Source organism: Mauremys mutica, chromosome 2, assembly GCF_020497125.1.
Source record: "Mauremys mutica isolate MM-2020 ecotype Southern chromosome 2, ASM2049712v1, whole genome shotgun sequence".
Classification (NCBI taxonomy): domain Eukaryota; kingdom Metazoa; phylum Chordata; order Testudines; family Geoemydidae; genus Mauremys; species Mauremys mutica.
Window position 1 is genome coordinate 265,741,399 of NC_059073.1, and position 539,612 is coordinate 266,281,010.

General features: G+C 43.9%; 1 protein-coding gene and 4 long non-coding RNA genes across 8 annotated transcripts; 3 read left to right on the forward strand and 2 right to left on the reverse strand.

Annotated features, from left to right (window-relative positions):
• Positions 1-28,535: 28,535 nt before the first annotated feature.
• Positions 28,536-30,563, reverse strand: LOC123362773. Of its 2 annotated transcripts, none has more exons than XR_006576559.1 (3): positions 30,426-30,563; positions 29,696-29,833; positions 28,536-29,071 (listed from the first exon to the last, which is right to left on the reverse strand). It is a non-coding gene; the product is annotated as an uncharacterized LOC123362773 (long non-coding RNA). The 2 variants fall into 2 exon arrangements; XR_006576558.1 differs by having other exon boundaries at positions 28,536-29,102.
• Positions 30,564-44,666: 14,103 nt separating this feature from the next.
• Positions 44,667-55,880, forward strand: LOC123365211. The gene is made up of 3 exons (XR_006577479.1): positions 44,667-44,873; positions 45,069-45,127; positions 55,407-55,880. It is a non-coding gene; the product is annotated as an uncharacterized LOC123365211 (long non-coding RNA).
• A 51,636-nt stretch (positions 55,881-107,516) lies between these two features.
• Positions 107,517-147,914, forward strand: LOC123363007. Its single transcript, XR_006576675.1, has 3 exons — positions 107,517-107,637; positions 132,818-132,948; positions 147,723-147,914. It is a non-coding gene; the product is annotated as an uncharacterized LOC123363007 (long non-coding RNA).
• LOC123363006 lies at positions 121,161-175,535 on the reverse strand. 2 transcript variants are annotated; one of them, XR_006576674.1, is made up of 4 exons: positions 175,348-175,411; positions 173,903-173,985; positions 124,888-124,937; positions 121,161-121,462 (listed from the first exon to the last, which is right to left on the reverse strand). It is a non-coding gene; the product is annotated as an uncharacterized LOC123363006 (long non-coding RNA). The 2 variants fall into 2 exon arrangements; XR_006576673.1 differs by lacking the exon at positions 173,903-173,985 and having other exon boundaries at positions 175,348-175,535.
• Positions 175,536-175,544: 9 nt separating this feature from the next.
• On the forward strand, positions 175,545-403,805 carry ZEB1 (zinc finger E-box binding homeobox 1). Of its 2 annotated transcripts, none has more exons than XM_045003641.1 (9): positions 175,545-175,626; positions 336,127-336,327; positions 347,598-347,660; positions 349,318-349,479; positions 362,323-362,525; positions 391,438-391,543; positions 393,246-395,056; positions 396,653-396,833; positions 401,191-403,805. In XM_045003641.1, the coding sequence occupies exons 1-9, from the start codon at positions 175,569-175,571 to the stop codon at positions 401,721-401,723; spliced, it is 3,318 nt and encodes a 1,105-aa protein (XP_044859576.1). In that variant the 5' UTR covers positions 175,545-175,568; the 3' UTR covers positions 401,724-403,805. The 2 variants fall into 2 exon arrangements, with proteins under 2 accessions (XP_044859576.1, XP_044859577.1); XM_045003642.1 differs by lacking the exon at positions 175,545-175,626 and adding an exon at positions 316,028-316,101.
• Positions 403,806-539,612: the final 135,807 nt, after the last annotated feature.

A 539,612-nucleotide genomic window follows, 5' to 3' on the forward strand; every position in this document is an offset into this window, starting at 1 on the left:
CAAAGGGATGCTCTGATGTGTTGGGGAGTACCTTAGAAAAGACATTCTGGAGAAAGTAACTTGGAGAGGTATATGAGCCAGTAGTCAGTAGACTCCCTAAATACTAATCCTGACACTGATTTCTGAGTGGATTCTACTCTGATTACAGTGGAGACAAATACATACCTGTCCTCCGACATGTCTGCCCCCACCCCACATGTAGTGCTCCTTCCCCACTAAAGGGCCTCCAGTAGGTACTTTGCAGAGGATGTGGCCAACCGGTTTTAGAAACCCAGAGAATAAGGGGAATTTAAAAAAAACAGAACAAGCCAGGTGGTTTTATTTTGATAATCAGTTCTTGGAACTGGGCATATAAGGGGAAATGTGCTCAGGCAGCTCTCCACCTGCATACTATATGTGCTCCTATCTGTGCCAACCCGACCTCATTTTCAATAGCCTGTTCTGTTCCTAATTCTCCCCTTGCTTGCCCTATCCAGATCCTAACAAATCTTAGAACATTAATTCACTCTGTCTATCCTGCTCACTCATAATTTGGGGTGGGTGGGTGTAAATTGTGTTCAGAGAGTGCACATGTTGCAGGGCACCAAAAAGGGGTTGCTTGACCACCTTAACCTGCATATCCTGGCTTAGTTGTAGAGTAGACAACCAAGTCTGGAGCACCATAAATGCTTTTGAAAGTACTCATTGAGCCCTTGCCACTAAAACCATCTCCTTGGAGCCCAGAATGATTAGGGAACTTGGGCAAAATCAAACACCAGCTTTGAAAAGCCCCAGGGGTTCCCAACTTCTCCTCGATTGGCCTAAGTTGCCACTTGTACATGTGAAAGATTTAAGAAAATTATATTTGGATCTCTTTACCTGACTTTATCTTTAAAATAGGGATACTAATTCTTACCTACATATTATGAAGATACATTTTCAATTTATTAATCTAATGACTGCTAAGAATTATTAAATGTTGAAACAGTGGGTCAGGAAAAGGGAGATGCCAACCAAAACAATAAGGATGGGGAGGTCCAGATAGAAGAGAATGAGTGTAGAGAATCAAAGAACAGGATAGATGGAAAGAAACAGAGCTAAAAAGAGAGACACAAATGCTGCCAATAAATTTCAAAGTTAAACTTTAAAAACATCTAATTTGTACCCCAATTTCAATATCACCCAGCACTTTCATGCATAGTTCTCAAAGCACTTTACAAAGGATAAGTATCCTTATTCCCAGTTTACAACTTAAGAGATCTTACTCCTCAGCATCCCAAAATGAAACTGCATACTCATCACCAGATTCATACCCAAGAAAAAGATAATTGGGGAGCTGTTAAAGATAATCTTTGTACCTTTGAAACAGTAATATAGCTCATACTGATGGCAAGGTTAATGGTGATAAGAGAGGAACTGCAAACATTTTAAATATGAATTTTACTATCATGGATTTGGAATTAGATTTTTCTCAACCACCGGTGACTTCTATTATAAAAAGTAATAATACTCCTTGGGCTTTTGCAGTTTATAAGTCTACATTTAGATGTAGGTACATAAAGTTAATGAATTCCTTGTCAAATACAATGTTAGTAAGAAAGTGGTATTAGTTACATTAGAAACTTTCAAATGTCTGCAGTCTAAAAATCCTGAGGCATATTTTTGCTCTTTCCATTTTGTGCTGTAAGTTTACATATCTGAAACCTATCTGAATTATTCTTGTTCTAATTTAGATATCACATCTGGTAAGTCCATTTCAGTTTATTCATACTAGTTTAAATAGAACATCTATTACATGGAAATTTGTCTGGTCTTAATTTTGCTCTAGTTATTGAATTAAAAAAAAATCAAAGTGACAAAAATATTCTTGTAATGCTATAGACAAAATTTATGTTGTGGGAGCCTGGCTTATTGATATTCAAAAATAACTTCACAAGAATGTTGTAGTTATCAAATTAGCAAGCCTTAGAAAACAAGGGAACTCAGAGTTAAGATTGCATTTAAAAGAAACCCAATTTTTTTCTAAAGTTTAGAAATTCATAGTTAAGATACAAGTAACTGTATCCTTTCCCTCTGTTCCTATCTTCATCCCCTACAATCTCTAATTTCCCTTATTCATTCCTTAGAGTCTAGCCACTCTTCTTTCACCCAAGGTTCTCTTAGTCCAAATCCTTTACTAGTTCCTGGAGGACTCCTAGAATCCTTCAAGATCATTCAAAATAGTAACAAACAGATATGACGCTTCCCAGGAGAGTGAAATTGGCTTGTCTAACTTGATCCTTTTCTATTTTCTCAGATGCTAGTCCATAGGATTACAATTCTTGTTAGGTCTTCCCTGGACAACGCCCCATGATTTAGAACTGTCCCTTTCCAAATTATAATTATAAAAAAATATATACTAGCTCAGAGAGCGGCATCTGTGTGTGAAGTCGAAATTCTGAAAACCTACCACTAACACCAAGAACATGGGGGCTAAAATGGGACAACAGGACTAAAATTAACAGGCAATTTTTGATTAAGCTATCTATAATTGGAAACTGATGCAGAATGCAGCATCCTAGTTGATAAGTTAACTATCACGCCTACAGGATCTGCATTGGCTACTTGTTTGTCTCCAAAGACAGTTTAGGGCACTGGTTGAGTCCTATAAAGAGAGGCTGGTTCAGCCACTACCCTCTGGCAGATACAGAGGAACTGGTTAGAAGGGATGATTCATAGATTCAGCGGTCAGAATGGATAATTTTTATCATCTAGCCTAAACTCCTGTTTAACAAAGGCCATAAAACTTCCCCAAAATAATTTCTCTGGCACGTTTTAGGAAAACATCCAATCTTGATTAAAAAATTGTCAGTGATGGAGAATCCACCACAACCCTCGGTAAATTGTTCAAATAATTATTTACTCTCACCATTATTTCCAGTCTGAATTTGTCTAGCTTCAACTTCCAGCCCTTGGATTGTGTTATAGCTGTGTCTGATAGACTGAAGAGCCCATTATGAAATATTTGTTCCCCATGTAGATACATAGAGACTGTAATCAAACCTTCTCTTTGTTAAGTTAAATAGATTGAGTTCTTTGAGTCTATCACTATAAGGCATGTTTTCTAATCCTTTAATCATTCTTGTGACTCTTTGCTGAACCTCTCCAATTTATAAGCATCCCTCTTCAATTGTGGGCAGTAGAGCTGCATACAGTATTCCAGAAGCAGTTGTAATGACAAATACAGAGGTAAAATAACCTCTCCGCACCTACTCAAGATTCCCCTGTTTATGCATCCCAGGATCACATTAGCTCTTTTGGCTACAGCATCACACTGTTCAGATGATTATCCACCATGACCCCCAAATCTTTTTTATTGTTACTGCTTCTAAAAAAGTGACGTGGCATAATACCTTTTATCTGTTGAACATGCCCCCCTTCATTGCCAACTACTGCTCCAAAAGTTTTTGTAGCTGCATAGCCAGGAACATGGATATCATGATGGCCAAAAGTGTAACTGATTAAAAAAAGAATAGCTAAGTTCATGGAGGATTGGTCTGTTAATGGCTATTAGCCAAGTTGGTCAGGTATGCAAACCTATACTCTGGGTATCCCTAAATCTCTGACGGCTAGAAGCTAGGACTGGATGACACAGGGATGGATCACTCAATCAATTGCCCTGTTCTGTTCACTCCCTCTGAAGCATCCAGCACTGGCCACTCTCGGAAGACAGGATACTGGGCTAGACGGATCATTGGTCCAACCCAATATGGCCATTCTTATGGACTCCTATGGTATGTCTCTTTGTAGGCAACATCATAAATGAAAACTAATGTGATATTAATGTTGTGAGATTCATCGCTGCAAGGAAATTCTAAAAGTTAAAGTTGCTTTAGCAGTATTACCAGCTACATTCAACATGTATATATTATATACATAAAACTTAGTTAAATATTGTTTAGTTTGTAAAGTTAAGCACTTGGAAATTAGGAAATGCCAACTTTATGGTTGCTTGTGCAATTTTAATTTTGCCCCCTTGTTTTTCCATATGTACACTAAATGAGACAGGATTCCTGGGGGGAAAAAAGTGTGATCATGTAATTAAAGACTGTTTCATAATGCATACACACAAGGAGGCTGACTTAAGGTTGCACAGGCCAAAGAATTTTTAAATCTACCTTTAGAAACTTTAAAAAGGGGGTTGGACTACTAAGTAATGAAGAGCTTGTAAAAATTGCTGTTGCTAAAACACAGGTAAGAAAAAATTTGGAAAATGTGAAGCATTACAAGTCAGCCAGTCCAGCTGCTATACATTGTAGGGCATACAGGGAATTTGTTAAACTTCCTGTAATGCTGACAATCTTAGAGAATAGTGGGGAGAACTACCAGAGGGCAGGAAAATGCAAAAGTGGAACCAGTTTCCAAAGGAAAAAAATCCCTTGCAATTACAGTCCAATAGATATTTTGGGGGGCATTAAATACCTTAATCAAAAAAGTGTTGGATATCAAATATGAACATAGATAACACTATTTCAGACATCCCTTATAAAGGTGAAGATTTTTACTTTAAACATTTGAATAATTTCATCCAAGCAGTCAAGTCTACAGTTAAATAATACTTTATAAAAACAAGCTACAACTAATGAAGACAAAATAAAGAGGCACTGAGCCAAGTGTTGTGTTCACAGCATACAAACAGAAGTTAGATAAAAAGCAAATTACTCTTTCAGTATGCAACACATTACTTTATTGCTTAAAATCCAGAACCTTAACACAGAAGAACTAAAAAACAGGGAGAAAATAGGCTGCTCCCTAAGGCACAATTCAACTTGCTGTAGCCTGGCTCTTAGCAAATGATTGATCACACTCTTCCTTACAGAGGCCTCTAGCCTGCAAGCAGGACCAGGAAAGCCCTTACAAATTAAAGTGACAGCCTGCAGTATACCACACCAAGTGCTGGTGAAGGCAACTTATACTGTATTTATAGGCTTCTCCTTCTAGTGTGTGAAGGTCCTGGGAAAAGATGATCATTGATCCCAGTACCAGCTCCTCTACTTTAAAAGTGATACAAATAATGGGATATATATATATTCACTACAAAGTTAGTAACTAAAATAAGTTGAATGTAATTGGTTAGGTCTGATTGTGTCATACATTTGTGCTGTGATACTTAAGCAAGTCTCTCTACTGCTTTAGTATAACAAGAGGTTTAAGACCTGATACTTTGCTGCTGTAACTTCAGCTGGGGGACTGGTCCAGAACACAGCTAGCATAGAATCAGGGGGAGTACAAAGGTGCCTTAAAGCCTAGTCTCAGGGATGAGACTGAGGCTTCAATCCTGCAATGTGAGTTATAGGGGCAGACCCCTGCAATTGTGTAGAGCCTCAGTGAAGTCAATGGAGCGCCATTTGGTCACAAGGAGCCGCCTACGTGTATCACATTGCAAGATTGGGGCCTAATAGCAGAACATGTCTCTAAGCACCTCATTAGCATGGGAATCATGCTTAAGACCATGTCTCTTCACACTCACCCATAATTTGCCTGCACCCTCTCTTTTTTACCTTGCCTACTTGTAAGGAAATAGGTATAGTAGAGGTTTGAGTCTTGCCACCAGAGCACAGATTTCTAGAGCTACCATAGCACTGCATAGCATTTCCTGTACCCTCATGTAGCCACTGCTTGCACTTCTTGCAGAGTGCAACCACTCCGTTGTACTCCACACAAAGATTAGCAGGATCATGGCCTTAATATTACCAGTTTCTTGGATTATTTTAAATTTGTCAAAATCCATGAATAAACTTAGTGATCATGAAACTGAAGGACTGAAAGAACACTGGGACTGAACAAGCATAGTGCCATCTGGTTCCATGCAAGTTTCCTTACAGAGTTCTCATAGGACGAAATGGTGACAATTTTTAAAGAGCTGTATAATATAACGCTAATAGTATCAGAGGGGTAGCCGTGTTAGTCTGGATCTGTAAAAGCAGCAAAGAGTCCTAACAGACGTATTGGAGCATGAGCTTTCGTGGGTGAATACCCACTACGTCGGATGCATGACATCAGAAAGCTCATGCTCCAATACATCTGTTAGTCTATAAGGTGCCACAGGACTCTTTGCTGCTAATATAACACTAATAGCATAGTGTTTGTAGCAATACAAGTCAAGATAACGATGGGGGTAATGCAATCATGTCCTCCAGGTCATATTCGGTGAGTTTAAAAAGGTATTATTTCCACCTATATACAGAACTGCACAGTTACCAGGTTCTAGTATTTAGGACAGGGGCATTGTCTTTAAAAATCACTACTGCAGGCAGGATTCAAACTATTGGTCTATTTTGTTTTTCCATAGTAAATTCTTTGTTTCGCCTCATCTTGACTTGCAAAACCCAATGGGCTGCTGACCCATGTATGAGGTGCCTATTTTAAACTACAATAAGAAATTTTAAAATATTAATTCCTGGTTATTTTTTCCTTTCTTTCAAACTAAATTTTAATCATTTATTTTTATGGTACCAAGTGATCATGAAAGCCACGTTCTCCAACTCTTAACTGGAGAAGAAGCTAGGAAGTCTTGGAGATAAGAGTTGTTGCAGGGATTCTCAACCAGGAGGGTCACAACCACTCTGCCTTGCCCAGATTGCTAAACAGGAAGAAGGACTCTAATTAGATCCTGTAGATAGGAGGGGCATCCTGGTATGGAAAAAGGTTGAGAATCACTGAGCTACTGGTAACCCTTTTTGGAAAGTACTTTGGTTTATCTTCAGCATATATGTAAACTGTGTTTGTTGGTTTTGTTTGCCATTACTGGTAATTTCTACTTCCCCGGATTTCACTGCATGAGAGCACTATAAATAAATCTAAATGTCTTCAGTTACCTTCACTGTTTAGACAGTTCCCACTGAAGTTAGGTCACTGAACTAGAGAACAGACTTCCCAACTGGCTCTCAAACCCACATTGCAGCAGTAGTGCCACATGGTCATTCTGGGCCACATGAGATATTACCTCTCGTCCCACAGCGGTCAGGCATATTACCAAAAGGTTCATCTCAAAGTCACTAACTCCCCATTTAATTAGTGATATTTTATCACATCAGTGTCAAGCATGGTAGTTTCCTATTTCATACCCATGAGTTCATGTATGGTTTGGAGATAGAAACATGAAATCAAAGCTCCTCTTAAGTGTTTTCATGTCGGGGGGCGGGGGGAGGAAATCACATGAAATAGAATGTTTAAGTTTTATGTTTCTGTTCCCAGACTGGATATAAAAAATTATAGGAACAAACTCTGGTCACAGTGAAGTATCATATGCTGAAACCTCATCACATTGCCACATCACCAACTAAATTGAGTAAAGATCTGGGTGCAGTAAAATGACAGACCCTTTGGCAAAAATCAGTCTTCAGATTTCATAGGGAAGTATATTTGTTAACCGATTCAAGACAAGGGTCTGCAGAGTTGAGCCTTGCAAGCGCTACAGCTAAAACCATGGAAATCCAATTTAAATTTGAATAGTAAGTATCTTTGTTGCAAATGGGTACATACGTAAGAGTCCTTGATACACATCTCCTGCTAATTTACCCTTAATCTGGAGCGTGGAGGGGGGGAAATCCATACAGCAGATTTCAGATAAAATATGCAGTCTCTTTTTCCTCAGACATTGTTAACAAGGGGAAGTTAAACAGAACTTTAACCTTAATCTTTCTTATGAATATGTTCTGAGGGCCTGATTCTTATTGATACTTTTTCAGTATGAAGGACCTTAAAATGGGTGTCAATTACAATTAGAATCAGGCCCTGCATCTCTTACACTTTTATGATAGGTAAGGTTTCTCAGTCTGATGTCCATAAATACAGCTCCAGGGAACAGAGAGCACCTGTTACTGGCCCAAAAAACACCTTTAAGCAAGAGTATGTCTTCAGAAATCAGAATGTTTTAAAAAATTCAGAATTCTCTCTTATTAGTAATGTGCATAAAATCATTTTCATAATAATTTTAAAACAATGAAACAGGAAAAGAAATTTCATAGTTAAATTATTTTATTTAACCTAAGTTATATTATACTATTTATTCATATGCACATTGAACAAACAATAGAGTACTTGGTCCATGCAAGGAAAATAATCTGAAGTTGTATTTTAAATATGTGGGGCTAGCTATGCCAATTTACACAATTTCCTCATTGGTGAAATGAGGATTGTGCTTACCTCAGAGGGTTGTTGTGAAGCTGATGGATTGTTAGTACAGTACATAGTTATCCTCAGATGGAAGTTGCTCTATAAATACAAAGTATTATTTTACCTTTCTAATCACAACCAACATTCTGTCCTTGACAAAAAAGAATAGGAGGAAAAAGAGGAGCCCAAGGTAGGTCACCAACCCAGTTATTAGATATGAGTTGTTGAGTGCTGAAAGGAAGGAAGAGACTAGCAATCTTGATTGGTGACTAGTGAACTTTGGCCAAGACATCTGTGTACTGAATAAAAAGAAACAAAATAGTTTTGCTATAGGTTAAAGTATATCACAAAAAGGATGCTGGATAGCCTAAAGAATTCCTACCATTTACAGTCCATATGGTAAAAGTACAAAAAATAAAGGAAGACTTAATATGTTCATTGATCACTTAATGGACATGGGATGAAAAGAAGACAGGGGTGCCCTAGATAATATCTGTGGTTCTTCTGTACTAACTACAAGCTAAGGAAGAAGATTGATACAGGACACCAACTGATGAGGCAGCAGTGGTGAAGAGAAAAGGGATTTGAATTGATAAATACTGGCATAGCTTTATTGGTGACAGTCAGTTGGGATTTGACATCCTCCACTTAACCTGAAGGAGTACCAACATCCTATAATCAAAAGCAATAGGGTCTGTTAGACAGAATTTAACTAAAGGTAGGAAAGGAATAGAAGAGATGCTTTTGCTTACCTCAGATAATCTAGCCAGTATTTACAACACACAAAATAAAGCAGGAGATGGAGTTCTCCTGAAACAAATGGTGAATAAAACAAAAAGTCAAATATTAGCTCTAGTAAAATGTCTGTACCAGAAATGCAAGGAATATAGCAAGCAGGCAAGAATGAAATACTGTACATAACTGAAACCTGGTGTGATGATTCTCATAAATAGAATGAGAGTTTTAGTTTGGTACAATATAAATAGGAGACATAAAAAGGAAAGAAGTGGTAGCATTACATGTCAAAATATTTACCATACCAGCAACCTCCATTTCAACAATGAAACATATTATAGGTGACATCCTTTCAGTTAGAATAGAAAGAATGATGCATACAGGAGAAACAACAGTGAACATTATAATGACTGCATAAAGCCTATTAGAGACTTATCCGTATCTGCATATTTGTCCAATGGCATGAAATAGACTTGGTTCAGATGACTCAATGCATCTGATACAGAGGTGGGCAAACTACAGCCCACGGGCCACATCCAGCCCACAGGACCCTCCTGCCCGGCCCCTGAGCTCCTGGCCTGGGAGGCTAGCCTCCCTCCCCCACAGCCTCAGCTCACTATGCCACCAGCGCAATGCTCTGTGCGGTGAGCTCCTGGGGCCTGACCTGGTGCTCTGTGCTGTGCGGTGGCTTGGCTGACTCCAGCTGGGCAGCGTGGCTGCCTGTTCTGGTGATCTGAGCAGCGTGGCTGTAGCACTGCCAGCCACCGGTGCACCAGGCAGCGTGGTAAGGGAGTAGGGAGGGTTGGATAGAGGGCAGGGGAGTTCGGGGTGGGGGTGTGGATAGAGGTCGGGGCGGTCAGAGGGCAGGGAACAGGGGGGTTGAATGGCAGGGTTGGGGGGCAGTCAGGAAGGAGAGGTGGGTTGGATGGGGTGGCAGGAGGTAATCAGGGGGAGGGGCGGTCAGGGGACAGGGAGAAGGTGGTTGGATTGGCAGGGGTCCGGGGGGGGGGCAGTCAGGAAGTAGGGAGGTGGATGGGGCAGCAGGGGATCCGGGGGCTATCAGGGAATGGGTGTGTGTGTGTGGATGGGGCAAGAGTCCCGGAGGGCCATCGGGGGGCAAGAAGCAGGAGGGATCAGATAGGGGGCAGGGCCAAGCCACACCTCGCTGTCTGGGGAGGCACAGCCTCCCCTTACCAGCCCTCCATACAATTTTGGAAACTGGATGCAGCCCTCAGGCCAAAAAGTTTGCCTGCCTCTGATCTGATCGGTTGATTAGACATTGTAGAAGTGCATGGCCATTCCTCCCTATCTATCTCCAAGGGAGGCCATACCGCCTCACCATCATGCACTTAGAATGATAACCTGTAAAAGGAGAGAAATTAGCTGTCTCTAAAGCCAAGGCTCTCTGGGCTGGGCCAAGCATTAGTCTGTCATCAGAGCTCAAGCTCTCAAGTAGGGAGATGCATCCAAACAACATAAGGGACTCTGGCCCTCAGGTAGAACAGAGTAGTAGACAGTCCCAGAGCCCAAGCAGGGCACTAAACAGTCTAAGGCTCTAGCCCTCAGGCAGAGCAGTAAAGGGTCGAGCATCCTAGCTCTGGCAGATGATAGAGTAATAGAATCATAGAATCTCAGGGTTGGAAGGGACCTCAGGAGGTCATCTAGTCCAACCCCCTGCTCAAAGCAGGACCAAACCCAACTAAATCATCCCAGCCAGGGCTTTGTCAAGCCTGACCTTAAAAAACTCTAAGGAAGGAGATTCCACCACCTCCCTAGGTAACCCATTCCAGTGCTTCACCACCCTACTAGTGAAAAAGTTTTTCCTAATGTCCAACCTAAACCTCCCCCTCTGCAACTTGAGACCATTACTCCTTGTTCTGTCATCTTCTACCACTGAGAACAGTCTAGATCCATCCTCTTTGGAACCCCCTTTCAGGTAGTTGAAAGCAGCTATCAAATCCCCCCTCATTCTTCTCTTCTGCAGGCTAAACAATCTCAGTTCCCTCAGGCCTGGTCTACACTAGGACTTTAAATCGAATTTAGCAGCGTTAATTCGAACTAACCGCTCAACCGTCCACACCAGGAAGCCATTTAATTCGAACTAGAGGGCTCTTTAGTTCGAATTCAGTACTCCACCCCGACAGGTGGAGTAACGCTAAATTCGACATGGCTAGCTCGAATTAGGCTAGGTGTGGATGCAAATCGAACTTAGTAGCTCCGGGAGCTATCCCACAGTGCACCACTCTGTTGACGCTCTGGACAGCAGTCCGAGCTTGGATTCTCTGACCAGCCACACAGGAAATGACCCGGGAAAATTTGAATTCCTTTTCCTGTCTGGGCACTTTGAATCTGACGTCCTGGCTGGACATCGGGGCGAGCTCCGCAGCACCTGCAACGATGCAGAGCTCTCCAGCAGAGGAGTCCGGCCAATCCAAGAATAGAAAGAGGTCCCCAGCATGGACAGACCGGGAAGTCCTGGATCTGATCGGTGTGTGGGGCGAGGAGTCTGTGCTGTCGGAGCTGCGCTCCAACAAGCGGAATGCAAAGACCTTCGAGAAGGTCTCCAAAGCAATGATAGAGAAAGGATACAGCCGGGATGCAATGCAGTGCCGCGTGAAAATCAAGGACCTGAGACAAGGCTACCAAAAAGTCGGAGCGGCAAATGGACGCTCCGGAGCCCAGCCCCAGACATGCCGCTTCTACGAGGCACTGCATGCCATTCTAGGTGGGTCTGCCACCACTGCCCCACCAGTGACCGTGGACTCAGTGGATGGCATAGTGAACCTGGACAGTTCCTCCTCGATGTTCGCCGATGGGGAAGATGAGGAAGGGTCTGTGGAGGACGGCGCAGGCGACAGCGAACACAATACCGCTTTCCCTGACAGCCAGGATCTCTTCATCACCCTCACAGAGATCCCCTACCAACCGTCCCCGCCCGTTAACCCGGACTCAGAATCAGGGGAAGGATCAGGCGGTAAGTGCTATAAACATGGAAACATTTATTTTTTATAAAACAGGTATAAAAAAATAGAAATACTATATATAAAATTTTCAATGAAAAACTATATGAAAAGTAGGTCCACACATATAGGGATTGAACAATAATCCTCCAGGGACAATTCAACAAAGGTCTCATAGAGGTCCTCGAAAAGCCTCCGCAGGAGGTTCCTGGGGAGAGGTGCCTTGTTGGGTGCTCCGTGGAAGCACACTCTTCCGCGCCAGGACATCCTTATGTACATGGGAATCATCGCCTCCACAAGCATGGCCGCATATGGTCCTGGTCTCTGCAGGGCTTCCCTTAGCATCCGCTCTTTGTGACTCCGAGGGACCCGCCTCAGGGTGATCTCGTTCATGAAATGCTGCATCTAATTAGGGCAATTAGTGTATTGTTACTGTTGTGAATGGTTGACTTTTACTTTGCATAACAATGACCCTCGCTTAACAGCCACGTGTTGTAGGCCACATAGGAAAAGCATACATTGATTTTTCCCGTGCACTGGCGGGAGTGGCTGGAAAAGGGTCAGAGTATATGATTTCCAGATTGCCTTTAGCGGGAGGGCACAGCTATCCATTAACTGATAAGCAGAATGTACTGTAAGGCTTACCAGGACTGTCTGCTAGACGGATTCAGCTGTCTCTCCCCACTTGTCCGCTCTCCTGTGCAATGCCGCAGCCAATGAGAGCGTATTCTGAAATCTCGAACTTGTCCTGAGATCTCGTGAGACTTGTTGCCCTGTATGGTCTTGTTCAGAGAAACTGACTAGACTGTGTTCACTGTTCGCAAACATGTATCTGTTCAAGGAAATCACTTACTTTTCCCATCACACAGCTTCGGCTCTTTCCCGGACTGCCCCGGCATCCCTCTCGCAGAGGCTGGCGCAGATTAGGCGGCGAAAGAAAAAGACTAGGGACGAGATGTTCGCGGAACTGATGGCCTGCTCCAGAGCCGAGGCGGCAGAGCAGAGACAGTGGAGGGAGACCCTATGTCAACAGCATCGCACACACATCGAACGGGAGGATAGGTGGCGGCAGGAAGACCAGCAGGCGACTCAAATGCTGCTTGGGCTAATGAGGGAGCAAACGGACACGCTCCGGCGCCTTGTTGATGTTCTGCAGGACCGCAGGCAGGAGGACAGAGCCCCCCTGCAGTGTATCTGCAACCGCCCTCCCCCGCCAAGAAGTCCTGCCCCCCCCTCACCCAAAAGTACAAGACGGAGGGGGGTAGGGGCCGTGAGAACTGTCACTGCACCACTGCATAGCGCTAATGTACCACACACCTCTCACACTATAAATTTGTAGAAGTGCTTCCCTTACAGGCTCACCCAGTCCCAAATCCAAGTTTCATCCCCCCACTGTGTATTAGATTATTAAAAGCTGTTTGCTGTTATTCACTGTTTCGGTCACGTCTTTCGTGTCAGAGGATTTTTTTGTGTATGGGGGGGGGGAGGGGATTTATAATTGCACGGTATAGCCTACATTACCAGGGTACAGACTTGGGGGCATGATCAACTGCAGGGCACACACACACTGCAGTCAGTAGGCACCAGGGTCACTCTGTGTGGTGTATGCTGCCCCGGGTCATTCTGTGATGTGTATGCTTGTCCAGGGTCCTAGCGCCTGCCACCCCCTTAATGTTAAGGCACGCTGCCCTTACCATGCACTTCCACCGAAGCAACGAGCCTCTCCGCTGCCCTGAGCCCCAACAAGAGCCCTCATCCACGGACAGATACTCACCCTTCCCCCACACCCCTCACCCCTTCCTACGCCCAAACCCGCAGCCCACTGCCGTCATCCAAACCCCTATCCAAAGAAGGCACCACTCGCCCCTTCCTGCAAACCCACCCCTTCCTGCAAACCCTCCCGTTCATGCACAACCACTTGCAACCGTCCCCCACCCCAGAGACCTATGTAGGAGCAGGAGGATGTCATTCCTCTATGGAACAAGCCGTCTGTACATCAGTGCACACCGTGCCCAGCACAGTATGCGTCCATGTTTCAACACCTGAACAGAAATGCAAAGTAAAACAAAGATTTATTAATAATGAGTGTTACAATTAATTTGCTTTAAAATGTGCTTTGGAAGTGGGGGAAACTTGGAGAACGGGGTATGTAACTGCAGATCGAAATCGACACATACAGACACAGGCCCAGGGTCAGTTTCTCTTGAAAGCAAGTGGAGAGTCATAGGTTACCCTGCTCTCCGAGGAAACTTGCTTTCAAAGCCTCCCGGATACACAGCTGGGATATTCTCTCGGCACGGGTGTCTGGCTGAGCGTAAACTGCAGCCAGGCGATTTGCCTCAACCTCCCATCCGGACAAAAAGGTCTCGCCCTTGCTCTCACAGAGATTGTGTAGCACACAGCAAGCAGCAATAACTACGGGGATATTCTTTTCGCTGATGTCCGAGCGAGTCAGTAAGCTCCGCCATCTCCCCTTGAGACGTCCGAAAGCACACTCCACCACCATTCTGCACTTGCTCAGCCGGTAGTTGAAGAGTTCCTTCTCTCTGTCCAAGGCGCCTGTATAAGGCTTCATGAGCCAGGGCATTAGCGGGTAGGCTGGGTCCCCGAGGATCACTGTAGGCATCTGCACATCCCCAACTGTTATTTTGTGGTCCGGGAAGAAAGTACCTGCCTGGAGGCGTTTAAACAGACCAGAGTTCCTGAACACACGCGCGTCATGAACCTTGCCCGCCCACCCAACGAAGATGTTGGTAAAACGTCCCCTATGGTCTACCAGTGCTTGCAGCACCATTGAAAAGTAGCCCTTTCGGTTAATGTACTCGCTGGCCTGGTGGGCTGGTGCCAGGATAGGGATGTGAGTCCCATCTATAGCCCCACTGCAGTTTGGGAATCCCATCGCGGTGAAGCCATCTATGATGTCCTGGACGTTTCCGAGAGTCACTACCTTTGAGAGAAGTTGTTCAACGATTGCGTGGGCTACTTGAATCACAGCAACCCCCACGGTAGATTTGCCCACGCCAAAGTGGTTCGCTACTGACCGGTAGCTGTCTGGCGTTGCAAGTTTCCAGAGGGCTATGGCCACTCGCTTCTGCACACTCAGGGCTGCTCGCATCCGGGTGTCCTGGCGCTTCAGGGCAGGGGACAGCAAGTCACAGAGTTCAAGGAAAGTGCCCTTACGCATCCTGAAATTTCGCAGCCACTGTGATTCATCCCAGACCTGCAGCACTATGCGGTCCCACCAGTCCGTGCTTGTTTCCCGGGCCCAGAATCGCCGTTCCACACCATGAACTTGACCCATTGCCACCATGATCTCCACGGCGCGGCGTATCCTGCTTTGTGAGAGGTCTGCGCCACTCTGTGAATTCCTGTCCTCACCGCGCTGCCGGAGCCTCCTCGCCCGATTTCTCAGCAGCTGACTGTGGAAGAGGTGGACGATAAGGTGCGAGGAGTTGACAACGGCCATAAGTGCAGCGATGATCGCAGCGGGCTCCATGCTCGCAGTGCTGTGGCGTACGCGCTGTAACTGACAAGAGAAGGGCGCGAACAGATTTCCCGCCGGAGCTTTCAGGGAGGGAGGGCGTGATTGACGGTTCAATGACAACAGTTACCCAAAAGCACCCTCGACACATTTTTCCCCCAGGAGGCATTGGGAGCTCTACCCAGCATTCCAATGGGCAGCGGGGACTGCGGGAACTGTGGGATAGCTTCCCACAGTGCACCGCTTCCAAAGTCGACGCCAGCCCCGTTACTGTGGACTCAGAAATTCGAATTAGTGTATTTACTGTGGATACACAAATTCGACTTCATAAGGTCGAATCCACAAATTCGACTTAAGTAGATTCGAAATAGTCTTGTAGTGTAGACAAGGCCTCAGCCTCTCCTCGTAAGTCATGTGCTCCAGCCCTCCTGGTCTAATACAGGCCTCCTGGTCTAAGGTGGAAAGGCTGCCACCCCAGGGGTCAGGTGGATCTAGGCCCATCCTACTCCACCAGGTCCCAGCCAGGGCCCTAACATTGTCAGAGTGTTCTACCACAGGGTCAGCAAGGAATCCAGCCACAACACACTGACCTGGATTCAGGCACCAAAGCAATCAGCCTAGAGTCAGTTGTCCCTGGGCTACTTCATACCCTCCCCTCAGCATACACCTGGGTCCAGAGATCATCCTCCATCTCCCTAGGATACATTGCCAGTGGCAATCCCAGGAACTCCTCAAGCACATCTGACAACTCTGGTGAGTCCTCAGAACAGCAGATATCTTCTGCAGGTTCCTGCACCAGCCATGAGTTAGAACAGGGATCGGCAACCTATGGCACACATGCCAAAGACAGCATGTGAGCCGATTTTTAATGGCACGCTGCTGCCTGCTGGAGTCCCAGCGTGCCATTAAAAATCCTGCCCAGCCCGGCCCGGCCCACTCTTCTCCACCCTCCACCTCCCCACCCCCTCCCGCGGGGGTAGGGGGCAGGGGGAAGAAGCTTGGTCCTGCCGGCTCCCCTGCCTCTTCCCGCAGTGTGCTGGGTTCCTGCCCCTCCTCCTCCTCTCCGTCCCTCCCTCCCTGCCGGCTGATCATCTGATGGCCTTGCGAGGGAGGAGTGGAGTCAGCGTGCTTGCTGCTCCCAGCAGAGGCAGAAAAGAAGCAGGGGCAGGGTCTTTCTTGGGGCAGAGGGTTGTGGAATCAGGGCATATCTCCTCCAGCCCCCTGCTGTGAGCACCCCATGACCCCAGCCCTCTGCCCTGACCCTCCCACACACACACACACAGCCCTCTGCCCTGAGCCCTGCACAACCCCCAGGCCCTTGCCCTGAGCCCGGAACCCCACCCTCACACACACCCAGCCCTCTGCTTGATTCCTTCATCCCACCCCCACGACCCCAGCCCTAACTCTGGCACCCCCACACATACCCAGGCCCCCCAGGCCCTGACACCTGCACCCCCCTCACATGCCCCCAGCCCTCTGCCCTGACTCTTGCACCCCCCAACATACCCAGCCCCCCACACTCCATGCACCCCCCACATCCTGACTCTTGCACCCCCCACCCCCCCACCCCCACCCAGAGCACCAAACAGGAGCTCCTGCACCACCACCACCACATTCCCACCTGCACCCCTAGCACCAAATGGGAGCTGCCCAGGTAAGCGCTCCACACCCAAACCTCCTACCCCAACCCCCCCCTTCTAGCTCCTGGCCAGCCCTGTGCTCAGTGCACTCCCACCCTCAGCTCGGTGCAAAGAGAGAGGAAGAGAATGGGCGAGAACCAGGTACCAGAAGGTAGGTACCCACTGTATGTGGGCAGGGCCAGGACCCCACACTGGCAGCGGGCTGAGCGGGTCCAGCAGCCAGGATCCCGGCTGGCAGGAGCCGGTGGATGGAACCACGGACAGGCAGCAGGCTGAGCCACATAGCCCACTGCCAGTTTGGGGTCCTGGCCGCCAGCTCCACACAGCCCGCTGCCAGTCTGGGGTTCTGGCTGCCGGCCCCTTACCAGTCAGGGTCCCAACCGCAGGCCCCGCTCAGCCCGCTGCCGACCTAGGTGAACAGAACCCCAGACCAGCAGTGGGCCGAGCGGGCCGGCGGCCTAATATCAACATTTTAATTTAATTTTGAATGACGCTTCTTAAACATTTTGAAAATCTTGTTTATTTTACAATACAACACTAGTTTAGTTATATAATATATAGACTTATAGAGAGAGACCTTCTAAAAAACATTAAAATGTATTACAGGCACACAAAACCTTAAATTAAAGTGAATAAATGAAGACTTGGCACACCACTTCTGAAAGGTTGGCAACCCCTGAGTTAGAAGCGTCTGCCTTCCTCAGTAGCCCCACTGAACTGCAGGGCCCACCTTTTGTACTTCGTTTTCCTATCCCACCCCTCTGTGTCTGGCAGGGTGGGTGTGGACTTCCTGGTTCCACCCACCAGGGTGTGTGGGGCTTTCTCTCCCTGTCAATCTCAGAGGGAAGCTATGCCCCCTAACTACAATGTATTTCAGCTACTTTTGGATTATAGGTATTTGAATTGTTGATGTTTAAGGTGATGTGTGTTTGAAATAAGAGTCAATATATTATTCAGTAAAGCACTGCTGTAATGATTGCAACTTATGCCCTTTTACATATAGCATTGTGTTTGCTGCTTTTCTTGTTACACCCCTCTCTTCTAAATCTTCAGCATGTAAATTACATTAACTTGAACTCCATTAGACTAAGGGCTTGTCTACATATACAGCATTGCAGCGCATCTGGTGAAGATGCTCTGTGCTGATGAGATACTTATTCAAACCCCTGAGCGAGATAAGTTATGCCAACATAAGCTGTAGTGTAGACATAGCCTAAGACTTAAAGAGCCTGTGACCCTATAAGGGATACCATTCCTCTGGGGTCAGAGGCCTGCAGTTAGCTGATTAGCACCACCCCCCCCCTCCTGCTCCCACTGCACCTGGGAAAACAGCTGGAACTTAATTAGCCAATCCTCAAAAAAGGCAGCAGGAAACAGAGGAGGGAAGATAGTAATATCCTCCAGAAAGCTGAGGGGCTAGTAGCTTTGTGTCCTAGGGACTGCTGCTGGAGCAACTGCAGAGAGGAATGGCTCCAGAAACCAAATGGACAAAATGTGGAGTTCTTTTATTACTGAGGCTCTGAAGTAAGAGCCAGGAAATTTTGGGTTGCTGAACTTACTGGTATGAGGGACAGATTTGGGGAAGCAGCTACTCAGGCTGCACAGACTTTGGGAAAAGAGTCTGTGAGGTCTTGTTTTGTTAAGATGGCTTAAAATAAAACCTAACCTTGCTGAAAACTGCTTTTCTGGATTCTGTGAGAGCACTTCAGTGTTACCCCAGGGTGTGAGAAACTGGCTCAGCAAAAACAAAGGCTACTCTGGTAGGAGGAGGGTTCTATAAGATAGGCCCCAATCCTTTACATGTAGCACCTGAGCAGAGACCCTGACCTGAACATCTTCATCAAGAAGAGCCACAGAGGAGATACTTTGACTAATGGTGAATGAAAAACTGTCAGAGAACAATAAACTGCCAATTTCAGCAGGCACTCCTGGCCACCCAGCAGCTCCTGCAGGAAGTCCAGCTGGCCGCATCTGAGGGGAATAGACAGTTCCAAGTACAAATGGCCTGCTTTCTCTCTCAGTGGTTGCCAAGAGATGGGAACAGCCACGGAGGCCAGGCCTGCCCCAGAGCTTCACCCAGTCTCACTTTTTCCAAGATGGGCAGCAGTGATAACCCAGAGGCCTACCTGACCACTTTTGAGTACATCACCACCACAGCAGGCTGGAGGAGGAGTTCCTGGGTGGTGCAACTGGCCCAAGCAGCTTATCAGGGCCTGAGGGGGATGAGGCACAATCCTATACAATGCTAAAGGCAGCCATCATGGACCATCTTAGTCTTTCTACAGAGGCTTATCATAAGAAATTTCACTTGGAGCCATTCCGTAATGGAGCACACCCCCAGGCAGTAGCTCAAAATCTCTGGGACTTGGCTACCTGATGGTTAAACTCAGAGGCCAAGACAGTGGTAGAGCTCATGGACAATACTGTCCTAGGAAAATACCCGCACGTTCTCCCCAGGTTTGCAGTGCCATAGGTTTGACAGTGTTGCCCCGCATTCACTGCAGTGGCAGTCAAGAAAACTGGAGGCTGAATTATCTAAGAGTAGGAAGGCCAGTCTCCTAGTGGGCCGGCCACACTTAGAGTGGCAGCAAGAGACAATAACCTACCAACCCAGCAATGGTTGCAGTATGGGTCTGCCTTGAGCAACTGAAACTTTACCTCCATCACAGGCCCCCACACCAGGAACTGGGGCCCCAAAATCCACTGGTCTGTGCTTCAGCAGAGAGGTAAGCTAAAGTGCAGGAAAATGGGAAGTGTGAGAGCAGTCAGTTAGCCTCAGAGAGAGCACCAGACACTTTCTTCTAGAAAACAAACATTTAATACATAAACATTTGAAAACAGTATTTGGAATGCTTTTGACTGTTTGGCACTAGATCTACTGGTGTTCCTTATACAGCAAGTGTACATAACTACACAAGGACGGCAGTGCAGAATCTGACCAAAGATCTTGTCATGCCCCCTTCCCTAACACACAGTGTAAGTAAATGAAAAAGAAAGTGCTTGGGGAGCTCTGAACGGAAAGAGCTATAGAAGAGCTACATATCAATTATGTAATCAGAAAAATGAACAGCAGTCTGATAGTTGGTAGAAAATCATATGCATCGACAGGAAATTGATGTCAACACTCAGAGATCTAACTGATAAACTTATTAAAAAGTTACTTTTGTGGTTTGTCCCTTTTAAAAATGGTTGTGGTGTGTGGTAAATAGTACAGTTGTTGCTGTTATGTCATTCTGTGTTTGTCAGTGGTAAGAAAAGAAAATCCCACATCCCCCAAGTTAGTACTGACTCACAAGCAAGGAAACTTATGCAAGGATTTTTTTTTTAAGTAACGTTTCCCTGCTTTGTTCTTTTGAACTGAAATATTTTTCCTTCTCTTGTGCTCCTCCTCTTTTGGAATAGCCCCCTGGTAGCCTCAGTGGAGAACGGGCAGGTGTGCTTACAGCAAAAAACCTGTCGTTAAAAGGAACACTGTTGCTGTTCACTGAAAGTTGATGAGCCTGATTCTGATCACCCTTAAACCAGTTTTACACGAGTGTAACGCCATATTGTGAAGTCTTGGTCCTATTGAAGCCACTAACAAAACTGATTAACTCAGTAGCCACCAGGGTTTCTCTCATTGATTTCAAAGGAGTTACCACTGTACACAGACCACTTTGACCACCCAAGAGCTCACTTGTCGAGAAGGCAGCCATTGTGGGCCCACTTAGCCCTACCCCAGATTTCTCTGTGACATCAATGTTGTGTGAAGAATAGACTTCAGCTGATGTCAGAAATAGAGTGACCAGAAGGCCCGATTTTATAGGGACAGTCCCAATATTTGGAGCTTTGTCTTATATAGGTACCTATTACCCCCCCCATCCTGATTTTTCACCCTTGCTATCTGGTCACCCTAGTCAGAAACAAGTCTCTTACAACTGACACTACATGCATGTACCCAGCTTTGATTTGCCACACCATTCATATGCCCTTTTGAACCAGTTCTGGACAGGTCAGGGTCAATGTGCAGCCAGCCTTCATAGGTTGGGACAACAAAAGGATCCGATATACAGTTGTGGACAAAGACAGAAAGTCACATCACTGTGCTGGCTTCCCTCTGACCAAATTTGATGGTGGTCTGAGGGCTCTGCACTTTGCTGATGAGGCTGCTGCAAATTGGCTTGGCAAGCTCCACATCCATTAAGAAGACTCCTGATTTACACTGATGTAACTGAGATCAGAATGTGGACCAATGTCTCTCTTAAAGCAGAAAATTAGAAACTGAAGATTCTTATTTACAGCTGAGTAAGGATGTGGGGAGAAAGAATAGATCTATAGTGGCCAATGGGAGGCTCTCAGCTATTCTGCCTGTGCAGGATCTGGAGCAGTCTTTCTTGCTGCTACTTTAGAATTGACCACATGTTTACCCTGTGCCTACTTGCAGAAGTCATGCTAGGAAGGGGAAGGAATGTGGCACTGACTGGCTCTCCACTAACCGAGATGCCATGCCCACCTGGAATGCCACCAGGCATGCTAGCTGCCCCACCCTGGGTCTTGAAATGCTAGCAGCAGCAGTTTGCTTGGGGCCTGCATGCGTATGCAAAAGGGATGAAGAAAAGTTCCTTTTACCCTCTTTTCCCCAGCACCCTTACAAGCCATAACAAATGTTAGATGCCAGATAATTATCATTCCGATGACCATGCCCAAACGCATCACAGCATATGTACTCTGAACAAATACAGTGCTTTGATTTCACCATTAATATAGAAAATGCTTCCATAATAACCACTGCTGGTTTTACCTGATTACCCTTGAATTTTTTTTACCTTAGATAACACTAATGAATATTCCCAATGTAGTACTTCCTTATACTGAGTATAGCTAGAGAAAACTTTATCTAGTTATCTAAGGCAAGTCTTGAAAATTTTCACGTCTGACCACAGTATATAGCTGTAATTGCAAGAGTCACCTAAGAAAGTGCCAGATCCTTTAATCCTAAATTTAGCAACAGGAGTCTTCAAGTGCTAATCCCACATCCCTCCTTCCATGCGTTTCCTGCTGTTCTCATTCTTCTTTCTGACTACTTCCAAGGCTTGTCTGCAGGGTAAGTTAGTGTGCAGCAATCTAGGATGTAACTTTATGGCACACTAGCTACTCCACAGTAACTCCCCATGTGGAAATTTACTGCACACTAAATGCCTCATATTTAATAGAACCCAAAAAGCAACATGGCAATTAAATCTGCTTTAGGCAATTTTAATGCGCAGTAAGCATGTCTACATGGGGAGTTAGTGTGGAGTTGCTAGTACTGTATACTATAATCACAGTACACCCTAGATTTCTATGTACTAACTTCCTATGTAGACAAGCCCTTAGTTAAAAAAAAAAAGTGATGGCTAACCTAGCATTTTCCTCATCAAGCTGTTTACCTACTTTCGGAGTGGCTCTTGTAGTAACTGTGTTTCACCACATTGTATGTCTCTGAGGAAAAAGGTTTTTTTTATAATTAAACTATAATAATTGACTTGTACAGAACCAGAATGTCACAACATCTACAACTTTGACTTTCATAAGTTCCAAGACACATATGCCCTCGTCACATAGGAAGAAATATTATATTTGGTTATATGATGCAGTTGAGCAGGACAATCCACCTAAATTAATGTTCCCATTCCAGTGACAGTTTTTTCTTGTGCAGCTTTGTTTGGCTCTGTGAACCATATGCACAGAAGCACAAGACTTATAATCATCAATTACAGTTACTAAACTTCAGTGTTTGGATCCTGTTAGGAAGCCAAAGCTAGTTTTAAAGTACTTTAAGTTCAGTACAATCATGCAGACATTTCCAAGTGTAAAACATAACATTGTTCATAAAATCATTACTGTCATCTCCATGCTTCAGAAACATTAGTGAATTCTCAAAGCCTCATATTTCATAGGGCCCGAAAAGCAACATGCAATTAAATCTGTGCCACTTTCCCCTATATTGGAAGATGCTACAGCACGTTTATTGAAAAAGATGCCTCAATGTGCTGAATTTTTTTTATTGGTCCCTTCATAAAAATAATCTTATTTACCAAATTAACACAGTATAACGCAATAAACATATGCCAGTTTCATTTCCAGTTAAAGACCTGAAATCCATGCAAAGTGTATCGATAACAAGTAATAGTGATATTTTACGTATCTCTTGTGTGACATTCAGAACCAAACTCAGAGAGGATGTTAAGCTAGTGTCTTCTGGCCCCCTCAGTGTGTAAATTAGACTCCAATTCCCTTACACTCAGACCTTCTTTTCAACACATACCTGCAGGCAGTGATGAGCTGCCAAAATCTTAACAACGGGTTCCCTATAAAAAGTTCTGATTTAACAACGGGTTCCCTATAAAAAGTTCTGATTTAAGGGATGTGCGACAGCATGTATTTTTTGTACCAATAGGGTTACCATACGTCCATATTTTCCCAGGAGGTGATTAAGAACCGAAAAGCCTGACATGTCCAGGAAAATACAGATGTATTTTAACCCTACCTAAAGTTCTTTTTTAAAAAGATGGGGCTGAACTAGAAATGAGCTCCGTTTCACATGTGTGGGTGGTGATCAGGGACAGTCTCAATTTTTGGGTCTTTTTCTTATATAGGCTCCTATTACCCCTCACCCCCGTCCCGATTTTTCACACTTGCTGTCTGGTCACTCTAGGGTGTGCACATGTGTGGGTCCCAGCTGCTCCCTGCCCCCCCCTCATTAAAGCAGGTGTGCAGGGTTACTGCCCTGGGAACTGCAGGGCACCAGTGGATGTGGGGCTGGCTGCAGATAGGGGCGTGGGGCAGGGCTAGCTGGAAGCAGGGAGTGACACGGGCTGGCTGTGGGCAGGTGATGCAGACGGGCGGGCTGCGGGTGGCTGTGGGCAGGGGATGGCTGCGGGCGGCTGTGGGCAGGGGATGGCTGCAGGCAGGGGGTGGCTGTGGCAGGGGCTGCAGGCAGAGGGTGGCTGTGGCAAGGGCTGGCTGCGGGCAGAGGGCGGCTGTGGGCAGGGGCTGGCTGCGGGTGGCTGTGGGCAGGGGATGGCTGCGGGCGGCTGTGGGCAGGGGATGGCTGCAGGCAGGGGGTGGCTGTGGCAGGGGCTGGCTGCGGGTGGCACGGCGCAGGGGGTGGGGCAGAGGGGCGCTGTGGGCAGGGGCTGGCTGGGGGCAGGGGGCGGCTGTGGGCAGGGGCTGGATGAAGGCAGAGGGCTGGCTGGGGGCAGGGGGCGGCTGGGGGCAGGGGGCGGCTGTGGGTGGCTGGGGGCAGGGGGTGGGGCAGGGGGTGGCTGGGGGCAGGGGCTGGCTGCGGGCGGCTGTGGGCAGGGGCTGGCTGGGGCTGGCTGGGGGCAGGGGGTGGCGGGGGAGGGGCGCAAATACTCACACGGGGGAGCGGCTGGGAGCAGCAGGACGCAGTCGGGGACTCACCAGGGCCAGAGGTCCGAGGAGCAGGAGCAGCAACAGGGCCAGGAGGCAGCTCACATGGCTCTCGCAGCACAGCGCAGCGCCCCCCGGCCGCCGGGAGGAGGAATTACAGGCTTCCCAGGCAGAGCCCATCAAAGCTTCCCTCGCAGGGAAGCTAGTTAACAAGCGGTTCTAAAACCGCTTCTAAATTTAACAACGGGTTCGCGCGAACCGGTGCGAACCGGCTCCAGCTCACCCCTGCCTGCAGGGCTGCTGGAACAATTTGTACATTGGGGGTGCTGAGAGCCATTGAACCAAACTGTAAATCCTATATATGATGGAAACCATTTCAAGTCAGAGGGAGCAGTAGCACCCTTAGTTCCCACACCTATGTATACCTGTGAATTTGGCCTGGGAAAGGATTGGCGCCTATCTTATAGCACCCATTTGAGCCCTTCATGGTTTGGAGTCACCATAGTGCTGCATGGTTAGTGACCTAGACAAAGGGTGTATCAAACAGGTAGTAGGTCAGTGCCTTTGTGGCCTAGTGTATGGCCATGCATTCCTTCATGAGGACAGAGTATCAGGTTTCCCAGTCTAGGAATTTTCTACCTATATAGAAGATAGGGAGCTCTTGTCCATGACGGTTTGGGATAGCATCGCAGCACGGTGCAAGGCATCTGTAGAATGACTTCTTGAGAGATCTCAGGACTGTGCAGTAATGGCTTATTGCATATAATCTGTTTAATTTTCTGAAATCCTTGATCACACTTGGGTGGTGGGAGTGTGAAGGATGACCCTGTGACTTGTTAAGAGGTTGATTTTTTTTTAAACAATGTCAGTAAAAAATGTAGCCAGTCAGGCAAAATTGGGCACAAATCTTCTATAGTACCCTGCTAAGCACAGGAAGGCATGGACCTGCTTTTTAGGTTTTGGTATGATTTTTTTTTGCTAGGACCTCAACTTTGTCCGCTAGGGGTTGTACCTTACCATTCCCTAATAAATACCCCAAATATTTTATTTCCTGTTTTCCCACCTTGTACTTCTTTGGTTTTGCTGTTAAATGAGCCTTTTGTAGGGCTTGAAGGATGGCTGCTAGGTTCTGAAGGTTTGGGCCAGTCCCCACTGTAGACTACGACATCATCTAGATAGGCTGTGGCATAGCGATGGGGGCGCCATAACACCTGGTCCATCAGCCTTTGAAAGGTGGCTAGGGTCTCATGCAATCCAAAAAGCATGGTAACAATTGAAATAGGCTCACTGGAGTAGAAAAGATGTGGGGGTGGGGGGATGGAGGGTTCCCATCAGGCATAAGGGGGAATTTTTCAATAGCCTTTAGTTAGATCTAATGTTGTAATAAAGCAGACTTGACAGAAGCAATCCAGAAGATTATTGACTTAGGGCATCAGATTCAGAAATGGCAATTATCTGATAGAAATCTACACAAAATCAGACAGTCCCATCTGGCTTTCATACCAAAACCAATGGAATACATCGGGGCTACTGAACTCCTAGATTACTCCCAATCTTAACATTTCCTGTACTTCCTGAACTAACAGGGATTTTGATATCACTTCTGGGTGGGCTTGGCCCCTGGCCCTGTGAGGATGTGGTGATTCACCAAGGAGGTTTGTCCTGGTAGTGGGGAGAACACTCCTTGTAAATTCTCAGCAGTTGTTTATTTGACTTCTCTGCCTATTAGACTGCCCCTCCCCAGGTGGCATCTTTTCTATTCCAACTTTGGCCAGCTGAGGCCCCAGATCCTCTTTTCTCTCCTCTGGGTAGATGAAGAGGCTTTTCTGTACCTTCCAGGGTTTTAAGCAGATTTACATGATAAATCTGCTTTTATTTTCACTGATCCAGGCACTGAATTTCCTAATCTACTGGCCCCCTTGATGGAGCACTTCATATGGGCCCTGCCATTTGGCCAGTCGCTTGCTCTCCGAGCTGGGAAGGAGTAGGAGCACTTGATCTGCCAGTTGCACCTTTATTATATTATTGCCTGGGGGGTCTGTTGGTCCGGAGAGAGTTTTTTTCAGGCAAAGTGGCCCAAGTGTTCTAACATTTCCCTCATTTGAATGACATATTGAAAGACATTGGTAGAGCGGATGAGGTGAGCTTCCCACAATTCCCTAACTAAATATAACATGCCTAGAGGCCATCTCCCATGAAGAAGTTTGAAAGGGGATAAGTCCACAGAGGCCTGAAGGACATCCTGCACTACAAACAAAGATATGGGAGCAGCTGGTCCCAGTCTTTGGCCTCTGTTCCCATAAACTTTTTAAACATACTCTTGAGGGTCTTATTGAACTGCTCTACCAAACCATCCATCTGAGGATGGTAGACTGAGGTCTGGAGTGGTTGTACGTTCAGCAGTGCCTACACTTGTTGGAGCATCCGGGACATGAAATATGTGATGACTGTTTATGGAAGGCCAACCCCATAAAACACTTGGAGTAGGTCTCACACTAGGGTGGAGGCAAAGGTCTTTTGTAAGGAAATTGCCTCTGGCTATTGGGTGGCATAGTTAACAAGTACCAAAATAAACTTGTGACTTCAGGTGCTCTTCTCCAGAAGGCCAATATATCAATCCCTACCTGCTCAAAGGAAAACTGGTGAGATGCGTGTTCAGAGATGACTACCACATTGAAAGGGGCAAGTTAGTTGAAAGGATGCCTACCACATAAGGCCCCATTCAAAAATCTGGCCAGAGAAGGAAGTGCTAGTGGTGCCCACGTTATAAATTTCAGCAGTGGTAGGAGATATCTGTTCAAATCCTTTCTCCCCCTCTTGTGGGAAAGGGGATTGAACCTGGGTCTCCACATCCCAGGTGAGTGCCCTAACAACTGGGCTAAAAGTTACAAGGTGGGCACCCCCCCTGTTTATTTGCAGCTGAGGTAGGCACCTCACTCCTCCTTACAAGAAACAACTTAGATGCCTAAGCCGCCTGACTCCGGGAGAGTGGTTCCTGATTATGGACAACAAGCAGAGATAGGCACCTGCCTGGACTTAGTCACCTATCTCAATGAGAAGGGCAGGGCTCAGGACACACCCCTCTTATTAGTATCTCCCATTGGTTAGCGTAGGCTGCTCTTTGCCTAGCATGCTGGCTTTTGTGGATTGCATACTTAGGTGCCTCTCTCCCCCTCTGCATTGTACAGGGAGCCTAGTGCCTAACTCAGGTTTTATGCATCGTAGTGTTGTTCCTGTAATTTTCTAGGCACCTAAAAGTGAGGTGCTGCAACACTGAGCATTGTAATGCTGAGTCCCTTTGTGGATCCAGGCCTCAGTCCTCATAGTTTGACCTTAAAAATTTACATGAGTGCCACCTGCATTCTCCAGAGCCTGAAGAGAATGGCAGTCTCTTAATTCCCTTCCAAACCCTTCATATTCTCCTCAGGAAAGATACAGTCCAAAGATCCTTATAACCAGCAGCAAATTCTAGTCCCTCAGCTAACAGCTGATTGTCTCCTTGGTTTTAGCAAGATTCAATACAGGCATCAGATTCCCAAAGTGTTTCAGATATTGGGATGCAGCCTTTACAGCAGTCGCATCTCTTGGTCCTGCATCAACCAACCACTGAGCCCATAGGGAGGCCTCCTGTTATATCCTTGGGGCAGCCGGTGTAGGAAGCAATCACTTGAGGCCAGAGAGCAGACAGCTTACCAAAACCTCCATTTTATTTACAGACACAGAGAGCTCACCCAGCTGGTTGAAACCGGCTGAGCTATCCCTTAATAGTCTAACTCAGTTGCCATAGTAACAAAACCCATGACAACCAAATACAAACATGGGAGTGGGAGGTGTTGTGTAACTTTTCCCTCCGGCTCTCCAGTTGGCACAGGTCTCAGATAGTGAATGTGAGGACTGATTCCCCTTAGTAGAAACTTTCTGTACATCTCCAGGAACAGCTACTGAGCACATCTCATCTACCACCCCCCTCACGTAGATGTGTCTAGGCCAGTGGTAGGCAACCCACAGCGCACATGTGGCCCAGCAGGGTAATCTGATTGCAAGCAGGGAGACATTTTGCTGATGTTGACCATCTGCAGGCATAGCCCCCCACAGCTCCCCGTGGCCTCCACAGGCTGCCCACCACTACTCTAGGCCCTTCCAACTAAGCTGCCCTGCTTTCCACCCAGCTGCATAGGCAGAGGATTCAGCTAAAGTTCATGTCTCCTCCCGTTTCTCTTTTTGGGCTTACATAAATAAAGAACACACTGCATCTTAAGTATGTGGATTACAAGATCACTATATATATATTTTTACAGTATAGTGGTTTATCCCTTCAAAATCTAACTGTGGCACCTATTTATTCAGTAATCCCATATGCATGCATACAATACAGTCAGCTTCTAATAAGAGAATTTATCTCATCCAGCCATGTTAAACAGCACCATGTTAAGCAGCTCTGCAGCACGGCAAGGAGTGTAGTTGTTCTAATATGGCTTTTCTGTTTGAAATATGTCCTCGATATAGATTATAAATATTTCCCTAACTTGATTCTATAGCTGTGTTGTCCCATCCATGCTAGTAACAAAAACAGTGTTCCAATACAGAGACCTATAATTAAACCAGACACCCATGCAGTGATATAGTTAGAGCTGTAGTGTGGCCAGCCTTAAAAGTGGCCTCTTTGGGGACTGAATGTGCTCCAGCATCTGATCTTCTTTCATGCACCTTGTGCATGTGCTCAGGTCCTCCTCAACATTTGATCTCTGGGAAACAGACATTAGCAAACGTTCTTATCTGGTATGAGACAAGATAAAGTCACATTATTCATCTGCTACATTTTGGGTTTTAACTACAAAACCATCTTCCTTGTCCCACCTACATGGAATCTAAAATATTTCCAGCAGAAATATATAAAATATGTATTTAAATCATTAAAAACCCAGCCTCTTTAGAGAAGCAGAGCTCTAACAGCAATGCAAATCCTCCCCACACCCCTGCCACCAGGCTCTGTTAGAGGTGCTACTATAGCAAAACAATCCATTAGACCCAGGACCCACAGAATCATTTTCTACCACCATTTTTCTTCCTTGTTCTCAGTAGCAGAAACCATTACAAAGCAATATTACAATGATCCAAATCTGCCTACATCATCCAATATCTACAGCAACCAACTGTTCCTTATTTTCCGATTAGTGGCCTAATTAGTTCCAAATGTTCCTTATTTTCTCCCTTATAGTCCTTACTCTGAAACCTGATGCTGGCCATGGACGCTGTCCTCTTGTGACCTTTTCTCTTCCTGTCTCTGCTGCTGACTAACTGTGAAAACTCAAAAGCTTGTCTCTCTCACCAACAGAAGTTGGTCCAATAAAAGATATTACCTCACCTACCTTGTCTCTCTAACTTTAAATTGTGAGAGATTGTAAATGGTGACAGTTGCACACTTTATTATTCTCCTCACACACCTAGAGCTCTGTTTGCCACATTGCTGAAGGCTGAGCCAGGCAGAAATCTGCTCTCTTGTCTTCCTAAATCACAAGATAGTGGAGAGGTATTACAGAACAGATTTCTCACTGCTTGATATAGCAGTGTTGCCACCCTGTTGGGTAACTAGCAATAGAGACTATCATATCACAAAAACCAAATAACTCCAATTTCTAAAAAGTGGCCAAAAGTTGTTTTGGGTGCTTTATGTTTGAGGGCCTGCCTTGAAAAAAAAATCAGACCCATAATATCAATGGAATAGCTTCAGCAAATCTTGTGGATGTCCATTAGACCTGGAAAGGAATCAGAAATTTAGGTACAGTAGAAAAAAACATGAGAAATGTTATATTAAAATGGACTTTAAAAAAATGAAGAACCAGCACCTCATGACATAAATCAGTATAAATTCACTGAAGTTAACAGAGCAAGGCTGATTTACACCTGCTGAGAATCGGTCCTGAAAACTTGAACTTGTTACAAAGGCCTGGGCTAAAAGAAATAATTATGGGTATTTAGATTGATGGACCCATTCACCAGTCTAGGACAAACAAACAGCCACACTAAGTTCAGTTTGTAGCCTTTTCCTGGGGGCTCTGGTTATTCATTGCCACAAAAAAGGGAAACTAGAATAATAACCAAAAAAGCAGCAGTTCTGTTGTCAACTGAGATTGTGGGGTCCTCTAGCCTCCCATAGCAAAATGGACAGGATCTTCACCAGCTTGTCTTCCCTCTTACAGCTACTGCTGCAGCCAGGAGGGTACACTCCCAGTCCTCTCTTGGCTCTAACTAGCTGAATGCTCTTGGGGGCCTCATTTATATCCCCAACCTGGAACTCATCTGTCCCAGTCACTAAATGCTGCCCAGCTAGGTCAGATGATTCCCAGCACCTGCCTTCTGGGCTCCTCTCCAAAACAGGAACAGCTGCTCCACTGCTCCCCTGGCCTTTAAAGGGGCAGGCCATCCTGTTATAGGGCTCAACACTCCTCTCACAGCAGTAAATCATGAGTAACCTGATACAGTTACTAGAGCTACACTGATGTAGAACAGGTATGAGAGAAGAATCAAGTCATATGTCAATACAAATTTAATATTTGATTCAAAACAGACATGTTAAGTTTTTTTAATCAAATAACTTGACTGAGATGGTTATGGGCCATTTTCAGTACCGACACCTTCATACTATGAAAAAGACAGCATCAGTGTCTTGAGCAATATTTGCATGAGCCTATAAGTAACAAGTAATCTTATAGTGTAGATAGTAATAAAGAATCAACATGTAACATTACTATGTATATTTTATCCTAATACAGACAAAATCCAATCTGTTCTCTCTCTTAAATATAATTATGTATCATGTAAATGTGCTACTAGCATTTCTAAGTATCAGAGGACTAAAAAACTGTGGAAAAAATAAAGGTTTTTACCATGCATGGTTTATGTGATGTCCCCATCTAACAAGAATACATGCAGAATATAAACAGTTAATGGAATGAATGCCTTTTTTTGATCACTTCTTAATTGTTAGAATTAAGCTGACACATCACCGTGACATGTTTAGAGCTAATCAAACTGTACTGTCAAGACTACACTTGTACAAAGTGAATAAGAACCCTATTCTGCCCTCAGATAAGCTCTCATCTGAGGTTTTCATGGTTAAATTTGCTCTCTTGTGTAAATAATCAAGGGCACATGAACTCTGCCACCACGAAAAACTAAACACAAGTCAAAATCTGCAGACATGGACTACCGGGGGGGGGGGAGGATTACAAGAAAGAGGAACTGGGCCCAGTAATCAGGTTCTTCCAATTCTCCTCTTCTACCTTGCAATTTACTGTAGTAAAAATTTCAAGGATGCGTTAAATTTACTATTGCTTTAATTTACATTCAAGCCATGTGCTCCTATGTCTTTCTTTCCACTAATCATTCCTCTCTTCTGCATACAGTACCTTAAAGGACCACCCAAACCGCCTTAAAAAAGTTAGATGTCATCTACATGAATCTACTTTCTCCTTTTAATCAGCAATATTTTTTTAAAGTACCAGTGAAATATTCTCTCTCTGGGATACGTATCCTGCACTTGCAAAGGGATAGACTCAGTGATCTAGTAGGTCTTTTCCATCTACTGTAGTTAAGGCTGTATTACTTTCAGACTCGCATGGATTTCACTGAATATGTGAAATTGACTCTTTGCTATGAAAGCTGTAAAATCACGGTAGAAAATATGAAATTCAAACTTTCTGCCTAACTTTGCTTACTGCACATATGTAAGGAAAAGCTATTAATGTGATTTTGCAGAGATTAGGAAGAAAATGTAGGCGGCAGGTGGGGTTAGGGCTGGGTCTTTGGCTGCAGCCAGATAGCCTGCTCTTGGCCTCCCAGGCTGAGGCTGTAGACCAGATTACTGAGAGCAGCTGGCAGAGAAGGGAAAACAAAGTGAAGGACCCCAGAAGAAGGAAAAAGGGATCCAGTTCTCCCAAAGAAAACAATGCTATTTTTCTAAGCTGAAGTCGCCTCGTCTGAAGGACAAGGCTCCTTGTTTCAGGAGCCCAAGTAGGACTAAAACATTCAGAAGGGGAGGAAAAATACCTCAAGAACATAAGAGAAAAAGGATCCTCCTTCCACAGATCAAGTATCACAAGCTACAATGATGGTGGAAATTCTGATTCTTCCTTCAGGTATGTGCTGACATTTCTAGGGCTTTGGTTGATACAGGCCATTACAAAATGCGTGCTTGTGTAATTTAAATATTCACTCATGAAAACTAGTATATTTTCCCATGAAAACTACAGAGGTCCCTGCTGCTGTTGTGCCTCCTCATCCTGCCCACACCCATGCACATTTGGCCAGCAGGTCTGCATGGTCTTGGATCCATTCGTCCACTCCCAAGACCCTTTCAGCTCAGGGGCACAGAGAACCCCAAGGGTCTGTACTCCATGGCAGGCAGGAAACATGAACCTACTGTACAGTATCCTGCCCTCGCTTCCTTTCCCTATTCCAATTTCATGAGGCCTATGTTTCCACCAAAAAGAGGTCCTGTTCAAGATTCATAGCTTCTTTTGCATGAGGGTTGAAGCTGCACCTGGGTATTATCCCCTAAACAATATGAAATGAGTAAAGTATCGAGGAAAGTGCTGTCAGTGTTCACTGACTACACTGGACTGACTAGACAAATTTTTGGAGATCTAGATGCTCTCCTTAAGTAAGCACATTTAGGCCCCAACTTCAAGATAGGATTGCCAACTGTCTAATCGCACAAACCCAAACACTCTTGCCTCACCTCATGCCATGATGCTTCCCTGAGGCCATTCCCTGCCCCTTCTCTGAGGCCCCTCCCCTGCTCACTCCATCCCCCCTCCCTCCATCGCTCGGTCTCCCCCACCTTCACTTACTTTCACTGAGCTGGGGCAAGGGGTTGTGGTGCAGGAGGGGGTGTGGGCTCTAGGAGGGAGTTTGTGTGCTGGAGAGAGGGTCTCAGTGCTGGGGCATAGGGCCAAGGGGTTCAGAGTGTGGGAGGAGGCTCCAGGCTGACCCTGGGGCAGGGGGTTGGGGTGCAGGAGGGGACTCAGGCCTGAGGCAGGGGTGCTCGAGGGAGTGAGGGGTGTGGACTCTGGCTCGGCGCTGATTACCTCGGGCAGCTCCTGGAAGCGACCAGCATGTCCAGCTCCTAGGCTCAGGGGCAGCCAGGTGGCTCTGCATGCTGTCTCTGCCTGCAGCCACCACCCCTGCAGCTCCTATTGGCCATGGTTCCTGGCCAATGGGAGCTGTGGAGTTGGTGGTTGGGGTGGAGGCAGCATGCAGAGATCCCTAAGCTGCCCCTGCACCTAGGAGCCAGTCATTCTGGTCATTTCTGGGAGCCACACAAAGCCTGGGCAGGTAGGGAGCCTGCCTTAGCCCTGCTGTGCTGCTGACTGGACTTTTAGCAGCCTATTGAAGTCTCCTGGATTGCTTTCAGTAGCCACTGGGAGATTGAGGCCGATTCCGGAAGATTTCTGGCCAATCTGGGAGGGTTGGCAACCCTACTTCAAGAAAGCACTTTAATATGGGCTTAAGTCCCATTGAAGTTCGTGGGAATCTGGGCATTAATCAGTACAGTCTGCAGAATGTGGATGAAAAAACACATCCAAAAAACCCACAGAAATCTGCAAGTAAAGGGAACTTACATTTGCTTAAAAACAGGGGTGGCTCCAGGCCCCAGCACGCCAAGCGCGTGCTTGGGGCAGCATGCCGCGAGGGCGGCAAGCAGCTTTGGTGGACCTCCCGCAGGCGTCCCTGCGGAGGGTCGGCTGTTCCCGTGGCTCCAGTGGAGCATCCGCAGGCACACCTGCGGGAGGTCCACCGGAGCCGCGGGACCGGCGACCGGCAGAGCGCCCCCCGCGGCGTGCCGCCGTGCTTGGGGCGGCAAAATGGCTAGAGCCACCCCTGCTTAAGAACTCCAAAGGGCAGAATGAGCACTGAGGGCTTAGCTTACATAACTGCACTGGAATATGATTATGAACATGCCATTCTTTATAAAGAGCAAAATGAGCAAACCAATACTTGTTCCATTTGGGAATTTATTGTGCAGGTACAAAAACCTCCCGTTCCCCTGCAAGTTCTCCCATTTTGTTCAACAGTAACATTATATTTATTCCAGCAGAAAAATCCCCATTCCGCTTTTCTCTGAATGTTCAACCTTAATGTTAATTTAATGATTCAAGTTACAATCTTGTCCTTACGAATATTACATGCTGGGGCTGGGAAAGAACTACTTGCCCACGAGAATCATTATTACCCGAAAAAAAATGATAATGTTTACTGGGCATGCAGTGCTAATGAATGACAATGATGAGACCGAGGCACAGCTCAGTGCTAACGGGAATCCTGCAGAGACTCTCCTATTTTCTGAACCACTGCAAAAATCTGAGGAAATTTGACATTTAATATTGTAAGCAATGTAGACATTTTAAACTCTATTCTATAAAATGTCACACAGGAGTATTCAATCAATATGCTGCTTTGTTTTGTTTCCTCTCCCCACCCAGCACTTTATCCAGGTCAAGCTTCAAATATGAAGAATGGGAATGTAAAATTAAAACTTACATTAACTTATACCTGAGCTGAGAAGAAAGGTGTGTGTGGAAGAGAGTACGAGAGAGTCCCCCTTCTCTCCACCAACCATTCTAATTACATTGTCCTAACTTAGTGACATGCAAAAACTAAAAGAGTACAAATGTTGAAAAGTAAAATAGACTTAACATCCTGGCAATTTTAAAATGTAATGCATTATTAGCAATACCACAGGTTGACATTTGTTATATATATATAAATAATGTGTTATCCTAATAGTGTCTTTTTCCTACTTGGAGAACAGCAAGATATGAAGTGAGTTTAATGGATAATTACTAATCACTTCCCCTAACAGCCATTCTGTTTCATCAATAAATCCTATTTCTCCCCTCTCTTTTTCTCCTTCCATTCCTGTCTTTGCGCTGCCATTGGTGTTCTCTCCATACCTGAACCTCCTTCTTTAATCTAGTGCACTACAGCACTAGACCCCTCATCCTCTCTTTAAAATCTATCATCAAGATCCAACTGTTCTGCAAAGCTCAGAAGCCTCTAATCTTCCAAATGATGACATTAAGGAAGCAATGGGAAGGGTGGGAAATCTGTGATTGAATCTTCCTCTGAATACCCTGTGCCTTTTACACTGTTTGTCCATTTTGAATGTCGTCTTCTGTTTGGTGCAGCACTGAGCAGATTGATGCCTACCGAATAATAATAAAGCAATAGGTAATGTATATGTACCAAAACTTGGTGTTGGGTAAAATCTTATCCCCAGTAAGTCCAGTTCCATGGCATGGGGCTCCTGGTTCCTGGAGAGTTGCCAGTCCATCACAGACCTGTTCAAATGCTAGTGTGGTTTGAGTCCAATACCTCATGGTGCAGAGTATGAGCTCTATAGCATTAGTAACTTGAGCCAACTAGAGAATCAAACTTTATCCCCTTTTGCCATGAACTTGGATGGGAAACATCACAGGATCCCCTCTTTTCCATCCACTGTTCTCAAAATTATAGATTGTCCTAACTGATACTAGCTGGCTATGGGTACTGAGGGGCCAGTATGGCAGCCAGAGTGCAACACTCTTTTTTCCTCTCAGCCACACCCACACATCACCTACGGCAGAGCAAGGGAGAAGGGAGGCATAGGAGCTACCTATGCAGGCTGTACACAATTGGGAATCCCCAGGTAGCAGGTTAAACCACTTTTCAGCTGCTTTGTGCTGCCAGAGCAGTGCAGATCACCAAGCGCAGGGGCCAAGGACGTTGCCAAATGAATGGTTCACTGGCATAAGAGGGTTAAAAGCAAAATTTCATTAAGAACAAGATTAGACTCAAGAAAGAGAACACAAGGTAAAAATGTGCATGCTTCTTCCTCTCTTCTTCTTCCAAATGAATTTGGAATGGCGGCAAATCAGAAAACGCCAATTAATAGACAAACCAGTATTTGCAGCTTCCCCCCAGCTCAACAAACACATAGGGCCAGATTTTTATCTGTTGTAAACTGGCATAGCTTCATCAAAGTCAATAGAGTTATAGTGATTTACACCAGCTTAGAACTAGTCCATAACGTTATAAAATGTGATTTTTAATTACAATGAAACATTGTAGTTAGATTCGGCTGACAACATTTTTCATTTACACTCTAACGGCCAAGTTCAGAGGCACTGTATAAGGGTGTGCATGTTACCCCTCAGTAAATAGATGTAAACGAAATCCAACTACTTTGATTTTCTGCTTCTTGCAATATGTTCAGTCATTTACACCTGCGCAAAGTAGGTGTAGGATGCAGCCATATCAGTGGTAACATTTTATACTCGCTTTGTGAGGGTTTAATTGAGTACACAAGGTGCAAGTCAATGGAGAATTAGGCCCAATATACCAAATTCTACTCTGATGTACACTGGATAAAATGACACCAGAGTAACTACATGGAAATCAGTTATTCCAGATAGATGTGCATTGGTGTAACAAAGAAGAATTTGCAGTATTGCCAACTAAATGTTCAAAAATAATGAGTCAGACCTCAAATCATGAAATCTGGTTAAAAATAATCATTTTTTAAAATATAATTTTGGTTTCTTTTAATTTGTGTTCTGGTTTTTGGATTCACATTTTCAAACTTCTCTGCAACTGCAAAGGCTGGAAACTTAGGGCAAAATCCTGGCCCCTTTGAAGTGAATAGGAGTTTGGATTTCACCCTTACTTCTTTCCCCCTCCACCCCCGTTTTCAGTGAAAGATGAGTCAAAAAATCACATCACTCTTGGAGTTGGAGCTGTAAAAAAAAACCCACCATCAAATATTAAGACACTCATGATAAAAATCATGAGAGTAGGCAACATTCAATTTGACAATAGAATCTATATTGGTGTAACCAATTGTAGGAGCTGGAAGGTTTTATGTTACACCAGTTTCAACACCTTGACTTTGGTCAAAAGGGCCCGATCCTGTTCCCAATGAACTTAATGGTAAAATTCCTATTGTCTTCAATGGGAGCAAGATTGGTTCCTAGCATTTTGTTCTTTCAGAATTACAGCAATTTTTAATATATGGTGGCATTAATTTAAAAAGCTTTGGTGGTATTAGGATATTTTCATAATTTTAGTAATTATCTAGAGCCTTTGGACATTTAATTTTAGAAGGATTATCGAATTGCCTTCATCCAGCAGTAAATGCCTGATCCCCTAGTCCTTACCAAAACACCCATTGACTTGGGGTGTTATGTGGTCCAGGATTGGGCTGTACCTGATTTGCTGGGCTGATTAAGATCTCCCACATTTGCAGTTTTGTTCATGAAACATGCTCCCAAACATGCTTAGATAAGACCACCAGATCTATTGTTGACATCTACAATGTTTTAATTTTCCTTAAAGTTATTCAAAGAGTTTGTGTGATAACATTTCACAGCTGGTAAAGGGTACAACTCATGGGTGAAAAACAATAAGCAACATGTCGTAGTTCACCAGATGTATGTTATTACTTTATTCTCATTTCACAGGAAATGAACAATCATTTAGTACTGACAGGTACATACTGAAACTTACTAGCTTTCTATTAAACCTTAAAAATAATGTCCTACAGAAGTTTAGCATTAACCTTAAAGGAGACTGGATATTTTTTTGCCAGAATTACAGAGATATCTTGTGAAAGGTTTTTTTGTTTGTTTGTTTTTTTGGTGGGGGGGCACAAGGGGAGAGGGAAGGGGGAAATGAGAAATTGCTGCCAGCAAAGCTGAAAATCTGGGGGTGGAGGGAGGGAGAATTCAAAGCACTTTCTGCTCACAGAGATACCTAACCTTCTCCAGTTCACAGGGACCTTTAAGTTAGGAATATCTGACAATAACTGGAGTATAATATAAATGATTTTCTTAATGGACTGGTGGACTTAAACACAAAAGTGGTGGTGCGGGCAGCCAATACCTGACTGAATCGGAGCTCTAAAGTTTTTAAGCTCCCTGAAATAGAGGGTTACAAATATATAAGGGAGTGATTTGCTGATTTAGAACAAAGTGAAAATGTTTTGCAACTCTTTACTGAAAGATATCTCCCCTCTAAAGAACTGTGAAATCTACTGTAGAAAAGCTAAGTAGTAGTATTGTTATTATTGGTGTGGTTCTCTGCTGACTAATTTTGGTCTCTGAACAGGTACAGAATAGGTACAAGTTGAAGAAGGAAAAATCCTGGACAACATTTTTTCAGAAGTCACTAGTGATTTTGGGTATCTTCCTTGAGACACCTTAAAGGGGCCTGACTTTCAGATGGGGGGTGGGTATTCAGCACTCTCATTTCCACCAAATTCAGTATTTCCAAACAAGATGACTCACATTGGCAATAATTTTAATGGCATCTAAAACCCAACATGTAGCTACTCAGAGTATTATCTGAGCACTACCATCCTATCCCCTCTGTGAGCAAGCAACAGGAGAATAGGTTCAGAAATTTTGGTTCCCCCAGCTACTGAAATGCTGAATCAGAGTGATTAACAGCACATAACTAGTTATTGTTACTTATTGCTCTGTCTCAGAGCTCCTGGGGTGGCCTAGCTTATTCTGCCCCTCTTTCAGCACTAACACCACTCAGTCAATCTACAAAGCAGTGTTTTATCAGCTCACAATCCCAGCCTAACAGTGACACAGCTACTTTCCACCTGTAGTCTGGCAAGAAAGATCAGGGCTGACCTAATACATACATAAATAAAACAGCTTTTCCCCCCAACAGTACTATTGCTCTGATGCTTTCTCACTCTTGAGGCAGGCCCAATAGATATTGTCCCCAAACTTTCTTAGGGCTTTCCCATCAGGCTTCAGAAACTCTCTCTTAGGGAGTCATCCATAAGCACGGCCTTGACTCCAAGCTAACCCCTCTGTGTAAGTCTATGTTGGAATAAAAGCCCCATGGCATGGCCACAGCTGACCCTGGTCAGTTGGCTCAGGCTGCAGGGCTAAAAATTGCTGTGTAGATGTTTGGGCTTAGGTTGAAGCCCAGCCTCCAGGACCCTCACAGACTCCCAGAGCTCAGGCTGTAGCCCAAGCCTAAACATCTACACAGCAATTTTACAGCCCTGAAGCCTGAGCCTACCACAAGTGTTTAGTTGCTGTGTAGACCTACCATCTGTGATAGACAGGAGTAGGACCCCACCCTCTTTTGCAGAAAAAGCCTCTTGGAGACCTTCTTTTAGCCAAACACCACATGGTTCATTTCAATGTACTCTCCCTGCCACCTAGACAGACTCTCACAGCTCTGTATTTACAATATCATGTAATTCTTAGCTCTCTTAGCCAAAGAGTGAAGAAGGCCTGGTCTACACTAGGACTTTAAGTCGAATTTAGCAGCGTTAATTCGAACTAACCGCTCAACCGTCCACACCAGGAAGCCATTTAATTCGAACTAGAGGGCTCTTTAGTTCGAATTTGGTACTCCACCCCGACAGGTGGAGTAGCGCTAAATTCGACATGGCTAGCTCGAATTAGGCTAGGTGTGGATGCTAATCGAACTTAGTAGCTCCAGGAGCTATCCCACACTGCACCACTCTGTTGACGCTCTGGACAGCAGTCCGAGCTTGGATGCTTTGACCAGCCACACAGGAAACAACCCGGGAAAATTTGAATTCCTTTTCCTGTCTGGGCACTTTGAATCTGACGTCCTGGCTGGACATCGGGGCGAGCTCCGCAGCACCTGCAACGATGCAGAGCTCTCCAGCAGAGGAGTCCGGGCAATCCAAGAATAGAAAGAGGTCCCCAGCATGGACTGACCGGGAAGTCATGGATCTGATCGCTGTGTGGGGCGAGGAGTCTGTGCTCTCGGAGCTGCGCTCCAACAAGCGGAATGCAAAGACCTTCGAGAAGGTCTCCAAAGCCATGATAGACAAAGGATACAGCTGGGATGCGATGCAGTGCCGCGTGAAAGTCAAGGACCTGAGACAAGGTTACCAAAAAGTCAGAGCGGCAAACGGACGCTCCGGAGCACAGCCCCAGACATGCCGCTTCTACGAGGCACTGCATGCCATTCTCGGTGGGTCTGCCACCACTGCCCCACCAGTGACCGTGGACTCTGAGGATGGCATAGTGTACCTGGACAGTTCCTCGGCAATGTTCGCCGATGGGGAAGATGAGGAAGGGTTTGTGGAGGACGGCGCAGGCAACAGCGAACACAATACCGCTTGCCCTGACAGCCAGGATCTCTTCATCACCCTCACAGAGATCCCCTACCAACCGTCCCCGCCCGTTAACCCGGACTCAGAATCAGGGGAAGGATCAGGCGGTAAGTGCTATAAACATGGAAACATTTATTTTTTAAAAAACAGGTATAGAAAAAATAGAAATACTATATAAAAAATTTTAAATGTCAAACTATATAAATAGTAGGTCCACACATATAGGGATTGAACAATAATCCTCTTGGGACAGTTCAACAAAGCTCTCAGAGAGCTGCTCGAAAAGCCTCCGCAGGAGGTTCCTGGGGAGAGGTGCCTTATTGGGTGCTCCGTGGAAGCACACTCTTCCGCGCCAGGACATCCTAATGTAGAGAGGAATCATCGCCTCCACCAGCATTGCTGCATATGGTCCTGGTCTGTGCAGGGCTTCCCTTAGCATCCGCTCTCTCTGACTCCGAGTGACCCGCCTCAGGGTGATGTCATTCTGGACAGGCTGCATCTAAGTAGGGCAATTAGTGTATTGTTACTATTGTTAATGGTTTAAAATTAGGTTGCATAACAACGACCCTCGCTTAACAGCCACGTGCTGGAGGCCACAGAGAACAAGCATACATTGATCTTTCCCGTGCACTGGCGGGAGGGGCTGGAAAAGGCTCAGCCTTTCTGCTTTCCAGATTGCCTTTAGCAGGAGAGCACAGCTATCCACTAACTGATAAGCATTATTTACTTTAAGGCTTACCAGGACTGTCTGCAAGACGGATTCAGCTGTCTCTCCCCGCTTGTCCGCTCTCCTGTGCAATGGCGCCGCCAATGAGAGCGTATTCCGAAATCTCGAACTTGTCCTGAGATCTCGTGGAACTTGGTGCCCTGTATGGTCTTGTTCAGAGAAACTGACTAGACTGTGTTCACTGTTCGCAAACATGTATCTGTTCAAGGAAATCACTTACTGTTTCCCATCACACAGCTTCTGCTCTTTCCCGGACTGCCCCGGCATCCCCCTTGCAGAGGCTGGCTCAGATTAGGCGGCGAAAGAAAAAGACTCGGGACGAGATGTTCGCGGAACTGATGGCCTGCTCCAGAGCCGAGGCGGCCCAGCAGAGCCAGTGGAGGGAGACCCTCTCTCAGCAGCAGCGCTCACACAGCGAACGGGAGGACAGGTGGCGGCAGGAAGACCAGCAGGCGACTCAAACGCTGCTTGGGCTAATGAGGGAGCAAACGGACATGCTCCGGCACCTTGTTGATGTTCTGCAGGACCGCAGGCAGGAGGAGAGAGCCCCCCTGCACTGTATCTGCAACCACCCTCCAACGCCAAGAAGTCCTGTCCCCCCCTCACCGAAAATTACAAGACGGAGGGGCGGTAGGGGCCGTGAGAACTGTCACTGCACCACAGCTGAGCGCTAATGTACCACACACCTCTGACGCTATAACTGTGTAGAAGCGCTTCCCTTACAGGATCACCCAGTCCCAAATCCAAGTTTCATCACCCCACTATGTAGTAGATTAATAAAAGCTGTTTGCTGTTGTTCACTCTTTCCGTCACGTCTTTCGTGTCAGAAGACTGTGTATGTGGGGGGGGGGCAGGGGATTTATAATTGCACGGGATAGCCTACATTAGCAGGGTACAGACTATCGGGGGCAGGATCAACTGCAGGGCACACACAGACTGCATTCAGTAGTCACCAGGGTCACTCTGTGTGGTGTATGCTGCCCCGGGTCATTCTGTGATGTGTACGCTTGTCCACGGTCCTAGCACCTGCCACCCCCTAATGTTAAGGCATGCTGCCCTTACCATGCACTTCCACCGTAGGCGCGATCCTCTCCGCTGCCCTGAGCCCCAACAAGAGCCCTCATCCACGGACAGATACTCACCCTTCCCCCACACCCCTCACCCCTTCCTACGCCCAAACCCACAGCCCAGAGCCTGCATCCAAATCCCTATCCAAAGACGGCACCACTCGCCCCTTCCTGCAAACCCACCCCTACATGCACAACCACTTGAAACCGTCCCCCACCCCAGAGACCTATGTAGGAGCAGGAGGCTGTCCGTCCTGTATTGTACAAGCGGTCTGTACATCAGTGCACACCGTACCCAGCACAGTATGCGTCCATGTTTCAAACCCTGAACAGAAATGCAAAGTAAAAGAAAGATTTATTAACAATAACTGTTCCGTTTAATTTGTTTTAAAACGTGTTTTGGAAGTGGGGGAAACTTGGAGAACGGGGTATGTAACCGCAGATCTCACTCAACACATAGAGACACAGGCCCAGGATCAGCTTCTCTTAAAATCAAGTGGAGAGTCATAGGTTACCCTGCTCTCCGAGGAAACTTGCTTTCAAAGCCTCCCGGATACACAGCGCTTCCCGCTGGGATATTCTTTCGGCACGGGTGTCTGGCTGAGCGTAAACAGCAGCCAGGCGATTTGCCTCAACCTCCCATCCGGCCAAAAAGGTCTCGCCCTTGCTCTCACAGACATTGTGGAGCACACAGCAAGCAGCAATAACTACGGGGATATTCTTTTCGCTGATGTCCGAGCGAGTCAGTAAGCTCCGCCATCTCCCCTTGAGACGTCCGAAAGCACACTCCACCACCATTCTGCACTTGCTCAACCGGTAGTTGAAGAGTTCCTTCTCACTGTCCAAGGCGCCTGTATAGGGCTTCATGAGCCAGGGCATTAGCGGGTAGGCTGGGTCCCCGAGGATCACTGTAGGCATCTGCACATCCCCAACCGTTATTTTGTGGTCCGGGAAGAAAGTTCCTGCCTGGAGGCGTCTAAACAGACCAGAGTTCCTGAACACACACGCGTCATGAACCTTGCCCGCCCACCCGACGAAGATGTTGGTAAAACGTCCCCTATGGTCCACCAGTGCTTGCAGCACCATTGAAAAGTAGCCCTTTCGGTTAATATACTGGCTGGCCTGGTGGGCTGGTGCCAGGATAGGGATGTGAGTCCCATCTATAGCCCCACCGCAGTTTGGGAATCCCATCGCGGCGAAGCCATCTATGACGACCTGGATGTTTCCCAGAGTCACTACCTTTGAGAGCAGTTGCTCAACGATTGCGTGGGCTACTTGAATCACAGCAACCCCCACGGTAGATTTGCCCACGCCAAAGTGGTTCGCTACTGACCGGTAGCTGTCTGGCGTTGCAAGTTTCCAGAGGGCTATGGCCACTCGCTTCTGCACACTCAGGGCTGCTCGCATCCGTGTGTCCTGGTGCTTCAGGGCAGGGGCCAGCAAGTCACAGAGTTCAAGGAAAGTGCCCTTACGCATCCTGAAGTTTCGCAGCCACTGTGATTCATCCCAGACCTGCAGCACTATGCGGTCCCACCAGTCCGTGCTTGTTTCCCGGGCCCAGAATCGCCGTTCCACACCATGAACTTGACCCATTGCCACCATGATCTCCACTGCGCGGCGTACCCTGCTTTCTGAGAGGTCTGCGCCACTCTCCTCACCGCGCTGCCGGAGCCTCCTCGCCCGATTTCTCAGTAGCTGACTGTGGAAGAGGTGGACGATAAGGTGCGAGGAGTTGACAACGGCCATAAGTGCAGCAATGATCGCAGCGGGCTCCATGCTCGCAGTGCTGTGGCGTCCGCGCTGTAACCGACCAGAAAAGTGTGCGAACAGATTTCCCGCCGGTGCTTTCATGGAGGGAGGGCGTGATTGACGGTTCGATGACGACAGTTACCCAAAACCACCCTCGACACATTTTTTCCCCCAGCAGGCATTGGGAGCTCTACCCAGCATTCCAATGGGCAGCGGGGACTGCGGGAACTGTGGGATAGCTTCCCACAGTGCACCGCTTCGAAAGTCGATGCCGGCCCTGTTAATGTGGATTCGGAAATTCAAATTAGTGTATTTACTGTGAATACACAAATTCGACTTCATAAGGTCCAATCCACAAATTCGACTTAAGTAGATTCGAAATAGTCTTGTAGTGTAGACAAGGCCGAAGACATCTTCCTAGTGAAAGCACTTTCCTGACACTGGAAAAAGCTTGCTAATCTACCTCTTTCTGACCCTGAGCACTTCCTTCCTGTGCCTTTTCTACCTCTTTAGTAATGGACTAATTAGCCTTTGGGGCTCTCTTCAGCCCATCCCATTTCACCAATTAGGCACAGCTCTTTCTAATCAGGGCTACTTCCTTATCAGAGCAACTACTTGTTTCAGAGAGCAGAGCACTGCATCAGTAGTTATTTTAGTGCTCTGACACATTCTCTGTGAAGATAGATACTGGATGTATACAATCCCCTAACCAAATAGTGTAGCAATTAGTTAAATGTATTTTTTGTTGTTTGGACTAGTCTCTCTTTTATGCTCTTTGAAGGACAAGAGATGAAGCCACACACACAACTCCTTGAATGCATTCTAGGAAGATCCAAACTTGAAAGATATAGGTAAGAAAATCAGTTTTGCCTTTCACCCTCTATCTTTATATGTGTCCCCTGTCTGTTCTTAAAATTATTTCACTAGACTCTATAAAACCTACTCCCCTGTCCCTACTCCCGCACACACTTTTTTTAAATTTTGTGCTAGGAGGGATATAAGTTGGCAAGTACCCTAAACCGTGCATGCTCTCACTTTCTTTTCAGGGGGAATTTAGTAGCTATTCAAAGGAGTCCTTGATTTTGACCAAACTGAAGTCTTGCAGGTAACTGTAAGACTGAACTACCTGCAGGGGATTTTTAGTGCCCTTAGGGGAAAACAGTTAATGTCAACTCATCTCTAGTCTGAATTGGTACTTTTTGAAGTAGGTCTCCTTATAGTGAATAGGAATATTACACACTTATTATTATAGTTGGCATCCTTTAATGCATTAGCATTTATATTTTCCCAGTAGAAATCCCCAAATTGGAAATATAGAGGTGTCAGCTAGTACCACTTTAGTTAAGGTTGTGTCAACATTTCCTATATATATGTTTTTTCTAGGGTTTATAACTAGACTGTAAAAATGTGCTCAGAAGTGTAACTTGGCACAGAAGAGCTCAGCCTGGGAGTGAATTTTTCACAATTAAAAATAAAAAGTCAGTTCAGCTGTTTCCAACCAGTATCTAGATAATAAAATGGAAATAAGTTAATTTGAAGATGCATTTTCCTTTAGCATAATTCAAAGCAAGCTTTTATTTAAATTATTCAAGGAATTATTCTACTAACATGATCTAATTGCACTTGGTAATTGTCAAAGTGAAAATGACTGAGCTACTTCATGTTGGTAAATGGTAACTACATCTACAAATCCTAGTTTACATTAATCTTTTTGCTATGCATAGGAAAATTAATTGTAGATAGGACTGGTAGTCCTATTTAATATTAAAGGTTGCCTAACACTTCCTATTACAAGACTCTTTCAGTTGCTTATAACATTGTCAAAATTTAACTATCCAGGCTGAAATTTTAAATGCCAGGTGTCTGCCTTAGGCTGCAGTTTTTTGGACAATTTCAGCCAAAATGGTTCAGTGGTTTCCAAAAACAAGGTTAGGAAAAAATGTTGCTTTGCCCATGCTAAAATTCTGGTAACCTTTAGTAGCAAAGGTCTAACCCTCACCCCTGCCCCTCTATGCTTTTGAGCACGGCCCTGAAATTTGGCAGAGGTGTGGCCTTTGTGTCAGATGTGCCTTTTGCCATCCTAATGAAAATCTGGCCAAGTTATAAACCTTTGAAAAATTTTAATTCACACATGCTTTGATTTTTGCTTCTGTCCTTCCTCACCTCTTGCTGTGCAGAGCAGACTATGCATGTGCTATCCCCACAGAATGGCTGAGTATGCGCCTTCCTATTACAGCACCTATTACAGCACCTATGTGTGATAGAATGGGACTGTGCATGCACCATTCCCCACAAAGCAAATGAGAATGCTATAGCCCAGTGATGCAGCATTGAAGCCAGACGTTTCCTTGAATGGCTGCTCTCAGTTGTTCTGGGCCAGGCATGCTCAGGACACTAGAACTGAAAGCAGGGAGTCTGTCTCTCCCATGCTCTCAATGAGCCTCTGCTGGCACCCAGGCAGTGTGGAGGAGGAAGCTGTCTGATTCAAATGCAGAGGGGATAAAAGTCTAATCACGGGGAGACTGAGACTGGATGAAAAGCCTGGGAAGGGAGACTAGGAGAAGGAACTGGAAGGGGGGAAATGGGGACTAGCTAGGGAAAGAGACTGGGGTGAAAAGCCTGAGAAATGGAGCCTAGGACTAGGTGAACAAGGAGAATGGTCCTGAGACATGTAACCAGCGACAGGACAGAATGGGGTCATGCTTGGGGGAAATAGGCAGAAGAATTTGTACCCACTAGAGCACATTCCTCTCCAGAGTCTGGAATGGAATCCAAGATTCTGAGTCTCAACATTCCCTCTCTCTGAAATGCATCTCAATTCTCTGTAGTGCTGGTCCACACAGAGGGTGAAAACCTACTACTGAAATTTGTTACTCCATTAGCTCAAGCGGCAGAGGGCTGGGTGGTAGATCTAAAGGCTCCATGTATGCTGATAAGCCATGTATGCTACATGATAGCATTTCTACTTTTTCAGTCTGGTTTTTTAAAACCTACAATCTCTCTTACACACCCTGCCTCCATATCACTATGTTAAAAGAACATAAAGGTTGCAAAACCAAGTGCTCAGAAGCTAAGGAATGCCAAAATTAGGGTTGTATGTGGATCCTTAATTTGGCCTCCTTGTGCATATGCATTTTGATAGTCTAATTTTAGGAACACATACTATTGTTTTCATAGCCTCAGCTCCTTGCCCCCAGTCTCTTTGCCCAGGCAGGCCCAGTTCTCCCTCCTTGCAACCCTTCATTTCCTTCTCTGATCTCAGTGTTACTCCCTCCATCAACTGGCTCCCAGCCCCTATTTCCTTCACTGGCTTCTAGTCCCAGTCTCCCTGACCATCCCATCCCATTCCACAAGACATTGTCCCAATCTACTCTTTTTCCCCTGGTCTGGCTTTTAATAATCCTTCGTTAAGGCTAAAAAGGGACCACTGAGATAATCTAAACTGCCCTCCTGCATAACATAAGCTATAGGACTTTCATATATATATATTTTTTCTCCTCAGCATTCGAGTCAGATGGCTTCATCCTCCATGCTTCTTGGGCACCAGCAGAGGTGTCACTGGGAACACACGAGAGACAGGCTCCCTGTCCCCACTTTGGTCCAGAGCAAGCTTTACAGGGGAAGTCCAGCTTCACCCCATAGCTGTGGGTGGGGCAAGCTCAGTTGCTCGGCTCAGCACTAGTAGTGGTGAGAGGCTCGACTGAACAACCTTACTAGTATTCTTTTAATGTAGTTTTTGTGTATGTAAAGTGTATATCATGCTCACCTGTTTCACACAAATAGTCTCACTGAAATCAGTATGAATGCTCCATGCGCAATCGGTGGCTGTTTGTTTAACTTTCCAGAAGTGCGCGCCTATCCTTCCATGTGCATGTACATTATGAGCATTAGGAAGTATTCCAGACAACGAATTATTCCAGTAACAAATCACGAACTCTCCTCACTCACTGAAGTGGAATGAACAAATATCTCACACATACCTTCCCTAGCCCATCCCTTTTCTCAAAAGCATGAGATCATAGGCCTTGCAGGGTGACAAGCAAGTCAAAAGACTTGGCCCGTTAGTCGATGAAGCAAGTTTCCGGTCCAAGGGCCCTTTGCCAACCCCCCCCCCCCAACACTCTACCAGCAGCCCTCCAGATGAAACCTGGAGCACCATCCACTCAAATGTCTCAGTTACTGAGATTCACAAATGCTCTATCATGTCCATCTATCAACTTCTCCAGGGAATTTTTCTTTCTAAAAACAGAAAGGAAGCCTGACTCAGTGGCCTCATCATCATGCATTTTACTGCCATGTGAGGAGCTGAGCCTGGGTTCATTCCTGAAATGCTGACTCCTCACACCAGTGCTTAATTTGGAGCATCATGGAGATAGTGCTTTAGTCACTGAGCTCCAGCTAATCTGGGTAGAGAGTCGAGTTCCAAAATGGACTTGGTTCAAAGAAGGAAGACAGAAAATTATGAAATAGGATAAATCACAGCATGCATTATTAAATATTCTAATATAGCTTGTAGCCTTGAGAAGTGGCTCTCCAAAGCTGCAATAAGGTTGGGAGCTCCCTGTTTTTGATATTTTCACTTTCTTGTTTGACTTCTCCCCATGGTACTTATGGATCACAAGGGATCCCTCAGCAGCCAGGGCAGTATGTGCAAAAGCTATTTCCTCTGCATTGCCCCTGAGGCCAAGAGCCTAGCTCCCATGGGCTTTCCTATAGAGCTCTTCCTACCTCCTGGAGGTCCTCCTTAGAGTTGGCTGGGGGATTTTCTATCAATGTCTTTTTCTGACAAAAATACACTTTTCCTCCCCCAAAATTGAAACTTTCCAAGAGAGAGGGTTTTTTTGCAAAAACAAAGAACACTTGGTTTTCCATTGGATTAGTCATTTAGATTCCCCCCTCCTCCCACTGTCAGCCATCCTGGACAGCTCTCGTCAATTTCACTTTCTGCATGCAGAAGATAATGCAGTTAAGACTGAACTTCCATTATTCCTAAATAATACAGTGAACTGAGAAGTTTTCTGTGTATGGTATCAGGTTGGTAAGATATCTTGGTCCAGTGTGGTAGCTTAAGGCTAGTGTGACAGCCTCAACTTTGAGTTTCCTTGCTGTAGACCCCCTGGCTCAGAATAGCCCTCTGAACTTTGGAGAAGTTCAAAGCTGGATGGAAACGTTGAGGCATGATCCTGTATCTAGAGCAAGCAGGCTAAACCCAAGATCCAAATTCCTCTAAACTTGGGAGACGTTAAGTTATGAATGTCATGCATCTCTCCACTCCTTATATAGTTCAGCAGTTCCAAAACTCGTTAGCAGTCCACAGATGGCTAGTTGGTCACATGATGTAGGGACTCCAACTCCTATCCAGTTACATTACATTGAGTACTTCCCTAATGTCACTTTTCCATGTAAGCAACTGCTGTAGTTGATATAGGGGTATTATTCAATCACCGACAAGTGCAAGTGGAGGTGGTCCATTCAGCCATGATGGGAGGGGAGATGATCACTGCAATTGCAATATTTTCCTATTAAGATTGTGATTCCCCACTAGGAAAAAGTTTAAGGGACCCTAGTTCAGTTGTTCAGAGTTCACAATATCATTTTATGAGAGGATATCAGAACAACCAGGGGGGAAAGACTGGAGAAAAATCCTGTACAGTGTTCATCTGTCATTTGGAAATACTCTGTCCCAATTCAACATTGCCCAGCTATTTAAGTTATTTTAATAATCTACCAATATATAAAAGCAACACCTGATGGTGCTGCTTTGATCAAGAGTCTGTCAACATTTCCACTATGAACTTTGTTTATTAGAGGTTTAGAAGTTGGCTGCAAGAAGTTCCCTATGTCTTGAAACTTCAGAGCAAAGACTGTGCCAGCCACCAATTAAAAGATCCAGGCGAGTAAAAGCACACATTGGTTTTCAAAAAAAGCTGCCAGCTTTTAAGCAAAAAGTGTATTTACACCCAGTAAATTCAAAGTTCTACACTTGAACATAGATCAAGCCTTTCCTGCATTTTGAAGGGGGGGGGGGGAAATCAAACATCTGAGTTTAAGACAGGTGCTTGAAATGGCTGAAAAACTTTCCATGTTCTTTATCTGTTTGTTGTATGGCTTTTGAGGTTGCAAAACTCTGTTTTCTGCAAAAGGTTAAGGGAGCCAAAATGCTCACAGGTTAGTTTGTGATTTCTACTTCCAGCTTGACATGTCAACGTTTTTGCAATGTCATGCAATTTGGAATTTCACCTGGAAATATCATAGGAGCAACCTTTGGTTGGTTTGGCTTGGAGAGTTGGAATGGCAGGATAAATCAACACACAGTAACAATAGATACACAAACCAGGCAGGTGGCAATGGAAGTAGACAGGGACACGTGCCTGCTGGTTCCATCTCCAAAATATAGTATGGATAGCTGTGGCACATCACTTACCCCAAGGTCCAACCAGGGTGGCAGTGCAAAGTGTCTGCAGCCATGAAGCAGGGGGCGGGGGAGATAGCTACCAGATTTATGCTGAATAGGAGCAAGGCATGAGTGCTCAGATAAAAACAGCTTTGCATTACTCTGGGGTGGTTTATCTTGGCATGGCTGGGTGCCAGAAAGCTAGGAACATTGGCTCCCCTATGGGAGATGCAAGCCCATCTTGCTTTTGCTCAGCCAGAAGCAGATGTCCTGCAGTGGGCAATGCAGATGACTGAAGTACTAGGCGAGGAGCCAGTTAAATCAGTTCTGTCCTGTGTTTCATCAACAGTCATGGACTTGTCCTCTTGCCCTAATAGTTCTGCCATTGCAAGCTCCTTTTCTCCTGCAGTCTATGGCTATGCAGCAGGCTCCCAAGGAGGACACTATCAGCTCAGTATCCTAGTTACATACCCTCAGACAGACTCCTGGGGACAAACTTTTCTATGGTTCAAAGGCTATGGCAGCCCATGGGTCAAAAGTTTCATTTAGCTCTCTGTCATGGTGCACTCTACTCACTGCTGGGTGGTGCCAGCAATTCTCTGAAGATTAGCTCTGTCTGATTCAGCACCCCCTTTCTTCTTTCTCTGCATTGCAGCGCCTCCTGCATACAGCGCAAATCTTCCCCATTGGCTGAGTGGGCCCTTCTGATCTAATTCCACTCTTTCAGAGCCAGTCTGGGGAGTACACCCCCATCACACACTCATCACCTTACCCTCTAGTCCACAGCAGGATGATTGTCTCTTTGTACAAAGGTGACCTGCTCACAGTAAGAGGCAGCACAGTTTCAAATAAACGCCCATGCATGTTTTTAAGCAATACTGGGCTCCAGCCATTCCTGGGGGTTCCACCAGCAGAGATGCTGATGCAGAGTCCCCAGCAGTGGAAAGTCCAGCTGTAGGGTGGTCACAGTGGTGCAAGATGCCTACAACACCTACTCTGCCCGAGAGTTCAGAACTAGCTAGTGCAGCTCAAAGTGGGCAGAGCTGGCCAGGGAAGAGATGTGGCCAAAGCCCCTAGCATATTTGCTGATTTGGTGCATCCTGTGAACAACCTCTGCAAGGGGACCACTGATGGGAATCAAAGCTACCTTCTCTTGGGGGAACTGTAGCTGGTAGCAGTGGGAAAGCCACTAACCCTCCCCTGGGTGTAAATGCCATTGCTTGTGCGGCTACCCCTGCTTTCACCCTAGAACCATTAGGAAGGAGTCAAGCTCTCTTTAAGTATCTTTTCCCTTACCAGACTGTCTTTGTGATTCTCAAGCAATATGTTTGAGACAAGCCTTAGTCAGCAGAATTGGATGGACGCTCCCAGTTGAGTCCTCTACACTCACAATACAGAGTAATGATTTGTGATGGGCTGGATAAACCTCACACTAGGGAGACAGGTACAAGAATGGCTCTGGTGCCAGGAAGCTCTACACCTGCAGGCCTGTTGGGCATGCTCCAGTTGGAGGAGGGACTTAAAAGGAGGCATTGCAGCACTTCCAGGTGTCTAGCAATGGACTTGTGCTCACTGCTACAAAAGGACTAACCCAGGAAGATGCATCACCAGGAAGGGGACTGTAGCATGAAACAAGGACTCCCTCACTTCCAGAGGCCCCTGGGCTGGGCTGAAAAGGATGCCTAGAAGTTTCAGGACTTTGGGGAGAGTGTTAGCCAGATTTCAGGTGTCGAATGCCATCCTTATGGTACTCAAGAGGGCCCCTAAACAGAACCTGCTGGAGTGCAGAGGCCCAGATTCCTCTACTCTTCCCTATTTCTATCACCACAGGCTCTAACCACTAGCGAGGGCTGCTGCCATCAGCTAACTGCTAGGAAGGAGATCCACCCATTGACATATATGGAGAATATGGGCATAATGGCCCAGCCCTGCTGAAGGACACACACAGGAGGCTCAGAGGAGTGGAGAAAAGAAAAAACAAAAGCAAAACAAGGCAGGTAGTCTATTCCCGCTCAGTCTCTTCTGTTGGACCTACTCCATTTTGTACAAGTAGTTAAATATTCAGTGGACCAGAGACAGATTACCTTTACAACATTGTGGTTAGAGAACTCAGCTAGGATGGTGGAGAGTTAGGTTCAAGTCCCTGCTCCAGTTCAGGCAAACTGAGGATTTGAACCCTGGTCTCTTGAATTCTAGATGAGTGCCTTGTAGGAACTTTACACTTCTTAAGCACTAAGGGGGTCGGAAGACCACCCCCGCATTTAGAGCGGCTGAAGTGGTTCCCACCCCCCCACACTTCTGGTCAGGAGACACACTGATTAAGCGCCGACCAGGTGCATACCACTGGAGTACGGAGTGCATAAAGCACCAATCAGGAGAGGGGGCGAGGAGCTGGCTTGTGTTAGTACATGCGCATAATAGGATGATTTATGTAACCATTATAATAAAAGGACGTGGAAAACCCCCGCTTGGGGCGCTCCACGGGAACAGACTGACGGACTTGGCTTTATTCATTGCAACAGTGCCTGAACCACTGGGCTATTGGCTATAATGGAGAAGACCTGTGCTTTTTCCACAGAAAAGGGCATGGGCTACCTACACACATCAGCTAGACCAGACACTTAACTTCAGGCGAAGGTTAATGGCTGAGAATCCTGAGCAGGAGACGTCTATCTGACCTTTCAGTCAGGCACCTAATTCCCATGAGTCAGGGCCTAAAGCACCAAAGTATTTTTGAGGATCTGGGTCCTGAGTCTCATTCCAGCCCATTCCTCTCCATTTAACTCCAGGGTAGCTTAGGTGGCTCCTCACTCAGCTTGCTGACTTTGAGGATCCCTTTCTTAGGCAACTTTTCTTCCCAAGCATGAATGAAGAGCCTAACTTGCAGCTGAGAATTACTGAGTGGGGATGCCTAGGAATTAGGCATTGCAATGTTCAGCATAGAAACAGTGTGGTCCTTCTGTAGATCTAGAGCCCAATGCCTAAAACTCAATTATCTCTTTATGCATACCTTATGTAAGCAGAGTCAGGATGAGCTCTACCCTGACATCTGGTGATGAATTGTGGCGAGTTGTGGAAAAGATCTTCAAGGGCTGATCTTGTTTGCATAGGCACACCCACCCTGCCTAGCATGAGCCCAAATGGTCACTTTGGCAGCTGTGGGATCCCCGGTTTCTCTGTTATTGGGGCAGGAAGAATAAAGTGTTGTTACCCTGATTATGTGAATCAAGGACAATGAAACTGTTTTATGACAGAGGGACTCGCCTTCAACTAAATAGCATTAGCTAGACAAGGGATATGGGTTCCAAAACCCAGTGAATTGAGAGTGAATGTATGCCTGGGGACAGGTATTTGTACCTAATGGTATGGGCCCCTTTTGAGGGCCTGAAATACCAATTGGTAAAGGTAATAATTGGAGATATACCAATCTCCTAGAACTGGAAGGGACCTCAAAAGGTCATTGAGTCCAGCCCCCTGCCTTCACTAGCAGGACCAATTTTTGCCCCAGATCCCTAAGTGGCCTCCTCAAGGATTGAACTCACAACCCTGGGTTTAGCAGGCCAATGCTCAAACCACTGAGCTATCCTTCCCCCCACTTCCTCCTCTCTCTACTGTGGAATATCAGAGCTAATTTTAATTTTAATCCCATTAGGAGTCTAGTTACAGGCTGCTGAGCTGAATTCACTTTGGGCCACTGGTGCACCAGCCCTGAGGCTCCCCTACTACAATCTGAAATCACTAAAGAGCTAAAATTACTGAGAGCTGAAATCACTGAGTGCTGGGTGAGGCTGAAGATATGTTGCTGAGCAGCTGGCAGAGCAGTTTGTGGGATGACTGGAGCAGCTCGTGGGACAACTGGTGGAGCGGAGCGGAACAGTTCACGGAACGGCTGGAGCAGCTCACAGGATGGCTGGTGGAGCAGAACGGCTGGTGGAGTGGCTCACTGTGAAGGCTGCAGCAGAACCCTATGGAGAGGTGGGGCAATCGGCCTTGGACCACTTAAGGTGCCCCTTAACACTGCTGCACCCCGCCCCCCCCAGGCTGGGAGGTAAAACTCTGCAGATAAACTTTTGAACTTGGGGGCTGCACTGACCAGGGACAGAGACTTTGGGGTTGTTGGACTTTTGGGTGATTTTTGGGTTGTTGGACTTAAGACCCTGAAGGGAAAAGGATACTGCCAAACTTACTTGGGGAGTGGTGGGGGGTGTCTTTTGCTGATGGTTTGTGTTATGAATCCTGTTTGTGGTGTTTCCCCAGCATAATAGCCACATTGTTTCCCTCCTTTATTAAAAGGATTTTGCTACACTCAGACTCTGTGCTTGCAAGAGGGGAAGTTTCTCTCTTAGAGGCACCCAGGGGGTGGTATGTAATTGTCTCAGGTCACTGGGTGGGGGCTAGAGCCGGTTTTGCATTCTGTTATTGAAACGGAACCCTAGATACTGAACCCGGCCCTTGTTGCTGCCAACTCAGACGGGCAGAAGGGTTACACTTACTTCAGCCAGACTAGTCAGATTTTTGTACATTGTACTTTTGATTCTTTCTTGTTTTGTAATACAGTACACAATTTCTAAAACACTCAAAATAGTTCAGAGGACTAGGTTACAGACAAAGGGTGAAATCCTAGACCCCTTGAAATCAGTGGGAGTTTTGACATTGAAGTCACAGCCTTTCACTTTTAGGTCACCAGTTCCTATTTGGCCAGGGATAACAGCAATCAGAAAACATCTGCTTGTTGTTTGGTAATCCATACAAAATGAGTTTGTACCACAATATGATTCCCGGTGGATGTGTTTCTATATCTCACAATACTGCACTTGGCATCCTCCTTAGCAGTCTCAGAAGAGGCCAGAGACTGAGCCCTGAGTCAGCAAGATATTTTAGCATATGCCTCACTTTAAGCATGTTAGTGCTCCCATTGACTTCAATGGGACTGCTTGCACATGCTACAATACCTTGCTGAATCAGGGCCTGACTCATTCCTTCATTTCAGGCTTGAAGCACAGTGTGGGACAGTTTATGCTGCCAGTCCCTGTGCTGCATCTGTTCTTTGGAAAAACTAGAAGACTTCAATCAGTTTGACACTTTCCACCACCACGAGCCTAATCAGAGGATTCTTATTACTGTGTCTACATTGCTTTTCCTATAAAGTTTAAAAAAAAAACAACCAGAAAATTGGCAAACTATATTCTAATAAATGAGTTATGTTTTTATATACCTGTAAATAGTCTTAAGCATGTGCATAGACTACAGATGAGCACCCAGGTGATCTTTGTTACTGTTCTTATCCCAAACTCCCTTATTAAATGGTACTCACTGCCATCACCTCTATAATTAGACTGTAAGATGCTTGGGGTATAGACCTTGGCCCTGATTCAGAAAAGCACTTGAACATGTCCTTTACTTTAAGCATGTCTGTAATCACATTCCTATTCAGTAAAATGCTTGCCTTCAATGGGACTTGTGCACGTACTTAAGTGCATGCTGAATAAGGGCTGACGTCATGGTTCTTTATTGGCTCTAACATGCTGAGCACATTATTATTATAACTCTGTTAAAGTTAAATCTGTTACTTCAGTGTCTGAGTAGCTTTAAAATTTGTTTTAACTCAGTCTAGTTGCTGTGTACAAATTAAAGTTATCTAGGATAATTCAAAAACTGCAATAAGCAGACAGTCCATTAATTTTTATTCTATAGCTAGAAGTAGACCAGGTGTCACAACAGCCAAACATATCAAGAATTGAATAAGCTGGAGGCCCAGCTGCTTTGCTTCATGTGAGGATTTCAGCAATCTGAATCCCATCCTGCCCTAGCTGTTCATTGCTCGGACCTGCAGGAGCTAAAAGTATCACAGAAGCAGCACTGTCGACCTCAGGCAAGTGAGATTCTTTTATTGCTTTTGTAGTAACCTTTTCTGGCTCGCTTTAAAGAAGTGCATTCCAGTGGAAGCTGTTCCTTTTTTTCTGTGTGAGAAAGGGTCCGACTCTATTACCTCTTTGTCTACCTCCTATGTCAGAACACAGTTTATAGAGATTAACTCCCCAGGCCTTCTCCTCCCATCCACTGTTAAGTGTTCAGTGCCTTCCCCCAGGGATGTGATGCTCCCACTCCCAAAATGTGAGACTCTAAAAGCACCATCATGTACTTTTTACCCCTCCTCTGCCAATTTAGAATTTTAATAGGCGAAAACTGCCTAGGCTTTCTAGTGAAATGAGACCCTGTGTTCTAAATGAAGGTGACCAGATGTCTCAGTTTAGTTACAGTCTGGTGTTTTGAGGGGAATCAAGACACTGAACTACCCCAGACTGCCAATCTCATCTGTACAGATGGCCGACTTTGAAATCCTTCCCCACCTCCATTGCATGTGAGATGCAGATCAGCAAAATGTGCTGCAATCAGCAAGAGACAAAACTCTTCCAAGTCATACTCCTAACCAAAAAAAAAAGTCCCTCAGAGGGCCCCTCTGATAACAATGGGAATTCTTTAGGGAGCCAATGATGAAACTCCTTTCAAAGGGATACACTGCTCTCTCACTCCTGCTGCTGTTTCAGTAGCAAAACAAGGGGAGGGCAAATTTGGTTACTTTCATCTAAATCCTCTTAGTGTGAATGCAAAGGGTGAGCATTCACTCTTGCTTCACACTCCCTTACTTCTCAATCAATGCATTTAGTCTTGGGAGTTGGGAGGTAACACATACTATTGGTGACGATTTATTCTTGATTTATTTGACCATTTCATGTAACAGCCTTATAGAAACAAGATACTCTTTCGATAAAATGTGGTGAGAATGTAACAAGTGAAACAAACACAGCAGCATAGCAAGTTATGTCTTGGAAAAAAATCTTCCTGCCTTTTTTGTGGTGATTCCCTGGAAGACACTGACTGTTTCATATTCTAAAAAGCCAGATGAGCAGCATGAAGTCATTAGTCACCCAGGTATTTACAGTGTTTTTCCTATTTCCTTTCTCCCATGGCCTCTGCGGTCAGCAGTATAAAATTCCTGGGAACTCCCACCTAAACACAAGTTTCCTGTTTATGCTCCCAATGGCTTTTATGTTTAGCTGTTAAAAGCCATTGACTAAAGTACCATAAAAAGAATATGAACAGAGACTGCAGGTGAGCAGAAAAAAACATGACAGAGTTACATCTGTATTCATTTTTATTTGGGAACAGGGACAAAAGTGTACAAAGGAACAAAGATACCAGTTAATGAATGCATTATTGCCTCAGATGAACCAGGCTACAGAGACAGTATTCAAGTATCAGAGGGGTAGCCGTGTTAGTCTGGTTCTGTAGAAGCAGCAAAGAATCCTGTGGCACCTTATAGACTAACAGACGTTTTGCAGCATGAGCTTTCGTGGGTGAATACCCACTTCTTCGGATGCAAGAGACAGTATTGTCTTTCTGCTATAGTACGTCAACCAAAATTTGCTGTTTTTCTTGATCTCAAATAAACAAAAAATTAATGGTAGCTTAGGTACAAGTGATCATGACTTGATCACATTTATAATGTGTAAGCAGAATAAAGTCCAGACCAGTTTTATATAAAAACTGGTCTGGACTTTATTCTGCTTACACATTATAAATGTGATATCTCACACACACACACACACACACCTTTAATAGGGCCAATTTCACAAAGCTGAAAACAATTGAGCTGAAGCAGCTGGGAGAAAGAATTTAAGCAGAAAAATGTGAATGATTTAAGGACACCTTACTAGATGCCCCAAAATTCAGAATCCCACAATTGAGGAAGAAGGCTGTGCTGGTTTAAAAAAAAAACCTGATTTAGCAGGGAAGAAAAGGAAGCTAGTTTAAAAAAAAAACCTGAAGAAAGGGGAAGCTGATAGTAATGAATAAATATTAGACATTGGAACTGCAGAAAATTGATAAGGGGAGCAAGGGGACACAAGGAGCAATCTCTGGCCAGCAGAGTTAAGGACAATAAGAAGGAGTTTTTAAAAATACATTAGGAATGAAAAGATTCCTGACAATGGTATTGGTCCACTACTAGATGGAAATGGTAGAATTGTCAATATCAGTGCAGAAAAGACAGAAGTGTTAAACAAATATTTGTTTTATTTGGGGAAAAATGAGATGATATAGTCTCAGCATATGGTAATACTCTTTCCATTCCACTAGTATCTCTGGAGGATGTTAAAACAGAAGTTACCAACGTTAGACATTTTTAATTCAGTAGGTCCAGGTAACTTGCATCCAAGAGTTTTAAAAGAGTTGGATGAGGTGCTCACTGGACTGTCTGTCACTTTTCAATAAGTCTTGGAGCACTGGGGAAGCTCCAGAAGACTGGAAGAAAGCCAACATTGTGCCAATTAAAAAAAAAAGAGTAAACTAGATGATCCAGGTAATTATAGGCCTCTAAGCCTGACATGAGTCCTGAGCGAGATAATTGAGCAGCTGATATGGCATTTGAATTTTGATTAATAAAGAATTAGAGGAGAAGGATGTAACTAATGGAAATCAACATGTTTATGGAAAATAGGTCTTGTCAAGATACCTTGATATTTTTTTAATAAGATTAAAAGTTTGGCTGATAGAGATAATAGCATTGACATAATATCCTTATACTTCTGTAAGGTATTTGACTTGGTATCACATGATATTTTGATTATAAAACTAGAATGATATAAAATAAGGCATACATTAAATGGATTAAAAACTGGCTAATTGATATGTCTCAAAATATAATTTTAACCAGGAAATAATCACCAAAAGATACGTTTTCAGTGGGGTCCCTCAGGATCCATTCTTGGCCCTATACTATTTATTTTCTTCCAGATTATTGATACAATTATTAAAGTCCTAACTGAAAGTTTGCAGCTCACACAGGTTGGGGGACTGGTAAATTATGAAGATGATAGGTCACTGCTTCAGAGCAATTTCAATTGCTTGCTAAACTAGGTACAAGCAAACAATATGTGTTCTAAGATGTCTAAATGTATACATCTTGGAACAAAGAATGTAGGCCATATTTTCAGAATGGGGGACTCTATCCTGGGAAGCAGCGACTCTGAAAAAGATTTGGGGGTCAGGGTGGCTAATCAGCTGAACATGAGCTCCCAATGTGATGGTGGCCCAAAGAGCTAATTCAGTCCTGAGAGATATAAACAGGAGAATCTTGTGTAGGAGTTGAGGTTATTTTACCTCTCTACTTGGCACTGATGCAACTGCTGCTGGAATGCTGTTCTGGTGTCCATAATTAAAGAAGTATGATGATAAACTGGAGAGGAGTCAGAAGAGTCACAAGTGTATTTAAAGAATTAGAAAGCATACCTTATAGTGATACGCTAAATAGACTGACCTCCTTTAGTCTAACAAAGAGAAGGTTAAGGGGTGACTGAAAATAAATATCTATACGAGGAACAAATGTTTAATAATGGGCTCTTCAGTTTAGCAGAGAAAGGTTAACGTAATCCAATGGCTGGAAGTTGAAGCTAGATAAATTCAGACTGGAAATAAGGCAGACATTTGACAGTCAGGGTAATTGTTCCAATGGATTCATCTACCAAAGGTTGTGGTGGATTCTCCATCACTGACTATTTTTAAATCCAGATTAGATGTTTTTTCTAACAGGCTTAGAAATTAGTTTGGGGAAGTTCTCTCTCCTGTTATAGAGGAGGTCAGACTTAATGATCACAGTGGTCCCTTCTGGCCTTGGAATCAATCAGTATATGAAATGCAAAGTGTCTGATATTAAAAATTATCAATGGGCTGGTAAAAGCCGAGTAATTTTTGTGGCATGCTATAATAAAGAATAATAGTTACTATTTTTGCAGCACTTATTATAGCATCTCTCAAGTGCCACAATTCAGACTGCCAGCATTTGTTATAAACTTCTCTTTTAAGGTCACAATTTGCCTCGTGCTGAAATTTAGCATAAAAGGTGTCAGCAGAAAAACAATGTTTAACTTCCGTGGGTCTATTAGAGATTGGAAAGCTCTAGTTGATACTCTAATCTATTCCTGGGGCCAGTTTAGAATCTTCTTCTGTGGTATATAGTCTAGTACTCTATCCAATCACTTGGATATTTTTAAGCCATGCTGGAATCTACAAAATTAGATTTCATACTTCATCATATTTATCATTCCAAAAATCACTCCTGTTAAAATAGTAAAACTTTGCTAATTATGGAGTGATCATATGGATTTGGAAGGCACATTCCTGGATTCTTGAGTAACTGGTATTTGTATCAAAGTATATATGTAGCCAGATAACATTGCACACATTAACACTAGTTAATTGTGTTTTTAAAGAAAAATATACTAAGTAGATACTTGCACGTTTCCATTCTTTTTTAGGACTAAAAAAACCTAAACATTAAAGTCCTAAATAATCTTAGACCAGCACATTAATAATTAAAACTAGTATGATATCCGTAAAATGCCTTTTATTCCCCACAGTGTGACTTAAGGGTGGAATGTCATTACCTTTGAATTTCCTGGCTTCATTTGAGCCAGACACTTAATGTTATTCAAACATAGTTTTGTGTATTTAATTATATCATGAATGATGTCATTTTCACCCAGACACCCTGGACACTAATTTATTTCAGAAGGTAATTAGTACAGAATAATTAAGCTTTCAGTGCTGTTATTACCTGCCATGACCTTTGTATCCTGTAGGATACACCCACCCATTTTATAGCACAAAAACTAATATTAAAAGTATCAAGATTTACTCACTCAGAATATACACTGAAACTGCACTATCAAAATGGTTCTATACAAGGAAAGGACTATGATCAAAACACTTTAAGACAGATTTCTAAAAAAGTCTATATTCCCATACTTGTCTGAATTAAGACTAAGTAGAGAATGAACCCAGCATATTGGAATTCATAATCTAATCTTTCAGAAGGAACACATACAAAATAACTTGCTTGACCATCCTATGCATTAGAGGAGATTACAGGTACCATAAATCTTGTAGAAGGGGCTAATTCAGTTTACAATGTAGCATCTCCTAGAATGCTCACCTTTTTGTCATGGTGACTGTTGCTGTCACTACAAATGTCACTACCTACTTTAACAAATGATCTTAACTGTAGATGTTCTTCTGTCCAAGTATTATTATTTCTATATTTTATACAATGGAGCATGCTGAAGTTTGCTTCTTATTACAGACCCAATTTTCAGCTTCCTCATAAAAAATATATTCCCTGAATTACATAGATACGTAGGGGGTGAAGGGACTAGGAGAGCCCTAGTCTAGCCCCCTGCACTAAAGTAGGATCAAGTATACCTAGACCATCCCAACAAGTGTTTGTCTACCCTGTTCTTTAAAAAGCCTCCAGGGATGAGGATTCTACAACCTCCTTTGGAAGCCTATTTCAGTGCTCCATATAGTTAGATTTTCCTACATTTCATCCCAGGTTAGAAATGTTTAGGAAGCTCAGAGGGGAAGGGGAAATCACAAAAGGCACTTTAAAAGTTATGGGCCCTAATTTATAAAGGCATGTTATTCAGCAAATCACTTCAGGACATGCTTACCTTTAAACACATGCTTAAGTACTTTTGAAGCCAATAGGACTTAATCAGGAGCTTAACTTTAAGCAGGTTAAGTACTTTCTTTACTCAAGGACATAGTGTTAAAACATTTCCCTTTCATGTGCTTTTTGAAAGTTTTCCTGGCCTTTCTTAAGGCTCATAATATAGCTTGGTCTGCAAACTCTACATTTTTCTTTGTTGTCTATGCTAAATAATGCATTTGAATGTTTTATTTTCTTGTAGTAATGAGGGGTGCTAATTGGGGAACAGTAAAGACATAATATAAAGAATTTGGGGTCTAGATAATATTCATGCTAAGTTAGACAGGGAGGGGGGGGTCCCATGGAGCAGGGATATAAAGACGAGGCAGTCAAAAATTGAGGGATAGGAATTCCTGAGAGGAAGAGACAAGAAGGTCTTTCTCAGCTTAGCATAGGTAACAAAGATCACAAACTTTTTGATAGGCAAGGTGCTCAAGGACCAAGCCAGCTCTGAATAGTTTCAGGCTAACAGTCTGGTTGTAATAAGCAGCATATAGATGCTCTCAGAATGGTTTATTCTGCCTACAAGAAAGGAAAGGGGCTGCCTCTCCACAAGGATTTAAGAAAAAAGAATTGAAGGTCACAGGTTAATTCTGCACCTAATTAAATTAGAACCATGACAATGCAGCACCACGTTCTATCGATTCTGATTTTTTTTGTTGTTCTGATAGTTTATAAAGCAAAAGCAAACTGGGATTTCTAAAGCAGAGTACCTTGATTCCTGCTACAAATTAAAGGGTTGCTGTCATGTAGAACCTGTAAGCTCGTGTAGTGATTGTCTTCCCCAGTTACCAATGCTGATATACAATAAATTTTTAAATCTAAGTTTTCAACCTTTTAAAGATGAGGCATTTCTCTCTCATGTGACATAGCTTCTAGTATTAATGAAAATATTAAGAGAGATCTGTCACTTTATTAGGTTACTAAGCAAGCACTTTACTCACTTAAGGGTAATATTCACCTACAGCAGGGCTGTGTGGAAAGAGCAGGTGGTGTACCACCCACAAAGGGGCTGTGTGAAGGAGCACAAACTGTCTTAATGTTGGCCCTGTAGGGATCAGGAGAGGGCCCTGAGAGCTGCAATTACGTGGATCCTAATTCCCCACACAAGTGGTACTACATGTGACTGCTACGCTATTCCACAAGCTAAAGCATGGCTGTGTCACTTACACATGGGACAAAAGTCTTCCCACCCCCAGTAAGCACCTGAATAAAGGATGTTCATCCATGTCCCCTCTGGCCTACAGCATATTCCACCCAACTCAGGCGATTTCCTCTCACTAAAAAGTAGCTCTCTGTAGCATCACAGCTGGAACTAAGAGTGGAATTGAAAGCTATGTTTTTATTTCACTTATGTTTTAAAATAGAATAATCAGACTTGGAGGCTCAGGCTTATCTCTGGATATGCATCTAAACTTTTCTAAAGTTCAGAGGTATCTGGATTGGGCCTATTTTAAAAATACATAAAATAACTAAAGCTGTTTTCCACATTAGGTGCATACAGTAGTCTTTTTTTCAGATTTCACGCATTTCTTATTCATAAAAGAATGTATAGAATTTCTGTTTGTTATAACTATGACTATTATCCTCCCTTTTGGACTGAATTATAATTCTGGGTGGTCCAGCCTCCCCAGGGAACTTTAATTGTTATACCCCTGAACTACAGCTGGGTGAAACTTTTATAATGAAACATGAAGCCAGGTGAATACAGACTTGAAACTCAGGCCAAGTTTGACTAGTTTGCAGAGGCTCAGAAACCTTTCAGTGAACCTGGTTCAACTTCTTTTGAAGCTCTGGTTTTGCATGTTTTTTCTTATTAACCCAAAACAAGATATAATTCAGCAGTTTGAACTGAGTTTGGCTGTGCATTATAAACTTAATGGGGAACAAACCTATGCAAACCAAAACTCTGCAAAAAATTGCGAAGATTAATTTGCTGTCCTAGGGCTTGTCTATGCTTAAAATTTGCCAGGAGAGACACAGCCTTTCAACAAAAGGCAACTTTCATCAACAAAACAGTGGAGGTGTACACACTGCAATGCTACTTTTTGTAATAAAACTCCTCCGTTTCATTAATAAAATAAAACCACCTCAACAATCCACTCCCCTAAGCAACATAGTTATACTGACATTAATTGGTAGTGTAGACCATGCCCCAGATTACTTCCTGAATAAAAGTACGTAATGCTTTCTATGGGTCTGCTCCTGCTCCCATTGTAGTCAATGGGAATTTTGCCACTGACTTCATTGTTTGCATTACTTTAGTGCAGGGGTGGCCAACCTGAGTCTGAGAAGGAGCCAGAATTTACCAATGTACATTGCCAAAGAGCTACAGTAATATGTCAGCAGCCCCCCATCAGCTCCGCCCCCTGCTTCCAGCACCTCCTGCCCACCAGCAGCTCCACCAGTCAGTGCCTCCCTCTCCTTCCCCGCACCTCCCGATCAGCTGTTTTGTGGGGGTGGGAAGGGGTGGAGTGGGGGCAGGGCCTGTGGCAGAGCCAGGGGTTGAGCAGTGAGCATTCCCCGGCACATTGGAAAGTTGGCACCTGTAGCTCCAGCCCCAGAGTCGGTGCCTGTACAAGGAGCCCCATATTCACTTCTGAAGAGCCGCATGTGGCTCCGGACCCACAGGTTGGCCACCCCTGCTTTAGTGCTTAGGAATCCAGCTCACAGACCAGGGCTCCATTATGCAAGGGTCTGTACAAACAGAACAAAAAGACAGCTGGAGCAGGTTTGGGACAAACTTCCAAATTCCTATGTAAAATCCTAGAAGGATTCTTTGTGGAGGTGGTCACATTTCTAGCTCTTCCAAAATCCCAGTCAGAAATCTGGAGAATTTTTTCACAAGGCATTGATGTTCAGACTGCACAGCTTTGAAGTAGATTGAAACTGACCTCATCTCTAACTCGGAAAGCCTGGAATAAAGAGCAGTTGAAGGTAGACTAGAGCTTCCCCCTATCCATTAAGCCAGTAACCCTGTCAAAGAAAGAAATTAGGTTGGCTTGGCATAATATGTTCTTGACAAATCCATGTTAGCTATTCTTTATATCCCTATTATCCTCTAGATGCTTACAAACCAGTTGTTTAATAATTTGTTTCAGTATCTTCCCAGTTATCAAAATTGGGCTGACTGGTCTATAATTCACCAGGATCCTCTTTGTTTCCGTTCCCTTTTTTAAAGATAGGAAGTATGTTTGCCCTTCTCCAGTCCTCTTACTCATCTTCCATGAGTTCTCCAAGATAATTGCTAACAGTTCCAAAATTGCTTCAGCTAGTTTCTTAAGTATCTTAGCATGAATTTCATCAGGCCCTGCTGACTTGAATATATTGTGGCAGAGCTCCGACCTTGTCCCCATGGGTCCCACACTTCCAGGCGGTTTATACTAGCCTCAGAGGCTCACTGTGACCCTCCATGTAGCCCTTCTCTCTCTAGGGCCAGGGTTACAGTCTTCTGAGCCCTTTTCATCATAAACCAGCAAGGAGGTTGGTGAGAGAACTCCCACAGTCTGTTGTCCCTAGGGCTTATTCCAGAACAGTTTAGCCTCCTATCCTGACAGAGGCCTGTCTTCCCCTCCCAGGAGGTGTTTCTGTAGTGGTGGGTTGGGGGAACCCAGGCCTGCCCTCTACTCTAGGTTCCAGCCCAGGGACCCTAATGGCAGTAGCTGTTGGCAGCTGACCTTTCACCGCAAGAGCTGCTACAGTTCCCTGGGCCACTTCCCCACAGCTCTCCCGCTTGTCTCTCTCCCGCCTCCCCTGCCCTGACTGGCCCTTTGCTCTGTACGCCCACCCCCCTCCCATGCGCTTGTGCCCCTCCTCTGTTTCAGTTTGAGCCCCTGTCTCATTGCACTTCCCCCAATGCTATTATAACCCCCCCACCAGTGCAGCCAAGATAGAGCAACGGACCCGCGCTCCACCGGCTGGTCTGAAGCGCGGGTGGGAGGGAGCTCGCCTGCCACCCATCCCCGACCACCAGGCCAGAGCTCTTGACCCAGTTGACCTGGGAGGAGGAGGCCGCCGAGTAGACGGCCGGGCAAGCCTCCACCTGCAACAAGTCACCCTGGTCCTGGGTAATAAACACTGGATACATGCAGTGCTAATCAGCAAACAAGAAAGGAGGAGAACCAAATGGCAACAAATATATAAAAGTAAGATTTTTTTTGCCAGTTCAGCCAGTTTATGGTTCCTAATGCAATCAGGGACCAAAATAACTAAACTCAGTGAACACGGACTTCTTCTCTTTCCAGCGTGGAGTCACTTCCAGTGAGCTTGCATAGAAAAGCTGTAGTAATAAGGCCTTCCAGCAATCCAATCCTATTGTTACTGACTGTCACGAACTCCACAGCCCCCAACAAAAACCGGTACAATGTTTTCCCTACCCGTGGATCACCTTTATGTACATATTTATATACAGCTTCTGCATCAACACTAGCCAGCTCTCAAACTGGACTTTCTAACCTCACTCTCAGAATTTCCTGGGTGAGAAGCCATCTTTTTGTTTCCACTAGGCTATTTTACTAAATAAAGAGAAGCTTTAAATTGTTCACAGTTGAATTCCGTGGGGAAACATACTGGATCTGTGTATTGTGTGTGATGCTGCTTCTACAGCCTGATACAGCAGAATGTTTCTGAGGTCGTCTGACCCAGGCAAGTTCCAGAAGGCTGCAGATGCTGGCTCCATCACATACCAAACTATTCAGTAGAAATGTTAGCCTGCTGCAGAAACTTCAAAACCAAAACCTGTCCTTTGGTACTGACTTACTGATCTCCTGGGAAAGAGGAAGAGAAGTCAAACAAAGCAGCTCCTTGCTTCCTGCACTCCACAACTCAGAAACCTTGGGGCTATTCCCCTGTGACTATACAACCTGTAAAGGTGAGGCTGTAGCTGAGCAGGTGGGAAGAAAGACTAATCCAGATCTGCCCTAGGGGCCAGAATATTTAAAATTTATGGGTAAGCTAAACAGGCTGGGTTTCCTCTACCTTGGTTGCTGCAGGCTTGCAAGGGCCTTCCTGTCAAGTGCTGCACAGTTAATCCAGTATCAGGGGAAATCTGGAAAAATTGGATAAGAGATTTTGAAAATACTTACAAAAGGCCAGATCATGCCCATAAGCAAAAAAATGCCCATCAAAGGGCCAGGAAACTCCATGGGCTCCTGAACAACTCTAGCTGCAGACTCTGGGACCCACAGGAGGGCTCTCTGCAGGGGACAGTAGTGCAAAGAGATCAGGCCCCTCCATCCCGTCTATGTGGAGGAGAGAACAACGCATAGAGGGTCCTCTCCTGTCTGGATCCTCAGGACAGGATCTAGCCCAAAGTTTCCCCAAATCATAGTGGTAAAGGGGCATCCTACAGCTTCCAATCTGGGCTGGTGAACCAGAAGTGAGAAAAAGAGGGGTATAAATACTTTCTAATTTCATGTAGTTTGAGGAACTCAAATGCTGATGGACTTTCTGCTAAGAATCTTCTTTCTAATCACTCCAAGCTAAACACTTTATTAAGGGTGAACAGACAAAGAAAAATCCCTGCTCTCTCCATCCATCACGTCTCCTCTTAATAAGTAGCCCTCAAAGCCTCAAGAGCAAGAGGTTACACCAAGTCACAATCAGTTGGAAAAGGGAATTGTTTCAAAGTGTGTGTGGGAGCAGAGTAAAAGGAGCTTGAGACAGATGTCACTAGGGACTTGGCATGGCTTATATCAAAGAAAATTTCAGTCATCAGCAGCTCGATCCAAGCACACTGCTTTTCACATGGGACTTACAAGCTCAAGATTATACAACAGATGTCGTCACAAATTGTCTCCAGATGTATCCGAGAGATGCTTCCCAGGCTGCTCCTTTCTACAAGCTTTATGGAAATGCCCCATAATCCAAAATTTGGCTAAAGTGTGTAAATGTTTGTACTAAATGCTTGATTTGGGCCTGGCTCCCCATACTGTCTTATTTCTGCTTGGCTTTGTTGAGATACAAAACTTCAGAGTGAGGATATGTCATATATTTTGTTTCTGCTGACTTTGGCATGTGACATTTCCTGCTTGTATGGATGACAAACTTGGCCCCTGCTGTGGCCAGCTAGAAGAATTTCATACGGGACTACCTCCCGTTGGAGTAAATGGTTTTCTTTCTCAAGCAGAGCCAGGAGACATTTACAATAAGTAGTCCAAGACATTGGCATTCCTGAAATCTAAAAGAAAACAGACTTGTTAGGGCACTACTTGTTGGATTTAGGGAATGATGACCTACTGCAACTGTGGAGCTTTATGAACGACTCACAAAGCAGTAGTATTAGAATATTGTTGAGGAAATTAGGTTTGCACTTAGTGTGGGGAATAAATTCATCCATATAAATTTGATACAACCCACAAAGTAAAACACAACAACCAACCTGCTATGCTATTCCAGTAGGGCTGTGTGGCAGGGCTCACTCACCCTCGGAGCATCCCCTTGCATCGGTGCGGGATTTGCCACTATCTTTGGCTCCAGCACCTGTCTCTGGCCCTAGGTCTTCTGTGGCTCAGCCCTACAGCCAAGTCACCTAAGGTCAGGCTCCTTTCAAGGTATCATAAACTAGTTCCAACAAAAGTCCAAATGAAACTGAATAGTTCTTCTATACTCCTGGGCTACCAAAGTCTTTTCCTCTCTGCTTACAAACTGTATCTCAGGGCCTTCCTTGCAGGAGCCTATGCTATCCCTGTAGCATGCTGCCCCCATTGCCTCTGTCTGTGTACCCTAACCCTGGGCATCCCTCAGCCATAGAGACCTGTCTCTTGTACTGTCTCTTCCCCCAGTTTTGCTCCTTCAGCCAACTTCTTATGGCTTACCTGTGTCCCTCTGGCCAGGAGCCAATTAGCTACTCACTTCCCCAGGTGCAAAGCATGACTAATTGGGTGCCTTCACAGGCTGCCATGCAAAACTGGCTCCACACAGACTGCTCTCAGAACGAGTAACACCATGAGGGTCAAAAGGATTCCATCCCCCCAGGAATATTAAGTGATAAACATCCCCAACGCAATCCTGCACAAATAGACACTCCCAACAAAACGGAGACAAACAATGGCTTTATTATTTATTCATGTTGTTTTTTAAAATTTGAGTTCTTTCTTAACAAAACACTAATTAACAAAAGTAATCAAGCTATATAACCCTCATTCTATAAGTTATTGCTTGTCCTCGGAGCAATCCACACATTAGTAAAAGCAAATAATGAAGAAAAAAAAAACAACCTAGTAGATCTATTATCAAAGATTTAAAAGAGAATAATAGGATAGACACAAAATGCAAATAGCAGCAAAAGTGATAGCCCAATGGGATGGTGGCAGCACAAGACCAGAGGCAGGTGACCCAAGCGTGGCCCATTACTCTAATGCTAGTACTCAAACAGAGGAATTAAATAATGTGCTGAATGAGAGCAAAGAAGCCAGTATAAAATTTTACTTACCAATGTAGCTGAATAAATATTTGTACTGCAATTCCATCTGAAATTTTTTGGTAACTTCCTCGGTGTCTATTCCTTGAAGTTCCCCGTGTGCATCAAAGAATTTAGCATCAACCTTTTAATAGACATCAGGGGCATCCCTGTAACCAGGGATGGGACATGCAAATTTGGGACCCCCTGTGTAGGCACTCTACTAAGTTCCTCGGTTGCGATAGGAACAGTGCCTGGAAAAGGAGGGGATAACCTGTACTGTACCCCATTTAGGCTGATGGTAAATTATGAAAAAGTGACTCATCTCCACAGAGTTCAAATGAAACACAAAGCAGCCTGTACGCTGCACCATGTGGTAATGGAACCTGAGCACACTGGCATTTGAATATGTCCCTGAAGGGCTGCAACTCTAGGTGTGGCAGCATTTGTGACCGAACAGACCCCTATATTCACACCCTACATGTTACTGTAATAATCTTTGTGCAAAATATGGCATAAAAACTAATCACACACTGATCAATAGTCTTGTGTAATGTATGTACAAAATGCATATTATGAGTTATGAACAAAAGTTGAAATGATGACTAAAATGTTTACCAGACAAGTCTGTGTTTACCAGACAAGTCTGGGGAGGAGAGTAAACTGGTTTGTCAAAGATAAAAGAGAAGCTGACACCTCAGCCAGGGTATCATCAAAGTGGATTAGCTATCACCTGTCAAGTGGCCATTCTTTGGGAATGACAGGGAGTAGGAACAGATGGATCTGCATTTTAGCAAACAACAACATGGAGCCTCTTTCACCAGGAGATTCCATGTCTCCATCCTCACAGCTGGAATTAACTTTATCTAGGGGTGGCCCTCAGGGAAATACATTTCAAAGGCTGATAGGACTATAAAAGTGAGGGGCAAAAACACCACAAGCTACCTCTCACTCTCTTTCATCTAAGAAGACAAAGGAACTAGCCCTTTGACTTTGGGGGGAGATCCTGACCTGAGAATTTGGTCAGCCCTGTTATTGGGAACATGGGGTAAGGACATTTCCTTGAACCAAATCTAGCTTGTTAAGTTTTAGCTACTGAAAGTGTTTTATCTGCATTTCTCTTGTAACCATTTCTGACTTTAATGCCTTATACTTGTGCTCACTTGAAACATATTTCTTAGTTAAATAAACTTGTTTTATTTTTAATCTAAACTAAGCCAGTGTTGTGTTTAAATGGAACTGTTTGGTAACTCCAGTTAAAGTAGCAAATTGTTGAATGTTGACACTTTACAGAAGCAACGTACCATTAACATCTGAGCTGGACAGTTCAGAACACACATTTTGGGGAAATTCTGGCCTGGAAGTGTGTTGAGGTCACTCTGCAAGTAGTAACCAAGGCTGACGAAAGCCAGTGTGTGACAAAAGTGTTGCTGACAGGCTTCTGGGATCAGAGTTGCTGGACCAAGGCTGCAGCTATACACAGACACTCAGAGTGTGACCTTCATGCTGTTGGCAAATGACCCTGGTTGGAAGCTACAAGAGCAAAGCATTGTAAGGCACCCACGGTTGTGGGGCAAGCAGTGACAACTCCTCACTGGTCTCGACTGCACCAAAGAACTTCACAGCATTATCGGAATCAGCCCAACTTGGAAGTCTCTTTTGTCCTGGACGGTTTCTACTGTAGCTTTTCATTATCTTAAGTACTAAGGATTTGTTATGGTTGTAGTAGGAAGAAGAGCACAGAACTTGTAACATTCAGGCAATGCCTTTTGTAGGTCACTTTACTTCAGAAAATGCAGTCACTTGAAACCTTTTGATACGATGAGCTGGTTCTCCTCTCACACTGGTTTTGCACCATTATACACTTCATGGAGTTAGTCTTGATTTATAATACTGTGAGAGGAGAATCAGGCTCAACATTTTCTTTTGACTACACAGACTTAATTTCACAGGTAAATAAAATCAAAATGTCTGCTTATAGTGGGACCAATAGGCCCCACACTGGTAGAACAGGGTTAATGAGGCAGACAGGCTCCACGCTGGTGACAAGAACTTATGGACCCTGTTGACCTGATCTCTGGCCAATGTCAGGTGTGGAGCGGGCAGATAAAAGAGACAGTCTAGCCCCGTTCATGGCTGCCCAGGAAGGAGGACAGAGCTCTGCTTTTCTTGGTGGGAGAGAAGTCTGGGCAGGGAATTGGCACAGACTGTTTGGGAGACACGCCCTGAATAGAAGTGTGGAGTTGCACTGAATGTTTGTGGGAAGGCCCTGTTTTTGAGTTGTATTTGTTTTGGTTCCTGGTTACCTTTAATCCTAAACACCCTGAAAGGGGTAGAACTGAAGGGTCTTTTGGCTAGAGGGCCAAAGCACCACTACACTGGACTTCATAGGGACAAATAAATACTAGCAGATACCTGCAGCTGTGTGAGTTGTGCCCAGAAGGGCCACAAGAAGGTGCCACACCAACACACTGTTACCTTGCCACCGTTACTTTTCATGTGTAGGAATTTACAGCTCGGATACCCTTACATTCTCTAGAGCCTGAAATTGCAGAAGAAGTTGCTGCAGAATATTGTGTGGCATCTTACAAATCAACCTTGGCATCCCCAATATCCCTTAGTCTTAAATGTTTTCACATTGGCTATGATGTCTGCTCTGCTGAAATCCGAACTCCTTTTCAAAATCCACATAACATTTGTTTTGGGAGAAAATTACACAAAATTTTGAAGACTAGAAAAGAGGAAGCAGGAGCACAATTTTCCATGACCATTTGCAGAATAAGATATTACTTAATGTAAGAGTGGCAGAACTGGACCTAGATTTTTTGTTTGTTTGTTTCTGGCATGCTACCTCTTCCATTCAGACATATTACAATGTACAGTATGTGCATACATGGAATTAGCCCCATGATGTTCTGCTTCATACTCCTACTCCTTTCCACATTTTTAGCTCCTATAATGGAGGAAATAAGCCTGAGGTAGCTGGGTCCTGAAAAGCCAAGTATGTCTGCAAAACAGACTTTCTTACCTGGCACTCATATAAACTCCCTGTCTGTTTTCTAGCCCCACTGTGAATACACACATATGTTTTCAAAGAGACACAATTTTGGCTTGTTGATAGCAATGTAATTAGAAAGCTATTTGGCACATACAGGCAGCTTCAGTAGTAATTTGGCACTGCCCCATCCTTCTACTAGCAGCTCTGATTTTGCTCCCCTTTGGCTGTTTTCCTAGATGTCTTACAGCTTGTGGACACATCATCCATGTCTACTCAGGCAATAACTCTGGCAGAATTCTAATACCAAGTACAGTATCTCTGGCAGCAGTGTTGCTATATTAGAGCATGATGTTGGCTTGTTAATAGACACCACTACTGTGTCTTCTGATGTAGTACAATATTATAGACAGGTGCATGGTTAGCTTTGTGAAAGTCTGTATGCCATTTCCTGTTGACTCAGCTTCAATCACAGGATTTCATCCACATCATGTTTCAAAACGAGATCTAATTTCAATTCCTCATTGGATTCAGGCTGAGGAGCTTCTGAGAGAAAGTGAGCCTTTCCCCAAATCCTGATTGATTTCATGTTATACATGTTTTGGATTTCAAAGGTTGCATATGTCCTTGTTCATGATGAAGATAACGGTAGAGGCATGGGTCCATCTAGTACAGTACTGGGCCTGCAGCAGTGTTCTATACTTAATATTTTTGCTGGTGGTGAAAATGACTCATTCTCAATTCCTGCAAGGCAATTAGTTCATCGCCCTGGAGCAGGAGCATCGATAGCTCTTTGTAGTGGTGATCCACTTCTTATGTTTCACCGCACACAACAGAGAAGTTAGATAAAAACATAAAATACTCTCACTGGAAGGCTGCAGTGTAACACTGTTTCTCAGAATTCAAAACAACAACACACAATAACCTAAAAACAGAGAGACAAAGCAGGCTGTTCTCTACTCCAAAGAGGCACAACTCACCTAACATTACTCTGGCTCTCTGCAAACTGACTGCTGCTAGGCCCAGATTGCATGCTTCTCTACAGAGCCCTCTTAGCCTGTAACCAGGATCAGGAAAACCCCTGGAATTTAAAGTGACAGCTTACAATTTTAACATATTTTTCCATACACCACATTTCCTCTTGTGGTGTCACAGATCTAGTTGAATTCCTGCTCCTGGGTGATCACCAGACTGCTGGGAGAAGAGCCAAAGGATGAATCCCCATTTGTTTTAAGCCTCTGGAGTCTGAACAGAGTCCAGGCATTGCCCCAGATTGGGATCTCTAGGCATACACTCAGGATGCATATCCTTTGTCTAGCCCCCCCACCGAAATGAGACCTCACAATTCAACTGCTTAGCCCCTGGAACCAGTAGTTTATGCACAGCCCTTCCCAGAACTCCCACTCTAATTGGGTTCCCACGTTAACTCTTCAAGGGTATGTGATAAATGTAGCACATAACACACAGATGCAGAAATGCACAAGATTCTAAAACACCATTGCTCTTTATGTAAGAGATAAAGCTCAGGAGAGTACAGGTCATTTAGAAAACAACAAACACCTTGAACACAAGGCTTTTCATGGTAGCTCACCCTTCCCTTAGGAGTCCTTGGGGGACCATCTGTGTTCAGGTAGGCGGGGTTTCCCCTGCCTCATCAGGCTCCTGAAGCAGCTTCCCTCAGCTTGAGCTGTTGAAAATGGCCAATGACCCCAAGGAGAGCAACTCCTGCCCTTTATAACCCTCTTGTCTCTCAGTCAGGTGATCAATAGTCCTGGCTGTGAGCCAGCTTATTTTCTAGGATGCTTGTATTTGGAACATTCAGATTTACCGACCCGTTATTGTCACCCCATATCACCATCCTTTGGAACTTCAGTCCAACACAGAGGTAAAAGGACAACAAAAAAGGCAACCAGCTCCCACATTCAAAAGGGAATTTGCAGTCTGATAAAGATACATATTGTGACAAAGTTCCTCCTCTACCTTGGTGGGTCCTGCGCTTATTGGTGGATTTGGTCGCCTCACAGATTCATCCTGTGGGTCGGGAAACAGCCCAGAGACCTTCCCCTCTGGTAGAAGCCACAGTCCAGGTCAATTCCTCCTGTGTTTGATCAGGAGTTGGGAGGTTTGGGGGGAACCCGGGCCCGCCCTCTACTCCAGGTTCCAGCACAGGGCCCTGTGGATTGCAGCTGTCTAGAGTGCCTCCTGGTATAGTTGCACGACAGCTACAATTCCCCGGGCTACTTCCCCATGGCCTCCTCCCAACACCTTCTTTGTCCTCACCACCGGACCTTCCTCCTGGTGTCTGATAACGCTTGTACTTCTCAGTCCTCCAGCACTATGCCTACTCACTCTCAGCTCCTTGCACCTCTTGCTCCCAGTTCCTCACACACACTTCTTCTCCTCAGGCTCCCTTTGGCCTGACTTGAGTGACTCCTTTTATAGCATCAGAGGGGCCTTAATTAGAGTCAGGTGCTTAATAGCCTTACCTGACTCTTAGCAGGTTAATTGGAGTCAGGTGTTCTCATTAGCCTGGAGCAGCCCCTGCTCTGGTCACTCAGGGAACAGAAAACTGCTTATCCAGGGGCCAGTATATCTCCCTTCTACTACTCTGCTGTTCCCAACTGGCCTGGGTTTATCACAATATAGAGAGTTCATGATCTCACACAGAGATAATAAATTGTACCAACAGATTCCCCAATTGCCCCAAGTGGTAATATGGTCACTGCCTCCATTTACCTCTTCCTGATTGGGTAGTTTAGCCCTCTGGCTAAACTAAACTAAAAAGAAGTGGTTATTTACTGTGACTGATTATTTAAGATGTGATGCAGTTGTGTTTTCCAGGAAGTGGGTCTTGGAAACAACCTAAATAAGAATCGTAGGACCACCTTTCCAAAGTTTGCATCTGCTCTGGAAGATGCAGTAATGGCATAACATATGTATGTATGACCACATGGCAGTTTTGCAAAAATCCAATATGAAAATGTCACTGAGGAACACTATTGTCATTTTTCAGAGTATCAGCCATGTTAGTCTGTATCCGCAAAAAGAACAGGAGTACTTGTGGCACCTTAGAGACTAACAAATTTATTTTAGCATGAGTTTCGTAAGCTACGCCTCACTTCTTCTTCTTGACATTGCTTGCACTCTTGTTGAATGAGCTCATGTCCACTGAGGAGGCATAGCCAAAGTTATTTCATAGGCAATCTTGATACATGATGTTATCCATCTAGAGATGGTCTGTGAAAAGACCACTTGACTCTTCATGAGGTCTGCATATGACATGAACAGGCAAGGCGAAGCACAAAACAGTTCAGTCCTATCCAGCTAGAAAAGATAGATATCACCTGATATCCAAGATATGTAGATGCTGCTCCTCCAGGGATGAATGCAGCTTAGGAAAAAACACAGGTAAATACACCATCTGGTTCAAATCAAACTGAGAGATCATTTTAGACAAAAATGTTGTGTGTGATCATAAAGTTACCTTGTCTTTGAAGAATTGTGTATAAGAAGGCCTTGCCATCAGAGTCTGCCACTCACACAACCTCCCTGAGGATGTAATCACTACCAGGAATGCGATTTTCTGACATAAAGGGGCAGTGGACAAAACGATAGGGGCTTGCATGGAGGACCCATTACAGCATCCAGAACCATGATTAAATCCCACAAGGGGACCAGCTGTTTTACTGGAAGATGTAGACAGAGAAGCCTTTTAGGAATCTCATCACCACGGCATTGGAGAAGACTGATTTTCTCTGAACAGATGGATGAAATGCTGATACTGCTGCCAGATGCACTCTCAATGAACTAATTGCAAGCCCTGACTTCTGAAGGTATGGCAGGTACTTCAAGATGTCCTGGATAGGTGTCTGCATCAGTTGGACCCCACGGCCCAAGGACCACACTGAAAACCTCTCCCACTTCTCTACATAAGCCATCCTGGTAGAGGACATCCTACTATTGAGTAGGACTTGTTGGACAGCTACCGAGGACTGCTCTTCCTCTTCATTCAACCATGCAGCAGCCACACTGTGAAATGCAGGGAGCAGAACATGGGATGCAAGATGTGGCCATGATTCTGAGTGAGCAGGTTGGGATGGAGAGAAGGCATTATGGGAGGCTGAACTGACAACATGACAATATTGGAGAATGAGCACTGTCTCAATCACACTGCAGCAATAAGAACGAGCCTGGGCTGATCTGCCTTGATCTTGAGAATGAGGAATTATCAGGATAGGGGAAAGATGTATAAGAGAGTCAAATGCCAACTGCAGCGGACGGCATCAGAGAGGGAGCCTGGACTGAGGCTCTCCTGAGAGCAGAAGAGGTGACATTTCCTGTTCTCCTTTGTAGCAAACGGGTCAATTGTGAGAACTCTCTACACTGCAAAGATGACCTGGAGGACACATCTTGGGACTCAGGGAAAAATAACTGCTGAGACGGTCCTCAAGATGATTCTGTACCACGGGCAAGTGGACAGTTATCAGAGTAATATTCCTCTTGATGCAAAACTACCACAGACCACTTAATTGATCACCTCTAGGCAGAGCATCTTGGAGTGTGTTCCCCTTATTTGTTCACATATTGCTTTGCAGTGGTATTGTCAATAAGTACGTGAATCACTGAGTGTTTGATATGGTCCCAGAAGACATGACATGGACATGTCTACCACTCTCTACCACTGCAAAGTAGACTTATCTACTCTGGGGGGAGGGATAGCTCAGGGGTTTGCGCATTGGCCTGCTAAAACTAGGGTTGTGAGTTCAATCCTTGAGGGGGCTACTTAGGAATCTGGGGCAAAAATTGGTCCTGCTAGTGAAGGCAGGGGGCTGGACTTGATGACCTTTCAAGGTCCCTTCCAGTTCTAGGAGATTGGTATACCTCCAATTATTACCTATTAGTACCAATGGAGGGAGATGAACCAATCTGTCCAAAGAATGAAGGGTAGACCATCCTGAGCCACATCTGAAATGGGCAAAGGAATAGCCTTGCAAACTGAACCGCATGCGTGCAAGCAGACGTGGCCTAACAGTCTCAGATGCATTTGAACTGCTGTGGAAGGCTGACATTGCAGACTGAGCCAAAGACATTGTATAGTCTGAAAATGTTTGGTGGCAGGAATACTCTTGATGTCATGGAATCTAACAGCCCCAGTGAACTTGATTTCTGGGAGGGAGCCAAGATTGACTTTCCGGTGCTTAGAATGAGACACACATGGTTGAGCAAGCACAATGTGGTGCTGACATGAGTGAGAACTTGTTCTTTGGATCTGCCCATCAGTAACCAGTCACCAAGATAAGGGAAGATGTGGATTCCCTTCTTTCTGAGACATGCCATAACTATGACCATGCATTTGGTTAAAACTCCAGGACTGGAAGAGAGGCCGAATGGGAGGACCATGTATTGAAAGTGGCATTCTTCCACAATGAAGCAAAGGAATTTTCTGTGGCTCAGTAAAATCACCACATGAAAGCAGGCATCCTGAAGGTCCAGAACAACAAACCAGTCCTTCTGAGACAACATGGGGAGTGCCCATGCAGAACTTCATATACCTGATCAATTGTTGAGGCCGTGAAGGTCGAGGATGGCTCTAACCCAGTGGTGGGCTACCTGCTTGCCACATGCGGCCTATCAGGTTAATCTGATTGTGGGCTGCAAGACATTTTGCTGACATTCACCATCCACAGGCACGGCCCCCGCAGCTCCCAGTGGCCACGGTTCGCCATTCCCGGCCAATGGGAGCTGCGGGAAGCAAGATGACAAGCAAGCTGCAGTGACAAGGAGGTTCCTGGTACCAAGGACCCCTATACTGATCCTGGTACTGGCTCTACCCGAGCTAATAAAAGGGGAGTGTTGGGCTGAGGTGCTAACAGACACAAAGGTTCAGTGCTCACTCAATAGGAGGGGCTAAAGATGGTCCAGTCCTAGGAAAATCCTGAACCAATAGTGAGGTCAGGACTGAAAGGCAGAGAAGATCTGCGCCAGCCTGGTATGTTGACGATGTGGATACAGTCAGTACCGGCATCTACCTCATTGGTACCAGACTCAATGAATGCCCGGAGACCAGAACCGAAGTCAATGGTAGAGGGTTTCTAACCTCCCTACTCCATATACTGGAAGGGTCAGAAGTACCTGTGCCAGCCCACATGCCGCATCGGCTCCATGTCGGTCCGCACTTTTCCTGAGGGAGGCGGAAGAGTCACCTCGAGACTTGGAGTGGTCTCAATTCATCTTATGAGACCTTTTCCTCTGCACAGTCAATGGGGGATGGCTCCTCTGTTTCTTCCAAGAGATGCCTGCTCTAGAACATGAAGCAGCAGCGCTCTCAGAGTCTGAGGGTGATCTTCGACCTGATGAGTGCTTTGGTACCCCCCAGATCACATAGCCAGTTCAAACAGATGCAGCTAGAGGCGAAGATCCCAAGCCACCTGAGTTCTTTTCTTGAACAATCTACAGCTCGTGCAATGCTCCTTGAGATGGGCCTGGCCAAGACAGAGCAAGCACCGTGTGTGGGGATCACTGTTGGAGATCGCGCCTCCACATGAAGGACAATGTTTAAACCCCAGTGAGGGCATCACTGGGAAAACAGGCTACTAAGTAACACTAACTACCAACTACTGACTAACACTAATTACTTAGTATATACAATAAGAAACTAGACTCGGACTATTTGCGAGATTGTGAGGCTACAACCACACAGAGCTCCAACTCCAGCCATGGGCGGTAAGAAGGAACTGAGGGGAGTTGGGGCAGTACTGCCTCATATAGCCAGGGGAGGGGCCAGAGCCACGAGGCACAAGCACCACCCCTCTACGGGTACTTCTAGGCAAAATCTCCGGCTCCAGCATACTGGGTGCACACACAACTAAGTGAAATACACATCTAGATCTACTCAAAGAAGAACTCCACCACTCTCAGTTAAACAAAGTGTAAACAAAAGAAGTCCAGCTGAAAGTCCAAAACCCTTCATCCAGTCTCTCTCCCTTGGTTCAAGCCCTTCCTCGAGGGTCTGTCAGTCTTCCCCCCTCTCCATGTAGCAGTGATGCCTCCTACTGGTCCCTTAGTGTCTGAGGGTAGTTTGCACCCTCTGCCTTCATAAGTTCCAGCCTTCAGGCCCTCAACTATGAAGCAGACATTACGTCTGACCACCAGCTCTCCCTGCTTCACCTACCCCAAAGCTATTTCCTTGGCTCTGCCAAAGTCCCTTAATTCCCCCTGCGGAAGTTTGCTTGCTTTCTTTGGCTCGTTAACCAAAGCAGCACCCCCTTCTGGTTGTTCTTACCCAGCTGTCTGGCTTTCTCTTTAGGCCTCTTCCTGGGCCCTTTCCCTAGCATCTTCAAAAGCCCCTCTGCAGGTTTTCCCAGACCCTTGGAATGGGGAGACCCAGAGCTACTGCCCTTTCCTAGTCTCTTCTCTATCTCACTGTAGAGATGCTAAGCAAGACCTGCTGTTGTTCTTCTGTCTCTCCCTCTTCCGAGGGAAGGGTGGTTTATACCCCCTCACATTCCTTGCTGTTCCCATCAGCCCTGGGAAATTGAGAGTTAGAAATTACATTTTTTTTAATGAAAGCTCAGATTCTCCCATAATCACAACTTCAGGACCTTTAAGAAAAACATCAAATATTGTTAGACTTACGATAAAGCCATAAGAGTCAGCAACACTGTTCGCCCTTCAGAGCAACCCTAAAACACGAAATAGGGACCACTTTGGGTCTGTGCTGCTAGAAAGGGACAAAGTGCCCTGTTTCACTCTTGTAACATTTTAACATCCAGTAGCTAGAATAACTGCAAATATTATTCATATAAATGTCAGATCTTTTTTAATCTTGCAAACCTCTTTTCCCCAGTAATAGCTTTCAACAGTGAATTCCGCAAGTTTATTATATATTGCATAAAAATATTTCCCTTTATCTGCTTTTAATGTATTGCCTTTAAAATCTAAGCATCCTCTTTTTCTTGTATATTGGGACAGGTTGAACAGCAGTGTCTGATTGGCAAGGACACTGATCCTCTGTGCTCATGAAAATGTGGAAAGAATCATAGAATTAGGTCCTTTGTGCAGATTTGACTGTATTCTCTGTTACCTAATCTTTCATTTAAAAAGCAAATGAAGTGTCTAGCCCTTCTGGTTGCAAAGATAACCTCCACAAAATGCAAACTGAGGCATGGTTGTCTTTTTGAGTCTGAAGCCAGTAAAACAAACAAAAGCAGTGAGCATTATGAACTTCCCCTATTCATTTTAATGGAGAGTTAACCTTGAGGCCTAATTATCAAGGATGTTGATGCACCACAGACATAGAAACACGTGGAATCCTATTGGCCAAACTGAACCTGAATTAGATGTTGGCTAAACTTGAATGTGGAATTCCTGTCTGTTATTGCTCTGGTTCTGACACCTGACTGCACTCCCTTCTGCATCTTTGGACCCAGTTTCATCCCTGCGCCTCCCTACAGCCACTTTCGGCAGGTTTCACAGGAGTCTTGAAAGAAACTGTTCCACCTCCCAGAGCTGCATCCTGTGCAGTTTATAAACCTAAATAATAAATAAACTGCACGGACAGGCCAGGGAGGAGGACCACGTAAGTCACCATGTTGTTGGGAGGAAGATGATTCTGGAGAAAATCTTGCTTGAATGATCCAACCAATTCCAAGAGGAAGTGGCTGGGGCTCAACACTGATGATGGTTCTGAGTCCTCATTACCCCCTGCATCAGAGCCTTCTAGACATGCTGATTCCTCATGCTTTGGCCAGAAAGATTTGATGCAAATGCCCAATCTGGCCACTGTGGGTCCATTTATTCTGTTTGGAGAGGAGAATTTATCATTTCCTCTCCTAATCTTCCCCTTTCCAACAGAAATTATTTAAATCTCTCTTCATGTCTGCTCCTTTAACCATTTTTGTAGCCCTTCTCTGAGACTTTTCTATTTTGGACATCGATTGCTGAAAATGAGGCATCTAAAAACATGCAGTATTCAAGGTAAAGATGCACCATTGGGAGTGGGTGTCACACACACGTACACACAGAGACTCATACATTCTTATTCTTTTACTAATACATCAACATCCCCACAGCCCATGCGCATTTTTGACAACTGCTGCTCAGATACCTTCATTGAGCTGTTCACAATGATGCTTAGGTCTTTCCCAAGAGATTATAGTATAATTTAGTGTATCTGAATAGTTGAAATTATTTCTTTCAGTGTTCACTATCTTTCATCTATGTTAAAGCTCATCTGCCATCATGTTTGGACACTCACCTGTTTTTATCGCAGTCTTTTGATGTTCCACACAACCCTTCACAGTTTTTACCAACCTGACCAATCTTTTGTCATCAACATATTTTGACATTTGCTATCTTCCTACTGTATTAATAAGGACTGTACATTGAACTAAGCCACTGAATCCATAAACAGTCTCAAGACCATAATAGCATATGAAATAATTGTAGAAAGCTCAGTATAAAGCAGTGCTTAAGTTCCTGATCTGTAAATCCACACTTGTCTCCTTTCTCTTTTATACAGACCTTTTTAGGTAGGAATTCCACATCCACTAAAGAAAATCATTAGAGAGAGAGAACAAGGGCACTTCACAATTAATTTTTTTCAACATTCAGTTTCAGCCATTTAGTCCCACTCTCAGCTTTTTGTCTCTCAACCAGTTTTTAGTTCCATAGCAGGACTTTACCTCACCGCATGGTTACCAGCTTTCTCTTATAGCCTCATGGGAAGAACTTTATCAAAAGCATTTTGAAAGTCTAAATAAATTATATCCATCATTTCGCCTTACTGCACTATTTTGTTAATTCTCTCAAAGAGTTCAAGGAGGTTGGAGAAGCACAATTCACCATGCTGATTTGTCTCTATCAAATTCTTGTGATTTACTACTCTAATGATTTTCTCAGTTCATTTTCCTAGTACTGGGATAAAATTCAGCAATCTGTGATTCTCAGAATTATCCTTAGCTCTCCTTTTAAAGATGGGCATCACACAGAGCACCCTCTTGTACTTTTATTAGTAGCTCAGCTTCTAGTCTGTGCTTGAGAAAATCCTTTTACTCGGTGACTTAATTATACACTGGCTTCACATATCACAATTATCTGGTCAAATCTTTAAATTCACTCTAATAAACCAACATTTTGTAGAAATAAGTTGTTTCCAGCAAATAAAATTGTCACTTACAGATGATCATTTTACTACAGATATTGTTCACTGTCTTAATAAATCTTATAATAATACACTGAACACTATGCACAAGTTACTTTAGCACTGGCATTTCAATAAACTGTTATATCACATACATTATGGTGAACTGGGATAAACAAAAGCTCTGTGTGAACTTAGCTCTACCAACTAGAGTGTACAGTACTTAGCTATGAGTACTATTATTAACCCAGTTATAGAAACAGTTACTTAAATAATAAATGAACTGTTACTGCTTGCTGTAGACAAGATTTAAAAGAGAAAAGCAAGACTCCATATAGCTAAGGAAAAGAATCAAAGAACTTCAGTGGGGGGAAAAGCAGATATTTTCTTCTATCAAATGCTTAATTTCATTTCAGAATTAGTTTAGGAAATCAGATTGTATGTACATGTTTAAGGGCTGAGGATAACAATACTGACCTCTGTAAAGCATTTGGAGAGCTACTGAGGAAAAGCACTATGTCAGAGCTAGGTATTATTATTAATTTATTACTATTAATTATAGTATGGTCTTTAAGCTGTACCATGCATATGGGGCAAAATAGGAAGTGCAGATGGGTCATACAGCAGCAGAAGCCCAGAGGCTTTGCGGCAGACGCAAATAGAATTCTATCAGAGGACCTTGGCAAATGGGTATGTTGGACCCGTCCTGCATTGGGTCAGCTATTGCTGCCTTTGTGGGGGGGGTGCCCACAGGGACGCACCTTGCCTTATCCGTTGTGCGGAGTCAACAGCATTACTAGACCCCATCACCAAATGTTAGAGTCATGCAGCCTTTGCTTTGCTTTTAGGGAGCACAAGGACAATGATTGGACTAGCTCCTGAGCAGAGGGCCAGGAAAGGGAGATTTCTTTTGCCCTCTCCCTCCCTTTGCACATTCACACAAAGCCAGCCACATTCAGGCCTTCAGGCTAGAGGCTGTGTGATATGGTTGCTCTTTGGATTTTGTAAATACCTGGATTTCTAAACTTAGAGAATGTAATGACTAAGGGAATGTCAGTACCAAGGAGGAACAATCCTGAGAGGCGCTGAGTATCTGCAACTTCTCCTGACTTAGGAACACAGGCAGCATTGCCACATTGCTCAGACCTAGTCTAGCATCGTGTTTCTGACAATGGCCAGCACCAGATGCTTCTGAGGAACCTGCAAGAAACCCTGCTATGAAGAATTATGGAATAACCTACCCACTAGTTGGGGTTGGACTGTTCCTTGACACATGAGGGTTTATATCCCTTCCACTATTTTTTATCCATTAAAATATAACTGTTGGATGTACTCACTCGCTATAGACACTCTTAGCCACATGGAAATATCATGGGAATGAGTTATACAGTTAGTTATGTGTTGTGTAAAAAGTATTTCTTTGTATCAGTTTTAGATTTGCTGTCTTAAATTTCCTAGGATGTCCCCTGGGTTCTTCATTATAAGGGTAAAAAGAAGAACCTGATTCACCCAACTCTCTTTAATAACCCAGCCTTCCTCATTTTTGTTGTCTGTCTCTGAATCCCCATACTTTCTTCTACATGTTTTTTGGACATAGGGAAACAGAACTGAACATGGTATCCTAGGTGCAGGCATACCAGTGATTCACACAGCAGCACTGCAATCTTTCCAGTATCATTTTCCATCACACCCCACTGGGGGCTGGGGGGAGGGGGCCCCAGAATAGCTAGGGATGGCCCTGCATGCAGTGTGACTGGGAGCAAGGAGTCAACTCCCCAGTGTGGAAATGTCTCCATCCCAAAATGGCATCTGTATCCTGTACTTGCACTCCTTTTTTCAAAATCCCACAAATCAGCATGGCCCTCCACGCTGTCCATCTTCTCTGACGGAAGCATGGAGCCTGCATAACTCTGCAGCATTGTCATGAATATTGCAAGCCCAGGGCGCACAATCCTGCAGCATTTGCAGAGCCACGAGAAGAATCAAATCAGTGGGGAACATGACTGTTGACCAGTTCTTTCCCGCTACCCAGCATGCATAGGTTCACAGATAGACTCTTGAGCTGAAGAAGTATGTTGTTTATGTGCTGCTTCATTGAGTGGACAGTCCACTGAAACAGGGCACAACATAGGGTTAAATGCAAGTACACGCCCACATTCAGGTGCTCGCTGTAAATACACTGTTACAAAGTTATTCATTATATATTGTATAAACACTTTTTCTGCCTCGCACTAAGATTAGTTTGCTAAATCAGTTGTTTACTTGATTGGATTGCTAGCTCAGATTTTTACCTGATCAGATTGCTGGCTCAGCTTTTTACCTGGCAGTTCTCTTTCCTTGTCAGAGAAGCAGGCATCTTTTCACATGTCCCAACACCTAAAATATATATTCTGCATATTACATCTTACAGTGATGCTTTCTTGGAGTACAGATTGCTGTGGGACATAGCGAGAACCTGTTCAAGGTTGTTGTTGGTATTCACGGTGTAGTGCTACTTCTGGGCCTGAGAAACAAACACTGACTGGTGGGATCGCATCGTAATGCAGGCTTGAAATGACAGGCAGTGACTGCAGAACTTTTGGATGCACAAGACCACACTCCTGGATCTTTGCACTGAGCTCACCCCAGCCCTGCAGTGCAGGGACACCGAAATGAGAGCTGCATTGACAGTGGAGAAGCGGGAGGTGATCATACTGTGGAAACTTGCAATGCCAGATTGCTACTGCTGAGTCAGATATCAATTTGGGTCTGGAAAATCTCCTGTGGAGGCAGTTGTCGAGTGTGAAGAGCCATTAAGTGCCTCCTGTTACACAGCATTGACTCTCGGCAATATGCAGGACATAGTGGATAGATTTGCAGCACCGGGGTTCTCAAACTGCACTGGAGTGCTAGACAGCACACACATCCCTATTTTGGCACTAGACCACCTTGCCACAGCCTACTACATCAACAGAAAAGGCTACTTTTCTATTGTTACACAAGCATTGGTGGATTACCAAAGAGACTTCACAGACATCACTGTGGGCTGGTCAGGGAAGATGCATGATGCTTGTATCTTTAAGAACACAGGATTTTTCAGAAAGCTACAGCAGGGACTTTCTTTCCCAACTGGCAGACTATCATTAGAAATGTTGAAATGCCAGTAGCGAGCCTGGCGGACCCAGCCTGCTCTTTGCTTCCCTGGCTCACAAAACCATACGCTGGCCACCTCAACGGCACCCAGGAGAGATTCAGCTACCAGCTCAATGGGGGCAGATAGACAGTTGAATGTGCTTTTGGTAGACTGAAGGGATACTGGTGGTTTTTTACTCACAGGATTGGACCTCAATGTGAAAGATATCCCAATGGTTACAGCTGTCTGCTGTGTCCTGCATAATATCTGTGGAGCAAAGGGAGGAAAGTTTCCTCTGGGGTGGAGGTGAAGCTTCTGTCCGCTGAGTTTGCACAAACAGACACAAGGGCTATTAGAAAAGTTCAATGCAGAGCTATATGGATCAGGAGGGTTTGACAGAGCACTTTAACAGTGAGCCACAGTAATACATTCTGTTGTACTGAGCTACCTGGCCCTGCTGTTTTGGGGCCTGATAGGAATTGGGTGGTGCTTGGAGCACATGTATGAATATAATACGGTCAATGCAACTATTAATTTTGTTTGTGAATGACCCTATGACGCACTGTGAAGTAACATGTAATCCATTGCTTTCAGAATTGCTAAGCACTCGGCAGCATATGTTGTGAACTAATAAACATGTTATGTTTTAAATAATAGAATTTACTTTGTAATAAAATTCAGCCCCTGATGCCATGTGGAATGTTGAGGGGCAGGGTTTAAGAAGGCCCCGATATGGAGTTCTCAATGGCCTGTAGAGGTAGGCAAGCCTCGGATTGTTGCATCTGTAGGTCCACAAGAGTTGGGAGCATCTGTGTTTGCTGCTGGAGAAGCCCTGCTGACGTATCTCCCTCTCCTTTTCCTGCTGGGACTTTCTCCTCTCTGCCCTTTCCTTCTCCAGGCTGTCTGCAATATTCATCCTCTAGAGCCTGGGCTCACAGTCAGATGCAGCACTGGTTTGCAGGATCTCTTTAAACATGTCATCTCGAGTCCTGTTATTTCTCTTCCTTGAGTGGCTCAGGCATTCCACAGTTGTGGAGGGGGAAGCCCCTCAAGGCCACAATGGCAGCAGCTGCAGATAAAGCACACAGAGGTAACAGTGTCAGTACAGTGACAATGGAAAACAAAACTTAAGCTGCAGAAATCCTGTCCCTTGTTCCCCTAAAGTTTTAAGCACTACATGTACATTGACACTTCTGCTTGGGAGTGCTTGAGCACGGCACCAGTCACAGCACCAACCATGGTGAGTATGGCCTGCCCGGGGTGAGGGAAATGAGGAGGAAATTGCTTAGTTGCATGAAATTATGGCACCATTTTCCACAGGCGGTGGTGATTTTAATTGATATTTCATGCCTGGGGGTAACAAAGGCAGAGAGAACACAGCTGCTGTTGGCATCGCGAAGCCATCCAGGCCTATATGTTGCTAGCCTGTGTACTGTAATGGTGCCCGCTGAAGTTACCATTGACTGGCATGGAGGGAGAAAAAAGGCTGCCATCCCTAGAAACCTTGCTCTCGTTACTCTCTGTTTTTCCAGTAGATCCACTGATTCTCTCACAGGCTGCCTAATGCCAATGTACTGAAATAATTTTTTGTTACATGTTTTTACACCTGTAGCTATTCACTCTTCAGATTTCTTCTAAGCCCTTCTAATTTGTCTACACTTACTGAGGAATTGATGAGCGGCAATTGGTGCATCAGCAGTCGATTTAGTGGGTCTAGTGAAGACCCACTAAATCAACCGCAGATCACTCTTCTGTCGACTCCTGTAATCCACCAGATCAAGAAGAGTAGGGCGAGTCGATGGGAGAGCACCTCCCTTAGACTTCGCATAGTGTGGACCCTGCAGTAAGTAGATCTAAGCTATGTCGATTTGAGTTACGCTATTCACATAACTCAAATTGCGTAGCTTAGATTGAATTTCCCCTGTAGTGTACACAAGGCCTTCTATTGTACCTACCGTAGTTGATGTTCCTTTTCATTGACTTTACTAAGATTGGATTTCCATTTTCTAAAGGAAACCTATTTGGCTCAAATAGCCTCTTGAGCCTTGCCATTTGATCATGCTTCAGTGGGAGTTGCAGGTGCTCATGACCGAGCTATGTATGTTTACACTTAAGTGACTTTAACACTGTGCGTGGTTTATGCACAATAGGAACTACATGGCCACATCTGAGGTCCAAATTCAGTTCCACATTTAAATCCTTATAACTAATTCATGTTATGGGACCGATAAACATCTGCTAAACAAGACATATTAGAGGGTGAGTTTAGGATCAGATATATTTTGGAAAGAAAGAGAACTGCATTGAATGTGATTGGTAAGACCTCATTACTTTGAAACTTCTGGCTTTTTATGCATGTTTTTATTGGCTTTTCTTTGCCAATTTTCTTTCTCCAAACTTGAATCATCATTCCTCTGAGAAAAGAAGCCAGAATGTATACAGTGACACAAAAGTCATTTCAAGTAAGACTAGATTATTTCTTATATTATAGTCATTCCAAGATATGGCACAGCTAATATTATGCCTGAGGGTAAAACATATTTGGACCTCTTTCATATTTTAATGAAAAGTATATTCCACTGAGTATTAACACTAAACAACATTACCTAGAGATATGTTAATAATAGTTTTGTATCTTACAGAAAGATTAAGATTTGACAATTCCCACAGAAGCAAAGCATTTTATGCAAATTCCTCTTAAACCTTAACAACAATACTACAGAACCGCTAAATTTATTTATTTAAAAATGTCAGTGGAGTATGACCCTTGAGATGAAACATCTCATTTTCAAGAACATCTTCAGATACAATGGCAAATTACAGGCACTCACAATCATGTACTTCACATTAAAGAATACAGTATTTTATCAGCTATGACAAGTGCAGAATTATTTTTAAAAAACAGAACAATAAATTTTCTTAAAAGGTGGATAAATTGAGATAGACTCCCCAAGTAAGATGATACAGTTAGATGGTTCAGTGTAACTAAAGAACACTTTTCTCTTTTTACTTTAGAGAATTTAAACTCTGTCATCTCCATAGCCCTCAGTCTGTATTAGCTATAATGCAGGACCAAATATTGCAGCAGACAAAGGAATAATAACCTAATAAAGAGCAATACAGTTTTATGCAATCAGACTTTTGTTCACTCTCACTTCCCAGTGAAAATGCTCAGGAAATTCTTGCTTCCATTTTATGTAAGGTATTCTTGCTGGTTTTTATGATTTCTTTCTTATATCTAGTTAGTTGATTATAATTTTAGCATGCACTTTTCTCCTTTTTTTTTCCAAAAAAAAATTCTCAGACCTTCCATTGTGTCACAAAGATGATCTCATGATCAAAAACATGCCAAGAACATAACTGAGCTTTCATTTTGCTGAAACCAAGACATGAACACTTTAATAAAAACATTCCACTTTCCATCAGAGGATATCTCAACAGTAATCCAGGTATTAACCTATCAGTAAATATGCATCCAAAGATCATAGAATGTATGGAAACATTTTAAGGGCTTAGTGTAAGATTTTCTTATTAAGAATGGAATGTGATACCTTTTTTACTCCTTAAAATACAGTTTTTGAAGGAAAATGCCTTTTACAAATAACTGGATGCAGAGAATAGAGTACACACTGATGCTTGGTTCTCAAAAATAGAGTCGATCAAATGATTCATAGGCCTTCAGGGCCAGACCCTCAGACAGTGTAGATCAGTGTAGCTCCATTGATATAAATACCAATTTACATTAGTTTGTAATCTGGCCCTTTGTGCTTTAACTATTCCCTACTAAGTACTGTACCATGAGTTACATCTTATAATTCTTCTTAGTTTTACTAAATACATTAAAGGTGCCAGAGTGGCAGTCCTTGAAACTCAAGTGCTCTATCTACAGAATAAATACTTTCTCCACATCATCCCACCACAATCCTGTTCTGCAGAGACCATCTCAAGGTCTTTCAGGGTAGGTTAGTATTTTATTCTTAAAATCTATGGTACTAAGAGTATCTATGTCCCATTCAATCTCTGAGGCCTGATTCTTCACTGCCTTTCTCCCTGTGTAATCATTTGCTCCTGTGTACAATACGTAGCAATGATGTCATCCTGCACTGGTAGTGTTTTACACCCATGTTGCTCAGGTGCAATTGATTGCACAAGGAGGGATTCAAATGGGGTTAATGATAGAAACTGTGCAACAACCTTAGCTCTGGGATTGCTACTGCAACTCAGTAATGACAGTGAAATCTAATGAAAGTACGTATTTATGTTGAGTGACACAACTGAAGAACCTACAAAAGCTCCTGAGTGGTTTCAATGTTTGCTCTTTAACTAGAAACTACTTTTCTTTTTTAAACTGCCACTTTTTCTATTGAGAACAATGACAGTTGTTTAATGCAGAATATCTAAGCACATGGAAATACTGCTGGTTCTTAGAACCTTTGTATCACAAAGGCTGGAGATCATCCAGGCTGTCTTCTAACCATTCGTACTATTATATTCATTTATTTAGACTTACCATAAACTCTGAGTGCTAATAAACCTACACTAAACATACACAATCAATCAAAAATACAATAATTAGCCCAGCTTTCAATCATAATATAAAAAACATACTCCTCCTCCTGATTTCCCTGTTCACTTAATACCCTTTGAAAGGTTGTACATGCCCCACACCTTGCCAGATGAGGAAACTGAGCATCCCTCAAGCGGAGACCCCAAAGGGAATGTAACAGCTGTCACAGGGTGACTGGCCCCTTTACAAGGGAGAGGGGGTCCAGTGCACCTGTGATTGATTACCTCCTGTCCAGCTCAGGGGTGGTGAGATATATGGGCCTGTGGTGCCCGTGCTCCAGGAATATTCAGAGCCCGGGGGCCTGGCTCCACCAATGTTTGGGGCCGGGTCTCTCCCACAGCCCCACCTGCCGCCCCCGCGTACCTTCCCCAGAGCATCTCCAGGCCCTGCCTGCTGCCCCTCGAGCAATTTAAAAAGGCCCAGGGGGCTCCAGCCGCCCCCACCACCACTGGCAGTGCAGCGGGGCTAAGGCGGCTTCCTGCCCGGCCTCGCTCTGCGCCACTCCCGGAAGCAGCTGGAAGGGCCCTACATTTCCGGGGGTGGAGAGTCTTCATGCACCGCCCCCACCCTGAGTGCCAATTCCGCAGCTCCCATTGGCTAGGAACTGCAGCCAATGGGAGCTGCAGGGGCGGTGTCTTTGAGATAGTTTGGGCTCCTCAACAGGCAACCACACCAAGAGTGACCTATTTCTGTCTCCCTGTCTCCAAATCTCGCAAACTATCTCTCTTTGGAGTCTCCTCCCCTACTGTTGGGTTGGCCTAAAGATGGTTCTCTGCCTCTCTGTTTTGTGGTGATCTCAGTAATTCTGCAGGTGCTCTCTGAATGCTGTCACTTGCCCCTCTTGTGTAGTCACTTCTTATAACTTGGGTGCCACAGCATCCCTCACTAGTCCTTTAGTCCATTTCTTCTGGTGTCTCTCTAGTGGCTGGATCCTCACAGGAGTGCCAGTCTTCAAGGCTGGTAGGTCCATGATTGAAATGTCATACTCTAGTGCCTTCTTTCTGTGATTGTTTGCCATCTACTGTTGGCAGTATCTTCATCCTTCTGGCTGCAACTGGTCTCTCCTCACTGGCAGTAGGGTTTTGGTTTTTCATCCCATCAGTGACTGCACTGAACTGTTTTGAAACCTTCTGATGGGATATTTCTATGTCCCAAAAATGCTAACAAGAGGTTTCACCCAGAAGAAACAGTCTTATGTAACAGTCTCTTAGCAGTTTTCACAACTGATTCCATACTCTGTGGCTGTGGGTATGTTGGGATTTGTGTGCAAATTCCTTGAATTCTTCTGAGGCAAACTGGGGTCTGTTGTCGGCAAATATAGTGTCTGGAATGCTGTATCTTGCAAAATGGGCCTTCCGTTTGCCAAGCACTGGCTTGCTTCTAGTTTCAGGCAGGGCATTGACCTCCCAAAAATTTGAATAGTAATCCAATATTGCTTTTCCTTGAGGGAAAGTAAGTCTGCGCCCACCTTTCCCCATGGTCAGGTGGGCAGCTCATATGGTATCAGAGTGTCTTTCTGCTGGCACTTATCATAAGACCTGCAGGTTTCACACCCATCTATCAAGGAACAGAGTTGTGTTTTCATTCCCAGCCAGTAAGTACACACTTGTTCTTGCTAAAACAAGTGTCATTGCTCAGGTGTGAGGCATATATTTTTGCATATATCCTTATGTAATGAGGTGGTATCAACAGCTTTCTGTCCTCAAAATATGATTCCATTCTGTACACTCAGCTCATTTTTAAATTGAAAATATGGTTCTGCTCCTCCCAGTACTTGGCCTTTGTCTTCTGGGAACCCTGCTAGTACTACTTTCTTGACTGCCTGTAGTTGGATGGCCTTTTACATAGCCTCTTTGATTTCCATCAGCTTTGCTGTTGAAACTGGGAGATAGTGCAGCATGTTAATGGATTCAATGTCCTGATCTCCTTCCCCCAATTCACTGATGCTGCACATTCTTCTTCAGGTCTGCTAAAGGTACTTCAAGTGTCATAGCTAAATGACCTGCTCATGGTGTCAGCTATCATCAGTAATCATCCTGGACAATATCTGATCTCACAGGACCAAATCCTCCCTGTCACTGGACTGCTTTGTGCTGCCATTATAAGGCAAACCAGCTCTAAAGCTGTCTTTAGTCTCTTGAGGATTCCCCTCTGAATGGGATCATTTGATAGTGAAGAGCTGCTCCTTTGCCACCTTTCGTCCAAGCCCCAGCACAGGGGACATGACCAGGGAGAAAGGGGATATGGTGAGGACATCCCTAGACCCCTGCTGCCCCAACAGCCCCTTAGGGACATGCACAGCTGGAGTAAAGAGAAAAGTTCTGGGGTTGCTCTAATTTGCACCAAGGACTAGCCCTGTGGCTGGATGGTCCCTGAATAAGTGGGCCACAGTTAGCATATTTATGACTCTCCTCCCCATCATTAGCTGTGCTGAGCACATCATGGCCACAAATAAGTTCTAGATCATAGTATTTAGTCTACTTTGGAATAATGTGACTGCTGCTGTACTATCCTCACCAAGTGTGCTAGGAAACAGCTGAGCCTTGCAGGTGCCATACAGGTTAGCAAATTCAGTCTATTTCAGACCTAGCAGGGTGGTGAGTGAGAAAATGCTCTATCACCATTTCCTTTCATTTCAAAGAAAAGGCCTGACAGCTAGAGTGCCTACACTGATGACAAATGTGGCAGAATCACAGAGGGATAGAGGCGGTTTCTCAAACAGGCAGATCTCAAAATATTTAGGGCTTTATATAGTTCAAAATCAACACCTAAATCCCCTGAGGATCTAATAGACAGCCAGTGAAGATCATGGAGCACGGGTGTCATGCTCATTGGATGAAATACTACCAAATTCTACACTAGCTTAAGTTTCCAAACGTTCTTCAGGTATAAAGCACAAAGATCCGCATCCAGAAGAAATGGCCATGTGCTTCAGTCAAGAGCAGACAGGAAAAAGTGCTCTTGGTCACAGCTGCTACCTAATCATCCAAATCCAGTGCAGGACACAAGTCCCACAAACCGCTAACCTGTTTAAGAAATATATATGTAGTTTTTCAGTAACCAGAGCTGATACAATCTCCACCATCTCTTGCTTCCTGCATCTTCCCACTGTCTTATCTGGATGGACCTCAACCAGCTAGTCCTCATACAAGCCCAGTGTCGACCATGTTGTGAATCAGGAGTTCAGCCACACCAGCCACGTCAGACGAAATGGTATGGTCTCATGTGGCAGACTGTCACAGAAGCCCATGCCTCCTCCAAAGCCCATCTTGTTACTTCATATGCACATTGCATAGGAGGGGCAAAAAAAAATGGAACCTGTGGTATTCTGCACAAAAGAACCCTGGGGGCAAATGAGCAATCAGTCAGCACTGCTCTCTGGGATCTCTCAACTAAAATGGAGTGAAACTAACCTCAGCCAATCCATCAATCCCTTGTAAAGATCACACCCCTGTCACCAAAAAAACCTTATCATCAATAGCTTCAAAGGCACCTGAAAGATCTTTTAAGAATCAATATTGACTTCTGATCTCCCTCCACTGTAGAAGGACTATTGGCTATCAGCCAACACAGCTACATGCACCACATGTAGATCTGAAATCAGATAGATGGGATTTAAAAAAACCCTGAGGACTCCAGATATTGTAAGAGTTGTCTTGCCACAACCTTCTCAACAGTCTTACCCCAGAAAAAATGGTTTAGAACAGTTCAGTAGCTGAGCAGATGGTCAACCTCAAAGGATAGTTTCTGGAGCAGAGCTCTCCCAAATACTTAATGAAGAATAGGTAGCGCACTGCACTCCCTAAAGAAAGCATTAGTAATCTTTACCAGCAATGGACTTACTACTTCCCTGTTGGCCTTCACCAGCCAGGAAGGGCAGGGTCAAAATCACTATTTGTGGAGCAAAGTTTCCCCAGCTACTGCAGAACCTCAATGAGAAGTACTAGCCAAAACTCAAGTAGATAGTGACTCTGCATTTGTCTTGAGATACTGCTCTACTACCAGAGGCAAACAGTTGAGTCTAAATCTAAGTGAATTTAAAAGCAAAAAACCAGACATTTCTCAAAGCTGGAAATACTGAGCAGATACTGAGTGAAGGCACCACCTAGAACTGATGCACTGTTTGGGCCTTTGCTATGGTGGAAGTGAAATAAACTCATCTCCTAAACAGCCATCACATAATATTATGAATAATCTTTACTCTTTACAGAACATTTTAATAGGTAAATCTGATTCTACAACCAGTGGCTAAAGATGTCTGAAGGATATCAAGTTCCAGCAAATCGTGCAGATCACCACTTCTGTACATGAATACGCTATTAAGGATTTTGTTAAAGAACGAATAAAATATATTAAAAAAACCCACCAAAAATCTTTAATGTCAGAAAAATAAATAGAGGATATTTTTCTGCTTTGAAGGAAAGGTCATCATCACTCTATCCAATTTCTGCGTTTTAGGATTTCACAATTACAGACACATATGATTTTTGTAGTCATTACAGCAGAAACACCACTAGCTGTCTGTGGAAATTGAACAGGAAGACTTTGTTTGAAGGACAGATTCTGATGACATGCTATCTGCAAGGGGATTGATAAAACACCCCGAATGCATTTACAATAAACTGAATTGAAATCATGATTTAAATTTATTGTTCAGTTACAGCTTCAGGCTCTTCAAAGTTGCTGTTACCAAGAAATATATACAACATTGAATTATGGAATACTTTGTTACGTATTTTAATTCATTTGAGTACATATAACATTTTAGTTAAGCATATTATTCAGAGAACAAAATACATTGCTCTTTCCTAATTAAGGCCTTGAATCATCAAAAGCAACAACAACAAAAGCTTACTTCCATGCTGGAGGAGCTTCCATTAAATGATGGAAAGTATCTTAGGCAGTCTGCTATAATCTTGGCCAGGTCTGGGCTGAGTGAAAACCGAATGTATTTTTGCTGAGTTGGACAATAAATGGCCCATCCACTTATGACACAGGATTTGATTTTACTTTTAATTTTATTTGACAAGCGACTAATAGATATTGGAGACTTCTGTTAAAATTTCAGAACACACTAATCACAGAGGATCAGTAAGCCAGAGGAAGAATATATTAATATAGAGTTCTGACCTGTCTGGAGATAGGGGAAGTATCATTTTGACCGGTGACATTTACAAAAGTATTTCTCCATTCCACACATCTGCCAATGCTTTTAATCCTGCTTTTGTTGAAGTAAATGGCAAAACTCCCATTGATTTCTGAGGTTCAGAATCAGGCTCAACATGAGCAATTTCACAAGCTGCGTCTCTTGATTTGGGCTGGTCTGCCTGAAGGAAACCCCTGGAATTCAGGTTTTCTTGAAGACTTACACTCAGTAATTTGGGAATCAAATCCTCCACAAAAGACATTAAACCCTTATTATTTAGATTAACCATGATTCCCAACACTGTTCACATTCCTGCCCCAGTCTGTTTTTTGAGAAATTCAGTCCTTCATTCAGATTCTAGGTTCCCTTTGGCCAGTGCTTAAAAATGTTTATGTGGTGTCTCAGCATTAGATTTCATGGTGGCATTTCTAGCCTCAGCACTCTCCACCCATCATTTTTCAGTACTATTCTATTCTATTCACTGACAAAAATCTTCATTAACACAGAGTTAAAGTTGATAAATGATATCTGGTAGCCTTCCAGAATGTCAGGTTCAGTAAAACTCAAACTTTGGGACGACAGAGGGGAGGCATATGCCTACACAGCCTTAACTCTGACTCCTGGAGCTAGCAGTAGCTTCTGAGAATTATCTACATGCATGGTGTAAGGTGCAGCTGGATTGAATTGCAGAGGGATCAGTCAGAGTAGTTTGGCAGACCTTTTATTGTAATATGAGGTTAGCTGGAGGGACCCTGGCCCTTTGAGGGTATGTGAGCCCCTCTCCCTGACAAATGTGTGTGATCATAGGAAAGAGGTCATAGAATCATAGAATCATAGAATCTCAGGGTTGGAAGGGACCTCAGGAGGTCATCTAGTCCAACCCCCTGCTCAAAGCAGGACCAAACCCAACTAAATCATCCCAGCCAGGGCTTTGTCAAGCCTGACCTTAAAAACCTCTAAGGAAGGAGATTCCACTACCTCCCTAGGTAACCCATTCCAGTTCTTCACCACCCTACTAGTGAAAAAGTTTTTCCTAATGTCCAACCTAAACCTTCCCCTCTGCAACTTGAGACCATTACTCCTTGTTCTGTCATCTTCTACCACTGAGAACAGTCTAGATCCATCCTCTTTGGAACCCCCTTTCAGGTAGTTCAAAGCAGCTATCAAATCCCCCCTCATTCTTCTCTTCTGCAGACTAAACAAGCCCAGTTCCCTCAGCCTCTCCTCATAAGTCATGTGCTCCAGCCCCCTAATCATTTTTGTTGCCCTCCGCTGGACTCTTTTCAATTTTTCCACATCCTTCTTGTAGTGTGGGGCCCAAAACTGGACACAGTACTCCAGATGAGGCCTCACCAATGTCGAATAGAGGGGAACGATCACATCCCTCGATCTGCTGTCAATGCCCCTACTTATACAACCCAAAATGCCATTAGCCTTCTTGGCAACAAGGGCACACGGTTGACTCATATTCAGCTTTTCGTCCACCGTAACCCCTAGGTCCTTTTCTGCAGAACTGCTGCCCAGCCATTCGGTCCCTAGTCTGTAGCAGTGCATGGGATTCCTCCGTCCTAAGTGCAGGACTCTGCACTTGTCCTTGTTGAACCTCATCATATTTCTTTTGGCCCAATCCTCTAATTTGTCTAGGTCCCTCTGTAACCTAGCCCAACCCTCCAGCGTATCAACCACTCCTCCCAGTTTAGTGTCATCTGCAAACTTGCTAAGGGTGCAGTCCACACCATCCTCCAGATCGTTAATGAAGATATTGAATAAAACCGGCCCCAGCACCGACCCTTGGGGCACTCCACTTGATACCGGCTGCCAACTAGACATGGAACCATTGATCACTACCCGTTAAGCCCGACCATCTAGCCAGTTTTCTATCCACCTTACCGTCCATTCATCCAGCCCACACTTCTTTAATTTGCTGGCAAGAATACTGTGGGAGACTGTATCAAAAGCTTTGCTAAAGTCCAGAAATAGTACATCCACTGCTTTCCCCTCATCCACAGAGCCGGTTATCTCGTCATAGAAGGCAATTAGGTTAGTCAGGCATGACTTGCCCTTGGTGAATCCATGCTGACTGTTCCTGATCACTTTCCCCTCCTTTAAGTGGTTCAGGATTGATTCCTTGAGGACCTGTTCCATGATTTTTCCAGGGACTGAGGTGAGACTGACTGGCCTGTAGTTCCCTGGATCTTCCTTCTTCCCTTTTTTAAAGATGGGCACTAAATTAGCTTTTTTCCAGTCATCTGGGACCTCCCCCGATCGCCATGATTTTTCAAAGATAATAGCCAATGGCTCTGCAATCTCATCGGCCAACTCCTTTAGCACCCTCGGATGCAGCGCATCCAGCCCCATGGACTTGTGCTCGTCCAGCTTTCCTAAATAGCCCCGAACTACTTCTTTCTCCACAGAGAGCTGGTCACCTCCTCCCCATACCGTGCTGCAGAGTGCAGCTGTCTGGGAGCTGACCTTGTCTGTGAAGACAGAGGCAAAAAAAGCATTGAGTACACTAGCTTTCTCCACATCCTCTCTCACTAGGTTCCCTCCCTCATTCAGCAAGGGGCCCACACTTTCCTTGACTTTCTTCCTGTTGCTAACATACCTAAAGAAACCCTTCTTGTTACTCCTAACATCTCCGGCTAGCTGCAACTCCAAGTGTGATTTGGCCTTCCTGATTTCACACCTGCATGCCTGAACAATACTTTTATACTCCTCCCTGGTTATTTGTCCAATCTTCCACTTCTTGTAAGCTGTTCTTTTGTGTTTAAGACGAGCAAGGATTTCACTGTTAAGCCAAGCTGGTCGCCTGCCATATTTACTTTTCTTCCTACACATCGGGATGGTTTGTTCCTGCAACCTCAATAAGGTTTCTTTGAAATACAGCCTTCCTCGACTCCTTTCCCCGTCATGTTATTCTCCCAGGGGACCTTGCCCATCAGTTCCCTGAGGGAGTCGAAGTCTGCTTTTCTGAAGTCCAGGGTCTCTGTTCTACTGCTTTCCTTTTTTCCTTGTGTCAGGATCCTGAACTCGACCATCTCATGGTCACTGCCTCCCAGGTTCCCATCCACTATTGCTTCCTCTACTATTTCTTCCCTGTTTGTGAGCAGCAGGTCAAGAAGAGCTTTTCTCCTAGTTGGTTCCTCCAGCACTTGCACCAGGAAATTGTCCCCTGTATAGGTGATCCTTGAAAGATCCATTTCAGTGCTGCGTTGTGTAGGCTGTGTCACTAGAGGGGCATAGGAGCCTTCCTTCCATAGGGACTGTCAGGGTTCCTTCCCCACTTTGAACTCTGGGGTACAGGTGTGGGGACCCATATGAAAGACCCCCTAAGCTTATTTTTACCAGCTTAGGTTAAAAACTTTCCCAAGGCACAAATTCCACCTTGCCTTGAACAGTATGCCGCCACCACCAAGTGATCTAGATAAAGAATCAGGGAAAGGACCACTTGGAGTCCTATTCCCCCATAATATCCCCCCAAGCCCTGCACCCCCCTTTCCTGGGGAAGGCTTGAGAATAATATCCTCACAAATTGATACAGGTGAACACAGACCCAAACCCTTGGATCTTAAGAACAATGAAAAAATCAATTGGGTTCTTAAAAGAAGAATTTTAATTAAAGAAAAGGTAAAAGAATCACCTCTGTAAAATCAGGATGGTAAGTACTTTACAGAATAACAAAAGACTCAAAAACACAGAGGATTTCCCCTCTAGGCAAAACTTTAAAGTTACAAAAACAGGGATAAACCTCCCTCTTAGCACAGGGAAAATTTACAAGCTACAACAAAAGGTAATCTAATGGATTTCTTTGCTATTACTTACTATTTCTGCAAGTCTAGATGCTTAGTTCAGATATGGCTTAGGGAGATGTATTTTCCCTGCCCTGTTTCCTTGTTGACTCTGGGAGACACAGACAAAAAACCTTCCCCCACAGATCTGAAAGTATCTTCTCCCCTTATTGGTCCTTTTGGTCAGGTGCCACCCAGGTTATCTGAGCTTCTTAACCCTTTACAGGTAAAAGAGGATTTAACCCTTTACAGGGTAAAGAGGGATTTTATGCTACCCTTAGCTGTATGTTTATGACAGTAGCTAGTAAGAGATGAGTGTAGTCTGTGGGTTTAATGAAGGAAAAGTGGAAATACAGTCAGGGCCGCCTAGAGCGGGTTTGGACCCCGGTGAAAAAAATGTTTTGGGTCCCCCAGCAAGGGCGGACCAGCTAAACAGGGCTGACGAAGACAGGGAAGCCGAGCCCTGGGCCCCCTTCCAGACCTCCAAGCCCCGGTAATTTGTACCGGCTTCCCCACCCCCTCGTCGGCCCTGAATACAGTACTGTAAATGGCACTGTGTGCATAAGGATGAAGGGGTTGTAAAATTTAGCAGATATGGTATTCTTTCTATGGAATAGTCTAAATATTGGAGTGTAGGACAGGTTAGGAAGTTTCTGTTCAGTACAGTGGAAAGGCGGAGTGAGATTATGGGTGCATGTCATGGAGCAGACCAGCTAGGAACAGCTGCTGGCCTGCTCCCCAACTAACTGCTCCACTGAGCCCAGCTGCGCTGCCTTAGAACTCTCAGAGTGGCCACAGCCCTTGATTGGCTGCTGATTTATCAGTCCTGCTTATAAGCCTGGCCCTCAAAGCAGCTCAGCAGTTGCTCAATGTGCACCATGCCTGCAGCTGTGCTTGCCCTTTTTCCAGCCCTTGCTCGTTCCAGTCCTTGCTTCAGCCTGTTGCAGTCCCTGCTCCTGCTCATTCCTACCCTTGTTCCAATCCTGCTCTGCTCCACCCTCTGTTCCCTTCAGACTTCTGGCTTTCACCCCTGGCTTGAGCTTACAACTCTGGTTGACTCTCCAGTTCTTGCATTCAGGTTCTGTCTCTCTAGCACTGACCCCTGGCTTATGACTCTAGTTTCCTCCACCACTACCACCCAGCTCTGGTACTTGGCTTCTGCCTCTCTGCTACTGACCCTTGGCTTGTTTCCTGGAATTCCTGCCAACCTGGACCAGGCTCTAATCAGTTTGAGCAGCCCAAGTACAAAGGCTGGGGTCCCACCTTGCCAGCATGAGCCCCACTCAGGCCACACTTCCCTGGCAGAGTTGGTGGGGACCATGCAGAGCTTTCAGTTCCAGGTCTCCACCCTGAAGGTGCAGAATGTGGGCCTACAAGCCCAGGCAATGTTGCTGGCAACCCTGGTTTTGCCCCCTGGCAGCCTCACTCCCAGACAAGTTTAATGGCAATTGTGGCTGGTTCTGAGGTTTCCTAAACCAATGCCAACTCCTTTTCTTGCTTTGCCTCCAAATCGTTCTCCACAGACCAGGCCTGTTTAGGGGTTGTCATTAGTCTGCTCACTGTGGAGGCCTTGGCCTGGACCTCCACACTCTTGGTACAATCCAGCCCTCTCCTAGGCCTGTTGGAGCAGTTCATTCAGGCCACGTCAGTTATCTTTAGTGACCTTCACTGCACCTGAACTGCTGAAGCTGGGCTGCAAATGCTACAGGGCATCAATCAGCTGCCCAATACATAGCCGCATTCTGTCACCTCTCCACAGACACTGAGTGGAATGAGGCCGTGCAGTGTCATCAGTTTTGGATTGGGCTGAGCAATGATATAAAGGATGAATTGGGGCAGGTCGAGCCACCATCCCGTCTTGACAACCTGATGGACCTATGTATCAGAATTGATGACTGCTTTGCTGAGCGTTGCCATGAATGTGGCAGCCCCTTAAGCCCTGACAATGCCCTAGAACCCATTGCAGCTCCAATTCCCAATCAACCCAGCAGTTCACCTGGAGGCTCTGGTCCACTTGGGGGCCTCAGCTAATTTTATGGACCAAGATGTGGCTAAGGCCCACAGAACTGCTGCCATGTATAAGAATTGCCTGGATCTGATGAAACCAGACCGGCTCCTGGCCTTGGGCCCAGTCACCACCAGACCACTCCCTTAGGGGTCGCTACCCTCCAGAGGCACTAGGAGACTCTTCAGTTCAGGCTGATTCAGACCCCCAAGTCTGCAGTCATCCTGGGAATGCCCTGGCTGCCCCCCCTGACCGCTGTATACATTGGTGAAAAGGGACAGCACGCTTTTTCTCCCCTACCGCCAACAATTCTGCCTTCCCAAGGCCAAAGAGAGAACCAGTATCCTCTTCAGCACATGCCCTCATGGGGGGAATCCCTGCTGCGAGGGAATGGGCCAATGGGAGTTGGGTGCACCAGCAACCATCCTGCCTGCTGCCATTGAAATACCTGGCAAAATACCTCTCAAATACCCTGACCTTGCAGATGTATATGACAAGGGAAATGCAGACACGCTGCCCCCAAATATAATTGTCCAATTGACCTTCAGTCAGGCACTAAAATTTCCTTTGGCTATATATACACCCTTTCTGAATTAGAGCTCCAGACCCTTCATGTTTAACTGCAGGAGAATCTGCAGAAAGGGTTTACTGGCCATCCACCTCTCCAGTGGGGGCTCTGATCTTCTTTGTTGAAAAGAAGAATGGTTCCCTGAGGCCCTGCCAAGGCGATGGTTTGAAACAATTACCCATTTCTCTGGGTTCAGAAACTCTTAGACCGATTACATACTGCCTGTATTTTTACAAAGTTAGACCTCAGTGGGGCCTATAATCTGGTGTGGGTGTGAGAAGGAGATGAATCGAAAACCACCTTCTGCAGCTGGTATGGACATGTTGAATACCTGGTCATGCTGTTCAGTCTATGTAATGATTCCATGACATTCCAGCACTTTATCAATGACATTTCCTGAGACATGAAGGATCAGTTTGTTATTATTTATCTCAATGACATCCTTATTTTTTACCACAACCAAGCAAAGCGTGACTAGCCCATACGGAAGGTATTAGGCTTCACCAACGCCACCTTTTATGCCAAACCAGAGAAGTGCCAGTTTGTCCAGCAGAGTTTCTCAGTTACATTATCTCCCCTGAAGAGCTGGTAATGGATCCACACAGAGCGCTAGCCATTGTTGGCTAGTCAGAACCAAGGGTCCTCAGAGGGTCCTACGCTTTTGAGATTTTCCAGTTTCTATAGATGGTTTATCAAGGGTTTCTCGGGATGGTTGCCCCACTCACAGTGCTACTGCAGAAGGGAGGTCATTTTTCTTGGTCCTCCAAAGTACAAGTGGTTTTTGAGTGCCTCCAGCAGAAAGTCATCACAGCCTCCATTTTGGTTCACCCTGATCCCAGCCAGCCATTTATGGTAGAAGCAAATACCTCGAGCTTCATGGTGGGAGCAGTCCTCTCCCAAACAACTGCCCCCAATGGTCAGCTGCACCCTAGTACTTTTTAGTCACGCAAGCTCACGCCAGTGTAGCAAAACTATGACATCCTCAATAAAGAGCTACTGGCCATCAAAGCAGTCTTCAAGGAATGGTGGCATCTTCTGGAAGACACTAGATTCCCAATCCAAGTTCTCACTGAGCACAGAAACCTGGAATTCCTGATGATGGCTTGGCACCTAAATCAGCAACAGGCCCACTGCTCCCACTTCTTCACACACTTCTTCCTGGTGACCTATTGCCCTGGGCCCAAGAATGGGAAGGCAGATGTGTTATCCTGAAAGGGGGACTATTGCAAACCTAACCAAGAGACACCATCACAGACCATCTTATTTTATCTTGGCTCCACTGTCCATGACCTGCTACTCTCCATACATGCTCAGCTGCCCAAAGATCCCTTCCTAAGTGCAAGACAATGCCAATGCCCAGACTGCCTTGACCTTCATGAAGGAATTCTGTATCAGCAGGGCGCATCTACGTATCCCATGGTTGACCCATGCTGCAAGTCTTACGACTCTGCCAAGATGCTCCTCTGGCAGATCACTTTGGTCAATTCAAGACCCCTGCTTTGGTGTCAAGGGGTTCCTAGTGGCTGGCTTTCCGTGCTTTGGTAGCAACCTACATCCAGTTCTGTGACCTCTGAGCTCGGACCAAAATCTCCCATGTGAGACATCAAGACCTCTCAGATCCTATAAGAAGAGGCAGGGAGGCTCAGACACTGCTAGAGACTACCCCTTCCACTGACCTAAGTCCTCCAACTGCTCTTCCTCACCACCACCCATCCCCATTTAACCCCTGTCCATAATGCCCCATCCCCTCACTACACCCCCAAACTCCTCTCCCACTAATCCTCCACTCCTTAATTCTCATTCTCCTCCCAGGAAACATTTGCATGTGTATTATTTTTCTGTTTAAAGATAGTTTCAGACCCTTCTGAATTTTCTGCTCTTCTCAGATTACATTTCCCCAAAAAACAACCAGAACTCCTACAAGAACCAACCATCTATGGCAGAGGCAGATGGTAGCAAAATGCCCATCTTATTTTATTTCAAGTTTTTGCCCTGGGATGGATTTGAACTCTCAGTGCTGCTCAGATTTGAGAGCTGTAACAGTCTTGCAGAGCTACACAGCTCCCCTGCAACCTAGCTATCTTTCAGCACTCTTGGGCTGTGTTTCTGCACATGCTTAGTGTAATCCATGTGGCTCCTGAGCATTAGACTAGATAAGGCATTCAGCTTTTTTAAATTTTGTTCTCAATTTTGTTTCTCCAAAGGGGAAGTGGGTTCCATACGTTTGCTGAGGTAAATACCTGGCAATTGAGACTATTTTGGCCAGGTCAGAGCTATGGTTTGATCCCTAGTTCGCCTCACAAAAAATTGCCAAATTATCCAGCCTTAAGAAAAGCAGGGTTTTTTCCAGAGTGGCTGTATCTCAGGAACTTCATGGTTAAATGACTCCAAATTTGGATTACTAACCCAACCTTGTGTATCCATGAGGCACAGAAAATTTCAAGGCCATCTGTGTAACCATGTGGATTTTGCAGCATTTACAGTAGATGTTTAAATAGAAAGCTGGTCTTAACCTTAACTATAGCAGAGCTGACACTCTGCTATAATTCAGGTTCTTAGTAGACTGCTATCATCATCACCTGAGCACCTTCCAGAAGTGCATTAAGAAATATGACTAACATTTGGCATATGTGATTGGGTGAGATAGTTCCAAGGATAGTGAGTTTTGCAAAAATATCTTCGCTTTTCCCATCTAGCATTGTCAGAGTTATCTGTAGACCATTTCTTCTGTTAGTGGTCCAATATCTCATCAATAATAGGTGTAATAGGCAAGGACAAAGAGGACTGAACATTGGGCCTAATGCCATCAAACAACACCTGAGGGTATGTACTCGGCACATGCCTCGGCTGACATTACCAGTGCTACCACAGCTACACTATTTATACTCATGCTAGATTGATGAGTTAGTGTATGTGTGCATGAGCAGGGAAATCACACCCCTAGCTTGTAGCGTAGCCATAGCCAAAAGTTGCTAGTAAGGTATGGTAGGAGTGCATTCTTTATAGATTTGAAAAGGACAGTTCCCTCAGAAACATGATAGTTACTTCAAGAAAACACCTTTGAAGGGAGACAGGATATCCTACTATATGAACATTTTTCATCATGACCCTGCAGTAGGATAGCACATTACAAACTAGTGTAAGTTCTCATTGTTCTAAAATGTAAATGCGGGAAATATATGCTCAGAAAACTAGCAGATTTGTCCAAAAGCCAATCCTTAAATTACTTTCTTAATAAGTTTCTCGGAAGACTAATACCGGTATTTTTCCAGTAAGTTAGAATATTATACTGAACGGGGCTGTTTTTCCTTTCCTTTGTCCACAAAAGCCTGAGTGAAAGAGATCTCATGTAGGGTTCAATCCTGCACCTTTGAATTCATTGGGAATTTTGTATCAGAGGGGTAGCCGTGTTAGTCTGGATCTGTAAAAGCAGCAAAGAGTCTTGTGGCACCTTATAGACTAACAGACATTTGGGAGCATGAGCTTTCATGGGTGAATGCATCCAACGAAGTGGGTATTCACCCACGAAAGCTCATGCTCCCAAACGTCTGTTAGTCTATAAGGTGCCACAAGACTCTTTGCTGCTTTTATTGGGAATTTTGCCATTGAACTGAATGGGAGCAGGACCAGACCCTTGTACAGCTGCCTAAAACGGACTATTATTCACAACATTCTTGGGTTACAATGTCACATATTTCATTGGAAGAGAGTTGTAAATCTTGATGACTACAATATTCTTTTCTCTGCCTTGGCACATGCAATCTTGCCCCACTCATATCCATTCAGAATGCTGCTGCAAAGATCATTTTCCTAGCTCATCACTTTGACCATGTTACCCTCTTTTCAGCCATCCACTGGCTTCCCCTTCTCTATCTCATCAAGTGTAACCCACTTGTCTTCACCTTCATGGCCCTCTACAGCCTATCGCCACTCTGCCTATTGTCTCTCATTCACTGTCAGCTCCCACCTCTGATCGGCCCATGATGCCACCCTCCATTGCCTACTTGTTGCCTTTTAAAACTTTTGTGCTTTCTCCCATGCTGCCTCTCATGCTTGGGAGAAAATCCCCTTAAACATCTGTAAAACTACCTCATTATCTGCCCTAAAAAATCTCTCCTTGAACCTCTGTTTTTCCATGATGCCTACAAAAAACTTGACAATGGGGAGGTCACTGGTGTGATGGGGTCATCGGTACTATTGTAATACGAGTAATAATAGTAATAATTAATTAACGTTATCAGTAGGGAAATTGCTCTCCTGTCATACACTCACATGCCCATTCAGTGAATGGCAGGAAAATGGTAGGATACTGGTTACGAGTCTAGGAATTGTCTAGAACTATAGAAAATGTTGGACCTGGAAAATAAAGTACTGTCTGGAAATGTTTTATTATGATTTGTTGAGCACCAACAGTATGCTTAGTGCTGTATGGAAGAAAGACAGACATAGACCTTGCCTCAAGGGCCTTGCAATCTAATTAGCAGAAACATTATACATCACTTTTATGAATCCTACTAAATAACAGTTGTGCTAGAAATAGAACTGGGTTCCTGATGCACTCTGGTCTGTAGTGGCCGCTATTTGCATATCCGTGCTCTCCATAATGCACATAACAGATGCATTAATCAGTTGGTCATTTATGCACTATATTTTATTACCTTCATAAGCTTACTCTATACATATGAGCTGTCATCTCTTGGCTAATCAAGATGGTCACCTTAAATATTCATATCTGGAAGTTTTTTTATTATAAAATAACATATTTTGTTTTAAACCTCAGACCTAATCCTGCACCTATTGAAATCAATGGCAAAATTCCCATTGACTTTAATGGATGCAGGCTCAGGAATAGTATGTGCAAAAAACACTTTAGGTGAAAATAAATTGCCTCATCTGTATAACAGATATGGCCATGATTACTAATGACTGGATGGACAATGATTTCTTTGCATTAGAATTATTAATAGTAGCAGTAATTACTACTTATAGGGCCATATTTACAGGCAGGGCAACCCAGGCGACTGCCTGGAGTGACGGGCTTTGGGTCAGGGCCGTTCTTACCCATATGCAAAGTACGCAGCAGCGTAGGTCACCAGGAAATTTGGGGCACCACATTTCCTGGTGCCTTGCGCAGCTGCGTGCTGCTCCAGCCCCTGCTCCATCTCTTCCTCATGGCCCCGCGCCTGCTCTGCCCCAGCCCCGCCTCTTCCTGCCCCTGCTCCGCCCCAGCCCTGCCCCCACTTCAGACCTTCCCCAAAGCTCCCGCCCTGCTCAGCCCCCACCCCTGCTCTGCCCCAGTCCCACCTCCACTCCACCCCTTCCCCAAAGTCCCCGTCCTGCTTCGCCTCAGTCCCACCCCCACTCCACCCCTTCCCCAAAGTCCCCGCCCTGCTTCACCTCAGTCCCACCCCCACTCCACCCCTTTCCCAAAATCCCCACCCTGCTCTGCCCCACCCCGCCTCTTCCTGCCCCTGTGGACTGCAGCAGGGCCAGGCCTGCACTCACCGGTGGTGGGAAGTGCAGCGACCTGGCCCCAGCCGCACCGCTGGTAAGTGCTCGGGGGCGGTTTCCCCCTGCCTCCCAAGCCAGCCCTGCCCTCCCCACAGAGGCCTGGGGCCCCACACCGCTCCCTGAGGGGGGGCTGCGTAGGGCCCCAGAATAGCTAGGGACGGCCCTGTTTGGGGGCACTGGGTTCAGGGTGCTGTTTTTGTTGTTAGTGACAAAAGGGAAAATAGAATGTTTGAAGTAAAATGTTTCAGGTATTCCATATGTGGATTCATTTTTCACTAACCTCCTAGAATGTTCAGGACCTTTGTAGAGTCTCATGGAACCTTCCAGACTTTTGAGAACTACATTTTCCTTGAACCGCCTAGAATGTTGTCAGCCATGTCCTCACGGATATATAAGGGGCAGGACATCACCTTTCAGTCAGTGAGATATAAGAATGAACTGAAGGTAAGTGAGAGCCCAGCTGCGATATTGTGAACCTTGTTTTACTATGTAATTGTGAAAATGTACTTGTGTTTTCAGACATTTCCGTTATTCTTAAAATTAAAAAGTTTCTATAAGCTTAGAGGAAACGATTTTATTTGCTTATGTACGGCATGAATAAATAGAGATTTACAGATCCTAGCGTGCAAATTTATTGTCTTATTTGACAGGGATAAATCATGCATGCAAATTGTACAGCAAAGTCATGAAATGGGCAAAAAATGCAATAAAAAATAAGGTATTTAAAAATTTAACAAATGGAATGGGGAGGCACCAAAGACGCTCCTTGCCTAGGGTGCCATTTGGGCTAGGGCCAGGCCTGACTAGTTACCATATTTAACTCTTTATATTCTAGGACTGTAATAGGCTACTTTTTCCACTGACTTTATTCAGATGCCAGATGTTGGAAAGGTAAATGTTTCCTGTGAAAAAGGAACTATTAAAGAGAAGTAACTGTGCTATTTTGGTAATTGAAGTCCTGAAACCTTTTAAAGATGTATCTTTAAAGGCATGCAGGCAGGTAGTAAGTCCAAGACATTTTCAAGTTTTTGTAGTATATCTTAAAAACATCCAGCCTCATGGAGGATAGGTCCATCAATGACTATTAGCCAAGATAGGCAGGGATGGTGTCCCTAGCCTCTGTTTGCCAGAGGCTGGGAGTGGGCGGCAGGGGATGGATCACTTGGTGATTTTCTGTTCTATTCATTCCCTCTAGGGCATCTGGCATTGGCTGCTGTCATAAGACAGGATACTGGGCTAGATGGACCTTTGGTCTGACCCTGTATGCTGTTCTTATGTTCTCTAGATCAGCCCTATATATGCCTCACCTCAGGCTTTTGGACTGAGTAGTAGGCTTCTTGGAGACTCCTCAAAACTACACCTAAATTGTCAGGTAATGAAGAGTGTAGTCTGGGACCACTATTGTATTCACCACAAAACTTAACAAATGATCACATCAGTATAGGAACTTTGATGCCAGTTATGTAAACAGGCTCAAGCCTGAATTGGATGCACATGAAACACTGATTGGCTGGATACAAATTAGTCTCTCCTCACAGAGCTGTTGGTCTTAGTCAGACCTTACAGAAGTTTAGTTTGCCAGTAGCTTACTTCTCTTCTGAATTCCTAAGAAATATTGAGGAATGTACAGATTTAGCTCTCTATATAAGACAGAGTCCTCTTTCCCCAGATTTATTGGAAGACTCTGTTACTGTGCAGAAAAACCTATTTCTGATGTCAATAATTTTTATTCACAGACTTTATTAACTGTACAAACTAAAGATAAATCCACTTAATTCACAAACTGGACTTTGCAAAGTCCCTTTATGCTACTCTTTCGTTGCTTCAGAAAAAATAACTTTACTAACTGACTCAAGACAATTAAAATTGTTCTCTGACTCAGGAACAGCTGCTAAAAGCGTCTACCTCCCACTTCCAACCCACGCTGGCTCACTTCCGAAGTTGCATTCAAAAGTCAAGAGGAATCCACCAGAACAAGAAGTGCCTTGGTGCTCTCTGGTTACAAGGCAGGTGGAAGATGGAGTTGCTTTGAATGGAAGCAGAATGCTGATAATTTTCCAGAGATCAGGGATGGCTCACATCCTTCTTTCATGGAAGTGAAAGAATTTTTTTCAGAATTTCCCTGTAAAAGGGTGGAGTTTTTTTGTTTTTGTTTTGTTTTTGGTGGAGGGAAAAAATAGGCTCTGCCAGTACCTTTTTCTTTGTTCAGAAATCTGTTACTCTTTCCTGCCCTGACTGAACCTTTTTGCAACAATGTTGCCATTCCTCAGAGTAGAAGGAAGCTACGGTATAGAAAATGGCCTGTCTTTAAACATGGATTTTTCATTTACAATGAATTTGTTTGCAAAATAAAGGTCTGTTTCCCAAGAAGCACTGCATAATTGGATGAACATTACTCTGGTTTAGCAGTAGAAAGGCAAACTTCTCTGCTATCACATTAAAAGTATGTCTCGGACAAGTTAGGAAAAGCTGCATTCTAATTAGCATTTTCATTGGAAATGTAAACCAGATTTTACAATAAGATGCACTAAAAGAGATTTAAAGGGAAACTTTCAGGTTCAAAATCATATTCTTTAGAAAACAGTCTCTCTCTTGGTTACTAATAATACCTATGGGCAAGATTATGGCTGTAAGCCACTGACCATATTAGAGAGAGATGTGTGAGGAGGGCTGCATACAGGTTGGCTACTTCAGGAAGCACTGGGTTAAATTCAGATTTGATGTATAAAATGGTGGTGTTCACATCCATTTTACAGTAACTTATACTCCCTTAAATCTACTTACACATGCTCTACCGACAAAAAAATATAATGTATTAAATTGGTGTGATTTACAGGCTGAGGAGCAGATGTGAACCTCCATTCTGTTTTGGCTTGCACCTTTTTCTGGCTCCCTGGCATGTAATGTATATTGATTTAAGTTCCCGTACATAACAGTAGAGTAGATGAAAGTCAGTCTAAGTACAAGTTAGACCCTCTTGCACCTGAGTACAAGAGGGTCTAACTTATACCACTTTGCATGAACATCATTTCTAAATCTGGCCCTTTGGGCCTGAGCTGATGCCATTGGCAGTGTGTGCACCTGGGGAAAGAGATCTATTGACCTTTCTTACTGAATTCAGTATGCTTGCCCACCTGCATGATCCTTCCCTATTCTCTCTGGTGACTCCAGCGTGGCTACCAGTGTTAGACTTCCGTAGACTTTGCTCACTGGAGACCAGGTTTGTTTTTATCCCTGCACAGGGGTAGGAAGGAAGGAGGAAGGCTTGCATACTGCTACATAACCAAGCACAGTCTAGTATTTTGATTATTAAAAGTCAAAGAAGTTTTGAAAATTGAACTTACTTTTTACTGTTTCTGATGTTTGTAGACTCTTCACGTCTGTGAACCTGGACAGTGAAAGACACTACTTAGTTTCCACTTTTTTTCTAATAATTTTCACTCTCATATTCTCATGCAATAGCATAATGTTGCAATGTATGACTGCTAAATATTGTAGACAAATATCTTTTTTTTCAAACAGCTGGTACCATTTAAAAGACAACTTGCATGGAAACATTTCTGGTGAACTTAGGGTTTTTGTTTTGGTTTAAGTATTTTTATAAAACATAAATTCTGTCCCAAATTTGATCTGAAAATCTCCTTTAATATTAATCAAGCTTTGAAAAATCCATTTGCCTTAGAATTTGTTCTGAAAACTACACATTCGATCAACGTTTCTCAAATGCGGCCACCCTGGCCGCATGCGGCCACCAGGGGCTTTTTCATGCGGCCACAACAGCCTCAGTGATTGGGGTGGCCATGCAACAGTGGGGCTCATCGCCCCAGGCCCCCGCTGCCTCCCCGGCCCCACATCCATCCCACCATCGCCTCTGCCCCCTGCTGCCTCCCCATCCAGGGCTTAATGGGTCCTGGGGCTTGCTGAGAAAAGTGATATTAACAAACATGCAAATACCATTTTTCACAGCAGACTTACTAGCTATCTGTGAAAAGTGATACTGTATGTTTGTTAATATCACTTATCATAGCCTCCCAGGTAGCTACTAAGTGTGCTGTGATATTAACAAATATCACTTTTCACAGCAAGCCCCAGGATCCACTAAGCCCTGGATGGAGCTAAAGGGGGAGGCAGCATTATTTGTGTTATTGAGTCTGCCAAAAAACCCTACCAATATACATTACAATCATTTGGATGTGTATCTGCGCATATTTAATTGTTTTTCCTAAAGTTAATTAAGTATTTTAGGAAAAAAAGTGTCAATGTGGCCACCAGTGGGAGTTGGGGGCCACACTCTCAGGCTATCAAAAATTTTGTTGCGAGAACCCCTGGCCTAGAGCCCTTCCTTCAGCCACACATTTCCCTGAGCATTCATTGCAATATATTTCACTGCGCTTCTCACAGCTCTGATACCAGCATGATGGACTCAGTATAAAAACTCAGTATAAAAACCTGAAGAGGAAATTCAGCTAAATTAGTAATATATGCTAACCCTGCACATTTTAGCTTAGCAAAAAATCTACCAATATAGTCAGTTTGAGAGTTTCAAAGGCTCATAACTTTGTAAATCAAAAGCAAGAATTTAGTCATTAAGATTTTTAATAAGGTTTTATTACTATAGAATAATATTATGCAGTGTTCATTACTGTATTTTCTGGTTTCCTGCCAGGCAACTTGATTTCTATCCATGTTCTAGTGCTTAAGGATGTGTTCAGGTGTGCTGTGGACTGGATTTATCAAAGAAAGACTGAGCTATCCTTAACTATTGAGACATTGCTAAGAAGCCTCAAGTAATATGAACTTTTGGGACTTCGTGAAAGGAAGTTAGTCATTTATCGGTGTCTATTTCAGTTAAAGGTCATGCATGCTAATGTATAAGTATCCAAAAAGGGTAGTTCTGCAAAACATCCTTTCTGCAATGAACTCTAGCTACAGCTATTTTTCTTTTATTATTAACTTTCAAGCTAAATAAGAATTCTTAAGGTCTGAATCAAGATAAAGTCTGATGTTATGCACCCAATGAAATAAAATAATAACTAATTCTAAGGGCCAAATCTTGATCCCTGTGTAAAGCCAGAGTTCTGTACAAGTACTTTGATCAAGGGTCTTCATGTAGGCTGTAACCCACCCCCTCACTCAACACCTGCAGATTCACTCCACAGCTGCTACTGCAGCCTCAATACCTGCAGCAGTATATGTAGCCCCTATACTCCCCTTTTACTCTGAAGTTATGGCCAGTGGAACTGTGTAGTTACAGATCCACTGGCTGCACCCTTTGAGATCTCCCACAGACATACCCGCACACCATGACACAGAAAGAGCTACCGCAACTTTCAGGTGAAACAGAAAGTCCTTGCTCAGCCTGTCCACAGCTGGGGCTCCCAGCTCAATAGGAATGTCCAGCTCCACTGCCTTTGATATCTTCTGCAGTCTTTGTGCACTGAAACCACTGAAACATTTTGGCCCTTACTAAGATGAAGTTCCCAGAATAGAATCTTCCCTGCTACTTGAGGGTATTTAGCTGAATTTGGATAAGGGTAACTTCTATGGACTAGTGTACTAAAATATCTATGAATTCTGAAAATGCCTTAAAGTAACTGCAGTTTTACTTCCCCATTAGTGACTGCTATTTTTGCTTCAACAGTTTGTTACATGAGCCCTCAGGAAATGCACAAGGTCAGAATTATGGAATCTGGATTACAAAATCTGAGAGAAAGCAAACATCAAAATAACTGTAGTTCCTGGGCCAAAATGCTTACTCGACAGGTTCCTGAGCTAGTGTGCAGAGTATGCTGCATTTAAATGGCTGCTTCAGTTCCCCGTGCAAGCAGTCAGCGTGGGAGGTAAAAGAGTGACAGTAACAAGCACCCACCTCTTGCAGTGCTAGGTGAAGTGGTCAGCCATTAGGCTAGGAAAGTGTGAAAACTAAAAAGGAAAGCTCAGAACAATGAGTAATTCTGAAAATCTCTCTGAAACTGGGTACAACTCTCGATATATTGGTCCCCTAGGCACATAAAAATAGTTCATACTTTCACTATCCAGCTTAGAAAAGCCTGCGCTCTCAGCTTGCAACCTGGAGTGCAGTGAGGAGAAGAGTGCCAGCCAAACAGCCAGAGCCAATGCTCCATGTTTCCCTCTACAGAGTGCAAGCTACCCCATTATACAGCCATGAAAAATCCCTAATACTGCTCCCAAAGGTGCCAGCTTCCAGCTTTCCCTGGGGGTGCTCCACCTCTGCTCAGCCCCAAGGCCCCACCTCCACTCTGCCCTTTCCTCCAAGGTCACACCCTTGTTCTGCCTCTTCCCACCCTGCTCCTCCCCCTCCCCCCAGTGCTTCCTGCCTGCTGCCGAACAGCTGATTGACAGTGGGCAGGAGGGGGCACAGGAGGAGCTGATCAGCAGGGCCCACTGAACAGCTGGTTGGCGGGTGGCTGGTGAGTGCTCCAGCCCCAAAGCACCCACAGCAGCACTTTGGCTACTCCATTAAATGTAATGCCCTTTGCTGCTGCGTATATCTAAATCATAGAATATCAGGGTTGGAAGGGACCTCAGGAAGTTATCTAGTCCAACCTGCTGCTCAAAGCAGGACCAATCCCCAGACAGATTTTTGCCCCAGATCCCTAAATGGCCCCCTCAAGGATTGAATTTATAACCGTAGGTTTAGCAGGCCAATGCTCAAACCACTGAGCTATCCCTCCTCCAGGAGCTGTGAAAAATGTGTAGAGTACATAAGCTCTGCAGTCAAACCAGCCTGTGCTGTGAGCCTGTCACCTATCAAAAGCTAAAAAGAACTGGGTCAGGTGAGGACTTAGATGGGAAATCTCCTAGGAACTAAGAATACTGCAGGAAGGGATACTAGCGATTCAGTAGGCAGCACTCGTCCCTCTGAGTCAGTCAGCACTGGACTAGCTCTCTCTCTGTTAGGGAGCACTGTACTGCTGGAGGTGCCATATTTTAAATGAGATGTAACACTGAGATCCTGACCATGTCTTGTCATTGAAGGTTAATAGCATATATTATAATAGTCAGGGGTATATTAACATATAGGCCAAGGCCCAGTACAGCAGTAAAATTGGGACAATATCCAGAGCTCAAGAGAGAGAAAAGGGATACGCAGATGATTTCTTTTACATTTTTTCCAATTATCTTTTGATTTCACTCAGCTGTGTATGTCAGTGTTGCCCACTGGCTGATCTTTGATGGTTCTTACAGTGTGTCCAATACATTCTTCTTTATACTTGAAGTTCTATCTGGTTGCTGAGCAGCAGTAACAAGCTCCATCAGCAAGAGTAAGCATTTTTAAGCTCAGCAATCATTTTTATGGCAAAATGAAGGATTAGTCAGTCACTGGATGTCTTGACTAGATTCCAACATGGCTAATCTGTCAACATAAAATTGCACCTGTAGTTTCAATTGATAGTTTACTTACTGTCCTAAGCTACTGTGCAGTATTGCTGTGCTCTGTTAAACAGTTGTTAACTTTCACCCCAGATGCTTCATTGTAGTGGTGAATGAAGCAATTCCTGTATATATTTGCCACCTCAGTTTGTCAAGCACTTAAGTGCTTCTTTCCATCTTGAAATAGCCTAAATAATAGTATGTTTATATAGCTGAAGATCCCCTAATGAATGTGGTTCTTCATAAACACTAAGGCCCAGATTTAAAAGATGTTTAGGTGTTGCTGTGCTTACCATCGCAATGCCCAAATGGTCTAGGAGCCTAAATCTCATTTTCAAAAGGGATTTAGGCACTTGCCTGAATCAATTAGGTGTTGTGATGCTGAATGCAGCAATACCTAAATACATTTAGACATCTGGGCCTAAATAATTAAGCCTCACAACAGTTCAGAGAGTTAGAAATCATCCTCAGTTTTTACAGATGAGTAAACTGAGGCAGCCTACAGTCAGATAGCAAGTCAGCTGCAAAGAGTTCTGAAGTTCCCACTCTCAGTCTCAGACCATAGCGACTTGACAACATTGTCTCTCAAAGAGAAGATGACTGAAAACTATGCTTCCTGCCCTCTACAACAGTCTGCAAGCTCCCTTATGAACTAAACTTCTGTAAGATCTGAATAAGCTCTGTGAGGAGACTCTGGTTTGTATTCAGCCAATCGGTTTTTCATGTGCATCCACTCCAGGCTTGATCCAGTTTGCGTAATTGTCATCAAAGTTCCAACACTGATGTGATAATTTGTTATGTTTGGTGTTGAATATAATACTGGTCCCCAGAATACATTCTTCACTGAGCTGCTCCTCAACATCTTTATTGAGTAGCTCCTCAACAGGATGTGACAGCAGAAAAGGTGGCCAGTATCACACTCAAATATCTGCAGGTCTATAGTTGTTTCTGGCATGGACATCTTTCTCTGGCTTCTTTTTCCTCAGCCTTGCCATGACAAGTCACTGACAGCTCTGTTGTCATGTCTGCTATGGGAATTTCCTCTTTCTGTGATTCATTCTCAGCAGTCACAATCAGGGCCAGGCAGTCCGGTGACCATCTTTACTGACATCTTTCACCCAGGGAAAGGATCTCCTTTTTTGATTTTTTTCTTAGTATTTTCTATTTACTTCTTCTCTCCCAAAGTCTTTATGAAAACTGTATTTTCCTGGGTCAAGGATTCTGCCATTACTTGGGTGCACGCAATTGTAATTTTACTCTCCTGGCTTCTTATATAATTTCCATATACTGTGCTACCTTTGATCCATTATCTTCCTCTCCCTCTTGGATTTTCCAGGTTTTGTTTTGTTCGGGGTGGGGGTTGTTTATTTTTTTGTTTGGTTGGGTTTTTTTGTTTTTTCCCCCCTATTTTCCAGGGGTAGCTCAGGTTTCCAGTGAAATATGCCGCAAATGTTTTCTTTCCTGTTTCATACTTGTTTTGATTCAGAGTGAGGCCTGCCATCATCAGAATATTGCCTGCCTTGTCTCCCACAATGAGTATGAGGAAATTAAATCAGTATTCCTCGCTCTTCTTTAAAAGTCCAGATGCCACAGAAAGCTGCTCAGAATGCCACATACATTTTGGTCATGCTGATTTAACAGTAAAGTTACAGTACTTGGGAGGCACTATGGAAACCATTAGCTCTATTGTCCTTGTTAATTTCCAGAGTCTTTATTATTTATTTATTTCTGCAGCTCTGGTCCCTTTAAGGCGGTATGATCTCACTCTCTGTGCTCTTGCAGATATGGCCACTCCCTTTCTATTTCAAGGGCTCCTTGCTGCAGCTTTTAATTGAGCATATTCTTTTGTGCTCTTTCCTGCTTTTTCTTTGTCTCCTCATGTCTAGGCTGAAGCTTTTCCCTTCTCTCTCTCTCTGTTCAGCCCCAGCCTCCTCTGGGCGTGTCCAGTGTATCGAGGTGAGGAACTCAAACTCCCTCCTCTCACACAGAAGAGTTTCACTGACTCTTTTCTTCCTTCTGGAGATGGGGTCTGTCTTACCCCACATAGTGTGAGCAGAGAGAAACCAGGCCCCAAGGGTGAAATTCTTGCCCCACTGAAGTCAATGGGAATTTTGCTATTGATGTCAGTGGGGCCAGGATTTCACCTCGTGTGCTTAAGCAGAGGTCTGCAGAGTGACATCCTACACAAAGTCCCTCAATTTATTAGGTGACAAGTCCCTCTTACAACCTTATCCTAGTTCATATTGGTACTCTACAAGTTCAACTCAACCTCCTGTAGCGAGTCGGTGTGGCTCCCCTCCTGCCCAGCAGAGGGAGCTCCCTCCCAGACGCCCAAGTGGGCTGAGTCACCACTTCCTGTCCCCGCCCCCCGGAAGTCAAGGGGCGGGACAGGAAGTAGAAAAGGAGAACGCCAAAGCTCAGTCAGGAGCCAGCCAGCGCCGCGAGCAGACGTGCCGGCGGGGGCTCCAGACTGGGAACCCTCTAGGACCCGAGGCGGCGATCAGGACTGGCCCCCATTGCCCCACGCCCGGTACGACGAGGAACCCGTGGAACTTCCCCGGGATCGGAACCCGGAGCAGCCACTAGGACTTCCTTGCGCCCGGTACGAGGAGGAGCCGCCGCCGCTTCCGCCCTGCTGTTATCCGGAGGAACCACCGGAGCCAGCCTGGCCGGACTGCCAGCAGGAGTTGCCTGACTTGCCCCCAAGCCCTGGTCCTGCAGACCCCATGCCGGTGGACTGGCCCGAACCCATGGCGACCGAGGAGCAGGTACCCATAGAGGGGGATATGGAATGTAGCCTGGGGATAGCCGACCCCTGTCAGGCTATAGGCACCGAGGTGCCCATGTCAGTGTGTTTCGGTCAGGACCCCACTGACCAGTGGCAGTGCTAGCCGCTAATAGGGCCCCGGGCTGGGACACAGTGGAGTGGGTGGGCCTGTGTCCCCCCTGCCACCCCACTCACGGGTGGCAGTCTCCCCCTCACCCCAGCGCAGACCGAGACGCCTGCACTCATCTGAGCTCCTGACACCAGGACCTGAGCCCTGGGGACTATGGTGGTTGTCCCGCCCTGACCAAAGGGTTTGGGCTTACTGACTTTGTAGTTGCTCAACTCCTGAGGCAAGGATCTGAGCCTTATATTGAACTGCTGGTGCCCAGTCCCCTGCTCCAGAGGACCTGGGCTTATATTGAACTGCTGGTGCCCAGTCCCCTGCTCCAGAGGACCTGGGCTTATATTGAACTGCTGGTGCCCAGTCCCCTGCTCCAGAGGACCTGGGCTTATATTGAACTGCTGGTGCCCAGCCCCCTGCTCCAGAGGACCTGGGCTTATATTGAACTGCTGGTGCCCAGCCCCCTGCTCCAGAGGACCTGGGCTTATATTGAACTGCTGGTGCCCAGCCCCCTGCTCCAGAGGACCTGGGCTTATATTGAACTGCTGGTGCCCCGCCCTGATTGAGGGCCTGGGCTTACACTGATTGACTGTGTGCCTTGTGTTCAGCCCCTGCCCGAGGGCCTGAACCTGTGAACCTTCTTGAGACTGATTGCTGTTCAGCCCCCCTGACCCAGAGGTCCTGACACATGAGATGGTGCTGACCCTGACTTCTTGCCGCCCACCAGTTAGAGGGGACAAGGAGCGAGTCGGTGTGGCTCCCCTCCCGCCAGCCGGAGGGTTGAGCCCCGACCAACCGTTTACACTCCCAAAAACTAACTAAAGGGTACGTATTTGACTAACAGTCTATGAAACAAGAGGCAGACAGATTTTGAATTTCTTACGCACAGGCGTTTCCTAGAGACAGACAGTCTAGTCCTGTGGGCACTGAAGAAAGAGCCAGGAATTCCTGGTTTCTAATCTCAGCTCTAACTCATTCTGTGGCCTTGAGCAAGTAACTGAATCTCCCGCTCTGTAAAATAAGGATAACAACACTTATATATGTTTTGGGGGTGTCAGGGTTGCCAACTGTCTCAATTTCTTCATGTGTCACGTGAGTTTGTCTGGGGCTTGAGCCAGTGGCCATTATGCAGAAAGCTCCAGCCCCCTGTGAATTTCAGCTCTCTTGGGAAAAACCCCTCCGATTAGTTGCCTCCCTCAACTTGCCATACTGAAGAGGACCAGAGAGGGCTGCTGCAGGAAGCAGGGAGAGCTCTCTCCCCCTTGCCTCAGAAGTGGGTGCCTCACAGGAGGGGAGGAGGGAGCAGAAAGAGCCCGAGAGCTCAAGGAGGCCCTGCTCCCCGCCTACACTCCCCTTCTATGAGCAGGAGGATAGCTCCTCTGCCCCGCCCCCCCTGCAACACCCAGGGCACTTCTATACTACAGCAGCATGGCTGTGGCGATGCAGCTGTGCCATTGTAGCGCTGTGGCATAGATCCTTCCTACATCAATGGAAGGGGTGGTAGCTAGGTTGATGGATGAATTCTTCCATTGACCCAGCCATGTTTACATCAGGGATTAGGTTGGCCTAACTATGTCACACAGGGTGCAAATTTTTTCACAGCCCTGAGCAATTTAGCTAGGCCAAGCTAATTTTTAAGTATAAACCAGGCCACAGCCTGGGAAAGGGCAGAGGGCAACCAGCTGCAGCCCCCACCCCAAGCCTGAGAGATGAGAGTGCAGAACTCCAGGGGCTGTAGGAAGAGCAGAGATGAGGCTGGGATGTGTGGGGCAGAACAGATATGGGGGTAGAACTGATGGAGTCTGGGCAGATCTGGGGGCAGAATTGAGGGAAGAGCTGGAGGCACAGAATGAGGGGTGATGGAGGGCAAAACTAATTGCTGGGCAGATGTGGGGGTGAGAGCTCCTGCAATGGGAGCCAAAGCATCTTTATAAATGTGGGCATGTTGGCAACGCTAATTATCAAACACACATACACATGCAAACATCAACATAATCAAACATAAGAAAACAGAACTTAATCTTTAAAACACACAAATCATGATTTTGGGGCATTCTCAAGATTTTGGGGGTATCTGACTCATGACTTTTGAACCACTGGGGTTGGCAATTCTAGAGTGTTGTGAGTATCAATGAATGTTTGTAAAGCACCTTGAAAAATAAAAGTGCTGTATGCTGTAAGCATTATTGACCCAAATTCAGTACTGGTGTAGGCAAGTGCAACTCAGCTTCTTCAAGTGACAACTGAATATTCCCATTTGTGAGATCAAGGCAGGAGCCACCCTAGCCATCTTATTGGCCAGGGCAGCAAATGTTTTCTGTGCCCTCCTTATACCCCCAACCACCACCACCATCTAAAAAAAGCCAGACAGTCAGCTGAGGGAGAAGAAAATGGATGGCTAACCATCAATGAAGGAAAAACGGCTTGCAAATCAGAGTGGAGGGGGGAAAAACCAAGCAGCATGGTGGTCTAGCACTGCTAACCCACTCCTAGAACCAGCCCTAGATCAAGGCATCTGCACCATGAGCATCCAGGATCTTCTCGAATGCAGTGTCTGTTAGGGCCACTCTCTCCCTCCTGTCCTGTCCACCCCTCAGTTCCTTTCCAGCTACCGAAGGTGCAGCAAACTCAGATTGCACACAGTGTCCTCGACGTGTTTCTCATAGTTTCCTTTCTTTTCTCTCTTTCTCTGCCATTTTGAGACACATTTGGTTTTGGTTAGCCTGTCAGATAGCCAGGTTTTTCTTTTAAAAGATAAGAGGAGATGCCCATCCAGCATGGGCTCTGTCTGGACCACCAGCCACACAAGGGCAGCTTCACACATCCCTATTGACAGGGGAGGCTCCTCAGGCCCAGTCGATGAAGGTGGCACTGAATAAGGCCAATGTCAGCTTTGAAGATTGCCCCTCAGGAGCCTTGTAGGCCGAGAAGGGGAGGGAGAGAACAAGTGGACCCAATGGATACTGCTTTCCAGAAGACTCAGGCAGCTAATGTGCAGGCACTATGATCCCACAAATGTGAATATACACAAGATCATTTCAGAGAACTCTAGTTATAGGTAAGTAATGTTCATTTGTCTTCAATGGAGTTACACCTGCTTATACCCAATGGGTGAAATGTGGCTCATTGTGTTACACTATTGGACAGGATGATGTCTGTCTTCTCCATAGATAGCATCACTGGCTCTTCCAATAGGTTCATTGTGAAAATTGGAATAAATAATTAACAATACGTGGCCTCTAAAGGATGGTTGACGTTGAAGTCTGGATAACAAGATTCTGTTATTTTATTCCTGTGTATTTTTCTAAATGACAAAGAATGCAATAACCTACAGAGAGAAATATGCTTAAAGTCGAAGGATTTGTGTCAACACATGGAATTAGGGACTGAACGCGAGGTGGCTGAGGTCATTCCATCTTGTAAACCAAATGTGTTTGTATATACATAGCATATGAACAAGTGCAAATCCCAGAGTCATATAAACATTCTATTTCATCTGTGGATGTTGAAATAACAAAAAGGGCAGTGTCAAAAAGCTCTTCTCAACAGACAAGCTTTAAATGTATGTTAAGGGCTGATGTGACACTGAAATAATAACACAGAGAACATGGAAAGTGAGACTAAAAGCAATATTTATATTAGCATTAATTTCTGATTTTTAAGGGGATTTTAAAGGTTGTTTTACCAAAGGCTGATTGGATTAGGAAAGTAGATTCTATTGCTTCCCCAAAGCTAGTTGATGCAAAGGTCCCAAAATGAATCAAATCTTTTACCATATCAAATTCCCAAGAGACTCTAAAGTCATTTCTCACAGAAAAAAAGATGTTTACTGCTTAAAGTTGATAAAGAACCATCAGAGTTTACATACTTTAAATTAAAGTTCCACAAATCCTATAAAAGAAAATTCCTCCAACCAGATTTATCCCTCAAATCATTGGGATGCTCGTGACTTTCTCCTCTCCCATGTGTCTTGTCATCTCACCTTCCTATGAGATCAGAACAAATACATTTAGCAATTGGATTAATTTTGGCAAATACACATTTTCAGCTAGAACCATGTTATTCAATCACGACAAAAAACTCTCCTAAGAAGCCTGATCCAATCCAAATATGGAGACAGTGAAGAACTGAGTTTGTGAGAGTATCTTTGTCTTCTCAGTAAGCTCTGTGCTTTCTGGGTGAAATTCTCCTATTAGATTAAGAGCTGTGGAAGGCCCACACTGCAACACACCCACCATTGTGCAGAACAGACTTTGTACAGACCCACCATTGTGCAGAACTGCACATCCTCTGTATGTTGCAGAGCTGACCTGAAAAGCCCAACATGGAGGAGGGTTTTTAAAAAGGCAGGCCTTGGGAGGAGCTGACACATAGCCACTAGATGTGCAACTAAGTGAATCCATTAGTCATCAATAGGAGGATGTGCAGGGATCACAGACCCCGTTCAAGCTCAGGTTCTGGAATAAGGACTGGGAGGGGACAGAGTAATGCCCAGTGCCTTATCTATGGGTTGATGGACTATTCCATCCCCCACACAATTCCTCTTTATAAAGACCCTTTACACAGCTTTGGTGCTGGGGATAGAGTGAATTCCACCTTCGTGTTTTTCAAGATTTATCCAACTTCAGCTTCATCAGATTTGGTCTAAATCAAGTAACTCTAGTGATAGTGTCTCTATGGTAGATACAGTTGTAATGCCTGTTATTCTAGACCACCTGATTATCCAAACTTCTTTAAAAGAACCTGCAAATGATCCATCATTTAAATTATCGGTAATCATACTGTAAAGTGATTCCTCGTGTCTAACATTTTATAGACTGCGAGGCAATAATTAAATAAGACTGCTTGTAAAATGAAAACCACATATTTGCTCATTTAGATTTCAAAGCCATTTGTCATCTTTGAAAATAAGAATTTGAAGTTATTTTCCCTTCTTTGCCCAATGCCCCTTTGGTAGGCATATAATCAGTTCTAGTGTAGTCAGAAGCAAATTAAGATTTATTGGGGACCCGGAAACAAAGAACATTTGGGTCCCCTACACCCTCCTCGCTATGGAGCTCCGCCCTCTGCTCCTCCCCTTCCCACTGAGGCCCCAACCACTGGCCAGTCCAGAAGCTGGGCCATGCTAACAGCCACCCAGAGAGCCCTGGCCACTCTGGGGAGCCCTGGACCCATAGGCATAATTTCACTGCTATATTTGTGGGGGCAGCATGGTGGAGAATGCATGGGGGAGGGGGGCATGCGTGCGCACACACACACAAACACACACACAGATGCATGCACTGAAGCCAGTTCCCCAGGCTCACTGGCTCTCTCCCCCTGCCTGGCGTGGTACCTGAGCTGCTGGCGTTGTGGGGGAGATGGGCCGGCTTAACAGGGGAGCTCCAGCCCTTCAGTCACCCCTCCACCACCATGAGCCACCAGAGCAGGGCATGCCCCGAGCCAGCCCATAGCAAGGCTCCCCACGGTGCAGGCTGGGGCCCTCCCTGGGGCTACAGCACTGATCCTGGCCTGCAAGCTCTGCTGGATGGTGCCCCAGCTCCCACTGCCCACGACCGCCCAGAATCTGCGCTAACCGCCCGTGGTGGATCTGCACAAGCCCTGGAGCCTTACCCAGGCAAAGGGGCCAGGGCCAGGCGCAGACATGATGCAGGGGTTGTTGACACAATCACCATGGAGACAAGCCCTGCTCCTCCTCCCAGGACCCTGCCACTGCCAGAGCTGGCCTGCGGTCACCTGACAAAGCACAATGCTCCTCCCCAAACTACGCTTATGCACGGACTCGCCATCTGCCCTGTGTGGCACGTCCTGGGGGCGCGGGGACACGGGCTAGGGGCTGCTCTCAGATGGAGGGTCTGGGGCTCCCCATAGCGGCCCAGACTCTCCAGGTGGCTTTTACCACAGCCTGGCTCCAGCTTCATGCCTGGCCAGGGGGTGTCCTAGGGGGAAGAGGAGGAGCAGGGGGTGGGGCCACAGTTCCCTCACTTCTATACAGGTCCCCTCACTTCTATACAGGTTCTGGTGCTCCTGTAGGGGCCCCCAAATTGGCCAGGACCCCTGAGCAGGGGCCCATGATCCACCACTGTAGTCTGTCCTCTGTCAAGTAAATCAAATCTCTAACAATAGTATTACAACAAGTGGGATACTCAGAAATTCTCAAACAAAAAGAATGAGAGAGAACGGGTCGGTCTAGATGATGAAAAAAGGTGCTTTATAAAATCATGTTAGCATAGGCTTTATCTAGATTAAAACATGATCAACTAACATGACATTAAAGGTGTTAAACTGCTTCTGCACAAAGATTTAAGGTGTGATTCAACCTGTTTTACTGAACATGAGTCAGCTAACATAGTTTAAAAACACCTTTTTTTCCCATTGTCTAGACAGGGCCAATGGGAACACGAAGCTAGGCTAGGCTATACTAACAGTGAGGAGAGGCAGATGCAAAGCAAAACAAAAGAGAATTTGAAATGTTTAGAACGTAATAAGGGAAAACTCAAATAGTGTACCAAGCATAAATTACATAGAACATTACCAAGTACTTACCTCTTATAGGTTACCAACACATTAACCATTGCGAGCTTGCACATGCTACTCTTCCCTACACTGTGCAGCTAATAATAAATGTGTTATTATTAACAAGAACAAAACAATACTCAACAATATACTGTCGCTTGAGAGAAGAAGCAACTTTTCCTCTCCTTAGCTGTGTAAGTCCAGCTTCACTATTGCTGACCTGTTCTTTGCTTCTCTTTGGCTTAAAGTGCTCTTTAGTGTCAATGTTCCTGTGTCTCTCTCTCTTTTTACTGAGCTTATCCATAAGCAGGGTTTTTACACCTACTTGGCCCTTACTTGTCCATTAGGCACCTTTGAACTGTATTCCTTCAATAGATGTTCAAACAGGCAATCTCTCTGTTCATGTACTTTAGGTCCTTTGTGGGTGGGCTTCTCATTTACTGTTTTCAGGATCTGTTTTCATCTAACACAGAAAGGACTGAGCAGGCGGAGTATGGTGGTGGGGCATGGAAAAGAGTTCTGAATGTTCTGCAGGGGAGGGTGGGCATGCATCTGCTGTCTGAAGCATTACTAAGGACTTCAGCATCTGCATTTTCTCCTCCATGACGTTAATCCACTCAGTAGCATCCTTAAACTCACAACTTTCTTTTCTGTCTTGCCTTTCGGCTTCCTTCCACTCCTTGTGTTCCCTTTTCTCTGCATTGGAGAAGTGCAGTACCTGCCGGAACATAGGGTGACCAGATGTCCCATTTTAAAAAGGGACAGTCCCATTTTTGCGGACTTTTTCTTATACAGGCACCTATTACCCCCATCCCCTGTCCCGTTTTTTCACAGTTGCTATCTGGTCACCCTATCAGAACATGTCTTCTTTGCTCCATCTTGGGCACTTTCTTACCTGGCAGAGACGCTCAGCCAGTGTGTATGGGGTATTCCTCAAGGCCACATCTGCCGAAACAGAAGGAACAATGCACAGAAGCATGATTTGTTAAGTTCATGCACAGTATTGAAACATTTCAGTGAAATATACCTCTGGTAACATAACAATCACTTTCTCTCTGACCCTTGGCAAGCACACATCTTGGCGAACAACCAAAGCATGGTGAGTGTTGGTGGGGCAGGGCGGGATGCTCTACATCAGGAAACAAGCATTCTGCAAGGATTGTGGTGCAGCTGACTACGGAAAAAATTCTAAAATTGTCCCACACTTTTCCACAGGTGGGGATCATTGTAGCAGATATCTCACTGCTGAGGATAAGCAGGAAAGCGAGGGTACGTCTACTACACGCTTCTGGCTTCCACCCTGGTCCTTATGCTGCTCACCTATGTGCTGCTTTGGTCCCTGCACAAATGATTGCCTAATGGTGCAGGCAAGTTTCCTGCAATGGGGGAAGGAACAAAGCAAGGAACCTTTAGCAAAGGATTGCCAAGTACCTCCAGGAAACTTTCCTAGAGATCTCTCTGGAGGATTCCCATGAGATGTCAACATACATCAACACCCTGTTCCATCGTACTGATTACCTGCACAGGGAAATGTCCAACACACAGAAACAGAGCTGGCCTTGTACGTTTCTGTATCCTGAACCCACCTCGGCACTACACACACCACAGCCACTTACCAAGCATCTCCTCACCTGCTTCTTGTTTGCTGGAGAGCAACTGCTAAGACTGGCTAAACACCTCCAGAGTGGTGAACAATTCCTGGCTGCCTGCCCCACCAGGCCGCCCCACTGGGAGCTCCACATCATTGTCTAACTCCACCTCTTCAGCAATGACTTCGTCCTCCAGGTTAGGTCCTCTTTCTGCTGCCCCCAGGCCCACCGAAGTATCCACTGGACTCCTGGCAGTGGAGGTGCAGTTGCCACCGAGGATAGCATCCAGCTCCTTATAGAACTGGCAGATCACTGGTGCAGCACCGGAGTGACAGTTTGCATCCCTCACCTTATGGTATGTCTGCCTCAATTCCTTTATCTTTGCTCTCCACTGCAGTGTGTCCCAATCATAGCCCTTTTCACACAGGCCTTGAGAAATCTGCCCATAGGTATCAAAATTCCTACAGCTCAAGCACAGCTGGGACTGCACAGCTATACTGAGACAGACCAAAAGTCCGTCTAGCCCAGTATCCTATCTTCCGACAGTGGCCAATGCCAGGTGCCCCAGAGGGACTGAACAGAACAGGTAATCATCAAGTGATCCATTCCCTGTCGCCCATTCCCAGCTTCCGGCAAACAGAGGCTAGGCACACCATCCCTGCCCATCCTGGGTAATAGCCATTGATGGACTTATCCTCCATGATTTTATCTAGCTCTTTTTTGAACCCTGTTGTAGTCTTGGCCTTCACAACATCCTCTGGCAAAGAGTTCCACAGGTTGACTGTGTTGTGTGAAGAAATACTTCCTTTTGTTTGCTTTAAACCTGCTGACTATTAATTTCATTTGGTGACCCCTAGTTCATGTGTTATGAGAAGGAATTAATAACACTTCCTTATTTACTTTCTCCATACCAGCCATGATTTTATAGACTTCTATCATATCCCCCCTTAGTCATCTCTTTTCCAAGCTGAAAAGTCCCAGTCTTATTAATCTCTCCTCATACAGAAGCTGTTCCATACACCTAATAATTTTTGTTGCCCTTTTCTGAACCTTTTCCAATTCCAATTGTTTAGTCTGGAAAAGAGAAGACTGAGAGGGGACATGATAACAGTTTTCAAATACATAAAAGATTGTTACAGGGAGGAGGGAGAAAAATTGTTCTTCTTAACCTCTGAGGATAGGACAAGAAGCAATGGGCTTAAATTGCAGCAAGGGAGGTTTAGGTTGGACATTAGGAAAAACTTCCTAACTGTCAGAGTGGTTAAGCACTGGAATAAATTGCCTAGGGAGGTTGTGGAATCTCCATCATTGGGGATTTTTAAGAGCAGGGTAGACAAACACTTGTCAGGAATTGTCTAGATAATACTTTGTTCTGCCAGGTCCAGGCCGGGGCTGTATTTGGGCCAGGGCAGGGGCGCCCCTCTCCCAGCCAGGGCAAGTCCTAGCCGGGCAGGTTCCCTGAGTGCTGCTGCGTAGCTGCGCAGCTTACAGGGAATTTAGGTGGCAGCATATCTTAGAAACAGAGACCTGTTTCTCCACTCACTCACACCAGTTTTACATATCGAAGGATTTACTCCTGATTCATACCAATATAAATGAGAGGAGAATTAGACCTTCAAAATATACCATAATGGGCAACGCACACACTCTGGAATATAGGGACATAAGTATCTAAGTAAAATAATATGCATAATTCTTAAATATCATGAATCCGATAATTTATAATCCTAAAACTTCTCCTAAAAATTCTTATGAATTCTGGATAGAATTTTCAAAAGCATTGAGTGTTAGCCGAATTCTGCTTCCAAGCAAGGCAATGAGAGTTTTATCATTGACTTCAGTGGGAGCAGAACACTTTTGAAAATCCCACTCTTTGGTTTAAAGTCATTGCTTCTGCTCAAAACTCTGTGAAATATTTTGAATTATTCCCCCTCCACCTTTAAATTTTTTAATTGATTTGGCGCCCTTGAGAGCGACAGGCTGGTGGGACTGACTAGAGTACGGGTGGCCAACCTGAGCCTGAGAAGGAGCCAGAATTTTACAATGTACACTGCCAAAGAGCCACAGTCATTCATCAGCTCCCCCATCCCCTGCTCCCAGTGCCTTCCACCCACCAGCAGCCCCACCAATCAGCACCTTCCCCGCCCTCCCTGCATCTCCTGATCAGCTGTTTCATGGCATGCAGGAGGCTCTGGGGGGGAGGCGGAGGAGCGAGGGCACGGCAGGCTCCGGGGATGGGGCAGGAAGGGGTGGAGTGGGGACAGGGCCTGTGGCAAAGCCAGGGTTTGAGCAGTGAACACCCCCCAGCACATTGGAAAGTTGGCGCCTGTAGCTCCAGCCCCGGAGTCGATGCCTGTACAAGGAGCCGCATATTAACTTCTGAAGAGCCGCAGGTGGCTCTGGAGCCACAGGTTGGCCACCCCTGGACTAGAGTGATGCACAGGGCAGGCAGACACTTTGCAGGGCTCACCATGCAGCCCGCCTCGTGTATTAAGATCCTAAACAATTTTAACACAGCCAAACAAATAATTGCATTGTTCACATTTTGTAAAATAGATTCATTGCCAGGCTCAGACCATGTGTGCCAAATTTCAGCCTAGAGTGCACTTTTATGGCTGAGTAGCCTGAAAGTAGTGGATTGTAATGCTGACAGCCTTAGCTACAACAGCTAACAGTATATCTATGATATTTTATTTACCTCTAGCAAAGACACCATATAAGAAAAGTTGAATAATGTATTCAGACTATTACAGATCATTTCATCAGGAAAACTCATGTATGATTTTATTTGGTAGGTTAAAACTGCAGTTTATATATTGATTAACCAAAACAGGAACAATCTGTGATTCTATGCATCATGGAATTCAAAATTCGCCCATAACAAAGCTCCTCTAATAGTTACATTAAAAATGAAGACAGAATAAAAATCTTATCGGAGAAAAAAACATTCAGAAAGAATAGAATCATAGAATCATAGAAACTCAGGGTTGGAAGGGACCTCAGGAGGTCATCTAGTCCAACCCCCTGCTCAAAGCGGGACCAAACCCAACTAAATCATCCCAGCCAGGGCTTTGTCAAGCCTGACCTTAAAAACCTCTAAGGAAGGAGATTCCACTACCTCCCTAGGTAACCCATTCCAGTTCTTCACCACCCTACTAGTGAAAAAGTTTTTCCTAATATCCAACCTAAACCTCCCCCTCTGCAACTTGAGACCATTACTCCTTGTTCTGTCATCTTCTACCACTGAGAACAGTCTAGATCCATCCTCTTTGGAACCCCCTTTCAGGTAGTTGAAAGCAGCTATCAAATCCCCCCTCATTCTTCTCTTCTGCAGACTAAACAAGCCCAGTTCCCTCAGCCTCTCCTCATAAGTCATGTGCTCCAGCCCCCTAATCATTTTTGTTGCCCTCCGCTGGACTCTCTCCAATTTATCCACATCCTTCTTGTAGTGTGGGGCCCAAAACTGGACACAATACTCCAAATGAGGCCTCACCAGTGCTGAGTAGAGGGGAATGATCACATCCCTTGATCTGCTGGAAATGCCCCTACTTATACAACCCAAAATGCCATTAGCCTTCTTGGCAACAAGGGCACACTGTTGACTCATATTCAGCTTTTCGTCGACCGTAACCCCTAGGTCCTTTTCTGCAGAACTGCTGCCCAGCCATTCAGTCCCTAGTCTGTAGCAGTGCATGGGATTCTTCCGTCCTAAGTGCAGGACTCTGCACTTGTCCTTGTTGAACCTCATCATATTTCTTTTGGCCCAATCCTCTAATTTGTCTAGGTCCCTCTGTATCCTATCCCTACCCTCCAGCGTATCAACCACTCCTCCCAGTTTAGTGTCATCTGCAAACTTGCTAAGGGTGCAGTCCACACCATCCTCCAGATCGTTAATGAAGATATTGAATAAAACCGGCCCCAGCACCGACCCTTGGGGCACTCCACTTGATACCGGCTGCCAACTAGACATGGAACCATTGATCACTACCCATTGAGCCCGACCATCTAGCCAGTTTTCTATCCACCTTACCGTCCATTCATCCAGCCCAGACTTCTTTAACTTGCTGGCAAGAATACTGTGGGAGACTGTATCAAAAGCTTTGCTAAAGTCCAGAAATAGCACATCCACTGCTTTCCCCTCATCCACAGAGCCGGTTATCTCGTCATAGAAGGCAATTAGGTTAGTCAGGCATGACTTGCCCTTGGTGAATCCATGCTGACTGTTCCTGATCACTTTCCCCTCCTTTAAGTGGTTCAGGATTGATTCCTTGAGGACCTGTTCCATGATTTTTCCAGGGACTGAGGTGAGACTGACTGGCCTGTAGTTCCCTGGATCTTCCTTCTTCCCTTTTTTAAAGATGGGCACTACATTAGCTTTTTTCCAGTCATCCGGGACCTCCCCCGATCGCCATGATTTTTCAAAGATAATGGCCAACGGCTCTGCAATCTCATCGGCCAACTCCTTTAGCACCCTCGGATGCAGCGCATCCGGCCCCATGGACTTGTGCTCGTCCAGCTTTCCTAAATAGCCCCAAACTACTTCTTTCTCCACAGAGAGTTGGTCACCTCCTCCCCATACCGTGCTGCAGAGTGCAGCTGTCTGGGAGCTGACCTTGTCTGTGAAGACAGAGGCAAAAAAAGCATTGAGTACACTAGCTTTCTCCACATCCTCTGTCACTAGGTTCCCTCCCTCATTCAGCAAGGGGCCCACACTTTCCTTGACTTTCTTCCTGTTGCTAACATACCTAAAGAAACCCTTCTTGTTACTCCTAACATCTCCGGCTAGCTGCAACTCCAAGTGTGATTTGGCCTTCCTGATTTCACACCTGCATGCCTGAACTATACTTTTATACTCCTCCCTGGTTATTTGTCCAATCTTCCACTTCTTGTAAGCTGTTCTTTTGTGTTTAAGACGAGCAAGGATTTCACTGTTAAGCCAAGCTGGTCGCCTGCCATATTTACTTTTCTTCCTACACATCGGGATGGTTTGTTCCTGCAACCTCAATAAGGTTTCTTTGAAATACAGCCAGCTTTCCTCGACTCCTTTCCCCGTCATGTTATTCTCCCAGGGGACCTTGCCCATCAGTTTCCTGAGGGAGTCGAAGTCTGCTTTTCTGAAGTCCAGGGTCTCTGTTCTACTGCTTTCCTTTTTTCCTTGTGTCAGGATCCTGAACTCGACCATCTCATGGTCACTGCCTCCCAGGTTCCCATCCACTATTGCTTCCTCTACTATTTCTTCCCTGTTTGTGAGCAGCAGGTCAAGAAGAGCTTTTCCCCTAGTTGGTTCCTCCAGCACTTGCACCAGGAAATTGTCCCCTACACTTTCCAGAAACTTCCTAGATTGTCTGTGCACTGCTGTATTGCTCTCCCAGCAGATATTGGGGTGATTAAAGTCACCCATGAGAACCAGGGCCTGTGATCTAGCAACTTCTGTTAGTTGCTGGAAGAAAGCCTCATCCACCTCATCCCTCTGGTCCGGTGGTCTGTAGCAGACTCCCAGGATGACATTACCCTTGTTGTTCATACTTCTAAATTTAATCCAGAGACACTCAGGTTTTTCTGCAGTTTCATACTGGAGCTCTGAGCAGTCATACTGCTCTCTTACGTACAACGCAACTCCCCCACCTTTTCTGCCCTGCCTGTCCTTCCTGAACAGTTTATATCCATCCATGATATAATGTGAGTTATCCCACCAAGTCTCTGTTATTCCAATTACATCATAATTCCCTGACTGTGCCAGGACTTCTAGTTCTCCCTGCTTGTTCCAATAAACATTTTATTAATAAACATTCCAGAAAACAATAAAATGAAATAAGCAAAACTACAGCTAGATACAAAATGCCTAGGGCCATTTTGAAAGGTATGTGTGACTATATATAAATATGAATGTTGTATACAAATATTAGCTGCTTGTTCTTCTTTTTATTTAAGTTACATAGAGTGGAGACCACAGAAATAATCTGCTGTGTCATGACTTCTGCAGAGCTGAACAGGAATTCAAAAGCAATGGGCTAGCAATTTTAAAACAATAAACCAACCATTCATAGCTATTCTAAATAGAACAAGCCAACCATTATTGCTATAGATTGGCCAGTCCCTGTTGATGACTTTAAGAAAACATCAACATTGTGGTGCAGAAATTGCTTGAGCAAGCTCTCTGTAGATTGCTGTTGTACAGGGACTGGTGTTTGTGATTTGGCAATGGTGCACTATGACCACCCTGATAGACCATTACAAATCTGGGATTGGCAAAATCCACTAAAGAATAAACCTAATAATTCTGAGAAGTGGTTTTTCAAGCATAACTGTTTGTTCTGGCTCAAATACATTCAACTCTGTAGGGCAGAAGACAAATAGGTCAATTCACGTAAAGTGCTCTGTTTTTTTCATACTTTATAAACTGAAGTGACAGTGGTTTTAATATTACAGGCCAGATTTTGACACCCTTATTCCAGTTTAGTAGCACCCCACTGTATGAACAGTCTATTAACTTCAGTGGAACTACTCCTGGAGTAAATTATTGTTCAACCTGAGTAAGAGTATCAGGATCTGGCCCTATATAGTCAGTTCTGTACTGTTGGATTCAAGTGCATGCTGTTATAATTTATAAAGGGTTTACACCATATGGAGAAATTACCAGAAAACAGCCAATGAGAAGTTTACAGGCTCTACATTGTACCCAACTAAAACAATTTTATAAATTAGGATTTCTGGGTTTTTTAGGCATTTGCTGAAATACAAAAAATCAAGGCTATTTTTGAAGTCTTTACGTGATGCAATAAAGCAACATTTTTGGGTAACTTCTCAGCACTTCCTAGCATTACTCCCATGGACGGTTCCTCTGGGCAAATGTCCCACACACCTTATTGGGTGTAGAAAATGTTAATTTATGCTCAATATACATTGACAAATCCTGCACATCTCTATTTCATTTTTGCTCCTTTTTGCTTATACCTTTGAATCAAACCAACAACTACTAGCCTTATTTTCCTGTTTTTCTTAAAATAGCTTGTTTATTTCTGCACCTACAAAGCAAATGCATTATTTGCTCTATAATTTGATGTATGCCTATTTTCACTCCAAGGTTGATTTGGTATTTCCCTTACAAACCTCAATTGTTGGCATTACATATCTTGGCCATTTCAACTCTCATTGGACTAAAACTTGGCAAACAAATCCTCGGCTTGGATTGCAAATTGTTTTATTAAAATTTCTTTCTTTTTACGGCTAATATAGGGCCACTTCTTCTCTGAGTAATCCCCACTCCAATCCTACATCTCCTGAGGATTCCTGCAATGAAGGTGAATCATGCTGGAAGGAACAGACTTGGAACTGCTGCTGATTCCCCCTATAAACACTTAAATTAAGTGAGTTCAGAGCTACATAAATGTAATTTGGACTTTGTTTCAGATGCTTTTTAAAAAAAGCAAATGTCTATACTAAAAAAAGCTTATTAAAATATATATATTTGTTGCAGGCACCTTTCTTATGGAGTAAACTCTTTTGCTGTTTTAGAAAAATGTGTTTTAAATAATTGAACTATTTCAATTAGCTACTGTGCATAAGCAGTTACATTTTAGAACAAAGGTTTTGTTTTGAAGCAATAGTGACATCACAAACAAGTCTGTTAATTGTAACACACCCATTGATTCCAATAGGCTTTGGGTCAGGCCCTAGGAAAACAAATTTAGTAGTAACCTCTTTTATTCGTTCATGACATTGCCTCTGCAGATCCCCACTGAATATACTAGCAACTAGTTGCAATCCTCAAGGGAAGGACTAAGGAGGAGTACTCATTTGAAAAGTGAGTGAAACACTGCTCTTCCAAATGAAACATCCATTCTGATCTGGACTTGGTATGGACAAAATAATACTTTGCAAATGTATGAACTGAGCACCAGGTAGCAGCCAGCATATCTCAGTGAACAAATGCTGCAGAAGCTGCCACTTTTGCCCAAATCCCAATAGAAGAGGTTTGAGTCATAAAGGTACAGTTACTTCAACAAGATCATATCCTGTCTTGATCCATTCAGATCACATCTGGACTAAAACTGATTGGCCCTTACCTCTTCCACCAAAAGCTCCAAACCATTTTGAGGACATTTTAAAAGGCTTTGTCCTATTGAGGAATTAACAGCGAGCCCTTTTAATATGCAAGGTGTGCAATCCACCTTAATCTGTAAATCAGGAGGCTTAGAAAATACTGGTCAAAAAGGTCTGATTAAAATGAAAATCCACGGCCTCTATAGTCAAGATTCTGGGATGAGATCTTAGGAGTACTTCATCCTTATGAAAATGTGTATAAGGAGGATCTGCAACAAAGGCCGCAGTTCTGAAATACTCCTGACAGATGCTCTAGTCACAAGGGAAAAATCCTTCAATGACAGAAGTAGAAGTCAAGAACATCAAGAGGAGCCTCCATGAACCTTGTAAGAATCAAGCTTTCAATCCCTTGGATCACCGGGTTTTAGCTTTGAATATACATTCAAACCCTTAATATACTGTTTGTATGACAAAAGACCAAACTGCTTTGTTTTGCCCATGTACATGCAAAGTATCATCTGGTTGGATCCCAGAGTGATCCTGAATCTATGAAAGACAAAGAAAATTCTAAAATGGCTGGTAAAAGGACAAGAAACCGGAGTCATCTCTTGAAGTTCTCCAGACCAAATCTTTTAACCATTTCCATTTACAGTCATGTGACTATCTAGTGGAATATTTTTGTGATTCCACAAGCACAGCAGCAACTTTCCCTGAGGAATAGAAGTATTCCCTGTTTAACAAGCTATCAACCAAGTGATCAGATAAAGAGATTTCTAGTCTAGCTGAAGCATCTGACCTTTCTGCTGGGGCAAGAGATCTGGGCACAGGCAAAGACAAAGGATTCATCATCATGCAAGAACAAGTGGACACCCAATTAATTAGAAGGCATCCATTTTAAATGATAAAAGGAAATACTTTTATTATCTAATGATAATTAAGCTTGGGAACTTACTGTCACAAGATGTTAATGAGGTATAGATTTTAGTAGGGTTTTAAAAAAGATTAGACATTTTTATAAATATTAAGGATATCCAAGTTACATTAGATAGGATAAAAGAAATCAGAAGGCATATGAAGACTCATGCTTCAAGTACTAACTGCCTGAAATTAGGAAGAAATCTGCCTCATAAGCATGTTATTGAATAATTTTCTATTACGAGGTTCTATGTCATCCTCTGAAGCATCTAGGATTGATCACTATCAGAGAGAAGATACTGAACTAGGTGACCTATTGATCTGATCCAACATCACAATTCCTATTTTCCTATGCCACTGAATTCAACAGAAAGACACAAGGCCCTTCAGTAGATTTTTTTGCTAGCAAGATGGCCACGACTAATAAAACAACTCAAAATTGCAATTTATAAATAAATTACAAAATATTTCCAAGTTAATTTCAAAGTTGATTTGTGATATTCCTTATCTTGTCTGAACTTTCAAACTACTGCACTAAAAACTGCTAAAGATTTGGGTGACATTCACTCAGGGGTGAAAGTAAGCCAGTATGGACCGGTACAGCGTACCAGTAAAAATGGCCGCCAGTACTGTCCTGTACTCAGCTGATGGCAGCGCTTTAACATCATTGCCCACTTTACCCCCACAGGCCGCTGACGGGGAGGGCAGAGAGGAAGGGACAAAAGAAGCAGCTGCCCCAGAGCTGCAATTTAATAAGGCCTGGGGCTCTGACCGCAGCTGCCGCTACCACAGCAGCGGCCAGAGTCCCGGGCCCTTTAAATCACTGCTGGAGCCCCGAGCGGCGTGGGCCAGGCAGTGCAGCTGGGCTGGCTGGGGGATGCTGACCCCCAGCCCCGCCCCTTCTCCCTGAGGCCCCACCCTTTCCAGGGGCCGGAGCTGGCCCCCATACCAGTAAGTACTTAATGTTACTTTCACTCCTGTATTCACTGGTTCTTCTCCCTAACTGGGTGTATCAAAATATCATCCAATCAGCAGAGGGAGCACACATAATAGGAACAAACTATTGCTAAGTGTGAGATGCAGTGAAGTGGTGAAGAGAAAACAAAAAGATCTGGCTAGGAGCAGCTGATTCACCACAGCCAGATAGAATTTAAAATCTGACACTAGAGAAGAGAAATAAAATCCACAAAAATAAACTAAGTACTTGGTTGACAGAGAGCCGGGGTGGAGTTGCCCAAAGAGGGGATGTTAAAAGTTGAGGGTCAAACCCAGCCAACAATAAGATGTCTTCAGGGACTGTCTACAACTCAGAAAGCTATGGAAAGGTAAATCTCAACCTCTCCAACTCAGCTTGGGATAGCCAAGGAGCTGCTCAAGAAGGCAAGCTCATGTGTATCTGTGTCACACACTGAGGTGTAGGCAGTGTGACCTACTGATCAGAGCAGGAGTCTGACCTAGTGGCCAGAGCAGAATCAGAGTCATGGTCAGTAAACAAACCAATGAAGCAAAACTGGAATTGCAATCAAGAGACAAGCTGAGCTCATTTGATTGCTAGGCAAATAAGCCTGGAGGCAGCTGAGTTCCTGACAGTACCCCCTCCCCAAGGGCTCCTCCTAGGGACCCGTGGCCCTGGCTTGTGAGAATATGTTTGATGACATTCCCATAGGAGATTGGGAGTGTAAACATTTTCTTCTGGTGCCCAGGACCTCTCTTCTCGCCCGTACCCCTTCCAGTGTGTCAGATGCTGGAGCTTCCCCCAGAGCCTTTGGGAGTTGAGGTCCTGGTGGACTTTTATTCCTCCTGCCCGTGGACAATTAAAGAGGGTGGAGAAGGGTTTACTCAGTCAGGGAAGGGGTTGTTGATGAATGGTTTAAGGAGAAAAACAGAGAAGTCAGGGTGAATCTTGAGGGATTCTGGCAGTTGAAACTTTGAGGCCACTGAGTTTATTTGTTCAATGTTCTGAAAAGGACCCAGGTATTAGTGGACAAGCGTGGCCAAAAGATGGCCCATTCTCAGGTTTTGAGTCAAGAGTCTATCCCCTACTTCAAGGTTAAGGATGGCTTGTCACCTTCAGTCCGCATAACGCTCATATGTTTCTCATAGTGGCAAGTAAGTGCTCCTTGAGTCCCTGGTGTGTTTGCTGGAGGTAGTGGACTAAGTCTGTAGCCAGTGGAACAGTGGAGCCTTTGGGCAGATCTGGATGGAATTGGGGATGAAAACCAAAATTTGTGAAGAATGGGGTCTGTTGAGTTGAAGCATGTGTTGAACAGTTGTATGTGAACTCAGCGAAACAGAGCAATGGAAGCCAATCATCGTATGGGAATCCAGGAAACAGCAGAGGGTACTGCTCCAGAATCTGAATTACTTTCAGTTTGGCCAATTGTCTGCAGATGGTATGCAATCGAGGTGAGGGGCTTGGTGCCGAGAAGGCAGAGAAATTCCTGCCAGAACTAAGAAATGAACTGAGGGTATCGAACCAAAATGATGTATGGTAGCAGAAGATATGCTCAAGGAAGGCTTGCACAGTTCCACGGGCAGACAGAACACTGTGGCAGGGAATAAAATGGGCCATCTTGGCTAGGAGGTCAGGATAACTGAGTGTCCTTGGGAGTGTGGTTACTGAGAGGATGGACAAAGGACATGGAGGTGTGTGAAGGTGCTGAAGGAGGCTCACAGGCTTGGCTCGCAGTTTTTTCATATGGGCACAGAGGTCACATGACCTAACATAGATTTTAATACTAGTTTGTAGGGTTTGCCACCAGAAGTACATATCAATCAGGTTCCAGATTGCAAACTGGCTGAAATGTCCCACCATAGGCAAATCATGGCACAACCATAGCACCTGAAGCCAGGAGCTGCCCTTGGGAATGTAGAGATAATCCTTGCGAAAAAGGAGACCTTGTTGTAGATGAAAACTTGAATCCAAGGAAGCACTGCTGGTTCGTAGGATTTGGTAGATTGGAGCTTTAAATAGGTCACAGACTCATTCCAGTGGGTGTCTGTGGCCAGCCATCAAAATTCTGCTGAATACTTGGCATTGGACCTGGCAACCTGCCAGATGGCATAGAGAATAGCATCTGTGGTCCATTCTTGATTAGGGTTTTTGAAGATGCCCACCACTGTCTGTACAAAGCTCCTGAAGTGTTCAAGGAGAAGACTGGACCCTTCCAGGAGCAGGAACGCCCACTTCAGGGCTTCTCTGGTGACAATGCTAAATATTAATCCCACTCGGGACTGATCTGTGGGATATGACTGTGGCACTGACACAAACTGGAAACAACATTGGTTAAGGCCATGAAACTTGGCATAATCCACATTGAACTTATAGGGTAGCAGCAACTTGGGCTCAGGGACAATGGATGAGACAGCTGGGGGGACAAAAGACAGTGCCTGGGTTTGTATTGGGCTTGGAGAACCATAGCGAGGCAACATTAGTCTGCAGTTTCGCAGGACCTCAACAACATCTGAGAAGGTGGGTTGAGCTTCTGCTGTGGCCATTCTGGAGGGGAGTCTTGCCTAGTGGTCAAGGCAGAATCAGAGGGCAGAACCAGAGTTGTGGTCATGAGACAAGCCAATGGTCAGAGCCAGGAATCAGGAACCAGAACAGAACCAAAGGGCAAAGCTGAAGTCCTGGTCAGAAGACAAGCCAGTGGTCAGAGCCAGGAGTCAGAAATCAGTTCAGAGGTAGGCAAAGACTAGGGCTGGAACAGAGCAGACAAAGGTTGGAGTAAGGGCCGGGCAGGAAACAGGTATGGCAGAGCTGCGGCTGCAGAATGCATTGAGCAGCCACTGTGCTGCTATTGCTACAACACATAAATGGTGATCTGTTGGCTCTTCTGACCAATCAGGGAGCAGTCACTTAGTGAGGGTTTACTGGGCACAGACGAGCTCATTTGTTTGCTAGGTGACCAAGCCCAGAGGCAGCTGAGCTCCTGACAAATTGAGCTCTCTGTCTCCAACATGCCACTCACCCTGTGCTGGACTGTTCCCTCACTGACACTATCGAATTTGTGAGTTCTGACTGTTCTAGACCTCAGTTTGTTCAACTTGCATTTCTCCGTGGTGGGGTAGGAAAAACAGGAGAAAGACCTTCTGATCATCATCAGATGGCAACGGGCCCGGCCCTAAGTGTTTTAGTTTCCTAGGATGGAAAACTTTTTCAGTGCCCTCAAAACCTTATTTGGTACTCCCAGAAGTTGGCTGCCCTGATCACCTGCCCCCAAGGCTGGCCCTGGATGGCAGGGAGGAGTATGGCAGGAAATAAACTATTTCCCAGTGACTCTGCTGCTGGCAGTGCGGAGAGGAATAGTCACATACTTCTGAGAGGAAGAGCTCTCCCCATAATTTCAAGTTTTTATGGGAAAGGTGATCACAGTCTTAAGAACTGGACATCAGCTTCTGGGCTGACAACTCAATTTCTGAGCCACTAGCATGGGACGGGTTGCTTTGGGCTGTGGCCCATTTTGAATTTCTTCCTATCTAACATTGGAAAAGCTGCCCTATATATTACTGCATGAGGAGGGATGACATTCTTCTTGTGACCCTTATTGCAATATATGGCCATTGGGATGGCTAGCTTGGCATCTGATTGCTTTCCTGGTAGGGAGTTATGATTTGTGACCATAGCTAAATACATTTGCTTTCCTCAGTTATGAGCAAAGGATAATGAGGAAAGTGCCATCTCAGGAGTGCAAGTAGCCTCTGCAGGTGCTGGATATCTGCAGCTCCCTCGGCTTCTCAGTCCACTAGCTGAAGAGGAAATTTTTTGCTGGCTATGTCACCATATTTTGCCAAAGACAGAATTTTGGTTCTACATTTTGATGGTGCAAGCAACTCAGGGAATTTTATGATGAACAAATACTACCTTTGTAAATGTTAGCTGTGGTCATTGTTGACATCACAAGTGGCCTTGCTCTTATGGTTACAACAATGTCATTAGAACTCCTTGAAGTACATATAAGCTGTGTCAATTACCTGGGTAGTATCCTCTATATAAAACACAAATACTTTTCCAAGTATAGATCTATAAATATGTATAATTGATTTTATCATGTGTCATGCACATAAACTATATGAATAAAGCCACATGACTCTGTAAAGCTAACTTTTACTGAAAATTTAACAAAGCACGTTATTTTTAGTACATGCAGATCATAAGTGGACATTTTACAGAAAAAGTTAGTTGTACTTTCTGGTAGTAATTACCTCCCACAAATATGACTCACTTCTGCAGTTTAAATGCAATGCTTTGGTGTCCCAAAATCAACAGTTTTATAAATAAATCTCTCAATCACAGACTGAATGCCTAAAGTGTTTAAATATTTCTTACTGGTCTGGGAAGAGTTTTCTGTTTAGGCTTTTACTTCATAACAAATTCCCAGGGAACAGTACTGATACTTAAAGTAGGTAAACATAGATAAAATAGGTAGGCTGCAGTGAGATTTATATAAGGATCACGTAACTAAGTTTTCCAACTCTTTTATCGTTCTGTTAACATCAGCCAGGACTTCAAAGTTGGATGTGACTAGGACCTAAGATGGAATTAATTTTCCTGTTTCACTGCATCCATTTTGTAAACATAATATTTGAATCTGAGACTTTTTTTGAGGTATGGCAGAACAAATGGAGTTGTGTGGGACCATTCAGGAATCTCATGGGGAGGCAGGCAGATCACTTCAGTAAATAAATGCTGACTGTATCAGTTAAGAATGTTAACGAAAGAACAGGCCTCTGTAGAAGAAGCCAACTGACTATACTTTTAAAATGCTAAAAGAAAAAAACCTCCTCCTTTGGACTTCAAATAATTGAATTCTAACGATCTACTATCTTTTTTATATAAGATGTCAATAGAGTCTGACACCATCCACAGATCTAAGGTTGCCAGCTTTGTAATATTTAAAAACTGGACACTCCAGCAAGAGTGTCGGAACCTCCCCGTCTCACCTCTTCTTCCCATGGCCCTCTTCTGCCCCGCCTCTTTTTCCCAAGGTCCTGCCTCTGCCCCCAAGGCCCTGCCCTTCCCCTGAGGCCCCGCCCCCTGTTTGCTCCTCTTCCCCTCTCCCCCCCATTGCTCGCTGCTCTTCCCCTCTCCCCCGCCCACCTAGATCAGGAGGGACTCGCCTGCAAGGTTGGGGCTGGGAGCTGCAACTGCCCAACGCAGATCGGAGGTGGTCCTAGCTGAGTAGAGGCTGGCATGGGTGATGACCCAGTGCCTCCCTACCTACCCAACCCGCAGTAATCGGACTTTGGGTATCCAGTCAGTATATCTGACCAGACACTGTCAGGTCCCCTTTTCAACCAGACTTTTCAGCTGAAAACTGGGCACCTGGCCACCCACATAGATCTATATTCATTTATATGTTTAGGTCCTGAAATTTTACTACAAAAAATGTTCTGATAGAGGGTCTTATACTGATCCTTTTTCATTATGTGCACATTCCCGAGTCAGTGAATCTCCTAGGTAGTCCAGAGGCTACAAATTAAGCTAAGTGCATTGAGTAACCAAATTCAAAAGGAGGGAAAATAACTTTTTTTCTCATCATGTAAAAAAGCTACAAACCCCAAAGAGAAGAGCCGTGTCAAACTTGTCTGCCATTTCTAATGCAGCTGCTTAAAATACATTTTCAGCTTTTTCTGGATTTGCTGCCTGTTTTGCAGCTGTTCTTTGTTGCTGTTCCGTCTCCATATAATCGGGAGAACACAAGGAAACACATAGGCTCTTCTTTAGCCAAGGGGAGAAACTTCTGCCAAGGAAACTGAACTGCTGATAGTGATCACCAAATGTTATTAAATGTATAGGGTCTGATTCTGTTACTCTCACCCATATTGGGCAATACTTTTCACCTCAAGTTGACCCACTGATTAAACTTGAGCAGGGTATTACTGAAGGGAAATAAGGATGGAAGAATCTAGAACATACTAGTCTAACTAGAAAAGGGTCGCTGATATAGCTATACTGTTACAGCTATAATGGCAAAGTCTCCTAAGGTAGACACAGCTTTTATCTGCAAAAAAGTGCTCCTGCAGGGACAGCTTGTACGAGTTCCCCAAGCAAAATAAAATACACCAGCAAAATAACTTTATGCTCGTAAAACTATGTCTACACTAGGATTTGTACCAGTTGCAAAATAAATAAATAAATAAATAAATACATAAAAAATTAAAAAAATTCACCCCCCCAACTGACAGCATACCAGCAAAAGTTTCTAGTGTAGGCCTTTTCTAAGTGACTGCCAATCAAAGAACACATAAAATAATATCCACTCTGACAGAAGAGCAGAAATATTTACAATCATGTACTAATTCTCCATGTAAAACATATCTCCATTTATGCAGTGTTAAGGTTGCATGAGCAATCAGAAGTCAAAAAAAGCAGACATACAACTGAAAGCTATTACCACCAACCCCTGATCTCTATTTAATTACAAATTGTCACTTAAAACATATATTCCTAACTTGAATTTCGTATACAATGTTATAAACAGTCAGTTACAGCACAGAGAAGACAGTTTTAAGATTTGCCTTGTGTGGTGGGGTTTACAAATCCCGCCTAGGGCTAGGGTTGCCAACTTCCTAATCACACAAAACCAAACAGCTCTGCCCCGCCCCTTTCCCGAGGCCCCACCCCTGCCACGCCCTTTCTCTGAGGTCCCATCCCCCTGCTTGCTCCATACCCCCTCCCTCCGTCACTCGCTCTCCCCACCCTCACTTATTTTCACCGGGCTGGGGTGCAGGAAGGTGAGGGCTCCAACTGGGGGTGTGGGCTATGGGGTGGGGCCAGGGACGGGGGTTTGGGCTACAGGAGGGGATGCAGGCTCTGGGAGGGAGTTTGGGTGTGGGAAGGGACTCCAGGCTGGGGCAGGGGGTTGGAGTGTGGGAGGGGGATTGGGATGCGGGGTCCCAGCAGCGCTTACCGTGGCTCCCAGGAAGAGGCAGCCAGGTCCCTGCAGCCCCTAGGCGAATGGGTGGCCAGGGAGGTTCCGTGTGCTGCTGTCGCACCCCCCAGGTTCCACCCCCATCACTCCCATTAATCGTAGTTCCCAGCCAATGGGCGCTGTGGAGCTGTCACGCGGGCAGGGGCAGCATGTGGAGCTTCCCGGGCTGCCCATGCGCCTAGAGGTGGCAGGGACTTGGCATCCGCTTCCAGGAGACGTGTGGACCCAGGGTAGGCAGGGAGCCTGCCTTAGCCCCAGGCCCCCGCTGTGCCACCAACTGGACTTTTAACGGCCACCACCAGAGTTGAAAACCGGATGCCTGGCAACTCTACACGGGACCCAAAGAAGATAAAGGACAATACTGGGCCTAGGCAGCCCTGTCCCTTTCTCCTCAGTCTTCAGAGCTTTCTCCAACTGGAGAGGAAGCTTTAAAAGGGAGCCACTTGGCTCAGAAGGGGAAGAAGACAGATCTATCCTGAGGGCTCCTGGACAAGGGTGCCAAAGAAGCCTCCTTGGGGGGAACAGAACTGCATGCTGAGACCAGTTGGGGCTGAAGGTTTGGTTGTCATTTCTTTTGTTTTTATTACCTTATATTGGACTTGGAGCTTGGGGGAGAGACCAATGGTAGGAAGTGACCCAGGGAGAGTAACTCTGAGGGCACTCAGAGTGCCAGATACTGTTGACTCTCATAGGACTCTGGGTGGGAGCCCAGTGGAGTGGGATGGCCCGGGTTCTCCTACCAAGTGCCCCTGCTGCAGGAGGGTCATAAAACTTATTTCTATCCCATAATTACAGATATTATTAAGCTGCATTTTTTGGTCTACACAAAACTATCCATGTCTTTCACAACACACACCAGGAATGTATGCACATTTGAAAACAGACTGGACATGTCTTAGCTCAGTATCATTTTAGTCAATTGCATGGAGGAAACGAGGTGGTACTTTCTAGATTTTTAGACTGTCTACTGGTGACCCACACAATGCCCAGAGCTTTCCAGGTGTCTGTGGATTGCACAGGTGCATCCCAAGAGAGGTGATGCCCCTGCTCAAAGGAGACTTAGTACTGCCAACTCTCATGATTTTATTGAGAGTCTGCCATAGTTTGGTGCTTTCCTTAAAGCCCCTGCTCCTGAGAGCAAGTGAATAGGTGAGAATCTCAACTTTTATTTTTTTTTAAAAGGAAGTTTCTAGCCCTCATAATTGTAAATTGAAAACATGACCCAAATGCACCCTAGAGACTTGAAAACCAGAAGTCAAATAAGAAGAATCCAATATTTATTTATTGTAAATTTTAAGCCAATATCATGATTTTTAGCATGACTTCACATCTCCCAGGAGAAACAGCATTCTAATGGCCACACTCCTCACAAGGTATTGTGACATCTAGCCAGGGTGGGGCTTTTTGTGTCCTTGCTGCTGCCTTGAGTTCCTGTGGAGAGGACAGTCACAAGATGGATTATAGTCTTACTATACTGCAGTTCTCCTGGAAAAAAGAAAACTTTTGCCAGTGTGAAAATGAAGTTACAGAAGATGGGACTCTCTCTGGTACTTCTTTATCTGGTGATAAGGAGTGAAGGTGGTGGTCAGTCATCTAAGCCAGTCATCTCAACCTTCCCAGACTACTGTACCCCTTTTAGGAGTCTGATTTGTCTTGCATACTCCAAAATTTCACCTCATTTAACCTACTTGCTTACAAAATCAGACATAAAAATATGTCACAGCACACTGTTACTGAAAAATTGCTGATGTTCTCATTTTTACCATATAGTTATAAAATAAATCAACTGGAATATAAATATTGTCCTTACATTTTGGTGTATAATATATAGATCAGTATAAACAAGTCATTGTCTGTAGGAAATTTTAGTTTGTACTGACCTCGCTAGCGCTTTTTATGTAGCCTGTTGTCAAACTAGGCAAATATGTAGATTAGTTGACGTACCGCTGGAAGACCTCTGAATACCCCCAGGGGTACCCATACCTCCGGGTTGAGAACCAGTGATCTAAGCTGCCACTGGATGTCCCTGTAAAATGGATTCCCAGGCTGAAGAGAAAATGGCATCTGACTGATATATGTGAAATGAGAAGAAATTGACAGTAATTGTCCTTTGATTGTGACTTTACAATTTGGATTTGAGTATATCATTCAGAGCTCAGCAGATTTCCACATCCTGAACAGTGCAAAACAGGCATGTTCCATTTACAAAAAGGAATTTCTGGGAAGCCTGTTGTGCATACATATCAGGAGGCAGGATTGGCTACTACTTCGTCAGATGATTTTTATTTAATAGGGTTTTGAAGAGCATATGGGGAAAAAATTCTACAGTGGTGCATCTAACTTAGAAATATGCTGTGCCTGGAGGAATAAGCTTTTAAGAGTTATAAGGCCCTTGTATTCATGTATAGCGTCCTGGTGCAGTGCTGCACATTTGGGCTTGCTTTATCACAATCTCTGAGGCTGTTGTCTGGACTGTACCCTGCTGGAGGTGCAGTGTGTGTGTGCCAGAGAGCCTATGCAGAGTCTGTGCAGATTTTTTTTCTTATAGATTTTAGCTCAAGGCCTTGAGTTTTATAATAGTCTCTTTTTGAAGTGGGTTGCTCTTTGGAGTGAGCTCTACTAAGTGTTTAATTCCTTTTCCTCAAAGTTCCCCCAATCACTTTCATATGGCAATATGTAACATACAGTATGTGACCTTTCAACTTGCAAGGGACAATTCAAGTGTTCTACATTTGTTTTGTGATAGTTATTTGGTGTTGTCCTACTAAGGCGATATAAAGATAGATCATTTCTGTATAATTGGAAGTATGACATAATCATAATGGTATTTGTTTTAACTAACTTCTTTATTTGATTCTAGTGGAATTCCATTTCTTTGTTTAATTCCAATAGAAGCATTTCTGAATGTGAGTAGGTAAAACTGACACACAGGAACAATTTAGAATAGAGGCAAGAGGATAATACAGGTTATGGGCTAGTTTCTACGAGGAGCTGAGCGCCATTGACTCTCAGTAAAATCAACGGGAGTTGATGGCACTCAGCACCTTGCAGGATATGGTTGTATTGGAGATTTTGAAGACACGTTCCCCTAGAAAAGTTTTCTCTGTGTGTGTGTGTGTTTTTTTTTTAAATGCAAAGCAGTGCATTTGAACACACTCCAAACAGGGCACTATCACCTTTAATTTTTTTAAATGGACTAATTTCAAAATATTCCAGTCTCTGTTAGAGCACTCTTTAAATACTATGTCCTGAAATTAGTGTTTAAAAAGCTTCCTTTAAAATTGTTAGATTTTTTCCCTGTTTCTCTGATGATGTTTATAATGGTCTTTTCAGCAAAGGAAAAATTGACCAAGGCCTCAAACCAGCAAAGAGTTAACATGTGCACTTACAACATGCAGAGAAGTAAAAAACACGTGTAAACCTTTGCAGGATCACAGCCTAACTAGATGTAAAGGGGAGACAGTAAAACTGACTGTACACAAGTGTGCAGTGTCATACACATACAGCAAACTGAAAAGAGACACTTTTTTTTACTAACTTATTTAAATGTTATTAAAGTTAAATATTCCTTGTAAGTATAATAGGAATTTTTCAGACAAATTTGATTTTCAAATGGAAAGTATGGCCTTTAAATTAAATTTCAAATAGGTTTTCCTAATTTATTTACAAATGCAGCATACATTATTTATAATCAGAAGTAGTTTTCTCTTTTAGCCTTCAGTGGAACTGATGGTTGAAATTCTTGTAGCCTTAAAAGGATTCTTAGATCAATAAAAATTATCAGTCTCATTAAAAAGCTTACTTTCACAATTCAGAACAAAAAATACAAAGCATAATGACACAGCAGGTATGTACAAACAAACTTGGAAACAGGAGTGAAAACTGAGAGTAAGATGTAAGCAGAAGAGGAAAAGAGACAAGTATAACCACGAACAACCTGAGTAAACATTAACAAGAAAAGACTCCCTGAAGGGAAAAGGTCCCTTTCTCATGACTTCTTTGTTTATTGATTCAAATGAAAGAAGATAGATTCCCACATTGTGAACCTGTTTTCTAATTAGTAAACAAACTCAAATAATACAATTAAAACATCTGCATTTTAAAAATGCATGAAAAACAACCTTATTGTTTTGACTGCAGCTTGTTTAGTCTGCTTTGAACATTTTAGAAGCTCACTATCAAAGGTTACAGAACAGATGGAGAAAGCAATGCAACAGTACTTTTTATTTCTTAAACTGCATGGTGACATTCAATAGGTAGGCATCTCATATCTAGTTTGTGCTAAAAAGGCAGCAGAAAACTCTAATTTTAATTCTACAATTTGTAAGGACAGTATATATTCTAATTCTTAATTACTGACAGCTATTTTAAATGATTTCTCTTGTATGTTGCAATCTGACCTGGTTAGTTGCTTTGCAGGAATATTTTTAATTCTGCCATTTCAAATACTGTACAATACACTGAAAAATAATTTAACTTCTATGTCATAAACATCTTATTTTGATTCTAGTTTTAGTTTCTTATTTTTCTGTTTATTACGTGGAAGGGCTTATTTTAGCACTTTGTAAATCAACTGCAAAAGTCAATGTTATTAACTCTACCATATTCCCACAGAATACAGGCAACTTCCACGAACTCCAGGGCCACAAATAATTTGCAAATGTAGCCACATAACTTTTTAAAGTAAAATTAATCAACACAAGCATATTTGTTTGAACTGGTCACAAATCGCTTTTAATGTTAGGTTCACCAGAAATTAAAGCTCACAGCTGATCAGGTTTGTCCTTGTTTTGGAGTGAAAAGGAAGAGGGCATCTGTATCTGGGGTCCTATCCAAAGCCCACTAAAATCAATGGGAGTCTTTCCAGTGACTTAAATGGGCTTCCAATGAGGATCTTGGCTCCGCAACTACACATTATACTCTGGTCTAAGAGTTAGTAAAAAAAATCCAGAAATATTTCCTTTTCTATATGTAAGACAGAAGAAGGGATTAATGAGGTACCCCCAAATATTTCCCACATAAAATAAAGTTGTAATAAATTGTCCTGTTACATGGCATAACCTAATACACTGGAATGACTGACATCCAAAGCAGCCTGCAGAAGGAAACAAAACAGTAGGTCTATGCTCTTATTTGCTAATTTATGATATATAAAGAAAGGTTTTTCATTAAAAATATAGTGAGAAGTAGTTCTGTTTGTGGTTTTTCAACAATGGAAATACAAGTCTTGTCTGTCTGCTTTTTCCTAGAAGAACTTCATTGACGACTGCAGAACAAGCAGAAATAGGACATCACAAATCTGCAGGAAATCAGAACAATTGAGAGGAAGAGGGATTTTTAGTTAGACTATTGTGGGACCCAGGAAGCTTAAGAATCAGCAATTTGTTTTCTGGACTGAATCTTATGTATTTAGTACCCTAGTAATTTTTTGCAGAAACAGAGCAGCAACATGGAATGAAGCCATACGGTATATACAATTAGATAGTCTTGATTAAACTGTACTGTATGAAAAACCACACAATGACCTAAATGTCTCATTTTTATACATCATGGACATTCTCAATGATATGATTTAAAAGGTCAATATCGAAAGGCCTTTTGTTAATGGCTTCTAGAAGCATTACATAAGTGTAAAGTATTATTATTAGTCCATTATTAGATGACAAGTCAGAAGATCTTATTTGCCACAATGCTATTTATCCCTGTACCTCTGCTGACACTATTTCTGGGCAAGAGAGAAGATCATTTTTTGTGTTAGCAAAAGAGTGAGAGAGAAGTCTTTTCCACTGAAACATCATCCATATTTTAAAAAATCCCATACAATGTTAAAACTGCTGGGAGCCCTAATGTAGACATCATTCAGCTTCCTTGCAGCATTTTTACCAGTGGTTTACCAATCAAACCTGCTTCTTAGCCTAGTTAGCTGATATGGTAGTAAAAATGCCAGAGCCTTTTCTACACTAGGGCTCTCATCAATATGAAAAATAGTATGTGATCATGTAATTAAAAACTGTTTCATAATGCATGTGCACAAAGGGGATGAATTAAGATTGTACAGGTAACCTGAATATTGAATTTCCTAACTTTTGGGTGGTTGATTTTCCAACCTTAATGTTATTTTAACTTTTTTTTTCTGTGTAATTACTTAGCTTAAAAAAGCAAACTGCAAAGAACAGAAATTCTCTTATGTGACATCATATTGACACCAGGGGCCCCTTTAGCGCCTGATTCTCCTCCTCTGCTGCTGCTGCTTCCTCCTCCTTGCTCCACTGAGGGAGCACTGGCCACTCATAGCAGCACCCTGTGATTGGCATTGTAACCTGGCGAACAGAGGAGATGCAAACAGAGGGAGTTTGCCTGAGGGCAGTTCCCACAGAGCTTTTGACTTTCAGGCTTCTGTGAACAACAACATCTGAAGAAAGAACAGGAGTACTTGTGGCACCTTAGAGACTAACAAATGTATTTGAGCATAAGCTTTCGTGGGCTACAGCCCACTTCATCAGATGCATAGAATCCAAAGAAGTGGGCTGTAGCCCACGAAAGCTTATGCTCAAATACATTTGTTAGTCTCTAAGGCCTGGTCTACACTAGGACTTTAATTCGAATTTAGCAGAGTTAATTCGAATTAACCGCGCACCCGTCCACACCAGGAAGCCACTTAATTCGACCTAGAGGGCTCTTTAGTTCGAATTCGGTACTCCACCCCGACGAGGGGAGTAGCGCTAAATTCGACATGGCTATGTCGAATTAGGCTAGGTGTGGATGCAAATCGAACTTAGTAGCTCTGGGAGCTATCCCACACTGCACCACTGTGTTGACGCTCTGGACAGCAGTCCGAGCTCAGATGTTCTGATCAGCCATACAGGAAAAGCCCCAGGAAAATTTGAATTCCTTTTCCTGTCTGGCCTGTTGGAATCTCAATTCCTGGTTGGACATCGTGGCGAGCTCAGCAGCACTGGCAGCGATGCAGAGCTCTCCAGCAGAGGAGTCCATGCAATCTCAGAGTAGAAAGAGGGCCCCAGCATGGACTGACCGGGAAGTCTTGGATCTGATCGCTGTGTGGGGCGATGAGTCTGTGCTTTCGGAGCTGCGCTCCAAAAAACGGAATGCAAAGACCTACGAGAAGGTCTCCAAAGCCATGGCACGCAGAGGATACAGCCGGGATGCAACGCAGTGCCGCGTGAAAATCAAGGACCTGAGACAAGGCTACCAAAAAATCAAAGCGGCAAACGGACGCTCCGGAGCCCAGCCCCAGACATGCCGCTTCTACGAGGCACTGCATGCCATTCTCGGTGGGTATGCCACCACTGCCCCACCAGTGACCGTGGACTCTGAGGATGGGATAGTGTCGACGGGCAGTTCCTCGGCGATGTTCGCCGATGGGGAAGATGAGGAAGGGTTTGTGGAGGACGAGGCAGGCGACAGCGGTTACAATACTGCTTTCCCCGACAGCCAGGATCTCTTCATCACCCTCACAGAGATCCCCTACCAACCCTCCCCGGCCGTTAACCCGGACTCCGAATCAGGGGAAGGATCAGTCGGTAAGTGCTATAAACATGTAAAATTTATTTTTTAACAAAACAGGAATAAAAACTATATAAAAAGGTCAATGCATATAGGGATCGAACAGAAATCCTCTTGGGACAGTTCCACGAAGCTGTCGGAGAGGTACTCGAAAAGCCTCCGCAGGAGGTTCCTGGGGAGAGGTGCCTTATTGGGTGCTCCGTGGAAGCACACTCTTCCGCGCCAGGCCATCCTGAGGTATAGTGGGAGCATTGCCTCGACCAGCATGGCAGCATAGGGCCCTGGTCTGTGCAGGGATTCACGCAGCATGCGCTCTCTGTTTCTCCTGGAGACCCGCCTCAGGGTGATCTCGCTCGGAGACTGCTGCATCTAATTAGGGGAATTACTTTAATGTTACTATTGTGAATGCTTGACTTTTCCTTTGCATAACAATGACCGTCGTTTAACAGCCACGTGTTGGAGGCTGCAGAGGAAAAGCATACAGGGATCTTTCCCGGGGACAGCCGCGAGGGGCTGGAACAGGGTCAGACTTTATGCTTTCCAGATTGCCTGCAGCAGGAGGGCACTGCTATCCATTAACTGTTAAGCAGCCTAAAGTTTACGGCTTACCAGGCCTGGCTGCTACACGGATTCTGCTGTCCTGCCCCGCTTGTCCGATCTCCAGTGCAAGACCCCAGGCAATGAAAGCGAATGCCGAAAATTCGAACTTGTCCTGAGAGCACATGAGATTAGGTGCCCTGTATGGTCTTGTTCACAGAAACTGAGTAGACTGTGCTCAGTGTTCGCAAACATGTATCTTTGCAAGGAAATCACTTCCTTTTTCACATCACACAGTTGCGGCTCTTTCCCGAACTGCCCCGGCATCCCCCTCACAGAGGCTGGCGCAGATTAGGCGGCGAAAGAAAAAGACTCGGGACGAGATGTTCGCTGAACTGATGGCCTGCTCCAGAGCCGAGGCGGCCCAGCAGAGCCAGTGGAGGGAGACCCTCTCTCAGCAGCAGCGCTCACACAGCGAACGGGAGGACAGGTGGCGGCAGGAAGACCAGCAGGCGACTCAAACGCTGCTTGGACTAATGAGGGAGCAAACGGACACGCTCCGGCGCCTTGTGGATGTTCTGCAACACCGCAGGCAGGAGCAGAGAGCCCCCCTGAACTGTATCTGCAACCGCCCTCCCCCGCCACAAAGTCCTGTCCCCCCCTCACCCAAAATCACAAGAAGGAGGGGCGCTAGGGGCCGTGAAAACTGTCACTCCACCCCAGCAGAGCGCTCATGTACCAAACAGCTCTCATTCCCTAAAGTATGAGAATTGCTTGCCTTCCTGGCTCACCCGATCCCAAATCCCAGTTTCATCCCCCAACTGTGTAGTTGAGTATTAAAAATAGTTTGCTGTTCATTACTGTTTCCGTCATGTTTCTTTGCAGAAGACTTTGTGTGAAGGGGGGAGGGGTTTGTTAATTGCATAGGACAGCCACCATTAACAGGGTACAGACATGGGGGCAGGATCAACAGCAGGTCACACACAGAGTGCAGTCACTAGGCACCCGGGTCACTCTGCGAGGTGTCTGCTGCCCCAGGTCAGTCTGGGAGGTGTATGCTGCCCCAGGGTCCGAGCGCCTGGCATCCACAAATGGCAAGGCAGGCTGCCCTTACCATGCCCTTCCAGCCTAGCCATGAACCTCTCCGATGCCCTGAGCCCCAGCCAGAGCCATCATCCCCCCACACCTAGTCACCCTTCCCACACACCCCTCACCCCTTCCTGCAAACCCACCCCTTCCTGCACACCCTCCGGTAACCGTCCTCCCCCCAGAGACCGCTGTAGGAGCAGGAGCCTGTCAGTCCTTGAGTGTAGAAGCGGTCTGTACATCACTGCACACCGTATCCACCACAGTATGCGTCCCTGTTGGAACCCTTGAACGAGAATTCGTTAGTAAAGAAAACCTTGTTAATTAAAAATGTTCCAATAACTTTATTTTTAAACGTCTGTTGGAAGGGGGAAACCTGGTGAACGGGGTATGTAACCGCTGAAAAAAGTCAATAGTAACTGAAACAGGGGCAGGTTCAGCTTCTCTGTAAAGAGACTGGACAGTCATAGGTTACCCTGCTCTCTGAGGAACCTAGCTTTCAAAGCCTCCCGGATGCACAGCGCTTCCCGCTGGGCTCTTCTAATCGCACGGGTGTCTGGCTGAGCATAATCAGCAGCCAGGCGATTTGCCTCAACCTCCCATCCCGCCATAAACGTCTCTCCCTTGCTCTCACAGAGATTGTGGAGCACACAGCAAGCTGCAATAACAATGGGGATATTGGTTTCGCTGAGATCCGAGCGAGTCAGTAAGCTTCGCCATCTCCCCTTGAGACGTCCGAAAGCACACTCCACCACCATTCTGCACTTGCTCAGCCAGTAGTTGAAGAGCTCCTTGTCACTGTCCAGGGCGCCTGTATAGGGCTTCATGAGCCAGGGCATTAGCGGGTAGGCTGGGTCCCCGAGGATCACTGTAGGCATCTCCACATCCCCAACACTTACTTTGTGGTCCGGAAAGAAACTACCTTCCTGCAGGCGTCTAAACAGACCAGAGTTCCTGAACACACGCGCGTCATGAACCTTGCCCGGCCACCCGATGTAGATGTTGGTAAAACGTCCCCTATGGTCCACCAGTGCTTGCAGCACCATTGAAAAGTAGCCCTTTCGGTTAATATACTGGCTGGCCTGGTGGGCCGGTCCCAGGATAGGGATGTGAGTGCCATCTATAGCCCCACCGCAGTTTGGGAATCCCATCGCGGCGAAGCCATCTATGACGACCTGGACGTTTCCCAGAGTCACTACCTTTGAGAGCAGTAGGTCAACGATTGCGTGGGCTACTTGCATCACAGCAACCCCCACGGTAGATTTGCCCACGCCAAAGTGGTTCGCTACTGACCGGTAGCTGTCTGGCGTTGCAAGTTTCCAGAGGGCTATGGCCACTCGCTTCTGCACACTCAGGGCTGCTCGCATCCGGGTGTCCTGGCGCTTCAGGGCAGGGGCCAGCAAGTCACACAGTTCAAGGAAAGTGCCCTTACGCATCCTGAAGTTTCGCAGCCACTGTGATTCATCCCAGACCTGCAGCACTATGCGGTCCCACCAGTCCGTGCTTGTTTCCCGGGCCCAGAATCGCCGTCCCATAGCATGAACATGACCCATTGCCACCATGATCTCCGTGGCGCGGGATCCCGTGCTTTGTGAGAGGTCTGTGCCACTCTCACACTTCATGTCCTCACCGCGCTGCCGGAGCCTCCTTGCCCGATTTCTCAGCAGCTGACTGTGGAAGAGGTGTTCGATAAGGTGCGAGGAGTTGACAACGGCCATAAGTGCAGCGATGATCGCAACGGGCTCCATGCTCGCAGTGCTGTGGCGTCCGCGCTGTCACTGACCAGAAAAGTGCGCGAACAGAGTTCCCGCCGGCGCTTTCAGGGAGAGAGGGCGGGAGTGACGGTTGAATGACGACAGTTACCCAAAACCACCCTCGACACATTTTTCCCCCAGCAGGTATTGGGGGCTCTACCCAGCATTCCAATGGGAAGCGGGGACTGCGGGAACTGTGGGATAGCTGCCCAGAATGCACTGCTTCCAATGTCGACGCTTGCCCCGTTAGTGTGGACTCACAAAGTCAAATTAGTGTCCTTAGTGTGGATACACAAATTCGAATTCATCAGGTCGAATCCACAAATTCGACCTAAGTTAAATCGAACTACTCTTGTAGTGTAGACATACCCTAAGGTACCACAAGTACTCCTGTTCTTTTTGCGGATACAGACTAACACGGCTGCTACTCTGGAACATCTGAAGAGGCTCTTAGAAGGAAGACAATATGGATAGTGAGCGATCAGCTGTTGTGACCTGCACAGAATGTGCCATGCTTGTCTTTCTCCCAGAGGATAGAAGCAACTTCGTCTGTACGGAATGCCAGGTGGTCTCCATATTGGAAGAGAAGGTTAAAGGACTAGAGACCCAAGTATCAACTCTACGTTGTATCAGAGAAAATGAAGACTTTCTGGATAGAAGTCAGCATTTGGTACTGCAGGCATAGCATGCTGAAGAATCAGAGAGGGCAGTGTGCAACGGGGAAGAAAATTGGCAGCATGTACCCTCCAGAAGAAGAAAGGGGAGAACCCATGTATCCTCAATGCAGATAGAGGTAAGAAACCATTTTCAGGCTCTCTGCATAGGTACTACAGTGGAGAATGGTTTGGAAGAGTCATCTGAGCGAAGCGATCAGAAAGAGACCCCATTGACCGGAAGGCTTGGGATGCATTGTCCTAGGGATGGGGGTTCCATGAACACCACTCCCAAGAGGAGGAGATGGGTGGTGGTGGTCAGGGACTCCCACCTAAGGGGGATGGAGTCATCCATCCGCCGTCCAGACTGGGAAACTTGAGAAGAGTGCTGCTTGCCTGGAGCAAGAATTCAGAATGTGATGAAGCATCTGCCGAGACTGATCAAGCCCTCGGCTGCTACTCCCTCCTACTTCTCTATGTGGGCACCAATGATACTGCCAAGAATGACCTTGAGCAGGTCATTGCAGGCTATGTGGCTCTGGGAAGAAGGATAAAGGAGTTTGAGGTGCAAGTTGTGTTCTTGTCCATCCTCCCTGTTGAAGGAAAAGACCCAGGGAGGGACCATTGAATTGTGGAGGTAAATGTGTGGTTGTGCAGGTAGTGTCGGAGAGAGGACTTTGGATTCTTCGACCATGGGATGTTGTTCCAGGAAGAAGGATTGCTAGGAAGAGATGGGATCCACCTAATGAAGAGAGGGAAGAGCATCTTCGCGGGCAGGCTTGCTAACCTAGTGAGGAGGGTTTTAAACTAGGTTTGCCAGGGGATGGAGACCTAAGCCCTGAGGTAAGTGGGGAAGTGGAATACCAGGAAACACAAGGAAGAGGGTGCAACAGGGGAGGCCTCCTGATTCATACTGAGAAAGTAGGGCAATCAGCTAGTTATCTTAGGTGCCTGTACATGAACGCAAGAATCTTGGGAAACAAGCAGAAAGAATTGGAAGTCCTGGCACAATCAAGGAACTATGATGTAATTGGAATAACAGACACATGACTAGAGCACTGTCATGAATGGGTATAAATGTTCAGGAAGGACAGGCAAGGGAGAAAAGGTGGAGGAGTTGCACTGTATGTCAAAGAGCAGTATGATTGCTCAGAGCTCCAGTATGAAACTGGAGAAAATCCTGCTGAGAGTCTTTGGATTAAGTTTAGAGGCTGCTGGTTAAGCAGCCCTCTTTATAAGTCTGGCCCCCACAGCAGATCAGCAGCTGTTCAGTGTATGCCATGCCTGCAGCTGTTTTCACCCTTAAGAACATAAAAACAGCCATACTGGGTCAGACCAAAGGTCCATCTAGCCCAGTATCCTGTCTTCCAACAGGTGCCCCAGAGGGAATGAACAGAACAGGTAACCATCAAGTGATCCATCCCCTGTCACCCATACCCAGCTTCTGGCAAACAGAGGCTAGGGACACCATCCCTGCCCATCCTGGCTAGTAGCCAGTGATGGACCTATCCTCCATGAATTTATCTAGTTCTTTTTTGAACCCTGTTATAGTCTTGGCCTTCACAACATCCTCTGGAAAGGAGTTCCACAGGTTGACTGTACTGTGTGAAAAAATACTTCCTTTTGTTTGTTTTAAACCTGCTGCCTATTAATTTCATTTGGTGACCCCTAGTTCTTGTGTTATGAGAAGGAGTAAATAACACTTCCTTATTTACTTTCTCCACATCAGTCATGACTTTATAGACCTCTATCATATCCCCCATTAGTTGTCTCTTTTCCAAGCTGAAAAGTCTCAGTCTTATTAATCTCTCGTCATATGGCAGCCGTTCCATATCCCTAATCATTTTTGTCGCCCTTTTCTGAACCTTTTCCAACTCCAATATATCTTTTTTGAGATGGGGTGACCACATCTGCATGCAGTATTCAAGATGTGGGCGTACCATGGATTTATATAGAGGCAATATGATATTTTCTGTCTTATTTTCTATCCCTTTCTTAATGATTCCCAACATTCTGTTCGCTTTTTTGACTGCTGCTGCCCATTGAGTGGATGTTTTCAGAGAACTATCCACAATGACTACAAGATCTCTTTCTTGAGTGGTAACAGCTAATTTAGACCCCATCATTTTATATGTATAGTTGGGATTATGTTTTCCAATGTGCATTACTTTGCATTTATCAACATTGAATTTCATTTGCCATTTTGTTGCCAAGTCACCCAGTTTTGAGAGATCCTTTTGTAGCGCTTCGCAGTCTGCCTGGAACTTAACTATCTTGAGTAGTTTTGTATCATCTGCAAATTTTGCCACCTCACTGTTTACCCCTTTTTCCAGATCATTTATGAATAAGTTGAATAGGAATGGGCCTGTAACCGGGTCTTTTCCTGGGCCGCCCCCTGCTGGGTCTGCGCTCCCTTAAGAAGGCACTGTGAGGCTTTTTTTCACTGCAGCACCCGTGGCTTTTATTTACAAACAGTTCCCAACACCAGCAATACTATGTACAAACTTACAAGGCTTTTTGTCTCCTCTTTACAAGGGGTCTCCCTTCAGCCCGGAGACTGCCCCTTCCCTGGCCATTCTCCCCTTTGCACTGGCTGCTAGCCAGCCTTTATAGCTCTTCAATGAGCAGGCCCCCCAGGTGCAGCCCAGTTCCAAAGGCCAGGCACCAGCCTTTTCCCCAGCCCCAATCTAGTTCTCCTGATTGGGGCTGGCTGAGCAGGGGCTAATTAGGTGCTTTTGCACCAGCACCCTGCTACAGGGCCCAATACAGACCCCTGGGGGATACCACTATTTACCTCTTTCCAGTCTGAAAACTGACCTTTAATTCCTACCCTTTGTTTCCTGTCTTTTAACCAGTTACCAATCCATGAGAGAACCTTCTCCTCTTATCCCATGACTGCTTACTTTGCTTAAGAGCCTTTGGTGAGGGACCTGATCAAAGGCTTTCTGAAAATCTATATCCACTGGGTCCATCCTTGTTCCAGTCCCTACTTTGTTGCAGCCCCTTCTCCAGCCTGCTTCTAGTCCCTGGCTTCAGACTTCTGGCTTCCATCCCCAGCTCTACCTCTGGCTCACAGCTCTGGTTAACCCTCCAGTTGTGGGGTATGGCTTCTGTCTCTCTAGTACTGCTCCCTGGTTCCATCTCTGGCTTACAACTCTGGTTTACCCTTTGGCTCTGGCATTTGTCTTCTGTCCCTCTGGTACTCATCCTAGCTTTGTTTCCAGCTCTAACCAGTAGGCATGACTGCCTATGATGACCATTGGCTACAGTTTGAACAGCCCAATACAAAGGCTAGGGTCTTACCTCATGGGCATGAACCCCACTCAGGCCAACACTTCTCTGGCAGAGCTGGTGGGTGCCTACAGAACTTGCAGGTGTGGGTGTCCACCCTGGAAGTGCAGAATGCAGCCCTACAAGCCCAGGCAGCTTTGCCAGCAACGCTGGCTCTTGTCTACCAGACAAGTTTAGTGGTGATTATGGTTGGTTCTGCAGTTTCCTAAAACAATCCCAGCTCCTCTTCTTGCTTCTCCCCTAATCATTCCCCACAGACCAGGCCTGAGGAGGGCTCATCATTAGTCTGCTCACTGGGGAGGCCTTAGCCTGGGCCAACCCTCTTTTGGCATAGTCCAGCACCCTCCAGAGTCAGTTGGAGCTGTTCATTCAGGCCATGGCGGTTATCTTTGGTGATCCTCACAGCACCAGAACCACAGAAGCCACAATGCAAATACTACAGCAAGGGCATCAATCAGCTGCCTAATACACTGCCAAATTCTGTTGCCTCTCCATGGAAACCAAATGGAATAAAGCTGTGCAGTGTCATCAATTTCAGATTGGGCTGAATGATGATATAAAGGATGAGATGGCAGAGGTCAAGCACCATCCCGTCTCGACTACCTGATCGACTTACATATCAGACTTGATAACTGCCTTACTGAGCAGGGCCATGAATGTGGCCCAGCCCCTCAAGCCCTGACAATACCCTGACCTCGAATCCCTCAATTGCACACCTGGTTCAAGCACCCTGGAACTCATGCATGTCAGTGAGGACCTCTCATGCGTGTCTCAGGCTGAGAAGAACCAAATGCCAGACTTTGAGCCTGTGTCTGTAGTGTGGGGGCAATGGACACTTTGCCTTGAGATGCCCTGCAAAGATCAGACCAGCTGTGGGGTTGGAAACACCAAGCCCCAACTCTGATAAGGGGGTCTGGGCTGAGCCCATCCTTTCCCCTCTCCAGAGACTCTCAATCTCTACATGTGTCTGTACAGATGGCAGCAACCACAAATCCACCCATGATGAATCTCCGACTGCCATTGCAGCACATACTCCCAGTGAGCCCAGCGGTCCACCTGGAGGCTCGGCTTGACATAGGGACCTCAGGAAGTTTTATGGACCAGGATGTGGTAAGGTCCATGGGATCCTTGCCATGCATAGGAATTCCTCAGATCTGGTGGAAGCCATTGATGGTTCACTCCTAGCTTTGGGGGCCAGTCAATCACCAGGCTGCCCCCGTCTGCCCTCGGTTGTTGCCCATGACCCCTATATACATTGACCAAAAGGGACAGCACACTTTTGCTCCCACTACTGCCAACAATTCTGCCTTCCCAAGGCCAAAGAGAAAACCAGTCTCCTCTGCTGCTTGTGTCATCATTCAGGGAATCCCTGCTGTGAGAGAACAGGTTCACAGGAATTGGGTGCACCCTTGACTGTCCAGCCTTCCACTGCTGAAATACCTCACAAGTTGTCAATATTATGACCTTGCAGATGTATTTCACAAGGGAATACATACAAGCATACAAGTATTTCACAAGGGAAATGTGGAGCCCCTGCACTGCAAATGACTGCCCAATTGACCTTTGGTCAATTGAAATTCCCTTCAGCTGCGTATATGCCCTTTCTGAATCAGAGCTCAAGGCCCTTCACATCTATCTACAGGGGAATCTGCAGAAGGAGTTTAACCAGCCATCCACCTCTCCAACAGGGCTCTCGATTTTAGTTGTTAAAAAGGAAAGTACACTGGGGCCCTGTATTGACTACCAGGCCCTCAATAAGATGATGGTTTGGAACCGTTACATGCTTCCCTTCATTAATGAACTCCTAGACTGATTACACTCTGCCTAAATTTTTACAAATTTAGACCTCTGCAGAGCCTATAACCTGGTGCAGGTCTGAGAAGGAGATGAGTAGAAACTGCCTTCCACACCTGGTATGGACATTTCGAATACCGAGCCATGCAGTTTGGTCTATGTAATGCTCCCACAACCTTCCAGCGCTTTATCAATGACATTTTCTGGGACATGCTGGATCAGTTCATTATTAGCTATCTTGATTACATCCTTTTTTTTTTTTTTTTTGCAGCACAACCAACACATACTGAGTATCTAAGAAAGGCTTAGCCAACACCGTCGATATGCCAAGCCAGAGAAATGCCAGTTTGTCCAGAACACAGTAGAGTTTCTTAACTACATCATCTACCCTGAAGGACTGGCCATGGACCCACACAAACTGATAGCCATCACTGACTGGGCAGCACCCATGAACACCAAGAGTGTGCAACACTTTTTGGGCTTGGCCAGTTTCTCTAGCAGTTCATCAGTGGTTTCTCAGGGACAGTTGTTCCAATCACAGCCCTCCTGTCCTGTGAAATCTCTTGGTCCCCAGAGGCACAATCAGCTTTTTAGCACCTAAATCACAAATTCATCACAGCCCCCCTTACACCTTGACCACTTACCACCCTGTACCAATGGATGGGCAGAAAGAGCCAACCCGATCCTGGAGCAGTATCTATGCTGCTTCCTAAATTACCACCAGGACAACTGGCTGGCACTCATTTCCCACACAGAATTTGCCTACAACAATTCCATACATGCGGCAACACATCAGACCCCTTTCTTCGCAAATTATGGGTTCCACCCTTCGTATCACCCTAAAATCCCCCTCAATTCACCATGCCCACTGTTGCTGACCTTGCTGCACACATCTACCAAGTGCATCAAGAACTTAGCCACTGTTTAGAAAAGGATTAGACAGCATACAAGTGCTATGCTGACTGACACCATCAGCCAACATCCAACCGCAAGGCAGGGGATAAGGTTTGGCAGTCTATCCAAAACCTGCGATCTGTCCATTCATCCATGAAACTGGACCACAAGTACTTGGGGCCATTTGAAATCACAGAATAACTCAACCCAGCAGTCTTTTGATTGCAGCTGCCAGAATCTCCCAAGATCCACTCCATGTTCCACATCTCCCTCCTGAAACCTTTCATTGAGAATCCCTTCCCACAATGGACTTCTCCTCCCCTCTGGCAATTAATTGTTCAGCGCCAAGAGGAATAGGTGATCCAGCAGATTCTGGACTCCTGCTGAGTCTGGGGAAGACTCCAATATCTGGATTGACTGGGAGGGATAGAGCCCACAGGAGCGTTTGTGGGAACCCATGGATAAGGCTAAGATTTTATCATGGTGATTTTTAGCAAAAGTCACAGACAGGCCATGGGCAATAAACAAAAAATTCACAGAACCTGTGACCTGTCTGTGACTTTTTCTGCTGCGGCTCCATGGTTTCCCCTGCCATCGTGGTAGCTGGGAGCTGTAGGATTCCCATTCTGCCTGTGGCAGCTGGAAGCTGGGGGGGCGGGGCTCTCTGCCTATGGTGGCTGGGAGCAACAGGGTGACCATATTTCCCAAAGAGAAAATGGGACACCCCCCAGTCGCTCGCCTGAGGTGCCCCCAATCGCCTACGAGGCTGCTACCCGTCACTAGAACCCTAAGGAGGGCCCCCTCAGGAGGCTGTCGCCTGTCACTGGAACCCTGCCGGGGCCTCACTAGCTGCCAGCTCCAGTCTTGCAGAGAATGGGGCTGATGCAGAGAATGTCAGGGAGGTCTCTGGAAGTCATCGATTCCATGACTACCATGACCTCCATGACATAAACGTAGCCTTACCCATGGAACACGTCCAATCCCAGACCTCCTGCACACCTTCCACTGGGTATACCCCACAAAACCTGTCCGAAGGTCTTCTGGAAGCTGACCCCAAAAGGAGAGGGGTTCTGTCAGGGACCAGGCCACCTAGGCCCAGCTGCTGACTTGCTCCATGACTTACTTTACTCCTAGGCAACTAGTGAGCCCAGCCACTCTGCCTTGGAACTGACAGAGTAGCCACAGACCCTGACTGGCTGCTGGTTTAGCAGTCTTGTTTATAAGCCTCGCTCCCACAGCACAGCAGCAACTGCTCAACGTGTATCAGACCTGCAGCTACACGTGTCCTTATTCCAGTCCCTGCTCCTGCTCTGCTCTCCTGTGGCTTCAGACTTTGAGTTTCGATCCCCAGCTCTGCCTCTGGTTTACGACTTTGGTTGACCCTCCAGTTCTGGAATTCTGTGTCTGTCTTGCTAGTGCTGATCCCTGGTTCCATCTCTGGTTTACTCTCCGGATCTGCATTTGGCTTCTATCCCTCTGGAACAGACCCGTGGCTCATTTCCTGGACTCTGCCCACTGTGGACCCAGCTCTAACTAGGAGGCTGAACTCATGCTTCTGCCACTAGGCCTGATCACCCATGGCTGAATTGGCTGTACTCAGTCTTCCCTACTCAGGCTCCTCATCCCAATACCAGTTTCCTTGGCCAGCCAGTCCCAGTTCCCCCTAGCCTGGCTCATCGCCCCCCCTTCTCTGCCCTTTCCCCCTTGTCTCCAGTTGTTTCCCTCCAGCCATGATCTCCCCCCACTGGCTCTCAGTCCCAATCTCTGTGCCTGGGCACCTTATCCAGTCTCCCTCCACCTCATTGTCTCAGTGTCTTTGCTCAGCCAGTTCAAATTCTCCCTCCTCACTCTGGCTTCTTGTCAAAGGTCTTCTTTACTTCCATCCCACTGGATTCCACACCCACTGGTTCTCAGTCCACCAACCCTGTTTCCCTTCCCAGCTCCCAGTCCCCTTGCCCAGCCATCCCCAGTCCTCCCCAATTCCTAATTTCCCTCTACCCCACATCGGCCTTGAGTCCCCCAAGCTCCTTCTCCCCATCTGTGCTCTGTGTTCCCTGCCCCCCAGGTCCATCTATTGCCCCTCTGCATTCAAATCAGGGAGCTTCCTCCTCCACACTGCCTGGACCCAGCAGGTGTTGACAACACAGGAGAGCGACTACCTGCTCTCAGTTCTAGTGGCCTGTCTTGGCTCTGGTCTCAACCTTGGCATAGCCCACCACAGCCCAAAGCTGCAATTTCATGCAAGGTACAATTTTGCTCCAATCTCTTTGCCTAGCCAGTCTCTGGGGTCCCACTCTGAATCCAAGTTTACCCCCCTGCTCCCAGTCTTTCTGCCCAGGCAGTTCCAGTCTCCCCCCACCAGCTTCTAGTCCCAGTCTCCTTGCCAAGTCAGCCTAATTCCCCTACCCGCTCCTCATCTGGTCTTAGTTTTTCCCCACCACCATGATCCTTGTCCCAATCTACTTCCTCCAGTACTTGCCTCAGTCCTGCTCTTGTATCCTGTGTCTTCAGGTCATGCAGCGTTCTTCTCTACACTGCCCAGGCATCAGAAAGGGGAGCATTAAGAACACAAGAGAGACAGTCTCCTTGCTCTCAGTTCTGGTACTAGAAGCCACAATGTCTCCCAGCAGCTGTGAGCACTGATTGCAAGGAGAGTCCTGTTCTTCCCCTGCAACCCTGGGCTGGAGCATGCTCACTGCAGATGGAATCTTCAGAGATTTTAGCTGCCAGACTCTAACAAGTTTTTATTGCCCATGTGTGGGGAGGCTGGGGAGACAGAATCTATCCAGCATGGGTCAGGATGTGGGGCTGCAGTCCTGCCCCAAACCTTCCCATAGCCTCTACTTCACTTATCATCTGGAGTAGCAGCTACAAGCTTTCCATATCACCTGTGTGTGGCCACTGGCATCGTGATTACATAGGCCCTGTGGCACTTCCCCAATCCCACACAGAAAGCCAGAAGAGATTGTGAAGCGTGAAAGACTTTTACATCCAGAGTTATTTTCCTAAAAAGAAACTTCACCAAAAATTAAAAGTTAAGTATTGTATTAGTGCATCATTAAGTTTGAGAGATCTCACATTCAAGTCTGGAAACTCCAAGAGTTAAGATTTCTGTGGCAATGCTGTTTTATCCACAAACTTTCAATCCATCCATCCCTGGTTAAATATAACCCTCCAGGTATTGCTTTCTATTACTAACCACCAAATATACAGAATGTGCAATGTGGCCATTGCTAGTGCAATGTTGGAATCTCCCAGTGGAAGCTGGTGAAATCTGAAAGGTGGTAGACAAAAGCAAAATGCAGAATCAGAGCCAATTTACTGAAGGAGGTAAAGATGATACCGTGTTAGGCTTAATATTAGATAGAATCAAAACAAAGTTCATGCTTAGAGAATTTCTTGAGAATTTTCATTGGTTGATTTCAACCTTTATATTACATTACTGTTAGTTTAGTTTAATCAGAATAGTGTATAGTAAAGGTTCTGATTATTATCAGAATTCTGGCAAAACGTCTCTAAAGCCAGAACACTTTTCAGTTCTCCTACTATTGATCTCTGTACTTACTTGCCTGGAACAACAGCCCCATGCCACTTTGGAGGGTATAAAATAAGAATATTTAAAATGAAAAAAAAAATTGCCTTGCCACTGAACACTGAATTACAATCTATCCTTTCCTTTTCAGCAATAGGCAGAGTCCCTAGTTCAGGGATGCTTCATGAGGATACGGACATTACCAGTGCTTTGGAGATAATGCCCCAGATCCTCCAGTCTGATCTGGCTGCTTTGTACTGCTAAGCAGCTGTAAAGCTGACTTAGCTAGCTAATGGCCAATTGCCTGTGCCTTGGGGAATTCCTGGGTGACATAAAGGTGCCATAGTGGTGCCTATACTACTTCTTTCATGAGTCCCAATGTGAGGGGACAGATATGTCCATGGGAAAAGGTTATGGGCAGCAGTATACCTAAACTCCAGCAATCTCTGACTGTTAAAATGGCCCCTTGAAGCCATTGTCAGCCAGATGTAAATTAGAACAGCCCACAAGATCTAACTTGTAGTGGGGGCTTGTTTGGTTCCCAGACTGCCCACAGATTAGGGGAATGTAAAGGTGGCTTGCAGCACTCAGCCAGAGTTGAGGATCTGGCCCAGGTTGTGTAAAGGTTAGTGGTAGCATAGCCAGGGGCGGCTCTATGCATTTTGCCGCCCCAAGCATGGCAGTCAGGCGGCTTTCGGTGGCGCGCCTGCAGATTTGGCGGTGTGCCTGCGCCTTCGGTGTACCCGCCGCTGAAACTGTGGGATCAGCGGACCTCCTGCAGGCATGCCGCCAAAGGCAGCCTGACTGCCGCCCTCATAGCGACCGGCAGGCCGCCCCCCGCGGCTTGGCGCCCCAGGCACGCGCTTGGTGCGCTGGTGTCTGGAGCTGCCCCTGAGCATAACTACTTTTCCAGGGACCTGAGATTATCAGAAGACATGGTGTGTACCTCCTTTTCTCTAAATATAGATATCCTACATTGCCACTTCCCACTATAAGACCCTGTTACTTTGGCAAGCTATAACCATGTGAGCTGAAATTTTCCATGCTGTATGTCTTTATCAGATTGAAATGTTTTGGAAAACTTTCACAAAAATGGTTCAGCCATTTCTGGGAACAAGGCTAGTGAAAAATCCACTGTTTTGCCATGTTAAAAAAAAATCTGACAATATTTTGAGAATCTCTAATGCCTCCACTATTACTAGTGCTTTGGAGCTGCTTTGACATGGCTGGGTATAGGTAGTGTTTGTCTAAACAGATTTGGCAGGTTGTAAGAGCCTGCTAATACTGGAAGGGTGATCTTGCTATTAGGAGGGGACTCTACTATATCAAAGACTGGGTGAGAAAAATGATACCTTTAAAGTTGAAGCCATTCTGACTGCCGAGGCAACTCCTATGTTGCCAGCAGGAGATGTCTAATCATTAGGCTCCGGAGCCATGTCCTGCTATTCAATGGTCCCACTGGCTCTTCCTTTGCGAGTGTATCTGGGACTCCCATACATTCTATCTCAGGGCTTCCCCTCTAAGAGCTTACCCTGCCTCTCTAGTGTAATTTCGTTCCCCTTTATCCTCCTGTTAAACCCTAGATCTGGGTTTCTCTCTGCTAAAGAGACCTGTCTACTGCACTGCACAGCAGTCTTATCTCTCCTTCTCCCAACTGAGCAACTTCAGTCTACTTATGGCTTAGCTTAGAGGAGAGATTAATAAAATTGGGAGTTTTAAGCTAGGAAAAGAGACGACTAAAGGGGGGATATGATAGAGGTCTATAAAATCATGACTGGTGTGGAGAAAGTAAATAAGGGAGTGTTATTTACTCCTTCTCATAACACAAGAACTAGGGGTCACCAAAAGAAATTAATAGGCACCAGGTTTAAAATGAACAAAAGGAAGTATTTCTTCACACAATACACAGTCAAGTAGTGGAACTCTTTACCAGAGGATGTTGTGAAAGCCAAGACTATAACAGGGTTCAAAAAAGAACTAGATAAATTCATGGAGGATAGATCCATCAATGGCTATTAGCCAGGATGGGCAGGGATGATGTCCCTACTCTGTTTGCCAGAAGCTGGGAATGGGCGACAGGGGATGGATCACTTGATTACCTGTTCTGTTCATTCCCTCTGGGGCACCTGGCATTGGCCACTGTTGGAAGATAGAATACTGGGCTAGAGGGACCATTGGTCTGACCCAGTAAGGACATTCTTATGTTTCTTCTTCTTAACTGTTTAAGAACAGATGTGGACAAACTACAGCCCGTGGACCAGATGTGGCCTGCAGAACCGTCTTGCCCGGCCCCTCAGCTCCTGGCTGGGAGCCTAGTCCCTGGCCCCTCCCCCCCACCACCACGCTGCTGTGCGGGCCACACTCTGGCCCGCCACTCCCGCTGGGCAGCTTGGGGAGCACAGCTGGCTCTGGCCGCGTGTTCCGGCTGCGAGCTCCTGCTGCTGGTAAGGGACCGGGAGGTCCTGGGGGTCAGTCAGGGAGGAGGGGGCGGTTGGATGGGGCAGAGGTTCTGGGGGGGGGGCGGTCAGGGGATGGGGAACAGGGAGGGTTGGGAGTGGGAGTCCTGGGGAGTCTGTCAGGGGGCGGGGAACAGGGAGGGTTGGGAGTGGGAGTCCTGGGGGGTCTGTCAGGGGGCGGGGATGTGGATAAGGTTGGAAGGGCAATCAGGGGACAGGGAGTGGGGGGGTTGGATAAGGGGGTGGGATCCTGGGGGGCAGTTAGGGGTGAGGGGTCCTGGGAGAGGGTGGTTAGGGGACAAGGAGCAGAGCACGGTTGGATAGGGGGTGGGAGTCCCGGGGAGGCTGTCAGGGGAGGGGATGTGGATTGGGGTTGGGGCAGTCAGGGGACAGGGAGGTTGGATAGGGGGCGGGGGTCCCGGGAGGGGGCGGTCAGGGGACACGGAGCAGGGGGGGTTGGATGAATCGAGGGTTCTGAGGGGGGCAGTCAGGGGGCAGGAAGTGGGAGGAGGTGGAGGCCAAGCTGTTTGGGGAGGCACAGCCTTCCCTACCCGGCCCTCCATACAGCTGTGCAACCCCGATGTGGCCCTTGGGCCAAAAAGTTTGCCCACCCCTGGTTTAAGAAAATGTAAAAACTGATAGCATGGGGACAATTCAGGTTCCCCCAAACTGAAGTTCCAGATGCTGTAAACTGCATTTTTTCCTTATTATTATATTGATTACCCAAGAGAATGTTCAGACTGGGACACATCACAATATAGTTAAAATGCCCTTATAGCAGATCTGAAAAATAGATGTTGCAAGTAAGTTTTATAGTAGGTATTAATTGTAGTTGAAAACCCTAACATTTCTTTAGTCCTTTCAGGCTGAATATTTTTAAAGCAATGGATAATGTTGGAATAGATATAGATGTCTAAGAATTTGTAAATATACTGCAGAAGAGCAGACTGGTCGTAGTGAAATATTCATTTGCTATAGATAAAGTAGTCTAAGATTAACAACACAACTAAGTATGGTAATTTTGGATTCATGGTCAAGACTGCTATTGTATACGCAGTGTGCTTCAATATCTTTTTTTTTTATGCTGCAAATTAATCCTATGCCTAACTCATATTTAAGGTAGGGTCTAAATTCATATTCTTGAATGAAAAGGGATCATTTTAAACCATCTCCACAGGGAGGGAAAGTGGTGGAAGCCATACAGTTTAATTTTATTCCGTTCGCCGTTTAAAGGACAAGCGTTCAGTCTACTATTGTTAATAATAATTAACTCAATTCCTTCTGCCCCATTCTTCAAGCTATTCTAATATCTGCATGACAAGCTAAAATGTAAACAAGTTTACTTGTAAGAATGAAGCACAGTTCTTTGAGTAACCTGATTTGGCAGAATTAGGCCCTGTTTATGCTAAACACACCATATTTTTGTAACCATTTGACCTGGTTACAACACAAACAGTTTGATTGTGTCCACACAGCAATTTTTTCCCCACAACACAATAACATATGTCCGCACATACTTTGTTGCCTAACTATGGGTATATAAGTGCATTCTGGGAGAATCTGGAGAGGATAATGCCTCAGTAAGGCATAATGCCCAGAAGACACACACAAAGAATAACATTCGTCGAGCAATGCACTAAGGGATGTTTTACCACACAAAGCTAGAAGCAGGAACAACCAGTTAATTAGATTACACAGGCAAGGTTAAGACAGTCCCACAAACACAGCTAAATAAGTTTTACAACCTGGTTAGAGGAAAACAACCATGCGTCACTTTGGTCTGATTGCAAGGGCGGCAAATTAGTTACTACCATTATTAAATAGTGCATTAGCCATGACATCCAGGGAGCCAGCTATGTCAATAACTGGTTACAAACACTTAATTTATATTGCAAACAGGAATAAATATGATCCAGTTAACCAACTCTTCATTTTAGCACTCCTGATGACTTTGATTTTTACCATCTAGGGAGCAAGTTCTGAAGTATCATTCAGTCCTTATTCAGGCACAATGCTGATAGACTTCAGTAGTTTTGCCTTTTTAGTAAATACTAGCAAATTTGGCCCCTAGATTTATATCTTTCACCCACAGATGGTCTGTCTCTGCTAAAATTTTTAACTCTACTTAAATTATCTCAAGTTAGCTAACAACTTTTTTACATGGTCATGTGGGCACTCCACATTTGTTCAAGGACACAAATATTTGTGATTTAGTCAAGGGCTGAGCATGTTGTCCTGGACCCACAATTTGTTGAGTATCCCAACTAGCATGTGTACGTGTTAACTAACTCTGAGTTTAGACTCAAGTGCACAGATATCCACCCTGTAGGGAAGCTGATCTTCAAAGAGGCTTTAAGCTCACTTTTACACTCTCCTGATTCTGCAGCTCTCTGCAGAACTGGTCCCCCTATACTATGTTAGAACAGCCCAAGGGCCTGCCAGGCTGAAAAAGATAAAAAATTCAGTTGATTGGTGTGATGCAAGACAGTCATGACCCTTTTCCCTTCTATGTAAGTAGCAGGGTATGTATGTGGTACCCACGTCCCTACATCAGCTCTACAGCAGAGAATCACCTTGCACTGAGGTCAGGGGCGGCTCTAGGAATTTCACCGCCCCAAGCACAGCGGCACACCGCGGAGGGGGCTCTGGCGGTCGCCGGTCCCGCGGCTCCGGTGGACCTCCCGCAGACGTGCCTGCGGAGGGTCTGCTGGTCCCGCAGCTCCAGTGGAGCATCCGCAGGCATGCCTGCGGGAGGTCCACCAGAGCCGCGGGACCAGCGGACCCTCCGCAGGCACGCCTGCGGGAGGTCCACCGGAGCCGCGGGACCAGCGGACCCTCCACAGACACGCCTGCGGGAGGTCCACCGGAGCCGCGGGACCAGCGGACCCTCCGCAGGCACGTCTGCGGGAGGTCCACCGGAGCCGCCTGCCGCCCTCCCGGCGACAGGCAGAGCGCCCCCCGCGGCATGACGCCCCAAGTGCGCGCTTGGATCTAGAGCCGGCTCTGACTGAGGTGATTCTCCCTGGTCCACCAAGCCAATTTCATAGCCAGAGTATACTGCTGGTGAGGTGTCAAATAGTCACACCAGACAACTGACCCATAGAGCCTGCTTTTCAGGTAGGCTAGGGCTCCTTTACATCATTTATTTACACCCATCCTAAGATACCTTGGCACTGCCAGTGGGAGGCTAAAGCTCCATTACACAACTGAGAATCAGGCCCACTATGTTTAATACCTTAAGGCTTCATCACGTCTCATAAATTTACCTCATAACCATTACACTAGTCTTTTTTTTATAATGATTATTTGTTCTGATTTTTATAAAAACCACGAAACCAAACAATTCAGACTTTTAAGCACTTTGCAATAAAAGAAAACAAATGAATGACATCTAGCAAGAAAATGTTTCAAAACTTAAAAAAAAAAATCTGTATAGTGAAATAATCAAGAAAAGGATTGTAAGTTTGCATCTAAAGAGCTGAGTGAGACAGCTGTACAGATATCACAACAAACAGAATAACTCCAAATGAGAGCCAAACAAGCAACAGCACAATATTTTGAAACAGCAAGGAAGAGGGTGGGTAATAGAGCTAAATCAGAAACAGAACGCAAGTTACAGGAGGAAACAAATATGAACCATATGGAAAAATATTCATAACACATTAGTGTATAATTAAATAATATGCTGGAAAGGACACTTATGCAAGTCATCATAAACATAGACAAAGAATAAATGAAAAATGTGCTGCTCATAAAACTGGTTAACCCATTTGCCCTCTAATTGTAATCTGAGCAGCCACAAGTTCAGACATGGTGACTTAAAGCTGAAAATAATCATATTTTTGGTATATTACTTTGCTACTGTAAATCACAGGCTATAGATTAGTGACTATCAAAGTAGAAGCTCCAGGATATTGTAAGAAAGAGTTACTCATAATCAAATACATGAGCCCAGAATTAATGAGCCACATTGCTAAAAGAAAAAGAAGAAAGTAGTAGAATGTATTTGGAATGGTGGTAGAACTTCCTAGATTACATTCCTCCTTTTCCTAAACAGCAGTTTTTTAATGGAGGGTGTTTGTAAATCCACATGGCTGGTCCATACATGCTACAAACTAGGGCATGGATCCCCAGAGTAAAATTGGTGTAAGAGTGGAGAATTAGACACTGTTTGTCCTATTCATTAAATGTATACAATGAAGTAGCACAATGGTACCCTCCTACATAAATCACAAAATTGGCATAGAGCATCATCATAGGTTAATTGCATTCTAACAGTAGACCCATCTGTGACAGCACTGGGAATGGAAGGGAGTGAAAAGTACGCAAGACAAACAAAATGGTAGGGAAGTAGTCTGGATATGTCTGATTCTTCATATGTTTACAAAGAAAATTTTAAAAGAAAAATACACAAGTCTGAATAGCCCATGGTAGATGTAATTTACACAAGTGGTGCTTCATGGCACTTAACCTTAGTTTTCACTATGCTTAAGACTTTCTGAGAAGTCTCTTCTCACTTGCTAGAGAGATTTGTAGAATTATTTAATTATTTTTATATAAAATGCACATGGTATTTTTTCAGGCTGGTAAGGATGATAATTGGACCACAATTAATTTCAGCAACAGGGCTCAAACACATATAGAGAATTTCATGGTGAAGTTCTCAAATGGAGAAAAAAAGTTTGAAGAAAAAAAGTAGATAAAAAACAGTATCTTTAAATTTTTATTTTTTGTTGAATTGTATAAAGAAAAGATCCTAAACTATACAATAAGTACTTATATTAATAAATGAAAAAATCTGTATGGTAACCATGAGCACAAAATATTCCCATTTTACATGGTTTACAATGCACTTGCTCTAATGTGACTATTTTTTTTCTTAACACAGATTGCATCCCCTCCCAACCAAAGACTTTCAATCCTAAAAGTTTCAAGCACATTATGTCCATATTGCACAAATTAGATTCATATTTAACTGGAACTAAATTTGTATAATATTCATATAGAGCTGAAGATTGGGCATTTTTGGTAACTGGCCACATATCTGGAATTCTTTCTATAAAGAAATATGCTTACAAACCAGGCTACGTTTAGAAAGAGCCACAAGATACATCTCTTTGCCCAGACCTTTACAAATAATTAAACTATTAATAACTAGGTTCCTAGATGAAAAATCAGATTAAAAGATGAGGACAATAAGGGGTTTCATGTTTCTTAATTCTCATTTACAATATAAACTGACACAATTTAAACCTTGTAAGATGTGCCTAGATACTACAGGGATAAGCATCTTATAAATGCAGTAATAATATTTAACTAATTAGCCTGTATGAGGAATCAGAAGAGATTCATTAGCTAAAACATCATATTTGACGATGGCTACATTTTATTGTGACAAACTTTTAAAAACAGTATAGTGAGCATATGGAATTCTTCATGAGAGGCTGAGAGATCTGCAGTTGCTTGGTGATTAAATATAGCAAGGTTTAAAAAATCCACTCATCTACTTGTTAATGGTGAGTGGTGGTTGTGGGCTAATCCACCAATTTATGCAAAATCTAGCTTCTCTTTTTTTAGTTGCTAGTCCTTTTGGTTGCAAAGTTAACTTTCCAAATGTAAACTAATTCAGTGCTGACTTCATGTGACTATAAACAGATCACTCCAGTGTCCCTAGTATTACTTCTAAGCAGCAGCAGTATGACATTAACAACCCTCCTGTCAGTTTCACTTCTGCTCTTCACAAACTGGTGTTCAGCAGAGAAAATGACAACAATTGTCATCTGTTTTCTTGCTGCTGTTGCTTACAAATCTCCAAGAGAGAAGTGTGTGAACAGCAACTATTCACAAGGAGTATCAGAAAAAACTGAACAAAACCTCAGAGGTGAGGCTGAGGAAAGTGAAGAATAGCAAGAGATATACCCCATCGTGCAGAGCAGCCAGTAGGCTGAAGGAAAAGTAAAGAAGCAGAGAAACGATACCTTCCTACAACAGTCAAGAAGCTCTAGGGAAGGAAATAATCTTCCCCTTCTCCCTCTCAGCAGCCAGTAGAAATCACCTTGATAGAAATCGCAGCTTCTTTAAAACCAAGAGCCAACGTGATTTCGCTCCCGCCCCCCAAGGTGAAAAGTTACAAAACAGAATCAAAACAAGCTAACTGAAGGACACATACAAAGGAGAAGTTTGGATTTTGGTACCATGTGTGCAAGAGACACCTGTTATAAACCTTTTGAATAAAGAGAGTATGAATGGTGAATTAAACTAATGAGATTCCCCCTCCCCCCCATCTTCTTCAACTGCCTTCTAAAACATCACAAGTTTAAAGAGACTGAAATTCTAGCACAGTACTCCTCAAACAACACTCAGGACAAACATCATCTGTAGAATTACAAGCATTTAAATGTATTACCTGTGTTACTAATACCTTAGGGCAGTGGTTCTCAACCTATTTATCAGTGTCGGCTGCATATGCAGCTATGTGTTTTGCAGGCCACATCCACACAATATATATACTACCTGTATGGCCCTGAGGATGTCATATGGGCCACAACCGTGTGCTGATTGGGCTCCATGTGGCTCATGGGTTGAGAACCACTGCCTTAGGCCCACCTGAAATGTGCTCCATACGACTAGATGTCTGCTTGTATGCAGAGCAACTTGCAGGACTCGGCCTTAGACAAGATTAAAACCCTGCCTTACTTTTCACCATTTATATATTTTTTACTCTCTGTAATTTACTCACTTTTAACAACAATATTTTAATGTGGGTTTCACTTGTATTTCATAGTCCATTTCACTTTGTGATTCTAAGGTACCCTTGTACTTGGACTTCAGAAACTTTTAATTCATAAAAAGATTTCTATTATGGATTGTAAATCTTTTTTAAAAAGGGCTAATGGGCATATCCTCAGCAGGCATACACTGTCATAGTTCCACTGAACTCAATGGAGCTCTGGTAATTTATATCAGCTAAAGATCTGCCCCTAAATGCTGAGCCTAAATTTACCCAAATTTTCAGAAGTATGCACAAACAATGCTGACATGTGCCTGTAAATGAGGGCTGTGGCATACTTAGGCATGTGAACACATAATTCCATGACTTGCATACATTTTTGAGACTGTGGACTGCCCTGTCCCTTTAACACAATGTACAGAACTAATACACAGCTGCAAAAAATCAGCTTACATAGATCAGAGTTATGAGAAAATATTTGAGAAATCTGTGTAAACCTCATGTTTCAGCTTTCTCTGTCACTTTTTAAATAAGAAAAAGTCACTTCAGTTTAAAAAGCCCATTGTTTCTATAAAATGAGGTCATATATGTACATGAATACACAGACTACCTAAAGGGACGTGATAAGGTAATTTAGGCCCCAGATTTTGTAGTTTTTAAAATTAATTTTTAAAATCTAATACAAGTAGAAATGTTTTCCCTGAAATTTACTGTGTTCTGTTCAGATTTAACCATTCACAGAAGTGTTGGCAACCTAAACATCATAAAATTCTTCGAGTGCACGAGAACTAGGAAGTGAGAATAACTAGAAATAACAGGGAAACTGACTAACTTATTTTTGTTCTCTAAACTGAGTGAAATGTAAAAAGTAAACAAATAGAATAAATGGTAAAATGTCTAACATTTTCATTTTTAAAAATAACTTAAGGTATTTATTAAATAAAGAAATATGTAGGTTTTAAATTTTAAAAATAACAGCATCTTTTTGGTGTGTATAACCTCTCCAACCCTACTCCTCCCCTGGTAAAATAGAAAATATGGTTTGTTAAAAATATATTTGGCTATTTCTTTACATTGTGGAGACAGCTCACTTCTCTTCCTGTTTTTTCTTTCTTGATTAGAGCCCTGTAATGCAATATCGACATCATTTATGTAAATCATCCCATATTAATACCTACATTTTGAAGTACATGACAAATCAATCAGTTACTTCATATCTATATGGTGATGGAGATGATGGTAAGAAGTAAGTGAGGTCATGCTATACAAGTGGAGGAAGAAATGACAAATAGGGAACATACATTATGTTTTGAAGCTGTTATGGCTACAAGTGGAGCTTCTCTGCAATTTTGCACTTGGGAAATCAAACTTAACTCTCTTCTTGGACTCAGTTAACCTTTTATTTCCTAACACCAAGTTTATTTAGTAAATCAGATCTTCCCTATAGGCTTGTACACCAAACAAAGCCAGACTTGCCAAATCTCTCCAGCTATTTTGAGGGTGATCATGAGAGAGACTCATGTGGAAGACAGGAGACAAGACCTGCCCCTAGTGTCTTTGGGGAAGGAGACAGGCCCATTTTGGGGAGTGAAGGGGAAGCAAAGACTCCTTCACTGAACATAACTTTTAAAGCAAGTATCTCTGTTCTGGAGATGACTGAAAGGGGATTTTGATTCGAGAATTTTGCTAAATAGGTTAGTATCCCTGCCCACTAGCATACCCGTCACACACGGAAAATCCCCCGCCCCCGCTCCGCACGGAGCCCCGGGGGAGATCCCCCTCCCGCACACCCATGCTCACAGGAATCCCCGCCTACCTCCGTGGGGATCCCCCTCCTGCACTCCCCAGGCCCAAGGGCATCCCTCTCTCCTCCCGCCCATGGGATCCCCCGCTCCGCCCCCGGTAGGGATCCCCCTCCCGCATACCCCGTACCCACAGAAATCCCTCTCTCTCACACACACCGTACCCAGGGGGATCCCCTGACCTGCCCCCGGTAGGGATCCCCCTCCCGCACGCCGCATGCCCACGGGGATCCCCCTCCTACACACGCCGTACCCACGCGGATCCGCCCCGCCCCCGGTAGGGATCCCCCTCCTACACACCCCTTACCCACGCGGATCCCCCTCGCCCCGCCCCCGGTAGGGATCCCCCTCCCACACACCCCTTACCCACGCGGATCCCCCTCGCCCCGCCCCCGGTAGGGATCCCCCTCCCACACACCCCTTACCCACGCGGATCCCCCTCGCCCCGCCCCCGGTAGGGATCCCCCTCCCACACACCCCTTTACCCACGCGGAACCCATTCGCCCCGCCCCCGGTAGGGATCCCCCTCCCACACACCCCTTTACCCACGCGGAACCCACTCGCCCCGCCCCCGGTAGGGATACCCCTGCGACACACCCCTTTACCCACGGGGATCCCCCTCGCCCCGCCCCCGGTAGGGATCCCCCTCCCACACACCCCTTTACCCACGGGGATTCCCCTCCCACACACCCCGTACCGACTCGGATGCCCCGCCCCCGTTAGGGATCCCTCTTCCCTCACACCCCTTGCTCATGGGGCTCCCCCGTCCCTCTTTCGCTCCCAATCCCCCGCTCCACAGCCCGCACTGCGCGCTCCCCTACCCCGGCACCTGCGGCAGGAACTTTTCCCTCTTCCCCGTTCAAACGTGCTGCCGTAAAGCACCCGTCTCCCCTGGCAACAAGGTTCCGGCCGAGAACTAGGTGTAGGAAGGTGATGTAAAAGTAAAACCACCCAGTGTCGTAAACCAGGTCCGGGGGGGAGGGGTGGGAGGGGAGGGAGGGGGAGGAGGTGACTGGAGCATTTAGACACAAGCGAGAGGATCATGGCGGATGGCCCCAGGTGTAAGCGCAGGAAGCAGGCGAACCCGAGGCGCAATAACGGTCAGTCAGCCCGCAGGGCAGCGGCCCGCTCCGCGCCGGGCCGGCTCCGGGGCCGGGCCGGGCCGCCTGGAGTGCAGGGGGGACGGGAGAAGTAGAAAGTAATTTCCCTGCTGCTCCTCGCTGGGTGCCCGGCTCCCTCTGCACCGTTATATCCGCTACCTGGTGCCTCCCTCGCTCCCTCCCTCCCTCCCTCCGCGCTCGCTCCCTGCCTCCCTCCTCCGCCTAGTGGTGCCTCCTCGCTCAGCCGCCTGTCCGGGACCGTTACACGCTGCCTCCCCCACACGCCCGGCAGCGGCAGCACCGTCTCCTGCCGCTCCCCGGGGCGGCGGGTCCCCCCTCGCGGGGCTCCGAGCCCCTCGGGGGACCGCGGGGAGGCTCGGCCGGTCCTGGCAGCCCAACTCCCAAACTTGTTACCTGGGTGCGAGAGAGAGCTGGGGCAGGCGCCTCCGCCCCGGGCTGGCAGCGTGCGCGCCCCGGGCCGGAGCGGGGCGCCCCCCTCGCTGCCGCCGGGGCGGCTGCCCCTCTCCCCCGCGGTACTTTCCCCGCGCGCTCCCGGGGCGGGGGCTGGGGCGAGGCGTTACCTGGGGGGACGGGGACCCTCCCGCGGAGTGTAGCGGGGGGACGGAAGGGGCGGCTGGCCCGGCGGCGGCGGCCAGGGGGGAGGCACTGTTACTTGCTGCAGTGTGTATCGATTTGTGGAGAAAACACTCCCCCCCCCCAGCCCTGGAGACCGCAGTGAAAGGGGAGCCTCCCCCACCCCCCAAAATAGCCCGTTTGCTACTTTCGGAGCCGCCTTTAGTGCAGCGCAAGTTTATTTCTGTGTGTGGCCGTTGCCTGGGCTGTTTCTCCTCCCTAAAAAAGTCCCGATCTCTGCAGGATTGTCGGGACAATTAGGTTTCACAGGAGTGGCGGGGAAGGGAGGGTTTCTGTCTGTGTGGCGGGGGAGGGAATGCGATTCGGTGAAGTTTTCTTCCCTTCCTTTGGCTTTGGAGGTACCTGTTTGTATAATAATGGGTGGTAACGGTTTGGCCAGGGGCCCCTCTGCTGTGTGTCTGAACTGCTGCAGTCTATATAAGGAATTACATTTACATTTCAGACTTAAGGGGCTGTTTTTTGGTACGTGTGTTACTTCAAAACGCATTTTGAGGATAAATAGAGGGGGGGAATAAACGCTCATAACTCCTCCTCCGTGTTTATCTTCAGAAAATAAGGAAACAGCTCTGTTAGTGTAGTAACTCTTTCTTTTTAATATGATGTTAAACGGGGGGGTTTGTAATGGTCCTTGGCAATTTTAGGTTTTATGTGGCATTTCCTGTGTAGGGTCACGGATAGGAAGGCTTTCAGCTGTGATTCTTACCGTGTGAACAGTTTTTTTATTTTATTTTTTTATATGTTTGAGTCGGGATTGATGTTTCTGATAACTGCTTCGAATTGTTTAGCCGTATAAATGTAAACATTGGCCTTTTAAGGGACTAACAAGTTGATCTGATTGTTCTGAACTCGTGGCTCTCTTATTTTTACCATATCGAGATATTATTATACCAACTATTGGTATATTTAAAATTGCAGTTTTTAATTTCCTGTTTTATGTCAGTACTTATATTTAGTTGATGATGTGGCTTTATTAAAGGTAAGTTTAGAAAGTGCTTTTCTCTTCCACCTTATTTAAAATGTTGATGATCAGAGAAAGGGGCTTTTCTTGTTGCTGACGACATGTGTGTGACATGTGAGTCTGAACCACCCAGTGTCTGTGCAGGAGCAGTAAACATGTTTACCTGAGCAGGAAAGAAAATGGATTTTATCTTAAAGATCCCGTGATATGAATATCATCCTCTTAAAGCATATCAACAGATGACTTGCGAGAGAGAGAGATTTTTTTTCCGAAAACCTAGCTTTTTGAATCAACGGGAAAAAGAGGTTCTCAATCGCTGCAGCAAATGGCAACTTGTGCAGGTAGAAAAAAAGATGGTGTTTAGTTTTCTCCTGCATGCATGTCAGCCCCCTCCTGTCTGCTGCTTTCATTCTCCAGGGAGGGATTTATTTACCACGCTTGCTGTCAGTGTTTTTTCCTTTGTGCTTAATATTAGAAAAACAGATTTGAGGCTGTTTAGCACAAAACGTTTTGTCTGCAGCGTGCATCGGTTGCAGAAAACAAAAGGTGTATAAGGCCATTCAGGTGTCTTTCATCTTCGTCACTTTTGGTCCTCATCATTGCTCCTTTTTTGTTATCAGAGGCCTTTGATTCTTAAACTAATTTGTATAGAATTTAATTTTTTTATTTTACAAATTAAATATAACTTAAGCTATTGTATATTGAAGCATGAAGCTAGGTTAGATAATAGATGCTGGATAATAGAGATTTCTCGGCAGTGGGCTTATGTCTGACTTGCAAATGTTTACTGAAGAAAATTGATAGAAAAATGTTAAACCTTTAGCACAAATAAGTAATTTGAAATTATTTCTGTAGCAAGCTTCTAAATGTACTACAGATAGAGATCTTTTTGTTAATCTAAGATTAAAGAACAGTAGATCCTCTAGCCACTGTGTTACTAGGCATATGCAGTAAATTAATTTTTACTCTGTTCCTTTCTCCCTCTACGTCTCTTCCCCCTGCAGGACATTTTACTGGATGTCAACAGTGTATGGCTAGAACACCAAACTGTGTACAGTACTCTAAACTTTAACGCTGTTGCTCATGTAATGGAGGCACATACAAGCTTTAATTGATTTAGCATGACTTTTTTGATGCTGTCAATTATTTATTTTTTAACACCTATTCTTTTCTCCTTTCTTCCCCTGTTGGGAGTCCAAACTTATGGCTGCCATTCTGATACATTAACTCTGGATGGAAAGACAGCTATACACCTTTCTGTCTCCGGAGCTAGTTCCTTTGCTGCCTTTTGAATTAGCCAATACTGGACGCTAGCAAAAGATCTGATTGTTGCCAGTGAAAGCTTTCTAGTAGAACCAATATCTGGCACTTTCAGTTCATTCCTCAATAAACCATTGATTAAAGGGCATCATAACACATATGAAAAGATCCAAAGAATAAATGTCTGTATAGTGTTCCTGTATTAGAATTAAATTACCAGACTATAAACAGTAGCAACACAGATTCTTGAATGATTTGTATGGTTTGTTGTTTTTTGTTTTGTTTTGTTTGTTTGTTTATTTAAGCATATGTGTGCCAGGTGGGAGGCAGGAAGGAGGCCCTGATTCTTCAGTCTGATCTGCATGGACATTACCCTTACAGCTGTGTAGAGAGCCCTTGAAAAGTCAGTGGGTCTTGTGTAGGCACAGGGGTCCAACAGTGTGGTTCAGCGTACAGGCTCAGGGCCTAAGGATATTGTTTTGTCCCTGTGGCTTTAGGTCACACACCTTCAATTAAATACTTTATTAGCATATTTAGCATGCATATTGCTTAATTCTTATTTAAAGACAGTACAGATATGGTTATGGTAATGATTACTAATGGTTGGTGAATTTCTTTTTAATTTAAAAGTCAGAAAGCAACAACTATTACTTATTTCTATCACAGTGTTTAAATAAACTCAAGCAGGAAGGCTAAATAGACAGTCAACTCAAAATAGTAAATTTCAAAAAATGAGTTTAGACATAACTACAGACACCTTGTGAGCACTACATCTTACATTGAGTACCTCTACCAGCTTTTTGTGGTGGTAAAATATTTTTCCCCCTTTTAAAAAATAAATCTGGCTCCATGCAGAGGAATATGTGATACTTGCTAGCCATACAGTGTGGTCATGTTTACAAAATTAAAAATAAGGTGGATTTTTCTCTAACCTTTCACTTATAGTAATACATAATTACTTCTAACAATAATAGACAAACATTTTCAGGAAAGCTTTTTTTATTAGTGACTCTTTTACCATTTTACAATTGGTTTTTCTTCATTTGCCATTTTATGATATTTTATATATCTTCAGTATGTTAAAATATAGATTTAAAAATAACACTGCTTCCAAATAAGCCAAAAGTATGACATGTCTGTTACCTTCAAGGTGTTAACAACTGGCAGGATGTCAGGTGTTAGTGATACTTAGGCATGAAGAAGAATGTAGTATCCATTCTCTTCCCCATTCCCACTAGGTATCATGTTTTCACTCCAGCATTAATTTAAACTTGCAATTTGGGAATTAAGGAATGTAGCCCAAGTTAAAATTCTAGGCACAGTGAACAGGTCTGCTCAGCCAGCTGAATTAACTGTTTGAATCCAAAGAAATTCTATATCTCATGTAAACTAAATGCAATTTTTTATATTAGGGAGACAAATACTGCATTTTAAAATCTAATCCAGTTTTCTCCTTTTTAACTTTCTTCTGGATTGTTTGTGTCTACTATAAAAATGGCTATGAAGCCTGTTTGAAGTTAATCAGCTTATTTACTTCTAATAGTAGAAATATTTTCACTTCAATTTTTACAGAGTTTCTGTAAGTGCATTAGTGATATGATCAATGAAAAAACTGCAAGCAGACAGAACTTCTTCTATACAGAGGAATAGAAGTTAAATCTGACTCTAAATTACAGAAGCTTAAATTAACTTCCTCAGCCTGGCATCAGCTTTCTTATATCAGGAGTTTAGATGTTGTTTGGGGGAGGTGGGTGTTCAATTAATTGAATGTAAATCTTTTGTTTTGAGTTACCTTTTATCATATCAAATATTCCTCCCCATTGAGAGTGTGATGGGAATCTTTCCATAGATCTCACTGGGCTCTGCATCAAGCTCTGTATGAGTGTCCCAGCTTCTGTTGACTTCTGAACTTGAGTTTTATGTCTGCAGTGGTTATCAGCCTGGTATCTAGATGAGCCTGTCTCCTTAATAATTGTATGTACAAAAGAAGATAGCCTGAACTTTATTAAGTTATTGGTAGAATTTATATTTTGTTTTAGGAGGGAGTCTAGAGAGACAAGGCAGGTGAGGTAATATCTTTTATTGGACTGATTTCTGTTTGTGAGAGAGACAAAGTTTCAAGCTACACAGAGCTCTTCCTGAGGGAGGTGGCAAAGTAGTGGTTCATCTATTCTTAAAATGATCCTCTAAGATTTGTATACTTCATATTATTTTTCTCATCATTTTACATATTTCAGGTATTGTGCCTTTGCACGTGTGGAAATGACTATAGAAAGATGGGATATTCCCAGCCAGGGATCGTGATGATTATAAAACCATTATTTACACTTTTATTCCTAGGGATGTTATGCTCTTTCCCTCTCTCTATTTTTTTATTATTTTTTTTTAAATTCACTTACATGCATGTGACTAGCATTACAGTGACTGCAGTTTGGTGGCTTTTTTTTTTTAAATCCCTGAGCACAATATCTGCTTGAGCAGCTATTCACAATACTTACAAGAAGAAAAACTGCTAAGGCTGGGACTATCCAACCTGCTGGTTTAAAAAAGCAAACACTCAGATGCTCAAACTTTTAATCGCAGCCACTAAGTTAATAAAAATTAGTTGCTTTTAATTGGTTGCTGTATTTTTTTGAAAAGATGGAGACAGATGAGAGCTGATTATGCATATCACTTAGTATGAGGCACACCTTCCTGTGACCATAGAAGTGCAACAAGTGCTATTAATGTTAACAGTTTTTATCTTTGTAGTGCCTAGAGGTCCTGGTTGTGATAGGCTCTACACAAACACAAAAGACACAGTGCCTGCCCCAGAAAGATGTGACTCTGGAGAATTGGGTTCAATTCCTGGCTTTGCTACAGATTCCTTTGTGATCTTGAGCAAAGTGCCTAAAGCTACATTTTTCAAGTGTTCAGTACTCACAAATAGGATCAAATTTTTAAAAGTTCCTTTGTAGGCACGTAAATATGGAACAGATTTGTAAAGGTGCTCTGCACACAGCAGTTGCTATTTTGCCACATATAACTAGACTTTAAGAATTCTGCACCTGTTGTGCTGACCTGTCTTGAAAATTTAGCCACTTCATATTGGTACCTAAATGGGAAGTGAGCTTCTAGAAAAAATATGGCCCTAAGTGATTTGCCCAAGGTCACACATGTAGAAATGTGACAGGAATTGAAGAACCCAGATAACTTGAATCCCAGTCTGTTTTGCCGTCAAGAGCATGCATCCACTCTGGTGAAGGGAGAACTTTAATGAAAAGGGATGGATCTGGAATAAAAATTTGGCAAATGCCTATTAAATGCTTAGGAAACAACTTTGACTGACTTAATATTTGTATATACACCTCTACCCCATTATAACGCCACCCGATATAACACAAATTCGGATATAATGCAGTAAAGCAGCGCTCTGGGGGGGCTGCACACTCCCACAGATCAAATCAAGTTCGATATAACGTGGTTTCACCTATAACGCGGTAAGATTTTTTTGGCTCCCGAGGACAGCGTTATATCGAGGTAGAGGTGTATTGACTTTAAGTACCATTCACACATATCAAGGTGCAGATACTATACATGTCAAGCGGTGGTACTTAACCAAAACCAACTAAAAATGATTAAAGAAAAAATTAAGACAGTTTCTTCATGGATGACTCTTCCTACATTTAAAGTCATGTGGAAGGAACAAGGAGCAAAAGTTCTGTATCTTGATTTTGCGCAGCATAACAAGCAATAAATCTATGGCGTCCCTGCCTACACCCTGTTTTGCAAATCAGATAAAATGAACGAGGGAATTGAATGGTAAAGAATGCTAACCAGTGTTAACGGTCTAAATCTTCTCAGGTGTTCGAGTAGCTAGCGTAAGTCTTTACTTAGGTGGTTAATACATGTGTTCCACCAGGGGAGGAGACTGCTTGACCTGCCCTTGGTCAGGATAGGACTGTGGCTGAGAGAGAGCACTATTGGATGGCTGGGATTGCTAGCTTCAGAAAGCATCTGCCAGAAAAAATAGCAGCATGGTGGGTTTTTTCATTTTTTAGATATGAATAGGGTTGGAAAATCCACCTGTTCAAGATAGGCACAATAAACATCTGCTGAATGTTTGTTTATTTTTAAAATCTCTAGCCCTCATGGCTGCATGCATAGCCATCCAAGTGTGAACAGAGACCACATAAATCTGTGAAGTGATGTCTTCCTAAACTGCCTGGACATCTCCAGTATCATCACTGCTTGGTGGGGAGGGAAGAGAGGGAATTGCTGCTTTTGGGACAGAGAAGGCCACTCTCAGGGGTAGGGTCGCCTGGGGAGCTGGTGGCTGCTGCTACAGTCACCACCAACCCTGGATCATGTGTTTGGGTAGAGGGCTGGCATCCTAACTGAGGAGTCCATAGACTTGTGTGTGGAGTTGAGGGCATCATAAACTAATCTCTGGTGATGGGGCATGTCTCTGCTTTCACTTACTGGAAAGCAGTGTAAGTTGATTGGGGGAGAGGGGATAACTGGTTGTAGGAAAACATTGGGAGCTGTTAAGGAAATAAAGTATTTAATCTTTTGTAGGGGGTGGGGAAATGAGAGCATTCCAACTGTCACTGAAGTCTGGTACCTTGCCTCTATGGTGATCTATCCTGGTGGTCTTTCAGTGGAAAGTGTACACCCATCTCTTACAACGTAGTGCCCTTGGCTGGTTGTGCAATAGAGACCATAGTATAAAATATTTGTTTTAACATCAGTTGATCAGCTTATTCTTTGAAACACTAGGATTGTTAATGCTTAACTTTTCTCCCTACATGTTCTTCATGTAAATGGGCAATTTTTAATTTTTTTTTTTTTAAAATCTCACTTGGCTATTGCCTCCAATGTCCTAATTTAGACAGTTCCATAGGTTAATTATAAGAAGCACAGGAGTTTCTCATGAGTCTTTAATCAGTTTTTTTAGCTTTTTAATTTCAAGTGTCTCCTTGTTTCTTAAATTATAGGCAAGAGTAATGGAAGTCCATGATATAGGTTGAAACCACTTATTGTTCTATATTGTTGTACTTCTGTGTTATCAGTCTCTCTCCACTTCAAACTAAATAACCCTCGTCTTTTTAAAATTGCCTCTTTTATGGAAATGTCTTCTGTGTATGTATTGATTACTGATCTTTTGGGGCCTTTCTAATTTTTGCTGTGTTGGCTAGAATACGTCCTATTTGATAACCCAGAAAAATGAAACTTCCTATTTGGTGAACAAGCTACTGACTTGCACTTAGATTCATGTGGGTATCCACAACTTACCTAGGTATTTACCTGGACCACCACCACCATCATAGTATCTAGCACCTCCCAAGTATTTAAAAACAAGGTTAGCTTACAGAGTCCCCTGTTATGGTAATTGTGTGTTTGTGTCCCTGAATCCTTATCTAAATATTTCATTACCAGTGCTATTACCCTCTGAGTCCATTTTCTCTTAAGGACTTTAGTTTACACAAGAACTTGCTCTCCTGGGTCTTCGGAGGGTGAAGTAGGAAAAAAAAAATAGTGAAACTTAATTTTTTATGTTTAAGACTGGTGGGGCAGTAAGGGTTTAATTTCATTTTCTTGATGGGGGAAGACTCTTCCCAGCACCTGGCCACAACACGCATTTTTCAAAATGTGGGGGCAAGAATAAAGGAAACGGTGACACAAAGGAGTCAGAAAAAGGCTTTTTAGATTAGAGGCAGGTGGTGATATTTTTGAACTTCTTACCGGTCTCCACCTTCATTCTTCTAGGTCAGTTCATCCTTATCTCCCAACCCAACATTTCATGCTTCTCTCCAGTCATGTTTCATTTGACCTCTTGTCTCTCTTTCAGGGTGTTGTAAAATTGGTTCAAGTATCCTGGGTTTTCCAGCATGCCTTTCTGTTCTTAACATGTCTCTGTTTCTGCTCCTGCTTCTAACACTTGACATGTGGGCTGGCAATAGCTGGATAGTGAAGCTGATGTAATCCTGATCTATCACTCTGCTGCTCTTGGGGAGGACATATTTACAGGAGCTGTTGTGGTGAAGGGTAAAAAGAAAATCTTGAGGGGAGGTTGCTGACAAACAAGGGAGTGGGATAGTAGTTTCACCAATGGTCAAGTGAAAGAATGCATCAATACCTCTTCTGCCTGGTCCAGCGCTCCAAAATTAGTACATTCAGAGCCTGGTTTGTGAATGTTTCCCGTCATTCTAGGAAACTCTTTCACTAAATTGCATCTGACAGAGTAGTGTGGATGGACAATGGTGTCAGCTATGCCCACCCCATTTTGTACAGAGGGTTGCCAACATAGGGGAACTTTGGAGGGAGTAAGAAAACTAAGATTCCAAAATATCCACAAACAAATATGGTAGTCGCTTAAAAAAGGAGGTGTGTAGGGGGAAACGCACTCCATCTGAAGGGATGGATTAGAGAAGAGACCCAGAAAAGAGGAGAAAATTGCTTGTGGGGGGTTGAGTTATTTTTGCTAAGCTGAAGGTGGCAAACTAGACTAGTGGGTCAAAGAAAATATTCTATCTAAAACCAACATTGTGGAATTCTCCATCTGAAAATGTTTGGGAGAGTGTGAGACTCTGCTTCCCTTACTCCCAGATACATACATACATACATACATTTGTCTGTGCACAGCTTCTCTCCGCACTTCAGTCTCTGAGCGCCCTCCCACCCCAATCCCCTTTCAGGGCTGTCTTCTGAGATTTCTGTACCATCATTTTGTTTGTTCATTCTCCAAGGCTACATATCGCAGTGACCATCAGTCAAACTAATTCTGGATTTGACTTCATCCAAAGCTGGGCAAACATTTTCTTTGGTCCAGCCTCCTGCTCTGCTCCTCCAAAGCAGAATTTTGCCTGTGCCTTGTTGCTCCTGATACTATCTAGCAGCAGCACCAGGAGTTGCAACAGAATGGAACTGATGTTCCCTCTTGTTAGGTTCACTCTGCGGTTGCTGTGAGGAAGTGTTGCGAGTAGCAAAAGCAAATCCCCAGATTCAATTGATTCCTGCAGCAAAAGGGTGTGGATAGGAGAAGAAAATACAGTGAATCTCTCAGTGTCTACCTATTAACGTTCTCTCCCATCAGAAGAGAACCTGATAGGATCAGCATCAATTTCTTTCCGCTTTTGAGGAAGTGTTCTAGGTTATAGCAGAGGTGAGGTGTGATCTTCTATGAGATTATCATGCAGGGGAATTTCAGAACTTTTGAGTAGTGAAAAGGGACTAGAAAACAGTTCCCATGACAAAGTTAAACTCTTGTATTGTGCAGATTACTTCAATGAGTCATCCACAGCTATACTTGTCTTTTGCGAGAATACAGCTAATTCAGATACCATTAGTGAATTAGAAACTCAAACTTTTGGTTCCAGTGTGTGTTTGTAGTCTGAATTTCATCTGTAAATTTGTTGTTTGTAATTATTTAAACTTTATAATTCAATGTATACAGAAAAACTTTTGCTAACATCCTATACCTCTTACTTCATCTAATAAGAGATTGGCTTAAACGCTGCGTGTTATAACATGGATAAACTACACTTGCTCAGTTGGTAACAGTAATGATACTAAACAAACCAAGACTAACAACTTCCATATACAGAATCTGTTCTGATTCCTTGGACCTTATAAAATCAAGGACCTTATAAAATTCTCCCTGTGGAATAATGTTCTTTAGTAACTTATTTGACATGGTTTCTTTTGGAGCCTTGCTTAGGGAAAGAGGAAACTTTCCATCCTATACCTAGTGGCTTTCTCTACTTCCTCCTCATTCTGAACAGGAACAAATTAAATAAATGGTTTGCATTTTTCTTGCAAACAGGCCTTTATGGGGTGGATGAGAGAGATTTCCCTCTAAATTGTAGAACTTGTGACTGTTTTCTGAATGTTTTTTAAAATCACCTCCAGAAAGTTCAGAAAATTGTGTAATTCATATTGCAATCTTTTTTACAAGTTTTTTTATTTTCTCTAACTGGACATTGTCCCTTACACTTTAATCTTTATCTCTAACCTATCCAATTTAGAACTTTGAATTTCTCAAACTTTTTTATAAGGATTTTTCTACAGAAACTTCCTGAGACTCCATCTTTGGCATCCTACAGACATTGCTTGTGTTACGACTTCCATTCTCTTGATATGTACGTAAATTGCGGGAAAATCTTCACTGGTATCAGGCATTCCACTTAGATTTTTAATAGTCTAGGCTGAATAGGCTTAAAGAACTTCTATGTCGCCCACCAGCCTCCACAATGCTAGGTATGGTTGCAGGAAACAACTAGACAAGCTTCCCATAGGAAGGTATTGGATGGTCCAGCAGGCACAAGGACCAGCAAGTATTGATGAATTCTTTCTTCCCCCTTGTCTCTCTTGCCACACTAACTCTTGGCAGGAAATGCCAACAGCTTCAACAAATGGCTCTACTGCTTTTAGGCATACAAGAAGAAGTTTTAGAAGTTTTTGACACACCTGACATTAAAAGCAGGTTTTAACACAGCAGCTTGCATCTGCTTCACTCCTTGTGTCCTGGCTTCCTTCTTAACATTAAGTAACTTAAAATTTTGTATCAATAAACTTTACCGTTTCACTCATTTTAATCTATAAAAGAGCTTTGTGTACTTTGAAAGCTTGTCTCTTTCAACAGAAGAAGTTGGTCAAATAAAATCTCACCCACCTTTTATCTCTAAAATATAAAGCAGTCTTGGTACACTGCACCATCAACCTCTTTCCATGGTGAGAAATAGCCATTTTTGATTGTTCCTCTTACCCATTTCTTAAAGTCTGACAGATTTATTTCAACTTGGTTCCCAACTCTTTTTAACAGCATCTCTTCAGAGACTGTATTAAATATTTTGAAAGTCTAAATTAAATCCACCAGCTCCCCATAATCCATTTTTTTAAAAATTAACTGCTAGCATCCATGACTTCTCCATTGTGCCGTGTGTGGTAGGTGCTTTACAGACTAATCTAAAGAATGGGTCTTTGCTCCAAAGATTTAAAAATTTTATTAAGATGTTTAATAAAAAAGTGAACAGTACAGAATTTAAGCATAAAAGTTTCTGGTTATCAGGGAATAATGTACAGATTATTGAGGGTACAAAGTTTGGTTTAAGATTGGGTGGCATAAGGAATACATAATCTGCAATATTCCTGATTTTGGGGGGGGGGGGGTAAAAGGTTGATGGGTCAAAGTACAGACATTGAGATATGAGGGTATGAAGGTCATAAAGTGACTATGTTGGGGTATGGAGTATAATGAGTGGATATGATGATGAGGCTGGATTGACCCTCATTTGGTGAGATTTAATGTTCAGGGAGTTTAAGGTTCCAGTTCATATGAATGGAGAAAGTCTCTTGGTCCCTTTCTCGTAGTCGAAGAACGATGTCACTCTGGCTCACACCTCCTGGTACTGTCGGTGGCCAGTGATGTGTTCGATGTAGATGTCCCTGGACCATAGGATGGTGTCTGAGACCTTGAGGCGCCGCATGAGCCGTGCGTAGCATCGACTGATCCATCTGCATCTCATAGCCCTTCGCTCTCAGGGTATTGGCCAGGGGGCCGTACTTTTCCAGCTTACGAGCTCGGGCTTTGCAAAATGCCGGGGTCCTGTTCTCAAAGGAGACCGTGATGTCGACGAGGATGATCTTTTTCTGGGCCTCATCGGTGACGACATCATCAGGTCGTAGCTGGCTGTTGGTACTGGGGATGGTGCTGTTCACGGAGATCTCCCCCAGCCGTGGTGCGGTGGCTTTCGCCAGGCGGTTCTGGATGGCTTTGTGGCGCAGCTGCCAGGCTCTGGAGTGGGGTTTGCAGCTGCACAGGATGTGGGGAAGGGTCTCATTTGAATAGCTGCACTTCCTGCAACGCTTGTCTTGGTTTTCATGGCGGACGGCTCCATTTAGCAGGATGCAGTTGAGCTGGGCATGGTGGATGAACTGCTGGTTGGCGAAACGGGTGAAGCCGCCTCCGGCGAGGAAGTGGTTGCTGGTGTCCCACTTGCTGGTCAAATCAAAGGCTTTATCCTGGTCTGGTTTATGCTTCAGGGTTTCTATGTACAGCAAGTAGATGGCGGCCTTCAAGGTCCTCTCCAGCAAGCCTCTGGTGCTCGGGGTGATGATGTGTTGTCATCGGACCTGATCTGCAGCACCTGGACTCCCAGTTCCTGGTGCTTCTTGCATCAATACCGGCGGAAGCCGATGCGCTTCTGCAGGCGACGCATGGCGATGTCGTGCCTGTCCCATCCGAATTTCCCATCCAGGGAGCCGCTCAGGAAGGTGGCAATGTCTTGGTTGGAGGGGGCTCTGCCGATCCGCTTCTCTGTAGCATCATGCAGAGTGTTCGCCACAATGTTCCTTACCGTGGCGTCGGGACATGTCACCAGGTGGAAGGCGTGGGTGATCAACACGACATCACACAGGTCATCTATGCGGGGGACGTTGGCACTGCCATGCCTGTGGGCAATGTAGACCAGCTCATTCATTCTGAAAGGACAGGGAATAAACAAGAGATAGCAGGAGGAATGTGATGAAAAGTAGCATGATAGTATTGTTAAATAAAACAAGCATCTTATTCCACTTTAATTTAGTGTTTTGAATATAGAAGAATGGTTTGTCTAATCCTACAGGCAGAGATGTTAAGCTTTTATAGGCCTTTTGGAAGGGGTATCAGATCTACTTGAAGGACTCGAGGCCAAAAGCATGGTGGATTGAGACAGGGATGCAGGGCATGGAGAGAAGATAACTTTACTGGTTGGGTGGAACAAAGGCATAAAGGGTTGTGCAGAAATACCCAGGAGTTAGTGTCTCAAGGCCTAAACAACCCAACCTGGTACCCTATCACAGCAGGTCAGGGTTTCAAAGACTTGAGCATTTTCTGCTGCCCATGTTCCTCCTAAGCAGCCAGCACATGCTGTTGCCTCCTAACCTCTCTTCTCCACTAGAGCTTGGGGTGGAGGGGAGAGGTGTTATTTGCTTTGTGGTAGGCTTGCAGCATCCAGCCAGTAGATCTGCTCCTGTGTTCTGCTGTAAATGAAGGAGCCTTCCTGGACCTTGCCTCCACTCATGAAGTGAGGGCAGTGTCTTTGAAACAAATACAAACTCTCAATTGAACTGGCAAGTTAACATGAAACAGTTTGGTGTTCTGTTATGGAAGGAGTTGGACTCTTGAGGTTTGCAAAATTGTTTCCAGTGTTTCATTTCACCTGAATGAAAATCTAGTCTGTCTTAGCATTTTGTTTTTAGTCCTTTGATATGTCAGAGTTTAAGCTTTTTCAAATTTCCACATTGGAAAGGATAGTGTTTAACCACATGAACTCTAGTTCATTGTCATTTAAGCACTAAGTTCTTGTTACTGTATAGTGTAAGTATTTGTAACTCTTACTCTAGTGGTATTCATGTTCTTATTTACCTCTTTGACAGGTATAGCTTACGATCTCCTTACTCCCTGGCTGCTTTTCTCTTGGTTTAACTGTAATTACTGTCAATCTGGATGCATTGTTTTCATGTACCTGAGACTCACTTTATGACCCTTCCAGATTTCATTGTGTCTTGAGTACCTTTACATCAGATTTTCCTTCAATCCTAGGCCCTATTGTCAATAATCTTTCCCTCCCTCATATTTCTATTTTTCTCTATTTTTGAAGAGTGACTTTAGAATATGAAACCTACTGTTGATCCATCTGTGGTCCACAGAGAGCTGCCAGGTGACTCGGTGCTGCCTCCACCTCTTTCCTTAGATTTGTTTCTACAGACATCTTTATGGCATTGAAAAGCCTGGCTGTCTATAAAAGAAGCTAGAGACAAGGAAGAGCTAGCTTAGATGCTTTCTGTAGAGCAGTGGCTTCTACTGGGGGGAAGGGGTGAGTAGGAGGAGAATGGAACCAAAGCCACTCATGGAGACCATATCAGTTATTGGAACATTTAAAAATACTTCTTTCCACATAAGCAATTGATGTAGTTTATATAGTCTCAGATGCAAAGAGAATGGTTTATGTAGCCATCATGGGAAGGGAGGTTGCCAGTGAGACTCTGTAAAATGTAAGCCAGGCTAATGAACTCTGGTGTTGGCGCCATAGTAGATTTCTGTGAATGCCAGGGTTAACACTTATGAAAGTGGCCAATCTATGTTTACTAAAGTTTCCCTGCTTTTCAGACTGAATTGGCGCACTCAGAAGTGAATGTCCCAGTAGACTGAGACTCAAATGCACATATATGGGAGAACGGGGGAAGAAGGTGTTCAAAAACAACCGTGACCTTCAGCAAATAAGGGGACTTGAATATGATGGGGAAAATATTCTACAACTGTTAGTGGATGTGCAATTATGACGATCATATGTAAAACTAAGGAGGTGGTAATGCTGCTTAATGTCAACTTGGTGTGTGACTTTTGCTAGAATGTTGTGCAGTGATCTCCACACTTCAGGAAGACTATAGAAAAACAGAAAATAGCATACAAATGGAGGGATTAATTGCCTGAAATTTTAAAAACTAATTAGGTTAGAAAGAACTCTTTCTTTAAACAAAAAAGATAGATAATGGTAGAATAACTACCAAGGTAGGTGGTGTCTGAGGCACAATTACTGCAGATATTAAATCTATTGCAAAAAATTGTTAGTGGGATTTGTGCAGTGAATAATCCTCCTATTAAGGAAGTTAACAGTGTTTTCAGGCCCTGCTCCTCTTTTCTTCTCACTACATAAAAAAATCAGTCACTTTGTACATCACAGTATCTGCAGCAGCATCAATGTGATGAGTTCTTTCTCAATTGTCTAATCTCCTAACTTAACCAACTGGCAATGATGCCTTTCAAACAAGACTACTGTATTTTTTCCCTCTCATTGAAACTGTCAAATTGAGTTTGAGAGCACTGTTTTAAAATTTTGTTTAACACTAGGTTCTGTCCACACTGGCTAGTCCAAACCATGTTTAAAAACTTGGTTTTGCTGAGATTGCAAAATACAGTTCCAGTAAAACTCTATCCTTGGACCTCTGGTCTGCATAGGATCACCTTTCAATCTTACTCCTGGGGGAATTCTGCTCCACTGCACGTGCAGAATTCATGTCCACCACAGATTTCTTTGCTTCCCTGCAGAAAAATGACTTTTTGATGGGGAAGCAAAGGGAAGCCCCAAGAGTGCTCATGCAACCCTCTCCAGCAGTATGTTTTGGGTGCCCAGGGCAAATCACTGTGGGGCTGGGGAAGACCCAGCTGGTGGCTTCTACCCTGCGCCAGGCTCAGCTGCTAGGCTGGGGAGGATGGGGCTGGGTCAGACCCACCCCCAATTTTTTTCCAAGGCTTCAGGAAGCTCTGCGCGCGCGCGCACACACACACACACACACACACACACACACACACACACACACACACACACACACACACACACACACACACACACACACACACACACACACACACACACACTTCCTGCACCCATTGCTCCTCAGCTGCAGGGGGACGGATCACTGTATGGGGAGCTGCTCCCCCATCCGCCTAACCCCCGTGCATCCAGACCCCCTCATACCCAGACCCTCCCACTAAGTCTCCCCCTTACACCCAGAACCCTCCCTGGCCAAGCCCCACTGCATCTGCACCTGGACCAGTCACCCCCACCCGGATCCCCACTCCATTGAGCCCCAACCAGCTTCATCTGGACACACACCCCCACACGCCCTGCTGAGCTCTATCCCCACCACACTCAGACTCCCCACCCCCACTGAGCTCCAACCACCTTCACCTGTATCCCCCTGCAAAGTTCCATTACCCTTGCACCCAGAACTGCCCGCAACAAGCCCCTGTGCATCCAGATACCCCCTGCACCCAGATCTCCCCCCACCCCCACTGAGCTGCTTGCACCCAGATTACTCTACTCTACACAGAACCCTCTCAACCCACACCTGAATCCCCCCACACTAAGCCCCTCCACACTTGGATCCTGCTGGGCTGAGCCTGCCTGCCCACATCTGGTGAACCTGGCACAGAGGGACAGGGCCCTGGGTTGTTTCTGGAGCAGGCCCTGTCCTTGCACTTTGTCAGGGCAGGGTGCACTGCAGCCTCACGGCTGAGTCCGTGCCCTAAGGTGGGGAGCTGCAGAGTGATCTCCCACCACTGTGCAGCCAGTGGCCTGTGCTCCCCAGTGCCATGCTGGAGCCTCCACAATTATCTGACACATTTGCAGAATTTTAAAATATTGTGCACAGATTGTTTTTGTTTTTTGTGCAGAATGCCCTCAGAAAATTGAAACAACTGGGTCAATTTTGGCCTCTGCTCCAGGAGCATATGGAGTTGTGGTGTATGAAGAGTAATTCCCTCACTGTAGGGTGAATGCAAGTGACTCTGCGCTGCCCAGCAGCACCCCATGGGCACAAGAATAGGAGTGTGCTGGGGACAGGAGAGGGCATTCTCATAGCATGTGGTCAGATGGAGATTCTGGATTGCAGAACAGCTTGAGTACGGCTGTCATGAGTTAAAGTAGCACAGGGCTGCTTTAACTCATGGTGAGGCCACTTCAGCGTTCACAGCAGTCCAGAATTCAGGTTGTGTAAACCTGCCTTTCCTTCAGTACAGAATCTAGCCTATTGTAGCCACACACTATAGAAACTACAGATTTAAACAAATCCTTTGTCAAGCATGAGTTTTGGAAGCCAGATGTACATACATTTTATTAAAAATAGTCTAATGAAGTCACTTTTAATCAGAACTGGAAGTTCGTTGCTCAGTTAACGGTTGTGGTTTCAGGGAACAATCTTACAATTTGCTGAAGTGACAGCTAAACTCACACTTGTGTCTTTAGTAGCTGGGAGTGTGTGCGCTTCACAAAGGCATTAAAAAGAATAAACTACTTTTCCTGCATTACCGTGTTTGTTTTTTTTTCCTCGCCAATTATCAGTTTCCATCTTCCCTCCTCTTTAACTTTGTAGCCATCCAGCCTGCTAGTGTTTCAAATTGCTCCATGCTAACTGGCTTCTTCAAAATGTATTCAACTGTTTTTTGTAAAAATTGACATTTGAGGTGTCTTTTTTAATTGACTCTAGTTAAAAATCAGTGTGTTGCAGCTCTGCATTTCTGTCAGAATAACAAAGGTCTGTCTGATAAGCCAGGATCATTACATCTGAATTTTATACTTGATCCAACTGACTAAACTTTCATTTATACAGAAAATGCTTTCTGTATATTAAGGGGCAAAGGGATAATTGAATTATTTATTCAGGGCCTGCTTTCCACCAGTTCACAATATTAGTTGCTCAACAGCTGAGCTGTATTAATAAAAATTGGGATGATGTGATTTTTTTTTAAATTCAGTTTTTTTTTATTTCACTTTTAACAGGAGTCTTTTGGGGGATTTTTATTTGTACTCAGAGACAAAATTGTGCCACTTGCTAAAAAAAAATCTAGTTTTGCTGCTTCATCTAAATGACATTCTTTGAATTAAACTTACCAAACATTCCATGAAATATTCTTGGCCAGATCAAGCTCCCATGTCGGTGTCTCCATTACTGTAGGGTTAAGCTAGTCCCTTTTTAAAATATGAGTAAGCAGCAGCTGAAATACTGCTAAATGACCTTTGACATAGGAACCCATGAATGCCCCAAGTATGATTTCACTTTCACCATGTTCTTTGTGAACCTGAATGCTTGTCAAATCAGATGTGTGTTTAGACCTTTTCACTGAATGTGCCTGGAGGGGGAGAACAAAGCATGGGGTCAATTTGGCATAATCCCCACATTTATCTTTATTCTGTTATAGTGGCTTGTGGGGGATGGGGTAACTATTCTTCCTGAGGTGAAAGTGCAAGCAGAGTGTAGGGAGGCTATCAGTCATTTCTTCTAGACTTTTTTCTCAACAACCTAGCTGGTCTTCTGTGATGTACACATGCTAATGTATAGCTGACTAGATAGGTTGCTGGTTGATATGCATGATTGCTATTTGCTCTACTCACCACTGTTATGTAATAGTAGCATCAATTGGCTAATCATGTGAAGTAAACAAATGTGTATATTTAACCTTGGGCAACAGATGCAGAAGTCTATACTAAACACTGCTTTCTTCTTGGCCTTGAAAGGGGGGAGATGAGTATTTGTGGTATACTAAAATGATAGGCAAACAGTTGAGTATCTTAAATTATTTTTATAAAGACTCCCAACTTAATATACACTTTTTACTGTGTAATCTTCATTACATTTCCTTTTGCAGGTTGTTAGTTTTACTCCAAATTAGTGACTAATAAATTTTCAAAGCATGTAAGGTTTTGTTTGGGGGAAAAATAGAGCTCCTCTCCTACTAAATTATTACATGGTTCTGTAATAGTATTTGAAGATTTTACTCCTGTAGTAGATTGACTTTGCAATAAAGTATATTGGTTCCTGTATTGAGCTTGAGTGGTCTGAATCTGTAAACGAGCCATTGTGTGGTAAAGTACGAGTGGGTGGAGGAACTATATGACAAAGCGCCTAGTTACCTTTACAGTTTGTTCGCTGTACCTTGTACACTTTGTTTCAGAAGAAAAGAGCTATTCAGTGTCTTGTGTGAAAGACTGCCTCCTCACACACAAGGCTTGTGGGAAATTTCTCTCCAACTTGTGGGTTTTCAACTTGTGTAGAGCTACATTGAATGCCCTTGGGACGTGACTCCAAACGTTTTTTTTTTTCAATATAAAACATCTTTAGACTGAGCATTTCCTAATTTGACACTTTGATAGTGAAAACAGAAATCAAACATCAAGAGCACTTAAGAGGTAGAATGTTAGTCACTTGCCCTTTTTAAAAACTTAACTCTTCAGAAAAGATGCCTTTCAAAGAGACTCCTGAAATAGGAAATGTCTTTCACTGAGGTTAAAAATCTTGCTTTATATTTAAAATGTTTTCCTCCTCCCAAAATTAAAGAGCTAATTTAGTATGGTCTTAACCAATTCTGGAAGAAAAAGTAGTTTTTGTTAATTGAGATCTAAACCTCATCTGCTGTCCTTGTTAAACCTGATAGTTGTCGTCACACAAACCGCACACAATATTGAAGTATGTGTAAATTTTTATCTGGGTATTTAATTACTTTAGAAAACAAAGGGACAACTTTTGTTTCTTGTCTACATTAGCCCAGCAGAGAATAAATTTTTTAAAATACTCTTCTGAAAGCTTCTAGGTACACTTAGGATGTGTGCTTCACTCAAAATATAACTATTATGGGGATTAAAAATGTAACTATTTTTTCTCTGCACCTACAGTCATTGATTTGTTTTTATTTATTTTACTGCAGTCCTCTTTGGTGTTGAAGTGGGAAAGGGTGTGTGGGGGGGGGGGGGAAGAGCTAGGCTGATTCCTGGCTAGCAGCTTCCTTCAGGAACTCTTATACTTTTACCCCCTGAGTCCTGTTCTTAGCCCCAAGCTTATCTTCTGCCCATCTGTACCAATAGCTGCTTTTCTTGTCTAAGGGCTTGGCTACACTTGAAAGTTGCAGCGCTGGGAGTTACAGCGCTGGTCGTGCAGCTGTGCAGGGCCAGCGCTGGTGTGTGGCCACACTCACAGCTACCAGCGCTGGTGTGTGGCCACATTTGCAGCATTTACAGCGCTGTTGGGAGTGCTGCATTATGGGCAGCTATCCCAGCATTCAAGTGGCAACAACGTGCTTTTCAAAAGAGGGGGGTGGAGGGTGGTGTACTGTGACAGGGAGCGGGGAAGATAGAGAGAGTGGATTTTTGGAGCCAACACTGTGTGTTAGCTTCCCTGGATTGAAAAATCACAAAATGTTCGCGAACCCTTAGTCTTAATTGCAAACAGCCTGCATCCAACGCTGTTTCTCTGTCAAGCAAACTGCTTGCCTCTCATTTGATCGCTTACAGCCAGGTACAGATAGCTCCTGTTTGCTGTGATCAGTGTTTGTTTTTTAGATAAGCAGTTCAACGGAGCTCCGATCGGAGTTCACAACAAAACAAAGAGAGGCTGCATAACAAAACAAAGAAAGTAATTTAGTTAAAAGCATTCTGGGATATCTCCTTACTCCCTGGAGGCCAATAAAAGCGCTGGTGTGTGTCCACACTTGATGAGCAGCGCTGGATCACCAGCGCTGCAATCGCTACACCCCAACCTGGCCAGGTGTACTGCCAGCGCTGCAGCCAGGGAGTTGCAGTGCTGGATGTGCCTTGCAGGTGTGGACGGTTACTAATTGCAGCGCTGGAAAGCCTCTACCAGCGCTGCAACTTGCAAGTGTAGCCAAGCCCTAGGAAGGCAATTCTGGGAAAGGATTAATACTACTAGGCTTTATGGACATTTCCCAGAGGAGGCTGACTAAAAAACCCAGCCTGACTCTGAGGCAGGCCGTGGCTCCATAAAAGCTCTTGCAATTTTACCCCACTGCAATCTGCCACCCTCTGATTTTTCAGACCTTACATCAAAACTACTAACCTAAGTTCACAAGCATGTGCTCTTCTGAATTAAAGGAATGCAAGCCATAGCGTGTTTGCAGAACACCTGAACAGCCTCTTCTCATTCATACCAAGGGTGCTTCAGCTCATCTCTTCTGTGTTAGTAGGTCATGGTGAGAGAAGCAGTCTCTGGTAGGTATGTTTTCTGCAACCAAAAAAATGGTTAAACTTCATTTGGAAACCTGTAGGCAAGGAGCACTGGCTTCATCTGCATGTATTAAGAATGCTACTTACCATTGTACTCAGCAACTGCTTCAATTTAGCTTTCATCTAGTGTTGAGGGGAGGAAATTACATTAATTGTGTTGCAAAGGACTTTTTTGACCCCCAGATGCATTCAGAAACTAAGAACAATTCTTTAATGTTTTATGCAAAAAACACTTTATTTTACTAGCAAACTGAAAGACTAGCAGGAGTCTCCCTATGTGAACCTGTATGCAATTTTCACACACCAGCATTGATGTAGAGTGGTCAGCACATACAAAATCACTGCATTCTCCATGTTGCTTATCAGAGGGGTAGTCATGTTAGTCTGGATCTGTAAAAAGGGACAAATTGTCCTGTGGCACCTTATAGACTAACAGACGTATTGGAGCATGAGCTTTCGTGGGTAAGTATTCAGGTGCCTCAGGACTCTTGGTCCCTTTTTCCATGTTGCTTGTCTCTCTTCTGATCAGCTGACTTTGGACGAACATGGCAGCATCAGCTGCTGAGTTTGCTAGGTGCTTCCATGGTGGCTGGTTTTTGATGGTAGGCAAGGGACAAGAGTGCTGCTTTGATGGGCCTGGCAAGATGATGGGTATCAAAGATTCTTCCCTTTATGTGTGTGTCTACGAGACATTCCGCTAGATTGACAGGGAACAAGTGCCTTCTTTGTCTTGGTCGAGTGTGGTGCCATGCAAGGTTGTTGCAGATCCAAAGGATGAAGGTTGCAATGCCAGCAACATCAGGTATGTTGAAGAAAAGAACCATTGGACACCTATTTACCTTGTGCCTGAAGGAGTACATTCTTACAAGATGTTCCATATTATTTCCACCACTTTTAATGTCATTGTAGTGGAGAATTATGTAGGGTTTCTTTTTGTCTCCTCCTACAACCTTGTCATGATGCATCTTCAATAGCATTATTACTGACTTGCCCTTCTTTGGCATATAGGAAACCAGAGTGAATGGCCCAGCAAACCTGAACATTGATGACTATTTTCTTTGCTGTGTTGTGGATGCATCTCACTGGGTATATGTGGCTTATTTAATTGGATTGTTCCAGCATAACTTCTTCACCAGTATTCAGTTTGCTGAAGATCTAACTCAAATTTTGTTGAGATAGATCTCCAACTACATCTCTCCCAGTGTTACATCAGGTCTGAACATGAGCTCCGAATTGTCTGAAGATGAACAATTAATGGAAATGTGGTCTTCCTTCTCAGAACAACTCTTGATGTGATCTGGCACAAAGTCAGTATTATCTAATACATTTTCATCATATGACAACTCACTTTCAGAGTTGTCAATCATTTTAAAAGGTCAGAAGCAGAATATTGTGCCCGTTTATTTGCCATCTTGAATTGTGCAACACAGAAAATTACCTCAAGAGTTTCCTGAGTCTGCAGTGTTTGGAGCACAATACCTACATAGAAAATCCCCTTGCGTGTTAGGTATCCTCAACACAGAGAAGACTGATGCTGGCTCTCTTTGCCTAACAGGCCTGGAAGGACCAACCTCCCTGGAATACTTTCTATGGGGACTATGCAGCAACAACTGTCATTGCAATGCATTATCAATTAGTGTATGCTGACTACTACAATACAAGATACTGTATTTGCTTCTAATGAGAGGAACTCCTCACTTAAAGTCCTCCCGGTTAAAGTTGTTTCGTTGCTAATCAGTTAGGGAACATGCTCATTTAAAGTTTGTGCAATGCTCCCTTCTAACATCATTTGGCAGCCGACTGCTTTGTCCATTGCTTGCAGGAAGAGCAGCCTGTTGCAGCTAGCTGGTGGGGGCTTGTAACCAGAGTGGACCGGCAGACTTCCTATCAGCTCCCCGCTCCTCTAAGTTCCCTGTGCTGCAGCCATCCAGCAGGCTATCAATCAGCAGTTCGGCTGTCCCTCACCCCACTGCCATGTGCTGCTCCTGTCCTCTGCCTTGGAGCTGCTCCCAGAGACTCCTGCTTGCTGTGCAGAAGTGGAAAGGATGGGCTAATATCAGGGTGTCCCCCTCCCCCCTACTCCTGCACCCCATTTACCCCTTCTCCATATGGAGCAGGGAGGGGACATAGACAGAGAGAGACAGAGCGAGCTTGCGGCAGCAGCTGCTGTCTCAACTTCTTGTTCTACTTAAAAAGACAATGCACTTAAGAATGGGTCAGCTTACTTAAAGGGGCAGTGTGCATCTCTCTTCCACACACAAGGTGTGTGTCTGTCTGTCTGCTATGCTGTCTCCCCTCCCTCCTGTTCATGCTGTGTTGATGAGAGGCTACATTAACAACAATGTGTTAACCCTTGAGGGCTCAACCGAGTGCTAGTTTATCATTTAGCAGCAAGGCACTCCCTGGGAAATATCCCTCCCTCTTCCACCCTCTAACTTTACCACCTCAACCAAGCTTCACAATCATCATAGCTGTGAACTGTATTAAATTGTTTGTTTAAAACATATACTGTGGGTATATCTATGTAAAATATAGTTTTTTTTGGTCTGGTGGGGGAAAAAAATTTCCCTGGAGCCTAAACTCCCCCTATTTACATTAATTCTTATGGGGAAATTGGATTCGCTTAACATCGTTTCGCTTAAAGTCGCATTTTTCAGGAACATAACTACAACATTAAGCGAGGAGTTACTGTATGTAGATTGAATTACTAAAAATACAGGATAATAGTGCAACATGTTTCAGGTACACTTGTGTACCACATACAATATTTTCATATAATTTTTTTTCCACTGAATCATGTACATGTGCCTAGGTAACAGTGTCCTAAAATAGCATAGTTGGAGGGCCACTAGGTCATGAATTACTGCAGTTTATACGCTTATGGGATATAACCTTACCCAGCGAATGTGCATGAGGTCTAAGTTGTAGATCCATGCAGCGAGCATTGCAGTAATACAATCTTAAAGTGACAATGGCATGGATGACAATCAGTCTGCTTCTAAAGGGAATGGTAGCCTCCAGATCATACACCGAAGAGAACAAAAGGCTGATCTGCCTGCTGATCTCCTGGTAACAGCAGAGAATCCAACCAGATCTCTAGATTGTGAATCTGACCATCAAATGACAGACACACATTCTCAATTTAAAGGGGCAATTGTTCTCGTCTTATCTATCTTAGAGTTTTATGCTACTGCCCATCACCATAATGTGAGTACTAATGATTTTTACATGGAAGGCAGAAAGTCAGTCCCTGATGTACCTATTGTCTGGTTGCTTCCCGCAACCAACTGACATTACCTCTGTCTTGTCTAGGGCCTCGGTGAAGTTCAGTCCAGTCTGAGACACTGGGGCGGGGGAAGAGGACTGAGTGTAAGTGGAGGATGAATGGGGGTGAGTGAACAATCTGGGTATGTATGAGTTGGGGCGGTGGCAGTTGAGTAGTTAGTGATGGTTGGTGTGGCCTGTGTGTATTTCTCCTTGTCTGTGGTTACACGAGTGGAAAATCTAGGGGTTTCTTCATTTTGATGTTCATGGTAAGGTAGGCTCTTGTCCAGATTGGTAAATTTCCTTGGCAGTTGTGCAAAACTGTCTTAATATTTTGTGCACTTAAATGTTAAGCCATTAATTGACTTTGCTAGTTAGCTTCTTTTACCACAAAATTTTACTGAAGTCGATAGACTCAGGAGCTATGCTTGGATCCTGGTGCTTTTGGCTACCTGGTTGCCCTGCTCTGTGGCGCTATGAGCTAAGTGATCCTGGAGAGCTTAGCAGTGCCTCAAAGTGCTGACCGCTAGGGCTGTCCGATTCTATTTTGTTCAAGGTTTTGTGGTAGTGGAAGCTAAATTGCTTCTAGCTGAGCCAGTCAAGTGCTAAAGCACTTGAGAAAACCTTAATTGTTTAACTGACAGAGCAAAAAGCCAGTTATTGTTGATATTTTCTCCAGCCTCCATGGTGTAGACTAACAATGCTAATAACTCTTTACTTAAAACTGGCTATGATTGTTTTGCATCTATTCCATTAGTAAACATTTCAAGTATTTAAACAAAGCCATGTACATTTGAGGGATCTGAAAATTACTCCCTCGCACTAATTCTTTAAATTCCTCGACTATTGAATATACTTGTAATTCTGTATACAGTTAGAAGTATATTCAAAAGTGTTTACTTAATGTGGCATACATTTGATGGTATACATTTTTTGTTCTTCACAAGTGTTAAACCCTGCTTCAGCTGGAAAGAAGTATCCAATACCTAGAAAATTATTTCCTTAAGAATCTTTAGTGTCTACATGCTTTGGGGCAGGGACTTGAAATTTGGTATGTGTTTCCTTGGTGGCAGGGATATGCTTTGGGTGGGCCTTTTGCTGTTCCTGTGGGAAAAAATCCCAATTTGGCCAAATTATAAGCCTGTGAAAAATCAGTTTCCATATGCTCAGTAGATACTTGTTAGAATTTGGGAGCTAAATTCTCCAAAGATTCCATTGTACTGGGCATACTCCAGCCCAGGGCTGCAGGGGTGGAATAGGATTATTGCTGCTTCTGGCTGCTATGGGCTGCTGTGGTGCCAAGCGACTAGAATTTAGAGCAGGGAGATTATTTTCTGTACTCCCAGTGCTGCCTCATTTGTTGTAGAGGTTAGAAGATGGTAGTAAATGAGGCAGGTGACTGCAGGAACAAGGGATGGCCTTATGACTAAAGCAGTTGGAATGCTTCCCTGGAGAATTGGATTGTATCCCTGCCTCAGACACAGGATTGCTTAAACCAAACTTCACAAGTGATTGCTAATTGACTTCCTCATTTTCTGGGTGTCTTAGTTGAGACCCTGGGTTCTGAATTTTTAGATGTACTGAGCACTCACAGTTATAACTGAAGTTAATGCGAACTGTGCTTTGAACATATGAAGTACTCTAATACTAAATATTCTGAAAAATCTTGCCGTAGGCATTTGTAAAATGTGCATAATACCTCCCAATCACCTCACTGGGGTGTTGTGGAGATAAATTCACTTTCTGAAGCACTTGGATACTATAATGATGAGCGCCATAGAAAATCCCATGAGGAAACATACTTCTGTATTCAGAGCAGGGTTTGAATAGTGTGCAGTAAATAAGGGGTGAGGCCACAAATTTGAACAATAAGTACTCTGGGAATTTTGTGCCAAAAAAAAGTAAATTCTACGCACGGTATTTTAAAATATGCAGAATTTTAATTTGTCACAATAACACTATATAGTTATGCCAGTTTCAATTATTTTGGTAATTTATTTCAAAATACTTGTCAACAACTGTCTGTAACAGTGCAGACGCACACATTTCCCCTATGAGTATGGTTAAAGAAACCTCTGACAAACCCGATTCCTGTTTCTCTGTTCCCTCTCCCCCGCCCCCCCCCCCCCAGAGCCAACCCAGGGAGGGATCAGACATCTGCATACCTACCCCCTCCAAAACCCAGGGATCCAGAGGGAGAAACAGCCTGATGCTGGGTTCCCAGGCTTATATGGTGTTTCCTGCATGCTGCCTCCTTTCTTCAGGGTTTGCCCAGAACCCTCCAGATCGTTCCCCTGCAACAGTGTCTTATATTTACGAGCTGTGGATCGGGGCTCTGCCAAGTCCAAGAGCCCGTAGTGGCGGCCAGCAGCTCTGCAGTGCTAATTTGGGGGTCGTGGAGGAAATTCTGCACAGAACATTAATTCTGTGCAAATTCTGCATTGCACAGTGGTGCAGAATTCCCTCGGGAGTAAATAAGGATAAAACAAAATATTGAATAGTCACTTATTCAATTAGCACAGTTCATCCTGAGTATTAAATGAGGCTGCAATCCTTTGAAAGTCCATATGTGATCATGTAATGACAGACCATATAATTATGCAACTAACAACATGGCCTTTTTAAGGTTGCATGGGTAATTTTTATTCTGGTATTTCCTAAACTTTGAGTAGTTGACTTTGCAACCTTAACATTCTTTTCATGTAGTTTTTTGGAAGTAATAAAATTATGCCCATGGCAGTTGCATCTTATGGACAGTGGAGAATTTTGTAACTCTGTGTAAAAACACAGTATTTGCTTCCCAGTATGCGGAAACTTGATAGCTCATAATTTTAACTTTCCTCAACTTTTTGTACACTGGGGATGTTAGTACTCCATTTTATTATCAGGCTTGAACAAAAACTTCTGTACTGCACCATTTTAAAAAAAAAACCAACCTGTTTACTATTAAAATTAATGAGCTATCACATGTGATGTTCCCTCTTCTTTCCTGTTGTTCACATCTCCTGTTACAAATAAGTGTTTGCTAATATTTTGTTTTGTTTTTACAGAGTATATCAGGCCCCAAAAATCTTATTCTGTAGATGCTTGTGCTTTCTGAAGCAATTCATGCCAGCCAACTGTCTTCTGCTACCATGTATAAAAGCAGTGTTGAACGTAGCCTGGGCTTATCTCTGAACCTTTTTTTTTTTTTTATAATTTAGGCCCTTCAACCCACAATATTTAAATCTATATCCAGCCTGCTGGATAAATAAAAAGGGCACTTGTAGACCTCCTGCCATTTGCAGAGTCACTGCCATCCAAAGTATTTCCTCCAGTGATAAGTAAAAACTGAGCTGTCTATGGCACCTCTCTGGAAATCACTTGAACTTTATAAATATAGTCAATTTCTAATTATCTGAATTTATCAAGAAGTATTTGTGTAATCAGTTTGATAATTGATACAAAAACAAATATACACGAAATCCTCTGACTTGTGACACAATTTGTTCCTGAAAATTGTCATAAGTCGAAACGTTATAACTTGGAACCGCAATCCACTCCATTGTAGGACTGAGCATTGTAAAGTCGAAACCAGTTGTCATAAGTCAGATCAGTGTGTCAATTCAGAAGCGTCATAAGTGCGTTTGTCATAAGTCAGATGTTGCAAAGTCGAGGACTGTCTGTATATGTATTTTTTTAATTGGATAAACCAGAAATATGGATAATTGAGGATGAAATATAGCTGGAGAGCCCTTTACACAATACTAAAAGGCACCACCTGTAAGAGCGGAATATGACAACTCTTATATAACCATTCAGAAAGGGACGAACACAGTATCATCCTAAAATGGAGAGAACTTTTGTGGGTAAAATCATTTAGTCAGAGATAGGGCTAGCTATTACTACTACTACTACTGTACTGCAAAATGTGCTTTTATTTTTATTAGATACAATCATCAATAATGTAGCTTAATTACAACCTAATTTAAAATTTAGCCTATGCACAATATTTCAATTCAAACTTTCTAGAAAGTTTGACATCTATTTCATTAAGAAATTTAGCATCTGGTTCCCCCCCCCAAATGAACTTAAAGGGCCCAGTTTTTAATGCTAACTCAGACTAACTAATGAATTTACTTGTCCATTCTCAGAAAATTACTTCTGTACTTATTCTAAGTGCTGGAAGTTTGTAGAGGAGGCACTGTGTGTTTAATGTAAAGCAAAAGATAAGTCAAAATGGAGCTCTCTTAGCTATAGTCATGACCAGCACCTCCATAATATAATCACTTAGCAATTAAAATAAACCAATAAAAGCTCCTACTCTGCAAAAGTGCTAGTAGGCATCAAACCTAATATCCGCCAGCTTTTTACTCCCAAATAAAGTGAAAGATAAGTACAGAATTTCCACACAAGAAAGGAAGAATGGTGTTGCTGTTAAAGCATTGAACTAGGATTCAGGGGATTTGTTTAAATTCCTGGTTCTGCTACAGGCTTGTGTCACCTTGGGTAAGTAACTTAATCCCCTGTTGCTTCAGTTCCTTATTTGTAAAATGGGACTAGTGTTTCCTCTGTCTACTTACAGCTGTAAGTACTTTTGGTCGGGGGGCTTCCTATATGTACAGCACCTAAAAGAACAGCAGATTCTTTATTAATGCTAATATGAGAGAGATCCCAAGATGAACAGCAGGGCTGACAGTTTACACGTGAGGAATATTTTTCCTGAGCAGTAGTGATCTATAAATCCACTGACGTGTGTTGCCACTTCTTTCAGAGCAGAACCTCATCCATTTAAAGCATGCATGCCTAGAAACTGCTCACTTTCAAGCAAAGTAACACTTGAATGAAAAATGGTGTAGGAATTCAGCTTAGTTTTCCTATACTGCCTCTAATTTTCATATTGAGTCATCCTGTTCTGCACAGAATTACAAGAACATTCCCATAACACACACTATTCAGATTTTTTTTTCTTTTTAACTGCATCTGTGCAGTGTAAAAACTAGGTACATCTTGAACAGGGGAACCAATCATCTGTGATAAGTATAATAAACTTTCCATAAGTGCCTGTTATAACTCATGGAAGGTCAAATAGGTTGCAATTATCTCACAAGCTCTTTTTTCAATTTGATGAAGAAACGTCAGGTGAAATAGTTACAGGACACAATTACTTGATGCTAATCCTTGAACTGAGCCTGAATAAGGTGGTAGGTCCCAATGAGATATAAACTCTCTGGTTTTCTTTTCCAAGGACTGCACAGCACACCAATTTGTGATTTTTGACTGGTTACTTCTCCTTTCATCACTAAGAGACAATACAGTTGATTTTTGTTTAGGTACTCTCTTTCCCTCTGCTATTGGAAATTCTTCTGCTGTTACTTTCTCTCCCTAGTATTCTTTCCTCCTCATAAAGACAAAGTTGAAGCAGTTACTGACTTATTTTCCTATGATAAAACACATGTTGGACTTGAAATATCTCAGTACAGTTGAAGTGACTAACTTTAAATAGAGAATCATCAGTCATAGTGGCTATCTGCCCTTAGGACTGCATGAAATCTGAGTTGTAGGATGCCTGTCTTCAGATTCTCTTCAAAATTTCTGAGGCTATTCATTTAGTAAAGGGCCATTCTAGTGCCCCTAAAGTATCTGACAAAAAGACTGATGATGGCAGTCCTTGGAAAAGAAAACCAGAGTTTATATCTCATTGGGACCTACCATCTTATTCAGGCTCAATTCAAGGATTAGCATCAAGTAATTGTGTCCTGTAACTATTTCACCTGACGTTTCTTCATCAAATTGAAAAAAGAGCTTGTGAGATAATTGCAACCTATTTGACCTTCCATGAGTTATAACAGGCACTTATGGAAAGTTTATTATACTTAACACAGATGATTGGTTCCCCTGTTCAAGATGTACCTAGTTTTTACACTGAGAATGTCCATGACTGATGTTACACCTAATTGCACAGGTTTCCTGCTTGGAAGAAGTGGGCAAGGCTTCACTCCAGACATTGTCTTCTTTTTTTTTTAGTATATGTAACTCCCAGATTTCATAATGAGAAAGCAACAGGATTGCAGTCTGTGCTTACACTCTGTGCTAATGGCATTTTGGGCTGTACAAGTAGGGGCATTGCCAGCAGATTGAGGGACGTGATCATTCCCCTCTATTTGACATTGGTGAGGCCTCATCTGGAGTAATGTGTCCAGTTTTGGGCCCCACACTACAAGGAGGACATGGAAAAGTTGGAGAGAGTCCAGCAGAGGGCCACAAAAATGATTAGGGGGCTGGAGCACATGACTTATGAGGAGAGGCTGAGGGAACTGGGATTGTTTAGTCTGCAGAAGAGAAGAATGGGGGGGATTTGATAGCTGCTTTCAGCTGCCTGAAAGGGGGTTCCAAAGAGGATGGACCTAGGCTGTTCTCAATGGTACCAGATGATAGAACAAGAAGTAATAGTCTCAAGTTGCAGTGGGGGAGGTTTAGGTTGGATATTAGGAAAAACTTTTTCACTAAGAGGGTGGTGAAGCACTGGAATGGGTTACCTAGGGAGGTGGTGGAATCTCCTTCCTTAGAGGTTTTTAAGGTCAGGCTTGACAAAGCCCTGGCTGGGATGAGTTAGTTGGGGATTGGTCCTGCTTTGAGCAGGGGGTTGGACTAGATGACCTCCTGAGGTCCCTTCCAACCCTGATATTCTATGATTCTATTCCAAAATGTGCTGGTTTGACTAGTTCCCCAGTATGTTTTCTGAACAGTGACTCAATCTAGCTACTGTAAATGATCCCCCTTCTCACAGTCTCTCTCCCTCCTCCACCCTCCTTCCCCCAAATTCTGTGGAGTCACTGGGTGCTATGGTACACCAAATCCTTCCAAGTATTTGGTAATGTGCCAGATGTACCGTGAGATAGAAATAAGTGCTGGAAACACCTACATCATTAGTACTTAGGTTCTAGCACCGGGCAGTCTGCCAATAAGTCCTCTCAAATTTTTAATGAGAGGGTCCAGTTACCATAGGTACAAATTCTTAGACATGTCACTTGCGTATATAGCTTCTTATAAGTTCCTATACAACAGTGCATTAGGCAGGTATAACCAGTGATGAGCTGCTAAAATCTTAACAACCGGTTCTCTCTTTATAAAAAGTTCTGATTTAAGGGATGTGCCAGAGCATGTAGTTTTTGTACCAATAGGGTTACCATACATCTGTATTTTCCCAGGAGGAATTTTTAAATTTTAAAAATTCTGCCCAGACAGCGATTTAAGAACCGAAAAGCCTGACATGTCCAGGAAAATACAGATGTATGTTAACCCTACCTAAAGTTTTTTTTTTTTTTTTTTTTTAAAAGATGGGCCTGAACTAGAAATGAGCTCCTTTTCACATGTGTGGGTCCCCGCCACTCCCTTGGGGTGTGCTAGGGTGACCAGATGTCCCTATTTTACAGGGACAGTCTCAATTTTGGGGTCTTTTTCTTATATAGGCTCCTATTACCCCTCACCCTCTGTCCCAATTTTTCACACTTGCTGTCTGGTCACCCTAGGGTGTGCACATGTGTGGGTCCCAGCTGCTCCCTGCCCCCCTCATTGAAGCAGGTGTGCAGGGTTACTGCCCTGAGAACTGCAGGGCACCAGTGGACATGGGGCTGGCTGCAGACAGGGGCGTGGGGCAGGGCTAGCTGGAGGCAGGGAGTGTGGCACGGGCTGGCTGTGGGCAGGTGATGCAGACGGGGCTAGCTGGGGGTGGCTGTGGGCAGGGGCTGGCTGTGCCAGGGGATGGCTGCGGGCGGCTGTGCCGGGGGCAGGGGCTGGCTGGGGCAGGGGCTGTGCCAGGGGGTGACTGTGGGGGGCAGGAGCTGTGGCTGTGGCAGGGGCTGTGGGTGGGAGATGCAGACACTCACATGCGGGGACCGGCTGGGAGCAGCCCCCTGGGGACTCACCAGGCGACTCACCAGGCAGCAGCAGGAGCCCCAGGATCAGAGGTCCGAGGAGCAGCAGCGGCAGCAACCGGGCCAGGAGGCAGCCCACATGGCTCCCGCAGCACAGCGCAGCGCCCCCGGGCGGCCAGGAGGAGGAATTACACCCTTCCCAGCCAGAGCCCATGAAAGCTTCCCTTGCGGGGAAGCCAGTTAACAAGCGGTTCTAAAACCGCTTCTAAATTTAACAACCAGTTCGTGTGAACCGGTGCGAACCAGCTCCAGCTCACCCATGGGTATAACTGTAATTTTGCCCACTGAGACCAAAACTGAACACAGTACTCAAGGTAAAGATGTGCTAATTTTATATATGTACGCACGCACACAATCAAATTTTAATATTTTCAGTATTCTGTTCCTTTCTTCATGTATTCTAACATCTTGGTCTTTGTTTTCAGTTTTATTGAACACTGCTGTGTAATGAGCAACAATTTCATTAAGCTGCCTATAATAATTTTAGGATCTCATTCAGAGTGGTTTTAGTTAACTTAAAACTCATCAGTGTCTGAGTAGTTCATATTGCTCCTTTCAATATACATTACCTTGCATTTACCTACACTAAAATTCATTTGCCATTGTATTACCCAATTATGCTCCTTGGAACTGTGATGGGGCTTCCTGCCAATTTGGAACACTTGCAGGCCACTTGCCCTTGCAGCCTCCCTCACTAGCAAGCATCGTGGCTTTCCTCCTTGTGTTCCTTAGTTGTTCCTTCAGGCCCCTTCCCCTGCTGTCTGTTACTCACCTACCCTTGAGCTGCCTATACTTGTGGCTTCTCCTTGGTTATGCACCACCTGCATTTCTGGGATTTCCTCTCCTCCCTACAATCTGACCTAGACCTTCTGTTCTCAGTTAAATCATGGTGGATGACTCAGTCTGATGATTGGCGTCCTAAGAAACTCTTCTGTCTTTGGAGAGATCCTTAATATTACCATCCACCTGGCTTCTCTGTACAGGTAGAGGCAGTCAGCTCTCCTCATTCATCTGACCCATGGTACTCTTTCTCACTCCTCGGTAACTGACATGCTTGGAAGAAGTTTTGCCTTTGAGTATATTATTCCATAATGTCTACTAAGGTTTCTTGCACCTGCCTCTAAGCATGGTACTCTTCCACCTAAAATGCATGTAAATTAGGGGTGAAAGGACAAACAACGCATCAGTTTCATTTGAGGTACTAAGATGAAAGAAGCCAGTTGGGAAGAGTTATCATATATTATAAAAAAAAAAATTGGTTTATTTTTAATGTACATGTTTAAGGACTAAAACTACTGAACCTGTAATCATGAATAAGTATTTGGTAACAAGTATATCTTTTAATCTTTTTAATAGAGAAAGCTACTTTGAAGTGTGGTGTATCAACATGAAGAACTAGGGTTTTTATTAGCTGTAAATTTTTTTAATTGAATGGCTTTGAGTTTCGTGTATTTAGAGTAACTTGATGGATGTTTTAGATCAAGGAAAAAGTGAGTTCATTGCTTAATTGAATAATTCACAAGGCACAAAAGCAGCTTTTTTCTTTTTCTTTTTTTTAAATTCTCCACTCCTTTCTCCCTTTTCACATTCTTCCTTAATGGTCCCTTCATAGCCAAAGAGCAACTTTGTCTGGATGTGCAAAAGCTTGGACGTGACTGCAACCCCAATGTTAACAGACTACTTGGTAGTCAGAAAAATCTGTCTCGATCTGGTTAATAAGCAAAAAAACTAAAAAAAACTGCTTAAATGCATGCATTTCATTATGAAGTTCTATTTATCAATTTATATAAAGTGTTTGAAAATATCAGCATTCTAAAAGTCTTGCCTCTTTATACTGTATGTTTCATACAGCATTAATTTTGTGATTCTTTTTTTCCCCTTAAACAAATAATGGAACTGAAGAGGCCTGTGTTAGAGCAGGAGTAGAATTAGCACCACTTAGCTCAGTTGTTATTGGGCCACTAAAATTTTTTTTTTTCAAGTGACCTGTAAAAAGATTATAGGCCCTAAAATCTGAGATTTTTACAAGAGATTGAATTAAACAGTACAACATACTTTATCTCTCCCTTCAGACACCAGTTGCCTTTTTAGTGACCTAAAGAGTTTTTTTCTGGTAAATGAGACCATTATCAGGATGTAAATAGCCTAAATCCACCCCTTGACCTCATAAAGCTCTGTCAGAACGCTTGAGTTCTGAACTACAACTGGCGCTCCTTATAGTCAGTTCTCCAACTAAGTGTCCCAGATTTCCACATCAGTTTGTTGCAGTCATATTTTAGACTGTGGAGATTGGTCATTTAATTAAAACAATTTATTAAGGCTGTCAAGCGATTAAAAAAATCATGATTAATTGCACTGTTAAACAATAAGAGTGCCATTTATTTAAATATTTTTGGATGTTTTCTACACTTTTCAAATATAGTGACTTAAATTACAACACAATACAAACTGCACAGTGCTCACTTTATTTTTGATTACAAATATTTGCACTGTAAAAAAAATAGTATTTTTCAGTTCACCTAACACAACTACTGTAGTGCAATCTCTTTATCATGAAAGTTGAACTTGCAAATGTAGACTTATGTACAAAAAATCTGCCTTAAAAAATAAAACCATCTAAAATTTTAGAGCCTGCAAGTCCACTCAGTCCTACTTCTTGTTAAGCCAATCACTCAGACAAACAAGTTTGTTTACATTTGCAGGAGATAATACTGCCTGGTTCTTGTTTACACTATCACCTGACAGTGAGAACAGGCATTCTCATGGCAGTATTATAGCCGGAATCACAAGATATTTTTGTGTGCCAAATGCACTAAAGATTCATATGTCCTTTCATGCTTCAACCACCATTCCAGGGAACCAGGTGTCCATGCTGTTGACGGGTTCTGCTCAATAAGAATTCAAAGCAATGCGGACTGATGCATGTTCATTTTCATTATCTGAGTCTGATGCCACCAGCACAAGGTAGATTTTTCTTTTTTGATGGTTTGGGTTCTGTAGTTTCCGCACTGGAGGGTTGCTTCTGAAGGCATGCTCTACACCCCATCCCTCTCAGATTTTGGAAGGCACTTCTGATTCTTAAGCCTTGGGTTGAGTGCTGTAGCTATCTTTAGAAATCTCACATTGGTACCTTCTTTGCGTTTTGTGAAATCTGCAGTGAAAGTGTTGTTTAAAATGAACGTGTGCTGGATCATCATCCGAGACTGCTATAACATGACCTATATGGCAGAATGCGGGTAAAACCACGCTGGGGACATACAGTTCTCCTCCAAGGAGTTCAGTCACAAATTTAATTAATGCATTCTTTTTTTAACAAGCGTCATCAGCATGGAAGCTTGTCCTGTGTAATGATGGCCAAAAAATGAAGGGGCATACAAATGTTTAGCACAGGGGTGACCAACCTGAGCCTGAGAAGGAGCCAGAATTTACCAATGTACATTGCCAAAGAGCCACAGTAATAAGTCAGTAGCCCTCCATCAGCTCCCCCATCCCCGCTCCCAGTGCCTCCCACTCACCGGCAGCCCCACCAGTCAGTGCCTCCCCCTCCCTCCCCACACCTCCCAATCAGCTGTTTCGTGGTGTGCAGGAGGCTCTGGTGGGGGGGAGGAGAGAGAGCATGGCAGGCTCAGGAGGTGGTGGGAAGGGGTGGAGTGGGGGCAGGGCCTGTGGCAGAGCCAGGGGTTGAGCAGTGAGCATCCCCCAGCACGGTGGAAAGTTGGCACCTGTAGTTCCAGCCCTGGAGTCAGTGCCTATACAGCTATGCATATTAACTTCTGAAGAGCCGCATGTGGCTCCGGAGCCATAGGTTGGCCACACCTGGTTTAGCATATCTGGCACGTAAATACCTTGCAGTGCTGGCTACAAAAGTGCAATGCAAATGCCTGTTCTCATTTTCTGGTGACAGTGTAAGTAAGAAGAGGGTAGCATTATTTTGTTTGTCTTAATGATTGGCTGAATGAGAAGTAGGACTGAGTGGACTTGTAGGCTCTGAAGTTTTACATTGTTTTGTTTTTGAGAGCAATTATGTAACACAAATGTAGATTTATTTTTTTAAGTTGCACTTTCACAACAAAGAGATTGCACTATAGTACTTGTATGAGGTGAATTGAAAAATACTATTTCCTTTATCATTTTTACAGTGCGGATATTTGTAATAAAAAATAATATACACGTTGATTTCAATTACAACACAGAATACAATATATATGAAAATGTAGAAAAACATCCAAAATATTTAATACATTTCAGTTTGTATTCTGTTTAACAGCGCAATTAAAATCGCGATTAATCGTGATTAATTTTTTCGAGTTAATCGCGTGAGTTAACTGCGATTAATTGACAGCCCTAAATTTTATATAAAAAATAGTACTGTCTGGCCTTAACATCTATTTAAATAAATGACTCTCTTTACAAAACAGTTCAAACATACCAGTTTCCAAATTTCTAATTCTCAGAGAAACTCTTCTAATCTCCAGTCATTAAATGTCCTGGTTAGACAAATATGAAAGAGTAAATCCTCAGAGTAAATTATTTACTATTCTGTTGCTGTAAGCCTAGGTCTTTCCTTGACTCCCTTAATGACTTCATCCCAAATACTTCCTGAATAAACTTCTACTGATAACACAAATCTTCCTGGACTCTTCCTGTTCCATAACAAAGCTTAGAGGATACAAAAAATTTTAAAAGAGAGCTCTTAACTATTTTCCACAAATACTACCAAATAGTGTGAAGGTAGATTTTAAACTCTTACATGTTTGAGTTGTAGTAATTTAAACTAGATAAAATTTTACCCAAATGAGTTCTACAAAATGCTCATGCGGTTCTTTATCTGCAGCTCAAAGTGGTCCAGTCAGATACCAATTCATTCAATCTTACTCCAGAAGAAATGACTTTTCTCTCCTGACCCCGCAACTACTGTTTGTTGTACACAGACTCCCCGTAAAGAAAATGGCACTTCATCTACCATCTTCCTAGGGTGTGTTTACACAGCAGCTGGGAGGTATAATTCCCATCTTGGGGAGAGATGTACTCTAAAAATAAATGTGGCCATGGTGGCTTGGCTAGCCGCTCGAGTACAATCCTGTCAGAGGTCATATGTATGTAGCTGGCGGCAGCAGCTCAGGCTAGCCATCCAATTACATACCTAGGATCTTGGATGGGATTGTACTCAAGTGGTTAGCCTGAGCCTCCGCAACCACTGTTCTTTTTAGTGCAAGAGGCTTGATTTAAAGCTAGCACATGTTGGCTGATCTGAGCTGGGATTTGTATCTTTCTGCTGCAGTGTAGGCATAATCTGAGAATGCAAATACTAGGCATGTTGACTGCAACAAAACTGAATAGAGCTGGTAGTGTTTTTTTTTTATTTATACTATAGTAATACCTATGTGCCCAACTCATAGACCCAGGACCTCGTTGTGCTAGGCACTGTACAACCACACAACAAAAATATAGGCCCTGCCCTGAGGAGCTTACAATCAGTGCCCTTCTGGCCATATAGTATAATGCACTTCATTATATAGGGCTTTTCTTAGAGCCATGTTGATCCATTATTGTTGAGCTTGAAAAGGTAAAAAATGCAGTGATGGTTCTTGGGTGAAGTGAGCCATCAAGAACTCTACTTAATTTAAAGAGACTTGGGTCTGCTTGTAGTTTGCTGTGGGACAGAATCTACAGTGCTAATTGCTGTGCTGAGAATGTTGGTGTGGCTATTATTTTCACACCTCTGCTGTGGGACTTGCATGAACACCTACTCTGTACAGAACAGGTGTTGAGGGAGGACTGTAGTTGCAAAGTATGCAACAGGAAAATACTCAAGTAATTTCGTAGAGCGGTATTTCCCCCTACCATCCCCCTTGGAACATTACACAGAGGTGGGGGGGAAGGTAAAAATATTTTTAACTTCAACCTCTGAATTTCTTTAAGAGGGAAAATATGCCCCTACTTAAGTTTAGATGACATTTAAGGTGATTTTAATTAAAAGCTTTGCTAATTGTTTGAATGGGCTCATGCACTACCCTTTTTCTCTTCCTCTAAATTAATTCATTTAGCAGAATGCAACCCATACAACCTCAAAATTATGTGCATGTGGGTGCCTCTCTGTCTGGACTGCTGAGCGGGGGGGGAGGAAGAGGAAGGGTAGATGCTACTTCTCATGGTCTCTTCTCCCTTGCCTTCCTGCGTGCGTGCGCGCACACACACACGTTGGAGTTTGAAAGATGGCTAGCTGGGGGTGTGTGGGGAGAGGCTTCACCTGAATGGGTGGGTAGGCAGGCATGTGGGGCTCAGGTAAGCCATTGGCCCCCACGGACCTGGGGAGAGGAGGGTACATAAACCATGTCTTTCTGGCTTGATGCCCTTTTGCTGCCCAGATTACCAGCTGCAAAGATGCATCAGAGGAACCTGCCAGTGTTCAGCGTGGCAGTGGGCCCACTCCCAATGCAGGATTGGAGTCCTACTGAGGATGAGGGACTAGGAAAGATTCTCCCCCCACCCGCCCCTCCAGATATGGTGGAGGGACCTGGTGGGGTAGGTCAGAAGGTAAGAATTTCACAATTTTAGTAGGTGGCAGGTGTCCCCTGCAGGTACTCATTGTACAGGAGATTGATTCCTTGATAAACCAGAATTGGAAGTGGACTCAGGGGAAGGCATCCCCTAAAGAAGCTGGGAAATGAGGTTGGGGCTTCTAATGTCTGGTACAGTGAGGAGACAGTTCTTCTCCAGCCCCTTAACCCTCATAGAAGATGAGGGCATGGGGTCCCAGCAAGGGTGTGGGAACAAGCTCTGGAGAGGTTGGGGGTGATGTCAGCTCTCCACCAGGTGGAAATAATTAAGGAAGGAATCATGACCTGTGCTCTGCAAGTTATTGCTGAATACTTCAGAGATAATAAAAGCTGTGGCCTAATTAAACCACATCCTTTGCATCTAGTCTTTCTTCCCACATGTCCTAAATAATATTAAACTGCTTGTTGTGTGTCCTTGGTGTCTTTCCTACAGGCTGTAGAGTCAAAAACCGTTCACCTTCTTGAGACTTAGCTTTATATTATGGGTGGTGGGTTTTTTTTTCTTTTTTCAGCTCCAGATCTCCGCTCCCCCTCACCCCCCAGGTTTGGATGCTCTTAGGGTTTCTGATTTGAGGTCTGGGCTGAGCAGTCCCATCTCTTTTCTTCAGATCGCTACTTGCACTTCCCATATATCTGGAAAGGAACCACAAAACTAGCTTCTAGCAGGCGCAATGCCTGCTGTAGCTTTTCACATCCCACCTCGTATGGCAGTTCCCCAGTGTACCAGTTCGTGATACCAGGCACTTCCAGAAGGTTATATACTTTGTTAAAGAATTATAGCATTGAAAAAGGTTAAACTTAATGCACTATGAAATTCTTCTTTGTCTGGTATTTGTCTCCAGCTAAGGTTTAATGAAAATGAGTTCTAAGTTACTTTTTACATTTGTAGTAACTACACAATTTAGTGGAAAAAGCTACACTAAAGGATGCTCAACTCATATGAAAAGACAAATGTGTGTAAGGACCTAAAGAGAACACAGTAGTAAATGCTAAAAATACAAAAGAGAAAGTGGGAAAGGGTAAGTCTTATGTTGCACCCCTTTCTCACAGCACATTTTGTCTGTTTATATACCATCACAGGTGTTGCTTTACAGACACATGAAGATAATTCCCTGCCCAAGAGTTCACAATCTATCTCAGGATAAGATGATCTAATAGTATTATTCAGAATATAGTCTTCTTTTGGAGAACTTCAAGGGCTAGAGTTATCTTGTAATTGGAAGATGACTTATGAATTAGAATTGGATCTTCAAAATTTGTTCAAAGATTCAAAATATAAAACTTCCCTGTATATTTTCAACCTCACTTATAATAAAAGAACTGTGGTCTTTCCGCACTTAAGAATGTGATTAGATTGGTTTAAAATCACAATTTGACCTGCCCTTCCACCCCTGCCCTGTAGTTTCAGATACATTGGTTTCTTTTTGCCTACGTATCATGTGTTCTCACTGAGAATATCTTTGAGCACGTTGAGGTTAGCCTGACAGGGTATATGGGAGACATGAGTTTAAAATAGAGGGCTGTTCACTTTTTTTCTAGATGTTTTGTAGGAATATTTTCCAGTTTATCTCATAACTGGCGTAGTGGTTTGGTGTATGTGGTGTGTTTTTTGGAGGAGAGGGGTTGTGTGGTTTTTGTGTGGGGGTGGGGAGGATATCTCAACAAGGACCATTGACTTTTAAACTTTTTTTTTAAATGAGATACCTTTTAGATTTTGAGTTATCCTAAGCTGCTTATAAGCTTGAGTTATACCACAGAATTTGAAGTCTGAAATCATATTGAATGATATTTGAGATATCCACAGCCTTTTCCTAAAGTCTGTATTCAGGTCATGAAACTATATATGGCGTTTAAGACACCAGTAGCTGAAGACTCGTAAAAGCTTTTTAGGAACTACTGCCTCTGAACACCTAGAGGGGTCATCATAATATAGAACTACAGCAAGGATTCCTTTCTCCCTTGTGGTCCCTTGCTGCTCTGTTGATTTAACTGATGGGATTTCCATGATTCCTCCTTTTTATTTTTTTCTTTAAACACCTTAATTTAGGATATGCTAGCTGTTTTTTAGTACCTATGATAGTCTAATAATCTACTGAAGTAACTGATTTGTTATATGAAACCAAGTGTTATGCCAGTAACTATAGAACTTAGAGGCCAGTCACTAATAAATAATTTTTATAGAAAAATTAAAAGTAAAAAGAAAAGGATTAGTGCAAGACACATGCTAGGTGAGCAGTCGTCTTGCTACTAATTTGTTTCCCCTTTTTACTTTTCTACATGCAATGCTTAGAGACTTCATTATCCAGAAACAGTTATCGTTAGATAAGCAATTTATTTTAAACTAGTATTTCCTGGAATGGTGGTACCAGTTCAACATAGTCAAGCACCTATATCCACAATAGCATTCACTGTAATAGAAGTACCAAAGTTCATTGGGTTGATCCTGACTTATTGGAGATAAAGTAGTATACTAAGTATTGATTTATAATTGAAAATAGTAAGTTATGAAATAAAAATGACTTTTAGTATATTTAAAGCAAAGAACATCACCTCATTGTCTAGTTCAACTGTATTTTAGTAGTGTTATATAAAGCAACTTATAAAATGCTTTTTTGCAAAGCATTTTGAAAAGATATGTACGTTCAAATGAGTCTTTTGAACAGACATTTTGTAATAGACTGTGTGTATACACACGCACGCGCACACACACACAATTTTAAATGGAAATATCTAAAACAGTTTTCTCTGTCTAAAATATTATAAGAGATCTTTTGAAATGAAAAGGTACTACTGGTGGATGGAATAGCTTGTGAATTTTGAATCCACTTTTGCCAGACTTAGGCTTTGACTACACTGAAACCTGAATGACAAAACTTGTGTCATTCATGGATGTTGTGGTTTTTTTCATACCTCTGAATGACTAAAGTTTTGCTGACAAAAAGCGCTGGTGTGAACAGCGCTTTGTTGGCAGGAGAGCTCTCTCCTGCCATCGAACAGCGGCTACACTGCGTGCCTTTTAGCCGTGTGGCTGTAGTGGCACAGCTGTGTCGCTAAAAGGTGCGTAGTGTAGACATAGCCTAAGGTATCTCATTTGTTAGCCTTGGTATTGCAAGATTTTTGGTTGCTGAAAAAGATAGCTTCACAAATCTGAAACTTAAAATGGTGTACTATTAAATTGCACTCTTCAGATGTTAGGCGACCACTGTATTTGGACTACTACTGTACTTGTTTGCATGTGTAAATTTCTTAAATGAGCTGACCAATCTCTGTTAGTTATGTAGTATATTATGTAACTATTGAATTCAGTGGTGGAATTGGAATTCAGCCAAGGGTGCCCATGATTATGTTATGATCTAATTCAGTAATTAACCTACCTGAACTAGTTGATGATGCTTATATGAAACTACTCCTGCTATGGTAGAATTGCAATGCTGTATCCTAAACTTCTGTTCAGCTCTGAAATTACTGATCTTACCACAGTATAGAATCTTCTATGGAACTTTCTTAATATATCAGTTATAAACAAAAAGGATATAGTGGCTGAGGAGTTTGGTAATACATGCAGTCTTTCACCTCTAGGTCACAGGCATAAATTTGGAAAGGATAGTAGTGACCAAAACTAGCTGTCAGACATCTTTTCATTGGTCTATGTGAAACAAGATGATGGTTTCAGTAAAGCTGTCTGTCACAATTGCTGCTGTATTTGTTACTCTTAGCAGAGAGACTAAAGAGTGCATTGGCTTGGTCAACCATTCTCATTCCAAGAGGTGGTCACTGCTAAACTTGGGGGACGCTCATCAGCAGGGCGCTATGAGGAAGCTCACCGTGCTGCTGCCTGCAACTAAATTCATTCTAGAATTCATTTTAAAAGTGTTTTAAAGTTTAATTTTTCCAAAAATGTGCCTCTACCCCTGCCCCCCCGTCCCAATATCTGGCACAGTAGTTACATTTAATGGTTTTCCATTGTGTCAAGTGTTGGAATCAGCAACGTTTGTGAGAGAAATAGGGTGCACTTATCTCTTAAATGAACACTTGATGGTAATAGAACCACACCAACCTACCAGCTGTCTTGTGTTTTTTTTATATATATATATATATATAAAATCATCCATTTCACTCTAATGGTCTACTCAGTTCCTGAGAACAGATAAGATATTGCCTGAATTTCAAAGTCTACACTACAAACTTTTGCTGGCATAGCTGTGTGATTTGTGACAGACATAGCAGTGCTGGCAAAAGCCTGTATGTAGTCTAGATATACTGGCAAAGCTGCTTCCACCCTAGCAGCAAGGGACATTATAGGGTAGCAATACTGGCAAAACCTTCCAAGTCAACTTGGCCTTACGAGAAGTGAAGCAGGATTCCTGTGGAATTGCATATCTTGCTTGCTCACAGTCCTGAACTCAGAAGATGGCATGACATGTTTTTGCTTACAAAAGGAGAGAGAAAAGTAGGTGCTAATGGTAATATATATTATCTTGGCAGATAATTTAAAACTTTATCAAGCTATAGTTATTTTGGAGATCTGGGGTTTTGTCTCCCTAGGATGAGAAGATCATTTAAAATTAGATTAACGTGAGTCTGTTGCTAATAATTTTGACTTTTGTTTACCACATCCTTAATTTAATACTATTGTGATTAAAGATGTGCAGGTAAGCATATTTTACTAAATTTAAACCAAAAAACAGTCTTGATTTGGTCACTGTTAAACTTTTGCATCCAGCCCCAGTTAGCTGTTGGCAGCATTCAGTTGCTCATGAGAGGAAGGGTGTGGAGGAAATGTGATATAGCTTGACAAATGGACTGTAACCCTTTTAGACTAAACCTGCTAGGATGTATGCACATAGTCAAGGCCACATGCTGCTTAAAGGTTTTTTTATATATGAAAAGAGAAGAGCAGCTGGTATATGTAGCTAACATAAGGTAGTTTGTGGAACTGAGTAATAAAAGTATTCTAGTTTTGAACCCTCAGGCTTCTGGAAAACTGCTTAGCAACTAAAGATACGACCTGAATTAAAGCAGTGTTTTGATTCAGAGGGGGAAAATGAACTAAGAAGAGGATTTTAAAATTAGTTTAAGAAAAACAATTCTGTTAAATTACATATACTTTATAAAGTGTTTTTGGAGGGAACTGTACATAGTAGAAGTACAATTAAATAGCCCTATGCATGTTTAAAAACATAGGACAAACGTATGTTCATTTTTCATTTGAAAAAAACTGAATTTTATAAGGCTTATGCAAGAGGAGGGTTATTGTTTGTTTGGTTTTTAATCAGAGCAAGCGCGATCCTTGCGCGATCCATTTTATGACACTTAATTTGATTTCTTCAATACTATATTAATATGATTGACTTTATCTGACTTACTGCCATTTTCTGTTTTGGGCTAGTATTTTGTCACTATGTGAGTAGATTGATATAGACTTATGGATGTGCATTGTAAGTCCTCATGCATTTGTGGTGCTTTGAAAGTGCCAGATTTACCTTTTAAGGCATGATGCTGGAAAGTATGGCAATACAGAGTTAAAGGAAGCTATCACTGTTAGTAAAGGTTATATCAATGTGTTAAATATTTACCAGTAATTAAAATTTTTAAATTTGCCAAGAAGCTTCAGCTTTTCTTTGGCAGCCCTGACTCATTTCTTGGCAGCTGCCATTGTGAGGGTCAGGGAGCAAAGCAGGCTCTCTCTCTTGTTTCTGGGGTGTTGCTAGAACATTTTAGGCAGAGGGAGCCACCTTCCCAGCAGGTTACGTGACACATTTCACAGTCGGTGCCCCTATCCTTCTCCAGGGTTTAAAAAGATAATATGCCAGGTGAACTGGGTACCTCTTTTTAACATTGATTTCAAAACAATTTTTTTTAATATAAACTGATTATTTGAAATTTAGCTCTTTGTAAATGGAGCATTTACTACATGCATAGAATCAAATATTAATACAGGAGAAGACTCTCATGAACAATGAGCAATAAGCTTATACAATTTTCTATAAAATTGTAGTAACACTTGTTAAAGCTGATCATATGGAAACGCCTAGATTTTTATGGTCAAAATGTCTGAAACTATGGTGCATAGTATCAGAGGGGTAGCCGTGTTACCTGTAAAAGCAGCAAAGAATCCTGTGGCACCTTATAGACTAACAGACGTTTTGGTGCATACTGCATTAAAATAAAATCTTTTATGGGTGGCCCATATATCCATCTTCTTTTTTTCCCCACTTTGAACTAGTAATTATAGGGTTAGAAAAAATATCAAGTGATTGATTGCTTTATATATATTTTGAGGATGGCTTAATAAATATAACAGATACTGTAAATATAAAATTATTTGACTGTTCCCTTTTTAAAACGCACCATATGCTTGGATAATTTGTCGAGAAACGCAGAATTACAAATTGTTTCAGGTACCTAGTGTTCAAATTTAAGTCCAAATTGAATTTCTACCGTAAACTCCCTATTTGGATCAGCTTTGATAACAAAGGTCAATGGCTCACTTCACTTCAAGAAAGTTTGGTAGTTGTCTTTGCTAGACCTCTGGAAGAAATAGTTTGTTAAGCTTCATTGGCTGTTGAATAGGGTATTAGTGAATGGTTTGATTGCTTTATGTGTGAACTATGACTTTTATGACCTGTTTAAAACGAATTAACATGTTATGCTTTACTGGAAACAACTTGTGAGTTTTGACTTTGAACAGAACGGTGCAGTGAGAACTAAACCAATTTGTATAGGGTTGGATTTTTTTAGATTAGATTGTTGGGTTTTTTTAACCAGAAATATTAAATCAGCAGTCAGTATTTTACTGTCTGGGATTTCATTCTTGTGTATTCTGTTGCTGTTTGTGTAAACTGAGTAAATTCACTATTCTCTGGCAGCCAATCACAATGCAAGGCTTTTACACCACTCTGTGCCCTGGAAGAGGTGTGTTTGTGTTTTGTTGTCCCCGCCCTGACAGAGGCCTCCATGCTGTGTTACTTCAGAATCAACGTGTCAAAAATGAATCAGCTCATTCTTACCCAAAACCCTAGGACTGCAAGAAGTACAAATTCTGTGGAACTCCATCTTTTTCTTAGGATGACCTGTAAACCTTCCAATCCCTTCAGAATACAGTTTAGGCATAGGTCTTCTATTAAAAGTACAGTTTGCTTAGTCATCTTTGCTTGCTGTAGAGCCATGTGGCTGTACAATACTTTAAGAAAGTTGCATATTCATGTTTCCGTAGTACCCGTTCTCTCCTTTCTGGATATTGATTTAAAAATACATCTAGTAAGAAGAAGCTACAGTGTTTTGAAGTGTTGGAAGATTCCCGTACAGGTGACCAAAAATGAAGTAATAAACCCAAAGAAGATTATGTATACATTGTATGAATTAGCAGCTGTATGGAAGTACTATCTCTACTTTAGGACAAAGGGGCTCAAATGGAGAGACCCTGGAGCAGATGAGAAATAACTGACTTATTCTTTGTTAGGTCACATTGCTATTTGGGACCTTTTAAAATGCTTGCTGTTTAGCTCAGGGAAGATTATCATGGCAGATGGTAATGTGGGAAAATTGAATCTGCAACAAAGCAGATTAGGCCATTTTACTGAATTTTAAATGATAATCGATGAGGTTGAGTTTCTGGCTAGACTTTGCACCAAGGTGTTTATGGCCTGTACTTATTCATTGTACTGACAGTGTTTACCAAATCATACTGTACATTTAGGGAAAATGTTAAAAAGTGACATTTTCATTTTTTCAAAAATAGCATTTTTTCCTTTGTTTGGCGTATAGAGCACATAATACTGTGACTACTGAATGTTTTTTAAAAAATGTGTAGGGCACCTGTGCTTTGATCTTAACACATCCTTTTCCTGTTTAATTGTGCGACCTTAATAAATATTTTAAAATAAAACTTTAAAAAAAATAGGATTTTCATAGACTGTCGTTCTAGACTGGATACTGGGGAGTCAGCACTAATTGCTAATGTATGCTAGAGAGACCCCAACTTGCCACACTAGTTTGGAGTGTGTAATTGTGGTGGCCACTACCTGAAAGAAATCTGATTTACAGTAACTGGTGATAGAGCAAAGAACTTTAGACTCAAACCGCAAGAGCTAAGAATGATGGTTATGGAACTTGTGGGGGTGGGGAATACAGGCATTTGGGCAGAGAAGGAAAAACTATATCATGCTTCTAATTTTGACACTGATTTACCAAGTAATTGGGAATATATTTTTGAAAAATGTACAGCTAAAATAACTTCTAGCTGCATAACATATTCCACTTCTCGTGGTATGCATGAGCCCAAGACGCTTCCCTAGGTTAAATTGAATGGAAGTGATTATGAAGGTCACCAGTTGTGACTCACCTGTATTGTGTGGTTTTTTTCTATATAAATGAATTGAATCTGCAACTTACCTCAATTTAAAAAAAAAAAGGCCATATGAAGGTGTGACTACTACTATTACTCATACTTGTGTAGCATGTACCAAGCATGTGTCTTGGTACTATCAGAAAGCTCCTCTTATGTGAGGTATTGCATTCTCTCTAGATTATTATTTTTTTTGTTTTTGTGACATGTTTAGTGAGATAAGGTGGGTGAGGTAATATCTTTTATAGGACCAGCTTCTGTTGGTGGGAGAGACAAGCTTTTGAGATATACATATCTCTCTTCTTCAGGTCTGGGAAAGCACTCAGTGTCACAGCTAAGCACAAGATCCAACAGATAGTTTAGCATGATTTTTAATGTCTAGCAAAGTTATGAATTTAAGCTCCCAGGCTCGTCTTTTGAAGCTGTCATCCAGGTTTCCTTCGAGGATGAGGACTGATAGATCAGAGATAGAGTGATCGCTTTGTGAAAAATGTTGTCCCACAGGTGATACGGTGTTTTTGTCTTATTTTTCAGTGTGAGTACACTCAAGCATAGTGATTGTCTGTCTGGTTTCACCCACATAGTTGTTATTGGGGCATTTAGTGAGCTTGATGAGGTACACCACATGTTGTAACAGGCATGTGCAGGACTCATGGGGGGAGGGATAGCTCAGTGGTTTGAGCATTGGCCTGCTAAACCTAGGATTGTGAGTTCAATCCTTGAGGGGGCCGCTTAGGGATCTGGGGCAAAAAAAATTTGGTTCTGCTAGTGAAGGCAGGGGGCTGGACTCGACCTTTCAAGGTCCCTTCCAGTTGTAGGAGATTGGTATATCTCCAATTATTACCTTTACCTTTATTACCTTTATCTTGAAAGATGTAGTGTGTGGGGGGGGTTGATCATTGTAGCAGTGGAAGTATGTCTGCAGGTTTTGCATCTGTTAGAATAATAGAATATCAGGGTTGGAAGGGACCTCAGGAGGTCATCTAGTCCAACCCCCTGCTCAAAGCAGGACCAATTCCCAACTAAATCGTCCCAGCCAGGGCTTTGTCAAGCCTGACCTTAAAAATCTCTAAGGAAGGAGATTCCACCACCTCCCTAGGTAACCTATTCCAGTGTTTCACCACTCTCTGAGTGAAAGTTTTTTTTCCCTAATATCCAACCTAAACCTCCCCCTCTGCAACTTGAGACCATTACTCCTTGTTCTGTCATCTTCTACCACTGAGAACAGTCTAGATCCATCCTCTTTGGAACCCCCTTTCAGGTAGTTGAAAGCAGCTATCAAATCCCCCCTCATTCTTCTCTTCTGCAGACTAAACAAGCCCAGTTCCCTCAGCCTCTCCTCATAAGTCATGTGCTCCAGCCCCCTAATCATTTTTGTTGCCCTCCGCTGGACTCTTTTTTTTCCACATCCTTCTTGTAGTGTGGGGCCCAAAACTGGACACAGTACTCCAGATGAGGCCTCACCAATGTCGAATAGAGGGGAACGATCACATCCCTCGATCTGCTGGCAATGCCCCTACTAATACAGCCCAAAATGCCCTTAGCCTTCTTGGCAACAAGGGCACACTGACTCATATCCAGCTTCTCGTCCACTGTAACCCCTAGGTCCTTTTCTGCAGAATTGCTTCCTAGTCATTTGGTCCCTAGTCTGTAACAGTGAATGGGATTCTTCCATCCTAAGTGCAGGACTCTGCACTTGTCCTTGTTGAACCTCATCAGGTTTCTTTTGTCCCAGTCCTCTAATTTGTCTAGGTCCCTCTGAATCCTATCCCTATCCTCCAGCGTATCTACCACTCCTCCAAGTTTAGTGTCATCTGCAAACTTGCTGAGAGTGCAGTCCACGCCATCCTCCAGATCATTAATGAAGATATTGAACAAAACCGGCCACAGGACCAACCCTTGGGGCACTCCACTTGAAACCGGCTGCCAACTAGACATGGAGACTACAGAGTCTGGTGTAGCTTTGAGTTGGTGTGTCCTGGTCCGTGAGGAGTTAGCTTCTGATGATTAACTTGGAGAGTTTGGGGCGGAGGGTTTGTTCGAAGGCCAGAAGAGGGGGCTCAGGAATTTTTTTGTTTTTTTATTTCAGGAGGGGATTCCCATCATGTATGGGTTGTAGGTGTTTTGATGATACCCTGTATGGATTTCAATATAGGGTGGTATGTAACTACTAGCAGAATGCAGTCTTTCAAAAGACAAGCCTGGGGACTTAAATTTGTAACTTTGCTAGACATTAAAAACCACAGTCTTTATTAAGACACTGGATTTATGGCTTATTACAGCAATCTGTAACTTGCTAGTTTAGTCTCTAAGGTGCCATAAGTACTCCTTAGTCTGTATCAGGAAAAAGAACAGGGCTGCCACTCTGAAACCTTTTTATCCTATGACTACACGGGTGTTAACAGACCACTTCACCTTGAATGGTCTCTTAGAATATGTGCTAACTACTTATGCTAAACTATCTCTTTGACCTTATATTTAGCTGTGACACTCCTGAGTACCTTTCCCAGACCTGAAGAAGAGTTCCGTGTAGCTTGAAAGCTTCTCTTTCTCTCTCACCAATAGAAGTTGGTCCAATAACTGATATTACCTAATTCACCTTGTCTCTCTAATATCCTGGAACCGACGTATCTACAACAATATTACAAATGACATGTTAGGATTTTTTTGGTTTAGTTATTACCTTTCATTATGAGGAGCAAATAAGATGTACTGTAACTTGTTTTTAAAGACTCAAACCTCACTTATGGCTGTAAAATCAAAGTGTTAATATGAATATATTTTTTCCTGTATAGGAGTTCAAAGGTAACTTTAAGAGTAAATCTAGTATCACTGATTAGACCATAATAGGAACTTAAACAAAAATATGGTCTCAATAGAGTTGTGACTTTTAAAATTATTGCAAGACTGAAGCTAGTGGACAGATATCTTTAAAAATCTAGATATTTGGCCACTGGAGGGCTCTCATATTTTTTCCATTTATGCAGTAGAAACCTAGTGGGTGAATTGCAGTATGTTAAAGTTCAGACTTAGTACACTTAGTTTATACTAAGATCTGATCATAAAACTTAATGAAAATCCTACTTAATTTACTGTGGTTGTTCAACAAAAATGCGGTGGTGATGTTTTTTCCCAGAACATTTTAGCTATAAATTCTAGCCATAAATAGGGCACATCCTGTGTTTTGGTTTTGATTTTTATAAAATGACTATTTGCACATACATACTTGCTATGATGAAAGATAGTGTTGCCATGATAGATTCTCATTAAAAATTCTTTCTTGTATAGAATGAGCACTGCCATTACTAACTACTCTTTGAGATATTAATGTGACTCTGAAGTACCTGTATAACTTTTCTAAATGAGAGTCTCCTTCTGGAAAATTTGGACCAGGGTGGAATTGATTTAAATCATGATTAAATAACTAGTCAGGAAGACTCAATTTTATCATGGATTTCTACATTAAAAGTGCATTCTTGTTGGTTGTTATAACCTTAATACATATTCTTCACAACTCAGAGATAGATGTAGGTTTCATTTTTAGAAGGTACAGACTATATATTTAAGTGATTTTATTTTGAAAACTTTTCCGATTTAGTTTTACAGCTATATCAGAAAATGATTGTTTGGTTATTTCATTTACCAAAGGTAATTGAGGCGGATATTTATGAAGTCGTTGGGAGGCGAACTTTCTCCAATTCAACAGGTTAGTCATTAATATTTGGAGGACTTTCTTGCCGTTCTGTATTAGGAAGAAACATCACCAAACAGACAATTTAGTTAAATAAAACAATTTAAACAACAACGTTATGTATTCTGGATTATTTTCTTCAACAGCAAACATATAATATTTTAATAAAACAAGCATATGAATTTTTGAATTTAGTTAAATATTCAAGTTTTTTTAAAATCAGGTTTGTTTTTGTTAAAATTGTGTAACTAAAATAGTTAAATGAAATATTAAAAAAAAAATTAAATAGACTGTCAGCCAGGTCAACATGAGAAACTTAAAATATTGGCTTCTGCAGCTAACTCAGTCGTCTTCACTTCATTTTCTTGTTTGTTCATAATCTGGAAAAGAAAAACCAGTTTTCTTGCTTTTTTGGGTCCCAAATGATTTCTCAATTTGGAATGAATTAGTCCGAAGGAAGAAAATATTCTTTCTACACCGGCAGAAGAAACTATTGCTGTTAAAAGTGAGATTATCCTTTCAACAGTCTCTGAATCCAAGTGCTTAAGTGACTTCCACCAGTTCACTGATGTGACTTTCTTTAAAACCTCATCAGTAAACATATTTCTTGAATGGTTCACCCTTAGCTCTGAAGTTTATTATAGTTGGCATTATGGAGGGATGATTGCTGGATGTCCATGTCCTAGCCAACTCCTCTTCTTCAGCAGTTATGGTTTGACCCTGGTACCGACTACTGAGAATATTTGCAAGAAAATGAGCGGGAGATAGTGCTTGTCCCATTTGTTTTTTTAATCCTTGTAATTTAACTCTGTCATTGCATATTTCTCTTTTTAAGATATCACTCGGTTCTTTCCAAATTTCAGTAGAGTCAGCAATAAAACAGCTATTTCCCTGCATTTTGTTCAAGGCTACAGAAATAGGCTTCAGGGTACTCAGTATGTGTTCAACATTTCTCTTAAGCCCAATGCTGATAACTTTGGCTATGACGGTGCCATCTATTTTTTCACGATTTTGTTCACAAACTGTCATTAGATTAGGCCAATTCTTGATATAGTGCTCAAAATAGTCCACTACTGCGTTCCATTGCATGTCTTGTGGGAGAGTTAGCTTGGTTCCTCCCACTTTTTTCAGAGCAGCTGCTGCAAAGTGGTTGTTACTGAAGTATTTTTCAATTTCAACAACATTAACCTTTATTTCTGGAACACTCAAGTCTTTGGCTAGGAGGTGCATCAAATGAGCACTGCAACTATATGTTGTTAGCTTGGGACTCTCTTCTAAATTTCTTATCTTGGATACATTTGCAGCATTGTCTGGGAGCAAGCTACATACTAGACATTTGAATTTTTCAGTTTGTTATAGCTTTTACTGCTACTTCTTGTAAGTATTCTGATGTGTATGCATTTCCTGATGTATCAATTCTTTCTGCAAGAAAGACATTCCCTTCTTCTGTTGTCACACAATCACATATAACAGGATCATTGTGGACACTGCTTCACCCATCAGGACTCAGGTTAACAATTTCATCCTCCAGACCTTTTGCACAGTGCTCAATTTCTCTTTCATACACTTTATCCAGCAATTTGCCTGCAACATCTGCTCTGTTGGGTGAACTGTATCCTGGTCTTAATGACTGAACCATGTTAATGAAGTGTGGGTTCTCAATCCTATGGCAAGGAGAGTTTGTTGTATTAAACTGGGCAATTTTTTTCCATCAATTACCTCTTTTTTTGTGATCTGGTTCTTATCACAGACTTATCTATACTGTGGCTATGTGACATACATGATGTGACTGAAAGACTATCATTGGCAGATAACTCTGAGACTACAGAAAATGATGGTGATCTTGAAGATGGATAGTCTTCAGAATCCTGTATGTAGAGGATGGATTATTTTACACAAAATAAGTCAGTGCCGTTATTTAATTATTATTACCATACTGCTCATTTAGTATTCCTCATTGCATTCCCTGACACTCAGTACTACTTTAAAGGTGAAATTGTAAAAGGAAGATCTGCCTAGTTCAGCTATTTATATTTTTTTATCATAACTGCATCTAAAATGATAGTACCATAGAGTAACAACTATATTTTTTTGCTCAAACATGAGAATTCATGAATAGTTCAGAAGGAAGACAGGCAGTCCTTAAGAAAGAAGTATGAAATAAAGTTTACCAACCTGAAGATCCTGCATGTTCAGACATGTTCCTTTCATCATCTTCAACGCAGCTTCCCCCTGAGAAGCAACACTTCTCATGGTGGTGTTTTATTTGGGCAACCAGGCCTTGCATTTCTTTTGTTGCACTGTTTGCATTTTGCATGCCTGCCTGTCTTACCCACAGGTAGAGGAACTTCATTAAAATAGTCCCAAACTGGGTCTCTTTTATGGCCTGCTGCCATTATCGGTTTTCCCTTCTAGTGAGAGAATGGTATGGTAGATCTTAAATCAATGAAGGCTGGACTCAGAAAGCCCTCAAGACTTCTGGAATATGCTGCTCAAACAGTTTCACTTTTGTTTCTATTGCCTGTCCCTCCCTTCTCACATTTATCTCCAAACTTCTTCTCCTTGTCCAGATCTATTCCGCTCCCAACAATCTTCTATTCACTGAACTTTTTGAAATTTTGTACTTTTAGAGAGAGGTAAGGGATTGACTCTGTACACACAAATTTGCAGAGGGACAATAGAGTTGAGGTCTGTTATTTCTCACCTCTATATATTATTTATTTACTTTAAAACATTTTTGCTGTTAACAAGTATGTTATCTCTGGACACACAAATCCACAGTTTGAGAACTGCAAAACTAATCACCTCTGATGGTATCTTCTAGACTGAGTACTGAGTCCCATTGGGTAGATAGAAAGATTAACCTGAATAATCTACACAGAAGCCCCTGGAACCCCATAAGATTGGGTCCCTAATCCATGAACTATTGGAACTCATTTACAAAACTTTTCTTAAACATTACATGACTATATTGTCTCATACTATAGAATTAGAATTTATAATACATATTCCATGGTGAGATATCTTTGAGCTATAATGTATCTTAATTAAAACTATTTGAGATACATTTTTTCCTCAAAAAGCATTTTATCAAAAAAAATCTTTTTTATCCACCCTGACTTGGACAAAATAAGGGAATTTAATTTCAGTAGAGTCTAAATTTTGAGTTTGTCAGTTAAATTATGATCTTGTAACTGATAGACATCAGTACTATCTTCTATAATGGTCACTTCCCAGAGGATGGCCCGTATTGTATGTTATGTGCAGGGGATTACTATAGTACTTTGAAATTTTTCGTTGTTTTTTTCAGTAATTTCTGCACTCTGGATCTTGACAGTACAGACAGCTGAGTTATCACGCATGCACTCTTTTTAACAGGCAGATGGAGCAAAAAGCATGTCAATCTTTTTGGCATTGTCAGCTACGCTTGCCTTTTGCACAAGGACTTTGTTTTTTTTTTCCCCTCTTGTTCAATGTCCTTATATAGCAAAACAGATCTTGGCAGGGAAAATTAAGTATATGGGGTAATTGTACCTCTTGTGACTTCCTCAGTAGCAGGATCCTTCTGTTCTGCTTGTGATAGATGCCATATTGAGACTCTCCTGAGAAATGGTAGCTCAAAGGCCTAATCTTGCACCTTACAACAGAAAAGAGAGAAGTGTTTCTGGGCATAAGAGGGCACATTTCCTCTTCATCCACCCTGTGTACATGCAGAGCTGGTTTCGGTTTTAAGCAAAGCCCTATAAAGCATCCAGAGCACAGAAAACAAACCTGTTTAGAAGCCACAGCTAGTCTGTGACTCCTGTAATCGGACAGAGGATGGTCACCATCTCATTTTACATCAATCTCTTCCTCCTTAATTTACATTGAAACAAGAATAGGAGAGTTCTTAATCTGTCCATTTTGTCTTAATTTGAGTGATTTTTTTTTTCTCAACAACTCTATTTTCAAAAGAGGAAGGAAGATGTTAGATTTAGCCTAGAGTCTCTCCTTGATGCAGATAAGACTACTTACCTGCATGTGTATTTGCTTAATACGTTGAGACTGAGTAGCACTACTTTTAAGATGTAAATGCTTGTCAGTGTTTCTAGAAGACTGGTAGTGTTCTCTGTCTGAGAGTATATAAAAACTTGGAGGAGCAATAAATAAGTTTTCCAGATGTGGTGTATTCTTGGGTCTGTCTAAAAACTTAAGATGCCCAAGGCTGTTTCCTGGATTGAAAGTCAGCTCTTATAATGTACTCGGTGGTGGCAGGCTGCATTGAAACCCTGTGATGGGACCAGTTCTTTGTCTTTAAAGTGGCAATTGTCAGCCAGACGGATGGTGTCCTAAGGTAGAGATAAGACACAGCTGGCGTCCTTAGTTTTCCGGATTTGACTTCTACAGTGTCCAGACAAATAATGGCTTGGTTTAAAGATTCAAAGGATTCTAGGCAAAAGAAATCTACAAACCAGTAAAAACTAACAGCAGACATTTGTTTCCAAACTTGATGTACAGCCTATTGCTTAGATAAAATCAGTGGATTAAGCCTTTCACAAGGGTTTTCACGTTGAAGGTCAGATTAATTGGCTTCTTGTTTTAAGAGTTAAAAACTGGGATTTTAAGACTTCTGTAAGGATCGTTTTTATTTGTATTTATTTATGTATTTTATTTTGCTAGGGAAAGATGCAAATAAAATTAACTCTTAAGATGGGTCATGATTTTGGGTCTGTCTTTAATAAAAACAAAACAAAAAACCCTCCAACCCAAACAAACAAACCTAGAAACTGGCTGCCTAGAAAGGCCATACAAAGCCACTAGCAAATGTTAATATGAAATAGTGACCATCTTGCTGAGGACAACTTGTTGCTTTATCCATGACAGCAGTAGCAAATTGCAGTACTTTTGGGGAAAGATAAAACTTCACAAGATTTAGGGCAGAAATCAAAGTCAGGTGAAATTTTTTTAAAGCCACCTAATTTTGCAATAGTCATGATAAAATCATGATGGCCAGCAATACTGATTCTCTCACTTCAAGCAAGAATGTGGTGAAGGATGTTTTGTTTGTTGATTTGCAGCTTCTTAGTCTAAGCTCCCCTAATTCTTGTGCATGAGAAATTAAAGCATAATTAGAACCTAAAATCTCCACCAGTGAAATATATACAATAACTTCCCCAAAATCTGGCATACGGTTGAGTTCCAGCAGCTTCAGTCCATGGCTATTTCTCAGTGCAGCGATTTCCCTATTTAGTTCCTAAGTAATGTCCCATGACTCTTTTTTTTTTTTTTTTTTTTTTTTTTTTTAGTGCTGCCTATATTGAGGGAACATCCAGACACCCTTAAGAAGCAGCTGTCAGTCTTCCCCGGAGCATAGGGAATAAATTCCAGCCATATGGGACAAATCTTGCCTCAGGGTAAATCCACCCTATCTTAAAATTTTTGGGAAAATCACTCACCTCATATTTATTTAAATGGAAGTTGAGGCTGCTCAGCATTGTATGAGAATAGGTCTACAGATAACTTTACTTTCTGCTGAGAATTGCATTGAGGGAAGGCAGCAAAACCTTAAAATCTGTATACAGTAGAACTCCTGTTTTCAGACTATTGGGCATTGAGGAGTTAATAACATTGAACATCTCAAAATTAGTCACTATGGACATAAGTTGCAGTATGGTATACTGCATCCCTTTCTTCTTGTCATTCAGACTACTGCAAAATGATTTCCAATGCATTGAAGGCATCAGAATGTGAAGGGATGTCAACTTATCTTTCATTGACATCACTTTCATTATGTTTTTTTTTTTAAACCTTTTCCCCATTGGGATAAGTGTTCATATAACTAGTCGTTTGTAAGATTGGTGTTCATAACATTGAAGTTCTACTGTATAAACTCTGAAAATGACCAAGATTAATCTTGTTTTCTATGTTACCTCAATTATCTGGAACACGAAGACCACACAAGGGATTCCAGATGTGGCTTTAGGAAAATGAAAATAAAAGTACAGTACTTGAGTGAGAAAATTATTCTTACTCCATATTAAATCCAGCTACAGTGATTCCATAGTATCTTAGAAACTGGTAGCTTTCTTCTGCCTCGCTGTTAGATCAACAAGGTAGCCATTAACTCTCAGAACTCTGCTTCAGGACAGAAGTCCAAACAAAGTATGACCACAGTTTGAATAGAAATTGAATCACAGCCTTTCCTCTTAATGTTTGCACAGCATTTTTTAGATGTAAAGCTCTGTGACTCCTGAGGAGTATTCCCTGCTGAATAGCAAAGCACTCTTAGCTCTAGTATTGCTATACCAGCAAACCAGCCCAGTGCACAAGCACATTGTCAGTATAACTTACACCAGTTCCTCAAAAAAAAAAAATTGGCAAAAACACTTTCCCCCCCACTATATAGTTGCGGCTACACTAGGACTTTTGCCAGTTATAAATAAATAAATAAAACATTACACACCTAACCATCACCACTCTACTTGCAAAATATTTTAAGTATAGACCAGACCTTAGTACTTTGGTCTAGAGACACTCTGGATTGAGGTGAGACCAAAGAGACACATGTTTGTTTGGTGTTATCTAGTTAAATGTTTAAATTCATAAACACATCTCTCAGTGCACAAACAATGAAAACCTAACCCAATACACAGATTATAGGGTAGTGATGGACAAACTTTATACACTTGTGTTATCCGACAGCTTTCACAAGTACTAAAAACTTCTTTAAGGAAGTGTAGTGATAAAGGCTGAATGGTATAGTTGTGGAGGCGGGCTGTAAGCATTGCTTGGCCCACTCAATGTGTAACATCTTGATACCTCCTTTTTTTTTTTTTTAAAGGTAAGCTTTTAAGTCATTTAAGTACACAGCATCTGAAGGAAAATTCTTTTGAAAAAGGCTATGCTTAGTCTTATGGTAGATCCATGCTAGTAGTACTAACTCATGCATACCCCGAACTGCCTCAATAGTCTCTTTAGATTTCACTTTAAAAGAAAACTTAAAAAGACACACACTTTTTAAAATCCTCAGGGAGGATCTGATTTAGCAGTCCCTGACTCACTACCAACTACTTGTCCATCCTCTAGGGGCTGTAGCAGTGGCAGAAAACCTGACTTTCTGCAGGCTTTGAATTGCTGGGCAAACAGTGGGAATAAGGGTGGGCTGGAACACAGCCTTCTTAGGCCTGGTCTACATTACAAGTTGATATTGAATTTAGCAGCGTTAAACTGCATTAACCCTTCACTCGTCCACACAACGAAGCCCTTTATATCGACATAAAGGACTCTTAATACCGGTATCTGTAATCCTCCCCGGCGAGGGGAGTAGCGCTGAAATTGGTATTGCCATTTCGGATTAGGGTTAGTGTGGCTGCAATTCGACGGTATTGGCCTCCGGGCGCTATCCCACAGTGCACCATTGTGACTGCTCTGGACAGCAATCTGAACTTGGATGCACTGGCCAGGTAGACAGGAAAAGCCCCGCAAACTTTTGAATTTCATTTCCTGTTTGCCCAGCATGGAGTGCCGATCCGCACGGGTGACCATGCAGTCCCAGAATCAAAAAGAGCTCCAGCATGGACCGTATGGGAGATACTGAATCTGATCTCTGTATGGGGAGATGAATCTGTTCTATCAGAACTCCGTTCCAATAGATGAAATGCCAAAACATTTGAAAAAATCTCCAAGGCTATGATAGACAGAGGCCACAGCAGGGACTCAACATAGTGCTGCGTGACAAGCATAATGGAAAGCCAAAGAATCAAATGGATGCTCATGGAGGGAGGGAGGGAGGGATGGGGGACTGAGGACTTGAGCTATCCCACAGTTCCCGCAGTCTCCGAAAACCATTTGCATTCTTACTGAGCTCCCATTGCCTGAAGGGTCAAAAAAATTGTCGTGGGTGGTTCAGGGTAAATGTCGTCAACTTCCCCCTCCCCCCCGTGAAAGAAAAGGGAAAAAATCATTTCTCGCCTTTTTTCAATGTCACCGTATGTCTACTAGATGCTGCTGATAGACGCGGTGCTGCAGCGCTGAACAGCAGCATCCCCTCCCCTTCCTTTCCTGATAGCAGACGGTGCAATAGACTTGAAAACCATCCTCATCATCCTGTGAGTGCTCCTGGCTGGCCTTGGTGAGGTCGGCCGGGGTCGCCTGGACAAAAATGGGAATCACTCCCGGTCATTCCCTTCTTTAACCTTTTGTCTCCTGGAGATTCAGTCCTGGCTGGAATATCATAGCAGCTGGAGGCTGCATTCCTCTTCCCCGCCCCCCCCCTTTAATATCTAATGGACCCGGAACGGTTGTCCTCTCTGGTTCTTTAGTGGGCTTGCCAGATATTCTAGGCAGGACTGACTCTATCTTTAGATAAAACATAAAGAAGGGAATGACCTGGGGAGTCATTCCCATTTTTGTCCATGCGCCCCCGGACAACCTCATCGAGATTAGCCAGGAACACTCATGACAGCAGCAGACGGTACAATAGGACTGGTAACTGTCTCTGCTAACTTGCAAAGGCAGGTTAATGCTGCTGTGTAGCACTGCAGTACCGCGTCTGTTAGCAACATCCAGTAGACATATGGTGACAGTGAAAAAAGATTTAAACGGGCTCCATGGTTGCCGTACTATGGCGTCTGCCAGGGCGCGAAATGATTGTCTGCCGTTGCTTTCACGGAGGGAGGATTGACTGATGACATTTACCCAGAATCACCCGCGACACTGTTTTTGCCCCATCGTGCATTGTGATCTCAATCCAGAATTCCAATGGGCAGGGGAGACTGCGGGAACTATGGGATAGCTACCCACAGTGCAACGCTCCGGAAATCAACACTAGCCTCGGTACATGGACGCACACCATTGAATTAATGTGCTTAGTGTGGCAGCGTGCTCTCGACTTTATACAATCTGTTTCCAAATACCAGTTTCTGTAAAATCGGAATAATCCCGTAATGTAGACATACCCTTACAGTCATGAGAGACACAAGGAATATGTGCTCAGGGCTGTTATTGTGCATCTGCCATGAAGATGACTTTCTGAGAAAGTAATTTAAGCCCCTAACAAAATTAAGGTAGTGTAATGATGAGAATAAACTTTAGCAACACGATAGTTTTAAAAACCAAAAGTTTGAAAGGATGTCTGGAGTTAAGAAGTACTGGAAAGGCTGTCGTTCTGGTGTAAAGGTCCCTATTCGTGAATAATTCTAACATTGCCATTAACTCTGTCCCTCCTTAGTCCTTACCCTTGTTTATGATCCCTTTTTACCAGTGCAAGAACCTCACTGGGTGCCAATTTAAACAAAATTTTTGTGTTTATCAATTATGATACTTTGGCTTTGTTGTCCAGTTGTATAAGCTGCCCCAACTTTATGGTATGTTTATGTAGCTTTGAATATATATTACCTTGAGGTAGATGGAATACCTACAAACCTGCCCCAATTGTTGATTTCACCATTAGCCTAATATGCTCATAGGGGAGATTTCAAAGACACAAATGGGAGTTGAGCATCTAACTGCCCATTCATGCTTTGAAAATATTCCCCTCTCTCCCCCCAAACATAACTTAGATTCATAGATTCCAAAGTCCAAGTTGACCATTGTGATCATATTATCGGACAGGCACCAAATAACTCCTAGAGTGTATCTTTTAGAAAAACATCCAATATTGATTTTAAAGTTGTCTGTGATGGAGAATCTGCTACTACTGTTCATAAATTGTTAGCTGATATAGCAAAGGCAACTGGTTCACAGGCAAATGGAACAGGGCAGAAAGTGATCCACCAACAATTAGTGAACACATCCTACAGGTTGGCTCTTAATTTAAGAGTTGACACTTCCCATGATTGTTACCACTCATCTCAAAGATGCTTCTCAGTGGCAATCAGTATCTGTATTACTAGTAAGCAAAATAAACAGTCTGTAATTTTGTAACACGGTTGTGCACATGATTAGCAAAAGGAATGAAATGTAGTAAAAAGGTGAAATGTACCACATGTTGTCCTTCATCCAGATACTCACCTGGCTTAGCATACCTAAATACTTATGTCTCCATCTATAGACCTTTTCCTTACCCAAAAGTTTTATATATTCATTTTGAATTAATTTAAATATAAGTTAACAACAAAAACAAAATGAGTCTCCATGAGAGAGAGTGGTGTGTGTCCTTTGTGACATGCTGCATGAATTCTGCATCACAAAATGGCAGTTGCTGTTGTAGACAGAAATATAAAGGTTCAGTACAAAGGATAGTCACAAGCTGAAAAAAGAAACAAAACTATAGATAGATGGAGATACTACTATTTCTGGAAAGGAAGAGTAGGTAGCACTGTACCAGAAGGATGTACTTAGCTGTAAACTGACTAAATTTCACCAATTTTTAAAAGGGGTCACTTTAAATTCAGTGAGGCATAGAATTAATAACAGGTGATCTACAGGAGATAGATGGCAAGACACAGCATGAGGTAGCTGTTTGTTTTAGCTGCAGATTAATGTGTTGTTTTTTTGTTTTTCCTGGGGGCCCTTGATACTTTGGATGCTCTCTGTTACTCTCCTACAGATATGGTGCCTTGGCTATAGTGGTTGTAGCTTTTTAAAACCACCTTCCCTCCCTGCTCCTGTAGCACTCTAATATTGTTGGTCACTCGAGCAGGTCATGGATATGGAGTTGCAGAGTGATAGTGTCTCATTAGCCTCAAGCTTTGTCACCACTCTTCCAATGTACAGTTCAGTTTGCAAAGAGTTTTCAAGCCCCACACAGTCTCTATTGGATACCCCCACCCAGAGTAGCGTATAGCTTTCAGATGAGTGAGGCCCTGGGCAGGGGAGCAACCAGGAAGGAGAAGTGCAAAGAATGATTAAAAATGAAAGCAGAAGACATGGGAAAACAAGATTTGGGGTGAGGTGGAAGAAGATCGAACAAAGGAGTGAGTGAGAATGGTCAGAAATGTAGAGAAATGGCACCTGTGCTAGGGCATGATGAGGGTGCAGATAGCCCACCCAGAAATTCATCAAAAGGCGGCTTCAATAAAACCAGTTGAAACTCTTAATATAGTGATTTACAGTTTCTCTGTCCTTTCACTGATTAGTTCCAGCAACGTATATTGCCATAACTGTGCACCAGTCTACATTTAAAAGATTCAACAAGTTAATCAAAACTCTAATGTAAGTTTACATGCTTTTTATGAATCTTCATGTCATCTCTTCCATCCTCAGTCTGTGCTTGTGGAAATCTACATCATGGTAAAATCATTGGGCCAAATTGAGAAGTGATGCAAGTTAAGCTCACGTGTACTTCCCTAGACCTACTTTCATCTATCCCACCCATGTGTAAGTGCTAAATTGCACCACTCGCCTCTTCTGAATTAGTCATTTTCACTTTTATGCTGGGGCCCTGACTTCATTTGTGTGTGGGAGAGGCAATAATTTTTCCGATACTCTTTCTGCTGTGCAAGGGGTGTTTCCCAAATGGGAGTTTACTACCCCCTTCACTCCTCTGCAGTTCATACATTTGCTGCCCCTCTCATTGTCTAGAGCAGCAGCACAAGGAGGAAGGGGGAAGGAAGCTGTGTGGAGAAGAGGTTGCTGGACAAGCAGGAGAGTGGCTTGAAAGGAGGGACAGATGACCATTCTATTTAAAGAGGGCCTTCTCCCCAAGAAAGGAAGATTGGGGGTGGGGGGCGGAAGGGGGAGAAGTCCTTGCTGATGTGGTAGACTACTACCTGCCTTCCACCATATCTAGGGCCCTACCAAATTCATAAAGATTAGGGTTGGAAGAGACCTCAGGAGGTCATCTAGTCCAACCCCCTGCTCAAAGCAGGACCAACACCAACTAAATTATCCCAGCCAGGGCTTTGTCAAGCTGGGCCTTAAAAACCTCTAAGGATGGAGATTCCACCACCTCCCTAGGTAACTCATTCCAGTGCTTCACCACCCTACTTGTGAAATAGTGTTTCCTAATATCCAGCCTAGACCTCCCTCACAGCAATTTGAGACCATGACTCCTTGTTCTGTCATCTGCCACCACTGAGAACAGCCTAGCTCCATCCTCTTTGGAACTACCATCAGGTAGTTGAAGGCTGCTATCAAATCTCATCTTCTGCAGACTAAACAAGCCCAGTTCCCTCAACCTCGCCTCATAAGTCATGTGCCCCATCCCCCTGATCATTTTCATTGCCCTCCGCAGGACTCTCTCCAATTTGTCCACATCCTTTCTGTAGTGGGGGGCCCAAAACTGGATGCAGTGCTCCTGATGTGGCCTCACCAGTGCCGCATAGAGAGGAATAATCACTTCCCTTGATCTGCTGGCAGTGCTCCTACTAATGCAGCCCAATATGCCATTAGCCTTCTTGGCAACAAGGGCACACTGCTGACTCATATCCAACTTCTCATCCACTGTAATCCCCAGATCCTTTTCTGCAGAACTGCTGCTTAGCCAGTTGGTCCCCAGCCTGTAGCGGTGCATTCACAGTTCATTTTAGTCAATTTCACAGTCATAGGATTTTAAAAATAGTAAATTTTCATGATTTCAGCTACTGAAATCTGAAATGTCATGGTGTTGTAACTGTAGGGATCCTAACCCAAAAAGGAGGGCTCTCTGGGTGTGGGTGTGGGGGCGGAGTTCAGTGTTATTGTAGGGGGGTTGCAGTATTGCCATGCTTACTTCTGCACTGCTGCTGGCAGCAGTGCTGATTTCAGAACTGGGCAGCTGGAGAGCAGTGGCTCCTGTCCGGGAGGCCAGCGCTGAAGGCAGAGCCACTGCCAGCAGCAGCGCAGAAGAAAGGATGGCATGGTATGCTATTGCCACCCTTACTTCTGTGCTGCTCCCTGCAGAGCTGGGCCCTCAGTCAGCAGCCACCACTCTCCGGCCACCCAGTTCTGAAGGCAGCAGCACAGAAGTAAGGGTGGCATGGTATGATATTGCCACCTTTACTTCTGTGCTGCTGCTGGTGGGGTGCCACCTTCAGAGCTGGGCACCTGGTCAACAGCCGCCCCTCTCTGGTTGCTCAGCCCTGAAGGCGGTGCAGAAGTAAGGGTTGCAATATTGTGACCTCCCTAAAATAATCTTGCGGACCCTCCCCCCCATGCAACCCTTTTTGGGTCTGGACCCCCAATTTGAGAAATATTGGTCTTCCCTGTGAAATTTGTATAGCATAGGGTAAAAGCACACACAAGACCAGATTTCACGATCCGTGACGCGTTTTTTATGGCCATGAATTTGGTAGGGCCCTGGTAGCTGCTGAAGGAGGCTTGCTCTGGGAAGACTCTTAAAGTCTATCTGTTGTCCTGGAACTGAGCAGCAGTGCACTTGCTTGTCCACTCCTGCAGAATGAAATTTTCAAATTGTGTGTATGAAGGGACTGAAAAATATACACTGTGTGAACGTGCATTGAACTTAAAGCCCTGTAGGACAATCAAACTGCCATGCACGTTGAGCAAGTTTAAAAGTAATCTTTATTTGATTCCAGTAAGTGAACCCCTGAAAACGTGAATGAGAGCCATTTTTAAAGGGGAACAGGGTTGTGGCAACCGGAGGACCATACTCTTGTCTAGGGTATAGTATCTAAACTTAGTAAACTTTGGGGGGGAAAAAAACAAAAAAACTAAAATTCCAGACTGTGATAATGAAGCAAGAGTTTACACTGAATAGCTGCAGTTTACTTTGAATAACTTCCTTCATTAAATGCTGTTAATAACAATCAAGACTATTTGACTTCATTTCTATAGCGCTATACATGTTCAGTTTGAGAATAAATAGTTTAATTTGTTAAACTATTTTTATATCAAATTGAGAACCGCTTTTCTACAGCATATATATTTTTTTTACATCCAACTTGATGAGATGCTCTGCCTAGCTGGTTGATAAAGTAATAGGAATTCAACAGTAAGCTATGCCAATCTGATCTGCACTCAACCTGTTTGTTTTTTTACCTTTCCAAATATGGAGATGGAGTGGAGCTCCTATAAGGAAGAAGAGTTAATCCTTTTTGTTGTTGTGTGTGTGGCTGCTGTGGAAGCAGAAATTTACACAGAAGCAAATACAGAGATAAAACAATATAATAAAACAGTTATTACATTTTAAACTTAAACTGTCTCTCATTGCTTTTATTTTTTGTAAAAGGGCATTAACCATACAATCATAGAAATTGAAGGTGAAAAAAACTTATGTAATCGAGACCCCCTCCCACCAGCCAGTAAAGAATTGTTCTCTACACAGTATATTTTTCAGCGTTTTAATCCTGTCCAGGTCAAAATAATTGCATTAAAATCATGTAAGCTTTATGTGTAATGGGGTTAAGAGTTCATTCTATCAAAAGACAAAAATCTGAGCAAGTCCAGCTCTGCTGTTCAATCCTATGTTAACATGCTTTGATGCCACTACTTATTTTTCATGATATCTTTTGTATATGACAGTGTATTGCTTCATTCAGCTATTTTGCCTTCTATTTTGTTGAGGTTACATTCTTGTAACCTTGGAAAGCTGTCATATAGAATGGGGTTGTGTTAATTTGTTTTAAAATAATTTTCATAAGGATAGAGCCAAAACAGATTCTGTGAAATAACCAAAACTTTAAAATACCATGCATAAAGTGGCTCAGTCATCACCAATGTGAAACTGATGAGTTCTTCCCCTTATGCTTGACAGATACAAACATTTTTGAGTCTCCAACATTTCAGAGTTTATACTTTGGTCTTTCCCATGCCTTAGACCAAACAAGAGTTTAATCCTAATACATAGTAATAAGGGGAGAACACACAAGAATGTCTTTCAATTTGTAATGCAACTACACAGCTTGGCATTGTGTGATTCTTTCTGAAGTGCGTTATTTGGATGAGAGGAATGGGGATAGAGATGGTATACAGGCTGCACTTCAGTTACCTCCTCTGATGTGACATTGGATAGTCATGAGGATGGTTGTTGCCCTGGGTGACTTAAATCTCCATGCAAATGATGATGATTCTTCTGAGTCCTCTCATGGTCTCCATAACAACCATGAGATGATCCTAGATGGTTTCTGGTTCAACATACAAAGCAAGTCATAGCATGGATCTTGGGTTTTGGGATGCTTTTTGGGGAAAGCTAATGTCTATATTACTTTGCCATTACCATGTCTACTTGAGGTCAGGGCTCACTTTTTGCTCCTTTTGTGGCATAGGCCCTGTTTTAATTACCTGGCCTCCAGATGGGTAGAATCAATTGGGTTTGGAAGTCTCTGCAGAAAAATGCTGTCCAGATGAGTATTATTGATAGCTTACTTAGACGTTCTGATTTTCTTTTGTTGTCAACTACTGGCACTGTGGTTTTTAGGTCTTCTGTCTCTTTTGTGTGAATAGTTTGCAACATATAAAACAGTAAGAACGCTAGAGCATTGGTGGTAGAAAGCTTTTTACATTTGTTGACCTTTAAGAGTCTAGAGCAAAACGCATCTTTTCATTGGGGCTTATCTGGACAGGCAAAAGTTTGAAATCTGGAGGTGAGTGATGTGTTCAGTCATTTTAAAAAAAATGTTTTAAGGGTATGACTGGTTATTTTAATTTTTGTTGTAACTTGATTGTTGGATTTTGTTGTATGATTTTGTATTTATTGTGGCAAAGGCACTTAGAGCTGAGAATAATTGGTTTTTAAGGTGTTTTTAGTTATCAAAATAAACAAAGTAAAAGTTTATTTGGTAATCAAGTTAGTAACACTTAGGGTTAATTGAAAACAATTCTAAAAAAACCAGTTCATCTAATTAAAAACTAAAGGAAAAATAGAAATTATGATTTAGTACTCCAAACAGATTTCTAACTTTGTCAATCTAGGAAATGGATTGTTTGTGCGTCCTTACATATTGGATGCAAAATATACCAATAGGATATAGACATTCAGGTTCCAAAGCTCAGAAAATGGACTTCTTATGGAAATGCTACAGAATTACTATAGCTCTACCTGCACAAGCATCTCATGGGAGCACTACTGGAAGAAATTCACCAAAGTTGTAGTAGTAATTAATAATAAAAAAAACTGAGGACATTTCATGTACATGATATATGCAGACTTTTACATTTAGTTTGAAGAAATTAAGATTATTGGTGTAGGTAGCTGATTTCAAATTAACATGACTAGCTTTTTGTCTTAGTTACTTTTTAGGTGGTTTGGCAAGATAGACAGGAATTTGGGGGACTGCTGCTTCCGTTTGTTTACTGCAGCCATAGTTCTTGAAAGTGACACAGCCCTAATGTGCAAAATGTACTGAGTTGAATTTTCAATCTACAGTATAGTGTAACTTAAATATAGAGGGTTGGGACTGTGTGTGGGGGTAGGTAGGTGTGCGTGTTAAGCTTTGCTTAACTATTCACCCACTTTGACACAAATTAGTGCTCAGCGAATGTTGTAAACCTTCTTACGAGTTAGCAGGAAATCTTAGTAATATCTTCTCCGGTATATGTCTCCCCCCCCGGCCTTGAGAATGGAGGTGGGCACTTAACATTCTCAACTTTTTAAAGAGAGAAGAGTTTCCCTACAAAAGTAGCAGGTAACATGTTGACCTGAAGAACGTGAACCCTTTTCTTTTTATTCTTGTGTGGGGAGGTGTAGCAGTGTGTGCACTTGCACAGAGCCTTCAGACCTCACAAATTAAGAACTCTCTCTTTTTAACTTTATTTTTGAAAACCAAATTGAGAAATCAGTTTTAAAAAAAACAAATTCAGATGACATGCAAAAGAATACTCAAAATATCCCATATGAAGTTATTTTATTAAGATGTATAGTGCATGCACTTGATCACACAAATACTAATACTTCAGCCATTTTCCTATGATAGTCATAAATATTTTATTTTCTCTCTTGTGTCTGGGGCCCACAAGCATAATAATTTTAAAATGCGGTACTTGCCTACTATTTTTGATTTCATAACTTCAGTTTTACCTGCAACTATTATTCTTATGGAGCTTAAAAGCAGACTACACTAAACAAGGTGGGTACACGTTAAAATACAAATATGTTTGAGACTGATAATATAGATATTTTCTGTATTTCTAATACTGTTAAATCATTGGTGCTATGACCTTATGCTTTCAGTGTGCACTGGAAAAATCTTGTGTGAACAGGAAACAAAAATGAAACTAACTCCAATTATACACTCTTGAGCTGTAGCAGCAATATTCTGGGGTAGTAGTTACTGTCGAGTAGTCACGCAGTACAAAGAATCAGTATTATCAGATCTCTCAAGAGCCCCAAAAAGAAAGATTTGCAGTGAGACTATTCAAGTTAGGTTGGTGTCTGACTTCTCCAGACCTTTAATATTAAAAAAGGGTGTGTGGCGGAGAGGAAGAAAAATGCTGAAAAGCGTGGGTGGCACGTGTGTGCACCCATGCCCCACCCTCGCTCTTGATGGCTGGCCTGCTAGTGCAGCCCCGAACCCCAGCTGGTGCCTAGAGCAGCCCCAAGCCCCGGCCAGCCAGCAAGGGCCGAGCCTGGGCCCACCCAGAGAAGCTCTGAAGCCTGCTGTGGCCTCACCCTGGGGCTGTGGTGAAGTGCATTAGCGGAGGTTTGGGAAGGCTTAGTCTGCCCCAGCCTTCATTACCCGCCTCCCATTCTGAAAAGCCCAGCTTTCCTTACAGATTAAGTGGAAGCCATGGATCTCAAAGTCTGACTGAATTGGTTCACAGAAGTGTTTAACTTTTTTCCCCCCATCTCTGGCATTTAGACCCCTCTTGCTGTTTATTAATCTAACAGAGAAGATTTTTTTTTTTTGAGGCATCGGTGGGTTAGCCATCATGCATGCAGCTCGTAAAGCAGCTGCAGTGACCCCGAGAAGCTCATTTAATAATAAGTGTCATAAGGAACTGAAGGTTGAAAAACAGAGGGCCTCTGCATTTCACTACAGGAGCTGGCACAAGTGAACGAGTGGCTAGGAACTTCCATAGATTCATGGATTCTGAGGCCAGAAGGAACCATTATGATCCTCTAGTCTGACCTCCTGTATAACACAGGACATAGAACTTCTCCAAAACAATTCCTTTTGCACTAGAGCATACCTTTTAGAAAAACATCCAGTCTTGATTTTAAAAATTGCCAGTGTTGGAGCAGCTATCACAACCATTGGTAAATTTATTCAGGGTTTAATTACCCATATCCTTTAAAAATTTCCAGTCTGAATTTGTCTCGCTTCAAATTCCAGCCATTAGATCTTGTTACACTTTTGTCTGCTAGAATGAAGAGCCCATTATCAAATATTTGATCTGCGTGTAGTTACTCTTTTATAGACTGATTTAAGATGCTCTTAACCTTCTCTTTGTTAAATTAAATAGTTTGAGCTCCTTGAGGCTATCATTATAAGGCATAATTTTTAATCCTTTAATCATTCTCATGGCTCTTCTCTGAACCCTCTCCAATTTATCAACATTCTTCTTGAATTGTGGACATCAGACCTAGACACACTATTCCAGTAGTGGTCGCACCAAATACTTCTACTTCAGGTCAAGATTTCTGTTAACGTATCCAAGGATTGTACTAGCTCTTTTAGCCATAGTGTCACATTGGGAGCTCATGTTCAACTGATTATCCACCATGACCCCAATGTCCTTTTAAGAGTCACCACTTTCCACAATAGAACTGCCCCCATCTCACCCTATCTTGTACATATGGCCTAGGTTCTTTGTTCCTAGATGTACAACTTTACATTTAGTCATATTAAAATGCATATTTGCTTGTGCCCAGATTGCTCTGTATCAGTGTTCTGTCCTTTTAATTCTATACCAATCTGTGATGCTTTCTTGAGGGCACCCAGAGCCATAAGTGACTGTATTACCCTCTGCCTCAGCAAGCGAGAGCTTTGCTAGAGATTAAATGTGTCCGCTTCCTGACACGCCAATTTGTCTGTCTCACCAGCAAACTACTTGAGACTCTGCCAGTTTCAACCTTGCCTTGCAGGCAACATTCAGTGAATGTTTGTTCTCGAACCACCTGAAAGAGTATTCCTCTGCAGTATCTAGCCCCTTTCACTGGACACTCACAGATACTACCAAGTCCGCTGCCTCCAAAGAGATGGTATGCACCCAGCCTATTTATTTAGCTAAGGAATGACACTTATTTAATACACAGCACTGAGATGATTAAGGAAAAAACAAAAATAAATGTATTTTAATGAAGAACAGAGATTTAAGTGATAGTAAGCAAGGACTACAAACAGAAAATGATTACAAATAAAACAAAAGTAAAACACTCTTTCTAGTGTCTAAAATTTAACAGATTACAATCCTTGTCTCAGGCAGTTTCTCAGTTAGTTAGTTCTCAGCGTTCTCAACCCACATGGCTGGGGGATCCACCTTTCACAGATTCCAAGAGCAGTGGCCCCTTTCATCCTTAAGTGATGGATCGCCAGAACGTCTTTTTGTTGCTCATTATATTCACCAAAGTTCACTGTCTTGTCTCAAAAGTCAAGAAGACCCCCTTGAGTTCAGAGTCCAATCATGCTGTTTGTTTTCCCTCTTCCTGCTTGTTTGATCACCCTGTTTACCTTGGATCCAAATGTACTTTGTTGTCTTTCTGTTTGTAACCAAGCCATGACTTTTCCTCCTTTGCCTATTAGCTTTATCGCTGTGTTTACAACAGATGCAAATATATTTATTATCCATTGTCTCTGGCTTACAATTCTTGACCCAGGCAGACTGGCCAATATAAGTTCCTTTGTCTAGGACCCTGTTTATCAACTTTGCTTGGTCCAAACATATTTTAACATATTTCCAGCATGCCTAGATAACTCCTTACGCACTAACTGTACATACATCACACGAGTATTAATGAGAAGAGTGTCACCAGTTTTCATACGATACCTTACAACATACTCTTTTGAATGTATGTTATGACAACTATGTGTAGTGACCTTGTGTAGTTTAAGATAGTGAACCTGTTGAGGGGCTCAGGGGGCTCTCTCTCATAATTTGTGTCATCTGTCAATTTTCATAGATTTGTTTTCTTCCAGGTCATTGATAAAAATATTAAATAGCATAGAGCCAAGAACAGATGCCTGCAGGACCCCACAAGAAACACACCCACGCAATGATTTCCAGTTTACAATTACGTTTTGAGAGCAATCAGTTAGCCAGCTTTTAATCCATTTAGTGTGTACTAATGTTAATTTTGTATTCTAGTTTAACCAAAATGTTGTGCAATACCAAGTCAAGTGCCTTACAGAAGTCCGTTACATCATCATTGTTACCATTTATCAGTCAATCTTGTAATCTCATTAAAAAGATCAAGTTAATTTAACAGAATCTATGTTCCATAAACCCAGTGATTGGCATTAATTATATTACCCTCCTTTTAATTCTTTCTTAATCAAGTTCCATATCAGCCCCTCCATTATCTTGCCTGGGATTAATGTCAGACTGATAGGCCTATAGTGACCATCCCATTTACCTTTTTTAAATTCTGACACATTAGCTTTCTTCCCATCTTCTGGAATTTCACTGATGTTCCAAGACCTATTGAAAATCAACATTAATGGTCTAGTGATCTCAGCCAGCTCTTTTAAAACTCTTGTATGCAAGTTGCTGGACCTGTTGATTTTAAAACTGTCTAACTTCAGTAGCTGCTGTTCAACATCCTTCTGAGTTACTGTTGGAATGGAAGGAGTGTCAGTCATCATACAATATGACAACATCATCTGTTTTTCCCCCAAATAGAGCTATTTATTGGACATTTTTGCCTTTTCTCCAATATTCTTGATAATTCTACTATTTTGATCTAGCAATGGACCAGTGCCGTTAGGATTATTTTTGTTCTTAATGTACTTATTGTCCTTGATTCAATGACTTTGTGTCCTTGTATTTCCCTTATCAGTTTTCTACGATTCCTAGCTTCTGATTTATATTTATTACTGTTGACATCCCCTTTCTTTCATTTGTTCTTCCCCAGTGAGTCAGGCTATTTTTTTTTTAATCATTATGACCTTTTTCTGGATTGTGGCATTTTGAGCATCTAGTAAAGTGTTCTTAAACAATTGCCACTTATTCCCATTTTCTGTTTAAATTTTCAACATTGAGCTCTGCTTTGATTACATATAGGAGCTTTGTCCCTGTAACCGGGTCCTTTCCTGGCCTGCCTTCCTGCTGCTCTGGGCTCCTTCAATAAAGCACCTTCAGGCTTCAGGCTTTTGCAGCACCCGTGGTTTTTATTTACAATTAGTACCCACCACCAGCAACACTATATACAAGGTTTACGAGGCTTTGGTCTCCTCTTTACAGGGGTTCTCCCTTCCCTCTGGAGACCACCCCTTCCCTGGCCGCTCGCCTCCTGCACTGGCTGCCAGCCAGCCTTTATAGCTCTTCCACAGGTGCAGCCAGTTCCTGAGGCCAGGCACCAGCCTTTTCCCCAGCCCCAATCTATTTCCCCTGATTGAAACTGATTGAAACTGGGTTGGCAAAAGCTAGTGCTTCAGCAGCTTGTAGATTGATGTACTGAATATCATTGTGTTCATGGATGGAAGAGTTGTGTGCAAGCTGTGTTTGTGTCAACAGTAATAGCAAATAATACCAAGTGAATTGGTATAATCAGTACTGTTCATGATGGGTTTGGGCGCTGTAGACATGCGGACTCACCCCTGCGGCGCCTCCTGCTGGTCACTTCTGGGAATTAGCTCGATTCAGCTCCAGAGCACCCTCTGCAGGCCGGTGATCCTCATGTCCTCTGGCCCCTGTGTCCCTCCCTGGACCTGGTGCCCTTTTACATGAGGTGCTGCCCCTAGCAGTAATCCCCACAGTCTTAGGGTCCCCCCCCCCAGGGGACCCACCACCCACTATCCCCACCTCACCTCAGTATACGGCTACTGCCAGTCATTGTCTAGCCCCCACGCACTGGAGCAGACTGCAGTATCAGCCTACTCAGCACTGGCAAGGTTGGGTTTGGACCTGCTGCCTTGGCCTACCCCTGGGCTGGCCCCTGCAGCCCCCGGTACTTGTTGGCCCAATGCTAGGCCACAGCCTGGGCTTTCCAGGCTAGAGCTCCCCAGCTCCTCTGCCTTTCCCCAGCCCTGCTTCACTCAGGTACTTTGTCTCTAGCTCCCTCAGCCAGGCCCATTTCCCTCTACAAACAGAGAGAGACTCCTGAGAGCCTGTGCGGTGCAGCCACTTCCCAATCAGGCCAGCTTAGTAGCTCCCAGCCACAACCTTCCCCCAGGGCTGTTTTAAGCCCTTCAGGGCAGGAATCCAGATGTCCTGAGTCCCTAGCCAGTATTCTGGCCACTAGGCCATGCTGCTTCCCTCCCTTCAGGGCAGGAGCATGGTAAGCACCCTGCTACAGTGTGCATATTCTCACCCTGAAAACTCTCATATGAAATTAACTTGTAGAATAAACTGAGTAAGAGGCATTCCCTTTGAGTTCATGTGGAGGCTGATTGTCTTTCATTAATATATCAAAGGGAGATCAGTTTTTATCTAGCCTGTAGTTATCAGGTTAGTTTGGGGTTTGTCACCCATAATTCAAAGATTTGCATATTAAAGTAAGGATATGGAATATGTGACTTCCAGCTACCTCCATGACTTCAGCCTGCAGTGGTGGGGAGCTGCAGGGTTGCTTGTGGTGGCAGGGAACGTCAGGGTACCCCCACTGCTTTTGGCGGCCCTCAGAGCTCCAAGCAGCCATACCCTAGAGCTCCCAGCTGCCATGGGGGGAACCCCCAGAGCCAGGGCCGGCTTTAGGGCGGTTCCCCCACTTCCCAGGAATCGGGCCCTGCGCCTAAGAGGGCCCCGTACCCTCCACCGAAGTGCCGCTGGAAACAGTGGCAACCGATTGAGCTGCTGCTGAATTGTCGCTGCTGTCTTCGGTGGCATTTCAGCAGCAGCTCTTTCAAATCGGGCCCTGCACATCCTAAAGCCGGCCCTGCCTAGAGCTCCCAGCCCCTGTGGGCAGCAGGGGCACCTCACAGCCGCCGCGGGGGAACCTCCGAGCTCCCGAGTGCCGCAGGCCCCTGGAGCAGCAGGGGTACCCCACTACTCATGGCTTATATGGGAGGCTGGGGTGCCTGACAGCTCCCAGGTCTCATGGGCAGTGGGGAACCCCCAGAACTGGAGGATGCAGGGGGACTCCGCAGTCCCCAGCGGCTGCAGGCGACTCCTAGCCCCTGCGCAGCTGCTTCAGGTTGTGTGGGGACCCATAGTTCCCCATTTTGTCAGATACTTTTACTAAAAGTCACTGGACAGGTCATGGCTTACGTGAATTTTTATTTTTTTGCCCGTGACCTGTCTGTGACTTTTACTAAAAATATCCGTGACACAATCTTAGTCCTAGTTATGTGATATTAATATGGTCCATATTAACATAAAAGCGCCTTTTGAAATGCTCGGTATCCTTTCAGCTCAAGTTTCTCACGTGGGTCATGTTCTTGGTGGCAGAGATTGTCTCTAAAGACTGATCCCCTTTACTATTTTTTCATAATACTTTATCCTACACTCCATTCCTAACATCATTATTGCTTGGTTTCATTGTTACAGAAGCTCTTTCCAAGACACTCACCCATTGCCTGATGATTTTATTTTGTGATTCCTCCCTCTCCACCATACCACACCCCATAGAAAGATTTTTGATATTGGAATTCCTCAACTTAAACAGTAATAAATGTTTTTGATGTAATATTTACCTTTTCTTCACTTCCTATTGCTTGTTGCAGTATCTAATAGTTTAAGAAACTGGTCATTTTGTTTGAGAGGCATCCCTGGGTTTTTTAGTCTCTTGGTGTGGTGCTTGTTCACTCTGCCTCTTTGGAGAAAAGAAAATGACTTGCCTGTAATGCTGTTCTTGAGATTTCCATTCACCCTCTTCTCCCCGCCCCCCCCCCCAGTTGAAGGTCCTGCTACATATTTGCCCATATAAATAAATAAAATGGTGTGTGTTTGCATGCGCGCGTGCACAGACACAGTTATATCATCCATCTTGGATCCGTGCAAGCTCAGAGTTCTAATCTTCTGGTTCCACCAGGAGACATCAGTGCCAACTGGGAGTAGAAGGTAAGTTGCTCCCTAATACTTCCACTGATAATTACTTTCAAACAAAGGTTGGTTTGTTTGTTTGTTTATTGTATATAATTATATATAAAAACTCGATAATTATATAAAAATCATGTGTGTGTATATAGTGTTAATTTAAAAAAAAACCCTTTCTGTGTGAAAGTAATTATCAGTGGAAGTATTAGGGAGCAACTGATCTTCTACTCCCAGTTGGCGTTGATGTCTTTGTGGAACCAGTGGACTAGAACTCTGAGCTTGCATGGATGGATCCAAGGTGCATGATCTAACATGTCATCTGCAGAGAAAAGCCACTACAGGTAAGTGTATTTTTAGAAGTTAGATTCCTTTATCTGATGTCCTCTGTAGATATGCCAACATGTTAATTGTGATCACATTGTTGTATCAGGTTTTTAATGAAATGCAACTTTGGTTGTTTTCAGTTGAGCAAACCTTCAAATTATTTTCATAATTAGTTCTACAATATTCTTCAGTACTTATTACCACAAGTTCTGTTGTATTTCCAGTATCACTTTCTCTAAGGGCAGGTCTTTACTACCCACTGAATTGGCGGGTAATGATCAATCTATCGGGGGTTGATTTATTGCATCTACACTAGACATGATAAAATCGATCCCTGGTCGCGCTCCCCATCGACTCCGGAGCTCCAGCTTGCGAGAGGCGGAAGCGGAGTCGACAGGGGAGCGGCAGGGGTTGACTCGCCGCCGTCCTCACGGCCAGGTAAGTTGACCTAAGATACGCTAACTTCAGTTGCGTATCTTAGGTCCACCGCCCCCCACCAGTGTAGATGTGGGCTGAGTTACGCAAAGGACTTAATTTCTACACTGTACACGCTCCTCATTTGGAACAGGAAGTACGCCATCAGTTAGCAGCAGAAACCTCCCCCCCCCCCCCAAAAAAGCAAAGGACAGTACTGTATTAAATATAAACTTCTAAAAATAAATGGAAAGTTTTTTAAAACAAAGATTTGACAAGGTAAGGAAACTATTTCTGTGCTTTTCATTTAAACTAAGATGGTTAAAAATAGCATTTTTCTTCTGCATAGTAAAGTTTCAAAGCTGTATTAAGTCAATGTTCATTGTAAACTTTTGAAAGAACAACCATAATGTTTTGTTCACAGTTACTATCAATCTCATTCCCGAGGTGTTCATAACTCTGAGGTTCTACTATAGTATCTTATTGACAAGCAGACTAGTGTCAGGATAAACCTTTTATTATAAATGGAAACTACGTACAGAATTAGGTAACAAGTTTCACACTATTCTGTGTAGCAGCAATCTGCATCTGCCCTGTCCTGGGCATCTTTGTTTCCGCTCCCCAGTAGGAAGCGTCTCACAGGAACACTAAGACTGCACAAAGAGTGTAAAGGAAGTGTGTCATCTTTGTACTTCCTGGAGGACTTACTGTATTCCTATAGCATATCTGCCCTTTTTTGATACCTTTCTAAATTTCCTGGCTGAACTAAAATACCTATTTTACAAACTATAACTAAAACAATAACTGACTTAACAAACCTTCTGTTTGCTTTAACACAACTTTAGCATGTCTTGATCAGTCTCTTAGGGCATTTCGGTAATCTTTCTGATCTGCTGTGTTGCAAACCCTCTTGACTGTTTATGGTCAATAACGGTCAGTTTGTGAACTGTTTTAAACTTTTGTCTGTTCTCATTTCCCTTGACTCAGCTAAATTGTCAGGTATCTTGAACAGATGCTTACAATTCCTTCAGAAGATTTTGCCTGTGTCTGTGGTCACTGAGTGTGAGTGAGATGATTGCTCAAGCTTTGATTGGCCACTGCCTATCTTGCCAAATTCTCAGTCTGTTTTTTTTAATTTTGGAAGAAGTCTTGCTCCTTTATTGTATTGTAACGTTTTGTCTGATTGGGAAATTACAATCTCTTCCTGACTATCATATTTCCTTAGTCATCATTTTGTTTTTGTCCTGCTTTGGGTAATCAGGTATTTATATCTGTTGTAGAGGAGTTCAGCTGGTGACTTTCCACATTGAAGCAATGTAGCTCTATAGTTGAATAGCACTAAATATGGATCTTCTCTTGCATCCGTTGCTCTTTTGAGCAAATTCTTCACTATATCTACTCTACATTCAGCTAATCCATTGTTTTGAGGATATCTGGGATTAAATTCCTCATGATGAAAGTCATACATTTTAGCAGAGTCCAGGAATTTCCTATTCTTGAACTGTGGACTGTCAGCTATTACTGTTCTTGGAATTTCATGATGTGCAAATACAGATCTAATGTGCCTGACAAATGTTGCGGCGGTATCTGCAAGTCTGACTACTCCTAGGAAATTGGTAAAGTAGTCCATTATAACTGGCTGATCATGTCTTCCCAGGTTGAACATGGTAATTCCAAAGGACAAAGTTGGAATTGATAAGTTGTTTGTGAGGTGTCATTGGTTCTTGCTGCTGGGAATCTCTGTACTTCTGATACACTGCCCACTATTTCTTTGATGTCACTATTCATCTGGGGGCAGAATACAACTTCTCTAGCTTTTCTTTATTTGGTTATTCCCAGGTGCTCTTCATGTATTCATTCCAGTATTTTCCTTCTCATCACTGTGGGAGCCATGATCTGTGCCTCCTTCAAGAGCACTCTTGAGAGCACTGAAAGTTCACTTTTATAGTGGGAATAGGCATATGGGAAGTGTTCAGGGTGTTCTGGTTTTTTTCTTCCTTTATTTCTCACTTATATCACTACTTGTAGCATTTCATCTTTAGCTGTTTCTGCCTCCAGTTTATCCCATATGCACAGAGATACAGCACATGACATGATTAAAAATAAGTGTCCACATGTATGTATGTTGCTTGTTCCAGATCATCAAGCTGTGTATTGACAGATGGAGCATATGCTCTTGAGAGTGTCTGCCATTACTAAGCAGCATCCAGGTTGAAGTCCAAAAAACCTTGACAAATTAGTGAATTGGTTTGAAATAAGATGAATTCAGTGAAGACAAATGCAAAGTACTACACACACAAAAGAAAAATCAGATTCATAACTACAAAATGGGGAATAACTGGGTTGGCATTAGTACTGCTGGAAAGGATCTGGGGGTTATAATGGATCACAAATTGAATTAGTGAACAATGTGATGCAGTTGCTAAAGAGGCTACTATCATTCTAGAGTGTATTAACAGGAGTATCCTAAGACACTAGAGGTAATTGTCCTGCTCTGCTTGGCACTGGTGAAGCCTCAACTGGAGTGCTATGTCCAGTTCTGGATGCCACATTTTAGGAAAGATATGGGCAAATTGGAGAGAGTCCAAAGGAAAACAACAAAAATGATAAGGTTAGAAAAAAAATAATAATATAATAATTGGAGATATACCAATCTCCTAGAACTGGAAGGGACCTTGAAAGGTCATTGAGTCCAGCCCCCGCCTTCACTAACAGGACCAATTTTTGCTCCAGATCCCTAAGTGGCCCCCTTAAGGATTGAACTCTCAACCCTGGGTTTAGCAGGCCAATGCTCAAACCACTGAGCTATCCCTCCTCCCCAAAAACCTGACCTATGAGGAACAGTTTAACAAAACTGGGCATGCTTAGTCTTGAGAAAAGAAGACTGATTGGAAACCTAAGTCTTTGAATATGTCAATATGTTTAAAGCCTGTTTATAAAGAGAACAATTCAATTGTTCTCCATGTCCACTGAAGGGAGGCAAGAAGTAACTGGCTTAATCTGCTGCAAGATAGGTTTGGGATAGACATTAGAAAGTTTTTTCCCAACTATAAGGGTAGTTAAGTACTTGAATAAGTCTTTCATGGGAGGTTGTGGAATCCCATCCTTTGAGCTTTTTAAGAACAGGTTGGACAAACACATGTCAAGGATGGTTTAGGTTTACTTGCTCCTGCCTCCTCAGAGGTGGCAGATGGGAAGTGTAATTGCTTCTAGTCCTACATTTCTGTGATTCTGTGAAACTTCTGGTTCATATCATACTTCTGTATTTTCAAAAGTAGTCGCTGTAACCCTGGAGGTGCTTCTCCAAATCCCTTACTGTGTATTGCAATAAGTGTTTTGTGATCAGTTTCTGATTTGACGCTACAGCCATAGTACAGTAACTCTTCACTTAACACTGTAGTTATGTTCCTGAAAAACATGACTTTAAACGAAACGATGTTAAGTGAATCCAATTTCCCCATAATATCTAATGTAAATGAGGGGGTTGGGTTCCAGGGAAATTTTTTTTTGCACCACCACCACCCCCACACACAGACAGTATAAGTTTTAAACAAACAATGTAATACTGGTACACAGCGATGATGATTGTGAAGCTGGGTTGAGGTGGTGAAGTCAGAGGGTGGGATATTTCCCAGGGAATGCCTTACTGCTAAATGATGAACTAGCATTTGGCTGAGCCCTCAAGGGTTAACTGGTTGTTAATGTAGCCTAACTCTACAAGGCAGCAGGCATGGAGGGAGGGGAGAGAGCATAGCAGACAGAGACACACACTGTATGTCTGAGAGCGAGAGATGCACATTTCCCCTTTAAGTAGCTGACCCCAGTCTTAAGTACACTGTCTTGTTAATTAGATTACCTCGCTGAGACCACAACTGCTGCCTGGAAGCGCCCTCTGTCCTGAGCCCTGTCATGTGTACCCCCAGCTCTATGGAAATGGGGTAAGCAGGGTGCAGGATCAGGCAGGAGGGGGACACTGTGTGAACTGTATAGTTAGATATGAACTTGCTGACATATTTCAATATGCCTTGCAGCCTTCGAATTCCCCTTTTTATCTTCAGAATGCAGCATGTTCAGTATTGCCTGAATCTTTGATTCATTGGGGAAGATTCCCATTGAGTGGTCAATCTTTCTCCCAAGTATGTTATTTCCCTTGTTTGAAATTGACACTTGGCCTCATTCGGTTTAAGGTGGTTAGCTTTTGCAATTTCTGGTCGTCTCCTCAGTTGTTCGTGATGTTCAGTGATGGTGTTGCCCCAAATTATTGTCTCATCAGTGTACACTTTCACACCTTCCAGGCCTTCTAGCATCTGGCTTATTGTATCGTAAAATACTGTACTTCTGAAGCAAAATGTATTCCAAAAGGCAGTCTTAAGAAGCAGTATCTGCTGATGGTGTGTGAAAGTACAGATCTTAGAGCTTTCTGTCCAAGGGGTCTGCCAAAATCCAGCTTGAAGAGTTTTGTTCCTGCTGTCTCACTACTTGTAGGCAAGTGTGGTTTTTTTGTTGAGCTCCTTAGGATCCATACACAGCTGTAATCCCCCCCTCCTTTTTTCTTTACAATCACTGAGTGAATCCAAACTGTTAGTGGCTCTGTTATTTGAATATCATCTGTAGACATGTTCCACAACTCTTCTAGTTTTCTTATGGTTTGTGGAGTTTTTAATGTAGCATGTACCACAGGTTCTGCATCTTCTGTTAACTGCAGTTACTGAGAGGCACCCATTTCCTCTGAGTACATCTTCATATGATGTGATTACACTTTCATACCTGGTTCTGTGTTGACTTTGTCTCTCTGTGGCATACATTCTCTTAATGAGACCACGTACCTTATATGTGCATAGGCCCAAGACCAGTTGCTTGTCTTTGTATACCATCATGAATTCTTGTTTTTATCATTTTCCCTTTTTACTTAAGTGTCTGTGTTCACACTCCCAAAACTGGTATTGTTCCTCCATTATAATCTTTCAGACACTTCTGATTCATGTACTTTCATATGGCTTCTTACAGCTCCCTTAGGTACTGGGGCACAAGTGAACAATAAACTATCTTCTTTGGCACATAAGTGCCATTTGTGGACATTTTAATTAGCCAGTTTTTTTTTCCTCCTCTTCCATTACTGCGCTTAAGAACAGCTTTTCTTTTTTACTGGAGGAATCCATGTTTGCACTTTATATATGCACTTTCCTGCTTTCTCTGCATATTTCAGCATAATAGTTGGGCTTGTTACAGTTTCTTCATATCTGCCCAGATGCTGGGTATTTCCTATAGTTATGCTGGTTTCCACATGGCTGGCATTGTTTCCTGCTCTTCAATTTTCTGTCTCTGGACAATTTAATTACTGTGAACTTTTCCCTTTTATATTTTTATATATATATGGTTACTAAGATGGATCTGATTTATATATATAATATATAAAAATCAGATCCATCTTAGTAACCATTCAGACTTTTTTTATTGTTACAGCCTTAGACAATTTGGTCTCTGAGTCTTGACAAATTACCATTGTTTCCCCTTCATTCTGTGTTCTCATCCTGAACACCTCTCTCTTATAAATAAAAAAAATTTTCCCCTAGGGATACAATGATTCTAAAACACTTTCATTATTTCCAGAAAGCTTTCCTCTCTTTCCCCACAACTATCTGCATGGAATGCATTGTATACATCTAGGGCTTCTGTATATGCCGCTTGTAAGAGCAGAGCAGTATTTGGCGCATCTTCCAGTTTTTGTCCTTGTGCCTTTCATATACAATTCAAATTGCCATTTGAACATTTTCCAGGGATCTTCAGCTTTCCCTGTGATTCTCAGGGCTGGCAGGATAGTTACCTGCAGTTGCACAAGATCTGTAGCATCCATTTCCAAGTTACTTATCTTACATTGTAGTATCTTACTGATAAGCAGACTGGTGTGTAACAAATTTAGGCACCTGTATATAAAATGTCTGACTTTCTACCCTATATCTCCCCTGCACCCCCACCCTCCCCAAAAAGGGGGTCCTGAGATCCTGCAACTTCCATTGACTTCTCATTAATCAGGGTATTTTCTTTTCATCTAGCTTTTGCTGTAAGCCTAAAGTTGGCGGGAGGGGGGAGAAATTGTAGCGCTATCTCTGCAGAGCCTTGAAACATTCTGTGTCCAGAACTTTAAGATTTAGATAGAATTCCATTTGTTCTGTCTGCTTGAGGGCATGGATCAGGATCTCATAGGCTATCCTAGCTTCATGATTTGTTATAAGTAGATGGATTCACCTGTGCTTAGCAAAAGACTATTAAGAGTCATACTAAAAACTTAAGAAGTGGTTTGTTTCATTTACCTGGGCAGAAAGTGGGGGTGGGGATGAAAGGTGGTTTCTGTGGCAGAATTGTGGTAGGTAGCTATCTAATGTTTCCCTACTACTTTTTCACCTCATTAGACATGGTGTTTGCCAGTGCAAACATATCTCACGATTGAGAGATCTGCTGATCAGCAATCCCATAAGATCTTTCCCCTTCCGTCCAGCATGTTCAATGTTACATGTTTTTTCCTTCAGATAATGTATTTGCCATAGGTAGATCTTTCACCTTCTCTCCACAATGAAACTGAAATGCCACAACAGCAAATTAAATAGTCTTTCAGACTATTTCTGTTCTCTTGTGCAAGAATTTCATTATGTTCATTTCCAAATACCACAGCTGAATTAGTAGTAGTAAATTACTCTTGTTACAAACTTTTATCTAAAATTAAAATGAAGGAATTTTTCCTTTACTCTGTGTAATGGGAAAGAGAAAAGTGGAAGGTAAAACAGTGGCAGCAGATTTCTGGAGCAAACAGCTAGTAACAGGAACAAAAATATTGTAATACACTTTCATCAACATTTTCAAAATTGGGCCCTGAAATTGACAAGAAACCCCGTGGCCGTTGGCGGGCTCCAGCTAGAGCATGGCTGACCCCCATCTTGGCACCCCACTCAGGAAGGTGAGTAGCCGGGGAGGCAAGAAACCCGGGTGAATCTGCACATTGCTGAGAGCCCCCACACTGCCACTTTTCAGTCGGTGGAAGTGCTCCTGGTGAGGATGCACACCACCTACCGACGGAGAGTAGTGTGAACATCAGCCACAACGATAATTACTTATTAACTTTTAGAAGAGATGGGAGAAGAACTCTGGTACTTTCTTTAAGACCAGTGTTCTGCATATCTTAGTAATAGATTCTTAAGTCAAGATAATGCCCATAATTTTGTACATGTACAAATGCTGTCCAGCATGGTGCTTACTACTGTGAGCCATCGTAGTCAATGGGACTTCTCACGTAGTAAACACTATGTTGAGTAGTATTGGTAGGAGACGAACATTTAATGAGGGTTTCTAATACTTGGTTTTAAGTGTTTTAACCAGGTATACAATGAAATGCTTGATGGCAGAATGTTTCTTTAGTAGCTTGTATGGAAAAGCGGGAAGAGGGTGCAGGAAGAAGGGGAGAAAGTTGCATGATGATCTTCAAGGGCCTCTGTGCATTCCCATTTATGGGATTTAGTGCCTCTAGCATCAAGCTGTAGGACTATTTAACAAAGCCTTGTCCCCTGGATGGTGCAATAGTGTTCTCATGCTAGGATAATGCCATTGGTTCCATCTACAAAAGGGAGCTCCCTATCTACCAACTTGTTTGGTTCCTTTGTTGCTGCAGAGAATTAAATAGAACTACTTCTCACGTCCGCAAGCTGGTTAGCCTTATTGTTTGTTTGTTTGCTTAGTTACTCATGGTGCAGTTAGAGTAGTTCAGGCAACTTTTCTTGGGTAGCCTCATGGCTGTGTCTGGTCCTGAACCCTGTAGGTTCGAGAGACCTGCTCAGCCATCTTTCCAGAGCCAGATGTACACATTTGGTACCCAGTGTGCTTGAGAGAGGCTCACATAGTATCTCTGTACACCAGAGCTGCAATGAAGCATTTTTAGCTCCCATTTAGCCCAGAAGTTTTCAAACTGTGGGGTGTGCCTCCCTAGGGGGATGTGCCCTATAGTTTGAAAACCATCATCTCCTGTCAGGAGCTGACAGATCAGAAATTGGTGGGAGCTGCCTGGAATACTCAGGCCCCTGCCTCTCTGTTCTGTGAGAGCTGGGGCACTGGTTGGCTGCATCTGCACAGCTGGCTGCTCCACAGACTAGGTGGGCACCACAGCTCCAAGCTGCATCCCTAACAAACTCTAGCCTCTGCCTTTGGGGTGGGAGGGCTGAGGGGTGTCTGTGTACTGGGAGGGATATTTGGAGGGCACTGGAGGAGGCATCTGCAGCAGGGATACCCACTAGAGGTGGTCTGCCAGTGCTGGGGGGGATGGGACTGCTTAATGGGGAAGCCCTAGCTGCTACTGCTGCTGCAGGGATGCTGCATGCAGGGCTCCCACTTCCCCATCCCCTTCCATTTCCCACTGTCCTCTGCCCTATCCCATCCCCCTTCTTTCACCATTGCCTCTTCTCCCCCAACCCCCTTGGCCCTGCCTCCCTCATGCGCAGGCACTCACCATTGTACAGAAAACAGGTTGGTGGCCATATAAGGTGCCTAGTACATATAGAATGGGAAGATGACTGGCACTAGGACACAGGAAGTGGCATCCAGCTACAGAGGCACCCAGCATGTGAAACAGCTCCATGCCACACCCTCCACTCCCAGTCTGGGCTTCTGCGGGGGCAATGCCCCCCACTCCAAACTACATCTGTGGACTGTGGCCGACACTGCTGGGCCCAATCCTGGGAAGGGGGGGGCGGGAGAGAGACACTGACACCATTGGTTCCAATCCTGCACTACTCCATTTCTGTGCCCCTGCCATTTCTGTGCCCTGGATGGCTGCCCCTTTTGCCCCGCCCTGCCTTAATTACAGCCCCACAATGCACAATTTGCTAAGCTTTCACTCCTTGGACGAGGAAGAACAGACTGTTAAGAATGCAGACGCACTAGGCTACTTTGAGATTTCAGTTGGAACATCTTAGCACTTCTTTTGGAATTTTGAGATCCATCTCTCTTTCTGCCAAGGACTTCTGTAAAGAGACATGAGATGCACCTGCCACCCTAGCCTTTGCATGGTCCTCAATGTTGACCCATGATCTACCTCCCCAAGGTAAATATCTACTGTAGCAGAGCTTCCCACCCAGGACTGTCCAATGCCTCAGGCTCCATTAAAACTGACTGACTACTCTGGTACCTCATCTATGTCTGTACTGCTGGTGGTATCAAATGTTCTGTCAGTGCCCTTAGAGTCCACACCAGTCAACATTGCAAGTGAGAGTTACATATACAGATCTCCTCGTTCTCCTGTTTTTAGGGACTCCAAAAGGAGTGTAGGGAGGGAAAAAGGAAAGCATGATGGTTCTCCTTTTCTATTGATATATATCACTTTTGGAGACTCCTTAGTTATCTCAATACTACCTCTAGCATTCACCCCTTCCCAACTTGAGGCTCCAGTGACACTTTTTAGTAGCACATACCTCTGATACAGTCAGGTTTCCCCTCTTATGTCTGTGGGACTTCTGTCAAAGCTTTTGGCTACACCTCTGCAGCTTGACTGTGCAGCAGTATTTGTTGCTGGTTGTGACTGAGTGCTAAGAGAGGGAGCTTGAGCCAGCACTCCGGTCACTATTAGCACCAGTTAGGTTCCCCCAGAGAAGGCCTAATTGCTCAGGGTGTGCCTGAATACTAGGCCAGACTGCGGTTAGGGTGTTAATGAGCTAATTACCCATTAACAGGAAAGTAATTTAAAAAGATCACAGGAATGAAGTGCTCAGAGGGGGGAGTAGAAGAAAGAGAAGAGGCTAACTGGGCCCTGATAAAGGGAGCCCCCTGTGTGAAGAGACCTTTTCCCACCTCCCCTTCTTGGGGGAGTAAAGCTGAATGACTCTCTGAATCATGTGCATGAGTATGTAAAAGGTGGTGAGGTGAAGTGCTGTACATAAACTGCACAGTGGAATCTACTAAAGGAAGGTCTCTGAGAAATCTGTGTGAGAGTAAAAATGACAGGAGCAGAAGGCTGTGCCTCTATCACTGCTATTGTTCAGGAATATCCTTGAGGAGCAAGGGATTGCCTTGGAATGGATCAGGCAAGTTCCTCCAACTTGCTGGAGAGAGCCTAGTTAGCTTTCCTCACCAAAAGCTGCATTTGTCTGGAAAGACCCAAGGAAGGGCCCCCTACAATTGTTAATGTGGTCCTACATTCAGAAGTCAATGAAGGTGTTACTGAATGCTGCCAAAACACTGGTGATCACACAATACTCCTTCTGGCACTGTAGGCAAAGGGCACAGTCAGGTCTGTCATTCCAAGTAAATGTCACGCTCTAGAGTGGCTCAGGGGCGAAAAGTTGGAGGGTAAGTATATTTACAAGAGCATGAATAATTTTTCACTCTTCCTCTGAAAACTAGTTTTTGTCTTTACAGTTTTACCAAAAGCTCCCCATACACTATAATCTTTAAAAAGCTATATTTTACTGGAATACAACAGAAAAGAAAGAAAACCTTGCTACAGTAGAAATGATTACTAATAGTACGTCTGCACCTGTGACAGCATGTAGAGTACAGACACTGCTAACCAGGTAATGTGGGTATAAATAGCAGTGTAGACAGCTTAGGGGGGAAGAGTGCCCTACACACCTGAATTCCCAAGGTATGTATCCTCTGGTATACATGTCTACACTGCTGCTTTAGCTATGTAGTGTCACACTGACTCCCTGCTACTGGAGGCTTTTCACATTGCCTCCCTGCTGCTGAAGCCTTTTCCTGTGGTTTATAGCTATACAATGCAGTGACAAGTGTGGATGCAGCCTGCCTTTCACGGTGTACACGGCCTTTTACATGTGTAGCTACACATGTAGTGCCTGGACTCTACACGGTGCTGTAAGTGTAGATGTAGCTTAAAACATGTAGTCATTAAATGCCAATCTGGGAGCTGTAATTGTAAAATGTAGGGTTGCCAACGTTAGAGTAAAACAAAACCGAACACCCTTGCTTTGGCCCATCCCGCCCCTCATCAGAGGACCTGACTTTCTCCAAGGCTCCACCCCCACTCACTCCATCCCCCCTTCCTCTGTCACTCGCTTTCCTCACCCTCACTCTCTTGCTCATTTTCACTGGGCTGGCTCAGGGGGTTGGGGTGCGGGAGGTGGGGAGGGCTCTGGCTGGGGGTGTGGGTTCCAGGGTGGGGCTGGAGATGAGGGGTTTGAGGTATAGGAGCATGCTTCAAGCTGGGAGCGAGGGGTTTGGAGAGAGGGAGGAGGATCAGGGCTGGGGCACTGCGGGGTGGGGGTAAGGTCTCTGGTTGGGGGTGTGGGGCTGGGGATGAGTTTGGGGTGCAGGAGGGTGCTCTGGGCTGGGATTGAGGGGTTCGAAGGGTGGGAGGGGGATCAGGGCAGGGGCAGAGGATTGGGGAAGGCGTGCAGGCTCTGGGCTGTGCTTGCCACTGCTTCCCAAAGCCGCCTAAGGTATGTCCCCCCCCCTCCCCCCGGCTCCTATGCTGAGGCACGGCCAGGCAGCTCTGCACAATGTCCCATCCACAGGTGCCGCCTCTGCAGCTCCCATTGGCTGCGGTTCCCAGCCAATAGGAGCTGCAAAGCTGACGCTTGGTGTGGGGGCAGCTCACAGAGCCCTCTGGCTTCCCCTATGCCTAGGAGCCGGAGTGGGAACATGCCACTGCTTCTGGGAGCCACGCGGAGCCAAGGCAAGCAGGAAGCCTGCCTTAGGCCTGCTGCGTCACCAACCGGACTTTTAGTGGTTGAAAACCGGACACCTAGCAACCCAAGTTAAATGCCTCTTTTAACCCACACTGAAAAATATTTGCAAAGAGACAGTGGTTTGTACTCTGAAGCCCTGATTTTAGCAGAGCACTTAATCATGGGCTTAAAGTTAACCATGGGTGTAGTTCATTGAAGTAAATGGAATTACTTTACATGCATAAAGTTAAATGTGTTCTATTGAGTTGGGGCCTAAAGCCTTAAAGTGTCTTTTAAAGTGTTACCACTGATGATCCATAATTAGTGTGTACTGAAGTATGTAAAGGCACAAAAAAGGTCAGATGTTTCATATTGTGAATGTGAATTGGGCCACAATGTCAGTGGTAGAAAAAGATTGGTCAGGTGTGCAAGATTAAGCTCTGTGGTTGATATTAATATTGAAAAGGTTTTCTGACATGCTTAGAAATACACAGATCTATTGCATGTGGCTGTGGGCACATCTATGGCTTGTCTAGCATACAACAGTCTATGTTTCTTGGAGCAGCAGCTACGTAATTGTCCACATGGGTACTCCTTGCTAGATGGAATGACAGTTCTTTGACAGATTAGTGTCAAAGTAAGTGTTCCATTTAAGTCACTTGTCCAAATAAGACAGGGTACTATCTAATCTTAATGTGTATATTTAATGGCCACCTTTCACATCCCTTTAATGAAAATGAGTCTCTTAATGATAACTTTCACCAATGTTTTCAAACACCTGTATGAGCACAACAGTACTTACTATACACTTCTGGTATGTAGTGCTGTAGTAGTCTGTCTTTTTTAAGAAAGTGGCATTAGTATTAGCAAAATAGGTAGAGAACTGACATTTTGTTGGAGAATAAAAAACTGTCATCAACCATGCAGAATCAATTTGGCTCTGAAGGGGGGAACTGGATTCTTCTCTGGTGTCCTCAGACCCTGATTCAGCATGTGTGTAACTTCAAAGCAGTGTCATTTAAGCACATGCTTTAGTTTTTAAATGTATTTATGTATTGTCCTAAATAAAGAAGCTTTTCTGATTCAGGGCCTCAGTTGTTAACTGATTTCTAGTTTCTGGGTTCCTTTCCAGCTGCATTGTCCCCAGATTATGCCTCAATTACACATATGCATTCAAACAGAAGGCAACATGGTTTTACCCATATAACTGAGGACATAATTCGAGAAGAAATGGGTTGCCCAGGTAATTAGGGATAGTACTTAGCCTGCAAAACTTATAGTTGAACACCCAGAAACCGGTTAGGTACTTCACAGGAGGACTTAAGACTCAGTCTTTGCATCAAAGTGTTTATACGCTAAGTTTGGACATGCACAACAAGTGAGCATAAAAAATGTATAAAAAGGGAGGGACTATGGTTATAGCTAGAAAATACATATACATGATAATTCTATTGTTATTAATAATCATGTTTATCATGTAGTGCCTAAGGGCCAACCAAGAGTGGGATCTCATTGTGCTAGGTGCTGCGCAAACAGTAGTGGACATCTTTTGCACTGAAAAGCTTACAGTCTAGCTGGAAAAGACAGACACAGGGTGGGGGGAAGGGGTAGAACATCCAGCAGAGTGAACAGCATGATGGCAGCAAATGTCACATTAGTTCTATGGTTTTTGGTGGGTGATAAGTTCAATGGATGGGAAACGGAGAGTGATGATCCAGAAGAGGGTAAGAGGGGCAGGTGTGGAGTGAAACTGAAGTGAAGAGACTGTGAGGGAGTAGGAGTGGGAGGATTGGAGTAAACAGCCAATCAGCACAGGACTGAGAAAGTTCAGTCCAAACTATAGAAAGTTTTCCAATGTCCAAAGGACCAAATGTCCCCGCTTTGGCCACTTCTGCCACTATAGGCTGGAATCTGTGTCTGGCTTCTTTCTACACTGTTCTCCCAAGCCCACATGGGGAGGAGAAAGGGAGACACCTCCTGAATGCTAAAACCCCTACAGCAGTAGTTCTCAACCGGTGGCCTGTGGGCCACTTGCAGCCCAATCAGCACAGAGCTGCAGCCCATGTGACATCCTCAGGACCATACAGGTAGTATTGGATGCAGCCCACATAACACATTGTGGGCTGCATATGCGGCCCACAATGGTAAATAGGTTGAGAACCATTGCCCTCGAATATTTGTGTGAGGTTTCCCCTGCACTGTTGTGGGCCCAGGCAGTGGTGCTGGGGGAGGTTTGGCTCCAGCTGGGCCCCAGCATAGCTGTCCCTGCTAAGGCTGTTTCTGCCCCTGTTGGCTGGAGTCTCTGGCTGGCTTACAGATAAAATATTTTTTTAGATGAGTCTTGAATAAGAAGTAAGAAAGTGGCTTACAGATTTTGGAAGGGCAATCCCAGGGAACAGCATATGGTAAAGTACAGATGTAGAAGTAAGAAAAGAAAATGAGGGTGGCATCAGAACACAGTTTGACTCAGACCCAGGTTGAGTTTGCTGAAAGTAAACCATCTTTTTACTTGCAAGTTAAGCAATATAGAAATCACTAATGGTCAAATGTAAAGATCACCTTTACAAAGTCAATTTTGAGAACAGAATTCTACTGTAAGAACTTGTCATCTAGCCTAGTGAGCTATTACCAGAAACCTGTACATAAGTTTTCAGACATTTGTTATTAGTAGACATTTCCATAAGCATAACCATAAACATAAGAACTGGAGGATGAAAAGGGAGTGGGAACTGGAATAAACTACATTTTATGATTTTTCTTTAAAGTTAAATACAAACTGGTCTCAAAACAAAAATCAAAGTACTATATTTGAAGCAGAGAGATCCTTTCTTTGGCGCAAATAATTCTTAACTCCTGTGATATTCTCCATCTCAAGGATTTAAATGCAGTAAAACACCATGAAAATCAGTCAAAATTACACTAAATGCATGATGAATGTATTTTATGCTTATTAGTGTATAACAAATTATCATAATGAGCAAACTATACATGGACAAATATCGAAAGAATCTCATCCTTCTGATGAAGTCCTCACCCACTATAATATGATCTAAAATGAGCATGACCTAAAAGTACAATGCAGAGAAGAAATAATTTGCAAGAGAAACTGTACAAAGAGCTGAATCCTTATAAACTGGTGGTAGAAAGAAGGAAAACATGAAATATGGCTGCATTAAATATTCTTTGCTGCCACAAAATAGCTTCATCCACAAAAAAGCCAAAATAACACATTAATCCAATATCAAATAAATTTTCCCCTTTAGACTAGACACACAATTAAAAATCACGAGCAATAGATTTTTAACAGTTCTTTGTCTGAACCAAGGAGTACTGCAACTTGAGCTCAGCTGACTTCTATAAATAATTCTTTCTCTTTCAAGGCCAATAAGACACATACTGTTCCTTTCCTTTAAGTTTCTCATTCCCATTGCCTGTTGCTTTAAAAGATTTTGCTTTAAAAAATATCTTTTCTGTCTTTGTGGACTTCAGTGGGCCTCCCAAACAGGCAGCCAAGCACAAGCCATATTATGCAAAGTGCTCAAGAAGAAACTGCTATTTATTAAAAAGCCACCTTAAGCTACAGTTCAGTAATAAAATCAAACACATCTAGCAGACACTTTTTTCAGTTAAATTAATAGTATGGCAGGACAATTCCTAAATTAAGATTTGTATTTAAAATAAAGTTCCACTCATTTTCCTCTACATGCAACATTAATTGGCTCAAAAACAAACAAACAAAACTAATACAGACCTATAAGACTGATTACTAAATGCATTATTTTAAACTATGTCAAGACTGTGCTACCAATGGACATCTTATCAGGTAAAAACTAATTTAAATTATGACAATTTATTCCAAAATGATTGACATACTTTGAAACCTATTTTGAACAAAAGGTTACTATATTTTTGCAGGGAGATTCAAAATTAGTCATGCCTCTAGCACGCATATGAAGTGTGGTTTGTGAGTCACTGTCACCTGTTCCTTATTCATATCGTAGAGGTAGAAAAGAGATGACCTAGTCCCAGGTGGTTAGAATTGGTTTATTTCCAGTTTCTCCACCCAATTTTCTCATCTGTTACAATATACATAGAACAGTTGCATGTCTGGTCAGACAAGTATTCTTAAAGTTTGTGGCTTTCTTTTCCTGTTAATTTACATTAAAAGTTTTTCTGATACTAAAATTTAATATGCTTAAAATGGGCTATGACTATAATTTACTGCTTTGCCGTAATTAAGATCAGTACCTTGCTGGCATCTGAATCTTGCCAAGTAATCATAATTTGTTTTGAAAGAAACATACTGCAACCAACTGTAATAGTTGAAGATCTTATTCCATGACTGGATCACCATCTCTTGTGATAAAACTCATTGGGGGGCACTTAGGAGGAGGAAAACTTTGCAAGGACACTCTTGTGTATTTTCTCCCTGTGTCCTGTATAAACACATCAAACAACTACATTAAAAGAACAAACATTATTAAGGTTGCAAAATCAAGCACTCAGAAAATAGGAAATGTCAGAATTAAGGTTGCCTGTGCACCTTTAATTTGCCCCCCTTGTGTGTATGCATTATGATAATCTTCAATTATAAGATCACATGTTTTATTCTAGAGGACCCTTCCCTCATTTAGCACACTTTATGGATAGTGCCCAGTTACTGAGCACCTATTTATAGTTTATCCTCATTGTTCAATGAATGGCCCTAGCTCCTTATTTACTGCACACTATTCAAATCATGCTCTGAATATAGGGTTGCCAACTTTCTAACTGCACAAAACTGAACACCCTAGACCTGCCCCTTCCCTGAGGACCCACCCCCCGCTCACTACATTCCCCCTCCCTCAGTGGCTCGTTCTCACCCACTCTCTCTCACTTTCACTGGGCAGGGGCTTGGTGTGCAGGAGAGGATGAGGGCTCTGGGGTGGGGCTGGGGATGAGGAGTTTGAGGCGCAGGAGGTGGCTCCAGGTTTGGGGGGGCTCAGGGTTGGTGCTTTGGGCTGGGGTGCAGGCTTACCTTGGGTGGTTCCCAGTCAGCGGTGCAGCAGGGTGGGGGATAAGGCAGGCTGCCTGCCTGTCCTGACACTGCATTGTGCGTGCACCAGAAGCAACCAGTAGGTCCGGTGCTGGGGGGGGGGGGGGAAGGCTACGCACATGCTGCTCTTGCCCACAGGCATCACCCCCCCCCCCAGCTCCCATTGGCCGGTTCCCAGCCAAAGGGAGTGTGGAGCTGGTGCTCGGGGTGGGGGCAGCGTGTGGAGCCCTGTGGCCCCAGGCCTAGGAGCCAGACCTGCTGGCTGCTTCCAAGGTACAGCGCGGTGCCCCAGGACAGGCAGAGACTAGCCTGCCTTAGTACCGCAGCACCGCCAACCAGACCTTTAACGGTCTGGTCGGTGGTGCTGACCGGAGCTTCCAGGGTCCCTTTTCGAGCAGGTGTTCGGTCAAAAACTGGACACCTAGTCACCCTATCTGAATACAGAATTATTAATGTCCTTATGGTCTTTTCAATGGTGTTCAACAATATGGTATTCACAAACATTAATCTTCACAGTCCTCCTGTTAAGTAGAGGGGTGGTATTATCTCCCTTTAAAAAATGGGGAAATGAGGCACACAGGTTAATGTAAAAAGCTTCCACTAATTTTTGGTGCTCAGTATGAGATACTTAATTGCTGAGTTTTTGGAGAATTTAACTTTATATAGCACTGTTCAAAGTGCAGCTCCCATTGACTTCAGATCAGGGCCAGCTCTAACATTTTTTCCGCCCCAAGCAAAAACAAAGAGCGCCACCACACCGTAACACCCCCCCCCCCGCGAGCACCATGCCGCCCAAGTCCCCGCCCCCCCCCAAGTGCCACGTTGCGCCAACCAAGTCCTCGCCCCCCCCCGAGTGCCGTGCCACCCAAGCCTCCGCCCCCTTGAGCGCTGTGTCGTGCCACCCAAGTCCCCGCCCCCCGAGCGCTGCGCCGCCAAACCCCGAAGCCCGCCCCCGCCGAGCACCGTGCCGCCCAAGTCCCCGCCCCACCAGCACCGCGCCATGCAGCCCAAACCCCCGCCCCCTCCCCCTGAGCGCCGCGCCGCCCAAGCCACCCCCACCCCAGCGCCACCCGGCTGAACCAAAAAACCCAAACAAACCCCGAGCGCCACCCTGCCCTAAGGTGCCACCCCAAGCATGTGCTTGGTTGGCTGGTGTCTGGAGCCGGCCCTGCTTCAGATGCAGCTGCAAGTGCACGGCATGTCTGTAGTTCAGACCCCAGGGTATTAAAGTTGGGCAACCAGAAAATGAGGAACACACAGTTACTGACCATATGTGGAAAGATTGGTTTAATTGTCTTTGAGATAGAAACTCTGTAGCTGAGGCAGGGATAGAATCCAGTTCTCGAGGGCAGCATTCAGCTGCCTTAACCATAAGACCGTATTTCTCTTCCTGCAATCATCTACCTCAATCACTATGCACCTTCCAAGTTCTGTAACAAATAAGGCCGGTGTCCTATGGACAACAGCCTCCTTCATGCACAGCTGAGATTTATTCCCAGAGCAGGTCCATCTTGTGCACTGAATGAGGCAGTGGTCCTGTGGGGAAAAAGTATGTGGTATGTAATACAAGACTCTATTTTAATGCATATAGAGAAGGGGGCTGAATTAAGGATAGGCAGGCAACCTTAATTCTGACAGTTCCTAACTTAAGTGTGTGACTTTGCAAACTTCTGGTCTCTTAAAGACAAACTGAAAAAACAGAAAATCTCTTATGTGGCATTGCACAGGCTCCTACATGGTTCATCAGCTGGAAACCTTAGATCACACAGACCTTGGTCACTTGAGCCAATGGAATAACTGATAACAGTAGTAGGTTGCTTATCCTCTATGAAGACCAGCGCTAGAGGGGAATGACACACATTTTGCCAGTGGTTTTCACAGATGTTTGTTGATGTCTGGGAATAGTGAGACTCAAGAATTTTGGATTCCATTCCAGGTTCTTGTGGGGACTGTGCTATAGTGGACGCAGATTCTTTTGTCTTCCCCCAAGCTTAACTGCTTCTGGCTCTTTCCCTTCTGTCCTATCTCTTCCCCAACCCTGGATCTTGCCATTCTCCACTTTTCAGGTTTTTCATCCCAGTCCCAATCTCTTTGTCTAGTCAGTCCTAGTTCTTCCTCCTGGCTCCTCATCCAATCTGTTTTCCTACCCCATCCCTGACTTCTTGTCCCAGTCTCTTTGCCAAAGGCAGATTATGGATTTGTGGGGCCCTGCGCCAGAGCAAGTGGGGGCCCTTCCCCGCTCCTTCTGCTCCTCCCACCCCCGGCTCTCCTGACCCTGCTCCCCAGCAGAAGCGCCAGGTGGGTGGAGCGGGCAAGCCCCCATGCCCCAACCCTGCTCCATGGCAGGAGTGCTGGGCAGAGTGGGTCGGGGCACAGGGGCATCCATTTTTCCATAGGCCCCCCAATTGGCTGGGGCCCCATTGACCCAGTGGCTAATCCACCACTGCTCTTTTCCCAGCCAGTCCCAGTTCTTCCCACCACATTCCAGATCCTTGTCAGATCTGTCTCCTCCCCCCCATTTCCCTTACACTGGTTTCTAGTTCCAATGTTTTTGTCCAGCCAATCCCAGTTTCTCACTTCCTCTTGCCATCTTGTCCAAATTCAGAGTCCTTCCCCTGTTGCCCTCACCTTGGTCAACCATCTTTATCTTCTTGCCTAGCCAGTCCCAGTCTCTTTCCCTGCCAGTTCCAATCTCATAGTCTCCTTTCCCCAATCTACTCCTTTTCCTTCCCTGTGATCTGGCTTTTGTCTCCCCTGAATTCATATCAGACAATTTTCTCCTTTACGGTGCCTGAGTGCTATCAGGAAGATCATTGCAAACACAGGAGAGAGAGATGCTCTTCTCTCAGTTCCAGTGTCTGGCCCTACAAAGTCCTAAAGCAATTAGGAGCGCCCATTATAGGTAAAATCCAGCGCTTCACCTGTAGCCCTGGGATGGAGGGAGCATGCTCACTCTCTCTGTGGAGATGAGGCATTCTCAGTTTCGTCAGCACTAAGAGCTCTGTGAGAGGTTCACAGATTCAGTCCACACTGAGCATCTTGGAGATTTTAGGTAAATGCTAAGAAATCTTTACAGAGCATATGCAAACTCTGATTTTTCAGAGGCTTATAACTTGGCTAAATGTGGATTTTCTCACAGGTGCAAAAATAACATCTCTGACACAAACTCAGGCTTTCCAACAGTCTTGGGTTTTGGAGGAGGGAATGGGTCAGACCTGAGTGGCCCTGTGCGCTGCTTTAGCCACTTGAAGGATTGGGAGGTACACAAACTCTGCTCCCTGCCAAATTTCAAGCCCAAAGCATGGGGTCCTTAGAGTTTTCAAAGAAAAGGTTGCCAGAATTTTTTAACAGGCAAAAAAAACCCTTATTTTACCCAAAGCTTCTGTTCTCAGAAACAGCTAAACCACTTTGATATTTTCCAAAACAATTCAGCCTCAGACAGACCCCAACATGAAAAATTTCAGCCTAAATACTTGAACTTTGGCAAAGTACAGTAACTCCTCACTTAAAGTCATCCCAATTAACGTTGTTTCGTTGTTACATTGCTGTTCAATTAGAGAACATGCTTGTTTAAAGTTGTGCAATGCTCCCTTATAACATCATTTGGCAGCTGCCTGCTTTGTGCACTGCTTGCAGGAAGAGCAGCCCGTTGGAGCTAGCTGGTGGGGGCTTGGAACCAGGGTGGACCGGCAGTCCCCCATCAGCTCCCCTTTCCCCTAAGTTCCCTGTGTGGCAGCAGGCTATCAATTGCCGGCAGTTCAGCTGTCCCTCCCCCCACTGCCATGTGCTGCTCCTGCCCTGTGCCTTAGAGCTGCTCCCTGGAGCCTCCTGCTTGCTGTGCAGGGGGTGGGGGTGGCTAATATCAGGGTGTTCCCCTGCTCCTGCACCCCGCTTACCCCATCTTCCATAGAGCAGGGGGGACATATGTCAAGGCTCAGGACGGACAGAGCTTCCTGGCAGTAGCTGCTGTCTCAGCTTGCTGATCTACTTAAAAAGGCAATGTACTTAGAGTGGGGTCAGCGTACTTAAGGAGTAATGCGCATCTCTCTCTCAGACACACGGTGTATGTCTCTCTTCTCTGCCATGCTGTGTCCCCTCCCTCCATTCATGCTGTCTTGTAGAGTGTGAGGCTACATTAACGAGTTAACCCATGAGGGCTCAGCCAATTGCTAGTTCATCATTTAGCAGTAAGGCATTCCCCAGGAAATATCCCACCCTCTGACTTCACCACCTCAACCAAGCATCACAATCATCATTGCTGTGTACCAGTATTAAATTGTTTCTTTAAAACTTACTGTGTGTGTGTGTGTGTGTGTACACACACACACATATAGATAGATAAATAGATAGATATAGTGACAGACCCAAACCAGTGGGGTACAGGAGTCTGGTAGAGGGCAAATATACTGGTCATTGGATGAGTAGTTTTCTGTTCCCTGAGTGACCAGAGCAGGGGCTGCACTAGAGTAATCAGGAACCTGCTAGAACCAGTTAAGGCAGACAGGCTGATTAGAACACCTGCAGCCAATCAAGGCAGGCTAATCAGGGCACCTGGGTTTAAAAAGGAGCTCACTCCAGTCAGCTGGGAGGGAGCCAGAGGAGAGGAAGGGCATGTGAGGAGCTGGGAGCAAGAGGTACAAGGAGCTGATCGGACACAGGAGGAGTTGACCCAGACTGTGGGGAAGATCACTGAGGTGAGCAAAATCTGCCAATAAGCGCAGGACCCACCAGAGTAGAGGAGGAACTTTGTCACAATATATAGATAATCTATCTATAGCTCACATACACACTTTGGTGAAAAAAATTTCCCTGAACCTAACCCCCTCCCCCCCTCATTTACATTAATTCTTATGGGGAAATTGGATTCTCTTAACATTGTTTCACTTAAAGTCGCATTTTTCAGAAACATAGCTACAACGTTAAGTGAGGAGTTACTGTAATAAGCAAAGAGCATCTTATAATGGGAAGTGTCAGTCAACCTTAATAGGTGGTGCTACCAGCCCTGCCTATAATTCTATTCTATATAGGTTATTACACAATTCTGTTGGGCAGATGGGGAGTGTGCTGCTCTCCCTGCCCCCCCCACCCCCTGATAGCTAGAAAACCTGCCTTCCCCCACCCACCCATCCTTGGGATTCTCCAAATGACAGGAGAATGTGTGTGAAAGTCTTGTGACTCTGTCCTAGGTGACCGCAGCAGGGTTGGAGGTCGAGCCCCCCAGGAATTCTGGGCCCAGCCTTGTTGGGATTATGAGAACTCTGACAGACAGGAGAGTGGAAGGGGAGTCCTCAGGGGCAGGGAGGCCTCTGGGTAAAGTAAGTGGGAGCGAGGACTCAGATCCTTTCGCTAGCCCACTTCACCGGGGTAGCGCAGAAGCCAGGAAAGTTCCCCACAATAGTGGGACCATTCCCCCGCTTACACTAGCCTCTGTTTGTCAGAGGATGGAGATGGATGGCAGGAGAGAGATCACTTGATCATTGCCTGTTAGGTTCACTCCCTCTGGGGCACCTGGCATTGGTCACTGTCGGTAGACAGATACTGGGCTAGATGGTCCTTTGGTCTGACCCGTTATGACCGTTCTTATGTTTTGTTATGTATGTGCTGGCTCTGTCCTCAACAATCCATTTTCTCCCTTCTGCCTCCTTCCCCTATCCCTGGAAGTACAGTTCTATTGAAGCTAAGCTACTTGGCCCAAGTTGCCTCAGGGACACCTCTCAAAGGGAAGGAGACTCTCCAGAAAAAAGATTTACTCTAGGCTGTGTTATCTTTTCTCTGTGGATCTACTAGTGGATGATGTGTGCCCCATAACCCTTCCTCCAGCTATCATAGGGCCAGCCCAACTCCCTCCGTCCCTCCCTTTCTGCTGGCTGGATCCTGACTCCATGCAGTGCATTCTCTGGGGTTCAGGGAATTAGAGGCCGGGCCCATCCTCCCCTCCCCTGTGTTGAGAAAGTTGCATCTACATATGTCTGTATCTCTTCCTCAATATTTTTTTCCTGCATTGTCAAATTTTGCCTTAAAATAAAAATACTGTTTGCAACAGCAAACAGAAGCAATAGTAGAGCTATTAGAGAATTCTGAAATTTTAATCAAGTGCCACATTTTACTTTTTAGGAGGTACCAACTAATATCTGTGCAACTGAATTGTCACATTTCAGAAATGTTGTTCTGCTTAATGTGTGGAAATAATGCACTTTTTTTTCCACATCTGTTTTGAATTAGAACCTATGAATGAGAAACTGCTGTTGTGAATTGTTTCTGACACATGGAGAATAAACAGGAAGAACTAGAAGTATTAGTATGTAATTTAAATTATGACTTAAATGGCATCACAGAGGCTTGGCGGGATAAATTTCAAGGCTGGATTATTGATATAGACAGGTATAGCTTGTTCAGGAAGAACATGCATGGAATAAAGGAAGGAGGTGTTGCATTATACATCAAGAATATATACACTAGTTCTGAGGTCGAGAAGGAGGTGAGAGGCAGACAAGTTGAAAGTCTGTGGGTAAAGATAAAATGGGGAAAAAATAAAGGTGTTGTTATGCTCGGGGTCTCCTATAGGCCATCAAATCAGTAATAGGAGGTGGATGAAGCTTTTGTAGAACAAATAACAGAAACATACAAATCACAAGACCTGGTTGTAATTGGGGACTTTAACTAACCAGGACATCTGTTGGAGAAGTAATATGGCAAAACACACAATTTCTGGTAAGTTCTTAGACTGTATTGGGAACAACTTTTTGTTTCAGAAAGTGGAGGACGTAACCAAGGGGTTTTACACTTGATTCTGACCAACGGACTGTAATTGGTTGTGAATCTGAAGGTGGAAGGCATTTTGGGTGAAAGTGATTATGAAATGATGATTTCATTATTCCAAGGAAAGAAAGAAATGAGGCCAGCAGAATAAGGACAGTCGACTTCAAAAGGCAGACTTTAACAGACTCAGAACTGGTATGTAAGGTCCCATGGGAAGAAAATCTAAGGGATAAATAAGTTCAGGAGAGCAGGCATTTTCTCAAGGAGATGATATTAAAGGCACAACTGCAAACTATGCCAGTGTGAAGGAAAGCGAGAGAGAATAGTAAGAGATCAATATGGTTCCATCAGGAGCTCTTTAATGGCCTGCAAATCAAAAAGGAATCCTAGAAAAAATGGAAACATGGATAAATTGCTAAGGAGTACGAAAGAATAGCACAAGCATATAGGGACAAAATCAGAAAGGTGTAACTCATTTTGTGCCTCAACCTAGCAAGGGACATAAAAGGCAATAAGAAGAGGTTTGTTGTTATATATTAGGAGCAAGAGAAGGACGAAGGAAAGTGCAGATGCTCTACTTAATGGGGAAGGAGAGACAATAACTGAGACAATCAAGAAGAATGAGGTGTTTAATGCCTATTTTGCTTCTGTCTTCACTAAAAATGTTAGCGTGACCAGATACTCACCACAATTTAATATTAACAACAAAGAAGAAGAAATGCAAGATAAAATAGGGAAAGAACAATTAAAGGATATTTAAATAAGTTCAAGATGTCAGGGTACTTAAGGAACTAGCTGAAGCAATCGTGGAAACATTAGCAATTATCTTTGAGAACTCATGAAAAAAGGGTGAGGTCCCAGAAGACTGCAGAATCGCAAATGTAGTATCTATCTTTAAAAAGGGGAATAAAGACGACTTATGGAATTATAGACCAGTCAGATACTGGAAGAAATTATTAAACAATTTGTAAGCACCTAGAGGATAATAGTGTTATAAGGAATAGCCAGCATGGATTTCTCAAGAACAAATAATGCCAAACCAACCTCATTTCCTTCTTTGACAGGATTATGAACATAGTGGATGGGGGAAAGCAGTAGATGTGATAAATCTTATTGATATATATTTGTAATAAGGTTTTTGACACAGTTTCACATGACATTCTCATAAGCAATCTAGGGAAATGTGGTCTAGATGAAATTACTGTGAGGAGTACACAACTGGTTGAAAGACTGTACTCAGAGTAGTTGTTGATGGTTTGCTGTCAAACTAAGAGTATGTATCTAATGGGGTCCTGCAGAAGGCAGTCCTGATTCCCGTTCTAGTCAATATTTTCACTGATCACATGGATAATGGAGTGGAGCATATGCTTATAAAATTTGCAGATGACGCTGAGCTGAGAGGGGTTGCTAGCAGTTTGAAGAACAGGATTAGAATTCAAAACAACCTTGACAAATTAGAGAGTTGGTCTGAAATCAACAAGATGAAATTCAGTAAATACTAGTGCAAAATATTGCACTTAGGAAGGAAAAATCAAATTGTAAAACTACAAAATGAGGAACAATTGGCTACATCGAAGTGCTGCTGCTAAGGACCCAGGGGTTATAGTGGCTCTCAAATTCAATATGAGCCAAGAATGTAATGCAGTTGCAAAAAAGGCTAATATCATTCCGGGATGTATTAACAGAAGTGTCATATGTAAGACACAGAAAGCAATTGTCCTGCTGTATTTAGCATTGGTGAGGTCTCAGCTGGAGTACTGTGTCTAGTTCTGGAGGCCACACTTTGGGAAAGATGAAGCTAAACTGGAGAGAATCAAGAGAAGAGCAACAAAAATGATACAAGGTTTAGAAAACCTACCCTATGAGCAGAGCCGGTGCAAGAATGTTTCGCGCCTTAGGCGAAACTTCCACCTTGCGCCCTCCCCGAGCCCTGCGGCAGCTCCCCCCTCTGCCCCGAAAGGCCCCCCCCAGCAGCTCCCCGTCCCCCCTGCGGCAGCTCCCCCCCCGGCCCGGGGAGCCGTGCGGCAGCTCCCTATTCCAGCTCACCTCTGCTCCGCCCCCTCCCCAAGCACGCCGTCGCTGCTCCACTTCTCCCGCCTCCCAGGCTTGTGGTGCCAATCAGCTGTTTGATGCCACAAGCCTGGGAGGGAGAGAAGCAGAGTAAGGTGGCGTGCTCAGGGGAGGAGGCGGAGCAGAGGTGAGCTGGGGCAGGGAGGTCCCCTGCGTGCCGCGCCCCCCCCCCTTACTTGCTGCAGGCGGCCCTTCCCACGCCCCTCCCCCGCCCCAGCTCCCTCCGCCTAAATGACGACGACGACCAGGGCGGCCGAAGATCCGGTCGCCGCCGAAGAAAATGCTGCCCCCCAAATGCTAGTGCCCTAGGCAACCGCCTAGGTTGCCTAATAGGTTGCACTGGCCCTGCCTATGAGGAAAGGTTAGAAACACTGGGATGCTTAGACACAAGAAAAGAAGACTGAGTGAGGACCTGTTAAGTCTTCTAATATGTTAAGGGCTGTTGTGGAGAGGGTAGTGATCAGCGGGGATCCTAGCAATCCATTTGCCATGAAAAAACTGCAAATTTGTGTTTTTACAGAATATCTTTAGTTTTTACATTTTGTGAAAAAATAAAATCATATATTGCTCTTAACTAAATTTTACTGAAAGTACCAGTGTCACTTATTCAAAGCACACAACCTACCCCTCTTGAATGCGTGTTAAATTTATATAGCGAAACATACTACAATAAACTGTTTCCAGTGTGTAGTGGTTACTTCCAGGTTTGTGTTCTAATGCATCTCAAATTTCACTTCAGCCTCCAGACCTGAGTACAGTAGAACCTCAGAATTACAAACATCTTGGGAATGGAGGTTGTTCATAACACTGAAATGTTCGTAACTCAGAACAAAACATGGTTGTTCTTTCAAAAGTTTACAACTGAACATTGACTTAATATAGCTTGGAAATTTTATTATGCAGAAGAAAAATGCTGCTTTTAACCATCTTAATTTAAATGAAACAAGCACAGAAACAGTTTCCTTACATTGTCAAATCTTTTTTAAACTTTCCCTTTACTTTTTTAGTAGTTTACATTTAACACAGTACTGTACTGTATTTGCTTTCCCCCCCCCCCTCTCTCTGCTGCTGCTTGATTGCATACTTCCAGTTCCAAATGAGGTGTGTGGTTGACCAGTCAGTTCATAACTCTGGTGTTTGTAACTCCATACTGTAATTAAAATTATGAAAAGATGCCAAAAACTTTAAAAATCACCCCTAAAAACCGTGTCACTGAGTTTGGCAAGGACAAATTTCATGTTGATGGTAATGTGCTGTTCTGTACTGTATGCAGCTGTAGATTACATTTGAAGGCAGACAATTGTAGGACACATGGAAAGTGCTAAACTGAATGAAAAGAAACAAAAACAAGAGGCTGAAACCGCAGGGCCATCAACAACAGTTAAGAAAAGGCACTGTGGATAGATTAATTAATATTAATTTTATTATAAGGATTGATGGCATTGGTAGGCTTCAAACTACCTTAAACATTGTAAATATATCAGTAAAGCATTGTGTTCAACTGATATATATATTCTGGCTAGGGAAATTAAAGTTCAGCATTTCATTTTAATTGCAGGAAATGGGAGATTTTTATGTTTTTGTTTTGTTTTTTTTAAATCAGAGAATTTTGTGTTTTTATCATGGAAAAGTAGGATCCCTGCTGATCACTTGTTCCCCATGTCTGCTGAAGGGAGGACAAGAAGTAATTGGCTTAATGTGCAGCAAGGGAGTTTTCAGTTAGGTATGAGGAAAAACTTTCTAACTATAAATGTAGTTAAGTTCTGGAATTGTCTTTCAAGGGGGGTTGTGGAATCCCCATCATTGAAGGTTTTTAAGGACAGGTTGGAGAAACAGCTGTGAAGATGGTCTAGGTTTATTTGTCATGCCTCAGCACAGAGGACTGGGGGAGTTGATGACCTCTTGAGGTCTCTTCCAGTCCTGCATTTTTATGATTGTATGATGTTCAGAGTTAAGCACTGAAAATATATATACTTAGAAAACCAAAACCTTTATGTACTAATGTGGGTATGTAAAAGTTGATCTCAGTGTTTAAGCTTCTCTTTTAGAGATTTCATTCAAGTCAATACAAGCTTCACTTTTTACCACCACTTCAGTGAAGGCCCAATCAATACTTGAACATTTTATACATTTAAGAAACTTCTTCCATGATTGATGCAGACCAATGTATATTATTGTCCATAAATTCATACTTTTGTGGCATTTGCAGTTGCTGTATAGTATATCTTCCACCTTTTTGTTCTGTACGTGTCTGTTGCTGATATAACAGTTAAACTATGTTTGTGAATTTACTATGACTTCCTCTTTAAAACTACATAATGTGAAAAATATTGCATTTTGTAGCCTTATTAATCTGAAATTTGTACAAATTTCAGATTAATATCTTGAGTTTGATGCAGAAAGTTAGGATTTCCAAATGTATGTTAGTACTTAAGGCTGGAATTAGACCTGCAAATCCAAGAAGCAGCACTATATAATAAAAAAAACAGGTGGTTTGATTTCAGCCACTAGATTTGGGGTACATTGTCCCCTCTCAAATCCAGCCTGAACAGAAGGCAGTTGAGGATTAATTAATATGCATCAGGATTAGTTTCTCTATCAGTTTATAGGTAACGTACAGCAGAGATGTTGGTTATTAGTTCTTTTGGTCTATCAGCGGTTTCCCTTGCTTGGGAACAGCTACAGCCTTTTCTCTGCACCCCACTTTTGGGATATGATAGTCTTGGCTATGACAATTCAAAATTGGAGCAGCCAGCTTTTGGTGATTCATCTTTCACTTTTGGGCCAAATTGTGGATGTTGTTTGGCCCAAGAGCATTGTTAAGCTACAATTGATGTATAACCAGGTCGAGCTGTTGATCAGTAAAAGGAGCCATCAGATTCGTGTCCCCACTCAGTCTGCCATCTGTCAGCAACAATCATTTTAACTGCATGGCTGAAAACATTCTCGATTAGAAGAAATTGGCCACCAGCAGTGATGTGATGAGGTCTAGTCTGACTGGATTTCCTTCTTGATCAGATTCGATGTCCACTCAGTCTCTTAACAGTTTGCCAGGGTTTGTTACTGGAATGCATGAAGTTCAATTTGAAGACAGGTTTCTTTCCATCGCTCTTGCCTGGTTTGATCTAGAAGGTCTCTACTTCTGAAAAAGGTCTCTACTTCTGTCCAATCCCACCCCCCCAAACACCCTATTCATTCTTGGTGGATTTAAATTCTTGATATAGTCTGGTTTTATCAGATGACCATCCAGGAATTAATTGTTGATTAAATCAGTGAAGCATACATTTCTTTACATCAGCCAGAACTTTATTGCTGAAAGTTTGGTAGACAGCGCTGATATGGTTCCAAATATCTAATTCCAAATCTTTACCCACACGAGACTCCAACTTGGGTTGGAACAGATCCCAGCTTGCCTTCTGGAAATTGCACCAAGGTTTCGGGGGGGGTCACTTTTACTTGGAATTTGCATGTCTGCTGTGATCAGGCATAGCTAGTGCAGGGAACAAGGAAACATATCAAGCACTTGAGGCTGCATGACCACTAGAGGGTGCTGTCCAGTTCAAGGAAGGAACCTGAGGTCCATCTTTTATCCTGGGGGTGGCTACTTAGGATCCTACAGAAGCTGCAGGTTGACCATCGATGCCCACTCCCCAAGCCTTACACCATCATCAGGGTATCCCCTGTGGGAATAGTGTGAATTTTAAATTGCCACAGTGAACTAAAGGTCCTGAGAAGATGGGAGAGACAGCAGTTGGCTGATGGAGGTTTGTAGGCATTAATAAGAGTCAGATCCTTCACTTCTATAGCTTTCCACTTGATAACATTCTTTGGACATGATGATGAGACTGGTGTTGCTGCAATACCTTCCAATATTGCCTATGATGGGGGTGAGTCACAAAGGCAAAGCCGGGAATTGATAGTAACAGTGTGTGTTTCCTGAAGCAAGATGACATATGCTTCATGTTCTTCTGCCAGCTGAAGGAGGATATTTCTCTTGGCCACTGAAATTCCTCCAATATTGAGGTGTAGCACCTTGAGCCGATCCTAGTGCTAAGGTTTGTAATGTTGACTCTGATATGGGCTCCCTTGGATGATGATTCCTTCTGACTGTATTTCTTTCACTTTTTATGATAAGAACTTGAGCTCAGATTTTGCATTTTGTCAACTTTAGCTTCAAGTTCTTTGTGTGAGTCGAGACATAGAAAATACATTTGAGTCAAGAAAGAAAGTTGATACAGTCCTTGTTGACCTGACAGCAATCTGAGACACTGTAGAATGTCGAGCTGATTGCCAAGCTGCTGCACAGTTACTTCTTGTAAGCCAATGGTGTGATTCATCCAAGAAATGATCAGTAACCAAAGCTTCATCCTGGAAGCTGGGGAGAAAATCTAATCACCTTAAATGTGTCTGTAATTGCCTTCCACGAGGGTCATTTTTGGCTGCCCTTTTGTTCAGTATCTACATATATAACTGACCTGAAATGCAGGACAAGAAGTACGTGTATGCTGGTGATTAATGCTACGTTTTAGTCACAGGTATTTTTAGTAAAAGTCACAGGCAGTAAACAAAAAGTCCATAACTTTTAATATATATACCCTAACTAAAACTTGGGAAGGGGGTGGGGCCATGGGTGCTCAGGGACACTGTGGGTGCTGGGGGAGTGACCCGAGACCCCTGTTGGTGCTGGAGGGTAGGGGGCCGAGCTGTGTTGCTGGTGCTGGGGGGGGCAGGATTGGCAGGGCTCGCAGGGTGCCTACTAGGCTCCAAGTCCGCATGTCCCTGCAGCTCTGGCCAGTGGGGCTCCACTCACTCTTCCCGCCACAAGCGCTGGCTCTGCAGGCGCAGCTCCCATTGGCTGGGAACTGCAGCCAATGGGAGCTGCAGGGGCAGGGCCTGCGGGAGCAGGCAGTGCACAGAGCCCCCTGGCCTCTCCTCCACCTATGCCAGTGGGAGCCAGGGAGCCCCTCCACCCCAAAGTAAGTGCCTCCCTACCCCTCAACACCCTGCCTCTAGCCTTGAGCTCCCTCCCACACACCCAAACTGTTGCTGCTGGCCCAGGGGCTGCCCAGCTTGGGCAGCACCTGAGCCAACAGCAGCTGCTGCAGAAGTCACAGAAAGTCATGGAATCCGTGACCTCTCTGACAAACAGTATTACTGATGATATCAGTATTGATGGCACTGGAAACTATTTCCATAGGATTGAAGAGAATCTCAGCCAAGACAGATATTTGGACTACTTACATCCAGCAGTGGAGACTAATCCTTAGTGAAACCAAGACAGGGCAACTACTTTCTTTCTAAACAGTCATCTTGCCAGTCAATCCATCTTGATCTGTGTACAAGGACAGTTACATTCCATTCCATTCAATTGTCACATACTTGGGAGTAAAACTTGACCGTAGCCTGAGATACCAGCCTCACCTGGAACACCTTAAAATGAAGATCTCTTCCTGTGCTGCCTTGATACGATAACAATCAAGAACTTCCTAGGGAGCAGACCCTTCAGTCCTTTGTACAATGTATTGGCCCTGGTATTCGCTCCAGCTGAATACTGCTCTGCAGCTTGGGGGGTGCAGTTGCCATGCCCATCTCGTCAACATGGAGCTGAATTCAGCCATTTGTATTAGTGGCTGCTTGCATTATACCTCAACCTCCAGTTTGTATGTGCTAGTGTACGTAGCTCTGACAGACCTTAGATAAGATGCCATTACTGTTAAGTCTGCCAGGAGAGCTCTGACAGATGAAACCAACCTATTACACCTCTGGTTGAAGCCCCATTTTCAGACAGGAATCAACACAGAGCAGCAATTAGAAGATCTGGTTTTATTCAGAGAAAGGATAGGAAGGAGTGTTTGCAAGCAAGACATGAGAAGTAAATCTTCCACTCTAGTCAGCATTAGTAAGGCCTCAGCTGGAGTACTGTGTTCAGTTCTGGACACCACACTTTGGGAGGGATATGAACAAACTGGAGAGCACACAGAGGAGAGCAAGAAAAATGATTAAAGTTGTAGTAAACATGACCTACATGGAAAAAATTGGGTTTGTTTAGTCTGGAGATGAGAAGACTGAAGGGCAACATAAGTCTTCAAGTATGTAAAAGGTTGTTTTAAAGAGGAGGGTGATAAGTGTCCTCCTTATCTGCTGAGGACAGGACAAGAAGTAATGGGCTTAAATTGCACAAGGAAGATTTAAGTTAGATTTTAGGGGGAAAAACTCCTAATTGTAAGGGTAGTTAAACACTGGAACAAATTACCTAGGGAGGTTGTGGAGTCTTTCATTGGAGATTTTTAAGAACAGGTTAGATAAACACTGGTCAGGGATGATCTAGATCAGTGGTTCTCAGCCAGGAGTACACGTATCCCTGTAGGTACGCAGAGGTCTTCCAGGGGGCACATCAAATCGTCTAGATATTTGCCTAGTTTTATAACAGGCTACCTAAAAAGCACTAGCAAAGTCAGTACAAACTAAAATTTCATACGGACAATGACTTGTTTATACTGCTTTATATACTATACACTGAAATGTAAGTACAGTATTTATATTCCAATTGATATATTTTATAATTATGTGGTAAAAATGAGAAAGTAAGCAATTTTTTGGTAACAGTGTGCTATGACACTTTTTTGTATTTTTATGTCTGATTTGTAAGCAAGTAGATTTTAAGTGAGGTGAAACTTAGGGTACGCAAGACAATTCCTGAAAGGGGTATAGTAATCTGGAAAGGTTGAGAGTCACTTATCTAGATAATACTTAGTCCTGCCTCAGTGCAGGGGACTGGACTAGATGACCTATCAAGGCACTGGTTTTGCCTGTGCGTGCTCCTCTCCGCCCCCTCTCCCCTATGTAAATTGCAGGTGGGGCCTCAGGGGGAAGAGGCTGAGTGAGGGTGGAATCTTGAGGAGGAGTGCAGGCTGGGTCCTGTGGAGAAGAGGCCAAGCAGGGGTGGGGCCTGGGGCAGAGCAGTGGGCGGAGCTTCGGAGGGAAGAGGCCAAGCTGGGGCAGGGCTTCAGGGTGGAGTAGGGGGTGAGGCCCACAAAAAATTAATCTGGCCCTGTGGGTCCTTGAGTATCCCCTATCTTTTTCGGTGGGTGCTTGAGTACCGGAGCTCCCATGGAGTCAGCACCTACATATCAAGGTCTCTTCCAGTCCTACATTTCTACAATTCTATGATTCTGTGGACCCGGCTGTGACACCATGTCTAATCTCTAGACCTCCCTTTGCTAAGGCAGCTCAAGCACTCCTGGAGAAGAGCACTGTTGGCCCTTTAGCATACACTACTGTTCAGCGCTGCTAGTGAGTGGAAGTATCAGTGGAAGAGAGTCTAACACAGGGGTTGGCAACCTTTCAGAAATAGTGTGCCGAGTCTTCATTTATTCACTTTAATTTAAGGTTTTGTGTGCCGGTAATACATTTTAATGTTTTTTAGAAGGTCTCTTTCTGTCTGTATATTGTATAACTAAACTATTGTTGTATTGTAAAATAAACAAGGTTTTCAAAATGTTTAAGAAGCTTCATTTAAAATTAAATTAAAATGTTGATCTTACACCACCGGCCCGCTCAGCCCGCTGCTGGTCTGAGATTCCGTTCACCTAGGCTGGCAGTGGGCTGAGCGGGGCCTGCAGCTGGGACCCTGGCTGGCAAGGGTCCGACAGCCAGAACCCCAGACTGGCAGCGGGCTGTGTGGGGCCGGCGGTCGGAACCCCTGACCAGCAGTGGGCTGAGCAGCTCAGCCCACTGCCGCTTAGGGGTTCCATCCGCCGGCTCCTGCCAGCTGGGATCCTGGCTGCAGGACCCGCTCAGCCCGCTGCCAGTCTGGGGTCCCGGCCCTGTCCACGTACAGTGGGGTACCTACCTTCTCCCTGGTTCTGGCCCATTCTCTTCCTCTCTCTGCACTGGGCTGAGAGCTGAGTGTGAAGGGTCTGGCCAGGAGCTAGAATGAGGGAGTGGGCTCAGGGTTGGGGCAGGAGGTTTGGGTGAGGGGCACTTAGCTGGGCAGCTCCCGTTTGGTGCCAGGGGTGCAGAAGCTCCTGTTTGGTGCTCAGGGTGTGGGGGATGCAAGAGTCAGGGCAGAGGGCTGGGGGCATGTGAGGTGGGTGCAGGTGTCAGGGCAGGGGTCATGGGGAGGGGGTGAAAGGAGTCAAGCAGAGGGTACAGGGCTCAGGGCAAAGGCCTGGGGGGGTGTGCAGGGCTCAGGGCCGAGGGCTGGGTGTGTGTGGAAGGTTAGGGCTGAGGTGTGGGGGGGGGGGGCGGTCAGGGCAGGGGGCTGGGGTGTGTGCCCCTATTCCACCCCACCCCACCCCCTTCTCTGAAGACCCCGGGACTCCCCCCACCCCATTTCCAATGGACCCTTACCTTTACCATAAGGCGTCTAGCAGTATGTTCTGCTCCGCGGAGAGCCAGACACGCTGCCTCACGGCAGCATGCAGCCCCGGCCCCCAGAGCGCTGCGCGTGCAGTGGCAGGGCTCCAGGGGAGGAGGGAAGGTGGGGGAGGGGCCGGCGGCTTGCTGCACTCGGCCGGGCGCTCTGGCCCGGGAGCACGGACCCCGCGGCTTGTCGCATTTGCCCACCCCTGCATTAGGGTTGCCACAGCTGTGTACTAGATTGGCCTGGTCTCCTCTCCATGTTGAGCAGCATTGCAATCAGCAACTCATGTTGTGGAAGAGTGCCGACTTGACATCTAGTTGGCAGTTTATGCCTTGCGTAGCCTCCCTTCATTCAAAGGCTATCCTTTAGTTACGGAACCTAGACACAGAGCTCTGATGTCTACATATGAGAAGACGTTACTAGATATTTGTTAGTGATTTTTTTAAACTAGCTATATATTTTTAACTAAAGTGAAACACATTTCTGTTTTTGTCTAAAGACGGTTTTACACAGGATATTTTGGCTAGTAGTAGGCAAGTGATTTTTTTGCTTAGAAACTTTGCTAACGATGTTTTACAACATTTTGCTTATTTCATCTTCCAATTATTTTTCTTTTACGCTGATGAACTTATGTATTTGAGCTTCCTATACCTCACTAAAATGTGGTCCTTTTAAAACCCTGATCCAGATGACCTTTTGCTAGACCATTTGGGCACAAAGGGTTAGAATGATCCTGTTTGGGCTTGTTTTTGGCACAACTTCAAATTCTGAAAGTTGTCATAGTTTCAGCTTTACACTGCAAGTGACACTGTGTGAGTTGAGCATTACAAATCTGGAAAACAGCAGGAAGCAGCTTCTAAAAATAACATTAAAGATTTCCTTATATTCCCAAGTATTAATCTACAAAAATCTATACTGCCTTAACTATTCTTTGTATTAAGTTTAAAAACATCTGTTTAAATTGGCTTTTCCTTTTAACTTCACAATTCAAACTGAATGATTGCTGGCTGAATTTGTTTAAAAGTAAATACTCTTATTTACTAGAACCAACATTTGACTAGTATGGCTAGTATAAAGTATTTAGGAAAAGATGCTGGTAGTGTCACCTATAGTTAAGGTTCCCTAATGCTTTCCTTTATAAAGTTCTGTTTTCAGATACTTATAACTTTGCCGAACTTTAAGTATTTGAACTAAAAATGTTCATGACTGGTGTCTGTCTTGACCTTTTTTAAGCCTCAAACTGCTGAACCATTTTACGGAAATGGGGGTGGGGAATGTTTTTGCTCATGTTTTAAAAAATAATTTTAAACTATTTTGAGAAGATCTAGGTTCTCCATGTTTTGGAACAATTTGCTGGAGGGATTGTCCCAGGGCAAGAAAGATTCATTTACCAATTTCTAAGACTCTGCAAATCACCATTTGCACATACTCAGCAGAGGTTTGTGAGATTTTTAGAAGCAAAATTCTCTGAAGATTCTGCCAGCACTGAGGAAGGCTGGCCTTTCAACTTTTGCTCCTGGATGTTGGGGCATCAGGCACTAGAACTGAGAGCTTGGAGAGACACTTTGCAGTGCTATGTGCTTCCCCTTCTGGTGCCCAGGCAGCATTGAGGAGAAAGAGGAAGCAGCCTGACCCCAATGCATAGGAGTGAGGAGTCAGAGGGAAGGAGTGGGGGAATAAAGAATAGGATAGTAAAAGAGAGGGACAGGAGCTGGGAGAAGAGATGATGAGTCTATAATTCCTGGAGAACTCTCCCTTGCAGTACCTGTAACTGAAAGCAGGGTTCCTGGGTCCCAACATTTTTTCTATTGTCAAGCAAATAGCCATTAAATCCCACTAGCAAAGGGTCTTATTCCTCCCTCCAGTGGCTGGCTCATATAGGATACATCTGCACTTCAAGCTGGAGGAGTAAGTCCCATCTGGAAGAGAAATACTGTACTAGCTCTGATTGAGCCACCATGCTAAAAATAGAATGTAGCTGTGACAGTGCAAGTGGCAGGAAGGACTAGCCATCCCAAGTACATATCCATCCAAGATGCTATATATGTACTTGAGGTGGCTAGCCCCTCTCCCTGCTGACCTACACTCTATTTTTAGCACAGAGCTAGCACAGATGTGTCCCTTTAAGCTGGAATTTCCATTTTCAGTTTGAAGTGTAGATGTACCCATAATCTAATAGCCTACCGCTGCTGCCAGTTATTCAGTTACCTCAAATTGTGGAAATCTGTGCTGTTGCTCTACTGCTGCTGGTGACCCTTGTGGGGGTCAGTATGGTTCCATCTAATAGAATTCATTTTTAAAGTTTGCTTTTTTTTTTAATTTAGGAAATGACATTTAAAAATTGTCAAATTAAAATAACATTAAGGCTGTAATATTAAACACTCAAAAGTTAAGAAATGCCATATGTAAGCAATGCTAGATTGCCTGTGTAATCTTAATTCAAGCCCCCTTGTGCATGTGCATTATGATAGTCTTTAATTATATGATCACATATTATTTTTCTCATAGGATACCTGCTTCGTTCAGTGTACAAGATGGAGGGTGTTTGGGAATGAATCAGGGTTGGGTACTGACACCTTGCTCCAGATTTGCAGAAGTATAATCGCTCACAGTAACTGAACTCAATTGGAGCTGTAGTTTGGACTTATAAAGTGCTATAAAATGCTAAGTACTCTTAAAAACTAGGCCCTCAAGTGTACATGGGTGTCAGGTTTGTATAATTTTTGGTGGTGCCTAAAATGGGTTCAGGCAGAGCTGTCTGGTCCATAGTATGGACCGGGTCAACCGCCCCGGGTCCCGCGCTTTGGGGGCCCTGCGCTTCAGGGGGATACGGGGTCCAGGGCAGCCTGAGGTTAACAGGGGCTTGGCACCAGCAGCAGCAAGCAACCTGGCCCCAGCCCGCCCCACCTTGCCAGCTCCCAGCATTGCTCGGGGGAAGGGGTGGAAGCCAGACCCAGGTGGGGTGGGGACTTGGGGGAAGGGGTGGAATGGGGGTGAGGAGGGGGCACAGCAGGGGCAGGCTGGAGCCAGGTCACTCGCTGCTACTGGCACCAGGCCCCCTGCTAACTGCCCAGGCCGCCCTGGACCCCGCGGTCCCCTGAAGCGCGGGCCCCCCCCAAACATTGGTGGAGCCGGTCCCACGTTCCTAAATATTGGTGGAGCACGGGCATCACGGGCCCATATAACTCACCACCCAAGTGTAGGTATCTCAAGTGTAGCATACAAATTAGTGGACACTTCTAACAGTTTTGACTTTAATCTCTTTGTGCTTCAGTTCCCCATCTGTAAAATGGAGATAATACCACCTATTGTCATAGGATGTTTAATGTTCATGAGGCACATAGATATTAGAGTGATGAGCACCATACAGAAAGCTCATGATTAAATTAATACTATTTTCAGTGCAGGGATTGGATGGTGTGTGGTAAATAAGGTCTGGGGCGACACATTGAATGATGTGAATAAAAAATAAATATTGATTAGCTACCTTTTCAGCAAGCATGCTGTTCATCCTATGTACTGAATGATGTAGGAGTAAGGAGGAAAAAATTGTATGTGATCATGTAATTAAAGACTATACCTTAGTGCATACATACAAGGGGCCTAAATTAAGGTTCCACAAGCAATCTTAATTCTGGCACTTCCTAGCTTTTGACTGCTTGACTTTGCAACCTTAATATTCTTTTAATATAATTTTTTTTGTCTGTAATTTGAATTGTTGTAGTTTTTACTGGTTGTTCTCACTACAGTTTCTTTGCATAGTTTCTTTTATTATGTTGGCAAGGTTTATATAGTTCATATTGTCCAGAAAATGTAACCTGAAAAATCAGAGGTGCATATTTGCTTTTCAGTCTTCATCTAGTCCCATGGAAGTCCGAATCCTGCTACCATCCCTGTCACATTTCTGCAAGTGAAAGTTTGCACATCCCATCTTCTCTTACTGAAATCAGTACTTTACTAGAGAGACCAGCAGCAGGAAGGTTTTTGTGTGTGTGTTTTTAAAGTAAAAATAGGGTGTTTGTTTAAAAAAAAAACAAAAGAAAACAAAAAAAAACAGATACGGTTCCTCTTCCTCTTTTTTTATTGTTTAAAAAAATCTCTTTCTGTAGTTCCCTGTTCATTCTACATCCATGGTACTGTACTTTGTGTTTCCTCACAGTTATTACTTCTTGCGACACTGCTTCAAGAGATTGGAGTTCATTACAGTCTCAAACTAAAAGCAGCTGTTTCAGGATTTGAAATTTTCATATACACCTCTACCCTGATATAATGCTAAACTGTTGCTACCCATTGAAACCACTAATTCCTCTATTCCCTGCTAAAGTATCATCCGTGATCTGCCCCCTAATATTTCTAGCACTGCTATTTTACTATTTAATTTGTATCTGGCATAATAGAATGCTAGCTTGTGATTCTATTGGAATTTATACCACAGAGAACTCTGAAGGCTTTAAAAATATACATGAGAAAAAGATAATCCCACAGTGCTTTTTCTAGGATCTGGACAAAATGAGATTTATTTGTATGAAAGGGTTCTGAAAACATGGTATAACATTAGTGATATTTCATATCCACTAATGACTCCTGGAAACGTCACTTAATTGATCGCACATTATATCCCAATGTGTTTACATAGAACTCTCTATTTATTTCATTGATATGGACCCAGGTATTTGGAGTTTTGTTGATGTTGTTTCGCCTGGCCCTACATCCAACCTGATAACACTTCTCTGTCTCTCTGCTGAGAGCAGCCTAACAACTGTGGGGTGGATGCTTAGCCAGTAAGGAGAGCCAGAAACAGAGAGGGGCTTTATTCCTTCCTCTCTCCTAGCATGCTGCTTTCCCAAAGTGTGCTCCGTGGTCAGGAAGAGCTGTCTGCCCATCCTTTGTGTTCTTAGCTTTCCCTCTGGAAAGGATCGCCAGGCATCTGGTTTTTGAACAGAATGCCCGGTCAAAAAGAGACCATGGGCCGTTAAAAGTCTGGTTGGCGGTGCAGCGGGGCTAAGGCAGACTCCCTGCCTGTCCTAGCTCTGCATGGCTCCCAGAAGCAGCCGTCATGTCCGGCTCCTAGGTGCAGGGTGGTTCTGCGCACTGCCCTTGCCTTGAGTGCCAGTTCCGCAGCTCCCATTGGCCAGGAACCATTGGCAATGGAAGCTGCAGGGGCGGTGTCTGCAGGTGCGGGTAGCGCTCACCACGCAGAGCTGCCTGGCCGCCCCTGTGCCTAGGAGCCAGACATGGCGCCTGTTTCACAGAGCCATGTGGGGCCAGGGCAGGCAGGAAACCTGCCTGAGCCCTGCTGTGCTGCCAACTGGGAACTACCTAAGATAAGCACCGCTTGACTGGAGCCTGTGTAACCCACACACCACCTGGGTGAGGTGCTCTGTCCCATCTAGTGGCACTGAGACCACTTAGAGAGAGAGATTAATGAGTCTGCTCTACAGCCTTAGCGAACGGCCATATGTTTTTTAGCTCATGCAGTAGAGGCTCACGCATTTAGCTCCAGAGCTCCCAGGTTCGATCCCGCCTGCCGACAACTGGGGTCTGTTGGTGTTACAAGTGGGGACTCATCCAGGATTTCAACTGGGAAGTCTCTGAAGCTCAAGATGTGCTTCCTCAGCTAGGAGAAGTATGTAACCCAAACACCTTCTGGGTGTGGTGCTTTATCCCATCTAGTGGCATTGAGACCACTTAGAGAGAGAGAGAGAGATTAATGAGTTTCTCTACAGCCTTACCTAACGGCCATATGGCTTTTAGCTCATGCAGTAGAGGCTCATGCATTTAGCTCCAGAGCTCCCAGGTTAGATCCCGCCTGCTGACGACCGGGGTCTGTTGGTGTTACACCCACACCCCCTCTCACACCCTAGCTCCCTCCCAGAGCTCGCACACGAACCCCCTACCCCAGCCCTGAGCCCCCTCCCTGAGCTTGCACATCCTCCCGCACAAAAACTCCCTCCTGGAGCCTGCACCCCTTCCCGCACCTTCTGCCCCAGACCGGAACTCCCTCCTGCACTATGAACCCCTCATTTCTGGCCCCACCCCAGAGCCCTCACCACCTCCCGCACCCCAACCCCCAGCCTACTGAAACTGAGTGAGCGTGGAGGAAAGAGGGGGGAATGGAGTGAGTGTGGGGCGAGGCCTCAGAAGGGTGGGATAGGGGCAGGGCCTTGGGTCAGGGGGCAGGCCAAGGGTGTTCAGTTTTGTGCGATTAGAAATTTGGCAACCTTAATGAAGGGGAGCAGTCTACAGAGACTCCTTGACCTGGCATGGGGAGAGGAATGAAGGATCCTGGTATATGGGGGAAGGAAGAATAGGGGATTAGAGCCCTGGCATGCAAAAGGGGTTGTGGGCTGCAGGGAGTCCCTGAACTAAAGGGTGATAGGAAGGTGATACGCAGAGAGCTAGCTGGGAGGAGGGTGGATGGAGGGATGCAGGAAGCACCTTGTGTGTGCAATAAGCTCTGCCTACAGAAGCAAAGAAGTGTATGACCATCTAGTTTAAGCAGCAAAGAATCCTGTGGCCCCTTATAGACTAACAGACGTTTTGCAGCTTGAGCTTTCGTGGGTGAATACCCACTTCTTCGGATGCAAGAATACCCACTACTTGCATCCGAAGAAGTGGGTATTCACCCACGAAAGCTCAAGCTGCAAAATGTCTGTTAGTCTATAAGGTGCCACAGGATTCTTTGCTGCTTTTACAGATCCAGACTAACACAGCTACCCCTCTGATACTTGACATCTAGTTTAAGTATCACAACTTTTTGACATCTTTGCATAAAAACCAGACATTAGAAATGGAAGAGACTGGTTTGATCATCCAGTTTATCAGATTGCCCAATGCAGGTGTGTTCCTGATAGTGTATTTTCTTGAGCTTTATCCAGTTGAGCTTTTAAAACTTCTAGAACAAGAGGGTTTTCTGCCACTTAACTTGAGGAGACTGGGAGACTGCTCCTCATCTTGGTATATCATAATGGATGGGTGAATGGGTGGGTGGATGTGTACAGGATGGGGCCTAATATTCTTTTGGCTGTTTTAAATTTCATCCCATTAATCCTCATTATAGTCTCTTGTCAATGAGGGTGCTACAGCGCTAACTGTTAAAACTTAAGAAAATTCTAGATGTTAGATCCCACCCCCTGCATTTCTCTTAGCCAAATTATTTCATCTCTCTTAGCCTTTCCATACAATTCAATCCATCTAGCCTCTTAACTAGTTTGTTGCTGTTCTCCCTGCTATGTCAATAGTTTTCTGGTAGTGAGGTGTCCAGAATTGCATGCATTATTCCAAGCATGGTTATGTAAGAGTCATATAGAGGGGGGATTATCATTGAGATAGTTCTTTGACTTGGTATTTCAGTATATGCATCCCATAATCTGCTTTTTTGCTTCCATGTTACATTCCATGTTACTTTGCAAGATCATCATACTGGCATTGAATTAAGCTATGTCTACACTTAAACTGCTACAGCAACACAGATGCAGTGTGTAGTGCTTCAATGTAGTTACACGCTTTATCGCCTCTCGGGGAGGTGGATTGCTAGGTCGGCAGAAGAGTTCTGCTGACGACCTAGCGCTGTTTACACTGAGGGTCAGCTTAATTATGTTGCTCAGGGGTGTGGATTTTCACACCATGAATGACGTAACTGGGTCAACTTAACTTTTTAGTGTACACCTGACTTTAGGATATGTCTGCAGTGGGGTCAGAGGTGTGACTGCAGTACTTGTAGACATACCTGAACTAGCTTTGATATAGCTACCTCTCGAATAACAATATCAGTTAGGGCTGCAGCAAGGTCTGTACAACCCCTCTTGGGACCCAGGGTGTTTACTCGAGCTGCTAGCCCCTGCTTCCCAGGCTGCTGATGCTTCACTGCTATTAATTATTCAAGCTAGCTAGATCAAAGCTAGCTCGGGTATGTTACACAAAGGTGCGTTTGTCACACCTTTAATGGCTGTGTAGACATACTTTTAGATCCAGGAATAAGCAACAGAAGCAGATTTAATCCTTACCAAAGATTCTTGATTTTATGCAAATAGCCATAGTGCCAAGTAAGACTGTAGAATAATCCATCAGCAGAGTTGTTTCTAAATTTAATAGTTTTCTTAGATATTTTGGTGGCTGCTAAAATAGCTATGCTTTATTTTACAGTTGAACTTTTTAGAACGTGTGTGAGAGAGAAAAAGTTCTTAGTTATGATATTAGTATACAGTGCACATACTGTCAACGGACAGTGCTTTCCACTTTTAAAGAATTTGTTGCATGTAAATATGAAACAAAATATAAAAACATATATAAAACAAATATAAACAGTTAACTGATGGCTGGTCTGCTTGGTGAAAAATTTTCTGAGTAGTATACTTACAAAAATGTTATCTTCTGTTACAATACAAAACTTGGTGACCTAGACACCTACTGTTCTATTTATGTACATTATTCAGATGGCTGAGATATATCATTTCCACTTATCAACAAGCGCAACTGAAGTGTAAAGGCACAAATGTTTCCTCTGTTATATTGGTGAGATTCATTCTCCACTGTCTTGTTTGCAACATCAAGATGTCCTTGAAAAGATACTGAATCCCTGGGTTTTATTCTTGCATATCCTTCATTCTAGTTGCTATTCTTTGCATACATTTTTTTTATTGAAATGTCTCGTCTGACACTGGCTATATACATTTTACTTCTAACTATCACTGTAAGGACTATATCTTTATCAACTGAAATTAGTGTTATGGTTTTCCTTTTACAGTTTTAAAATTGCTCCCCCAGCCTTTATAGTTGCAGTGAACTAGAGCCTTGATTTCCAAATATAGATTTTTTTTTTCCCCCTCACTAGGCCAAGTTTAAATGTTTCTTCTGGTTGCTTCTAGCTGCTATTTTGGGATATTTTGTATTGTTAATCAGATAAGTTCTTACAGTTTGTTTCTAAATTTATATAAGTTATACCCTTTGTGGCAAATTCCCGGCACTATTTTGATGGGTCTCGCGCTTTCTTTTCTTGGGGGGGGGGGGGTTTCAGGGCACCATTTCTTGCCCCTGGAGTGGAATGTTAACTGCCCCACTAGTGTCCTAGAGGAGGGGATGGAGAGGGAGGGACCTGGGCCCGCCCTCTACTCCAGGTCCCAGCCCAGGGGCCCTGAGGATAGTGGTAAACCACTTGAACTGACACTTCCTTCCGCTGGGCTATTTCCCAATCCTGCCCTTCAGCTTGTGGGGGGCAGGGGGGCTTCCTGCCCTTCCTCTGTACAAGCCAGGTGCCCCTTTACCTAGGGTCTTGGACTTCTTAGCTCACCACAGCCCTTCTCCAAACTGTTCTCTGCTCCAACACCAATTCCTCTCTGCTCCAACTCCTTCAAACTGTTCTCTGCTCCAACTCCCACACTGTCTGATTGAAGCAGGGGGTTTTTATCATGTGACTGGCTTCAGGTGCTCTAATTAATCTATAGCAAACTTTCTTCCCCTTACAGGGAATAAGGCTCCCTTCTAACCCTCTCCTGCTGCCCTCTGGCCATGCTGTATCACACCTTAAATGACTTACAAAATTTATTGCAAGAATAGGGTAATTTAACCAGACTACAGGAGGAGGAGTTCAAATGGTTTTGTGACTATAATGTTGTATCTACAGGCTACTGAAGCTGGAGAAATTAATATAGATATGAGATTGGGGTGCATTACCCGGTTGGAAGGCACCTGATTGTAAAAATGTATGGAAAGCACAAATTTCCAGCTACTGATCATGTCCACTGTCTGCTAGGGTTGCCAGGCATCTGGTTTTCAACCAGAATGCCTGGTCAAAAGGGACCCTGGCAGCTCTGATTGGCACCACCAACCGGGCTGTTAAAAGTCTAGTCAGCGGTGCAGCAGGGGTCCGGGGCTAAGGCAGGCTCTGCCTGCTCTAGCTCTGCTTGGCTCCCAGAAGTGGCCACCAGGTCCCTGCAGCCCTTAGAAGCATGGGCAGCCAGGGAGGCTCTGCACGCTGTCCCTGCCCTGAGGGCCTGCTTCGTAGATCCCATTGACCAGGAACTGCAACCAATGAGAGCTGTGTGGGTGGTGCCTGCAGGTGCGAGGGAAGCATGCAGAGCCTCCCTGGCCACCCATGCGTCTGGGGGCTACAGGGACCTGGCATCCAGTTCCACGGAGCCGCAGTAAGTACCACCAGGACCCCGTACCTCAATCCCCCTCCCGCACCTCAACCCCCTGCCCCAGCTTGGAGTCCCCTCCAGGAGCCCACCCCCGCCCCCTCCTGCACCCCAACCCCCTGTCCCAGGCTGGTGAAAGTGGTTGAGGGTGGGGGAGAGCGACCAACGGAGGGAGGGGGATGGAGTGAGCAGGGCTGGGGCTTTGGAGAAGAGGCAGAGCTTGGGGAAAGAGCGAGGAAGAGGTGTTCAGTTTTGTGCGATTAGAAAGTTGGCAACCCTACTGTCTGCCCTTTTTGTTCTAGAAACGCTGTTTGATAATTGTAATGGTCTCAGTATTTTTAAAAGTATTATTAGAAAAGCAAGAAAACTCATTTTAAGGATTGAAATCCTTTTGTATTCTTACATTTTTAAATGCATTTTAAAATGTGAAAATCAATTTTTTCCTACCCTCTTTTTTTATTTTTTAAGGCCTTAATTCCAGGTTCTTGGTTCTCTTGCAGAAGCTGTATTTGATGTTGTCTTGTACTGTACGGCTTTTAAGATAAAGCCTCATTCTACTACATAAATTGGCTGTATTGAAAGGACAACCATTGTGTGCTCTCACCAATAATTCCTATAAGTAAACTTACATAAATCATTCAAAGAATCCAACTGGCAGGGAAAGACTAACATCTCCTTCAGAATATTGATCTCTTGCCTGTTAAACCACACAGTATCTATTAATTTGATTTCTTAACTTATTTGTATTTTATTTGGTGCTAAAAATGATCAATTTTAGCTGAATTAATTTATTTCCAGTGATGTTTATTTTTATTAAACTTTTACAAAATTTTCTTTTTTCCCCTCATGCCCATAACACTTTTTTGTTTTGGTTTTTGCTAAAAATTAACTTCTTTTTTAGAGAGGGGTGTGTTTTGGTCTTAGAGCATAAAGTTTTTGAAATTCTGTTGTTTCCACTTTAATGAGGTATTTACATGGGAGCTTGCTATTTTCTCAAAACATTGGGTGGATCTGTATTTCAATTATGTACTCAGTCAGTTACTGAAAGTAAAATTAATTTGGCTAAAAAATTACTCCTGAAACCTGATATATCATCTGAGAGAGAAAATTTGGTTAAGGAGAAAATATTTAAGTACAAATAAAGGTTTAAGGTACATTTTGCTTCTGAAAAGTGTTCCTCCTTATGTAATATGTACTATTCTTGGTATACATCATATATCATGCACTATGCAAGTTTTAAATCTGATAATACAACGTGAGCTTTGGTTGTTAATTTTTGTTAAAGTTGGAAATTCTTTAAATGTCTGTGGAATGCCTACCAAATTATCCTGTAAATATATACTCATTTGTATAGGCTGTGTGTATGTGCCTCATGCAATATCAAGAGGCTTAAAAATAATTAATGACAAAATGTACAGGGAAAAGGCTGCTCTTTTCTTTGAGAAACACTTTTCTGTATTTTGAAAAATGTAGTTAGTATGCCTTCAGTTTGCCTTGCAAGACCAGGAATTAGTCTGCGATTTAAAGATAATGAGGGAGGAGACCATAGAAAAAAGACATACTCATATTCAGCAGTTTCAAGTGTAATTGATTCTTCAAAAGGTGGAAGACAGTTCCAGGCCCTTGGGTAAAATACGTAATTAACAATGTAGTTAATTGAACCTGGGTTTCTTTGTTTTATTTTGCTTATAATGCTGTAATGTTTGCCATCAATAGAAGTATAGTGTACATTTTTGGATGCATGTCTCTGATGTGATCACAAAACTTAAGTCCTTAAACACTTTCTTAGATAGTCCAATTTGGTCAGTAAACCATACATTAAACAGATGTAGTTCACTGACATTCTGCTACCTTAATGATGAGCTTTTCATAGACCATTTGTGTATTTTAGTATATGAACTAATAATTGCTCTAAGATCCTTTTTATAGAAACAAATAGAGACAATCTACTTCTAATAGCTGTATTTTGTGGAGTCTAGAATAGTACAAATATTACTTCTGGGCACACTGCAACAGAATTAATTCCACATATCGCAACAGTACACTTTTAAATAGGTATTATTAAAATGATGCAAAAATAAATAGCTTATCACTTTTTATCAATTTTATGTTTTGAAAGGGAAAAAATTGAGGGAAATATGGCATCCAGACATATAAATAAATCCAAAATTATGGAGAAGAAACTAAAGTTCTCTTATGAGTGATCATCCCATTCTACAGACCTATCAGACAAACTTACTGATTTTTACCTAATTCAAAATGACTTTAGAAAGCAAAATGTAACTCTCCATATTGTCAAAGTTAGACTCAGGACTCACAATTTGTCAGACCACTCTGTTTTATTAGCGAAGCGCTCTGCTAATTTACCCAGATAATGTGAGCACCATGTAAGGCCCACACTACCTTATTTATACAGATAAAAGGGCGCAAACTTAACAAGAGGACAAAGAAAGCAGAACTGACAAGTTTACCTGAGGCTAGACATACATAGTTAATTTCCTTACTAACTTTTACCAGTCTCTGGTTAATGTTCCATTATTAGCTTAAGTGGACCCATTGTTTCGTACCTTAATGTTTCTCTTCCTGACAACTATATTTCAACATTCCTTATTTCTGCTTAAAGGAACATACAACATTTCTTTAATCCATTCTTATTTTTACAGTATAATTCATTCTACTTTCACAATCCCTCCTTTTGGTCAAGCTTACGCAATGACCAACAATTACTGGGTTCCACGTATCGATCGTTCTTTATCTCTTTGTTCATCAGTGATATTTAAAATCATCATATTAGCACTCTGGTTTGGGGCAGTTATCGGTGTGGCATGTCTTACACAATTTTGGATGCAACAGGAGATTAACTGAAAACATACAAAAATCATTAGGATTCCAAACAAGATAGTCAGGGATCCCTGAAACAACCAGATTCCTACGCCAGAGAAATTCAACAAGTTACTTAGCCACTTCCATAAAGAACTTGGCTCTTCATGGGGAAGATATGCGATTTGTTCTAAGTGGCTAGCGCGATCTATTACCTCATTGGTGGTGTTAAGTATATACACACAACATTCTTTTCCAATGAGAGCACAGGTCCCTCCTTTGGCCGCCAACACTATGTCCAATGCCTGATGGTTTTGGAGGGCCATCTGTCAGATCACCCCAGTTTCTTTGGCCAGGGTTCTTAAACTTTCTCCGGTTCCATTTGCCATTATTTCAACTACTGCTTGTAACCTCAGGAGCCTTTTTGCATGGTGTATTACTCCCCTAAGTGGGATAAGGGAACCGCCAATGGTCTCTTCCCAGGTTAAGGGGCTTATGTTATTTACATACCATTGGGCGTCTGGTAAGTCCCTTCTTCTTCGCCTGAAATTACAGAGGCGGTCTCATGGGAAGGACCCTAGCACTCGGAATTGTGGGAAGAGTCGGGCGGGATAACAGATACCTGACCAGTTAGCTGGTAACGCAGTATAAGCTTTGGTCCCACAAACCCAATGATGGCCTATTAAGGCCGGGAAGGGTCTGTTGCATCCATTTGTCATATAGGTGCCTGTAAAGGAGGAGTAATATCCCCCAAAGGGCACAGGGTAATTCTCCTTATGAGGAGTGGTGTTATTTGCATGGCATTGAAAGATTGTATTGCTTTCACCAAGGTTACTGTAGGGGGAACATGAAATTGATTTTTCTGTTTGATCCCAGGTCGAGAGAAAATTCATATCCCCATACCCAGCCACCACTCTTTAGTTTTGTTTGAATAATCCCACACACCATTGGCCACAATATGCTGAAGGCAACGGCTTTTTCCCAGATCCAGCCTTGTCCCATTACACACCCAACACCAATGACCTTATCCCTCCACCACACTTATCCATTTAGATACATTTATTATCACAGCTTCCCAAGTGTCATTACTGTTCGATGTTTTGTTAAACAGATGAGGTTCTCCAGTGAGGTCTGGGGAATTGAGTGAGATTGCCAGGACAGGAACACCAGTTTGAGAGTGGGCTGGGTTGTGGCTGCAGACCCAGCAATTAGAAATATTAAGGGTCTGAGCCATCCACACTTGCTGCTGGCTAAAATAATTGCCATCGTGGACTCCCCAGACCTTAAGACACCAGCAGCCGAGGAACAGGCGCCACGAGAGGCACATGTTGAAGGCAAGGCCCTTCTGGTTCTGACAGCCTCAACTGAGGGAACTGCAGTCACAGTTTTACGTCCACCAGGCAGCAGGCATTAGGCTCACTACTGCTTCTTTTTGGGCCTTGCTATAGGTCGTCGTCTGCTTCTGACAACCCTTATGAGAGCGTAGATTGTAAGGTATTGCAGGCTGTTCCTCTGTCTTCTCCTGGAGTCAAAATTGACTCTGCATGGTCCGAAGATGATGATTGGTTCGCTAGGGGTGGTGCCTTCTTACACTGCGAAGCATGTATCCATGCTGTAATGCCAGATAGTTCAACAGCCGTCTGGGTAGTAAGTAGTACCTGATGAGGACCCTTCCACTAGGGTTCCAAGGTGTGTTTTCAATGATGGTGCCATACATAGACCCAGTCACCTGGCTCAAGATCGCTGCAAGAGTCAGAGGTGGGTTCCGTCGGCCAGACGGATCGAACCTGTGAATGGACGTGACTTACAGCTTGCATTAATCCCTTGCAATATTGAAGGAGCGTACTGTGAGGCAAGTTCAAGTCTGGGACTAGAGTAATGGTAGCCATAGCTCGCATACGGAGTGCCATAACAATTTCAAAAGGACTCAATTTATGCATTTGGGATGGAGTAAATCACATTTCTGTAAGGGCCAACGGTAAGGCTGCTGGCCAGCTTAACCCTGTAGAGTCACGGACTTTAGCAAGTACACCATTTCGTCTTTCAACTGCACCTGCACTCTGTCAGTGGTAGGGACAGTGCAGCAGGTGTGTGATATGTAATACACTATCCAGGTGTTGAACAAGTTGTCCGGTAAAATGTGTACCCCGATCACTGGACAGAATGGCAGGAATTCCCTTGGCAGGCATAATATGTTTTAACAAACATTTGGCAACAGACAGTGAGTCAGCCTTGCGACAAGGAAAGGCTTCAGTCCAACCAGAAAATAAACATACCATAACCAAAATAAATTCATATAGTTGACACTTAGGCATTTGTACAAAATCAGGTTGCCAATGCAAGAATGGTGCTTGGGGCAGGCTCCGGAACCACTGAGCCACTTTTACAGGTTTACCAATATTGTGGCTTTGGCAAGTGGTACAGGTGGCACAGTGGCGGGCTGCAAAAGAGCTGAAATGGGTGGCCCACCATCCTGCCTTAGTTACAGCAGAGACCATCCCCTCCTTTCCGACACGTGAAACACCGTGTAGCAGGGTGGCCAGAGACGGATAGAGTGAAAAAGGGGCCACAAAGGCACCAGTCGATGAACGCCAAAGGGAATCAGGATATAGAGCGCAACCTTGGGCAACCCAGGAATCTTTCTCGGCTTCTGGGGCAGAGTCTTGGAGCAGGGGAAGGTTAGTGAGGGACGGCGGTGGTATAGAAACAGAAAGAGAACCTAGAAATGCATCTGGGGAAGGTTCTATGGCAGCAGGATGTTTAGCAGAGGCGTCAGCAAATGCGTTACCCTTAGCAACATTAGTATCCGCCATCGAGTGGCCAGGGCACTTAACAATAGCTAGGGCAGACAGAAGTAAAACTGCATATAGGAGAGCAGTGACGTAGGGGCCGTGAGGGTAAGAGGAGAGTGGAGGACAAGGGATTCAGCCATTTCGACTAGGTGTGCTGCGGCAGCCACAGCGCTGCGGCAGGGGCAAGCCTTGGGCAACAGAGTCCAAAGTGGCAAAGAAATAAGCCCCGGGGCGGTTCTTGTCTTCATGCATCTGAGTGAGAACTCCAAGTGCACACCCAAATTGTTCATGGCAGAAAAAGGGTAAAAGGCTTAGAATAGTCAGGCAGTCCTAAAGCGGGGGCAGAAGCCAAACCCTGTTTGAGGGAAACAAAGGCAGATTCTGCCTCAGGGGGCCACGGGGTCAGGCACAGAGAATCGAGTGAGTTCCTGGAGAGGTTTTTAGCAAGGGAGGCATACTGGGGAATCCATTGCCTGCAAAATCCAGCCATGCCCAAAAACTTTTGGACCTGGCGTGGGGAGCGGGGTCATGGAAAGCCAAGGATAGCTTGGACGCAGGCGGGAGAAAGTGTACAGGAACCTGAGAGAGGAGAAAGCCAAGGTATGTGACAGAGGCTTGACAGAGCTGTAGCTTAGAGTGAGAAGCCTTGTGACCCTTGTTTGCTAGGGCAGTAAGGAGCACTAAAGAATCAGTTTCTGAGGCAAACAACGAAGGGGAACAGAACAAGGGGCTTTTTTTGGGTCCTTTTTTACAATGAGATGGGAGTATGAAGGGGGTTGGGATCGATCCGGGTTTTTTTTCCGGAGAACGGGGTAAAGGGAAGCGCTCGGTCTGGTGGTGGGAGAGGAGGCTTCCAATAAAGCTTTTAACTTATTATTTGAATCTTTGAGAGAGGCGAGTTTCGATTCTGTCCACCTACAATTTGCCTCTTCCCACCACTGCATGAAACAATCAACCTCTCCTCTGGCCAATTTAGTTTTAGGTTGGCCGAGCTTGTCTTTTAAGACGTCCACTCGGTCTTTGTCACAAGATCCTAACAGTGGCCACTGAGTTTTGGGATCCCCCTGCGTTAACCTAGACCATTTTTCCAGACATTTGCAGGAGTCCGCACCCTTCCTAAAATACATAAAATGAGCCTGCGTTCCTTTAGGGAACTGTCCCAACTTAGACGTCTGGTTACCCATACAGGAGGACTTTACGCACACCAATCGCACAAGAAGGAAATTTGGGTTTGTCAGAGCGATGCCCGGTGCAACACACAGAAGGAGCCCACAGGCTACTGCCTCAGTCGCCCTTGCTTTCACACCAAGGGTTTTACCCAAACCCATTATTCCTAAATATAAGGAAAATTCTGACCTCCCTTTAGAGAGAATTGAATTAGTAACATTCTGAAAGGTAAGTGTACAAGACTTTTTACATAAAAGCCTGTTGTATTCTTCTGAGATAAATGGGTGGGAGGGGACAAAAGAAACTCAGGCAACACCTTTTTGATCATGGTTTTTGGACCAGAGAAACACTGTCTAATATAGATGTCCCTTTCAGCAAGGAAGAGATTCTAAATGATAGCGAATGTAATAGTTGGTGACTATAGCTTGGTTGTACCATGTACTAATAAGTATAAAAGGCTTGAGTCTGATCTCACTGGTCAAAGTGTATGGCAATTAAAGTTCCCCAGTCTCTATCTTCCTCAGTGAATTAATTTTTCACTAAGAAAATTAATTTTGAAGAGTAAAGCTGTGTGCTTATATCATATTACACAAAACTCTCAGAACTAGGATGATGAGACTTGTAAAAAGTGCATTTGCAAAAGATTGTGCAGATTTCACTCACTCAGACCATGGGGACAGGAACCCCTTGGTCGGCCAATCCCCGGACGTAGACGGCGCCCAGATTCAAGCACTCCACAGGGAGGACGGATAGACACAGAGACAGAATAGTCCTCAGTCTGGACAAAACACAGAAATAATTACCTGACCAGATTCCTGATGTCAGATCCTGGGATCCCTACCAGAACAGAGTGGGAACCAACAGGTTTGATGGTGTAGATTTCACTGTGGTCGTGTGCCTTTCCGTTCAGGCGGAGGACCGCTCCGGCCAAATGCCCAGGTGCCAGCTGCCATGGTCATCCTACAAAAACGGTCAGTGAAGACGGTTGCCATTTTAGTGGGACCTCCAAATTGTTAAAGTTAGACTCAGAATTTATCAGACCACTCTGTTTTATTAGCAAAGCGCTCTGCTAATACACCCAGATAATGTGAGCACCATGCAAGACCCACACTACCTTATTTATACAGATAAAAGGGCGCAAACTTAACAAGAGGACAAAAAAAGCAGAACTGACAAGTTTATCTGAGGCTAGACATACATAGTTAATTTCCTTACTAACTTTTACCAATCTCTGGTTAATGTTCCACCATTAGCTTAAGTCAGGGGTCTCAAACTCAAATGACCCCGAGGGCCGCATGAGGACTAGTGCATTGGCCCGAGGGCCGCATCACTGACACGCCCCCTTGCTGCCCCTGGCTCCACCCCCAATCCATCCCTTCCATGAGGCCCCGCCCCACCCTGTCTCTTCTCCACCTCCTCCCCTAAGCGCGCGGCTCCCCGCTCCTCCCCCCTTCCTCCTGGAAAGTGCTAAGCGCCACCAACAGCTGTTTGGCGGCTTGGCGGCGGGAAGCGCCTGGAGGTAGGCAGAAAAAAAAATGAAGAGTAATATAGTAGTATAGTATTAAAATATAGTATGCTATTAAAAGTCAATTTATTAACTTTTTTATTAACTTCTTTAATTGTAATATGAAACGTCAGTGCTAATTTTGACAGTCATTTCATTTTTGGCCACTTAGCTGGCAGCGTTTTGCATCAACCAGAGCATCAATATTAGGTTTGATATCCTGAGACGAAACCAATCTCAGTGTTGCTTGCAAATGTTCATCAGTGAGCCTTGACCTTAATACAGATTTGTTAATCTTCATGGAAGAGAAAAACTGTTCACATATATATGTACTTCCAAACATTGCCATTATCCTTGCAGAAGCAGAGAATAACATGGGAAATCTTTCTTGTGAAAGAAACCTGTAGAATTCTAGAATTCCAACATCTGTATACTTCTGCTTCAAAATCGTGTCACACTGAAGCTCCACTAACTCCATCTGCATTTCCTCTGCAACATTGTCAATTTCAACAGCAAATGATGTGGAAAAAAGTTGAAAATGTGGTTCAAGTGCCTTGAAATCTTTAAACCGCACATCAAACTGTTTGTGTAAGTTAGAAATGATCTCTGCATATTCTTTCAAGGATTTGGGTTCAACTTTTCCTAAGGAATTCAGAGTTGAGAAATGGACCAAATTGCCAGCAGTCAGCTGTTTCCCCCATAAAGTAAGCTTGACTTTGAATGACTTAATACTGTCATACATCTGTGTTATCACCTGTTTTCTACCCTGAAGTTTCAAGTTCAGTGCATTCAGGTGATCAGTTACATCTGTTAGAAAAGCAAGGTTGCAGATAAAAGTGGAATCAGCAAGCTGTGGAACCTCCTTGTTTTTCATTTTCATGAAGGAATCAATCACCTCTCTAAGTGCAAAAAAAACGCTTCAAAACATTTCCACAACTCAGCCATCTAACTTGAGTGTGATACAGAAGTTCCCCATATTCACTGTCCATACTTGCTAGAAAAGAAGTGAACTGTCTGTGATTCAGCCCTCGTGCACGTATAAAATTAACAGTTTTAACAACTACATCCATAACTTCTTTCATTTGTAGACTTTTACTACACAGGGCTTCTTGGTGCAAAATACAATGTATACTGGTGAAGCTAATTCCTGGTATATTGAGGCTGTTCAGTTTGGTCTTCAATAATCCAACCACACCAATGTTTTCAGAGCACATTGATGGCGCACTGTCCGTAGCCAAAGATACGAGTTTGTTCCATGGCAGCGCAGCTTTTTCAATGCACTCTTCCAATCCTTGAAATATGTCACGTCCCGTTGTGGTACCCTTCAGTGGCATTAAGTCTAGCAATTCTTCAGTTATATTCAAATTGCAGTCCACACCTCTAATGAACACTGCATACTGTGTGGCATCTGATACATCTGTACTCTCATCAAGAGCAATTGAAAATACTTCAAAGTCTTTTGCCATTTGAATCAATTGTTTTTGCACATTATCAGCTAAATCCGTTATCCTGCAGGCAACTGTATTTGCAGACAAGCTTATGCCTTCAAAAACTTTCTTCCTATCAGGACATAAAATTTCACTGGCCTTCATAAGACATTCTTTTATGAATAAGCCTTCTGTAAAAGGTCGCGATGATTTAGCGATCATTTCGCTTATCACAAAACTTGCTCTTACTGAATCTTCGCTAGACTTGTTAATCCCTGAAAATAAATTTCTTTGCTTGGCAAATGTTGCTTTAAGTTGCTGAACTTTTTCCTCTCGGATTTTTCCGGTGAATGCATCATATTTTTCACGGTGCATCGTGTCATAGTGCCGACGCACGTTATACTCCTTGGGAACAGCAATCGTTTGCTGACAAATAAGGCATTGAATTTTATCTTTTACCTCTGTGAAAAAATATAAATTCTCCCATTTGTCTTGGAAAACTCTCTTTTTCTTCCATGAGTGTTCTTTTTTTTGACGAAGTCATTTCCAAGCAGTTTTAATAAATATATACACTCAGTAATGCACCTCACTCAAAGGACAAAACACGCACTTAGATTTACTGCCTAAGGCTCTGGGAGGGAGTTTGGGTGGGGGAGGGGGTCTGGAGTGCAGGCTCCAGGCTGCGGCAGGGGGTGGGGGTGCAGGCTTTGGGACGGAGTTTGGGGATAGGAGGGGGTGCAGGGGTGAGGGCTGTGGGGCTGAGGGTGAGGGGTTTGAGGCATTGGAGAGGCTCGGGGCATTGGAGAGTCTCAGGACTAGGGCAGAAGGGCAGGGGAAGGGCAGCGTGCCCTGGCCTAGTGCAGGGGGGCGCTAGGACCCTGCGGCATAGCGGAGGAGTGGAGTCAGCGTGAGCTCCCGGGCGGTGAGAGGGCAGCAAGTGGGGGCCGGGAGACACTGGGGGGAGGCGCGTGGGGGCGGCAGGTGGGGCCAGGGGAGAGACCTGGCCCCAAACATTGGGGAGCAGCGCGCGGGGAGTTTAGGCACAGAAAATAACTCGGGGAGGGGGGCGGGGGTGAGGGGAGTTTGGTGGCGACAGGAAGTAACTGGGGGAGCTCCGCGGGCCGCAGGGAAGAGCTCCGAGGGCCGCATGTTTGAGACCCCTGGCTTAAAGGAACATACAACATTTCTTTAATCCATTCTTATTTTTACAATATAATTCATTCTACTTTCACAATATATACTTTCTAACAACTTGCTCATCTCTTCAGGTTATTGGCAAGAACCACAGTAATCGATTCTGTCACTAATCCAATTCTAATTCTAATTCTTTCATCATTCTAATTCTTTTGTCTAGTAAAGTAAACTATAAGTCCCTCCAGAAGCACATCCTTTCACTAAATAGAATTTGTATACATATTAGGCTGCATTGAGCTGTCCTGTCACACAGAATGAAAGACTTGGTAAGACATGCATTAACTGTTCTGTATTTTAGATCAGTCTTATTACTGGAGAACTAGATGGCTCAAAAGGAGAAATTAAATCCCACCTTTTGTTCATAACTTTTAGTTGCCACTATGAACTGATCACCTGATGGCTCTCTAGCATATATGGGCTCTCTAGCATATATGAAATCAGTTGGTTGTCTTAGTCCAGTTTACACCTGGCACTCATGTTGGCCGTCTCAGCAGAGAAGTCATGGACTGCACTTCTGACTTCCAAAAAGTTGTCCCTGCAGGAAAAATTAGAGCTACATTAATGGGTTATTAAGGGGAAGCTTGCAATCAAACGAAATATAACTCAGCATTTTCTGGTTTTCTAAAGTTTAAGGAGATTCTTGCAACCCAAGAGAATCCAACAGTCTTAATTAACTATGTCCTCTTTTGATCTTTATCTTAAGAAGCTCCTCACAGGTCACACCTTACTCCTCAAGCTATCTGTCTATTGTGATCTCTAACAATCATCAAATTACTCCTTGTATCAGAGAGTGGTGAAATTCCATGGGACTCTGTAAATAAGAATGTTGGTTTGTAATTGTGGGTCTAGAGAAATGGCTACTTTTTGTGAGAGAACTTAACTACGTGTACTCAGTTACTATGCCACCCTAACGGGGGCAGAGTTAAGGCTGTTTGGTTCTGTTAATTGAGAAGTGGCACCTTACCTCTGTATTATCTGGTTTTCTGTTATGATACCAATGTCAAATTTAATTTTTAAGTCAAACTGATTTTAGAGAGGTTTGAAACTTCAGGTTTACACCAAATAGTTGTTGCATGCTTACCTGGCATGGCTACTCATCACTCCTTAATATAAGACTATAATACAAGACTTTTTAAAGCTACATTGATCACCCAGTATCATTTTGATGCTCTGTTGCCTTTCAGTCTCCCCTGCTTCACTATTATCAGGTATAAATTTTACAGGTGATCAATAAAACAATGCAGCATACTCACTTGTTTGGCTCCAAAATAATATCAACAACATTATCTACCTCACAGGGAAGATTCGATAGTTGAGATCAAAGGGAATGTAGGAAGATTCAATCGGATGACTGTTTTACCAATTACTTCATAGTATCAAGAAGCGTGATAGTACAGACGCTCCCCAGGTTACGCAAACCCGACTAACGCAAACCTGCACTTACGGAAAAAGTTCCGTAAGCGCGTGTGGGTTTTTGGGGGTTTTTTTGTGGGGTTTTTTTTTTCGTAATTGTCGGGTATATGTCCCCAACTTATGCAAAATTTGACTTACGCAAGGCGTTTCGGAGACAACGCTTGCGTAAGTCGGGGAGTGTCTGTATCAAGAATTTTAAAGGAACTTTAAGGTCAGACAAATGCCTGGAGTATCTGGATATTCAAATACAGTATAATGCAAAAAACCCAAGCCCATTATTCCTAAATATAAGGAAAATTCTGACCTCCCTTTAGAGAGAATTGAATTAGTAACATTCTGAAAGGTAAATGTACAAGACTTTTTACATAAAAGCCTGTTGTATTCTTCTGAGAGAAATGGGTGGGAGGGGACAAAAGAAACTCAGGCAACACCTTTTTGATCATGGTTTTTGGACCAGAGAAACACTGTCTAATATAGATGTCCCTTTCAGCAAGGAAGAGATTCTAAATGATAGCGAATGTAATAGTTGGTGACTATAGCTTGGTTGTACCATGTACTAATAAGTATAAAAGGCTTGAGTCTGATCTCACTGGTCAAAGTGTATGGCAATTAAAGTTCCCCAGTCTCTATCTTCCTCAGTTATATTTTTCACTAAGAAAATTAATTTTGAAGAGTAAAGCTGTGTGCTTATATCATATTACACAAAACTCTCAGAACTAGGATGATGAGACTTGGAAAAAGTGCATTTGCAAAAGATTGTTACTTTTTAGTTTTATTTAGTAATGATATGATCAGAACTAAAAAAATCAACTTTGCTTTTAAATTACACAATAAAACAAATTCATTTGCTGTAGTTCAAGAATTGCTTTCCTGTCCCCCTCTTTTATTTACATGTTGGGTGGGCATGGAGTAACACATTCATCCTGGAGCTTTAGGTACTGTGGGACTTTTGTGTGATATGTCATGAATACATTTATTTCTGTTAAAATTGTTTTCAAAGTGAATGTAAAACACTATTAAATTGGAATTATTTGTACTTCTTTGTACCTGTTTTGCATAAATAGCAACAAATAGTTTGACTTCTGTGTTTGCTTTCTGAGAATAGCCTATTAGTTGGTTTTCTAGTAGAGATGTTTATGGAAATACAGGACTTTTAAAGCGGATATTGAGAAATATTCAGAGAAAGCCAAAGCTGAATTAGTAAATTCAAGTCTGAATGGAAACATCAGTTGAAGAATTATGGTCAACCAGCTAGGGAACAAAAAACATGTGATATGCCAAATTAAAATAAAACTACATAGCTCAAATAGTACTGTTAACAGCTCTAATTCTTTGCCAAACTATTTTGAAGAAGCAGCAAAGAATCCTGTGGCACCTTATAGACTAACAGACGTTTTGCAGCATGAGCTTTCGTGGGTGAATACCCACTTCTTCAGATGCAAGTGGTGGAAATTTCCTGGGGCAGGTGTATATATAAGCAAGCAAGAAGCAAGCTAGAGATAACGAGGTTAGATCAATCAGGGTGGATGAGGCCCTGTTCTAGCAGTTGAGGTGTGAAAACCAAGGGAGGAGAAACTGGTTCTGTAATTGGCAAGCCATTCACAGTCTTTGTTTAGTCCTGAGCTGATGGTGTCAAATTTGCAGATGAACTGGAGCTCAGCAGTTTCTCTTTGAAGTCTGGTCCTAAAGTTTTTTTGCTGTAGGATGGCCACCTTAAGATCTGCTATTGTGTGGCCAGGGAGGTTGAAGTGTTCTCCTACAGGTTGTTGTATATTGCCATTCCTAATGTCTGATTTGTGTCCATTTATCCTTTTCCTTAGAGACTGTCCAGTTTGGCCGATGTACATAGCAGAGGGGCATTGCTGGCATATGATGGCATATATTACATTGGTGGAAGTGCAGGTGAATGAACCGGTGATGTTGTGGCTGATCTGGTTTGGTCCTGTGATGGTGTTGCTGGTGTAGATATGTGGGCAGAGTTGGCATCGAGGTTTGTTGCATGGATTGGTTCCTGAGCTAGAGTTACTATGGTGCGGTGTGCAGTTGCTGGTGAGAATATGCTTCAGGTTGGCAGGTTGTCTGTGGGCGAGAACTGGTCTGCCACCCAAGGCCTGTGAAAGTGTGGGATCATTGTCCAGGATGGGTTGTAGATCCCTGATGATGCGTTGTAGGGGTTTTAGCTGGGGACTGTATGTGATGACCAGTGGAGTCCTGTTGGTTTCTTTCTTGGGTTTGTCTTCCAGTAGGAGGCTTCTGGGTACACGTCTGGCTCTGTTGATCTGTTTCCTTTGTGGAAAAACAACATCGCTTGCCTCACAACCTAAGTCGTGCAACATGAACAACATGAACTCAGCTGTTATTTACGTGTCTTGCTACTGTAATTAGTTTTCTTTTCTCCTCTCTTCAGTTTCCACACTCAGTTTGGTGTCATCCCGAACTCATGCCTCTGCCCTAGCCATCATGCCTCTCTCCATTCTTCTGTCCCTCATTTTTCACCTCAGTCTTCTTCCCTCCAGTTTTCCTTCTTACCCAAGGTTCCAACTGCTTTAATAGTTGGAAACAGTCTTTTGAATAGCAATCTTAATCCTAACTAGACTGGATTTGTGGATGTTATTCTGAGTTATCACAGGTAATGACAGTTCTAGTGTTGGTACCTCAATTCAGTAATCGGTACTATCTGCGTATTAGTTTCTGGCCAGTTTAAAGTGCAACTCTACTCTGAAAAACGTACATTTAAAATGGCGTCTTAGTATTTAATAGTTCTGTTCTTTTTAAGTAGACAGTCATATCCACTGGCTGCAGTGACAAATAAGGGGTTTTGTTTTGTACTATTTATTCCTTCTGTTAGTAGTGCAGATGGAACACTGCTGAGAGAAAATGAGCAGGAGTCACTGCAAATCGCTTAGCTTCTACTGGCAGAGATCTGTGTCCTTATACCCCAGTCTCGTCTCCCACAAAACCTGCTTCCATTCTCTACTTCACCCTCAGAGCTCTTCAGCCTACTTCTACTTCCTCTTCCTGCTGTCCGTCACGCTTAGGGTTGCCATCTTTCTAATTGCTGGTAACCAGACCCCCCCGCTGCCTTATCCCTCTGCCCTGCCTCTCTCCCCCACCCCCAAGGCCCTGCCCTTGTCACTCGCTCCTCTTACCCCTTCCCCTGTCGTGCGCTGGATTATCTCAAAAAGCCTGTCTGCAGGTGGGAGGCGGCCCCAGCTGAGCAGGGGCCGGCACAGATTAATGACTCAGCACCTCCTTCTGACCCACGGTAACCAGACTTTTGGTTCGGGTGCCATTTAGGTAGGGTGACCATGCTGAATACAGGACACATGGTAAAATTACTCGTATTCAAGCGAGTTCAGCGGCAGTCAATCAGAACTATGCAGTACAAACATTCAAATTAACATTGTTGACTGAGCCCCCATTAAAAAGAAATACTGCGTAGTTGAATTCTTTTCATTTATCTTCTTATCTTTAAGGCTTAAGGTTCACATGGGAACACACACACCCCTTCCCCCCCCCCCCCCACGTACCTCTCTCTTACACAGGGGGTGACCGACAGACCAACCTTCCCTGCCCAGAGCTCTCCACCCTCCATGCCAGTCTGGGCCCCCAGGACGGACCCACCTCTCCCAGTACCTGGCGCCACGTCCCCCCCCAGGCTACATGTGTGTGTGGGGGGGGAATGCAGAGTCACATGTCCCCCACCCTAGACTTCTGTCAGGGTTCATACCAGAATGGGGCCAGCAGCAGCCTTTCAGCACTGTATGGGAGGGAAGGGATGGGAGCCACAGAAGGAGGAAAGGCCTGGCCCTGCGTGCTGCAGCTTTGCCACACCACCAGCCTTGCACACCCTTCCCCATTGTCATCCATTGGACCACCTCACTCACCGCTGGTGGGCGGGAAGCTGGCGAGCAGGGATCCAGCCAGCAGCTGGACCCGCCAGTACTGATGGGCGGGGGAGGCAGAAAATATGGGACAATTTGTCCATTTTAAAGAAAGTCAGGACACCTGCAGGAGGTCTTAAATACGGGACACCTGGTAAAATTACTCGTATTCAAGTGAGTTCAGCGGCAGTCAATCAGAACTATGCAGTACAAACATTCAAATTAACATGAAGTTGATTGAGCCCCCATTAAAAAGAAATACTATGTAGTTGGATTCTTTTTATTTACCACCCAGACACAGAAGCCAAAAACCAGACTGTCCAGGTAAAACCCAGACAGATGGCAACACTAGTCACACTCCTGCATCCTCTAATCTCTTTTTAATCTAGAAACACTTCTTTCCCAAAAGCACTCTAGATTCTAATAATGTCTAGCTCAGGGGTAGGCAACCTATGGCACGGATGCCGAAGGTGGCACATGAGCTGATTTTCAGTGGCACTCACACTGCCTGGGTCCTGGCCTCCGGTCCGGGGGGCTTTGCATTTTAATTTAATTTTAAATGAAGCTTCTTAAACGTTTTAAAAACCTTATTTACTTTACATACAACAATTGTTTAGTTATATATTATAGACTTATAGAAAGAGACCTTCTAAAAAGGTTAAAATGTATTACTGACACCTGAAACCTTAAATTAGAGTGAATAAATGAAGACACGGCATGCCACTTCTGAAAGGTTGCCGACCCCTGGTCTAGCTTTTCCTCTCTTAATTCCTCTTTCCTTGGCCTCAGATATTGCCTCTTTCCTCCATAATCTCTTTGATATTACCTGAAAGCCCCCCTCCTCCCCGAAACTCCACACTATGCAATTCTTTCCCCCCTGTGCATTTCTTCTCACTGCCCTTTCTCCATGGTAGCCTTCACTTCTCTGCCATCCGTTTCATCTAGCATCCCTTCCTCATTTCTTCCTGACTTCCAGGATGTCCTGTCCCTCCCCTCTGCTGCCCTCTCTTCCTTCCTGCCCTTTCTAATATCACCATTCCTCTTCCTGGTGTCCATCTTTTCCTCCTTTCTTCCAGCCCCCAAATCGTCTATCCCCTAGAATCCTTCTGCCTTCTTCCTCTATCCCGGCATCAACTCTAGCCCCTCTATCACACTCTGCCCTGGCTTCTACCCTACATCATATTGCATCTTCTCCTGATAGCCTCCATTTCTCTCTAATACCAATAATCCCCAAGCCACTTTCCATTGGCATTTGATTTTTCCCTACAGATCCTTTACCCTCCCCGTCTTTTCCTATTCCCCAAAGCCTCTTTGCTCCCTTCAACTAGTTTCCTCCTCTAATTTAAGATCCCTCTGCTTTTCTCTCCCCCACCAAAGATCACCATTGCCTAGAATTCTTTCCCACTGTGTTCCCCATTATCTACCCCCACGGGGATCTCCTCTTTCTTCTTACTGCTGTCCTCAGTTTACCCCGTCCTCTAACAAGAATTCACTTGTTCCTCTGTCCGTTTATTCCCCTTCCTCAAATATCTTCCTATCTCATTATGGAGTTCTCTATCCCTCCATTCCAAAATGTCTCCCTGTAGATCATCTTCTGTCTTGAATCTCCCTGACACTTTCCAGGACTCTGAGTCAACATATAGGGATATGAAGCTGTGAGGGATAGCTCAATGGTTTGAGCATTGGGGGGAGGGATAGCTCAGTGGTTTGAGCATTGGCCTGCTAAACCCAGGGTTGTGAGTTCAATCCTTGAGGGATCTGGGGCAAAAATCAGTACTTGGTCCTGCTAGTGAAGGCAGGGGGCTGGACTTGATGACCTTTCAAGGTCCCTTCCAGTTCTAGGAGATGGGTATATCTCCAATTATTTATCAATTTATTTAAGTACAGAGACAGTACTATCACCTCTATCAAGGCTGAAACTTAGTGGGGACAGGTCTTCTATCCATCCTTAAAATTACAGCTGTGTGTTTGTTTTTGGATAACATGAGGTAGTAGTGAGCAACATTTTCTCGGAGAAGACAGCAAGAAGCAGGATGGCTTTTGTCCAAAAGTACTCCAATATTTATTATAACTATTTTGAGTGATGACAAAACATAGATTAGGACCAATTTTGTGAGAATGTCTCACCAGAAAGGGACCTAAACACAGTCGGTACTGGGTGTGCGTAGAGGGGAGGGCATTTCAGCCAGTTTCATACATTGAAATTTTAGGTTTTCTTGAAAAGTTGTACCTAACAACCCATGGAATGTGTTAATGCCCTTCATTGCTTACTAAAGCTATTAGCGAGACACCAGAGCACATTATTGATGAGAATTATTAATGTTTTCTTTTGGAAGGGCAAACTGCCTGACATTTTAGTCGCTCACTTAGAAAAACATCTTTGAATGCTAACAACCTTGCCAATTATCCTGTCTCCTTGTGAAGGAGATCACAGTGATGGGCAGAATCCCCTTGGAGAATAACATGAGGGGGAAAGGAGTCCAAGAGAGCTGGCTGTATTTTAAAGAATCCTTATTGAGGTTGCAGGAACAAACCATCCCAATGTGCAGAAAGAATAGTAAATATGGCAAGAGACCAGCTTGGCTCAACAGTGAAATCCTTGCTGATCTTAAACACAAAAAAAAAGCTTACAGGAAGTGGAAGATTGGACATATGACCAGGAAGGAGTATAAAAATATTGCTCAGGCATGCAGGAGTGAAATCAGGAAGGCCAAGAGTAACAAGAAGGGTTTCTTCAGGTATGTTAGCAACAAGAAAGTGGTCAAGGAAAGTGTGGAGGACCCCTTACTGAATGAGGGAGGCAACCTAGTGACAGAGGATGTGGAAAAAGCTAATGTACTCAGTGCTTTTTTTGCCTCTGTTTTAATGAACAAGGACAGCTCCCAGACTACTGCACTGGGTGGCATAGCATGGGGAGGAGGTGACCAGCCCTCTGTGGAGAAAGAAGTGGTTCGGAACTATTTCGAAAAGCTAGACGAGCCCAAGTCCATGGGGCTGGATGCGCTGCATCCAAGGGTGCTAAAGGAGTTAGTAGATATGATTGCAGAGCCATTGGCCATTATCTCTGAAAATTCATGGCAAACGGGGGAGGTCCCAGATGACTGGAAAAAGGCTAATGTAGTACCCATCTTTAAAAAAAGGAAGGAGGAGGATCCGGGGAACTACAGGCCAATCAGCCTCACCTCAGTCCCTGGAAAAATCATGGAGCAGTTCCTCAAGGAATCTATTCTGGTGCACTTAGAGGAAAGGAAAGTGATCAGGAACAGTCAGCATGGATTCACCAAGGAAAGTCATGCCTGACAAACCTATTGGTCTTCTATGATGAGATAACTGGCTTTGTGGATGAGAGGAAAGCAGTGGATGTGATATTCCTTGACTTTAGCAAAGCTTTTTATACAGTCTCCCACAGTATTCTTGCTGGCAAGTTAAAGTAGTATGGGCTGGATGAATGGACTATAAGGTGGATAGAAAGCTGGCAAGATCATTGGGCTCAACGGGTAGTGATCAATGGTTCTATGTCTAGTTGGCAGCCAGTATCAAGCGGAGTGCCCCCAGGGACGATCTTAGGGCCAGTTTTGTTCAATATCTTCATTAATGACCTGGAGGATGTCGTGGACTGCACCCTCAGCAAGTTTGCAGATGACACTAAACTGGGAGGAGTGGTAAATACGCTGGAGGGAAGGAATAGGATACAGAGGGACTTAGACAAATTAGAAGGTTGGGCCAAAAGAAATCTGATGAGGTTCAACAAGGACAAGTGCAGAGTCCTGCACTTAGGACGGAAGAATCCCATGCACTGCTACAAACTAGGGACCAAATGGCTAGGCAGCAGTTCTGCAGAAAAGGATTTAAGGGTTACAGTGGACGAGAACCTGGATATGAGTCAACATGTGTGCCCTTGTTGGATGCATGTATCCGACGAAGTGGGTATTCACCCACAAAAGCTCATGCTCCAAAACGTCTGTTAGTCTATAAGGTGCCACAAGACTCTTTGCTGCTGTCTAAAAACTGTAGCATAATTTGACTGTTTTATTGATCTGACATAGAGTACATACTTGCTATTGTTTGCACCAGTTAATAAAAGAATTTGTTGGCTTTCTTTTAACCGAACATTTGAGAAATGCTGTTCTGTTATGCTGTAGAATTTGAATTGCTTATGTACTGGAATATTTACTACCTTCTTTGTTGTTTCATTTCAGAATGACCTTATTTAAAGATGTATGAGGCTATTTATAATCGACTTTGTGGCAGTGATTAAAGAGGTGTGAATAATAGGTTATTGGAAGTTGACAGCTGCTTGTTTACTAAACCAGTGTTAGAACATTTATGCTGCTCAGTTCTACCTCATTTTTCTAAGGTGGGATTTGCATTTTGACAAGTGCATAGCATGGGTACGTGTTTGGCTTCTTTTTTTTTTTTTTTTTTAAGTGGTTACCAATGTATTGGTGGTTCTTATTTTTTACATCTGCATAAGACTAACAAATCACACACTATGTACCTAATAATCATTGTACCATGTATTAAGATAAGAGTCAACAAATTAGTTGTTTGGCTTGCAGAATGCCTTTCAAAGCATTGTTCTTCCTACATGGAAATTTCGGATGTGCTTAGTCAAATAGTCAAATGTCTGTCTGTCTGACAAAAGTAGTGCTTTTTATGAATGCTTCTAATATTTTTTATTTTGAAACATAGGGATTTTTAATGTCTTTGCCATTTTGGGGTTGAATTATTAATGTTCGATTCTTTTCCTATTTGTTGTTCAAAAGCAAGATTTAAAAACTGATTGGACACAGGAGGCTGTTTTTTTATTTATTAATTAAATAAAAATATATTTAAAATAATTTTATCTTTAAGCAATTCAGTATTTTTGTTACAACGCTTGTAAGCATGGTGATAAGCAGTAATAAGCTTGTATTACTGTCAGCTATTTATCCACACAATTGTAAAGCACAGGTAACTTCAGTTTCCCTCTGGTCTCCTGCTATTAATAATGTCTTTGACCTAGTGTACCCCTTCTAAAGGTGAGCAGTAATTAAAGCTCCCTGCTCAGTCGTGTGTCTTTCTTTAGTGGAAATAAACAGTTCCCTGTATGTCTCTAAATACTATAATGATGGGCAGCAGCATAAAATGTTAAGATAATTGAAAGGGACAAGGTGATGATGCAATATCTTTTATTGGAACAGCTTCTGTTGTGGAAGACGATTGAAGTGATTCTGGATGGAGATTGATTTGAGATGCACTGGAGAACTTCTAGAGCATATGCCATATGTATCTTGTGACTCTCTGCCAACAGAAAATTGATAAATAGATGCACTTTTCTTCACCAAGGTGTTTTGCTCCCAGTGATTGAGCTTATTTAAAATCTCTTCATGCATTTTTGAACTATTACCCAAGAAGTGGAGAAGGATGATATATTATTCACGAACTCATCTTGTTCCATATTTTAAGATCTGTATGTTACTAATGAGTAATATATTAAAATAATAGTTTAGTAACATTACTAATAACATAAGTGAGTTATGGAAAAATTTATAATTCTTGCTAGTTTCTTTTTGAAAGTTTGTCTTTATATAGTCTTTTTAAGATAATAGAATAAGTAACCATCATACTACCACCTTCAACTGTAATCTCATTAGTTACACAGGATTTAGCCTGACTAGTACTCAGGTGGAAAGTCCCAGATACTGCAAAAATTATTACTGACCCAGTGATCCTGAAAGTATTCTGAGCAATGAGCTGTTGTAGGTCCTACCTTTTAGATTAGATACAGTATCAAATTGAACCCATTTATACTTGTGCTCTCAAAAGGTAAATTGTATATTTATAAGAATACTGATACGTACCCCGGTTTCCTGGTCATATTTAAATTATGGCGGTTACATTCTCTCAGTAGTTTTAGTGATATTATTCTTCATTCCTCCTCAAAACTGTGGTATTGTTTACCTGGCCCAAAATGAGTGCCACATTCCACTCTAGAGAGAGTTACATTGTAGTGTTGAGTGGTAGAGCCTTAAATAGTCAGTTAAAGTGCTTTGGAATCCTCCTGGATGAAAAGATCTAAATATAATGTGGTATGGGGAAGGGGGGACCCCAGAGAAGTGTACGGTCTTCTACAATCTGCAGAATTTTTGAAAACCTCTCTAGGTGCCTTATGAAGCAATTTGGAACTTAGTATTTCAACTTAATTGGAATGTAATAAAATAAAAAGTGTGTGTATGCCATTTTAAAAATAGATTACTGTTCCCTGTGCTAGAACTGAGCACCCTAAGAAGGTTTCTTGACATATACTCTTGGTCCTTGTTTTCTATTTCTTCAGGATCTCCTTCAATTTTTCCAGGCCTTCTCATTGCACTTTTGACCTCACTTGCCTATCTGTGCTATTTCTGAATAAATGCCACTAATGTCCTCTCGCTACAGTAGTCATGATGCTTAGCAGACACATTACAATTTGATTGACTAGCTAGTGGGTGAGTTTTCCTAAACTGTTTGGGATGGCAAACAGCCTGAGAGAAAATGTTGGAGCTCAAATATCACTTCTCACTGAAAGTCATCCCTGCTTTTACTATAGTTTCAATACTTTTTTATTTAGTACTCCACAGTTACAGATAGTTTTAAATAGTAATGTTTTCTTTTAAAAGAAACACTGGTCTATTTGCAGTTTTAAAGTGGTATTTAAATAATATGCATGTTAATACTACAACATAACAAGTCAGTGAAGGAGTTCTGGACTAAAGCCAGGGCGAAGAATGCTCACATGTGTTTCCCAGCACTGTCCAATACTGCATAGCCATGGAAGGGTTTCATTAACTTTTTTTACTGTATGCTTGTGTGGCCTAGAGTTTGTAAATCGACAGGCTTCCCAAGTGTTCTGGATGATGTATTCTTACAGTACCTTTTATGGCTGTTGGTTTCCAAAGTACAGTGATTACTTACCTGCAGTGGCCAAAACTAGTTGCTTCCTGTACAGGTCAGTGGTTACCTAATTGATCTAAAATTAGCTGGTAAAACAAAGTTGGTCTTTGCTTTTACACCTTAGGGTTTCCCAAGTCGTGAAATATTTAACCTGTAATAGGAAGTGCTATGCATTGCCTTGTAAGGTTATTCCTATTTTTTTGCTTCCTCCCCCCACCCCAATAACTAAACTGTCATTTATTTTGACTTATAAAAAGATGTGTATTTTTAAAACAAGTTTACTAATAAATATTATTTTACATGGCTACCCCTATGTTAGATTTTCTTGACATAGTGTATAATTAGGGTTGCCAGGTGTCCGGTTTCTACCTGAACACCTGGTCAAAAAGGGACGCTGACAGCTCAGGTCAGCACCACTGACTGGACCACTAAAAGTCTGGTCGGCGGCACAACGGTGCTAAGGCAGGCTCCCTGCCTGCCCTGGCTCTGCATGGCTCACAGAAGCAGCTGGAATGTCTGGTTCCTATGCACAGGGGTTGCCATGGGGGCTCTGTGTGCTGTCCCTGCCACAAGCGCCAGCTCTACAGCTCCCATTGGCCGGAACCGCAGCCAATGAGAGCTGTGTGGGTGGCACCGGCAGGCATGAGCAGCACCCAGAGCTCACTGGCCTCTTCACTTAGACAAGTCAGACACTTCTGGGCGCTGCCTGAGGTAAGCGCTGCCTGGCTGGAGTCCGCACACCGAACCCCCTCCCATATTCCAACCCCCAGCCATGAGCCCCCTCCTGCACTCCAAACCCCTCAGCCCCAGCCTGGATCCCCCTCATCCACTCCAAACCCTCAACCCAGCCCCACCCCAGAGCCTCCAGCCAGAGCTCTCACCCCTTCCTGTACCCTAATCCCCTGTCCCAGCCCAGAGCTCCCTCCCACACTCCAACCCCTTGCCCCAGTCTGGTGATAGTGAGTGAGGGTGGGGGAGAGCGAGCGACGGAGGGAGGGGAGATGGAGTGAGCAGGGGTGGGACCTCAGAGGAGGGTCAGGGCAGGGCTGCAGGGAGTGGACAGGGTGCAGGGTGGGGCAAGGGTGTTTTGGTTTTGTGCTATTAGAAAGTTGGCAATCCTACCTATAATTAAATAAAGACACTTTCTGGGAATACTTTTCAGCCCTTACTAGTTGAGATCTGACAACTCATACTTCTCACCAACATAGCTGCTATCCAAGGAAAGTTGTCAGTTTGGGATTAAATATCAGCAGTGGTATGAAGTTTTTGTTTGTAACCAATAATTACCAGCAAATCTATAACTATTTCAACAGGCTTTTACCAGCCAAAATTACATACTAATGAAAAAAATTTAATACATTAGAGGGAAAGATTGGAAGTTCCCCAGTGATAACTACTATGTAGTAGCGTTAGAGTGATTTGTCAAATGTGCTATCTTGCCCTTCCCATAACATAGTTAAGATTGATCCAACTCTCTTCCACCCTCCCCCAGCAGCCAGACTACCATGTCTCAGGCTACCATGCTGAGCTCTTTCCCTTTCCTGACTTTACTCAGCTTCCTTTCCCCACATTCTCTTCTGGCTCCTTGGCTTTTCTGTTCCCACCTAGCCCCTGTTCAGTGACTCCTGCTTAGTGGCTTCCCTACTCAGCAGCTTCCATTTCCTTCTCTCTCTCTTTCCCACTAAACCAATGGAGAGCTCCAGCTATAGGGATACTCTCCAGCAGCAATCCTCCTTTCTCTAGCCTCTCCAAGATCTGAATTCTTCTCCTAGAAGAGGGGGACAGCAGAGGACTGATTATCTCTGACTGTGCTGATCATCATCTTTGGAGCTGCCATCCTCTACTTCCTGGCATCTTGCCCTACAATTTGGTCCTGTTTACATGTTTGCAACTATGAAGACGGGCCACCTGTTTGGGGGGAAAGGGAAAAATGTTAAATACTTTGAGAAAAAAGTTAAAAATGTATTTTTTTATTTCTGAGGCATGTCCCATATTTTAAGTGTCATTAGTGTTACGAATTGGTCTAACGGTATTTTAAGTTAAATGCCTTACTCATACTTCAAGTGCAAATTCTTTTCCTGTCAACTTTTTCCCATTTACAGAGAACATGTTTGTACACCTCACAATTGTTCTATATCTGAAATAATGTCCCATTAATAAGGTTTATCAGTGGAGAAAAACTAGTTTAACCATTTTGCCTTTATTAGCATTGTTGTGTTCTGTTTATCTCCTTTTCCAAGGAGTAAGTGAATCACAGTCAGACTGACCCAATATACAGTATGTAAGTAACTGTTTTAATAAATACATTCTGTTATAACCAGTTTTGCAAATACTTAAATATATACCATTTAAATAAGCATATTTATGGAGTTAACTGAAATACCATATTTACTACTTTAACATGTATTAATAGCATTGTATGTTTGCTGTCTTCAGTCTCTCTGCCTTATCTTATCAACTATTGAGATTTCTACCTGTATGTGAAGCACTGAAAATAACTCACAAAGTATTTGAAAACAACTTATTCTCTTTCTCTTCAGAATGCTCTCTCTCTTCATGAGTTGATCTAAGCCATTGCAATCTGTGTAAAATATTTCTCTATTTTGGACAGGATTGCACCCTCTCACAGTAAAACATAATGGAGGAGGCTAACAGAGAGGCATATCTCTGAGAAGTTCATGGAGATTTCCCTGCTACATTTTGTTGGGATGGAATAGCATTTGATTTCCTGCAGAATAGGTCTTAGGACCCTCATTTGAATCAGATTGATCCCCTTGGTCAAAAGAAGGGCAGGACCAGCCGTGCCACAACCCTGCTGCTCCAAGCTGGTTCAAATTCTCAAATGCTCCCTTCCTCCTAGAAGAATGATTCCACTGGGGGAACGCTACCAGGGGTTCCACTGGCCATGGGCACTTCCGTTATTTTGGGTACCCTTTCCTTAGTGCAGATCCTAACCATGGAGGTGAGGGTTCCATGAAACAGGTAACACAGTCACAGGCTTTATTATTTCTTCCTGGTAAGCTCTGAGATACCAAGATGAGATGATTTGCTTCCCTGACCAAATAGAGAGAGTTTTTTTATTGGCCTAATACTAGCTCCCCGCCCCACTAGCATTCAACTAGTTCTTCATATATGCAGCCGTCTGACAAGTAGAATATCTCTATTTGAAAGAGTTTGACAGAATTTCTTCTCCTATCCATCTCATTATTAATCTGAAATCAGACATGTCTGTTACTTACCCGCTATACTTCATTTTCATTTACAAAAAGCTAACAGAATTAAATTCAAGGCTGCCTGAAATGCACATCAGCTCATTTATATAAACAAATGTAGTTTCTAAAAACTGGTCCTTTCTAGTTAAGTTACACCTAAGTTGATTCTTTCTCAGATTCTGCCTTATCAGTACTCTTTCATCTTACATATAAATTTCAGTGTCAAATGGAACAGACAAGCTCCCTTTAAATTAAAGTCTCAAAATATGTAACTTTGTTCCTGTGTAGACAATGAGAATGCAAAGGTATGGAACTGAACTGAACACATTTCTTCATCACCATCATCATTATCAAGTGTTTTGACATATCTGGTGTAGAATAAATTCCATGCATCACAGTAAAACTCTTCCAATTATCTTTTATTCTCTGATATTTTGTATCCTATTCATACTCATGACCTGGTGTGTCCCCTCCCCCCTCCCCTTTTTTTAGTGTAATGTATTTATTGAGAACCTTTTACAGACTCCAATGAATTAAGGGTCAACATTAAATAAAAATGAGTGCATGTATTCTTGAAAATTCAGTGTATGCTGGAATTGTGTAGCTTATAAAGTAAAATATTTATATTCCATAAAGGCTGTAGCATTTGATTATTAATAAGCATTAATTCAGCCCACATTATAGTAACCTGATATTAACTGAAGAAATTCAGAAAGATCATGCAGAACTCTTGCTTCTTGTTTCAGCTGTATCATACTGGCTTTTACTGTTTTTCACTGCAAGTATGGGAATGTTGACAGTAATATGTACATGTAGCTGAACCTGTATGCTTAACAAAAAACAGCAGCAAAATAACTCTGAGAAGTAAGATTTAGAAGCATATTAGCATGTGGCCATTGGTTACTATTGCAAGTGAAGAAAACCTAAAATACGACAGGAAAAATCATCAATCTGGGACTGGCTGGAAAACAGATGTGAGGCAAATTGATAGAACCTCAAAAAATGAGGTACAGAAGAGATTACTGGAGGGTAAAAACTCACATATCAAGTGTTTAAAACATAACTCATGTTAACTGAATTTTTTTTGTTCTATAAAAAAAAGCTATTTCCCCTGGGGCTGAGAAAACTTTCTTCTTCAAGTGCTTCTTCATGTCCATTCCATGTTAGATATGTGTGCGCCACATGCACCATTGCCAAAGATTTTTTCCCTCAGCAGTATCCGTCGAGCCGGCTTTAGTGCCATCTGGAGCCGCGCACTCATGCACTGGTATAAGATGAGCCGCCAGTCACGCACCCTCTCAGTTCCTTCTTACTGGCATGACAGTTGCTATTACAACCCTTCTTGCTTTAGCAAGGGTTTCTTTCCAGTTGTTTTTGGTATAGGTATAGTTAGATGGGATGGAGGTGGGACACTGCTCCTCCCCTCAAACCAGAGTGCCACTCCCTCCACCCCCAATTTCTGCAAGCGCCGAGCTGCCCTGCACAGCTAGCTTTGCTCGGCCTGTGGGGTGGGGGTGGGGAGAGGCTCTGTTCTTCCCACACTGCACCTCCCTCCCCTGGCAGGCCAAGCACAGTAGCCTGCCTGGGCTGGGCTGGGGAGCCAGGATAGAGCTGCTACCTCAGCAACAGGCCATCGCCTCCTGGGTCCTAATGCCTGCCCATTTCCTGTACAATGGTCAGTGCCCAAGGGTGGGGCAGGGGGTAGGCAAGGCGGAAGAGAAAGGACTGGGGGGAAGGGAGCGAAGACAATGGTGAGAGGGATAGGGAGGGGGATGGGATGGGGAAGAGAAGGAGATATGGGAATGATGAGGGGAAACAGGAACCCAGCATGTGGCATCCCCTTGGTGGCAGTAGCCCCAGCAGGGAGGTGGCTGCGGTAGCACTGGGAGGCACCAGAGCAGCCACATTGCTGTAGCAGCTGGTGCCAGGGTGACTGCAGCTCCTGTGCTCAGGTCACCACAGCAGCAGCTGGGCTTCCCCATTAAGCCGTCCTGTCTCATCCCGTCCCCCACCATCACTGGCAGCCCAGGTACCACTCCAGGTGGGAGGCAAGCCAGTGAGCTAAGGGAACTGGCTTCAGCAATGCATAGCTGTGCATGCATGCGCACCTGCGCTTTGCCCCCCCCCATATAGCAGTCAAACTACACATATGGTTTTTGCATTCTAACTCTTTGTTCTTAGTTATACTTTAGTGTATATAGTTTTTGTAATTAGTATTACTGTACACAATGTAAATAGTTCCTGTCGTTCAGGGACTCCTTCACCCCAGGGGACAGGCATGTCCTGGTCCCCAGGTTTCAAACCTTGTGCCTCCTTTGGCAAACCTATGCCTGTGAGTGACCCACACTCCAGCTGCTTGAAGTGCTTGGGAGAAACTCAAATGAAGGACAAGTGCCAGATCTGTCATGACTTCAGACCCCATACTAAAAAAGACAGAGACATTAGGCTATCCTTATGGAAGCCACCCTCAGACCAGCCTCAGAGCTGAGTCATTTGGTGTTGAGCACTTCAGCGTCGGTGTGAAGTGCCGCTCCAGGAATGAGCTCTTCCCGGCACCATTCACCGTCCCCGATGCCGAGGAAGAAACACAAAAAGCAGCGCACTAACAGAGGGGTCTTGCTAGTGCAGAAGAAAGACAAGCAGGGGAAAGGCAGCACAGAGAGACCTGGGCCACTCTTCCACTCCTGGGCCCATGATAGCATTGTTGACTCCGCTTAGAGTGTTGAGTCTGATGCAGGACCTCTGCTGACACATGGAAGCCACCATGGAACCAGCAGTCTGACTTATGTTGACCCCAGGGGGTTTCCAAGTGGCAAGAGACCAACTCTCTTTCCCAGTCTTCCAGAACTCTAATGGGACACCCTCCAGCTCCAGTGTCCAGAAGCAGGAAAGAACAAGGGGTGTTGGGCTCCTTTCCAGCACCAGACCCCTCCAGCACTGTCTAGAACAGGGGTCGGCAACCGGTGGCTCGCGGCTCGCCAGGGTAAGCACCCTGGCAGGCCGGCCCAATTTGTTTATCTGCCGCGTCGGCAAGTTCGGCCGATCGCGGCTCCCACTGGCCGCGGTTCGCGGTCCCAGGCCAATGCGGGAGGCAGGAAGCAGTGCGAGCCGAGGGATGTTCTGGCCGCGGCTTCCTGCCTCCCGCATTGGCCTGGGACCGCGAACCGCGGCCAGTGGGAGCCGCGATCGGCCGAACTTGCCGACGCGGCAGATAAACAAACCGGGCCGGCTCGCCAGGGTGCTTACCCTGGCGAGCCGCGAGCCACCGGTTGCCGACCCCTGGTCTAGAAGCAAGCCAGTCCTGATCTCAGTGTGCCGCCTATCTCCAGTCTTCCACCCGTCCTCAGACCCCCAGCACTGCATGGTGGCAGAATTGGGTACCGCTCTGTTGTGGTCCCCAAGAGAGGACTCCTCTTCTAAGTCCAAAGGGGAACCCAACATGTAACTCAAGGCTCACCACTGGTACCCAGACTATATATGCTACCGGACTTCAGCACCACTCTCCCCGACGGCACTTGGCCAGTGGGTCACTGGCTGATGCAGTGGCCTTACTGGAACCTTGACTGCTCACAAACAGCATGTAGGTCACACCCTGAATGTCTGTGTAGAGCTGCAGCCTGCCAGCAATACTCCAGTAGACACTGGTTTTCCCCCAGCCTTGGTTTCCCCTTGTCGGGTGACCCCTTTCTCTTTTCCCCAGGTTCCTGCCTGCAGTGCTCTGTCCAAGGTGCTACTGGGTTGCAGCCTGCTCCAGACAGTCCTCCCTCCCCAAGATCCAGGCAGCTATTCATCCTGCTCTGTCCTGTGCGTCTTTTTATATGAGCCTGCTAGGCCCTGATTGGTTGCTCTTCACAGCCCCTCTCCTATTGGCTGCTTTTTGCACAACCTCCCTAAGGCTCTATTAACCCCTTACTGGCCAGTGTGGTGTGGACACCCCATCATAGGGGTCCATTGCCCCTGTATAGGGTCAATATGCAACAGTATGCTACTTTAATTGGAGTTACCAAACAATTCAGTTTAAACACAGCACTGGATTAGTTTTAATTAAAGAATAAAACAGTTTATTTAACTACAAAGAGAGAGATTTTAAATGAGTACATGTATAAGGCATTAAAGTCAGAAATGGTTACAAGAGAAAGAAAGAGAAAGTGCTTTCTAGTAACTAAAATGTAACAAACTATACTTGGTTCAAGATAAAATCCTTGCCATCTGTTCCCAGCAACATAGCTGACCAAATTCTCAAGTCAGGATCACCACCCAGAGTTCAAAGAGCTTGTTTTTTGGTCATCTTTGGTGAAAGAAAGAGCAAGAGATCCCATGGGGTTTTTTTGCCTTTTACTTTTATAGTCCAGTCCCCCTTTAAAGTGGATTCTTCTGAATAGTACCCCTAAAAGCAAAGTTTATTCAAACAGTAAAGAAGGTGATATAGAGGTTTTTTGGGGGGTGGAGTGAAGGTTCCCCCATGCTCTTTCTTCTCTCTCCTGTGTATGCTCAAATGCCAATTTACCTTGTCTCCCTCTTGCTGTCTCAAGAACCTTGTTTACTACTTATATGTAAATTGAGGTAAACACACATTCCTTTGTCTAATTTTTTTTACATTTGGCAGGTTGTCATTAATTTTAAATATTAAAAAAGATCAAGTGCTATTTCAAGCCTATATCAGTGCAGTTGTTATATTTAGAGTGTTTGGTTAATATTGTTGGGAAAAATCAAATTGGAATTTTTCAGTGACTCCGAAGCTTAAGATGAAATATGTTAGAAAAACTTTTTTAAAAAATGACTAACTTAAAAAAAAGAGAGGGAGAAATTAAGCTTCTGATACACCTCTTCACTAGATCATAGGTCTATCCTTATGGTAACAGTCTTGTACTCTAATGGTGGGAGACCTGATAGGATATGTATACATTTATGTAATGTGTGCACTTCAAAAGTGGACTCAGAAGTTGTACTATTTACAGAGACTAGAGTTATGTAGTGGTGATATCTGTGACAAATGATAAATTGCATATTGTTGTGCAAATTTGGTTGTCCTAGGTTTACAAGGGACCACAAGGGTCATCTAGTCTAACCCCCTACCAAGATGCAGGATTATGTTGTGTCTAAACCATCCAATACTGATGGCTTTCTAGCCTTCTTTTGAAAACCTCCAGTGAAGGAGCTTCCACAACCTCCCTAGGCAGTCTGTTCCATTGTCCCACTATTCTTATAGGAAGTTTTTCATGAGATTTCATTTAAATCTGCTATGCTGTAGTTTGAACCTATTGCCTCTTGTGCTGTCCTCTGTGGCAAGGGAGAACAACTTTTCTCCAACTTTTTTATAGCAACCTTTCAAGTATTGAAGACCATTATCATGTCCCCCCTTAATCTCCTCTTTTCCAAAATAAACATACCCAGTTCCTTCAGCCTTTGCTCATATGGCTTGCATTCCATCCCTTTGATCATCTTTGTCACTCACTTCTGGATATTTTCTAGTTGCTCTACATTCTTTCTATACATTGGTGACCAAAATTGAACACAATACTCCAGCTCAGGCCTAACCAGCGCCAAGTAGCATGGTGCTATCACCTTTCATGACTTGCATGCTGTGCCTCTGTTAATACATCCTAAAATTGCATTTGCTTTTTTTTACAACAGCATCGCATCTCTGACTCATGTTGAGGTTGTAATCCACCACAACTCCCAGATCCTTCTCAGCAATGCTGCTGCCAAGCCAGCTATCCCCCATTCTATATTTGTGTATTTGTTTTTTCTTACCTAAGTGAAGCACCTTACATTTGTCTTTGTTGAATTTGATTTAGTTGTCTGATTGTCTCATCTCTGCACACTAATCCACCTTCTCTTGGGGCTGTTTCTATTTTGGCTCCCAACAACGCCAATCCTATCAGTAGTCCCCTCTCCAAACTCCAGTTTGACCCTACCTCACTGTCAAACAGAAGCATGTGCTGTAGGCGTCTGAAGCCGTAGTGTCAGTGACATAAAAGGTGGGGCAATGTAATGACTGTGGAGTGGGACTTGGTCCTGTCTGTTGCATGTCCCTCTTCCTCATTTTTCCTGGAGAAGAATCCTCAAGACATGCCCTGATCTCTATTCCAGGCAGGAACGGGGCAGGTGGCTTATTCTATTAGAGGAACTGAAGCTGAGTCACAGGCCCACATGAAGTCAGAGGTTAGGGTGAAACAAATGTCCCCACTTTCCTCCCAGTACGTAGTGTCACTCCTCAAATCTGTGTTTGAGTTGTGGAGAGGGAGGTGACCAAGGCACTTTCTCTCCCTTCTCAAGCCTTCAGTGCTATAGGGAATTGAAGGAGGATAGTTGTCTTCTCTTTCCTACACAGGGTTTTCTTTTATTAGTAGTATAGGTGGAGCTAGTGGCACCACCTATAGTTAAGGTTGCCTCATGCTTTTTTCCCAAACTTTAACCATTTGAGCTGAAATTTTCTATGCCTCTGGCTGAATTTATTTATTTATTTATTTATTTTTGAAATTTTAAGCGAAAATGGTTTGTCCACTTCTAAGAATGAGGTTAAGGGAGAATACATGTTTGCTAATGTTAAGTAAAGTTCTTACCGCCATTTTATTGAAAATCTCTAGCTCTTCTTTGCTTTGAAGCAAGGACTTGAAATTTGGCAGAGGAGTTGTTCTAGTGTCTAGTTGTTCTAGTGCTATCCCAGTCCACCAGAATGTGGCCAAATTAAAGCCTCTAAAAATTGCCATTTGCATACTTTCAATAGAGGTTTCTTAGAGGCTGGCAGCAAAATTGTCTGAACATTCTATCTGTACTGAACATGTTCCAGTCTGGGTCTGCATATGGCTTTACCTGTAACTGCTCCTGGCTATCAGTGGCCATTGTGGTGTCAGGCATCAGAACAGAGAGCAGGGAAACTCTCTCCTCTGCTTTGAATGATCCCTCTACTTGTGCCAGGGGAACATGGAGAAGGAAGAAGCAGCAGCACTGCTATTCAAATGTAGAGGGATCAGGAGCAGAGTGGGGACAAGATTAGGCTAGGGCATGGGGATGAGAAGGTAAAATAGGGGAGAGACTGGGAGCAGGGACAGGAACAGAGAGGGAGCGTGATAGGGACAAGTTGGGGTGGGTGGACAAGAGCAGTGAAGTGTGGGACAGGAGTATAGGGGATGAGGACAAGCTTAGGAGGATAGAAGCAGGGAAGACAGGAACAGAAGGAGACAGGCTGTGAGAGACATGCAAGCAGACTGGGGTAGAATGGGTTGGAAAGGTTTGTAAACACTAATGAATGCTCCCTTCCAGAACCTGGAATAGCATGTAGGATTCCTGAGTTCACAACATTCTTCTGCTGTCTGCAAATAGCTGTGAAACCCATGGGCAAAATGTGTGTCTTCCCCCTGTAGTGTCTTCTGCTACTACCAGTTATTCCATCAGCTCAAGTGGTAGATGTCTGTGCTGAACATCTAAAGACCCTGCTCGTGACTAGTGTGGTGGTCAGTTTGGTTCCATATGATGGAATTTGTTTTTATCACTTTGATTTCCTAAAAGTCTAGGAAATTACATTTTTAAAAAAATATGTTGAAAGAATGTTAAGATTTCAAAGTTCAGCACTCAAAAATTAGGAAATGGCAGTATTAAGTTTACCCAGGTAATCGTAATTTGGTCCTCTTGTGAGTATGCAGAATGATAATGTCTTTAATTACATGATCACATACTGTGTTTTTCCACAGGATGGGATGAATCAGGCTTGGAGGTGAATGAGATTGTTGTCAGTAGGATGCCTACCTCATTTGTTGGAGAACTGGGAAAGTGTGAAGTGAATGAGCCAGGGGACTGCAGGAAGAGAAGATGCTCCCAGAATTATAGCAGTTGAATGTCACTCGGAGGAACTAGATTCTATTCTGCCTCTTCCTCTGTCACTTAAATCAGACTTCTCACCCTTAGACATTGTATATTCCTTATTGTCTGGGTGCCCAACTTGAGACAGCTGGGGACTGATCTGAGGATGTGCTGAGCACTACTGCAACTAGAGTGCATGAAAATTGTTCTTTGAACATATAAAATGCTAAGTACTCTGAAAAAAATAAGGCCCAAGGCATCCCAGATTGGGCATTCAAAATTAGTGGATACTTTTGACAGTTTTGGCCTTACTCTCTCTGCACTTCAGTTTCCTCTTCTGTAAAAAGGGGATAATAATACCACTTCACTTCATAGGAGTGTTGAGAAGTCAAATTCATTAATGGTTGTGAAGCACTCAGATGCTATGGTGCTGAGCACTGTATGTGAAGATATAATTCTGACTTCAGGACAGGGTTTTGGATAATGTGTGTTAAATAAGGCATCGAAACCACAGATTGAATGATGAGGATAAAAAGAAATATTAAATAGCTATCAATTCAGATATCAATCCCACCTTGAGCAAATGAGGCAGGTATACTACAGACAACTTGATTCACTACACAAACCTGATTTGTTCCCAGAACACCATCCATCCTGTGCACTGGATGAGTCAGAGCTCCTGTGGGGAAAAAAAAAGTTGTATGTGATCATGTAACTAAAGACTGTATCATAATGCATGCGCACAAGGGGGCCAAATTAAGATTCTCTTGCATCCGACGAAGTGGGTATTCACCCACGAAAGCTCATGCTGCAAAACGTCTGTTAGTCTATAAGGTGCCACAGGATTCTTTGCTGCTAAGATTCCACAGGCAACCTTTATACTCACATTTCCTAATTTTTGAGGGCTTGATTTTGTCATAGTAATGTTCTTTTTGGTATGTATTTGTTGGTTAGTTATTGTATCACCCAAAACGTACTGAGAACTTTCCAAACATAGTCTTTTGCTATGTGGTCCCACAATCCTCCAAAGGTCACAGGAGGGGGAAGAGCAAGAGGAAGACTAAAATATTGGAGCAAAGTTTCGTACACATTTTAGTGTGTTGGCTCATTGAGAGTTGTGGAATGAAAATCTACCTGATAGAGTCATTGGTTTAGATTATGAAAATGGATCTTTGTTAATTTTAGCATTCCACAAACGTTGAGATGAGACGATTCCAAGTTTGTACTGAATCCAACCGTGATTGTAGTGAAAACATAAGAAACTTTCAAAATAATTAGAAATTATGAATTCATTATATTTAAAATATAAAAACAGTGGTAATGAAGACCATTTTCTTTTACAATTTTTTATTGTGCAGGTTAGACACACAAACTTACATGTGCATGTCTCCAACTGTCATGTATATTTCGGCCTTTTTTTTTCATTTTCCATATTTGAATACCACTTTATCCCTGATTTTCAAAAGATTCTAGTTAATATACTGATTACATAACTAAGCAAAACCAAAACAACCCCCCAGCAACCTGAATTTTTATTTTATTTTATTTTTTGGGGAAAATGTTCTTCTGTTATCATGATTGCATTTTTAGCACCTGATCCCACAGTGACCTCCATGAGGGCTGACCTGAATACACCTGTGGAGTTTGGTTAAATTCAGTAGGGTACCATGTGAGCAAACCTCTGCACCCATGCAGAGCACCATTAAATTCAATTTAATGCTCCAAGTGCATAAAGGCTTCATTTGAAGGGTCAGGGTCTTAATTACAAAATTACAAAAATGTTTGTATCTTTTTTTCCTCGGCATTGGTTCAATGTTTACAAAGAAGACTAAAACATGGGTAGAACAAATGACGAAGAAGGAGACAGAGGTCAGACTAAAGCACATAAAAACTATAAGAACGGCCATACTGGGTCAGGCCAAAGGTCCATCTTGCCCAGTATCCTGTCTTCAGATAGTGGCCAATGCCAGGTGTCCCAGAGGGAATGAACAGAACAGGTAATCATCAAGTGAGCCATCCCCTGTCACCCATTCCCAGCTTCTGGCAAACAGAGACTAGGGACACCATTCCTGCCCATCCTGGCTAATAGCCATTGATGGATCTATCCTTCATGAACTTATCTAGTTCATTTTTAGACCCTGTTATAGTCGTGGCCTTCACAACATCCTCTGACAAGAAGCTCCACAGGTTGACTGTGTGTTGTATGAAAAAATACTTCCTTTTATTTGTTTTAAACCTGCTGCCTATTAATTTCATTGGATGGCCCCTAGTTCTTGTGTTATGAGAAGAAGTAAACTTCCTTGTTACTTTCTCCACACCAGCCATGATTTTATAGACTTCAATCATATACCCCCTTAGTTGTCTCTTTTCCAAACTGAAAAGTCCCAGTCTTATTAATCTCTCCTCATACAGTAGCCATTCCATACCCCTAATCATTTTTGTTGCCCTTTTCTGAACCTTTTCCAATTCTAATATATATTTTTTGAAATGGGGCGATCACATCTGCATTCAGTATTCAAGATGTGGGCGTACCATGAATTTATATAGAGGCAATATGATATTTTCTGTCTTATTAGCTATTCCTTTCTTAATTATTCCCAACATTCTGTTTGCTTTTTTAACTGCCTCTGCACATTGAATGGATGTTTTCAGAAAACTATCCACAATGACTCCAAGGTCTTTCTTGAGTGGTAACACCTCATTTAGATCCCATCATTTTATATGTATAGTTGGGATTATGTTTTCCAATGTGCATTACTTTGCTTTCATCAACACTGAATTTCATCTTCCATTTTGTTGCCCAATGAGGCAGTTTTGAGAGATCCTTTTGTAGCTCTTCACAGTCTGCCTGGGACTTAACTATCTTGAGTAGTTTTGTTTCATCTGCAAATCTTGCCACCTCACTGTTTACCCCTTTTTCCAGATGATTTATGAATATGTTAAATAGGACTGAGCCCAGTACAGACCGTTGAGGGACACCACTATTTACCTCTCTCCATTCCATAAAACTGACCATTTATTCCTACCCTTTGTTTCCTATCTTTTAACCAATTACTAATCCATAGGAGAACCTTCCATCTTAACCCATGACTGCTTACTTGCATTTTGTGGGGACCTGGTCAAAGGCTTTCTGAAAATCTAAATACACTATATCCACTGGATCCCCCTTGTCCACCTGCCCCCTCAAAGAATTCTAGTGGATTGGTGAGGCGTAATTTCCCTTTACAAAAACCATGTTGACTCTTCCCCAACAAATTATGTTAATCTATGTGGCTGTCAATTCCATTCTTTACTATAGTTTCAACCAGTTTGCCTGATACTGAAGTCAGGTTTACTGGCCTGTAATCGCCAGGATCACCTCTGGAGCCCTTTTTAAAAATTGGCGTCACATTAGCTATCCTCCTGTCATTTGGTACAGAAGCTGATTTAAGTGATAGGTTACATACCACAGTTAGTAGTTCTGCAACTTCACATTTGAGTTCCTTCAAAACTCTTGGGTGAATACCATCTGGTCCTGGTGACTTATTACTGTTTAGTTTATCGATTTGTTCCAAAACCACCTGTAATGACACCTCAGTCTGGGACAGTTCCTCAGATTTGTCACCTTTAAAAAAAAAATGAATTGTTCTGTCTCCTCCTTGGACTTGATGTCTGATTGTATACGTAGATGTAAATTAGACAATGTTTTCAGGCACGTAAATTGATAAATTACTGCTGTTCAGGTCAGGAAAGGCATTTCAATCCTGGCTTTTTGCTGTCGTTCACACCAGTGCTCCTCAACACTTACAGCAACTCTACTTTGCATAATTAGATTCACTGATCACTGAAGATGAAGTAATTCAGGTTCAACAGATCAAATGGGCCAAATATAAGGATTTGAACAATCCAATTTTTAGGTAAAGCTGAATTTATTATAAAGTTTCAAGCTCATAACAAATGAAAAGTCATCTAATGAATGAGTGGGATATTAGAATGAGTGGGATATTTTTCTGTATATTTAAGCAGTTAAATTAATGCTAGTTAAAAGATTGCAGGTGAGAGTCCTTTAAAGAGTTATTGTGTGTTGTTTGTGTAAATGTGCCAAATAATATCATTACTGTAAAAGGATCCAATTTGGCTCCATTGAGTATGTGAAATTATTGTAACAGGAGTATCTGATGTAATTCCTTCCTACTGCCATTATCCTCTTTACACACTGGAATCAGAATAGAGAAATGTCAAGAAGATACAATTAAATAATTCTGGTTTGGTTTCTGTTGTCAATTTAATATAAGTCTTTTTGTTTTTCTTTTATTAGTACTATCTTTCAAAATTTAATATACATAAAGTGTAATTGTTAGTAACAATAGAATAGAAAGGTCTTAATATGATAACATTATCACATTGTACATACACCAGAATGTGGGTTGTCATAGAAAACCTAAAACCATGAAGGAGTGGTTGCAAATTACATTTTATGAAAATCATATTATGCATATATGAAATATGTGGTGATCATTTTAAATTCAAAAAGGTTGTTTTGTCATGCTGGTGGATATTTTACATGGAATATTTTTCTTCTGAAATGGAAGGAAATGAGCTAGTGGTTTGCTGATTCGCGGTGAAACTATTTCCTTTCCTAAATGGTTTTTTTAAATGGTTAGAATATTTACTTTTTTTAAAAAAAGCAGAATTCAAAAGAGCAGGAATCTTGTCTCCCATTTATTTTAATGGACAAAATTTCAAATGAGAGAATTAATCTACCTTCTGGAGTGTTAACAGTGCAAATAGCATAGATGTGCAAGTGTCCTAAAGTAGTGAGATTACTGCATCATAGATATGATTCTTTGAACCTCTGGAGGAGTATCGCTGGTATAATAACATCTGTAGGCTTATTCATTGATAAATATTTGCCTTTTTTTTTTTAATCCCCTTTCTCATTCAAGATATGTCAGAGCACTTCATTATAATACATGAAAATCTGCCAGTGATTTACAACATGAGTATGTAGCAGAGAACCTTACACCAAAAATATACATGTAAATAGTTTGAAATTTTAATATTTTTAAAGTATAATGTGTAACATTTGTTTCTACATGTTGTAAGAGAAAGAAATAATGTTTTTGAATAGAACAATTATAACAATTCAAAATTATAACATCTCCTCTGCATCTTTAGGACTATATTAGTGATCTCTACTGCCATGTGATGGAAATACATAGAGCACTCAATGTTGATAAATGCAAAGTAATGCACATTGGAAAACATAATCCCAACTATACATATAAAATGATGGGGTCTAAATGAGCTGTTACCACTTAAGAAGGAGATCTTGGAGTCATTTTGGATAATTCTTCAAAAATATGCACTCAGTGTGAAGCAGCAGTCAAAAAGCTAACCGAATGTTGGGAATGGTTAAGAAAGGGATAGATAATAAGATAGAAAACATCATATTGCCTCTATATATATCCATGGTATGCCTACATTTGAATACTGCATGCAGATATGGTCACCCCACCTCAAAAAAGATATATTGGAATTGGAAAAGGTTCAGAAAATGGCAACAAAAATGATTAGGGGTATGGAATGGCTGCTGTAGGAGGACAGATTAATAAGACTGGGACTTATCAGCTTGGAAGGGAGATGACTAAGGGGATATGACAGAGGTCTATAAAATCATGAGAAAGTAAATAAGGAAGTGTTATTTACTCCTTCTCATAACACAAGAACCAGGTGTTGCCAAATGAAATTAATAGGCAGCAGATTTAAAACAAACAAAAGGAAGTACTTCTTCACACAACACACTGTCAACCTGTGGAGCCCTTTGCCAGAGGATGTTATGAAGGCCAAGACTATAACAGGGTTCAAAAAAGAACTAGATAAGTTCATGAAGGATAGATCCATCAATGGCTATTAGCCAGGATGGACAGGGTTGGTGTCCCTAGCCTCTGTTTGCCAGAAGCTGAGAATTGGTGACAGGGGATGGCTCACTTGATGATTACCTGTTCTGTTCATTCCCACTGGGGCACCTGGTATTGACCACTGTTGGAAGAAGACAGGATACTGGGCTAGATGGACCTTTGGTCTGACCCAATATGGCCGTTCTTATGTTCACTGTACAGCCGTTTCTCCACAAGACTATTATATGTCCTCCAGTTTGAACAAACATAAACTCTTACTTTTTCCAGGTACCAAATGATAGGGGAAGATATTGTGTAACATCTCCTTTGTAAAGCTGCCACTAGGGTGGTTGTTCTGTTTGTTTTGCTTGTTTATTTGTTTTAAAACCTTAATTCTCTTTGGAACTTGTATAGTGTGATCTAGGCTTGTATGCACCACTTGTGTATACTAGCTTCTAAAAGAAAAATGTACAATAACCGCCTAGCACCTACACTAAATATCTCACTAAACATGCTGGATGTGCTGAATTGATGCCTCTAAAGAAATCATAGTTATAGTCTGAACTGAGTATTTTTGTTGATTTATTTTTTGCTTTTTGTCTCCATGCAGTTACCAATTACAATAATGTGGTAGAAACAAATTCAGATTCAGATGATGAAGACAAATTGCATATTGTGGAAGAAGAAAGTGTAACAGATGCAGCAGATTGTGATGCTAGTGTGCCAGAAGATGACTTGCCAACAGACCATACAGTATTACCAGAAAACAGTGAAAAAGCGGGAAGTACAAACAGTTGCTGGGAAGATGAAGGTATGTTCCGTTTGGGTAATGATGCTCTAATTAGGAAAATTATACTTGGAAACATTCACTCAATAGAATTTTTTTGAATACACTTCATCATTAATGTGTATTTATAAAGTTGGGGCTAGATACACAAAGAAATGTAGGAGTGGTGATGCCAAGAAAATTACTGGGATTCACAAACTGAGTTTGGTGCTTAGACTCCCTGTGAATAGGGAGAGATAGGCATGCCTAGAATTCACAAAAACCAGTACACTAGGAGGCTCCTTGCCTAAGCTAGCCAGTGGGAGGTGCTAAGCCCTGCCTCTTTTTCAGAGATAGATGCTGTTTTAGCAAGAAGCTGGGGTAGAAGGTGCTGAACTCCCTAATAACTTTTAACCCAGGGATGAAGGTACTCACCTGTGTTGTGGGAGATGCTCAGTTCAAGTCCCCCCTCCACCTGAGATGGAGAAAGAATTGGAACAGGGCTACTTCTCCTGTGAGTGGAGCAGAGGGACTCAATCCAGGACCTCCCATCTAGGCTACATTCTCATTTTCATGCTTGTTCTCTCTTTCTAATCTGATGTTGAAAGTATTCCATGCTTACTGGATCAGGCCCTCCAGACAAGTTAGGTGCAGGAACACTTAACTTCCCCCTTTCATGAATCACTCAGGAGAGGGGCACTGGATTGTGGGAGCCAAGGAGTAAGAGCCACTTGGGGAGCCGAGGCAGCTTTGGGGAGTCGCCAACCCTCCACCTGCCCAGGGTGGGAGGGCCCAAGAGCCCGTGCCCCAGCTGTCACTCTTCGGCCCCCAGGGTGGAAGCCAGAGCTAAATCAGGGTAGGAGCTGTGGGGAGCCACGGACCCTCCACCTGCACGGGGCGGAGAATCAGGGGGAACGGTGACAATTGGCCAGGAGCTGCTCTCAGATCTACCCAACCCCAGGCAGGTGGAGGGGCCCAGACTTCCTGGTCCAGCTCCAGCTTTGCTGCAGGGCGGGGCCTCCCGAGGAAAAGGAGGGTTGGGGCAGGGTCTCATGACTCCCACACTTTTAGGAATAATCCCATACATGCTGTGCTTTCTCAGAGCTTTATCAGTGTAATTTCATCTGCTTTTACTGTTCTTATTTAAAATATACCATCAGCCTTTCAAATCTAGCTGATAAAATTGAGCAGCTGAACCAAATTGTACAATAAACCTGGTATGTGTGCAAGCATGAGTTTGAGAGACAGGTGGCTTAGCTTTTAAGCTTGGCTCTAAATAGCTCCATATGTATAAATTTGTACAAAACCATGAATTTGGATTGGGCTCAGTTATTAACTTTACTATATTTTGATTTTTGTCTCTATTATAAATACATTAAATATGCAGCAAATGATCGTGTATACGTCAGTGATTTTTACTAACATAGACTTTCATAGCTGTTTGAACAGCTAGTAGATTTAAATAATTAATATACTGTGTGTTTGCTAAATTAAAGTTTTTAACATTCAATACTGAAAAATATACATACTCTAAAACATTCTTCTTATAGTGAAGAGAAGTCAGTTTTCGTGGTTTGTTAACATTATGATTTATGTAAGTATGTGATTTGAGTATTTTGCAATAGATAAATCAGAGAAAAGGAGAAGGATATAGTAGTTTTACAACATTTTGATTTGCCATGTATTTATATTTTTGACATTTGTAGTAAGAAAGTTCAGTCACAAGTATTTTGGTGCTCTTGGTTGTACAGCATAGGTCTAAGGAAACAACACTTGAATATGTGCTGTTTGTCTTAAAGGGAAAAGCCAATAGGGTGGGTAACTGAAGCACTGAGAACATCCCTGAAACACTTGTGTGTGTGTTTTAGAATACCAGTTTACAGCATGTGTAGCAAGTTGTGTTTTCCTCAATAACCTGTACTGAAATTTATCCTGCATATCTGGCCTCAGTGTACTTTTTGGTTTTCACCTGATTGATCAGTTCAGAAAAATGTAGAAGTAGGTGCAACATACTTAAACTACATTTCATTATCAGATCAGTTTCTTTCCGTTTCCAGCAATTCTAACTGAAGTTCTAAAAGATCTTCAGAACAGGTGTCTCAAATATAAGGTGTATATCTCAAGAGGTTTAACTGAAACACGCATACAAGTCTCAACAAGTGAACCACATGTATCCCATTCAAGTTGATGGCAATGTTCCAGCATTGGTGTGTGTTGTGATTCTATAAGGTCTTCTTCCCCTTTTAGTTTAAACTAAAACTTACATTATATTTTAAAAAGTATATTGTTATAAAGTAAAGTTTTCTAATGAAAAAATACAGTGTTATTAAACTAAGGCATGATAAATTTCCAAGTAAAATATATAGGAAATTCAGAAAATGCATATTTTGCTCCTCTTACAGGTTTTTTTCAGGTGTTTAAAACTTGACTGAAAAATTCCATTCCTGCTGGATTTCTGTATAAGCATCTTAGACTGAGAGCAAGATTCTTTTTATCTTTCTCTATGTTTAAAAAAATAGTTCAGACATTTGAGGAATCCAAATGCATTTAAAAAATTAGTTCAGATACATTTTTGTGTTTGTGTAATTTAAATCCATAACAAGGAGCAATAGCTTTTGGCATTAAGAGTATAATTTTGAAAAGACCTTATAGAATCAACAAAGTATTCAAGCTCTGAAAACCACATAAGATGAAATTCATGCTGCTGAAGAGAGCACACTCAAGACCCCATGCAACATTTAAACCCCACATTAAGAGTTTAAGTAGGGCTTAAGTGCAGGGTATCTGGTATGTGGCAAATTTCACCCATAATGTGCACACACTCAACAACTGGATGCCATTCATATCTAGTGGATGCAATGCTTATTAAACTAATTTTATTTCTGTATTCCTTTTGATTTAAGTTTACACTTGTATCTTAGTGCCTTCCAAGTTAAAAAATAAGTATGGTTACTAATGTCAGTCAAATGATGTTTTCTTACCATTTTCCCTCTACCCTCCTCACTCCAAAGGGGAAAAGTTAGATTTGGTTTGTCTTTTTTTTTTTTAAAGTAGAAGTAAAACTAATATGCTGTAGGTTGATATCCAGGAAACCCGAGTTGAAGTGAGTCTTGCTTGTCAATGGGAAGATTATAAGGTTTGTGGTTATTCTTAGTTTCTTCCAGAGTATATGCTACACTCTTGGGCCAGCCCTCAAAAAATCTTGTTTCCTGCACTTACAAGCTTCACCTCTGAAGTATGCAAAGCCATCATTTCTGAGGAGCAGGGCTATTGAGGGTGGTCAAGGTCCTGGAGGGTAAGACCTTGTGTAACCAGACCATGTCAGTTTTTATAGCCTTAAAACTGACAGCTGAGAATTTAAACTTCAATTGATGTTTTCTAGAGAGGCTTTGAAGTTGAAGAAGTACAGATTGTGTTTTCTCAGTAACCTGGGTTACTGAGGAGTCATGCTGCAGCATTCTGCATTGGTTGCAGCTCTTTTCAGGCCTGATGCTTTCAAGCCCAATGTAAGCTGCATGGCGTAATCAAGCTCAGATATAATGGAAGTGTGGTATGATTCAAGACAGGTTATTCCCAAAAAGTACAGGCCCTAGCCAGTCAGAGAGGGGAGATCAACTTGACTGTAGACAGTTCTTGCTGTGTGCCAGTCCAGAATCAGAAAGTTGTCTATAAAGATTACTATACTACAGAATGCCTTGATGATTTGTGGAATATCTCCTCCTCCACTAGAGACAGCACTGTGGCAAAAAACTCGTTGAAAGTGTTTCTCTGTCTAGCAAAAAGGAGATTTTGCTTATAGAGTTTAGCTTCAGCCAAGTCCACTTTCTCCATGTGCTGATCTTTGTTAATCTAACTGTCTCTGACTGATATTGTAGGCTGTGAACAATAGGTAGAGTTATGTGTATTGTTGGCATTTGAGCCCATAAAATCTCTCCATTTCTCTGAGCAACTGTTTGTAAATATTGAAGAGGAAGGGAAGAGAAGGGAACTGCATAGTACTCCACAGATGAGGGCTCTGGCCTCAGAGGCACAGATGCCCATCACTACCTTCTGGGTGTAACTCTTGAGAAATGTTTCACACCATTTTAGAGCTTCTGCCTGAGCCTCTGCTACTTCTCTTAGGCATGGTCTACACTACAGGGTAGGTCGAATTTAGCCGCGTTAGGTTGATTTTAAAATGAATGCGTCCACACAACCAACCCCGTTCCGTCGACTTTTCTGTACTCCTCCCCCAACAAGGGGATTAGTGCTAAAAATCAACCTAACTGGGTCGAATTTGGGGTAGTGCGGACGCAAATCGACGGTGCTGGCCTGCAGGAGCTATCCCAGAGTGCTCCAATGTGACCACTCTGGACAGCATTTTGAACTCCAATACACTAGCCAGATACACAGGAAAAGCTCTGGGAACTTTTGAATTTAATTTCCTGTTTGGTCAGCATGGCAAACTCAGCAGCACAGGTGACCATGCAGTTCCCCCCCAGAATCATAGAGCGTAGAATGTTTCTACGCTCCCCCTATCATCTCCGTCCCTGAGGTTATCGCAGATTAGAAGGCGAAAACGCACTCGCGATGACATGTTTTCCGAGCTGATGCAGTCCTCCTGCACTGATAGGGCACAGCTTAATGCATGGAAGCATTCAGTGGCAGAGGCCAGTAAAGAATTAAGTGAGCGTGAAGAGCAGAGGCAGGACACGATGCTGAGGAAAGCCAGCAAGAGCACAGACCCCCTCTGCATCTACTGTATAACCGCCTACCCTCCTCCCCATGTTCCATAGCCTCCTCACCCAGATGCCCAAGAACGCGGGGGGAAGGCTCCCAGACACTTCACTCCAGAGGATGTCCCAAGTAACAGAAGGCTGTCATTCAAACCATTTGATTTTTAGTGTGGCTACAATAAGCAATGTGGCCGTGTCCTTCCCACCTCCCCCACCTCACTCGAGCTACCTTGTCTGTTATCTCATTTTAAAAAAAAATAAAGGAAGAATGCATGGTTTCAAAACAATAGTTACTTTATTTCGAAGGGGGGAGGGTGGTTACCGGCTTACAGGGAATTAAAATCAACAAAGGGGGCAGGTTTGCATCAAGGAGAAACACACACAACTGTCACACCGTAGCCTTTCCACTCATGAAACTGGTTTTCAAAGCCTCTCTGATGCGCAGCGCGCCTTGCTGTGCTCTTCTACTCGCCCTGGTGTCTGGCTGCTCAAAATTGGACACCAGGTGATTTGCCTCAACCTCCCACCCCACCATAAACGTCTCCCCCTTACTCTCACAGATATTATGGAGAACACAGCAAGCAGCAATAACAATGGGAATGTTGGTTGCGCTGAGGTCTCACCTAGTCAGCAAACAGTGCCAGCGAGCTTTTAAAGTGCGTGACGGTGAGCTGAGTGGGCTCCATTCTTGCCATGGTATGGCGTCTGCATGGGTAATCCAGGAAAAAAGGCGTGAAACGATTGACAGCCACTGCTTTCATGGAGGGAGGGGCAACTGACGACATGTACCCAAAACCACCCACGACAATGTTTTTGCCCCATCAGGCATTGGGAGCTTAACCCAGAATTCCAATGGGCAGTGGAGACTGCGGGAACTGTGGGATAGCTACCGACTATGCACCGCTCCCTAAGTCGATGCTAGTCACGGTAATGAGGACGCACTCCGCCAACTTAATGCGCTTAGTGGGGACATACACAATCGACTGTATAAAATTGATTTCTAAAAATCAACGTCTATAAAATCGATTTAATTTCGTAGTGTAGACATATCCTTAGGCTGGATAGTAATAGTCTATGATCAGCCATATTGAATGCTGCAGTGAGATCCAAGAGTATGACTATCCCTTCATCTATAGATAGCAAGAGATTGTTCATCCGCACTACCAGTCGTGATTCTGTTCCATGTCCTGGCCTGTCAGTTTACTGGGAATAGTGCAGAGCAGGTAGAACAGTGCTAAGGATCTGACTCATTTGCTGGTGTCCTCATCTAGGATGAGGTGAGTGCAAGATGCCCAAAAAGCCTTTAGTCAAAGTGCTGCAAATCACATTTAAAGGGCTTTTAGCACCAAGTCCAGACTACTCTTGGATAGCGGACATCTGACTCCTACTAACTGGCTCAGGTCTATTTAGAAAAGCTGGACGTGCACAAGTCCATGGGTCCAGATCTAATGCATTCAAGGGTGCTGAGGAAGTTGGCTGATACGATTGCAGAGCCATTGGCCATTTTCTTTGCAAATTCGTGGCAATCAGGGGGAGGTCCTGAACGATTGGAAAAAGGCAAATATAGTGCCCATATTTTAAAAAGAGAAGAAAGGATCCTGGGGAACTACAGACCGGTCAGCCTCACTTCAGTCTCCGGCAGAATCATGGAGCAGGTCCTCAAGGAATCCATTTTGAAGCACTTGAAGGGGAGGAAAATGATCAGGAACAGTCAGCATGGATTCACCAAGGGCAAGTCAAGCCTGACCAACCTGATTGCCTTCTATGATGAGATAACTGGCTCTGTGGATATGGGGAAAGCGGTGGATGTGATATATCTTGACTTTAGCAAAGCTTTTGATACGGTGTCCCACAGTATTCTTGCCAACAAGTTAAAAAAGTATGGATTGGATGAATGGACTATAAGGTGGATAGAAAGCTGGCTAGATTGTCGGGCTCAACAGGTAGTGATCAACAGCTCAATGTCTAGTTGGCAGCCGGTATCAAGCAGAGTGCCCCAGGAGTCAGTCCTGGGGCCGGTTTTGTTCAACATCTTTATTAATGATCTGGATGATGGGATTAATTGCACCCTCAGCAAGTTCTCAGATGACACTAAAATGGGGAAGAGAGGTAGATCTGCTGGAGGGTAGGGATAGGGTCCAGAGTGACCTAGACAAATTGGAGGATTGGGCCATAAGAAATCTGAGGTTCAACAAAGACGAGTGCAGAGTCCTGCACTTAGGAAGGAAGAATCCCATGCACCGCTACAGGCTGGGGACCGACCGGCTAAGCAGCAGTTCTGCAGAGCAGGACCTGGGGATTACAGTGGACGAGAAGCTGGATATGAATCAGTAGTGTGCTCTCATTGCCAAGAAGGCCAACGGCATATTGGGCTATATTAGTAGGAGCATTGCCAGCAGATCAAGGGAAGTGATTATTCCCCTCTATTTTACACTGGTGAGGCCACATCTGGAGTATTGCATCCAGTTTTGGTCCCCCCACTACAGAAGGGATGTGGACAAATTGGAGAGAGTCCAGCGGAGGGCAACAAAAATGATTAGGGGACTGGGGCACATGACTTACGAGGAGAGGCTGAGGGAACTGGGGTTATTTAGTCTGCAGAAGAGAAGAGTGAGGGGGAGATTTGATAGCAGCCTTCAACTACCTGAAGGGGGTTCTAAAGAGGATGGAGCTGGGCTGTTCTCAGTGGTGGCAGATGACAGAACAAGAAACAGTGGTCTCAAGTTGCAGTGAGGGAGGTCTAGGTTGGATATTAGGAAACACTATTTCACTAGGTGGGTGGTGAAGCACTGGAATGGGTTACCTAGGGAGGTGGTGGAATCTCTTTCCATAGAGGTTTTTAAGACCCGGCTTGACAAAGCCTTGGCTGGGATGATTTAGTTGGTGTTGGTCTTGCTTTGAGCAGGGGACTGTACTAGATGACCTCCTGAGGTCTTTTCCAACCCTAATCTTCTACGATTCTATTTGATCAGAGACTGTGCTGTATTCTTCTTCCTAGCACTGGATAACTTCTCCTTTCTGCTCCCCAGTGGCTATGTTTGCAGCATAGTTCTTAATTCCAGAATGCAAGGTAAACTGTTCACCGATGTTCCCATCCTTTGCTGAACATATATGACTACGGTCATTAAAGTGATTGTATATTTGTTTGCAGAAGTGTGTTGCAAGGCTAATAATATAACAAAAAATATAGAATACATATTCTGGTTATTAAACTTCTGCTATGTAAAGGTTAACACTTGGGGATATGCAAAGACTGAGTTAAATTTGTGTATCCTCAGGACACAGAATACCTTCCTACATGAAGAAAAAAGAAAGATGAAAGCTCAATAGATGGCTATGAAATTACTGCTGTTTGTTTAATGTATTATGGTAGTGCCCAAAGGCCTAGTCAGGATCAGGACCCTAGGTGCTGTACAAGCACACGGGATAGGGTGACCAGACAGCAAGTGTGAAAAATTGGGACAGGGTGGGGGGTAATAGGAGCCCATATAAAAAAAAGCCCCAAATATTGGGACTGCCCCTATAAAATCAGGTCACCAGGGCCAGCTTTAAGCCAATTCCCCCGAATCAGGCCTCGCGCTTAAGGGGGCCCCGCTCCTTAGGCGTCTTTTCAATTATTTTTTTTCTACTCACCCAGCGGCGGGGGTCCGCTCTGGTCTTCAGTGCATTTTGGCAGCGGGGGGGTCCGCTCCGGGGCTTCGATGGCATTTCAGCGGCAGGAGGGCTTGCAGTGCTGCAAAAGACCCGGCGCGGACCCCCCCGCCACCGAAGTGCCGCTGAAGCCCTGGACTGCCGACGGATATTCAAATCGGGCCCCGCCCTTCATAAAGCCAGCCCTGCTGGTCACCGTAACACAGGAAGGCATAGTCCATACCGTGAAGAGTTTACAAACTAGTAGATTTGGGGAATTTTTTTTACCTTCTGTGAAATTAAATCCTGTTGCCACTGAAATCTTAAATTACTCAGGATCAGCCTGGCTAATATTATTTTTGCTGGTTATGAAGCCAGAGGGGCTTGCTGTAAATTGTTATAAATAGTAAGTAAACTACATTAATAATCCCACTTCTCCAGCAGATACCATTGTCCTAATGAAGAGGGAAAACACGGTTTTGTGTAGTATGGGCTATTTTAAATAAACTAAGTATTTGGTTTTAGTGGATTTACAGCATGTAAAGCTTTTGGACTTGAAGCACATGACAGTTACCATTGGTGGATTGGATCAGACCAACAAAACATGGATTTGTCTATGACTAAGACTTTTCAAGTGATGGGCAAAGTTAGAGCTAGATTAAAGCACTCCAGTGTTCCTTTAATTATATATCTTGTTTGTGAAGATATCTGCAAGTGAAGGAATACTTTCTAGCCTATTAGTTCCATAGAGTTCTGTCAATCTTCATTACTACTGTCTCCACTATTAGAGTAGTTTGAATTATTCATCCTTTTTCTTTTGGAAAGACCTATTTAGAATGGAACTTAAAGTAGTCCTAGAAGTCCTCAGTTTATGTGTAAAGCAGAAACTGGCTTCTGTATTGATTTAAAAGGTAGCATGCCCTTGCTTTTTTAATAACCACTACAAATTATGGATTCTAGCATTTGTTGTGTGATTACAGCACTTTTGGCTCACTTCTGTGGGAGCATAAGAACATAGGAATTGTCATTCCAGATCAGTACTAGTATCCTGTATCTGAAAGGGGACAGGACCAGATGTTTTTCTTTTCTATTCTATTCTATTCTGTTCAGGTTTTATGCCATGCTTATCATTGTAGTATCTGAGTGCTTTCCAGTAGTGCATCTGTCATGTCTCGTTTGTTCTCTCATTTTTTCCCCAGAGGGAGAAGCATGTGCAGTGGAGTGTCTTGTTTTGGTAGTGTCTTTTTTTTTTAAATTTATTAATAAACATTGCAATGTGTATATTTTAGAGATGGCAAAGTCAAAGAAATGTGCCTTGCTTGGAGCAAAAAGCGATGAGGTCTATGATGGTCCTCAGTTCCTGGGGGAGTTCATTCTACAATCTCAGAGCACCCCCGAGAAAATTCTGTTTCCTTGCATGGGTGAGCTTTACTCTTATTGTTGAGAGTCCCATTGTGCCAGAGGAACGTAGAGGAACATGCTAGAATTCCCATAATGGACAATTATAGAATAATCTATTTAACCCCCACCAGCTGGTATATTCTCTGAAGCACTTGTATTTTTTGTCCTAATTAATGTAATTGTGGATTTTCTCATTATTCATATACTGTAAATGATCTGCTGCCTTTTTTGAATACCTCTAAGTTCTTGGACTTGCTATATGTGGCAGTGAGTTCCACAGGATAACTATGCATTGTGCAAAAAGTACTTTTTGGAATAAATATGTAGATTCCACTCTTCTGTCCGTGCTATATTAGATTTGTAATTAATGAAAGAATTTTTGACTCTTGTATAGGACTGCTATTCTAGCTCCTTCAGCAGCAAAAGCTTCGCTTCCCCCCCCCCCTCGCCCAATCTGGAGCCACTGTTTCTAGAGAGAAAACAGTAGACAGAAACAATAAATGATGGCCACCATCAATATATATTTGATGAAAATATGGGGCTGGTAATGAAAGTGACCTTCCAGTATAGAGGGTCACCATTCTGAAATGGTGTGGAGAACACCATGACCCATAGAACAATTTCACCATATCTAGTGCCTTGCCTAGATTCAGTCTTTAAAACTGATTTAAAATTAGCACATAAGGAAATTGTCAGATCATGATTTTGAAGTCAGTCCTATTTTGCAGAGATATATGGATCCTTCAATAAATCATCTTTTAAGGGCATCCATCCAACTGCCCAGAGATATGCAGTGGTGTCAGTAATAGTACTTTTGTATAAGTGGTGGTGTGGTAATTCCAGTACACAGGAAAGAAGTTGGTAAAACACTTAAAATCGCTTTTACACAACTGAAATATATGCTTTAATTCAATGCCAATATTTTCTTGCTTTCTCAATTCAATAGTCAAACCTAGCAAGAAAACTCATAATGGTTTTTATTTGGCTAAGTTTAATAGGCTCTAGATCTCTGCAGGTAATTATACAGTATTACATGATAGATTGTTGCAAATAATTGTGGAGTAATTACTGATGATCTGCTGGTTTTGCTAGTTAGAAAAAACAGAGCAAATGTGTTAATCTTACAATAAATTAACCTCTGAAAGCAATAATCTAGTGCATCAGATACTAAGAACAAACTACTTGCCTTTCATTCTAAGCAGCACACTTTGTACTTGCCAGAAAGATACTTGTACTACAAAAATACCATATTTGGATATGTTACAGCAATCCTTATCCTATTTTTTTCCCTGTCTTCAAATAATTGCTTTGGTATTGTATGTTTGCCTTCTGTTAAAATTTCAGTTTCTTTTTCTTGTAAAATCTTTATGACCTGAGAAAATCAATACAGCTAAAATCATGAGGAATCCATATTTTTTTAAGTATATGAGATTTAAATATATTTTCCCCAAACATTAGAAAAATATGGACATTTTTGTTTAAGAAATAAGGGAACGTTTGTAATATGCAAAGAAAGATGATGGTATTTTAAAATGTTAATTATTTCTCTTTTGCAATATTATATTTCAGATGGAAAAGAAACAAAAGAAATCCTGGGGCCTGAAGCTCAAGCCGATGAAGCTGGATGTACAGGTATTTGTCTAATTAAATTCTGTAATCTGTGCCCCTTCGCTGCTCCGGCCGCCCTGCAGCTTTTGTGGTTTGTTTTTTGGGGGGATTCCCCTTCGCTGCTCCGGCCACCCCGCAAGTTTGGGGGTTTTGTTTGTTTGGTTGGTTTTGGTTCTTTTGCTTGGGGCGGAAAAAAAGCCAGAGCCAGCCCTGTCTGCCTTGCAGCAGGGTGGTGGGGTGGGGCTTCTGCACAGCAGGTCGGGGGGTCTCGTGGCTTCAGCTCTGCAGGGCGTATCTGCTGGAGCTCAAGCCCCAGCAGGCATCTCCACCAGAGCTGAAGCCACGAGCCCCAGTAAGTGCCTTCCGGCTCTCAAATTCCTGAAGATTGTCATATGCGGCTCAAAGAGTCAGTAAATTTGGCCACCCAAGGATTATTCGGAAATATGTTTGCATTTTTTTAATCTTGGTATACATATTTTAACCATAAGGTCAATACCAAAGAGACCAAAGAACTACTTTACAGTACGTATGGTGAAAACTGTCCCATGTCATAAATAGAATCTAGTGCTTGGATTTTAAAACAGGAGGACCAGTATGAGACTTCACACTGTGAGACAAATGGTAAAGCTTTACCTTCTTATAAAAAATATGCTGCACATTAATAACTGAGAATGAAGTATAGGATAGTAATTTACAGTCAAAGCTTTCACAGAATGCATTTCATGGCAGTAAGTATAAACTGCATGAATAATGTATTCAAGCAGATATTTACTAGCAACTATTTGTCATGCTATAGATTATGTAAAATATTTAACTGTATTTTTGCTAATAGTGAAATACAGTTTTAATGAAAAACAAATGAAGTTGATCATTGATTGTGCCAAGCTTAAACCTAGATGATTTGGAACAGTACTAATTAGATCCAGAGCAAACTGTTTGAAACCTCTGGCCAAACCTTGGTGAACAAGCTATTCAAACTCTCAAGCAGCAAACTCAAACTCTTCAGCCAGCAAGCATGCTTTTCAGTGAAAATCTGCATGAATATGTCCTACGGGTTTGCAGTAATGAACAAACTTTAAATAGAATTAAAAATTGTATCTTGAAGGCAACAAATTCAGCCTTGCAATTGCAGGACCCAAAGAAGCTGCAGGAATGGCAAGTGCCATTCAGAATAGGATCACTCAGTCATGACCAAGAATCCATCATTTTATTCTAAGATTTTTGGGAAAGTTAAGTGGAACAAAGGAGCCTAACATGGACAAAGTTAGGACTTTTTTTAAAAAATTGTCCTAATTTTTTGTTTTTGTATTATCTTTTACGAATCTGAAGATGGAGGAACCATTCAGGAAGGGAATTCACAATGGGAAATAAAAACATAATGCCACCATTTAGTGGTTTGAAGGGAGGTGTCGATAATTGTGACCTGTAGGTGATTTCTTTTCAGTCTGTATGGTGTCCCTTTAACTTCACTATGCCACAGTTTCTCTATTTGTAAAATTGGGCTAAAACTCTTTTATCTCACAGGATTTAACCTAAGACTTAATTAAGATTTGTGAAGTGCATTGAGATCCTTGAATGGAAGATGCTATAGAAGTGCAAAATATTATTGTCACGTATGTATTATTTTAAAATGTTTTCATATGACGTTGAAATTCCGTTAAAGATTTATTTTTTATTTTAGTAAAAAAAAATGAAGGTGATTCTGAAGTAGAAAATGAACAAAATCATGACCCCAATGTTGAAGAATTCCTTCAACAGGAAGATACAGCTGTTATTTACCCTGAAGCACCTGAGGAGGACCAGAGACAAGGCACACCAGAAGCTAGTGGTCAGGATGAAAATGGTAAATATTATTTCACTAATCAGTAGTCTTTACAAAATGAATTGCACTGAAAGGTTGACCTAGAAAGTCCCTATATTTTAGAAAAATAAGGATCCAGGCATCTACTGTAGACTGTGTAGCTGTTGAAATAAATGGGAGTTCAAACCACTGATTGTTATGTAATGAGGCTATAATCAAGCAAAAATTACTTTTAAGGTTTCTGATTCTTAAGTGGCCTTAAGTTTAGCATTGACTATTTATTTTTATGATAGATTTTGCTAATACCCTCTTATAAATTCTGTTTCGCTTACTTGTCTTGTGTGAAAGTAACAACTGATACATGCGATAATTAAAACATTTGGGTTTTGATTATTTGTTATGGGAATTGTTAAGTGGAAATGCTAGTCTACAATAACGGAGTGTAAAATAACAGTCTAGAACTCCATTTGATAATATATGCAAAGATATAATAAAACAACATTTAAATAATTGTAAACAGATTGAGTCAAACTAGCACACTTTCTGTAAAAGTAACTTGTGTCTCTGTAACCGGTTGTTTATTTGAAACATATAATAAAAATAATTGGCAAAGAGAATCTGCTAGATAATAATTCCTTGAAGATCTAAATAATTTCTGGCAAGTTCCTTCTCAAAAGACTAATAAGAAAATAGGAAATACTGGTTTACATACAAAATTATCTTCTGGAATAAGAAATGGCTAAACAGTAGAAAAATAACAATTAATGGTTGTTTTTCATAGTGGAGATAAATTGCAAGCTAGATAAACATTATTACTTACAAAAAATTAAATTATTTTTTTAAACTTAAAACAATTTTTAGTTGAAATCAGATTTTTTGATTCACATATTGCTAGTTCTTTCTTCCCATTTTATAGCCTTAAATTGCAAAAATGGATGATCTGCACTAATTTTCTTAATTCTTTTCCTGGTTGTTAGCAAAATTTCAGATTTTTCACAGATTTTTTTCTATTAAGAAGTTTCTTACTGGAAATTCATAGCTGTAAAGAAAAATGCTGAGCTGAACTGAAAAGACAATTCCAGAGTCTTATTCAAATCCTTACTGCAAGAACACCACAAACACAATAATTGATAAGCAAATAGCCCATGGTCTATTTGCAACCAACATCACCCTCAGATATATTGAGACTCCACAAGTCAAGAAAACTGAAGTGCTTTGACCAGGCTATGCTCCATCAGCCATTTGAAGTCAATGGGACTTGTACTCCTAAAACACTTAAGCTCGGAATTTCAAAAGCACTTAGATACCCAAGTACTGGCTTAGTAGCCTAAATGTAGGCTCTCATTTTTTAATATGATGGCCTGTCTGTATAAAAAAAAGTTCAGTTACTTTGTTAATCTAATAAATGTATATAACTTGTTGTGTTAACACCTAAGCAATTTTGTTTTGAAGTGCCAAGATTTTATGCCATGCAGAGAGATGTTTATTTTTTAATAAAAATAAAATATAAGCTTCTTACGTTGCAAACACTGTCATCAAACATGCATAGCCTACTGAGAACTGTTGCACCAGCCAGGATGGCTATGGTTGATGGGTGTGGCACCAGGCATCGTGTAGTGAAATTCCAAGATCTGGCTCAATCATGCAAATCCATGAATACTTGGGGCAGTGCTAGGTAGGGTCAGGTCGTGCACCCCTTTGCACATCAATGGAGAGATTGATAGCACGCTGTGCTGGGATGTTTTTGTCCATCCTGGCATCATAGCTGAAAAGCATACAATGCTGCTTTTCAGTGTAATGAGCAACTGAAGGAAGGACAGAGCTCTGCAAGATTATGACATTTCACACAAAGTCAAACAAGTTTATGCTTAGGATTTGACACTAACAGTGCATATGGAGTGTCTTTAGCTGCTCCAAGTCTGCCTATAAGAAGGGCCAGGTTTCTGATCCATATATACAGGTAGTACACAGGTTTGATAGATCCTGAAGTTTGGCCTGGTCTATACTAGAAAGTTAGTGTAAGCTTCCTACCTCTCAGGGACCGGGTGCACCCTCCGGTGGCATCGGAGAATTGGTACGCCCATCGGAGAGTTGGTCGGGCAGCTTGGCGTGCAGCTGCACAATTGCACAATAGCAGTTCAAACCTCCAGAGGAGGATTAAGCAAACAGCCAGTAGTCCAGGCCTCCTGCCTGGGGTAAATGGCAATAGTCTATGGCCCAGGCCCTCTAGGTGTGGACTTGAGCAATTACAGTCTATGGCCCCGGCCACCTGGCTGGGGTAAATGACTATAATCTATGGATCAGGCCTTCTGGATGAGGCCTAGGGTTCAGGCCTCCTAAGGTGATGGCCAAGCAAACAAACAGTCAGTAATTCCGGCCTTCTAGCCTAAAGGTTTGCATACAAACATCCCCGCATATGGATTTTCTACAGCGATAGAACCCCTTTCATCACTGTACTAAGTGTCTACACCGGTGGTACTCAACCTTTTTATAATTGTGGGTTGTAGGCCACAGGTTAAGAACCATAGAGCCCCCTTCTCTCCCCGCCCACTCCTCTATGCCCAGTGCCCCCTGCCCAGAGACCCCTCCACAGAGCGGGGCCAGAAGTGGAACATGGGGCCGGGCAGCTGGACCCTGGACCACAGCGCAGGGCTGGGCAGCCGGACCCCGCAGCTGGGACCCTGCTGCTGGGGGCTGGGAAGCTGACTGCTGGGACCCCACCACCCATGACTGGGCAGCTGACTGCCAGGACCCCACCACCCAGGGCCAGGCAGCCGGACCCCAGGACCCCGCCGCCCAGGGCTGGGCAGCTGGGACCTGGATCCCGCCATGCCAGGCAGGCAGCTGGACCTCCAGTGCCAGGCCAAAAGCAGAGTGCCCAGTGCAGGCCGGCAGCCAGTACCTGAGGCACAGGGCCAGGAGTGGAGCCCCACCTAAGATGTTCCCAGTGCCCCCCACCCCTTCACTGCCCAGAGCTCTGTCCCAACCTGCCCAGAGACCCACTCTCCCACACTCTGCCCCCATGCAACACTCACCAGCCCCCTGCTGGCAGGAGTGCTCCAGCAGGCTGCCAGACGTGGTCTCCCATTCAGCCAGCCAGCCCTGCCCCCACCAGCAGCAAATTTTGAATATTTTTTAGCACACAGGTGGGCCATAGATCTACACTACAGCGTGTGTAGTAAAGATGTACCCCAAGTCTCAGTGCAAAAACATTTTTGCTTCCATAAGTGAGACATGGACTTCATGCAGGAGGCTGTGAGATATTTTCATCAAAGAACATCCAGTTTGCTGAAACTATTTGGACTCTGCCTGTAGCCTAGGTAAATGAACTCATCAACACTCACTGCAGTAGTCAATTCCACCTGCACCAGGGATTGTGGTGGCCCAGCTCCAAGATTCATGCCATGAGGCATTCAATCCCATAGTGGAGACAACATCTTGGAGACCTTAGAGGGCAGGGCTGAAATTCTCTGACTTCTCCACTAGCAGGGCAGCGTCATTGATGTAGTCTTTGTCAGCGAAAACTTCTTGACCGACCTTGATTCTGACATGTGGAGCGGCAAGTCCCAATATCTAGTTAATAGCTTCACAGAATAATGCTGGGAAGAGAATTTTTTAATAATAATAATTGGAGATATACCTATCTCCTAGAACTGTAAGGGACCTCAAAAGGTCATTGAGTCCCCCGCCTTTACTAGCAGAACCAAGTACTGATTTTTGCCCCAGATCCCTAAGTGGCCTCCTCAAGGATTGAGCTCACAACCCTCGGTTTAGGAGGCTAGTGCTCAAACCACTGAGCTATGCCTCCCCCTGACTACATCCTTGCCACATACCTGGGGTCATGTAGAAACATGGAGAAAGCTGTGAACCACTACACACACTCACACCAATACCAGAGTGAAGACTGCGCACCAGATTTATCTAAACATCTGGAAAGCCAACTTCTTTCGGGGCAAGGGAAAGTGCTGACATATCACCGAATCAGAAGCTGCTCTGATGTTGATATATGCCACATGGAGTGAGTGGTTAAATTTTCAGTGCAGATGCCAGAAGCCAGAGGTAAGGACAGTGTCTATAGTCAACCATCCAACAGGGAAACCTGATTGCTGTGGAGGATAATGTTTGTTAAGGAGTGGTTGCATCCTACCAAGATAAATGTGAACAAAGACCAATAACAATGAGATTGGCCTGTAGCTGCCACACTTGGTGTGAGATCCTTTGCCCTTGTACAGGGACACTATGATGCCATCTTTCCATTCTTCTGGTATTTTGCCTGATGCCCACACTTTTAAGAACATGCCAGTGCTTACTGGTTCCAAGGTACCTTGAGCAGCTCGGGTTGAATACCATCAGGTCCCGCAGCATATCCATTCTGTAACTGTTGGCTGGCCTTTCATACTTTCTTGAGTGACGAAAGACCTGTGTTCTTCTTCGAGTGTTTGCTCATGTCAATTCCATTTTAAGCGCGACCACATGTGCAGTTGTCGGAGATTTTTGCCTTAGCGGTATCCGTAGGGTTAGCACTGGTGCCCCCTTGAGTGCCGCATTCATGCGCCGGTATATCAGGCACTGCCGACCCTACGTCCTCTCAGTTCCTTTTTACCGCTCGTGGTGGTTAGTCAGAGCACCTTTCCTTGCATACCAAGAGGTAGCAGTTTTCGTCTTTACTGACTTCGAGCCTTAGGGCCTTATAAATAGTTTGTTTATAGTAGTCAGTGTTAAGTGTAGTTAGCAGTTAAGAGTCCCAGCAGGGACTTTGCCTTGGGCCAGCATGCCCCTGTCTCCCAGGTTTAAGCCCTGCGTGGACTGCAACAGGCCTATGCCTGTAAGTGAGCCCCATAGCAGCTGCCTCAAGTGCTTGAGAGATAAATGCCATATTTGTAGAAGCTTTCAGCCCTGCACACAGAAGGAGCGGATATTTGTTTATGGGCTCTCCTCATGGAGTCCGCCCTTTGTCCGGCTTCCATGCCGTCCCACCAGGACTCGCTGAGTACATCTGCCTCGGTGTGCAGTGCTCCGCCCAGCACCATTCCCCATCGCCGGTGCCCCAAAAAAGGCTAAGAAGCATGGCTCCCCAGCACCAGGCAAGAAGGGCCATGAGTCATCGGGCAAGGGATCCACTTTGGGTCACCCGGCCACTCTGGAGCCACACATTCATGCCTTCCCCAGTCAGGGCCCTTAGCCCTTGAAAGATCGACAACCAACTCCCGGGAGCAGCCTGGGACCTAAACTCCTGACCGCACTGACACCTTCACAAGGTCCCCCAGTGCCAAGAGAACAAAGGCCTCTACTCACACCATCGACGCAGCATGTGTCTCAGGAATCAGCAAAGGCTCCCCACAAGGGCAAGCCAGCTGCTAAGACTTCTCTGGGGGCAGTGGAGTACTGCTGATCCCCCAAGACAAAGCAGCGCTCTCCACCTCCGTGCTGCAGATCACCAGAGTCAGAGCCCAGATCCTCTGGGGTTTGCCCTCGGTCACTGGCACTGCGATCATGGTCCCCGCCGTCTCGACATAGATCACCTAGAGGGAAATGCTGGTCTCCGTACTACCGGCACCATTCGCCCTCCCACTGGTCATCCTCTCAGCGCAGGTCCAGGTTGCCTGCCCCATGGGAGTGCTCCCTGTTGTGTCTCCGGTCCCCTCGATACTAGTCTCCAACGGCGACGGTCAGCAGACAGACTCAGGCTTCGATGGCTCCACCGTGGTCACCAGAAGGCAATTCCTCTGGCACAGAAGGACAGTTCAGCCCCTCACCTACACTTCACCAGTATGAATGGGTACCTGAGGCCACATCAACATCGGCTGTACCACCCTGGCAGCGTGGCCAGTGCAGTGGCCTTACTGGAGCACATGGGGAGTGCCAGTCACGGTGATGCCCCCTTCACATCACTCATCAGCCTCTGCCTAACAGCTGGCAACGCCGACAGCACTGGGCTTGGTGCACGAGGCATGCTTGGAGGTCAAGGCAGAGGAGCCTGCACCTACCCCTAAGTCTCCCTTCCCCCCCTAGATCCGGCCAAAGGGTTTGAGTACCTTTACATCCACCCTCCCATGGGCTCGCTGGTGGTCTCTGCAGCTAATGAAAAGGATAAGCAAGTACATACCAGCTCAACACTCAAAATAAAGAGGCCAAAAGATTGGACCTGTTTGGGAGGAAAATTTATTCAACTGGCAGCCTGCAATTCCACATCAGTCTCTCCTAGGGAGATACCATTTCAACTTATGGGACTCCCTCCATAAGTTCAAGTAGTTCCTCCCGCAGGGCTTGGCCCAGGAATTTGGCACCCTGGTGGAGGAGGGCACCACAGTGGCTTGGTGCTCCCTCCAGATGGCATGGGACACAATGGCTAAGGTGGTCATGGCAGCTGTGATTATGAGGCGCAGCTCCTGGCTGCAGACCGCCAGCCTCTCCCAAGAGCTGCAGACCTTGATCCAAGACTTCTCATTTGATGGGATCGATCATTTTTTCAGAGCAAACACATGCAAGGCTGCATGGGTTGAAGGACACTTGGGCCACTCTTTTCTCATTGGGTATGCATACACCGCAGTCTGTGAGAAAGTAGTTCTGGCCATTGTCACCCACCGCCAAGGCCTTGGCAATCTCACCTGCGCAGTTTGGCCTGGCAAGAAGCATTCATTTTGAGGGTCCAATCAAGAGTGATGCTCTAGTCACCTCCCAGGATGCACCAGGATCACCCTGTTCTTTCATCAACCATTTTCATCCCTACCATTCATCCTTGTTGCGAGTTACCTCGGATCGTTGTGTGCTGGAGATAGTGTCTCAAGATTACACCCTGCAAGACCTTGAACTCAAGAGTCCATCTCCATTGGCACTGCTTGTGAGTCACCTAGAATGGAATCGATATGAGCAAGCACTCAAAGAAGAAAAAATGGTTACCTACCTTTTCATAACTGTTGTTCTTTGAGATGTGTTGCTCATGTCCATTTCATTACCTGCCTACTGCCCCTCTGTTGGAGTTGCTGGCAAGAAGGAACTGAGGGCGTAGGGTCGGTGGTGCCTGATATACCGGCGCATGAGCGCAGCACTCAAGGAGGCACCACTGCTGACCCTACAGATAATGCTAAGGCAAAAATCTATGACGACCGAACACGTGGGCACGTGCATACCTGAAATGGAATGGCCAAGAGCAACACATCTCAAAGAACAGTAGTTACGGAAAGGTAAGTAACCATTTTTTCATCCCAGTGTCTGCAGCCATTTGGTTCACCAGGTCACGTGGCGTTGGATGGTTGTCAGCAGGTGCATAGTTGAATAAGCTTTCATAATGTGTTTTCCTTCTGCCCAGGACTTGTCCATCGAAGCAGAGTGAGTTGCCTGGTTTTGTGATGGGGATGTTAGAAGGCTGTTTATGGCTGCCAGTCAGGAGTGCAATGACTCTGTAGGCAAGATGCAGATTGTTGTACTTTAGGCTGTCCTCTGCTTCATTGGCCAGGGAGTTGAGATAGATCTCATGGTCATGTTTTACCCCTTCCCCCAAGGCCTTGCCCCCACTCCACCTCAAGCTCTGCCCCCACCCCACCTCTTTCTGTCCCCACCCCATCTCTTCCCGCCCAGTTCCCCCTCCTCTCCCAAGTGTGCCCCTTCCCCGCTCCTCCCCCTTCCTCTTAGCACCTCCTGCACTCTGTGGAACAGCTGACCACAGCAGGCAGGAGGCACTGGGATGGAGGGAGAGGAGTTGATCAACAAGGTCACCGGCAGGCACTGGAGGAGAGAGGGGAGCTTGGCTGCTGGTGGGTGCTAAGCACCTGCTAATTTTTTTCTGTGGGTACTCCAAGGCTGGAGCACCCATGGAGTCGGCACCTCTGCTTGTCAGTGACACAAAACTAAGCAGCTTGTGAGACACTTGAAAAGAATGCAATGAAACTGGAGAATTAGGCAGCATGATGGAAGACTAAGGGTGGGATTTTAAAATGCACCTGATTTATTCGGTTAACATTTTACCATTGACTTCACTGGAAGCAGTGTTAGGCCACAATGAACCTTTTAAATATTCCACCCTAAATGTAATTTAAACAAATGCAAGATACTGTAATACACATTGAGTGGTACTCAGACTGGAGTTGAGTGTGTTTCCACATCACTCTGCGTCACTTAAAAATGAATTATAAATGGGACAGAAAATAGACATTATATAAAAATGATGATAGGATGGACACACCTTTACTATTGTGTTCAGTTTTGCTCACGCCACCCAAAAGACAGGCAGAGAAGAGACTGAAAGTATCTACAGTAGGGTACCAGAAACAGTAGGTTTTACATAGTTAACCTGCAAGCATAGGCAGAGTTTGGGGGCTCATGGGAGGGCATTGCCACCCCCAATCTGCAAGCCTCAGGCACAGGGCCGACTTTATTAATTGCGGGACCCAATTCGAATACCCAGCGGCAGTCCGGGGCTTCAGCGGCACTTCGGCGGCGGGGGGGGGGGTCTGTTCTGGGTCTTCCGCGGCACCAAAGGACAAACCCCCTCCCCCCCAATGCAATACCACTGAAGACCCCTGCAGTGGACCCCCCCGCCGCTGAATTGCTGCCGAAGACCCCGGAGCGGACTGCCGCCAGGTGAGTAAAAAACATAATTAAAAAGGCGCCTAAGGCGCAGGCCCCTGGCGCAGGGCCCGATTCCGGGGAATTGGGCAAATCGGCCTAAAGCCGGCCCTGCTCAGGCAGGCAGCCTGAGTGTGCAATGTCATGAGTTCTGCAGAGGAGACAGGAGACTGCTAACAGCTTGTGCCCCTGAGGCAGGGAGTCGGAATTTTGTTTATAAACAGAGTGATTAACAGGTGATTAAGATAAGAAAGGGCTGTTAGGATGTTTCCTAAAGTTAAATGATCTGTTCCAAGCTTGGTGAACTGCAAAAAGTAAAAAGCGACAAAGAGTCCTGTTAGTCTGTAAGGTACCACAGGACTCTCTGTCACTTTTTACAGATCCAGACTAACACGGCTACCCCTCTGATACTTGCAAAAAGTAAGTAGCCTAGATGATAGAAAGTAACTACATTTTTTTCTACAAATGTTTCAAGAGGTGGTAACAAAGTTACTAAAGTTACTAATATCTTTCTTTGAGAAAATAACTGACTTTGTCTAAAAAGGAAATGCAGTAGATCTAATCTACCTGGATGTCAGTAAGGCAGTTGATACACTTCCACATGAGAAATTACTAGTTAAATTGGAGAAGATGAGGATTAATATGAGAACTGAAAGGTGGATAAGGAACTGGTTAAAGGGAAGACTACAGTAGGTCATACTGAAAGGTGAACTGTCAGACTAGGAGGAGGTTACTAGTGGAGTTCCTGAGGGATCAGTCTTGGGACCAACCTTATTTTACATTTTTATTACTGACGGCACAAAAAGTGGGAGTGTGCTAATAAAATTTGCAGATGACATAAAGTTGGGAGTTATTGCCAATACCAAGGAGGACCGGAATATCGTACAAGAAGATCTAGATAACCTTGAAAACTGGAGTAATAGAAACGGAATGATATTTAATAGTGCAAAGTGCAAGGTGATGAATTGAGGGCTAACAGCAAGAATTTTGCTATACGCTGGGGGATTTATAGTTGGACATGACAGTGGAGGAGAAAGAGCTGGGTGTATTGGTTGATCACAGGATGACTATGAGCCATCAATGTGATGTGGCTGTGAAAAAGGCTAAAGCAGTCCTAGGATGCATCAGGTGAGGTATTCCCTGTAGAGACAGGGAAGTGTTATACAAGGCACTGATTATCATTATACAAGGCACTGATGAGACCTCTTCTGGTGTATTTTGAGCAATTCTAGTCTCCCATGTTTAAGAAAGATTAATTCAACGTGGAACAGGTGCAGAGAAGGGCTACTTGGATGATCTGAGGAATGGAAAACCTATCTTATTACTCAAAGACCTTGGCTTGTTTAATCTAACCAATATGAGGCTGAGGGGAGATATGATTGCTCTGTATAAATACATCAGAGGGATAAATGCCATCGAGGGAGAGGAGTTATTTAAGTTGAGCATCAATGTGGACCCAGAACAAATACATATAAACTGGCCATCAACAAGTTTAGGCTTGAAATTAGGCAAAAGTTTCTAACCATCAGAGGGATGAAATTCTGGAGCAGCCTCCCAAGGGGAGCAGTGGGGGCAAAAAAACTAACTAGCTTTTAGACTGAGCTTGATAAGTTTATGAAGGGGATGGTATGATGAGACTGCCTACAATGGCATGTGGCTCATTGGCGACTGCCTGTAGCAAAAATCCCTAATGGCTGGAGAATGGATACTGGGAGGGCTCTGAGTTACTACAGAGAATTCTTTCCCAGGTATCTGCCTGGTGGGTCTTGCCCACTTGCTCAGGGTCTAACTCAGGAGTCGGCAACCTCTGGCATGCGGCTCGCCAGGGTAAGCCCCCTGGCAGGGCAGGCCAGTTTGTTTACCTGCTGCATCCGCACGTTCGGCCGATCGCGGCTCCCACTGGCTGTGGTTCACTGCTCCAGGCCAATGGGGGCGGGCAAGAAGCTGCGGCCAGCAAATCCCTCGGCTCACGCTGCTTCCTGCCACCCCCACTGGCCTACGATGGCAAACTGCGGCCAGTGGGAGCCGCGATCGGCCGAACCTGCAGATGCAGCAGGTAAACAAACTGGCTCACCCCACCAGGTTGCTTACCCTGGCGAGCCGCGTGCCAGAGGTTGCCGACCCCTGGTCTAACTGATCATCATATTGGGGTCGGGAAGGAATTTTCCCCTGGGTCATATTGGCAAAGTCCGTGCATTTTTTTTACCTTCTTTTGCAGCATGGGGCATGGGTAACTTGTAGGTTTAAACTAGTGCAAATGGTGAATTCTCTGTAACTTGACGTTTTTAAATCATGATATGAGGACTTCAGAAACTCATCCAAAGCTTAGGGATCTATTAGTGCGTGAGGTTCTGTGGCCTGCAGTGTGCAGGAGATCAGACTAGATGATCACGATGGTCCCTTCTGACTTTAGTAAAAGTATCTGAGTAAGAATATACATTACAATTTTAAACCTAACCAGTGTCCCATAAGAGACTTGGCACAAGATGTCAGAACATGTAAGTATTAGAGCTGAGTGGGTTTAATATTTATTTAATTTTCTTTCTTGATATAGCAATTAGATACAATGCTTCTGTCAGATATTTCTAAGCTATTATCTGCAAAAACACTAGAGTTTTCAGTTGCTTAAGTCAGTAGTTCACAACCAGGGATACGTGTACCCCTGGGAGTTTGCCGAGATCTTCCAGGGAGTACATCAAGTCATCTAGATATTTGTCTATTTTTACAACATGCTACATAAAAAGAACTAGGAAATCAGTACAGACTAAAATTTCATACAGATAATGACTTGTTTTTACGGCTCTATATACTGTACACTGAAATGAAAGTACAATATTTATATTCCAATTGATTTATTTTATAATTATATGGTGAAAATGAGAAAGTAAGCAATTTTTCAGTAATAGTGTGCTGTGACACTTTTTTGTATTTTTATGTCTGGCTTTGTAAGCAAGTAGTTTTTAAATAAGGTGAAACTTGGGGGTACGCAACACAAATCAGACTCCTGAATCACGGTTAAAGTTGCGCCCCTCCCCCCCATCTGAAATGGAGCCCCCATGGGCAAGCACGGAATTTGTCCCCTCCCTCCCATACCCTGCCCTGTTGGCTTGACTGGAGCTGCCACCGCTCCTCCCCCCAAAATATAGAAGTCAAACTATACCTATGCCTGAAATATGAGCATTACTTACCCTGAAAATGCAAAGACTAAGATGGGACTTAGTTGAGAGATACAACACTACAAAGAATATAGTGAAAATTGATCTAAGTCTCCTCTTTTCTTTGTCCCTCTGTGCAAGAACAATGGAACACTGGAGAAAACTGAAAGGCAGTAAATTCCAAGCAAACAAAAGGAAATGCTTCTTTATGGAGCATATACTCAACCTGTGGCATTAATTGCCACAAGTCATCAAGATAAATAATTTAGAAGTACTTTCAAAGGTACTGGCTAATTTTATGAGTATTAATAACATTTGTAGTTATGCAAGTTAAAATAACAGTACATGGAAATTTACATCTTGTGCTTCAGGGTATAAGATCATAATCAGTGGGGTTCAAATAGAAATTCTGTCCTCTCCCTTGCAATAGCTCTGCACAGTTGGATAATTGGATGATGGCAGGAATTGCCTTCCATTTCTTCTGAAGCATGAAGGATTGGAACTGCTAGAGGCAGGGTACTGCACTTTATAGATCAATAGTCTGATCCAATATGGTAAATCTTACATTCCTAAAACCAGGTTTTTATTAATCTGAAAATAAAATAAGAGACCTTTGAGACAGTATTTTCATTTTTATTGTTAAATATGTGAGAAGGTTAACAGCCAGGATGTTTACAATGTTATACATAAGTTACTTTCTGTATAGCATACTTATGTTTAGATATCAATGTAAGAGTTCTTGAATATATGTACTTGCATATAAAACCATAACCATGTCTTCTCATGCACAGTCCTGTCTAGTCATAGAGAGACTAATTCTGATTTTACTTTATGCTGGTATAAAGCACAAGTAACTCCATCAAAGTCAGTAGAGTGACATCAATGTGAACCTGGGTGAGATCAGAATAAAACCTGTTTGTTCTCTGCCTTTTTCCCCTCTTTCCTCCATTGCATATTAGTGACATTAGTACCACAGGCAATGAGTGAATACATGCTAGGAAAAACTGAAATAAGAATTCTTATTCTGAGGTATATTCCTCCATGTAAATTATCGAAGTTGCATGAACTTGCGTATGTGAAAATATATCCCGAACATGTTTATTCATATTAATATATTTGATCTTTCATTTTATCTAAATAAAAGTTTATTGTCTGTCTTTTGCAGGAACACCAGATGCATTTTCCCAACTGCTTACCTGCCCATATTGTGATAGAGGTTATAAACGCTTTACCTCTCTGAAGGAACACATTAAATATCGCCATGAAAAAAATGAGGATAACTTTAGTTGTTCATTATGCAGTTACACATTTGCATATAGAACACAACTTGAACGCCACATGACATCACATAAATCAGGAAGAGATCAAGTAAGTGGAAGTTTTATTAATTTATATATTGATTATCATATGTGTAACAATATTTATAAAGACTTATTTATGCTAGCAATAATGCAGAGCTAAGAGTGTGGGTATACCAGATTGCCTACATGCTAAGGTCCTATGGTCTTTGCTTGGGCAAACTTGCTATTAAATTCATACTTTTCTGTAGGTAATCACTGTGGGATTAGGCCCCAAATGAGGTGTCTTTAGCCACTTTATGTTCAATAATTGAATTTCTTGAAGTGTTTTATTGCCTTATAGATAGTGTTTTCTTGAATTTTGTACCAATTGACTATTGATTCCTGAGCCTTGTGACTATACCAGATATTATATCAAATTTTTTACTCAACCTATGACATTTTTTCTTTGACAAAGATCATTTTATAATTTTGGATCTTCAAATGCATTTTTCTTGCTTTCTTACTGCAGGAAGAATCACTGTCTTTATGAAATACAGGTTGTAAGTAGTTTCTTTAGTAGGTTCTTCATGGACATTTGAGTAATGAAAATAATTGTACATAAGTAAAATTATGCAATACTAGAAAAATCAACAAAAAGGCCAAAAAATTTTCTAAATGGTTTTTTTTTATCCTGAAAGGTGCTGAGATCTCACATGCGTGCTGAGATAAATGGGACTAACAGGTTACTCAGCTCCTCTATTCCTCTTGTATGACTGACTGTCAGGATTGATTATGATGTATGATCTTGGTATAGCTGTTACTTTGGCAGGTTGTAAGTAACTTTCCATTTGAACTTCATAGATTTTTTTTTTAAAGCCAGAAGGGACCAGTAGGATCCTCTACTCTGACCTTCTGCATAATGCAAGCCATAAAATCTCATCCATTCATTTCTGCATCAAGCCCACAACTTCTGTTTGAGCTAGAGTATATATTTTTAAAAGATATCCACTCTTAATTTAAAGACTAAGTCACAGAAAATTCATGTCTCTAGGTAAGTTGTTCCAATGGTTAATCACCATTATTGTTAAAACATTGCACCTTATTTCTGAATTTGTCTAGTTTCAGCTTCTAACCATTGGATGTCAGTTTACCCTTTTTTGCTAGATTTAAGAGCTGTCTGCTATCAGAAATCTCTTCTCCATGTAGGTACTTGTGGACTATGATCAAGTCACCTCTAAATCTTCTCTTCGATGAGAAGCTCAATATGTTTAGTTTAAATCTATCACTATATGGCTACATGGCTCTTACTATCATTTTTCAGTTCTCAAATCATAACTATAGCTCTTTTCTGAATGCTTTCCAATTTTTGAAGTGTGGACACCAGAACTGGACACAGTATTCCAGTATTGGTCTCATTAATGCCATATACAGAGGTAATATTACCTCTGTACAACTATTTCATATTCTCCTGCTTGTGCCTCCAAGAACCATGTTCATCCACGTAGCCACAGCTTTGCACTGGGAGCATATGTTCAGTTGGTTATCTACCATTACCCCAAATCCTTTTCAGTGTCATTACATTCCTATCTTGTAACTGTGGCCTAGGTTCTTTGTTCTTTGTATGACCTTGTTCTTTGTATGGCCTTTCATTTGGCTGAATTAAAATGTGTGTTATTAAAATGAGCTCACCTTACCAAGCTATCCACGTCAGTCTGTGTAACTGACTTGTCCCCGTCATTATTTATCACTCAATCAAAATCTACAAATTTTACCAGCAATGATTTTGTTTTCTTCCAGATCATTGATAAAGATATAGAATAGCATTGGGTCAATAGCAGACTCTTGTGGAACTCCCCTAGAAACACCCCAAAAGTTTCCCCATTAAAAATTGATTTTTGAAATCTATTCGTTAAGTTTTTAATCCATTTGATATGGCTGACATTGATTTTTGTATAGTGTTAATCTTTATCACAATGTTATGCAGTACTAAGTCAAATGCCATGCAGAAATCTAAGTATATTATGTCAATAGTTACCAGTTAAACTTGTAATATCATAACAAATTTTATATAGTTTTTTGAAGACATATTTTTCATAAAGCCATGTTGATTGGCGTTAATTATGCTACTATCCTTTAAATCTTTATACAGTTTTTTTCTGGGATCAGTGTCAAGCTAACTGGCCTGTGCTTACCCAAGTCATTTGGTTTACCCTTTTCAAATAGGGCACAACTTTCATTTTTTTCCAGTCTTCTGGAACTTCCCCATTGTACCAAGAAATCTAACTTTCTCTTTCACTTGCAGCAGGAATAACTGTTTGTCAATCTTATCATACTATTCCTTGTATTCTACTTTCTAGGTAGCTCTTTTGTAACTACTTCGAAGTAATTTGTCTTTGGCTCAAGAAGCTTGTTAGTTGTTGGTACTAAGGTTTTTGACCGTTTCTCTAGACTTCTCTGAACTCAGGGTCCTAAGAAATCATTGTGAAGAGTTGTGATATTCTAACAAAGCTGTGTTTCAATCCTTTGAATTCACCAACATTTTTTAATTGAGTTCTTTTGTTTTTTATTCTGACTTTTCTGTTAACCCATTTGACAGTGCATTAGTAAAACTTGATGTGATGTGCTTGAAAGTATCAAAGAGAATTGTTCAAATGAGCCATTCATGAAGTATGGGCCTTCACTTGTTAACTCATCTGGAATCCAGTGCAATTTATTACACTATTACATTGATATTTGACACGTTGTGCAAACCTCATTTAAAATCTCATTAGTAGTCTATCAAGAAGAGGCAAACTTTTCCATTCACTTCAAACAGATCTGTGCTAGCTTTGGACCAAGTTCAGAAGGAATCTTATGTAATTTCAGAGGGCTTTTTACATTCTTTTCCTCACATTTATTGCAGACTTCACATTTTGAGTACTTTTCTTCTATGTCTGAATTAATAGCTGGCCAGAGGAGGATGTCTCAGTCTCTGTTCTTACGGTTTTCAATACTCAGAGACAGCATGGATTATTCTTAGCATTTCTGACTTATTTGTATGATGATATGACCGGCAAAGAATCTCTTTGTAAAGAATCCCATCATATGCAACAATTTCATCTCTGTCCTAGTAAGTTTTATTTTTGGATTTGCCTGAGCATTTTTTCATTGGTGATCCATGTAGAATAACAGTCATGCTGTTGTAAGGTTGGATCATTTTGTGTTTCTTGACTCCAGGGGCTACTGTTACAGTTTTGTGAATAAATAAAACTTGTTTCACTCAGAAATGAAAGTAGTTTGTAATGGTTATGTTTTCTAATCATGGAACACATACAATATCCTATGATTTAGGTGCTCTGTCAAGAAAAGCCTTGGTATCACTGTGGAGAGATTAATTACCAAAACTTCTCCATGCACAGCAATGGTCAAAACACCGAACAAAATGTTAGGATGTACAGTAGAACCTCAGAGTCATGAACACCAGAGTTACAAACTGTGAATGGTCAGCCACACACCTCATTTGGAACCAGAAGTACACATTCTTCTTCGAGTGGTTGTTCATGTCCATTCAAAGTAGGTGTGCGCGCGCCGCGTGCACGCCAGCCGGAAGATTTTCCATAGCAGCGTCCGTAGGGTCGGCCCGGGCGCCCCCTGGAGTGGCGCCACCGCGGCACCCTAAAAAGGGGGCTGCCAACCCTCCACCCCCTCAGTTCCTTCTTACCGCCGGTGACGGCTAGCTGGAACTTCTCTTGCGCATAGCAAGTCAGCAGTGTCCTATCCTTACCGTTTAGTCCGTGTATAAGGTTGTATTATAGTTAGCTGATTAGTTCTCTGTATATAGTTCTTAGTAGTTGGGGGGTTCCCCCCCCCGATTTTTTGTCGCCCGCTGGGGCATGCCTGGGTCCCCCAGGTTCAAACTTTGCAAGGATTGCGGGAAATTCATGCCCGAGAGTGACCCGCACTCTGCGTGTTTAAGGTGCCTCGGAGAGAGCCACCAAAAGGACCGGTGCTCTATCTGTAGACGCTTCCACCCGCGAACTCTCAAGGACAGGGCTCAAAGACTTAGAGTCCTCCTGATGGAGGCGGCCCTACAGCCACCCTTGAACCCAGAGCCGGCCGAGGCGGTGCCCAGCACGTCTTCTTCGGTGCGGAGCGCCCCGGCACCGATATCAGGACTTAGGGCCCAGCCCAAGTCGTCAAAGACCCGGCACCGGACGGAGTCGGGTCATAGGAAGTCGCCTTCGCCGGTGCCCGCCAAGAGGAGGAAGCCGGTGAGGGATAGGTCACCCCGCCAGGATCCGAGGCCGACGCTATCCGCAACTGCAAGCGGACAGGCCAGGCTATAGCCCTCGGTGGTTCCGTCGACTCACACACCGTAGAGAGGGCGGTCGAGTCTGGACTGGCCTAATTCCCCAGACCTTAGCAGTGACTTACGCTCCCCTTCGACGCCGGAGGCGTTCGAGGCAGCCTTAGAACTGATGGGACTCTCGGCGCCGGCCTCCCCACACTGCAAGGAGTTGCCTACGGTGGTCCGTCCCCCAGTGCAGTCTAAGGGCAAGCCGGCCACGCTGTCACCTCCCTCCCCGCACCGCACCACGAGGACGGCACCATACCCGACGAGAGGCCCGCTGCCGCCTCCGCACCACTCTCCATCGGCACCGGGTGCTGCTCCCCCCAGGTCCTCATACTCAGAGACCTCAGACTCAGAGGCAGACTCCTATCACTCCAGTCGGTCGCGGAGCAGGAGATCGGTGTCGGGGGCGAGCCACCACCGTTACCCGCAGTGGCAGCAACAATGGCAGCCGCCCTCGCAGTGGCCGTTTTGGACTCCCTGGGTCTACCACTAGTCGGTAGGCCAGGCGTTCGGCCCTCGATCAAGGTCGGCCTCGGTGTCCTCGACCTTGGTGGCCCCGGCACAGTTGCCTCCTCCACCGGCACTGTCGCCGGGCAGGGGTGTGCTATTTCCAAGTTCAGCACCCCCTAGCAGGGCAGCGGCACCGGCAGCAGCTTCAGGTCAGGCTCCGCAGGCACCGCATGATACGCCAAGCCGCTTACTGGCGACCCCGGTACCGGTCGCAGTGCCGCAGTTAGACTCGGAACCGGCACCGCAACCACAGTACCGTGTGCCGCAGGACCCTGAGGGACTGCAGGCACCGCAGGAAGGGCCGCTCCATGTACTCTCCTCGTCGTCCTCCCCGGATGAAGCAGTCTTGGGCACGGCTGCAGCACCGGCCCTCGAGGACACTCGTATCCTCCAGCAATTGCTCCGGCGAGCAGCTCAGAGCCTCGCGATCCAGGCGGAGGAAATCAAGGTGGATGCGGACCCTGTAGTGGACATCTTGGCCCTCAGGGCCATCCAGGGTGGCCCTCCCGCTGATAAAAACTATAGCGGATACGTCCCGCACCCTATGGCAAATGCCAGCCTCATTGGCTCCTACTGCCAAGAGGACAGAGCGGCGCTATTTTGTCCCCTCTAAAGGGCACGAACACCTGTACACCCCCCCCCCGGACTCACTGGTAGTGGATGCGGCCAACCAGCGGGAGCGTCAGGGGTTTCAATGGTCAACGCCAAAGAACAGGGACACGAAAAGACTCGAGCTCTTTGGTAGAAAAGTGTACTCCACGGAGGGCCTACAACTCCGCATTGCCAACCAACAGGCGGTTGTAAGCCGATATGGTCACAACACGTGTTCGGCCATGTCGAAGTTTATGGAACTCCTTCCCCAGGACTCGAGGTCAGAGTTTTTGGCCCTAGTGGAGGAGGGCAAACTGATCTCCCGAGCCTCCCTCCAGGCCGCCTTAGATGTGGCGGACGCAGCCTCGCGCACCCTGGCCACGGGCCTGGTCATGCAGTGGGGAGCCTGGCTCCAGGTCTCGGGCCTGCCCTATGAGGTCCAGCAGACGATTCAAGACCTCCCCTTCGAGGGGCAGCTGCTGTTTTCGGAGAAAACGAACAAACGTCTGCACAGCTTAAAGGACTCGAGGGCCACGCTTCGCTCGCTGGGCCTGCATACCCCTGCGACCCAGCGCAGACAGTTTAGGCCGCAGACGGCCCCCCGCCCGTACCAGCCACAGTCTCGCCAGGAGCCGGGGTGCAGATGGGGCAGAAATGGCAGGAGACGTCACCAATGCCACCCCTCCAGCCAGGCGTCGGGTCAATCGAGGGCACCATCAGGGCCTAGACCCCCTATTTGATGGTACGGTCGAGGGAGACCTACCAATCGAGACTCTGGATCCTTCCACCCCTACCTTTGGGTCACGTCTGTCCCCCTTCTACCGTGCCTGGTCCCGAATCACGTCGGACAAATGGGTGCTCCGCACGGTAGAAGAGGGGATATTCTATCCAGTTCTCCTCCCTTCTGCCCCACCAACCCCCCTCCCCGTCCCTCTTCAGGGACCCATCTCACGAGCATCTTCTAACTCAAGAAGTGCAGTCCCTCACGGGGGCGGTGGGGGAAGTCCCTCGGGAGCTCAGGGGCAAAGGCTTCTACTCCTGATATTTCCTAATACCGAAGGCGAAAGGGGGCCTAAGGCCCATCCTAGACCTGCGGCGGCTGAACAAGTTTATTCGGAAACTCAAGTTCCTCATGGTCTCCCTGTCCTCGATTATTCCTGTCATAAACAGATAGTTAAGGGTTAAGGTCTGTTTTACCTGTAAAGGGTTAACATGTAGTACCTGGTGACCACCTGACCAGAGGACCAATCAGAGATAAGATTTTTTCAAATCTCTGTGGAGGGAAGCCTTTGTCTGTGTGAGAACTGGTTTTGGATTTAACAGAAGACAGTCATGTCTCCAAGTTCTCCTGGAGTAGTTTCTACTAATTAATAGTGAGTATTAATTAGAAAGGCGAATTAGTCTTATGATTTGATTTCTATATTTGCAATTGTGTGTTTGCTAAAGGAAATGCTTTATTCCTGTTTGCTGATATTGCTTTTACTGAGAAAAGGGGGAGAGGGGATTCTCTCCAGAGATTGATAAGGTTATACCCTATGAGTGTCCAGCTTGGGCTCATAGAGATTCTGTACTTTCTTTTTGTTCTCTTAATAAATTCTTTTCTTTTCTTTGGACTTGGTTAATTCCTCCCTTGAATGTCCTTATATAAAAGTCCTTGTTTTACAACAAACTGGAATTGGGTAGAAGAGCTGAGAGGCGGTGGGTTGCTTCGTGCCGCCGCCCAAAGCTTTTTTAAGGCTGTCATCGGCTTCCTGCTCAGTCTGGAACTGTTCCCTTGAGGCGGGAGACACCAGTTCCTCTGGGAGCGATGTAGGTGATGAGGTTGTTTTCATTGACTGTGGACCGCTCTCCGCTGGTGCACAAGGTGATATTTCAGGCTCTGGCTGAGCCTCTTGGGTAGAGTTGTCTGCTGCTTCTGCCAGTTTAGGCCCGTTGGCGCCCCCTGGCGGTGGAGTTGCAAGCGCTGGCGTCAGTGCTGGCGCTGGTTCTGCCGCTGGTTGCTTTTCCAGTTCCGGTCCTGGGACTGGATGTACTATGGCTGCTGTAGTTGTTGGCATGGGATCCGGTTCCACCACCTCTGTCTGGGTCTCTGGTAACACAGACAGGGTCCTGGTGGATGGCTCAGGAACAGGGATGGGAGTGCCTGCTTGTTTGGCCTGGCCGCGGGTGACCACTCCCCCCCTCTTGGCCAGCTGCACATGGTTGGCCAAGTCTTCCCCCAGTAGCATGGGGATGGAATAATTGTAATAGACAGCAAAAGTCCTTTTTCCTGACCAGTCCTTGTACTGGTCTTCAGGGATGCTGTACCCATGGCAGGTTCTTTTAAAACTTTTCAAGAAGGCCTCAGTGTTCTCACCTGCCATGTAGGTGGGAAATTTCTTGGGATGGGGAACAGTGCCTTCTGGTGCTGGCCACACCCCTCTGCAGTCAGTGAATTTTATGTGTGGCTTGCTGGTGTTGCTTTTTGGTGCTGGCCACACCCCTTTGCAGTCAGGGAATTGGTTTCCCCAATTCCTAACCCTCTCTATTCCCGAGAGACTGAATAGAAAAGAAACAAAACCTTTTCATTTGCAAATGTGTAGTTGCTGTTTGCTGATATACTGAGAAGACCCAAAAAAACTGGTTTGTCCTGTTTCTAGCACTTGCTAAGTACCTCACAGTGGGGGTCCTTTCTAACAAGCCTCCTAGAAAAACTTGCACCTCTTTCCTAGCTGTTTTTAAGCAGACAGAAAGAAAAAAAAGGAGAAAAAAGAAAAGAAGAAGGAAAAAAATCCTTTTCTAACACAGCCTGTTAGAAACCTTATGCCTCAGCTAAACCCAGCTGAAAATCTGTTTCCAAAAAAACAATCTTTCTAATAAGCCCAGCTAACCGGCTGGTGCTACTTAGTACCTGCAGAAAAGTGTAGTAAATCCTCTCAGAGATTTGTATTCCCTGGCTTCAGAGGATTTCAAAAGACACAGGAAAAAAAATCTGGCTGGAGGGTTTCTGTCTCCCCCCCCCCAAACCTGTTTTCCCTGTTGGATGGGAATGTACTTTGGCGAGCACTTCCCCCCACCTTAGGAATCCTGAGTGATACCTGATATCACGAAGGAAGGACACACCTCTAGGGAAGAGTTTTTCCTCAGCATAGCCAGCAGAGAAAAAAAACTCCTCCCTGAAAACTGCTTCAAGAAAGAAAATCTGTTTCCCAACAAAGCCTGCTGGAAACTTAATTCCCTCCAGCCAACCTGGCTGAAACTGTAAACTCCCTCTTCTGTCAGGTTGCTTTCCTGCTCTAGAAGAAGAGAATAGCTCCCTTCAGCGTAGCCCAGCTGAAAAAAACTGCTTGTAACAATGGGTTCGAAACTCCGCTGCCACCATGTCAGGAGTCTACCCTCACTTGAAACTGGGCGGTTTCAAAGTGAGGACCCGCATGTCTTCCCCCACCCCAAAATCCTAGGGTAGGTCTCCCCTTCGGCTGCCACCACCCGGTCAATTCCGTGGGCCGGGACACCCCTGTTTCCCCCCTTGGGAACACAGATCAATTCACAGAGGAGGAACCTCCCCCCTCCTCCCTCTCTCCAGCCTGCTCTGGAGACAGAGGTGCCTGGATTCAAACGCCTTGAATCTCTACACACAGGGAAGCAGCCCACTTCCCCCTCCCCTTCCCCTGAATTTCCCCAAGGGAAGGAATTAACCAAGTCCAAAGAAAAGAAAAGAATTTATTAAGAGAACAAAAAGAAAGTACAGAATCTCTATGAGCCCAAGCTGGACACTCATAGGGTATAACCTTATCAATCTCTGGAGAGAATCCCCTCTCCCCCTTTTCTCAGTAAAAGCAATATCAGCAAACAGGAATAAAGCATTTCCTTTAGCAAACACACAATTGCAAATATAGAAATCAAATCATAAGACTAATTCGCCTTTCTAATTAATACTCACTATTAATTAGTAGAAACTACTCCAGGAGAACTTGGAGACATGACTGTCTTCTGTTAAATCCAAAACCAGTTCTCACACAGACAAAGGCTTCCCTCCACAGAGATTTGAAAAAATCTTATCTCTGATTGGTCCTCTGGTCAGGTGGTCACCAGGTACTACATGTTAACCCTTTACAGGTAAAACAGACCTTAACCCTTAACTATCTGTTTATGACAATTCCCTCCCTGGATCCAGGAGATTGGTATGCCTCGACTTAAAGGATGCCTATTTCCACATTGCCATAACTCCCCGACACCGTCGGTACCTCAGGTTTGTCATGGTCGACACCCATCTGCAGTTCACGGTGCTCCCGTTCAGCCTGTCAGCCGCTCCAAGGGTCTTCACGAAGTGCATGGCAGTCATAGCCGCCTTCCTGCACAGGCGGGGCATCCAGGTATTCCCCTACCTGGACGACTGGCTCATAAAGGGCCGCTCCAAGGAGCAGGTAGAGACACAGGTGTTGTTCATCAGGCGGACCTTTCTCGACCTCGGCCTCCTCTTGAACGAGGCCAATTCCACCCTGTCTCGAACGAGGCCAATTCCACCCTGTCTCCAACACAACGCATAGAGTTCATAGGAGCAGTTCTGGACTCCACTCACACCAAAGCGTATCTGCCGGATTCCAGGTTCCGTGCGATTTCCGAGCTTATCCTTGGACTGCGCCGCACCCCGGTAACCACGGCGCGAGTGTGCCTCCGGCTGTTGGGCCACATGGCAGCGTGCACCTATGTGGTGGTCCACGCCAGACTCCGGCTTCGCCCGCTACTGTCCTAGTTAGTGACAGTTTATCACCCGGCCAGGGACCCCCTGGACTTAGTTGTGTCCATTCCCCGTTTGGTGCTAAGCTCGCTGCGGTGGTGGCTCGACCCGTGGGAAGTCTGCATGGGTGTCCCCTTCGCTGCCCCGCAGCCCTCCCTCTCCCTGATGACGGACGCCTCGGATCGAGGTTGGGGAGCGCACCTGGGTCACCTCAAGACGCAGGGCTTGTGGTCGCCGGAGGACCTCGAGTTGCATATCAATGTCAGGGAGCTGAGAGCAGTCCGCCTGGCATGTCTAACCTTCCGGTCCCACCTGGCCGGCAGATGTGTTTCAGTCCTCTCGGACAACACGGCGACAGTTTTCTATATCAACAAACAGGGGGGTGCAAGCTCCTCTCCCCTGTTCAGGGAAGCCCTTGCGCTGTGGGATTTCTGCGTTCTCAATGCCATCCACCTGATGGCGTTCTACCTTCCGGGGGAGCAGAACGGTCTCGCAGACACCCTCAGCCGCTCGTTCCGGGGTCACGAGTGGTCCCTTCAGCGGGATGTGGCGCACTCAATTTTCCAGCTCTGTGGCTTTCCCCGATTAGACCTGTTTGCTTCGAGGGAAAACAGGAAGTGCCGACGGTTCTGCTCCCTCCTGGGCTGCAGTCGAGGGTCTCTGTCGGACGCCTTCCTACAATCTTGAGCGGTCGGTCTGCTCTACGCCTTCCCTCCGTTCCCCCTGGTACACAGGGTGCTTTTGAAGATTCACAGGGACCACGCGAGGGTACTCCTGATAGCTCCGGCGTGGCCGCGCCAGCATTGGTACACGTCACTCCTGCACATGTCAGTTTAGGTGCCCCTGACGCTGCCCCTGCTGCCGGACCTGATCACGCAGGACCGGGGCTCCCTCTGCCATCCGAGCCTTGAATCCCTTCACCTCACTGCCTGGATGTTCCATGGCTGAACCCAGTGGAGTTGCAGTGCTCCCAGCAGGTCAGGCAGGTGCTGCTAGGTAGCAGGAAACCGTCTACTAGGGCCACCTACCTGGCAAAATGGAAGCGCTTCTCCATATGATCAGGTCAGCGGGGTCAGCTCCAGAACTGAGGGTCCCAATCCCCGTTGTCCTAGACTATTTGCTCCACCTAAGACATCTGGGCCTCTCCCTTTCCTCCATTCACGTTCACTTGGCGGCCATATCCGCCTTTCATCCTGGAGAAGGGGGTGCCTCGGTATTTCCGAACCCGCTGGTTGGGCGTTTTCTCAAGGGTATGGACAGGCTCTTCCCACATGTTCGTCAGACGGCCCCTGCCTGGGACCTGAATCTGGTCCTCTCCGTCCTCTCAGGGCCTCCCTTTGAGCCTATGGCTTAGTGCTCCTTGCTGTACCTGTCATACAAGACCGCCTTCCTGGTGGCGATCACCTCAGCCAGAAGGGTGTCGGAGCTTCGGGCATTAACATCTGAGCCCCCGTACACTGTCTTCTACAAGGACAAGGTCCAACTTGTCTCACCCAGCCTTTCTACCTAAGGTCGTTTCCCAGTTCCACATGGGCCAAGATATATTTCTCCTGGTGTTTTATCCCAAACCACGCTCCTCCAGTGAGGAGCGGAGGCTACATTCCCTGGATGTCCGCAGGGCCTTGGCCTTTTACATAGAGCGTACCAAGCCCTTCGGACGCTCGACTCTTCGTCGCGGTGGCAGAGAGGATGAAGGGGCTCCCGGTCTCCTCTCAGTGAATCTCTTCGTGGATCACAACCTGCATCCGGGAATACTATCGTATAGCTAAGACCCCTGTCCCTCCGGTCACGGCCCAATCCTCTAGGGCGCAGGCCTCCTCTGTGGCGTTCCTGGCTCAGATCCCGACTCAGGAGATTTGTAGAGCGGCCACGTGGTCCTCCATCCACACATTCTCGGCTCACTACGCCATCACGCAATGGGTGAGGGATGACGCAGCCTTCGGTCGTGCATTCTCCAGTCAGCAGTGATCTCCGCCCCTCCTCCTAAGGTTAGGCTTGTGAGTTACCTACTTTGAATGGACATGAACAACCACTCGAAGAAGAAAAAATGGTTACCCACCTTTTAGTAACTGTTGTTCTTCGAGATGGGTTGTTCATGTCCATTCCAACACCCACCCTCCTACCCCTCTTTCGGAGAGCCAGCAAGAAGGAACTGAGGGGGTGGAGGGTCGGCGGCCCCCTTTATAGGGCGCCGCGGTGGCGCCACTCCAGGGGGCACCCGAGCCGACCCTATGGATGCTGCTAGGGAAAATCTTCCGGCTGGCGTGCACGCACCTACTTTGAATGGACATGAACAACACATCTCGAAGAACAACAGTTACTAAAAGGTGGGAACCGTTTTATCAGGCAGCAGCTGCAGAGACCAAAAAAAATAAAAGAAGCAAATACAGTACTATATTGTGTTAAATGAAAACTACTAGAAAAATAAAGGGAAAGTTTAAAAATAAAGATTTGACAAGTACGGAAACTGTTTCTGTGCTTGTTTCATTTAAATTAAGATGGTTACAAGCAGAATTTTTCTTCTGCATAGTAAAGTTTTGAAGCTGCGTTAAGTCAGTGTTCAGTTGTAAACTTTTGAAAGAATGATAACGTTTTGTTCAGTGCTACAAACATTTCAGAATAGGAACAACCTCCATTCCCGAGGTTTTTGTACCTCTGAGGTTCTACTGTATATGGATAGGAAATAATACTGAGGATATTATACTGCCATTATATAAATTGACTGCATATCCCTACCTTGAATACTGTGTTCAGTTATGATTACTTCACCTCAAAAATAAAAAGGGGTCGAGAACTGGATGACAAAAATGCATGGAAAAGCTTCCACGTGAGGAGAAATTGAAAAGACTAAGGGTGTGTCTTCACTACTGGCCGGATCGGCAGGCAACGATCGATCCCCAAGCGCTCTCCCGTCAACTCCTGTACTCCAGCTCAGCGAGAGGCACAGGCAGAGTCGACTGGGGAGTGGCAGCAGTTGACTCACTGTGGTGAAGACACCATGGTAAATCAATCTAAGTACGTCGACTTCAGCTATGTTATTCACCAGGCCTGAGACTGTTAAGGAGGAGAAAACAGGGAACATGGTAGGATACAAAATAGAGAATAGTGTAGAGAAAGGTAAATTGAGAGCTCCTGTTTACTCTTCCTCATAAGTTAAGAACAAAAGAACAGCCCATTCAAATGAAAGGCATCAAACTTAAAAATGATTGAAGGAAATACTTTTTTACATGATAAATAGATTCACTTCAGTGCTGGGCTGGCACAGAAATCATGTCTCTCTGCAGATTTCTTTGCTTCCCTGCAGAAAATGACTGGGAAGGAAAGGGAAACTGCAAGAGTGGTCACGGACCCTCCCCAGCAGTGCTGGCACCTAGTTTCCATTGCCCGGAGCAGCAGTAAATCACTGTGGGAGTGGGTGGGACAGCAAGGTATTGGGGGGGGGGCATGTGCAGGGCGGGCCTTACCATGAGGAGAACTGAGGCGGCTGCCTCAGGCACCAGACTGTTGAGGGGCACCACTAGGACCCAGAGTGTAGAAAATTGTCTGCTGCTGGTGCATATGTATTCTCTCTGCTCTAGATGCACAGAGATGGTGGAGTGCTGTGCTGGAGGAAGGAGGGCACAAGAGTCATAACAGGCAGGCAGGAGAAAAGGTGAGCAGGAATAACAGAAAGCAGCAGGAGTGCCAGGAGAGAGAAGAGGAGGAGGAGCCTCTTATGTACCTCTGTAGTACCCCCAGGAGCCTGGACTGATTAACACCGCGTCTCAGGGAGCTTCCTGTTTCCTGCTGCTTCCACTTGAGGAGAACAGGCAGTCAACTGAAGTAGTAGGAGCCAGTTAGGCCCTTAAGACGCTGATATCTTCCCTCACTCAGGCCCTGCTACCAGCCTGCTTATTTGTCCCTTCAATTGTGTGTTGAGAGCCACTATAGCTGGCACAGAACAGCAGTCATGAGTGAAAGAAGAAAACGCCCCTCTGGGGCAGCATTCAGAAAAAGCAAGCAAGCAAAGGAAGCTTTTCTATCTAATCAGGAAGAAGGTCTCCTGAGATACATAGACACAAATGTTCATGATGAGCCTTCTGGCCTCAGTGAGGATGTGAGTGGTGAGGAGATGCCTGATCTTCCAGTTAGTCAGAGTGCAGGTGACCCGGAGGCTACTGCAGCATCCATATCTCCATCTCAAATGGATGTAACCATGCACATTCCTGAAGAAAAGTGTAGATCAGAGAAGAGAAACAGCTGCTGCTGAGTTTAGTTCCTTAAGTCTAGATGATCCAGGACTGTGGACCCACTTGAGCAGAAGCCTGAGGGACTTCCTTGTACTGCATGGGCCACAGCAAGTGAAAAACTTCATGTTCCCCAAAGACAAGGAAAATAGAAGTTTCCATCCAACACATTACTGGCATGAAATCCCCAATGGAGACAAAGTGGAGAGGCCATGGCTTATGTACTCAAAAACCCAGAATGCTGCATACTGTTTTTGTTGCAAACTTTTCCAGTCTAATGTTCCAGCCACATTGGATTCTACAGGAACAAAGGACTGGAAAAATCTGGCTAGAAATTTGGCATGCCATGAGAAGGCAGCAAATCACCAGAGAAGATTCCATAAGTGGAAAGAGCTTGAGATAAGTCTAAGGTTAAAGACCACCATAGATGATCAGCATCAAGAGAAGATTGTATCAGAGTCTCTTTACTGCACACCTGACATCAGCCATATGGAACAAATGACTTTAACGGTGCATTTTGTAACAACAGTAGAACTTGGTGAAAATGTCCCTGCAATGGTGACTGTCAGAGCATTTTCTAGAATTTATTGACATTGATGATACTACAGGAGCTGGTATGACAAATGTGCTTCTTAAAAAGCTGGAAAATATGGGAACTGCAATAGCTGACATGAGAGGTCAGGGCTACGATAATGGTGCCAACATGAGAGGAAAGAACAGAGGAGTGCAGACACGGATCTGAGAGTTAAACCCTCAAGCTTTTTTTGTCCCATGCAATTCTCATTCATTGAACTTGGTGGTCAATGATGCAGCATCAGCTTCTAGTGAGGCTGCTGAATTTTTTAATGTAATTCAAAGCATCTATGTATTTTTCTCTGCATCAACTCATCGATGGCAAATTTTGAAGCAACATCTGGGAACATCCTCTTTGACACTGAAACCACTGAGTGCCACACAATGGGAAAGCCAAGTGGAGGCGATAAAGCCTATCAAACACCAAATTGGGAAGATAGATGATGCCATAGTTGCCATTATGAAGGATAATGCTATGACAGGAACTGTTTGTGAGAGAACAGTGGCAGAGGGAAATGGAATCACCAGAAACATACATAACTTCAAATATCTGTGTGGCTTAGTGTTGTGGCATGACATACTGTTTGAAATAAATGTTGTAAGCAAGAAACTCAAAGATGTTGACCTTGATATATCTGGAGCAATGGAACAACTGGACAAAGCAAAGTCATACTTACAGTCTTACTGGTCAGAGGAGGGATTTCAAAACCTTCTGAAGAGTGCACAGAAGTTGGCAGAGGAACTTCACACTGAAGCTATTTTCCCACTCATTCAAAAATACAAGGATCACCGAAGAAGACATTTTGATTACGAGGCATGGGATAATCCCATAAGAGACCCCAAACAACAATTCAAAGTTGAATTCTTTAACCAGGTGCTAGACTGTGCAATACAGTCAGTTGAAGAACGTTTCATGCAGCTTAAGGAACACCGCAGTATATTTGGGATGTTTATGATATTCCCAAACTCCTCACTCTACCTGAGGAAGACCTACACTAGCAATGCAGGGCGCTAGAGACAGTGTGGATACATGATGACATGCGCAATATTGATGCGAGTGATTTAGGTGATGAACTGAAAGCTCTTTCAAGATACATTTCAGCAGGATCAACTCCAGAGGCTGTTCTGGAATATATGTGCACAAATAAGAGAACCACCCTCTTTCCAAATGCTTTTGTTGCTCTGCGCATACTTCTAACACTTCCTGTAACAGCTGCCAGTGAGAACACAGCTTCTCCAAGCTGAAGTTAATAAAAACACATCTACGCTTGACAATGACACAGGAGAGGCTGGTCAGCCTTGCAACCATCTCAACAGAGCATGAGCTGGCCCAGACTGTGGACCTTCAGGAAGCAGTTCAAATCTTTGCAACCAAGAAGGCACGGAAAGCACCACTTTGATTATTCAAACAGATAAATTTGCCAGTGTTTACTAGGCAGACAAGAAAAGTTACATTTGCTGTTCAAGTGTTTGAAAATTAAGTGTTACTTATAGTTTTTGAACAAGGCATTTTAAGTTGTTACCTCTCCTTTATTGGGGTAGGTAGCAGAGCAGTACCATGAGAGGAGAAGAACAGGAAGAAGGCAGAATTGAGACCTTTCAAAGTTTTGGCCCAAGCGAGGGGACATGGGGGCGTCATTTGAGCTCCCACCTCAGGTGCCAAAATGTTGTGGGCTGACCTTGGGCATGTGCCACTGCTCCTCCCATTTCTGCAGGCACAGAGCTGCCACGGTGAGAGAAGGTGGCCATTTGGGTTCCTGCCTCAGCTGCTGGATGCTGCCTCCTTGGGTCCTAGTGCCAGTCGACCTCCCCTTCTATGTGTGCTGGGTGGTTTTCTGTACAGTGGTGAGTGCCTGCAGTGGAACAGGGCAAGGGGGGTGGGGGGAGTGGGGAAGAAGCAGTGGGGATAGGATAGGGAAGGGGGTTGTGGAAGTGAGAGAAGAGCTGGGGCAGGGGGGAGGGGATGAGGAAGAGAAAGGGATAGGAGAATGGAGGGGGGGGAGGAGGCTGGCACACAGCATTCCCTCGGTGGTAGCAGCAGCAGCAGCTGGGGCTCCCCTGTTAAGTGGGCCCATCGAACCCCCACCCTGAGGAGCGCCCCACTCCCCTGCACCAGGAACCCACACACACACCTGGACCACCCCAACAAGCCACCCAGACCCCTCACCCCACTGATCCCCCCCAACCTAGCCCTTCTGCTGTGTCAGGGTGACGTACAACTTCACCACTGAGTCCCTGTCCCAGGGGGTGGGGGACTGCTGGGTGATCTCCCATCTCTGTCCACCCACTGCCATGCTGGAGCCTCCACATTTATTTACTGACAAATAACATTTGCAGAATTTTGCTGAATTTTAAAATATTGTGTGTAGAATTTTTATTTTCTTGGTGCAGAATTTTTATTTTTTTTTTGGCTCAGAAGTCCCTCAGAAATAATTAAATAAGAGAAAATATTACAAGGGATATAAATCAGAATTCTTCAGGATATAAACATATTACTAGCTGATGGGAATTAGGGGAAACGAGCAGGTTATTCCATAATTATACATTAGTAGGTACTTGCCTCTGAAGCATCTGGTACTAGCCACTGTCTGACACCGGATACTAGACTAGATGGATCACTGGTTTGATCTGGCATGGTAGTTCCTAGGTACTTAAGTGAACACTCCCTGTAAACATGTCTTGACTTTCCATTGGCTGTCTTACCTGCTATCTTTTCGTAAGTTTGGTTCCACAAGTATGGGTACTTTCACTTTAATTATTGTTGAATGTTCCTAATGGTAAATGTGTTGGATGGTTCTAATGTATTCTGGTGGATACTTGTTACTATATATGCATGTTAATTTATCATTTAAGTAAGTTATAATTCTTTGAGTAGTGTCCCTGTGGGCACTTGACTTCACATGTGCCTGGACCCTGCACCTTTTGATCAGAGATTTTTTATAACAATGCCCATTTGGCCCGTGTATGCACCCCATGCATTCTTGTGTCCCACACCGAGATTTATACTGAGCTGCATAAATGAATGGCCCTCAGTGCCTTCTCAACCATCTTTAGCCCAAGATGGAGTCTACTGTGTGCCTGTTCTCTAATATTTAGCTTTTTCCTCAAAGTTACCTTATACTGTAGTTACTTGCTGTTACAGTGTTATAGTTGTTGGAAGAATTGTTCCTCTTGTTTTTTCTTTAAAAACAAAAAAAGTTTTATTCATAGAGATCATTATATTGTTAAGAGAAGTCCACTTCCAGGGGTTAAATTTTCTTTAGTGTTGCTCGAGAATGCTGGGCTCCCTGGGATTCAAGATATGCCTCTCTTGTCATGAGACTATTCCGATAAGTGAAGGACATTCCCCGTGCCTCCACAGTCTGGGCAATATTCATATCTCCAGTAAATGCAAGATCTGCATTCCTTCAAGGGTAGATCCTGAAAAAATAAAGAAATTAAATTTAAACTTCTAATGATGGAGCAGAGGAACCCCCACCCCTCAGTCATAGACCTCCCCATACAGCCAGTGTCCTGTACACATGGACATCTCGGTCACCAGACACTGGTAGAAAGATAGATAGTACCACGGCAGTGAGTATATCTACAGTACCAAAGTCCTCATTTACATCTGCCTCTAAGCTGAAGGAAGTAAGGAGTGGATCTTCAAGAAACTCTCTGTCACCATCTCACAAGAAGTCTACAGAGACCTCAGGTCACAAGGGGAGTTCCATGCAGGTTCCAAGTAAGATTGTTACTACAAAGGTGAAGAGGAATCTGTCATTTAAGATGGACTCGATACCAAGTTTGGATGCCCATACCCAGAGCAGCAGAGATGTGGTTGAAAAGACCATGCCCATCCTTGAACAACACTTGATAACAAAAACAATAAAATCAGTGGTACCAAAGACCGCTCATCTGCCTGTGGTACTGGGGGAATCCCATATCAAGCACTCAGTACCAGCTGCATCTGTATCAAAGCCCTCCTCCACAGGTTCTCTCACAGCCTAATCTTTGATATTGTTGGTACTACAAGAGTTTAGGTACCCTAAGGATTTTATAACATCTTCTGAGCTGGAGTCTCCTCTGTTAATGAGTGCTGGGGGTTTGTCAGTGTCAAGACTATGTCACTGAACCCTCTATCACATAAAGCACCACACTCACCCTCGTCTATTCTGTAAACTGAACAGCTATCTCCCTTCTTAGAGTATGTGGAAGAGGCTCTCAAATTTCAGTACAAGATTGCCCTAGCTATTTTAGGACACATTATAGAATCAGGACTGGAAGGGATATTGAGAGGTCATCTAGTCCAGTCCCCTGCACTTATAGCAGGACTAAGTATTATCTAGACCATCCCTGACAGGTGTTTGTCTAACCTGCTCTTAAAAATCTCCAATGATGGAGATTCCACAACCTCCCTAGGCAATTTATTCCAGTGCTTAACCACACTAGTGTTTCTTGATGAGCCACTTAATTTGAATAGTCCCGCCAAGATTTGCAGACTAAATACCTTGTGGGCGTTACCCCAGGAGCAAACATTTTAAATCCAAGTACAGAGCCAATACTCATAACTTCAAAAGAAAAATGATACATGCATACAAATAGCATAATCATATTCAGCAAATCATAATCTTTCCATAGACATCTCACATGCCACATTTTGTACAAGATTTGTTTCAATTATATAACAGCAGTTGCAACAATGATCTACATGGTCATATTTTAATCAGATAACATCACAGCCCCAAGGCAAAATTGATGCAGGAAGGGGTGTTCCAGACACTGCTGCATACATCATTGGAACTTCCCATTCTTGGTTCTGTATTACCACAGCTTCTAACCCAGTATTAGAAGCATCAGTGTATAGCAGAAATGGTTTATCGAAGTAATGTTTGACTAAAACAGGATGTTTCTTTGTAAGACTTATTATGGAAGTAACAATATTATTGAATTTCTTTACAAACCCAAGGTAAAACTTGGTTAGACCAATGGTGGATTGGATCTGCTCTTGCAGCATAATTCTGTATTCTCATGTGATTTTGCCATAAGCTAATGAAAATAGCTAATTTATCTATACAAGCTCTGGCAAATGTTTGGAATCCAATTAACATAAAATCAATGTAGATATTAATGTTCTTCATAGTGTAGGAATCTTGGCATTTAGCCATGAAAACAATATGGTAGCATGCCTCAGTTTCCCTTCTCATTTGGCAAGTAGGTCTGCAATGTCTTTTCTCCTGTGTACAGTTTCAAGACTAGTTACAGGCACTAACTGTGAAATATCAGTATCACAAGGTTTTTTAACATAAAGTGTGTTCTTATATATCCCTCTTAACATGTTCAAGGGTTTTTCCAAAAGATTAGGCACATTGTACATTTTTACAGTTTTTGGTATCAGCAACACATTAGTCACAAAAGTTAATATTGGCACTAATATTAAGATCAAATCCATTGCAAGTGTACATTTACAAGCATTTTTGTCATGCCATGCCTTCTGTTCAATACCATTGGAGTTTTGGCATTTTAGGGTTAACCTGTGGCTTCCATTAGTATGATAAAGTTGTTTCCTTCCTCTCTGTCCTGTAGGGTCAAAATATGAGCTCTCTTGTGTAACAGGATCCATTGGCTGTCTGGGTGTGTCCTCTTTGCTAACAACTACCAGCAAGTATTTCTTCCCCCCCCCCCCCCCAGTCAGTCAGGTAATTTGCATCAACACAGACACTAGCTTGTTTACTAGTTTTCAGATTCTTAACCTTTACCAATTCCAAGGCTGGACTCTGTCTTAAAGAAATAACATCCATTTTCACTAGCATGTTAGACTTAAGGTTATTTTGTCCTTCCATTACCAGTCTCTGCTTCCACATGGAATCAGATGTTGAGTCCACAAAGAGACTACAAGACATATCTCAAGTGTCTACATGAGATTTTGCTTGCCATCCCCTGTATTCCCAAGAGATCAATTGCACAGCTGTGCTGCTCCGTAGATCCAGCTACCCAATCTTCTCTCTGAACGTACAAAATCAACATGGAGACATTCCTGTCCCAACAACATTGTCTCCCCAACAAGCTGGTCGAGCTTATAGGGCTGTTCAAAATCCCTACCAATTTTCATTCCATCTAAAATCTTCTCAAAGCTATCCACACTGGGTCTTTCTAAAGCAAAGGCAATGGATCCATACACATTTGAAAGACTCTGGCCTTTAGGAACTGAAACTACCTCAATCAAATCACTTCCACACCCCTGCTTGCAAAAACTACCATGGGGATTCTTCTCCTTAGGCGCTTATTTAAGCAACAGTTCATTTTTTCACAGAAATTCTGCCCTTATCCTCTTAACCTAGGGCTTGCTCTAAAGGAAAACAGCAGACTCTTTCTGGGTTTCACTTAAATCCAGAATCACCTTTGGCACATTAAGAGAATTTTCACCCAAATCCCCTCTATGCAAGCTTTAGACTCCACAGTTAAAGAGAGAGGGGGGAGGGATAGCTTAGTGTTTTGAGCATTGGCCCACTAAACCCAGGGTTGAGTGTTCAATCCTTGAGGGGGCCATTTACAGATCTGGGGCAAAAATCTGTCTGGGGAGTGGTCCTGCTTTGAGTAGGGGTTAGACTAGATGATCTCCTGAGTTCCCTTCCAACCCTGATATTCCATGATTCTCTCCCCCTTTGCAGCCCTTCTTGTTACTAGTTTCCACACTGTCAGTGGGTAACATGGTTAAATCACCTTCATGCTCTTCTTGTGCCCTGGCCATGATATCAACCTGCTTAAACAGAGTTGCCATATCTTTACTCAGCAACACACTAGCAACAGGCAAAATAGAAGCACCAGAATCACCTGGTCCCTGGGATTTAGTTATGACGGTAACTGGAGGCAACAATATCATTCTCCCTAGCAAACACAAACTTAGGAACATTTCCTTCCTGGGCTTTAGTTAAATCCAGAACCTACTCTGGTACAACTGATGATAAATTTTCAAGTAGCATAAACTGAGAAGCACTTTGTCTGCTCCACGTCCCATGGAGCCACCAGAGTTTCCTCATCCGGAGATGCTGCCCTAGTAGCAGGACTTCCCCATAATCCAACCAACAGCCTCAGCTTCAGCCTCGCCCCCACACGATGTGGTGTTGCATGGTTTGTCATCCCCTTCTATCCTAGAGGACTTCAAAGTACAGTAGAAAATCAGAGTTACAGACACCTCAGGAATGGAGGTTGTCCATAACTATGAAATGTTCATAACTCTGAATAAAGTGCAGTTCGGGCTCCAAATCCCGCAACTGGGGCTCCAGAACCAGCAGCTGACACTCCAGGCCAGGTTTCAGCTGCAGCTGAGCTCCCTACTCGGCACCAGCATGAGTTTGCAAGCTTGTCCCCCTCCCAGCAGGGGTGGGTGTGTGTGGAAACAGCATGTCCCCCTCCCAGGAGAAGGGGGGGTAAAAAATGTGTCCCCCCTCCCAGCCAGGGGGGAGGGGAGGTAAAAACAGCATGTCCCCTTCCTGGTGGTGGTCGGGGGGTATGTGTGTGAAAGTTGCATAGACCCCAGCCTTGCTCCTGCTCTGCTGGCTCCAGCTGCCTTGGGCTGGCAGACCCAGCATCTTGCTGTAAGTGGCTGCCCTGTGCGTGGGGGTGGGAACAGGCAGCCACTTACCTTTTAAGATGCAATACAGGCACCGTACAATATTTGCTTTTTTTTTCTTTTTTGGGTATCTGCTGCTTCCTTATTAATTACTTCCGGTTTCACATGATGTCTGATTAACTGGTCAGTCCATAATGCTGATGCTCATATCTTTGAGGTTCTACTGTATACTAGAACCTGTTATGTTGGGTGACCTCATCCCTGGGTATTCAGGCAGAGTTTCTCCAGGAGAATATTCATAAACTCTCAAACATTCTCCAACCCTCTGTCCCTGGGAGAGTGGTCCTTCTGATTAATGAGCCTGCGAGCGCTCTTTGGAGTACTATTGGCGGCCAAGTGCTTGGAGAAGCACTATTTTGTTGCAGTACAGGGATACAAGGGATTTTATTCCCATCTGGCCCCAACCTCCTGGTAGTCACAGCAGTGAATGACAGCGTCTGGCAGGGCAGATTCAAGTCCTCCCCCAAAGACAGAGACTTGAAGCGCCTAGATCTTTTAGGTAGGAAGATATACACCTCATAGTCACTTCAGATGAGGATTGCGAACCAACAAGCCCTGCTGGCCATATATGACTTCCTCAATTAGTTGGTTTTGGCCAAGTTTGAGGAACAGTTTGCCCAAGGCCTCCTGGGATGAATTTTGTGTTTGTCACTGAGGGCAGTCTGATGGCAAAAACTTTATTGCAATCTGCACTTGAGGTGGAGGACACTTCGGCAAGGGCTATGGCCTCCACAGTTACTGTGAGGAGAGCTTCCTGGTTTCAAATCTCTGGGATTATACTGGCTGTCCAGCAAGCAACTGAGGATTTGCCGTTCAATGGCCAACCCTTGTTTTCGGATAAGACTGATGAATTCCTTCAAGGATTTGAGGGCCACCTTAAGGTCCCTGGGGGTGTATACAACACACACACACAGATACACCATTATGGTGCACAGGAGCAGCAGTGATAGAGGCTGCAACACCTCTTTGTGCAGCCCTTCCCCCAAAGACAGCGAGATTACCCCAGGAAAATGGGAAGCACTCAAGAGGAAGCACTCAAGCTCGGGGCCTGGCCACTCTGTGCATCTTCCTTCAGCACCTGCTAAACACCCATTTTGACTCGTTAGGCCAGAACTTTGTTCCAGTTGTTCTTCCTTCCTCATCATCCCCCTGTTCCTTTAGGGGTAGGCTGGCTCACTTTTACAGTGCCTGGGTCTCGATAATGTCCAACAGCAGGATCCTAGACACTTTCAGATGGGCTACACCATCCAATTCCTCTCCAAACCCCTATTATCCCCCTCCCCCACTTCTCACGAGATACTGCTCTTTGAACAGGTCAGCTCTCTGATAGTGTTGGGAGGGATGGAGGAGGTTCTGTGAGAACACTGCAGTGCTGGGTTCTACTTCCAGTATTTCCTGATACCAAAATCCAAGGGTGGGATCAGGCCCATCCTCAGTCTCCACATATTCAACACTTTTGCTGCCTAGCACTAAGATTGGTTTGCTAACTCAGTTGTTTACCTTATTGGATTGCTGGCTCGGCTTTTCGCCTGATCACATTGCTGGCTCAGCTTTTTACTTGGCTGTTTTCTTTCCTTACCAGACAAGCAGGCATTTTTTCCCATGTCTCAGCACCAAAAATATACATTCTACATACCACATCCTACACATGCCTTCCAGGACCGAATAGGCATTCATTGGTTCACACACTCATGGGCCATACCACTGTGATGTCCTGTGTGAAGACACAAGGGGGAACTCGCTCCAGAGCACTCTGCCTGGAGGCAGTCAGTCTGTGGCAGTTCTGTATCAAAGAGGACATCACCCTGATAGCTGTCTACTTACCAGAGGTCCAGAATTGTCTTGAAGATCATTTCAGCAGGATTTTCTCCCCAAGCCACAAGTGGTCCCTAAAGTCAGAAGTCCTTCAGATGGTGTTTGCAACATGGGACATCCCTACATTCTACCTCTTTGCAACATGGCAAAAGAGGAACTCAGCCCAGGCTCCCTCTCTGACTCTTTCCCCTGCAGCTGGAAGTCAACTCTACTGTATGCATTCCCTCCTATCCCGGTTCTTCCCCAGATCATTGCCAAACTCAAAGCAGATTGAGCCAGGCTCATCCTGATTGCCCTAGCATGGCTGAGGCAGCATTGGTTCTCACTCTGTCAGTTCAGCCTCCCATGCCTCTTCCTCTCCTCCCTGACCTCCTTACCCAGGACCACAGCCACACCCTGCATCCAGCGACCCCTTGCACCTCACTGCATGGCTGAATGAGGAGGAAGGGCATTGCTCAGAGGCTGTTTCAGAGGTCCTACTTAACAGTAGAACGCTTCCACTAGAACAGCCTACTTGGCAACGTGGAAGAGATTTTCCGTGCAGTCCTTGGCCCGTAGGACCCATCCAGGACATCTTGGAGTACCTGTTACACCATCAGGACTCGGGCTTAGCACTCAATTCTCTGAGAGTGCATGTGGAAGCAATATTGGCATTTCATCCACCTACCCAAGGGAAATCTGTTTTCTCCAATACCATTGTAATAAGATTTCTGAAAGGACTCCTCCATTAGCCTTCTCTCTAAGCAGAACTGAACAGTTTCATGCTTTGCTTTGCCTTGCCTGTTCCTATTGTATGCAGACTACATGAAGGGACAAATGGTCTCCGCCAAGACTATCTCTAAATTGATAACAAATTGCATCAAGACTGCTTATGAGATAGTGTTGGCCACACCTCCTTGGCAGATATGGGCTCATTTGATGAGAGCACCATTTGACCATTACACAATCACTGCTTCTTCCAGCGCAGACGCTAATGCCAAAAGAATGGTCCTGCAATCCTTAGGTAGACTTCAAGCTCTGCCTCCAAATGGGGGTACTACTCGCCAGTCATCTACTTGGAATACACATCTGCATCTACTCGAAGAAGAAGAAACAGTTACTTAGTATGGTTCTTCGAGATGTGTTTCACATGTGTATTCCATGACCCAGCCTCTGGCCCCTCATATAGCCAGGGGAGGGGCTACAGGCATGAGGCGGGAGCACCACCCCACTACAGGTACTGCTAAGCAAGAGGCTCTGGCTCTGACACATGGGGCAGGCACACACCTTTACTTGGATTACACGTCTGCATCACATCTCAAAGAACCACAGTTACAGTAAGTAACCATTTCTTCTTCTACAGAGGATTCCACAAAGAACTTCCCTTTTTCAAAACAGCTGCTATTCTTAATGGGACTGAGGCCACAGATGACCAGCTGAAGCCTTGAAGCATGAGATTAAAATATGTTATAGCTATTATCATGATACAGAACTACAAATGCTATGAGCCTGCCGAGTGCAGTGCAGGCAATCACACTCTCTCAAAGGCCCATGAAGGAAGGGTTTGAAGAAGAGGATTCATAAATTCACAGTTTCCAAGGCTGCATGGGACTACCACAGCTATCCAGCCTGACCCCAAGACCCCTATTACACACACAGGCTGGAGAAAATACCTAATCTTAATTTAAAGATTCCAAGCAGTGGTGAGTTCAGTACCTCCCCAGGTAAACAGTTCCAATGTTTACCTCGCTGCTAGAGAATTGCATCTTATCTCAAAGTTGAATTTGTCCAACTTTCATTGTCAGCCTTTGGATTTTGATGTCCCTTTATCAACAAAATTGAAAAGCCTACCACTATCCTTTACCATTTGTAAGTAACTATACACAGTAATCAAATCACCTCTCATATTTCTCTTCAATAAGCTGAGGAAGTTGAGCACCTTAAGCTTCACATTGTGAGGCTTTCAGAGTAGCAGCCATGTTAGTCTGTATCCGCAAAAAGAACAGGAGTACTTGTGGCACCTTAAAGACTAACAAATTTATTTTAGCATGAGCTTTCGTGAGCTACAGCTCACTTCTTCGGATGCATAGAATGGAACACACAGACAGGTGATATTTATACATACAGAGAACATGAAAAGGTGGAAGTATGCATAACAACAGGAAAAGTCTAATCAATTGAGATGAGCTATCATCAGCAGGAGAAAAAAAACTTTTTGAAGTGATAATTAAGAAGGTGTGAGGAGAACTTAACATAGGGAAATAGATTCAATTAGTGTAATGACCCAACCATTCCCAGTCTCTGTTTAGGCCAGTGTTAATTGTATCTAATTTGCATATTAATTCGAGTTCAGCAGTTTCTCTTTGGAGTCTGTTTTTGAAGTTTTTTTGTTGCAAAATTGCCACCTTCAAGTCTGTCACTGAGTGGTTAGAGAGGTTGAAGTGTTCTCCCACTGGTTTTTTAATGTTATGATTCCTGATGTCAGATTTGTGTCCATTTATTCTTTTGCGTAGAGACTGTCCGGTTTGGCCAATGTACATGGCAGAGGGGCATTGTGAGGCTTGTTTTCCAGCCTCTAGATCATTTTTGTGGCTCTCCTTTAAACTCTTTTCAGTATTTCCACATCCTTCTTTAAAGCTAAAGTGTCGTCTGCCAGTATTTGCAAAGAATCAAGGGCAGAGAAACAAAAAAGTGTAAAATAGTATTGTGGAGCCTCAAATAGAATATCTTGTACAGTTGCTAGCAAAACATACAGCTGCATCCAAATGGTGGTAGAGCAGGGGTGGGCAAACTACAGCCTGTGGGCTGCATCCAGCCCTCGAGCTCCCACTGGGGAGCGGGATCCGGGGCTTGCCCTGCTCCCGCGCTCCAGCCAGGCCGCTCCGCACGTGTGTGCCGAGGCTCCTGGAAGCAGCAGCCTGTCCCCCCTGCTCCGGCTCCTACGTTTAGGGACAGCCAGGGGGCTCCGCATACTGCCCCTGCCCCAAGAGTCGCCCCTGCAGCTAACATTGGCCGAGAACTGCGGCTAATAGGAGCTGCAGGGTCAGTGCCTGTGGACAGGGCAGCACGCAGAGCCACCTGGCCACACCTCCGCATCAGGGCCGGAGGAGGGACATGCCGCTGCTTCCAGGAGCTGCTTAAAGTAAGTGCCACCCGGAGCCTGCACCCCTGACTGCCTCCCGTGCCTCAACCCCCTGCCCCAGCTGTGGTCCCTCTCCCGCACCCCAACTCCCTGTCCCACCCCAGAGACTCATCCGACACCATGAACTCCTTTTTTCTGGCCCCACCCCAGAGCTCGCACCCCCAGCCAGAGCCCTCATCCCCCATGCCCCAACCCCCTCCCCAGCCCTGATCCCCCTCCCGCCTTCCTAACCCCTTGGTCCCAGCCTGGAGCACCCTCCTATACCCCAAATCCCTCATCCCCAGAGCCCGCACGCTCCCCCTGCCCCCCAGCCCGGAGCCCCCTCCCACACCCTGAACTCCTCATTTCTGGCCCCACTCCAGAGACTGCACCCCCAGCCAGAGACCTCACCCCCTCCTGCACCCCAACCCCAATTTTGTGAACATTCATGGCCCATCATACAATTTCCATACCCAGATGTGGCCCTCAGGCCAAAAAGTTCCCCCACCCCTGTGGTAGAGCATCAGTGGTCTAATTTTTCATAGACAGCTTTATTTAAAATTAAGTTTGTTGCAAATATATTTTTATATACTAAACTAACTCAGTTTGCTCTAGCAGTAAATGTTCCTTTCTCTCTCGCCTCTGTATTGAGAATTAAACACCTCTGACTATACTTTCAAAAATAATATACTTGGTCAGTGTTTAAATATATACATTTATACATATAAACTATTTATACTAAAATAAAGGTGTATTTATTTAAACTTATCTTTCTTGGCCTATGCTACTTTAAAAGAATTGTAATGTAAATAAGGCTAAAATGGTTAAAATACTTCAAATTCGTAATAAATGTTCTCACAAGACAAGACATAACAAAAAGATAGCTAAGTGACTTCATCACAATTGTTAACAAATATTAGGTGTTTGAGGAATCCATTTATTATATTGCATATTTTAATGTAAATTTTTTGCATTTCTTTTGAGAATAAACTGTGACTGAGAGTGCCTTTGTTGTTACTGAACCAGCTTCTCTTCAGCAATCCTGTGGTGCCATTACATAAAGAATCTAAGGCCAACAGTAAGAGCTGGAAGCATGTAAATGGAAAAATCAAGTCAACATTAAATTTTAAACTGTCTCTAGATGCTTTAATGTTTCTTTCTTGTATTCCATATCCAGTGGATGATTTTTACAAACAGAAAAGGAAATATCTTACTAAATTTCTTAGGCACGTAACCTGGCCATATTCCCCTTGCATAAAATTAGGATAGAGAGCAATGTCTGTTTTTAACTGTACCAAATTTACACCAATTATTTACATGGCTCAGTTTTCTAACCTGACCACTGATCTGTTTCTTTTTTTATAAGTAACTCATACAACCCTCAATCCCTCAAAATGATGATTGACTGTATTCAGTTTTGAATTACTTCTGTGCTGAAATTAGAAATTTTCCTTATGCTGTTTTTTCATTACATTTGAACTCCTTTGTACTCTGAATGAATTTCAGGTTTTCTCTTACAGAGACATGTGACTCAGTCAAGTGGTAATCGAAAATTCAAGTGCACTGAATGTGGAAAAGCTTTCAAATACAAACATCACCTAAAGGAGCATCTACGAATCCACAGTGGTAAATATTCCAAGTCTTGATATACCATGTACTCTATGACTTTGGCATGAAAGCAATTTTTTAACTATACGTTTAAAATATAATGTTTATATTTTGTTCTTGGAGATACTGTAAATTCTGGCCCAAGTACTCAGCTATGCCCAAGGTGCTCCCAGTGCAACTCAAGAGGCTTTGCAAAAGTGGCTTTAAGCGGAGGCAGTTAAGCAAAACTTCAGCTGTAGTGTTAGAGTTCTGGCATGTGTAAAAGCAAAGATAGAAGGAATTTGGGGATGTTTTGTTCATGTTATGTGTATGTATACAATTTTTAATTTTAAAAAGTGGACAGCCTTTGCCATGACCTCTTTTCTTGCATGTTGTACCTCTTTCCCTTGTTCTTTGTTGTACACCTTTCCTCTATCCTCTGCTTGTTTACCTTTTTCAATTATATCCTCTTTCTGTGTGTTTGTAGAATACCTAGCATGTTGTGGCCACTACTGGAAACAAATAATTTACAGTATTAATAATAAATATGACAGTTACCCACCTTACTGTGCCTGTGTATACCACCATACAAGGGTAATAGCAATAAAATACTGCCCCAAGCAAAGAATGCGATCGTACCCAAGATTTTTGTAGATTGTCATCTCAGCAGTCAGTGTTCCATTCTGTATGAAATTCCAAAGGTTAATTTTGGTCATTAAAAAAAAAATCCTCTATTTCTCCCTCTCCCCCTCTTCTTTACCAATTGAAGACAGACAGAAAGGAAGTAGAAATGAAGGTTTCACATTAACCTTTTCTACTGCTTTGCCATCTGAATCAAAAAAGCGGCATTTAAGAAAGCTCTGCTTTTTCCCATCCGAGTGCATGTTCTGTGCCTCACTTTTGTTTCTTCTCCCAACTAATAACACCTGTGTCTCATCTCCTCACTTTCAATGCTGACTGTGTTGGTGGAAGAGCCTGTGCTGGCACTCTTCTCTCCTTGAAAAGAGGCAGAACTACCAGCTATTCTCTTCCTCAGCAGCAGAGCTATGTTAAGAAGTCACTGCTTCCACTGGGCTTGACCACCATGCTGGCTAGTTTGTAAGGAAGCTGTACAACTGATGTTCATCTCTGATATCAGACCACATGCATGTCTTCTGTGTGTGCCCTGTGTCCCTTTACTTTGTGTCTATTTGGCTGATTACAGTTATGGGTAGATAGGTGGCTAGATAGTGTTTTTGTATGTGTGCTTACTCCAATAAAAAAAATTATAGGATCTTACATCATCATTTATTTTGTTTATGCCACTTATTTTCTTTGGATTTGTCGTTGTTTTAGTCTCCTGCTTTATCACTTTCTAAAGTACTTTATATTAGCTACTATGGAAACAAAGTTATTATTTGGGTGGAATGTAATGAAGTCTACAATAAAGCATAAAGCCAATTCATATGCTGGGTTTAGACACTTACACCAAGGTTTGGGAAATGCTGGAATTTATCATGGCCATATGGGGCCTGATCTTTTATTTCTAGTGCACACACAATTTGCATTGAAATTCATGGAAGGAATGCCTGATCAGGCACAAAGGTGGCATAATTATCTATATTGTTTAATTGAGTATAAAGTGCTTGTTGTCAAAGTCATGTCTGGGACCATTTGAGAGGAGAGATATTGTTTTCCTATTACTTTAGTATGATGGAGATATGCACTGTAACCTAATCGACTCTCATTTATCTTTGTTTAGGAGAGAAGCCATATGAATGCCCAAACTGCAAGAAGCGTTTTTCCCATTCTGGTTCATATAGCTCACACATAAGCAGCAAGAAATGTATTGGTTTGATGCCTGTGAATGGTCGAGCACGGTCAGGGCTCAAGACGTCTCAGTGCTCCTCCCCTTCCCTTTCCTCATCACCGGGTATCCCAGCGAGACCACAGATACGGCAAAAGATAGAAAACAAGCCCTTACAAGAACAACTTCCCATTAACCAAATTAAAACTGAACCTGTGGATTATGAATTCAAGCCCATAGTTGTTGCTTCAGGAATCAACTGTTCAACCCCTTTGCAAAATGGGGTTTTTAGTGGTGGTGGCCCATTACAGGCAACCAGTTCTCCTCAGGGTGTGGTACAAGCTGTTGTTCTACCAACAGTAGGTCTGGTATCTCCCATAAGCATCAACTTAAGTGACATTCAAAATGTACTTAAAGTGGCAGTAGATGGTAATGTAATAAGGCAAGTATTGGAAAACAGTCATACTAATCTTGCATCCAAAGAACAAGAAACAATCAACACTGCATCCATACAACAAGCTGGTCATTCCCTCATTTCAGCTATCAGTCTTCCTTTGGTTGATCAAGATGGGACAACCAAAATTATCATCAATTACAGTTTGGAGCCACCTAGTCAACTTCAGGTTGTTCCACAAAATCTGAAAAAAGAAAATTCTGTTCCCACAAACAGTTGCAAAAGTGAAAAATTACCAGAAGATCTTACAGTGAAGTCTGAGAAAGATAAGAACTTTGAAGGAGAGACCAATGATAGCACTTGCCTTCTTTGTGATGACTGTCCAGGAGATCTTAATGCACTTCAAGAATTAAAGCACTATGACCCAAAAAATCCCACTCAGCTGCCTCAGCTCAGTGAAACAGAAGCTGAGAAGTCTGAATCCCCTGTTCTATCAGAAGCAGGGGAGAGCAACTTATCTCCTGGTCAGCCACCTTTAAAAAATCTTTTATCTCTTCTAAAAGCATATTATGCATTAAATGCACAACCAAGTGCAGAAGAGCTCTCAAAAATTGCTGATTCAGTAAACCTACCACTGGATGTGGTTAAAAAGTGGTTTGAAAAAATGCAAGCTGGACAAATTTCTGTACAGTCTTCTGGACCATCTTCTCCTGAACAGGGCAAACTAAGTAATCCTACAGATAATGATAATCAAGCAGGACCTACAAATCCAAGTGAAACCCACGACAACACAAGTGAGTCACAAAACTCCCTCAAGATAATTAAGTCTCAGACTTTATCAGTGGGATTGACCCTGAATGGTTCACGAAGTAATACGCCATCCCCATCACCACTAAACCTCTCTTCATCCAGAAATTCACAGGGTTATGTGTACACAACAGAGGGTGTACCAGAAGAGCCACAAATAGAACCTCTTGACCTTTCACTACCAAAGCAACATGGAGAAATATTGGAAAGATCTACCATAACTAGTGTTTACCAGAACAGTGTTTATTCTGTCCAAGAAGAACCTTTGAACTTGACTTGTGCAAAAAAAGAACCACAAAAGGACAGCAGTATTACAGACTCTGATCCTGTTGTAAATGTAATCCCACCAAGTGCCAACCCCATAAATATTGCTATACCTACAGTCACTGCCCAGTTACCTACAATTGTTGCCATTGCTGACCAGAACAGTGTTCCATGCTTAAGAGCTCTAGCTGCCAATAAGCAAACCATTCTGATTCCACGGGTGGCTTATACATATTCAACTACAGTTAGCCCTGCAGTTCAAGAAACACCACCAAAACAGACCCAACCTAACGGAAATCAGGTACCTAAGCCTCTGTGTATTCTTGTACGTTCTATATGTAGAGGTGTGGCATAATTCAGGTCATTATTTTTACCAAACTAAGAAACACTTCAATGGGAAAAGAAAAAAAGCCAGAATTGGTTACAATAGTATTTAAATTGTTGATAATATTTATTTTGGTTGCATCCTAATAAGTGGGTGATGGAAGTAATGGTAACATTTATTCCTTTGAAGCCAAGCTGGTACACAGTAGGGCAACACACAGAAACTAATAGTTGTGTCAGACTTTCAGGACCAGTTTTCAATCCAAATAATAGATATATCATCTACTTGTGAATTCCCGTACCCCCGGTTAAAAAACAATGTAACCAGGCTCATATACTTTGCTGGCTCCCTATCCTCTCCCCTCCCCCCCTCCAAAAAAGGATGCATGGGACATCTTTATCCTCCTATTTTGTCCTTCCTGTCAGCTCCCCTCCAGTACTGTCTTGATCTGGTGGGTAACTGAACTCTTCCTGTACCATAATGGAACTTTAAACAAAATGAAAATGAAACTTTCATTGAAAATGGGGCAAGTGCTTGTCCCTTGTATGTGTTGTTTATGTACTCTGCTCTGTTTCTACCTCAATATATGTCTGTGTGATCAGAGTCGATCCCACTGATAGTTGTACACAAATTATTAAGGTAGGAACGGAGAAGAATAAAAAAAAGATACATGCAAGGGATAAGATCTTTTCTTGGTTGACTCCTTGTAAGTGGGTGATGGAAGTTAATGTAAACTCTTTCCTGTACAGTTGGAAACTGGTCAGCCTGGGTTTGGACTGCCACAAGGTATGTGTGTGTTTGTTATATATCACACTCATGCATACTGAGGTAGCCAATACATATTTTATTTGGATTTGAAAACTGATGCCAAAAATCTAATACAGTTTTTGTGTTTTTTGTGACTTGCTGATATCATTAAAATATGCTTTTATGCTTCTTGAGAGTGGAATTTAGCAGATGAATCACAATTACAATTACAGTATTATGGTATTATAGGTACAGTTTTTGTTCATGGAATATTAGCATTCCCTGGCTAGTTACTTTAGGTTACATTTGTAACAGAATTATGGGAAGGAAAGTAGCCAGTTTTACAGAATTGAACTCTAATGTTAGCATAATTTTAATTCCCATAAAATGGTGAAACATTTAGATGCAGATGGTGTACCTTGATGTAAAAAACTGTTAGAAACATCCTTGGTCTTCCACATTCCCAATGCCCTTTTATGTACCTTTTCATTCTATAATCTCATTTCCCTCCCTTATCCAGCTCTTACTTGGTGTGTCAGTGCTCCTCTGAAGGTTGGCCTGAAGCCAAATCTTGAAACTCAAACATTGCAACTCTGTTAAGTACTGGTTTTCCAGGCCTTCTAGTTATAACAGATCAGGAATGTTAGTGTCACAAAGAGAGAGTATTTTCTTGGCTATGTAAATGTTAGAATTAAACAACGTTGGTGGTCAATTTATTGAAATCAAGTGAAATTACAACTAAAATTCCAGGATCTGATTTATAATCTCGCCTCCTGTGTCCATGAAATTTGTACTAGGTTTAATATTTTTTTGAAATTTTTTTAGGATGAAAGGCAAGATACTAGCTCAGAAGGAGTCTCAAATGTGGAGGATCAAAATGATTCTGATTCAACGCCACCCAAAAAGAAGATGAGAAAGACAGAAAATGGGATGTATGCTTGTGATTTATGTGACAAAATATTCCAGAAGAGCAGTTCACTATTGAGACATAAGTATGAACACACAGGTATGTAGTAGTAAATATAGTTTTTAAAATAGTTTCTTTATTTTAATTCTGATTGGATTCCATGCTTCAAAAAGAACATGTAATATGTCCATGGTTGAAGGGTGGAGGAGAAAATAACAACTTTTTTCATCATCATGGCTCAATGCACACCTTTTTCAGTAAACCTACATTTTTTATGTTTGTTCGATTTTTGTTGCAATTCCAGGATGTTTTGGGTTTTTTTAGGGACTAATGCAAAAACGTTAAATGATCAGGTATCTCTTCTCCAGCTGGGTCATGGTCATGATGATCTGACAGCTCCTCTAACCAGGGACTCATTTCCCACCTTCCAGCTCATACTGCTGCCTTCATTATTATTATTTGTTATTTATTCACAAAGCACCTTATACGTATGGGACGCTTTACATACAACTAAAAGACAATGTCCCTGCCCCCAGGCATTTTACAATCTAAGAGTCTAATCTCAAATCATTTGGAAATCAGTGGGAGTCTTCAATGAGCTTTGAATCTTTCACAAAAAGAATAGTGTTGCAGTCCTAAGTTTTTTCATTTTTATTTCTCTGCTTTCCTCCTTTCAACTCCAGTTCTGGCTGTTTTGGTCATTTATTACATTCTTTTACTTTAGTCTTTGCTATCTTGTGTATTAAAGACATGTTTTGATATGTGTGTCTTCATACGCTTTTTTCTTTTTTTATTGACTAGATCTCTGTATTATTTCTCTGTTTATCTGCATACCTCTTTTTTAAAATCTCTATTAGGTTTAGTTCTTATTGCTGTATTGTCTATTAATTCTGTTAATTTTCTTTTCAGTCTTTCCCATTCAGTTCAATTTCTCAGAGTGTGTTTCTCAACAAAATATATATTCTTCCCCGCTTTGCTTTCCTAGAAGTTTAGCGTGTTAGTTTTTCCTTTTTTAGAACAACTAGTTTTCTATTTTACTTTTTAATTAAGTACAGAGCTCAGGAAAAGTGCTTGTTTGGCAGTACTAGACACTGAAGTCATTGCTCTTCTGTGTACTGTGATCAGAAAACTGCCATTTGTCTGCATCTTTCATGTCAAGGCTAGGCCTATACAAACTTGCTTTGCCTAATTTCTACTCTATTTAATTGTGAGTTTTTGCATACTGAAACCAAACTAACGTTACTGGATTCAGTTGTATTAATTTAGATGGAATATATAGGCCCAAAGAGTCAAAGGTGTTAACATGACTCTGAAACTGCAATATTAAACAGTTTTAAAGAAGTGTTGGGGTACAGAGACCTCAGCCTGCTTAGTCCCATGGCAGACACCATTACAAATCATTTTAATCTTTTATTCAAGATGCAGAAAAAGAAGAAAAACAGTAAAAGCATTTGAAATGTAAAGAAATAAGTAAGGCTTTCATTTTAACCACATCCCTTGTTCCCTTTCCCTTTAGCTGGGGACAGTCTTCAAAAAGAGGGGGGCAGGGAGTAACTTGACAGTCTCTTAGATGGTATCAAAGATAATGATAACTGTCCTTTTTGGAAGAGAGAATTTAGTTGGAATGGCTGGAGCAATTGTTACTGTTTTTGTTGTTGAAGTCCAATTCCATTTCCTAGAAGACAAAACAAGACAGAGAGAGAGAGAGGGAAAAAAGAGGGGAAAGAAAAGAACAGAGAAGATAGAAAACACAACTTCTGTCTCTGGTATTGGCTTTCACTTGCATCCTCACTGCTGGAAAAACACAGGCACAGCACATGCTCTTATCAGCCACTCTGAGACCTGGCAAACTCGTATCAGCATTGGGCTGTTTCGGGGGCATTGCCTTTAGCTGTCTCTTTTTGCTCAGAGGCTTACAGCAGTGTTGCAAAATATACATTCTTGGCTCATTGAACCCGATTTTTATTAGATAGAATGCAAAAGGGGAAGGAGAAGAAATAAGGTGGGGAAGGAAAAGGAGACACGGGGGAAAGAGGTGACAAAGTCTCACATACCAGGTTGTGTTTGGGATTCACCAGAGCCAGTGAGTGGAGGTGGAGCCCTTTTATGGTTTGGTCTGGTCAGGACATCTCTTGGGATCAGGACAACCAAGACACAATGATTTTACACTGGATCCCAGGGTCCCAGGAGACAGTGGGTGTGGCAGCCATCGTGGTGAGGCTCGCTCCTTCGCCTCCCTTCGCTTTCTCTCAGTCTCCTTTATTTTAAAGACCCCAAAAGGGACCGATGGGCAGAATAGTCCATCTTCTCGTTATTTTGTCCACCAATGGGCCTAATTTCAGACCCACCAGTTTTGGTTCATTGATTTCTGATCTTACACTGTTCTTGTTTACCAGGCATGATCTTGATCAGTTTTTTTAGACTAATTCAGTCTTTTTTCTTTTCTTATTTTTTTCTTGTTTTATTTTTTGCCTTTTCCCATCAAATCTGTTTTTGAGGGGTGAAGATGTTTCTTCAAGACAGCCATTCTTGTTCTCAAATTATTCAGCTATGTAGAAATTCAAGAAATTCAATTCACACAGTTCAACAAAGGAGTTAAATGGATTTAAGCATGTGATTAAGTCAGTGAGATTCAAATGTGTGCTTAAAGTTAAGCACATGCTTAATTGCTTTGCCAAATTGGGGCCTGAGCATGCCGTGGACGATGGTGCTGAGTCTGCCCTTGGTTAGAATGGAAAAATAGGGTTGATAAGTGTTGCAGTTTTCTAATGTCTTTTATCATCTTTTTTGGAATACGGTTTTAGTTATCAATGTGGATCTTTATACACCTCTACCTTGATATAACGCTGTCCTTGGGAGCCAAAAAATCTTACCGCGTTATAGGTGAAACCGTGTTATATTGAACTTGCTTTGGTCCACCGGAGTGCGCAGCCCTGTCTCCCCCCTCCCCCCCCCGAGCACTACTTTACTGTGTTATATCCAAATTCGTGTTATATCGAGTGGCGTTATATCAAGGTAGCGGTGTAGTTCCGTTGAGTTAGCTGTACAACTGGCCTAAAGTTGGTCTCTACAGACCTGTCTCCATTCTCTTTCTACCGTGGGCAGGCCATACAGTCTCCTGATAGTCTCATCACAAAAGGAAGACTGATTCATTGAGTGCAGAAAATAAGTCTTTATACACAAGCTTCTGACCTTGTGATATATGTCATATTCACTCAGAACTTTGGATGGGTTTATTTACATTTATTATTACTTTGGTTTGTTAAATCCTACTTTCAGCCTAAAATTTAGGCTGAAATTCAATGGGAAATGGGTTAAGTCCAGTTAACTCCAAAGCAGACTGCAAGCGTTACAAAGGAATCTCACAAAACTGGGTGCCTAGACAACAAAATGGCAGATGAAATTCAGTGTTGATAAATGCAAAGTAATGCATATTGGAAAACATAATCCCAACTATACATAAATGATAGGGTCTAAATTCACTGTTACCGTGCAAGTAAGAGATGTTCAACACAGCGTGGATAGTTCAAAAAAATCAACAATGTTAGGAAACATTAGGAAAGGGATAGAAAATACCATAATGCCACTATATAAATCCATGGTATGCCCACATCTTGAATACTGCATGCAGATCTGATTTCTTCATCTCAAAAAAAGATATTAGAATTGGAAAAGGTGCAGAGAAGGACAACAGAAATCATTAGGGATATGGAATAGCTTCTATATGAGGAGAGATTAAAAAGACTTGGACTTTTCAGCTTGGAAAAGAAACAACAAAGAGGGGATGTGATAGAGATCTATAAAATCTTGACTGGTGTGGAGAAAGTGAATAAGGAAGTGTTATTTACTCCTTCACATAACACAAGAACTTGGGGTTACCCAATGAAATTAAAAGGCTTCAAGTTTAAAACAAACAAAAGGAAGTACTTCTTCACACAACACCCAGTCAACCTGTGTAACTCGTTACCAAGGGATGTTATGAAGGCCAAATTTATAACAGGGTTCAATAAGTTCATGGAGGTCCATCAACGGCTTTTAGCCAGGATGGTCAGGGATGCAACACCATGCTCAGAGTGTCCCTAGCCTCTGTTAGCCAAAAGCTGGGAGTGGAAGATGGGATGGATCACTTGATGATTACCTGTTCTGTTCATTCCTTCTGAAGTACCTGGCATTGGCCACTGTTGGAAGACAGGATACTGGGCTAGATGGATCATTGGTCCGACCCAGTATGGCCGATCTTATGTTATGTTCTTAGGCTCCTTTGAAAACCCCAACCTTAATGACCCTAAGAAAAGAACACCTTCTTAATAAATCTTCCAACAGTTGAACCAAAATCCAAATGTGAAACCGCTGCTTTTCAACAAATAGTCTCCACCAACCATAGATGATATGGAAACCAGTAATAACAACTAAAGTGTGTAAACTAAAGTTACAAATATTTGCTTCTTATTTTTAGGTAAAAGACCTCATGAGTGTGGAATCTGTAAAAAGGCATTTAAACACAAACACCATTTGATTGAACACATGCGACTGCATTCTGGAGAAAAGCCCTATCAATGTGACAAATGTGGAAAGCGTTTTTCACACTCTGGGTCTTATTCTCAGCACATGAATCATCGCTACTCCTATTGCAAAAGAGAAGCAGAAGAGCGTGATAGCACAGAACAGGAAGAGACAGGACAAGAAGTCCTAAATAATGAGCATGCTGGTGCCAGAGCATCTCCATCGCAGATCGACTCAGATGAGAGAGAAAGTTTAACGAGGGAAGAAGAGGAAGACAGTGAAAAAGAGGAAGAGGAAGAGGAGGACAAAGAGATGGAAGAACTTCAGGAAGAAAAAGAATGTGGAAAACTACAAGAAGTAGAGGAGGAAGAAAGGAAAATTGAAGGTAACATGAAGAATGAAGAAGCTGTAAATCAAGTGAGCAATGTAGAACAAGAAGCTATACAGAATGATGAGCGGGTGTCAGAAAAAACAAACAAAGCTTAACTAATAGTTTTTTTTCTATAAGGAAAACAACTAATTGGTAATGAAGTTTGTTCTATACTATATATGCTTAACATAGAAACACAGTAGTCTGCATACTGTGATTTCTGTTCACTACTGTGTAAAAAAATAAAATAAAAAAATTATAGTAAAATAAGAAAATGAGAAAAAAAAAATCCAGGTGTGCCTGAACCTCAAACCTAGTAATTTTTCATGCAGTTTTCAAAGTTAGGAACAAGTTTGTAACATGAAGCAGATTAGAAAAATACAGTGACTCTGGAAGCAAAGATTTAACAGGTTGTAGGAAACCTGATTTATTAGACAAGCATCTGGCATCATTTGTTTTATCAGTATTAATTTTCATTCTTATGTTGATTAATTTTAAGCTGTACAATTGGGAGAGATTTATATGATTTTTTTTTATCCGGAAAACATTTGCTAAATCCGCTTCAGTATTTTATTATGTTTAGAAAATGTGAGAACTTCTGCACTACAGAATTCCCTTTCGCAGAAAAGTATAATGCAGTTCCAAACAGTGCTAGACTACCTTTGTAAATTCAACCTAGAAGGTAGCAATTATAACATTAGATGTTGTAGTAGAGCATATTATCATTTAAAGTGTATTGTTAGCCTTAAGAAAGCAGCTGATAGAAGAACTGAAGTTTCTTACTCATGTGGTTAAAAATGTAGTTGAAAAGATTGTTGTTGAGTTCTGATTGCAGGGACTAACAGTGTTAATACTGGTAAGGACAGCAAAGTTGTCAAAAATCAGTGTTTGTAATTGTGTTTTGAGTATGTAGTAACAATATGAAGGATATGATATGAAGCTTTGTATCTCCTTTGGCCTTATGCAAGACCTGTGTGCTGTAAGTGCCATTTATCAGTATTTTAAAGGCTCTGACCAGCCTTTATCTAATGTGTGGCCTACAATAACTAGCATTTGTTAATTTGTATCAAACTTCTAAACTAAATCATGGTAAGGGTGGGGGAACACTCAACCATCCAAGAAGTAAGAACACTGGTACATTTCATTATTTAATTCTTCAGTATTATGTTTGGTTGGTATCTAATTTGCAGAATTCTCTACAATAATTACAAGGGAAAATTTCTAATCTGCTTTATTGGTTTACTTTAATTTCAGACACATACATGACATGTTATCTGGCTCATAAGTGTTTCCAAATGTTAGTTATTATGGACCCCATTTATTAACAATGTTAGCTGATTTTTACCTATCAGTATTATTTTATTTCTTTTAGTTTATAGATCTGTGCAACATTTTGTACTGTATGTCTTCAAACCTGGCAGTATTAATACCCTTCTTACTGACATATGTACCTTTTTAGTTTTAGAAAACTTTTATATTTATGTGTCTTATTTTTATATTTCTTTATTTATTACACAGTGTAGTGTATAATACTGTAGTTTGTATTAATACAATAATATATTTTAGTATGAAAATTTGGAAAGTTGATAAGATTTAAAGTAGAGATGCAATTGGTTCTCTTGCATTGAGATTTGATTTAACAGTGTTATGTTAACATTTATACTTGCCTTGGACTGTAGAACAGAAGAATTAAAATGGGAATGTATTAATTTTACAGTTGCAATCAATTCATTTTACCTTTACCCAGTTTTTAATATAAAGCTCTTACATTTTGAAATTCACTGTGTGACTAATAGCATGATGCTCTGCAGTTTTATTAAGAGATTAGCCTAACCATAAAACTCTCATTTCCTTAGGAAGCCAAATTAGAATAATCTTATAAACAGTGTTGGGAACAATGTTTAACATTTTCGTGCCAATTTGTTCCTGTATTCATGTATGTAAGTTACAAATCTGAATCTTCATTTTTAAGTTCCTTGTTACATCATGGTCATTTTCTAGTTTTTTACCAGGCTCCCCATCTCACAATAAAATGCGTCAACAAGCCTGACTTACTGTCGTTATTCCAGTAATATAAGATGATTATGTTTCAAATTATTTTTATGAGATGTTATGCAGACGTCACTCTTAGCTTGGCTACAGATACTCCACTTGAGCTGTGTGTAGGTAACAAATGAGTAAGAGCAAGGTATGGGGACAGCTGTTTTGGTGGTTCACTGGCTTCTATCAAGATCAATACACCAAAGGTTCTGGTTTCAGAACCAAACCACATGTTTTCTTGGATTTTTGTTGCTTTTGGATCTGCATTGTATACTTTTAAATGATATATCTCATTAACACTTACTTTAAAGCAAATAGTTCTGTGAGTGTTTTCTTGATTTAGCACTAGGTTCAAGTATATATTGCTGTTGGACTTTCTTACAGTTTCTAATGCAAATTGAGGTGTAATATTTTTTTAAAACCTTAATTTTACATTAGTGGCTTTTCTGTAGCAGAGATGTCAGTTCAGTATTTTCAGAAACTCATATCTTTACATTGCATATACTATATGTAAAAAGAAATGTACTGTAAACACACACCATTTACAAACAATGTTCTGCTGTCTTAATGATCCCTAAAGAGCATTTTGATGTGAAGGCCATGCATGTTGTGCATTATATTCAAATATCTGTGTTTTGAAACACTTTAAATCCTATTCTAGCATGACTCTTCACCATTAATACATATAAAGGATTGTTCCTATGTAACAGGTTTCTCTATAAGATAGCTAGCACTTTGGCTGTATTTCATCACATAATATACCAAATATTGCAAAGTTTAAGTGGAGTAAACTCCTCACTGAACAGTATACACCTCTTTGAGAAAAATCTGAAATTGATTTATAATGCTGAAGAAAGATAAATTGTCTTTTAATTAACTTCTTTGGATTATAACAGGAATTGTGCAGGAGGCTTATGACTTATCTCAGAGAAAGCTGAATCTGTGTCTAAAGATCCTTTAAAGGCATAGTTAACGATGCCCCTCTTAAAGCCCATTTCAGAACAGGCATTTCGGCACCTCCGCCATTAAGAATCATTTCTACCTCACTTGTCTATAGTAATAAACCCAGAGAGACATTTGTTGGAGATCTGGGGGGGGAGAATACTTGCTTTTGCACTGTAAAAATGAAACAAAGGATTTGAGCAAATCAGGAAGTCTGTTATCTACTGTTACACGTGATAAAGATTCAGTTATCATATAAATCCTAGTTGCATGTGAAAGGCCAATAGCTTTCAGTTCCAGAACCTCATATGAAGTAAGAGAAAACTATGCTCAGATAGAAAACAGGTTCTGAGTAATTTGGAATCAGGAAATTCCATAACTTTCTGTGAGGAAATTTATATTGATTACAGATTTAAACCCTGTGTTAAAATTCTGAAGCCAAAACCAAGTATATCAGCTTTAGCACCTGTTAGATTTCAGAGATGGGCTCTGTTGCTACTGGCTTATTGTTTTGACATTGTGTATTGTCCATCTGAGGAACTCAGATGCATTACAGTAACTCTGATGCATTATCCTAAATGCAATTAGAGGAGTAAAATCAATTGCAATAAGGTGGAACTCGGGAGACCTGGATTGTATTCTAAGCTATGTCACCAAGTTCCTGCGTGACCTTAGACAAGTCAGTTAAACTCTCTGGACCTCAGTTTTTACAATAGTAAGATGGGGATCATACTTATTGGTATATATTTCACAGGGGTGCTGAGAGTTTAATTTTATGAATGTGTATGTAAAATATTTTAGATCCAAAGATGGGTGACACTGTGTAACTATAAAGCATTATTTACTGATAATTTCCTTTTTGGAAGAATTTTCTATTACTCCAAAGGAAATTACAGTGAAGACTGAAAAAGAATCTATCTTAAAGGAGAGGAAAAGTTAAAACTGCATACAGTATTTTCAGAATCTCATGAAAGCCACACTGGAATAGTTAGTATGAAAGCTGTCCAGCAATAAAGGCCCATCTTGCAAATCTTATGTGACTAAGCTGTAGTCACCCAAGATCCATTGTCTACTCAGTGAGTAACATTTTGCAATATTAGGTGCCATGATTGACTCAGGATATAAGGCTGGTGAATGGACAATATGTATCATGTGTGCACACAGACCCATGCTCTGCCACTACATGAAGCTGCCATCCTTGGATTTGGCTCAGAACCCATTGCAGAGAATTCTTTTTGACTTTACAGACAAGGACAGTCTTAAAATGCATCTTAGAGCAATATTGTCGTCTCCTGAACAACAAGTGGCAAAGCAATTACAGGAAAAATCAGACTGACACAAAAATGTAAAAGTAAAAGGGTATAAGATCTGAATATATATTTTCTCTCCTAAACAGAGATTACAGGGGAAGAGAGAAGTTAAAGTGGAATAAAGGTTTACTGAAAGGGAGCTTTATCCTATGATCTGTGTTGTGTTTATAAATGGAAAAGTGATCCAGGTGAGTCAGTCTCAGTAAGGTCACAGACTATTGTCTGTGTCTGTTTCTCCCTTAAACTCTGCAGCCATGAGATGACTAAGCCATCCTGCCCCAGGATGCGGAGGAACACCACCAGTCCAGATCAAGAGAAAAGGTAAGGCTCGTTTAGAGGCAGTATAGCTCAATGGGATAATGATACATACCTACTTTGAGATAGAAGAAAAGTGCTATAGAAGTGCTAAGTATTATTATTACATATTATTATTGGGGTATAGGGAAAGAAGGGTCTCCTGGGTTCAAAGATTCAGAGAGAACAGGAGTAGAGCTCTGAAATGGAGAACAGGAGAGGAGCAGGAAAGATCCTGATGCAGAAATAACTGCTTGATTCCTTCATCATCATCTCCCAATTTATGCATATTGTGCATGTCTTTATTGTATGCAATATGCTGTGATGTTTTGATGCAATTTTTACATTTGTAATCGTTATGTGAAACAGCTGTTTAATTTCTGATTTTAATTGTAATGCACCGCTACCTCGATATAATGCCACCCGATATAACACGAATTTGGATATATCGTAGTAAAGCAGTACTCGGGAGGGGCGGGGGGGGGCTGCATACTCCGGTGGATCAAAGCAAGTTCAATATAACATGGTTTCACCTATAACGTGCTAAGATTTTTTGGCTCCCAAGGACAGTGTTATATCGAGGTAGAGGTGTACTAGTAAATTGAATATTGGAACTAAATATGAAATGTGCATAAGTCATGAACATTTTTGATGGCAGATGTGGGGTTTGGCCCTGTAGTTATGTCTACATTGCAGTTGAGGTGTGATTCCAGAGGCTTCACTGCTGTTGGTACCCAAGCTAACTAGATTAAAGCTAGCTCAGGTATGTCTACATGTGCTGCAATCACATACTCTGATTTTGGATCTTTTATATTGTCAGCTTTCCAGGACAGGAACAGTCCTCATTTTGTGTCCTGCAAAGTTCTGAGCAAATTTTTGGCATTTAAATAATGAGGTGCTTTACATAGTGTGTATTTAATCTAGGGACTTAGGGGTAAATGAGCTTTGAAATGCATGTATATGAACTAAGCTTGGCTCCTTGTAAACTTCTGATTTTCTTTTACCTAGAAATGAATGGGAAAGGTTTAGTTAATTTGTTGTTACAACTAATATTCTAGCTTGCACTTGTAGCAAGAGGCTTTATCCTACACTCCTTGGACACTGGCAGAATGCAGAATTGGGCTGTAAGAAAGGAGAGACCTGTACGTAGAAGGGTGCTGAGGCGAAGCATACTAACTTTTTAGATGCTTACACTGCTGAATGCATCTTTCATTCTTTGGAATCTCTCTTTAGGCCAAATCCTGTGTGGCTGACTGCACATCATCTCCTTGAAGCTCTTGACCATGTACATGAGTCAGGCTAACAGGATTTGCCCTCTTGTGTTTAATAATATCCAGATGTATATTTGTTCTTTCAGTATTAAAAAATACACTTTGATATTTGAAACAAATTGCTCTGGTGCTGGAGATAAACTCATCCAAAAGTGCTGCACTGGAAAACAGTGCAAAACTCCAAAAGTATGACACTGAGGCTATGTCTACACTTAAAATGCTACAACAGAATGGCTGCAGTGCCACATAGCTGTGCCACTGTAGCACTTCAGTGTAGACATTCAGTACAGCCACGGGAGGGGTTTTCCTCCCACTGTAGTTAATCTACCACCCTGACTGGTGGTAGCTAGGTCTGCAGAAGAAGTCTTCCATTGACCTAACAATGGCTACACTGGGGCTTTGGCTGGCTTAACTGCATCTCTGGGGCGTGGATTTTTCACACCCCTGAGAGACAGAGTTATGTCTGTGTAATTTTTCATGGTAGACCAGCCCTGACTTGCAATTAAACAGCTCTTTAAGGCTCTAGTTACACAGCAAAAAGATATGGGTTTTTTTTCAATCTAGTTAGCTTAGCTGATTTAGCTTAACTTGATTGACAACCCTCCTCCCCCTTCACATTCATGTGGACATAGTTTAGCACCTTTTAGATTGTTTGGTAGGTCTTTAGATCATATCAGCTGGCTACCTTGTGGCTAACACCTTATAGATTGTTTGAAGTGGTCATGACTACAACATGACCAGCTCAAATGATGTAAATGGTGTTAAATTGTGGCTGCACAGCTGTTAAGGGGAGTTTGCAATCCAGAAAAAAGACTCCATTGAGTTAACACACCTTTTCCCCCCCACATAGACATGGCCTAAGTGTCAAACCCTTGGCCTAGCACACAGCTCAGATTAGAAATAAGGCAAAAGTTTGTAACAGTGACAGTAATTAACCACTGAACCAAACTACCAAGGAAAGTGGTGGTTTCTTCATGTCTTTAAATCAAGACTGGATGCCTTTCTGGAAGACATGTTTTAGCAAAACACTAGTCACTGGGCTAAATAAGTAGGTAACTGGGTGAAATGTAATAGTCCCAGAAACACAGGTGGTCTCACTTGATGACATGGGAGTGTTGCCAGCTCTTGTGTTTTTTTTCATGAGTGACAGGATTTTGGCTGGGGCTAGAGCCAGTCTTGTGATGACATGAGAAGCTCCAGCCCTCTAGTGAATTTGAGCCCTCTGATGGCTGCCTGCCTCGCTTGCTTGTCTCCTGAGGCTCAACAACCAATCAGATCTGCTGCTGGTAGAGTTGTCTACCTAGCCTCCTCTCAGCAGCCCAAAACCATTCTAATGGGGGGAGGAGGGAGCTAAAGATCCCAGGAGTTCAGAGCAGCTCTGTTCCCTCCTCTCCTCTCCCCTTCTGTGGGTAATGGGAACAAGATGGCCTCTCTGGTCCTCTCCCCAAACTCCTCCCTGCAGAATCTTGCCTGGGAAAGGGCAGAGAGGAGTGAAGAGCCCTTGAACTGCCCCCCCACCGCCCACCTGGAAAGGAAAGAGGAGACTGGGCTGAGGGCCCCCCTTACAACTGGGAGAGGGACTGAGGAACCCCAGGATGACCAAAGGTGAGGCTGGGTGGTGGACTGAACTGATATGGGTGGGGATTGAACTAATGCAGAGTCCTGCAACCAGACCCAAACCCAACTACAAGTGTTAGGGTTGGGTCAGGTCACCTTTAATGATTTTCTCCTGCCTGTGGGGTTGGCATGGTGGAGGCAAAATGTCCTGCTCCTGCTGGCCACCATCACCTCACTGCAGAGTGAGCATGCTGATGAGTCGCAACACCTCCCATGGGCAGAAGACAGTAGCTGTGGTGCTGACTCAGGTTCCGGGGGGGAGAGTCAGGTCAAAAAACAACTCGACCCTCTCAGGCACATAGATTCCAAGGCCAGAAGGGACCATTGTAATAATCTAGTCTCATCTCCTGCATCGCACAGGTCATAGAACTTCCTCAAAATAAATCCTACAGTATATCTGTTAGAAAAACATCCAATCTTGATTTTGAAATTGTCAATGATGGAGAATCCACCACAACAATTGGTACGTTGTTCCAATGGTTAATTAATCTCACAGTTTAAAATTAACACCTTATTTCCAGTCTGAATTTGTCTAGCTTCAATTTCCAGCCATTGGATCGTGTTATGCCTTTCACTGCTAGACCAAAGAGCCCATTATCAAATATATGTTCCCCCTGTAGGTACTTCTAGACTGTAAACAATTCACCCCTTAACCTTCCTTTGTCACTATAAAGAAGATTTTCTAATCCTTCAATCATGCTCAAGGCTCATCTTTGAACCCTCTTTAGTTTTTCAACATCTTGAATTGTGGTCACCAGAACTGGACACAGTATTCCAGTAGTGGTCGCACCAGTGCCAAATACAGAGGTAAAATAACCTCTCTGCTCCTACTCAAAATGCCCATTTATGCATCCCAGGATCGCATTAGTCCTTTTGGCCACAGAAGCACACTGAGAGCTCATGTTCAGTTGATTATTCACCTCAACCCCCAAATCATTTTTGGTCCTTTTCTCAAGGTAGAGTCCTCCATTCTTAAATATAGCTTTCATTCTTGATTTCTAGATATATGACTTTATTTGGCCATATTGAAATGTATATTGTTTGCTTGTGCCCGGTTTACGAAGTGATCAAGATGCCTTTCGATCAGTGACCTGTCCTCCTCATTATTTACCACTCCCCCAATCTTTGTTTCATCTGCAAACTTGATCAGTAGTGATTTTGTTTTCTTCCAGGTCATTGATAAAAATGTTAAATAGCATATGTCCAAGAACCAGTCCCTGCAGGATCCCACTAGAAAGAAACCCGTGATGATTTCCTGTTTGCTGTTACATCTTAAGACCTATTAGTTATCCAGCTTTTAATCCATTTAATGTGTGGCATGTTAATTTTATATTATTCTAGTCTTTTAATCAAAATGTCATGCAGTACCAAGTCAAATACCCTGCAAAAGTCTAAGTGTGTTACATCAACACTATAACCTTTATCAACTAAACCTGTAATTTCATCAAAAAAATTAAGTCAGCTTGACAGGATCTGTTTTCCATAAACCCATGTTGATTAATATTAATTATGTTACCCGCTTTTAATTCTTTAGTGAATGAGTCCCATCTGAGGTGCTTCATTATCTTGTATGGAATCAATGTTAGACTGACATTGAGTCAGGTGGGCTTGGGTCCAGTTTGGGCTTAAAAATTAGGCCCAAGCAGACATCTAAACTGATCTGGTGCTGAACAGATAGGGGTGGGGGCTGGTAAAGACAGATGAAAAAAACACAATACTGTATAATCTTTGTAACAATCTCATCACTTTTTGGGGTCTGAATCATGACTTTTGAGCTCTTGAGGTTGGAAATGCTGCTTATGCATCCTTTGGTCCTTAACATCTGTGAATCGGTGCTGCAGGGTTGGCTGGAAAAGGGGGCTTAGATTTGTGCTCTGCTGCTTCTGCCTATGCAGCTGTTCTCAGCACAGTGCTTTTTGGTGCTAAGATCAGCATAGACAGAAGCAGCACAGCACAGAGCAAAGCCCCCTCACTGCCAGCACCAGCCCCTTCCTTCAAACCCCACCCTGTGGAGAAAGAAGAACCAACAGGCCTCAGTGTTGGGAAGGGATAGAAAGAGAACCCTGCTGTTCCCCCTCTGCAAGAGGGCATGGGCCTTGAGGTTGCCCTCGTTGAGGGTAAGCACAACTATCTGGCTCTCCCGTTTGGCTCCCGGTGTGGGGAGGAGAGAGGAGCAGTGGAACCTTATAGTGGGACTCATCAAAAAGCAGGTAGGGCAGGAGCCCTCCTGGCAATCTTTGTGGGGGGAGAGCGAGAGAAACATTCCCTATACACAATGCCCTGTAACCTAGCAGAAAGCACACTAAGCTCCAATCCCAGTGCTTCCACTGACCACTGTCAATATTCCTATGTCCTTCACAATGCTTATGATAAACCAAGATTTCATAGCTTGGCAGTAGGGTGGTAGTGGTGATCAAACTGGTGAACAATAACCGGGCTTCTACAAGGTTACTTCATGCAGAGCTGGGAATGGAACCTATGCCTCTAATATAACCGGGTGTCTTCTGCATTGCCACATTGTCTTTTAGAAGGACCATGACAAATTAGGTCTTTCTGTAATTTATACTATCATACTGTGGCTCTCTATCGCCCTTTAGCAGCTGCACCACATATAGAGGTTTATGCTGCTACTACTTCCATGCAAAGAGGGCTGGTTCTTTAGCTCAGCTGGTAGAGGCTCAGACATTAACATCTAGAGTTCCAGTTCAGTCCATCAAGATGAGCAAAAAAAGGTAGTGGTACATTTGGCTGTACAGTTTGTAGCCACTAGAGTTCAACATAGTCCCAGAACCAGGAAGAGAAGCCAAGAATGCTAATGCCCAACATTCCAGTGCTGTCTGTCTCACAAATACTTGTGTAATAGATTGGTGATGTGAGTTGTCTCTCTCTGTATGGGCTGGTCCACATAGAGGATAGTAGCATACTGCCCCCACTCCAACCCCATCCCTGATTGCTACTATATATGAGGTGGAAGATTATGGGTTCAAATTCTTGTGATAATTCATGTGAGAGTGAAAAAATATGTTTGTATAAACCTTAGCGTAAGTACTGAGGAATAATTGTATGATTTTATATTTTAAAATTTGCTTTTAGTTGTGAATTAGGATATTGGTACCAATATTGGTTTTATGCTTACATTTAACTTGGGGAGCCGTGCCTCCTAAAATAGCGTGTGACAAACATAGAGTGTGTTTGAGAATTCTCAAACAGGCCTAATTGATGTGGACACAGCAGCAAAATGAGGACAGACACATGCATGGAATTAAGTGGCAGGCCACAACTTTCATTAAACTTTACCACAGGGGAGGGTTTCTACCCATCCTTCACCCATAATCTGCTATACCAGGCATTTGATTGGTTCCAGTGTGGGGTTACAGGGCTCTTTACCATATAACCTGTAACTAATGCCAAGGTTTACAGAGGTCCTTACCATGTAACCCATAACATGGGGTAGGCTCGACTCAGCTTCCTGAGTCCTAGCACCCTCCCTCCACGAGGGGGATAGAGAATGCAGCAGGGTAGGGATCTTGGCCCCGGAAGACCACAAGGTCTCACCCTTTCACATGAGCCCAAGACTAAACACCAAAATCCCAGGTCTCTTACCTCTGGGAACTGTTCATTTTATTCTCTTAACCACACTGGAAACCAGCCACAGGGGGTGCTAGTGACTAACTTGGTAGCTCCCCATCCAACCATGTTGCCTGGTATCACACCGCCTGCTCAATCCATGCCTGCACATGCCATAGCCGTAGGCCAGCACCTCGATCTGACAGATGTATCCCATCATCCCTGAACACTTCTGGCTGATTGTTATGGATGTCCCTGTGCTGTATCACTGAACCCCCTTTCTCCAGGGATATCGTGGTGACCCCCTTATTTACTTTCTTTTTAACCTTGTCCATATGGGCTGGATCTGCTCCCAGCCCCTGCCTGTCAGTGAGGGCAGAAGTGGCATGAGCTGATCCCACTGCATGCCTCTTCTGGATGCGAACAGCTTCGGCCCGAAAGCCCAGCTGAGAACCGGCTGCCATCCTGGCTGCCCTCTTGTGGGCCCGATGCACTACAGAGTGCCCACACATCCAAACATTGCTACACTCTGGGTAGCTTCTGAAACAACAAGCACATTGGGTAATGTACGTTTTGCCATTCCCTGCCGTCTTTTCCTTGGTGAAGACATAAGTCCTGTAACACCTTGATTTCAAGTGCCCTATTGCCTGCACCTGCCACAGGCCAGAACACTCTGCAGCCACTAACGTGGCTGTCCCAATCCTGAAAGCATGAGTACCAAATTAACCCTGGTCAAGACCACAGTAGCACAAGGGTTTTTTCAATACCGTGCTGAATTGGTACCTTGTCAAGAAGCTGCCATCACCATGTGTGAACAGCAGGCCCAGTTGGAGGCCCTAGATTTTTAGTGAGTGTGTAACATTAGCATTTGTGCGGGGATTGGATGCCTTGGGACATTGCTAATGAGCTGTAGGGTCTTTCAGCTGTAGGTCACCAGTGTGAGTCCTGTCCAGTTCAGCGGAGATCAAACTTGTTTTCATTTAGGGCATGCTTGGTCCCTGTTACAAACAGGCCTGGTACCACACTGTATGCACACCATGCTGCTGAGAATGTACCCAATTCCTGGATCCCATGTGCTTCCAAGTGAATTGAGTATGGGTGGAGTTTAGTCATGATTTGAGTCCCCAGGCTCAGACCTCTTGTCTGAGCTGTTCCTTGTGATGTGGAACTCTGCAGTTCAGCTGCCCTAGACCCCGAAACTTGTGCCTCAGACCTCCTGAGCCCCCTAGTCACCTTTAGTCAGTCCCTCAGAAATCCACTTTGCTGTGCACACTCTGGGCTGCTAGTTTAGCCCCTTTGAGATCCCACAGCAGGAAAGCAAGGCACGCGTTCTTAACCACAGAGCCTTTGCTCATAAAGCACTTGAGAGTTCAGATATTTGAGAACATTGTCCCCTAGTACAATAAGAGCCTGATTCTGGGCCTCCTAGAGAGGAATTCTGCAAGAAGGGCCTAATTCACCTTCCTGTCTATAATTTTATGAGACTTGGCAATACTATAATTGTCATGTCCATTTGGGTGAGCAAGGGAAATTAAAAATCAGGAGACCAAAAATATGATTTAATCTTTTTAAAGCAATATCATGAGTTTTTCTTGGGGAGGTGGGGGAGAACTCATGGTATTTTAACTTTTTGGAGTTGGCAATACTGTATTCCAGCCAGCCTGCCTCCTGCTGTCTTGTCCCAAGGCTCCAGTGGGTGTGGGTGCTGTGAGCTGTAGTTACTTGCATCTAGCACAATAGGATGCACAACGTTTGGGGGCTTTAGGTGTTACCACAGTATGAATGTTTAGAAATAATAATGTGAGTACTAGGTCAAATGAGGGTGTCAGTGAAATGGATATTGTGGCAAACCTTCTATAAAAGGGAGGGCCCACGGGGAGTGGGGGATACAAGTGTCAGAGACACACATTACCTGGGGATTCTCCTGCACCAGAGAAGTCCTCAGCTGACTCTTTAAACCCAGATTGCTGATCCCTTTGTGCCACGAGAGCAGTGCAAAAAGCCCAGCATGGGAGCTAGGTTCTGTCTCAAGGAGTTCACACTGCACAAGTTCTCTGCAGCCAGAGGACATGGAAGGGGTATACATATCCTATGGAGAGGTAATTCTGACACAGGATCTGAGGAGAGGGGATGTATTTTCCCCACCATTTATTTAGATTACTGGAGCTTCCCCAGTGTGGTCGGTGCTTCCCAAACATAGAGGAAGACATAAACCCTGCCCCAAAGAGCTTAGTCTTTATAAACATATATAAATACAAATCTGGACAGTGATTTTACCTGCTCCCCTAATTCCCTCCCTGTACATCTTCCCCTGCTGGGATTACTCATGTTCTGGCAGACACTTGCTCCTGGCACAAGTAATCTGAGTGGGTGGCTCTGCAAGGGCTGGCTGTCAGAACATGGGAACAAAATGACTCTTTGGGCCTGATCCTGAATTCAGTCTACTCAAATCAAAGTTGGGAGTAACTCCATTGCAGTAAATGGAGTTCCACCTGTGTAAAGCCATCAGAGTGAAACCATAATCAGCACTTTCATTCTTCCAGAGATGTCCCTGTGGGTGCGCCACTTCGGGTAATTGTGCATCCCTGCACCTTTGCTCTGAGAGTTTTGCAGCAGTGCCTGTACAGGTCATGCACACGCGGTGCATGCCTCTCGTGCCATTGGTGCTTCATCTAGCACGCATGCGACCCAGTCTCCTCAGTTCCTTCTCAACCATCCCGGCCTGAGACAGAACTCAGCAGTTGTGTTGAAAACCTTCATTTCTACAAGACAAGTTTAGATAAATTAGTGAGTTAGGATAGTTTAGATACGTTAAGTTTCAGTTATTAGAGTTATGTTCCCTACCAAAAAAAAAGTTTTAATTTTTTCCATCCCTTAGTGCAGTTAGTATTAGGTTAGAAAAATGCCTGGTTCACCAGGATTTAAAAGGTGCACAACGTGCAGAGAGGTGATGCCTGTGTCAGATGGACACTCTCAATGTGTTTGTTGCAATGGGGAAGCTCACATTCCTCAGAAATGTGCCCATTGTAACAAACTGAAAGCTAGGGCATGCAGAGATAGAGACCTGAGACTGAAACTCATCTTGATGGAGAAGTCACCAAGACCAGCCTCTGGTGTGAAGTCTAAGGGCTCTAAGCTGTCTGTCTCCACCATGGCACCGTCAACCGTGCTAAAGGAGACAGCACCAACAACCACTCCTATTTCCATGCCGCAGCCCAATGCTGCTAGCAAAACGGCACTGACACAAATTGCACTGACACGGCTCAGTACACTGCACTCCCGACACAATTGGCACCTTGCTCTTCAGCACTGAGGATCTTGGCACCACACCACTTTCCGCACCAAAAGGATCTGTTGGTCTCCTTGACACCAGAGTCCCCTATTTAAGGCACGGATGTCTCACTGAGGCCAGCAGTACCATAGCAACAGTTATCTCCGATAGCATCAGAGTTCTCGAATGATGAAGATGAGGAGGTTGAAGGGGTATTCTCCCCTCACCATTCCTCCCCAATCAGGATACCTATGGCTGCTGGACCACTACGATCATGGTCCACATATGTGCACGACATGCCACCATGGTATGGTCACCCATGGATGGGATCATCCAGGGCCTTCCCTGGTCACTGACCATCCTGGAATCCCTGGGGGTCTTACAGAAGGCACCACAGCAGGCATTCCCACATAGAGAAGACACCAGATCCCCACCTCCACCCTCGGAGACCGTAGTGACCGAGACAAGGGATGAACTCATGGCAGAGCAGGAAGAGGACACTGCTCCTGACACCTCGCTAACCAACAACAATTCATCCTCCTCACCGGACGGGGCTATTATGCCTCCACCCCCAACCAGTGCGGATGACTTTACTCACTTCCAAGATTTATTCAAAAGAGTGGCCAGTGAGCTCAAAATTGCTCTGGAGGAAGTGCCGGAAACTCAGCATGAGCTAACAGATATCTTACAGACATCTTCCTCCTCAAAGATAGCGTTGCCAATCAATGAGGCTATCATGAAACACACCAAGATGGTATGGCAAATTCCAGCCACCATACCTACAACCTGCAAAAGGGTGAAAAGAAAATATTATGTTCCCTCGAAGGCATCGGAATTTTTATTCACACACCCAACACTCAACTCACCGGGGGAGGTCCCGGACGACTGGAAAAAAGCTAATGTAGTGCCCATCTTTAAAAAAGGGAAGAAGGAAGATCCAGGGAACTACAGGCCAGTCAGTCTCACCTCAGTCCCTGGAAAAATCATGGAACAGGTCCTCAAGGAATCAATCCTGAACCACTTAAAGGAGGGGAAAGTGATCAGGAACAGTCAGCATGGATTCACCAAGGGCAAGTCATGCCTGACTAACCTAATTGCCTTCTATGATGAGATAACCGGCTCTGTGGATGAGGGGAAAGCAGTGGATGTGCTATTTCTGGACTTTAGCAAAGCTTTTGATACAGTCTCCCACAGTATTCTTGCCAGCAAGTTAAAGAAGTATGGGCTGGATGAATGGACGGTAAGGTGGATAGAAAACTGGCTAGATGGTCGGGCTCAACGGGTAGTGATCAATGGTTCCATGTCTAGTTGGCAGCCGGTATCAAGTGGAGTGCCCCAAGGGTCGGTGCTGGGGCCGGTTTTATTCAATATCTTCATTAACGATCTGGAGGATGGTGTGGACTGCACCCTTAGCAAGTTTGCAGATGACACTAAACTGGGAGGAGTGGTTGATACGCTGGAGGGTAGGGATAGGATACAGAGGGACCTAGACAAATTAGAGGATTGGGCCAAAAGAAATATGATGAGGTTCAACAAGGACAAGTGCAGAGTCCTGCATTTAGGACGGAAGAATCCCATGCACTGCTACAGACTAGGGACCGAATGGCTGGGCAGCAGTTCTGCAGAAAAGGACCTAGGGGTTACGGTGGACGAAAAGCTGAATATGAGTCAACAGTGTGCCCTTGTTGCCAAGAAGGCTAATGGCATTTTGGGTTGTATAAGTAGGGGCATTTCCAGCAGATCAAGGGATGTGATCATTCCCCTCTACTCAGCACTGGTGAGGCCTCATTTGGAGTACTGTGTCCAGTTTTGGGCCCCACACTACAAGAAGGATGTGGATAAATTGGAGAGAGTCCAGCGGAGGGCAACAAAAATGATTAGGGGGCTGGAGCACATGACTTATGAGGAGAGGCTGAGGGAACTGGGCTTGTTTAGTCTGCAGAAGAGAAGAATGAGGGGGGATTTGATAGCTGCTTTCAACTACCTGAAAGGGGGTTCCAAAGAGGATGGATCTAGACTGTTCTCAGTGGTAGAAGATGACAGAACAAGGAGTAATGGTCTCAAGTTGCAGAGGGGGAGGTTTAGGTTGGACATTAGGAAAAACTTTTTCATTAGTAGGGTGGTGAAGAACTGGAATGGGTTACCTAGGGAGGTAGTGGAATCTCCTTCCTTAGAGGTTTTTAAGGTCAGGCTTGACAAAGCCCTGGCTGGGATGATTTAGTTGGGTTTGGTCCTGCTTTGAGCAGGGGGTTGGACTAGATGACCTCCTGAGGTCCCTTCCAACCCTGAGATTCTATGATTCTATGACTGGTAGTGGAAATGGCCAGCCAGAGGGACAAACAGCAGTTTCAGTCCACAACCTTCGATAAAGATAGTAAGAGGTTGGACCTATTCAGGGGCAAAATATATTCTTCCTCCATGCTTCAATTCAGAGTGGAAAATTACATGGCACTACTTGCCAAATATGACCACAGATACTATGGAAAGTTTATGGACTTTTTTACTCTGGAATCTTAATAGAGAATTTAAATTGCTGGTCTCCGAAGGATAAATGATTGTGCACACGCTCTACAGGCCTCACTAGACGTTGCTGACACAGCCGTCAGGTCCACCGCTACAGCTGTGGCCATGAAACGAGCCTCGTGGTTTAACACCTCAGCATTCCCACAGGAAATACAGAACACAGTCGAAGATCTCCCCTTTGATGGAGAAAAATTGTTTGCAGACAAAACCAGTGAGATACTGCACACTATGAAGGACTTGCGGGCAACTCTCCGTTTGCTCAGCATTCATACACCTGCCACAAAAAGGAGACAATACAGGTATCAACCATATCAGAGAAGTAGCTATATACTATACACGGCAACACCAGAGGCCTTATGAACAACAAAGACAGAGACCACAACAATGCTGACTTCCATCACCAGTGGCATCTCAACTTGCTTCCTCTAAGCAACAAATTAGAAGGCTTGGTTGATGGTCTGGAAGACCTCTCCCACATTCCAGCACTTATGCCATCCATAAGGGGGGAGGGATAGCTCAGTGGTTTGAGCATTGGCCTGCTAAACCCAGGGTTGTGAGTTCAATCCTTGAGGGGGGCCACTTAGGGATCTGGGGCAAAAATTGGTCCTGCTAGTGAAGGCAGGGGGCTGGACTCAATGATCTTTCAAGGTCCCTTCCAGTTCTAGGAGATTGGTATATCTCCAATTATTACCTTTTATCCATCTATTTGGAAACCGTTTGCTCCCATTATACCTGAAATGGGCTGCTATCACCATGGACAAATGGGCCCTAGAAGTCTTCCATATGGGCTATACCATTCCTTTCCTGTCCATACCTCCCACCCCACCCCCATCCCTCATCAGGGACCCTTGTCATAAACATTTGCTATGCCAAGAGGTAGATCATCTCCTCCAATTAGGGGCAGTGGAAACTGTTCCCGTGCAACACAGGGGGAAGGGGTTTTATTCCCATTACTTTTTAACACAAAAGAAAAATGGGGAATGTCGACCTATCCTCGATCTCAGACGACTGAACAAGTTTATGAGAAAGAAATGGTTCAAGATGGTCACCTTAACAACAATACCACCAGCACTGGAGCCGGGGGACTGGTTTTCAGCCCTCGACATGCAGGATGGTTATTTTCATGTTACAATACACCCTACCCACAGGTGTTTTCTGAGATTTACTTTGGACACAGACCACTATCAGTTCAAGATTTTACCTTTCAGCCTGTCAACAGCGCCTTGCATTTTCTCAGAGATCCTCGCAGTAGTAGCTGCACACCTGAGAAAACAAGGAATAATAATACTCCCTTACCTGGATGACTGTCTCTTGAAGTCACACACTCGATCAGACACCTTTCACTCTACTCAAACAATGATAGATTGCTTCCAGAGTCTGTCTACAAATAAACTGAAATAAATTGACAATAGAACCAGCTTAACAGTTAAAAATTCATTGGCGCTTATCATGACTCAGTGGCAGTGAAAGCGTCACTTCCACAAGACACATTCGACACGATAAAGACACTTATATCCACAGTGCAGAACAGCCCACAGCCCACGCATGCCTACAACTTTTGGGCCACATGGCAGCATGCACATTTGTGGTCCAAACACATGCACTTGCAATATGCTGCCTGCAAGGATGGCTAGCAACCATCTACAGACCGAACAAATACAGGTTAAACATACGATTAACAATGCCTGCCATGGTCAAGGATTCGCTAACCTTGTGGGCTCAACCACACAACCTGTGCTCGGAGATCCCATTTACACAAGATCCTCCATCACAGATGATCACAACGGATGCCACCCTCATAGGCTGGGGAGCACATAAGCAACATTGCAAAATTCAGGGATTATGGTCCACAGCCAAGACAAGGCTACCCATAAACCTGCTAGAACTTCATGCCATCCGCAATGCCTGCCTCCACTTTCTACCATTCATAAGAAACCAAAAATAAGAGTAATGACCGCTTGCAAACATGCAAAGGTGAGCCCGATCACACTCGCTATGCACCAAGGCTATGATACTCTGGAATTGGTGCATCCAAAACAATATACACTTCTCGGCTTCCTACCTATCTGGATGCCAGAACACAATGGCAGAGGAACTCAGCCAGACGTTTTCCCCACAACCATGAATGGGAATTAAATGATGCAATACTGCAATGTATATTCCAAAATTGGGGCCACCCACAAATAGATCTATTCATCACTGCCTGCAACACCAAATGTCCGAGATTCTGCCCCAGAGCAGGTCTGGGAAAGCAATTGATGGGGGATGCATTCCTGACCAGGTGGAATACAGACCTCCTCTATGCCTTCCCATCAATGCCATTACTACCCAGAGTAATACAGAAAATAAGGACTGACAAAGCCAGAATCATCCTAATAGTCTCCACATGGCCAAGACAAGCGTGGTATCCGTACATAACACAGACGTTGGTATGTGCCCCAATCACTCTCCCGCTTCAGACGGACCTCTTAACACAAGAGAGTCAAATGCAACGTCTGAACATAGAGATGCTACATCTGAAAGCATGGCTCCTCTATGGTTCTGTAATGGCAAACTAAGTTGTTCTGAACAGGTCCATCAGGCGCTACTCCACAATAGAAAACATATTACACGTAACACCTACCTACAAAAGTGGAAGAGATTTACAGCATGGTGCACCACCAGACAAACCGCTGCAACATCTGCACCTCTTCCATTGATATTAGACTACCTCCTGGAATTAAAACAATCCAGTCTCTCCATCAGCTCAACAAAGGTACACTTTGTGGCTATCACTGCTTTTCACCAAAATATCAGCGACACTACAATATTTATTCACCTAATCACCAAGTGCTTCCTTGGGAACATTCAAATCATGTATCTGGGCATGAGACCACCCACACAACCTTGGGACTTAAACTTGATCTTAATGGCCCTCACCTGGAAACTGTTTGAACCCTTAGCAAACTGCTCCCTACTACACCTATCCACGAAAGTGGTGTTCCTAATAGCGGTAGAGCAGGCACTGAGGAATCCGGGTCGCACGCACACTAGATGAAGCGCCAATGGCGCATGAGGCAGGCACCGTACATGTGTGACCCATACAGGCTCAGGAACACACCATAACCAGGAGTGGAGCATCCACAGGAAACACTTCTCGAAGAACCTCAGTTACTGCACAAGGTGAGTAACCTTCTCTTCTTCCTCCCATCTTTTAACAAAAGCAGAATTATTATGTTCTCATTTCAAAGGCAACAGTAGAAAATGGAGAGTCAGAATTTGGCCTGATGAGTTTATTAGGCATTTTTTTCCTGGAATGAAAATCTACAAAAAATAAAATATGTTGCTTTAATTCCATAATATGGTTGTTAACCCAACCTATCTGTTATGTTAGTTATTATGATGTTTCTGTTGTCATGTTTAACAGTGTAGGGCTCAGTACTGCAAATACTTACTCATATGAGTGATCCCTACATGTGGAAATAATTCATATCAGGATTACTCACGTGTTAAGCTTTGCAGCGTCTGACCCCTACTTTGCAACTAGAATCTTCAGAAGTGTCATTTTAAAAAAACTGCCATGGAAAACACACAGTATTTTCCTGCTTTACTGTAACTTTATGGGAACATTCTATTTGGCTCATTATTCCATCCCTACAATCTCTATTTCTGTCTAAGACTGACATTAACTGCATTACTCATGCCATAATAACGGAAATGTATACAATATTTTTGAATCTGTATCCATTCAACACACAATGTTGGAACCTTTTAATTTAAAGTAGCTACAGAGTCTGACATCTGAATAAGCAAATGTTTCATGACCAAAACTGTGCTTAAGTCATAGATGTTTTATATTCCTGATTTTAAAATATATGGAAACAAGCACTGTTAAATATATTCTGTTATCACTCTGTGTAAACATGATTGCATATTTGTATCTTCTATCCTCTCTTTTTAACAGTACAAACAATAATTAAAGCACTTTACAATACCAGAACAGGAGCCAACTTACCTTAATTGTCACAGTGGAACCACATTATGCAATTAGACAGCTGCACCTAACTCACTTCTTAATTCACATTGTTTTATTTATGTAGTGCCTTCTAAATACAAACTTTAAGCTGTTTTGTGGGATTTCTCATACTTTATGCCCCCAAGATACACTTAGACAGTCTTACATATTTTGCATGCCAACTTTTCTTAGTTTACATAACTGAAACACCATTGAATTGGCGGTCTTCTATCACTTTGGAAGTGTTCTCTTCCCTATTGTCTCTTTCATATCAGGTGTGATGCCATATTTCAAATGTTAGCTGCTATGAAGCTTGCTGAATAAATTTAATATTCCATCTTTGACTGTGGAAAGTGGAATCTTCATCCCTCTGAAGGGTGTTCACTAACATGCAGATGTCAAATAGTTCCCTAACAGTTCTGAATTGCAAATCATTGCCAGGAAAGGAAAATGAGTTCTGTAAACTTGTAACACATTCTACCTTTACGACTAGAGTATATTAAACTTCCAAGGTTACAGCTTTCCTCTGACCTTGGATTGGTAGATGCTGCCACCACCCAAGTGCAGAACCCCTTTGAGAACCCAGGAAGGTGCACTTGGGAATTTCTTCCTGTGAGGTACCCTCAAGCCCTTTCACCCCCTCCTCCCCTCCAGGGAAGAGCTGAGAAAGAAAACAAAGGAAATCAGCTGTTGCCACTAGCTAATTAAACAACATGTGCACAAACCTCTTAGGACACAAAAATCCAATTCCGTTGTTAAAACAGGAAAAATTTATTTAAAAAAAAATACATCTGGGAACTCAGGCTACTGCTAGATTTAAAAAAAACAATACAAGGATTAAGAACCAAGAATAGCTTTCTTGAGGTCCAGCTTAAAGGTTACAAGCAAAACAAAAGCACCTGGGGTTAGCACAGAGGAATCCACAAGCCATAAAGAAATAAAAGGGATAAGCCTAATCATGTCTTCCTAGACATTTCCTGATCTACTTACATATCTGGGGATTTAAATGAGTAGTTTCTAGGTATGATACTGATGATTTTTTTCATACCTGGCCCAAGCTTCTGCCTCTCCCTGAGAACAACAACAGACAGACAAAAGGGGGAGTCTTTTCTCAATTTTAAAAAGTTCTAGCCTTCCCATTGGCTCTTTTGGCCAAGTGCCCACTCACTTCCTTTTACCTGTGCATAGCAGTGAGACTTTTTAACCCTTTACAGGTGAGTAATTAGAGAACAGCTACTAAGAGGGATTTTATAGCTACTGGGTGTCGATAAAAGGGAGCTACCGCCCTCCCACCTCTTTCATTTATCACAACAGGTCTTTAAATATTAAGTGTGATAAACTTTAAAGGCAAAAATCTGTTTTTGCTTCCTGCACAACCATGGCTTAAAACTTCGAATATTCTTTATAGTATAATCAATTTACTTAGACTGTGAGCAATTTGTAGCAGGGACCATCTTCTCATACGGGTGTATGTTGCCTAGCATAGTAGGGCCCCCAGTCACTGTCTGGGACTTACCACTGCAACCACAATACAAATAATAATAGTAATGGACTTATACCACTGACATTCTAGCTAGTTCTTGTTTTTTCTTAATCCGTCACAAGACCTCTGTATATCCTGGTGACATATCAGAATGGAGCTGGGGGCAATGGCATTCAAGAGCCACTGTACTGATGGTTGTGAAATAAAGTTCATCAGAAAGGTCAAATAGTCCATTGACAGAATAGTCTGTTGGCAGAACAGTACTCTCATTCTGAGGCCTCTGCAAATATACAGGGCTGAGTCAGTCCAGGCATTCTGAGAAACCATTTGGCCTAGAAAATTAGAGAGACTTGGGGGGTGAGGTAATATCTTTTATTAGACCAACTTGTCTTGGTGAGAGAGACAAGTTTTCAAGCTTACACAGAGCTCTTCTTCAGGACTGGGAAACTTACTCAGGGCTGGGGAACTTACTCAGGCCAGGTCCATGCTACAAACCTATATCGGTATAACTATGTCGCTCAAGGGTGTGAAAAATCCACACCCCGGAGTGACGTAGTTACCTCAACCTAACTGCCTTGGGTAGACAGCACTATGATGAAAGGAAAGCTTCTGCTGTTGACATAGCTGCCACCTCTCCTGTCTGTGAAGTTAATCCACCTCCTTGAGAAGCTCTGCCTTCAGCATAGTAGTGTCTTTACTAAGAACATGTCTACACTACAAAATTAAGTCAACCTAATTTACACTGGCATACAGCTACCAGAGTAATTACATCACTTGTGCATGTCTACACTTTGCTCCTTATGTTGGTGGTGCAAATCCTCACCAGGAGCACTTTCACCAATTGAACTGTAAGTGTGGGTCATTGTGGGATGGCTTCTGAAAGCCAGCAACAGTTGATGTAAGCAACACAGTGTCTACACTGACGATGAGTCAACCTAAATACATAGACACTGACACTCTGCCTCTCATGGAGGTGGATTAAAATTGGGGTGCGGGAGGGAGTGCAGGGTGTGGGAGGGGTTGTGGTGTGCAGGAAGGGGCTCAGGATAAGGGATTGGGGCAGAGGAGGGGTGCGGGATGTATGTGGGGGCTCAGGGAAGGGGGTTGGGGTGCAGGAGGGGTGCGGAATGCAGGAGGGGGATCAGGGCAGGGGTGCGGACTGCGGGAGGGGGCTCAGGGCAGGGCATTGGGGTGCAGGAGGGGTGTGGGGTGTGGCAGGGGGCTCAGGGCAGGGATTGGGGTGCACAGTGGTGCAAGGTGAAGCAGGGAGCTCAGGGCAGGGGGTTGGGTGCAGGAGGGGTGCGAGGTGCACAAGGGGGCTCAGGGCAGAGAGTTGTGGTGCAGAAGGGGTGCAAGGTGCACGAGGGGGCTCAGGGCAGGGAGTTGTGGTGCAGAAGGGGTGCAAGGTGCAGGCAGGGGGCTTAGGGCAGGGTGCAGGAGGGGTTTGGGCTCCGGCCTGGCACTGCTTACCTAAAGCGGCTCCGGGGTGGCAGCAGCATGCACTGGGGCCAGGGCAGGCTCCCTGCATGCCTGCCCTGTCCCTGGCCCCGAGCCGCTCCAGGAAGCGCTGCAGCCCCTGCGGGAGTGGGGGCAGAGGGCTCCATGTGCTCTGCCCTTGCCATGCCTCCAGGTACCTCCCCCGAAGCTCCCATTGGCCGCGGTTCCCCGTTCCCAGCCAATGGGAGCTGCAGGGGGCAGTGCCTGGAGGCGTGTGCAACGCATGGAGCCCTCTGCTCCCCCGCCCAGAGGCCACAGGGACTTGGTGCTGGCTGCTTCTGAGAGTGGCACGGGGCCCATGGCGCCACGGGGGACAATCCCGCAGACTGGATCCAAAGCCCTGAGGGGCCGGATCTGGCTCACGGGCTGTAGTTTGCCCACCCCTGGTGTAGCGATTGGTTTCACCCACATAGATGTTACTGGGTTATTTAGTGCACTGGATGAGGTACCCCACATGTTGTGATAGGCATGCATAGAACCCATGGAGCCTGAAAAGTGTTTTTTCGGGGGTGTTGATCAGTGTAGCAGTGGAGATATGTCAGAAGGTTTTGCATCTGTTGATCTGGCAGTGTCTGATATTGCTTTAAGTTGGTGTGTTCTGTTCTGTGGGGAGCTTGCTTCTGAGGATGAGCTTGGGGGGTGGGGGTGTTTGAAGGTCAGAAGAAGGGATTCAGGACAGATTTCTTCCAGGATGGAGTCTCCATCAAGTATGGGTTGTAGTTGTTTGATGATAACTTGTATGGGTTCCAGTATGGGGTGGTAGGTGATAACTAGGGATGTGCAGTTGGAAGGAGTTTTATTTCTGTATTGAAGCAGGTTCTCTTGGGGTATTTGTGTGGCCTGTTCCATCATGCTGTCTCCACTGCTACAATGATCAACACCCCCTACAACACATTTTTCAAGATGTTAATTCAGTTCCCAAATGAATGGCTTTACCAGTGTCCAACATGGCTGTAAACAAAAGCTATCCAATAACCCAAGGGCCAAGATGCACCAAAGGTTCCTCCTAGCTCATTTATAATTTACTCAACCTCTGCTCTCTCTCAGGAGTTTAGCATTCTGATTTGATGCTTGCATTCATATTGTGCATTTATGAATGCAAAGTTCTTGCAGCCACTAAATTATCTTGAACCAGAGTCTGATACCCATGTCCTTGAAATCAGTAGGGATAATCACAGATTGAAGTACTACTCAGTGCAAGTAGAGAATCATCATCTGTATCCTGATAACAGTTATGGCCAGATTCTGCCATCTTTACTAATCTTGTATTGTCTTATCTGTAGGTACTACAAGGTGACTAAGGATACCAGAATCTGGTCCTTAATCTAAATGTTGTCAGGAGATTTGCTTTAAGTCCTTTTTTAATACTTGGAAAAACAAAATAAAATCTGTTTATGGAACTAAAGAAATCTCTCTCCTTCCATTTCAACCCTGAATTGCAGCCTAACTTTTGACAAAAGGGAGGAGATACAGTCTTGTTTTAAAGAACTCTGAATCTCCTTGGCAGTATGCCATGAAATTACATTAACTCAGTATAATTACAGCTTACTAATGGCTTAACCCAGGCATTTTATCCCCCACAATTTTTGTCTCTTCTGCACATGACACTTCCTCCAGTTCTTGCTAAATTTCACTAAATACTGGTGAGCTGCCCCGATGGAGCAAATCTATCAGGGCTATTACATGAAACCATGAGACTGGATGTGTCTTCATTCTTTTAGCTGTTCAGTATTTCAGCAACAGCTGGCATAATGAGCTGAATGTGAATGGTTTTGTGTTTCTAGTACAGCCAATCCCTGGAATAAATGGGTTGGGGGAGGGAAATCCCAGACTATAACCATCACATAACAGTACAGAAAAATTAAAACTGCCATGGAGCATGTGATGAGACTTACTAATATCTGTACCTTAAAGTGCTTTGATCTCCTTGGGTGGAAGGAGCTATAGAACATCCAAGTATTATTATTATTATTTATTTTGTTATTATAGGTGGGCTGGTAACATTGTCTCTTATTGAGGCTACACAACACTGCCAATTACAAGACCTTGTTTTCAGCTGCTTATAACATTGCCAAACTGGAAACATTTGGGTCTTTGCACATGATTGGTAGAGATTTGCTCAAGCTTAGTAGTTAAAATCTCTGACAATTCCATTCTCACTGAGGATGCCTGAAACTCTCACAAGTCTAGTACTGACCAGTTTGTGCGTGTGCCACTCCCACAGAGGGACAGAGTATGTTCCAGCCCAGCTATGGGAGCTCTGAATGATTTTCCCTCTAATGGCTGCTACTAGCTGCTCCATGCTGAGGTGGGGTCAGGAACCAGAACTGAGAGCAGTGATCCTGCCATTCCTATACTGTAAAAAACCTCTCTGCTGGTGCTGAGGCGACATGGAGAAGGAAGCTGTCTGATCTGAATGCAGAGGGGAGAAAAGCCAGAGCAGGGGGAAAATAAAGGACCAGATTGGGACAAGTAGACTGGGTCTGGAGAGAAACGTGATTGGTTGAGCAAGAAGACTGGGACAAGAAGCCTGTGGAGTGGAGAATGGGACAAAGAGACAAAGCTGGGAAGAGACAGAACTGGGACATGAGGGAGCAGACAATGCAGTAGGTGTCAAGCTTGGGGGAAAATGGGTGGAAGACTCTGTGCCCACTCGAACACACTCTTCTCCAGAGCCTGGCTGGTACCCAAGCCTCTTGAGTCTCACTATCCCTCAACTGTCCATAAATATCTGTGAAACTCACTGGCAAAGTGCAAGGGTGTGTCTCATCCCTCTCTAGTGCTGGTCCACATAGAGGATGACAACCTACTATTGCTATCAGTTACCCAACAGCTAAACTGGCAGGGGTCAATGTGGTGGCTCTACAGGTTCTAAAACTGTTAATGAACCATGTGGGTGTCAATATTCTGCCACACCATGGAATTTGTTTTTCCTGTTGTTTTTTCAAAAAAAAACCCAAAACCCTAGGAAATGAAACACAAAAAGCTACATTAAAGAGCATTATTAAGGTTGCAAAGTCAAGCATTCCAATGTTAGATAGTTGGGTTTGTGATGGCCAGGAGAACTGCATGGTGAATTGCCAGCTGGGTGCAAAGACTGCAGACCTCTTGAGACATCTAGACAGACATGCAGTGCTTGGGAGGAGCCAGTGGTTGTGGTACATGTAGGTACCAATGACATAGGAAAAGATAACAGAGTGGTCTTGGAGGCCAAAATTAGGCTGCAAGGTGTGAGATTAAAGGTCAGGACTTCCATGGTAGCATTCTCTGAAATGCTTCCAGTTCCACATGTGAGGACAGACCGACAGGCAGAACTGCAAGGTCTCAATGTGTGTATAAGATGATGCTGTTCAGAGGCAGGATTTAGGTTTATAAGGAACTAGGAATCTTTTGGGAAAGGAGGAGCCTATACAGGAAAGATGGGCTCCATCTAAACTGAAACAGAACCAGATTGCTGGCATGTAAAATTTAAAAAGTTGTAGAGGAGTTTTTAAACTAAGGGCTGGAGGAAAACTGACAGGTGTGAAGGAGCATGTGATTTGGACAGATGTATTACTTAGGGAAGGATTTATTAAAGTGGATAGTCTATGTGCTAATAAAAAGGAGAGGATAGAAGTTGATAATGTATAGGTAAGAACTGAAGAGAAACAATCACGTGAAAAAGAGTTCCCTTCAGTTACATCACACCAAGGCAGACAACTAAATATTGACACATTTTATAGGTGCTTATAAACAAATGCAAGAAGTCGAAATACTAAGGGAACTCGAGTGCCTGCTATTAAATGAGGATATTAACATAATAGGCATCACAGAAATTTGATGGAACAATGATCATCAATGTGACACAGTTGATCCAAAATATGTAGGAATGACAGAGTAGGTTGCACCGATGGGGGAGTGGCACTGTATTTGAAAGAAAGCATAGAGTCAAATATAGTAAAAATCTTAAATGAACCAAATTGTACCATAGAAATTCCTTGCTTGAATAATAAGAGTAGATTGGTAGGAATATACTACTGACCACCAGACCAGGGTAATGATGGTGACTGTGAAATGATCGGGAAATTAGAGAAGCTACAAAAACAGAAAAACCAATAATAATGGGGGATTTCAACTATCCCCATATTCATAGCATACATGTTACCTCAGGATGGAATGCAGAGAAAAAAATTCTAAACACCAGTAATGACTGGTTAGTGGATCAGCTCATCCTGCAACCTCCAAGTGGAGAAGCAATTATTGATTTAGTCCTAAGTGGATCATAGGATCTGGTCCGAGAGATTAATATAGCTGACCTGGTCAGTAATAGCAATGTAATTAAATTTAGCATCCTTGGGGAGGGAGAGAAACCCATCACAGTAGAATTTAACTTCAAAAAGGGGAAGTACACAAAAATGAAGAAACTAGTTGAAAAGAAATTAAAAGGAACAGTCAGAAGAGTGAAATGCCTGCAAGCTGCATGGAAAATATTTTAAAACCCCATAACAGAGCCTCAAACTATATGTGTACCCCAAATAAAAATAAGAGGACCCCAAAATACCACAATGACTAAATAGCAGAGAAAGAGGCAGTTAGAGGGAAAAAGGTATTTTGTGAAAATTGAAATTCAAGTCCTGCTGAGGAAAATAGGAACATAAACTCTAGCAAGTCAAATGTAAAAGTATAATTAGGCAGGTCAAAAAAGAATTTGAAGAGGAACTAGCAAAATACACAAAAATAATACAAATTTTCTAAAGTACGTCAGAAACAAGAAGCCTGCCAAACAATCGATGGGGCCCCGGACGATTGAGATGATAAAGGAGCACTCAAAGAAGACAAGGCACTTGCAGAGAAGGTAAGTGAATTCTTTGCATCAGTCTTCATTGTAGAGGGTCTGAGAGACATCCCCACACCTGATCCATTCTCGTTAGGTGATAAGTCTGAAGAACTGGACCAGACTGCGATCTCAGCAGAGAAGGTTTGGAACAAACTGATAAACAGTAATAAATCACCAAGACCAGACAGTATTCACCGCAGAGTGCTGAAGGAATTCAAATAGGAAATTGCAGAACTACTAACTGTGGTATGTAACCTATCACTTAAATCAGCCTGTACCAGATGACTGGAGGAAGGTAATGTAACACTGATCTTTCAAAAAGGCTTCAACAGTGATCCTGACAATTTCAGGCCAGTAAACCTAACTTCAATATCCAGCCAATTGGTTGAAATTATAGTAAAGAACAGCATTATCAGATACCTCAATGAACACGATATGTTGGGGATGAGTCAACACGGCTTTTGTAAAGGAAAATTATGTCTTGCTAATCTATTAGAATTTGTGGAGATTGATAACTAGTATGTGGCTAAGGGAGAATAAGTGGATATAGTGTACTTGGACTTTCAGAAAGCCTTTGACAAGATACCTCACCAAAGTCTCTTAAGAAAAGTAAACTGTTATGGGATATGGATCAGTGAGCGGTTAAAAGATGAGAAACAAAGGGTAAGAATAAATTATCAGTTTTCACAATGCAAAGTGGTAAATAGCAGGGTCCCCCAAGGATCTGTACTGATCAATACACAATTACACAAGATAATTAAATCCAAAGCTGACTGTGAAGAGTTAAAAGGGGATCTCACTAAACTGGGTGACTGGGCAAGAAAATGGCAGATGCATTTCAGTTTTGATACATGCAAAGTAATGCACATTGGAAAACATCCCAACTATACATACAAAATGATGGGGTCTAAATTAGCTGTTACCACGCAAGCAAGAGGTATTGGAGTCAGTGTGGATAGTTCTCTGAAAACATCTGTTCATTGTGCAGCAGCAGCACAAAAAAACCAACAATGTTAGGAACCATTAGGAAATGGATATATAATGAGGCATAAAATATCATAATGGCACCATGTATATCCACAGTATGCCCACACCTTGACTATTGCATGGAGTCCTGGTCACCACATCTCCAGAAAGATATATTAGAACTGGAAAAGGTACAGAGCAGGGTAACAAAAATTATTAAGGGTATGGAACAGCTTTCATATGAGGCAAGACTAAAAAGACTGGGACTGTTCAGCTTGGAGACTAGATGACCAAAGGGTGAGATGATGGAGATCAATAAAAGCATTAATGGTGTGGAGAATGTAAATAGGGAAGTGTTATTTACCCCTGCACATAACACAAGAACCAGGGGTTACCCAATGAAATTATTAGGCAGCAAGTTTAAAACAAACATAAGGAACTACTTCCTCATATAATGCACAGTTAACCTATGGAGCTCATTGCCAGGGGATGTTGAGAAGGCCAAAAGTATAACGGGGTTCAAAAAATAATTAGATAAGTTCCTGGAGGATAGGTCCATCAATGGCTATTAGCCAAGGTGATCAGGGATGCAACCCCATGCTCTGAGTGTCCCTAAAACTCTGGGCCTGCATGACAGGGGATAGATCATTCAATAATTGCCCTGTTCTGTCCATTCCCTCTGAAACATCTGGCACTTCTCACTATCAGAAGACAAGATATTAGGTTAGATGGGCCATTGGTTGCTAGTGCAACCTTCATTTACACCCCTTGTGCATATGCATTATGGTACAGTCTTTAATTATGTGATCACATGTTGTTTTTCACAAAGGCCTCATTCAGTGCATAGGGTGGCCCTACTCTGGGGATGAAGCAGGGTTGTGCAGTGAAGGAGGCTGTTGTCTATGGGAGCCTTACCTCATTTGTTGCAGAAGTTGGAAGATTTGTAGTGATTGAGGCATGGGACTGCAGGAAGAGGAGGAGGTCTTCTGGTTAAAACAGTTAGAATCCAATTCTCCAGGGCAGCATTCATCTCTGCCTTTTCCACAGAGTTCCTGCATGATGCTAAGCAAATCACTTAAACCAAATTTTCACAGAGGGTCACTAATTGTGTGTTCCTTGTTTTCTCGATGCCCAGCATGAGACCGTGGAGTCTGATTTAAAGAAGTGCTGAGTACTTGCAACTGCAGTTGAAGTCAATGGGAGTTGTGGTTTGACCATATAGAGTGCTACATAATGCTAGATATTCTGAAAATTCAGGTCCTAGGTGTTTCAAATGAGGTACCCAAAATTCGTGGCTGCTTTTGACCTTAATTTCTCTCACCCTGATCCACCTAGGGACCTAGGTTTTGCAATGCTGAACACTGCAGCATCTAGAAAAATTACAGGAACAACCTGCAATCCACAAAGCTGAGTTAGGTTCCTAGGCGTATGGTGAGAGATAGGCACCCTACACTGTGAGCCACAAAGGCAGCATGCTAGGTGAGGAGCTACTTAAGCTGGCCAATGGGACATGCCGACCCACAGGGATGTGTGCTAAGCCCTGCCCCCTCTCAGAAATAGGTGCCAAGTCCAGGCTGCAGGGAGGTGTTTAACTCTGCTTGTGATCCACGAACCAGGGAAAGATAGGCATTGGGCTGCCTAGGTTGCATGCAGGGCCCAAAACAAAAGGGATAGGGGTGGGAGGAGGTCCTCCCTTATAATGTTTAGCCTACGGGAGATTTGCCCCAGGCCACACAGGAAGTCCATGGCAGAGTTGGAAATAACCTTGACTTCCTGAGTTGCAAGCCCTGTGCCTTAACCACAAGACAATCCTTCCTCCCATACTCCCTAAATGGGCCTGATCCTGGCTGTCTTGTGGGTATTTCTACATGTTCAAAGGGGGTACTACCAAATCTGAATTGTCCACTCCGACTGTGGTAGTGTTTGACACCCACTTTGCACAAGTGTGACGAATTTGGCCAACTTTGGGGAGTTTGCGTAGTTACTGCAGGTGCTGCACTTGTTCTGAGGATGAATTGAGGACTTCAGTCCACAGGGTTGCCAATCCAGCATTGTTCTATGAGCAAGATATTTGCAAAAAGATCATTTGGGGGAGGGGGTTAATACACAGACTTAAGGTTACTTCCACTCTTTATATGGTTTGTCTGTTGCATGATTCTTTCACTTGCATCTGTAAAGGCACCACTTCCCCCATCTGCCATTGTGTGACTCCTTAGTGTGTCTCCTGGGAGAAGTCTCACCCAACAAGGAAAATGCTTATGAGTCTCCTCAACTCACATATTGTATCCGAGAAATGCCTGGGACTATTTCTGAGAAAAGTAACAAAATCCAAAGGTTGAATCTTTGAATTAAAAGGTGGCTGGGATTTTGGATCCGATTGAATATTTTGGGAAGTGTAGAAAGCGACACACTCAGTGACTGTCAAATATAAAAATTAGCAGCTGGGAAGGCTGGAGTATGATATATCTGAGTGTTTTTCCAGACCCTTTATAACGTTACACACAACATCCACAAATACATGTTCCAGGAGGTCAGGCTGGTCAAAAGCCACTGGGAAAGGAGAAAACAAGAATCTTGCTGATCAAGAGAGCAACCAGAATGAGATCTGGGCTGAGTTTTTGTTTGGTTTTGTTACCATGGGCTCTAGTTCAGAAAGGGGGGTGGGACCTCCCTAATGTGTCAGCATCTGCATATATAAATCATTGGCCTTTAGTGGCAGACTCAGAAGAGAAAAGCCCTGCTCCTACTGACAGCTAAGTAGAAGGAGGCTTGTGCTTTTGGAGCTCAGTATCTTGGACTGCATGTGTATGTTTCCAGGTGGTTCTCTGTTACAGTAGCTGTTCTTTTTATTTGTCCTGCACCCAGAAAGGCCTAAACAGTATGGACCGAGGTTTGCTGAAAGTCAGACTCACACTTTGAAGGACACCACTGCTGCTAGAGGTGCTGCAGCAAGCAACGTTGGATTCTGATGTAAAGACTCTGATGCTACCGCTTTTTTGACTAGTCCCTTCTTGGCCCCTGCCTTTTACTATTTTTCAGTCTCTGTTCTTTATCTAAATACAGGCAGACATACTCTTTGTATTGTGCTGTATGGGACTGCAGATGTCTTTTTTCTTCCTTCCTGTATGGTACAGCATCTTTCAATTTGGGAATATTTTTTAGACTGTATGTATAAATATGTGCTTATTGGGCTATTTAAACTCAAAGTTATAGATTACAGTCGTAGGCTGCCCTTTTTCTGAGTTTTATTTTGACTATTATTATTATTCAGGTAATTACTTCTGGTTAGAGTGATAGTACTTCAGAGTCCTTAGCTAAGCTAGCAAAATAATTAACTGCCTTTTTTAGAGAGATTAAGTCATCTAGGCATAATTGAATCTGGAGAGGTAATTCCAGTTGAGACCATTTCTAAAGATATTCCATGTACACTATTCTCCCAATAGAAAATCAACTACCAACACCGTCCGCCACAGATACATAGAATAGAAGCATTGCAATTTCAGAATGCTAATTGGTAGCACATGCTTTACAATTTAACCCTTTCATGAGTATCGCCATACATTTGACTGTAATCTTATTCTTTTTCCAATGACTGAACACTGTAGCTGTAAGTATGTTTCTTTCCCTGCCAAACACATAGAGCACCGACTATTCAAACACTGTATTTAAAAGTCTTTGCCTTTCATGCTGAGTCTACAGCATAATGTTTCTGGGGTTGACAAAACTGCTCTGAAACCAAAATGTAGTAGGTTTGTATAAAAGAGATCAGGAAAATATGTAAATATTTCCATTTTTATAGGGTTGTGAATTGTTTGCAGAAGGAAACCGCAGGCCTTATAGAATTTGTATGGTCACTGGGAATTCATCCCCAGAAAAACTGGCCTCTGGAGTGAGTCAATGTTTGACACAGTTCAAAGAAAATATTTCTTAAACACCAATAAAAAGGGATGTTTGCTTCTAAAAAAGAGCCATAAGAGTCCTAAAAATATAACCTGAAATTCTTGACAGAGCACAAGACGAGGAGTCAGCAAGCCAAGTCTCAGCTTCACAAGTGATTGCTGTGTGACTGTGGGTAAGTCATTTAACCTCTCTGTGCTTAGTCACCCTACCTGAAATATGGAGTTATTAGGGTGTATTGACCTTTGTAAAGATCTATAAAAGCTCTGGATGAAAAACATTGTATAAAACCAAAGTATTGTTCATTATATGGTTAAATGAAGCTGAGTGATATATGCAAGGTTGATTTTTTAATACAAGCTATGCTAGTAGGAGTTGACTCATTGCTATTTGAAGACTTTACATCACGTGCACAATTTTCAGCTTCTAAGACGAGGGATGGAAAGGTAAGGACACAACATGCTTCTAGACTTCATCTGCCCCTCCAACAGCAGGCTCAAAAGATAAGGCAACTCCTTCTCATTTTCTTCCCTCCTGACATCATATAGAGTAATGATATTACTGGTCACAAAGCAGCAGCCCTTGTTTTGTGATGCACTGTGCCATTACTGGACCACTCGCACCACAGACAGAAAATAGCTCTGAAAGTTATGGAGCATGTTAAGGCTTGTCACAGTGGATAAGGGCAAAGCTATCGGTTCAGCTGTTTCCTTATATGATTCATAAGGAAAACTCTCATTCCTGATAGTCCTTCACTCCTCAGTGCCAATAGTCAGAATTCTAAGCCGTAACTTCAGCTGCCACTGTCAGTAATGTACGGACTGGGGATGGCTACCACAAAAAATTAGCTCCATGCTTTGACAGTTGGGTCCTAGGGTTATCTCACTGAACTAGAATAACTCAAGAATAACCAGAGACCTGTTTCTCCAAATCACTTTGTGCGTTGGGTTATTCATGAAGCTTTAATTCTTTGTTTCTCCTTGTTTAAAGCAGAAACAAACAAAGCAATGAAGAGAGAAGTAGCTCTAATGTGAGATCTGTAGGAACACAAAGACAAGTAGAAATGAGAATAAACTACACAAGTCTCACACAAAGAGAAGAGGAAACAAAAGGTAACATTAAACCGGGAAGTCGCCAACCTTGCCTAACAGAGCATTGCCAGCAGGCTACAGCTGTGCACCACATAAGCAGGTGAGAAAGCGACATTGAGAAAGGTGTAATGTTGGTTCTGTGTCAAAAACGCATCCAGTCCAAGGCACCTGAGCATCTGCTATGTATTTATGTGTATTTTATTTCTAATTTAAAAGATTTAAGTAGGTGAGTATCTAAATCTAAAAGACTACATGTGAAAGAGGACCTGGGAGGTGGCTGAATGGCTAATATGTGGTCATCTAAGGCTAAAGTGCTTGTCATTCTAAAGATTGGGGTGGTGTCTCATTTAAGTAACTTGATTAGAATCAAATGATCAGCACCTGCGGACCCATAAAACAGCTTCCTAAATCAGCTGTGGAGAGAGAATCTGTACTTCTCCACTGCAAAAGAACAAAATTAATACTGCCAGCTGTTATAGTGCCAGTGCAGGTAAATCAAATGTTATTGGTTCTAAGTGTGACCTATAGGGTGACCAGATAGTAAATGTGAAAAATCAGGAAACTTTTCAGGGTCGGGGAGTATACTTGCCTTGTGGGGGGGAGGGATAGATCAGTGGTTTGAGCATTGGCCTGTTAAACCCAGGGTTGTGAGTTCAATCCTTGAGGAGACCACTTAGGGATCTGGGGCAAAAATTGGTCCTGCTAGTGAAGGCAGGGGGCTGGACTAGATGACCTTTCAAGGTCCTTTCCAGTTCTAGGAGATTGGTATATCTCCAATTATTACCTTTTTATTACCTATTATTACCAATATCAGGAAGTCTGGTCACCCTAGTGACTCACATGCTGTTAATTCATTACATGCAGCCAGATTGCAATCTGAATGGTGCAAAGTTCTTTCTTGTCTAATGAAACATCACAAAAATACAATCAAGTAAATGGTTTCTCATTGGATCCTTAACAGACAGCACCATGGATCATTATAGGCAAAGAGTGAACTCATCTGAACTGAGGGGAACTGGCTTTTGGAAAGCCAGACTTAATCCCTGGCCTCAAAGGTTCATTACAAGTGGTATCAGTAAAAGTTGAATTCTCCTCTGTGTGAAATGGGAAGGGGTGTTTGTGAGGAGGATTCTCAACTGCTTTCATTCCTCTCATTCTACAGGAATTTCACTAGCCCAAATGCCTCTTCTTATTGGCCCTAAGAGGTGACTTTTAAAACATTTACAGAATAGTTTGATGTTTTAGTAATTACAAACTACTGTATTTTCCACTGCATGCATCCGATGAAGTGGGCTGTAGCCCACGAAAGCTTATGCTCAAATAAATTTGTTAGTCTCTACGGTGCCACAAGTACTCCTGTTCTTTTTGTGGCTACAGACTAACATGGCTGCTACTCTGAAACAAACAAATCAGTTTTTCTTTTGTGGGCATCTCTGCAACATCTCTAATGAACAGTGATTGTGGTCCCATTGCCTGCTCCTGCTCCTGCTCCTCGATCCTGTTCCAGTTCCAGTTATTGCTGAACTGTGGCTTTATTGCTTGACATGTGGCGAGGCAGGATCCTCCATGCTATTTAAAGGTCTTGCTTCCTGGTGACAACTTAATGGAGCTTCTACTGTAGCTGCTGCTCTTGGTTTGAAAGAGCCAGGTTCTAACTCCGAGCAGGAAGAGATTCCTCATAGTCATCACTAATGAATTTTGCACTCTGGGTGAAATCCACCCAGTAATGCCTGGATGGTAGAAGATTCCAATTACACTGGAATTATGCATGGGCTGGGCACTGATGGCACAAGCATTAAGGGGAACTCCACACCTCTATATAGGAGGAGTAGCCCTTGTTCTAGCTCAGGGACAGATCACGAGCTGGCACAGGGAAATTATGCGCTATCTATGGACTGGGTGTGGATTCCCTCTTTCCCTGTTTTGCAGTGTTATCACACAAAGACCCATTAACTTTGCCTTTATGTGGAGCATATGTAGGGGCAAGGTTACTTCTATTTCCATGCACAGAGTATTCCTGTAAAAGTTAATAAATTTGTCACTTTTCAGTGTTTCTTTCTGCTGTTTCTGTCCTTGATAATGCTGTCCAGGGTCAGTTCATGTTTTCTGTAATAGGAACACACAGACCAGATTAACAGTGGTACTGGAACAATTTTTATAATGGGGTTGCTGAAGGCAGAAACCATGTATTTGGGTTGTTATTACTACTTCAAGGCACAGGGTGCAGCAGCACCCCCCCGACACACACACACACACACACTCCTAGCTCCAGCACTTATGCAAATTAACATCAGCACTTACTGCAAAATTCTAGTATCTCATCACTGGATGTTTAAAATGTTTCATCTCTTAGGCATAGTCTTGGAGATTCACTTTTGAACAATGTCTACCAGAATTGCATTAAGACACCTGGGGAGTTGATCATTTTGCTTAAACCAAACAGCCTGGCAGCAATCAACATCAGACCCAAACCCTAATCCTTCACTCAGTGAAGCTCATGGGAACTTGGATGGGAAGAGGAGCAGGTGCCTCCAGCGATAAATAAAAGTGCAGAAATGTTCCAACTGGCAACCTTAAACTGCAGTGGGGAAACTACTGTGGTACCCAAGATGGGGTACTAATAAGGGTCTGTCCCAGACCACTAAATCAGACCAGAGAAGAAGATGGGGATTACTTCTTAAGCACCTGTTGGTAATGTGTGGAATGAAAAATGGTGGTGTTGTGGGGAACTTCAGTTTTGAGAATAGATGCTGGAGGTCTCTTGCAGCCAGAAGTAAAATACCATTAGAGTTTCTAAAAATTAGAGATGATGATTTTCTAACCAAAAAAAAGTATTACACCCAAAATGAGTCAACTCTATTTTGGACCTCATTATGATGGATAAAGAATTAGTCACTGGACTGGAAGTTGGTGGTTGCCTAATACCATTGATCATGATCTGATTACATTCAATACTGGCAAACAGAGGATTGTCCCAACTGTATTATATATATTTGGTGCTTCAAACGGGCTAATTTCTCATAGTTGAGGAAAATTTTGAGTGAAATTGATTGGGGGGAAAATTAGACAGAAATATTGAATAAAAATTGGGATTCTCTAAGAAGAGTTTATTAAATGGCCAAAAAGCCATAAATCCATAATCAAAGAAGAGAACAACTTTGGCAAAAAGATCATCTTGGTTCAGTGGTGAAATGAAGGAAGCAATTAGAAATAAAAAAAACTATTGGATAATGGATAGCAATCAGAATATATAAAAAGTTTAGAAAATTGATATGAGAAGCTAAAGACATCAGGGAAAAATCCATGGCTATCTGAACTAAAGACAATACGGAGGAGTTTTTTTAGTATATTAGGAAGAAAAGAAATCACAGCTCTGGTACAGACCCATTCCTAGATGGAGATGGTAAAGTTGTTAATGATGGAGAAGAGGAAGAAGTGTTGAATAAATATTTCTGTTCTGTATTTGGAAATAAGCAAGATAATGTACTTGTATGACATGAAGATGAAATACTTTCCAGTACATCAGTAACTAAGGAATATATTAAACAATATCAGCTGTGGATAAATATTTTTAAATCAGCAGACCTGTATGACATGCTCCCAAGGATCCTAAAAGAGTTAGCTGAGTGTCGCAATCCGATGCATAGTTATGGCTCTGTATGGCCAATTATCGGTCCACGGCCATCTTGTCCTGTTAAAAGGACAGGACTGCCTCCATCTTGGACCAGGTTCTTGTTGTATAGGAGAGGGCAGAGACTCAATCCTGCCCAGCAACACTGACTGTGTATGCTCTCCTGTGTTTTTGTTTTTTTTTCTCTCCTGCTGGGCCATCTAAAGGTCAGGCTAGTTCTGTGTGTGAAGGCCTGATTCTGCCCAGCAACCTGTTTTTTTTGGGTCGGTCGTCTGGAGGTCAGGTTAATTCTGCCCAGCGACTCACTTTCCCGCTCTTTTTGGACCCAGTCATCTAAGGGTCAAGTTTGTTTACGTGTCAACTCCAGTGTGCCGTGTGCAAATCCTTCCGACGTGGGGTGGCAACAGCTCGAAGCCTGAAGGGAGGAGGGACCAGGGAGCCAATCAGATGCTGACACGGGGGAGTGAGACCTTTCTATAAAACTAGGTTTCCCCCCAAAATTTGTGTGGAGCATCCGCGTGTTAGCTGAAGGACCTGATCACTCTTTCGGCCAGGGTCTCCTCCCGGTAAAGCGCGCTCGTGTCGTATCGTTTGGATTCGTTGTCGTTTGGACCCGATCCCTGTCAGCTCGTCATGCTTCTGGTGTCTGTTCTGCTGGTCAGCTGCGCCTGGAGTGCGGTATTTGCTTTTTAATATCTGACAGTTAGCTTATTTAGCCTCTTCTTTTTTCCCCTCCCTAACTTGGTACCAAATATCTACTCAGGATATCAGAATTGTATTAGTGAGCTCAGAATTGCACAATTGCTTAGCTAGCTTGTATAATTGTTTTATTTGTTATTGAATTGTTAATTGCAAACTGTTTTATGTGTTTGAATCACTGCTCTGTCTTTGTCTGGAGTGAATGAATCTGGGAGCTATCTCTACCTGGAGATTAGCTGACCAAGGGGTTCCCGTCCCCGCGGTCTGAATGAGTGGAATCTGCCCAGCTGCAGCCGCACCACACTCTGGGTTACCCTTAGTGTGAAAGCAAGGGTGGCTGAGGCAGTGGCCCGTGGGTCTCTTTCTCTGTGTTGCACCGGGCACCGCCCTGACGAACCCGATTCCCATCTTGTGTGATTGGTGTGTCTGCCTATCTGGTGTGGTGTGGTGAGCAGTATAAAGGGCATTATTACTGTGTTTTGGGATGTGTTTGTACTTTTGATACCATCTCAGCCAAAGTTGCCTACTCCCCCGGCCCAAGTTGTAATTATCCCCCAAATAAAAGCAGCCACTTGGCTTTTCACTGTTATTCTGGTCCTGCCTGTTTTTCCTCACTCAATATCAAGCTTTAACGAACCGCAATCTATTTCGGACACTGAGGAGATCTCTGGCACGTTGATCTAGGATGCCTGCTCCCACTTGTCAGAAGGATGCTGCTGCTGCTGTCGGAACAGGACAGTGGTGTGGGAAGAAGGCACAGCATTACGACGCAATAAATGCTGGTGGTGTATATTCAGCACATTGGGAAGGCTCCCAAACGGTGCACTCATTCAAAAAAATTTGTTTTAATACATCAAAATATGGGGTTCTACCAGGATCAATATCACCTGCAATGCTATTCAACATTTTCATCGATAATCTGGAAGTAAATATAAAATTGCTGCTGATAAAGTTTGTGGACAACGCAAAGATTGGCATAATGGTAAATAATGTTGAGGACAAGGTAGTCATACAGAGCGATCTGAATCACTTGGTAAGATGGGCCTATTCAAACAGGACGTATGCGTCCATGAAAAGCAATTCAGCATTAGTTCCCAGTGTAATGCTGCAGCAATAAGAGCTAATGAAATCCTTAGATATATAAACAGGTAAGTAGGAGTAGGGAGGGGATTTTACCTCTGTATACAGTATTGCTGAGGCCGATACGGGAATACTGCCTACCTTTCTGGCGTGCATATTCAAAAAGGATTTTGAAAAATTGGAGAAGGTATAGAAAAGAGCCACAAAAAGGATTCAAGGATTGGAGAAAATGTCTTATAGTGAGAAACTTAATGAGCTCAATCTGTTTAATTTATCAAAAAGAAGATTGAGATGTGACATTGTGAGAGTGTATAAGTACCTTCATGGGGAGACAATACCAGGTACTAAAGGGCTCTTTAATTTAGCAGAGAAAGGCATAACAGGAACCAGTGGCTGGAAGCTGAAGCCAGAAAACATCAAATTAGAAATAAAGGAGAGTTTTTTAGCAGTGAGGGTGACTAATCACTGGAACAAACTATCAGGGGAAGTGATAGAGTCTCCATCTCTTGTCTTCAAATCACGACTGAATGCCTGTCTGGAAAATATGCATTAGCCAAGTTATTGGCTTCAATACAGAGATAATTGGTTGAAATGTAATGACCTGTGATATACAGGAGATCAGACTAGATGATCTAATGGTTTGTTCTGGTCATAAACTCTACGAATCTTCTGCTCTGTTATTGTACAGAAAGAAGAAATGAAACAATGGGAAATGCAAAAAATAATCCTTGGCAATTTAGTTTTGATTTAAATGGGAGCAGGATTGTTTGTATAAAATGGCTATATACTAGGGAGGTAAGCTGCAATTTACTTCGGAACCAGTTTCTTCATTAAAATATACTAAAAGGTATTGGAATTTGTTTAGTGAAAAAAAAATTTGAAAATAGATAGATAAGAAAGAAGGCAGACAGGTACGTATGAACGGGGTTTGAAGGTGTTCTCGTACCATTGTGAATGGTACAGATTAAGAACCCGACTTGTATATAGAATAGATGTCCCTTCATAACATAAAGGCCAAGCTGGATCCTAGAGAGATCAATAGCAAAGCTGCCATTGACTTTAAAGGGAGCTAGATGCAGGCCATAAAGTATTATCAAGGCTTTCTATAGATTTTCAGCTGTGGGATTCCTATTAAACTCATAGGGACTAAAATCCTTCAGATCTCTTTAAAAAGGTAACCCAGAGTTGCACTGTCTCTTTTTTTAAAACTATCATCTCTCAGTTACGGGTTGCTCCTATGACTACTGTTGTTGGGTTCATTGGAAAGTAGAAATATGTTTGGTTTTTGGGGGAGGGCGGTTTTAAATTTATTTAACGTGTGGGTGCAACTTCTCCTTCTCTCCTTCCCCCCCCCCCTTTCCTATGAAAATTCACTGAGGATTAACACAAACCTGCTAGATTTGTAACAACTGCATTAAAAGAGGCTGTAAACAAGTACTGTGGAGCTATCAGGTATGTAACATATGTAAGGGAATTAGAGGGTCACCTTAAAATATGTTAATAGCCTCTTTGTGCCCTGACCTCTAAGTGGGAAACGAAGAAAATGTCTACTCGGCTGCCAGCCCTTGCATGGTTTGTGTCAGCTGGACCCTCTCCAACAGGGAGCTCATGAGAAGGACAGATGTTGTTGCTCCATAGTGCAACAATATGTGTGTGTTTACCCTGTGTGATCACAGGGAGAGATTTGCAGCACATGCCCTAGCGCGAGTCTGAAGAGAGGTTACTGCCAGCTTTGATGACTGGAGAATGTTGCTGGGTATTCCTGAGAGTAATAGAGTGGAGAATTCAGAATAAAATCAGAAACTGTCCCAGTAAGACCCATTCCAAACTGCTGAGCTGAAACCTGACTGTTATGGGCTCTGCAGTGCAACACCACATTGATATCTTGATGCCATCCCAGAGCGTCTCTAGGGCTCCAGGAAATTATCCCCAGAGTGCAGGGAGAAGGAGAGGGATGGTGGCTTCCCTGTGCAGCAGCCCTCTCCAACCATCCCCAGATCATAGTGTACTCTGGGCCAGCATGGCAAACAGTTGATGATGTATACAGCTTGAATATTAAAACATACTACATCTTGCATATGTACCATAAATATCATTGTGTTGTAATGTACTCTGGATTCAGGTTCATGTATGCAGAACACAAAACGTCTTTGCTCTGACTACTAGAACATTCAGCCTCTATAAAGTACAAGTGGTAGCAGTGCAAACTTCCCCACGCTATCTCACACAAGAACTCAGGCTTGTCACAGAACAATCACCTCTAGTATTTAAATAATTTGGAACTCCATGCTACACCATCAGCTTACACATTCAGCATGGTGCATGCTGATTGCAGTTAATGGGTTTTGTGCTTCCACACCCCCACAATACAGTATATTATGCTGATCCTTTGGAGTGCAAGAGGTTAGCCAGTGTTATACTCCATAGGGACAGGGTTTTTTCCCCCTGAAAGTCATGTTTTCTTTCTATTACTTTTTTTGTATTGCTTTGTGGCTTGAGGGTTCATTTGTACACAATAGGTGTCCCTCGTTCCTTCCCATCACCCTAACTTCCCTTTGTGTCAGCAGGATCTTGCATTCACGTGGGCTTGACTAAGTAATCTAGATGTCTGTTTCTCCTCGGAGCTCCATCCAGCACTGGTGGATTTTGGAGCTTCGGGAATGAAATGCTTTGCTTAACTTCCATCACCCTTTCAGCCTGGAAGTTAAAAGAGAAGAAAAATTGTTAATGTTTTGAGTAAGCGTGCTAAATGGTTCTCAACCTCCAGCGCTAAGCAGTGGCTCACAATTAATTATATTTCTCTACAACAGCTTATAGGACATATTGAAGCAATACATCATGGGAAACTGACAGGGGAACAGTGAGTTTGGACTTAAGTGAATACATTTTTGCCTTGCTAGCTCTTGGTACATAGCCAATTACAACAGAGCAGGAGCTAATTTGAAAAGACCACAGTGAGCAGGTGTGCTCCAGACATTGCTGGAAATACTGAAAATAATACCCTTAGGTAGCGCACTTCTGCTTAGTGTCTTTAAGGCAGTTTTGGTGGTAAATGTGCATCCTTTGTGAGAGTCATGAACACCCAAATGTTTTTCGGTTAGTGTTCATTTTGCATCCCTGGAAAGGATCATGCTGTAACGCCTCCATGGTGTAGGGAAATTGAAATGATTTAAAATCAGATGTGATAATTTTCCTTGTATAGCGTACTATTTGCCAAAGAGTCAGAAATCCAAAGTGCCCTGAAGTAAGAGATTTGCTTTCTTCCATAGCTGCAATCACATGCAATACTGTTACCTGCTAGCAATACTGACAGAATATTTTTTCATTCCCCAAATTCCAACTGATGCTCTATAGAGAAGCCAAAGTCAGCAATATATTCCCAAAACCAGAAGTCATGACCTTAATTTCCAGGCGAACAGCTACTACTCTTACAAACCCCGAACCACACTGCCTGCTGCCCGAATCCAAGAAAATCACTTCCCTGTGCTCAGACACCTTTTAATCTTCACTCCATTAGTCTGGGCCTCTTGATTAACTAAAAATCTCGTACCAAATCTTGAGAGTTGATGAGCACCCCTGGGATCCCCTTGAAGTCAATGGGAGTTCCAAGGGCTTAGTATCTCTCAGGATCTAGTTGTTTGGGTTTTAACAAGGTCCATGCACTAGCATGGTATATTTTCCCCTAGTGCCTATTATTTCAGACCCTGCACTTGCTGCAGCATGTGTTTCTCCTCTGAAGTAATGGTGTATAAAATCACTTTGATTCCTGATACAATTTCAATTGAAATCTCATCCCCACACATCACCACCTTTGTTGAAAGATGAATTAACGATGCTTTTGTTTTATTCCACTCCTGAACGTTCTATACATTGCTGAGAGCTGCCAGTGCACACTCAGGGCAGAGAGCTCACACTGTCCAAGAAAGAACAGAATTAAAGGCAAACTACCTCCTAAACTTCAGGGACTGGGCAGAGCTAGAGGAGTTGGGCAAGCAGAGCTCTTATGAGAAATACACCAATCTTCAAGTATTGTATTTCAACAAATAAACCAGTGTAGAAAGGGTCACAGACTATATCAATAAGAATTGCATCTGCAGTTACACTATTGCAAGAGTTGCCAAGCTTTATGCTTCAGGTCCTAAGATGATCACCAGCTGGGGACAGGAAAAAATCTGTTGATGTAATTGAAGTTTAGACCTACCTCTGAAGCCTCCAGTATTAGCCACTGCTGGAGAAAAGACACTGAATTACATTGGCTCATACCTATGTTCCTAGAAGAGCAGAGCTCACACACAGGGACACACTCTACATGAAATGTTTTATACATCAAGTGACCAAAAAGAAGAAAAATTTTGATGTATTGGCTTCTTTGCTTCAGATTGTTCTGTTGCTTTTAAATCATGGACTCATTCCCCCCGAGTTGGGATTTCTTTCTCAAATTAAAATGTATTACAAAATGAACCGTGTGTAGGTTATATAAAGCTTCACCATAATTTTTTTTGAAACCTTGTCTCTTAGGTGTGTGTGGGGGGGGAAACACACCTCAGTGAAATGGACATATCTGTCAACAGTCTCATTCACCCATCTTTCCCTTTGTGACAGGAACGAAAAGGGACATGGCAGGACTTATGGGAAGATAGTTTCAGCTAAGGCGTGTACTGTAAAGGCTTATGGAGGTGGGGCGAAAGTGGAGACGTCAGCACTAGCGGTATGATGAGAGGAGTGGATCTTACACTTGATAAATAATACGCTTAAGGAGTCATATAGAAAGAAGAATTCCATCAGAACCAAACAGGTATCCACATGAGTGTCACATCTGAGGGGATGGCCCACAATGCAAGTGGATTGCTTCAGTTATCTTGGCTCCATGATGAATGAGAGCTGCAGCAGCTCCTGGGAGATCCAGAGAAAGCTGGCAATAGATTAATCAATTATGACATCACTGAAGTCTGGCAAGATCAGAGCGTTTCTGAAATCAAAAAGCTTAGGCTTCTCCAGTCTCTTTGGTCTGCACTAAGCTAACTGTGTGAACAGGCAAGTGAGAGGGAGAAAAAAAGATGTGGTTTGAGACCTTGGAGACGGAAGCTCATGGAACAAGCACAACCCCAATGAGTGAGAACTTACAAAGATGAAAAAAAATCCTGATCAAACAAAGAGCAGCCTAGGTCCAGAAGAGGAAGGTAACTTCAGCCTCTAGGGTGAGATGTGCCACAGAAAAGGCAAAGCAACCAGCAGATGTAAGAGAATCATCTTACACTGGGCAGTTACATGAGCCACAAAGGCAGAAAGGACAGAGGAGATGATTCTCCTCCACCTCCCCTTTACACTAGTAAAGCAGCATTAACTTCAGTGAAGTTACACTGATGTAAAATGGTGCAAGTGAGAGGAGAACCAGGCCCAGAGACCCCTGTGCACTTACCTTTCCATGTGTGCAATTTCAATCAGGGCCACCCAGAAGATTCAGGGGGCCTGGGGCAAAGCAATTTCAGGGGCCCCTTCCATTAAAAAAAAATTGCAATATTATAAAGAATATTATATTCTCGTGGGGGGCTCTGCACGGCCCAGGGCCTGGGGCAAATTGCCCCACTTGCCTCCCCCCGCCCCAGGCAGCCCTGATTTCAACCAGCAATTCCAGTCTCTTCCTCTTATTAAACCAATGACAAAAGCTCCAGTATTCTGCAGTAATAGCCCAAGACACTGCTGTGTTGCTGTTGTAAGGTGTAGTGATTTGAGTTATTACTGTAGACTACTTGTAGTACTTTTTTTAAGGGTCACTGCTGTGCTGGCCCAGCAGAGGCTGGAATGATACAACTCTAGGGGCTTCTGCTGGTTAAACAGAGTTGTACCATTGAAAGGGAGTCTCTTTTGTGTCCTCTTGTCCAAAGGCTGCTATTGCAGGATGGTTTGGCCTCACTCGTTAAATGTATGACAACACTTCTTCCAGAGGGATAAAAATGAACTATGCCACCTCCAGCAGGCTTCTCTGTGGGTGGAAAAATATCTAGGGAAATGGCCACCACCCAGGAAAATGTGGTTAAAAAAAGCAGACAACTTCCTATATCTTGGCTGATATTGTTCTTTCCGGATACCTCTGTGGGTGGATTTTAGGATGTATCTATTCTGGAAGCTGTTTGTTTCCAGCAACATTAAGGACCAGAGCTGAGTGGCTCATTAATTATGATGACAGTGCTATGTTATAAATGATAGAAGCCTATCCTACAGCAGATATATATACAGTGTCATTTTATTTATTCTTCCTGAGACAACCAAATTTTTCAAACTATTAGATTAACTTAAAATAAGATCTCATTGTGATAAGGGGTTATAAATTATCTGGATTCTAAAGGAATGAGTCTTTACCATACCTCTCATAGTGGTTCAAAAAGGAAGTGTAAGGCAGGTCTTATTCCCATGTAGGATATGCAAATGGATTAAATAAGTTGCCCAAAGGCTAAACTACCTGTAACAGATATTGCACATGCGCTGTCTTTGGGAACCATATTGTATTAAGTTTAGGAATGGTCTATTTGTCACTGTGCCAGGGACTGTATGCAGCTCCAGGGGGGAGGGTGTCACATTCTGGAGTGCAATCCAGTGCAGTGAGGGTTAGTGTCACCACTTGCTCTGCAATCTTGGGTGCCTCAGCTGGGTCACTCACAAACAGCATGCAATTCACACCCTGAGTGTCTCTGTGTAGCTACAGCCCTGGTAGAGCGACTCTGACCCTAGCAGCCTGTCAGCTACACATCAGTCACTTTCTGGCTCCCACCAGCCTAGGTTACTACTCATAGGGTAACCCCAACACATTTCAAGTTCTGAATTTCCCCAAAATATGTGCTCTGCACTATCCATCTCTCTCCTGGGCAGTTCAGATGTTAACAGTCCGGGGCTGCTGTAAGAGGTTAATATACAACAGTTTGCTACTTTAACTGAAGTTACCCAACAGGCTAGTTTAAACACAACACTGGATTAATTTTGATTAAAACATAAAACAAGTTTATGTAATTACAAAGAGAGATTTTAAATGAGTATAAGTAAAAGGCATTAAAGTCAGAAATGATTACATGAGAAATAAAGCAGTGTAAGCGCTCAGCCTGGGATGCTCAACCAACCTACAAGCATGCAGGTCACAGCCTGAAGTGTCTGTGTGCTAGACAGCCCTGGTTCGGCAGCTGTGACCCCAGCAGCCCTGCTTAGGCTTCCACCAGCCTGGGTTACAATCAGCAAGGTAACCCCAACACATTCCCCGTCCCTAATTTCCCCAAAACCAAGTGCTCTGCAAAGTCCAGGCCTCTTCTGAGCAGTTTAGAGGAACAAACTAACTTTATTATTTCTCTGAAGACACAAAAGCACATCACAGCTTATTAACTTAACTGGGCTAAATTCATCCTTTCATTTAAACACAGCTCTGAGTTGGTCTGTAGCAAAAATAAAATAAATTTATTAACAATAGGACATAGGTTAAGTGATGCCAAGTAAAAGGAATAAAGTTAGAAAGAGTTACAAGGAAATAAAAGTGAAAACACACATCTAAAAGTCTAAAACAGTCTAGCAAGGTACAGGCTTGGTTCAAGATTCTTCTCACCTATATTCAGTTTCCAGAGACTTCACCCTTACCCTTGGTTGAAGGACCCATTTTTCTCAGCTCGCAAGAGCTCTATTCCCTTGTGTCTGTCTAGTGATGGATGCCAAAGGTGGCTTCTGTCTTTTCTTGAAAAAAAGTCATTGAACTTTGGAAGTTATAAGAGGCAGGATGACCTCATGCTGTTCTTCCCTTCCTGTGAGCCTCCCATCCCCCTGTATGTAAATGGAGCTTCCATTGATTTGATTCCAGAATGCTTAAATTACATAGGAGCCAGGTAAATAGCTGCCTTCTCTCCTGTCTGGGAGGGAACCTGTTTGGCCACAGACTTTAAAGCATAATATCATATAGTGTTAATACATATATTTCACAATGATAGTAATCATCAATGTGCCGTTAGCTTTCATAAAAGACCTTACTCTGTACACTCTTATAATACAGTAATTGTGTATACAATCAGTTTATTCAGTTGCTTTATCACTTGCAGTTCAGCTCCCCCATCTTTATAAACCTTTTAAATGGATTTTTCTGAGGGTTTTAAAGTTTATTCAAGCTATGAGGAAGGCAACATGGAGTCTGACAGTTAAGGAAGCTCTATGCTCTTTCTTCCTCCTCTTGTTAGCTTAATAGCTTTGTTTACCTAATATGTAAAAATAGACCTTTATTGTCTTTGCCTGAAGACTGGGCTGGTCAGAGAATCAGATACACATTCCTTTGTCTAAAACAGACCTGTTTACCAACTCCCCCTGATGTGTCTGGTCTATACACACTTTATCCATAATTTCAGCATATATTCATAACTTTTTGTACACCTGTGATTGGACATTTAGGCAACAAAATAGCCTAACATTTGATTAGCAGATCAATGGACTCCCAGAAGTGTGCCTTATCCACAGGACTAACCTTCCCCCTTCTCCTTCCCTCTCTCCATTTAGCCAAATGCTTTTGAGAGGAGATGATAAAGATTTACCTCAGACTATGTCAGGAGGTTTGCGGAGGAGAGAAGGCAGAACACAGTGATGGAGTCAGGCAGGGAGATGAGAGGGAGGAGCACCCGCTGATGGCCCCTCAACTTTGGAGGTCCTTGAATTTGGGATTATTGACAGGAGCTAGCTCCTTCTCTTAGTGCTGTCTGCAAGGTTCTCTCCTCTCTGACCAGCCATGCACCTGAACACAGTGAGAGAAGCAGCCAGATTGGTGGGGCAGAGAGGGCAAAGACCCATTCAACCCCTGCCCCAATTGTTGGGTGCTCCTTCAGCTATCTGGTGTGCTGTGCTACCTGGCCCATTTGCATGGTCTCCTGTTCACAACGTACACACAGTCTGTTACTTTTCCTCATGTGTACCTTCAGTCTTTCGAGTCCAAGCATTGCAAAGCATCATACAGGAAGGTCTATGGAAGAGCCTTCCACACAGCTTCCCCTCCCTATAACAGCCTGTTTCTACCAACTATATATCTTCCCCATATTGGGCTAATTAGCCCAACCATTGCCCCCAAGTGTCAACAATCCCCATCATTATCATTGATTCCAGTTAAACCTGTAATCTTCTCTGTTATGCAATTACCTAAGTGACCAAGGTGCTACAGCTAGCGCTCTGTCATACCCACTATGAGACCTCCTCAATACCCACTCCTCAGAGATCTGCTCAGAGAAGTAGCTGATGGTGTGGGGGGAGTGGAGAGCTGCTGGAAAATCCTCAAGGAGAGAAGTTTGGACCAGCTCTACGTGGTGAGTTCTGATAGTCCTTTTCTCCCCCATTTCTCCCACTATCTTTACAACCTTCTGACAATCCACCAGACTTCACAGGGTTACTTACATCAGTGAGCTGTTTCAACATTGGTTGCTTATTTAGTAGCTATTTAGCTGCGTGTAGTATTATAATATTTAAAAGAAAATAGGCACCTAAAAGAATAACAGGGCTTGTTGAAGTGACCAAATTATGACAACAGTGAGGGTGTAGGCTGGAGGCCATGTGATATGACAACATGCTAAAAATGATAGAAAAAGGCAAGGAGAGGGAGTCTGTGGAAGGAATACTTCAGGAATTAAAAGATTACAAGTAATAAAAACCAGCTGGAGAATGAAAGATGTCAGATTTATGTAGAGATCTGTAGAACTACCCAGGCATGGCATGCTGGTAAGATAAACCTCCTTCTTCCAGGTCAAGCTACTGCAAGATAAATTTTCTTTCATATACATTTGCAAAATGCAACAGTGGCATTATATGGCCAGTTAAGTTAATGCCTAATATCCCAGACAGACTGCTATCCCAAGCATTGCTTCCCATTTGCAGAAGTAGTCTGAATATGAATAACATAATTATAACTTGGGTACCAAGGTCTCCACATTTCTAAAAGTAAAGCTTCATTATGTTGTTGTTGGGTAAATGTTGGTGATTTAGGACCTGATCCTGGGAGAGAGATTGAGCTCCTCTAGGTCCCATGAAAGTTCATTGGAAATTATGGATGCTGCAATGGGATCAGATCATATATAAATATTGTTGGTGAAATTCAAGGAACTACTCCCTTCTTGCTAGATGTTAAGTGGCATGTGCTATCTGTTGCTAATCAAAATGTTAGGCTATTTTGTTGCCCAAATGTCCAAGCACTTTTTTTTTGGATGCTCCAGAATTAAGCATTATGACATCTTGGTAGATTTGGCAAAGCATTTTCTGCTGTACAGAAAGAAAAGTGTGGTGAGAGAAGGAGAATGCAGCTCTATGCCAGGACTTCTTTTTGTATGGAGTGGTTAAAAAGCTGTCTAATGCTGATTCATGGCTGCATCTGTAGTTTCTTATTCATTTGCTTGAACTTTCAGACATCCCAGGGTTTACATTTTTTTTTAATTTCTTTTGTTTTAAATCTGAATGTAAAGGGCTTGCTCGCTAAACAATTAATGTGACAGAAAGTGATAATCTGCACAGTATTGCTGAAGTAATAGCTAGACCTTTTTATCCATTTCTAGTGCACCAAACACCGGGTGCCAAATAGAAGAATTAAAATCTATTTCATCTTGGGAGGACCATTTTCTCTGCTTCTCCCTTGTGATGTTTTATTATGTGAATTTTACTGCATTCAAGCCATATATTTCTAAAATTTATTTACAGTGAATATACCTGTTCTTTGAATGGGGAGCTTCATCTCCTGTAGAATAAGTGTATAATGTTGGTAAAGTGCAAAGTACAGCACTGACCACTTTTAGAAGCAGAAACAAATATAATTTAGTGCTGGGGAAAGATGCCATCTAGACAGCTTTGGTAATTGAAGTCTGCAGTTCATCCATAGGCAACAGCAATACAAGAATGCTGACACTTCTCCACCTGTAGGCCCTGATTGTGATTGGGAGAGAGGGTCTCTCAGAGTTAAATGGGCAGATCGCTCTCATACGCATTCATTTCTGGGGAGTTTACAATCAGGGCACTTATTCATACCAGTTGTGGTGATATGGACTGAATTTAAACCAACTTGGTAGCCACTGAGCAGACTTCGTCAGACACCAATGAATTTTGGTTGCTATAGGGGTGACTAGAGCCATCTTAGAGGTAGCTACACATCCAGTCCCAGCATGATCTGCAGTTCTGAAAAGAATGTCTGAATGTGGGTATATCTGTATTAATGAGTGTGTTGTTATTGATACAAGTTCTGCCTAGCAGGAGCGAGGGGGTAGAACTTGGGAAAGAATTTGCAAACTCTCTGATGTATTCATGACTTGCTGGCTGAGTTCACGTACATTCTATAGTCTCACATCCACTCTGAGTAAAGCTCCTTCCTAAGAAAGCTCTTGACAAAACATTATTCACATTGTATTAAGTGTGCAGTGGGGTTTTCATTTATACCCGATCTATGCTTGATTGTCTGCTTCTGGTGGGGGAGGGCAGCAAGATCACTCTTTATTCACAAAGGAAGATGCAGGAGAAAGTCTCGGCTGTGTGTGAAGCTTTTTGCCACCTCCGCTTGTACATTCCTGAAATCTGACACTGCCAGTAATTTTTTTGTTTTGTTCCAAGGTGCTCATACTTCAGACGGTGGTGTCTTGACATTCACATCCATTATGTGAACGGATTGCGGAAATAGCTCAACTCGGCACTCTCTCTCCCTCTCTCTTTGTGATATTAATCTGCTGCTGCGTTCTGGAATTGAATGGCTGTCATTTTTGTCCCTGGATCATAGACACACTGAACAGCCCACATGCTCCCCAATACCTAGAGTGCTAGATCATGAGGAAGGCAGAGAGCATTTTCAAAATTAGGCCACCTCCTGGTTCAAAATTGAATCCACGTCCGCACATTTGAGCATTTCACCCAGCTGATCAGACACAAGTGCTCTGGGTAAAATATAAGATCTTTAGTCTGATGGTTGCTACCACTAATATCACATTATGGGAACCAGACTGGCTTCATTAGGCAATGGCTGAAAAATGTACAAATGAGACTGAAGTCAGCAAATTTTAAAATGACTGTTTCTGTTATTGTGGCAAAGAATGATTAGCTTTGAGGTGAGGAGACCATGTTACCTTTTTATACCCTGTTGATTCTTAGTGCTCACATTTTTATACAAACACTGCAGGCTGGTTCAAGCAATGCAAACTGTAGTAATTACTCCAGATCTCAATCCATCACTCCTTGGAGCAGATGTCCTTAGGGAAAGAACCTGCAGAAGGAAAAGAGAGAGGAGAAGAGAGAAAATTAGAGTAATTGTACATTAGTGAAATGGGATGCCCATCTGGATTGGGGCCCAGCGTTGGCAGAGTGCATGGTTGCTGCACAGGATTTTGCCATGATGTTGCACTATTTGCTGTAACCATTGGGCACTTCTCCGACTGCCAGCACTTAGGAGAAAACACGTCAGATGGGGGAAATATCAAAGGTTGGAAAACAGCTACTTCCTCTGCTTAATTATTCCTGAAGCCTAAACACTCGCTCTTCTGTAAAAGGCCATGAAGATTTTTTTGGACCGGGGGGGGAGAAGAAAGGGGTAGACCTGAACTGCACCAAAACAAAAACAAAATAACCCATGGAACTGTCTGTGTGAAAGCTAAAAAGGAAAGCCAGAAATCTGGAGGCCTGGGTTCTGAAACACGTACAGTGTGTGTTGTTCTTACCGCAAACCAAAAATATGTTCCTATTTGAAATGGTTGAATCCACAGCTGTTTTAAAATCCCTTGGTACTTCTGAGACAAATGATCGAAGTCAGATTGTGCTAACAGGGTCAATTTTAGAGCCAAGTGAGAGCTGTGACTGATGCAGAATCACTGCAATTCCAACCCCTTTCACATCAATCACTGCTCAATGAAAATCCTGCGGGGCTGCCGTACTTTCTTACAATGTTGTTTACATTAGAAGATGATGTAAAGCTCCTCCAGCAAAACTCTGCTGCTGGATTATGATCCTCACTAATGGCAAGACAGCTAAAGTTACCATACTTATTGCAGCTGCAGGACAGTACTGGGAGATGCTGCAGACCACCTCCAAATTCAGACATTAATGTGTATAAAACATACCTCGCAAATTTTATTCCTTTATCCCAATGATTATAAAGTACCTTGGGGTGAGTCTGTGTCCAAGATACTTTGTAAAGTAACCACCATTGACATTGTACTAACTGAAATGGCTTTAATACATTTCCTCAGCGTAGCAGTTTTAATTCTGAGAGGGTTGGCTGTCAGGAAAATAATATTTTTCTCAGAATCACACCTGAGGTCAAAACCTTGCCCTATATGTCAGAGCAAATACATCACAATTTTCTTTTGAATTGCTAGGACAGTATTCACCAGAAAGACAAAAATGATCTTCAAGGGAGTATGCACCATAGCAGGGAGGGTGAAGAATCAAATCAGGAAATAAACCCTTCCAGCAATATACTATAATCACACATTGGGAAGGGAAGGCTCACAGTTGTTCCAGCTGTCAGGCTTTGCTAAAGAAAGATTTTGCACCTGTTTAATCTTGATTGAAAGATCCCAAGTTATGATTGCTATGCTCTAATAAACCCTGTAAAATATTTGCATATTACAAATACAAAAAAGGAAATCTTTTTTTAAAGTGATAGTGAATGAATAACATCTCTACCTCCTTTGTCCTTCAAGACTCTGCTAGACAGGCCATTGCTTATTTCCTCCCTCTTTTCAACTTACTGATTCAATGCTTAGCTGCATTCTTTTAAAAGGAACAAATACTCCGGACAAACCAATGGTGCAGAGTGGTCACCATTTAAAAACAAACACACACCATGTGTAACTTTTAGGTGCCTAGAAAACCATGAGGATTTACAAAGCCTGAGTTAGACACCTGGACTCCCTATGCAGTGAATGGGGAGAGAGGGGTGCCTCAGAGAGGGATTCACAAAAACCAACATGCTAGTCAGGACTCTGCTTAAGCTAGCTACTGGCAGATGCCAAGGAGAGGGGTGTGTCCTTAACCCCACCCCTCTCAGGGAGTTAAGCGTGTAAGTCCGGGCTGTAGGGAGGCCCCTTTCTGTGCTTGGGATTCTCAGCTGTGAACCCTCATGTGGAGTTCGGCACCTATGCTGGTTTTTCAAGAAGTGTGGGAGAGAAGGAGCTCCCTTATAACGTCTAGCCAGTGGGTAGGGAACTCGCAGAGTGAGTTTGGGTGCCTACCGTGTTCAGCAGCAGCTGGCTGGGAGTTTTGTGAATCCCAGTGAAGTCTGATTCTGGGATTTAGGTACCTCAAGTGGCAGTTGGGCACCTAACTCCTCTGGTGAATCTAGCCCTATGCAACTCAGTCAGCAGGCTGAGCCTCTGGAACTAGAATCCCACCTGGGAGGATTGAACGTGACGGCTGGCAAGCACCTAGAGGCAGACTCACCACAATGCTGTGCCCAGATGCCAGGGGGCACCCAGGCTGTGAGTTGCCTACTACAATTCCGAACAGGAAATAATGCAGGACCTCAGATGCTGCAGAAGGTTTTAATGGTGATCCCTGTGGGCCAAGAAACTCCATTGTCTTGGCTCTCCTGATACCAAATGTCCTCTCCACACACACACTACTATTGAGGAGTCTGGCTTCCTGATTTCAGGTCCAGTGAGTCAAAATCAGATTTTTTTTTTACTTGAACTGCATGTTCCTGACTCTGCAACATCTCTACAGCTCACGTGATGGATATTTTCAAATCCTATCCTGGGTTTCCGTGTAATTAGACATAGACAAAAATGTCTCTGTGCTGCTCATCAGGATACAAAAGAGACCTGGACTCGTTTGTCCCCCTCTTTTAGTCAAGCATATGTCCTTAAAATGTGTTCGATCACCTGCTGTGCAGACTGACTTTGGAACATTCCCTTCTGATATCACCTTACACGCGCTCATATACTCCATCCTATGTGCTAGCAAACTGCCCTGCACTAACTTGCAAATGCTGCAGTGGCAAATGGCAAACAGAAAACAGAAATCAGGCCTTGCTCAACTTCTCTATTTCGTATTGAAATGTCCAAATGCTCTCCTGATTTGATACTGATAGAGAGACCCATTGCTTAATGCACTACTACAAAGTGCTTGGATACTAAGGTGGTGAGGGGGATATAAGAACCTAACTGACATTGCAATAGCTTCTGAAACTGAGCTTAAAAGCTGTGCTTCATGAAACTGCTCTATTCTGGTCCTGAGGACAGCAGGAAATGTGGTCACATGATCCATCTTGCCATGCATATTTGGCAGACTTATCTTAAAAAGCTGGCCTCAGATGTGGTTTTAGAGGTAGCTGATGTCTGGCTGACATGGTCTGTTTTCAGATGTGGTTTCAGAGGCAGGCCTCTCAAGTGCTCCTCGTTTTGCAGAGTGCTTCTCACATGGGAAGGAAAACTAACCATGCTCCTGCTCCTCAGGCTTCTGCTCCTCACTGGGCCCAGATTTGGCAGAGCACTTAAGAATGTGCTTAAATCCATCTCTAGTCAGCAAAGCACATAAGTTTTGCCTGTTTAGGTCTCGCACTCATTTCCAACCTACGAGTTGGAGTATTGTTGCTGCCCTTCTGGTTCTGGACCCATTACGAGGCGTTTCTGAGCCACTGGATGCTCTGGTCTGTCCCCTGCCAGCCTTAATGACCCTCTCCAGGCACTTCTGTGCAGAGCTCCCTTGCTATGGCATGCAGTGAGTACAGCTGTCCTCTTTGTGTGGCTGCTTCACCCTGGGTCCTTATACAGCCCCAGCGCATGGCTCAGATAGTATGGAGGGCCTTACATGGGGCCTTTACACATGGTAAATTTAACCCAAACCATGTTTTTTTTACTATTATTGTTGTGGAACAGACAAAGGCAATAGTATCTCTTGTCTCCCCATTTACAAAACCTCTGGATTAATGAATATCTACAATTTCTCCAGACCCTGCTGTGGGGCTGAGCCCCACATCGTCAGGTAAAGCACTCCTGGACCCTGCAACCGTTTTAATTCTTTCCATTCTTTAATTCTTGCAAACAGAGAGCAAAAAATCACTCAGGTGCTGATGTGCCTAATTGCCCAGCAGTGGCAGAATGTGATTTGGCAGCGTACTCTTTAACCTGCACAGACTGATTCTTCACCTTGCCATATGTCTGCTCAGACGTTTGCTACTCGCCTGAACAAACATCATGACAGCCTGGAAACTCCATAAAAGCCATGCATGCTTTTCTAGAGAGGCAAATAAAAGTAATTCCAAATGCTCAGGTTTTCTCTGTCTGTGCTGGAGGCTAGAATTATGTTTCCAATCCTGCTTCCCACTCCTCTCCACTATCCTCTCACCGTAAACCTTGCAGATGCTGGGAATGAAATCCTACTTTCTTATTGTTATCATACTGGTCTTTTTTTGCTAAAGAAAGACTGGTAACATAAACAGAACCATGGAAAAGATGGCTTTTCCTATCGCTATTAGCAGACTGGGTTGGTTTATTTCAGGCTCTAAACACATGCTGCCAGTCATTAATTTGCAGGAAGTGCCCTCCCTATCAGTCATTATTGCTCAACTGTCCTGCAATAGAAAGGTCTCAGATTGTCAGACAGTAGGAATGCTGCAGAGTTACTGCTTCACTGCTATTCAGTACTTTTCAGGAGCTATACAGATTGCAAATCCATGCATTCCGTTAGGCTACTACCCGCCTGGTGCTCATGGAAGAAAATATTGCAGTGAGCCCCAACAATAGCTCCAAACACTTGCAGTATTTATCATTATTGCAATCTGTAGTATTCAGGACCATCACTTTACAACATGGTAGAACACTTTTACAAGGACAATCATTTCCACTATATACACAGCAACCTCAACTTCTTGATTTATCCTGCTGCTGGGAGAAGAATATCTGCAAAATATTTAATCATTAGGCATTCTAGTATAATGTTACCTTCAGGATACTTCCTTTTGACTCAGTATTAACAGTATCCTAGGCTAACAAGTTCTTTGGCTCAGGTATCTTGTACATTCCTCTTTCTCATACTCCGTGTTGCATTGGTCTCTCAGCAACAAAAAGTTGACAAATGCCTTCCTCTAAATCCAATGTCCTGTTACTGGCTTCAGCAGGTAGAAGGGGCTGAATTGTAGCAGTCTCCGCCCATTAACCAAGGAAATTAAATAAAAGAACATTATTGGGAAATACGGGCATGAGGAATCCTATCTGGGTACTTGATCAGATGACATGAACTCACAGCCAGTCTGTATACGCTACCTGCTGTAGTCTCAGTGCTTTCTCCTGTGCTTCTTACCCCTTTTTTGTGCCACATAGTTGTTAGATATAGATGTTCCTTGCTTAAATACAAGTCCTTCCTCAGGCAAAACTTCCACTGAAGCCAGTGAGAGTTCTGCAGCAGTAGAGACTGAATCTCTCTCCTAGTCCTAGATGTATTAGGAAGAAGTTTAAATCCATAGCAGACACATTATATGTGTGCTCCTGGGGATGAATGCACAGGGGAGGCTTAATGTACCATGTATTGTTGAATTTCCCTGACTCCTCTTTGCAGTATTCCTCTCCCCAGACAGACGCACAGAGTACATGCTGGTGATTGGAATTCAGATGTCTTCCTTTACTGTCTGAACCCTTTATGGGTATCGGTGAGACAGAGGGAGCACAGAGGCACATAATGTTCTAAAGGTTCTGGGGGAGAAGGTGAGCGTGCAAGCTGTCACCACTCACAGACAGCCAAAATGGATACTGAGCCAGGACTGCTGGATCCCGTCTGGAACCCAGCCAAGCTGAGGGGGGAAAGAATTCTGCACAAAGAGGACAGGCATTGGTCACTCAGTCTAGTTCCTGGGCCAGATTCAGCCCACAGAACTGAACCTATTTGCATCAGGGATGCACTTGCTTTAATAACAGGCCACCAACTGAGAGTCCTTGGAACAAATGAGCTCTTCCATTGTTTGCCAGAGCTTTGAACCACCCCTACACACAGGGCTGTCCTTAGGCATAGGCAACATAGGCAGCTGCGTAGGGCATCTGAAAATTTCAGGCACCACTGGGTCTTAGTGTCCACCCCCCTTGTTTTCCTATCCCTGTTCTGACCCTTCCTTCAGGCTCCCACAGATGGCTGCTCTAGCCTGGTGAGCCTTCCTTGGGAGGGAATCTAGTAGTTAAAAGTGAAAAAGCCTCCAGCCTGCCAGACCTATTAGCACAACATTGAAACTGTTAAAGAGCCATTGAAGGGGTAATGAAGCCATTTAACAGGCATTTGCCAACCCCCAGGTATATACTGACAGGTTTCAGAGTGGTAGTCCTGTTAGTCTGTATCAGCAAAAACAAGGAAGAGTCCTTGTGGCACCTTAGAGACTAACAAATTATTTGGGCATAAGCTTGGTTGGGCTAGAACCCACTTCATCAGATGCCCACGAAAGCTTATGCCCAAATAAATGTTTATACTGTCAGTTTCTGACTTTACTGACAAAAACAGTTGTGCATCACTGTAATATTTACACAGAACATGTCAGTCTACAGGACCTTAGTTTAAAATTTGCTTTAAAAATATTTCATTAGTGAGCTGGTGAAGATTATAAAATCACATTTCTAAAAAATGCTTGCATAGAGTTTAGATGCACAATCATCTTTAGCCTTAAATGTGTGGATCTTCAGATATACAGTTTTTTAAATAAATCCTTCAAAAGACCTCCCTTATCTAAAATACACATTTTAATTACTATAGTTAAAAAAAAAAAGTGCTTCCAAGTCTTCCTGTCCTTACTGTCCATCCCTTCACTGCCTCTCTCCCCACTGAAGAGAGCCCTTAAAGGGACAACAGTCCTTCCCTTCCAGATAGCTGGACAAAGAGTTTCCCTTTCTTTAATTCTGACTATCCGATGAACTAGTTTTAAGAGAATTCTCCAGCAAAATCAGTTCCTTAGTAAGACATAAAATCCTTGTTATACCTAAAATCTTTGGAAACATATTTTTTTAAAGTTGGTAAAATTTCATAAACATGTCTATTGTTATGGAGATCACACACAGTAAATTAGTGTTCCCTTTTTCTAAAAGCAATGAACATTGTTATGAACACACTAAACCTCTCTGATTAATTGGAAATAATGTCTTTGTTTCAGTGAGTTAAATCTGTAGTAATCTGGAATGCGGGCTTAAGGTTTGAGTACATTTAAAATATAAATTCAGCTTAGAAATACTGATTAAGCAAATGTAAAACATAGAAGAGCTGCATCATGTATTCCATTATATGTAATGTTGTATTCAGCAGGACAGCTGACTCGCCCTTACTACGAAGTTTTTGCAAATAAATCTCTGACAAACTTCAGGGCATATCAAAAAACCTGTGACTGACATTTTTTATTCCCAAATTTTAGTGCTTTTAATTAGGTACTTTCTTCATGCCCATTCTGCATGAGGGAGAGGGTATGGGGGTCTCTGCGGGGAACTGTGACTCTCCGCCACCGTGAGGCAGGCCGGGCGTCTCATTATCCTTTGCTAGCTTGTCCCTCCTCCCCCTCCCCCACCAGGCTGTGAGCTTGGGCTGCCATCCGGCATAGGGGCACCAGTTTAATAATACTGCGTAGGGCCTCATAAATCCTAAGGACGGCCCTGCCTACACAATTCCTCTGGCCACTAGAGTTGCAGCCTTGTTCTCCCCTTCTGTCCCCTCCAAAATTACCTGTTTTAGTCCAAGGAGCTGTCCTGATTGGTCTGTTTGATGCTGGCAGCTCACAGATGACAAAGCTGTCCAAATAGCAGTTACTTTATCAGTTTGAACAACCCAGCCACGATCAAGGGAAACTCAGACATGTCAGCACTAGATTGAGCTTTCCCTAGAAGTTGTATATGTGCAGGACAGCTATCAAAATCAATACACTGGTTTCTTTTACAATTCTACCTCTTCCCTGGCAGTTGTTTGCCATAAAAATATTACTATTAGCTTCCATGAATGGGGAATATGGTAAATACATTCTTCACAGGACTGTGTTTATTCACTCTTCATACATACATGCTTCATACATGTCATACCTACAGTCAGACTTCACACAGGAAATAACCATCCTCATATCTCACATTATCTCATTTGCACTGGCTTATGTGCTATATTAAGAGGCTTAATGGCAGTGTCTTGGCCTGCACTAAGGCAGCAGGATTAAGCCATGAAGGAAGGAAGTGGGTTTGAAGTCCTTTCCTCCTCACCTTAAAACAGGGGTGTTCTAGTTTCTTATAAAACGGAAGAGTCTTGCACTCCATAAATCCTGCCACATGATTTTACTCTTTTTTTTATTTTTATAATTCTTGAGTTAATTTATTGCTCATGAAAAGTAGGGGCTTGGCTGCCCTGGAGAGCAGATGCCTTTATTTAACAGAACAAGTACAGCACTAACAGGGGTAGTCCACAGCTTCTCTGCCAGGGTGCTTCAACTCTGCTCCAGAAGGGTCATCTCAGCACTGGGAGTGGAGTTTCAGTTTCCACGTCCATCAAATCCTCAGCCTTCTACTGAGACTGCCAACGAAGAGGCTAACTAGAGCCACCTGTGCTGATGGTTTTTCTGCTGGAGAAACCTATTTATTATCCTGTGCTTTTCTTACCCCAGCCTCCCGCTCCCGGCCAGCTTATTGGTTTGTTTGATTCCCCTGTTGTGTCTTGCCTTTTAGATTGTAAACTATTTGGGGCAGGCACTGTCACTTACTGTATAGCACCCTGGGCTGCTGAGCTGGTTGAGGCCTTTAGGCCCTAATGCGGTTTAAATGATGAATAATAAAATAATAGTTCAATTCCTAAAAAAGAGGCTAAGACTTCCAATTCATTTCAGCAAAGAGCCATCTGATGGCAATGACTTTTGGGTGCTATTAGTCTGACTTGGATTTGAGCTGGTGAGCTAGAAGTGAAAGTCTCCTGGTATTATTATTATTTTATTTTATTTAAATGAACATAGCACTGAGAAACCCCAGTTATTGATCAAGACCCCATTGTGCTAGGTGCTGTACTATCCCAGCACAAAAAGATTGCCCCTGCCTCAAAGAACTTACAGTCTATGTCGCAGCACCATCCAGATCTAACTTTGATTTATTTATTTAAAATTTCACCCCAGGGAAGCTACAACTTATTTTCCAGGGGTTCCAGGGAACACTTATAAACTGAATAAATTAAAAAGCAACAAAGAGTCCTTTGGCACCTTAAAGACTAACAGACGTATTGGAGCATAAGCTTTCGTGGGTGAATACCCACTTCGTCAGATGCATATAATGGAAATTTCCCGAGGCCGGTATAAATATGCTTTTTACAGATCCAGACTAACACAGCTACCCCTCTGATACTTGAATAAATGAATATATTTCAAATATTAAAGCAAGGTTTCTCTGAATTAGATGATCAATATAGTACATAAAACATTAAATGAGTCCAGTCATTCCCTATTATACTGTATATACATATTTTTGTTTCAAGTAAATCCAGCCCAGTTTTTTCTAAGAGATGTAACAAGTTTGACTTAAAGATCTAGGATGCATTTGCAAACAGGTGCACTATGGCTTTTTTGCTATTGTCTGAAATGTTAGGAATGGGCCACTGCCAGAGGCAGCATACCAGACTTGATAGACCACTCTGGCTACCCTTTGTTCCTGTGTTCCTATTTTTAAGTCTGGTGGGACTGAATTCCAGTCATGTGGGAATGATTTGGCTAATTAATATTTACCAAGTCTCTCTACTCTGGGAATACAAGTCAAAGAACAACTCCCCGTAAATTGAACATGGCCTAGAATTAGCACTGTAAAAATATGTCAAGAACATTTCCTCCTTAATAATGAAACAATAAAAATACTGCTGTGATTCACATCTACTTTTAGTACTCAGCCAGTCCAGCTTCTCATATTGTACATTTTACTGGGTTCTGGGTTCATAGGATTCCATGCAAACTATGACGCTAGGTAACGTGTTAGATCACATCTTTATAATTCAGCATCCAAACCGTAAATTACCTGAGTCTCTTGGTATCCTTTGCAGCGAGGATGTTCGTGAGTGCATCTGGCTAATCGCAAATAAACAGGCTACATCATAATAACCCTACCATGTGCCTTGTGCTCCCTCTGGGAACCAGACTAAGCCCCATCAGATGAATGCCTATATGTTTCAGCACTTCTTGTCTAGACCAGAGGTTTTCAAACGGTGGTTCGTGCATCACTTGGTGCTGAATCTGTGGAGAACTGGCTGGTCACAAGGTATCTGCTCCACCTCCTTCTTTCCATCTGTTAAATTTGATTAAAACAAGCTATGAATTAATTATATTTTTCCCCAGTATTGCATAGAAAAGTAAGTAATTGCTGCAGTTGCTACAAGGCTGTTATGTAGTCACGTAAGAGAGGAGAGGTGGTCTGTGCGCTTATACGTGGGAGGGGAGGTGTCTGCGAGGCAATCTCTCTATGAAGATATGGTTCACCGCACAACAAAGTTTCAGAACCCCTGGCACATAGCAAAGTACTGTAACAATATTCTTTTTAAAATGTGAACTGAGCTTGGCCTAGAAAAAAGATACCAAATAGGGCCTAGAAGAGCAGTGACTGGGCCACTAAGTGTTCAGCTTGGACCTTCCTACATGATCTATCAAGACAAAAACAGAAATCTTAGTAAAAAATGAGCCTTTTTTCCACCTCTCTTAATACAGTGACTAAGGGATGGAAACTGATCTGATGAAAGATCAGAGTCCATGAAGTATTTATGCCTTGGGCCCTATTTTTGCTCCTGCTTTGTAGAGTGAGCCTCTAAAGCACAGGTTCAAGCTAGAGAAGATACGGAGAGACATTGTTACATAGGGAGAGACACAAGAGGTTGTGCCTCAAAAGGGATCCTTGAAGATGATGTTGCCTGCTTCTCTCTCTGCAATCTACTGCAGAGAGGACTTAGGCCATCTGGCTTCTGCACTGATTCTCAGATTCCTCAGTCCTCTTGGCAACACACCTCCCCAATGCAGGCTTGCCAACCACAATCATTCAAAAACCATGGCTCAAAAATCATGAGATTTTTAAATAATAAATGTTGGGTTCTTTGCCTTCTGGGTTATGAGTCTTTTGGGTGTACTTGATTCACCTTTTCAGACTTTCCTCTGCAACCATGAGGGTTAGAAACTTTATATATATATAAACTTTCTAACCCTCATGGTTGCAGAGGAAAGTCTGAAAAGGTGAATTTTAAAATATAAAAATGAGATTCTCTTCAGGTGGAAAGCATCTGAGTGCTGCCAATTTTTGCAATCATAATGTGAGGCAGGGACTGTCTTTTTGTTTTTATTTTGTATTTGTACAGCTCATAACTGAGCTTTTAGTGTGTAATTGGACATAGGAATATGCATCTGAATCTCTTCTAGTCCTGTCTCACTTTGGGTGACGTGGATTTGGCTACAGTTGAAAGAATGAGGCAGAATTTGAATATTTACACAGGTCATCATGTAACTGCAAAAAATGTAGGACAGATGATTTTGCATTAATCTGTAATGTTAAGTACTTAATCAACAAGTTAAATATTCTTCAGGTTCACAGCTCGAGTGACAACATCTGAATAGTTTTCTGCGAATTAAGTGGGCTTAAATCTAAGCACATTAGTGTTTTTCTAATTACTGCTGATAGACATAACCAGGGTTCCAGGTATGCATATTTATTCCAGGGAGTAGATAATGTGTTAAATCCAGCTTTGGAGGTGGTTTTTTTTTTTTTTTTTTTAGACTTGTAAAACCCTATCTAAAGGACCAAAGCAGCAGAAACATATGGTATTAGTGTTTGTTTATTTGGCATTTGCTCACTTAGGAGCCCTCTGTTGCACGTCTGTACGTGGTTTGGTTTACTGCACAGTATGTCTGTTCCCACTAGAATATTATCGTCACTACTACGAAATACAAGACTATGAACAATGATAGGTACTTTAAAAATGATGACTAGTCATTCATCTCTCTGGGCTTCCTGGGGCACTCTGTCTGGTACTCGCATGGCCCTATTTCCATAATAGCCGAGCACCTTGCAATCTTTAGCATATTTATGCTCACAACTGCCCAGTGACATAGAGCAGTGCTATTATCTCCCTTCTACAGACGGGGATACGTGACCAACCAGGTCACATAGGAAGTTTGTGACAGACCAAGGAATTGAACTAGGCTCCCTCAAGTGCCAGGTAGCATCATACCCATTCATCCGTCCTGCCTCTCTAATGAGAAGTGATCTGCATAAGCCCTAATCCTTCAGTGTGTAACATGTAATGGACTGCTGCACCCAGATGGAACACCATTAAAATCAGTAGGTGCTGCGTAAGTGCAGCAGTCGGTTGCAGGATCAAGGCCTTAACCTGTAAACTCTGCAGGGGGGGAAGACTGACCTAGATCCACAAAGGAAGACAGGCATCTAAATCCCAGATTTATCACTGAAATCCTCAAAAACACTGCTTGGCTGTTCCCTAACCCTGTAGGTACCTACACTTACTCAGCACCTAAACTTTTGCTGTAAAAATCCCCTAGGTGCTTAAGTCTCTGCCTTTGTTTATGCCCACTGCTGCCTCACTCTAGGCACCTGGAGGCCTAAATCTCAAATCGGGGAAGATAAGCAGGAGAGCACCTATCTTGTCTCCAAGGCCTGAATCTAGTAGGCATGCTCAGAGGCTACCTAACTCTGCACAAAGTGGGAAGAAGAGAAAGAGGAGCAGGCATTTTAATTAATACAGCTGTTGCTTACCAGGCACACCTGTTGGAAGCAAACAGAAACATGGGTTCAAAACATTTCAGAGAATTATTATTATTAATTATTTATTTTTTTTGCATTCCAGCCTCATCATCAAGAACAAGCCTTGTAACCATCAGCTCTTCAGTAGAAAAGAGCTGTAAGGACTTATTGGAGCCCATTTGTGCTGATTTTTAAAGCCACTCAATTCCACCCTCCCAAATGGGTCAGTGTTGAGTTATAGGAAGCACATGCGTTCCAGTGAATGAGTACATTGCTTCCACATTAGCTTTTAAAGGTTATTTTCTTACATGGGTGCCTTGGGCTAAGAATAATTTAGTTTAGTTTAAAAAAAACCCTGACATTTCACCAAATTACTACTGGACTTGTACAATTTTGTATTTTGATATCACGGGACTCCTAACTGGCCTGGAGGTAATGCATATGGAGCTGCCATATAGAATATATAGGGTTAGGAACCCTGAATCCCCAGGCTAATAAAGCCAGTGAAAGTGCTTAGGGTTAGGAGTGTGTGCAGTCTGCTTAGGGGCCAGACGCTGCTCACTAGGCGGTTTGTGCAGCAGCAGTTGGTTTGCCTTGAAGCAGGTTACTGGGAAGATTAGCAGCAGAAGTTGGCTTTTAGAGGTTGGAGATTCAAAAGATTGTAGTGATATTATTTATTATTGCATTATCGACGTAGAAAATTATACTGCACTGTAGGACTTAGTCCGCAAGGCCAGAACTTTCAAATCACTGTGTTTGGTGCTTTATAGATGACATGAGATTTTAGGCACCAAAATCCATAATTAGACACCTTCAGTAAAAAGGGCCTGAGTTTTCAGAGGTGCTAAGCACCCACGGCACTCATTGACGCTTATTGGGCTGGAGGCTCTCAGCACCTCTGGCTTTTATACATCTGTAAAGCACCTGGTGCTACATAAATAGCAAAGCTATTACAATAAGTAACACGCTAAAGGAAAAGTAATTACAGCAGAATTCATTGGAGGATGAACAAGCTCCCTAGTATGCCAAAGTTGGTGTCCAGGATAGACCCAGGGAAAGTGAATCCCTCCTTTGAGTCCTACTGGGAAGAATCTTTCCAGAGTCCTGATAAAGTGAAGCCCTGAATGCCACACTCAGCGTGAGCAAATAATTGCCAGATTTAGCTAGAAGGGAGAGGAGGGGGGAATTTGCTAAGAGAAAAAAGAGCATTTACTAATGCTGTAACCGTTAGCTGCTATTAGCAGTGAACCAGGTGTAGACTTTGTGAATATTTTAAGTCTAATTTAATTTAGCATTTGGATTAGGTGTATACTATTTATAAGTAAGCAACATGGAATGAGTCCTCCGGTCTTGTAGCAGGTGGGAGCCAATTTAGCTCAGAGTCAGTGAGTGTTGTGAGTTTTGTCTTTGCCCTGCAGGGAGCAGCTTGAAGCCCTGCATGTCAGGCAGTGCCAAATAATCAGTACATAAAGAATAGCCTTAAGTTGTCTAACTAACGGAATGCTTTTTAATAGGCAATCTGAGTGTGTCTCATTGGCTTTGTTATAGCATACACTGAAAAACAGCATAACCCTTTGTGTTCAATAATATTTGCATAAGGTAAAGTAGAAGTGGTTTGCTCTGCCTTGATGGCTCTCCCTTTTAGAGAGGTGAATTTGGTATCTTCCACTGGACACAAAGAAACAGCTTCCAAATGTCCATGTAGGAGGCCTTGCTGAAGAGCAGTGGTGCTGCACTGAGACACGTGACAGGGGCTGCGTGAATGCGGGGAGCTCTGACTTCTCGCTCTAAGTGCAGAGTTTGCTTCACTGTCTAGACGCCATGGCTCTTATTAAATCAGATTCAGAAGTTGGAGACACTGGTCTGGCAAAGTTACCAAAGCAGTAAAACCTTGTAGGAGACAGGGACAGACAGTGAGGTTAGCCTGTGAGAGTCATATGGGCTGAAATCTTGTCAGGGCAGTCAGCAAGAGGCAGAGCAAACAGAGGAACTCTTAAACATCCAGCAGGCAGGAGGAGGAGCTGTTGAAATCAGAGAACTGTTAATTAAATCAGTGATACTGAGTTATTTCTGGTGCCGTGGGTTATTAACATTTAGCATTAAGGGTTGTGCATGTTCAGAATGGCAACTGCATAACAAACACCATTATACTTTCTATAATATTTAAAATCCTCCAAATATTATCGCGAAGAAGTAATAGATCTTATGTGTAGGGTTACATAACATGTCCTACTAGACAGAGACTGACTCTCAGCACTTCTAGATGTCTGACTCTAACCTAATAAAACGCAGGCGCCTTGAGAGACTACCTGTGACCCAAAAAACAAATAGGGCTGCCAGGGCCTGATCCTGTAAGGTGCTGAGCAACAGCTACTCCGTCTGACTTCCAGGAGAGTTGTGAGGTCTCAGCAGCTGGCAAGCTCTTGTACAGAGAAGAGACAGAGCCCAGCTGGTTTGGAAGGGTTTGCTGTACTTCTCAAAGTAGCAGTGCACCTTTCCATGCATGGGAATACATTAAATGTTGTCATTCACCTGACTGAGAAGTTGTTCACTTATGGCACTAAAGTATCTGTGAAATGTTTACTGCTGCTGTACCAGGCACGCACTTCATTTTTTACACAGGTCACAATTTGAGTCTTAATATTTGCCTCAAACAATTTGTTGTTTATGATAATTTAGGGGCTTTCCTGGAGCATCAGCCAAACGCTGAAAGCACTGATGCTAGCACCACATTGTGGCATTAATAATTAATAAATAATGTTAGGCAATATTTAGATTTTTAGTATCACATAAATTCCAGTCAGGATAAGAAGAGTTGGTCTCTACTCAAATTCCAAGAAAACAGTGTGGCCTCAAGCCTGCAAACACTCTATGCACATGAGTAAAATTAAGCATGAGAAAAGTTCCATTGAAACCAAAGCATCTTTATTCTATACCATCTTAAGACAATAGCCCAAAATGTGCAAAGTATTATATATTTTTAAGCAGGATTTTCTATTTGGTGTTTAATTTCCTTGTCCTATTTGTGAATGTTTGCTGCATACTCAAGTACCTGGTGAGATCTTAGAAACTTGCTGGGTTGAAAATTGCAGGTTGGTTCTATACTAGACATGATAGAAGCCAAGAAATCTCACTGCACGGAGGATTCAGATGTAGAGTGTATACTCACTTTAGTTTTCCTTTTAAACTATCTTGCTCACTTTTACTAGCTATGTTGCATTATCTGTCATGCAACTTCTCATATACATGTTTTCCCAGAGAGAAAGCAGAGCCAATCTGGAATTTCCACTTAACTCAACTTGCCATGGTTTTACCAAAGGGCCATGAAAGCTGTCTATTGTTTTCTTATGCGTCACTCCATATTTGCTTATATCCTCTTTGATTATATCCTATGGTATAACATGTATATTCTAAGGGCCTGATCCCAAAAGCATTTGCTACTGAGTGTAATGCTTGCTACCACCATTTGCTGAAAGCAATGAAACTGTTTGGTATAAAGTGTTTGCAGGCCTGGGCCACAGTATCAAATACTATCCTGGACACATTGTACTGTATCAGAGATTTATGGAAACTGGCAGGTTTTTCACAGTAATGGAATTGGCTTGTGTTAGCGAACCAATCCCATTCAGGAGCTACCCAGCATGGTTTGTGTTTGCAAGCGTTCCCAGCTAAAGTTAGGCAGATCACAGAAAGCCCTGAGAGAGAAGATTATCCTCCAAAAATAACCCAAATGTCAATTTACACATGTAAATAACCCTGAGCACCATTGTTTTGAAAAAACTATACTATGAGCCATCTTCCCCATTAGTTCTCATAAGACAATAACTGCTTTTAAAGGGTTAGGGTGTTGTGTCTGGGGATATGCTTTCATTCTTCTGACAACAAGAGTTTGCATAGAAATTAGAAAATTACAGGTGGTAAAGGTCTGTTAGGTCTTCTGGCCTGTTACCTCTGATAAAAGACAGAGGATCGAATGAAATAAGGGCAGAATGTTTCATTCTATTATTCTTTACTGGGTTTGCTGTAACACAAAGGCCTTCTGCTCTTAGTTGCCCTGCATACTAGCAGATGATGACGATACAACAAGCACAGAGAGTTATCAAACTTTCAGAGGCTCATTCTTTTTAGAGATGAACTCTGTTACTAGGATATCTGACACATGCAGGGATGAAGGTGTTAATCTGTTCACATCTAAGGCACAGTCTGCAGGCTGCTAGTAATTGTGTCCCCGTAAATGTGCCTGTCATGCTGCCTAAGTCTTTAAATATCAAAACTCAAAATAGATGTCTGTGCAACATGTTGGGCCCAGCGCTATTGTTTTGTTAAACAGTATTATTCATTTAGCTTCAGCCAGCTGCTCTCTCTATTCAGAGGAACTGACTGGAATTTGCAACCATGCAGGATGGTAACTTATTCCCTAGGTTGAGAAACCAGTGCATCAAAAGTATGCTAAATAAATATCCACTAGAAACTCCTTGCAACCCAGTGCCTCAAAAACAAATATGCCCATTAAACATTAATTCCAGCATAAGTTGCATGACATGGTGTTACTGGTATGTTAGTCATGGCACGTTATACTAGGATATGGTGCTATGTTAGACAGGGCATTGTAATGTACTAGATAAGGTGTATGGATCCCACTGCCTTCTGCAGGATGGACTGGACCTGCTTAAGTGTTTGTGATTACATTGCCCTCTAGTGGCAAATCCATGAAGAGGTTAAAACCCTAATGCTGCTAAACCTAGCCCAGCAAGAGGTTCTCCGGTTAGCCAAGATGGTGTGATACAGCATGAAATGGTGTCATGTTACAGCATGACATAGGACATCAAGAAGGCTTTAAACTGACATGGTGTAGGCAAATTTTGTACAGCCATAAGTTACTGTATTTTTATGGAGAGTGTTTTTACAGAAAAGAAGCAGTGCTTGATTGTTTTCATTCTATTCTTAAACCTGTTGTGGATATTACATAGTGAGTAACAATACGTACAGTCCAGCTGCAGATTAATGATTAACTCACAGGTTGTGAGTTGCCCCAACCTCACTTGCAGTGTTTGGCACTACTCTAGAAGCCACAAGAACACATACTCTCTATACATTGTTATTGCTGCTCAAAGAAATTGAGCCTTGTTCATGTGAAAGCAAACAGGATGTTTGAATGAAGGGGTGGAAGTACGGGTAAACCTCAGTGTTTTCCTTGTTTGCAAGAAACTGCAAGTCAGCTAGTGTATTATCCTAGGACAGTGGTTCTCAGCTAGTGGATTGTGACACCGTCTCCCGCCAAGGAGAGCACCGGCATTTGTTTGTGGAGCTCACAGGGATAAATTGAGCCCTGGCATAAAGTGGCACAATTTCAACTTCAGTGGAGCTGTGTCCACAAATATCAGGCCTTAATTTGGCCCCATTCCCTGTCTTTAGTTTTCTGCTGAAGTGGTTTTGCTCAGTTGCTTATAACAGCTCCTTACCAGGCTCAAGGAGCACCACGAGGACATTGGGCTGATTCCTGGGGTGCATCTCTTGGAGCCTCGCAGAACCCAACAACGCTTCCTTTGAAGTACCAGCAAAGAATTCTCCAGTGCATTTAAGGAGGACTGGCTGCAATGGACTGAGTATTATGGAGTGAAAAAGGTTGTAAACCCATGGCATATTGCACTGAGATATGATTTGACAACAGTGTGAGTCAACAGTGTGCCCTTGTTGCCAAGAAGGCTAATGGCATTTTGGGGTGTATAAGTAGGGGCATTTCCAGCAGATCAAGGGATGTGATCATTCCCCTCTACTCAGCACTGGTGAGGCCTCATTTGGAGTACTGTGTCCAGTTTTGGGCCCCACACTACAAGAAGGATGTGGATAAATTGGAGAGAGTCCAGCAGAGGGCAACAAAAATGATTAGGGGGCTGGAGCACATGACTTATGAGGAGAGGCTGAGGGAACTGGGATTGTTTAGCCTGCAGAAGAGAAGAATGAGGGGGGATTTGATAGCTGCTTTCAACTATCTGAAAGGGGGTTCCAAAGAGGATGGATCTAGACTGTTCTCAGTGGTAGAAGATGATAGAACAAGGAGTAATGGTCTCAAGTTGCAGAGGGGGAGGTTTAGGTTGGATATTAGGAAAAACTTTTTCACTAATAGGGTGGTGAAGAACTGGAATGGGTTACCTAGGGAGGTAGTGGAATCTCCTTCCTTAGAGGTTTTTAAGGTCAGGCTTGACAAAGCCCTGGCTGGGATGATTTAGTTGGGTTTGGTCCTGCTTTGAGCAGGGGGTTGGACTAGATGACCTCCTGAGGTCCCTTCCAACCCTGAGATTCTATGATTCTATGATTTCTTCTCTTCTAACCTCGTATCTAGCTGAGATGGCTATGAAGTTTTAAAATGAGACTATTGTAGTTTAACAACTATGAGATGAGGACAGACAAGTTTCCCACATTATGAGCCCTACTCCTGTCTCAATTACACTGGTGTAAATCAGGAGTAACTCATATGAAGTTACACATGTGATGAGAAAAGTCAAACTCTATATATTTCCCAGCTGAAGACCAGATTCTGCTCTCATTTACATCAGTGCAAATCTGGGGTAACTCCATTGGGACCCATATTTTTTTTTCAAACACTAAAGAGCAGTGCTACATGATATTTTCAGTCACAATGTGTTTTCTTTTATATTAAGAGAAAATGACAAAACCTGAATGCCTGAGAGAGCACAATGCATCTGCTCATCTCTCACACACTGTGCTCTCTCATCTCTCATACACATGTGCGTTGATTATATGACAGGATTGCCTGCTGTAACAGAGGAGTGGACACGATGGCACATGAGATCCCTTCTAGTCCTTTGTCCTATTTATGGCACTGTGTCTTCTCTATAACATGCTGCATTCGAACTGAACATAAAATGGCTGCTGCCTCCAAAAGAATCTTACACATTTTAAAGGTGCAGTACATGGAAAACAAAATAATCTGTCACAGTCCATACATGCCACAAACCCTACATAAACAATTCAACTTCTGTGCAAACTACTCTAGGTTTACACAAAATAGAACTTTGCCTTGATCCCTTTAAGCAAAAACAATTATTTAAAATAATCACATTTGCTCCAGATTTGGATGCTTATTATCCAAGCAGTTGATGGGCCTGAAATGTTTTTAAAGTCCTATGAAAACAAAACAAGTGAGAACATCTGTTTAGACTGATGCGGGTGTGGGTTCGCTGGGTGAGTTCATCAGGAAGGAAACCAGTGATTGATCAGCTCAGCGTCAGGTGTCGTCTCAGTCAATGGAAACACTGGCAATAAGGGGAACTGGACATGGGAAGGAAATGAGTAGCAAACAAGCCACGAATGAAGCACTGGAATCAAAAGCTGAAAAACAATGAAGCTTAAGTAATGGGAGAGACATGCCATATAGGAACAGGCTGCAGACTCATTCCAACCCAATCACTTTAGAGTGAGTGTATAAATCATGAGGGAGAGCACATGAGATGTTATTTATAGCTGTGAGTTGAACTACCTGTTATTTATTATGATCTTTATATAAAAAGAAAAACCTCAGTGTAGGAGGGATGCTGCTGTGGGTCTCCTGTGCTTCCTGGCGATTCTATATACATACTTTTCCCCTGTTTTATTTAGGTTAATGTCCTTTATTTAAAAAGGACATGGATTAACGATGGCAGCACTGATAAATATTTATTAACACCCGTTGCTCCATCTCGAGAGCCTGAGCCTCCTGTGGGAGAGGTGTCTCAGAAGGATGTGGCGGGGGTTCTCCCACCTGATTAGCACATGCCGGCTCCTGCCAGTGCTTCCATTACCAATCTCCTCAAGGGCACACACACAATTTAAAAAAAAAACACTTCAGGCTTTTCCTTACAAGGTAAATAAATAAAATGATGTGGATCAGACTTCAGGCCCCTGATCTAGTGGGAGTAGAGAATGCGAGAGAAATAGTCAACGTGAATAAATCTATGGAAATCGCCTTTGATGCCACATTCTGCCCTTGGATGCACCATGGACTCAGCATTTAGGCCCTGAGATTTTGAGCATAGGTGTCAATCCCATCCAGTAGTACTGGGGTGCCCATGACTTCAGGGACCCTTAGTTGCCTGAGGAAGTCAAGTTCTAAGGCCCAGCTGCCACCTGTGGTCTGCTGCATAGAGGCAGCTGAGCAGGGAGAGCAGAGGACTTCAGCACTTGGAAACACTGTTCCAGTGTATCAGGCTCTTGCTGGTGTTGCTAGGGAGCTGGCTGTTCCTTTTGAAGGTGTTTGTCTGCCCATCTGACTGACTGCTGGCAAGTCACATGCTATTCTTGGAACTGCAAGTCCTATCAGCAACCTAGGAGGAGGGAACCCAGCGTAGGTGCAGACAGCAGCAGTATCCTCTTTTGACAACCATCAAGGTAACTGGGCAGAGACACATGGGAGGGTGTTGAGGAAAGGCAGAGCCACCAGAGACTGGAGGAATGGGGAAGGCAAGAAAAGCAACAAAGCAGAGAGGACGTGAAGATGTGGAAAGAAGAGGGGCAGAGCTGGCAGGGACTGGTATAAGAGGCTAAAGGGGAAAATGGCATAGGCTATGATGAACATTTTGGGTGGATAGCAAAAAGGATATGGGAATGGCCCCACATTGAATGTGTACTTGGAGGAGAGGGGGATATTTCAATATCCTTAGATGCATTGTTACCTAAACTCAGGACATTCAGAATAAATGCTTTCACAACACCCACAGCCAAGCTTTCTTGTGTCCATAACATTGCTGCAGCTATGGTCCTGAGACGGAGCTAGCAAAGGGCCTATATATGACATACACCCATACATGCCACTAGGACACTCATTACTTCACAGTAAAGGATGGATCCGTGACAAGTTATAGAAAGGTGTGCCCGGCTTCTACTGTAGGATAAACAGGTGAACCCAAATTATCCAAAGTACCCACGCATTTTGGATGCCCAACTGGAAGCAAAAGCATGTGACTTCAACTGGAGCTGTGAGTGTTCAACACCTCTGAAAAGCAGGCCTGTGGTGTCTCAAGCTGGGCACCCACATAAGGGGACCATTAAAATATGTGGCTTATGTGTAGGAATAAATCCAACTATATAGTATGAATTCTAATCCTGTCCGGCCAGGTCAAAGTGAGGGACTCTGAGGGATAGGACTGTGAGTTCTGGAATCTCCTAGAGACAAGGCAGCATAAAAGCAAACAGTACTTTGGAAGCCTGCATTTCCTTTCTGTTGGGGATTTTTACTGTTTTATTCCTCCTCTGCCAAATATTTGATGCTGAAGAAACATGATATTCCAGCTGCTGTAGCCTTTCAGAGTTAGCCCCAGAAAAGGCCTGTGTTTCCAGCATAGCTCAAGAAAGCAGGGAGCAAGTTTTGCCAGCATGCCTTATGTGCATGCCTGGGACTGCCAGAAGCAAGAAATGCCTCTGGTCTCAAGATCTGCCTTTCTTGAAAAATTGCCAGAGTGAATAACTCCCCAGGCATAATGGGGACCTGTTCACTGCCTTTGACACTGGATACACCAGGCAATCAGCCTACCCCCTGTGGTTGACTCAGAAATGGCTCCAAAGAATGTTCTCATTTAGTTTTCCACAGCTACAAGGATGAGGGATGTGGCCCAAGGGCCTGAGGGGTTGTAAACCGTTTGTCTGTGAGGCAGCTGGAAGAGGTAGGGGCAAATGTGTGCTTGTGCCCTGACAGGAATAGCCCTACTTCATTAACCACCATTATAATCGGCACTAACTGGCACCTTTGTTGTCAGCCACACCAGGCCACTGTTGGATTAAATGGTCCAGAGACATTGTTTTATCTACTGTCTCTCCCCAAGTAGCGGTCCCTCTAAATCAGGGTTGAGAGATGCAGGTGGGGAGGGTATGGAGGAGCTTGAACTGTCACTGCCCCTGCTGTACCTTGTGTAGGCTTCAGTGTCAAGGTCTGCTTCAGCGTGACACCTTTCACTAGTACAACATTGCGTTTTCCCCTTCACCACAGAAAGGGGTCCCTACACGATCAGTTGACTTGTTTGCAGGAATGAATCGAGCTTTCTCCAGTAACACATCAGAATTGTACCTGCGGCATTTTGCTCCACTGAACACTGGAGCAACCCATCCTCCAACTTCTGAATGACAAAATAGTCATGTAATCTGGACATTATTATCCGCATTTACGGATAGGGATACCAAGGAAGAGACTCACCTATACAAGTGCCATCTAATTTTGAATGCCTTTGTAATGGGACAGGGAAGGCAGAGGCAATTGCGCGTAACTCCATTACACTCCCCTTGCTTCTTCCTGTTTATCCCTTTGCTGAAGTGCAAGCCAGAGTTCTGTCTTTTCAGAGTTAAAATCTGTCTTGTACAGAGTTAAAATCTCAGCACTACTGCATATAAAACCCTGACAGGTAGGTTTAATACCTCCCGGTCAGCTACAAAGAGAGTACCGTACAGTTTCTTATTGCATATCTACACTACAAGCAGCTATGCCACTATCTACTGCTGTAGCAAATCCACCCCCTGGAGAGGCGGTAGCAAGGTCAATGGAAGAATTCTTCTGTCGGCCTGGCTGCATCTATGGTGATGGTTAGGTTGACCTAACCACGTCACACAGGGCATGAAATTTTTCACAGCCCTGAGCAATGTAGCTACATGGAACTAAGTTTTAGGTGTAGACCAGGCCTTAGTACATGAACATTTAATGCACACCAAAAGCATGGTAAGTAGTATTTGGAATACTTATGCTTATTTTTTAAACAAAAGCTATTAGGCAGTAAATCTACTGGTGTTTGTTATACAGGGTTCCCCCTTTGCTGCTGTTACATATATTTAAATCCAAGGTTTCAACATAATATTTACATTTTTGTACTTCAGCACACACATATAAACACATTCCTCTCTCATCTTCTTTCAGACATTATTTCTCAGTCTTCATAGTGTGACCATAGTATGTAGTCTGCCACCCGGCCTCTTGGGAAGAATGGCCCCATCTCAATTCTTTTCCAAACACTTCAGAACCCTCTCAACAAACAAAGAATCTGGGGATCTCCACAGCTAACCTTACTCCAGCTGACAGATCTCCTCCATTGCTGGTAAAACATACATCTGCAGCCTGTGTCCAAAGTGGTACCCAGCCCTCAAAGCAGACACATCTCTTAGACCCGCCTCAGTCAGACACTACGTCCACAGGGCTGTCTTTAAATCCTGTGTTTATAACCTTCTTCCTCCCAACCCATAGCTCTGGTTGGTTCATATCTCAAATGGTGAATATGTTCAGGACCTGCAAGATTCCTTGTCTACACTGAAACCTTCCTACACAGATTCAGAACAGCTACGGAGCATATCTAGTAACTACCACGCTCCACTTTGGCTGTTTCTGGGCCCTTCTTGTTGAGTCACCTTGCCCTGGACGTGTGCAGAGAGACAGAATTTTCAAACAAAAATCCATGTTTCCTTTCATTGTTTCTCCCCCTTTCTTTGGGGAGGGGACAATTGATCAAATGCTGCAGTATAAAGCATGTGGGTTGCACCTCGTTGTGGGGTGCCCAATTTCAGACACTGACAGATTGATTTTCAGTCTACAAATCCAAATGGGCTCCAGAGGAGCTGCAGACGCCCAGCACCTCTGAAAATTAGGCCAGAGGTGTCTCAGTTTAGACACACAAATTAGTGGATACCTTTGAAAATTTTGCACAAACAGGCTTGTCAGTTGTGCTCCAGAATTTCAGCTGTCTTTTTTTTTTTTATTATTATTATTTATTTTTAAAGTGAGCTTCTAACTTTTCTTGACTATTTGCCCTGAGCACACTATGGACACTAACCATGTGGATGTTGCTCCAGTTATCCTGGGATAACTGGCTTAGCCTCTGCTCCCTGGTTAATGAAGCCATTCACAGGCCACTTGGACAGGAACTATTTAAATACTGCCTCGGAAGTTGCAGAATGACAGTGGAGTGTGCATTTGGCCATTTGAAAGGCAGATTTTGCTATTTGTGGAATACATTGGAAGCAGCAGGAAAAAATTCCCAAAGATCATAGCTGCATATTGTATTTTGAACTACGTTTGTGAGAGTGAGGGGTATGGCCTCTGGGAGCACCCGCAGGGATACAGCAGGAAGGAGTTGCTGTAGTTCCCAGTAGCCTGTATTGTCTAGGGAAGAGGTTCTCAAAGTGGGGGGTGGATGCCCCTGGGGATGTGGATTGTATTCTAGGGGGTATGAGAAGCTTTAGGAAAAGTACTTACCGTGCACATTTTACTCACAGCAATGAATAACTAGCAAAGCTGATTTCCCCCAGACATAGCAGGTCCTCAGATGGCGCTGTGCATTTTGAGGGATTTCCGTTAAGCTTGTATAGTATTATACAAAGATGTTGCCAGCTGTATGTTAATCCGTTTGCTACGACACGATGTGCACATTTAATGGTAAGCATGGACCGCAATTGCATTTTTACTTTTGCTCTTATTACAATGGATTGTTCGCTCCTTTGTGCAACATAAAAAAAACCCAACTCAAGTTAAAAAACAAAGAAGCCAAAACTGATTCAAGTGAGGCACGACTGCATATATTGGTATATGTACTTGTGTGGCAGGGGGGCGTACACTACTACAGACACAAAGAAGTGGGGTACAATCAAATAAGTTTGAGAACCACTGGCCTAGGGGTTGCATAATATGCCTGGCTGTTGGTTTACAGTATTGCACTACCTGCTGCCCAATAGTAACATGCACTGCAACTGGGTATTTGGGCTTTGTTTTGCCTCCAGGAGTTGCCTCTGCATCTCCCTGTCTTTTCCCTGGCAGCTGTCACATTGTCCTTTGCCACTGCAGCGATCTCCATGGAAAGGTCTTTGTCAGACTCCCTCTCCATCCTCAGATACTGCCTCCACCTGTCCGCATTGGTCTTTTTTTTGGGAGGAGGGGGGTGCTCTGTAATAAGATCTGCAAACATTTCATCATGAGTTTTCTGTTTTCTCCCCCTCAGGTGAGCCTGCTGCTTGGCCATTGGTAAGGGCCACGTCCTTGAGGGTCGAGCTAGTGCAGGTGCCATAGCTGTGGGGATATTTTTTTTTAATTGTTATAGTTCATATTTTAGGAAGGCTTTGATAGCAGGGGTTTTTTTTACGTACATTTCTGGCTGTATCTCCCTGCGGTTCTTACCAGTTTGGGGGGGAACCTCCGAGATGGCCAGTGGTGTGTGCATGGAAATTTTTGTTGGTGCAGTGTATGCTGTTTGGTTTTGCATTTGTGCATTGGGGGTGGGAGATGGACTTGGGAAATAGATTCCTGGTCTGTCTTTGCTCTTTTGCTGTGCCTTGAATATGTTTGTATGGTGTCAGTAGGATTAGCGGAGTGAATATGGGGGTGAGCTGTACAGTAATCCCCTCCACGTTGCCATTAGGCTGTCCTCACTCTGGATGACGTTACACTGAGGCAGGTGACTAGGAGGCAGAAAATGGCCTTATTTTAAAAGGCAAAGGGCAGACCAATGAGATACACTGGAAAGTTATTCACCAAGCTGGTGCCCCCATAAGGGCTGCAGAAGTGGAAGGAAGTTGCTAGCTGTGCTGCTGTTTCTCATAATCTCTGAGCATAAAAAGTGAGCAATTTCGCAGTCTTTGATTTTATTTTATCTCTCCTACAGATATGTTGAAAGTTCAGAGAAAAGTAGATAGGGTCTTGCAATGATTGCATGCCTGTAAAACTACAAAGGGTACAGATCCCCACTAATGTATAAATGCCCTGTAACACACATTCTTACAGACTGGAAGAGTGAATGCCTCAGGCAAAGTCCATGTCTACCCCATGTACACTCAGAACACCAACCAGACTTTTTTTCCTGTTGTTATAGTCTCAATAAACTATTTTGCATTTGCACAAAAGAATGTTTCCTTATATGGATCTGCTACAGGAGGAGGTGGAATAGAGGCTGCTGGCTGCCATTTTGAGTTAGCAAATGGAGGTGGAGAGGGGGTGCCATTCGCAGACAGGACAGCTGAGGGAAGAGTTTAAAAAAAACCCAGATATAGTGGCATGTGTCTTCCGCAGCATGGCCCTGAAGATGAATGGTAGTTGGGGCTTAGTCTGAGATGGAGGTTGTTTGCCCTGCTGAAATAGATGTCATTTTGGAAAGGTGTACGGGGCGGGCAAACAGATGGGGAGGGAGAGAGGTGGGGAGCTAAGACTCAGAAAAGCTTCTACCTGTCATCCGCCTACAATGGCTGTGGCCATGGAGTACCTGGAACAGAAGCTAGCATGGCAGTATAGCATAATAACACATTAAAACTTAAAAATTACATTATTTTAAAAATTATAAAGAGACTTACATGCCAAGATTCCCTCCACAGGGTCAGCTTCCTCAGTCCCAGTCTTTTGTTCTGCTCTTTACTCTGAGGTGCCCAACCTGGTGGGCCAGGGCCCTGGTGTATTTTAGGGTCTTGGGTGTGTCCCTCAAGAAGGGTTGCATTATAATAAAAAAAATTATATTGGTAACAGATTATGAATTGCAAGTGTGCACCCCAGTAGCATTTTTTTTCAGCAGGGGAAGGGAGTGGGTGATAAAGAGTAAAGGTGTCTCTGAGCTGCCTGCTGCTCCTTTAAGAAGAGGGGAGAAAGCAGTGAGAGAATAAAGGTCTGGAGCCATGTACTCTTCCTTCCCTAGAGGAGGGAGCAAGCTATCAAGCAACTGGTGTAGGAGGAACTGGGGCTCCCACAACAGAGCACTAGGAAGAGGAGTAGCAGCAACAGAGGTCCCACAAAAACAGATAGGGAGAAGCAACAATTGATTTTGGGGGGTTGTGGGGCCTCAGTAATTGACGTGAACTAATTTAAGAAAAGAAGAATTGCTTTTGGGATGGGGCAGTGTGGGGGAATGGATGCAGAAGGGTTTTTTGGGGGGTGGTGAGGGGTACCTGAGGAGCACAGAGTGGGAGGAGGAAGAGATTTGAGGGTTAGGTTCTGTCCCTGGGAACGGGGGTGGCAATAGGAGAGGTGGGTGGTCGGAGGAGGCAAGGCTGGGATTGCTTGTAAAGGAAGCAGTTGTTTCACTCCGAGTTGAGGAGGAGGGTTTCCCAGCAGATAGGTTGGGGAAGACGACTGAGATGGGTGTGTGTCTGAGGGATGGGGGGGAGTTAAAGCAATATTTAAAAGGAGGCCACCTTTTCCCTTTCCAAGCCTAGCTGCTGCTCTAAAAATGCAGCTCAGCATCTTTGAACCCAAATGTAAGGAGACTGTTGGCCCCTCCTTGGTTAGTGGGTTTTTTCGGTTGGCCTTCTCCCATTACCAAAAGAAAGCAGAAAGGCCAATGAGAAATCAGGACCCTGGGACTGGCAGTCCCCAGGGCCAATGGGAAAAGTAGATAGGGTCTTGCAATGATTGCATGCCTGTAAAACTACAAAGGGCTTTGTAGCTGATTGACAGGGCAGGCAGGCCAATGAGGGAGTCGGGAGGCCGTGGTCCCATCCTCCGTATGAGCTGGAGCTGCCTGGGCCAGAGTGGGGCTGAGTTAAGGAGATAGCAGCAGCAAGAGCCAGGGCAAGCTGGGGGAAGGCGCCTGAGCTGAGGAGAGCTGCAGCAGCCAGAACCAGAGGTGCAGCCCAGGGAGCTGTGCTGGAGGGAGAACAGCAGCAGCAGTGCTGAGGCAGAGTGGAGCCGGAGCCACGTGTGGTGAGCAGCTGAGGAGTGCGAGGGGGGGGCCCTGGGCAGTGGGCCCAGTGCAGGGAGAGGCCATCAGCCAAGGGGTCTTATAGGCCAGACTTGGAGAGGGATCGTAACCCTGACAGGGCGGGGGCAGTGCTGGGGAGAAGGGTCCTGTCACCTAGAGCCTGAGGGCATGTGGCCACCGCCAGAGCAAGTGTCTGACCCGCTGCATCCCTGCAGCACAGCCAGGACCTGAGAAGGCGGCCTGGGACATGTGAGGAACAGATTGAACCTCCCTTACATTCCAGTAGGGTAACCAGACAGCAAATGTGAAAAATTGAGACAGGTGTGGGGGGTAATGCCCTGAATATCGGGACTTGCCCTATAAAATCGGGACATCTGGTCACCCTACAGTCCAGAGACGCTGGTTGTGATGGGCCCAGCCTTGTTGGGGTTACGAGGACTCTGTGACACAGGAGAGTGGAATGGCAGCTTTAACCAGCCCCTCTCCTCTAGGCTGAGGTCCCTTGACAGTTAGAAATAATGTACTTGCTCTTGGGCTGGAGCAGTTAGACTCCTCCATGCTATATCATGCTATCTCTCCATAGTAGATGGAAACTGAAAGGCTCTTTAACCTATTGAGACCTGTGCTTGGCATCCTACATCAATGGCAGGGAGTTGTAGTCTTTGTACTGCAAGAGAGCAATGAGGCCACTAGTTGTTGAAGGAGAAACACTCGAACCCCTGACTTGATCCTGTTCCCATGAAAGTCAGGGGTTCGAGTCTCATTCAATTCAATGGGAGCAAGATTGGGCCCTGAAAGGAGAGTCTATTCCAGAGGCTGTGTTTTGGTGTTCCATGGATGTGTGATTTCAGATTACCCATGCTAATGATATAGGATTCTAAACAGTGTTTTAGCGTTTAGTCATGTAAAATAAGGAATTCAGTTCACTCTCAACAGGAGTCCCAGCCGAATTAACAATTCATTTCTAACATACTGTGTCTCAGAAGCCACAGCACTTTCTTTCATGCTGACTGCACTTCCCAGCACCTTTTTAACATATGGTCTATTGGGTGTAAGTGATGCTCACCTGCTTTATTGTCTTTAAAATAGCAGGAAAATACTAAATATATAACAGATGCTCAAGTACCTTCAGATTAATGTATTATGGAAACAGAACTGTCATCACACCCCTTGCAATCACATTTTTCACCTGCTTTATGTGCTGTTTACCTGTAGCTTGTTTTGACAGTGCATTTGTTAGCAGTTGGAAAGTTCCCAGCTTCAGAGCTGGCCTGCTGTCTATGTGGCTTTTGCAACTCTTCTTCCAAAGTTTTATCTGATTGTTAAGTGCTGCTTAAAACCGGTTACACTCTCTTTAAAATGTGCTAAATATGTAACCAGTCACAGAGACATCTGGATAAATAAAGATGCATAGACAATATAAAGACCTTTTAAAGACCTCAGGACAAGCAGTCCTATATGGTTTTATTAAAGATGTGTAAACAGGGTCTGAATGAGCTTTCCTCTGACATCTACTGATGCGCTGGGGGAAAAGACTTCAGGAGCAGACCATATTTACATAGACACACCTACTGTGTCTAGGTGTTCAGCAGACAGGCCCACTTTGCCAAAGCGATCAACTTTGGCTGGTGTAAGGTTAGAATTCACTTTGGTATTGAATACAGGGATAATGAAAGGTTATCCCTCCTATGTGAGTAAAGGGCAGCAGATCTGTTACGTAGCATGCCCTGATTGAGGGGGTCCCCCTAAACTGTGTCTCATTTGCTAATCAGGGGTAAGAATGCCAAATCCAACTGATAGTGAGAAGCGGGTGTGGACTCTGCTTAAAGAGTCTGAAACACCATTTGACCCTTCTCTCTTTGGTGATAAAGAATGCAGGTGATTGGACTCTATTAAGGGTCTTTATTTCTGTTCAGTGGTTGTTAGTGCTAAAATTACTGATGAACTGGTTAAGGGGCTAAGTCTTAAACCTGGTTTGGGGACAGTGTTGCAGTGAAAGACAACAGAGGCAGTAGCACAGTGGTTCCTGCTACCCAGTGAAATTATTAAGAGCTGTGTTAGGTGGGGAAACCTCAGAACATGGCATTGTGGAAGCGCCAGAGATAATGGCAGCAGTGATCCAGTGGAGGCATTGCTTGATGACCCCGCCCCATGCTTTTCAGGGATGGGAGGTGGACCTATGTGAATGTACCACTGAACTCTGTGTCTTCACTGACTAAGGACAAACAACTGTGAGTGGGGTGCAGTAGAGGAAAAGGGGAGTACCACATTAAAGGGACATTTGTTCGTTGGACTTCACACTGCAAGGTGGGAAACGGAGGCAAAGGGCACTGCCCACTGTAGTGTGAGGCGGGTGTTTGCTTATCATTGTGTTTTCAGTCAGTGGTTGTGTTTCGCCCCCCCCCCCAAAGTTATTGTTGGATTCCCTCTCCCTTTTAATAAAGTTTTCTTTTGTTATACATAGACTCAGTGCTTGCGAGTGGGGAAGTATTGCCTCTTAGAGGGACCTAGAATGGTGGTTGTTTCCCCAGATTAGCGGGTGGGGGCTTGAGCTGTTTTTTTTAATATTGTTAAGAGGAACCCCGAATACTGAAACCTTGTTTTTGCTGTCTCCACCTGACAGAATGGTTACAGATGGATTCAAGTACAAATTGTGACAGTGCACGACTCTGTGGGGATGACTGCATACAGTGAGTTCTCCCAACATACTGAAATGACAGAAAACTCTGCTTAGAAGTTTTGTGAGGAGTTATTTCTACTGCTAAAAGCAGTGGATTGTTTATGATCCTAAAAATTCTATATCTCTTCTTGGGGCTGACTTCATATTTCTACATTGGACTGCACAACAGGAAAAGCAGGGAATTCTCTCAATTACATTTAAAGGTTTTGGGGCCTGATTCTCAAATAATTTACACTCTCTTTGAGTACGTCTGTGCAGTATTTTGGAGCTCACAGGAGTGAGCATCCCTGCTGTGTTGGACAGACTTGGGCTAGCAGGGCTCACACTAGAACTCTAAAAGTAGCTGTGCAGACAGCGCTTTGAAGTGGTGGCTCGGGCTCTGAAGCCCACCCCAATCCACAGGCTTCAGGGCCCAAGCTCCAGCCCAAGCTGCAATTTCCAAGTGCTGTCAATTATTGCTGCTAGCGCAAAGTGCCCCCAGCCAGAGTGTGTCACCTCAAGCTGGGAGAGTTGCTTGCGCGGGTTCCAAACAAAACACTTGTGCAGATCTTGCTGGAATGGTGCAACGGGGCCTTCGAAGGAGAATTGGACTCTTTCTTTTCCTGCTTGTCTGTGAAATGCTTCTGTTTTGTGGCCACTCCAGTCGTCTTGGTTGTCAGCTATGCTGCGTGCTGTGGCTGCTTAGACGTAATGGTAATTAGCAGCAATAGCACTTAGGAACTTCTACTGCAAACACCATCCCTGTACTTCATCTCACCCCCTCTGGGAGAACTAAATGACAAGAGGAGGGCAGTTTCCTACCAATGTATAGCAGTGACCTGGGAATGTCTCAAATGCCATTTCCATCTTCCCAATTAGGGTTTGTCTTGAGCCTAGCTCACGAGTGAACAGTCACACACAACAAAGCCATACCTGAATTACTGTGTCCTTACTAATTCTGTACTCATCCCTCTGTGGTGTTAGGTGTTCTGAGAGCATAGTCCATGGTTCTTTGTGCTGCTCAGCCACTGTCCTTCTGGGTGACCTGCGGGTGAATTGTGGGTAGGCATTGGAGGAGTATCAGGCTTTGAATGGTTTAGCTTGTGTCCTCACTACGCAGTGGGTGTGTTACCAGACTGAGTGAAAGCACGCCCTGAGCTTTAGCCTTTACCCCCAGCCAGGCCAGCTAGCCTGGGTTGAAAGCACCACTAAAACTCAGGTGACAGGGCTGTGTGTGTGGATGGGAGGGGGGCTAGGGGCAACACCCAAGTAAGAGCCCATGTAAACTTGGCAGTGAAGACATACCCTTACAGCGGAGGTTCTCAACTCTTTTCTTTATGAGCTTCCCCCCCCCCCAACAGGAGAGAGAAACTCCATGGCCCACCAGTGTCACAAAAACTGTTTTTCTGTATATAAAAGCCAGGGCCAGCATTAGGAGGTAGGAAGCAGGGGAATTGCCCAGGGCCCCATGCCACAGGGGTCCCCACAAAGCTAAGTTGCTCAGGCGACAGGACTGGGAGCCCTGGGCTTCAGTCTCACACTGTGAAACTTCAGCTTTCTGCCCTGGGCCCCAGCAAGTCTAACACTGGCCCTGCTTGGCGGCCCCCCTGAAACCTGCTCGAGGCCCCCTAGGGGGCCCTGGACCCCTGGTTGAGAACCACTGCCTTACAGTACAGACCTGGATGATGCTGTGTACCAGGTTACTGGCAGGTCTTTGAATCGAAGCAGAGAGACTCAGTATTGAGTTCTTACTGAAGCTATGAGCTTTATTCTTCATGTCTGTGCACTTCAGTATCTACACGTCTGACCTTTAGATAGCCAATGTTCTACACACTCCGATAGCAGTGAAAAACCTGGCTGTGATTCTTCTTCAGTTGTTCCAAAGTCTTGGCCAGGATGCTGGCGTGGGCCTTCCCAGGATTGTACAGATAATATCACTATAATTGTTAATCTGCCTGCCTTCTATGCGCCTACAAAATGGAGAACGCTAGCATCGCAGAGTTCTGTAGCTGAAACAAGGAGCACAGCAGAGGGCTGCCCCATTCTTCACAAAGGAAACACCACCTCTGTTAATCTTCTGTGGACACATGGATATATGAGCCCTTCTAAATTCAACAACCAAAGACAATTCTTAACTGCTATCCTTGCTCTCATGACTAGTACAACACTCAAATATAATACTATTACAAGGGAAAGGTAGACTAATATCCTACTATTATCCATTTAGAGTCAAAGTCCTGTTCTCTTCAAATAGTCTGACTGAATCCAGTGGGACTACATGTGAATAAAGTGATTAGAATTTGGCCCTTAGGGTAACACCACAGGATGTCTTTTATTCCTTTCCTCTCTCCTGTTCTGTATGCATGCTGGCAGGATTACTTTGCATGGATGTGTTTGTATTTGAGAACTGCACCTTATCATTATAGAAGCAGCTTCTTTTGGGACACCCCTTGCTCCTAATGATGTGTGTTGGAAGCCCCCACGTTCACTTCGGTGAGAGCAGACCCTTAGTGCTTAGGAAAGAGGAGGAACTCTTTTAATAACATAGGGTGGAACTTGCCTCAGCATAGTCTATTCATGCTGAGATTCCTTGTCTAATTCCTCTTTTGCTGCCCCCTTGGATGCTGGTGTATCTGCACTTGGGCCACATTGAGCAATGGGTTAAAGAGACAGTCTGGATTTTTATCTACCAATAAGACAGATCAACAGCAGCCTAAATGAGTTGCTCTGTAAAACTAAAGTATTTTTTTAAATGGTACAAGAATACCTGGAAGTAGAACAATAGCTGTGGTCTCCCTATACCTTGGAATACTTTAAGGATGAACTTAAACGGAAAGTCTTGCATTGGCCACAATGTTTTTACAAGACTAAAAACAACTTGGGGAAAAATGAAGACACTTCTTGTTTACCTTGCAGAGAAGTTGTCCAAGAACAATTAATCTTTACAAAAGTATTACCACAATAATGACATCAAGGGCTGATATATTTATTTGTCATGTAATTGCTAGGTATGCAAAGTAAACCTGACCAGAAGTCAGTCTGTGTTGGCAACTGGACTTTTTAATCTGAATCTTAAAATATGTTCTAATGTATTACCTAGGATATCATTGCATTTTTTAAAATTGCTCTTTGAATGACTATGGTATTCTGCTGTGCTCTAGTGTTATCCTTAACAAAAATTTAAACATTTTCTTTATTAAACAGAGCTGTGGAACTTGGAGCCAGTCAGTAAGTGAATTATATTCTGGCTAAGCATAATTTATTATGAGCATTTCTGAGCACAAATAATAGCTGACATTAGTTTATTAGACTCATTCTCACCTGCAGCCTTTTGCTTTTCTTAAAACATTATTAAACTGCTGCCATAGAAATCTACATAAGTGAATGCATGTATTGGCCATTGGAAATTCTGCATAGTGTAATTCTCTGATAATCCTGAATGCACAGACTAATGTCTGCAGTTTAAGAAGGCTTTGCTGTGTTGGCTTGATGTGACTAACTGGCATAAGAATGATTCCATCAGCAAAAAGTAATGAAGTCTGCTATTCCAGTATTAGCAAGGTTTAGTAGTAAGGGTTAGCCATTAAAATACATAGCACCCTCTTGTGGAAACATGCAGTGCCAATGTACCTCCTTTGGGCAGAGTAATACCAGAATCATTTTCTTTGCAAACCATCCAGAGCCTGGTTTTACAACTGTTTTCCAAAATCCATTATTATGTACCTGCAGATGTCAGTATAGCCTAAAAAATACATATATAAATAGAGGGTTCCAAATTAATGAAGGTTGAGGCATCACTTTGGGCCATTCACAGGGATACCAGTGACTTTTTGGTACAGAAACAGGGCTTTGGTGAACAAATATATTGCTAAGGTAAATGAACTGCCAAAGACTCCATTGAAATACATGGCTAAGTATGTGAAAGACCAGAAGAACAAAGCAGTTGTCTGGCTGATACAGGTTGAGTGAAAAATCTGATTCCTAAAGCAAAGGTACGAATGAGTTGTTGTTCTTCAGATTAAGCTGTCAGAAGTACATGGCACTGACAGTGCTGGCCTGGCTTCCTTTAAGCTGTGGCAGTTTGTTCCTGGTGTTCCTAGTTAAAATGACATCTTAAAAGACAGATACAGGAGTCTTTGTTGAACTAGTCTTCCAGGATTCATGTGGTCACTCCCATAGCCTGCACTGGGTGACGTGTGCTCAAATGGCGCAGATCCTTGCACCCTCTCCATGTCATCACAATTCACTCTTACAGGCTCCTTTGCTGACTAACATGGGTTTTCTGGGCAGTTCTCACATGTTCTTGGAAAAGTTATAGAACAACTTTGGGTAAAATCTTAATCCCACTGAAGTCAAAGGGAGTTTTGCCATTGGACTCAATGAGGCTAGGATTTCACTCTCTGTTTGCCTCCCCCATTCTTCACTCAGAGCTTTCAGAAGTTTAATGAAAAGGGAACATTTAGTTATCTTTATTTTAGAAACAAATGTAATGTTAACACCTTACATTTGTATGGGGGCTTAGATACCAAATTGCTTTACAAGGTGTATATGGCACACAAGAATCACATCTCAGACCACTGAAATGCAGCCTCTCCTAGGGTGGAAATGCACAACTCCACTACACAACAGTTTAGGATAGGAAGTGAACAAGAATACTGTATGCAGCTGAACATGCAGAAGAAATGTAAGCAGGAAGAATGCAGTCATCCATGTTGGCTTGTGGTCAGAACACATTATCAAAAGTGCTGTCGGACTAATACTGGCCACAAGTGTGGGGCCCTTCGCTTTATGGCCATGGAAAAGACATGGCCCTCTGGGTACTAGTACCTTCTGACTTGGGAAAGAATGCTACACAGTGAGTTCACAACACCACTTCCTTTAGCATCAGGGGTTTTGCTTGGAAGCATCCCGCCTTAGCTTGTGAGCTCACAGCCTCAGGGGGTAGTTGAATGAGCTACATCATAACATAAACCTTCTATTTTCCGATTTAAAGATATACTGTGAAGTCTTGCTGGAGTCGAGCACTATAATGAATATAGACTAGGTTGCTTTGAAAGGGAAAATAAACATCACTCCAGACCTTCCAGCATTCCATTTTTATAGCAAATATCATGTGTAACATCCTCAAGGTAACAAACCATGTACACAAAGAGCTGGAACTATTCATGTGTGGTGTGTCTAGGGATTACACAGAAAAAAAGGTTGTATCTGGCTGAGCCCAAATCTCAGAGAGAGAGAGAGAGAGAGAGAGAGACTCTTTCCTTTCCCATATATGCTTTTTTCCTGTCACTTCCTGCCAGCACCCAGAGACAGCCTCCCCCCACCCCCGCCCCCCGCAGTCTTAAGGCCAAGTGAAGAACAGCAGGTGATACTTCAAGAATCACATTTAGGGGCCTGTTCCTGTGGGATGCTAGGAACTTGGGCTCCAGTTGGCATGGAGGAGGCACTCAGCATCTCAGGCATTCAGCCCTGAAGAATGAAGCAATAAAGGTATATTTCTGTTAGTGAGAGAGATGTGGTAGCAGTCATAACTCTAAAGCAACCAGGAATTCTGAATCACAGCCTCGCACGTCTTGTTTTTTTTTGGCAGAGAGGCCGTTGTGTCTGCAGTGGAGTGTTCACTCTCATTGCTAGGGAGAGGAGGGCGATGTATGATGTATATTAATTTAAATTAAAATAAAGGGGTGTTGTCATGGCTGTGCAACCCACCACCCCCAAATCAATAAATAACTAGAAATTGAAATACAGAATCATAAAGAGCAGAAAATCACCAGCAGCCAGTGCCCTCAAATCTGCCAATAAGCCACAAAATAACAAGTAATCATTGCAGCAGATGTAAACAGAAATGGGAGGGTGCCATGAATATTCCATTTGCATTTGTTTCATACATATATTATTATTAATTATTTATATTACCATAGTGTGCCCTAGTCATGGACCAGGAATACTACTATTCACTAAGTATTTGTAATTGATCATACTTGTAATGTGGTGCTCCCCCCAAAAGTATGAATTATAAATAGAACTTGGGTGCATTTGTTAAGTCTATGTCACCGACACAGGGCTAAATTCACCTGTGGTTTATGCAAATGGTGGCAATATCCCTGGTAGCTGACAGTGTGCCAGTGTACCATGTTACAGGAGCTCAGAGGGGCCCACTGGGGGCTGTGCAAACTCAGACGTAGATGGTGCTTGCCAAAGACGTGGCAGTATCCAGGACAGCTGAAGAGAGCATTAATTTGTCATCTGATTTCATAAACTCTTGCATCCAGAGTTCCTGTGAGTTGAAATATTGGATATTAAAGTTGAGCTCCCTGGTGGAAACCTTGCTGGATGGAAACCCTCCTACCATCATCTCCCTTCAGGTGCAATGGCCTTAATTGGTGCAGACAAGTGTACTTTAGACCTCTGTGTTTCAGCTTTGCTAAGTTTGTTCTTGTGACTGATCAGATTTTTTTTTTCTTAATGACATCACAGTTAATCTGATACTAACACACCCACCCCATCCTGGTCTGTGGGAAAGCAACAACCCTTGCTGCTCTCTGGAGCATTCATTTACTTTAAATAAATTATTGTTTAAAAAAAATGGGGGGTGTTCTAAATTGTAATGTATTTCAAATGCCCCAAAGAAACTCTCTCCTCTTGGCATCTGATTCACTTCTGGGTTCAACTCAGTCTAAAGCCCTGGATCTAGGTTTCTCTATTTGAGAAGCTGCCTCTTCTCCATGCCCTGTCTCCACCGTAGAGACCCACTGAGGTGCTCTTGTTGGCAGTGCCTCAGATTGAACCATTGGGGACTGGGCTACATGTGAGCAGCAGTGCTTTGCTCTGGATTTCATTTGGTGGCAAAGTGCATTAATTCAGATACTGTTTTTTTTTTCTTGAATTCTTGGTAATGTGAGTTGTGTATCAGGGAGCTGTGAAGGTAATGTATGGTGCGGCATGGTTTGTTCTGACTCCTCTGTGGGCGATATGCACTGTGGGTGTCTTTTTTCCCCTGAAGTTTTGCACCCAGATGGCAGGGCATAGGTGTCAACAAATCTTTGCATAAATAGAGCATCTCACCTATGCCACTCCTATGAGGAGGCCGATGAGAACAGAGGCTGAGTCAATGGCTACAGCAATAATATATCCTTTAATCACAGTGCATCCTGCGGCTGTTGTCACTAGAGGTGGCAGGAATCTCAAACAAGGAAGTATTCTAAACCCCCGAAAAGTACAGTTTCCAGGCATCTGAAAACTATGGAACCTTTTTTTACCTATGGCCAAAATATTTCTATCACCTATTGGCAGACTCTGAGAGCACCAGTGACCTTTACTAGAAAATGCCTGATCTGCTAGGGTATGAGAATTCCCATACCCCACCACCCACTTATCCTCCCAGTAGAATCACTGTAGCTGCCCTACTGGCTGACTGATTCCAGAAAAGCAGCCCCCTTAGCCAAAGGTCTCAGCTTTGAATTCCCTTTCCCCCTCTTGATGTTGTCAGTGAGCCTCATTTAAAGTGAGAAGAGTATGAGATGAGAGTTTTAAGCAAAGAAGCTCAATTTGATAGACAACCCTGAGGCTTAAAATAACAAAAGCCAACATGGTTGAACTACCCAGAAGTGGGTCCACATAAAGAATGAAAGAAACCCTCCAAGCTGCTACGTGGTTGCTTTCTCAGTCCTAGCTCTGGCTGCATGTACTCAGAGAAGTATTCTGTACCACTGAGCTGTGTTAGGCAGGCCATTAATTAGGAAATTCTAGTGGAGAATGAATGTTTAGCTGATCTAGAGCCTAATGCTTTTGTAAAGTAAGCTGTTAACTATGGAAGCCACAAGCAGCAGAAAGCGTGTGTAGGAATCCCAGAGGAGCACTTCCCAGCTAGGGAGGAAAATGTGCAAAGAAGAAATTTTAACAGGAGAGCTTTCTTCCTAGGTTCAGAATAACAGATGTTTCCCTTTGACTTTTAAAAAACCCACCTCTGAGTTTTGTTTGTTTCTTTTAAGCCCTTAGCCAATCAAAATAAATTTGTAAAATTGCTTAACTTTTAACACCTACCAGTATTTAATATCAAGGTGAGCAGGCATTCACTAAGGCAGGGATGATTTTAAATGACTGCTCTACGCAGGTATATTTAATATTTTCACTTTCAGTTACTACAGTAGAACCTCAGAGTTACATACACCTCGAGATTGGCGGCTGTTCATAACTGAAATGTTCGTAACTGTGAACAAAACATTATGGTTGTTTTTTCAAAAGTTTACAACTGAACATTGATTTAATACAGCTTTGAAACTTTACTATGCAGAAGCAAAATGCTGCTTTTAACCATCTTAATTTAAATGAAACACAGAAAGTTTCCTTACCTTGTCAAATCTCTTTTTTTAAACTCTCCCTTTATCTTTTTAATAGTTTGAATTTAACACAGTACTATACAGTATTTGCTTTTTTTTTCCTCTGCTGCTGCCTTGAAGTGTGTGGTTGACCACTGAGTTCATAACTTGGTTCTACTGTATACTGCAGTAAAACAACGCATGGAGGTTTCTGATTTCATTGGTTGCTTGTTTAAAACAATCTGAATCATTTGTACTAGTACAAGGACATTGAACTAGCCTATCCATCTTGTCCAGTACCCTGTCTCCAACAGTGGCAGAAGCTTTAGAGCAGAGGTCCCCAATCTGTGGGGAACACCCCGCTACAGGGGCACCGAGGAATGTCCGTGGAAGCATGGCTGGGTCCCGGGCCAGCCCCTACAGTTGGGCAGGGAGGGAGTGCCACCCAGCTCCAGTCCTGGCCCTGCGCCTGGGGTCTCACTCCCAGCCTATGCCCCTTTACCCCATCTGCATCCCCACTCCCAGCCCTGGCTGGCAGGGGGGAGGGGCAATGGACAGGGGTAAGGGGAGGCATGAGGTAAAAAGTTTGGGAACCACTGCTTTAGGGAATATCATAGTGGACAATTATGGACTAGCCTTCTGCTTGGGGAGGGTTTTTTTTTTTTTAATCCATCATTCAGTGTTTGGCTTAGGCCCTTCCTGTATCACATGTATTCTTTATATTTTATCAACTGTGGATGTTCTTTCTCCATATAAATGTCTAATCCGTTTCTGAATCCTGCTAACTCTTGTTTGCAGTGATATTTTGTGGCAATGAGTTCAGAAGGTTAAAGAGTGCAGTAAAAATGATTTCCTTTTATCGGGTTGCCTTTATGTCCCCTTGTTTTTGTATGATGAGGGAGGACGTAAATATTCCTATCTGATTTATCTTTCTTTACCATCGTTCTGTATACCTCCACCAGTTCCATCATATTTGTCTCCTCTCTAAAACTAGCAGTCCTAATCTTTTCAGTCTCTCCATGTGTTGAATAATTTTCGTCACCCATTTCTGGTACCTGCTCTTCTGATATATATGTGTTGAAGCGGGATGACCAGAACTGACTACAGCTCTCTCCAATTCCTTGTATTTTATGCTACCACCTTCTTTGAGTGATACAGTCTGTTACTATTTCTCTACCTATATAAACCTGTACCTTGTCAGCATGAGTGGCCTTTGACACCTGAGGCAGAAGACTTTGTGGAATATTTTAAAAAGAATAAAAAAAAAATTTCAAGATAACACCAAAACAAGGGCAAAATGAAAATGAGATTACTCTTTATTTGTATACATCAAACTCCACTCAAGATCTATTGGCCTGTTACAGTTACTTTTTAGTTACTGTCCTTTTAGCTAGGTTGTAATTCTCTATTGCCTGCTTTCTTCCTGGCCTAGCAGCTACAATTTAGGCATTAACCTTCACCAAATAAAAAAATGTGTCAAATTTTTATAGGAAAATCTAAATGCTACAGGAAATCCATTGCATCCCCTGTTCTTTAAAGACCTCTGGAACACTAGGGGAGACAAAAAAAAAACAACCAAAAAACAAAACAAAACATACTTTGATAAGAGCTAGGGCAAAAGGTAAAATGTCATCCTTTTTCTTTTGCATTGGTCTGCAAATTCTGAAAAGTATAGCTTCACTGTAGCTAAATTCTTTGTTTTACCACAGTAAAGACATTTTTCCAGTTTACTATTGATTGAGTTGTTGTTAACCTCCTCTCTAAGCTTGATAATAGAAGGTAAAGGATTGAATGTGAACCCAGCACTTTGCATGAGAATTTTTTTTTTTTTAATTCAGGTTGTGACTTAAAATAGAAAAATACATCAGAGTCAAGTCTTGAAATTTGTCTGTGTGCAAGTATGGTAGCTAATACTGGGCCATAGTCTGAAGTTTTTAATCAAATCTGGTTCAGTTAGGGACTGCAGAACTTGGCCTATTGTGGCTTCCCCGCTCCCAATGTGCGTAGTCTCTTATTTTACACACTACACTGTGTGATCTGCAGTTCCAGACATAACAAGGTGAACTAATAATAGATTAAGTTTAAACTCTGAATTTTCTGTTCCCTTATCTTGGTTTACATCAAAGCTTTACCATTGTTTTAATTAATTTCTGAGGTTTGGCAGATTATTTTGAGCAAGGCTGCTGTGCTGGATTAGGATGGAAATCTGACTGTGAATGGATTGGTTTAGAGTTTTGTGTGTATTTTCTAAGATGTTCCCAACGTCTGTTAGCACTTTGGCCAGCTGAACATCCCTGTGTTGCCAGGGGGCAGAGTCACAATTCCTGCAGCCATAATGATGTTTTAGGAAGTGACCAGATTGGATGCGTACCATTTGCCAGACTGTGAGAGTAGAGGTTTTTTTTTTAAGACTCTGCACTTTAACATGGGGGTGTAATTTACAGCTTGAGGAGACATACTCATGCAGGCTTTGAATGGGCTATTGTGCTAAAACTATAGTGTAGCTGCAGTGACATGAGGGCCTAGCTGCCCTGAGCAAGTGCCAGTCTGAGCCCATAGGGATACCCTAACCAGGGTATGTCTACAGTGCAATCAGTAGGTGTGAGTGCAGCTCATCCAGACAACTCCAAGCTAGTGTAGATCTAGCTAGCGCGGCACTAGCGTGGGTATGACTACACAAGATCAAAGCTAGCTTGAGTAACACTAGCTGTGCAATGATAGCAACATAGCGGTGATAGCATGGTCAGCAACATGGGCTAGCTGCTTGAGCAGATCCTGGGCACAGTTGTACTCTAGCTAGAGCAAAGCTAACTGGGAATGCCTACACGAGGCGCAAAACCTCCTCATGACAGTGTAGACAGTGGCTACCCAAATTACTGAATGGAAGACTGGACAAGGCATCCAAATGATGGCCACCCTTTTGGGTATGTGTTTTCAGACCAAATTGGGATGGCTCTAGCACACTGATTTAGGCACAGAGTGGAACTCCACAAATACTGGCAGTTTTTGTGTGTGTGTGTGTGTAAAATACTATTTTCTGCTTGTTTTTTATTTTAAAATGTCAGGGATATTGAGTCTGATTTTTCCCTGGTTTTATTAGAGGACTGTTAGGAGGCCCCAAACATGGGCACTGTGAAAGTCCTCATTCCTTAAATGAAAATGGCCAGTTTGTGAAGCTTTAACAGAGACCACTTTTTTCCCCATGTATTTTAGTGTTTTAAACCAGTGGTCTCCAAACCTTTTGATTGTGCACCCCTATCAGTAAAAAATTTTTGAGCATGCACCCCCAATATATATATATTTATTATGTATAAATTATATGCATGTATTACTATACTAATATATTATGTACATTATAAAACATACAAAAAATAGAAATTAAAAAAGGATGAGAGATGAAATATTGTTTATTTTTAATATTTTCATTGTTTTGTATTAATGGTACGAAAAACCTTTTTTGCTCTCAAAAATGTTTTTATTATTAATAATATTTTTAGTGAGAGCAATGTGATTGAATATGCTTCATTATTTCTGAAAATCTTGGTTTAACACTTTGTTATACAGCGATTTGAAGGTCTGGATTAGGGTTAGGGTGCGGGAAGGCGCTCAGGGCTGGGGATACAGGGTCTGGGAGAGAGTTAGGGTGCAGCAGGGTGCTCAGGGCTGGGGGTGCGGGAGGAGGCTCAGGGCTGGGGCAGGCAGGAGGTGCAGAACACTTACCTGGGGCAGCTCCTGTTTAGTGCAGGGGGTGTGCAGGTGGCTCTGCACAGCGCGGCACTGCCCCCATGGCCACAATTCTGGGAGCCGCGATTCTGGTTGCTGCCCCCCTGGGCAGGCAGGGCCACCCAGAACACAAGGGTTTTAGGGGCTGCAGGGCCCTGGGCTAAGGGGGCCCCGGGGCCCTGGCCTGCAGCTCTATAGCCCCTTTCGGAATGCGGCCCTGCGAGCACAGGCCGGAGGACTCAGGGCCACATTCCAAAAGGGGATTTAGAGCTTCAGGCCAGGGCCCCAGGGCCCCCTTAACCCAGGGCCTTGCAGCCCCTAAAGCCCCTGCATTCCGGGTGGCCCTGCCTGCGGGGGTAGGGGAGGGCAGCTTCCCTGCTCCCTCTCTCCGCCCTCTCCCCACCACTCTCCCAGTGGCGCACCTCCTGCCACACCCCCCAATGGATCCTCTTGCACACCCCACTTTGGAGACCACTGTTTTTAAACAGTCCAAAGCAAAATCACGTCCCTGCTCAGTTACTCAGGTTTTGCATCCATGGTACCTGGGATGTCATAATCCATTACTTCTGCAGCCATCCATATAGTATTCTAGGGTAGATGGGCCCTTGGTTACTCTTTTGGGAAATGACTATGCAAAACCAAACAAACCAGAGCCTTCCAAGTCTTCGTCCCACATCATGAAGAACAAACTCGTAGTTTTTCCTTTGTAGATTACGCTTAAATGGTTTTGTTTACACTGTGTAATGTTCTGCAATGTTGCTTATATGTATTGTTTTTTCTTGCTGATTTAATTTGAGTTAATGACTGTGCAGATCTCTGGCCTTGACTGTTCAAAGGTATTGCTCCCATTCACTAGACAATAATTCAGTGTTAAGGAGCCTTTTTCCAGACCTGTAATGTCACCAGTACACTTTTGCACAAGTGCTCTCAGGAGTACTTCACCTTGCAATCAGCAGCTGTCAGCGGTTTTTGTTTGGTTTTTATCACAATCTGTCCTGTTGCTAAGACTGTATCCGGAACAGCCTTTGCTGTTGTAACTTGCTGCACGGTATAGGTCAGAAAAACAGTTGTGTGCTACCCGGGGAAACTGCATCCTTCCTCTCTTATTTCACCTTGGTTAGCTGAGGTTAATGTCATGGTAAATGAAGTCCTCCCGTGATCAGTGATGAAGTATTTTTTTACAGAGATTTCTTATCTACAGAAACACTTCCTGAGCTGCCTTCCCATCCTGCCTTGGAGATATATTTCAGTTTCCTGGCATGTGTTTTTTGTTTTATTTTGTTTCATTTTTTGCCCTGCTATTTTTATCTTCTGCCTCATTTTTTAAAAAGAGTTTCTGCTGAGCCTATAATATCCAGACTGCTTAGGTCATTTCTTCAGACATTCTCGCTCATCCTTGTTGACATCCCTACCCCCATCTTTAGTCTGCTGGATTTATCTCCTATTTATTCTGTATCCTGGTAATCTAATATAGCAGACAGTCAACTGATTTAGCCCAGCCAAGACATAGTTGTGCCAATTACACAGGGTATTTCTGTAAAGATGTATTTTCCTGTCCTTTTAAATAACTATTTGAACAGGTGTGTAAATCTGAGGGTTCTCATACATTATTCTAGATGCTTTGGCACAGTGAAGAGAAATAAACGAAACAAACATTATTTTTACCAGAATGATTAGAGGCCCGTCATACTTTTGGAGATAGGCACTGTGTACCCTTTGGAATTCTCTTTAAAAAATCGCTAGTTTGACTGTAAATACAGCGAACATTGAGCCAAAAAAGTAAAAACACTGTTTTAGATAATAACATGTGGACTCAGTTACAACAAAGACTTTCACCTACTATTACATTACATTAAAAAACTACACTAAAATAATTTTAAAGTCACAAAGTCTAGCACTCTAAAGTTAAAATCTGAATTCGGGCAGTCTCCATTTGGCCACTTTGTGCATATGCATTATGATAGTATTTAATTACATGCTCAGATACACTTTTTTTTCCCACAGGACCTCTGTTCCATTCAGTGCAGAAGTAATGTAGTGAAGGAGGTTGTTGTTGGTAGGTTCCCTGCCTCATTTGTTGCAAAATTTGGAAAGTGTGTAGTGAATGAGGCAAGAGATTAACAGAAGTCATGGGTCATATAGTTAAGGCAGTTGAATGCTACCCTGGAGTAGGCTGACCAGACAGCAAGTGTGAAAAATCGGGATGAGGGTGGAGCGTAATAGGAGCTTATATAAGAAAAAGCTCCCAATATCTGGACTGTCCCTATAAAATTGGGACATCTGGTCACCTTACCCTGGAGAACTGGATTCAGTCACTGCCAGTGTTAGAGTTCCTGTGTGATTCTGGACAAGTCACTTAAACAAAACTTTTCACAGAGGGTCACTAATTGTGTGTGCCTCATTTTCTGGGTGTCTGACTTGAGACCCTTGGGTCTGACTTGCAGAAGCACTGAGCACTCACAACTGTAATTGAAGTCAATGGGAACTGTGCTTTGAGCATATAAAATGCTATATAATGCTAAATACTCTTTAAAAAAATCAGGACCTAGGCATCTTAAATTGGGCACATAAAATTAGTGGACTTTTGACATTGTACCTCAGTTCCTCATCTGTAAAATGAGAATAATACCACCACCTTGCCTCACAGGGTGTTACAAAGATAAATTCAGCAATGTTTGTGTTGCACTTGGATACTATAGTGATTAGACTGTAGAAAATCCCATGAATTAGGGCTCTACCAAATTCACAGAACGTTTTGGTCAATTTCACGGTCATAGGATTTTAAAAATTCCAAATTTCATGATTTCTTATATTTAAATCTGAAATTTCACGGTGTTGTATTGTAGGGGTCCTGACCCAAAAGGGAGTTGTGGGGTGGTTGCAAGATTATTGTAGGCGGGGTTGTGGTGCTGCTACCCTCGCTTCTGCACTGCTACTGGTGGCGGTGCTGCCGTCAGAGCTGGGCGGCTGGAGAGTGGCAACTGCTGTCCGGGAGCTCAGCTCTGAAGACAGCAGCAGCACAGAAGTAAGGGTGGCATGGTATGGTATTTCAACCCTTACTTCTGCACTGCTGCTGGCAGGACATTGCCTTCAGAGCTGGGCGCCCAACCAACAGCCACCACTCTCCAGCTGCCCAGTTCTGAAAGGCGGTGCAGAAGTAAGGGTGGCAATTCTGTGGACCCCTCCCTAAAATAACCTTGCAACCCCATCCCTGCAACTCCTTTTTGGGTCAGGACACCCAGTTTGAGAAACGCTGGTCTCCCCCGTGAAATCTGTATAATATAGGGTAAAAGCACACAAAAGATCAGATTTTACAGGGGAGACCAGATTTCACGGTCCGTGATGTGTTTTTCATGGCTGTGAATTTGGTAGGGCCCTACTCATAAGGAAATTAATAGTTCTGTCTACAGAGCAAGATTTGAATAGTCTGTAGTAAATAAGACCTAAGACTACACATTGAACAATGAGGATAAAACAAAACATTGAATAGCTGCTTATTAAGGAAGCACTGTCCAGCCTGTGTACTGAATGAGGCAGAAAAATAGTGGAAAAATAGTATGTGCTCACATAATTAAAGACTCTGTCATAATGCATGCACACAAAGGAATCAAATTAAATTATATAGGCAACTTTAATACTGGCATTTCCTACCTTTTGAGTGCTTGATTTTGTTACTATAATGCTTTTTTCATGTTGTTTTCTTGTATTTAAGTTCCTAGAGTTTTTATAAAACAAGCTGAAAATACAGAAATTCCACCACATGGAACCACAGTGACTCCCACATGAGTGATCAGGAGCGTTGAAACTTTTTGAATCCACAGTACAGTACTTCTTGAGCTAGAAGAGAAACTGATAGCAGTAGTAGGTTGTCATCCTCTATGGGGACCAGCCACTAAAGTGAGATGAGGCACGAATTTTGCCAGTAGTTCAGAGTTGCTGACAGCAGAGGAACATTGAGCCCTGGTCTACACTGGCGGGTCGGGGGGATTGATCTAAGTTATGCAACTTCAGCTACGTAAATAATGTAGTTGAAGTCGACCTACTTAGATCGACTTACCGTGGTGTCTTCACCGCGGTGAGTCGACGACTGCCGCTCCCCTGTCGACTCTGCTTGTGCCTCTCACGACGCTGGAGTACAGGAGTCAATGGGCGAGGGCTCAGGGGTTGATTTATTTCATCTAGACTAGATGCAATAAATCGATCCCCGCTGGGTCAATCGCTGCCTGCCGATCTGGTAGGCAAACCCTCAGACTCAGGACTCCTCAGGTTTATTTCAGGTTCTGTAGGGCATGTTCTCTTTGGAGTTACAGACTTGCCTGAGCCCAGGCTGGCCTCAACCCCAGCCCCTGCAGCCTGTCCTCATCCCAGTCCCAGTCTCTGCTGCTCCACATCCCAGCCTCCCACCTACGCCCTGTTCCCTTGCTCCAGTCTCTCCGATTGCCACCCTGGATCCTAACCCCTCTGCATTCAAGTCAGGTTGCTTCCTCCTTCTCCTAAACACCTGGGCACAAGCAGAGGGATCACTGAAATACAGGAGAGACATTTTCCCTGCTCTCACTTCCTGTGCCTGGCACCACACCAATGTCTGCCTAGAGGAGCAATTACAGGAAAAATCCTGCTCAGCACCTGCAACCCTGGGTTGAAATTAGGAACACCCAGTTGAAAAGGGACCCTGGCAGCTCTGGTCAGCACTTCTTCCTGGGCTGTTAAAAGTCTGGTTGGCAGCACAGTGAGTCCAGCCAATGGGAGCTGCAGGGATAGTGCCTGAGGGTGGGTGGGGGGTGCCAGCGAACAGAGCCCCTTGGCTGCCTAGGAACTAGAGGGACATGTTGCCGCTTCCCTGGAGCCTGCACGCCTCACTCCCTCCCACACCTCAACCCCTGTCCCAGCCCTGAGCTCCATCCTGCACCTGGAACCCCTCATTGCTGGGCCCACCCCAGAACCTGTATCCCCAGCCCAGAGCATATAACCCTCCTGCACCCAAAACCCCAGCCCGCAGCCCCTGCCTGCACCTCAAACCCTTCATCCCCAGCCCCACCCTGGAGCCTGCACCCCCAGCCAGAGCCCTCAGCCCCCTCCCACACTCCAAACCTCTCGTCCTCAGCCCAGAGCCTCCTCCTGCACTCCAAACCGCTCATCCCTGGCCCCACCTCATAGCCTGCACCCCCAGCCAGAGCCTTCACCCTCTACCCCAGCCCAGTGAAAATGAGCAAGTGAGCGAAGGTGGGGGAGAGCGACAGAGGGAGAGGGGATGGAGTGAGTGAGGGGCAGGGCAAGGGTGTTTGGTTGTCGGCTATTAGAAAGTTGGCATCCCTAGCTGAAATATGCTCAATACAGGTGGAATGTTCAGAGAATTATTTGCTACATTTGAACCAGTCTCTATGGAGCATGTGTGAACTAAGCTATTCAGAGGCTCATAACTTGGCCAAATCTAGGTAAAAAGCACATCCCTGCCACAGGAGCAATTCCCTTGCACAATTTCAAAGTTTTTGCCCCAAAGCATGGTGGTGGTGGTGGTGGTGCGGTCCTACAGGCTCTCAGTTAAATGGTTGACTGTTTTTTACATGGACAAAACAAAATACTTTTCCTCAGCCTTGTTCATAGTCAGCTAACAGTTTGGCTGAAATTTTCAAATATAAACAAACAAATATATCAGCATGAGGCAGACACCATGTATGGCAAAATTCAGCCCAAAGTTTGGCAAAGTTATAAGCAACTGAAAATAGGGTCTGATTATGGGGCGTGTTGGGCAACTTTAACTAGAGGCCTCACTACCTGTGCTGTCTATAATTAGATAATAGACCCCCGATCCTGCAAGATGTTCAGTGTGGGCAGACTCTCAACACTGATTTCAATGGGACTCTAAGCAGGCATTGGAGTCTGTCTGCGTGAATCAGCTTTTAGGAGTTGGCCCTAACTATGTATTAAGACTGAGTCTATTGGTTATGTTTTGACACTTTTCCCAGGAGATCATAGTAGCTAGAAAAGGGCTGAGTCAATCCATGTTTACCCCCTTATAAGAGACCTTTTTTTCCCTTGCTCAGATCAGCTGAGCATATAGTGGGTCAACCTTAAGAGTTGTTCTAGGGACTGAATAGCTTCTGTGCTTTATTCTGCTAACCAAATTACATGTTAAAAACTACTAGAGGCCTTTCAGGTTTACCGGTTTCTTCTGCTTGACTCCAGGCAGGACAAATACATTATAAAGGAACTTGATTTTGCTATTCTGAGAACCAGGAAATACTAGAAAGGATTTTTTTTGTTTAATAACTTCATGTGACTTAGATTGTATTCTAACACTAGTGGACGCAGCATGGCCTAGTGGACTGAGTGTCATTCACTCTTTGAGTTGAACTCCCATTCTAATCAATTGAAAGATGCCTCTTGACTTGAATAGATTAGAACATGTATGACTTTGTGGAAGACACTTACTGTTGTTCTTATTTTATAGGTAGGAAATCCAGGGTAAAACTAAGGTAAGTGTCTTGCCCAAGGTCAGGTGAGGTTGAAAGAGGAGCAAAGAATCTGGAAGGCTGTGGCAGAATATGTGAAAGGGGAAGGGAACCAAGTCTGAAAAGGGAGAGGTTGGGGGGGGGGGAGAAGAGGGAGGGAAGGAGAGGAATGAGGATGACAGAAGTGATGGGACTGGAGGGGATCACATAGAGACAAACATGGAAACAAGGTAATGGATGGAGGAAGATGCTTAAAAGTGGCTTTCAAATGAAACTTAAAAACCATTGAATGCCCCAACTATCTATGCAGTGACGGTTCTTCAGACACCAATAAATGAAGGCTGCCTCCAACGGCACTATTCATGAGTAAGTGCACACATGCGTAAGTGTTTGCAGGGCTGGGGCCAATGATAAGGCACATTTCCTGCTCCAAACAGCTTGCACACAAGACAGGATGAACAGCTAAGCGCTGTGGGACATAGAGATCTTGAAAGAGGAGAAGGGTCGGATGTAAGGAGGGGCCCAAAGGAGGAGAGAGGGCCTGTGGCTAAGGAAAGGGAGTGTTCCAGGCAGCATGATGGAAAGCAGAAAGACGAGAGTGTGCAAAGGCAATGAAAGGAGGATGTGAGATGAAAGCATGAGCATGGGGAGAGTAGGACAAGAGCTAGACGCGAGAGAGATGTAGGTTAGAATAGACAGAACTTTCGGTATGGGGATGAGAAGCAGGAATTTGATCAAACCAGTAATAGTTCATGAGCCTTTCAGTATTTTTCCCCTCAAATGTTTTGTAAAGAATGATCTGAGCCATTACAACCATTTCTGCTTTGATTGTTTACAGAGCCAATTTTTCCAAAGCTTGTTTAAGCCGTTCATATACACCTAGCCTAAGGATTTCCCCCGCCCCCTCATGGCACAATGGCACATCCTGCCGGTGCTAGGTGCTGGAATATTGTTAGGATTTACCTCCTATAGTAATAGCTCATTCAAGCTGCTGTGTGAGCAGTAGTTGCCCAGTTATCCTTTACATTTGTTCACCAAGCTGTAACAAAATACCTGCTCCTTGGCACAAGCCCAGATATACTGCAGGAGGATGAACTGGGATGTATAGAGGACTGCAGCAAATGGATTTGGGTTTTTACAGAATGCCAGCTTCTTTTGAGGCTCAGATTTAGACACAGAGTTGCTCAGTGAAAGGGCGTGGATGCACAGACCAGATCTTCACTCTATGAAACATAATAGAACAGTGCTAAGAATGGCAACGGCAACTCTACATAAACTTCATAGACTTTGAGAAGGCTTTTGCCAGCATTCACAGGACCAGCCTATGGTGCATTCTGTGGGCATATGGAGTTCCTTTCCATATAATCAATGTTATCAAAAGCTGCTATTTCAACTTTACATGTAGTGTTGATCACAGTGAACTCAGTTTTGAAGTCAAAACAGGAGTACATCAGGGGTGTGTCATGTCTGCAATCCTCTTCAACACTGCCATTGACTGGGTAAGAATGCTGGGGAATGTGAAAGTCTGACATATCCAAACTGTCTTCATTCCATACAACTTGCTTCAGAAAACTCCTTTTGTATATTTTGTCCCAGAACAATCTCAAACCAAGATCTACTGACACAGTGCAGCCAAGAGGATCTGAGCACCACCATTGCCAGGAGGGGTTGGAGATGGAGTGGTCATGTGCTTCAGTTGGAAACTGATTCCATCACCAGAGTAGCAATAAGATGGACACCTGAAGGCAAGCAAAAACGAGGCCGCCCGAAAACAACATGGCGAAGAGCTGTGGAAGCTGAGCTGAAAAACCTGGGACACAGCTGGGGAACCATTGAAAGACTTGCCGGAAACAAACCGGAGTGGAGGAGCTTTGTCACTGTCCTAAACACCAGAGGCATAATAGGAACATGATGATGATGATGATGATGATTCTCCTCAATGAAGACAGTTTGTGGCTCTTGGCAGCCTGCTCTTGGCAATTCTCCTTTTGTTACTGTCTTTCTCTTGGCCAGCCAGATGCCAAGACATAGTGGTGTTTTCCCCCTCCCCCTCTTGTTTCTCTGCCTTCCTACCCTCCTCCCCACAACGCAACACAGAATGATTTTGGTGTCTTGTCCAGGCTCAATAGTAGAGCTGATTGGAAAAACAGTGTTGTGGAGGTTTAGGAGAGGAGGAAGAGGAGTTTCTGAAACAAATTTCAATTTTCAATTGAAAAAAACCAAAACCCCAAAGTTTGTTTTTTGATGAAAAGTTGCAATTTTCCACAGCTAGCAGGCACTTTTCATGGGGGGGGAGGGACCCTTGTTCAGTTCAAAGCCCAAATGTCCATCAAAAATAGCTATATGTATTATACATATACTATAATATATCATAACCACATTACAAACCAATGAAAGACTTGCAATCACATGTCATTAGGTCCACAGTGCCTTTTGAACTTGATGCATTGTCTAAATCAAACAATTCCACGTACAAGTAACTGTTAGAGGAGTTTTGATTCACACTGATTCATCCATTGATGCTTCATTAAACTGATGCAATACATTATTTCAACCATGTACATTTTAGTAGATTGCCTTACAAATAGTTTTGCTGCACAGATAAAGAATATGTAAAGTAGCTGCTGTGCTTCTGGAAGAGATGGTGCTGCCTGTCAAACTTGACTCTCTCACATATTAAACAAATAACATTAAAATGATTAGACATTGGTTCCTATTACAAATAATGCAAAATGTTTACTTTTTTCTAATACTCTGTTTTAAAAAGAGGTGCAGGCAAGAAAACTGTCAAGGGCCAAACTGCCATTGACTCCAGGAGTTTTTGGGAGTCTGACTTCAGTGAGAGATTTGGGACTGAATAGTGTCTGACTGCACAGGGGCCAGAACTGTGAAACTCAGGCTCCAAACTTTGGAGGGTTTGAAATTTGGATCCAGATTTTAGAGGCCAGGCAAGAAAGAGCTTGGTTTGGATTTAGCAACATTGGGGTGAAGGGATGGGATTTGGATGCAGAGTTTTGGTGTTGAGTCCTTCTCTACACAATGAGTTTATATTTCAATACTATCAATTACTTTTAATGAAGAGAAGGGGCATTCTGCAGGAAATGTAATATCTATAACAGGGGTGGGCAAACTTTTTGGGGCGAGGGCCACATCTGGGTGAGGAAATTGTATGCAGGGCCGGGGCAGGGCGGGTGGAGTGCGGGATGTGGAGGAAGGGGCTCAGGACAAGGGATTGGGGCAGAGAAGAGGTGCAGAGTGTAAGAGGGGGCTCAGGGAAGGGGGTTGGGGTACAGGAGGGGTACGGAGTGCAGGATAGGGCTCAGGGCAGGGAGTTGGGGTGCACGGGGTGCAGGGTGCAGCAGGGAGCTCAGGGCAGGTGGTTGGAAAGCACAGGAGTGCAGAAAGGGGCTCAGGGCAGGGAGTTGGGTGCAGGAGGGGTGCGAGGTACAGGCAGAGAGCTTAGGGCAGGAAGTTGGGGGGTGGGGGGCAGGAGGGGTTTGAGCTCCAGCCCGGTGCCGCTTACCTAAAGTGGCTCCGGGGTGGCAGTGGCGCACACTAGGGCCAGGGCAGGCTCCCTGCATGCCTGCCCTGTCCCCACGCCACTCCAGGAAGTGCTGCGGCCCCTGGGTGGGGGGGGGGGCAGAGGGCTCTGCGTGCGCACATGGAGCCTTTTGCCTCCCGGCCTGGGGGCTGCTTCTGAGAGCAGCGCCGGGCCCGCAGCACCACCAGGGGTAATCCCGCGGGCCGGATCCAAAGCCCTGAAGGGCCGGATCCGGCCCGCGGGCCATAGTTTGCCCATCCCTGATCTATAATATAATATGCACATCTGTCCAGGCAGGCACGTGCGCACACAATGGGACAGATCTTCAGCTGGTATGAATCAGTGTAGCTACATTGACTTCAGTGGATCTGGCCCTAAATATTAGGGCTTTTAAACGATTAAAGAAGATTATTATAATTAATCACGAGATTTAAAAAATAGCCATAATTGCAGTTTTAATCACATTGTTAAACAATAATAGAATACCAATTTAAATGCAGTGTGGAAGCATGTCCTCTGGCATGGTGGTCAAAGCATGAAGGGGCATATGAATGTTTAGGATCTCTGGCACTTAAATACCTTGCAACGCCGGCTACAACAGTGCCATATGAATGCCTGTTCTCACTTTCAGGTGACATTGTAAATTAGAAACGGGCAGCATTATCTCCTGTAAATGTAAACAACTGTGTTTGTTTTAGCAATTGGCCGAACAAGAAGTAGGACTGAGTGGACTTGTAGGCTCTAAAGTCTTGCATTGTTTTGTTTTTGAGTGCAGTTATATTAAAAAAAAATCTACATTTGTAAGTTGCACTTTTCATAATAAAGAGATTGCACTACAGTACCTGTGTGAGATTAACTGAAAAATACAATCTTTTGTTTCCTTTTTACAGTGTAATCAAAAATATGAGCACTGTACATTTTTTATTGTTGTAATTGAAATCAATATATTTGAAAATGTAGAAAAACATCCAAAAATACAGTAATAATAGAATACCAATTTAAATTTAAGAGTGCAATTAAAGCTATGAATAATGACAACTTTTTTAAACCTAGTTAATTTGTTTTGCATTAATCGTTTGCGTTAATGGTGATTAATTGGCAGGCCTACTAAATATATAATAATCTAATACATGTATATTTTCCCCCCAAGAGTTTGATTTAAAAACCTGGTTCAGCAATCCCCAAAATAATAGTGTGGGGAAGAGGCCCCAAACAGTGCTTTAAAAACTGTCTAGTTTGATAGTGTGGTCTGGTTTTTACAGCATGGAACAGGGCATCTGGGCGCTTTGAAGCTTGATTTGTTAATGTTTGGTAAAGCACTTTTGGAACTGTGGATGGAAGTTGCTATACAAAGTAAATATTGCAGGGTACAGCATGGGATTTATTTTCCTTTATAATAAAATCAGGGGATAAAATGGTTAACAACTAGAGATGGGCCTGATCTGCAAAATTCAGATCTGGGTTTTGAACATGTGACTGTTCTCTGAGTTTTGGATCTTCAGGTTTTGATTCAGACCCATCTGCACTCTAAGTCATTTTAAAAAGAAAAACTGCATGCAGCCTGCCAGAGTTGTACACTGAATTTCAATCTAACCTGTTCTATAATGAGAGAGTAAAGCCAGCAATCAAGATTTAGAATGGAACTGACCCTTAAACATAAAACTCCTAGGAATACTCCTATAATTGGAGCCCTTCCCTTTGGAAGATATGCTGGTACTAAAGGCAAGCCTCTTCTGTGCCACAGCTCATTAAGTATTTCAAGTCAGGGATGTGGTGACTTGTGTAGAGAAGGTTGCATAAAATTCCATCTGGATCCTGCCTGGCTTTAATGTTCAGATCTGTCCCTATTTCCATTTCTGAAGCCTCAAATTCGACAAACACATGGTTTTACAAAGTGTCTGGAGAGTAGAGGAATTGTCCTGTTAAAATTGTAGCAGTGTATATCATCATGGCATAGAAGGGATTATGTGAACCCTGCTGCTTATGAATGATGGGAGAGACAAAGTTCAGTTAAAAGATATGGACACTCCCATTAAGTTCCTGAACACTGGAGTGATTTGTAACTGGAGCAATGTTGACAAACCCAGAGAATGTATCATTGTGAGGCTAGATACAAGTCCTAAGAGCAAAAGTAAAGAAATTGGCAAGGAGAAGCCCTTCTTAGTTTGCCATTTTAAACAAGAGACCTAGAATAATTGTTAAAATTAGTTTTAGTTTAATTTTAAGATCCTTTTGGTGCTTCTACAGAAAACCTGGAGTCTTGAACACTGGTACAAGAAAGGGGTTAATTCTTTACAAGATTTTATATTCTGACAGTTGCCATAAGAATGGATAAATATTTCATATTAACTGTGTTCTTCTGCCAATTTTTGTCATGAGAACAAGGTCTCGGAATTGTAGTAGCTTTGAATTATAGTAGTAAATGCTCTGACCTTTTGAAATGTCTCCGGCATGATTGGCTGGCTGTCCTACCCTTTCCCCAGAGGTCAGTCAGGTTGTAAATATAGGAGAAATGGAATAGCCAGATAATCAAATTGAGCCTCTTTCACTGCAATGCAGTGCAATCACAGTGTAGTGAAATTTCATCATTGTTAGAGGTTGTGTTCATAGTGCCACGGAAATCACTTTGAAACTTCCCACTGAACTCGAGGCAATATATACAATTGCAGAACTATACACCTGGGCCTTGCATTTTAAAATGCTTAAAAAAAAAGTGTTCTCAAATAGCCACACCGTCCAAATAATCTCATTAGGCATGCTGAGTGATTTAAATGTTTGAAGGCAAAAAGAAAATGTTCCTTTGTTCAGATTTGGATGGCTGGTAGAAGTCACAGCTCAACAAAAATGTATGATGCTTCATCAAAGAGCAGCTCAAATGCTTATACTTACTGTAGCAGCAGAGCTGCAGTACGGTATGTACGTAGTGCTACAAGAAAACTCCCTAACTCTAGCCATGCATGAGGAGGATATTTGGAAGAAATGTCCTTTGTATAGAAAATCAAAATCAGGCTCTGGAGGCTGAATCTTAGAAAAAAAATGTTACTAGAAAAACTTAAGCCAGGTACAGGGTTGTAGTTCTATTAAGCTGAGCATACCGTACCTTAAGCAATGTGCTAGCAGGGCATAATTAATGTTTACTTATAATCAGTGTCTTTCCATGCTAGCAATCATGGCAGAATAAAACTAAGCAGGGAACCAGAAAACCTGCTGCTTTCAGCTGTCTGGAACAATAATTACACGGTGCCACAGCACCTCTGGGAGTCTGGCACCATTTATCCTCCATGACTTTTCTCATTGGTTACCTGCCACAGAGTAATCCCCAAAGCAACCAATCATCAGCATCATTTTCATACAAAAGGTGGAGAGAATTATAATGGAAAACTATTGCTCTGCCTTCAGAAAGCTGGGCTGATGGCTTAATTGAAGTTAAAATAAGCTCCAATCAGAGAGGTAAAAAACCTAACATGACTACTTAATCTTATATAAATACAGGAGCAATACAAGTGCATGAGGAAAGAATAATAACTGACTCCAGTAGGGTTTCTATGGAGAATAATCATTAGACAGGCACTGAACAGACTGGACTAGAAGCAGACTGTTTAGCATTCATGACCTGATGGCAAAGGCTCTGAATCGGAGGCTAATTTGAATTTTAGAGGGGCTGGAGGGGGGGAGATTAAGCTCTGTCTGCTGCAAAAGCAGCATCATACTAATTTTTCCCCTAGATGTGATGAATAAAATAAATAGACTTTTAAACTGTAGCTAGGTTGCAGATTATGTCTTATGTAACTGAGCTGTAATTCTGAGGCTGCACTGGGTTTACTTAACCCCGGAAGAGTAAGGCTGATCTGCAATAGCACAAGGAAGACACAGGGATGGTCTGAACTGTGGCTGTGAAATGCTTTAAAAAGCCCAACTCCGACCCCCTACCCATCACCCTTGCTCCAAGTCTACCACACAAAACAAACAAGAAGAGAATTTAGAAGAGAATTCTAAACAAACAAAAAGAGAATCCTTTTAGAGTACTTTAAAAATAATATATCCTTAATTTAGTCACATAACTCACCCTCTCCCTTTTAAGTGCTGGAAAAGTAGAAAACTCATTCTCTTTCACACTACTGGAAATGGTGGCTAAACGTGCAAACACAGAGGAAGTTAAACTTTATTATTGCAGTTTATATTTCTGAGAACTAAGAGCTTTCTATTATGCTTAAACTAGATATTAGGATTTAGAATTTCCAGTTAGATTAAGTACTTTACAGGTCATCAATGTAATTTTGAACTTCAGTTTCAAGTCCTTTTTCAGATAACAGCACTTCAAATTTTAGCTAAACTTTCAGTTTATTTTCAGTTCCATTTGTAGATTGCTTGCAAGATTATCTGGCATGATCATTTTCCTTTCAAACTGAGCACATGAAAGAGGTGCAGTAAGTGCCTGGATATGTACAGCTCCTACTGAAGTACAGTTTTCTATGTTTTATTTTGTGTGTATTCTCAGAGATGGAATTATTCCATTCCCAGCTGTGCTCACCTCAGTAACTCTGCCTGTAGAGTTGGGACCTAACCTTTTAGTTCTGCAGCTGGGAACAGATAGGGTTAGAGCTATCGGTAACTTTAAGGTGGTATTTTAACAATTTATTTTAAGATCCCTTGTTTTCTTTTATAATGTTGAACTATAAATGAAAAATGTATTTGTACAATTAAAAATGTCATGGAGGGATTTTAAGTCACAGTAGGACAGTGCTATACATTCTTCGTATAGTATTTTGTTGTGTCTAACAGAGCCAATATATAATTATTGCATTCTCCCTAATCTAAGCTGGAATTCTTCAGGTAAAATGCAGAGGCAGATACATTTAGCTACACATAATACCACTAGTATCCTTACAGCTCTGTACAGTCAAGATACACCATTGCTTCAGCAGAGTGCCAGAGTCCTCAAAAAAACAGTGAAAAATGACCCCTGTTCACACACTGAAAAAGCCTCAGTAACTTCATGAACTGTTTGTAAGGCCTTAAAGGAGAATAATTACGCTGGGAACTGACTGTTTAGCATTCAAGAGCTAGCTGTGCCCTCAGGAAGAAAGCGTGCAGGATCCCTTTAGAAACGAGCCTATGAATGAGCCACAGTCCTCTTTCTATAACAAACAGATAGCAGGCTGAATCCTGCCTTCACTCCTGTGATCAGTCCCATTGTGCCATACGTACCACCGTACCTGGATAATAAATGTACATCTTTCCTACACACATGGCTTAGAAGATAATCAGATTTTTATTGGTGTAAGTTTACTGTAGCTTTAAAGATTTCACTAGTGGCAGAGCCATCAATGATAGCTCAACATCAAACAAATTAACCAGTGGGGTCTGGGTGCTCCAGGCAGTAGATTTGGTATCCTGTGACCTTCCACAGTAAGCATTCAAGTCAGGGTAGCAGTGACAAAACTAGTTACTCTCTTAGGTCAGTGTGGTCTCACTATAGTTGACAGTCACATGGATGGGACACTGAGCCAACTACCCTCTCTCACACTCTAGCATAGAGCTGGAGCAGGGTAGGCTCAGGAAACTCTCATTGTTGCTGCCTCTGTGGTATCTGTGCTATAGATAAAGAGGGATTTCGTCTGTCAATGTAAATTTCAATGTGTAGTCTTTCACCAGCAGAGATTGGTCCAGTAAAGGATATTGCCTCACCCACCTGGTCTCTCTCTAATAAAATATGGGTAGTTTGCTTGGGCCATGTAACATTCTTTGTTATGTTTCCTGAATTTGATCTGCTTTTCCTATCATTCTGGTTTCCTGGGGCTTGAAGGAAGGAAAGATTTGTTCCTGTTGTGGCCATCTCAGTGGGCTGACACACAATTTCAGTTTTCAAAGGAGTTGAAGACGTCACGTCTAAGTACAACTAGCCCCGACTCATGAGCAAACCACCAAAATTACAGGACTAGCATTGTCGTGAAATTCATACGTTTGTCCAGTGTAGCGAAGATGAATTGTGACTCATTTGTTAGATAGTTGTGGTGCCTGAGCAATGAATCCATTCCACAGCCAAAGCCTTAGAGGGACTAAGAGGATAAGATTGGAGGGGAGGGGCCTCTTCAGTGTATCCTAACAGTATTGCTGGCAGAGCTAGTGGGTATATACAGGAAGTATGTTTCAGCCAGAGCTGCCTCACAATAAGCAAGACAAGGTGGGTGAGGTAATATGTTTTATTGGATCAACTTCTGTAGGTGAGAGAGACCAGCTTTCAAGCTTACACAGAGCTCTTCTGCAGGTAATAAGCTAACATGTGGAGTAAGCACATGTACCATTTTATGTGGTATGTGATGGTGGAGAGACTTGTATTTTCATTTGTTTGTGTGCACTCCAACTGCCCTTACTGTTTCAGAGACAGCTGTGTTGATGGGGCAGGGATTTCTTGCAGCAGGTTGCCACTGCTCACACTGTGATATGAGAGGAAGTGCATCTGCACCCAAAGGGATTGCAGACCCCTCCTTTCTGCGCTGAGTTCTGTGGGCTGTGCAAGGGGAGGAGCACAATAGTCTCTTCTTGGCAAGGGGACTTGTAGCAGGCTCAGAAAAAGTTGGCTGAAAGTCAGAATTGCTGTTCCATGGAAAATTCTGGAAAAAACCCTTCCATTTCACCACAAAAAGTGTAAATTCTTCTTTGAGTGCTTGCTCATGTCGACTCCATTCTAGGTGTGTGCACGCCCATGTGCACAGTTGTCGGAAACTTTTGCCTTAGTGGTTTCCATAGTGTCAGCTGTGGCACCCTCTAGAGTGCCGCGCTCATGCGTCAGTATATCAGGCACTGCCCTGCACCCTCTCAGTTCCTTCTTACCGCCTGTGGTGGTTGGTCGGAGTGCCTCTCTCCCTTGCCTCACAAGTGGTCAGTGATTTCCTCTCTTTGCTTCGTGTATTAGAGCTGTAAATAGTTCTGTTTATTGTAGTTAGTTAGTAAGTTAGAGTCCCAGCAGGGACTTTGCCCCAAGCGGGGCATGCCTCGGTCTCTGGGTTTTAAGCCCTGTGCTGACTCTAATAGGCCTATGCCTGTTTAGTGACCCTCATGGCAGCTGTCTGAAGTACTTGGGTGAATCTCACATACAAGAAAAGTGTCGCATCTGTAAGAACTTTTGTCCCAGGACACAAAAAAAGAGTTCCCCATCCATTTGAGGCCCTCTTCATGGAGACTGCTGTCCGCCCGGCCTCAGAACCGTCTCGGCTGGACACAAGTCCCAGCATTTTGGCCTCGGGGTGTAGTGCACCCCTGGCACCATTCCCCTTCACCGGTGCCCAAAAAGAAGTTGAAAAAGAAGGACCAAGGGGCATCGGGTAAAGGATTCTGTTCGGGCCACATGCCCACTCTGGAGCCACATGGGGACACATCTCCTAGGGGACCTCCTACCCCCCCGTCCTGCCCCCCCAAAAAATCTGCCACTGACTCCAGGCCTTCCCAGTGCCCAGAGAGCAAAGGACACTACCAGTGCTGCCAGTGCTGCGTGCGGCGATGGACCTGGCAAAAGCTTCCTATGAGGGCAAGCCAGCAGTGAAAGCCTCCAAGAAGATGAGTGAACAACACTGGTCTCTAGAGCCAAGGCACAGCTCTTTGTCTCTGCATCAACCCAGGTTGTCGGTTTGCTGCCACAGATCGCCAGTACCAGACTCCTGGTCTCCGCCCTCTCGTTAAGACTTGCCCAGAGGGTGGTGCCAGTCACCGCATGGTAGGCATTGGTCATCCTCCTGCTGACCCTCTCCATGATGTTGATCGTTGTCTTCTAGACCACAGGAACGTTCCCCCAACGCGATGCCACTCCTCCTACTCCCAGCACTGCTCACCCAGTTAGCCGCCAGACTCAGGCATCGACGGGCCCACTGTGGTCACCGGAGGAGGATTCCTCTGGCACACAACAGAGTTCAGCCTCTCGCCGAGACAGCACTGTCATGACTAGGCTCCTGAGGCTGCGTTCACCTCCGCAATGGCCCTACTGGAATGCCTGGGGCATTCTGGTTATGGTGATGCCCCCTTTGCATCAATTGTCAGTCACTGTGTCAGACAAACATCAGACAGCACTGACGGCACTGGGCTCGGTGCACAAAGTGCAAGCGGACACGGGGGTGGAAGGGCAGGTGCCCACCCCGAGACCTCCTTCCCCCACAATGGTCCAGTTGTCCTTATCCTCTCCAGATGAGGCTGTGGCAGGGCCCTCTCGTGCTAGCTCACCAGATGATTTTAAGGAGCACCAAACCCTGCTCCGAAGGGTGGCCACTGAATGCTGAAGAGCAGCTGTTGTTTTTTGAGAACTGTTGTTCTTCGAGATGTGTTGCTCATGTCCATTCCATTACCTGCCCTCCTACCCCTCGGTTAGAGTTGCTGGCAAGAAGGAACTGAGAGGGCGTAGGGCCAGTGGCGCCTGATATAACGACGCATGAGTATGGCACTCTAGACGGTGCGACAGCTGGCCCTACGGATACCACTACGGCAAATGTCTCCAACTGTTCACGTGGGGCGCACACACACCTAGAATGGAATGGACATGAGCAACACGTCTCAAAGAACAAGAGTTACGAAAGGTAGGTAACCGGGGTTTTTTTTTTCATAATTTCCCATGGCAGGGAGAGCTGAACATTTAATTTCACCATTATCTAGATAATTTTTTTTTTAAGTTTCTACATGAAATTTATCTTGGGAAGCCCAGTTCTGAGACTCCCAGCTTCCCATCAAGCAACCATTGGGGAGCTGGGAGCTTTAAAGTCCTGAGATCAATGACTGAGCTGGTAGCCGTGGGTACCCCCACTCCAAGATAGTTTGCAAGGCAGGATTGGCCTGGAGTTACTGACCTGGAAGCCCTGAAAGCCCAGAAAGATCATTAGTATTTAATTATTAAAAATAAGTTTAAGCTACATATAGACATGTGGGAAATAAAGAAGATTAACCTGTTGAAGTTTAAATGAGAGAGAACTTTATTTTCTCAAAAGACGGAATCCTGATTAATTCCACTTATTTCATAATGGTGTCTGGATACTTATTTTTAATAATTAAATACTAGTGATATTTCTGGAATTATATATGTATACACACTGTCTCTTTACCTGATGTGCAAAATACCATCACACACACACACACGCACGTGCGCACACACACACACACACACACTCTTTATCTGATGTTGTGCAAAATAACCATTGTATTGAGGGAAGTGCAACCCATAGTGGGAGCGGGATTGCAAAATTACTGTACAAAATTTATTACTTGGATTCTTGGGCCTGGTCTACACTACGCGTTTAAACCAAATTTAGCAGCATTATACCGATTTAACCCTGCACCCATCCACACAATGAGGCCCTTTATATCGATATAAAGGGCTCTTTAAACCGGTTTCTGTACTCCTCCCCAATGAGAGGCGTAGCGCTGAAATCGGTATTGCCATGTTGGATTAGGGTTAGTGTGGCCGCAAATCGACGGTATTGGCCTCCGGGAGCTATCCCACAGTGCACCATTGTGACCGCTCTGGAAAGCCATCTGAACTCGACTGGACTGGCCAGGTAGACAGGAAAAGCCCCGCAAACTTTTGAATTTCATTTTCTGTTTGCCCAGCTTGGAGCTCTGATCAGCATGGGTGGCGATGCAGTCCCAAATCCAAAAAGAGCTCCAGCATAGACCGTATGGGAGATACTGGATCTGATCGCTGTATGGGGAGACAAATCTGTTGTATCAGAGCTCCGTTACAAAAGACGAAATGACAAGGCATTTGAAAAAATCTCCAGGCTACGATAGTCAGAGGCCATAGCAGGGACTCAGCACAGTGCTGCGTGAGAAGCGTAACGGAAAGCCAAAGAATCAAATGGACGCTCATGGAGGAAGGGAGGGGGGACTGAGGACTCCAGCTATCCCACAGTCCCCGCAGTCTCCGAAAAGCATTTGCATTCTTGGCTGGGCTCCAAGTGCCTGAAGGGTCAAAAACATTTTCCCGGGTGTTTCAGGGTGTATGTCGTCAATTTACACACTTCCCCCCCCTCCCCCCCGAAAGAAAAGGGAAAAAAATTGTTTCTCGCCTATTTTTAATGTCACCCTATATCTACTGCATGCTGCTGGTAGATGGGGTGCTGGAGCACTAAACAGCAGCATCCTCTCCCCTCCCCTCCCCGGTGGCAGATGCTACAGTACAGAAGGACTGGTATCCATTCTCATCATCAGCCTGTGAGTGCTCCTGGCTGGCCTCGGTGAGGTCGGCCGAGGGTGCCTGGGTAAAAATAGGAATGACTCCTGGTCATTCCCAGCAGATGGTACAGAATGGCTGGTAACCGTCCTCATCATAGCAACTGGGGGCTGAGCTCCATCAGCGCCCACCCCCCACCCATCATGTCTAAAGAAAAGATTCTGTACTGCCTGGACTATCATAGCAGCAGAAGGCTGGTCTCCTCTTTCCCCCCCCCCCCGCCCTTTAATGTCCTGCTGGGACTATCATAGCAGCTGGAGGCTTCCTCCCCCTCATTTTATCTCACTAAAAAGTCTGTGTTTCTTATTCCTGCATTCTTTATTACTTCATCACTGGGGCCGGTTTTATTCAATATCTTCATTAGCGATCTGGAGGATGGTGTGGACTGCACCCTTAGCAAGTTTGCAGATGACACTAAACTGGGAGGAGTGGTTGATACGCTGGAGGGTAGGGTTAAGATACAGAGGGACCTAGACAAATTAGAGGATTGGGCCAAAAGAAATATGATGAGGTTCAACAAGGACAAGTGCAGAGTCCTGCACTTAGGACGGAAGAATCCCATGCACTGCTACAGACTAGGGACTGAATGGCTGGGCAGCAGTTCTGCAGAAAAGGACCTAGGGGTTACGGTGGACGAAAAGCTGAATATGAGTCAACAGTGTGCCCTTGTTGCCAAGAAGGCTAATGGCATTTTGGGTTGTATAAGTAGGGGCATTTCCAGCAGATCAAGGGATGTGATCATTCCCCTCTACTCAGCACTGGTGAGGCCTCATTTGGAGTACTGTGTCCAGTTTTGGGCCCCACACTACAAGAAGGATGTGGATAAATTGGAGAGAGTCCAGCGGAGGGCAACAAAAATGATTAGGGGGCTGGAGCACATGACTTATGAGGAGAGGCTGAGGGAACTGGGATTGTTTACTCTGCAGAAGAGAAGAATGAGGGGGGATTTGATAGCTGCTTTCAACTACCTGAAAGGGGGTTCCAAAGAGGATGGATCTAGACTGTTCTCAGTGGTAGAAGATGACAGAACAAGGAGTAATGGTCTCAAGTTGCAGAGGGAGAGGTTTAGGTTGGATATTAGGAAAAACTTTTTCACTAGTAGGGTGGTGAAGAACTGGAATGGGTTACCTAGGGAGGTGGTGGAATCTCCTTCCTTAGAGGTTTTTAAGGTCAGGCTTGACAAAGCCCTGGCTGGGATGACTTAGTTGGGTTTGGTCCTGCTTTGAGCAGGGGGTTGGACTAGATGACCTCCTGAGGTCCCTTCCAACCCTGAGATTCTATGATCACACAAATGGGGGGACACTGCCACGGTAGCCCAGGAGGGTTGGGGGAGGAGGGAAGCAAGGGGTGGGGTTGTTGCAGGGGCACCCCCTAGAATGGCATTCAGCTCATCATTTCTGTGGGATCTCTGGGGCTCTGACACAGAGCAGCTGTGCTCTCTGGTTCTCTAGTACACTTGCCCCATATTCTAGGTTGGACTGACTATTTTTAGACAAAACATAGGAAGGGAATGACCCATGCAGTCATTCCCATTTTTGCCTATCCGCCCCCTGCCGACCTCAGCGAGGCCAGCCAGGAGCACCCATGATAGCAGCAGACGGTACAGAACGACTGATAACCGTCATCTCATCGCCAATTTACAATGGCATGACAGACGGTGCAATATGACTGGTAACCGTCTCTGCTACCTTGCAAAGGTAAATGAATGCTGCTGTGTAGCAGTGCAGTACCGCATCTGTCAGCAGCTTCCAGTACACATATGGTGACAGTGACAAAAGGCAAAAGGGCTCCATGACTGCCATGCTATGGCGTCTTCCAGGGCAATCCAGGGAAAAAGGGCGGGAAATGATTGTCTGCTGTTGCTTTCCCGGAGGAAGGATTGAGTGACGACATTTACCCAGAATCATCCGCGACACTGTTTTTGCATTGGGATCTCAACCCAGAATTCCAATGGGCAGGGGAGACTGCGGGAACTATGGGATAGCTACGGGATAGCTACCCACAGTATAACGCTCCGGAAATCAACACTAGCCTCGGTACATGGACGCACACCGCCAAATTAATGTGCTTAGTGTGGCCGCGTGCACTCGACTTTATACAATCTGTTTTACAAAACCGGTTTATGTAAAATCGGAATAATCCCATAGTGTAGACATACCCTTGGTTGACCTCCAGTGACTCACCTTGCCTCCTACTTACATTTCTAACCTACAGCATTGTGCCAGAGGGCGTTTTAATTTTACTTATTGGCGCTGCCTTTTTTTTTTTTTCTCTTTCTTCTTTGAGGAGTATTATTTTGTACCTGGTGTTCATCATCTTAAAGAGAGAGAGGCTTTTGTAGTTTCTTTATTTCAGGTCGTGCTTGCTAGAGCAATTTTAAACACACTTGCCCTAAGATCTCCACTCATGGTGACTAGTCAGGTCATGACTGTATTAGCAAGTCCTGCCACCATTCACAGTACCCCAGTCAAGTGTATTACCAGAGTGAATAGGCCAGTGACAGGTTTACTTAATTACATTTGTCCTTTAAGATAAAAATGAAAATTTAACGACAGGCCACAGGAGAAGCACTTTCGGCTGATACGAAGCATGAGTGAGTAAAGAACATAAGCATGGTGCCAAATTCATTCATAGATTTTTAAGGCCAGAGGGAACCATTATGCTTATCATGTCTGACCTTCTGCATTGCACAGGCTACAAAGCCTACTCTAGTATATTATAGGCAGGCTGAAAGGAATATCTCTCTCTCTCTCTCTCTCTCTGAACAAAGGAAGCAGGAAGGGAAAATCAGTAATCTCCACCTCACTTAACTATACCATTAGTATTGCATTACAGCAAAGCTACCCATAGCGCAGTAAAATGTTGATGCTGGCAAAATGGAGTTTGCTTTTACAGCATAGTGCAAGTAAAATATTTATACTGAGTGTGCCGTCACATGATGCACATGGCCCAGAGGACTGGAGAAGGGCAAACATGGCACCTATCTTTAAAAAGGAGAACAACGAGGCCCTGAGGAGTTACAGGCTTGACTGGTCTAACTTCAATACCTGGAAAGATACTGGGACAAATTATTAAGCAATTTGTAAGCACCTAGAGGCTAATATGGTGATAAATTATAGCCAACATGGATTTGTCAAGAACAAATCATGCCAAACTAACCTAATTTCCTTCTTTGACAGGTTTACTGGCCTAGTGGATAGGGGTGAAGATGTAGAAGCGATACATCATGATTTTAGTAAGGGTTTTGAACAGTCCCACATTCTCATAAGCAAACTAGGGAAATGTGGTCTAGATGTAAATTATTATGAGATGGGTGCACAACTGGTTGAAAGATCCAGTTTAAAAAATAGTTTAAATGGTTCGCTGTCAAATTGGGAGGGTGTATCCAGTGGAGTCCTGTAGGGGTCAGGCCTGAGACTAGCACTGTTCAATATTTTCATTAATGACTTGGATGAAGAAGTGGAGCGTATGCTTTAAAAGGTGCAGCTGGCACCAAGCTGGGAAGGGTTGCTAGCATGTTGGAGGACAGGATTAGAATTCAAAATGACCTTGACAAAAATGGAGAATTGGTCTGAAATCATTAAAGACAACTGCAAAGTATTAGCTCTTAGGAAGGAAAAGTCAAAGTCACAACTACGAAATGGGGAGTAACTGGATAAGCATTTGTACTGCTGAAAAGGACCTAGGGCAGGAGTGGGCAAACTTTTTGGCCTGAGGGCCACATCGGAGTGGGGAAATTGCATGCAGGGCTATGAATGTAGGACTAGGGCAGGGGGTTGAGGTGCAAGACAGGTGTGGCAGGGGGCTCAGGGCAGGGGGGCGGGGTGAAGGAGGGGTTCAGGATGTGGGCTCCAGCACGGCACCACTTACCTGGAGTGGCAGCAGCATGCAGCGGGGCTCAAGCAGTCTGCCTGCCTGCCTGCCTTGGCCCCGCACTGCTCCCGGAAGCGGACGGCACCACATCCCTATGGCCCCTGGGGGAGGGGGAGGACAGAGGGCTCCGCGCGCTGCCCAAGTCTGCGGCTACCTCCCCCGAATCTCCCATTGGCCACAGTTCCCTATAACTGACCAATGGGAGCTTCGGGGGAGGTAGCCACAGGCGAGGGCAGCGTGCGGAGCCCTCTGCCCCACCCTCCCCGAGGGCCGCAGGACATGGTGCTGGCCACTTCCGGGAGCGATGCGCGGTGCCACAGGGGTGACAATTCTGTGGTCCAGATCCAAAGCCCTGATGGACCAGATTCGGCCCGGGGGCTGTAGTTTGCCCATCCCTGACCTAAGGGTTATAGTGGACCACCAATCATAGTCAACAATTTCATAGAACCATAGACTTTAAGGTCAGAAGTGACCATTATGATCATCTAGTCTTACCTCCTGCACAATGCAGGCCACAGAATCTCAACCACCCACTCCTGTATCAAACCTGTATCTGAGCCATTGAAGTCCTCAAATTATGGTTTAAAGACTTCAAGGTGCAGAGAACCTTCCAGCAAGCGACCCGTGCTCCATGCTGCAGAGGAAGGTGAAAAAACCCCAGGGCTTCTGCCAATCTGCCCTGGAGGGAAATTCCTTCCCAACCCCAAATATGGTGATCAGCTAAACCCTGCGCATGTGGGCAAGACTCACCAGCCAGACACCCAGGAAATAATTCTCTGCAGTAACTCAGATCCCACCCCATCTAACATCCCATCACAGGCCATTGGGCATATTTACCGCTAGTAGTCAAAGACTAATTAATTGCCAAAATTAGGCTGTCCCATTATACCATCCCCTCCATAAACTTATCAAGCTTAGTCTTGAAGCCAGATATGTCTTTTACCCCCCACTACTCCCCTTGGAAGGCTGTTCCAGAACTTCATTCCTCTGATGGTTAGAAACCTTGGTCTAATTTCAAGTCTAAACTTCCTGATAGCCAGTTTATATCCATTTGTTCATGTGTCCACATTGGTACTGAGCTTAAATAATTCCTCTCCCTCCCTGGTATTTATTCCTCTGATATATTTATAGAGAGCAATCATATCTCCCCTCAGCCTTCTTTTGGTTAGGCTAAACAAGCCAAGCTCTTTGAGTCTCCTTTCATATGACAGGTTTTCCATTCCTTGGATCATTCTAGTAACCCTTCTCTGTACCTGTTCCAGTTTGAATTCATCCTTCTTAAACATGGGACACCAGAACTGCACACAGTATTCCAGATGAGGTCTCACCAGTGCCTTGTATAATGGTACTAACACCTTCTTATCTTTACTGGAAATACCTGGCCTGATGTATCCCAAGACCGCATTAGCTTTTTTCACAGCCATATCACACTGGCGGCTCATAGTCATCCTGTGATCAACCAATACTCGAGGTCCTTCTCCTCCTCTGTTACTTCCAACTGATGCCTCCCCAGCTTATAACAATAATTCTTGTTATTAATCCATTGTTACTGCTGCATTTGCAAAAGAAGCTAATATAATTCTGGGCTCTATTTATAGGAGTGTTGAATATAAGGGTACGTCTTTACTACCTGCTGGATCGGCGGGTAGTAATTGATCTATTGGGGATCGATTTATCACATCTCATCTAGACACAATAAATCGAGCCGCGAATCAATGCCCATACTCCACCTTGGCAGGAGGAGTAAGCAGCGTCGACGGGGGAGCCGCGGCAGTTGACTCGCCGCAGTGAGGACGGCCAGGTAAGTCGAACTATAGGTATGTCTACACTACAAGAGTAGTTCGATTCAACTTAATTCGAATTTGTGGAATCGACCTTACAAAGTCGAATTTGTGTATCCACACTAAGGACACTAATTCGACTTTGTGATTCCACACTAACGGGGCCAGCGTCGACTTTGGAAGCAGTGCACTGTGGGAAGCTATCCCACAGTTCCCGCACTCCCCGCTGCCCATTGGAATTCTGGGATTTCCCCCCAATGCATGCTGGGGGGAAAACTGTGTCGAGGGTGGTCTTGGGTAACTGTCAGCATTCAACCGTCACTCCCGCCGGCGGGAAATCAGTTCGCGCACTTTTCCTGTTAGTGACAGCGCGGACGCCACAGCACTCCACTGCGATCATGGAGCCCGCTGCGATCATCGCTGCACTTATGGCCGTTGTCAACTCCTCGCACCTTATCGTCCACCTCTTCAACAGTCAGATGCTGAGAAATCGGGCGAAGAGGCTCCGGCAGCGCGGTGAGGACATGAAGTCTCAGAGTGGCACAGACCTCTCAGAAAGCACGGTACGCCGCTCCGTGGAGATCATGGTGGCAATGGGTCATGTTCATGCTATGGAACGGCGATTCTGGGCCCGGGAAACAAGCACGGACTGGTGGGACCGCATAGTGCTGCAGGTCTGGGATGAATCACAGTGGCTGCGAAACTTCAGGATGCGTAAGGGCACTTTCCTTGAACTCTGTGACTTGCTGTCCCCTGCCCTGAAGCGCAAGGACACCCGGATGCGAGCAGCCCTGACTGTGCAGAAGCGAGTGGCCATAGCCCTCTGGAAACTTTCAACACCAGACAGCTACCGGTCAGTAGCGAACCACTTTGGCGTGGGCAAATCTACCGTGGGGGTTGCTGTGATGCAAGTAGCCAACGCAATCGTTGAGCTACTGCTCTCAAAGGTAGTGACCCTGGGAAACATCCAGGTCATCATAGATGGCTTCGCCGCGATGGGATTCCCAAACTGCGGTGGGGCTATAGATGGGACTCACATCCCTATCCTGGCACCGGCCCACCAGGCCAGCCAGTATATTAACCAAAAGGGCTACTTTTCAATGGTGCTGCAAGCAGTGGTGGACCATAGGGGACATTTTACTAACATCAACGTCGGGTGGCCAGGCAAGGTTCATGATGCGCGTGTTTTCAGGAACTCTGGTCTGTTTAGACGCCTGCAGGAAGGTAGTTTCTTCCCGGACCACAAAATAAGTGTTGGGGATGTGGAGATGCCTATAGTGATCCTCGGGGACCCAGCCTACCCACTAATGCCCTGGCTCATGAAGCCCTATACAGGCGCCTTGGACAGTGACAAGGAGCTCTTCAACTACCGGCTGAGCAAGTGCAGAATGGTGGTGGAGTGTGCTTTCGGACGTCTCAAGGGGAGATGGCGAAGCTTACTGACTTGCTCGGATCTCAGCAAAAGCAATATCCCCATTGTTATTGCTGCTTGCTGTGTGCTCCACAATCTCTGTGAGAGCAAGGGGGAGACCTTTATGGCGGGATGGGAGGTTGAGGCAAATCGCCTGGCTGCTGATTACGCTCAGCCAGACACCCGTGCAATTAGAAGAGCCCAGCGGGAAGCGCTGTGCATCCGGGAGGCTTTGAAAGCTAGGTTCCTCAGCGAGCGGGGTAACCTGTGACTGTTCAGTTTCTTTACAGAGAAGCTGAACCTGCCCCTGCTTCAGTTACTGTTGACTTTCTTCTGCGGTGACATACCCCGTTCACCACGTTTCCCCCCCTTCCAACACACGTTTAAAAATAAAGTTAATGGAATATTTTTAATTAGCAACGTTTTCTTTACTAATGAATTCGCATTAAAGGGTTGAAACAGGGATGCAGACTGTGGTGGGTAGGGTGTGCAGTGATGTACAGACCGTTTCTACACTCGAGGAATGACAGGCTCCTGCCCCTAGAGCGGTCTGCACTGCCGGACTGGTTGTTTCAACAGAGACTGCCATCCCTCCTTTTCGGGACTCTGTGTGCGGGGGCTATGTGGCCTTGTGGCAGGGGAGGACTGGGGGCAGGACGTTTACAGGTGGGTGTGAAGGAAGGGGTGAGGGGTGCAGGCTTGGGGGTGGGGGCGTAGGAAGGGGTGACGGGTGTGTGGGAAGGGGGAAGAGGTATAGGGGGATGAGGGCTCTGGCTGGGGCTGAGGGTTTGGGGCATTGGAGAGGCTCAGGGCTATGGTGGAAGGGCAGGGTAAGGGCAGCCTGCCTTGCCATTTTTGTATGGCAGGCGCTAGGACCCTGGGGCACCAGACAGCATTTCTGCGGGGAGCCGCTCTACTGTCAGGCAGGTACGGAGCGCGGCGGGGCGGGGGGAGACCCGTGGGGGCCAGGGCCCGACCCAGGCAGGAGCGGGGGAGAGACCCAGCTCCAAATATAGCTGGAGCAGGACACCTTCCGCCTATGCACAGAACATGAAAAACACCTCCCAGACTGACCAGGGTGCCTAGTGACTGCACTATGTGTGTGTGACCTGCTGTAGATCCTGCCCCCGTGTATGTATCCAGGTAATGGTGACCGTCCTATGCAATTACCAAACCCCTCCCCCCACTTCACACAAAGTCTTCTGTAAAGAAACATGACGGAAACAGTAATGAACAGCAAACTATTTTTAATAATCAACTACACAGTGAGGGAACGAAACTGGGATTTGGGCTTGGGTGACCCAGGAAGGGAAGGACTTCTCAAAATTTAGCGAATGAGAGCTTTTTGGTACTTGAGCACTCTGCTGGGGTGGAGTGACAGTTTTCACGGCCCTTGGCGCACCTCCTTCTTGTTATTTTGGGTGAGGGGGGTATGGGACTTTGTGGCGGGGGAGGGCGGTTGCAGATACACTGCAGGGGGGCTCTGTCCTCCTGCCTGCGGTCCTGCAGAACATCCACAAGGCGCCTGAGCGTGTCCGTTTGTTCCCTCATTAGTCCAAGCAGCGTTTGAGTCGCCTGCTGGTCCTCCAGATGCCATCTGTCCTCCCGTTCGCTGTGTGAGCGCTGCTGCTGGGAGAGGTTCTCCCTCCACTGGCTCTGCTGGGCCGCCTCGGCTCAGGAGCAGCCCATAAGTTCTGCGAACATCTCGTCCCGTGTCTTTTTCTTGCACCGCCTAATCTGCGCCAGCCTTTCTGAGGGGCATGCTGGAGCAGGTCGGGATACAGGTGCAGCTGTGTGATGGGAAAAAGGGATTGATTTCCTTATAAAGATACATTTCCGCAAAGAGGAAACATAGTCTAGTCAGTCTCTGTGAACAAGACCATGCACAGCACTCACTCAGGGAAAGTTCGAATTTTCGGAATTCGCTTTCATTGCCTGGGGGATTGCACTGCAGACCAGACAAGCGGGGCAGGACAGCAGAATCCGTGGAGCAGCCAGGCATGGTAAGCCAAAAACTTTTGGCTGCTTAAAAGTCAATGTATACCACTGTCCTCTTGCTACAGGCAATCCTGAAAGCATAAACTCTGCCCCTGTTGCACCCCCTCGCGTCTGTTCACTGTGAAAGATCCCTGTATAATGCCACTCTGCAGCCTCCACCACGTGGCTGTAAAGTGACGCTCATTGTTATGCAAATGAACAGTGAAGCACTCCCAATACTAATAGTACACAAATTACTGTAATTAAATGCAGGAGTCTCCGAGCGAGATCACCCTGAGGAGGGTCACTGAGGCAGATAGAGAGCGCATGCTGCGTGAAAGCCAGCACAAACCAGGGGCCTATGTGGCCATGCTCGTGGAGCCAATGCTCCCGGAGTACCTGATGATAGCCTGGCGCGGAAAAGTGTGCTACCACGGAGCACCCAATAAGGCAGCTCTCCCCAGGAACCCCATGCGGAGGCTTTTCGATTACCTGCAGGAGAGCTTCTCGGAAATCTCCCAAGAGGATTTCTGTTCCATCCCCATATATATTGACCTTCTTTTCGCATAGTTAATATTCCTGTTCTGTTAGAAAAAATGTTTGCATGTTTAAAGCACTTACCGACTGATCCTTCCCCTGATTCAGGGTCCGGGTTAACGGCTGGGGAGGGTTGGTAGGGGATCTCAGTGAGTGTGATGAAGAGATCCTGGCTGTCGGGGAAATCAGCGTTGTAAGCGCTGTCGACTGCCTCGTCCTCCTCATCTTCCCCGTCCGCGAACATCTCTGAGGAACAGTCCGTCGACAGTATCCCATCCTCAGAGTCCACGCACACTGGTGGGGCAGTGGTGGCAGACCCACCGAGAATGGCATGCAGTGCCTCGTAGAACCGGCATGTCTGGGGCTGGGCTCCGGAGCGTCTGTTTGCCACTCTGATTTTTTGGTAGCCTTGTCTCAGCTCCTTGACTTTCACGCGGCACTGCGTTGTATCCCGGCTGTATCCTCTGAGTGCCATGGCTTTGGAGACCTTCTCGTAGGTCTTTGCATTCCGTTTGTTGGAGTGCAGCTCCGAAAGCACAGACTCATCGCCCCACACAGCAATGAGATCCAAGACTTCCTGGTCAGTCCATGCTGGGGCCCTCTTTCTAGTCTGAGATTGCATGGACACCTCTGCTGGAGAGCTCTGCATCGCTGCCAGTGCTGCTGAGCTTGCCACGACGTCCACACAGGAAATGAGATTCAAACTGGCCAGACAGGAAAAGGAATTCAAATTTCCACGGGGCTTTTCCTGTGTGGCTGGTCAGAGCATCCAAGCTTGGACTGCTGTCAAGAGCGTCAACAGAGTGGTGCACTGTGGCATAGCTCCCGGAGCTACTAAGGTCGATTTGCATCCACACCTAGCCTAATTCGACATGGCCATGTCGAATTTAGCGCTACTTCCCTCGTCGGGGAGGAGTACAGAATTCGAACTAAAGAGCCCTCTATGTCGAATTAAATGGCTTCCTGGTGTGGACGGGTGCACGGTTAATTCGAATTAAAGTCCTAGTGTGGACCAGGCCTAAGATACTTCAACTTCAGCTACATGAATAGCGTAGCTGAAGTTGTGTATCTTAGATCTATTCTCCCCCCCTCCCCCCAGTGTAGACCAGCCCTAAGATATGGGAGGTAATTGTTCAATTCTACTTAACACTAGTGAGGGCACAGCTGGAGTAGTGTGTCCAGTTCTGAGCACCACACTTTAGGAGAGGTGTGGAAAAATTGGAGACAGGAGCGCAACAACAACGATGAAAGGTTTAGAAAACCTGACTTAGGAGGCATGGTTAAGAAAACAGCATGTTTAGTCTTGAGAAGAGATCACTGAGGGGGGAACCCAATATGTTTTCAGATATATTAAGGGCTGTTATAAAGAGGCCTGGTCAATTGTTCTCAATGCCCACTGAAGGTAGGATAAGAAGTAATGGGCTTAATCTGCAGCAAGGGAGGTTTAGGTTAGATATTAGGAAAAACTTTCTATGATTGTTAAGATAGTTAAGCACTGGAATAGGCTTTCAAGCGTAGTTGTAGAATCCCCATCATTGGAGGTTTTTACAAACCGAGTGGACAAACAAGGATGGTGTAGGTTTACTTGGTCCTGCCTCAGCACAGGGCACTGGACTAGATGACTCCACGAGGTCCCTGTGATTCTAGGCTTTTCTTTTTGTGAAGCCTATTTTAGAAATGCAAAGAAAGCCCAGCGCACATTTAAATAGCCAACTGGGGCATTAGATATGATTTTTTAAGAGCTGATGCTACCATCCTCTGTTCATTGTTTATTAACTGTCTTTACTCACTTTCACTCGAGTAAACGGTGTACATACAGGGGACAAGGCTGAATACATCACCGCCATACAGAACACTTGGCTAATCGCAAGGAAACCTGTACCAAGAGAATTTAATGGTGAGGCAGGGAGAAAGTTAGTTGTCTGAACTACTTTTTACACAAAACTAAGTAAAGGGGCTGGCATTAGTGACCTTCCTGCGCAGTGGCATTAGTCAGTGCAAGTATTCAGATGTTCAGTGATTTGACCGATGGCTTATGTATCAGTCTACTCTCAAATGATGAGATGTTGTTTACGTGTTGGCATGAAATTGTAGTGCCTTCTCAAACATCACTTCAAAAATATCTAATTGTTTTATTCATCCCCACTTTTCTGTACTTCTGCCACACCATGAAATAGGTATGTGATCTGCTTTCACATAGTTGTCACTAGTTGTAGAGGAAAGTTGTTATATATTCCTATACACTCAATTATTTTTAAATCTATAGTACTGCTTGGTTCAGATTCATTATTAGAAAGTAGCCGTCAGTGTTGTAGTACTTAAACGTGTGTGATGCTCCCTGCAGGCAAAGCAGCAACCCAGCATTCTTTGCAGAGTAGAGCGCATTCCAGCCCACATTCTCAGGGTTGAGACTGTACAAATAAGGAAGCAAACAGTCCGAGTCATACTGACTTTCAGTGCCATAGAAATAACAGGTGGCTGGACAGTGAAGTTAGTGCTTACCAAAGAGGGAAAAGGACAGACTAGCCATGAAAGAAGTGTTATTTTTAAAGCTCCAAAAAGGAATTCTGAACCCAGTAACTAATGGGATTAAACTATCACCGGTTAACAATAGTTCAGTTGAGCTATGAGAAACTGCAATCTTGTGCTTATTAGACAAACTTGTATGTCTGGAAAGGGGGCTACACTCTCATGTGGAATACTTGAGCACATGTACTGAGAGGTGAGGTCTCTGCTCCTGGCAGGCAGCCTGGAGCAAACAGCATCATTCTTCTGTGAACAGAAATTATGGGATGTTTGTGCAATAGGCAAAGACGAGGACCAATCACTAACCAAAATCACTAACCCAGCAAACAAAAATCCCACGAATTTAGAACGCAAAGTCTTTAGGGTGCTGTCTCCAGACAGCACCTAGTACAATGGGTCCTGTTTCATAACTGGGGTTCATAAATGCTACACTAATACAAATAACCACCCAGCAGAATGCACTCCATGCTTTGCCTGAATATTAGAGCTCAGGCATTGCAAATTATTTCACTCTGCCTACATGACAATAAGCCATTTTATATAGACTAGTCTAGCTCAGTATTCTTGGTAAGGCTAATGAAGAGCATAGGCAAATCAACATGACAGGTAATTTGCCATTAATACTTTGATTTCATCAGCCTGGCCACAGTGCATTATAAACTAGGAAAATTATATGAAGCATGAGATGATAGCATCAGTGTTTAACATTTATTTTCTACTGAGTTACTGCAAAAGAGAAGTTCGGCATCTCTTACTGCATTTTTCTTAAAGTATTTTAATCTTTAAAAAATTTTATAAAGTCAGTGGTATCTTTTCTTCATCTGGACAGACCGCCATCCCAGCAGGCTGTCCCAATCAAGCAAAGCTGTTGTACTACAGAATCTTCATGAAAAGTTTACTGAAGCAGATTATGACTTACACCTAGTGTGTCGGGATCCCCGGCGTGCAGCTGGGGACTGTGGGACCACAGTTTCCCCTTAACTCTTCAGCCTGGACTGTCTCTCTGTGTTTTCATACAGACAAGCAGGAAACCTCTCCAGGAGCTATGATCACTCAGCACAACAGCGTGGGGAGCCCCACACCCAGCTAGATGCATGAATGCTCCCAGAGCCACTCATGAATCACACAGAGAAAGGCACCAACCAAATCCCCCCAACTCCCAGCCTTGTACCTCAGGAATATACCATCTTGCACTGCTCAGGACCAGCAATGTAAGTTTATTAATTGGTTCACCACTTCATAAATAGAAAAGGACAGTGATCTGTTCCATAACTGGCATTCTTCGAGATGCGTTGCTCATGTCTATTCCACAGTAGGTGTGCGTGCTCGCCACATGCACTGGTACTGGAAGTTTTTCCCTTAGCAGTACCCATAGCGGGATCATTGCTGCGACCCCTGGAGTGGCATCTCTATAGCGCGCTATAAGGGGTGCTGTGCTCCCCCCCTCCCCTCGGTTCCTTCTTGCTGGACCAGCTCCGACAGAGGGGAAGGAGGGCGGGATGCGGAATAGACATTAGCAACACATCTCGAAGAACAACAGTTACAGATCAGGTAACTGTCCTTTCTTCTTCGAGTGTTTGCTCATGTGTATTCCACAGTAGGTGATTGCACGCTATGCCTGATGGAGGAGGGTAGGAGTTCACAGATTCCCTGGCTGAAGCACAGCTCTACCGCAACCAGCGTCATCCCTGGCGTGGGAGACAATCGCGTAGTGCGAGGTGAACATGTGCACTGAGGACGAGGTAGCAGCTCTACAGATGTCCTGGATAGGGACATGGGCCACAAAGGCAGCCAACGAGGCCTGAGCCCTTGTCGAGTGAGCCCTCATGATAGGTGGTGCGGGAACCCCTGCTAGGTCATAGCATGTGTGGATGCACAACGTGATCCACCGGGAAAGCCTCTGGGTGGAGATTGGTTGACCCTTCATGTGCTTGGCTGAAGCAACAAATAGTTGCGAAGACCTGCGGAACAGCTTAGTCCGATCCAGATAAAAAGCCAGTGCCCTGCGCATATTGAGCTTATGGAGGCAGCGTTCCTCTTTAGAGGCATGAGGTTTGGGGCAGAGGACAGGCAGGAAGATGTCCTGGCCCATGTGAAAAGCAGAGACCACCTTAGGGAGGAATGCAAAGTGTGGGCAGAGCTGCACCTTGTCCTTCTATGAAAGGTGAGACCATGAGCATGTGGCTAGGGACTCGAATGGGGGCCCCGTGAGGCGGAATAATACCAAATTTAGATCCCACTGAGGAACAGGGGTTCTAGCATAGGGAAAGGACCAGTCTAGCCCCTTGAGGAAATGCCCAGTCATGGTATGGGAGAAAACCAAGCAGCCCTGGACAGGCGGCTGGAATGCTGATATAGCTGCCAGGTGCACCCTGATGGAGGAAGGTGCCAGGCCCCGAGTTCTAAGGTGAAGGAGGTACTCAAGGATAAGTTGGAGCAGGGCAGACATTGGGGAAGTACCCCACTCGCCCGCCCACCTGAAGAACCTGGACTACTTCGCCAGGTAGGCTTGGCACATGGATGGCTTTCTACTTTCTAGGAGGACATACCTGACTCCTTCCGAACATCACCTCTCCTCTGTATCTAGCCATTGAGTAGCCACGCTGTCAAATGGAGGGTGGCCAGGGGGTGGAGGAGGAAGCCCTGATCCTGGGAGAGTAGGTCCGGGCGGAGCGGCAACGGCCACAGAGGGGCCACCAGCAAGCCCAGGAGGGTCCCGTACCAATGTTGCCAGGACCAAGCTGGGGCAATCAGGAGGACACGTGCCTTGTCCATTTTTACTTTCTCTAGGACCTTGCCAATGAGGAGGAATGGGGGAAAGGCATAGAGGAGTTGACCCGACCATGACACAAGGAAGACATCTGAGATCGCATTCCTCCCCACCCACCCTCTCGAACAGAATTGGTGGCAATGCCAGTTCTGTCAGTTCGCAAACAGGTCTACTTGGGGAGTGCCCCACGCTCAGAAGAGCTGGTGAGTGACCTCCGAGTGGAGCGACCACTCGTGTTGGGAGGAGAAAACTTTGCTCAATCGATCAGCCTGTGTGTTGACGCTTGGCAGATGGAAAGCCTTCAGGGAGCTGTCGTGGGCTATACAGAACTCCCAGAGGCTGAGGGCTTCCTGGCAGAGTGCCGAGGACCTCATTCCACCTTGCGGTGGTGTTGTCCATGAGTGCTCTGACCACTTTGCCATGCAGTTGTGAGCTGAATGCCACACAGGCTAAGTGTATTGCTCTGAGCTCCCTGACATTTATGTGAAGGGGCAACTCCAAGGCCGACCACATCCCTTGGGTCTGCGAGTTCCCTATGTGGGCCTCCCAGCCCAAGTCCGACACATCGGACATGAGGTTTAATAATGGGGTTGGGTCCTGGAAAGGAATCCCCTGGAGCATGAACCGATTGAGGTCTCGTAAATCCAGGATAGGCCTGAGCCCCCCTTTCGCCTTCAGGATAAGGAAATAACGGGAGTAAAACCCTTTTCCCCGGAACTCCCTTGGAACTTTCTCCACAGCTCCCAAGCTGAGGAGCTGACCCACTTCCTGCTCTAGCAGAGGTAAATGTGACAGGTCTCCCCTGCCATCTGAGGGAGGGGGGATGGGAGGGCGGGAGTGAGACAAATTGTAGCGTGTTGAGGACCCAACAGTCCAATGTTATTCAGGACCATTCCATTAGGAACACACAAAAGCAGTTGCTGAAGGCAAACTATTGGTAGGTGCCTCTTGGGGGGCACCCGGGTACCCTCCTGCAACTAGTCAAAAATGCCTCTTGCCCTGCTGCTTGCCTCTTGTGGGCTCAGGTAGCGGGGCAGAGTGAGATTGCCTTTGAGGTCGCCTCTTTTGGGTCTTGGACCTCTTATAGGCAGGCTCATATTTTGGCTGGGGAGCCGGGGCGGGAGCCTGCGGCTTAGGCTTTTCCTTGGGTGGGACATAAAGCCTGAGGGTTTGTAGGGTAGTACGTGAGTCCTTCATGCCAGAAGTTTCACGTCCGTTTGTTCCGCAAACAGGTCCTTGCCATCAAAGATCCTGCATCACAGACTGTGCTTCCGTGGAGGGAAGATCCTGCATCACAGACTGTGCTTCCGTGGAGAGCCTAGACAGCAGTAGCCACAATGCTCTGCGCATGGACACCGCCGAGGCCATGGACCAAGCAGCTGTGTCAGCTGCATCCGATGCTGCCGGCAGAGCAGCCTTCGCAGCAGCGGCACCCTCCTCAACGAGTGCCTTAAACTCCTTCCTTTCACGTTCCGGAAGGGAGAGTTCAAATTTCGGCAGTGATCCCCCCCCCACAAGTTTAAACTCATAACGGCTGAGGATGGCTTGGTGGTTGGCCACCTGGAGCTGGAAACTGGACGACGAATAAAGTTTCCTACCAAATGAGTCCAGCCTTATAGAGTCCTTATTCTTTGGTGCGGGTCCTAGTTGACCCTGTCTCTCCCTATGATTTACAGACTCCACCACTAGGGAGTTGGGGGCCGAATGGGTATAGAGATACTTGTGCCCTTTCGTGGGCACAAAATATTTGCGCTTTGCCTTCTTTGATATCGGCACAAGGGAGGCTGGCGTTTGCCAGAGGGCATTGGAAATGTTAGCCACTCCTTCATGCAGCAGCAGGGCCACTCTGCTTGGTGCCAAAGGCGAGAGGACATTGAAGAGCGAGTCTGTGAGTCCGTCCATCTCCTCAGCTTGGAGTTGGAGGCTCAACGCTACTCACTTCAGCAGCTCCTGGTGAGCCCTGAAGTCCTCCTGTGGTGCGGAGGGGGGTGGGGCTGTAACCTTGTCATCCAGCACGGGGGAGGCCAGTACGGAACTCCGGCCTCCACTTTAGTCACCCACTAGGTTGTCTGGTTGGGTTCCGTCGAAGACTCTGCCCTGACAGGACGCTGAGCAGACCCGAGAGCGGTCCTCTGACTGGGATCTGCGTCGGGTCGGGGTTGACTGTCTAGAGCCCAGCGGTGGCTTGCCTCTACAGCAGGGCCCGGGTGCTGGTGGTGCCCCGGGTACCTGCAGAGTCATAATGTCTCGGGCCACCTGCAGGGCATCCGGAGAGACCTGAGTCGACACAACCAGGCTGCCTCGCTTGACATGAGTTGGAGCTCTGGGGCCCGGGGGGGCGGAACTGGGGCTGCCCAACGTGGGTCTAGCCTCTCCCCCTGCTTTCTCTCGACACTGCTGATTAGACTGGGCCTTTCTCTGTTTCTTAGATAGGGAGCGGTGCCGGCCACTGGAAGGGGCTGGCAGGGCCAGCTTTAGGCCAATTCAACCAATTCCCCTGAATCGGGCCCTGCCCCGAAGAAGGCCCCACGCCCAAGCCCCGGTACTGCGTACCGGCAAGAGCTGGTGCTTTGTGTGGGGTGGCCCAGCTTCCCCAGGGGGCAATTTAAAGGGACTGGAACTCCCAGCAGGGGCTGGAGCTCCAGGCCCTTTAAATTGCCACCAGAGCCCCACTGCTGGAGCCCAGGGGCAGGGCTGTGGGGGCTATTTAAAAAGCTGCTGCTACCCTGGTAGGAGGGGGGGGGCTCTCACCGTACAGGGTGGGCTATACCCCCTGTACCTGCACCCACAGCCAGCCCCTGCTGCACCCCCTGCCCTGCCTGCACCAGCCCGTCTGCAGCCAGCCCCACACCCCCTGCCTGCAGCCAGTCCGTCTCCAGGCAGCCCCTGCCACATCCCCTGCCTGCAGCCAGCCCTGCACCTCCTGCCCTGGCCGCACCAGCCCCCGTCTCCAGCCAGTCCCACACCCCCTGCCTGCAGCCAGCCCGTCTCCAGCCAGCCCGTCGCACCCCCTACCCTTCCCGCACCAGCCATGCACCTCTTGCCCTGCCTGCACCAGCCCCACACCCCCAGCCCTGCCCGCACCAGCCAACCCCTGCCGCAACCCTCTGCCTGAAGCCAGCCAGTCCCACACTCCTCTGTCTCCAGCCCTGCCAACCCATGCCACACCCCCTGTCTCCAGGGAAAAACTTCCGGCATTGGTGTACGTGGTGAGCACGCACACCTACTGTGGCATACACATGAGCAAACACGCGAAGAAGTGGATATACACCAGCCTTTTTAAACCTGAGCAGATTTACCAAACACTTCAGGCAAACTTAGGGTTGCCAGAGGTCTGGTTTTCAACCGGAACACGTGGCTGAAAAGGGCCCTGGCGGATTCAGTCAGCACTGCTGATTGGGCCGTTAAAAGGTCGGTCGGCAGCACAATGGGGCAAAGGCAGGCTCGCTGTGTGCCTGGCTCTGTGCAGCTCCCTGGAAGCAGCAGCATATTCCCCCTGCCCCCTTTGGCTCCTACACATAAGGGCAGCTAGGGGACTCAGCATGCTGAGACCACCCCAAGCGCTGGCTCTGCAGCTCCCATTGGCCAAACCCTCCAAACCCCTTGGTCTCAGCATGGAGCACCCTTTGTACCCCAGAGCCCACCCCCACCCCGAGCCCTCCCACACCCCAACCCCGTGCCCCAGCTCAGAGACCCCTCCCACATCCTGAACCCCTCATTTCTGGCCCTACTGTGGAACCTGTACCCCCAGCTGAGCCCATATGCCCCCCAAACACCCTGCCTCAGCCCAGAGCCCCCTCCCATACTCTAAACCCCTTGGCTTTGCCCCCCAGCCCCCTCCCATACTCTGAACCCCTCACCCCCTCTCACATCCCAACCCACTGCCTCAGCCTGGAGTCCCCTCCCGCATCCTGAACTCATTTCTGACCCCACCTCAGAGCCCACCTCCCCAGCCAGAGCCCTCACCTCCTCCGACACCCCAGCCCCTGAGCCAGCCCGGTGCAAATGAGTGAGTGAAGGCGGGGAGAGTAAGCGACCGGTGGGGGGGGGGCAGATGGCGTGAGAAGGGGCAGTTTTGTGCAAGTAGAAACTTGGCAACCCTAGGCAAACTCACTGGTAAAGATAAACAGTGAAACAAGTTTGACTTTTTGCCTATAACTTATAATCACAAACTCTACCTTTTGTAGTCAGAGTTACCAAAATATAAGCACGCAGTCTAAACTCTCAACCCTATTAGACTAGGTAACATGTAGATTAAGGATTTTTTTCTCCCCCCTCCCCCCCACCCATTAGATATTGCAGTTCATAGTACACAGGTTTCACCCTTGAAACCTGGGCCAGTCTCCAAAATGGCATCTTCAGTCTTCTCAGTGTCCTGGTTGCTTGCAGCATAGGTGGAGGAGAGGAGAAACGGCAAAGCATGAGGCCACTGTGTTCTGTTTTATCTCCTTAGTCTATGTACTTGGAGAACACAAGTCCAGGCATGTCTGGTGGGCATTGCTGAGGCATCACACAAGGTTGAGCAATTCCCTTGATGTGGCCCTGTGCAAGTGTCATTGCATTGTAGCCTCCTTGTTGGACAATGGCTGTTGATGGTTGTTTGACAGCGACCCAGGCATTGGTTACTTTTCCTTGCTGTTGTCTCTGGGGGGCTGCCAATTCCCCTATTTACAGCATGTTTTAGTGATAGCCATATAACAGTCTCATAACTTCATAGCACTAATGATTTACATACTTAGAACAAAGACTTTCAGCAGCTCATAACCTTCCCTGATACCTCACATGGCATGCTTTATATGCAATACCATAACTATATATAAATGAGGAATATGTGGGGGGGGGGTTTACAGGGCACTCCCCCAGGTACAGTATGTCACACCGACCAGTAGTGCTGTTTTCTATAGATGAGAATTCCCACTTACACTTTTCAAACTGAAGTTATGTACTAAACAACAACAGTTCTGTCTCATTTAGATAAGAGCTTTAGGCCATGTACTGTCTCCCACTGTATGTACTGTGTCCCGCTATATGTAACAGTGCCCAGCATCGTAGGGTCCTGATCTTGGGTGCAGCACGTTGGTGCTACTGTCCTGGCTCTTCATGGCAGGAACCATGTTTTATCTGTACAGCACATAGCACACTGTGACCTGGCTTGCAGCCTGTGGGTGCTACTATAATGTGTGCTAGTGAGCTGGACAAAACTTTATAAAAGGAATCAAGATTACAGTAGATGGTTTACATAGAAATGGTATAGCAAAATGGGAAGGGGGTGTATTGAGGTGGACCCCCCACATTAGATTCAGGTAGGGGTATAATCTCATCACAGTGGTGGAGACTTGCATGCATACCGTGGGTGTCTAACCTTCAAGTGAAAATCCTTTATTGCGAGTGACCCCTTCAGATAGAGGCGTTCTAGACTGGGATGGAAGATTTGGCCTGTGTCCTGCGAGACGAGGTGTAGAGTCAACTGTACGGTGATTGGTGGACAGACTGCCATGTGCATGAGGTCTGGGTACCAAGTCTGTCATGGCCACGTTGAGGCTATGAGAATGACTGTGGCTTGTTCCACCTGATTTTGCGAAGCACTTCGAACAATAAAAGGCATATAACCAGTACATCCCATCTAATGAGAAAGGCGTCCCTCAAAGACAGCTGACCCAGACCTGCTCTTGAGCAGAACTGTGGACATTTGGAGTTTTTGAGTGTGGCAAAGAAATCTATGGTCAGGAATCCCTAGCAGTTGCAGGGCTCATGTCTAACTCTCATAAGACCCCAAGTGCGAATCTCCTGCTCAGTGAGTCCACCATGGTGTTCTGGTGTCCAGATAAGTAAGAGGTCAAGCTGTTGATGTCATGTTGGATACACCAATTCCACAATTTTAGTGCTTCTGAGCACAAGTTTTGGGACCTTGCTCCCCTTTGTCTGTTACTATAATATGCAGGCGACATTGTCTATCACTACTCTTGCGGTCCTTTAAAGTGCTGGCACGCATTGCAGACTGCATGTAATTCTCACCAGTTGATATGCAACACCAATTCTGAAGGAGGGTACCTGCTCTGTACTGTGTGGGTCTGTAGCTGTGCTCCCCACACAGTACAGAGTAATTGGTTGTGAGTATCAAGGACAGTCTGTGCTCTTCCTTTGGTAATTACTGAGTATCCAGTGACAGGTATTGGATGCTGCAGGGAACAGTGGGGACTTGGGGATTGGTGTGTGCCTATGCTAGCCTGAACAGAGAAAGCAAGGTCTGCAGAGCCCTGGAAGGTAGTGTGCGGGGGGGGGGGCGGAGGGGGCAGCAGCACTGGCTGTTAGTTTCAGGGAGCTGAGCTACAACAGCCACAGGCAAGATTGCTTCTTGCTAAGGGTAGATAGTGGGCCTCAAATTTGGAGGCAGATAAATAATATCTGCTAAAGTTCTTCAGCTGCAGAAACTACTGCACATGCTGAGGCTGGGAGACATTACTGCAGTTCCAGAAACACGTGGTGGGAAGAATGATGGGGATGTGTAGAGGGAGCTTATTTCATTGAGCTGCTCTTCCCAGTTAGCTTACGTTCCTTTTCCCACCAGCCTAATGGCACTGTCAGACCTTTCCCAGGGTCAGCCAGTTTGCACAGCTTCATGTGCACTGGAGTCACAAACTGGGCTCAGAATTAGGTTTCTTAATAGTAAGCAAAACATGCATATACATCCTGAAAAAAGCAAAACCAAGGACTGGAAAGAGAAGATAGCCTGCTTAGAACTGAATCCTTCCATACTAGGAGATAAGGGGCAGCAGAATTTCCCCCACAGCTTCAGAGGAGACCCTCCCCTAGTCAGTTTATAGAGACGTGTCTTCATGAGCTGTGTAGCTTTTACACAGAATATGCTGGCTGACAGAAAAGAGCAGAATTCCATGCAATGTGGCTCGCTCAGATCTCTGCTTCCTGGCCAGTCTACTGCTCTCCAGTTTCTTTCTAGTTGTCTGTTTTGGGCTCTTCCATCTCCAGTACTTCAATTGCTTTGGACTATTTGTCTGATCTCTCCAATCTCTCCCCTCTCTTTCTCATTAACTCCTTTTTGTCACCTTCAGAATCCTGCAGCTAATATTACTTAGCTAAAACCAGCTCTCTCTATTTTTGTTTTCCTAATAAGCTACATTTCTGTGGAATATGCAGTAGGAGGACACAATCCTAAAAGTAGCACCTGTTCATTACCAAGGCCTCTCCCAAAAGGAATCTCATCCCATCCATAAACTAAGCCTCCATTTAAGAATTGCTGATTTACACATATTTACAAGGCTGCTGCAGGTAGATTAGGCACTCATTTTCTTTCACAAAAATCATTCTAAGTGTCTTTATGTATTTTTCTCTGAACAGTGAAGCTGGCCAACTTAGGGAAATTGCAAGATCTTTAATATCAGAGCTACCATTTGATTCTCAAGGGAAAAGGGGACCAAAAGAGGCCAGGTCCCCTCCAAATGCCTTTTATGTTGCTTTGTCACAGTGTTATCTTGTTTTACAAGTGCTCTGTTTACGAGAATGCCTTGAAGAAAAATGTTCATTTAAGTTCCGTAATCACATAGGGCTACTTTGTAAGCCAGCAGAATACAGCCTCAGCAGCTGCTTGACCACAAAACTTTGCAATTGTGGAGACTAATTAAGATTCTTCAGAGGAAGTTCCTTCTCTTTGCAGAATGCCTTATTAGATATTCTGCACCTCCCTTCTTCAGAGCAGAATGTCTGACTGTGCCTGTTCTGAGTTTATGGCTTATGAATTACCAATTGATTCCAAAATATCTCTGCTCTTTTCTGTGTCTGAATAAAGTTGTTTCCTTTAAAGGAAACAAAAAGTGGCATTCTGCAATTAACTACCAAAAGTCTAGCTATTTAACTGTGTTAGACTGAACTTTTAATTAGACAGCACAATACTTTCTAACTCAT

Excerpts from the sequence above, each read along its gene's own strand:
- ZEB1 (XM_045003641.1), top strand. The coding sequence starts at position 175,569 with ATGGCGGATGGCCCCAGGTGTAAGCGCAGGAAGCAGGCGAACCCGAGG. Across the intron at positions 347,661-349,317 it reads CGATGAAGCTGGATGTACAG|TAAAAAAAAATGAAGGTGAT; the intron begins GTATTTGTCTAA and ends TTTTTATTTTAG. Across the intron at positions 349,480-362,322 it reads TAGTGGTCAGGATGAAAATG|GAACACCAGATGCATTTTCC; the intron begins GTAAATATTATT and ends TGTCTTTTGCAG.